Source organism: Myripristis murdjan, chromosome 6 (assembly GCF_902150065.1).
Source record: "Myripristis murdjan chromosome 6, fMyrMur1.1, whole genome shotgun sequence".
Taxonomy (NCBI): domain Eukaryota; kingdom Metazoa; phylum Chordata; class Actinopteri; order Holocentriformes; family Holocentridae; genus Myripristis; species Myripristis murdjan.
The window spans coordinates 26,500,937-27,048,935 of NC_043985.1; the positions used below are offsets into that span (position 1 = coordinate 26,500,937).

The 547,999-nt window shown below is 42.6% G+C and overlaps 26 protein-coding genes and 2 long non-coding RNA genes across 44 annotated transcripts; 14 read left to right on the forward strand and 14 right to left on the reverse strand.

Moving 5' to 3' along the window:
• Positions 1-646: 646 nt before the first annotated feature.
• LOC115360251 (receptor-type tyrosine-protein phosphatase eta-like) lies at positions 647-46,122 on the reverse strand. Of its 5 annotated transcripts, XM_030053011.1 has the most exons (38): positions 45,860-46,122; positions 30,020-30,041; positions 29,598-29,780; positions 28,912-29,172; positions 25,099-25,356; positions 24,528-24,788; positions 24,056-24,316; positions 23,535-23,795; positions 22,669-22,929; positions 22,163-22,423; positions 21,647-21,907; positions 21,076-21,333; positions 20,480-20,740; positions 19,890-20,150; positions 18,833-19,105; positions 17,625-17,876; positions 16,598-16,861; positions 16,217-16,477; positions 15,404-15,658; positions 13,749-14,015; positions 12,536-12,796; positions 11,972-12,235; positions 10,934-11,206; positions 9,791-10,057; positions 8,601-8,888; positions 7,083-7,226; positions 6,527-6,734; positions 6,009-6,127; positions 5,793-5,880; positions 5,610-5,663; positions 5,388-5,475; positions 5,206-5,296; positions 4,678-4,751; positions 4,260-4,394; positions 4,055-4,171; positions 3,055-3,215; positions 2,758-2,893; positions 647-2,364 (listed from the first exon to the last, which is right to left on the reverse strand). In XM_030053011.1, exons 1-38 carry the CDS (start codon positions 45,923-45,925, stop codon positions 2,221-2,223), a joined length of 7,620 nt encoding a protein of 2,539 aa, XP_029908871.1. In that variant the 5' UTR covers positions 45,926-46,122; the 3' UTR covers positions 647-2,220. The 5 variants fall into 5 exon arrangements, with proteins under 5 accessions (XP_029908871.1, XP_029908872.1, XP_029908873.1 ...); XM_030053012.1 differs by lacking the exon at positions 22,669-22,929; XM_030053013.1 differs by lacking the exons at positions 22,163-22,423; positions 22,669-22,929.
• LOC115360254 (uncharacterized) lies at positions 24,250-42,132 on the forward strand. Its single transcript, XR_003928325.1, has 3 exons — positions 24,250-24,322; positions 39,589-39,594; positions 42,121-42,132. It is a non-coding gene; the product is annotated as an uncharacterized LOC115360254 (long non-coding RNA).
• Positions 46,123-63,878: 17,756 nt separating the features above from the next.
• ptpn5 (protein tyrosine phosphatase non-receptor type 5) lies at positions 63,879-81,808 on the forward strand. Its single transcript, XM_030054025.1, has 13 exons — positions 63,879-63,931; positions 69,713-69,995; positions 72,297-72,419; positions 72,598-72,693; positions 73,182-73,438; positions 75,280-75,472; positions 75,988-76,072; positions 76,498-76,577; positions 76,805-76,942; positions 77,584-77,694; positions 79,013-79,173; positions 79,700-79,813; positions 81,715-81,808. The coding sequence occupies exons 2-13, from the start codon at positions 69,720-69,722 to the stop codon at positions 81,806-81,808; spliced, it is 1,728 nt and encodes a 575-aa protein (XP_029909885.1). The 5' UTR covers positions 63,879-63,931; positions 69,713-69,719.
• Positions 81,809-86,321: 4,513 nt separating this feature from the next.
• On the forward strand, positions 86,322-136,469 carry dusp8a (dual specificity phosphatase 8a). 4 transcript variants are annotated; one of them, XM_030052824.1, is made up of 7 exons: positions 86,322-86,681; positions 94,061-94,487; positions 106,652-106,790; positions 130,587-130,753; positions 131,175-131,334; positions 131,723-131,846; positions 132,279-133,575. In XM_030052824.1, exons 2-7 carry the CDS (start codon positions 94,251-94,253, stop codon positions 133,573-133,575), a joined length of 2,124 nt encoding a protein of 707 aa, XP_029908684.1. In that variant the 5' UTR covers positions 86,322-86,681; positions 94,061-94,250. The 4 variants fall into 4 exon arrangements, with proteins under 4 accessions (XP_029908684.1, XP_029908685.1, XP_029908686.1 ...); XM_030052825.1 differs by lacking the exon at positions 86,322-86,681 and adding an exon at positions 86,840-86,973; XM_030052826.1 differs by lacking the exon at positions 86,322-86,681 and having other exon boundaries at positions 94,251-94,487; positions 132,279-136,469.
• Positions 136,470-148,174: 11,705 nt separating this feature from the next.
• On the forward strand, positions 148,175-222,166 carry mob2a (MOB kinase activator 2a). Of its 4 annotated transcripts, none has more exons than XM_030054179.1 (5): positions 148,175-148,811; positions 212,242-212,402; positions 215,080-215,173; positions 219,409-219,533; positions 220,121-222,166. In XM_030054179.1, exons 1-5 carry the CDS (start codon positions 148,795-148,797, stop codon positions 220,432-220,434), a joined length of 711 nt encoding a protein of 236 aa, XP_029910039.1. In that variant the 5' UTR covers positions 148,175-148,794; the 3' UTR covers positions 220,435-222,166. The 4 variants fall into 4 exon arrangements, with proteins under 4 accessions (XP_029910039.1, XP_029910036.1, XP_029910038.1 ...); XM_030054176.1 differs by lacking the exon at positions 148,175-148,811 and adding an exon at positions 177,350-177,601; XM_030054178.1 differs by lacking the exon at positions 148,175-148,811 and adding an exon at positions 181,523-181,739.
• A 185-nt stretch (positions 222,167-222,351) lies between these two features.
• On the reverse strand, positions 222,352-224,098 carry kcnj11 (potassium inwardly rectifying channel subfamily J member 11). Its single transcript, XM_030054094.1, has one exon. The coding sequence runs from the start codon at positions 223,936-223,938 to the stop codon at positions 222,781-222,783; it is 1,158 nt and encodes a 385-aa protein (XP_029909954.1). The 5' UTR covers positions 223,939-224,098; the 3' UTR covers positions 222,352-222,780.
• A 1,218-nt stretch (positions 224,099-225,316) lies between these two features.
• On the reverse strand, positions 225,317-298,779 carry abcc8 (ATP-binding cassette, sub-family C (CFTR/MRP), member 8). Its single transcript, XM_030054093.1, has 39 exons — positions 298,716-298,779; positions 294,754-294,916; positions 291,316-291,457; positions 289,525-289,646; positions 287,540-287,706; positions 280,314-280,556; positions 276,338-276,547; positions 274,510-274,674; positions 273,764-273,919; positions 268,972-269,106; positions 266,776-266,938; positions 265,446-265,486; positions 263,596-263,741; positions 259,459-259,573; positions 259,058-259,228; positions 257,616-257,688; positions 257,381-257,486; positions 252,500-252,532; positions 249,048-249,086; positions 248,540-248,638; positions 245,778-245,862; positions 245,360-245,440; positions 244,864-245,001; positions 244,182-244,307; positions 243,334-243,430; positions 241,236-241,483; positions 237,227-237,393; positions 235,382-235,609; positions 235,129-235,221; positions 234,219-234,321; positions 233,524-233,637; positions 233,200-233,320; positions 232,619-232,749; positions 232,372-232,450; positions 231,910-232,018; positions 230,458-230,561; positions 228,360-228,493; positions 227,051-227,113; positions 225,317-225,519 (listed from the first exon to the last, which is right to left on the reverse strand). The coding sequence occupies exons 1-39, from the start codon at positions 298,734-298,736 to the stop codon at positions 225,382-225,384; spliced, it is 4,869 nt and encodes a 1,622-aa protein (XP_029909953.1). The 5' UTR covers positions 298,737-298,779; the 3' UTR covers positions 225,317-225,381.
• Positions 298,780-300,072: 1,293 nt separating this feature from the next.
• On the reverse strand, positions 300,073-325,245 carry ush1c (Usher syndrome 1C). The gene is made up of 20 exons (XM_030053077.1): positions 325,123-325,245; positions 321,409-321,476; positions 319,199-319,342; positions 318,948-319,086; positions 317,130-317,238; positions 316,554-316,578; positions 316,370-316,427; positions 315,815-316,003; positions 315,657-315,716; positions 315,072-315,128; positions 313,045-313,187; positions 311,887-311,952; positions 311,543-311,691; positions 310,805-310,860; positions 304,130-304,171; positions 303,541-303,594; positions 303,252-303,351; positions 302,316-302,425; positions 301,974-302,029; positions 300,073-300,514 (listed from the first exon to the last, which is right to left on the reverse strand). Exons 1-20 carry the CDS (start codon positions 325,156-325,158, stop codon positions 300,502-300,504), a joined length of 1,674 nt encoding a protein of 557 aa, XP_029908937.1. The 5' UTR covers positions 325,159-325,245; the 3' UTR covers positions 300,073-300,501.
• Positions 325,246-325,534: 289 nt separating this feature from the next.
• On the forward strand, positions 325,535-332,486 carry ccdc77 (coiled-coil domain containing 77). 3 transcript variants are annotated; one of them, XM_030053078.1, is made up of 13 exons: positions 325,831-325,974; positions 327,336-327,382; positions 327,751-327,937; positions 328,444-328,586; positions 328,687-328,783; positions 329,590-329,671; positions 329,788-329,873; positions 330,112-330,260; positions 330,438-330,696; positions 330,851-330,976; positions 331,621-331,773; positions 332,065-332,252; positions 332,353-332,486. In XM_030053078.1, exons 2-12 carry the CDS (start codon positions 327,348-327,350, stop codon positions 332,209-332,211), a joined length of 1,464 nt encoding a protein of 487 aa, XP_029908938.1. In that variant the 5' UTR covers positions 325,831-325,974; positions 327,336-327,347; the 3' UTR covers positions 332,212-332,252; positions 332,353-332,486. The 3 variants fall into 3 exon arrangements, 2 of the variants coding, with proteins under 2 accessions (XP_029908939.1, XP_029908938.1); XR_003928327.1 differs by having other exon boundaries at positions 325,832-325,974; positions 332,065-332,280; positions 332,381-332,486; XM_030053079.1 differs by lacking the exons at positions 325,831-325,974; positions 332,353-332,486 and adding an exon at positions 325,535-325,570 and having other exon boundaries at positions 332,065-332,326.
• A 1,124-nt stretch (positions 332,487-333,610) lies between these two features.
• hdhd5 (haloacid dehalogenase like hydrolase domain containing 5) lies at positions 333,611-340,973 on the forward strand. The gene is made up of 8 exons (XM_030053080.1): positions 333,611-334,035; positions 335,453-335,656; positions 335,756-335,868; positions 336,617-336,710; positions 336,803-336,836; positions 336,925-337,099; positions 338,006-338,194; positions 339,192-340,973. Exons 1-8 carry the CDS (start codon positions 333,925-333,927, stop codon positions 339,613-339,615), a joined length of 1,344 nt encoding a protein of 447 aa, XP_029908940.1. The 5' UTR covers positions 333,611-333,924; the 3' UTR covers positions 339,616-340,973.
• Positions 340,762-345,970, reverse strand: rab19 (RAB19, member RAS oncogene family). Its single transcript, XM_030053084.1, has 5 exons — positions 345,721-345,970; positions 344,243-344,340; positions 343,408-343,596; positions 342,661-342,844; positions 340,762-341,652 (listed from the first exon to the last, which is right to left on the reverse strand). Exons 2-5 carry the CDS (start codon positions 344,291-344,293, stop codon positions 341,378-341,380), a joined length of 699 nt encoding a protein of 232 aa, XP_029908944.1. The 5' UTR covers positions 344,294-344,340; positions 345,721-345,970; the 3' UTR covers positions 340,762-341,377.
• A 126-nt stretch (positions 345,971-346,096) lies between these two features.
• Positions 346,097-349,776, reverse strand: ccdc34 (coiled-coil domain containing 34). 2 transcript variants are annotated; one of them, XM_030053081.1, is made up of 7 exons: positions 349,698-349,776; positions 349,068-349,342; positions 347,810-347,954; positions 347,508-347,615; positions 347,253-347,411; positions 346,981-347,113; positions 346,097-346,510 (listed from the first exon to the last, which is right to left on the reverse strand). In XM_030053081.1, the coding sequence occupies exons 2-7, from the start codon at positions 349,334-349,336 to the stop codon at positions 346,308-346,310; spliced, it is 1,017 nt and encodes a 338-aa protein (XP_029908941.1). In that variant the 5' UTR covers positions 349,337-349,342; positions 349,698-349,776; the 3' UTR covers positions 346,097-346,307. The 2 variants fall into 2 exon arrangements, with proteins under 2 accessions (XP_029908941.1, XP_029908942.1); XM_030053082.1 differs by lacking the exon at positions 349,698-349,776 and adding an exon at positions 349,568-349,671.
• Positions 349,777-351,549: 1,773 nt separating this feature from the next.
• Positions 351,550-359,113, forward strand: slc15a5 (solute carrier family 15 member 5). Its single transcript, XM_030054241.1, has 9 exons — positions 351,550-351,913; positions 352,852-353,074; positions 354,082-354,251; positions 354,930-355,150; positions 355,865-356,051; positions 356,376-356,564; positions 357,720-357,851; positions 358,188-358,296; positions 358,580-359,113. Exons 1-9 carry the CDS (start codon positions 351,550-351,552, stop codon positions 358,716-358,718), a joined length of 1,734 nt encoding a protein of 577 aa, XP_029910101.1. The 3' UTR covers positions 358,719-359,113.
• A 76-nt stretch (positions 359,114-359,189) lies between these two features.
• LOC115361094 (E3 ubiquitin/ISG15 ligase TRIM25-like) lies at positions 359,190-363,498 on the reverse strand. 3 transcript variants are annotated; one of them, XM_030054377.1, is made up of 7 exons: positions 363,387-363,498; positions 362,599-363,141; positions 362,423-362,518; positions 361,791-362,036; positions 361,313-361,466; positions 361,115-361,192; positions 359,190-360,718 (listed from the first exon to the last, which is right to left on the reverse strand). In XM_030054377.1, the coding sequence occupies exons 2-7, from the start codon at positions 363,094-363,096 to the stop codon at positions 360,189-360,191; spliced, it is 1,602 nt and encodes a 533-aa protein (XP_029910237.1). In that variant the 5' UTR covers positions 363,097-363,141; positions 363,387-363,498; the 3' UTR covers positions 359,190-360,188. The 3 variants fall into 3 exon arrangements, with proteins under 3 accessions (XP_029910237.1, XP_029910236.1, XP_029910235.1); XM_030054376.1 differs by lacking the exon at positions 363,387-363,498 and having other exon boundaries at positions 361,346-361,466; positions 362,599-363,312; XM_030054375.1 differs by lacking the exon at positions 363,387-363,498 and having other exon boundaries at positions 362,599-363,306.
• A 749-nt stretch (positions 363,499-364,247) lies between these two features.
• On the reverse strand, positions 364,248-369,181 carry LOC115361096 (E3 ubiquitin/ISG15 ligase TRIM25-like). The gene is made up of 7 exons (XM_030054378.1): positions 369,155-369,181; positions 368,341-368,998; positions 367,274-367,369; positions 366,949-367,182; positions 366,018-366,174; positions 365,828-365,872; positions 364,248-365,013 (listed from the first exon to the last, which is right to left on the reverse strand). The coding sequence occupies exons 2-7, from the start codon at positions 368,935-368,937 to the stop codon at positions 364,460-364,462; spliced, it is 1,683 nt and encodes a 560-aa protein (XP_029910238.1). The 5' UTR covers positions 368,938-368,998; positions 369,155-369,181; the 3' UTR covers positions 364,248-364,459.
• Positions 369,182-369,526: 345 nt separating this feature from the next.
• tmem17 (transmembrane protein 17) lies at positions 369,527-371,325 on the forward strand. Its single transcript, XM_030054379.1, has 5 exons — positions 369,527-369,756; positions 369,953-370,056; positions 370,377-370,490; positions 370,697-370,840; positions 371,000-371,325. Exons 1-5 carry the CDS (start codon positions 369,642-369,644, stop codon positions 371,075-371,077), a joined length of 555 nt encoding a protein of 184 aa, XP_029910239.1. The 5' UTR covers positions 369,527-369,641; the 3' UTR covers positions 371,078-371,325.
• On the reverse strand, positions 371,310-378,620 carry agbl2 (AGBL carboxypeptidase 2). The gene is made up of 18 exons (XM_030054374.1): positions 378,524-378,620; positions 378,146-378,401; positions 377,348-377,746; positions 377,046-377,188; positions 376,093-376,252; positions 375,375-375,501; positions 375,116-375,216; positions 374,830-374,942; positions 374,619-374,697; positions 374,090-374,212; positions 373,923-373,988; positions 373,726-373,821; positions 373,405-373,504; positions 373,071-373,223; positions 372,912-372,945; positions 372,318-372,523; positions 372,101-372,203; positions 371,310-371,944 (listed from the first exon to the last, which is right to left on the reverse strand). Exons 2-18 carry the CDS (start codon positions 378,362-378,364, stop codon positions 371,710-371,712), a joined length of 2,457 nt encoding a protein of 818 aa, XP_029910234.1. The 5' UTR covers positions 378,365-378,401; positions 378,524-378,620; the 3' UTR covers positions 371,310-371,709.
• Positions 378,621-381,828: 3,208 nt separating this feature from the next.
• fnbp4 (formin binding protein 4) lies at positions 381,829-391,943 on the reverse strand. Its single transcript, XM_030053606.1, has 17 exons — positions 391,728-391,943; positions 391,057-391,134; positions 390,808-390,938; positions 389,941-390,124; positions 389,339-389,486; positions 388,836-388,950; positions 388,391-388,735; positions 388,025-388,217; positions 387,322-387,440; positions 387,131-387,235; positions 386,635-386,768; positions 385,453-385,622; positions 385,041-385,336; positions 384,773-384,887; positions 383,636-383,829; positions 383,363-383,517; positions 381,829-382,826 (listed from the first exon to the last, which is right to left on the reverse strand). The coding sequence occupies exons 1-17, from the start codon at positions 391,849-391,851 to the stop codon at positions 382,736-382,738; spliced, it is 2,697 nt and encodes an 898-aa protein (XP_029909466.1). The 5' UTR covers positions 391,852-391,943; the 3' UTR covers positions 381,829-382,735.
• Positions 391,944-393,105: 1,162 nt separating this feature from the next.
• Positions 393,106-396,355, forward strand: LOC115361105 (seipin-like). Its single transcript, XM_030054394.1, has one exon. The coding sequence runs from the start codon at positions 393,529-393,531 to the stop codon at positions 394,684-394,686; it is 1,158 nt and encodes a 385-aa protein (XP_029910254.1). The 5' UTR covers positions 393,106-393,528; the 3' UTR covers positions 394,687-396,355.
• Positions 396,356-399,467: 3,112 nt separating this feature from the next.
• On the reverse strand, positions 399,468-400,307 carry lrrc10 (leucine rich repeat containing 10). The gene has a single exon (XM_030054242.1). The coding sequence runs from the start codon at positions 400,302-400,304 to the stop codon at positions 399,468-399,470; it is 837 nt and encodes a 278-aa protein (XP_029910102.1). The 5' UTR covers positions 400,305-400,307.
• A 3,383-nt stretch (positions 400,308-403,690) lies between these two features.
• Positions 403,691-414,337, forward strand: cnot2 (CCR4-NOT transcription complex, subunit 2). The gene is made up of 15 exons (XM_030054113.1): positions 403,691-403,792; positions 405,302-405,430; positions 405,532-405,604; positions 405,891-406,038; positions 406,239-406,421; positions 407,618-407,697; positions 408,217-408,342; positions 408,567-408,691; positions 408,814-408,931; positions 409,288-409,444; positions 409,595-409,656; positions 410,723-410,772; positions 410,893-410,993; positions 411,314-411,458; positions 412,841-414,337. The coding sequence occupies exons 2-15, from the start codon at positions 405,314-405,316 to the stop codon at positions 412,925-412,927; spliced, it is 1,572 nt and encodes a 523-aa protein (XP_029909973.1). The 5' UTR covers positions 403,691-403,792; positions 405,302-405,313; the 3' UTR covers positions 412,928-414,337.
• Positions 414,338-414,658: 321 nt separating this feature from the next.
• On the reverse strand, positions 414,659-430,349 carry washc4 (WASH complex subunit 4). Of its 2 annotated transcripts, none has more exons than XM_030054070.1 (33): positions 430,197-430,349; positions 428,751-428,890; positions 428,177-428,230; positions 427,978-428,043; positions 427,507-427,552; positions 427,310-427,377; positions 427,111-427,193; positions 426,682-426,724; positions 426,463-426,566; positions 425,626-425,746; positions 425,329-425,452; positions 425,115-425,242; positions 424,852-425,012; positions 424,613-424,739; positions 424,108-424,233; positions 423,786-423,893; positions 423,507-423,653; positions 423,317-423,396; positions 422,663-422,768; positions 422,210-422,326; positions 421,807-421,975; positions 421,260-421,414; positions 421,059-421,133; positions 420,841-420,945; positions 420,607-420,741; positions 419,756-419,864; positions 419,335-419,401; positions 419,005-419,091; positions 418,468-418,615; positions 418,201-418,297; positions 417,848-418,044; positions 416,130-416,226; positions 414,659-415,987 (listed from the first exon to the last, which is right to left on the reverse strand). In XM_030054070.1, exons 1-33 carry the CDS (start codon positions 430,255-430,257, stop codon positions 415,926-415,928), a joined length of 3,513 nt encoding a protein of 1,170 aa, XP_029909930.1. In that variant the 5' UTR covers positions 430,258-430,349; the 3' UTR covers positions 414,659-415,925. The 2 variants fall into 2 exon arrangements, with proteins under 2 accessions (XP_029909930.1, XP_029909929.1); XM_030054069.1 differs by having other exon boundaries at positions 414,659-415,990.
• A 485-nt stretch (positions 430,350-430,834) lies between these two features.
• LOC115360990 (uncharacterized) lies at positions 430,835-433,079 on the forward strand. The gene is made up of 3 exons (XR_003928374.1): positions 430,835-430,870; positions 431,447-431,488; positions 432,947-433,079. It is a non-coding gene; the product is annotated as an uncharacterized LOC115360990 (long non-coding RNA).
• A 4,719-nt stretch (positions 433,080-437,798) lies between these two features.
• On the forward strand, positions 437,799-460,897 carry slc41a2a (solute carrier family 41 member 2a). Its single transcript, XM_030054726.1, has 10 exons — positions 437,799-437,903; positions 438,450-438,557; positions 439,599-439,670; positions 439,793-439,937; positions 442,244-442,390; positions 442,596-442,743; positions 445,938-446,017; positions 449,053-449,184; positions 460,067-460,215; positions 460,474-460,897. Exons 1-10 carry the CDS (start codon positions 437,823-437,825, stop codon positions 460,648-460,650), a joined length of 1,239 nt encoding a protein of 412 aa, XP_029910586.1. The 5' UTR covers positions 437,799-437,822; the 3' UTR covers positions 460,651-460,897.
• Positions 450,473-452,424, reverse strand: LOC115361311 (uncharacterized). The gene is made up of 2 exons (XM_030054725.1): positions 452,288-452,424; positions 450,473-451,875 (listed from the first exon to the last, which is right to left on the reverse strand). Exon 2 carries the CDS (start codon positions 451,869-451,871, stop codon positions 451,152-451,154), a length of 720 nt encoding a protein of 239 aa, XP_029910585.1. The 5' UTR covers positions 451,872-451,875; positions 452,288-452,424; the 3' UTR covers positions 450,473-451,151.
• A 43,056-nt stretch (positions 460,898-503,953) lies between the features above and the next one.
• Positions 503,954-515,413, forward strand: LOC115360090 (uncharacterized). Its single transcript, XM_030052721.1, has 4 exons — positions 503,954-504,048; positions 509,257-513,922; positions 514,315-514,377; positions 514,777-515,413. Exons 2-4 carry the CDS (start codon positions 509,308-509,310, stop codon positions 514,911-514,913), a joined length of 4,815 nt encoding a protein of 1,604 aa, XP_029908581.1. The 5' UTR covers positions 503,954-504,048; positions 509,257-509,307; the 3' UTR covers positions 514,914-515,413.
• A 1,295-nt stretch (positions 515,414-516,708) lies between these two features.
• On the forward strand, positions 516,709-527,281 carry LOC115361242 (antagonist of mitotic exit network 1 homolog (S. cerevisiae)). Its single transcript, XM_030054615.1, has 7 exons — positions 516,709-516,827; positions 518,464-518,596; positions 520,515-520,644; positions 522,498-522,715; positions 524,464-524,520; positions 524,623-524,734; positions 526,189-527,281. The coding sequence occupies exons 1-7, from the start codon at positions 516,802-516,804 to the stop codon at positions 526,254-526,256; spliced, it is 744 nt and encodes a 247-aa protein (XP_029910475.1). The 5' UTR covers positions 516,709-516,801; the 3' UTR covers positions 526,257-527,281.
• Positions 527,282-527,585: 304 nt separating this feature from the next.
• Positions 527,586-530,175, reverse strand: etfbkmt (electron transfer flavoprotein subunit beta lysine methyltransferase). The gene is given in 4 exon segments (XM_030052735.1): positions 527,586-528,307; positions 529,035-529,165; positions 529,699-529,837; positions 529,840-530,175. Coding segments are annotated over 4 exon segments (756 nt in total). The 5' UTR covers positions 529,976-530,175; the 3' UTR covers positions 527,586-527,957.
• Between the last annotated feature and the right edge of the window lie 17,824 nt (positions 530,176-547,999).

A 547,999-nucleotide genomic window follows, 5' to 3' on the forward strand; every position in this document is an offset into this window, starting at 1 on the left:
ACATAATGCACAAACCCCCCGAGTGTAGCCCTGCTGCAAGCTGTAAAATTAGAACTTTTTGAAGTTGCACAGCAGTCTCCTTATAGAAAACCATTTCTCCTGAAGAGAGAATACAGAAATGGCACCCATTACTTATTCATCCTACGAGGGTGCACTTAGCTACCTGCATCCTCAAAGTTGCCCTGAATAATGCAGAGGTGTGCCAGCTCCATCCTCCTCTGCAGCAGGCAGCATGTTCTTGACACTGCATTGTTTTACTACCTTTGATCTCACAGTTTGACTGAAACAATTTGGGAAATATTTACATGATGAATTTATCAGTGGCTGGCAGCAATGAAGCAGTATCCACGGTGCTTTTCAGGCAGACCATGGGATTTGCTTTGATACTAGCTTTTAAGTTGTTACACAACAGAAAAGCCAACATATGTTTTGATTGATGTCAGCTTAGAGTTTTGTAACCAGTATCAAAAATCCTGGGTATGAATGGATAAAACTGACAGGACAGTGAAAAAAAAAGATCTGTAAGTCCATTGGAAATCCATGTGCTGTTATGTAAGAGAGCTGTAGACCACACACACTCACATAAGTACACAGCCAGAGACGAATACAGGCAGGGAAAAAATGTAATAGCATCTTTAATCCCATTTTGTTTGACAGATTGAGGAGTAGATATACAAATACAAATACCACATCTTTGCTCCTTTTTACTTTTCTGCATTGTACCAGCAAGCATCTCATAAAGCAACCTTTCAACCTTCTAAAACTCAGACTATTTACTATCTTTGTTTTTCATAAAAAAAAAAAGAATATAAGTGCTTTGAATCATTTTCAGAATGATTTATCTTACTTCAGTAAAGTACATTATGATACAACAGCGACAGAACATTGACTTTAAAAAAAAATCTACAGGAGAACAACACATGACCTTTAAAAAAAAAAAAAAAAAGTACCCGCCTCATGGAAAAATCTGCCCTCTAGAATCTGAAAATAAATTATGTGCTCCACTGGCGATCCAAACATCACAGGAAATGTCCACAGCAGGAAGTGACATATTGTTTCTTTTAGGAATGTACAGTGCAGGGATGGAAGACAAAGTGATGAGTCTTTCATAGGGGTAAAAAAAAACAACAAAAAAACAGCTGCTTTAGGCACTGGAGTGAGTGTGGGCTTCCTAACGCCGTCATGTCTCTCGATGAAAACGTTCCTTCTCGTGTTCAGATGTTGCCTGAGTTCCTGAGTTTGTGCTTAAGGTGAACATCCAGTGTCATCTTAAAATATCATCAGAGGGAATAGGTTTAAATCAAACGTGAGGAGAGTAGAATCTATTCCTGAACATCTTCACAAAGCAGTTTTCTATAGATATATATATTTAAAAAATAGGTTTAAAAGGAACAGTGTAGAAACAAAAAAAATGCATCCAGTGCATTACACAGAGCAGTGCACACAAATAGGAAAAAAAATGAAAACAAGAAAACCTCTCATTCTCTAAAGGCATTGCACGGTTCAAATTTTTATAACAAGTGCAAAGTTGTCAAAAATGAATATTGGTCCGATCTACTGAAGATTTACATTTACCATATTTAACTTGCTGAAACAGTCATTCCTAAGCTCCTCATAGCACGGCAAGATCATGGCAGTCTGTCCTTCTCAGCTTTGGCCTCAGTGATGAGCAACAGTAACAACAGTGCGCCACCTGTTGGTATTAAAGGGCTACAGCATTTCAAGAGGCACTTCAGTGAATTCTTAATCCAGCAAACTGGTTGTACAAGACAGTGATGATACTCCAGTGATTCAATGAAATACATATAATACAACTTCTGCTTTGACAAAAAAAAAAAAAAAATGTCTCTTATATTCCTATACAGCATCCAACATAACATTACCTGAGCGAGCAGAAACGAAAACAGTTAAGTAATGCAAAAAATATGCAATTATGAGAAACACAGAATTTTAAATGCAATCAAAATGTTTTTGATTTCGTCTCCAATATACAGTATACAGTTTCCTCTATTACCACACGTTCCACATTTCAACAATAAATATCAGAAAATAGAAGGCTTACATCCAGCAGAATCCTAATAAGAATGTAAATGGGGAGAGATAAAAAATAAATACTAAAACTTTCTACTAAAAGACTTCCTTTTTGCTAATGTGTGCTCAGTTTCTTGATGACAGTTAAAAAGAGGAGTGGACGAGGAAGACCTGAGGTGGTGCTTGGCCTTACGCATTGTGGTAACCCTTCCTGGGCTCCACATTTTCGTAAATAGTGAGTGCAGCGGTGTTTTGGTAGATTAAGTCCACATTGGTTCCAGTTCTCGATCTGATGATGTCCATTGCACACTGGTTTAGGAACACATACTGGTCCTGGGGACAAAGGTGGGCGACAACAAATAGATCATTACATTTTTTTGATACTTTATTTTTTCAATGATTATTGACATATCTGCAGTTTAACTGCTTCCACACTTACATTTCATGTCACAAAACATTTTTTTTTAAATAAAGAACACAAAAGAACAATACAAAACAGAAAAACAAAACAAAATTGCTCACACTCCAATACACACACACAAAAAAAGGGGAGGGGCCACAAAAGATTGATGTGGCAAATTAATTGCATGAATAGATCATTTAAAGGCGTGAATTAGAATTTAGCAGCTGTATTGTGCCGCTCCTGTCTCACAAATGTGTATTTCTATCATTTTTTTTTATATATATAATGCGTGCTGTGCTGCTGAATCCAGGCCTGCGGCTTACCTCTGTCTGCACCATGAGGGGCCGGTGCATGCGCAGGTCATGGATGATGCCATACACATCCACAGTGCTTTCCCTCTCAATCTGGAATATCAGCCGGTCGATGGCTATAAAAGTGCCTGTACGTCCCACACCAGCGCTGCGTATGGACAGGAAAGGAGAAAGCAGGAGAAACATGAAGATGGATTGATGAAAGACTGCGTTATTATTAGATTTATCGCTTCCAAAATGATATTAATCACTTGTCACTGAGGGCATGAGTGTGTGAGTGTGTGAGTGTGTGTGTGTGTTTTAGCAGACCTGCAGTGGACCACGGTAGGAGAGTGTCTGGAGTACTGGTCCATGTGCTCCCTGACCAGGTGTCTGAAGTTGATGAGGAGCTCGGTGGTCTCCGGCACGCCGTGGTCTGGCCAGGCCGTGAAGTGGAAGTGACGCACAGCACGAGTCTCCGCTGTTTTCACCTGGAAGACAAACATGTAGACGTCAGGATGTATTTCTTCAGACTGCATTTAAGAGTAACTGTGTGCCAGGACCGGTCGACACAGCATGTTTTCGTTGAGGTTATAGCTGTATTGTAACAACCCAAAAAAAAAAAAAAAAAGATAACCAATGATTCATACCACAACAGCAAAATTTAATTCTTCAAGATACTGTGCATTTCAAACCCTTTCAGAATCCACTGGAGAATGCCAAAATGCACTGCAATCAAGTAAAAAAAAAGAAAGCTGTTTTTCATCGTCTCTGAAAAAAATTTTTTTTTCACCCAACAGCAAAGGTAATGCCTGATTAATATTTTTGTGTGGCGTCACATTATTTCATACATGGTTAGATTATCGCATGGGACTTCCAACATGAGCTGCATGTGATGGCATTTTTAAATCATAAGGCTGCCTCTAACACGTTATTACAATTATGAAGATACAGTCGGAAACTGTTTAATTGATGCTTTCATTTTGTCACGTGCACATTTGATTCCACGTGCTAAAATTACTTTGCTTTACATTACATTATGTCATGTAATCAAAGCAGCAGTTGTGATTTTTATTAGTTGTTATTGGGGAAGGAGGTCTTTGCATGGTGGGTCAGCACAAGTGGAGTAAAATATCAAAATGCATACAAAAACCATGTTTGTTACATGATCAGAATACCCTCACGTGTGTTTACATGACCAGATCAGTTATGAGACGATAACACATGTCAAACAACTGGATTCATGCGGTTGTTGTCTGTGTACAGCTGATTTTGAAGACCGGGCCGTAAGGTAGATTCTCAGGTTCAGACTGAATCTAAGACGACTTACATTTTTGATGTCAAAGTCCCTGATGGTCCAGTCTTCAAGAGGTATTTCAGAGGTGGTTGTCACAGTGATGTTCCCGAAATGCTTGGTGTCAGAAGGCCAGTAACGCTCACATTTTACCTGGAAAGTAAAAAAAGTGTCAGATAAAAGGAAAATCAGCGTGTGTATGCGTGTCTCTTTGTGCACGTGAGAGCATGTTTGCACTTACTCGTCCCTGCTCATTGCAGCGGGTCAGCATGACCAGCGTCTGTACGTTCTTCTCCCAGATCATCCTCCAGAACTCGTTGACCGTCACGGGCAAGGGGCCCTGCGCTGCGATAAATTCCTTCCTCGAGTTGTAGCCCTGGTGGATCAAAACACCATCCCAGAACGCAGAACATCACAGTCCATTCTGTTCATATTTTTCTCAATTCACACATCAACTCGGACGAAGACGCAACAGTTCAAATGCTACGAGGTGACTGATGGTTTCAGCAATGATCTTCTAAAATAAAAGCCTGAAATGAATTAGTGATTGAGTGGCATTAACTGGCCAATGTTAAATTCCAGCAGGATAATGAGACAGTGACACCAGAGAATAAGGCGATGACTGAGGCAGAGAGCTGGTTTACAGTGTCAGTACGCACCGGGATGTAGTTAGCATTGATGTAGTCATCAAATGGACTCCCATGGATAGAGAGTTTCACCCTAGAAGAGTCATCTAGGAGGTGAGAAAAAGAGTGGAAATGAACGCTTGATAGGAAAAAGAAACAGGAGGTCATTTACACTGTGTACACAGTGCTGTTACAGCTGCAGGGATGCTCGTTGTCCTGCATGCAAGCCGAGATCAGTGTTTGCAGGGAAATAAAATTCATGGAATTCCTGTATTGCATTGTACTGTTTGTCAAAAATCCCTGTTGTGTAAATTTATTATGAAAGCACCAATACTCATCCTGACAATACTGTCACAATATCACTATTCAAAGATTTTGTCCATAACACCCAGGCCTACGCGACGTAACTGCTTTCAGAAAGTGTTGTATTTTAACTTTGAGTGCAAAAATGTGATTAGGTAGTAAATATGATGAGCAATGGTACAGTTTAAGTAGTGATCAGCATTATTGCCAGCGGCAGCAGAGATGCAGAGGTGATGCGGTTGCACGGTGGTGACTCACAGGGAAGCACATTGTTGTAGCGGTTCTTGGGCTTGTTTTCCAAAGCAAGGGCACTTAGCTTTGCCTGGGCTGTGCCGACAAGCTTCAGGTCCTTAAAAAAGAAAAAAAAAAAAAAGATTCAGTGTCTTTTCTGTCCATGCAAAATACTGGAAATGGAACTCATGATTTAGCTTGTGCTTTACCTCAAACTCCTCGGCAAAGCCACAGTTGGAGTCTGCTTTCTGCTTCCTGTAGTAGGCCTCGTAGTCCTCCACCCTCACCGCCATGCTTCTGCTCAAATGGAAACCAGATATCACACATGAATTAGTTTTCTTCACTAACCCGCTGCGTACAGTTCAGTTTATTCATGTGATATGACTGCAGAGTTCTTATCATACTGCCAGATGCACGGGTTTTATACTCACACTTTAGACCTCAGTGAATGAATCTGGATTTCAGAAGATTCTTTGTTGGCTAATCTATAAAAAAACAAAAAACAAAACAAAACAAAACAAAAAAAAAACAAAAAAAACAAAGCTGTTACTTAAACCATCTAACTTTGCAGGTTAAATTAGGAATTATCTACGATGTCTGATGTCCAATGTCACCTCCTCCAGTAGATAATAAAGCCGATGGTGATGATGAAGAGGACGCAAAATATTCCCAGGGTTGCTCCGACAGCAATGCCGATGACAGCTAAAAATGAAATCGAATTGAAATTGATTAAAACAGAGAATGAAATAAAGGCGTAATGAGGCGCTTCCTCAAGTTAAAGGGACGTCAGGAAAATTTGGGGGATTTTCTAACAAAACCACACACGGTACCTGGGTTCTGTGGGAGTTTGATGCCGTCACTGAAGACTGTTACTGAGACTAGAGAAGTTTCTGTATTCACAAGGCCGTTTGGATTCAGATTCAGCTGGGTGAAGATCACAAGTGCATACCTGCAATATCAAACCAAACAATATTAGTGGTGTGATTTCATTCTCTTCAGCCCTATATATTATTTTTCCGTCAGCTCTGAAATAAAAAAAATGATTTAATATCTAGCAAATGCTGTAATCGCTTGTCAAAATGTAATAAAAACGCCCCTCTAAATGGCTTAAACATGTTGTTAAAATCATAAAATATCATAATTACACTTAGTAACCCCGTTTAATAAGGAATACTGAAGTAATATCCCTTATGAAGAATAACTACAGATAACCTCCAGTTAATATAATATAATAATAATTACATTTCCAAGCCATACACTACACCTGTATAGGTACATTTGTGTTAACAAGTTGTGATATTATGTTCATCTGTTGCTACATATCCATTCATCCACCATGTGTTCTTACCGATACAGCTCGTTGGCCTTCAGGGCGCCGTTGGTGTAGCCCTTCCACTTGCTTGCGTCACCCACGGTGAGGGTCAGGTAGTCGTCTGTGCTGCGTGACTGCAGGGTGTTTTCTTTGAGGGTTGCCAGGTATGCCGGAGAGTTTTTTGCGCTCCAGTCTTCATACGTTTTGCTTAAGAACTGCTTGAGATCGCCGTCAATGCCTTCAGCTGAAGGGGGGGACATCAGAGAAACAGTGTCTGTGATACTGCAAGTCAATGTCTTTAACAAAGGTCCACATTCTTAAATACAGTGGAACAAATATTTACACTAGGAATGATGAATTCTAACTGCCAGCATGCAGTTTGAATAATCTGCTTTTTACTGGAAAGGGAGTTCACATACAGATTGATGTCCAATACTCAAAAAACTGCAGGCGACAGCTCGATACATCAGTATTGTGATTAATCTGTCTAACCCTGATACAGGCATTTCACTGGTAAATGATTATAGCAAAATTATGCTGTGATTACACCACACATTTGCTGACAAAGTAGGGAAAGAAAAAGAAAACCCACCGTTGTTTGTCACCAGCACCCCAAAATGGGTGACGGGCCCATTGGTGGAGACCAGCAGGGCAGATTTAATCTGAATCTGAAACTGGTTGTGCTGCTCTTCAGTCACCATTACCAGCGACTCATAATTATCTGGGATCAGTGGGTCTTTGGAAAAGGAAAAGGGGAGGAATACATTATAAAGACTTGCACACATATCGCACAACAAGCAAAACATTATTTTAGAATCAGACCCAAGTGTGCTGAATAATTTCTACTAAGTCCCATCATCTTGCTCAGGGATATTCAATTAAAATCAAAATCAAACATCAAAAGTCAAAAATCAATCAAAAATCAAAAGTCCAAGTCCATGTCCAAACTTTTGTTGTGACCTGTAACACACCAATTTTACTGGATGAAAAACAAAGTCATAATTCTGAACAAATAAGAATTTGTCTTTACCACATCTCTGGCATTTTCCTTTTTATTTTTCTACATTTGCTACACTCTCAATGAACACAAGCGCCTCCTGATGTGTAATTTGATTGGCCGAGATGATTGAAAGATGTAAACAAATACATAGTGAGGTTTAGCTGATGACAACATCACACGAAGACCCAAGTCATCCTGCTTAGGCCTGCAAATGTTTTTTTTGTTTGTTTTTTTTGTCACAGATAGCCATCTATTGACCAACAGAGGTAACTGCCACAGGGATAAGTCGATGAAACTGAATGAGCGTCCAAATAAACACTCACTGTCTGGACAACCAACACACACTCAGTGTTCACTTCATCAGGTCCACCTGTACAGTCTAATGCAGTTCAGTGCAACAGCTCTGCCATAAATTCTACCTTTTAACAAAGTTTATAATGTTCAGTTTTTGTTGACATTGCTGAGAATGTCTAAATTTAATTCTATGTTTATTATTGAGATTGTAGTTTGCAGAGGTCTTGTACTGGACACATTGCATTATATTGAGAGGTGTTTCTAATTTTTTGTCCTCCCTATTTATATACATGAGGGGGGACAGAATAGTGGAAACAGCTCTCAATAAAATGCAGTCCAGTACAACAGCAGCACAAACTATGAGCTCAATGGCAAAGATAGAAGTGAATGAACACCTCTATTACTGTGACAAAAAGAACACCTGAGCATTATAGGCATCAGAAAAGGAAACTTTATAGCAGAACGGTTGGATTGGATTGTGCACGTGCACCTAATGACGTGGCCACTGATTGTATAGAAACTCTCCAACAAGTGGCAAGTTTAAAAATATCATCTATGCACCTAAAACACTGTAAAACATGTAAATAACTGCACTGGATCATGTCCATATTTACAATTACATTCTCCTAGAGATGCACCAATGCCACTTTTTTGATGTTGATAGTGAGTAGGAAACTTTTATCTGATACCAAGTACTGATATGATCCATTAATTTCACTTAAACCCTACCAGCATTTGAGAAATAATGGCTTCTCTGTGCCCCGAATTACTCAAGGATTTCTGTTTGCATGATATTTGCTCAGATTAATGTCCTACTTGTGATGCCAGTTGTGCAGTTGAGGAAGACGGGGTAGCTGGGTTTTCCGCAGCTATTTGTCTCCAGAGTCAGCTGGTATCTAGTGTGGTACTTGAGCTGGGAGACGGTGCGGTTGCAGTTGGGGTTACAGCTCGTCTCGATGAGACTCATTCTGCTGTCATCCATCACGTTCGTCACGTTGATGCGGAAGCCGGAGCTCAGGCCTCTGGGTTTGTCCCAGGACAGCAAGAACTTGGCCTCGGTTCCATTTGGAGCCACACACACAAAGTTAGCGGCTGAGCTCGCATCTGCAAGGTTAGAAAAAAATGAGGCTGTCACAGGAAGAACTGAATATTGATGGTACAGATGTAACAGTTAATTTTTATCAAATTTGGGCGATACAAAACTACATGATGTTGGTCAGGCATTGCTATCACAGGGTATTACAGAATGGCAACCTCGCTTTGTATTTTTAAAAGGCATTCAAAGACCTATCTTTTTAATCTGGCTTTTATTTTGGAGTAATGCTATAGCCTTAGTTTTTTCAGTTTAATCACTAGTTTTCATATTTATTTTTATCCTTGTGTTGATTTTCTTTTCTGTTTTCTTCAATTTATTGACTTTTATTTATTTGTTCTTAACATTTTATAACTTTTATTGTTGCAGATCATATTTAGTTTAGCTTAACTTTATCGTTGTCTGTTTGTTTTGCTGCAGTTTGTATGAAAGATGCTACATAAATAAAGCTGAGTTGAGTTGAGTTGAGTATTATAATCCACACTGAATGACTCCATTTATTCCCTTTATAAATCAATTACAGGAATCATTCACAGATAACATTTTGAGGCTCTGACAGCAAAGATTAATAATCTATTTAAAAGAAAAACCTGCCTGTTTTGCCTGTTTTTCACATTTTTCACCAGTATTGGGTGATTATCTCATATCTCCACTTTTGATGATTTTCACCTTTTAACTCCAGTTTATGTATATCATGGTTTTCTGTTAGATGAAAAAAATGTACAACACTTGAGTGAATTAAACCCTTGTAAAACCAACTGGGTAAACTCAATACTACAAGACTGTTAATCTAAAAAGACAGCTGTTTTTCTTCACTCTTCACAAGCTGACATTTTGGACAGAGTCTTGATATCACACACAGTTGAAAGACAAAAAACAGACTAATAACTGCACAAATCAAATTGCTGCGTACTTGTGCAAGCGGAGATGAGCACTGGGGCACCCTGCGTTCGGTCCGCCGTCTCTGTGGTCACACTGAAGTTGTAGGAGCTGCCAGGAACCAGCGCAGAGATTTTCAGCTCCTCTCTGTCGGCTGTGGAGTTGCTCACACGTCCAGCGGCATCGGCCCAGGTCAAAAAGTATCGATAGCTTTCCTTGTACTCATCCGGCTCGTGCCACGTTAGTGTGACGCTCTCCTCCTCTGTCCCGTCAATTTTGAGTGACTGAACACGTTTTGGTCCTGAAACACAGATAAAAATGTTAGTGCAGTTAGTTAAATATGGAAAACTGAGTGTGTGTGTGTGAGTGTGTGTTAAGGCTGGGCGATGATTCAACATTATCATTTATCGCCTTTCAGTAGAATTGCATATTGATGAAAAAAACACTTGGACATTCTCTGAGATTAAAGTGGTAAATGCCCCCCCACCCCACCCCCCCCAAAAAAGATAGAAAATTAGAAAATTCTGAGATTTATGAGAAATTTTGAGAAAAAAAAAAACAGAAAAATAGTTTTAATTGTTTTCCTTTCCTTATTTTTGTTTGTTTAATTGTTTGATTCTTTTTTTTTTTTTTTTTTTTTTTTTTTTTGTAAAACTTTTTTTTGGTCAAGAACCATATCACTTTGCTGAATCCGGTCCTTGGTCCTTGGTTGACAAAAAAATAAAAAATAAAAAAAATAATCACGTACATTTGTGACTATAATCTCAAAAATTTCTAGTTTTATTTCTCATAAATTTATCATCTCATAATTCCAGAATTTTCTATTTTGTTCTCATAAATTTCTGAGTTTTCTCTTGTAAATTTACCACTTTAATCTCAGAGATTATCTGAGTTTTTCTCTTGGAATATTACCCCCCTCTCCTGGCTCCCTATTTTTTCCCTTCCCTACCATGGCCCTAATATTCCGTCATACCATTCAGTTCAATGGAATGAACATTGATTTGATTTAATTTTTAATTTGACATCATTCATTTGGCATACTTTTGCACATGTGAGCCATCTTGTGACATACACTGACAATGAAAGAAATCCCTATGGGTATCGTGATATTGACTTCAACCCTGTCGGAAATCGTGTGTGTGTATGTGTGTGTGTGAGCAGTAGATAAAGCTCTTACTTGTGGTGACCATGTTTTTCCAGACCTTCTCGCTCCGGAGGCCCATCGGCCCCTCTGTTGCCACATAGATGTTGTAGGAGCTTCCGGACAGCAGGGAGGTGAATGTGTGGCTGGTGTTGGTGGTGCTGGTGGTGTGTGGGGCACCCTGGGACAGTGTGCTGCTCGCTATGTACTGGAATGACGCGTTGGCCATCAGTGGGGCTTCTTCCCACTTTATTTCAATGGAGCTGGTGGTCTGGCTCACGACCTCAATTGGCCCTGGTGGGTTGGGAACTGCAGGGAAAAATTCGAGTTACTTGAAGTAAAGATGAGTTACACGATGCCAACATCCTACAACACCTCATAGAAAAAAAAAATCACTCAAACCTTTTACTCAAATACAAGTAGCAATAATGTAATAGAAAATAATTATCAACTGATTTTACCTCATAGTTATTTGTAAATAATCTGTCATATTTAATCTTGTATTTTATCTACTATTTTACTGATTGTACTGTTTGTTTTTTGTTTTTGTTTTTACTTACTTTTATTAACTGTTTGCTTATTGTCTTTTTAATTGTTTGTTAAGTGTTTTGTGACTTATTTTGAAAAGTACTATATGAATAAAGATGTTATTATTCGTAGTAGTAGTATTAGTAGTGTTATTATCATTATCATTATCATTATTATTATTATTAGTAGTACTAGCAGTAGAAGTAGTACTTCTAAAGGTGAAAGTTTAACAAAAGTAATCAAAATTTTAGCAGTAAGATGTACTTAAGTGTAAAAGACCGGGTTCTTTCATACGCTGACATTATCGATGCATTAAACTGTAGGACGTATTTATTTATTTATGTTGTAGCTCTAACTGCTCTATGTTGAATAACCTTGTGCAGAAAAAAGTACAAATCACACTGAAATGGTATACAGTTAGAGTGTAAAGTCTCCCAAACAGTAAAAAAAATACTTCAGCGTCACTGTACTTAGGGACAGTACTTGAGTCAATGACAGTAAATAACTGTAAATAAACTGAAAGCATGACATGTTTACGGCACGTACAAGTTGCATTAGAGGTGAACCCAGACAATGCCGTGAAGGGTCCACTTCTCGTGGTCACCGTGGCGGTGTATTCTCTTCCTGCCAGCAGGTTTTCAAACAGGAAAGATCTCGCATTAGAGTCCAGCCGCTCTGAGCGAGGATCCTCAGCTGTGCTGTTGAGATCCACCACGTACTCTTCCACATTCCCGGCTGGAGCCGTCCACCGCACCAGGATTGAGGCGTTAGAGCCCTCGCTGGAGATTCTGGGATAGACCAGCTCAGGATCTGACAGAGGAAGAGAAAACCAGAGGAACATAATGCTTTATCTACAACATCTTCTCAGACGTTTTATGTTTATCAAAAAATTGCAAATCCTCAGATTTGGATGGCCATGCTGCAATTTCGATAATATTTTTGTTTAGCTCTTATTTGTTGCTTTAGTTATTAGTTTCTTCTTCTGAGGTTGAAAATGAAATCCCTTTTATGTTCTACTGCGCCTCAGTAAAATGTTGCCTTTCTCTGTCGATTTCTTTTATGCCTGATGACTTGAAATAAACAAGTATACGTGGGAGCTGGGGGACTCACAGGTGTACTGAGAGGTGCGGTAAGGCTCCCCCTCGATGCCGTCCTCTGCCTGGACAAAAACGTAGAAGGTGCAGTTGGTTCCTGGAAGGAGCTCCGTCATCACGGCTTGCTCTTCCTCCACAGTTTTATTGTAGGAGGCACAGTCGGCGCTCTTGATGCGATAGCTGTAGCCATTCTTGTAGTCCAGCGGTTTGGTCCAGGTCAGATTGATAGAGGTTGTGTTCAAGGTGTCGGCCTCCAAACTGCTGATGTTGTACGGCCCTACAAACGGACGGGAGAGAAAAAACATCAGCAGATCGATAAAGCAGAATTTTTCCCATAATCAGTATCATCATTGTGATTTACATGATGGTAAAAACCACTCAGGCGCTGCCTCTCTGTTTGAAAGACAGCAGAACAAAAGTGCATGGGAGAGGCAACGTTTCTCTTCTCTTTTCACTGAATTTGCAGGTAATTTAGTTTTACAGAATGACAAAAATGCTAAGAAGTACTGCTTTGCTTTGTTAAAATTTTCATTTCAGCTTTACTGGATTTAAAAGGTGTGTGACAGGCGTCTGAACACACACAAAAAACCTGATTCAGAATCACTGAAGTGACCTTTAAATATATCCTTTTAATAATAATAATAAAAGGATATATTAATATTAATAATATTTTTTTTCTTTCTTTTTTTTTTTTTTTACAATATGAGTTAATTAAACATTTGGTAATTCAAAGAAAGCATTTGTGTTGGTGTTTCTGACACTGTAAATTCTGACAATGCAATTTTTAAATTTATTACAAATTAATATCGCCCCTAAATATTGGTTACTAGTGTCCTCGATTACTAATTATTGGCATCAGTCCTGAAAAATCATGATTGGCCGATGCCTACTGGCTCCACGGCACAAAAGTCTCAGTCTCAGTTAATCAATTAATCTTGTTTTTAATAACTTCAGGACTAAATATGAGACTAAATGACTTGTTAAGATGGATATTTTCCAAAGAATAACACAAAAATAAATCTGTATTGGTACACATACATGATTTCTACTTTCTCTTTGTTTAACTGTAGTGATAAAAAATACAAAATTAAATTGGCCTCATTCAGACTTTGGCATGGTAAGTCACAAATAACACATGTGAGTTACAAGCTGCTGCAGAGCTAACACACTGGGACAGATACTGTTTACTCTTTTTAAGGTTTTTTTTTTTTGACAGGGTGGGTACGTACGTGTAAAGTAGGAAACTGTCACGGGGGCGGCTGCGGTGCCATCTGGTGTTCGTGTGGTGACGGTGAAGGTGTAGTTGCTCCCAGACTGAAGTCCATTGATGGTGGCTTGTGTTGTGTTGTGGAGCTCGACAGGTAAAACGGGGGGCTGGGAGCTGGAGGTCTGGACCAGGTACGTGAAGTCAGGCTTCCTCTCTGGCTGATCCCACAGCAGCATCACTGCATCGGTGGTGATTCCTCCCTGCCTCAGCTGGACGACGGAGAGCGGTCCTGGGGAAGAGAAACGGCTGAGACTCAGCAGAGATACAACACACACACAGGGAGCTCGAAAAACACTGTAGTGAGTGGAGTTTGGGAGTACACTGACAACAATCCTGCCTGTGCTCAGTCCTTTACCACATGCTTTTCCACATGCTAGTCTTGATGGAGACAAGATTAAATAAAATTATGCAGACTATGACAGGTCTGTGCCCATTCTTACTCAAAAATTCAACTACATGAATTCAAAAATACTACTGCTTCATTATGTATATTACACAATCCTTCTTGCAATAATCAGACAAAAAATCAGAAACACTGATGGGAAACAGGGTCAATTGCAGCTGTTCAAATTCTTGAGAAAAAGTTATGTGCAAGTATAAGTGAAATTAGAAGAAACAGAAAGGGCAAATAAGAAATATAAAAATACGTGCATTTGAAATTAGTAAAAATAATATGTATCTGAGCATTATGTAAAAATATGTGCATTAATACTACAATAATATATCAAGAACATATACAGAAATAAGATATATTGTTGATATATTGTTGTAAGATTAATGCACATATTTTTACAGAATGCACATAGTGCATTACACTGCAAAAACTCAAAATCTTACCAAGATTATTTGTCTTATTTCAAGTCAAAAATGTATTATTCCTAGTCAAAATATCTCATTACACTTAAAATAAGACATGATCACCTCACAAGTAACTTGTTTATAGACAATTGTCTCTTGTTTCAAGTGAAAATTTGCTTGAAACAAGTGAAAATTTGCTTGTTTCATTGGCAAAATTTGTTTCTTGTTTCTAGCTAATATTCACTTATTTCAAGTGAATTTTCACTTTTTCCACTGGCAAATTTTGCCAATGAAACAAGCAAATTTTCACTTGTTTCAAGCAAATTTTCACTTGAAACAAGTGAAAATTGTCTATAAACAAGTTACTTCTGAGGTGATCATGTCTTATTTTAAGTGTAATGAGATATTTTGACTAGAAATAAGACATTTTTGACTTGAAATAAGACAAATAATCTTGGTAAGATTTTGCGTTTTTGCAGTGTATACGGAACAAAATCTGTACTGAAAAAAAAAAATTACCCACCCAGTAGCAAAAGTAAATAAATATTAAAACTAGATATGAAATTAATTAACAGTCAAACCAAACAAAAAAATGGAAGCATAAATAAAAATAAATAAATTAACAAATTAATTAAATTTGAAAAATTTCACTAAATAATTAAACATCTGAATAATAGCTAAAGTAAAATAAAAAAAAACTGTATAAAAATAAAAACTAATTAAGATATAAATGTATGTATAAAAATAAAAACTAATTAAAAAATTGAATATTTAAGAATGCATAAATGTAATGTATTAGTGATCGTTAATGGCTCTCACTGGTGTAGTTTTGCGTCGTCACCGCTGTGCTCCTGTAGCTGAGCGCTCCCACCGTGACCACAGAGATGGTGTAAACCGTCCCGGACTGAAGCCGCTCCACCAAGAACCAGTTCTGTCCGATCAGGTCCTCGCCGTCCGGACCGAGCACCGTGAAGTTGTACTGACCCGGCTCCATGTGCTCCGGTGCGGCCCAGCTGATGTTGATGGAGTCGACGGTCTGCGACTCCACGGCGATGGGACCAGGAGGGTTGGGAACTGAGCGGGACAAGGAGTCGTGTTCAGTTTCTGCTCGGCCAAAAACATTTCTGATCATGTGCAGGGTTAAATGTCACAATGTAACAGTGTTTAAAGGCAGAATGAGTATGAGTCTTAAAAAAAAAAAAAAAAAATTATACAGAAATAATCCCTCAATCATTACTTATGAGCCACTAGAAGTGTGTGTTGGTGTGTGTGTGTCTGCAGAGGCTTTGGGCAGCGGGTGTGAAGCTCACAGCCAATCACAGCGTTAACATAATACCAGATCAACAGCACTACATCCAATAGGAAGTTACGAAAATCTGAGGGAGAGGATGAGGATGAAGAGCGACCCTGTGTTGGCCTGTTTTCTGTCAGACAGGTAAGCACCAACAGGCCATTTTCTTTTTTGCCTAGGACGGTGATGTGACATTTTGGCTGGGCGCTTCATTGCGTCACCATCCTAAGATACGAAAATTTGCTGCCGGGGCAACTTTAAATGTTGTGTTTACAAACCACAGCTGTCAAATCCTACTCATTCTGCCTTTAAATCTTAAGTTTTAATTTTACGTGACTCACAAGTTGCATTCTCAGTGAAGGAGCTGTCGGAGAAAGGCCCGCTCTGGGTGACCACCTCCACCCTGTACAGCACCCCCGGATTCAGACCCTCAAACCAGACGCTGAGGGTGTCGTTGCTCAGGTCGGTGGAGTTTTTCACCAACTGGCCGTCTCTGGACAGCAGGACAGAGTAAAAGTCCACCTGGCCGGCCGCAGCGGTCCAGTTCACCGTCATGGTCGTTGTGGTTCCTACAGCAGATATGTCAGACACAGCCCCGGGCTCTGGAAGGAGATTTTACAGCAGAAATCAAATATAAATTCAAAGATATGACTTTCTTGCTCATGTGACAGTGTATTATGAAAGAAAAGAAAATGAAACTTTGGAAGTTTTGGAAGACGCACTCGTGTGGCTTGATGTGCTCTCCTCAGCGGACCTGACCCCTCCGACGACCGTAAACACCTTGAAGGTGTAGATCCTCCCGGGAGTCAAATTAATGAGGGTGGAAGTCTCTGCTGTCGTTGAAATACTGCGAGCCTCTGTTGCGCCCGTGTGCAGCGTCACCAGGTAGGAGTACCCTGGCTTGTAGTCGCTCTGTCTGGCCCACGTCAGGCGGATGGCAGTGGTGTTCAGGTCCTCCACCGTCAGGTTGGTCACTGCTTTGGGCCCTGAAGACAAGACAGGACAAGGTTAATTCAGAAACTAAGAAGAAAAATGCAACACATTTACCCCTTGTACTCCAATTTTCCCTTAATTTCCCCCAAAGTAGCTTCAAAGTTAAGCCAATTTTTCCCTATATAGAGTGAAAAAAAATACATATACATCTCATGTTATTGGTTCATGTTTCATAGACTAAAATGACATCCCTTGTCATTTTTCCACCATATATTTCTCTCAAACCTTATTTGTTTCTTTACATGCCATTTTAGTGAGCACTTTCTTCTACCATGAATTGCTTTCAGACTAATTATTTTTAATAGTTATAGTATTTTATTTTTTATTACTCTTACAGGGTATGCAAAGGTTTTTCTATTGTCTTATATTCTTTGTGCTGTCTTTATTTTACCAATTTGGGATCAATAAAGTATGTTTATGTATCCATATTCTTACATGAGCAGTCACTGAGTAAACCACCGAGATTGTTTCATGTTGCGTTTGTATTTTTGTTACTTGAGTGCCACACATATACTCTGTATTCTGCATCACTGAGTTTCATATTCAAACCCATAGTGCCATGGTTATGTGGCTGCACCATTACATCAAACAGAAAATACCAAGATCATCATTTAAGACACATTTCACTGTAATTCTTGGACTTGGATGTTATACTCCAGCCTACACAGAGATTATTAGCAGTAATGACAGTGTGGATGCTGCACAGCGTCTCAAGACTTCGGCCCAGCGTGGGAGCCTTTCCATCGGAGGGCTTACTTGTGAAGTTGGACGCCTGCTCCTCCGTCGACTCGGCGCCTGGTGCTGCCACAGCAGTGACACTGACGTTGTATCTAGTTCCTGGCTCCAGGCCGGTCACCACATGGCTGGTGGTGTTGACGGTTTCTGCAGCATTGCCAGTTTGAACCCTGTATGTGTAATACACCTGGGCTCCCAGCGGCTCCGACCACTCGACTTTTAGTGAGTCGGTGGATTCAGGGCTGGCTCTGACATTCAGCACGGGGTTGGGCACTAAAAAACAGAAGGAAAAATGAGGAAATATGAATAACCCTCCAGTAATCTTCACATTTACTAATGTTTGTAGCAATTAGGGTCAACTTGACCCCAGCAATTTAAACTTTCAGAAAATGATTATAATAAAAATGTCCAATACTTTGTTTCTTGTTGAATACCTAAATAGCACTTGACCACTCATTCCCTGTTATACTTATATACTTATATGTTTTTTGATGATTATAAATAGCATGTCATAGTTCCTGAGTGTCATCCAAAACAACTAAAGCAAATGTTTTTAAAATGTTGATATTTCTTATATGTTTTATACAGCTATAACAGTCTGGGGATGAAATAGACCCCAAAGAAACACCAATGTGTACAAAATGTGTACAGAACCCAATTAAATTAGGAAAATTAAATATCAGGCAAAAGAAAAACAAAACAAAACAACAACAACAAAAAAAACAACGTTAATCACATATTTAGAGACATTTAACATTCAGTGGAGTCAAACTGACCCCAAAGAAAACAGGAGGGTTAATTTTCTCCTGTTTTTATAGATGTGTATATAGATGTGTATATATGTGTTATATTTGCCATTAAAGACATTAAAGAGAAAGAAACAGACTCTAATTTACTTAATTTTATGTGATGATAGGGGCAGGACTTTGTGTAGTGGTGGATCATTCACAAGTGCAAACCAATAGGATCTCAGTTTGGGAGAGAGGAAAAATTTTATTTGATGGGACAGATGGATGGGAGAGGATATGTGAAGGTTTCATTAGTTGAAATTTGAATTTACACCCACTAGTGCAGGATGGTGATGTCACTATTTAAGATACTCTGTTTTACAGGAGGCAGAAGTCATGTGTGGTCATTTCATGGGTACTTTAACTCCATCCATGTGCTGTTTACAGGATAAACAAAGCGACCGCATGTTACGCCTCACACTGTATGCATGTTTTACTTACATGTGTACTCTGAGGTGCGGGTGAGCGTGCTCCGTAAGTGCTGGGGTCCCACCGTTTCCACCATTATACTGTAGGAAGTCCCAGACTGGAGCAAGGACAGCGTTGTGTGGTTAGTCGCAACATCTGTACTCTGCATGCCCAGCCCGTCACCCTGGTAGGTCACATGGTAGCTGAAGCCCGGGGCTCCCTCCATAGAGACGGGGGGCCCCCACTGCACATGGAGCGAGCTGTTGGTCGGCTGAGTTACACTGATGGCACCAGGAGGAGTGGGAGCTGGGAAATATGAATCATGGATTAAAAAAAAAAAAATACTGAGCTTCAGATACACACACTGACATTAAAGTCTGTATAATGTGTGTGTGCAAGTGTACAGACTCACAACACAGTATGCAGTAGGCCTATACACAAAAACAGCACACACTGGTCTTTTTTTAAGTTTTAATTTTCTTTGAACTGTCTTTTAGTGTCTTTATTGTTTTTTATACTACAAATTGTTTTTTGTTTTTTTTAACCTGATGTGTTTATGACTTGTTTTATTTATTTTATTTATATTTTATTTTTTCTGTCTTTGTGAAGCACTTTGTAACACTGGTTTAGAAAAGTAATAATGAAGATTTCCTTTGATTCACGTTCATATATGATCAGAGATGTTTAATAAATAATGCTTCTGTGAGATAAATTTTTAAGTAATTTGAATATCAAATAATTTCCAAAAATAAAATAAAAAATAAATAAAATATGAGCATTTTCTTAACAGAAAATTTTGCACAGACTTCCAGTAACTTAAATTTAAGATAATTGAAAGTTGGCCATTTTCAAAAATCCTTTTCACAGGCAATTTTAGACAAACTTTAAATTTTTTTTTTTTCTGACTTTCTAACTTCAACATCTGAATGGCCCTCATATGAAACTTCATATAGAAATTTGTTTTTCCAATATGGCATGTCCTATTTGCAAAACATCATGAAGAGCCCTGCACATTCTCTGAGTAACAAAAAAAAAAAAAATAAAAAAAAAAAAATGATGAAGACTGAATGACATGGGATCTTTAACTTACCAGTAGCCAGTGAGGACTGATCAGACGCATTGTTGAACTGTCCCGCCACAGCCGTCACTGTGATGTTGTAGATTCTCCCGGGACTTAAATCACTAAATGTGGCTGACATGTCGTATGTTGTGCTGTTGTTCAGGAACATCAGGTCCTGATTCCAGATGTTCACCACATACTGATCGACCCTCCCGCTTGGCAGAGTCCAGCTGAAGCTCAGGCTGCTGGTATCATTAGCTGTAGACACGATGTTTCCCGGCTTCTCCGGCCCTGTACATTACACAAGTAGCAAATGTTTTGTCTCACTGTGTGAAACACTGACACTCTTTCACATTGTAAAATGACACATACAGTATGAACACAAAGAGCAAACAAATGAGGTAAGTGCATGTATAATTTGGTTGGAAAAAGGATATTTTGCCCAAAACGTGGGAGTATCCCTTTAAACAACCCAAATTGTTCACATTCTACTGCATTTTTACATGTGTTTATATTCTCTCTGCCCTTTTTTTGCCTGTATCCTATTATTTTGTAACCTAATTTCCTCACATAGGCCATAAGTCTCATCTTATCTAGACAAGATCAAAGTATGGACCTACTTGTAAAAGTGTTTTTTTGGATCCTTTCTCCCTCATTTGTAATACTTCCAGCAACAGCGGCGACCGTGATGTTATACTGGTATCCAGCCTGTAACCCAGTGATGGTGATGAAGGTTTCATTGGTGACGTTACTGACAGGCTCTCCTCCTGCGGTCCACTGAACCTTATACGATGTAGAGTTGCCATCCGGTTCAGTCCAGCGCAGAGAAACAGATGAGGTCGTGATGTTGGTGATGGTGAGATCCTTGACCACATCAGGTTCTGTGAGTATAAGATAGATACAAAATGAGAGGGAGAAAACATGAAACTTACAGCTTGTTTTGCACTGTTGTTACTTAAAAAAATTGTGATCCTATGAAAGTGAGCCCTGCACCAATTCCACAGAAGCAGACGAGTCATAAATCATGATTGAACTGAGTAGTTTTCATCACAACTGTCCATCCAAAATATGCAACATTTAGTTTACTTCATGTTGTTTCATCTCTTTTTACAATAAAATGTCTTTGAGTACCAAGGAAAGCACTATATACAAATAACGTGCATTATTGTGATTGCTTATTATTTAGAAAATGAAAAAAAATTAAAGAGTTGCTTACTTGTGATTGCCTGGAAAATGTAAGGGTCTCCCTCCGTCTGGTCATCATGGGCAATGGCAATGATCTGGACTGTGTAGCTGGTGCCCGGGATCAGGCCAGTCAATACAGCAAAGGTTTCAGATGTGGTCTGTTTCATCGTTGCTCCACCATTGTGCCACTCCACCCTGTACTTGAAAACCTCCCCAGCAGGTTTAGTCCAGTCCAGAGAGATGGAGGAGGTGTTCTGGGACACAGCGGGTTCCCCAATTGTACTTGGATCTAATGAGACAGAGGAGAGGAGAGGAGATGAGAGGAGAGGAGAGGAAAGGAGAGGAGAGGAGAGGAGAGGAGAGAGATTATCATCAGGTTCAGTTCATTTCAGACACAGAATACGTGATTTAAGAAGTTTCTGATCATTTCAGGATCTGTGAATCCACTAAAGAAGGACGTTTCAACATCAGAGGAGAGAGCAACAAAACATGAAGGACAAAAGATACCACATACAACATGTATATGCTGCATGAGGGAAAAAACAGCAAAACATTTCCGTGAACAATACAATTACTTGCCTAAACGCTATGCATCATCTTACTTGTGTAGCGTGAAATTTCAGCCTTTTTGCTCTCTGTTTTGTTATCTCCAGCCACTGCAGTGACAGTAAATGTGTACTGGACACCAGCAATCAACCCAGTGACATTTAAATATGTTTCCTTTACATTTTGGCTGTCATTTTGAATTCCATTAGTCCACTCCACTCTATAGAAGGAGCTGTTTCCCTCTGGTTTAGCCCAGTTCAGAGACACTGATGATGTTGTGGTTCCGATCACATCAAGATTCCCGACTACTTCAGGATCTGTGAGTGCAGGATGGACACACCATGAGGGGAAAAACACATTCATTCTTACCAAATCACCGTATGACTGTGACCTTATAAATGTGAAAACATCCACTAAAAAAAACCTTGTCTTGCTCATATACTCATACACTTTAAAGTGTTTTCTACTGATATTTTCACATTCTATCATCCACTAACTCCTCTGTATTTTAAGAAACTGACACTCAATATAAGCGAGTATGACTTGAAAACGACATTTAGATGCTCACTTACTTGTGTACTTAAAAACAGTGACACTCTGTCCTTCAGTATGGCCATCACCTGCCACTGCAGTGACTTTTATCTCATACTGGACTCCAGCAGTCAGCCCAGTGACATTCATATATGTTTCATTGACAGCCTGATTCACACTGACTCTTCCATCAGTCCACTCTACTCTATAGGAGGAGCTGTTTCCCTCTGGTTTAGCCCAGTTCAGAGACACAGATGATGTTGTGGTTCCGGTCACACTGAGATTCCCGACTACTTCAGGATCTGTGAGTGCAGGACGGACACACCATGAGGGGAAAAACACATTCATACTCACCAAATCACTGTATGACTGTGACCTTACAAACCACCAAGTAAAAAAAAAGCTTGGCTTGTTCATACACAAAAAAGACGGGGCCTTTTAAAGTGTTTTCTATAGATATGTCGTCCACTAACTCCTCTGTCTTTTGAGAGCCTGACACTCAATATAGGCAGTATGAACTGAAAACGACATTTAGATGCTCACTTACTTGTGTACTTAAAAACAGTGACACTCTGTCCTTCAGTATGGCCATCACCTGCCACAGCAGTGACTTTTATCTCATACTGGACTCCAGCAGTCAGCCCAGTGACATTTATATATGTTTCATTGACAGCCTGAGTCACACTGACTCCTCCATCAGTCCACTCTACTCTATAGGAGGAGCTGTTTCCCTCTGGTTCAGTCCAGCTCAGAGACACAGATGATGTTGTGGTTCCAGTCACATTCAGATTCCTGACTACTTCAGGATCTGTGAGTGCAGACAGGGGTAATCATACAGCAACATGAGATAATCATAATTGATCTGAACCTACATCATCATCATGAAACTCCCAAGCAGGAGCTTGTATACTGGCTCTGTTCTTGCCAAAGAGAAGCCATTTCAGAGACACTGCTACTACTCTACTATCATATACAGTTCAACACTTCAACCAATTATACTTTTTTGACAGAGTTTTGATCACTCATAAAATTTCACTTGTCAGCCTGTCAGAAGAGAAAACATCTTTTTGTTGCAAAGATAAAATTTCTCGGTTTGACTTTGGCACATCAGTAACAACAATCAGCATCTTGTGGTTAACCTCCAAAATGGAGGAGAGGAGAGAGACTAACATCAGGTTCAGTCCACCTCAGAGACACAGAATACACGGCTTAAGAAGATTTAAAGTTGCTGGTAAATTCAAGATCTGTGAATCCACCAAAGAAGGATGTTTAAACATCAGAGGAGAGAGCAACAAAACATGAAGGACAAAAGATACCACGTGCAACATATCTATATGTTGCATGAGGGAAAAAATTGCAAAACATTTCTGTGAACAACACAATTAAATGCCAAAACGCTATGCACCATCTTACTTGTGTAGTGTGAGATTTCAGCCTTTTTGCTCTCTGTTTGGTTATCTCCAGCCACTGCAGTGACAGTAAATGTGTACTGGACTCCAGCAGTCAGCCCAGTGACATTTAAATGTGTTTCCTTTACATTTTGGCTGTCATTTTGTCTTCCATCAGTCCACTCTACTCTATAGAAGAAGCTGTTTCCTTCTGGTTTAGTCCAGTTCAGAGACACAGATGATGTTGTGGTTCCGGTCACATCAAGATTCCCGACTACTTCAGGATCTGTGAGCGCAGGATGGACACACCATGAGGGGAAAAACACAACATTCATACTTACCAAATCACCATATGACTGTGACCTTATAAATGTGAAACAACCCAGTAAAAAACACCTTATCTTGGTCATACACTCATACACTTTAAAGTGTTTTTTATCTAGATATTTTCACATTCTGTCATCTACTAACTCCTCTGTCTTTTGAGAGCCTGACACTCAATATAGGCAAGTATGAACTGAAAACAGCATTTAGATGCTCACTTACTTGTGTACTTAAAAACAGTGACACTCTGTCCTTCAGTATGGCCATCACCTGCCACAGCAGTGACTTTTATCTCATACTGGACTCCAGCAGTCAGCCCAGTGACATTTATATATGTTTCATTGACAGCCTGAGTCACACTGACTCCTCCATCAGTCCACTCTACTCTATAGAAGGAGCTGTTTCCCACTGGTTCAGTCCAGCTCAGAGACACAGATGATGTTGTGGTTCCAGTCACATTCAGATTCCTGACTACTTCAGGATCTGTGAGTGCAGGACAGAGGTAGGCGCAGGAAAAGTCACACCAAATCTTACTGTATCCATGACACACTACACATTCAAATCAAACTGCACAGCAAAACCTTAACAACAGAAAAAATGTAGAGAAAACCATTTCTATCTTTATAACAACCAAGACTACCTAATGTAGCGACACACAACATCAATTCAGAGTGGGAACTACGGTACATCTTACTTGTGTAGAGAGAAATTGTCTCCACCCTTCCAAGAGTTTCTTCATCCTCAGCCACTGCAGTGACAGTAAATGTGTACTGGACTCCAGCAGTCAGCCCAGTGACATTTATATATGTTTCATTGACAGCCTGATTCCCACTGACTCCTCCATCAGTCCACTCTACTCTATAGGAGGAGCTGTTTCCCACTGGTTTGGTCCAGTTCAGAGACACAGATGATGTTGTGGTTCCAGTCACATTTAGATTCCTGACTACTTCAGGATCTGTGAGTGCAGGATGGACAAACCATGAGGGTTAAAAAAAAAAAAAAAAACCTCAATGAAACGTACTGCTATCAAACATCCGGATGACTGAGAAATGTGACATGTGTAACCACAAAAGAAGCTGAAAGAGAAATAATTTTGCACTCTCCAAAACAGGCTGTATCTTATAATCCCTTGAAATTGAGCCCTGTATAATCTACACAGAAACAGATCCATCACAAACTAACTAGCTTTCATCACAGAGGCGCACAACCGTTTATCCAAAATGAGACAGAATTAGAGGGCATTCAGTTCAGAAACTGTCGCTTACTTGTGATTGCCTGGAAAATGTAAGGGTCTCCCTCCGTCTGGTCATCATGGGCAATGGCAATGACCCGGACTGTGTACCTGGTGCCCGGGATCAGGCCAGTCAATACAGCAGAGGTTTCAGATGTGGTCTTGGTCATTGTTTCTCCACCGTTGTGCCACTCCACCCTGTACTTGAAAACCTCCCCAGCAGGTTTAGTCCAGTTCAGAGAGATGGAGGAGGTGTTGTGGGACACAGTGGGTGCCCCAATTGTGCCTGGCTCTGATTAGGGAGAGGAGAGAAGAGGAAGAGAGCAAAAATCATTTCCATCTGTTCATTCTACCATGTAAAAGTCACTATTGCCACTGGGACCAGTCCATTTCAGAGAAACCAAGGACCAGGTGAGCAAGATGGTCTGAGAGAAAGTGAATTTTCTGATCATTTCAGCATCTGTACCTGCACCACAGAAAGGATGGTTCAACATCAGCAGTACAGAAAAGCAGACATGAAGAACAGAACAGAAGATACTACTTAAAGATAAATGTTGCACAGACACAAAAGACAATTAAACATTTTATCCACAATGTGAGCATATGCCAAAACAGAATGCATCATCTTACTTGTGTAGCGTGAAATTTCAGTCTTTTTGCTTTCTGTTTTGTTATCTCCAGCCACTGCAGTGACAGTAAATGTGTAACGGACTCCAGCAGTCAACGCAGTGACATTTAAATATGTTTCCTTTACATTTTGGCTCCCATTGATTCTTCCATCAGTCCACTCTACTCTATAGAAGGAGCTGTTTCCCTCTGGTTTAGTCCAGTTCAGAGACACTGATGATGTTGTGGTTTCAGTCACATTGAGATTCCTGACTACTCCAGGCTCTGTGAGCGCAGGACAGAGGCAGGAGGAGGAAAAGTGACACCAAATTTTAATGTATCAATGACAAACTACTTAAATCAAACTACACAGCAAAACCGTACAACAGTAAGAAATAGTTTGCTCTACATTGTAACTACATGACAGCCAAGACTACCTAATGTAGTGACACACAACATCAATTCAGAGTGGGAACTACGGTACATCTTACTTGTGTAGAGAGAAATTTTGTCCACCCCTCCAAGAGTTTCTTTATCCTCAGCCACTGCTGTGACAGTAAATGTGTACTGGACTCCAGCCGTCAGCCCAGTGATATTTATATATGTTTCATTGACAGCCTGATTCCTACTGACTTCTCCATCAGTCCACTCTACTCTATAGAAGGAGCTGTTACCCTCTGGTTTAGTCCAGTTCAGAGACACTGATGATGTTGTGGTTCCAGTCACATTGAGATTCCTGACTACTCCAGGCTCTGTGAGTGCAGGGTAAAGTAAAGCGTTAGATGAGCAATAAAAAGGCACTCTGTAGAGCGCAGACCTCCACCAACATCATAGCTCTAACTTAAAGCCATAGAAACAGAACTGGGTAGAATTGGCAAAGGCCTTTGGTTCACAGCAACTCGGAGTATTTCCGGGTGTTTTCCCTTGCCAAGGCAACAGCTGTACGTGTTCACTGTCACCACATCAGCACAAGAGTTTATCTTGGTGAAGACCTGATGCATGGCTAACACAAAACATTTAACAAATGTTTTGTTTTTTCTTAACTGTAACACAGCTGATCAGGATTAGCTGTCATCATAACTTCGGTAAATGTGCAGGTTGTCCTCTTAACATCACCTTGACCCAGCATGGTAGATACAGCCGTCTCTGTGCTGCAGTTTTGTTGAGTAACAGGATCTAACAAGTGCCACTAATTCCAACCTGACAACGCTGGAAGTCCGAGCCACAGCCACAGATCCTGGCTCAGTTCCCCCAAAAATGCCTGCAGGTTGACCCATCAGCAAATGCATAACACCCAATACAACACTGATTCTACTTATCATATTTCTGTTTCTCAGGCCCACTTGTTCTAAGCCACGCCCACTTTAAGATCCTATTTTTAAAGGAAAGCTCCCTTTCAACCAATCAGCAGGGAGAGTTGGTCAGTGCCATCTTCACCCATGACCAAAGCTCCCCAGGGTTTCACGATGTTACAAGGATGTGTTTGCAAAATACCACCTTGTTCGTGTTAAGCTCCGCTCACAGCCACACCTCCTTGGGTCAAATTGGCCCAAAACTAAGTCAGTTCCTCACTGGCTCATAACCAACCTCCCCTCCAAGTTTTCACACAAATCTGTCCAGTACTTTCCAAGTTATCCTGCTGACAGACAAATGGACAGGAGCGACCATGTAACTCCCTGCCAGAGGTTTCACCTTCTTGGCAGAGGAGGAAAAGAAAAAAACTCCATAGCAAAACCTTGTAAACTGGCTCTGTCCAAATCAAGAGAAGCCATCATAGAGACATTATACCCTCTATGTCAAATAACATCAAACAAGAACATAAAGCAGGAACCAGGGAACAAGCAGCAGGAGCACAGCAGACAGAGCAATGAGATGCTCACTTACTTGTGGATTTAAAAACAGTGACACTCTGTCCAGAGGTATGGCCATCACCTGCCACTGCAGTGACAGTAAATGTGTACTGGACTCCAGCAGTCAGCCCAGTGACATTCATATATGTTTCATTGACAGCCTGATTCCTACTGACTCCTCCATCAGTCCACTCTACTCTATAGGAGGAGCTGTTTCCCTCTGGTTCAGTCCAGTTCAGAGACACTGATGATGTTGTGGTTCCAGTCACATTGAGATTCCTGACTACTCCAGGCTCTGTGAGCGCAGGACGGACACAACATGAGGGGAAAAACACAACATTTATTCTTACCAAATGACCTTATGACTGACTAACGTGAAAACACTCAGTAAAAACACTTTGGCTTGTTCATACACTAAATCAAAGAAGCGACTTTTTAAAGTGTTTTTCTATGATTACTTGCCAAAAAGTTTATGCATCATCTTACTTGTGTAGTCTGAAATTTCAGCCTCTTTGCTTTCTGTTTCATTATCTCCAGCCACTGCAGTGACAGTAAATGTGTACTGCACTCCAGCAGTCAACGCAGTGACATTTATATATGTTTCTTTTACATTTTGGCTCCCATTGACTTCTCCATCAGTCCACTCTACTCTATAGAAGGAGCTGTTTCCCTGTGGTTCAGTCCAGTTCAGAGACACTGATGATGTTGTGGTTTCAGTCACATTGAGATTCCTCACTACTTCAGGCTCTGTGAGTGCAGGTTAAAGTGAAGCGTTAGATGAGCAAAGAGAAGGTAGAGCGAGGTTACGGCCCTCTTTGAGCTAAGCCACACCCCATTTCAATGATTCTGTTGTAAGACCAACGTCCCCTCTGGATTTAGCCCACCCTTTATGCAATGTTGTTGTCATAGGACACACCCCTTTCAGCCAATTAGCTTAAAAAGTTGGTCAGTGCCACCTTGACCCATGACCAAGGCCCCGCCCAGTTTTGCAGAAATCCATATCCTGCTGACAGACAGACAAACAGACAGGAACAATGATATACGCCCCTCCTGGAGGTTTCCCTTTCTTGACGGAGGTACAACCAGTAAATACATAAAAAATGAAAATAATAATAAAAAAAAAAAACGTAGCAAAACCTTCTTAACCCGTTCTATCCACACTCAAGAGACGCAACAGTGCAGCCTTGCCATGAATTGCATTTTGAACAATGAACGATGAATTATGATCAGCCACAACTTTCAAAATGTAGAAACAGGCCTTTTTTTAAGTATTTTCATGCTACAGATGTTCTCACAATCAATTATGCACTGACCCGTCTGCTCTTTTTAAGAGTGTGACATTCAGAACAATATAATCTCTCAGTACAAATGATAATTAAATGCTCACTTACTTGTGTATTTAGAAACAGTTTCATTTCTTCCATCAGTTTGGCGATCACCTGCCACTGCAGTGACAGTAAATGTGTACTGGACTCCAGCAGTCAGCCCAGTGACATTTATATATGTTTCATTGACAGCCTGATTCCCACTGACTCCTCCATCAGTCCACTCTACTCTATAGAAGGAGCTGTTTCCCTCTGGTTCAGTCCAGTTCAGAGACACAGATGATGTTGTGGTTCCAGTCACACTGAGATTCCTGACTACTCCAGGCTCTGTGAGTGCAGGACATTTGGATGGGAAAGAAATAGCACATTACGTTTTTAGTTTTCATTGTGTCAGTGTAGCACAGCACATTTCTGCAATAATAAAATACTCTGATTCTTTTGAATTTGAGGATTTTTTGCTATTGATAGAGTCAGGGTGTTTCATTGTAACTGTAAAAAAGCACAATCTAGTGTTTTGAGTCTCTGACTACAAGATGACAAAGATAGTAAGAGATACTATAACTATATATATATATACACACACACACACACACACACACACACACATATATATATATAGATATAGATATAGATATAGATATAGTTATAGTTATAGTTATTCATCCAGATGTAGATGTAAATACATTCATACAGACATTGTTTTGTACTAGCATATGAGTATATGAGTGATTTCACAAAGTAAAGGGACTTACGAGTTGTTATCTCTTTGCAACAGTTTCTACATCTGAGGAAAACTTGATGTACGGTCCCAGGAGTCAGTTCAGTTATCGGTGGTTGTTCATAGGATTGGTTATTGATGGTGAAGTTACAGTTCAGACCTGGAAAGTCGATTGTTGTTGTTGTTGTTGTTACTTTAATGCCGCTACATTGACCAGCTAAGAAGAGGAAAAGGAAGAAAAGGAAGACATGGTTGGTGGCACCAACAGACTAGAAAGTCAAATCTTTTCTAGACATTTTTGGCCAGTGCTCCTGTGTTAAACACAACAGAATCTATGAACATAATTTATTTCAATGTGTGAAATAAAATAATATAATACAATACAGAACACAACTTTAACACCTTAACACCTTTAACACCAAATAAATCATTAAAAATCAGCAACGGTGTACTTACTGTCGCACTCAGCATGTGAGCTCTGCAAGAATGAGAGAAGAGACAGGAGTGGTGAATTAGTTTTCACCAGCAGAGGTCAGCATTGAGTTTAAAACATCTTCAAACCATGAAGCGAGGACCTTACCAGCTGTTCACCATCACAGGGCAATGATTATTTAAGCTGGGTGCCTCATCAAATAACCACTAATACGGTGAGCCTGATGAATTAAAAAAATATAGTTTTCAATAACCAGCATTCACATTCTTAAACGCTGGCCATGTAGTGACCTCAGCTTGCATGTGTGATGTGATGTGGCCTTTCCAGTGGGACTACATACTGAGGCACATAACGTCCTAAAGCAAGATGGCCCACAGGTTTTGCACAGCCTGGCTGCCCTCTTTCAAACCAGCTGTGGACACCTACATCAGCACATTGCTCTCTTACTTCACAACAGCCCAAAAAAGCTCCCCGTAGTGATGCTGGTGGCAAAATGCATCTGAGTTAGTACAGCTGTAAATGTTCTCACCGTTCAATATCGGTCACAGCCACAACACAGACTTACTGCTAAAACTCTGGCTTAGTGGATAAGTATTGAAATTTAGTTTATTTTTGGTTTACACTTCCCTTTCCCTGGAGGTGAAGGTGTGTATAATGAGAAAAAATGTCTCTTCTAGCCATTAGAATGATCCTGTTTCTGAGCCACTTAGTACAAACAAGGAACAAGGAAGTGGACTCTGGTTACAAATGCCCACTTTTCTGTGATCACTGTGTGTCCTCGGGTAATAATAAACATGCAGCATTGTTGTGGAGATTTATTTCTCTTTTTTTCATTTTCCACACAAGGAAGTATCTGTGTGATTATTTGCTCTCACAGAATTCCAATTCATTATTTCTAGTTTCAATTCCCTTACCCTACGCTGGTTATTTGTAGTATTGCAACTATGCACAAATGTCATCCCACCTTAATGATTAGTCAAAACTAAACAGTCCAAAGCCACACACGGTGGGATTTAGCTGACATGCCGCCTTACACTCTGTTTGCCATATAGCTAAATATTAAACTCATGGCATCACTGGTCTAACATTCCCTACCAACATCCCCCCCGGCAAAGCCAAAGCCGTTCATTAACTCCACTTAACATTAACGGAGTAAATACAGCTCATGGCCTGGTTAAAGTAATGCCTGTCACTGCACTACCTCTAATCAGGCCTCACTTTCAATATTAAATACAATGCAGCCTGAGCCTCACAAGTGCAAATGAGCTCCGCCGGACAGGATACGGTGTGAACAGGACACATTACAGCTCATTACATGGGTTAATGGAATATACAGAGCATTTCTCGGAGGATGTACGGAACATAGGCAAATTAATCTTGGCCCGAGTCCAATTAGGCATGGTCACATTGGCAGGACGAAATCATCACCCAATGAAAAATTTCACACAAAGAATAGAAACGGTGTGAACAGAACAGAATAGACCGGTGTGTACACTCTGATGTAATGCTGCCACTCACCCCGACCCACCTCTAGAGAAACCCTGTCTTCTCCTCAACTTTTCCACCCCTATTCATTAACAGCGGCCCTGCCCTTCCTCCCCGTCCTGTGGGACTCTATTCTTTCTGAAGGCCAGCGGTACCACGGGAGGTGCACAATGGGCCCAAGGGTTCAAGGGTCTTTGATGTTCTGGTGGGGCAGCCTTGAACCATTTGAGGGCCTAAAGGTCAGAATGCTGTAATGGCTATAAGCAGAGACGCAACAAAACCTGCATTGTATCATGATGACGTGCATGTAGGTGGATTTTCTGCATTGAGATAGCCATGGCTCAAGAAAATATAGCTAAAAATTGTAATACATAGTTCAAAATAGTTTTTTAGGTTCATTATACATCCAAAACAATAGCTGTTGGACAAAAACTGAACGTAAAAATTGTTCTTCAGAAAGTAAAGAGAAAGTAATTTAGTTGGTATTGCCCTTGAAACTAGAGTTTGCTCTTCCAATCAATAATCTGACCACAGAACAGCAAAGTACCAGGTGGCGTGAACAAAGGATGTCGGTGGATTGTGTGAACCGTAATGTAGAGGAACAAATTGTCTACTTTGAGGAACTACAATATGTCTGCATTCTGCTCTGCGCCCCTCTGTGAGGATGAATGATCTAATCTGTGTAATTTACTGACTCTTGACAGACTGGTTTGTGACAAGCTCAAATACAGTTGCTGCATCTCTATTTTTGTTAGTTCCCAGTCCAAGCTCACACTCATGATGATTCTTAAACAAGGTGGCGCACGCTGATCTAACTGTTGCTGACTTACAAAATAGACATAAGGAGGAGGAGAGGGGAGCTGCACACTCTTAACTTTGATGCCGTTTAACTACTGCTTGTTGACAAACTGCAGAGCAGGGGTCAGCTTCTCTTGCCGATGAAAAGCTCGCCTCTCTCTGGGCATCAGCTGTTTGGTGTCCCGTCACATCCTGCTCGCTGCCCCAGGACAGAATCAGCACATCAGCTAAGGTACCCATAAATCCTAGTGTTTATAATTCCCAATCTGAATCCCATCAGGCTCTGATTATGTAATTATTCTGAGGGGTCGGGCTCCGCGCTGGACAGCAGGGTGGGTCTAATGCATGTAATGAAGTGAAATAGGTACAGACAGAATAAGTAAAAGCTAAAGTCAAGAGGATTTGGGAGCTTCACGGTATATTTTGTGTTCTTTACTATGAATTAAAGACTGATTAACGATATTGTAATTTGAAAAGCATTTGAAACAGCTGTACTTTATTTTGAAACAATTAATAAAATGCAGTAAAAAGCCAAGATGTCCATTTTTACTTTGTATTCATGTAGTAAATATGCAAATATTAATTAGATGGTCATTTTACAAGAAACAAAAAGTCCGATATTTTCTGAGATTAAGTCACAGCAATGTCTCTTCAAAGTCTGGATGCTGATTATAATATTGTGATTCTGGGCTAAAATCCTAAGTACTTCCTTGTTACTAAATCCGACTGCAAAATATAATTTGAAGAGGTCATCAACTGCAGGCATGATACATGTGGCTCCTTGACCAAAAACAAATGTGACAAATTGTGATCTCAGAATTTTTGAGTTTTTTTCATAAGTTTCTCATGAGTTTTTACGTGTAAATGTATGACTTTAATGGCACTTTACCACACGCCCCCTGGCGCCATAATTTTTTCCCCCTAAAATGGCCCTAGTACACTGTTGTACATATATAAACTACACTTTTTTTTTTTTGTTTTGTTTTGGTGAGAAAATACCACCCGCTAAAGTAGGTGATAAGTTTAACAGTGTTACACGCCTCTGTCGACTTCTCCCTGTATTTGGCGTGTGTGTGGGTGTTAATGTCGAGCCCTGGTTCCAGTGTTTTCTGTTTGTAGGTGTAGATGCTGTTAACTTTAGCTGGTGTGGTGTGTTAACTGTTGCTGATGGTAAGTGTACTCTGTGTTGGGTGGAATCGGACCATGTCAAAAATAAATGTCACTTGTGAAGTCTGCATGTGTCCTCATCTAAATATACTGATGTTACGGTAAATTTAAGCACTATTCTCGCATTAGATGAGTAGACCTTTACACAGATGGGCTTAAAATAGTTTCATGTAAAACAGACAGAACGTTGACATATACAGCACTTCCACTGGATCAAATGCAAAACTGCCCTGAGTCCCTATCTGATTCATATAAACACAACTTAATAAAGAGCAACTCCTCCTCGGACAGAATCATAAAGACATTAGTTCTTTTCCCACTCCGTTAAAATATGGGAAAGGGCACATACCGGCATGTGAAAGCTGCATCTTAGTGCTATGACGACCTCACGGTTTGATACAAATACTGATGTTTAATCGACCTCTGGGGATGTGACTAATGCTAAGCCATGTTTCCCTAGTGTTTTTTTTTTTTTTTTTCTTGGCTCACTCACTAAGTATCACTTATTTTCTCCTGACAAAATAAACAAAACAGCGTCTCAGGGCCTCAAGAGCCATTATGGGCCTTGGCTCTGACTTCGGGAGAAGTAACCCAAGCCTGCAGAACCATTTGGGAAATACTGAGAAAGAAGAGTTAAAAGTTTAGTTTTAAATAATGGAGCTCAGTTTTTTTATGAATCCTCTGAGACCAAGCTACGCCTATTTTCATACCCCTCTTCCGCACTTAACATCCTCAGCTTAGTCTCAATCCCAGACTTAGGCAGGACAATCGGTGTGATCATTTGGATCAGTGGGAAGTTGAGATTCTCCCTTCCTGCTATCTGATATTTATTATAAAGAGTTTCTCAAATAGCTGGGATTAATGAGGAAATATTCTACTAAAATCTAAGGAAAACAAAAATATACATATACATATTGGCGGCTGCTTCACAATACAGAGACCTCAGTGTCACTACACTATAGCACTACATACCAGCTGTCCACTGTTAGTGTGTGTGCTCATTAGATTTCGACTTGAGAAGCAATATTTAACCCACATCATGAAACATACTTGGCTGGGACTCAGCCAGTGACCTCGGTGCCCTGTGTACTGTATCTGTGCCCTTTGGCTGGGCCAGTCTGCATCGGGGGGGAGGAAATAGCTGTACTGACCACTATGTAAACATTACATCAACCCTAAAGGCAGCCCGCCTGCTACCCTGTGATTCCCTCTCATTCCTAACAGTCTGCCTTCGCTGCTTGACTCCTGATAACGCCCCAGTTCCTTCCTCTGTAATAACAGTTGGACCCAAAAACAATTAAGAAATCACCTTAAAAACTGTTTGTTCAGGGGATCAGCCTGTTCAACCTTAGCTCCTCGGAATCTGATAACTTGGAACAAAAAAATCCCACAATTCTTTGTTTCTGATCATTAAATTACACCAAGTTGCATAAGGCTGTGCCCGTGCTGACTCGCTGACTGGAGGCAGACGGGGGAATCGCCATCAGGGGTAATTTTTGTAAAAAAAAAAAAAAAAAATCCATGCGACTGGACTCACATCAAAACCCTTTTGTGTTTATATTTGTAGAGGAGGTAGGTCAACGGGCGAGGGCCAATGCATTCCAATCAGGAAGCAATCCCTCTTTCATGATTTTCCGCTCTACCCTATTCTATACTGTTCTCCACCTCTGGCCTCCTCCCAGAGTGCAAACTGAACCAAGATTTGGTGTCTCACTAAAAGTAAAAACAAATTAAAACCTAATAAACTTCATTATGTCAAAGGTCGACATGCTGTTCTTTACGAGTCCCATGGCACGTTTTCTTCTACAAATATTTCTTTGCTTGTTGTTAAGCCTGGCTGTTGAAATGAACAATATATAGCACCATACAGCAGCGTGTTCCTGGAAAATAAACAAATATTAAGAGGGCATGCTGTCATATCCGCTCCTCAGACTGATATGTAATCTGGCTTATAATTATGGTGTAAATGCGCATGTTTGCTGTAAAAGATAAACCACACACAACTATGACTAAGTGTGCCACTCTGTTACTGTGTCTGTGCCTGTGTGTGTGTGTGTGTGTGTGTGTGTGTGTGTGTGTGTGTGTGTGTGTGTGTGTGTGTGTGTGTGCTGGAGACAGAGAGGGAGAGAGCATGAGGATTAGCTGGAATAGTTTGATGACTGAAATGGACGAGCTGGAATGAGAAAGCGATGACAAACGAAACAAGAGAAAGTGCTCTGTTCAGGAGAATGTGCGCTGTCAGGGGTGAAGGCAGTAAAAATGGCAGTTTAGCTGCACTTTGGCTTTCTATACGGTAAAAGGGATTAGGTATGTAACACTAGACTGTCCCAGAAGATGCTGATTCAAAGACGTCCTAATGCACACTGTGGCACTTGAAAATGATGTGACAGCCAATAAAACTGATCACAAAGCTTACGAATCACAACACCGTGGCAAAGAAGCAAGACATCCTCTGCGTTATAAATGTCATCTTCTATACAAGGCAGGCACAAAGCTGCCCTCTCATCAGGAATTTTGCTTTAACTTCATTTCTAACAGAGCAAATATAACTTTGCATTGCTTGCCGTCCAAACATTCAATTCTTAATTGAATTCTGAGCTGGTTATTTGAGCACACCACTAACAGAAAAATCATAAATATTCAAAACCTGGCCCAGGCAGCCAAACTGAATACATAAAAATCCAATTAATATCTTGATATAACGAGAAAGCCGAAAAACGGTGAGAGAAATACTTGTAGTGTGGCTGGTGGCTTCATGGTGGAAGCAGAAAGGCTGCTTAACGAGCACTCTGATGTGAGATGTAATAAAACATAAAGCCTGTTTTAAAAAGTGCTATGTGTAGCATTCAGGGTCTTTCACGGTGTATGGTACTTTTTCCATTACTCCATTGTATCTCATTGCAAACACAATATTTACTACTGTGCTTGTGTCTCTCCCCATTTCTGGTGTTGATTTTTGTGTCTTTGTGCAGCAAAAAATAAATGAAAGAAATAAAATTAAAAATAAAAACAATGTAATAAATAAAAGAGTAAAATAAAAGAAAAATGCTCCCTGTACTTGTATTTTGTACTGTAAAGCAATTTTCTTTGGTGCCGTAAAGCAATACAACACAGCTAAGATGACACAGATCCACTAACAGGAACAGGCGGGACGACTGGTGATAAGTGGGGACACTGAAGTGATGATGATGATTATGATGATGATGAAGAATACTACTACTAATAATAATAATAATAATAATAATAATAATGATTATAATAATAATATAAAGTATAATAACTGCAAGAGTAAAAGGTTAGATAGATAAAAAGTAATAAAAGTCAAAAAGTTCTAGTGAGCAAAGAGCAAAGCGAGAAGAAGAATTAGAAGAAGATAAAGAATAAGCAGAAGAGGAATTAGCATTCGTAGAAGAAGACGAGGAAGCAGAAGAAGAAGTAAATGAACAAGAGGATGGTGACGATAATGATGATGATGATGACGATGACGGTAATGATGATGACGCTGATTCTGGCAGGCCTGATGCGCAGAGGAGCTAAAATATCAGTGGCAGGTTAAAAGCTGTAATTCTCTGTAATTCTCTGTTGCACCTCAGCTTCTCCCCTCAGGCTCTCCTCCCTGGCAGCGAGCTCCCCGGTCCGGCCCGTCCCACAGCTGCCTCGTCTCTCAGGAGTGAACTACTCATTGTTTCTGGCCTAGCACAACATCCTGGCACTTCCTTAGCCCACCCAGAGACCCGCTGATAACCCTCTGAGAAAATATAAAGGGCTTGTCAGTCAACCATTAGGCTGCACTTTACCTTTACAGTTTTCTTGTATGGTGTGTCTAAGGAAAACAAAAAAATATATATATTGTATGAGTGTTTTCAAATTGGTGGCAGCATCTTATTGCAGCACGCAGTCATTACTGAAACACTGTCAATGTGCCTGAAAGTGTGCTGGGTTCATGTTGATCGAATATACAAGACATTAGCTGAAAAAGAGTCATTTCCAACAATAGGAAGTCATTTTTGGCAACAGCAGGTGATGGATTAAAGTTTGTTGGAAAAGACCTTTTTCTTGATCAAGTTCTCACTCTCCATCAGATGACCAGAGGACTGTACGACTGTGTCATGTGACTCTTCTTCTGCACAAAACGGACTGATCGCGTGCCGCCTGCTTCACTCAATCCGAGGAACAAATTGTCATTATGGAGAGCTAACTAATTAACCAACTAACTAATTAAACATTACACTCAAGAACTAAGGAGGGACACATGTCACTTGTCAATATCAAGTAAAATAAATGTAACTGATATAATATTAGGCCTATGTGTGGTAGCCTTTGATTTGTAATCGCTGTGTTATTAGATGCGGTACATCAGATAAACTTAATAAGGACCAAGTATAAAAATATCATTAAGAGTGGGATGGAGCTGCTGTGGCTTATTATTCCTGTACTTTTGTGGATGATATTCAGTGTAAAATTAAAGGGTTAATAGATGGATTCCCCGAAGCAAAAAGGAAAAAAGCCGATTTTAAGCCGAAACTCTGACCATAACCCGGTCCGGAGCACGTTATGATCTCTGCATCTGTTACCACGGCGATGAAGCTGGGTCAAAAGAGAGCCGCCTTCATGGCACGGCAAACCCCGGCTTTAGAGTGACCGCGCCTCTCTGACCCATTAATGTCGCTTCATAGTTCACAAGAGCCTTGACAAACAACTTGAAGTGAAACATTGACAGAGAAGGTGCTGCCCGGCTGAAATGAGGAAGAAAAAACGTCTGAAAATTATTTTGGCTGCCCTATCAAGATATCAGGGCGAACTCTGGCTTATTTTTAACCACAAAGCTTAGAGAGGTCAGAACCTGCATTCAAAGATAATGTAGGCACACAGTTTGATAATCAGTTTCTGTAGAGCAATATAGTAACAATAGTAAAGAATAATCGGTTAAATAGATCGATTAATAAAAGTCAAATTTTCTTCAAAGTGAGAAGAAGCAAAAGAAGAATTAGAGGAAGATTAGAAGAAGATGGTGATGAATATGATAGACATTAACTGAAAACTAGTCATCTCAAACAGCAGGTCATGGATTAAAGATTGTTGGAAAAGCCTGTTTTCTTGATCAAGTTCTCTCTCCATCAAATGACCGGCTCAGCCACATGAGACCTGACAAACAACTTGAAGTGAAACATTCGCAGAGAAGGTGCTGCCCGGCTGAAATGAGGAAGAAAAGGCGTCTGAAAATAATTTTGGCTGCACTATCAAGATATCAGGCGACCTTTGACCTATTTTTAACTGCAAGGCTCAGAGCGGTCAGGAGGACCTGCGTTCAAAGATAATGGTCACATGATGATCAAGGATTAATTTTTCTTCTGTTTTGGGTTTTGAAGCTCTCTTGATCACATCACCATTTAAGGTTAAAGTTTAATATACTTTATATAAGCCACCGGGAAAATCAGGATACTTTATTTATGATCTTTTGATCTACAGTACTGATTCAAGTCCTTTGTGGATCTGGGCTGTAATTTAACACTAAGGTTGCTTTTTTGTATTTTTGTACTTTTTTTTTTTTTTTAATGTAGTTGGTATTGTTTTATATTTCTGTGAGAGTCTTTTAACAGCCTGATTTTAAGTATGAGTATCAGTTAAAAACTGCGTCATTTCACTTATGAAGAAGATCAATGCTCGTTTGATGAGAACTATTTTCATAAAAATTTGCCTTTCTAGATTGGTGCGCTCAGTTTCCTGGTATCACTAGCATGACTGATGGACAGGGTGGTGACACGTTTTCCAGCCTGGAAATATTCAAGTCATGAATAAATGCTGTTCATAAAAACTCCATTTATATGATATGATTCAGTTACCTTGGCTTGGTGTGGATAATGGATTGACAATTAGCCGGTGTTGATTTATTCTTTTTTCCGTTGGCGGTTGATCCCTTCAGATGGTCTGGTTTACCAATTTGTCCATTTGTTTGAATTTTACATGTGCCAGCATGTGAGTGTGACAGTGTTCCCGTGAGAATTTAAAGGGCATGGACAATTTCAAAATGAGCATCATACAGTGGGATACTGTAGTACTGTGAATCTGAATCATGAAAGCAACGTGTAATAAAAAAAAAAATCCCCTGCTTCTACAAACTCCCTGTGTATAATGGCTTCAGGTGCGCGTGTGTTATCCGCAGGTGTCCAGCCTCCCACACCGGAGTCTGCTGCCGCTATCACAGGCTGGATCAGCAGGTATGGAAATCAGTGACGTCGTATTTACCGTCCCCAGTGCTCTGGTGCCATGCTGGCCTGGGCACTGTGGAGATGTGCAGGCTGCAGATACCTATCTGAGAACAGAGCGCTTACCACTGCTGCTTCCTCTTTATGCTCCTGCCCATGCACTCTCATGAATACATATATATATATATATATACAAGCACACACACACCCAAAGACTGCAGTCACAGAGGTCTTTTCACTGATCACAGAGGTGCGATTGATGTGTGAAGTTCATTCGAAAAGAGCAAGGGGTGTGATGGGTGCTTGTTAAGTGGAAAGCAGGCAGAGTGAGAGAGGCAGAAGCTGAGGACGAGCAGGGGGGAAGTACGTTTTGTTTTTATCAGTCAGTGGCTTTTTTGGGCTATCTTCAGCGGTGTAATTACTGCCTTTAAATAATCACAGACGATGACTGTGCCTCCCCCGCCTCACCCCTCCCCACCCCTGCAAAGTCTAGACTATGGAGATTGTTGCCTGTGACACTGAATGCAGAAAAGCCAGATCTCTCCTCTGGCTTTATGAGCCTTTTCACAGTCACCAAATTTTATGAGCTGCATTTAACTCTCTCTACAGGTCAAACAAGCACTCTCACTCAATCTCCAGATGCCTCCACCACACACACACACACACACACACACACACACACAGGGCAATTTTGTTGTTGCTACATTGTTCACTCTAATGGGGAATTTTAGGTAATTTATAAAATTCACCAGTGAGGAGGTAGTAGATCTACCACGCACGATGATGCCACTTTGTCATTTAGTTTTTGGATAAAGAAATGCGTTTTGGCTGAAATGTGTTGTGATGACTGTCGCTCACTTGTGGTATTTTCAAAATGAAAAAGCAGTGGTGGTGGGGTTGTTTGAAGATAAGAGTATGGGGCTACTGAAAATCAGACACTTAGGGAAAGCACTTTAGTCATCGGCACTGATCTAAAACACAGCTGATATATTATTATCCCCACAGATACACATATTTTGATCATTTTGTATGACGGGATGGTAAAAATCCTATTTTGTGCACTTTTCAATAAGCTTGGGAGTGATGGGGTTATGAGGACAAGTGGAAAAATGAGAATAAGATCCCTTGTTTCATCTCCTCGCCACACTACATGTATGGCCTCGCCTGGCCATGTTTCACTCGCTGCCCGCTGATGAAGTGATATTTATCTGCTGACAAAAAGGCCTTTGAGTGTGAGAGGGGAGTCTGTCTCTCATTTACATGGACTCTGGAACTGTGTCTCTTTGTAATCTTGGACATGCTAGGCTTTCGGTCACAGTCTTGGTCGGAGGCAATATGGCCGGTATGTTAATTTGGAAACTGGACAGTCCTGATTCAGCCGGACGGCCCAGGGTTGGGAGTGGGTGGGGTGCGCAGCATTCCACAAAGGAGGACTTGATTTGTGACTTCAGATCAATAACGGGATGCTGGACACAGGGAGGCCTGTGCTTTTTCTAATTTTAATACAGAGAGAGGACCAAATTTTGGGCTGGGAGGTGCGCTGAATGGCATCGAAGACGTCACAAATTAATTAGAAATAGGAGGCGCGAGTAGTTCTCCGAAAATTGCATGAGCAACGACGTCATCTGGGTCGGTGTGTCTCGGTAGCGCGTTGTACACGAGTCCACATTTTTAAAGTTATATGACGTACAGAACAGCATCTGAGCAGGAAGGCCTGCCGTGCTCATCATATAGGAGCCGGGAACAGGTCAGTTCTTGCAGCTTAATGGTAGAAACGCCTCATTTCCCTGTTCCAAGATGGTTCCCACTGATAGCAGTGTCACCGTTCTGTCATCGTTCATATGTTTGCAAGCCCACGACAAGAGAAACGGACAGATGGGGGGCAGAGAGAAGACTCCATACCATGATAAACCTATATGCAAAGCGCTGTCCTTTTCCTGGATCTTTAATGTATGAGTGTTAATGCAAGTTGCAACTTTGCACGCACTCTCTCTGAACTGTGGTTAACATCTAGCAACCCACACTATCATTAATAATGGTCCAATTTTTTTCACACCCCCCACCACCCCTGCCCCCCCCACACACACACACACACCCCATTTCATGTCAAAATGTTTCCAAAGGTTGCGCATGCTGCCTAAGCAAATGGCATGCAAAGTGTCCCCATACAGAAACAATATGTACTCTATGTACAACTATAACATAGCATGCTTTTATATCAAGCAGTGAGATGTTCTTCATTATAGTCTGAAGGTGGGGCTAATAGAGAGGAGGACACCATTAGAGCGGTCACACTAGACAAAAGGATTACTCATTAAGGTCCATTTAGTGCTTTGTATGAACCGAATAAGATAAGCTCATATCAAACTTAATGGTCCATGTGGAAAAAATCAGTATGTGCACTGTGTCAGGTCATGGAAATCTCATGAAAATAATAATATGCAATGATATACACATAAATGAAGAAGTGAACATGTGAATATACAACTTAATCAGCCCAAATTTGGGTGTAAAAGCTGAGATATGTATTTTATCTATTGTTCACCTTTTAGCAGCACAAAATTTCCGCTTTGTAGTCATTACGGTCAGGATTTTACCACACCTTGAGCTTGTCAAATGCCATAACTAAGGGACAGCTAGTGATGCACATAACTGCTCTTTTGCTTCTGGCTTCATTAAAATCTTCTGCGGTCGGCTGCTTTCACAGAGCTCCATGACAGAGGCACCACATGTACAGAAAACAGTAACGTACAAAACAGAAGTACCTTTCCAAATGCCACTCTTTAAAAGAAACGATTTATTTCCCCTTTTCTGAATCAACTTCTGTTTTGCTTTTAAAAAAATTTGCATTTTTTTTCAGTTAGGATGTCACGGTTGAAACGCGGCATCTGATGGATCCTGAAATCAGTCCAATTAAGTCCGCACGCCTTCCCAGAAACCTCTGCTGTTTGTGATGTGTGTCCGCAGCCTCTGGGGGAAATTGTCCTGTTATTATCAGACCGTTATTACGTAAATCGGCCTCATCTCACCTGCTCTGCCCTGTTTCTATTTCCTGCTGGAGAACTCCCACAGGATTTTCAGGGTACTGCCCTGGTACACCTGTCACCTCCCATGTCTGGCCCTACTTTAGAAAGCATCGGCTGACCATGTTTTGAGTCTCCGACCAGGGTCCTGTCGGTGGTACCACACGTCCCGGACACCCCAGAGGTGTGGTGAGGACAGAAGAGAGACACACAAAAATGCAGAAAGAGAGAGAGAGAGAGAGAGAGAGGAGAAAAAGTCGAGACAGAGGAGATCTAAGAGATGTTACTCACTGAGATATAAAGTATTCCAAGAATATGTTGTAATGTTATGTAAACTTAGACACACATGCACACACACGCACACACGCACACACATATATATACACATATATATATATATATATATATATATATATACACACACACACACACACACATAAATAAAGAACAGGGAAGGGCAGATAAGGATGGAGAAATCAATAAGAGAGGAGAGAACACAGAAAAATCACTGAAAACCATGAAATCCTGTGTTCAAGTCTGGCCTAGCACCTTTGTCATCTCTCTCTCTCTCTCTCTCTCTCTCTCTCTCTCTCTCTCTCTCTCTCTCTCTCTCTCTCTCTCTGTCTCTCTCTTATTTCTGCACTGGCAAAAAAAAGGCCAAAAAACAACAATCTCATTAAAAAGCAGCTATTGCAAACAGCTAACATCTTCGTGGCTTTGATCACAAGTCTTTCATTTCAGTAATCAGCACTCGTGTCACAGTCAGCATCAGTGTCATCATCATCACGATTCAAGGCTATGATCCAACGTAACACACACACAAACACTCGCACACACACAATTACATCAGTATCAATACAGCGCTGATCCCAAAAGTTTTGATGTCTCTTGTGGCTAAAATGGATCAAAATGTACCAAATGTCTGTAAAAGCTTTTTTTATTATTATTATTATTTCTCACAGTCTTTTTCTGTTTCAAACTCATCATTCTGTATGAGGTTGAAATATTTCACAAAAATCCTCTTGCTGTACAAACAAAATCATGAGTGTGGTCAACAGTTCTCTCAGGCCTACTGCACTATTGCAGACACAGTGCACAAACTCACTTAAACAGCCAAGTCACATTTGTAAATATCATCTTTTGTACAATTTAAACCATGAGTCTCCATTTAAACAATGAGTCTCTAAAAGCCAAAAAAAAAAAAAAAAAAAAAAAAGACAGACTTCTAATCTCTGGTTTCATCAAAAACAAACGCTGAAGCTGCTCCAGGTTTTTTGTCCTCACTGTCTTGTCTCTCGCTTTGGGAGAAATTTGTTTTTGTCACTATTCCAGGCTCAGCTGTGAGATTTGTGGTGAAATATCATTTGATTTGTGACCTAGGGTCGATTTTTTTTTTTACCTTAATTCCCTGAAAACATTTTTGCATAAAGCACAATACTTTTTTCTGTTGAAACACACATCATATCTGATAACACGTTCCACAGAGTCTGCCAGCCTGTCTGTCTCTCCCACCTGTTCCACCTGTTAGAGGATTAAATCCCATTAACGGCGACAGGATCATTTGCATGTGTACCAGGTCGGGTACTGATCGCTGATCACCGTGTGTACTCTTCATAGAAGTTGGCTAAAGTCATGGGCAATCACATCCTCACCTCCTCAGTGGGACATTCAGGCACACAAACTGTTTTACTCTAACACACTAAACTGAACTAACCTCTTCAAACCTGCCCGTCATCGACCATCACTGAGTTTGTCACTGCTGCCTGGCCAAGTTTTGTTTAAACCTGCAGGACTTAGGGTTATTTTTTATTTTAAATTCTAGTAGAGATCTCTGCTGAGAAATGTACGTGGAGAAGTGTGTAAAACTATGTACAAGATGTCTAGATATTTTCCATTTGATAGAAAGGTACAGCTTCAGTATTAAACAATGGCATCTGGGTATTGAATTTAAACACTCAGAACAAGTGTGATGTATGTATTTTATGCTGTTTTACAACTTGGAAAAATGTTGTTTCAATCCTTCAAAAGATTGGGTATTTTACAACTGTATGTGCATATTGTACATTATTTTTTTCACAATGACGTTTAATTGTATTTTATTTACCCATACTGACGTACATATGTTGGGCCAAAGCAATATCAGGGCATTTTGAGCCGAGCGAGGGCATTAAGACATTGTTTCCCCACTTCACAGTAACTGGCCCCAGCAGGAGCGCCGCTGAGCCGGCTGTTGAGGCAGAGGTGCCCGCCCTGCTGCTGCCGGGACGTCCTATCTCAGCCCTGGTCTGGAGGAGTGACAGGGACACAGAGCTGCACCTAATTCCATTCCTGACCCCTTTGTGTTGGCCACACACATCCTCACATGCCATTCTCAACCTCTCTCACCCCTATTTCTCTCTCTCTCTCTCTTTTTCTCTCTCTCTCCAGAAAGACCAGTGAGACAAGGCTGCAAGATGCCATCGCCTCATAACTTCGTGGGATTTGATCATCCAGCCTTTAAACAGATTAGATAGCATCACATTGGAAACAAAACCAGTTATCTGATCTGAATCATAAATAAACAATTTGCCAATGAAGAAAGTGTAACTAAGGATGTGGTGGCAGCAGTGCACTAAATAATGGGCCCACTTATTCCACATAAAACAATGAAATGCTGAAAAATGTCAGTGGCTTTCCATGTCCATGAAAAAAGAAGTCAAACATTTTGCTCTCGCATCATCAGGGGCTAATATATTCTCTCCGCATATTCCAACAAATAGCTCACCATTGTTAAACTGAAGGTCAGCATATTAATTACTTGATGACATAAATTTGAATCCAATTAAAATTCTCAAAGGACCATTATTCATCCCTACAGTGCGCCGTGACATTCTCCATCTGCCAAAGAAAATCAGTCATCAAAACTCTCTTGGAAATAGGTTTTTACATGATGCTGTTTCTATTCAAATGTTTTCCTATAAACCGTGAAGGTAACAGAGGAAAGCGAGGTCATTAATGCTGAAGCGGGTCGGTTCTCCGCGCAACAGGTGCAGACACACCCGGCCGGTGTGAGAGCTCAGCTTCATATCATCCGGACAGAGCAGCCCTTTTACTTTGTTCATGAAAAAAATATCATCACCTATCATCAAAATTTATTCCTCGCAAAAAAAAACAAGAAACATGGAAATGAATGAGAGTCCCTTACCTTGAGGAAAGCATAAAATAGCAGGAGGGTCCGGAGTGAGACGCTGAGGCGCAGGAGTCGCTTCATGATGCCGTTGGAGGAAATAAAGACTCGAGTGCCCTTTTCTACCCGGCGAGTGCGTTCATTTCCAAACTTTAGCTCTTAACCCGGAGAAAAAAACAAATCCCTTCACTTTAATTTCTCGGTCTGATGCGCTCCGTCAAGTGTTGTGCAAACTGGCGATACATCAGCAGAGTTTAGTGGGAAGGGGGGAAACTTTTTTTGTATTTGTTAGTTTCTGCCTCCTGTTAACGGGGTGGAGCGTCACTCGGGGACGGCTCAGTCCTCCGCATGCCTGTGCAGGAGGGAGACGTCCAAACTCCGCCACTCCTCTCGTCATCTGTCGCGCTCCCCTCCGCGTAAAGCGTCACCAATCAGTTTGTGTCAGTGTGTACAGTTTTGAGACACGGACTGTGAGGAGGGGAGGCAGTCGTAGCCTACAGATATTTTAATGCCCTGTGCCACATTCTTGGCATAACTTCGGGACGCGCAGGGTGAAGGAATGCAACACCAAACTGAGCCCAGGCAAAATGTTTTTAAGGGAACATCACTGAAGTCGCCGGTCACAGACTGATGCAGGTGACTGCAAATTTTTATTTAGTTTTTTATTAATGGTGATGGTGGCAATCATGACCTCTGACCTCCCGCAAAGAGGTCAGAGGTCAGGGAGAGCTGCAAGTGTCCTGTCTCCAGTGCCTTGCTCCAGGACACTTAAGCAGCAGGAGGGATGCTGGGATGCCCCCTACCCCCTCTTAATCAAAGGATCCACACACACACACACAAAAAAAAGATTATTTATTGAGCACAAACAGTTAATTTTAACAGTTTTATCTAGCGGTCAACCAACATGGGAGACACAACGCCAAAATCACGTTGTTGTTGTTGCTGTTTTGGCATCTGATAAAATACAACAATTTAATAATATCAAATGAGACACAGAATTACTGAACTTAAATGCACCTTTATTAAAAAGTACTTGTCTCTGTGTGTGTATGTGCATTTATTTTAAAAATGTATCAGCTAAATAAATGTCCACAGGTAATCAAAAAACTAAACTATGTAAAAATAATAATAATAATAATAATAATAATAAATTAATTTTTTTAAAAAAGAGGGAGTGCTAACATTGTTCCACAGCAGCCACACTGACAAGGCTGCCTGCAGATGTGGCCGATTATCTCAAAAAGCCAGATATCAGTCTGATAAACCGGTTTGTTTTTAGTTTTATCACAAAAGTGCTTTGCAGAACGTAGGAGGAAGTCCATCATGGGCATTAGCCCTCCGTCATGGCACCATGTAGCAGCGGAAGGTAAAAACTTCAGTAAAACTAGTTGTATCACCAAGCCGCCAGTGTGAACGTAGGCCTGTGTGGTCCTTCCCTTCGTACCACTGAAGATGGCGGTACACAAGAGCGGGAAGAGGGAGCAACAGCTGCCCTGCAAAACCCTCACACAAACCAGCATGATCGCATTTCCAACAGGAAAACACATCCGCTAATATTGAGTCAACAATATTGAACAACAATCTGTTTTCTTAGAAATTGTTTCAGTGTGTTTGTGCGCAGTGCAGACCTGTGGGCTGCAGGGAACCTCGCCGCCTTTCCAGAACTGTTTCATTGCTCGCGAACATCAACTTCTGCTGCAGCTGACAGTCTGATATCGAGTGCTGTGGGTTTTTGGCAGGCAGTCGATTCTTGCAAAACCTCCTGAGTAAAACGACAGACAAAATAAGCCGTGATGTTTCATGATGTTCAGTTTTATTCCAACCACACGGGCGGCAGGTCAAACAAGCTGTGCGACTTCCGTGGGTTGTTCTGTAACTTCAGCATAACGGTGTGCATCTTCACTTCCTGAAGACACAAAGTGCTGGGAAGGATGTGTGTGATTTATTCCTGTATTTTGGATTTCTTCACAACCAAACCGTGCACATCATTGATGTCATTTGCACCGTGGAAAGGGCAAATGATGAGTCATTCCACCAAAATTAAACACATTTTTATTGGCTGACACATTGCCGGCATATTTGTGATTGATACAACTCTCTCCAAAAGTTTGGACAGGAGTGGGAGCTTCGAAATGAGACGGAAATGATTTACTTCTGAATTGTCAAGGTTGGGCTTTCTAATAACAGGCTGGACTGTTGCATGTTGAAAGCATGACGGGACGGTTCCAGATGAAAGACTGCTAGTTATTATAAGGGAAATTAAGGGACCCACCGTGTCCAATACTTCCTTTAACAACTATGTAGGGATCATGTCCAGGGATTGTGTTGTAAATGTGGGACAAAGACACCGACTGAGAGCCAGTGGGAGTCAGTAATTTACCTGATATTCCTCACAGACCGGCTGGTAAACTGCTCTCCACATTCTTTCTCATGAATAGGTTCTTCGAATGAGTCAAAGGGCTATTTTAAGCAACACTCAAAGGACTGGGAGACAGTGATGCTGTTTTCCCGTTAGTCAGGAAAAATAAGAAAGGAAACGCGTCAGATCTGAGCTGATTGAACGCGGTCAAACGGACAATAATTTCAAGTTATTTGGATTTCCTACAGCTCACAGCGCGAGGAGTCACAGCGTAGGGGTCATGACCTCAGTGTATGGTCTGTTATTATAGAGTACAGTAATAGCAAGCAATATTTCGGGAGTGTGCAGTGTGAATGAGTGAGGTCAAACAATAAACCATAAAATTATACAGACATCATAACGCACCAAACAATGTTCTATGCATTAAGATGGAGAGATATGAGTCTCCAAGTCAAAGTTGTTTACCCTGCAACACTGACTTGTAAACGGAAGCTCAGTCAAGCAAACACATTACAGCGAAAAGGGGTTATTGCCACTTCTGACTGTCATCACAGAAATGTCGTACTTATTTACTTACACAGAAAGGAATGTTAAAGTGGCACACCGCCATCGTGGTGTTTTTCTCATCTCGTCATGTTTTGTCTGCTTTCATAAGAGCTTGCTGGGTTTACAGTTTTTATTCGTCTGTGTTTAAATATTAAGCCACGCTCCCACAGGCTCCAGTTCAGTTCAAAAGTGCACCTAAAATTCACTGACACTGTTTACAAGGAAGTGACTAACAGGGCAGCATCGAGAAGTGAAGTGAAGTCGGGAAATTTAAGACCAAATCAAAATCACATCAGAAAACATGAGTTTTGGAGGCAGTTAACTAAGCCGGTCTCAATTCCGTATTTCTCCTGAGTCGGTGCATGAAACTAAAGTTGACGTGGATTGACAGAAAGTCGTTCCTAGCCATAAGAGATACTCGGTAATGCTGGCACTATGAAAGCATTGTGTTCAATGGAAAGCCCCCGCCCAAAAAAGATATTAAATATTACTGAGAAAAGTATAAGAATAGCCGTCACAGGAGTGGAGTGGAGCAGCAACAAAATCTGAAATATGGAAAACAGGGTAGATGATGAATCCGCTCCATTCACAGCACTCATTCAGTGAGAAGTGAGAACTAATCTAGCTGTGAGTTAATATGCTGTATTCATGCAGCATTAACGCCTCCTACTTGTTGCAGTATAGTGTACTAAACAAATGTGTGCTGAGTGGGTGATTTCTGGCCTCCTCTGAATGGTGTGCTGGATGTCGAGGCCGGCCCGAGCGATCTGTAATGGCTGTTATGAAAAGCCTTCCTGATGAGGGCTGATGGAGATGGAGAGGATGTGAACTGGTCACTGTGACCCCCTCCGTCCCAAGGAAACGTTACATAACCCTCTGGGAGTTATTGCACCATGTCTGTCTGTCTTTTTCCTGCATGTTCGGTTTGTTTGTTTAGGTATGGTGGTGCAATTATTTCTTATTTTGTTTATTTGTCTATCCTCCTCCCTGTATCGAGAGATCAGGGCGAGTCAGGAGGTTTTCATGTATGACATGGTGCTAACTGTGCTTCAGCAGATGGACGGAAAGAAGGAAATGTATATTATCTGCCTGAATTACTGCACACGTTAGACTGTTGTTCACTGGTGCATAAGCAAAACAAAAAAAGCACACAAAACAATTTTGTTTGGGTTACATTGTCTGAACCTTAAAACTCACACCTGCCGCGTTTTTCCCGGGTTTCTCCCGGCTTTCAAAAGCATCCCAGCACCCTCTCGTGTTGTTGTTTCTGCTCCTACAATTTTCATGGGCCTCAAATGTTATTATTAAATAGCAGTCATACACAGATCCATAAGTTTTGTTATGTTTTGTCTGATGTGACCCAACTTGCCAGATCGTCTATGACGCACAAACCACACACACCTCATACAGATTCAGCTTTCCACCCAACTGTCACTACAGTCTGGCAGCCCACAACCCAATTCAAGGTGTGTGTGTGTGTGTGTGTGTGTGTGTGTGTGTGTGCAGCTGCTCTCTGTCAGCTGTTGTCAAAATGTTGAGGCAGGATGACGTTCCACCTCAAAAAAAATCCAGATTTCGCCGGAGTTTGACCGAGCAGTTTCCATTGTACACCTGCTGGTCACCAGATAGTGGCATCATCATGCCTTTTGCAAAGACTGTAGGGATGACTTTATGATTTTAATGCAGGGCATGGAGGGAGAATGACGTGAGCCAACACCCTGAAAAGACTCCTGTTTTTGAAACCTGAATGTTGGCGTGCACGCGCTGCGCATTTCAGAACTTGTAAGTAATTATGAAACTAATGCGTGGTTTGTGGAGACTTTTCGAGACATAATGATACCTGCCACGTTGTTTTTTTCCAGACCTTTTTCTCCTTCTCTCTCATACAGCGCTTGTTGCCAAACTACACATCAGACTTCAGCTTCTCCCACTGCTTCCTCTGCTGTTTAAAATAAGCGCTCTGCCCCTCCCTTCCCTGAAAATACACAATTATGGAATCCACAAAGCGAGATAAAATCACACTGTGCACGTTAAAAACAGTGTTGAGGCTTGATCTAAATGTCAGCAGTGTGGACTAGCAGACACAGCCCTCACAGTCTTCAGTCTCACATCCTACGTTAAAGGGCTAGTTCACTCATAATAGTGTGTTATTACTGAAAGGGGAGGTGTCCTTGTAGTAGACTAAATAACTAATTATAAATTATATTGCGCAAATACTGACCCAATTCTGCCTTGGACTCAGACAAAGGCAGTTTTACTTGCAAGTCTTCATGGTGGACTTATTTTCCAACAAAAAAAAAACAAAAAAAAAAACACTTGCCATCTTGTTAGCCAATCAAATTTATCCACTGGATCAGAGATGACCAGCATATTTTGGAATACCGTGAAGTCTTTGTCTGGGTGAGTGCTTGATACAAGTATAATCCATTATAGGTGAATGCCTCTTCAACTGTGGTGTTTTGCATCATCAGGCAATTTAGGTACAAAAATCACAAATTTGACAGGGCCTAAGACATCAGTATAAAAAAAAAAAAAAAAAAAAAAAAAAAAAATTACCATATTTTTCCCTTCAGTTCACAGAAAACCAGTATTTGTTTGTCTGACCCTGCAGATTACAACACACAAATCCCATATCCATCAGAAATGATCAGGTCTTTTATGTAGGCTATTTGTGTAATATCAATCCTCACTAGATCAATGCATTTACAAATATGAAATGAAAACTATTTTAAAAAATATACACGAAAGGATGCCTGCAAATAAGCAGGATTGAGGCTATATGAATCATCAGTTTCTTGCACTGGAAAACCTTTTGTGGATGTTTCATCATTCCTCCAATTTTATTTATTTATTTATTTGTTTTATTTCATTTTATTTATTTATTTTTTCTTTTCTGCATGTGTTCATACCGCAGCACCCTTATTACTATGAATTTGGGTTTTGGGGGTTTTGGGTTCTCCCACTAGCGAGGTCTGCAACACAGCTGACTTTCTCAAAATGCACAAGTATTCATGAAAATCTGCATGCATCCACTTGTGACCTTAATAAACTGTAGAGCTGGACAGCCCTTGCAGCGTCTGGACGTTGGATCCTGCTTAAATGATTCCCAGCAAAGTTTCCTCTGTCTTTCCTCGTCTTTTGCAGTTCGAGCTGTTCACACCAACAAGGCGGGGAACATGGTGGCGTGAATGGCAATGGGGCATGTGCTATATATATATATTATAATAAACTTACAAAAAACACTGACACCATTTAAACTTTTTTTAAGGATTATTTTGAGGTATTTCTGTGTTATTAGACAGTCACAGTGGAGAGAGAGGGGATGACATGCAGCAAAAGGCCTGGCTGCTGTGCCTTACTTTTGGTAGTGCACCACCTGGGCGTCCTTGTTTAAACCTATTTACAGTCCCCATGCGATGACATCACATGGCTTCTACTTCCTTCCTGTCTTAAGTCGTGATATCATCCTGCATTAGTGGGTTAAGATTTTAATTTTGACAACTACAACCTTCACAAGTCTTTAAACATCCTCTCTCATCCAGCTTATCCCTTCAAATATAAGTGAGTTTCTCTCCCGAACTGATATCCGGTTGGGTTAGGGTTCAGTCTGCTCCATTGGTTTGTGCTGATCTGTCCCTGCACCATGTCCCGCCCAAACATCCAGTTTCAACAGGGACTACATCAAATCAAGAAAGTAACAGTCCATATCATGGTGTTTAAGGAAATATATAAACTTTTTTATGTTTTTTTTAAGATGATTCTTTAAACATCCTCAGTCCAGTTACAGCTCAGGAAGACTTGGCTTCGCTCTTCGGAGTCAGTGGATCCATGGCAGCATCTGTTTTGTCTCACAGCATTTGTTGCGTTTTAATTTGGCTGTGAACCATGAGATGTTGCTGCAGGGCAAATGTGTGCAGTGCACCAGCCTGTGATCAGGAGGCTCAGTGCCTCACATTCAAAGTTTAACAGCTCATGTCGTCTTCAGGACAGTACGGTACGCTTTGTAACCACAGCAGTGACCTCCTCTTCCTGATGCTGCTCTGTCCTCCTCACCTCTCTCTCTCTCTCTCTCTCTCTCTCTCTCTCTCTCTCTCTCTCTCTCTCTCTCTCTCTGTTAATAACTCAGCACACTACCCCCACCTCAGCCCTGTACAAAGCCCTTACACAACTTTGAATTCAGGGAAAACTGAAAGCTACTGTGCTCAGTTGCCATTTCAGTGACAAAGCACATCATACAATGAAATGAGTCTTTTGAAAATAGCATAAGAAAACTACAATGAACCTCCACTTTGGTGCTTTGCCACAATGACCTTGGGCAAAAGACACAAAGGTAATAAAAAAGGAAGAAAAAAAAGGATACCAGATTGCAAATGTCATAGGTGCTGAGGTACGGTACAGTAATAAAGTTATGAGGTTAGTGTTTACAGTGGATAATGTACGAGTTGCTGACAGGTGCCAGTGTCTTTCTTTGTGTGAGTGTGTGCGTACTTTCTTTCTTACAGTCCATTGTTCCTATGTTCATATGTGTTTATGTTTACAGACATTTGCATGCAGCCGCCCAAACGATGCCAAAATAGATAGAGTATGCACATACTTACAATAGAAAGCTTGCAGTTTAGTTTACCTCATGCGTGCATAATGCAAATTAAACTACTTTTGCATCATTTCCTCTGTTGGTTCTGACAAATGACTGTAAGAGCTGGCTTCAATGTAAAACTCGGACACAGTGTAAACAAGACAAAATGCAAAACAAAAGCATTCATTTGTGCCTTTTCGAGACGGCGTTCCGCTCTCATGTAAATGTTTTATATTGAAGTTCACAGACATCACAACCAGTGTCACTGTGTGGGGAGCAGTTTCACCGGTGAATGGTACTGTGTTACTTTGCATGTTTCTCAGATGACTATTTTCCATTATCAGGAGAGAAAATAGACCTGGTCATAAAGTCATCATTTCCCTTGTGGATAACACAAGCTCAGATGACAATTGCATCAAGGGATTGTAACAGAAATCACTGTCATTTCTGCTTTTTTTTTTTTTTTTTTTTTTTTTTGCTGCTTAATGTCTTCTTCTTGTTTTTTACTTGCCTCTTAATGTTTAAAATTTAAGTTTCCAAAATTTAAATTTAAGTTTTTAAATTGTCTCTTTTTGCCAAATCAGAGTATGTTTTGCAGTCACTTCAAAATCAAATAAATTAGGAACAAGAGAGGGGGAAAGAGAGTGATTTCATTAATTGTCCTATACATGACAACTGATATATTTTATCAGGAATTAGCTGGAAAAAGCTTCAAAGAAATGCACAATCTGACGTGGAACCGACTCAATTCAAGTTCAGTCATCAGTCAACAAGCGTGATCCTTTGAGTGTTTGCTCTCCTTCAAAGAAGAGATGAGGAGAAAAGGCACCAATGCGTTTCAAGTTCCAGGCCAAATAATGAAGACAAAGGAGGAGTTTCCTAATTAAGGTGAAATGGTTATATACACTGGCTGCTGGCCACACGCCGAACCCTGAACTGTCTCATAGGGACACAAAGGCACTCCAGTCGAGGAATGTGTCCAATACGTAGAGGTGAAAGCTGGTATTTTGACTCATAAAGAGACATGAGCAATCAACAGGAAGTTATATCTCTGTCACCGTTGCACCGCGTCTCGCTAACCCAGGAGACATTTTAAGTAACATGCCAGCCAGCTCATTTTTAGGAATGAGCTAACACAGGAGATAATAAAAGGTTGCCGAGTGCAAAAGGAAGGGAGTAGGCTTTCACCTTGTGCATCCCATGCCCCAAGCTGCTGAAAAAGTCTCCCACCTTTACACGGGTCACACACACACACACACACACACACAGGATTTTCTTGACTTTTACTCTCCGTGTAACAAGACAAACATGGGAGACCCGCAGGAGAATACGTTTGAAGTGTTCCAGTCCATGTGGACCAAGCCATTTCCTCGGGTGTCTCGTGTGGTCAGAATGTTAATTCACTGATAGAAATGCCTCTCTGCCTTTGATAATGGCTTAGAAACTCTGATAAAAAAGGAACTTTTTTTTTTCAATCCCCGATTCAGTGTTTGATGTTTGCTCTCACATCCTACTGCCAGTTCTGATAATTTTATTCTTTGGTGCCAAAAGAAACACTTAAGGAAATACCCAATTAATTTTCTGCTACACACAATGTTCTCTCTCTGTTTTTTTTTTTTTTTTTTTTTTTTTTTTATGGACTTGATACTGTGCTGTTGTCACTCAGTTGTGACAGAGGAGCAAATCTATAGGAAAGTTGTTCTGATAACGATAGTATATAAAAAATTTGGTTGAGAACTGTCGAGGATAACCCATAACCCTGCTCCATTATGGACAAAGAAACCAAGAAAAAAAGTTGAGAACTTTATGACTTTATTTTACTTTATACTTTACAGATGTGATGTGATATAGTTTACTAAAGCAGATAAAGTATGTGTCATTAAAAAACACAAAAAAAACCACAAAAAAAAAAACAAAAAAAAAAAACAATTGGGAATTTTATTTTGGAGACACCCCTCTGGACTGATTTTTGAAATATCCCTTCAACACATCTTCACCTCTTCTTTCCATAATTTCTCTACATTTCAAGTCAAGTTGATTCAAAGTGCAAGATCACACCAAAGTGTGTCTGTACGCTTTACAACAACATTAACACAATAAAGCAGTGTTGAGAGGCCCAAAGGGGGGTTATAACATTGAAAAATATTTAAAAAAAAAAAAAAAAAAAAAAAAAAGGCTACAAAGACCACAAAATAACATGGAAAAAACTCGGTAATTAAGCCTGATGATACCACGATGAGAAAAGGCAGGTTTTGACTCATTTTTAAGATTATTTTAAAGAACAGAACCATGGTAGAAAAAAGATAACTAGCAGATTTTTTGTGCATTACAGGCATGGACAGGAAACCAGAGTCTTGATCACATGGTATGTGATGAGGAATTAATTGTTTAATATGTTTAGAGCAATAATAAGGCGCTATATTAATAACAATTTTGCAATAAAATATACGAAAATATATCTATAGACCTTTCACCTTTGACCCATTACATAGACTATATGTATAATGAAGTATATCTGCAAATTATCTATAGAAAAGAAGAAAGAAAAGAGCAGCCAGTGAAGGGACATCAGAGCGGGAGAGGTATGATAAAATTTCATAGTTTGGGTTGTGGTGATTTTGAGGGCCAAGGTGAAACTTTTTCATGAGAAAGCTGTTGTCTTTGGGAGAAGGTAAATCTGCTCCTACTGGCCAGCAGGGGAGGCAGACAGACGGGAGAGAGCTCAGAGGGCCGAGCAGGGCAGAAGGACCTGAGGAGAGGACGAGACATGGGGCTGTGTTCTGGCTGTGTTTTAATCAAGAGGTCGCGACCCGGCTGGACAGGATCCTCGCTGCGCGTTTTTCGAGAAGTGTAGGACAGGGCCTCCACGGAGACGGAGCAGCCGCCTGCAGGATGCCTGTCACGTCCGACACTACAGGGATCAGAGAGAGATGTCAGGCCCTGTTTCTGTTGTGCTCCCCGTTCACAGAACACAAGCGCTGACATTTTCAAAAACTTGGATCCATCCGACAACATATGAACTTTACAGACATGAACACAGTAAATCATGTCATCCTCAGTGCTGTGCATGTTGTAACTGCCCTGTCAGTGACCTCACTCTTCCCTCTCTCTCTCCCTCATCTTTATCTCTCTCTCTCTCTCTCTCTCTGTCTTTGTCACCACTAAACACTCTCCCTCCTCTTGACTCATCATTTTGCAGATCTACAGAAGCCTGGATTGCAGTTCCTATGTCTGACTGTAAACTCCGTCCAAACACGGCACAGCTCTTCTCTTTTAAACCCGTTTCCCTTTAAACTCCTGTTTAGATTTGGGAAAAACAGAAAGCTTCTAATTACGCCTGTAAGAAACAGCCACAGCTACTATCAGGGCAGGAGATTCCCTTGAATTCCTATCTCTGCTCTCCATCTGTATGCCTCTCGCTCTCCCTCCCTCTCTTTTGCTTGTTTATGTTGCGCAAATGGTCATAATTGCAGCCGTGACCCATGAACACGTATGTTTACATCTTCGCTGTCAGAGCTTGTTGTTTGGTTTTGAACGCTGGAGTAAACAGGGAGTATCAATCTCGCATTTGAATCTGTCCTATCCTGAGCCTATCCCTCTGTGTGATCGTACAGTTGTTAAAGAGGCCACTGGCAGTGGTGGCATTAGTAGCAGTAATAGCTAAAAATGAGTGTGTTGTCAATTGTCTCGTTCAAAGGCGAAGATGACATTGAAGTTTACACAGTGATGATGAGGATTGAGGCTGGCTTTATGTGGTGCAACTTGAACGCAACTTCAGCTGTGTACGACTTATGCTGCCTTCAGTTCCACTCTGAACTCTCAATTTCCAGCTTGTACATGTCTGACATTGCATTCATGGTGTCATCTCGGTGGAAAATGGAAGCCAACCAGAGGCTCTGCAATTTCCTCCAGGGGGAGTGCCAAAGGTTTATGCAGAGGTGTTATGCCCAAAGGCAGAAAGAGTAGGATTTTCCTTAAAAAAGCAATGTATAGAGTCATACACAAATAATCTTTCAGTCATGACTTATGAGCCACTAGAAGTGTGTGTTGGTGTGTGTATCTGCAGAGAGCCCGCCCTCTGCCTGGATTTTCTTGTTTTTCTGAGCTCGGGACTCTTCTAGGTGTCGGCCTTTGGGCAGTGGTTGTGCCAGATCAATAGTGTGACATCCAATTGGAAACTAAACTAAAATCGCGGACGCAGACCGATGGTGATGCAATGTTTTACATTTCAGGCGGTCTTTTCACTCCATCGGCATCCTAGGAAAGAAAAATCCCCTGCTAGTGGTTAGCTTAGCCAGGGAGGAAGGGCCAACTGTTGTGAATGTTGTGTTTACAAACCGAGAAATCCTACTTATTGTGCCTGTAAGTAGTAAATAAACACCCCTGGTGCAAAAAAAAAAAAAAAAAAAAAAAAAAAAAAAGGTTAATATTATAAACACTGGTACTAATGGCAATTTGTTTTCCAGCAGTTTTTGTGTGCCCTGACATCACTTTCACTGAAGTCAGAGAAACTACAGCTCTGAAATAACTCCCAAATGTCCAAATCAGAGCTTGTTTATCAAGAGTGACAAGTTTAAATGAATGCAGCGTTAGTTTACAATCATCAAATGAAAAAGAACTGGGTTTGTGACATCATTTGGAATCCTGACATTGCAACATTTAAAGTTCCATTGCCAGGCTGCATGACAGTTGCACTGTGTGGAAGGGAAAAAAAAAAACAGCTCAGCTTCAGTTTTCACAGGTTGTTGTGTGTTGCTATGCGGGCCGGGGGTCTCCAGGGGTCAGGGGGTGGCAGTGCCGCTGTGACAGGACCCCAGGGTGAGGGCGGAGGCGCTCTGCTGACACATTATCTCTACACAGTCCATTAAAAACTTCTTAAAAACATCTGATCCCTCCCAATATTATCTGCTTGTTAGATTAGCCAGTGTTGTCTCTCTCTCTCTCACACACACACTCTCGCATTCACACACACACACACACACACACACACACACACACACACACACACACAAAGTAGGATATATAAATACAATGCATCCCGCACAAACATAACATCATATATATGGGTTTTCAAACGGGTTTTTCATGTTTTGTTCAACTTTGTCATTTGAAGTAATTTTGCTGTATGAAGCCTGATATAAAAGAGATGGTTTTGTCTGTGTGAGTATTCTTTAGATGTCATACTTGAACATAATTGAAAAATTTTAAAGTGGTGAGGTGAAAACATGTTAAAATAATCACTTTTTGTATTGTATAAGTTTCTATATAAATAAATTACAGTGAAATGAAACTGTTCTTCATTTTGCTGAGAATCCCCTGGAAGCTCTTCAGGGACCTCTGGGGGTCCATGGACCCCACATTGGAAACCCCTGCTGTATACACATGCAATAGGCCTAACAGGTTCACTCAGACACAAGCATGGGTTTTACACAGATTCATACAGAAACACACACAGATACACACTTACACTGGTTTCGTTTGAGATCATATAACTGGAAATGATCTGAGACCAAAACGCTGTGGTAAATTAGGACAGACAAGATGTACAGTGTGTACCTCTGTTTTTGCACACACGTTTTATTCTCATTTCACTGTTAATATAATGAATGCATGTTAGATACAATGGATTCCTTCCTCATATAGTAAATACAAGAAAGGGATGATTGTTTTTTCCAGGCCGCTGTGTAATTAGAAATTACAGAATGTCCCTCTCGTGGTAACACAGGCCAAGATATATCACATTTGCTCACCACAGTTGTGTTCATGTGCAGCTCTCAGGCGCCACACAGAGACTTGTCAAAGCTTTTTACATAACTGCACTGGACCTGGCAGGAGGCATTTGTGGCTACTGACTGACCTGTTGGATCAAGTATGTAAAAAACACAAAAAATGTTGCTTTTCTAGACTAAAAGGGGCAATATTCTGACACTGATCTGAATTAATTTGCTCGATGGCAATGAATAGCTTTTTGTATTCAGTTAGGGATGCTTGATTTGTGTGTTGCCTGTGATTAAATTTATCTCAACACAGAAACTGTTCATTTGGTATTCAGCTAAATATTGCTTGCCTGCAGATCCAAGACCATAAAGTATCACAGTATATTTCGGGGAAGCAAAAACACTGCGGCAACCTGCAGTAGCCAGATGAACAATTTACAGCTCCCTGATTCCCTCCAATGCAAATCCGCATAAAGATTAGCGTCAGTGTTTTATGACTCCAGATAGACAGGCTGGTAGCTACCGTCAGTAACATCTTCATCTAGAAGCAACATGAGTCACATTCAAATCTGAGATTGGTATCTGCTGGGAACAGACAGGAAGGCCCATAAAGCCACAGTGATTCTGGTGAGCTGCAGTACCACACATAATAACGCTGAGCTTTATCACAGCCTCAGAGTGAGCACAGGATGAATGTGTGTGACCAAACTGGTTCTTTTAAATTCACTGTGATGATATCACTCGGCTTCACACTCCGCTGAGGTGTATTAATGAGAGAGAAGAAGCTGGCTACCGGCCATTCATAAAGACACCCGCAGTATGCCACTTTGGCCACTAGATGCCTCCCTTTTCAATTAGAGGAATGCTGCTGCTCCGTTGTCTCATTGAGATACACAGAGATTTATTGTTAAAATTATGACTACAGTGATAATGATAGTACTGATACTGTTAGCAGATTTTGAGCTATAATTACACTAAATATCATGTTAGTGCGTATAGTGTATACACTAACATTCTTACTCTGCAAAAATCCTATTTTAACAACTCATTAAGTCATTTAGTGCTAAAATCTTGTTTTCTCTTCAAATTGGGGGGGAAAAAATCTGTGGGATGAGATAATCCCACTTGTTTCCGGTGCAGTTTCACTTGTGTCAGGAATTTTTCAGGGAACAAGTGTAAATATGTTGAAACAAGGCAGACTAAGGCAAATCACTCCCACTGGTATCAAAATTATGTCCCTTGATTGAAGGAAATTCTGGAAACAAGTTGACTAGAGTGGCATTGGAGCTAATTCCACCGAAACGGCCTGTTGTTACTTCCTTGAAGTCATCAGGGAAAAGCTTGACAAAGGAGGCGTAGTAGGAGCTGTCTTCCTGGATTTACGCAAGGCGTTTGACACTGTGAGTCACTCTGTCCTCCTCTCCAAGTTAGCCAACTTCAAACTCTCTGCTAACATCCTCAAATGGCTGCAATCTTATCTGGCTGATCGTTCCCAGTGCGTTAAAATCAAAGACAAACTCTCTACTTTCCAACCCTGTACTATGGGAGTCCCCCAAGGATCGATTCTCGGTCCTCTTTTGTTTTGTATATACATCAATGACCTCCCCACAGTCTGTACTAATGTAAAAACAATAATGTATGCAGATGATACAGTCCTATTTGCCCATGGTAAAAATCACAATGAAGTTGCAGCCAAATTATCTGAGGCTATGGACCGAGTGGCGGAGTGGCTTGACCGAGCGTGTCTTACACTTAACATGGACAAGACAGTGGCTATGTTTTTTAACAAACAAAACAACAAAGGAGAGTATCCAAATATATTTGTGAAAGGTCAGTCAATAAAAAAAACTGATGAATTTAAGTACCTAGGAGTTACTCTGGACTCAAATCTGAGATTTAAAAGTCATATTAAAAAGATGACCTATGTCTTAAAGGTTAACATCATGAATTTCCGTCATATTAGGAGCTCTTTAACAACTGAAGCTGCCAAAATGTACCTGAATTCTATGATCCTTTCTTACATGAGATACTGCATGCCATGCTGGGCGCAGGCCAACCAAACCACCTTGGTCCCGATTAAATCTTTGTATGGACAAGCCCTGAAAATACTGGACAGGAAGCCAAGACAGTACCACCACTGTAACATCCTCTCTAAATATAAACTATTAAGTTTTAACAATCTAATCACTTACTCACACATTCGCCTGGTCCATAAAATAATCCATAATGCTGCCCCCCCTCCGTTGAAAAATTATGTTGTAACCTGCTCTGAGCAGAGAACAAGGACCTTAAGATCGGTAACGAATGGGGACTGCAAAGTTCCACAGAGGAGCTCTGCTTTTAGCCAATCCGCCTTCTCCATCAAGGCTACCAGAGAATGGAACAGGCTCCCTAGTGACATGAAAACTAACACAGATTATAATAACTTCTGTCACACCACAAAAAAATGGCTCCTGAGCAATCAGAGTTGCCAACACTAGGTGCTGCCTGACTTCCTGCCAGTGTTTTTTTTTTTTTTTTTTTTTTTTTTTTTGTTGTTGTTGTTGTTGTTGTTGTTGTTGTTGTGTTTTTTTTTTTTTTTTTTTTTTTTTTTTTTTTTTGTTTTTGTTTTTGTTTTGTTTTGTTTTGTTTTTCTAACTATTATATGTGTTACCTTACAAGCACCATCTTGTATTTGTCTATTACCATTGTTGGTATTTCCTCATTGTAAATCTGTAGTTCTGAATTACCATGGTTGGTATTTAAAATATCTGCAATCACATTTGATGATACCAATAACCTCATGTCTGTAATATTCTGCAATGGCACTTTACATCGTAATGCTAATAGGTTTACAGTATTTTGCATTGGCACTTTAAGTATACAATAATAATTTCTACTACCTAACTGGCATTTTTTACACTGCACTTTACAGTAGGAATGGTTAGGTTGTTTATTTATGTTTGTATGGCCTGCCTGTAGTGTTTATGTTGTGTGTATTGGTATGTGAGGTAGAGGTGCAGGTCTGTTTGTTTTAATGTTTGTTTTACTGTGTTGATAATTTTAATGTTTGTTTTACTGTGTTGATTGTTTTAATGTTATTTGTAAGGACTACAGATGGAAATTAGCTTTCTTGCTAAATCTGGTGCACTCATCTTTTTATTCCTTGAATAGCTAATGAAAGTGCACACTGTCCTTTATAAATTGAATAAAATAAAATAAATAAAATAAATTGGGATAATCTACGGTAAACAGTAAGTGCCTTATAAGGGATGAAAATTACAGGAAATGAAGTTATACCTGCACAGGATGTATCTATTCTTTATCCTCCCTTTGCAAAAACTGAAACTTTGAATCCAAATTACTCACAGAAAAAAAAAAAACACACACACACACACAATGTCAATGGCCATTGCGTAACAAAACGGGAGGGAAAACGGGGAAGTGATGTAACAGTTTGATGTTTCGGTTCGGCTGCCAGAGAGCCAGTCAGCTCAAGGCCACTTGATATCAGCCTTTTCTTTCCTGTATCATTAACCCTGTTCCACGCTCGCTGTTTACGCTGTGTGACAATGACCTTGTGGCTGCAGGGAACAGAGGTGTGTGTGCATGAGCGTGAATGTGTATGGATGAGGTCATTTTAAAACAGGGGTTGAGGAGAAGATAAGGAAGGGCAAGGGTGAAGGAGGGCTGCAGGGAGAAGAGGACAAGGAGAAGGAGGAAGAGAGAGAAGTTCATTTATCTGATTGGATGGAGGGGGGGTGGGAGAGATATATAGGAAAGAGAGGAGAGGACGCCGAAGTGGGTCATAAATAGTGAGCAGAGAGAGAGGGAGAAAGGGAGCATGTGTGTTTATCTTCTTCAATATTTGTACTGATGAGGCCAGTGGCTGTTTTTTTTTTTTTTTTTTTGCTGGTCAGTTCAGGGAGAGCTGAAGAGAGAAAAGCGACCATATGGCAGGACAGGAAGGAGGGAGAGAGAGAGAGAGCGAGAGAGAGAGAGAGAGAAGGAGGGAACACAATAAAGCTGGAGAGACTAAGATATGACAGGAGGTTAGAGAGAGAGAAAGAGAGAGAGAGAGAGAGAGAGAGCAGGAGAGGGGGAGGGGAGGGCGTAGGAAGCGAGGGAGAGAGAGAGGCAGAAAGGAAGAGTGAGAGCAACGGGATGACAGAGTGATGGAGACCGGAAAAGGAGTGTAAGAACCGGGTGATGATGAGGTGTAGAGGCGACCGGGAGGGAGGAAGAGAGATCGAGATGAGTGTGAAGCAGGGCAAGAGAGGTGGGTGGCAGAGCCTACAGCTTGGAAGCAGAGGAGGTGACAGTGGGGGGTGTTCACTGCTCAGTGATGTGTTATGATCCAACCCCCCCTCCTCCTCCCAACCCCCCCAACTCTTGTCTCTGACACACACACATACACATAGACTCCCCCCCCACCCTCTGTGTCTCTCTCTCCCTCTCTCTCTCTCTCTCTCTCTCTTGCTCTCCTGCTCCCTCGCTCTCCCTCATTCCGGCTCTGTTGCCAAGGCTACCGAACAGCCTCTTGCTGCATATACCTAGACGAAGCTGCCGCCTGTGGATCTCTCGCTCGCCCCTCCAGGATACAAACAAAAGAAAACCCATCAGACTTTTATACCTCGCTCCCCTTTTTTCTCACATATTCTCTCATTCCTCACCTCTCTCTCACACAGACACACACACACACACACACTCTCTCTCTCTCTCGCTTCCTCTGTCTCTCCATCTCTCTCTCTCTCTGTCAGTCTGTCTCCTTCTCACATGCACACACACTCTTCCTCCCAGACAGAGGAGCAGTAATAAAGGGATTGGCGAGGTTTTTTGGTGTTTGGCGCCCGGTGTTGGCTCCGAGGGAGCGGAGCAGCAGCAGATGGCGATGTGAGGACGGGCTGAGCCAGGTAAGAGGACTTATCCTGACCAGACTTAAGGCTCTGGATGGGCAGCATGTTCCAGCCCTCCTCTCCTCCCTCCGAGTCTGCCTGTTTCCCTCTGTTGGCTGTGCGACATGAGGTGAATACCAATTCACACAGTTCATGGCTGCTGCGCTTTTCGCTGTGATGTATGAGGGAGCGCTGGGAGGGTTTCTTGTTCAAATGATTAATCAAATCCAATCAAATGACAACAGGTTGGTTCTATTATGCCATCATCGCAGCATGTGCATCACCTCTTTTTTTTTTCTTTCCTCTTTTTCTTTGCAAGGCTGGCTTCCTGTGTCTTGTATCATGTCTATGTGACAATGTGGGAGTTACCGGAGAGAGATGCAACAGTCCACCTCCCTGGGTGATTCATTACTAATCCACCATCTAGCTCTGCGCTGTGTGGTTGCTCTGGCTCACCGTAGCCATGTACGTGATATGAATGGTGTTTTGTCTCGGCAGCATGAATGACTGCCACAGAATGCCACTGCTGTATCGGTGTTTTGATGCAGTGCGATCATGTAACACAACCCTTTGTCACTAGATTTATCTTCTTCAGCAGCCTATAAATCAATTCGCTATGCAGCACATCTCAGTTATTCATATAGCTTACCCTGGATTGTGGAGCCACTCGCTCAGATTTCTCTTTGAAATGCCCCGGAGAGATTGTAGGATTGTATGTAAACAATAGATCGGATTGATCAGCCGACTTTGTGATACAGGAAGCTGCCGGATGTGTAGCTTAAAGGTCACTTTATATATGTGTTAATGACCGGATTTGTGTGTGTGTGTATGGGAGAGAGAGGAAACGGAGAGAGAGAGACAGAGCGAGAGAGAAAGAGAGCGAGAGGGAAAGGCTGATGATGCAGGTCTTGGCCCTCATGACTCTGGCTCATGTTACCATCCCATCATCACTTTCAGCAAGAGCTTCCTCTTACCTCGTCTCCCTGCCACATGAGCACTTTGCCAACTCTTCACACACTTTGTGTCACCTGGCGAACAGAAATGCACGCTGTATCTGTAACACAACTTCAAAATAAAAATTGGAATTGCGTTTTTTTTCCCCACAGCAAAAAATCTCCATCTTAGCAAGTCATTTAGTCATTTTTTTGTCTTTAAATCTTCTTTTTCTAAAAGCAAATAAAAAAAAATATCAGAGTGGGATGAGATAATCCCACTTGTTTCCAATTCAGTTTCACTTGTTTCAGGATTTTTTTATTTTATTTATTTTTTTTTTTATTTTCTGGGAACAAGTTTGTTGAAACAAGGCAGAATAAGGCAGATCAGCCTGATGGTATCAAGAAATTGACATTTGATCGAGAAAATTCTGGAAATAAGTTGATTAGCATTGGAAACACACAGGATTACTTCATCCCACTGTCATTTTTTTTCACTTTTTCATTTTTTTGAGACTGCTAATGAGATTAAATGACTTGCCAAGGTGGATGCCTTTTGCTGTCTAATGTCTGTCATCAGTCTAAGAAGTAAAGCAGCTCTGGACAAACGTCGATGTGCTGCTCCACCTCCATCACTTTCCAGGCTTGGCACAATGCAACATTAAAACACGGGCCAGCTGTCAACAAAAGACAAACAGTTGGAATCATGCACTTCCGTTTGCTCCTGATTGCGAGCTGTACACCCACGTCGACAAATAGTCACTACTGTTGCCCTGTCTCTTGTAGGACAGAGGCTCCCAGCTTGCTCTGAGGCTCCCTGTGGATTCAGTGGGACGTTGGGTGCTTTGCATGGTGGTTGATCAATGGAAACACTACACACACTCTAAATGAAGACTGAGGGGGAGGTGTTTGTTTGAGGCTCCAAAGACAGTAGACCTTCAGTGAGGAATGAAGCTGAATCAGCGGTCGGCTTTCACTTTGACATGAAGCCACTTGGCCTGATTTCCCTTTCCTCGGGGACGACAGTGACTTCAATAGTACTATTTTGGTGTGAGTGACGTTGATTCCCCATTGGAGTGTCATGTCATTTAATGCACATCAAAGTTGCACCACTAACCACTGCAGAAACATCATCCATCCTAACAAGTCAAGTCAGTGTCAAAAATCTTGTTTTTCCTCTAACAAGTGAAGAAATACACCAGTGGGATGAGATAATCCGTCGAGTTTCCGATGCTAGTCAACTTGTTTCCAGAATTTTCCTTAATCTGTGGTCATCTTCTTGATGCTAGTGGGCCGATCTGCTTTATTTGTTTCAGCATATTTATTCTCGTTCCAAGAAACCATGTGTGAAACAAGTGAAACTGCAAGTGGAATTATCTCACTCCACCAGAAGATTTTTTTTTTTTTTTTTTTTTGTACTTTTCACTTTTTCACTTAAGATGAAATTAAATGTCTTAAGATCGCTGTTTTTATTTATTTATTTATTTTTATTTTTTTTGCATTGACTCCATCTGCTACAGCATTCATCTTGTAACTGCATCAAATTAAACACTGATGGAAATTCTTGTCAGTCATTGGGGAATTTCTTGCTGTCCACTCTCTACAGGGGAATGGACTTGGTGTATTTTTCCAAGTGACACCTTTGCTTCAAGCAGTGACATCCAACTGGGCTACTTAGATGTAGATATAGACCCAAAGTCGATAAAAGTCAACTTTCTAACACTTAGTGGGCATCAACTGCACCAGACACAACTCCACAAACTCACTGTGACTGGTGTTTGTGTGACCTGTGGCCGAAAAACAAACCTGTTTACCTCCCAGCGAAGGAGGCGCTGAATTTTTTGGGCAAATGTTGGTGAATGTTGTCTGTTCTCTCCCAGTTCAGATGTGAGTTTGTATTTTTCATTTTTCACGTAGTGTGTTTGTGTGTGTGTGTGTGTGTGCTCTACAGTATGTTCGTTACCACAGTTACCGAAACGCCAACCTCACTGCGTCATTGCTTCAGACAACCTTCACACAAAATAGAGCTGCTTTCCTCCCATTTATCCGTCCGTCCACTCCTCCACCTGTCCGTCTATTGTTTGAGACAGGAAGTACAGTGAACTTTCTCAGTCTCTCCTGTGCAACACAGTGTGTGTGAGTGTGTGTGTGTGTGTGTGTGAATGTTAATGAAAGAGAGTGTGTGTGTATGAGAGAGAGAGAATAAGCAGGTATATGTATGAGTGAGTGAGTGAGTGAGTGAGAGAGAGAGTGTGTGTGTGTGTGTGTGTATACAGTATGTGAGTACATTGTATGTATGCGCGTTGCCATGGCTACTGGCCAGGCTGACTGGCGTCATCACTTCAAAACCACCTTCGCAGCGAGCAAAGAGAGATAGAAAAGGACTCAAAGCAGCTCCCCCCCTGTTCGACACCTGCACTCTCTCTCTCTCACACACACACACACAAGACACACACACACACACACACACACACACACAAACAGACACGGCTCTTGCTACTGGTGTGGTCTCATATTTCGCTGAGCTCGCCCCATTCGTTCAACAGGGTCCAGTGGCACAGGAGGAGAGCAGAGGAAGGGAAGGGAGATGAGAGGCGAGGCGAGGAGAGAGCAGAGGAGACTTGACTTCATGCATACTGATTGGACCGGGGCAATCTGAATGCATTTCTCAGAGTCTGGTTTGTATCCGTCTGGCTCTAATCATCGGAGCCTCAGAGAGACGGAGAGAGGGAGAAGGAAGAGGGAAGAAATATTGACAGTTTACTGTGTCACCTTACATCACCATCCTCCGCACAGCTGGGAGCTGACAAGGGTGCTACTCTGATCCTTCTTTAGATGAAACTGGATTACTAATCCCTCTCACACAGCACGACCCGTTGAATTTGAGTCACGCGGGGCGTCTCACTGTATGTTCAACAGTTTAGGAATGAATGTGAGCTGCTGGTGACAATTAGTGCCAGAAATCTGTCCTTTCACTTTCCTTTATTTTCAGTGTCGAAGATGTAAAATGACACACACACCATTTGGCTGTTGTCCATTCTGTCATTCAGAACTGCCTCTCCCGCACAATGGCTGACAACTGGTGGTTGCCACAGGATACAGGATTTAACTTGATCATGTGATCTGACTCCCTCCCAGTTCCCTGCGACCTATCATAGGTGAGTCATGTGACTGCCTGCAGGATAATGTGTTTTCCCTTTTTGATAAGGCGGCCGCAGCATCGCCGACACGTGCATCGTTTAGTCAGGCCTCGCTGGTGGAAAACTTCGCCGCTCAACTCGCTCATTACAATTTTAGACATAAGCAACACATTCAGAGCAAAGTGATATGTGCGCAAACGGTAGCTACGCCACTGCTGACAAAGGCCCACACATTCACACATCCCTGCAAACCACGTGCTAGTAATCAGCCAAATGTACGCAACACCTTTATTAATGGTTGAAGGACAAAAGAGCAGGGCGGAAAAGGGCTTTGAATACACTGCTGACTGATACAGAGAGGCTGCGTGTGTGTGTGTATGTGTGTGTGTGTGTGTGTGTGTGTGTGTGTGTGCGTGTGCGTGCGTGCATGTGTGTGTGTGTGTGTGTGTACATGTTGTCGGTAGATGATTATGCTCAGGACAGACGAGAGGGATGAGAGCCACTCTGTTGCTAAGGCGACGGACAGGGCTGTAAACACGCTACCCCTGACTCATCCCCCTACAATAGAGCCTCTCTCTCTCTCACTCGCTCTCTCTCTCATACACACACACACACACACACACACACACACACACACATACACTCACAATCACACAATAGAGTCCAATCTCAGAGAGACAAGAGGATCCGGAGATGAGAGCCACTCCAAGCCGCTTAGCTATACATCTGAATAGGCCTGTGGAATAAACCCAGCCCTCTCTGTCATACACACACTCATTTAAAAACATACAAACACACAAATACACACACGCACACACACACACCCATACACGTCCCGATAAACACAGCTAGCACGCGTTCTTGAACTAGAAAGAGAATCAATATCTAGTTTTGCAGAGGCCTCGTCTGTGCACAAGCATCGATAAAACGACAAGACGGAGATCACTTGCAATGAAGAGATTGGTGGATGGTGACACTTGAGTGGAGAAACTTTTATTTTGAAATCAACCCAGAATGATCTTGAAGTGGGCTAATTTTGCATATTAGCTATTTTCCACATACGGTTAGCTCTAAATGACACAGTGAAAAAATCATATTGCAATTAATTTTACAGGTATTGCATTGCGACATGATTCGCTTTTTTAGTACGAGTGATAATTTTTGAAGTATAATTTGACAATGATTGATGATAGTGTGATTTTTGCTGGGGTGTCTACCAAACAAGCATGTGCTCTTAAATCTGGAAAATGTCATTTGTAGGTCAAGGCATTTCTGTAGCACCTTAATACTTTATTTGCATCTTGTCTCATATTTTACCTCTATCAAAACATTGCACCTCCTGCGATTTGGATACAACACTTGGCCATAGTGCGATTTCCATAATATTTCAGTTAATTTCTCTACATGGTGCCCATTTAGCATTAAATATGGGATCATCCTTGTGTCATCATGTAGCTGAAACACTTTTTGAAAGCTTCATTTCACTGATGTTTGGTCTTTCCCTCTGTTTATGGGAGCTGAAGAAACAACACAAGCGCGCCTATTTGCCTTGTTTTCTTTACAAAGTCACCGTCTTTCCTCTTCAGTGTTTTATTGGTGTTTCAGGTCGAGAACACAGCACGTTCACAGTAAATAATAGAATTATCCAGGTGTGAAAGCCTTGCTCACACACACAGACAGACACACATGTCAGGCACCTTTAACCTGGGGATCTTTCATTTAAACAGGGGGATCATGATCCGTCGGCTGAGCAGCTCCACCCGTTCCCACACCGAGGACTCCATCTTCCTCAGGCCGGACGAGGACCCGGTTTGGCTGGATGAGCCCACAAAAACTGAAAAACTAAGAGATGGAGGCCCTAAAACAGATGGGACCCTGGGACACAAAGAGGGACCCAAAGGGGGCCAAGACCCGCAGGGGGAGACAGAGGAGCTGTTTATGCACAAGGTGTACGCGCTGGTGATTGAGATCCACTGCTGGGCGGCGCTCTTCGTCCTCTCCCAGCTCATGGTACGTCAGTGGATATGGGCAGAACCCCCCCCCCAAAAAAATATGCAAAAAGTGGGTTGTGTCTATTTTTTTAAAACTTTTTACTCAGATGGTTAGACCTGCTTAGTGTATAGCCTTTCATGTCCTCAGTAAATGGATGTAATTTGTTTGAGATTATCTCCCCTGTGCAAGCTTTGGTTTTCAACACAGCATGTAATGTGGATTGGACTGAAAAATTCACAATAGAGTAATTGCCACATTAGCAATGCAAATGACACCTAGACACTAGAGCACACAATATTCTCTCTCAACTTGTATTTTTACTCATGGAGATTTTCTTGTCACGCTCCTCATTACAGTGTTGTATTCTCTGAAGTGCTTTGGTTGACAGTGTACTTTTTCCGTCTCTCAGAAAATACTTCTTTTTTTTTTTTTCTCGTTGAAATTGAACATCTCTTTATTATGCGTCCCCTGTCTCTCTCTGTCTCTCTTTCTGTTGACTTCATGTTTGATTCATTCAAGAGAAAAAGAACAGGTGCAGCATTACCATACGTAAAAAGAAAAAAGAAAAAGAAAAAATCGTTGTAAATTCGGCGTGATTATGACACCAAACTGCATTTTGTCAATTTACAATTTTGCGTGACTGCCCACCGTCTTTGCCTCTCCTCCAGCCACACTTGTGCAGCACTAAAACACTGTGTGCATGTGTGTGATGGACATAGAGACAAAAAGTTAGAGCTTTCCACACATCTATCGCGCTTGTCCAGGGTGTGTGACTGGCCTATTTGCCTAATGCATGATATAAAATGCCGTTATTGAACTTCTCACTGTCTATAGCCTACTGTGGCTTTTGATATTGATTAGTTGGACCTACTCGTTGAAGTGAAACTCTGCTAGGGTCATGAAAGGCTTTCCTCCACAGTTGCCGTGGTTTCTATTCTTACAATTTTGTTTCGAAAGCCGAATTTAACAACAGCAGTCTATCATTACCACTTGCTTACTCACTTCACCCTGTACTGGTGCATGCATCAGTGAGTGAGTGATTTGGATTCTGTATGAGGCAAAAAAAAAAATTCATGCTAATGTGCTTTTTAAATAAAATTTTGAGAGAAGAGGCCACTGTGGAGAACTTGAGACTTTCGTATATTAGAGCCACATACTAAAGTATAGCGCCATTTTATATTGTCCCTTACAAGGTGGTAGGGTGGCTAATTGGCAAACCGTTGCAGCTAGCGCCTTGGACCAGAAATAAATTGTGCCAGATCTTGGTGTGTGTGATTCAGAGCTCTGAAGCAAGAGCTCTGACCGTTAGTTTAACAAGCAAATGCACGGTAACCATCTTTTCAAACCCCAAAACCAGGACCCTGTACCGTACGTTTATGTATGCGCACATGTATGCACTTATGCACGCATCATGTCATTTTCATCAGCATCTTTCAACACCATGGACAGCACAAAAAAAAAAGTTTTTTCCCCTAAATCCAGCAAAACGTAGTTAATCTGTAAACTATATTAACACTAGTAAACATAGACACATTCTTTGTCAGCTGTTTTTGCAACTCTTTCAACTTAGGCGTCATTAGATTCAGTAGAAAACGCTGAATTTCATTTCTGATGTATAACGTGTCTACATGGATAACACGAAGCAAGACATTTCTGTGGGGATCTGCTCTCAAAAATCTGAGCTGAACATGATGTTGCCAGCTTCTGAGGGTTGCAGCACCGAAAGTAGGGGTCCAATTGCTTCGACCACGGCACCGATAGATTCAACAAAAAAAGCTGAATATTTTTGTTGATGACATGCATATGTTCGGTTCAAATTGTGGGTGTGAATGGTGAAAAACTGGTTTGATTTGGTAGTGAATGTTGAAAACCGGAACATTTTAGCATTTTACAGGGACAATCCCAGACAAACATTTTTCACTGGTTTACTAAAACAACCATAGCAGAGAGCAAATCCTGTGGGGACTATGCATGTCAAACATGACTGTGTTTTAAATTTAAAGCTGTGGCTCGCAGAAGTGATATCAGATTAAATTTCTTACCATTCACAGAAAACTGCAGGCAACACGAGTGGGCCACTTTGTGTCGCATCTCGAGTCACGATTTACCTGATTTGATTGCATGTGTTGGCAAGGTGCTCATGTGCACTTCCTCCTGGGAAACTGGACCATATGATCAGGCCCACACTACAGGAACAGGGCACCATTTTTTTTACTGAGCTGTTGTGCAAACAATGTGGCTCATTGTCAGGGCATTCATGTTGCTGATGTCACATTAATGTAAAAACTGGTCTCCTCTTCTCTCTCTCTCTCCTCTCAGGGATACTGGGTATTTTTTGTGGTGGAAGGAAATGGGCCTCTCTCTTCTATCTATAAAGCCCTGCAGGTCATCGACTTCTACCTGGGCTTTGTCTTACCCTGCAACCCAATATTTGGAATGGACGTAAGTGTCAGTGCTGGATCTGACCTCCTGTAGACCTTTAACACTGGCCGCACTCTATATATGTGTATCAGTGTATTGTGATGGATGAAAAAAAGTATGCCAGTTATGTTGATCTATACAACTCTCTGTTTTCTCTTTGGTTCACGTCTCTGCTTGACCCTCTGTCTCCCTCTTTCAGTCCATGGTGCTGATGAGAGAGGTGGTGAACACCAAACAGCACAGCTGGATCGTCCACGGCACCGCGGGCATCGGCGTGGCCATCTGTGTGATCATGGTAAACCACCTGACATACAGTACTCCTTCTTTATTTCCTACCCCAAACTCTTTTTTTCAAACACAATGTCAAACATCAGGTTATTCCTGCATTAGCATCAGATTATAACGGGTGTACTTATGTCGTCGTTCCTCCTTTTAAGATTTACCTTACAGGAACAGGAGCTGAATTGACCCATTTCTTGTAATTTGCCATGAAGGGGAGTGATAGTCAGACGCTCGAGAGTGTAAAATGAGTTCAAATTATGACTTTAGTAGCAGAGCGACCTAATGTGAGGGTAACAGTGTGTCAGCATGTTGCAGTAGTCGCTCTATAACCTCTCAAATTTTCAAAAAGTCATGTGTATGTTCTCCATACCTTCCAATTCAAGGTGCTTTAGGAATAAAACTTGATTGATTGATTGGATCAAGTGTTTGTTTGATGCTGACTGATGAAGGGATGGGATTCATCTCTTCATTATTTCCACCGGCTCATTTGTCTCCTCCCAGGTCATACACATGGTTTGTAAGTGGTGTTATGGCAGTGGTGTGCGGCCGGCGGCGACGGTGTCGAGGGACCTCGGGGACAGGCGACAGTCTGTGAGCCGCCAGCCCTCCTTCACCCTGTCGGAGTGGACCGACGCCCAGGAGGACCTGCTGGACCTGGACCCTGTGCCCCAGACGCCGGTGTTTGACATGGGCACCGACACCAGGACAGAGGCCGACGCTGTCACCCTCACTGTCACCCCAGTGGGGCTTCAGGAGAGGTTGGAGAGTGATGCAGAGTGCAGAGGGGAGGGAAGGGAGGAGTATTTTTGGAAGAGAGGGCAACTGAGAATCCAAGGGAATGAGGATGTACCTGTTCGGGTTTATTTTGAGTCTGTATGTGAGCATATAGCCCAGCGTATTCTTGAGATGTCACAATACCAGGATATTGGCATTTGATGAAGAATACCAGTGAAATTCCACAATTCTCTGTATCTGATTTGAAAACTCTGTGTAAAGTCGACCACTTTAGAATAAGTTTTGAGTTCAACTTCGGCATATGGATGTCAAGTAGAAAAAAAAAAACACAAACCACAAACAAAATACTAATGCTTTCTGATTAGAGGGACTGTATGAAATGTTCTGCTGTAACAGTATTTATACTGGTATGATTTTGTGCTCTTAATTCTGATTTACAGTCCTGGATTTTCTTATTTAGTCTTGAGTACTATCATCATCGTGTGCCAAGATTTTAGAGTTCCTAAATGTCAGTAATGTAATAAAACTGAGATAAATTAGGGGGGCTTCTTCTTCCGCAGTAACACCTTCCAGCAGGGCTGCGTGGGCCCACAGATAGATATTGTCGTGATCCTGTTAAGACCAACCAACTGTCCAGCAAAGCAGAAAATGTCCCACTTGTTGGAAGTGAAGTAGCTATGGGTCTTACTAGCACTGCAGCAATATGTTAGCCAATGTTTTCATAAGTAACACTGCTTACTAAAAAAACTTACACTTTGAAGGTTTATAGTAGTGGAGTTGATGTGAGCTGATGCTGTCGCTCGCTGAAGCTCCACGTCAGGCTGAAGAGATTTGCTAGCCTTCATGTCTTCTGGTATAATGATTGGTCAGCGGTTGCTTTGATTGGTAAAAGAGTCCTGGGGGAAATAGTGGATTTATGCAGGAACAGCATAAAAAACTGAGGTGTCGTGTTCTGATTGGATCACTCCACTTTTATGTTTTAAATCAACTTACGCTTAAATCACTTTTATGTTTTTAAATCAACTGGTTTCTGGCAGTTTCATGATGTTTTGGCACCCAATGATGACAATAAGAAATCATTTTAAAGGACCTTACCAGTGATTATGAATGTTTGGCCCACACTTTCGCAGATTATGCAGGGGTACTATAGGTTTCACAACATATTATCAAAATTTTCAAATTTGAATTTTTGGTTGAAACATCCACCTTGTAATGTTCTGCTTCTATGGCAAAAAGTCTTTGCCATTCACCAACCACAGAACTGATAATTCGCTGTGTAAGTAAACATTTCCCTGGGAACTATTTCCTGGCGGAAGAAGACCACCCAATTCAAGCCATCCAAACACAACAGTGCTGCTGCTTTTACAGAGACTAGTATGGACGACTTTATGACGGTGTGATTACTGGTGTGAAGAAAGTGTGTAGTCTCTGAAAGTTATTTTTCATATCATAGTGATGTGAATGGAAACAAATTGCTGGATAAAAGGTAGGAAAAATGATACGGCTGCTTGCTTTGGGAAACGATAAACAGAAACGTCAAGTATGTACATTTTGTAGATATTACGCTTAACATGCTGGTATGGTCCTTTTTTAGTTTCCTATCCATTGTAATGTGGCCTTAATATATTGGTTAAGGCCATATTATAATAACAACAGAATAACACAGTGAGAGATCAAGTTGTGTCAAATTAAAAAACACATTTATATCATTTATATCAAGTTTTGGTATTGACTTGGTACCAAATTATTAATTCTCATATGTTTTTATCCACATTTGTGCATGAATGATGGGTAAATACACGACTTATGCATTCATACATCTGTCTATACATACATTTGTCTGATCCTACTATGTATCACGCAGGAGAGGCTCCAACGTGTCCCTGACCTTGGACATGTGCACCCCGGGCTGTACGGAGCCGTACGGCTATGGAGCCCAGCTCTCCCCCAGAGACCAGTCCGCCCAGGAGTACCTCAAGCAGGGAACACACACACTCACACCCGCCCTGCTACACACACGGGCCATGGATGACCAGAGCCTGCAGGCGGAGTTTTATGTGAGCGGAGCAACAGCAGCCTGTCCACCTACACTCTTGTGCTCACACAGATAGATAACAGATTAACGCATAGATGAACAGACACAAAATGCACCGGAAAAGACATACACGGACACACACACGCCCACACACACACACAAATACCAAGTGGAGCTCTGCGCACACCCGTGAGCTACTCCACTGTCTGTCAGTGGGCGAAGGAAGGATGCATACAGGCATATTTGCATACCAAAATCCGCAGAGGATTCCAGTGTCTGCCAGGCAGAGAGATGTGCATTCAAGATCATACACAAGTCGTCTGCACTCTCTCAATCACATGCAGTCAGTGAAAATTAAAACACAGTATGGTAGGAGAAGAATATGTAATTCCTTGGGAAACATTACAAAGCATAGTCAGTCAAGTTAAGTCCTGCATATTTTCATTTTATTTTTTTGTCGCATTTGTATCAGGCAAGGTTAGGACTTCCTCAGCATTGCTGTATCCAGAGCATCTATTGTTCTCTGTCCATTGGCAGGAAACTCCCATGAACTTTGTGGACCCGAAGGAGTACAACTACCCAGGACTGGTGAGAAAGAACCGCTACAAAACCATCCTACCCAGTGAGTACGGCCGCAACATGAATGACACCGGTCACCGTGAGCAAAACATGAAATGAAATCAGCCTCATATCTCAATGCACATTGTATTTTCACTTAAGCTCTAATTTGAAACTCAGCTAATTCTCACAAAGCTTATATATATATATATATATATATATATATATATATATATATATATATATATAATTTGAGATACTTGTCAAACATTTTGCTCAGATACATTTATTTCAGTGGGTCAGAATATTTATATTCCCAGTATACAAAAAGACATAAAACAACTGTATATAAAGTCATGAATCCGAGTTGCAAGATGTAGCTTAATATATGCACAGAGAAACCTTACCACCTTCCTTTGGTGTTATCTCTGTGAATTACAACCCTTCTGTCTGTCCCTCTCATGCTATTCTCACACTGTCTGCCTCCAGACACACACAGCAGAGTGATCCTCAAGTCACCAGATGAAGACGATTTCCTCAGCACCTACATCAATGCTAATTACCTAAAAGTAAGTCAAACTGTGTGCATTCATGAGCAAAATAAATAAATAAATTAATTAATTAATTAAAGTCACCACCTCTGCTATTATGCTTACCTTGTCATGTCTGGATATGTTTTCTCACATGCTCAGTGTCTACTTCCTCACAGTTACGGAGAAGAAATTGCAATGAAAAAGATGTACGTGACAAGGCAGTGTGTGTGTGTGTGTGTGTGTGTGTGTGTGTGTGTGTGCAGGGTTATGACGGCGTGGAGCGAGCGTACATTGCCACCCAGGGTCCCACCGTCAACACCGTGGGAGATTTCTGGAGGATGGTGTGGCAGGAGAGGAGTCCCATCATCGTCATGATCACCAACCTGGAGGAGAAGAACGAGGTCAGGAGAGGAGAACGGAGATGGATGGATGGATGGATGGATGGATGGATGGATGGATGCTAGGTGGTTGGATGATAGGGGTGTGCCTGTTGGCTCAAATTTGATTCAGTTTGATCCACAATTCACTTGTCAGCGATTTCATTTTAATTTTTAATTTTAATTTTTTTATTAATTTTTTATTTTTTATTTTATTTATTTATTTATTTTTTAAAGGATGGATAGAAGGATGGATTCACATTCTGTCGACTGAGTTTTTACTGCTGCCTTCCGGTCGTCGCTATAATGTGCCCAACAGTTGGACAAATAGATGAAACTGTTATATTTTAGAGAATTATCTATTTATTGGCCTTATTTATTCATGGGATTTTATTTTATTTATTGGATTTTACCACAGATTCTATTGATTTTACTTAGCACTGATTTTACTATGCGATTAATTATTACATGCCCATGTACTTTACTGCTTCCTTGACTCTGATGGTTGTATGGGATGCATGTGGAAAAGCTGCAAATGAATTGCCCTGTTGGGATAAATAAAGTTTTCTGAACTGAACTGAACTGAACTGGATAGCTGATACCAAGCACGTGTGTGTGTGTGTGTGTGTGTGTGTGTGTGTGTGTGTGTCCATTGTGTCTTGTAGAAATGTGCAGAGTACTGGCCCGAGGACACTGTGACCCATGAGGGCATTGAGATCACTGTTGTCACGGTAACCCAGGAGGATGACTACAGTCTGAGGGTGTTCACCCTGAAGGTGAGACACACACAGTCAACACGCTGCACCTCCATGACGTGACGTGACATGAGCCAGTCTGATCAGCACAAAGTTAACGCAGAGCTGAGCGGCTTCTCCCACAAGTTGATACGGTCGACGTTCAAATAAGAAAAAAAAAAAAATCATATTTGTCTGTTTTTATTGACATCAGGGCTGAAGGGCAACGTTGTATATACGCTCTTCCATCTAGGGAGCATCCAAACATCTGCTTAAGATCTATTTTTAGATCGGGTTGAATAATATGCAACCATGATGTAACACAGAGACAAACATTTGGTTATTGTGAGATTCACACTTGCCATCATATTTATTTATTTATTTATTCATTCATTCATTCATTCATTATTGCATTTTTCACAGTGTATAATACAGTGCTTTGGTTGATTTTAACAGTGCTGTTGATGACACGTAATACAGAATACAACAATACACAATTCAACTAAATTGGACAAAAAAAGGAGAAGGCAAGAAAAAAAGTAAAAATCATAATAAAAGAAAAAGTAAGAGGAGGAGAAGAATAATAACATAAAATGTGAATTTAAAAAATAACTAAACTAAAAATTAGCCAGGTAACTGAATCTGCCATCATGTCTGATCGTGATGTTTGTGTTTTTGGATTTTTGAGGATGCATACAGATTCAGCACAGATGTGTGTGTGTGTGCGTGTGTGTGTGTGTGTGTGCATGTGCTTATTTAACGCTCAGACGTTACCATACAGTGATAAGGACTTTCCGTTCCATTCATCTGCTCATAATGGGTGCTTTCTATTTAATTTAGGGTCATGGTGGCGTTGGCACTTAGCAAACCAAACACGATAATTCAGTAAATGCACCCCTCATCTAATTAGTACCGAGGGATTATTATGTAACTGGGCTCTAAGTGAAAAGCTTGTTGTTTATTCAATTTATTTTTCCACATTCAAATTAGCTTTATTGCTATGACAGGACACAGACCTATGTTGCCATGTTGCTTATTCAACATCTCTGGTTTATATTGTCTTTCTGCAGGATTAATATTTATTCAAAAGACTGACAGAAATAAGCTCCGAGGATTCAGACAGCTGATGGGCTTGACTATGTATAGTATAGTCATGGGGAAAAAAATAGACTATATGAGCTTTTCTTCATATCCCTCTCTCTTTCTCGCTGTCTCGCTCTGCATTCATTGTTGTCGTAGCAACTAACACCAAGGAAACAATTTGGATATATATGCAGAGCAAGGGCCCTGATGCAAAATAACTTGCAAAATCTGTCTGTATATCTGTGCTTGTGCGCATGTGTGTGTGTGTGTGTGTCAGTGTGGGGGAGAGGAGCGCAGTCTGCGGCAGTACTGGTACACCTCCTGGCCCGATCAGAAGACGCCAGACAAAGCTCCGCCCCTTCTGGAACTGGTACAGGAAGTGGAAAGGGCCAGGGAGGAAGCCCCGCCCACCAGTGGCCCTATAATTGTCCACTGCAGGTAAATAGCAACAAGGAAGGCCCGACATAATGGCTCACAATGGGATAATATCATTTCTTGTGAAATGCATATGGATCTAAGAGGTGTAAGGAGTTTACTCTAAATATGTGGTGTTGTAAATGCACCCGGAAGAGTTCAAAATATAGATTGCCTTGTTTACTGGAACGGGGAAGCCCTTCAACTGTTGTTTTCACTATAGATCTAATAGAATCAACAAATCCACTTGGCACTGTTTCCTTGAGCGGAGGATTAGTCCACTTCCAATCCCCCTGCTGTGTGATTTCCCCAGAGGAGCTCTGACATTAATAAAATTAGCGGGATCAGTGCTAATCAATACACCAGTCAATGCGTTTCCTCCGTCTCCGCCCTCCTCGTTCCCCCTCGCCCCTCCCATCTTTGTCCCCACATCCTTTTACTAACTCCACTCCACCTACACTCTCTGCCCTACTTTCCAACTTTTGCCTTTCCCTCTCTGCTCTTCATCCTCCTCTTCCTCCACCCTCTTCTTCTTCTTCTTTTTCTGCAGTGCTGGAATTGGTCGAACAGGCTGTTTCATTGCCACCTCCATCCTGTGTAAGCAGCTGAGGACCGAGGGTGTGGTCGACATTCTGAGAACCACCTGCCAGCTCCGTCTGGACAGGTGAGAAAACACGACCGCTCTGCGTTATTCTTAGCCCTCATCCATTGTTTGGCCCTAATTTTAGCCGTCAGTGTGTCAGTGTAATTTTTTTTAAAGAGGCCAGTTCATTTACATGGGCTCAAATGACTGTATTCCAGAGAAAGGTTAGGCCACCGCAGGTTAAAGTGTTGGTCTGCATAAAAAAACAGCTCACAGCTCAAAAATGGCAACTCCATATATGAAGTAAAATTATTAATGAAGACCTTTGACTCAGTTTACCACTTTTCATTATTCAATAAGCTGTCAGTTTGACCGGCCTTCATCAGAGCAACATGACAATACTGGTCCCTGCTTCCTCTGTATAAAGTGTATATAATGTGCACAGTTGGAAATTAGTTGCATGGAAATTGCTGCATAGTTGTTTGCAAAGACTGGGTAAGTCAGTTTTTTTTTTCTTTTTTTTTTTTTTTCCTGTATTTAACCAGGAAAGGCTCACTGAGATTACAAATCTGTTTTACAAGAGCGTCCTGGCCAAGACAGGCAGCAGTGGGTTGCAGGCATATAAGAACATACAGCAAGTTTCATTAAGACTAGAAAATAAATTACAGAATCCTAAAAGGTCAAAAATGTTCATCAGCCATCATCACGACACACAGGTGATTCCAAACAGAGGGGGCAGGTATACTTAAAAACCCTTTTCCTCAGTTCAGTACAGGCTCTGGGGACAGATAGTGGGAATAAGTCCTGGAAGAAAAGCCAAAAACTTCCCGTACTTTTCCCAAGGATGTAAGGATTTAAGATTGGAAGCAAACCAAGAATTGCCTTGTAAATATAAATATGACAGTGCTGAATTAAACCCATAGATTTGGCTAACACTTCAACTCTATACGACATATTAACATTCACCTCCATGTACATCTCAAATGACAGGACATATCCCAGATTTCATGCAAGTTAAAATCAAAGTTTGTAGTACAAGTTTCCTTCCTGGTTTCACTGGATTCAGAAGAGTGCACTACGTGTTTGAAAGTCCAATATTTACTCCCTTTTCCTCACTGACAGAGATACAAAATGCTCGAATTATGCTGTACAAGCTGTTTCAAGAAAATCAATGCTCATTTTATGCTTTTTTTTTTTTTTTTTTTTTGTAGTATTAAATGTCAAAAATGGCCCTGTCAACCAAGGTTTTTATAGTTTTGCAATTTTCATTTTTTTTTTTTTTATTTCATTTTGACAAAGTGGGCTTGCTAGTCTAGTTTTTATTTTTTAAAAATGCATAGTGTTCATTTATTTATTTATTTGTTATTTTCCTTGTTAGTGTTAGTTTTAGTCTCTTTTTGTAATATGGCGTATTTATCAGGGGTGAGATTCAGAAAGTCCAGAAAAATATTGTGCCTTAAAATCTCGACAAAATATCATACCATTTAAAAATATATATATTCACTTAGGACAGCTGAACAACCAAATAAATTGACAAAAATGAAAACTGAAGACATTTTCTCGATAATTTTAGTTTATTTTCGGTAATCGGTAATCGGACGGTTCCTGGTTCGATCCCCAGTTCCTCCAGAGTGCGTGTGTAAGTGTCCTTGAGCGAGACACTGAACCCCTAACCGCTCCTGAGGGACGGCTTGTCATCTACCTGGGTGAATGTGAGGCAGGCATTTGCATAAGAAATATAGAATTTTCAGACCATTCATCATTTGAAATAAGTTTTGTAGATTTGTGGATATGAAAAACAGGTAATATAATTATCCAGTCAATATTATAGTTATAATACATGAACAAGACTGGACTCTATAAGGTACAAATCACAAGGGGCCAAATAAGTACTCAAAGTTAAGAGTACAAAAGCTGCTGTACCTCTAAAAGTACAAGTATGTGCTTTATTTTTTTTGTGTGTATGTGTGTGTGTGTCCCAGGGGCGGGATGATCCAGACGTGTGAGCAGTACCAGTTTGTGCACCACGTCCTCAGCCTGTATGAGAAGCAGCTGTCTCACACTGCTGAGGAGTAGAGCGGGCGCCACAACCAGACCCAGACCGAGACACACCACTGTACACTGTACCGCCGCCGCCCGGTGGTACGCACCACTGTACCTAGCATCATCTCAATCTCACCCTTTAACAAAATTCAACCCACATTATTAATCTCTGCACCCGAGACAGGCTCACTCAGACGGGACTGAATGGTTTGACTTGAAAAATCTGTGCTTACTGTATGTCTTTGAGCAGAACAAATCGAGGGGTGGTGGGATTACAGCGCCCCCTCAAAAAAAATCTTTTCAAAATCCTTATCAGACATTATAGTGCCACTGATCCATCCAGCACTGGAGAGTCAATCAGGCCCAGAAACAATCAACTAGCCCCCCCTCCCTCCCTTCCCCAGCGTTTCAGACATCATTTCATATGCACTGCTATCATTTTTTTATATTTTTTTTTATCACATTGTTCACAATTGGTAAGGCCTCATCGAGCGGTTGGTCTGAAATAGCCCACATGGGAACATATGGTACTTACAGTGATCACAAGGTTACAGTGGAGCTGCGTCATAATCAGATGCCCTGCAAAGAGGAATTGCAAGCTCTTTGTCCCAAAGTTTTTATGAATAGCAAGGGCCCTACAAGTGCCAGCATAATTTAAATCTACAGAATTGATCAAATACCAGCATAATATTTCACACATAGAAAAATATAAATTATACACTGAGCAGCAAAGTCACCTGAAATAGACGTTATCCAGCAACAACTGTTTTTTTTTCTCATTGACACAATCTCCCTTTTAATGTAAAAAAAAAAAAAAAAAGAAAAAGAAAAAAAAAAAGGTAACAGAAGGCCTATTTCAACTTTTGATACATTCAGGAGCCACCTCATCTTCAGGTTGCATGGTGCTAAGTGTTCATTAAAGGCATGTACAATGTTATGGAACATAGGAATGTATAACGATTAGGTTATTAATTAATTAACTAATTAGGACTTCTGTGCAGTCTACAGTATTACAGTTTTACCATGCTGTCTGTGCAGTTCTCATGGCCCATGCTGATGTTTACAGTAAACAACTCCTGCATTAAAGCCCACATAGACTTACACTCAGAGGCGTCACGGAGCCAGCGAGACTGAAGGGGCAGAGTCCAGAAATAGAAACAGACCATCAGAAAAATCAATGCGAGGCTCTGGAGAGGGTGGCTTACATATGATGAATACGCTCTAAAAGGAAAGTGTACTGCTGCTGTGGACCGACTGAAGAATGTGCAGCATGTGGTGTATTATAAAGCCTAGTCCCATAATGAACATCATTTTTTATAAACTTAAGGTTCCTGCTAGATGTCCCATAACCAGCGTGGGTCACGGCCGTCGCCCCGGTCAGGGTCTTCAGCTCCGTGACGCCTCTGCCCTCAACAGTAGCCTGAACACATCCGTGAAGTGAGAAGCCCATGATTGTTGTATAGATAGGCCAAGCCTAATCCGTATGAAGCACAATAGACCAACTAAGGTTGTCTCTCTGATGTTCAGCTGTAAAAGTTCTTTTTTCTGTATTGTGTTTTGACTGTGTTGAGTTTAATGGATTGCATGTGCTGTATGGGACTCCATAGGTCCACAATCAAAGCGACGTGATTGGTTGTCCTGCTTTTCGTTGTGTAAAGGGTTTAGCCTATTATATTGCTTGCTCTCGGCCAATGCTTTTGATACAGTTTGCTTTTGTGAAACCAACCAGAGATATTTTTAGAACATTTTGATACAATCCTTTCGAGTAGATGCCTTGTGTATATTTCCGTTTACACCACGATGGAATGTAGCTCATACTGTGGATCAAACCATTGGTTTATATTGCAAGATTTGACAGAACAAAATGTGACAACTACCTAAGTTACCTTACAGAAAAAAAAATAGATTACGTTCAGTCTTCAGTATTATTACTTTACGCCTTTAGGCTTTGCTTTAATATGCTTTGCTTTCTGTGTATGTTTTTATTGTTTTCTTGGATAATTTTACCTCAGACTGAGTTTTTACACAGTCCCCACTCTATTCCATCTGTGACTCTAGGCCACTCTCAGTTGACAACATGAGAAATAATTGCTATGTGTAAGGCAGCTAAAACAGTGAAGACGGTTTTGTATGTAACAAAAATTATACTCAAACAACTTATATCTTGACTGAATACATCAGGTCAACTGTAATGAACATTATCAGAGGATGGCATTAACCATGTGAGTTTAGACTAATTTATAAACATCAAAATATCTAGCAAAGTAAACTGCCACAATTAACTTTAGAGGTGGAACTGGGGGTGAAAATGAATAATGTAGAATCTGTTGTCAGACTGCTGACACTGTCCTCTGATAATGCCCAGTGTACTTGACTGAAAAGCTTTATTTTGAGTGCTTGTTATCTGTGCTGACCTGGTCCTCTTCTGATGATCAAAACGGGGACGACAAAATAGCCAAACAGTCGACATACAACCAACCAGCAACCAGTATTCCTCTCCTCTGCTACACTATCGCTTTAAGTTGTGAGTTTTTGCATCCAAATAAAAGTAGATTTTCATGAACCTGTGCTGCTGTTTTGTCTCCCTTGCATACACGCTCACACATTTCTGCAACCGTGTGCAACTGAGGCCAGTGGTTTTAGTGCAATGAACCACACACAGCTCTTATTTCCCTACTATACAAACTCTAATGAAAAATATATATCGTTATACACTCTGACAAGTAAAAGGTGTAGGTATTCGATACAAAGAACAACAGATGTGTTTTGGTTTGGTGCTGAGCAGCAGATGTGACATCCTCCAGTTGCGCATCTACCCTGAAAAACTGGTATCCTGCACTACAGAATGCAATTACCTATGCATACCACTAGGTGTCAGTATATACAATATAATAGTTGCCCACATTACCTCGCATCCAGCTGCCAGGCTATGACACATATTTTAATAGAAGGCCTAAAGATGGGAACAAAAGACTCAGTGAAACAAGAGAGAACTGATTACACTGGCTTTGTTTATTATTACAAACCTGTTTATTATGAGTTTTAACATTTTTTAATATTTCAGAATGCAACAGACCTATCATACAAGGTTGATATCTTGGAGTAGTTTTTTGTTAAATGTTTGTTCTGTGTCTAGTCTGTTACTACTTTTGTTGTATTTCTCTGTGTTCTGATTTAAATTGTGAACTATTCCAGGCTTTGTGAGAAATCCCTCAGTCCCTTGCTAAGCTCGCCTTAAATTACCCTTTTTTGAAATCCCTTTGAGTTTTCCTCTTACGCTTTGATGTTAAGCCATCATCAGATGTCCTTAACTAGTAATTCACAGGCTTCAGGAGATTCACGGGCTTGTTTAGACATGCAGTCATTCACAAATGCATTACAGAATATGCTGATTATTTTGTATACCTTAGTATTTTTCATCAGTCTTATAATACTTTTCATTCTTGTCATTCCATCATGCATGTATTTTTCAGTCTTGACAAGTTGGATGTGTTTTATGAATACCATCATGCTGGTATAAGCTTATGCTTTGTTCTGGTGATCTTCCAGGCTACAGACTGCTGTGTTTGGTCTTGAAGGAGCTGGGGGGGAAATTATCACCCAGATTAGCTCTTTATTGCCCTGATGGGATGATAAAGATTGATTGACTAATTTTGCAGTCCTCAAATAACGCTGTACTACAGAACTGGAACTTGCATGTATTGATGTTATGTGTTTATTGTTGTATTTTATTGTATTGCTGTGGTTTTACGGGCTACAGCTGTTCATTATGTGCTTCCATATTGTATTAATTTACAAAACATAGATATAAAATTGCAGATATTTAGAGAAACTTGTTGGTGAAAGGCAATTCCCTTATGAGTATAAAATGACATTTTGACATTTGACATCTTCAACGACATTACAAGCCTGCATTTTATTGGGTATGTTTTTCAAATTTTGAAATGCAATCACATGATTTTTAAATATGTATATGGTTATTAAATATTTATATGGCAATATATTTATATGGTTATATATTATAAAAACAACTATTTTATCACTGCAGTTAATTATTGTAGGGTTTGAGTGTCAGCAAAGTGTGCAAATAAATGATCCGGTTTTTTTTATTATTATTATTATTTGTAGAGTTAACCCGCCTTTATACGCTGACATAAATCTTTGTGAGATGAGAATAATTAATTATACACATCATATTAGCCCTAATTCAAACTCATGTATGTTGTGTAAGAATGGGTTCTTTTAGGGGGTGAAAGCGCAAAATACGTCTTTTTTTTCTGGAAATTCACTTTAGTTCACATTATTTTTTTCAGTCACCACTACAGCTCGATCCTGGTTCATTTGTCACAAGGCGGGACGGCCGGAGCGGCGTGTGACGGTCCGCACTGCGAGTGCGTCCCCTTTAAAGAAAAGCCGGACTGTCCCTTTAATCCGCGGATCAGAACGGCTAACGTCATCCAACTCCTGAGCCGCCGGCCGCGATTGGCTGGAGGTGACGTCAACCCGAACGTTTTCTTTTTTTTCCCTCCTCCTTTCCCTCCTGAACCATGACCTCATCGTTAGTTCATGGAAGTGCTAAAGTGCACCTTCTGTACTCTCCCCCCCCCTTACTAAATCTACGTTTTTGTTTTTTGTGTTGTTTTATTTTTGCTAACACATATCTAGCCTAGCACATGCTAACATTTCCCTGCCGTAGTGTGGCCCGTTCAGCTACAAAAACACGGTTAGTATCACCGCACGTTGATGTGTCGTCCGTCTGTGTTGCTGTCAGCCTCTGTCAGCTGTGCTGTCCCCTTGACCCGACAAGTAAACACTGACCGTCCCCATGAAGAGAGCCGCCGCTGTCCCTTCACACACATGGAGGCCAGCTGAAGAACAACTGTACCAGAGCCGTGCGGAGACAGAGGTGAGTGTGTGTGTATGTGTGTGTGTGTGTGTCTCTCTCTCTGTGTGTGTGTCAGTTCAGAAACAAGCGCTGTTGCCGCTGTCGAGATGCGTTGCTCGCATTCCCCGCGGCTAGCTTCACGTTAGCAGCGTTTGCTATCTGTGCGCTCGCGTCCCTCGCTGCCTGTCAGCGCGCGCTCCCCTCCTCTGCGCCCGCCTTATAATGGGATTTAAACCCGTCCGACCTGGACTTGTCGGTTCTTTTATTTTTGTCAAACATCTCGTCCATTCTTTTAGCACTGTCTTCATTTAAGGTAGGTGAACAATCTCTGTGTGTGTTTTTATTTTCCGCAGGTTTTTTTTTTTTTTTTTTTTTTTTTTTTTGCGTGCGTATTATATATAATCATTGCCTGCCCCGGTCAATGGAGTGGTTCATTTTCTCATGCGGAGATATTCACGCGTCACAACGGCAAGGCAGTAATAAATATACCCATGCAGTGAAAGGTTTCCCATTGAAACAACGCATTGAATATTTACATGACTGTGTGGTTTACATGAAATGCTTAACAAGAGGCGAGAGAGACCATTTTGCTCCATTCTCATTTCTAATCTAGGTCGGTTTATTATAGTGCGTTACGGCGCTTACCCTCCATCTGTAATATCTGCGGGGCATGAGGTATTGTTATTATCGGGCAGGCTATTTCTTTGTGCGTCTCCTCTCATTTGCCTGGTCGAAACATCTTTTCCTGTGCAGTCTTTCCAGGCCACATTTTGTTTTGATCCAGCTTACGTGCTTTTGTTTTTGCACGCAGTGTATTCGTTTCATCTGCATCAATATATGTCGTGACCGTTGTTATGACTGAGCCTGGACTAGGCCCAGTCTGTTGTATCATCACTCAGTTTGCAGCAGCCACACTGGGAGTGCTATTGATTAGACAACATCAGGTTTTTTTTTGTTTTTTTTTTTCCAGCCTCCTGATGTTGTTTACAGTGTCAGTGATGATGCTGAAAATGATGATGCTCAGTATCCAGTGTTTTCCCTGCGTTTATTAAGTTGTTGACGATTCATCACAGTGTCAGCAAGGACAATCATGAATGGCGGATTTTCCAAAATGACACAATGGCATCATTGCCTCTTGAGTGGTGTGTCGGCCTACTGTACACACAGGTTTTCCAAGTACACACCCAACCCTTTCATCGCATATACTAGTATTGTTTGGCACGTCTGACTACTTAAATACATTTTCACTAACCAAATCCATCCATTAACAGGTAATTATCCAAGGCAGATGAAGGTCAAAATGTGGCAAGGGTTAAGATTTTACTATTATGTCATTACAAAGGTTGCAGTTTGTGCTTTAAGGCAAGTTGTGCCAGTGCAGAGGAGGCCTGCTGAATGAAAATGAGGTCTGTCATCACTAGTTACTATGTGGCCTCACTAGTTTTAGATAGTACCCTCACACACATCCATACCCCCTCCTGTTTCTGCATGGGTGTGTGCACACACCCATACATGACATTTCATTTGCATTTCTATGTGTGATTATATCAGTGAGCTTGTTTGTGTGTTTGCATGTGTGTATGTGTGTGTGTGTGTGTGTGTGTGTGTGTGCATAATATACAGTGAAGACAGCATAAGAGATACTGTCATACACTGGGCGATGCTTCTCAGTTATCGCCCAACCTGTTTGTCAGGGGATCAAAAAGTAATTTCCTGCTAAATGTTTCACTGGAAAGGTGCATAGGTTTGCTTAGAAAACCCAGCTATTTTAGTCCTAGGCCTGTGTCTGATCAGAAGTAGATCAGCAATATCCTCATCAAACCGGTAATGTACTTTTCAACAGTGTTTTCAGATTTTTAGCAGACTTTTCCTCCAACCAGTGAAATAGTTTCTCCACTATAATTTGGCAGCTGTATACAAACCTCGTGCAAACCCAAGCATGGTGGGGTTGGTTTTAGGCTTGGGTACCTTGAATTTTAATAGACAACACACCCAGGGATGCATGCACACAATGTACAGTAACACACACACTCTGTTACACACAAACACACACATGCACCCACACATAAACAAGTGGTAGGCTTTAGTTAATGAGAGAGATAGTGGGACAGCAGGAAGGGCTTGAGCTGCTCTGAAGTAAATGTTTGTTGTCTACCAAACGATTCTCATGTCTCTCATTGTGTGAAACTGAGAGCTACAGCCTTATATCAGTCTACTCAAGGCTCTGGCCATGGATGACGTTATGCAGGCGGTTAATGAATAACCTGGATGGTATTACCTCAGCGTTGGTTGTCCTCCAGTTGCTCTCTTTGTGTTTGCTTTCCTCCCTGCTGTGTGATAGGGCATTACTGAGCCGGCCCGTCATGCTTAGCTCATAGTTTTATATGAAGGGCACAGGGATGGGTATCTCTTTGTAGATTATCCATTTTGCCGAGATAAAGTTACTTCCTCAACTTTGTCTTATTGACTTTTTCCACAGAGCAGACTTTGGCCTACCTTTTTTTTTTTTATTATTATCAGTGTTTGTTATCAGCTTTTAAAGAGAGTAACAGTAAATGCTGTTGGGCCTGTAGATGATTTGCTTGAGTGTTTTGTGTTTGGCAAACCGGTGGAGAGTGGATATGTGGCTCTGGGATTTCCTTTTTTCCTTCCTGCTAAGGAAACACTGTCATTTGTCAACACTGTAACATTACGTACAATATATGCAACCCAGCTTGTCACTTAGCTAGTCTGTCATAGTGAGCTGAAGGGAACGCAAGAGGCAAAGCGCCGTGTTAAGCATGCTGAAGTTATCGCACCAGCTGTTTAAAAGTTTACATCACTTGACTTACAGGTAGCTTCTTGTTTTGTGAGATGGCAGGGTAGAAAAAAGGTTGCAGAAATGTCTTCATATAGCCAGTCATCAAGATGGATCTACATAACTACGGTGCCATCTGGGCCACAATTACATTGTTTTGATGGCGTACACTTGTTTCTGCCTGAGCCATGAACCTGACTTTTGGCTAAAAGGGACAAGGAGAGATTTGTCTGTTCACGATCTCTGACTGGACAGATGCAGAAAAACTAAAGTCCAAGTTGCTGCTGGCTATAAGAAGACTAGAGTTGACAGAGAGGAGCATTTCATCTTTGAAATGCCTTCACTCCTCAGCTTGTTCCTCTGTCACGTGAGGCTAACTTATCTAGAGAATCTTGTTGGGGATTTAAGGAGGTAATGGCAGGTAATATCTTAAACTGCCATAAAAGCTACAAAGGCTGTTTTTCCCTGGAGTCTGTTTACTGGTGCAGCTACCACTGCAGCAGTCTGTTTTAGTTCAGTTCCCTCTGGCATCCAGATTCAGCACCATCACCACCAGCATCCCATCACCCTCCTCGTGCCCCCTGAACACCCTGACCGGGCTGTTTCTATGGCAACCACAGAATCTGCTCCAGTCCTGTACACGCTCTCTTCCTCCGTCTCTCTCTTCTGTGGTGAGAGAGCCTCACAGGCAGCTCCTGGCCGCTGCCTGTATTAGTTTGTTTTCTCCTTGCTGCTCCTACCTGGACGCAAGATGGAGGGAGAAGGAGGATGTTGTTGTGGTTCTCACGCTGAGTAAGCACGCTGAGGTTTGTGTTCCCTCTCTGCTAGGGATGTTAAGAAATTGATTGAGTCATATTAATGGTAATTGGTTCGTTGATGTTTGATTTTATTATATAGATTTGGGGTGTTTCCTTACTTTTCATCTATTTTTCAATAATACAGGGTTATATCATACAAGTTGTTTTCATCATTTGTCTATTCATTTGTCTTAAATTTCTATCCATATTTCAAGTGTAAAAAACAATATGTATGGATACTTTGATAGAGAAAAAAGCACATTTGGTCTTTAAGTTTATAAACAAGATTAAATACATTTTTTATTATACTAATTGACCACTGACTAATCTATTACTTAAACTGCTCTTTACATCATCTCTCGTCCTTTTTTTAATCCCTCTCCCCATCTTGCCGCCTCCCTCTGTATCTGTCCTCCTTAACCTTGCTCTCCCCTCTTATCTCCTCTCTGTGCCTCCTTTCTTGTCCAGACAAACACAGTCCACTGCGAGCCAAGTCGCCGTAGGATGATTGTCTAGCAGCGTAGAAAGATGCAGAGCACCAGTCGCTCCCCCGTTCGCCACCACACATGTAAACCTGCACACTCCTCCCTTCCTCGCCCTGCTCGCTGCACAAGAGAGAGAAAGAGAGTGATAGAGAGGGAAGGAGGGATACAGAGAGAAAAAAGAGAGAGGCAGGGTGGGTGGGAGAGCAGACTCAGTCGCCATTAGACTTATGCAGCGTCAGATGTTGTGCTCAGCAGCAAAGAGGGAGAGAGGCTTTCACACCCCTCGATGCTGTGTGCTGCTTGGCTAAAGGGCTCTTCATCATACAAGGTATAGTATAACAGGATGTAAGGGCAACTCCAGGTCGTAGGGACGTAGTATGGGCTGCTGGTGTTAGGCAGGTTTTGGTGTTGCAGTGAGAGTTACTGCTTATTTTCTGCAGAATCCCTCTTGTGTTGCACATCACTGCAAAAAGTAAGGGGCTGTCACTATGTCAGTGTGCCTCTGTGCTATATAGCTGCAGGTAACTGTGCTGTGCTGAAAGTATTACTGTATAAAACTGCAGTCAGTCATCGCTACAATAGATTAGATTAATACGCCTGCACTGTTTTTTTTAATGCCTACTTAGACAAATGAAATCTGCGTGGTGTTTTCACGGTGTACTGTGTGTACGGCTTTAATTGATTGCCTTAGGATCCTGTATTTAATATAACCTAGATTTCTACATCATTTGTATTGACGTTGTTGGGTCTTGTTCCTGTGTACCCAGGCCAATACTTTCTAATACGACGCGAGTTTCTCCGTCATTACTGAGCGGGCAGCTGCCACGGTTCTTCTCCATCTTTCTAGATTTTCCTCCATGTTCCTGTGATGCTGTGCTTGCATCAGACAGGTTGCCAGGCAGCAACAGTATGTGCACATCCATGTTGGGGCTTGGCCAGTGGCCATAAGAGATGCAGACTTCAGTATAGAAAGGGGGGGGATATATGCACTGCGGCGATCTTAAGAGGAATAACTCCTTTCTTGGGTCGATGTGATGAATGACCTGTGTTGTATTTACTGTCGCTTGTGTCATAACACAATTCCCTCTGATTTTATGATGCAGCTTAAAGTTCGTTCTTGTTTGTGTCCTGTGTTTGCTGAGCTTCTCCACCACATGCATGTTTTATGTTTGGTGTAGCCCTCTGCACGTTTGTTTATGATGATGTTGGTGATAAAGTACAGGCATGTGGCAGGAGATTACTGATTTCCTGCTGATCTCTGTCTCTCTCTCTCTCTCCCTCTCTCTCCCTTCCTCTCACTCTCTCTTTCGTTCTGTCACACACTTTCTGTCTACTTCTTCCTCGCGGTTTCTCTGTCTCTTTCTCTCTCTTCTGTTTTCCTCTCTGCTCCATCCTCATGGCAGCCGGTCGCCTCCCTAGCCTTGAGCTGGCTGAGTTGCTAGGCTGAGAGATCCTCACTGAATAACATCCCTCCCCTCCCTCCTCTCCTCCTCTCCTCCTCTCCTTTTGCAGAGGTGGTGTCAGAGCAGAGGTGAAAGGTTAGAGAGCAGCACTGCCTGGCCTTCTTCCTAACACACCACTGACCAGAAGACACTGTTTCTCCATCTCTCTCTCTCTCTCTCTCGCCTCTCTCGCTCTCTCCTCTCTCTCGCTTACACACATACACTCTCTCTCTCTCACTCTCTCCTCTCGCCCACCTTCTCACTAATGCTCCACTGTGCCAAATGTTTTTGCTTTCCTCCTTCACATAGACAGTTTTGTTCGTGTTTTTTTTCTCCCTTTCTCATAGCCTACATAGTCTCATTATCATTGTTGTCTTTCTTTTGTGTTATTTCACCATTTCTTCCTCTCCTTTGCCCTCTCCCCATGGAGTAGGCACACAAAAATGTTGTGCGGTAAAAACATGATTTTTGATTAAGCTGATGCATTTCTGCTGGAGAATGCTCAGAGTGCAAGGCTGGTTGTTGGTTTTGCTTTCTCTTTCTTTCTTTCTCTATCTAATTCTACTTCTCTCTCTGCCATACTTTCCCTATTTTGACCGAGGTTTAAACCTCCACTTAGGCTTCAGGGTAAATGAGAGGAGGCCCGTTAATTTTTCATGACACCATGTGCCTGTAGATGAATTAAACAACCCAGCTGCCCTCACATTCTGACCTCCGCGCTGGTCACAGGACACCTGCTCGTCCAAGGAAGTGGTCCTCATCCCACCAAGGAGTTTTTTTTCTTTTCATCTGTTTGATGGCACGACAGTTTTGCAGTGGGTTGTGTGCACCATGGTGTATACATACACACACATGCATGCTGACACGTTTAAAAAATTGTGTGTGAGTGTGTGTGCACATTTGTCGTGTTCAATGTACAGTTGCTGTGCTGGAGAAGGGAGCAGATCACAGTGATTATAAGTTATAGGTAGCAGGAGGCACTTCATCAAGTTTATGGACAGCTCCCTGTGACAGTGACTCACACACACACTCCTCACTCATGTAAACACACACACACACACACACACACAGGATGCCACACAGGCCGTTTGTCTGTGTCCAGACCTGCTCTCTGAATTCCCCTGGCTTAATTTATCTCACGCCCTTAGTTTCCTGTTTCATGAGCTGCTGCACAAGAGACCCTCCATCAACAACAAGCAGCATGCATGCACATACACATATCCATACATACATACACACACACACGCACACACACACGCACAGGCACAGGTTCTATTGTTCATGCTTCACTAAAGTCTTTGGCTTTGTTTTTGGATGTGTGATATTCCTTCAGATATTGGGACAGATAAAGCCCTGCAGATTATCCAGGAGGCTTTTGTAGTCTTAAAATAACCGTTTCATACCCTTGTTTAGTATCATGGTTATTTTAATACACAAGATGTTCAAAGTCTGCCAAATAAAAGAGGGACTATAAATGCACAAAGACAAAGCACAGACTTGACTTTGGTGTTGAAATTTATGCCTGTTATGCCGTCGTCACTTTGAAGCATTCAGGTTAGATTGTTTTTATCCATCGCATTGGCGTGATTAAACCAGAGCTCCGAGTGAGAGGTGATCATGCCCTTGATGTCTGATCATCAGCTGTCAGGTCATCAGCATCTCAAAACCGACAGCGGCACATTTGAATGTCACTGCTTTCCAATAATAGCAATGAAACAAACCTTTGAGTGCCATGCTTTGTAATAAAAGGCTATATTTGCAGCAGTTGGCTTAAGGAAATCAGAGGAAGTACAGAGTGTGAAAAAGCTTTTCCTGTTCATTTCTAGTTAATCTTTATTCTCTGTTTTTCTCCTTTTTGGTTCCTCTCCTCTCTCTACAGGCACCATGGATCTCCCATCGCCTGCTCCAGTGCTAGCCCTCCTCCACTGACCTCTACTCCTCCTACTCCTCTTCCTCCTTCTCCCTTCCTGTTCCCTCTCTCCGCTCGTCCACCCCTCTTACTCAGCACCCCCTCCCTCACTACCCTTCACCTGTGACCCAGGGTGACCTCAAAGTGACCCCACGGCATCATGGCAGGTGAGAAGGGGCCGAGCAAGCGGAGCGCCATGGACATCAAGCGCCTGGCAAGCCTCATCCAGAGAGGGACAGGACGTCTGCTGGTCATCGACAGCAGGACGTTCTCCGAGTACAACGCCTCCCACGTGCAAGGTGCGGTCAACGTCTGCTGCTCCAAGCTGGTGAAGAGGCGACTGCAGCAGGACAAGGTGTCTGTCACCGAGCTGCTGCAGCCCAACGGCAAAGTCAAGGTACGTTAAAGGCCTTTTTAGATGGAAAGCAAACATCCACCAAGCTGAACTATCCTAGAGCAAGGCACTGGATCCCCACCATCTCCAGGGGTGAATTTCTGCCGCTGACCCTGGCATCTGACCTCTCTGTGAGGGAGGCATACAAAATGAGGGATCAGTTTAGTATTTTTAATATTTTCACATTCCAAACCAGATTCGGTGTTGAACTGAAAGTTAACAAGGTCAAGCTGTATTAAATACTCAGCAGGCTTCCTGTTTCTCTTCAGAACTCTTCAACTCTTTCATTTTCTTATGCACACTGAATGTTTACATAGTTTGCAGCAGCGCTTGAGTAAATTCAATCACCCACAGACCCACAAAACCCATTCAAAAATAGATTATGTGGCTTTAAAAATGCATGAATGTCAAGTGGACTCTTTTGCAAGTTTACTTTTTGGATGTACAAGGCCTTCATCTGACATTCAGACAAGGAAAACCCAGGAGACATTTCTTGAAAATGAGATTGGGGAATGAAGAGTTGTATTTATATTGGGACAAGTCGCCAAATTGTGTTTGTTACTGCATACAGAAGCAGCAGAATCAGCAAGGGGCTGCAAACATGAATAAAGCGGAGATTGCTGTCACAAAATATCCTGTTGAGAAATTCTTTGCATTCTGCCCAAGCAGACACAGACCCAAAGGAAGTGAGCGGGTTAGGTCAGGGGTCAACGTGTAGGATTTGGATAGTATAGCAACACTGTTTATATGTTACATTATGCATATTACATGTTTGTGGGAGGAAATGTGTCTTGTGCATTATTCAGTGATACAATGCTGCTGGATGAGCAGATGGGAGTAGGGAGTTGAGTAGAGACAGTTTGTTTTTTTTTTTTTTTGCACAAATGTGTCAGCAAGCATCCACGCTGCTGAAGTGCTGTTGAGCAAAATATTGAATCCCTACCAGCTCCGGATATAACAGTTCTGACCTCTGACTTCTCTGTGGATTATGGGGTCCAGTAAAGTATCACATCGTCAGTATTAGTATTAATGCATGGTACAGTGTGTGAAGATCAGAGCATTGACAGTAGCCTGAGCTGTGTTCCAGTGCGGCTCCAGTCCGGGCCTCTCTGAGCCAGCCCAGGCCTGCACTAGATCAGTGGGTGCTATATTTGGTGGGCAAGCGGGTGGGCGCACTATAGGTTTATTGCTTATCAGTGGCCCTGAAACCGGATCCTCCCGTTTTCCATGACTTCTGCTCTGGATATAACAGCCTTTTTTCCATGGCCTGTCCACCCGTGGCATGCTAACTCCTGTATTTTTAGTCGCTGTGTGAAACTGAAGGAACTCTGACAGGGGAAACCTTAGCACAGGGGTGAAGTGAGTGAGAGAGAGAGAGTGTGTGTGTGTGTGTGTGTGTGTGTGTGTGTGTGTGTGTGTGTGTGTGTGTGTGTGTGTGTGTGTGTGTGTGCGCATGCATCACCCAACCATTTTACAAGATTGGTCAAACCCTCACAACAAAGCTGTGGAAATGGCAGATGGAAATCGTCTTCCCTGCGTCACTGGAGTCCTGATGGTTGTCTGTGTGTCATTGTTGGATTAATTCTTAATAGAGAGAGGATAATATGAAAATTCATCGTCACAATTATCGTGACCGAAAGTATTGCAGTTTTTGGTATTACTGCGGCATTGTCAAAGTGTGCTGAAAATATTAAAAAATACATAACTAACTAACTCATAATAATGATAAAAATAATAATAATGATAATAGTAATAATACATTGAAATAATTTCCTGTGTTTCATATTGAAAATCATAGCTGAGGTTAGCAGTTAGTACCATATCTTAATGTACAAAATATACAAATGTACAAATTGCAGACATACACATGGGACTCTGGAGTAGAAATACACGTTTACAACTAATTCAGTGGCTGCTAAATTTAAATGAAAGAAATGGGCCTATGTTGGGTTGGTGATTACAAACATAACCAACAAGATGATGTGTCATTATGTAATGGGCGAGCGAAGCCTGCAAACAGACGACATTTACCGACACACGTGAAGTGTGTTTACAAGACTGAGCCGTGTTAACTGGCACGTTAGATGAAGGAGAATAAAAATGAGCTGACCGGTCCATGCTGACTTTGGTTGATGCTGGACAGTACACGCCGCAAAATGGCATGCAAAATATGACTTTTCAAAGATGCGCTAATTAACCGTGTTTGTTCCCACAGTTAAAATTTGAAATGATGTAATTAACCTGATGTTTTATCACGGTGTATAGTAAAACCAGTAGGCCCAGTTATTTCATCCCTCATCCCTAGTGTTAAGCTACAGTGATTTTTCTCTGACACATACCAGTTTGTCGGAAAATTTTTCATGGGTGTGACGCGTAGGGTTTGAATGGCAGTGCATGAAATACTGTTTTGTTTTGGGGTTTTTTTTGTTGTTTTTATTTTTTTACTTCCTCTTTGGCAGAACCTGAGCGGACTGTGTGACCTGTCATGCATGTGTATGTCTCAGGTTCCTTCTCATTGAGCCTGCTTATGGGAGTAATTTATTACCGGCTCTCTTTTCATGTGCTGTAGATATCAATCTCAGAGTTGTAGGTGACAAGCTGCCCGCCTCTTTCCATTCGGCACGAGGACAGAGAACTTTAATTAGGAAAAGCACCCTGCCCACCGAATAGCGAAAAATTATAGATCGTTGCTTTGCTGTTCCTGGTGGATTAGAGTTAACACTTGTAGGTGACTGGCACTTTCCACATGGTCAGATGATAAAATGGAGAACTGTGGATTATTGCTACCTTCTAAAACCTTTATTTTCAGCTAACAGCGTCTGAATAATTGGTACATTGGCTGAAACTTCCCGTGTGCCTGCTGTTTCTCACTGACTCTCTATTATACCAATTACTTCTAATTCAACTTTATTGGAAGGGCTTCTGGCAGTCGAACCCACATGCCTTTCTTCTCACCCAATCCTTTACCACTATTAACTGGACAAGGATCTTGTGTAACACCTCCTACAGTGTATCAGTGCTTTGGCTAATTTCTGCCAGACTGAGTTACACGTACCTGGGACAGGATACAAAAGCCTTTTTCTGAGTCTGAAGGCCAGTCTGGCTGTGGTTCGCCTACATTTACGTGCCACACAGAAGATCCTCCGCCAGAGCCTGACATGTGACTCATCCTTGCCAAAAGGACCAGTTTGCCTTGAATAAGGGTTTTAGTTTAGGGTCATTGATATTCTGTGACCTGCTCTTGGAGTCTGTGGGTTTATACAGAATGAAAGTAAGCTCATGTCTGCGTGTGTTTGGATCTCGCTTGAGTTTGATTTTCATTACTTCCTTGCATACGTCAAGAGTCTTGCAAGATTTAGCTAAGCAGCAAGCGTGGGTCTGGGCTGTCTGGGCTTGGCGTGCTCGGTCTGTCTCTCTGTGGGGCCCAGCGGTTGGCATTTCTCACACTGTGGCACCCCGCAGAGCCGTGGGTCCTCCTGCTCTCTCTCTCCCTTTGATTTTGTCTCTTCTCACACTACCTCATGTTTTATCTCCCTCTGTCTGCCTGCCTGTCTGTCTACCCCCAGCCTCGCACCACCAGCCTGTTCCTTCACCATCCCCATCATTCACTCCTTTTCTTCCACTCTTTCTCTCCCTATATCTTGAGTTGCCCCATGGCTGGCTTGTTGTTATTATCCACTCCCCACCCCACCCCCAGTAAAGAGGATAATGCTTGCGATTAATGCTAGGCTGGATAAAGCTGGAACTAGCCGGGTGAGAGAGGAGGGCTGGGCGGCCCCAGACTCTTTTGTTATTGGCTAAGCATGACATCATCCTCTTTGTGTGGCCACTGGCAGGCCGCGAGCTGGGCACGTGCAGACCGGCTGTGTGGTGTTAAAGCCGGCTCCCAGCTACCCCCTCCACACACATACACACACACACACACACACCCCTCCATCCTCTCTACCCCCCACAGAGCTCTGAGCATCGCCAGGAGCCGCTTCAGCCAGCCAAGACAGCAAAGGACACCATTGTGGCTCTTTGTTTGAGAAGTGAATGTAGGAAGCGGGAGAGCGGCACTGAGGGTATTCATTGGTGAGCTGCTGCCTCCCGCCTCACATCCCATTGAGTACTAATAGCCTGCATCCCCCAAGGCGCTACACTCACCCTCTTTCATGCAAGCCACCATCGCTTCAGTTGATTGAGCTGAATGAACATCCATGGCCGGTACAGCAGCAATCAAAATGGTGTCCTCTCTCTTCTCTCCCTCACATCCCTTCTTTTCATAACCGCTGTTTATTTGACCGTGCGGGCTCTCTGGCAATGTAGGTCAGAGTTGGATACAGTAGGTTAGGTGCCGCCGGACCTCTGCTGGGAGCGGGATGGCACAGGCTTAGCAGGCCGTGGGGCTTCCTAGTGCCTTTTCTGACAGGCTGCAGGGCAGGCGGGTGGTTTCTTGGCTTAAGCCTGGCTAATCCCTGCTGCTATGCTGAGCGTAGGAGGCAGCCAGGCAGGCAGGCCTGACAGATGGACCAGAGGTTATCGCTACCAGCAGCCAGACTGGGGAAGCACCCTTCCTGTATGGAGGCACGGAAGCCTAGCCTCTCTGAATAGGACTGAGACTGCAGTGGGAAGAGAACAGGTGCAGCCTGTTCACAGTGACTGACAGACGGGAAGCAGCAGACAGGCAGGCAGGTAGACAGGAGGGCCTTACTGTCAAGTTCAACCACAATTATTTTCACTATTGATTATTTTTCAACTAATTGCTTAATCATTTCATCAATAAAAATGTCAAAAGTAATGATAAATGCCCATCACAAGTTATCAAAACTCAAGGTAATATTTTAAAATTGCTTACTTAGCCTGACGAGCAACCAAAAAAAAAAAAAAAAGCTGTAACCAGTAAATGTTTGGTATTTTTACTTGATAAATGACCAGAATGATCAATCGATTATCAAAATCATAGTCGACTAATTTTCTGTTCATCAGCCAATTAATTAACTGACTAATCATGTCAGCTTAAGACTGATTCACTATGAGGTGAACAGCATTTATTCAGTTAATTGTTTGTGCCGTCTACATCAAAGCCTTTCCCTTTTAATTACAGCGTCCAAGTATGTTTTTGAGTGTTGTGATAGCAGCATATTAGTCATGATAATGAACACTAGCCTGATGATTGTTTTCCATCATAATGGCTACAATGCAGTGAGGAGAGGCAGCCGATGGGTCTGTGATCTCGTCTGTGATTTTAATTGGTTGATCTGGCTCAGCGCCCTCCTACCTATCTGTGGGGGAGATTGCACGTGACCAAATAATCCATTTATGCACGAGGAAGATCTCCGTCAACTTGACTGATGACACACCATATGCTGCGTTCATCCCCATCGTGATGTGCGTTAGAGCATAATTTTTGTACGTGGTTGTAATGGTACATCATGGGAAATCAGGCCATTTTGAGTAGATTTTGATGGCATTGCGTAAAAGTAAACAAACTGGAAATGGTCTTGCCTGTCAGACATGCATCACGTCCTTGAAAAATACCCCATAGTAAGCCAATTTTGCTAATAGCATTGTTCTGGAGGTTTCCAGTAACAACACTATTTCAAAATTAAGGAAAGCACATGAGTGTTTCGTGTGTCATCTGCCCTGACAGTAGCAGGCCTGTTTGGGAACTTACTCAATGACTCACTCCATGGATTGTGTTCTTGATTACCCAGAAGGCAAACTCAGGGAATTTTAGTGTTTCATTCACATTTTTCCCTTTGCCAAGTTCAAACAAAGACACTGTTGCTGGGGGTGTTTTTTTTTTTGTTTTTTTTTTCCACAGAGCAGGATGTGTCATGTGTTTGCTATGATGAGGTCACAGCATGAATCATTGTTTGTTTTAAGGAGCCTACTGTTTGATATGGACACACACTCGCATACAGTCTCATAGGCCGGCTATATGGTGTGTACACACATGGCACACCAAAGTAAAGATATCTGATGAAAAATGCATGTGACATCACTGATGTACAGTATCAACAGAGGGATAGAAAGAGAAGGAAGGATTTAAAGAATATAAACTGCTTATATGATAAATGGATTCGAAGGAGGAAGAGACGATGTGGAAACTAGGACTCGAGTGTGCACTTCTTTGTGTGTGTGTGTTTGTGTGTGAAATTGCATGCATGTGTGTATGTGCGTAATACTGCAGCTTTACTTGAATGTGTGAATGTGTAATCTATGTGAGGTGTATTTTGTGTGTGCGTGCGTGTGTGTGTGTGTGTGTGTGCTTTCATAAGGAATTATAAGCATCAGGGTCAGAGGTCCTCTGTGACATTTATGGTGTGAGGGTGTGACCAGATCAGGTGACCAAAATTACTCAAATGTCCAGCAATGACCTCACACAGCACATGCACAGAGGCATCAGGGACTTTCACCACCCCGTGCTCACCCCCCGTCAGGGCCACTCTCACATCCTTGTCTAACACACACACACACACACGGTTGTAAAACTATACTTGTGAAGATTTTCTGCAGCTTACATTCGTTCTTTAACCCTTAACCCTAACTTTAATCCTCACCATGACATGCCTGAATTTAACCCACAAATTTAATCTTAATCCTAAAGCTTCCTATTCTTTCTGTTCTTGGGAAGACATTTGGTCCTCATAAAGACAGAAGAGCAAGATCTCTCGCTCTCTCTCACACACACACACACCTACACCATCTTACATACAAGTGGCAGCTGTCAGTGCCAATCAGTGACATCATTGGGCCCTGTGGTGGCGTCTTTATAGCGAGGTGCAATAAATATCACACCCTGTATGGTGGACTGTGAAGTTGACAGATCGACTGCCAAGAGAATCCACAGCCTGTTGCAGCAGGTCCTCTGTCTGTATGTAATGTTCTGTATGTGTGTGTGTGGTTTGTAGCAGCCTGGGAGCGCCGTCTGAAATAAGTCAATATATGAAGCCCGTGTGACCGCGCCGCACCAAACTGTTTTCTGAGAATCAGCGTTGAAAGCATTAGTTGTCTGAAACATTGCTCAAGTCTGCATACTGACAGTCGTACAACCCATTAACATGTCAGTTATGCCTTTTGCACATGCACAGTTTATAACATTAAGGTATGATGATGCATTGTGGAGATACTAAACAGCTAGACAAATAATTTTTATATTTATTTTTATCACTAGGCAGGTGAAAGAACATGCAGCATACACACAATAACATCTACATGATATCACAACACTTAAAAGTCTGTGCAGAGTTTCCAGTTTAAAATAGTGCATATTAGAAACAAGTATGATTTGATCCATAGTTATCTATGAAATGGTCACACTTAACCTTTGCATGGTACATGTCTTAATAAGCCAACCAATGAAATTCTTACCTTTAATCAACACATCTACCAATTGCACCTTTATTAAAAGTGTTGTTCAACTATCTTTAGTCAACAAAATATGAGGAAAATTAAGATAATATAATCAAGTACATTCAGTTAATTATGGCAAGTCAGTGAAATTGCATTGAGTTTATGCAAAATTACGTGCATATTTTGAATGAACCAAAACTGGGGGAATATATATCATGTGCGCTGAAATTAGTCAAAACAAGAGCATGAGGTCAATCTAGTGCACACACAAGTACTATTTCATGCCCTTTATGGTGTTCGTTTTCTCTTCAAAATATGTGTTTTATTCACCTGTGGCTCCGTCCAGCTCTGTCTTTGCAGCCTGAGCTGAACAGCATGTTGGCTGAAGAGAGCGCACACTGCAGGCGTGTCCGTGCTGCTGAGGCCGTGGGACGCAGAGCCCGCACAGCACTTCAGGAATCTGGGGCCATTTTTAGACTGTTTCTGCTGATGTTGTGTCACAGCCTAGTTCACACACAAACACACTTTCTGTCCCGCTCACCACTGACCTTGTCACTGGTCAGTCATGTTGCTGAGGTCAGGGGAAACCATGTTTCACTTTCTTACACAAACTGTTGCGTTACGCCAGGGCGAGGTTTCCACAGTTCCACAGATATCTTTGGTTGCCAAACTACCTGTCATCTATGTTTCATGATGTGTGTGTGTGTGCGTGTGTGTATGACCTGTCCCGACAGAGGACTGTTGACAGTGAGGCCATGACTCGCAGCTTCTTGTCAGACCTTGTTCTCCCACTCCTTTCATATTTTATAACACAGGATCGTGTAGAAAAGTGCAGACTCCTAACACTCTCTTTCCTTTTTTAGGTTTCTCTGTTTCGTTTTCACACTGACTCTCTTTTTTTGTAAATGCTCCTGTGAATATTTATCAACATATACACTCTTCCTTCTTTCTCACACTTAGTTGCCCTCTCTCTCAGGCTTTCTGTTCCCCTTTGCTTTTGCTCTTTCACTCTCTCTCTTATTCTCTTGTTCTCCCTCTCCTTCGGCAGATGTGAGGAGGTAAAGAGCCTCTGTCCCTGTGACTGCTCCTTGTTTACATCCTGCTGTGCTGCCAGCCTTCAGACTCTTCAGAGAAAGCTTGGGTGTAGCAGGCTATTAGCATTCGGTCTGCCGGTGCCACCTTCTGTCCTCTTCAACAGTCCTCTCCCCCCTCCCATCCCCTCTCTACATCTCTGATTCTCCTTCTGCCTTTACTTTCTTCCTTTCCTTTTCCTTCCTTTGTTTTCTCCTCTGTCTCTCTCTCTCTCTCCTCATCCCCTCCCACCCTCTCCCAGTTGCTTTCCCTGTTTACCTGCAGTGTGCATGCGTCAGAGGAAGGCAGAGCCAGTACAGTAGTAGTAGTCATGCTGTAGTGCTGCAGAGGGATGAAGACTCCCCTCCACTGCTGCAGTCTGACAGCCAGCCCCATACTCCCTGAGGTCGTTGACCTCTAACAGTGCAGCAAACACTATGCAGATCACATACTGAACAGAAGGCGCAGCTCTGTCCTGCCATCCAATGCACACACCATGCAGAATGCAAAATATACCTAGTATCCTTACTGGCTTTGACAGTATACAGTCACTGGAAGGTAGCTCTGCTTGATTATGGCAAAAATCATAATTACAATTATTTTACTCAGTACTGAGATCACAATCATTTAACATGATTCCTCATTGATGTTGGAAGCGTCATGTGTATATTGAAGTTTTTAAAAAGAAAAAAACTTGTCTTTTTAACTGTGGATTTACTTGATCTTTAAACATAAACATGCCACAGCCTGGCTCAGAGGGAGTTTTGGCTTTTAGGGAGGAGCGGAAGCACACTACTTCAAAAGAAAGGGTGATCTGGATTTACAACACAAGACAAAATGAGAGCACCATTGTGAATAGGAATGTGGTGCAATAATCCTTTTATTTTGATTAATTTGTTTTCATAATTGCCAAAAGCCAAAATCGTAATTTGTAATTCGTAATTGAATCATAATTGAATTGTAGTTGATAATAAAATTTGATTGATCGCCCAGCCCTACTGGAGGGTGTAACTGGTGTTGTGTTATCACACATATACACTTCACATACCAAGTATAGTGGCTACTCCTTGTAAAATCACCCTTTTTGTTTTGTTTTGTGCAACACTCACTGCTTGTCCAGCCTTTACAACATATAATGGACAGATAACAATCCTCTTGTCACTGTAACAAGTTTGTCTTTATTTCACCCTTGAAGCAAAACTTTTTGCAGTCGGCTTGACTGACAAGACACAGTGTGCTGCACCGTGTGTGTGTGTGAGTGTGTGTGTGCATGCGTCCGTGCGCGTGCATGCATGCATTTGTCTGCACTCTGTATGTATATTTAGAAGCTTGTAATCCTTAGGTGTTGATGTCAGGCTCCCAAATTAGATCTGATCCTATTAGGATTATTTAGCTTCCTTTATCCAAGGTGGTAAGTGAGATTTTTTTTTTAGAAAAAAAATAATAGTAAAAGAGAGTAAAGGAAAGTGCTCAGACTAGAGAGCTGAGCATGAAGTGGATGATAAAGTATTGCGTCAATGATCATGAGGGTAGAGTAGTAGAGTGTTGTATTTCTCACTCTCTCTCTCTCTCTGACACATAAACACACACCCTACATTTTGCAACACTGCATTGCACCTTGGTTGTGTTATATTACTTTTTCTGTCTTACACACATAAGACACACTAACAGACACACACACACTTAGTGCTGCTTCGGCTGATTGTATCACATGATATTTTGTATGTAAAATCAGACTGGACTAGATGTTGTCTCAGCTCATCTCTGTCTCTGACAAACAATAATGTAAAAATTTAGCTGTTAAACTAATCAAGAGGCTCCTGCTGATATTTAGGTGGTAAACAGTAGCTATGTCATAGAAAATATTATGAGAATGACACTTGTGTGCAGTTTGCAAGTTTGAGACTCATAGAGGAGATTCTGGGTTAGTTTAAACTGTATTTTCCCAAAGGAAGTTTTCTTATGGATTTTTTCTATTTTTAAACAATTGATAAATGTCGTTTTATGTTGTTTTAAGTGAGGTTTGATGGTACAGATAACAGTCTCTGCTTTAGTCTGTTCACGTTTGAATGTTAGTATTGGACGCAGAGTCACACCCCCCCACCCCCCAACTTTACTACAGTTACTGCTAACCAGTTTCCAGAGACTGACCTTGTCCTGTGTAAGTCACCTGCATGGCTGCCTGCCTAGCTGCTCTGCTACAGCTGCTATGTAAGCAGAAACAATCCTACACACACACACACACACAAACACACACTGTACGCACTGTACACCCCACCCCACCCCACCCAAGTGTACAGAAAGCAAAGCAGGGGCAGAGGCAAGTGCGGTTTTGCCCAGGAGCGAGATGCTTGTCAAAGGCTCAGTTCAGATGAGAAAAGGGGGGGTGAGTGTGTGTGGTAAAGAAAGAGATGAAATCAAGTCAAAGATACACCCCACACTCCAATCTTCCTCTCGTTGCCCCCGCCTCCCTCCCCTTCTACTTGCCCTTCACCTCCCCATCTCTCCATCTTCCTCTGTTTCTCCTCTATCCCCTGCCTCTGTCTCTGTTTTACTTTTGCTTTCATCCTGCCTCTGCTCCACCCATCCCTCCTCTTTATGGTTCTCTTGCATCTCTCTCTGTCTCGTCTCTCCATGCGCTTTGACCACTTCTCTTTCTCATTATCGCTACTCCTGAACCCCCCCTCCCAACACACACACACACACACACAAACACACAAACACACACACATACCTCCCTCCCTCTCCTCCCTGCTCTCCTCCTTCCTCCTCCCTCTCTCCTCTCCTGTCCAGTGTGGTTCAATGATGCAGTGATTCATAGCTGCAGTAGGCGCTGCCTGATGGTCATGTGACCAAAGCCTGCCTGACAACATGGAGAACAACGCAGCCTGGCTGGCACATGCACACGCACACACTTCCTCATACACACGTACACACACTGTGCTCACTTTGTCACACCGGCGCATGCTCACATCCTCTCCTCTTTCTCACAAACACACTCTGACAAGGCATAAAAAGCATCACACTTGTGCCTTGATGAATGCCCACACCCAGCGTGCTGTAGCTCGCTTTCATGATTTTCCCGTCACAGCGAGCCACTCTCTCGACAGTTTCTGCACAGTAAATAATAAAATGAATTGATGTTCCCACTTTGCAACTTCAGTCCTAATTAATTATTCATAATCACGTTTAGCTTGACTTCCTCTGCAATCGCCTCCACTGTATCACGCCTAGTGTTGTGGTCATTGGCAGTGATGCAGCCATTGTTGATTGTCATAACACCTGGCATCCTATATTTCAGTCAGTCTTCTTTCCTTGTCACTGTTTCCTGGAGTATTCTGGGGGCAGTGCAGTGTCCTTGTAGTTGAAGGAAATGCCTCAGAAGAAAAAGGAGGTGGCAGGTTTGATTCCTGTGACAGCTGGCGTGTGTTTCATTCAAAACATCTTGTAGCAAGGCAATGAACATAGTGTCTAGTCGCCTCACTCCTCAGTGCCCCTTCAGGTACGACCCCCCTGATGAAATATATATGACTTACGTGCCTGCCTGCATCTCAAATGGATGTTCAAAGATGCAGGAAGTTCTCAGCTGTCCGATGCAGTAATGCCGGTTTGTCACTCATGATGCCAGAGCCATAATATTTAACTTTCTTTTCCTTGTTGCCGGGTGGATGTTTGACATTCCTTCTATAGCAAGTAACAAAGAAAACTCACCCAACTCTCTCTTTTCTTTCCCCCTATGTTGACCTGGTTTTGTGCAGGTGGAGCTGGGCAGGAAGCAGGAAGTGGTGGTGTACGACCAGAGCTCCAAAGAGGCAGGGCATCTGTCCAAAGACGGCTTCGTCCACATTCTCATGGGAAAGCTGGAGGGCACCTTCCATAGAGTGTCTTTACTCACTGGTACGCACACGTGTTTGTGTATTAGTGTGTGTGTGTGTTTGGTGAGACTGGGTGACATGGTGGGCATTGTGTTTTTTTTTGTTTTGCTTTAGAATCTGTGTTTAATCAGATATGCCCCAGTGTTTCCCTATGCATTATCTTCCCAGTGTCATGCAGTGTGCAGGTGCATCGCCTCCACTCCTCTCCCAGTTTGAGTGCAGCTGCATGTCATGGCGCCATTTGGTCAGCAGATGTCACCGATGAGAATAACTCACAGCAAGCATTCATCCATCACAATTGCATTATACTACTTGTAACCCCCGTTCCTGAATTGGTAACACTAATCACACTATGAGCTATTTGGCATCAGGTTCACTGGTATATATGTGGAGATGGGAGAGAGAGGAGGAAGTGCAGAAGCACGCTGCTTGGATACAAAGCCTCTCTGATGACTCTTTGATGTTTAAGCCTCACTGCAGTCTTTCTCTTACCCAGCATCGCTGAAATAAAGCTGAAGCTTAAGTTCCAATCCTCCAGCCTTATTTACTCCAGTTATTATCCTGTCATAGTGGCCACTAAGCACACTAAGACTTATAATTGAGCCCCAGTGAGACTGTTAATAGCCTCGTTGAGTTAATAACTTCTCGATAGCGATGACTGCGGCTTTTTAAGGGAGGAAGTAGGCAAAACGCACGCACACACACAATGCATAGACATAACAGAGGCTTAGGAATCCGTCCCAAATGTGTCACCGCAGAAAGGAAAGTGTAATCTGCCTCAGTCAGGATTGGAATTGAGACGGCAGAGACATGCTGCTCGGGTAAATCTCTGCTCTCCTCCCAGTATCCCTTCTTATTCTTCTCCTCCTCTCACTTCTCTCCCTCTTCTAGGAGATTAGCACTTTTCCATGAGTCATTCATAGATGCCGAGGATTGCCTCAAAGCACCCAGGCTCCACAATTAGTCACAGTCACAGATATATATTGAGCGCATGCTTGTGCCGGGCACACCCGCGGTTATACATACACGGGCGCACGCACACACACACACGTATTCGCAGTCATGTCACATCACACACACACTTTCTCTTTCACTCTGAAAGCTAGGATTTTCCATCTCAGCTTTTTTATCAGGTATCATATCCTTCTTAATGAAAGACTGCTTGTCAGCGATTCCCTTCTTCTCCTCTTTATCAGTCTCCTCAGCTCACACTCTCCCTGCATTTTGCTCAGGAAAGAGGAATCACACCTCTTCCATTTCTGTCCCCTCTTTTCTGCTGTTTCCACGACAACAGTGGCAGAGAATATTCTCCACAAGGAGTCAGCCAATGGCATTGGTCGTTGTTTGGGTGGTTGTATTATCAGGGTCAGTGGAGTTAACAGCCAGTGTCTGTGCATACTTGATGTATGTGTGTGGGCAGATAGAGAGCCTTACGTGTACATGCCTGCGTGCTTGCTTGCATGCATGCATTAGTGCCTACAACACATGCATTCATGCAGGATATAAATTATGTGAATGAGTGCTGCAGGATCTGCTTGTATGTGAAGTAAAAACTAGTTAGCCGCTGAATTTTCATGAGTCAGAGACAGACAGTGTGAGAGATTGAATAATTTTTTTTTTTTTTAGGCTTCAGTGGCTCTCCAGTCGGTGTCCAGGGGTCTTTTAAATGGTTTCAGTGGGTCCCCAGCTAAATGATATGCAATTTATTTTGACGTTTCTATTTATAGGTTTAATTTTTTCACTGTGAAGTCCTCCTGTGCAGAGGTAGTTACACAATTCAGAGCCAATTGAACGGCAAAATTTTTTGTCATGTGGGTCTTAGACTGGACTCTATGACATAATGTGCATTAATTCAGGGCTCATAACATAAAAATAGTTAGTATAGAAAATACATAGAGATGAGAGACAGCTATTAAGTGTGTGTGTGGATGTGTCAGACAGAGGGAGTGTGTGAGCAAGCTGCCAGCACCCATATCTTTGTCAAATGGCAATAACAGACAGCTGACCGTAGGGAGAAAGGAAGTGCCAGGAGGACTCAGAGGTCAGGGGTCGTGATGTGTCTTTGAAAAGCACATCACGACCACGACCACCCCCGTCTTTCACTCCAGCATCCCAGGCTAGTCGGTCTGATTAAACATATCAGTAGGAATGAGGTCATCTCTTTGTCTTTTTTCTCTCTTTCTCCCTGTTTGTGTGTGGTTTCACCTTCACTCAGTGTTTAAGGATTAGAGGTTGTTTTAAACTGTTATGAGGAACCTTCCTTATCATTTCTCCTTTTCTCTGTCCTCCCACCCCCACCCCCCTACCCCCTTCTCCCACCTCTCCCCTCTGCCCCTCTCCTGAACTGATGATTTATGATGCCATTAATTCTGGCAATGACTTCATATCAGACTGACGACTTGCATTCAGCCTCATGTATGCAGACCACACACACACATGCACTGCACACACTATTGCCTGCAGCATCGCTCCGGACCAAGTGAGGAGTCGAATGCTGCGGGTGGGAGTGGAATGAGGGAGGCTCAGATAGCGATGAGATGAAACGAGCTGAATCCATAAATGGGATGGACAGGGCGAATAAAAGAATAATTACCAAGCTTGGTCTTGCTGTCTGGGGTAGAGGGGATTTTCTGCCTTAACTGTTATGTATGCACTGAAGGGAAAGATTAGAACACACACACGCACGCGCACACACACACACACACAACACAACACACGCATACTCTTAAAGTTGCATGCAATAGTGGTGTTTTGCATGACCAAATACAGCTAAATACAGCTAATGTCTCATATTTTGAAGTTAAACTGTCATCGCTGAATTCAACTTCTTGGAAAGATGAAAGAGTGGCAGCTTGTCAGGACATGTTGCATAACGTGACTGCAGCTCTTGTGGGACTTAATTGATCCAAAACCAATCACTGAGTCTTCTTAGGTTTCCCTCCATTTGCCACACAATCAATACATCTAACTGAAAAAGCATAGCACTTCCTATACATGGATGATGTCATACAGGGCTGTTATTTTTGTGAATGAAATGACTAATCTGGGTTGCCAAAGTTTGAGTTTGAATATATATTTTCACACAGGATGTGGTGCTGGTGGCTGCTGGAAATGCACGAAAAGTGTGGAACAGTGTGTATATAAGCACTCGCATGCATGTGCATGTGCATGTGTTTGCGTTATTACTTCATCGAGTGTGCGAAAGTGTTTGTGAGAAACATACCCTCTGAGGACAGCCATATTTTTACCACAGCAATGACCTCATCGAGCTGGAGCCGAGGCTGATGCGTCTTGCCTTTTTCAGAGCTCTGCCTTCGTGTTTGTGTGTGTGTGTGTGTGTGTGTGTGTGTGTGTTTGTGTACAGAGAAGAACAAGAGTTGGCCGGAGCCAGCTGTGTCCCCAGTGGGGCTGAAGTTTGTGTGTTTCCCACCAGTTTGCAGTCCAGAGCTCAACCAAGACAACACTGACTGCTAGTGTGTGGCTACGTGGTTTTCTAGCTGATGCAAACGAGCGCGTCATCAGCTGTAACATGTCCTTTGCCAGGGTAAAACAGTTTGATGTTGGCATCTGAACCTGTCTCGTTGTTCTGGTATTAGTATTAGATGCCAGACAGACAAAATAGGGAGAATAATCAGGCAGACAGGGAGAGGAAAGTGTGGCATGCTCAGTGAGATCAAAAGATAAAGAGGTGGATAATGGTTTTGGAAAGGGAAGGGAGGTGGGAATACAAATAATAAAAAAAAAAAACAGTGCACTTTATTTATAGCACACTTTTCATTTAATCTCAAAATACTACGAGAACAAAAGAGGAAAGCATGTACTGCGGTCTGCCATCTGGAGAGAAAAGAACAAATGCAAAAAAAAAAAAAAAAGAAGAAGATGAATATAAAACGAACCGACTTTCAGGAAAATAGATCTTGAAACAGAGACAGTGGTGCATGTTTACCAGGTGTGTGCTTCATGCATCTCATGTTTTTGAGTTCTGAGTGTGTGTGTGTGTGTGTGTGTGTGTGTGTGTGTGTGTCTGTGTGTTTGTGGCTTGCAGATGTGCAATGACTGCTCCTAATCTTTCCTGCCACCATCTGCCAGTGTTTTTCTCAGGATTATCAAAGCGACACACCGCTGGCTCAGAGAGAAAGAGAGAAACAGGACACAAGGTAATGGAGAGAGCGGAGGGATGGAGGCACGTGCTGGATGTGTCTTGTTGACACACACCGGCTAGATAGATAGATGGATAGATAGATATATAGATAGATAGATAGATAGATGTATACACTCACATACAATCACATAGCCTTTTCATGATCATAATAGGACACAGTCAATCTAACAGTCTATTATTGTCTTAGGTTTATTTCATCATAAGGGTAACAGAGCCAACTCCACACCTGTGTTACAAAATGTGATGTTCTTTGGTGCTGCCTGTTCCCTTTTATTGAATCAGACGGGTATTAAGGTAGGTGAGCTAATCCCTAGATCTCCACATAGGTTTTTGCTCTGACCTCCACCTGCAGTGTAACAGCCAAACAGGCGTGATGAGACTGGGTTTGAGCAGGGCAACATGCTAACCCGGAGCCCCGTGCTGTCAAAGTGCCAGAGCAGCTCCAAAACACACAGGAGGAGACGAGGCGATGACACACTGATAGCAGTTATTAGGAGATGAAAGACACCTCGCTGTCATTTTCTCTTTCTTTCTCTCTCTCTCTCACTCACTCACTTAGTCTCTCTCACACACACACACACACACACACAGAGATACACACAGACACATGCACAGAAGCTGCAGTGTACCCCAGGGCTTTGATGAGATCAGGTTAGGGTGTGACTGCACAGACAGAGGTACAAAGGTCAATCCAGTTACGTGTCATTCTTCTGTGCTGTTACACAATGGGGCGGTGGCCCCTCTGCATGTGTGTGTGTGTGCGTGCATGTGTGTGCATGTGCGTGTGCATGTGTGCATCAGAGAGAAGCTGAAGAGGTGAGGTAATCGTGGGAGGCCGAATCTCACAATGCAGTCGTTCACAGAGACATTCCAGTGAGCTACATAAGGAGGGCTGTTTGTGTGTCAGTGTGTTTTTGTCCGTGTGTGTGTGTGTGTGTGTGTGCGCACGCGTGTGTGTACGCTTGCATGAATATGTGCATATGAAGTAGTGCGTGCACGCGCATTAGGCAGTGTTGGCGTGCATGTGAGAAAAAGGGGAAAGACAAAACACAAGGAGGAGAGCTATTGAGGAGATGAGGTAATACACCTCATTTCATCTTGAATACATGTCTGTGTTTGTGTGTGTGTGTGTGTGTGTGTGTGTGTGTGTGTGTAGGGGTCCATTCACCTCCAGTGTGTGCAGTTGTCTGCATTTGTGTTCACTCGTGTGTGTGTGTGTGTGTGTGTGTGTCAAAGTGTGTGTGTGGTCGTCGACGTCAGGCTCTCGCGCTGACCGTGCTCCTTCTCCAGCCTTCCCAGTAGAGAAAGACTTTCTTTATGGTTTCTTCTCCTTCAGGAGCCCAGGAGGAAGTCTCCACATCCTCCTGACCAGCCTGAGGGGAGCAGCTCAACTAGGATCACAGCCATAACACACACACACACACACACACACACACATATATATATGCACACACTCACGCATGCATGCAACATAGTTAAAGTGCAGGTCTGTGCAGTCCACTTGGGACGCTTCAAACAACAGGAGGACGTAAATAACTCTGATTGCTTTCAAAGGCTTAAGCTTCCTCAACAGAAACATCTCCAGCAGGAACTTTCATTTACACCGCAGCCGATAGTGTAACTCACTTGGCCAGACAAAGTTTTCCCCTGATTTTCATTGCTGCCATAAAGCAGCAGAGTTTATCACTGAAAGGCTTACAACTGAAAAGTTTAATGTGTGTTCTTAGTAATTTGATCCGGATAGCCTCATGTAAAGGGATGAGCTCATGCGTTTTGATTGGCCGTTCCTGTGCCTCCAGCCGTCTTTTGATTGGCCGCGGCGCGGGTCATGGAGTCACAGAGGTCGCGCTTGTTTTATGGTTGCGTGCCTGAGGTGCGGGTTCTCCCTCGCTCCATCGTTCATCGTGCTCTTTCCAGCCGTCCTTCTTGCCCCCTCTCTCTCTTTCTCTCTCTCTCTAAGCTTACCCCCTCTAACCTGCCCCGTTTGCACCTCCTCCTCCTCCTCTGTCGCTCTATCTGACCCCTCTCCATTATGCCGTGGGGAGCTCCAGCAGATCAATGATTTCATTGAGAAGGAGCCAGCGGTGCCATTAGGAGGTGAGCTCACCTTCCCCGGGGAGATCTGGCACATTATTCTCAATGACCTCGCCTTCCTCCCGTGCTCCATCCTTCCTTACATCTCTCCTTCTCTCTTTCACCCCAGCTACCTTCCCGTCCACCCCCGTCCTCCTCCTCCTCTTCCACCTCACCTTCCTCTCCCCCCCGGTTTCTCCCTCTTTTCCCCCCCCCATCTACTCCTCCTCCTTTCTTTCTCCTCGCCTCTGTTTCACGGTGCTGAGAACAGAGCTCTATTTTTAGGCCCAGACTCCTGCGGTCGTCACATCTGGCGCCAGTGGCCTCGGTGCTCTCACCCTGGCCCGTACATACACAAACACACACACACACACACACACACCAGCCCCACCCCAGTCAGCACTAAGGGAGCATGAAAGGTCAAAGAAAATGGCCTGCAAGAATATCAATGACATCACCTCTCTCCTCTGAAAGTGTTACAGACTTAGAGAAGCCTCGGTGACACAATGTGCTATTTTCTGCAAGCAGTCACTCTGCAGGTATGTGAGGCGATGACTCTGTTTGCTTGTTTGGTTGTTTGTTTGTTGGGTTTTTGGGTTTTCCTTCGCGCTCACACCTTGATGAGGTATTGGGCAAACACACAAACACATCATCACATGAATAAGCGTGCGTGCACATTTATGCTGGGGCATGTACACACACACACACACATACACACACAAATTCACTTGTTCAGACACACACACATGTTAACAGGGCCCAGCAGAGGTCTGTACCGAGTTTTATGTAACAATGTTCTGTTTTTGCCAGTGCCCCCCCCCCCTTTTTTTTTTTTTTCTGTCTCATTGGCCTCACATGATGAGCTTGATGTCATTTTCCCCTTTTTCCCCACAAAACCGGAGAACAAAAACAGGCCAGTGGGGGTTTGTGTGTGTGTGTGTGTGTGTGTGTGTGTGTGTTTATGTGTGCCGCTGCCAAATGTTTCCACCATGACGTGATCTCACTGCTCTGCTTGCCTCCTCCTCTTCCTCCCCTCTCTTGCTCTTCCCCTTCTCCTCCATCACTTTGAGTCCCACGCTGGTTTCAAGGGGCCACACACACACACACACACACACACACACACACACAGACATACACTATACACTGTGAAATACAACCATAAGTATATACCATGGCATGCAAAGGGGAAAATGTCATTTGCTCACAAATGCACGCATAGGAAAGAAATGTACAGAAGCTACAGATGAAGGCTGCAGCCTGAAGACATCAGTGCACAGACACATGATCTCTTACATGACGTGGGGATGTACTTCAGAGAAAATCGATTTTCATTTCTCCATAAGACCTGCTGCAAAACTCTATCAAAAAGCTTTTGTTCTATATGGCTAAGCATGTTTAAAATAGCCCACCGTGTTTCGGCCAGCATGCCTTCATCTGGAGAATAGAGCCAAAAAAAAAAAAAAAAAAACAGGCAGGGGTATATTTAGACACAACAGACAGGTGATAACAATGACTGTGACTGCCCGAGGTAACACAGCAAACACAGAATGGAAGGTTATGCACAGAGGAAAAGTTAATTATTGGAAACTGATTAAAGTGAACGTGGAGAAATGAGATAAAGGTTAAGCGGTAGGAAGCTGTGAGATGTGTTTTGAAAGCAAAGTCAAGTCACTTTAATGATGTGGCACATTTAAAAAAACAACAGGAGTCGACCCAACGTGCCTCTCAGACATGGCAGATGGGTTTACAATGCAAATGTACAAGATTAAAAGACGAATACATAAAAGCCGAGACTAAAAATAAAAAGCACAAAGTGACTGTTAATACTAAAAAAAAATAAAGTCAAGTTATGTTACGATGGATTCTGTGTGGCAAAGTTTATAGTTAAGGAGAAATGTGCGCTGATATGAAATGAAATCTAAAAACAGTGAAGTGTAGATCTCAGATTGTCTCGTGTACAGACATGCACCGTAATCTCGGCTCGTTCTCCTTTCAAGCTGCACTTTTAATGCTTTATAATAAGTAAGGCCTGTGGAGGAGTGCTGTGAGACGGCACTTGTACCACAGTGCCCTGAATACTTCAACCGTAGTTGCTTGACCTGTTTTATGTATACAATCTGTTCACAGCGCATACCTCCCGGCTCCTGGCGTATTTGAAGTCTATGTGGAGGCATTCGGAACATCCCGGCCCGGCCCTGTAATGCATTCGTGGAGCATGAAACAAAAATAGTTTGTTTAAACTGTTACCTAGGCGGTGTCAACACATCAGGTCAACAGGAGCTGAAGTTGAACAGCGTACGGAGCGGGGGCCAGTTTCCCCCTCGCGACGCCCCCATCAGCACCTCATAACCGCTCGACATCTTCCGTGATTGTGGGCCAAGGCGCTCGCGAGCTCGCTGGTTCGGCTGCTTGCCGCCGCAGCATTTACACTGATGACTCTGACACACATATGGAGTGGAAATTTCCAGAGGCAGAATGAGGCTAAAGGAGTAGCTAACAATTAGGCTAGTTTACCCTCCCCGATCCTGGCCTGCGTCCACTGGATTCCATTCGTGCTCTGCCTGCCCACCGCCGCTCCTGTCATGGCGTCATTCCTTGGAACAATGGTGGATTCCTGTTTACCGCCGTGCCTGCGCCTTTGATGCGCTTTATCTCGGGGCATGCCGCGGCGTCGCTTCCTTGTTTACCTATGTGGTTGCCATGTTATTTTTCAGTCTTTTTAATCAGATTTGGACCGCAGCTCTACCATGTGGATGAGGTTTTATCTCTTGGCAGCACTTTGTGGCGCACTACTGTATGAGAGCGCCTATACTCTAATTATTTTCCCCAAAAAAAGATGTGGTTATTTTCTTTTCCAGGACGGTTGGCAGAGGAACAGAATAGTTGCCCGTATCAGGAGTTGTGTTTTAATTCTCGGCGATTTAGCGCTCTTCCTGGTATGTACACACACTTGTAACACAGCTCTTATTACGGTAAATACTTGCTGACCACACACAAACTTTGGGTCTGACCCTCTTGGGCTGCTGCTGCTGCTGCTTCCTGATAAAGGCGGGAGATTTTCCATCACCGCGGCAACAGGCTAAATTTGGAGTTCCAGTCAAGCCCAAGGCCCCAGATTGAGGAATGCTGCCATTTGTCATCATTCCCTGTCCTCTCGATATCCCTCCTCCCCCTCTTCTGCTTCCACACACACACACACACAGACAGAAGAACACTAACACACACAAGCTTGTACATAGATTATAGCAGCCTTGGACGCCACAAGGAATCCACTTCCCTCCTCTTGTGTAACCATTTCCTGTTTCAGATATGTCAAAGTGACATCAGGGCTCTCCAGGGTGGGAGAGGGAGGCGCGAGGGAACTCTGCATCTTGTTTGCGTGTTTACAGATATGTGTTTTTGTGTGCACATGTGTATATATTTGTGATGCGAGCGTGTGTACGAGCAGTAACACTCACTAATAGTATCATTCTGTTGACTGGAAACTCTGCTGGAAACTCGTAATCGGCGTCGAGGATTACGAAAGCGCTCTTCCAGCGAAGTTGGACGGCCTGCAGGCTCGACCGTGTCAGGGCGCATACAGAGACGGCTTGCCCAGTTCCTCTCAGCATCACGTCATTCTCTTTCTATTGTTCTGCTGGAGCTGACCCCAGTGATGTCACTGCTCCGTTGTGGATATGACACACACACACACATGCACACAGACACATACAGTCTCTAGGGCCCGTCGCGGCAGGAAAGCACACCCTGACCGCGGGTGCTGAGATAGCCGCTGTCACCATGTCCTGTACGCCCAGATACGGTCTCGAGAGTGTAAACTTTAATTTCTGCTGCACGGCTTTGTGTGAGAGTGCGCACAGCTGGGCGAGTAAGAGGTTACTCGGGTGGTGTGCTCATGCTCTATGTAGCCCTGGTAGCACTGTAGTTTGCATAATTTGATAAAATACATGTTTTAGATGTCCAAACTCATCCATTTTGTACATTGTGCAAAAAATACACCCAGTATCCCCTCTGTACAGACTTTATTTTGTAAAGTGAGGACCTTTTAGCACTAACTGCCAAAAAAAAACAAACAAAAAAAAAAACACAATGATTATGTCAGAGTCGGCCACTGATGAGAAACCTGTCGACTCAGCCATCAGATTACTTCCTTATTACTTGCAACTTTTTTGTCCATTGACTCTTAACAGTCACTTAAACTGGCCCTGTGCAATTCTGATTATTGCAGCTTTGACTGCTGGCTTTACTTTAATCCGTTCTTAACTAATTCATATATGACGATATCACTGAAACACAGCTAGGAGTACCATATTTTCATGTTTGGAACAGAATGATTTGGAAAATAACTGTATCTTCGAGTCTCGGTTTGGGTTTTTAAGTTTGCTATCTGAAGGAAAAAAAAAAAGACTGAAGTACATTTTTTACATATTTTATGTCTTGGACTGTGGTGTGCGTCATGCTGAGTGTTCTGATGAGATAACACGAGTGCAAGTGTTTGGGGATGAATAAGGAGAAAGACGCTTAAGACGCCGATCACAGCAGAGCACGGCGACACCCATATCCTGGACGGACTATAGAGAACACCCCGGTGCAATCTGGGCTGTCCAGGCTAATTGGGAAGAAAGGCAGACAAGTGAATGGTAAAGCGAGACGTGGAGGAGTGTGTGTGTATGTGTGTGTCATTTTGTGAGTGTGTGTGTGTGTGCGAACTCAACAGAGAGGGCCAGATGGAGCGGCCTCCAGCTCCGTTGTGAGGACCGTGTGTCTGTCAGCCTGCCCGCTGCGCTGATAGGAGCTAATTAACACCAAACTGATCTGAGACCTGCCTGTCTGCCCGTAGCGCCGATACAAGCTCATTAAAACTGGACTGATCCGCTGTCAGACCCGCTCTGTCAGAGCAACACATGTGAGTGTGTGTGTGTGTATGCATCAGACTCTCTTGCACAAGTTGCTTATAGAAAGAGAAAGAGAAGTCTGTTATTGCCTTCAATGCTGCAAGGAAGCCCAGCGCATCCCACCTCGCAACATTAGCATTTAGAATGAAATAACCATCCGTTATGCTCAAGTGAACCTCTGTAGACAAACTCACCTCTGGGGAAATCAAGACGGAGGCGAGGATCTCTCTCTCTCTCTCTCTTTCACACACACACACACACACTGAGCCTTTTTAACCCCTGCAGACAGATATGCATGGTTCCTGCACATCTTTAGTTATTCCCTCTCTCTCTCTCACTCACTCACACACATTACGTATAAACACTCGCATGCACTGTTCACCCACTGTATATCCAATCTCAGAAAACAGCCCGGAGCCGTCTCACTCGCAGCTAAAATTAACATTCACTCACTATCACTCACACTTAAGCACATACTGAATACACTGAGCTTCATGTGCATGCAAACACACTGTAAGCACATGCCTGCGGTGGCCGGCATTTCATGTTGAGGCTTAACAGCTCCCTCCCCTTATAATAAACCCCCGTCTCCATACACACATGCACATGCACACACGAGTGCATACACACCATTGAACATCTCCTACTGGGATTTTTAAGTAGTTCATCTGGGTTATGAGGGCCCGTCTGGTCTCCAACGCCCCCCTTGGTGTGTTTGATAGCTCCTCTCTCTCAAGTGTGTGTTTGAGTGAGTGTGTGTGTGTGTGTGTGTGTGTGTGTGCCTGTAAACTCATGCCTGCCAGTGAGACAGATTTGCTGGTGCAGTAGCCCAGGGCGCTGAGCTTCTCCAGGGGGCTAAGTTGTTTGGAGGGCAGGGGGTCTGCTGCATGATTGATGCAGGCAAGCCACCCTGCAGGCTGCACAGATAGAGATGAAACTGACAAACACACACACACACACACACACAGGCGTACAAACACACAACAAAGTAGTCCACCGACGCTCTCTTAATCGTATATAGTCTCCCACCCTCGCTTTCCACCTATAAGAAACACTCCCCCCACCCGTGTCTTCCCCTCGTTTCCCTCGTCATCTTCACCTTCTCACCTCGTTTGTTCAGTGCTATCATGCTGTCTTTATCTCTTGCCTCACTCCCTAGGCTCTCCATGCCGCCGTCTGTCCGAAAATGGGTGTAGGGGGAGAAGGTGTGTGTGTCCGTGTGTGTGTGTGTGGGGAGGGGGTTCTGTTAAAGGTAGGTGGGACAGAAAGGGGTCCCCTGGTGCGACTACCAGACCATCTCAACTCGCGTCTCCCTGCAGACCCAATCTCCCCCCCTTTTTTCTAACACCCCCCCCCCCACACACACACTCCTCACACCCCACCCCGCCCCCCTCAAGCCCCTCCCCCACCCTCGATTGCCCCATCCCTCCATCCCTTCCATCCCCTCTCTCTCTCCCCTGGTGACTACCTCACCCTCTAGGCATGGCAGCTGTGTTCTCCTGTAGGCATTACATCACTGCAAGAGCAGCCCTGTTACTGATCCCCTGACAACAGGCACTATCAACACACACACACATACACACATACACACACTTGCATGCGCACACACAAACACAGATGCACACATGCACATATACAGACACACACACCCAAACTCAGGCACACACACACACACACACACACTTGTGTACAGGCACATATGCTTGTGTTTACACATATTGAAGCAAATAACCGTCTACCTTATCCCTAAACGCTTTAGCAATGTCCTCACTGTCTTCGTCTCACCTTGCACCATTCATCCCCCTCACACATGGTTGCAACACACACACAGGTGCACACACAGATTAACACGCTCACACACACACACACACACACACGCATAAGTTATCCAGAGGATGACGTCTCTTTCCCCTGATATCCTGACAGATGATCCTGTGGTGTAGGATGACACTCCTGTCGCTGCCTGTCTCACTGGACAGGGATGGGTGGGGAGGATGGGTGTGGGGGTGTATAAAATATATTAATTGAAAAATATTTTATCTTAATACAGGTCCAGACTTACTCAGCAGCTTCATACTCAGAGAGAAATATCCAAATAAGGGTAGGACTTAACTCTAACGTCCTCCGGTGAAGGATTTATAAATAGTTAATGCATATTTTCTAACACACTATAACACTGTGGCACATAGTAGTAACATATAAGGATGTTGTTAACATCTATAAACATGTTTTAAATTGTGAATTCACAATTTTGGAGAACATACCAAACAGCACTGTCCTAAAATTGTGTCAATTCACTGTTTATAAGTATTAAAGTTATCCTTATATACACTTAACCTGTTATAGATGGTATGTATGAAAGCTTTTGTTAACCCTTTAACATAACACCGTTTATAAATGGCTTATTGGGGTTGCATGGTAAAAGAAACTAGGTTTTAAGGGATTATAATAACCTAGGTTTTCAAACAGTGGCACAAAACTATAAATCAGTTACTTCCCTACCTCTGTTGGATCCCTACATGACAAGAAATCAATGCCAAAATAGTTCTTTAATCCCTTATTTACAGGAGTGAATGACAAGGGAAAGCTTTTTATTTGTTTTGCAGTAGTACAGTAAATAAAGTCTTTCTTACATTAGGCTATTCCACGTCTAACACGCTCAACTCCCGTTGCTTGTACACGAGCGACGCTCGTTCCCCGCTGGTGTTCGCACCATTCACAACACACTGTGTGGCTTCCCGTCCTCAAACCCCGGGCCGTGTTGTCCCGGTCTCCAAGGCCCCTTTGGCCTTTGCACACATTCCTGCTCTCTCTTATACCACTATCTCATGCTCATCTCCGTTTCTCTCCCTGTCTGTTTTGGCTGGTCTCTATGTGCGTGTGTGTGTGTAAACTGTGCGTCGTCCCGGTAACAAGCCCTCTACCATTAAAGCCTGCTCTAAATCTAAGAGATGTCAAAGTGGGGATGGGGCGGGCGGGCGGGCGGGGAGGGGGGGGGGGTATTTGAGAGTGACCATCTTACCTATTTCTGTCACAGCGGGGCACACGTGTCTAGTCAATAAAAAGGGCTTGCTGTCATTTATAGCGTCTTGGCTGTAATCCTCTAATTAACACACCTACTATTCTGAGCCTTGTTACCCTGCTGAGGAGAGGAGGAGGAGGACGAGGAGGAGGAAGGGGTTTAGAGAAAATGGGGGCAGGGTGTTTACATCAGGAGCTCCAAAGAAGTTCACCATTAAAACGTGAGCGGCTACTCTCCTTTGTTGCCCTTGGCTTCTGCCGCCGTGGGTTTGCAGGTGCTGTGATGTGTGTTGTTGTGTGGTTCATGGCTGTGAGCCACACAGGCCCAACAACCAAACAGAGGTGTGAAATCACACCCGGGTGTTGATTGGTGTGTGTTAGAAGTGAAGTGACCCCAGCTGACCACTGCAGAGTGCCACACCTGTTCGTACCAGCTGGACTCGGCTAGGGCGCTCGCATGCTGATGAGGAACAAAGCAGCCGTTCTTGTTTGTTTGTTTGTTTGTTTGTGTCTGTGTGTGTGCCTGTGTACATATATGTGTACCTGGGTGTGCATGTGTGGTGGTGTGTGTGCATGTGTGCCTGCCTGTTCTTTGTCTGTGTGTTTGCTCATGGTTACCAAGCAAACGTCTGCATTTTTACAAAGCTTGTCATCATCGGGTGACCTATTTCCTCACGCTCCCTCCCGATGACCCGCGGTTGAGCGGCGGGTGACGTAAGGCTGTTCTCACCCATGTGTGTGATCATTCAGGGGTCTGCAGTGATGAGGTGAGGTCAGACAGTCACCGTGCAGCTGGCCCCCTAACTAGACATCCTGTTCAAGCTCATTTGTCCTTTCAACCGGGCCGATTTCTCTGATTTCTTCTTTTTGCTAAAGCCTATCTGACCTGGTTTGAATGTATTCAGTGTACCGTGATGTTTGGACCACAGATTGGGCAGACAATCAGGACAGAAGTTTTACTGGCCTGCTAACTCATAACAGTTTTTGTTTTTTTGTTTTTTTTTAAGTCTGTGCAACTTCTCACTTGAAAGAAATCGAATGACACCTAATGGCGATGGTATGAAAACTGTCCGCCAGGAAGAAGTGCTGTGTAAGCAATTAAAAAGTATTTAAAACGTACTTGCTTAGACGTATGGCTTTAGCTAAGACCCAGTCTCCTTCAGTGGCTATGTTAAGTTCTGTGCTGCTTTGTTTCCAGAGCTGGACTTGTGGCCTACATGTTTGTCATTCCATAGTAAAGTACCAGGAGCCTGTGGCCTGTCAGATGGATGATGGCTGCCGACCACTGGCTTGTTTGGTGTTCTCATCACCTCCAGTCTTCCCTTCCTCTCCGCTGTCTTCGCTTTTTTGGTCTGCTCCTCCCTTCTCCTCGCCTTCAGCTTTTCCTTTATCCTGTGCTCTCCTCTCCTCTCCTCTGATTTCATCTGCTCTCCTCTCCTCTCCATTTTCATCCTTCAATACTAGAACACAGTGTCCAAACAGGCGCATTAGACGAGAGCCAGCACAGGAAATGTGATGAAGTCACACACATTCCCTCACCTTCAGAGACAAATCAGCTTTCAACACACTGACATAGTCGTAATCCTCCTGCACTAAAGGTAATGTGCTTAAGCTACATTTAAAGCAAGAAATCTTAATTTGTTTCATGCAAAATAGCTCAAAGGAGAGATTGAAAAGAAATGGCACCGTCATCTTTTCTGTCCAGTATGATTTGAACATGAAAGGCCAATAGGTTATTCTGAAAAGTCAAATTCTTTTAGGCTGTTTTGCTTGAAACAATATTATGTTAACACTCGTATTACAACATACTCAAGACAGTCCTTCATTTTCAGGAGCATGTTATCATGCACGCTGACACAAACCTATTTCTCACATGTATTTCACCTCTACAGTCCACAACACTGTGACCATTTGGCTTTGTAACAGAGCGTATGTGTCTGCTGAACAGCCTGATCGCTGTGTCTCAGCCTCTGTCTTCCCCTGATGGAGGCCTGCTCCGCAGCTAGGCCCCTGAGGTGGCCGCATATTTGTTGGGTGAGTAAGGAATGTGGTTACATGCCTTAGACATTAGCTATGACGGAGCGCTGGCTCCACAAGAGAGGGAGGGTGCAAGGGAGGTAGCGAAGGAGGAGAGGAGGAGGGGGAGGAGGCAGGAGGGAGGGAGGGAGGGAGGGAGGGAGGGCAGGCAGAGTCTGAGCTCATGGCAAGTGAGCTCATTCACCCCCAGAGCTCGAGGAGAGAGTGCAGCTCCGTCATCGTCTTTACAGAGAGAGAGAGAGAGAAAGAAGAGGGAGGGAAGGGGAGGAGTGTAAATCAGCAGCTGAGCGAATGAGAGACAGGGAGAGTGGAGCAGCACAACAATAGTGGGCTGCTCTTCTGGCTGTGGGCTCACACACACACAGAGAGAGAGAGAGCACAGAGACACACAGACACTCTGTAAACCAGCTGCAGGCAGAATACAGCTGCCGTATACATACAGGCACTACAGGCTGCTCATTTTTGTTTTCCCTCTCTGTCTCTCTGTGGCGGCCATTCTTTACAAAACCACAGTGTACTAAATATTCACACAGCGGCATTTTAGGGATTTTTGTGGTCGCTTCTTTCTTTATGGGATTTTAGCCATAGGTGGACCTACTTATGGACTTTTTGACATTTTGGAGTAGCGTGCCTTTTTGTCTTCTGCACTGAGGGTCACTGCCTGGACACTGGAACAGCTGACTTGGGCAGAGTGGACTCGGGCACCACCAGGACTTTTGTCAACTCGGGACTTCTAAAATCAGAGCGTGGCCATACCACAGACAGCCCTCTAAGGAAAACACTTTGAAACAAGTGTTTGTTTGCTGTTACATTTTTGTGCTTTTGTTTCTTGGGGGGTGGTTGATTGCACCAGAGTCCCCTGGTGTGGACTTGAAGGAGCAACCCAACAGTTGCATCTGTGTGAGTGAGGGCGAGTGTGTGCTCTGGGGGATGCCTCTGGATGTGGTGATTGCCCCAGCGGAGGACTGTTTTTGGCCGGACCTGCAGGAGACAGACATGAGGCTGAAGATCAGGGTCCGCCGGATGAAGGAGGGCAGAGAGCTGCGAGGTGTGTATTTGCCTGGGAACAGAGGGAGAAGGAGATGTGGAAGGAATCGGGGTTAACAAGATAATGACAGTATGAGAATATCTGTCTTTGGCAAGGCACGTGCTGAGGATGTAGGCCTTTGTGTATGGAGGCAACAGGGTTATCACACCTAGTTAAAGATGCCAAGAATGTGCATTTTATGGGGATTTTTGGGGCAGGGGGGGCATAAGTGCTTGGAAATGTACATGTTGGGGATCTGGCTCAGGGACACACAGCTGCTCAGAATGGGAACGCAAGTTTAGAAGATGCGTACAAGGAGGGAAACCCCTGGCAAAGGTTGATGTACTGCAGACTGGTACAAAGGCACAGTGGGTTCCCAGGTATTGAAGTATTGCGGTCTGGACACACTACAAATGAAGGCTAGATGCTAAGTGATTTTCTCAGGATGCGTAATGGCACAGCGGTGAAATTTCCTGGTACAACTGAATGAGAGAATGCATGACTGCAGACACTCGGCCAAGCCCGCTAATTGTTTTCCCACTTTTTTGTTTGCAGAGTTAATGAGTTTAGAGAAACAGAATAGGAAAAAGGGGGATTAAGAGGATGACATCATGAAGAAGTGAAGCGATGAAGACGAGAGAATAAGAGAGGAAAAGAAAGAGGGGTGAAGGGGAGGGAAAAGAGAGCTCTGACCCGCGGTATGACATAGTGCTCATGCTCTCTCAGCCTGTGGTCATTGAGATGTAAAACTATCACAAAGGCTCTTTCTCTGTCTCTTTCTTCTCCTCTGCTCTTGGCTCTCTCCCGCTCTCTTTCTTGCTCGCTCTCTCTCTGCAGAACGGTGTCTTGTGGAGATTATGTTATCAATATGTGCGCTGTGTGCAGCGCGCACTGCAGGTGTTTAACATAACACCTTTCACACAGAGAGATGAGGCAATGCAGAGCCATTGGTACATTGTGCGTTTTAAACCCCTGAGCAATCCTTTTTACACATTGAAATGCACATACTACACATAATATATGCAAAACCACTTTATCTTTCCATAATATGAGGATAAAATGCAATTATTATTATTATTATCATTATTATTATTATTATTATCATAGTAGAATCTGTTTGTGCATATGTGTGTGTGTGTGTGTGTGTGTGTGTGTGTCAAAATAGATGAACATGTGTGTGAAGAGTGTGTGTAAATTTAGACTATACGCATATCAGGGCATATGAGAGATTCAAAGCCGCTCTCAACACCTGCCGCTGTTCACACTGGTGTGTGTGTGTGTGTGTGTGTGTCTATGTGTGTGTGTGCATGCATATGCAGTTATATCTCTTCACAGCCAGGCTGTACTGCTGGGACTGTCAAACTCATTAGCTCAGGGAGAAAAACTAGGGGAAAAATCACACATTTGTCATCAGCAGGTGAAAATAGAGGCGCTGTAAGTAAGAGTTGTGCCTGTCACCAGTTATTCTGAGGCGGCGCTGAGACGAGCCCTGTGGGAGAGGAACATTACTGGCTGCTCCACACTTCAACACTTCACACCATGTCATATACTGTATGTGTAACTGTACACAAAATTTATGATTGCAGAATAGATTATGCTGGCTTTAGCAGTGCATACCCTCCCATTTAGGGGAAACACGTCCTGCTGTAGCAGCAGTTGATGCAAATTACATATTCCCACTATCTGACCGCGTACAGGAGAGAGCTCCAGCAAACAGAGCCGCCTAACCGTCAGCCAAGATGATACGTAATCATACAGTCACTGCCAGCCATCATCAACCTGGCGCCCTGTGTGAAAAGCGATGACCTCATCCTACTAGCTCATCTATTGCCTGTCAATCCAGATATTTCTGACAGACGTGGCCTATCTCTCTCTCTCTCACACACACACACACACACACACAAATGCACATACATATACACACAGACTGCTACCCATTTTCCTGCTGCAGCACAGCCTTTGTGGAACAGAGTGGGACATGTGTGCAATGATGTCATGTTGGGGGCAGGGGGTGGGTGTATGTATGTGTGTGTGTGTGTGTGTGTGTGTGTGTGGAGGGTAGGGGGGTACATTGAGATGCTAATGTCCCCTCAGAGCGGAGGGGACAGCTGGAGGGGCACAGAGGATGGCGTCATGTCTCCCCCCATATGAACCATGGAGGAGAGTGAGGGGAGCGGGCGACGGAGGGAGGGAGGGGAAGGCAGTCATTCAGGCACATCAATGCCCCCAGGCTGTGGAGCGGTGCGTGTTGTGTGCGTGTGTGTGTGTGTGTGTGTGAACGCGCAAACGTTTGCTTCATGTGTACCCCCCTCCCCTACCTCCATTAACAGACAAGTTAAAGAGGGCAACTGAAAGCAGACACACAGAGGTTGAAACACGTTCGCACACACACAGGGGAGCAGGGATTCGGAGGGAGAGGGAAGGTGGGGGGAAGTGTGTGTGTGTGTGTGTGTGTGTTGGGGGGGTAGAGCCAGTATTGACGAGGCAGTCAATTGTACCAACAGCAGTGATGTAATACAGCACAGCTCCCATTAGCCATAACAGCCAGGCAGGCTCTGTGTGTCTGCTCAGTCGATATTTCAGGGATTCCACCTCTGTTTGCCGAATTTGAGCTGAATTTGATCTGGTGTGACTTGTGGTTTAAAAAAAAAAAAAAAAAAAAAAAAAATCACCCACATCTCCTTCCTTGATTTTTTTTTTTTTAAAACCTGTGCCTTTAAACTGTAAATTGTATTGATCTGTGGACATTTGCCTTGTTGTAAGAGCTGAGCGATGAGCAGAGTGACCCTCTCAGTACCAGCACTCTGAGAGGGAGGAGGAGGGGGTGGAGGGGTGGTGGGTGTGTGGGGGGGTGGGGGGGTTGCATAAGTGATGAAGTGGGGGAGAAGAAAACGGAAAAAGGAAGTCAGTGCTGGCTAGCGTTGCCAATGGCGACACAGTGCCCTCTTTCCCGGTTGTGTGAGTCTGTGTGTTCTCAAGTGATTTTTCTTCTTTATAATTTTTTTCTTTTCTTTTCTTTTCTTTTTTTTTTAAATGTGTGTTGGGTTAGTCACGTCCTGTCCCGGTACCACTTCCAAAAGCACAAAGATCTCGGATGCAGTGAGATCCAACCGGTGATCCAATGGCCCAAAAATAAACCTTTGCGTAATATTGCTGTGTGGCACAAGATCATCACTTACGCGTGTGACTGAAAATGAAGGCTCTCCTCACTGAGGCCTTTGTCTCCACTCCACAGAGAGAGACTGTGTTTATTTTAAAATTAAATAGCGCCGCTGGATTCGGCCCGGGACCCATGTCATCGATTTTGTCGCTCGGTAAAAATGCTGAATTGAGGGTTAAAAAGAGCGTTTCTGTCTTTCTTTCTGTTTTATTTTATTTTTATCTCCTCCGTGCCCCGGTGTGTCACCCTCCACTTGTGATCATACGGGGCTGAAGATGAACTCAGCTCTCCCAGTTGACTTTCTGATGTCATGTTAAAGGACAGCTGGGCTGGTGTGTGTCACCGGGTATTTTCAGTGATGTAAGTGTGAGTGTACCGCGTGTTTGTGTGTTTAGATCGGAATGGATGGATGTGTCATCATTTTCTTTCGGAGCATGTGAGGCCATGTCTGTTGTCTGGTGTATTTGGTAAAACTCAGTGTGTTCCTGTGCCCTTCACCCTCGTGTGTGCACGCGCGCGTGTGTGTGTGTGTGTTCTATTCCACCTTGACAACACTCATGGGGACATAATGAGCCAACGGCTGGCCACATCACCCCCCTCGCTGTCGTCATGGCAACCTCAACAAGGGGGGAGGGGGTCAGGTGACTAGGTGACAATAACACGCTATCTCCTGTGTGACTGAGATCCATTAACTCTGGCCCCGCTGTAAAAGTTTGGACAGAATGGAGGTGTTTGTAATTGTGTTGACGCAACGTCACTGTAATGTAATAGCCCTCAATGGAGCCAGCAGGCACTCAGTCCTGATCTCTTATCTCTGACTTCAGTCTGCCTATATGCCAGTAACCCCTTACTCACTCTCTCAGTCACCGAGCGGCTGCCTCGTTTTCCTGCCGTTTTGTTTTTCTTTCTTTTTTTTTACTCAAGATGAGGTCAGTTACAGCAATCATGGCTGTATTTTCATTTATTATTTTTTTTAAATTATGACCAAACATGGAAACTAGACGCACAAGATCAAAGAGATAGTCCACAGTGTTTTTATTTATACGTTCATTTCCCTACGTACACACAAACACACTTTCTCTGTACAGATGCAGTGTAACACACACACACACACACACGCACACCCACAAACACACACAGTGTCTCCACAGTGGAACGTCCTGTCTTGTGTCCTTCTAACAACTCTCTAACAATGTCCTTTCATAGAAAGGGAAATGGTTGCTGTGTGACGTGAGGCTTTTCCTGTTGATTTAACCGTCTCCAGGAACATACTACTTCCTCTCGCAAAGATAAATGCCTATGGCAGCAGCTATATGTAGCAGCATTTATTTTCAGTGTGTGTGTCTGTCTCTGTGTCTCTCTGTGTGTGTGTGCATGCGCGCGCCCTCACCAGCAGCTTGGGAACATAGAAGCCAGGAAGAAACCCTTCAAAGAACGACCTGAAAGAGATCCTTCCTTCCTCTACTCCCTCTGCTTTATCAATTACCTCTGTGAGGCCGGGAGAAAGAGAGAGAGGCCATGCTAGCAGCACCACCCACAGTTTAATCAGAACGGGGCAAGGGTTGAAATGTTGTGGTGCCGGTGTGGTCAAAGGCCAAGCTGGCAGCTACAAACGGCTCTTTAATCTCCACCACAGAGACGGAAAGGTTAGATAAAGGAGTCACACGGGCATAACACTCCTCCTTATCCCTTTCCTTCTTCACATGTGGCTCTCCCGCTCTTTTTTTTTTTTCATTCCGACTGTTTTTTCTCTCTTTCCCCCTCTGTATCTATCTATTTATCCATCCCTCCATCCCTTCTCCCCCTTCCACCTCCAGCCCTCCCCTCTGTGTGTCTCTGCCTGCCGGCTTCATGTGGAGGGCTGATGTCATCGCTTCGCCGGTTGCCATTAATAGCTGGAAACAGACAGGCCTTCTTCACTCTGCTCTTAAAGGGACAGTACACCCAGAATAGCACTGGGTCAGGAGGATATACTCACTCCTTCTGTCAGCGATCCCAGCAAAAGCACGGTGATCCGCGCTGGTGTTTGAACGAGCTGGAAATATCACGGCAGCATTTTCTCTGGCTGTTTGCATGGCCTTTTTTCCCCCCCAGTGTATTCTTTATTGTTTTTTCTCTAGATCTTGTATCTGCAGAATACACAATGCGTGCTGCTGACACTGTGCACTCTGTGTGTGTGTGTGTGTGTGTGTGTGTGTTGGCCAGCAGTTGGTGTACAGTATGCGAGCAGTACAGATGGGTGTGTGAATGTGTGTTACAATGGGAGGCAATGTCCTGCCTGCACTGTGCTGTGTGTGCTACTTTACAGCAGTGATGTCATGTCTCGCGCACTCTCACTCTCACCCTGTGTGTGTGTGTGTGTGTGTGTGTGTGTGTGTGTGTGTGTGTGTGTGTGTGTGTGTTTTCGTGTGTTGCTGTGTCCCTGATTGGGTCAGGCTGGGCTGAACCAAGATTAGGTTATAATCCTTCTGCTGGGTCTGAGGGATTCCTTGAAGCACTCCCCTTTCATCCCCTCCTCTCCTCCCTCCTTCCCTCAGTCCTTAGTTAGGTCAGCCCCCCCCAACACACACACACACACACACACACACACATTGCCCCCATTCTGTAGTTATACAACCGCGGTAATGCAGAGTAATGATGAGTGTGGGTGTTTGTATATGTATATGAGGAAAAGGGGGAGAGAGCTGAGGTTTGCTTGTGTGTGTGTGTGTGTGTGTGTGTGTGTGTGTGTGTAAAGGGAGGGTCAGAAACAAAGGAGTATAGAAAGCGAGAGTCGACAGTGAGCATATGTTAACTGCAAGATTATGTGATTATGTCTTCAGATGCTTTGTGTTTTTCTGCAGCACACAATTATGCCTGTATGTGTGTTTGTGTGTGTGTGTACATGCACGCATGGCTGTGTGTGTGTGTGTATGTGTGTGTGTGTGTGTGTGTGTGCGTGTGCGGTTGTCAGGGGGATGTTACTGGGCCTCTGTCCTGGCCCTGCACCTGTGGCCTCTCTCATTCCCTCAGCCTGACGCAATGCACTGCTACAGGACATGAGCTCATGCAGGAAACAGAGCCACACACACACACACACACACACACACATCCACACACACATATGCCAAAAGTGGAGCCGCCTGCCTCTTAAAGGGCCAGAGACACACATTCCTTGCCGCCCAGCAGCTAACACAGCTCACACACAGAAGCATAGAGAGCCCCATTCTGCTGCTGGTTCACTGAGCCGGGCCCAGACATAGTAGCCCAGATTCACCTCTCAGAGTCTCTGGAGTGTCTGTCTGCAGTGGTAATGGCGCTGCAATGTTTTTTTCAGTGCTCTTGATGAGTGCTCACATCAGAGTCGAGCCTTTGTGGAGTTCCCGGTGCAGTGTGTGAGCGCTCCATGCAAAGCCCAGCTAACCACCTCTCTCCCTCTCCCTCTTCCCTCTCGCTCTCTGCAGGAGGTTTCGCCGCCTTCTCCTCCTGTTTCCCCGGCCTGTGTGAAGGAAAGCCTGCGACGGCTCTGCCTATGAGCTTGTCCCAGCCCTGCTTGCCTGTGGCGAACGTAGGGCCAACCCGCATCCTGCCACACCTTTACCTGGGCTCACAGAAGGATGTTCTCAACAAGGTGAGTGTAGTTTCTTAGGAGCCAATTCACGCTTCACTTCAGTGTTTTTACGGCGCAAACACATCACACACGTTCTCCATGGACATCAGTCGTTTCACGGTGCTTGTGGTCAAAGTGGCTTGATGGAACAGAGGCTGAGCGGTTGCCATGGTGATGCAGTGTCCGCCATTTTACAAAAAATCCAGGAGTGCATGACTCTGCACTGAGACCCTTCATGGACCCTCCACACACACAGTCACACATGCAGTTATGTAATATCACTTTTGATGCTGCATGAGCTCGACAGGCCACAAGCATGAATTGGTTTTTAATGCATCTTTTTTATATATTTCACTGTTGAAAATTAGGGATTTATTATTGTTACCCAACATATCCAAACATGTCCTCAATGTCCTCTTTCTCTCTGTCCCCCTCGCTGTAGGATCTGATGGCTCAGAATGGTATCACGTACGTGCTGAATGCCAGCAACACCTGCCCCAAGCCAGACTTTATCAGTGAGAGCCACTTCATGCGTATCCCAGTCAATGATAACTACTGTGAGAAACTGCTCCCCTGGCTGGACAAAACCAATGAATTCATCGGTAAGAGAGGGGAAACAAACATGTAACGAGACAACAAAATGCGCTCGAACTGAATGTGATGAATGGCTTTTATGGTGCACAGTAGGAAAATAAAAATATGAATTTTCTCCAAGGCATGTGTTAAGACCACCATGAAATCCAATATTACGCTATTCAAACAGTGACAATAGGTAAATGTTCACGTGCAGGATCAGTAACAATAGTGACAGGTACAACACATCCGCTTCGATGACCCCCTGCACTCTTCTAGGAAATGGCAGTTTGCTTTCAATGGTCGATTGTCTCTAGAGAGTTGCAGCTAAAGGCCAGCCCTGTCCGGGGTGGTCTGTGTATCTGTGTACTCTGTGTGCGCTTGTGTGTATTCATACTTGTTTGTTTCCCTCCACAGACAAAGCTAAGGTGTCAAACTGCAGAGTCATTGTGCACTGCCTGGCTGGAATCTCGCGTTCGGCAACCATCGCCATTGCATACATCATGAAGACAATGGGCTTGTCATCAGATGACGCCTACAGGTACACTGTCTCCTCCTGTTTACCACCAGCTGAGCTTAGGTGTCAGCCCCAGTAAAAGGGCAACACACTGTTGAGGGAAATGCTAGACGATTGTTTCAAGCCCCCCCTCCCACTCCCCAGTCGTGAGAAATGACATTGTTAGACGGCTGCCAGGGAAGCAGCCTGTACAACAGGCTTTGCTTGGCCTTGTCTGGAGAACACTGGCACAGGATCATGTGTTGTGTAGCAGTGGAACAGTTCACACCCTGGGCCTAGTTCATCTGGGGTAATTCTGGTCTCAGATAGTCTCTCTTTTTCCCAGTATATCTATCTACGGTTCAAACCCAAGGTCTACCTTTACCACAGACAATACACCCACCCTTTTCCAGAGCAGTTTTGATTAAAGCTGCCTCTGTGGAACTAATGTTTTCTCACTCGGTTGCCTTGTTACAGGTTTGTGAAGGACCGGAGACCTTCAATATCCCCCAACTTCAACTTCCTGGGTCAGCTGCTGGAGTTTGAGAAGGGCCTGCGATTACTCCAAGCTCTGACCTCTGGCTCCGATGAGAAGAGTTCAGAGGGGAAAATTCTGCAAAAAAGCTCAGAGCTGAATGGGATCAGCACAGGTTTGGAGGTGAACGGTTACCACGGCAACTCCGAGTCATCTATGACAGAGCCACAGATCCCTCCAGAACCAAAGCTGCCGTCACCCACTTCTCTGCAGCAAGGCTTCAACGGCCTGCACCTCTCTGCAGAGAGGATCATGGACACTAACCGGCTCAAACGCTCCTTCTCCCTGGACATCAAGTCTGTCTACTCCCCCAACAGCCTCCACTGCCCTCGCCTGCCACCCACACACTCAGAGGACGTCCCTAAGCTGTGCAAGCTGGACAGCCCAGGAACAGGCACCTCCAACGGTGTCTGTCCCCAGTTTTCGCCCGTCCTAGACAGCCCCAGCTCCTCTGATTCACCCTTCCCCTCACCGGGCAGTGGGGGCAGCATCGGAGGTTTGGGGTTCGGAGGAAGTGAAGGAGTCATTCGGTCTGGTGGGTCTTCCTCTTCCAGACCCAGAAGGAAAGCCAAGCACAGCCCTGGCTCCGGCTCTGGCTGCAGCGCCAACAGTTCTCCAATCCACTCTCACCCGCACCAACCCCCCCAGACCCTGAGCCTGTCACTGGGCACCAAGAGTCCCGGCCTGGACGAGAACCTGAAAGGCTCCCTACTCCTGTCCCTACCCTCCCTGCCCACTGTTGGGTCTGGGGCCATGTGGACCAAACACAGAGACACTGTCCAGGCCACCACACCCGTCACCCCTGTCACCCCCACTGCAGACGCCCCATGGCACTTCGGGGCAGAGGAGGGCGGTAAGGGAGAAATGGAACTGGGAGGAGAAGTTGGAGGAGACGTAAGGAGGCAGGAGTCTTCAGTGAGGTTCGGGAGCAGTTCGGCATATGTGGCATTCGGGTGCAGCGAGGGTGTGCGGCTACGAGACAAATCCCAGAGGGAGAAGTCCTCGGTGCCACAGACGCAAAGAGACCACCGCGACTCACCGTTGCCGTCCGCGATGACCGTGTCCAACAGTGCAGTTGCAAACAGCAGCGGGCCTGCATCAGAGAAGCAGTTCAAGAGGCGCAGTTGTCAGATGGAGTTCGAGGAGGGAATCTCTGAGACGCGGTCCCGAGAAGAATTGGGGAAGATCGGGAAGCAGTCCAGCTTCTCTGGGAGCATGGAGATTATCGAGGTATCCTGACAGACGGTGGACCAGATCAGAGCTCGCCCTTGGGGGCAAAAATGGACCTGGTTAGAGGGAGTAGGAGAAGAGGACAAATGAGGAGGGGGGACAGAGGAGTATTTTCTTTGCTCCCCGATGGACAGTGTTAAAGACTCCAGCTGAGAGAAGGACAAACAGATTCACAAGCAGAGAGAGATAATGTGAATTGGTTAGCTAGCAAGCTAGCATGTGCATCTGGACTCGTGCTGTGCAGCCCTCTGACAGACAAACCAAGCCTCAGATGTGGTGCTGAGCAGACCGTAACCATACAGAACTATCAGACAAAGCTGAAGAAAAGTCTACAGTGGGGGGAAAAGGGGAGGGAGGGGTGGCTGTAGGTACTGAACCTAACTTCAAACTCTTCATTCGTCTGTGTCTGTCACAGATAAAAGAAATGACCCAGGGCAAGTGTCATGTCGCATCCTGTGACCCACAGAGCGCCCTTCTTTTGACGCGGGCACCGACACAAACTGTGCTCGGCTTTGGTCAAATGCAGCGCGCTTCACCGGGTTTATAGCTTGTGATTTGAATCGAGGCCTGTGTTTCCTCCTAAAAAGCTTCACCCTCAGTGTCAGCAAGCCTCAACCCCCTAGCATGGCTGTGTCTGCCCCCTCCCCCGTGGCTCTGCCTGCAACAGACTCTACATAACAACGTCAACAACAATAACAGACTCCTTAACAGCACTGTGCCCTGTTCACATCACCACAGCACAAAGCAGAGAGATCCCGCCAGCTCCCTCTCCATACCAAGGACTAACGCTACAGACGGTACTGCATCCCAAACAATGAAGGATCCTCTGTGTTTTCAGTGTGTTGATGAAACGACTTCGAGTGACCATGAAGATTCCTAGCGACGGGCAGTGTCCCCCCCCCTTCCCCGCCCCACCCCTTCCTTAAAGCACAGTGTGTGTTTTTTTCTGACATTGGCTTCCTTGTTTCCAGTGTTAACAGTGTGACAAGACTGAGGTTTTGGGGTGGTGGGGAGGGTTTGGTTTCATCGCCTCTCGATGTAGTGGAGCTCTGTACGCGCATGTATTGCTCCACTTTGCCCCTATGTACACCCCCACCCCAGCCTATACCCCCTGCCCCCCTCCCCTTTACGCTCCCAGTCACCACTGAGCATGCACCAGAAAGGCTGACTACAGACAGACAAATACTATATATACAATATGAATATATATAGCAATTTTAATGGACTTCTAATGGACTCTTTTTGTTCAGTTATAGTTTTAATTTATTGTATTGGTTCATTCTGGTAATGAGAAATAATATAATGTTTTGTGGATTTTTTTTTTCTTTTTCTTTTGTTGATTTATTATTATTATTATTATTAATATTATTATTTGCTGTATGGTATTTATGAACACACACTCATACAAATACACACATTCAACAAACTCAAGCAAGCAATATGTGCTGTTCCTTCTTTGGGGAGAGTGATGTATGTGATTTGAAATGCACTTTTTTTTTTCTGTTCCAGTTGCCATCCACTCCTGCAGTTTGTACCAAAACACCCCGGCAACGTGAAACTCCATAAGCTCTAGTGGCTCTAGTTTTTGATTGTACAAATATAGAAGCCTCTGGTTGGTGTTAAAAAAGATGGCACAGACGTCCCACTGTTAAGATCTCTAACAGGATCTCTGTTTGAGCTCCTCGGCGATGTGTGTGTGTATTTGTGGATTCATTACGTTTGAGTACTCGAATAAAGAGAGCGTGTGTGGGAGACGGAGTGGCTTAGCTCTGTCCGATCAGTCTCGTGCAAAGTAAGCCGGGATGTTAGAAGCGCTTACGCCGATTTCGTTGAGGGTTTATGTGACAACTATATGCAAACAGATGCAGGCTACTTCATAGTTTGGAGATTCAAAGACGTCCGACTCACACGAGTGTCCTCGCCGCTGGCTCCTCCGCAGCACACAGCCACACACTGAGGTAGCCGGCACGAATTCATCATCACAGTGCGTCCCCCAAAGCTGAAACAAACACCCGCACACACGTACTATACTGTATGCACTTACACACATATACTCATACATGTAAACCACAGGCCCTACACTTATACAAAGACACACACTCACACACACACCCTTTTGTTTGTTCTCAGGGGATCTTTCAGTGAGCCAAGCCCGGCACAGGGTACACAGCTGCTGGTACATCAGCACAACGCATGTCCCTAAAGCCCCCTCACTTTCCTTCTCTTTTTTTTTTTTTTTTTTTTTTTTTTTTTTGCTCTTCTTTCTTATTTTTCCAAAGCTTTGATACACACAGCGTTACAAAATGGAACGAAAAAATAAAAAATAAAACAAGAGGATCTCCGTATCCTGAGGTGGTAGAAATGAAACTTTGCTCTCCTGGTGCGAGATGGTTATTTATTTATAATGTAATATGTGATTTTTTTTTTTTTTCTTCGACCCTTGATTAGCTTTTCTCTATGGCGAACTCTGCCCTTTGACCTTGACCCTATGTGCTGCTGTAGCTAAGTTCAGATAGGTTTCCTGTGTTCAGTTCTCCCCTCTAACTGGCCCGAGGCTCAAGCAGCCTCTCTTCTCCTTTCCCTCCTTTCTATATTTTTAAGAAAAATGTTGTTATAATTATTTATGACATGTAACAAAATGATGCAGGCTGTCCCAATTGCTAAAATTGTTGGTATTGATTTATTATTATTGTTATTATTATTATCATTATTATTATTATTATATTGTGTAAATAGCAACGCATCTAAGAACATTGATGAATTTAGGTGAGTTTTTAAAAGAAAATCCTGATACCTTAGGCTGCTTGACGCAAAAATACCTCAGGTTCTATTGAAAGGCTTTTCCTTCCCCTGTACATGTTTTGTGAAAATGAGACAAAAATACAGACATGACAAAATCTGAACTCCTCTCTGCTTCTTCTTCTTCTTCTTGTGTGCTCGCATGAAGCTGAATGGGACTGGGAATTACACCTCACACACACATACACACACAGACACACATACGAGGCTTCACCAAAGCTCCCAAGTCCTGCAGTCATGGTATTGATTTTGTGTTTAACAAACTCCACTCTGACCACATAACACAACTTCATTGATTCTTTTCCCATGCAGACAATTTGAACAGCATGAATTATTTAACAGAAAAGCAATATTCAAAGCCATCGCCTAGAGAGACATGACCAGATGATCAGAAGAGCGAAAAAAGAAAGCAATTATAATGTAATTAGACTAAATTCTAACTAACACAGAGCTAAAACACACACACACACACACACACACAAAGACCAGATAATAGTCAACAAAAAGTCAGCATTTCATGACACAATTTATATGTAGGAGACGATTTTGCCTCTTCAATCCTACAGGGAGAAATTCAGAAATGCGAGGTTTTTCCGGGTTTCTGGCAATATTCTGACAGCTTTTGCTAACGACAGAAGAAATTTGCCTTTGGGTGAACCGCAGGGTTGTGACAGGGCTGTGATGCCGCCAGTGATACAGTCCCAAAAGAGACAAAGAGAGAGAGAAAGAGAGAGAGAGAGAGACCCTGAGGCAGAGCTTCACTCGGAGAAAGGCCTGTGAAAGAATATGGATATTTATATTGTTTGTGTGTGACAAGAGGAATGTCTCCCTGTTGTTCCTTCTCCTCCCTGAGATCAGATCATTGTTTGTTTAATCCCTCTACTTCCTCCTCTCTTCACTCCCAGCACTCTCTCTCTCTCAAACACACACACACACACACACTGAGATGATAAGTGTATCAGTCTTTTCTCCCATGTTTCGCCGCTCCACCTCTTCCTTATCGGGCGCAGCAGAGGGAGGGAGGCTGGTGAGGCTGGTGCTGTTTGCCCAATGATGTGATGTGTTTGAACAGCGCTTACCTCCAGGGGATGAGAGAATGAGATGAGGTAGTGGTGGGTGTGGGTGTGTGTGTGTGTGTGTGTGAGAGAGAGAGAGAGACAGACAGACAGAAAGAGAGAAAAAATCCATGAGAAAGACAGGTATTTGCCCCCAGAGAACAAATATTTCCCCAAAAAACAACCTCTTCAAATCCAGTGGCAGAGGGAGGGGGATCTACAGGGGCTTTGATTACAGAGACAGTTTTGGTTTCATGACGTCGCCGTGGAGTTTCACCTGGCACAATTAAACAACATCTTCCTGCAAAGAAAATACAGCATGTCCTGTATTCAGTGCCACCGACAAAGCCACAACAACAGGGAGCAGCGTGCTCCTCTGGGAACCGACTGATGAGGAACATGAGAAGCACCAAACATGATGGAGAATATGGATATCTCTTTAAAACACACACACACACACACACACACACACACACACACACACACATATATATATATATATATATACACATTCACATGCTAAACCAGATGGCCCTTGGCCTTTTTCACTGAGCACAATGCTTTCTTAATGAGCGTTTCACTGAATCCAATAGGAGACGGGCAGAGGTAATGGCATTACCAGCGTCTCCAGCTGAGTCCCCCTGCTTGTAAGTGTGTGTGTGTGTGTGTGTGTGTGTGTGTGTGTGTGTGTGTGTGTGTGTGTGTGTGTGCAGAGCCTGGAGCCCTTTTTTTATGGCCATCACGGGAATTCCCCCTGACAAGACCACCACGGCGATGGAATACATAATAAATTTCACCTTCCCTTTCATTCTTCCTACATATAACACATTACACGCTCTATACTTATTGTGCTGCTGTGTATCTATGGGCTGGATCACACCGGATAATCCCTCTACAATAATGCTCCCGCTGTGCGTGCATGCCTGCGGGTGTGCGGGTGTGAGTGTGTGTGTGTCTGTGTTTATTTGTTTTTCAAGGTGCCCTCAGCTCGCATTATATGGATCTGCATCTCCCACAGCAGGTCAGGTAACCTACCTGCCTGCAGCGCGTCCTCCACTGTGCTGAAGTCTGCACTTCTATGTGGGTTTCATGTTACCGGCGCACTTCTTGGGACGCCCTAAAATAGCCCGCTAAACCGATTTTCATAGCCATCAGTCCGTGTTTTAGCTTTCAGTCCTATCTTGACAGGTCGGGTATTTTAAGAGCCTCTTTAATTTACATCTTCTTTGTTTTACCGAAACAAAATATCCCATCGCCAGCATCCTATTTCTGCAGTCGGAATTGGATTGTTTTCATGCCGCATTCAATTTGGAAGGGAATCAGCACATAACAATGAATCTAAATTGTGCGTGCGTTGGAGATGGATGCACAATGTGCGTGCGTGCGTGCGTGCGTGCGTGTGTGTATCAGTGCAGAGCGTTTGTGCATGAATGCGGTGTGTTTACATGGAAGCATGACGCGCATGTTGGTGTGTGCATGTGCATGGCCGTGCGTGAACTTGTGGTGTGTGCGTGCGCGTGTATGAGTGTGTGTCGTGCTCGCGCTCACAGGGGCTGATAGGTACCAGACGTGTGCATGCTGAGTGTCAGCCTGGCGCCTGCAGCCAGGCCGGGCCTTCTTCTCTTTCTTCTTCTGAGTCTTCCTCTCCTTCTGTGTGGAAACAGTTATGAGCCGTTACGTCAGCACCACCACACACTCTGCGCTTTTCCACTCTCGCATTTGCGCAGTCTTTGGGATTGCACACACACACACACACACACACACACACACACACACACACACACACACACACACATGCAAAGCACATTTGCACGCACACGCACATGATACACATATTCTCACCGAACATACTCTTTTTTCCTTCCCTCCCTCCTCCTCTCCTGCTCTCTCTCTCTCCCTCTAACACACACAAACACACACTCTTAGCAACACTCAAAAACACACACTCATTACACACGATCACTGCTCGAAAGTTACGTCAGCAAAGCATTCCACACTTTTCCAAGCAGCATTTCTTGCCCTCCTTTTTTACCATGGAAAACTCTTGTCCTTATATAACCCTCAATTTGGCAGCCTGCTATCCCTACTCCCATTTCTCTGTCTGTCTGTCTGTCCGTCTATCTGTCTGTCTGTCTGTTTCTCTGTCTCTCTCTCTCACAAAAGCAAAAGCAGAGAGAAAAGGGGGACCCGGTTGCCTCCTGTCCCAGGCCAGCGGCAGGCTTGGTGCAAACATGTGCATCCAATATTCCCTCCCTGCAGTAATATAAGCGTTCATCAATCTGCCTTCATTTCTGCACGGATTTCAACACACCGCAACAAAATGAGCTGAATGAATGAACATAGACATCATTAGTGCATTTGCTGCAGTTGCAAAATAGAGTACAATGTGTGTGTGTGTGTGAGTGTATGTAGTCTGTGCATGTGTGTGGCCTGTGGTGGAGAGCCCCCCGGCTGGCCCTGCTGCCGCTGCTCAGCAGGCCTCAGGTAATCCCACTTACACTAATGCAGTTACAGCGTTGTCATGGCCACCTGCGTGTTGCACATCGCAGCTTTACAGCAAGACGGAGGGGGTGTCTAGACTGGCAAATCACCCTGAAACAAAGAAAGGCTGCAGGGAGCAGACTGTGCTGTCTGGAAGCTTATGCCTTATTTGCCCTGAAAAGTGTTTACACGCAGAAAATGGGTCACGGTCAAATTCAGGGATGTTTTCATAACCGCAACAGGGCAGAGTCAATGTAATTTGGGTCCATCAAGGTGGAGTGAGTGTGTCGAGGTGATGAGAGGGGGGTTGATTCGTGCACCGAGCAGCAAAGGTCCTCAGATGAAAAGCCATTGTGATTATTCAAGCAGGTGTTATGTAACCTACTGCTGCCACCTACTGTTGGCTGGCAGTCAGACCCGGCAGCTCCTCGCTCGTCCCCTGACAGGAAGGTGAGAGGCGATCAATAGTTTTGTTCCATGAGTCGGGCCAGCTGCAGATTGAATGTTCATCAGTCCGTCGGTCCTCAGGTTTCGCTTAGTGTCTCTTTTCAGAGGAATGGACGGACAGGCGGAGAGAGGGAAGTGGACGAGGAGGGATAGAAAGGCCTGCGTGCGTGTGTGTGTGTGTGTGTCCATGCACCGGTGCTTGTATGTGTTTACATGTAAGTGTGTGGCACTCCCTCCCTCTTCTCTGTCAAAACTTGTGTGTGTGTGTGAGTGTATGTTCAGAGTGCTGACTAAAGCAGCTGGTGGTGCTGACATCTGTCTCTGTCTCTAATGGTGGAAAAGACTGCAACAGCACTCTCTCTCTCTCTCTCTCTCTCTCTCTCCCAAGCATCAACCCCATCAGCATTCTCTGCCCAGGTCCCAACCTCATCAATGCACCCTCTCTCTCTCTCTCTCTCTCTCTCTCTCTCTCTCCCTCCCTGTGTTCCTGTTACTGTAGTCAGCACAGAGCACACGGTGGTACATATCCCATATCTCAGCGTCTGCACCTCCAAAACCACATCCCGGACCACCACCGAAGAAGATAGTCTGTAAGGTGGATGTGGCACTGCTGACACAAGGTCAGACATTGCCTCATCTACCCCCAAAAATGATCCAAAATGGGCTAAGAAGTGCGAGAGAAACTTAATCACAGGTCTGCGGTTGACACATCGGCAAAGTTTTCACCCCCAGGTCAGCGTTTCCTCATCAGGGCGGATGCACACAGCAAGATTTCTTGGAGCCTTTTCAGGATTAATGTGCATCTGACTATGGCATCACACTTGTGCATAATACTTTCTATTCAAGCCTCTGTATTCAAAATTGTCCTTTTAGTACAGTTCTCTATTAAAAATATGATGTTTTGTCAGCGGAATTAACTAATTATATTTACTCCAGTTATTGTAATTGAGTGGCTTTTTATGTATTTTTTGAGTATTTTTTAGTGATTTCACTGACTTAAAACATATTACATGAGTGTTGTACTCGGTTATATCATAAATCATCCATTACAGAGCTCAGATTAAACATTAAAAACTGGACCATTGTCTGTGAACAGTCAGTAAGCAGGGAAGAAAAAAGGAATCCGCTTTTACTTTGTTGGCGCTCTTTTTTTTTTTTTTTTTGTAATTTCATTTCATTTAAAATTACATAGTTTGAATTTAGTGCTGCTGTTTTTTTTTTTTTTTTAACTGCGTGACAAATATCACACCTAACAACGTTTTGTTTCCACCAAGGAAATTAGCTACTTTTTGCTGTCACTAAAAGTAGGTTTTTACAGAAGTACCTCTACTTCTGCTTTAGTTAAAAAATCGAAAAGTAAAAATACTCCTACTTGAGTCAGATTTTCTGGCCCTCTTTCCAACCCCGGGTCAGATAAAGGCCTTTACAGATGAAACGTTGCGTCATTACTGTAAAACTCGAACATAAAGACAGTTTTAAAACTAGTTTGTTGCACGTAATTGTTTCCACAGGACACGTTTTGACCGGATTTAGGCCAAAGTAGGTCATTACACGCAGTTTTAGAGGATCAGGGGAGGAAACTTTGTCGCAGTTTTTTGCTCAAAAGCTCTCTCAGGTCAAACTGGGCTTAAGAGCCGCACTGGTCGTTCTTTTTGTGCATAATTGGCTTAACAAAGCTGAGAGTGTGTGTCCAGCCTGTGGCGGAGAGAAGTGGGGACTTGACGGCCACTATAGGACAAAGGCTGAAGCTGTAACACACACACACACACACACACACACACACACACACACACACACACACATATGTATACAGCAGTGTGCCTGCTGCTGACACACTGCGTCTGTGGCTGCTGCTCTGTTATCATTTCTCTACTCTTTGCCCATGACCTCAGAGCCACATGTAAGCTATTTCTGTTGAGTTGCTGCTGGCTGAAAATGACTTCATGTCTGATTTGCTTGAACCAGAGGGGGGAGGGGGAGGGGGAGCGGGGGCTACACACCCGTATCACTGTGTTCATGGAAAATTTGCTGCATGACAACAGCATGCTTTTTAAAAAAGGAATCCGTCCATTCGTTTTGGTCTGCAGCGCCCGAGGCAAGGCCGCGTAGCAAGTGCTGCACCTCCCTTCCTCCTGCCTCCCTTGTGATGAGTCCCAGTTCACTGCCACTGTTATTCCCTGAGCTGCCTCCGGCCTGCCTGCCTATTCTTCTGCTCTCTGGCTTCTCGCCTCGTCTTCTCGTCTTTAATCCATTACATCTTCCCTCAGCTCTCAGCTCTGCTCCTCTCAGCCTCTCCTCTATTCTCTCCTTCAGACCCACGGCTTCCCATCTTACGCTATCGGATTTGCTCTGCTGCTGCATATCCCAATCCATCCTCTCCTATCCTCTCTCTCTCTCTCTCTCTCTCTCTCTCTCTTTCTCTCTCTCTCTTCCTTGGGCTGGTGGTTGAGTGCTGGAGCCAGGCAGGTAGGTCTGCAGACATGAGTAATGTGGCTAAGACTGACTCACACACCAAGACATCAACCCGTCAGTGTGGAGCCAGCAATGACACAAGCACACACACACACACACACACACTTAGAGACACACAGACACTTGAACACACACACACACACAAACACACACGAGTTAGTGAATCAACACAGAGGCAGACAGACTTGGCGGTGCCGACAATCTGAAACCTAGTCATATAAACGGCCATTATCATCACCTTGTATTATATGATCATTATTGACAAAATGAAAATGAATCCATCAGCCGATGATGAGGTCACACTGCTGACAGTAAACATGTTTAGGAAACGCACACGCACAACAGCTGCTCGCATGCCTGGAAACAAGCAGCATTTCTAATATTTAGCTGATGACTGCGTGGCATCGTTTGCACACGGGCGGCTGCATCAGATCAGACATATAAGACGAGAACGTCAACGCGTCAGAGCAGCATCAGGCCTGCGGTCCACGTCATGTCCTGCCTCTCTTCTCCACAGCAGGGCCAGGGCAAACACACACACATCTGTAGCACAGTGTGGATGGCACTGTTTTTTTTTTTTTCTTTTAATAAAACCATCAGTCAATCAATCAATCAGCCATATATGGAGGAAACAAGGTGAGAAAGGAGTGAAAATATTTGTGAGAAGGTATGAATAATTAGCAAATTAAAAAGAAAGATTTAAGATTTAAAAATAGCAACAACAACAATAATAATATAATCATAATATATTATTTCTGGCATTTCTTAAATTATTTCTGGCACGATAATAATCTTGTAACTGGATATTTTTCTAGGTCTTTAGTTTTTTTTTAGGCTTTTACTTTCAAATTAGTAATATTTTCAGGATGTAAAATGAACATCAATGTCATACTTTTTTAATTAATTTATTCATTTAGTCTCAAAATGGAGAAACAGAAATTTTGTAATACTTTAAATCATATATCTCTCTGATGTCGTTAACGTTTTGGGAGGAGATGGAAAAAAAAAAGTCACACAATGTACATCTCATCGAGATGTTGTGTACATTCTTGTGAAACCACCGACCCCACCCCAAACACACACACACACACACACACACACACACACACACACACATGCACACACCTCCTCATTGCATCTATTACACATTTATTATTCATGCGAGAGTAATGCGAGGTGTCTCCATTTTAATGCCTCCTAATGGCTTTTTGAGTTACCGCTGCCAGCTATGAATAAATCATATCAGTCATGCAGCAGCCAATACTTCACCCCGGCAGCGCTGAGCTGATCTATAGGTATGTGGTTGTGCATGTTTTTGTCTGTGTGTGTATGAATGTGTGTGTATGTGTGTGTGTGCTTGCCTGCTGATTGTCACTGAGTGTCTGCTCTGTTTCTGGAGAGACTCTGACAAACAAAAGAGCCTGTTTGTATATTACCCTTACTGAGCAGAGACTGAGGTGTGTGTGTGTGTGTGTGTGTTACAGTGTCGGAGCAGTGGCGCCCCAAGGCCTGCCTGATGTTCTCAGCAGGTTACAGGACGGCCACTCTCTACATTAACTGTGAAGCTCATCTGAGCGGAGACTGGCTCGATTAAATAAAATTAAAAATGGGATTTTCAAACTTTTTCAAATTCCAAACCACCAAGTTGACTTTCGTAAAGCTGTGGATCCCCTTTGAGATGATTTTTAACCCAAGGGACCCTGAAATCAAAAAGATATTTCAGTTTGTGTTGAGTACTAAATTGTTTAATGTCAAACTTTAACGATGACAAATAGATTTAAAGTGGTGGGATTAAAACTTAATGTTAAAATAATCACTCATTTGTTTGTATTCCAACAATATCTACTAAATTCTTGATTCTGTTGAGGACCCCACATTGAAAACCAGTGAGGTACGATACCTACAGACAGGGCTTTCACTTTTGTTGCAGTATGGATGTTTTCAGACCGGACACTTTTGTGAGCATCATTTATAGTGAAATTCAACGGCATTGCTTTTATGATGATATCTCCAGCTCTTCTCTTCAGGTGGTCATCTCTGTGAACAAACAGGACTCATGGAGAACTGAGGCGACGCTCTCCCACACGCTGCTCCGGCTCCGGCTGGGATGGCGTAGGACGGGAACACATCGATCCCTGGATGTCTCAGTATTGACGGGAGGATGGATTTCAGGAAGTGACCTTGGCTCAACCCAGACGAGCACCTGACCAAAGCACGGCTCGTTTTCCCATGGAGCTCATCTCTGGCACCAAGCGCCCCTCTGACAGCAGACAGCAGGTTTACCCTTGTGAAGGGTAAAGGTAATGCTGCGGAGGCTCGTGGTCGTCAGGTTGAAACGCCATCAAGTCCCACCGAGCAGTGCTTAGGGATGGGGGGAAAAAATATACAGCAGAGTATTGCGATATTTTGTGTGGCAATACTGTATCGATACACAAACGCCAAGTATCGATTATTGTATTACTAAGAATCGATGCAACATTTATGACAAGTTTTTTTCTGCAATAAAAATGACTGAAGTGAGATGAACAGAAGGAAAACTAGACTACAATACATCCAATACTCAGCATATTGTACAATATTTAATATCATCGTTTTGTGACTTTAGTATCATGATCACATTGTATCGTGGGGCCTCTGCTGATTCCCACCCCTGCTAATACTGCCTTAACATTTTTTGTTTGTCATAAATGAAAAGTGATGAGGCTTTTGGAAAGTGCATGGAGAGGAGGGCGCACCTGATACACACAAAATAAAACAAAACATGGCTCACAGCGTCCACCTCCAAAACGAGGAGGTGATGGTTTCAGTCCTTGCTGCCGCCGGCGTGTGTCTGTCTAGAGCAGATCCATGAGGCGTGCCGAAGTGCTGATGAGCCGAGCACTGAGGCTGCTGAATCACTGTGGGAGAAGAGCCTCAGGTAAATGCCTAGAAGAGAAAACAGAAAATAAATATTTGTATTTTGTTAGTGTTTTGCAGTTGGTGACCTGCCCTTTGAACAATGACCTTGAACAGAAAAAAGTCGGTAAAGAAATCAGATGGATGGATGGATTGATGGATGGATGGATGGAGGGATTATTTCCCATATTTGTATCTGGCTGGAAGTTACCTGCAGGTACAGTTAATAACATACAATTATAGAGCAGGGATCCCAGTGAGCGTTTGCTCTAGCCGGGTATCAACAAACATCCCACAGCGCTACCCAGTGGCTCTTTGCGGTATTACACTGGAGTCGAGCCTTTCAGAGCCGCCTTGTCAATCATCATTCTAACTCCGCCTCCCCGAGCTCTGATTGGTGGCCGGCAGGGAGCTGGATTGTGGAGCAGCCAATCACGTGGTTCTGCCTCCTGTTAACAGGGCTCCTATTCTCAATGCCCTCTCACTTGCCTGTGTTCAATTGTTATTTATAGAAGCGCGAGGATCCAGAGTGGAGCGAGGAAGAGGAAGGGAGAGAGGGAGAAAAGTGAGGAGGAGGAGGAGAGGCTGAGACAGAAAGAAGAGAAGGAAAAGGGGAATAATAAGATTTGATGGCCTCCATAAGTCTTGCTCTAATGGTCTTTTTGGAGAGAGGAAGGGATAGAGAAAGAGATAGTGTGTGTGTGTGTGTGTGTGTGTGTGTGTGTGTGTGTGTGTGTGTGTGTGTGTGTGTGTGTGTGTGTGTGTGTGTGTGTGTGTGTGTGTGCGAGAGAGAGAGGACCAGTCATTTTTACAGGGCAAAGTACATATTGATCCTCTCATTCCCAAACTGCAGCTGTTTGATTGATGCTTTTCTTATGGAGCACAAGTGAATGAAATGGAAAAGGAAAAACTGAAAGAAGCAAAGCAAAGGGCTGTTAAGGCAATACTGAATGGCCTTATAGGGGTGGAAATAGGGGGTTAGGTCAAGGCAGAGGCACATGATGAATTCCGGGATGAAATATATTCCTGTGCCAAAATATAATTAAAAAATAAATAAATAAAATAGAAATAATAATAATAATAATAATAAAAAAGCTTAAGGGCAGGGGCAGGGTTCTTGTATGTTTTTTTTCTCTTAATGTCTTATAGGAGAAACTATTTCTATAGGGACACACAGGAAAATTTTCTTGCCTTTATGTTAATTTCTTGCTCTGATGTTAACTACTGCTGTTGTGCCATTTGAATTCCCCTTTCAGAGGGCCAATAAAGGTAAATCCAGTCAATCTAGCCATCTACCCTGTCTCTAAATCTGTTTTGTTACTGTTATTTTTAGACACAGACCTGACATCTTGTGTAAAAATTAAACAGTTCTACTGATTATAACGTGGCATACACACAGTTAGACCATCATGTCCATGTTTTTATCACCATTTAGCACCTTGGATTAACAAAACTCATCTTGACTAAGTGGATAATGTTTAGCAAGGACATCAGTTAAATAAAGGTTCAGGTGTATAATATCAATAATCAGTAAATATAGAGACAACCTACACAGTGGGTTGCACACATAAAGCAATGGGTGGTTACAAGATATTATTCTGATCATTCTGGGAAATGTGATTAATTATTAAGTACCTTGACTGTCCTGCAGCTTAGAGGAGACAATGCTCCTTAATGCTCCCCTGCTAAGACTTTTTAAATAGCCGATGGCCTCCAAACACAGTTTTGGCTGGAGGGGATAATTTGGCTTCTCCATTTTAATGATGAGAACTACAGGATCATGTTTAGAGCCCAGCAAAGCCCATGCCAAACCCAGATGACAACAGGACAGATGGATTCCGTCTTAAAGGGAAATGAGACTGAAATTCAAAATCAAAGTCTTCATCCCAGCACCGAGGGATAATTAGTGATCATTCAGAGAAAAATGAAGCGCTTGTCCCGTCCCATGATCGGCAGCTTCATGGTGTATACACAATGACCCATAATGATACATCAGAGAAAGTGGAAAAGATGACAGTAAAGTAAATCGGAGCATTTGTTGTGGAATAAAGGCGCATTTTCTGCAAGAGGACTAGTTGTTCTGTTATAACAAAGGAACTTGTTGGGATGTAAAATGTCAGATTAGCATTTGAGTCCACAAAGTCAGCCAGTCTCTCATCCGCTGGCACCAGAGAGGCTCCTGGCAGTGAGTTACATCATGACAGTGAGTTGATTTGTTGGCTATTTGGATTTGAATGCCCTGTTAAAAAAAAAAAAAAAAAAAGAAAAAGAAAGAAAGAAAAGAAAAGAAAAGAAAAAAGAAAAAGAAAAAATTAATTCTCAAACCGAATGATTCACCTTTTACTAACTTGCTAACTACATATCCCACTGCATCCATGTTTCACACAGCCCTGCGTGGGTTAGGGTTAGGGTTACTGTCTGTCTCATGTGCGCTTTACGCACATGAGACAGACAGTAGTGGGTCGGGTCTGTGTTTACTTCCGGACTCCGTTCCAGACTTCGCTCAGAAAGCAGCGGCTCCGGTGGAGGTTCAGCCTGTGAGCTAACACTGTAGCCATACAAGGATTCATGACAGAGGGTACTGTGGTCTGTCAGGCGGCATCCACTGAGTCAACTCATCCGGCGCTACAGCGGCGCGAAGGGCATCCGGCAAGCCGGCTGAGAGTCACTGCACATCGGACACCGGGACAGCACGCCGACCCGGCCGGGGGACGCGGACACCGAGCCGAGCCGAGCCCACTGCCCTGCTCTCATCCACTCATTCGAGCTCAAAGTCACTCAATGCTGCGCTCTTGCCTCCAGCTAACAAACTGATCCGACTGTGATACTGCTCGTCCATGGTCCAGGCTACCCGAGGATCAAAACAAGGACAATCGCTCTCAAGTTTCAGCGACATTTGATTTGACCGCCGGTTCCAGCAAGCGGGAGAGAGCCGAGCCGGGCAGCGACAGGGATTTGGGGGCCAGGCAGGGACGCGAGGGTGGTGGCTGGATAAATAGGGGTCGCTTCCAGCTCCTGGTGGATTTATCCCCCTGCCAGCTAACGTTAGCCAAGCTAAGTTAGCTACACACACACCATCATGGAATGGTTAATGGGGTGAGTACTGCTAACTTGGCTAGCGAGCTAGCTGGCTTACGACAACTCTCCTATGACAGACAGGTCAACCGCGCAGTCTTTCTCATACTTGTAGCAAAAATACAGCTCTGTCTGTCACACCACTACTACCACTGCTGTCACCAACAGACAAGCACGCTGTGTTTTTCAAAAAACTGTTGAATTTCCACCTTGCCACATTGAATTAAGTGAGGTTAGATGACTAGCCTGCTGCCTAGCTTAGCTTAGCTCTTCTAGGCTAGCTGGGTAGCATAGCTGGCAGCGGTTCTCATTTTGCAACTGTATACCAACCTAATATTATCCAGACGGTATTTTTGGGCATCTCCACGGCCTGTAGCTACCTAGCCAGCGACGACAGTGCCCAGATTAGTTTGTGGGAATGGTCCCTTTAGGAGCCTGTTCGCTTTGCTTGGAGCTTATTTATAGGGACGATTTACGCAGCAAGTTGGCTAACGGCTAGCTACCTGCCAGCCGTGCTAATGCTGCTGTGCCCAGTTTATTTCCCCTGCAAGGTGCGCCTTCGCTGCTCAGCTTCTACATGAACAAAGTCAAGATAACTCGGGTAGTTTATTCATTAAACCCAGAGCACCGGGTTCTGTTAAAAGAGCTCATTGCTGTAGGATGTACAGTAGCTTTCTTTCTTACTCACTTGGCGATATAATTTAAGGCAGGGACCCCAGTCTGGTGAGGGTGACCGGGATAAACAAAAACCTTTCGCCAATGTTGGATAATTGCAAAAGCATTGGTAGGATTTTAGCTGAGAAACACCACGTAATTCCTCTCTGTTTGATGTGTTGAAAAAGCTGTTGTGATGTTGGCATAATGTAGGAGGTGACACCTCCCAGGAGTCCATGATGTTGTTGTTACTTTATTTTTGGTTTGGAAGCTGGTTGTAAGTACTAGTGGAGGAGGTACTTAGTTATCTGTCACATAATGACAGGTCTAACCTTATCTATCACAATGTGACAGGTCTAAGACCATGTGCTTTACATACTTTTATATCGAGCAGAGTGTTATATTCATGCTATTCCAACCCTACCAGATCTGCCCTCATTCAACTTAGATAGTCGTTCATAGTTTTACTTAGACATTTACAATGCAAAGTTGCATGGATTTGATTACTTTATATTTTTCTGTACTTAAAGGAGTGAGTGCATTTCAGGAAATGAACTTGAACTTGCTTCGCATGTTCATGCACAGTGATGCTTAACGCAGTGAAACAGAGCATGCCCAGACATCTTCCTTGAACAGTCCAGGTAATCGACACATCTGTCTTCTGCAGTATCACAAAAGCATTTTTAGTCACAGACAGCAAGGTGTGTCACTGTCAGGCCATTCTCTTTTCTGGCTGGTTATCTGATTGGTTGGCTGGCTGCAGCGCTCTGTTGTGAGCCAAGCAGGGCAGGGCATAGGAAGGGTGGAGGCCTGTTGTCAGGGGTGGTTCTGCACACACTGTGACATTTTGGCATGGAGATAACAGTGCAGCCCCTTGATACCCCGGCCAGAATACCATGCAGCTGCCAGCAGTCTGGACTAATTGTATTTTTAACTATATAAATAATATATATTTCTCTGCCATTTATTGCCATATCTTGGTTATGGCTTCATCTTGCGTTGACAGATCTCACCTTCTACCACTTCCTGAATTTGTGAATTTGATTTATAGGTGTTTTCTGCCCCCTTAGTCACTCTGAGTATATTTTTTTTCTTTCCCCAACAGTTGGTGCTGTCAGACTTGAACTGGTTTGCTCAGTGATATGCAAGGAATTCATGTGTAAGGGCAACATTCAGTTATGTCTTGCTGTCAGAGGAGAAGGGGGAAAAAGGAAAGAAGCACATACAAGCTGCAAGAGACCTTATTGTGTGTAGAATCTGTTTTGTGCAATATTTTCCACATACACTCACAGCAAATTGTCAACTGGCGTCCAGCCATGTGTAGAGAGCCAGCAGAGAAAGAGCAGAGTTAAACACAAGGAACCGTCCACCTGCTAATCGCCAGCCAAGCAGTCTGACTGTATCAATGGGTGTTACTAAATGTCGTCGGTATTAAGACGAGTCTCCCTCTTAGAGAAGCTGTTGAAGGTTATTTTAGTTTGCTATCGTTAAAGCTAGTCATTATGCTATCCCGCGTATGCTCTCGGAGAGAAGTGAGTCATGGTTATTTATGAACTAAAAGTGTTTTATTCATTACAAGTGGAGTAGGGTGCCTATGAAGGCTGTGTCATCACTGTCAGGTGTGCCTGTTCAGCTGACATGCCACCTGACTAACACAGGCACTTGTGCACGGTGAGAGTTTCTGTTTCCCTGCTTGTGTGTTTGTGTATTATGTGTATGCTGTGTGTGTATTGTTTATATGCTGCATGTGTATTTGCTCTGAATGCATGCAAAGCGAGCAGGCATGCGTCCAGCGTGCGTCACTGAAAGAGTGGAGTCCATGAATGAGTTAACCAAGCGTGTAATCACTCTGAATACAGACCCAGGGTGAAGGACGACACAGGCAGGCCTGATGGAGGGTGAGATGGTGGTATGGAGGGAAGGAAGTTGGAGAAAGAAAAGGACTGGAGAAAAACATGATTACAGAGAGAGCAAGGATGATGGAGGCAAGAGAGTGGTGGTGAAAGAAACCGTCTTAGGAGAAATGGGGGAACATGAGGAGAGGAAGGGAGGATTGTGATGAATGAATGAATGCAGCAGTGGAATGGATGGAAGGGAAAAGAGACTGATGAGGGAAGGGCGTGATGATCTAAAGGGATGGAGGTAGAGGAGCTGCCGTGTGTCTGACTGATGGGGGAGAAAAGAAAGGAGGGAGAAGGGGGAAATGCCGTTGATGAAAAAGTTGATTAGAGAGAAAAATGGAAGAGAATGTGGCAGGACAGCGATTGGCTGATGGGGAGGATGAAGCTCCCCAGGGAGTCCAATAGATGGCTAGAGCAAATGACAAAACCCATGATGGCCCACTAATGGTGGATGGATTGAGGGAGGGAGATGTGGAGAGGGTCATATGGGAGCTTATGGTGGGTGACAAATGCAGCAGAGCAGAATTGGTCCTCTGGTTGAGCAGCAGACAAAAGGCCAGAGTTACTTGGCTGGGTGTGGCAGGGAAGCCTCTCCACTGCATTTGTGTGCGCGCGTACCAGCCAGTGAATTACCTGTGTATTAACATAAGCCAATTTGCACTTGCAAGGGCCACTGCGGGCTATCAGTGTGCGATGTTTTTATTTTTTCACGGCAGAGTAGAATGCATCCTTTTCAGAGCGGGATGACCTCATCTGTCCGGATCCAGAGTCAGACAGGACGTTACATCACGGGGGAGAATCGCGCGACGCCTAAATGTGTCTTTTCCTGCTGGGGGAAATGGGCACAGGCTTGACAGATGTTTAATCCTCTTGCTTTTGAGTGATGGATTGGTAATGCTGAAAGGAGAGCGAGAGAATGAAAACTACAACAGCTAAGTGGAGCAAGCTTTAGACTGCCTGACCTCAGTAAGAGTCAGAATTAATGTGTGCTTAGCTTGCACAGCACTACCTGTGACTGAGTGGTGTACAGACAGTAAGTGTGTCATTATTGTAAAACATAGGGCTGGGCAGCACGGACAGAATTGCACACCACACTATCTTTGACCGCATAGCTTAATATCAGTAGTTGTGATGGTATTGTGGGTATGACTATTGATGCTTTCATAAGAAATTTACTCATGAGAGACTTTTACAGTCATTAGTAATGTGGACATGATGACCAAGCAGGTAGAGGCAAATAATAGAACAGCTAGAGCAGGCTAAGTAGTTCAGAAAATTGCCTCCCTTTACTGTAATTCAGACGTTAAAATAAGGAAAGGAAACGCTTGTGCCTTATCATGATATTATGATACCCAAATGCCAGGTGATATTTGTTACCACTATCACAGTATCAATATAATGTCAATGTATTACCTAAACCTCATGCAACATTGGCAGACAACAAATAATAGCGTTAATGTATAATTTATTTGACAGCTTGCTGTGTCCTGTGTAATTATGAGGGAAGCAAATTTTGTGGAGACTTAAGCTCAGTTCAGTTCTTTATTGTAGTCACCAAACACGGCAATTTAATTGCAGCAGAAGAAGCAATGACACAAAACATAGAGATATCACAAGACATCAGAAACCAAAACATCTTTACAAAGAGACAAAGGAGCAAAAAAAAAAAAAAGTGTACCATTTCTTTAATACTCCAGGTCTCCAATATTAATGTTAATTAGTCAAAGAGCAGTTGGAATAAAGACATTTATTCTATAAGGCAGATGCTCATTCAGTTCTCTTCTCAACAGTTTTTGGTGATTGTCTGGATTGCAATCACATAGCACATAGGCAAATTATGAGAAGCATTAATGGGAATGTTCTTGATAATGAACATTTCACCACTCCTGCCTAAGTGCTCTTGAACCAGGCACTGCTACGTGCTCCAGTTTAGCTGCTCAGAGGCCAGCAGTACAAGACTGGTTGTACCGGCCAATCTTCAAGTGTGTGTATACGTTTAGCTGTTCCTTCCCCCTCCTCCGACCTCTCAGGTTGTTAAAGCGAGTAAGGCAGTGTTCTCAGTCAACCTGTCTGCTTGATTTGTTGAAAAAAAGATGAGGGTTAGATAATGTCAGACGACCGGTCCGCTTGAGATGGAAGAGGGGAATTCAGGAGAGCGACTTCTAGGTTAGACTTCCCCTACATTTGGGAAATGTCTGTCTGTTTATTATGCTTGAAGTCACACCACTGTCGCTCACATCCAGAAATGAAGTGTGAATTCGTATGTGCATTTTGGTGTATCACAGTGCTCCGTTTCCGTGTGTGATTGGTCTCCTTTGTGGTTATGTGTGTGTGTTGGGTTTAGGAGGGGGAGGGTGTCTCTTTCTCTGCTTCTTTCTGCATGTATGTTTGTGTTTTTGAGTAATATACCATATCCTGTTGACTCATGCCGTGCATACATAGATGTTCCAAGTGTGGATTTTGCACTCGGTGACCCTGTCCTCATTCAACCTGAGTGCCTTATTTCCATCTCCCCACATGGGCAAACATACATCCGCACAAATCACACACACAGTGTACACACAGTGTCAGCCCAGGTGGCTGTTTCCGCTGCTCGCGCTGTGGATGCTGTGCTGATAATAGGCTGTGACAGATGAGCAGACATCATCTCAGAGTGTTCACCTGCTCAAGAATGGAAACTAGCTCTGTGTTGCCTGGCCTAGTATACGCCACAGTTTGGTTTTACTTTTGTATTTCTAGTTTAACAATCTTTCCTACGCAGCTCCCTCTTTGGTTATTAAGATTGATCTGAGGGCTCGGTAGCTGACAGTGTATCAGAGAGCCTCAGTGGCAGTTTGTGAAAGATCCTTTAAGTTTTCCCACTACTGTTGCACTGAAGTGAGCGTCTCTTGGCTTACCCTCCCCTATCAGAGCCTGTTGGAAACCTACTCTATTAAGAATCAATTTATTGTGTGTTGCGATAAAATTATTTTACAGCTACACTCCCAAGGCGGGCCAGGCCAAGATTTGTAAGAGCATATACAAGCTGGCCAAACTTTGAAAGGAAGGAACATGGTGTAGTTATCCAAATGACCCTGTGTTGTGAATAGCCGTTTGCCAAGTATTACTACACAATCTGCACTCCACAGCACCCAAGATCCTCAGACAAACTGCAAACAAAAATTACTCATATGCCCATTTGTGTCTCCAAGTTCCTTGCAAACGTGACTTCAATTAGCGTACCTTGTTACACAAATTAACATTTTGTTAATGTATCTGGTCATTCAGTCAGGAAGGCACCTGTGTTTCGACACTTTCGGACTTGAGCTGGTTAGTAAAGTAGAATTTAACTGGCAGTAAGAGTGCATTCACGTCTCAATTCAGTCCACAAACTCTATTTTCGTTTTTGCACTGAATCAGGATGTGATCACATGCAGGTAGATCTGCTGAATGGGTAAGCTAAACTTATTAGCATGTTACGAGCCAAAAATAGTTACATGTTTCCCAGAAGCTATACAGAACAATTTCAGTGCTTGTACCATCTATTCCTGTCTCACAGCTGACTGCAATCCAGGCAGCTTCCTCTTTATGTTGAAGTTTGTGTTCTGTGAGTGTTATAGTTATAGCCAGAAACTGCCAGAATAAAAGACCCCCAATGAGATGTGTCTCTGTCGGCTATATTGTGTATTTGTGCTTCAGACTTCAACAGTAGTGAACTCTGACCTTCTCATATGCATGAGGCCAGTGCAAATGATCCTAGTTCCTTATGACATCGATTTAACTCGTTGTTTGCAGGGTTTTTCAGCTGATGTGTGCAGGGAACACGATGAGTTACTGTATAGGTTTAGTGCTAAACTGACCACACCAAATGTCTGCAGAGACCCCTGCCAATCTGTCTTCAGTGGAACTGGGGTTTCACCAAAACAGATCTCCACAGTAGTGGTCTGTGTGCATCAGCCCTGATTTTCCACTTGCTGGCGTTTTTTGGAGTTTGCCGACAAAAGCCCCATATCAGAGGCAAATCGGCATTCACTCGGCACTCATAAATTGGCACTTGAGTGTCATGTGTGAACTGTTCAAAGATGGGAGCCGAGAGGCTTGCCGATGCATCGCCAATGCATCCCAGATATCTAGCAGGCTAAATAACTGGATCTGGCGGCGACCAGCTACAGCCAATGAGCCAATGAGAGCGCAAGACACGGGGCTCCTCTGCTTGCATCCATAGCAGCTCCCTGAACCCATCCATTTCTCCCTCTCATACACACAATAATACAGTTTGTATCAGAATACATTGGCATACACACAAGCTTTTCAGAATTTGTGAACTTGTAACCAAACCGCAGAGTAAGTAGGAAGCTACCTGCGTTTTCATTGCAAACATATTTATTTACCTAGTCCACTTCCAGTCCATTCTCTCACGCACTCACTTCCCATGTCACTCCTTGCATGTGTTTTTGTCACAAAACGTAGTTTGGAGACCAAACAGACTCATCGGGGATTCCTCCTGGTGAAAGATCTTGTGACGCGTGACCCCCTGTTGCTGCCTTGTCATGCAGGATGCAAACCACAACGGCTTTATGATTCCCAATTACAAGATAGTAAGTTGTGTAGTGTGATGAACAGTGCAGCGATCTGGCGGCTTTGACAGTCATTTAATGAGAACTTTAGCATTAGTGTAGGCGGGCCTGGCCTGGGGCTCAGTGTCAGGCTTCAGGTTATTCAGCCATGAAGTGCTGCTGTGCTGAGGGACTCAGTGGCTGGCAAGAGGACAGGTTTGTTTGTTTGTTTACTTCAGAAAAGGGCATCTTAGTCACTTTGAAACATCCAACTTGCTCCCACTCTGGGTCTCTGTTCGTCTCTCTTTCGGGCTTTTGCTCAGTCACCCCCACCCCTCTCCCTCCGGACGCTGATGTGTGGAGACGTTTGCGTGCTTGGCTGCTGTCGGAGCTGGACTGCTCAGCTGCAGAGAGGAAGGCAGGGTTGAACAGGCTGCGGGCAGCCTCAGCCCTCTCAGGGAAATGTTTAACAACAGAAGCCAGCAGGGTGTTAGTAGCGTTCAGAACTGAGCGTGATTGTAGGTAGGAGGAAAGCCTACATGCTGCTGGGTAGTGTTGCATCATTGTACATGCCGCTATCATGCTGTTTTCGTGCACTGCCCTCTTGTTTTTGGATGGGGGGGCAGAGGAAGGAAAACAGTGGAAATGAAGGCCAAGAAGGATAGCAGGGCCGGAGGGGCAGAGTCCAAATAAACATGTCCTCACCTCCCCTCGCCCTGTCACAATTCCCCTTCTCCTACCTGTTTGTGGTGGCCTTAACAACACTGTGTCCATATATGAAGCCATGAGAGTGAGGGACTGAGCATGAACTTCTCACAGCAGGCAGAAGCTTCACTCCAGGGGAATCCTGACAGACTGGCAGAGGTGGCTGCTGCGTACAGGCGAACAGTACAGCACAGCCCTCCAGCATCACAGCAGACTCACTAACGAACTACAGCATGCAACTACACACAGTGACAAATTAAAGTAGAGGAACTGTGGATGTAATGTTTCACATTTCTGTGCATTATTAATGTTTACACATTAAATGTTTTCTGCTGTTCGCTCTAGCATTTATTTTTCCTGTGTGTGCACTTGTGCTTGGTCAATTACATCCCCCTACCGCTACTTTTTTACTGGCACTAGTACTACTACTTCTACTGCTGTTACTAATACTATTATCACTGCTACTACTACTGCTGGTACTACCACAACTGCTACTCCTAGAAATGCTGCTTCTGCTACTTCTACTTTTACCACTACTACTGAGAATACTACTACTGCGACATCAGTATATTCTTTTAAATTGCTTTTGAAAGCTTATTTTTATTGTAAGGCTTTCTTACAATTGTTTTGTTATTTTAATTTTCAGTCTTAACTTCTGTGCTATATTGCACTTTATTATTTTATGACATTGCACTTGAGTCTTGCAGTGCTCTATTTTAAGATTAGATTACACTTTACCTTTGTTTTATTTAAGGTTTTTAATCATGCATTGTTTTTTGTTTTTTTGTTTTTTACATTTTATTTGTCCCCATGCCTTCCTGTTTCTCACTTGTGTTAAGTGCTATACAAATAGAGTTTATTTTTATTATTATTACTGCTACTACTCTTGCTGATACTACTGCACTTACTACAAGTACTACTACTGCTGCTACTGCTACTAATGCAGCTATTATGACTACTACTATTACAGGACTACTAGTACTGCTAGCACTACTCCTAGGACTACTCCTACCTCTACCTTCTTGTAGCTTTCCTGTTTGTTTTTTTAAGCTGCTCTCTATTTCTGTCTTCCGTGTGTGTGTGGTCTTGAAAGTAGTGATTACTCTCCCTCTTCCTCAGTAGCTTAACAAAGCAGAAAGTGTGCAGCGGGGCCATCACTACACCTCAGAAGCTCAGCTGTCATAGTTCAGAGGTGGCGGCGACTTCAGGTTTCATAGAAAGGTGACACCCGGCGCCTGCAGCTGATCTGGTAACAGCCACGACTCACTAATCTCAACGACCTCAGCACAGCAGCGGCAGTAAGAAGTTTCTGGAATCGACGCAGAATTATGTCACATTCTAACGTGTGTAATCTAAGGCTAGATGGCTAACCTGCAGCATCGCTTTGTGGTGTTGCAGAGCTGCGTGGAGCCAGCTGGCGTCTGAAGAGAAGCTCTGGGTGAAAGTGTGAGCTATAAGTGAGCCTCCTTCAGGCTCGCTTGGCTTTGAGACGGTGCACTGTATCACTGAGTGTAGTTTTTAGTACCTCAGCGCCTAACACTGAGGGAGATATAAAGGCTCTATTGAATGCCTCTCGAGGAGGTAAATAGCCTGGGTACAAGAACAGACACACACACACACACACACACTCCTGAGTAAACAGTGCTGTTCACCCTGGGTTGTCTCTTGAGATGCCTCTCTGCTTCCCTGTCTCCCCTTGTTTCTCTGCGAGGCAGGGACAGGGAGAGGCCCAGAAATGAATGTGATACCAGAATGACTCCGCAGTTTGCCTTCCACTGAATATGCATAAGCAGGATGTCGGAGGGTGAAAATGCACGCAGGCCTGTATTTACTGTTTTTTATTGGAGCACCTGAGATGGAGACTTCCTTGCAACTGTATGCGGTGTGTGTTACATTCTTTGCCTGAGTAATTTAGTTAAGGTACAGTGCAACCCAACACTATGATCGATGAAGCAAGACCGTACCTCCGCCACCCGTCTTGACACCTAGAGCTGGCTGTGCTTTTGAGGCCGCTCCGCCCACTCAAACCTGACCTGACCTGTGGGATTTTTTGGCTGCGTTTATAATATAACAACTGTGAAATTTCCCCACACTGTGCTCAGCCACCTAGTGAAACCGTTACATGCACACATGAAGTTCATATGAAGTTCACCTCTTCGAAACATATGATTGGAGGATGTTTTGGTTGTCAGGATCAATAATGTTGCCACTTATTTTTAAAGATGTTCTTCTCTTTTGGGCCACACTTTTATGTTGAGCTTCTGGCTTGGCCTCGGGCTTCTGTATTCTGTGTGTGTGTGTGTGTGTGTGTGTGTGTGTGTGTGTGTTTTGCCTCTGTTTTACTTGGCAGGAGAGTGGAACCATGCTGTGACTGTGTTTACTCTTTCGTAACGCTCTGGACAGCCCTGCCCAGGGCCCAGAACTGGCACTGCTGAGAGAGTGAGAGAGAGAGAGAGAGAGAAGGGAAAGAAAAGACTGACAGAGGGTGGGAACAGTCATATGATTAATCAGCTGGTCCCCCCCTCCCATTCTTGCATGTCATGTTTGTCAAAGGGGGGCATTTTTCTTGAGGTTTTTTTTTTTTTTTTTTTTACTTTTTGGAGCAGAGGGCCGGTGTTGCCACACAGACCCCAGGCTTCACCGGCTCCTGCGTAGCAACACAAGCAGCCACAGGCCTGGGAGCAGCTACTGCGCTGTCAAGGAGTATCATGTTCATAGGCTGCTGCCGGCCAGAGCTGTCTTAAGATCAGCTAAAATAGGTTGAAACCCCCAGAGCGGGGTCCCTTTTGCCACCTTCTCCCACAGGACCCCTCATGAACAGATAGCTGAACATTTTCAGTGCTAGTTGCAGCATTTTATATTCACTTCTCGCTCTAAAATGACACTGTTTAAAATCATTTAATCTTTCTTTGTCGAGTAAAAGCATGTTTCATTTATCAGCTGCATTTTTTTAAAATAAATATTTATCCTTTAGTGTATGTAGGGCTGCAATTAATGATTATTTTCATCGTTGATTATTTTTTAATTCACTCATTTAGTCTATACAGTGTTAAAAGTCACGACACATGTCTAATGCAAGTTACCAGAGCCCAAATAAGGTCTGAAAATTGCTTACTTAGTCTGATCAACAGCCAAAAAACCCAGACGTTTCATTTTCGCATGATTTGAAATGGAGAAGTCAAGCAAATCTTAGCATTAGTGAAGTCCTGACCAGCACTAAATGTGTACACTCCTTTCATTTTTGTTGATACAATAAATCAGTTCAACCTGTAGCCATTTCTATATGTACATAGTGTGTATGTATATGTCCATATGTATACACACACACTCTGTTTCCATCTGGGTTGTCTCTGTCCACATGTTTGTCCCTCTAGGCTTGCTGTAGATGTAAATGCTCATGACTGTGACTGACTCTGACTTTTGAGTTGGGTGGCACTGAGGAGGGGAAGAGGGAATGACGGAAAATAAGAGATAAATGAGTGAATAATTAAATCAGTGAATGAAGACGAAGAGCCAAAGAGATGTGGTAAAGGAAAGGGGAGAGATGAGGACTTGGTGTAGAGCAAATTCAAAACACCAGAGTGTGAGAGGAGAGAGAAAGAAAGAGAGAGACAGGGACAGGGGAGGAGAGGGCAGCTGATAAGCAGCAGAGCAGTAGGAGAATATATAAAGTGCAGCGACAGAGGGGTAAAGAACGAGGCAAGGAGGGAAACGATAGTAGCACAGAGGCGATGGGCGAGATATGGAGATAAATGGGGAGCGGCGGCGAGGGTCAGAGAGCTAGATTAGAAACAGCAGAGGTCTGCAATAGAGGACAGAGAGGGAGATTTAACAGCAGGGGCCCAGCCTGCCTGTGACAGAGAGAGAAATGGAGTTTGGAGCTGCAGCTACAGGACAGAGGGAGAGAGAAAGCTGCCAGAAGGACAGAGAAAGGGGCTAAAATCCAGTCAGAAAAGCAAAAAAAAAAAAAAAAAAAAAACTCCAAATATTTCACCCTTCTCTTTGAATCCAGCATGTGTCATCGTCAGCTTTCCAAGACCAAACCCCAGATTTGAATTTTGGCCCAGTAGAACAGCTGGGAAGATGATAAATTTTCTTGGAGGAGGCGGCAGCTAATTTTGGATGATTTTTGCATATTTTTTCTAATTGAGAAGTAGTCTGTAATTTGGGACAGGAGGGTGGTGGTGGTGGTGGTGATTGGGATGGGGGGTGGGGGTTTCGGGGGGGGGTCGTTCCCCTTTGGGCTAGGCTTTGGTTGAGTGGTGAGAGGCTAAATCTGTGCAGAGCTGCTGGTGGGCTGCTAGCCTCGGTGCAGCTAGCTAGGTTTGTCCTTGGCGGCTGAGGCTAGGCCGCCAGGCTGGTCTGAGCTGTAATTGGATTAGAGAGCGGTGCGTTGCATCAGGCAAGGCGAGCTGGGTGCACACACACACACACACACACACACACACAGACACTTTAAAGGCACACGATGCTGTAGGCAGGCAAGCTCAGCTCAGTGCTCAAGGCAGTCAGAACCAAGCAGGCCTTTCCTCACTTTGCTCTCCTTCCTCCCGTTCTCTCAAACTTTCTGCTTTTCTCTCCTCTGCATCCTTTTTTCTTTTCTTTATCCGCTCTTAATCAACACCCCCACATACCCCCAAGGCTGTGTATGAGCTATATTAATGTGTGGGACTATGCATGATTGTGTATGTGTAAGTGAAGGCGAGCATATTCATGTGTGTGTGTGTGTGTATCAGTGCCATCCTGTCCCATGCATGCCCTCTCTAAATGGGATTACAGGACTTGTGTCCGGCGCCCTGCTGAGAATGAGCGGCAGAACGAGAGTAAGGAGAAGGAAGGAGAAAAGAGTCAAAAATAGAGAATTGTGGTTTAAGCCAACAGAGGACGGAGCAGGGCATGATAAATGTGACGGACGAAGAGAAAGAAAATGAGTTTGGCTCAGAGCGAGCGGTTCTTGACCTTCTCAGCTGTGAACTTCCCGATTAAAAAGCTTCAGACAGGAAGCTGAAAGTGATGTCATGGGCGTGGTGTGCATCCTGGCGGCCTGGGTTGATCCTCTGCACCTTTTTACTGTTCACATACCTACCTCTGAATGCTGTCCTTCACTACACCAGCTGGGATAGAGGTCATTCTGATTTTTACTGATTTCCCTAACTCAATTAGATGTTAACTGGGTACAGTATGCCTCTCATTCTCTCTTTCTTGCTCTATGTCCCATTCACATAATTTATGTGTTGTTAAGGTGTCCCGTTCCCCTGCATGGATTGCAAACTATTCCTGTCCTGAAAACCAAATGATCGTGTTTGTCCACCAGCTGTCAGTGATGTACTTTTTTCTGTTTGTTCATTGTATATATTTACATTTTACAGTGTAGGCTTTCAGCTGATGATTGCTAAATTTCACTGTAATTTAATTCACTAGTATACAAAAAATCTATGAGTGATTATTTTAACATTATGTTTTAATCTCACTACTTTGAATCTGTTTGTAATTCTTCAAGTATAATATCTAAGCAATTGAATACTTAAAAACAAGCCAAATTATCTTCTCATATCATTTTTTTTTTCACCAAAATCACTTGAAACTAGGGTCCACGGTTTAATGAAGGTTAACTTGGAGGTTCAGAGCATGAAAAAGTTTGCAAACCTGCTGTCTAATAAGCTTTAAGTCCCAGATCAGCATTATAAGCAACAGAGAGTAAGGAGGGCAAGGGTCAGAGCCATAGTGCCGCAGAATGACCATGCACAACGCGAGTGCCAGGAACAGAAATAAAGGCTCTTTATCTTTAAGCCTGACCTACTAAGGAAGAAACAGTGTGCTAAAAGTTTTCAGGTGTCAGGTGTTATGGTGCAAGCTCGCAGGGTGTGGCAGCGCAAGGTGTGTTTTGAGGATTGTTGGGCAGGTTCAAACAAGAGCCGAGCATTTTGAGAACAGCTGGCACAGAAGCAAATCACATGAAAACAACATTCGAGACAGAAATAAGAGGAAAGAGGAATTCCCCTTTTTGTAGCCCTGTGTGTGTGTGTGTTTGTGTGTGTATGTGTGTTTTTTTTACACATATGCGTGTATCACCACAGACATGTGAATGCGGTCGCCGGTCGGGGTGAGATGCTAAGGGAGTGGAGTGGCATCAGTAAGATTAGAGAGAGACGGTGATAAAAAGAAGGAGGGCAGGCTTAATAGCTGACAGGCCAGCACCAGCAGCCATATGTTTCATATGTCTCCTCTGACAACCCTGCCGTATGGCTGTGACCGTCCATATGGCCTGTACATCTCCTCAGCTTTCTGCCAGCCTGTCAGCAGAGGGAGGGAGGGATGGATGCATGGATAAATGGATGGATGGATGGATTGATGGATGGATTGGAGGGAGGGAGGGAAGTGGACAGCACGTGTACAGAGACGAAGAGGATGCGAGGGTGTAGCTGTGCTGTGGGATGATCTTAAAAAAGATGTAGAGAAGAAGATGATGCTTAGGGTCATCAGATTGCTGCTCCGAGCCTGGAGTCAGTGTAAAGAGTTGCTGACTAGAGCTGGTAAGAAGCAGGGGGGAAAAGCTTAAGCCTCGACAGCACACACACACAGCATGTGACCCCTATAAGGCCTCTGATATCCCCCTGAGGAAGTGTGTGTGTGTGTGTATAAACACTGATAAGTCTGACTGACGGAGGGCTTACTGAGGGCCACGCTGGGGAACAACTTGTCAACTTGGTGTTGTACTCTTCATACACACACACTCTCTCTCTCTCTCTTAAGGTCTTGCATACTCACACTGTCTGGCATGATGTCATAACATCAGCCTTTTCAGACATGATCTGTTCACCACTCGGCGCTCACAGACCTGGACCTGCTAAGCGTGACCTTTTTTAAAAGCCTTTTTAATCACTGGTTCTTTCTGAGCTGGGTGGCTTTCCGTGATAAAAGCTAACGCCATGCCAGCAGCCTGGTAGCGTCGGGACCAGGGTTAAAAGACGGCTGAAGACTGGCTGCTAGCGTAGGGCATTATGAACTGTGTGGCCATGCAGCTGCTGGAGCTTTTACTGAGTGTGAACCTTGAAGCAAGGTGAAGGCAGACACTTTGATCCTGTCTCTTTTAATATGGAGTTGTCTATACATAACATCCTGACATATGTACTATCATTTGCTTATCATTTTGAAGGACACTGTCAAATTGTATACAACATGGACTCATGTAACTTGTCCTGAAGAAAATCTGTGCCACAGAGGAATAATGTTTTTCACTCACTGAGGCTCATGTGCTGTCCACAGCCCCAAGAAACCAAAAGATTACAACTTTTTGCTTTGCGACAGCCCTTGTAGTTGCCATGGTAACTGCAAACAGTCATTTCAGACACGTAGTCGGGCCATAGAGATGATTTTAAAAAATGGACACACTAGATGTTTACCTGTATCAAGTCTGGGTTGTCAAGCAGTGTCTTGCCAGAGCTTGTCTCGGCTGCAGGGTTGGTGTCGTTGAGCTGTTGCCCTCAACTTGTGCGATCTGCCATAAATATCAAAGTTGTGCAGCAACACAAAATATGAAAGTATGATTGGCTGATAGAGTGTTATATGTTAATGTGCAGCCATCTTTAGCATTTCAGTTTCCTGTTTGCGAACTGATCAAACGCACAGTCTCCTTTCTATAAACGTGTCTGTGGTTAAGCGAAGGAGTTCTTCACCAGAGGTGTCATCATGATAACCAAAAATTCAGTACCGCTTCAGTAACATTGCAGATATTTGAATTCAGTGTTAATTTTCAAGAACATTCAATGCTTTCACCGAATGTGTTTCCAAGCTGGATTTCATTCAGTGTGTGGATTGAGAAAAAAGGAGGATTCGGAATGACAGAACTGCAGGTTGACACTTGACTGCAGCAGTGTGAGTCATGAGGTTGAAAACACTCAGCAAGGTCAAAACCGTCCATCCTGCTTTGAACCGAAACCCAGTCCACCTAAACCTAAACTTGGTGGACATATCACCAATTAATCAGAAATCTTTGTAGTGCTGAAGTTTTGATTGGTATTGGTATTGAAGTCTGGCACTGTGACATTATTCACCTTTGTCTGTGATGCCAAGAAGCTCCTTCACCTCCGTCTGTTACCACTTAATTGTGTTTCAGTTAAATATATAACATATTACAAGTTGTCACTGACATTATAAGTTAGACAGCTGTGGTCACAAATTGCATATAGTCTAGGGGCCAGGAATTACCGTGCAAAAGACAAAACGATGGTTAGCAACTTAAACTTGGCACTCGATAATGTTCTGTGAGCTTTCACCTCTCTAGTGCAGGGACGCAAATGCTATACAGGTAATATTTTTATGGTTGCAGACAAATGGATTTTAAAGGTCACACATTTGCTTTTCAGAAATAACAGGATGTATTATTGTCAAATACAGGAAAAGTTATGACAGCTTCAGTGGAAAGAAACTTGAGTGGTGTTATCTTGCCCCCTTTTTTCCAGTTTTATCTTTTGTCTATCCAGGCTAGCTCTCTGCTGGCTTGTTGAGTCACAACAGAGTTTTTCTCTCCAGCTGATGAGTGCTTGGAACCTGATCGCAAGTGTCCTGGGAGTCATACATCAGGGGCGTGTGCAGAGCCGAGTGGGCTGCCACAGATTAGAGGTGAGAGGAGCGTGGGGCTGATTTATTACCGGCTGTTAGCTGGTTAAATGAGGCTAAGTGAGCTGGCCAGCTCAGGGAGGTGAGATGGAAGAGATTAGCCTATATAAAGAGCAATGGAGGGAGAAGATCTGTGTAGCGCGTGGTGTCTAAAGCCAGGGCCTCCTGACCTCCTGTCTTTGGCATCCTGCTTTAGCACCCTGTTGCTTTTCATCCTCTGCCCTCTCCCGTGCTGCCCTTCTCTTAGTCCTCATATCCTCTCCTTGAATGTCTCATAGCACCTTCATAGAGCAGTCAAGGGTTTGGCTCACTTTTTTAAAACAGGCTCTTTAAGAATAAGCTTAAAGCAACAGGTCAGAGCTTGTGAGTTGCTGTGTTACTGGTTTTGTGCACTGTGTTCTCGCCCTGTGCTTGGCACGTTCACATTCCCATTACTAATATGAACTAGAAATGTACCAATATGTTTTTTTAAATTTTTTTGTTCATTGTATGCACCAATATCCTCCCACTCAATTCCCAGTAGGAATTGCAGTCTTCAAGAAACAGAGCCTGGGCACTGTTGGGTTTGAGCTGTTTGGAAAAGGGTGGCAGCAACAGACGGCTACAATAAATATGTAGCAGGTGATTGGATCAACCATCTGTCTATCAATAGCCTGTCGAGTCGTCCAGTCAGACAAACAAACCGCAGATGAAGTATCAGAGCACCGAAGCTACTCAGACAGCAGAAACTGTTATGGTGAAAGTGAGTAAGCGTATTGTGTGAAGGAGAAGTTTATTTATGTTTTCAGAGCAATATAAAAGAGGTAATCGAAAAGGGATTTTGACCTGTTTAACTTCTCAACACTAATTTTAACAAATAGGTTATAATTCATGAATATTATATTGCATTTTATGCAGTAAGCAGGTTTTTCATGGAGAGAGAATGTTTTTGTACCATTGAAATGTGCAATAACAAGTACATTTTCTAAAAAGGAAACAAAGTTATTGTTCATTTTATGAGACCCGGCCTACCTGTTTTTTTCCGTTTTGCACTGTATATTTACTGTTGTTGTTTTATAAACACAAGTATTTCTCATCCAATTACCTGATTAATTGATCAGTTGATAGCTGCAGCCCTAATCTCCAATGTAAGCAGCACCACATGCAGTGTCCAGTTCTCAGACTTTTTTGAGCTACCTCCTTTTTTATTTTTTATTTATTTTTTAATTTTTTTTCACCCAAACTGATGCCCAATTTTCACATTTTACAGTGGGTGTTTGCTGACTTGGCTTGGGCTCAGAGTCAACAAACCCTCTCTACATGGGAAGATAATGTCAGAACAAAAGCAAAAAAGGGGAAACTTGACATGTGAGGTCTCAATGAGAGAGATACCGGTTATAAATGACTAAATTCCAGTACACAGTTCCTCTGGCCACACCTACATCAGTAGCCAGGATTTGACCCGAGAGACAGATAGAAATAGAAAAAAAATCATGTACAGCTCTGGGTGAAACTATATGCGTACAAACTCTACTGTGCTGGATATCCGCTTTGTCAGCTGCTGCTGTCCTCAAGCCTAGGATGGTGTGCTTTTTTCTATGTTTTTTAGCGTGTGTGTTTGAGAGAGAGAGACAGAGACATTCCCCACATCCGTTTCCTCTCATAGAGGAACAGTAGGTCAGGGGTTTTGGTTCGCTCTAGTGAGCTCATGTGTAGCTCAGAGCCAGAGAGAGGGGAGAATTACAGTGCACGCAGATGGGACATTTCTCCTAATCAGTAGGGATTTAATGCTGCCTCGATTAGGTGGCAGCCACTCATCCTAAATTAGTCACTTTGTGTTTCATTTTTAGAAAAAGTGGTCCTATTACATCGTTCTCTTAGAAACAGGACCCTGCATATGAGTGTTGTTGTAATGCAGGGTCCTTCTTTACTCAGTGCTGCCTGCAGGGGTGCTAAATACTGCCCTCGCTCCAAAATCATGTACAGTGGCCAAATCGACAAAATACATATCTTTACCTGTTTATTTACTTTTTTCCGAGAACATAAACCAAGGATGCTCATATGCACTGATCAAAAACATCACTTAACACTAAGGTGCGCAGGTTTAATCCATTAAAATCAAAGATGACTACTTTGGTGCACATTTTAGTGGCAGCACTGCGCTCAGTGCCACTTATGGCCAATGCACATCTTAGATTGAAGTCATGTTTTTGATATTTTATAATCAGTGCATATCTGAGACTTTGGGACATTTTTTGGGGGGAACAAGTCACCCCACATGCAGAGGTATGTATTTGTTCATTGTGCATGGTATTGTAGCAAGGGTGGTATAAAGTAGCCCTGCAGGCAGCAGTGAGCAAGGCAGGACCCCGTGTACAACATGCATATGCAGAGTCCCGATTTGGGGCTAGTGCTTTATTATTTTTAAAGTCAGGTTTGGTGCAGTCTCATGCCGCTTGTCTGCAGGAAGCTCATGTTTTCCCAAAATATAAGGTCTTTGGTCACATTCTTGTTTTCTCTGCCTCACTCTCTCTATTCACTCCCTGGTCATGCTTGTTGCAGTTATCTGTGCTCTGACTGCCTTTGTGCCACTGTGTGTGTGTGTGTGTGTGTGTGTGTGTGTGCTTGTTTGCATGCTTGGGCTGGGTGTGTGTCTTTGTGTTACACCTGTATGCATGCCTCTGTTGTCATAAGCCCTCGTGCTTGTCTGTGCGAGTGTGTTCTTTGTGTGTTTTTCTCCCTCCCTCCCTCTGCCCCACCCTGTACTGTAATGTGCTCTGCTCTCCTTTTCCTCTTTATTGTTCTGCCTCTCTGCCAGGCCGGGGAGTCTGGAGCAGGAGCTGGCAGGAAGTCTCCATCACTCGCCGGCCGGCTGGCTAGCTTTCTTCATCGAGAGAAGACAAACACAGAGATGCACACAAACACAGGAAGTGCATTGCTCCCCTCACGTAGGCGTCTGTCACCCCGCTCGGTTTATCAGAAACCAGCAGCGCGAGCTCTGTCTCTAACCGCGTCTCTCTCCGTCTCTCTGTCTCTTCCATCTCGCTCCGTTGTGGCGTCTGTTCACTTGTCACTCACACGATATCTGTGAAAGACAGCTTTAACCACTATGCTGATTTCATGTCATAGTTATCCTTGCCAAAATATTTGCGATTCACAATATTATCCCTATAATCAAAATTTAAAAAAAAAAAAAAAAAAAACTCTTAAAATGGCACTAAAACATACTGGAATCACTTCACCTTACATTTTGTTAAGCAACAAATATTTTTATTGGATATATAAATCAGGAAATCAATTTAGAACTGTACACTCGCAAGCTGCCTCTGCTCAGAATGGGCCTCTGGGTTTTTAAAGCAGGGAGTGCTGGAGGTTTGAGACAACGTTATCCTACTTATCCTACTTATTGTAATTTTCTTTTTTTTTCCTTTCAACATTGTAGAATTAATTTACAATATAAGATAAACAATCACCACATTCCATTTAATTTTTCATTTCACTTTTTATATGCTAATTTAGCACAGAAACACTTAAATTAAGATTAAACAGTAATTACCAGTTAGTTAAATAATACAGAAGAGTATATATTGCAAATTTAACTTATTTCTTTTTTTCTTCATTCTATTGCCCTGTCTATGAGTGTATAAATGTGCACTTATGGATACTCACACACACTCTCACACACTCCCACACACACACACACACAGCCAGGGTCATATAGACTAATTAGATATTTATAGTTGTTTGGAAACAGACCTTTGCCATGCGGTCACCCATCATGTTCTCTGGCATATTTTATAGTTGTTAATTAGACAGTGCGGTACAGTGGCTTCCAGGGAAATGGATGTCTCTCGCTATCCTGCTCTAATAACTGCTGGCCTCATACACACAAGTACACACCCACCCGCACACACACACTACTAGGGTTGACTTACACCCCCATTAAAAAGGTTTAGATTATTTCTGTTGCGGCGTGGTGCAGAAATTCCATTTTTATCTATGGCCTTCCACCAGGCTGTAAATTACAGCAGAATCAGAAGCAGATTTTTCTTTTGCGTTTAAAGGGAAATTCTACCACTTACACTGTCACATATCATCGATTTGTGATGTTCAGCATATTTCAGGAGTTGTTTTGTGATACAGTGTTGCTGTTCCCTTTTTTTGTGCCCACTTTTCCCTCAACCTTCTTCATTTGCTTCTACAAAGTTAGTCATTTCCTACTTTTCCCTGAATGCCTTTTGTCAGTCCCCAGAGAACCGATGAACTCGGACATGTAGGTGGACGGAGTGGAAATGACAGCTTAACCAGTTGAGAAAAAGTCAGAGCTACGCCCTTTACTCAAAACAACGTGCTGTAGGAGCAATGATTTATGATCTGTTTGAGGCTACTGTAAGGGAACTGGTAACGCTGATATCTCTGCCTCGTATGAAATGGATTTCTTCAATGATTTGTTAACTTTAACTTTCATGCAAAATGAGTCAGGTCAAGAAAGAGGCCCCTGGCTCTTGCTCTTTGATTCTGAGATACTGAAATTTACTGTTGGATACTTAGCAATCAGAAATGTATAACACCCAGAAATGCAAAGTGCATTGGCATTAGCTGTGTTTTTAACAGTGTTTGTGTTTGATTTTTCCTTTTCATGCTTTTATTGAGGCTGGGTTTGTCCCACACACTATAATAACTCTTATGAATTCTTTATTGTGCGCCTTGTCTGTGCAGCTTGCAGCACTTGACCTTGTCAGCCCAGTAGCCCGATGCCATATTGCCTCCTCTCCTCTGATATTGCAGCAGGACCTTTACTGAAGCCGGTTTATTAGAGCCATCTATCTAGATGGTAGATGTAGCTGCTGAAGGGTGAGCAGCCGTGGTCGAAGGTGGATGGAGGTCAGTGGACAGTAGAGTGATCTCTTCAGCACTGCACACTGCACCTGTAACACACACACACACACACACACACCACTGCACGTAGCTGTTACATAACCACGGGCAGCTGTGGAGTACACGCTTCAGTGGTGTGTGTGTGTGTGTGTGTGTGTGTGTGTGTGTGTGTGTGTGTGTGTGTGTGTGTGTGTGTGTGTGAGGGGGTGGGGTACTGTTACCAGGCAGGCAGACAGCGTGGGGATTATCTACCTGGTCAAGTCCTTTTCTAGAGCTCGGAGCGGCCCGGGGCAGGAGCACAGTCGGGACACACTCTTACCTCCGGTGGCGTCACGCAACCCTGTGTTGGGAAATTTGAATACATTAAAAGGAATTTGTCACACACACGCACACACACAGACACACACACACACACAGGCACATTTTCCTATCGTTTGGATTTAAGTCAGACACAGCCTGCTGCCGTCACGCTATGGCCCCAGTCTTGCCTAACGCAGGTCACGATGGTTCACACTGGCTGTGCTGTACACTCTGTTGAAATGGATCTAAATGATGCCAGTAATGCTTGTGTTTTTGGGGTGGGGGTTTGTAACATTGTTAATGAAATGCAACAGCTTAACTTTTGCCATTTGATATTACAGTATATAGTGTTATTCTTTCATTCAGCTTTCATAAAATACTGAAATAGGCTAATATCTCCTGGGGCAACAGCATGTTGAAATAGTCATGAGTAAAAGCTGCTGTTAGTCTCTGCATCAGTTACTTCATGAAAAGCTGAGGTCATGCAAACCTTTGATGCAGTGTTTCAGTGAAGTTTTTGTTTTTCTATTACTTGTTACATAGTCATCATAAGTCATTATGACTTGACATTTCAAAGACAAGTTTGATTTGAGAATAATAATAATAAGGCTTTGAAGTTTTTGAGAAGGAATGGAATACCCTTGAGAGTGCTAGATTTTCTTTCCATTTAAAACATAACACCCAAATTCATCAGTATTTCTCAACTCTCCTTATGAGGGATGAGCTCTTCACATCCTGATGTGCAGTTTAACACATACTACATTAATATAGCATTAATGCAGCAGCATTTTTGAAGAGAGTGATGTCACCCTGAGTCCTTGACGTGGCAAGGTCATAAGTAAATCATGAGCCCTGTAGATCAGGAAGCTTCTGGGATGTCTAATAATTTTGACCAGTGTAATGTGTTTCCCCTAAAACATGCCACTTAGTGAGTCCATGATTTTCACCAAACAAGACCTTGAAAATCACTATATTTTATGTTTTTATAGCAGACTGAACTTGGATGTAATGTCTCTTGTTGACACTGGGGGGCAGCACTTTTCCAGTTTGCCTTATGATTGTGCATTATGGAAGAACAGGCTGCTGGAAGGAAAAAATGCTTACCTGTCAGCAGTTAGGTAACTTTGTTTGGTGAAACATATTGATTTCAGCAGGTCATATGAGTACACTTTTTGCAGATAAGGGTGGTGTGTACTCAGCTCTGTCTCCATGTGATATGAGGTCCTGGAGGCAGAGGGAGAGATTGAAAAGGAAGGAGAGGCAGGAGAAACTGAAAGGTGTCAGAAAGAGAAATGGTGAAATATAATGAATATTGTGGGGGAGAAAGAGGGGGGAAAGAGAGGGAGATCCACAGAGCGTGAAATCAGATCTTGACGTTGCATAATCGTGGCTTGCAGGCCTTCCCAGGGTGCACCGGGTTCTCTCGGATCTTTCCAGTCCAGCATCACATGACCATATCAAGCAGCCGCAGCATTAAACCAACAACACCCGTCCACCACCAGCCAGCAGCAAGCAGATAGATCAATAGTTCCCCTCTTCTTTCCAATGAGGCTCTCTCACTGTTTTCTGGATTTTTTTTTTTCTTGGAGCTGGAGGGTGGGGGCAAATTTTGTTCATGAGACCCAGGTTCATTCCTGGGTCACTCCAGGATCAGTTCCAGAAGTTGTTGCAGTTTAAGAAGGGCTCTTTGCACATGGTGGCTTCTGGACAGTTGTGTTGTAGTCGTTTTATTTTGGGTGCGCTTACCAGTGAAGCCAAATGATGAATTTTCTATGAATTTTCTATACGTTTTGTTGTAGCTTTGGGAGCAATTGTGATAAATTTTCCAGCTCTTGTAGAATGTTAAAGAAACACATGGTTTAAGTATATCAAAATCTCTGAAAAATGCTATTTGTCAGAAATGAAAGCACACAGTTATGATTATCTGCATTTTTTGCACACAGAGACCTTTATTTCTCAAATGGTGGGGAAAAAGAAGGATTTTATAGCAATCATTTTGCACAGCAGCCTCAAATGTGAATGGTTTAAGTCTGCAGTGTTGACTTAAAGTACCTAATTGGATCAATACACTGTACAGGTTGATAGTTAAAGTTTTGTACTCAGTGTCAGTATCACTGTAGAGGTGGTCTCAATAAAGATTTGGCTTGACTTGACTTGGTGCATCCCTGTTTAGTTCTAATTTTAAGGCTTTCCCCTTACCTTGACCTTGATGTTTTTTCACCGCCCTATTTAAGGAAAATGTGAAACATCACACTTTCAGATGGCATTTAACGGAAATCCCGAAGTGAATTCATTCTTATAACCTCACATTTTCTGTGCTTACGAGAGTCAGCATGTTCCCTCCTCTAGCCATGAGCCCACGACGATGATTTGTTACCACATAAAACTGTAACATCCAATGGAAGCCCCGTGCCTTCCGTTCATTGTTTTCCCTCATCTCCTTTCACTAGCAGCGATACCAGATGTCACTGCAGCATCAGTGGTGCTGCTCTCCTCTCCTCTCATTCCTTCCCTTGGCTTTTTCATATTTTTTCATCTCCTATCCTCCCCTCCTTCCTTTCATTATGGATGCGTGATTCGCATGCCAGCAATACCAGACTGCATACCAGTCAACAGGACATCAGAGACAGCCTGCACTTCTGCACGCAGGTCCCCTGCCCTGCCTGCTGCTTTTCTTTCATCACTCCCCTTCACCTCCAGCTAAGGATGTGCAAAGGTCTGTTTTTTTCCACGGTCCACTGGTTAGTGGGCTGTCCAAATGATTAGACAACTTTTTGGCCTGTATTTAACTCAGGCGGTTCCTATAAATAGATGTGTTGGCTGGTTTAATAATAGAAAAATGAATTTGGTGTTTTTGTATGCTTATCTGTTTCTTAAATTAAAATAAAGGGAAAAGAGAAAGGTTGAAGATGTTTTGGTCTATTTTTATTCCTTCGTGTTCATGTTGAACACTCTAGTTTGCAACTTCTGCATGATTGCATATTTTTGATAAATGATGCAACTTTGACTTGGGTTGCATGCAGTGCGGCAAAATATGTAATTGACTGAATTATGTGGCATGTTGAATGTGCTTTGTCTAATTCAGAGGCAAAAAAATCTCTAATTGTTGGTGGTATTATAAATATATATATCCCCCACCCCCACCCCCCGAAAAAAAAAAATGACAAGAAAAAATCAGTAAGCCTAGTTGAATTATCTGCTGTTGATTGACCATTTGACTATTCTGGCCTCTGTCTGCCTCCTGTATGACTCAGTTTAGCATTGCAGCCCTAGAGAGAACGAGAAAGCAGGAGTATGAATCACCCACTCTACCTATGAGTGCTGCATTATCTTTGCTGAACAGTAGGTGGCACCACAGTTTCATTGTTATGAGCAGTTCATTATTTGATGACCCTCTCCATTATGGCATTTGTCAGCTGAAAGGTATTAGATGCACTTGTTGGAGAGGTGCATATAACAACGATGCTGCCAGCAGCTGACTTGCTGCAGCCACATGGGGTTTACTTTGATTTTTGTCCACTGTGGTCCTGGAAATGCCTGATGAATGAATGCTATATGGGTTAGGTTGCATTTCATTTCCTCCATCAGGTGGGAGTGAAAATGAAACTGAGGAGGTATAGAAAATAATATTGATTGAACCCAGCATTGCCTAGACATAAACATTGCCTTGGGGAACAGGTATTTGAGAAAGTAATCAGCTTCCCTTCCTCTTTATATCATAGCAACGTCCATACGGGTACAAAGGAATTCCCAAGAGTTCCTGTGTGCAGTTTTATTTGAAATGGAGACTCTATCCCACTTTCTGTCAGGGGATGCTGACAGACAGGTCGGCTAACAGATAGACACAAATGGACAGGCGGAGAGAGAGATCGGCTTGGGCAGCTATAAAAGGTGAGTTATGGCGGTGTGCTCTCAGTATAGGCCAGGCTGTATGTTAAAGACACACACACACACACACACAGACTGCCTCCTGGCGTCTGCCTGCCCAGCCATCTATAGGCCCTTTCATAGTGCACCCCTTGGCCTGAACCCAGCTCACACACACTGCTGTTACTGTGTTTAGTCTGTGTGTTTGTTAGTGTGTGTCGAAACATATTTATAGAGTGTGCACTCTGCTCTATGTATGTATGTGTGAAAGTGTGAGGAGGGAGAGTGAAACAGTATGTTCTTGGTGCCTTGGCTGCTAGACTGTATGTGCATTAAATTGCGTAATACCCACATGTCAAGCGTTTCATAAGATTCATCTTTTTTTGGCAGCGCAACAGTCAGCGTTGTCTGTGTGTGTTTTCTGTCAGTATCACCTCTGTGCTGAAGAACATAGCTGGCACACACAGTAACACGGTCTCTCTAGAGCTGCCGTCTCCTCTCACAGACACTCAAGCTGTTTTAGCCACAGTAGAGTGTGTGTGTGTGTGTGTGTGTGTGTGTGTGTGTGTGTGTGTGTTAGTGTATGTGCATGAGTTTTGTGTTTATGTGTGTGTTTGTGTATTGCGGCCCGGCTTTGGCTCTGTGCAGCGTATTCCTGGAAAGCCTGTGTAGGAGTCGAAGGGGGCCCAGGCTATTCCACATTGCACTGTGACCAGTGTTGCCTGTTTTCTGGAAGCCTAACCCACCCACCCCCCCACCTCCACTGAGGCCCCATGACCAGGAGCTGTCACTGGGACCAAGGGGAGGAGAGATGGAGGAGGAAGAAAGACAGGTTTATGGTTTTTTAGGGGATTTCGTGTCTGTGGAAACTTAGCAGAGGAAAAAACAAGCTAGACATCAGCATCTCCTTCAACTTGGCTGTGAATGAGGAAGGGAAGCGGGGGAGCGGGGAGATCATCATGAAGACAAAATACCTTTTAGTGCCGTCGTTAGGGCACATCAGTATGCATAAACACTCACGCCAAGCCCACTATTTTTCTTGCGCAACATGCGTCAGGAGGAAAATGGGGATACAAGGGCTGGGGGGGTTGTGATGCAAACGAGGTATGCATGGAAAGGCAAGAATGGAAGTGGGGATTGTGAAAGTAGGAAGGAAGCATGAATTAGCCTAATGAAGGGACGGTTTAATGAATGAATTGCAAACAGAGCAATAAAATCCAGAGCAGTTAAAGTTGGAGGGGTGAATAAGCACAGGGAGGAGAAATAGATTGGAACTGAATGGATGCTGGAGGAGGGCTGTGTGTGTGTGTGTGTGTGTGTGTGTGTGTGTGTGTGTGTGTGTGTGTGTGTGTGTGTGTGTGTGTGTGTGTGTGTGTGTGTGGTGGGGGGTGGGGGGTGTTGTTGTCAACTGCAGTACAATAATGCATTAGCTAATTGTCCCTGTTCTTTGCAGTGTTTATCTTCATCCTTGTTTTCCTCTTCCATCCTGAGTTGGGATACCTTCTCTCTCGGTTTCTGCCCCGATCCTCCCTGCACAACCCCTTGCACGCCCCAGTTAACCATACGTCCACTTCCTGTATCAGTATTCTTCCTCCCATCGTCCTCCTCGGCCTCCTCCCTCCAGTGGCTGTTGTGTAACTGCAGCATCCGACTGTAGCAGCAGCTTTGCAATTGATTGATCTGCAGTTCTGGTGCCAGGCTGCTCTTATGGTAATAAACGACCCCAGAGCCGCTGAAACCAGTCCTGAGTGCTCCTGCAGAGCTCCACGAGGGGAAGCAAACAGGCTGGCTGAGTGCACCGATAAACATCTCTCTTTAACGCTGGAAAATCTTTCCAGTACCACCTCAACCTTTCCTGCCTCCCATTTTAACACTCCTGCAACTAATTGTCATTTCGCATTGAAATGGATGACTGAAATTCTGCATTGCCTCTAGCCAGCCAGAGTCCATCCAGCTTTTTTTTTTTTTTTTTTTTTTTTCGAATCATTGTGCAACAGGGTCATTATTCTTATAGGCTTGGAAAATGGCAATATAGTGCTATATCTAAAAAGTGGATAAACTATGACCTCCAGGCACTCATCATAAGGCAAACACTCACTAAATATGATCAACCATCAATCGCAGTTTTACAAAAACATCAGTTTTACTCTTATGAAATCATATCCCTGTAAATTATGTTAGATACTTTCTATTGAGACATATACTCTATATATATCTAATAAAAGTTCATGCATGCCATAAACAAATGCATAAATTCTGTTCCACAAATAGCAAAAGTGGATATGGCAGCTTCCTGTTTCATAAAATAGTAACTGACATGCTGATCTGTGTGTGTTTTTCCATTAGAAAGACAGACAGACACACACACACGCACACACACGGAAAGACTGCTTTGGATTTAAACGGCATTAATGGATCCTCATCCCTATTCTTAGCCTCAAATCTGTCTCACCCTTCAGGCGTCGACATGTGCCGGCTTGGGGTGGAGGAGTCTGTGCTATGTTCGGCCTATGGAATAATCTATAAATAAATATATATGTTAAGCTCCTCAGATAGGAAGCGCGCTTGAAACATGAGAGCCTCCACAGAAACATGACTGGGGAGAAGGGAGCAGGCTGGCATCACCAGTAATGAGTCATAAGGCACCGCCGAGTGGTGCGCTTTTGTAGTTGATTTTTGCTTTTTAACATCTCTCCAGTTCTGTTTCCAAGCACCGGCATCGAGCCGCACGAACATGCTGTGACAGCCGGCTTTAGATGTGGCTGTATCGGAAAGAAAGGCTCAAGTTTCATCGGCGTGTGTATTTATTTATATATTTTAGAGTGAAGCGCCGTGTTTTACGTCAGCGTGGCTGCGGACACAAAGCGGCGCCAGCCACAACCAGACTCCGTTCAAACTCCGTGTTGTTGTTTTTTTTTTTTTTAAACTTCCACCCGCAGTACGCGCACGCAGCGATCTCCAAACAACTAAAACGAGCTTTAATTTTTTTGTTTTTCACCGAAACGCATTGCAAGCTACACCCACCCACCCCCAGACTTGTAAACCCTGCCCCACGGAAAACTAAAGAGGGGGGCGGGGGGAGCGGAGAAGAGGAGGGAAGAGGAGGAGGAGGAGGAGGAGGAGGTTTGGGAAGAAGCGATAGATAGAGAGGAAAAGGTGTTTAAAAAAAAAAGAGTCTTAAGGTCTGCAAGGGGCAACTCCGTATTGTTCCACGTTGTTGTCTGTTCCGCTGGTCTGCGGCCGCTCGGCGACACACGGCGGGGGTTTTCGGGGTGCAACGAAAAGCTGAAACGCCGTCAATTCTGGATTTCTTTATCCGCTTCCTGTCGTCCAGGATGAGGTTTAAAAGGAACGGCTCCTATACGTTAAATAGGTAAGGGGGGGCTGCCGTCGGGATGCGCAGCAATAACTTACTAATGTGCTGTGTGTATGGAGAGGAAGAGGAGGAGGAGGAGGAGGGGTGGCGGATGCACGTTTTGTTATGTGCCAAAGGGGAAATCGCTGTAATATTCCCATAATAGTGATTATTAAGTCTGTGGTCTGCAGTAGTTAGTTTACACTGATTTATAATACTTTATGGTCCACTGTAGTATCCTTAGACATTTTCTACAAGTACTTGCTGTAGTGTCTTGGTGTACATTTGTATCCCTTTACATTAACCTGATAGAAATGATCATTACTAAACCCTTTATTGTAAGGAAAGTCAGTCCTTGGCTTCTCTTTGGTATAAAATGTGGCTGCGATCAGCACATTGCTCAAGCATCTGTTTTGGATTTTAAGAAACTTCAGCATTGCAGTTATTCAACGTCGGAAATCTGTGTTGCTTCCCCTTTTTTTTTTCCAGCCGTTGTGTTGCTGCAAGTGAAATATGCCCCCTCTGTTAAGAATTGGTGCTTATGGCTGATCAGCGATTGATGATGATGATGTCATTTCCTTCCCTGGGCACCCTGATTCCTCCATTGTGGCGTCCACGTGTAGTTTGAGCATGTGAGCTGGGATCGGGAGAAACCTGTCTGTCTTGCTTTGAGGGGGTGGTCTCTCTCTTTTGTCTCCTCTGTTCCATTGAGGAAAAGACCACAGCGATCTCTCCGTCTCCTCTTTCTCCTCTTTCTCTCTCTCTCTCTCCTTAGCGAGCACCCCTCCTTCCCTCTACAGAAGAAATACCCCTCCCTGTGGTCCCATCACCTAGCAACTTTGTGTGTGTGTGTGTGTGTGTGTGTGTGTGTGTGTGTGTGTGTGTGTGTGTGTGTGTGTGTGTGTTTGTGTGCAGTGAATTATGTCCGCTGTGTGTGTCTGCCTCTTTTCCCCCTAACCCACTTTCAGTTGACATGATTGCAACAGGCTCTATTCACGTCCAGGCGTTTCTAAACCCGGTCACGAGTTTGGGTCTTTCCCTGCCCAGTGGTTCGGTCTCTCTCCCTTCATTATGTTATCTCTGCGAGTCACAAGTTTAAGAAAAAAATACTTTCTTTGTCTGCTCGCCGCCTTTGACCAGCCAAACCACACAGCGGTTTTTGAACACTTGACTCCAGCTCAGGGTACAACTGTTGTGCCGGATGTCTTGCTTTATTGTTCATCTGGATTTTTTGATAAAGCCTCTGTGTCTCGAGGAAGCACACACACACACACACACACACACACACACACAGGCACCCATACAAACGCACAAGCACACATACATTCTTATTCATTTGTTGAAAGTGACTGTTGATGTAATAGCAGTTTCCCTTCCTTCACTTCTCCTTTGGCACTCCTTTTCCCCCTGGCCTTGTTATCAGGCACAGGCCCTTCCGTTGTACACAGTATACACACATGTACACGCACACAGAACCCACATCCTGAAACACACACTGAAAGACAAAGGGAGCTAATGAGCGCTGAGTTGCACGCACCACCCACTCCATCACACACAGGCGAAAACGCGAGAATGATGTTATCGCCATGCACTTTGTTCCCCTTATGTGTTCACTTAGGAAGTGTGTGTGCAAAGTAGGGAAAGAAAGCAACAAAATTGGAGTGTGTGTGTTTGTGTGTGTTTTGTCTCGTAAGCATGCATTCACATTGGAGCTGAAGGATATGGTTAAAAATAATCATATTGCAATTATTTTGCAATTTAAATCACAATTTAAGTCCGAATGACAATTTTTGCATTATAATTTCCATTTTCACCGAAATGAAATGATGTTGATGGGTTTGCACCAAACAAACATGTTTTCTTAAATATGGAGAACATGATGTTTAGGCCAGAATATCTTGGCAGCACCACAATACTTAATTGTTAATGGTATTTTCTCACATATTTTACCTTTATCCAAAATTTGCAGTTCCTGTAATTTGGAAATAACACTTTGCCATACTGAGATTTCAATTATATTTCCATTAATTGCACAGCCCTTATTCACATCTTCATATGTGCTTGTGTATGTGTGTGTGTGCATGCATTTGTGTGCAGGTAAAAGGGATGAGGTGATTAAACAGTGAAAGAAGAGGCTTGCTAGCTGCAGCCTCTAGTGACAGTCTGCCAGGGAGGAGGAGGAGGAGGAGGAGGAGGAGGAGGGGGTGACGTCACTGGATGTAAAAGTGCTTGGCCAGGCTGCTGCGGCTCTGTTTTCTCATCTTTCACTTCATAAAGAACAGGGGGAGGGAAGGAGGAAGTACAGTATCGTCCTGTTGTGATGTCTGAGGCTGCGTTGAGCCAAAATGGCTGCTGGCTCTGGTTACTGTCAGCTCCGCCTCACTGCTCAGGGCATCTTTGATAAGTTAGCACCAGAATAAGAGCACTATCCTCTGCTGCTGTTGTTGTTACCTAACACCCGACTTCTGAAGGTGACTGTTGTCTAAAACCCCCCCATCTCTCCTCCTCCCTTTCCCCGTCTCTCTTTCTTTGTCTCCCTCTTTCTCGGCAGGCTGCAGTGATTTGTTTTCTGTGTTGGAATTAGCGCGTTGGTTTGACATTGAGTGCCGTTATTTGACAGTGTTGGCTGTCTTCGCCGCGGTCAGTTAAGCCTGTGTTTGGCTTCTGCGGAGTCCCGTCTTCAGCCTTCAATTTCAGCATTGCACGCACACACAAGCATGCACACACACACACACACACACACACACACACACACACACACTCAGCTTGGATTGATGCTTCTCTACCTGGCCACTGCAGTCCTCTGGGAGTGTGTGTGTTTCTGTCTGTGTCGTTGAAGAATAATTTGAGAGCTAAAGAAATAAGGAAGTGGATATTTCAGGACAGGAGAAAGTGATTGCTCTTTCTGAATGATGAGAAGGGCAAGGAGGAGTGAGAGAGACGTGAGTGTGCATGTGTGTGTCTGTGTGTGTGTGTGTGTGTGTGTGTGGTGGAGGGGGGCATATAAAGAGGTCCATAATTCACTGTGTGTCCTTCACCTTGTTTGCCCACTGTGCTCTGCAGTGATTGGCTCGCTTCCTGGGGGCTTGTCACGCCTCTAACTCCACCCACACCTTTGCATCATTTGTGTGAATGAAAGATTGTTGGCTCAGCAGTGTTTTGTATGCATGTGTGCATGAGAGAAAGTGTGTGTGTGTGTGTGTTTGCCTCCATGCTGTGCTGCACATGCATTCACGTGTGTGGCTCCTGCTCGGTATTTACCTTAGGGTTGACAATTAGCTTTTTGCTGTTAAAAGTCAATTAGATGTCACATAGTGAGAAAGGACTGTCACATTGCTGCACTGGTGGCCTTTTGGCTGTGATCTGTATCAAAAGGTGTGTGTGTGTGTGTGTTTGTTTGGTCTGTGTGTGGCTAACTGATGGGTGGAGATAGGATGTTTATTCCTTGTTTGGGATATATGCAGATGGCAGAGATCTCTACCACCCAGGGAATGCTTCCTGCCCCCCCACCACCACCCTCTCTCCCTCTTTCTCTGTCCATCTTGCCCCCCCCCCCACCCCACCAGTCAGTCCACTCCCCTTGCTGCCCAGCAGTCAGCAGTTTGTTTATGGGACTCTTGTTTGCCAAGCTAATCTTCCCGCCTTTCAAGTGGGAGCCAGCGAGCGAGGCAGGCAAAGAGAGAGAGAGAAAGAGAGAGAGAGAGAGAGTGTGAAAGAGAGAGGCAGGCAGTTGCAGTAGTTGGAAGGTAGGGAGAGAGAGAGTGAGAGGGGAACGTGCTCAGAGGACAGACTCTTGTTTTTGTTTTATGAATGATTTTGGGTTTCTTTTTTTTCTTTCTTTCTTTTTTTTTTTTTTTTTTGCGTGTGTGTGCGTGGAAATTATAGAGAATCTGTGCATGTGTGGCCGGTCTCCCTCTCTCTCTCGCTCTTGCATGCCCCACTGTCAAGAAGAAGTCAAGGGCCTCTTTAAGAGCTCCGTATGATTACACAAGGTGCTGTGGTGCTGGAGCCGAGAGCCGCTGCCCCGTTACACCTGTAGCCGAGTTTGCGGGAAGGCAGGAGAAGGGTGCGCTGGGTCGGAGCCTCGTCTGCCCGGGTCTGCCTCCATCACCAGCTGGATGGGGGTTCTGGTTTGCTGCGACTGCTTCTTCTATAGGTAGCTACCTCTCTCTATCGCCTTCTGTTTTCCTCTCTGTCTGTCTCCTCTGTCCTGCTCCTGCTTTCTTGTTGTTGTTGTTATCGATTGTATTCTCATCCCTGCATTAAATTTTGGGTCTGTCCTTATCTCACCCCGCATTGCCCATCACCCCCCCCCGCTTTCGTTCCCTTTCCTCTTGATTTGAGATTTGAATCTATTCCGTCAGTGGTTTCCTTTCCCCTTCTCTCTCTCATTGTGCTGCGGTTTGGAGGAGACATTTGAGGACAGTGCTGCTGTAGCAGAGATTGTGCTGTAGTCAGACACCGTGGGTATCTCGACTTTTTGGAAGAGAGGAAGGGAGGGCCGAGGGACAGAGGTGGCATGTGGCCAGCCAGCCTCCTCTAGCACAGCAGAGCAGAATGGAGGGGAGTTTTTTTCCCCCAAGATGTTGGTTACAGGGTTAGTTAGGGAGTAGGTTAAGGCTGGTTGGAGTTGAATGGCACACAGCCAGAATGAACCAAGGCTGATTCAGAGCAGAAATATATTCCTCCTAAACCTCCCCTCTCCTCTTCCTGTATGCCTCTTGGATGTTTGTTTGGACACAGTGTTCCTTCACAAGGGTGCAGGGCATTTTTTCTTCTTTTTTCTTTTTTTTTTTTTGACCTGTCAGACTTTCAGACTTTGCCCTCTCGCCTGGTTTGAATGACCTGGTTCAGGCAATTTACTTTCTACCCTGTTTCACCACAGATACTGTAGGCCTGGCACAGCCACACAGCCAGTTGGTTTTGATAGCTGATTGACTTACTGGCTTTCATATAGCTGTGCTATTGTGCCTGAGAGAATGGGCGGATGATTTAGGTTAGCCTCACTCTGGCAGTCGGAGCAGAAGGGATCTGGTTCCCCTCTCTTGTGGTCGTGGGGTTAGCCAGCATGGGCCTGCCTTAACTGCAGTATAAAGTCTATATATAACATCCTAGGTCCCTGAGGAGCGTTTTGATGGTGAGGGCCAAATTGTAGCTATAGCGTACACACACACACACACACACATACACCCACACAGCTGCATTGGATTAGTCCATCAACGCTTGCTGTGATTCAGAGCTTTGTTTACACTCCATTGCTGCTCTTAGCATGAACAACAGTCTGCCCTTTGTATGTGTGTGTATGTATGTCAGATGTGTGCGTGAGGCTCCACATGTGTGTGTAAAGGTCTTGGTGACACACATACAGAGGTCTTGAGAGGGACTTCTGTTAGGCTAGGGGTGGGACTCGACCAGAGCGCTGATGCCTTATTGGTTAATTAAGGCAAAATGGCTCGTCATTTCTATTTTTAGCTCTTACTCTCCCTTGGCATCTCCCCCGGCGTCAGCCAATCAAATGGCTTGGCAGTGATGTTATATGGTTTGATTGATGTGTGTTTGTGTGAGGCACACCCATCCGAACAGGTCCTTGTTGACCTCGGCCTGGCCAGCCCTCAGTCCTCTGGGCTCCAGTGTTTCAACAGTAGCATTGTGTGGAGTACCAAGTGCTTGCCAACACTCAGTCAAACCATGTCTGCTCCAATGTTGATCATTCTGCGGAGAATGGAGCAATTGAAAAACCTTTCAGCATATGACGTAAAATAAGTTGAAAAAGACCTTCCTTCCTTGTACCCTGCATTATGCTGCTGTACAGTCAGGAGTAATGACCTCGTGGTTGGCACCCAGGTCAACTTTGGGAACAGCAAGGTACACTTGGCTTGATGTTGTTGAGAGGCAAATAACACATAAGTATGGTTTATTCTTAGGCCAATTTGACATTAATAATCAGAATAATAACCTAGTCAGAATAAAGTGCCTTGTGGGGGCACCTAAGATTGAACAAACCTGTTCTGATTTCACTTTAATTTGGTATGAAAGAGGTAGCACAAACCTTCTGTCAATTCATTCTAGGGAAGGTAATTAGACATTTTTCAGCTTGAACACAATTTTACAGTGAAGAAGCAGCTGGCGAAACATGAATTTTGCAAAAGTCATAGTGGTGGACCGTCTTACCATGCTGTGGAGATTATTCAGTTGTCCATATCAAATTATTTTCTGATTACAGTTTTTGAATATAAACGGTCTTTTGTGTTTAGCATCCCCTGAAACAATCCATGCACGATCTTTAATTGCAAAGAAGTAAATTGGAGAGTTAAAATAATCTGCCTTTGACCTTGCAGAGATTTCTCGGCAGTATGAAAGTTGATAATATCATGTAATGTTATGAGTTGTGACACTGTCAGCGTGATGAAATGTCATGTGCTCTGTCTCTCTCACTGTCTATCTGTCCACAGATTAACCTATCTGATGGGGATTTAGTGTGCATGGTGTGTGCTTTGCTTGTTAAAAAAAAAAGTAAAAAAAAAAAAAAATAAATAAAAAACAGTCATATCCTCCCTGTGGTTTTATGATTTGGTATTTCTAAAATGGAAAGTTGAGGCATCCGTTTCTCATGACTTATCTCTAAACCAAGAAAGGGGAGGTTAGGTATTCTCCTCAATAAGTTTTGTATTAAAAGTTTCACTCAAACACAGTAACCATGTTCTGAGGTACGACCTTTGGATGGACTGTCACTCTTTTGTGTCAACACTGGGAGTTAGCTTAGGATGCCCTTACCTTGATCCGGACATGAACACTGTCACATGTACACACACACACACACACACACACACATTTCTCCTGTAGTTTGAGCCACCACCACTGTAGTTGAAGTCTGGGTGAATTTCTCATTTCTCAAGTTTGTCTCATTTTTTTCTCTCCCACCAAAAGGGTCAAAAGTTGAACTTGTGGTCCTCTTCTCCCCATGATTTTGTCTCCAAAAAACTTCAGCATGAAACAGAAAATCCAATTGTCCACAAAGTCATGTTGTGTAATGGTTCTGCACTAATATGATGTATTGTGGTTGACTTGCTGGTGGAAAGCAAGAACATTCGGACCTGGAGGCTCCATCACATGACCAGAGCTCATGTGTGTGTTTGTTCACAGCGGGGGATAGTTGGTGAGATTTATAATGTGCGTTGTGTAGCAACAGTTTTGAATGTATCATCATGCGGTGCCAAAGTGTGTGTGTGTGTGTGTGTGTGTGTGTATTGTATTAGTAGAGCAGCCATACTGTTTGCCATGTGTTTCTCATTAGGCTATTTTTGGCAGGCCTGGCCAGTTCCAAAGAGCCGAGATGTGCAGCTCAACAAGAACACCATTCTCCGACCGAAAACCACTCCGGTCTTTTCCTCTCACCCCGGCCCGGCACCCTCCCTCCCGGCCTGGCCGCCCGTCACTCGGCCTGGCCTGAACCGGATCAGACAGAAGTGCTTAGCTCTTAGAGGAAAGTTTAGGTGACAAGCTTACTGGAGGACCTGAATGGCCTTATTCCCCATGGCTCCTGCTCTGCACCATTATAACCTCAAAATACCTGGTAGTCAAGAACAAAGCTGCAAGATCAGCTTTTTAACTTTTCAACAAAAAAGCTAATGGGCTGTTGAAAATCTGTTGCTACAGTTTGTTTTGAAGACTTTTCAATATATTCTGAATTTTGACTCTATATAATCTGTTTTGGCGTCTATTAACCTCCAGCCTAACTCCGCTGCTCCACCCAGATAAATGGGGCATGCAGTCCACAGCGGTCCGACCCTGTTTCACCGATAGACACCCCCAGGTGGTCAGCCTGGCTCACTGACCAAACGGCAAGCTGAGTTTAGATAACGACAAGTCAGAAGAAATTCCAGTTTTGGCACCATCTTCCCTCTGCTTTTTTACCTTATACTACAGTGCAGCTACAAGCTGTAATGCCGATTCATCTGACTTCATTGAGAGTGAATGACTGAACTCCTCTGTTGCCTTTAAACTCATATTTGAGAACAGATCAGCCATTTCCACAGAGAAGGTGTCGTAATTCTTCGGTGTGTGTAGTAGCATTTGATCCGGTCAGAATGTGTTACGCTAGACTCAGCTGGTCTGATAATCACTGGTCAGTTCAGGTGAAAGTACAGACTTGACTTGACGGACTGTCCTTCTCTGTTTTCACCTGCCCTCCCGTTACTGCAGAGGCCAGACCCCACACACAGGGACAGTTGCATAACCCATACTTTGTATTTATGTGTGTGTGTGTGTGTGTGTGTGTGTGTGTGTGTGTTCAGGAGCAGCACAGCCCTGCCTGGGTGCTGCTGCTGGCTCAGGAGAAGGAGAAGAGATGGCCTTGCAGTAACCTCACCTCCGCATTTAGTTCTGCAAAGTCAGCAGCGCACACGCACACGTGCACGCGCCCGAGTGTAAATGCACTTGGCCTCTTTGTGGCCTTTTTTTTTTTTTTTGCTGCTGCTATGGAAGCATCTTGATTCAGCATCATCGTCAGCTAATGCCTCAAAGAGTTAAATGACAGCAAAAGGGCAAACGGCATCGTGGAGCGGACGCAGAGCCTGGCCTCTATCAGATTGCAAATTGCTAATGCCTAATCTGATCTTTGAGACAGGAATTATGAGCAGTGCAGCAGGATAAGAGATTAGTGTCTCTGCGTGGGTGGCAGCAGGTGCCCTTTAGGCATGGACTGACAAATTTGTTAAGGCCACCATTCACAGTTGTTTGGTGGCCAAATTGGCAGGTGGATAATGGATTTATTGCCTTAGTTTTGGCCTGATGGGTTGGTTAATTGGCAGTAAAATGCTTATACAGAATTCATTGCCACAAAAAAAAGGGGGAACTAGGCTTGTTCCAGATCTGTGTGAGCTATGGCTAGATTATTGAAATCTCAAATGCATTATCACATCACAGGGTTAGGGTTAGGGTTTAGGGTTAGAGTTTCAATATCTTGATAAATGTCAGATGTGGGCAATTCACTAATAATAACGAATTATTGTGGTGTTGCAGAGATGCCCTTGGCTACAAATCAGATTCTCCAGATGTGAGAAAACATCTTTGTTTGGTGCAGACCCCAGTTAAAAGAAGAATTTTTTTTTGTAATTTTTCAGTGAAAATGAAAAGTTGATGCAAAAATGATAATTCCCCTTAAAATATAAATATATATATACATATTGCGATCACAATATCTGTCCAAAAAAAATTTAGTGTTTTTTTTTTTTTTTTTTTAAAGCATATCATTCAGCCCTAATGTGAGCTGTTAAGGTGTATGAATTAGAACAAGTGGAAAGTGGCATAATGGACCAAAGATAAAATAATTTGCTTTCACAGTGCTGGAAGTCTTGTCTTGTTTTGTTCTTGACACTTAATTAAAGCACTGCGATCGCATATAACACTTGTACTTTTTCTGCACAATACGGTTTCCCACCTGTTCTATGTTATGTACTCTAACCCACCGGGAGGATATGTTTTTTTCCACTGCCTTTTCATGTGAGCTGTAAAGGTGTGAGGGAAAGGATTTTGTCATCCGCTGGGTGTAGCAGTTGTTGCGGCTTTAGCAGTAGCCCACGGCTGCTCTGTGTCGCTACTGGGAACAAGAGGCTCAATTCAGGGGAGACAGGAAGTGCCTGGGCGCCTCACTTCCTGTTTATGGGGTTTGTCTGAGGCGAGAGTGGGAGGGATGGGTGGTCTGGTGAAACCTAAGGGGAGGAGAGGGTCGTGCTAAGTGAGCAAGTCTCCCTCGTTCTCTGTCATTCTCTCTCTCTCTCTGTTTCTTTCTCTCTCTCTCTCTGTAACACACACACACATGCACACACACTTGCCTGCATAGCTGTGTAATTGCCTCTGTGCTGCAGTGCCTTTGGCAGCTGTGCCCCCTCATTTGTTTCAATTATCTACCATCTGACATGGCGCTGTTACCAAGGATAGAGCAGAGAGGGAGACGGGGGAAGAAAATCAACGGAAACGGAAAGTTTTAAGTACGGGAAGGCAACTTTCTGCCGTGCAGGTTGTCATGTCTCACACCTTACAGTACAGTTTGTCACCTGTGTTATATTCAGAACAGTTGTGACTCATACAAATACACACACACACACACTCAAACCAGACCACCTTCCTCGTGAGACTATATTTAATCAGGAGCTCTGGCTGCGTACTTTGCAGAAGAGGGAGCACGGCTACTGCTGAGTGCTGACGCCAGCATGTTCCGAGGAGACGTTCATAACATTTATTACGTCCACGTACAGCACCGCAGGGCCGCGCGTGCCAAACTCCCACTAAAATTTCTCCCACTTAAATACCTTTCTCTGTATCAGCAGACCACTCCTGCTTTTCTGCCTGCTCGTAATGTGTTTTTAATCTAGAGAGCCAAGTTTTCACTTACTGATATTTCTTATGTGAAGGATGAGCTTGTTTGTAGCAGGCAGATGTGTATGCTGCAGCCCCCCCCCCCACACACACACACACACACACACTTCCCCCCTCCCCTCTTGAGAGATGATGTCACTGCATAAGCTCATCTGCCTTCCCAGGTGGGAGCCTGTTACTCCTCCACAAACAGCCAATCAGATGCTTGTTTACACCTGAATCCCTTGGCAAGCAGATGCACACACGCGTACACACACACATACGTACTCAGCCACCAGGTGTTAAGAGCTGCTGATCTCATTTGCTCATAAAAGGATTAGATTATATTAATCACGCCGCGGTTCATCTTTTAGTGTAGATCTTGACACAGCTGTAGGAAGGTGGAGGAGGACATGCAGCAGAACGACGCGGTGCAGTGGAGGTCATGAGAGGACGCGCACCGCTCCTTTCACTGCTCCAAGGGCATCTATTGATTTGACCTCCCCTGTGTCTCCTTTCTCTTTATCTTCTCTTTCTTATTTTCCTGTTCTGACACGAGCAGCAGCTGTCTCCGCCCACCTCCTTCCCTCTCTCATTGATCAACCATCTGGGGGCCGGCTACACTTTTTGTTTGGTATTGTATGTGTTGCTGGTAATGTGTTTTAAAAAAGGGAGAGAAAGTGACAGTGTGCATAATTTTTTTTTTTTTCTGTGACTGTTTGTGCTCTGTTAAGCCCTTGTGGGCCTGTACGCACTGCTGAGTGTATGGATATCTGTGTGTGTGTGTGTGTCTCATCACTCGGCTGGCAGGCAGAGGGCACGCTCTAATGTTTCCTCCATGCCAGTCTCCGATGAAGGGCAGGGCTTCACTGTGGTCTCGCTGTCATCCCAACAATGCCCTCAAGGAGGAAAACATGTGCGGCTTTGTCCAGGAATTTCCATAACACTGCTCCCCTTTCCCTTTGTCTCCGAGCTTCCCCTCCCCTTCCTCTCCTCCGTTGCGGCCGTGGCACAGAGACACGTGACGCCGGCACCACGTCTTATCCAACAACAGCAGCTCTTGTTGTGTCTTCTTCGCCACGCCGCCAAACACGTACGCGCCATGTTTTTCCCTCCCTGATTAGCCCTGAGAGACAACTTGATCTACTGTTGCAGCAAATGGACCGAAAATTAGTTTCGGGGCGGAAGGCACGGCCCTGTCTGAACATGTAGACAGGAACCGATGTGCTTGTTGGCTACTTGCAGGGCTGTGGTGGTGACAGCCGCAGTCTTGCCGTTAAAGGGACAGTTCAACCCAAATACAAAAAACAGGTATTTCCCTGCTTACTCCTTATGCAATTTATCCTTCCATTTAGTTTCTTTGTGATTAGATTTCCAGTTTGCTGTGATCTTTCCTGTCTTCTAGGGCCCCAATACAGTAGAATTGGATGGGTATTTGCTTGTGGAACTCAAACAATCTAAAATTTACCAAAAAAAAAAAAAAAAAAAAACATTTGCAACCGCTCCAAAAACAATAGCCGACATACCCAGCATATATAGTCCATAGCCCTCGAGAGCAAAGAGTTTCTGGGAACTATTTCCTGTGAAAGAACACCTGCAACCTGTATCTATCTGCAAGCGTCTCTCAATACCTGTGAGTTTCTATTCCTCCTCCGGGGCAGAAAGATACAGGTTGCAGGTGTTCTTTGGCAGAAAATAGGTCCTAACTAAACTTGACACCCCCGGGGGCTCTGGATTCTGTGAGGTATCCATGCCATTGTTTTTGGAAAGAGCTGTTGCTGTTTTTTTCAAATGTAAATTTGTGGCTGTTTCAGCTCCACAAACGAATACCCATCCCAGGTCCTATTGTTTTGGGGCACGGGGAGACAGAGTGAAACCTTCGCAATGTCACATAGAAACTATCTGGAAGGATAAACTGCAGAAGGAATAAATGGGAAAATAATTTTGCTGTATTTTGGGTGAAATGTTCCTAAATGTTTTTGTCATGCCACTCATGTTTTTGTGGTCCTCGGTCTGTGGTAAGGGACTTGTTGCGGGCTAGCGGTGACATCCTCGGCTCTTGTTGTTGAGCTGCTGCAGTTTGGTGGCAGCGATGTTGTTGTTGTTAAGGTTGGATGTAGGCGAGAGGCGGTGCCGGTGGTTACATCATGTTCCACGCCTGCCTCTCCCTGCTGACTTCACCTCTTTGGAGAGATTATACTTGCTCTCTGATCATTGGAGGTGTCTTGCCTACCCCCCCAACCACACACACACACACACACACACACACACACACACACTTACTTGTATACAGTGTACACCTCTAAGCCGATTAGAGGTTCAAACACACACACGCCCAAGAGCGCAGGTCAAACTTCAGCGTGCATCCTGACCTTCTGCAGGGAGCGCTGACGTGCTCAAAATTTCCAGCGACTCAGTTCTTGTCGGCGATCTGTTGTGCCACTTCGCTTGCATGCTCTACTTGAGTCCTTCAGCAGTCCTGGGTGTGACCGCTTCCTACACCTTTGTCCACTCCCAATGTTAATCAGACTCACACAATGGAACAGAGCTTCCTCTGCTATCAGATGGTCACCACATCTCGTCTAGTCATCAGCGGTGTAATGTCACTTTCTTTTTCTTCGCTTCCCTAGGATTTGTGGACTCCGTCATACCTTAATGTAGACTCCTATTTCTTCCTTTTTTGCCCTGTTATTCCCTGGTTTTGTCTGTTTTTTTGAACTGCATGTGCCATGAAGACCCAAGCTATTTTTTTTTTGAATTGGGTGCAAGAGAATACACGAAACAGAATTTGATTATAGTTTTTAATCAAGTGCCTTTTCAATTGTGGCACTTAGATGAAATGTGAAAGGACCACTAATGCATTTTTAAAATGAGCCACTCAGGGGTAGTGTGTGGGCAGGCACAGTCTGTGCTCTCTCTCTCACTCTCTCTCCCTCTCTCTCTCTCTCCCTCTCTCTCAAAATGTCCTTGTTCTCTGCGTGACCGTGTGGTTGTTGTGATAAGCAGATGTGAGCTGGTTGTTTAAAGAGAACGGGACTCGGAAAGACGAACTGTTCTGCAGTGACGACTCCACTGACGCTCTCTGAGATAATGGTTACTGTACGAAACATTCTGCTTGAAGGATGCATAACAAGCCCAGTCCCAGCTGTGGAGAATAACTGTGACGCTGTGGTATTACGATGCAGTATGATGGATGGGCTGTTTTCTCAAAAGTCTGTGTAATTGACCTTTACAGAATTCATTAGGTATGGGTGATGGTTCAATGTATTCAAGGTTTTTCCTTCATATTATAAAGGTCAAGTCACCAGTGTGGTGGTGATGGAGGGGGGATTTGCATCAGGACACTGATCAGTCATGGAATTTTAAAAAAGTCTATTCCAGACAGGAAATGTCAGGGAATTTAATAATTTCATGGGACAAGTCATGCAAGATCATGATTTTTGTCAGCCTCAATTTGCTCAACTAGTAACCATATATAACATTTTTATTTCAGTGTGGTCATGGTCATTTCCTTCACAAAAAACCCAAACAAAACAGAATAATAAACTTTAAGAAGCCCTCTCAATCTGAAGTGTTGAAAATTTTGGTCAAGCAAAAAATGTCATGTTACATTTAATGTAGGTCATGGACTGTGATGAGTGTCATGGAAAAATTAGGGAATTTTATATCTGATACAGAGCTGGAGCGCTGTGATATCACATAACTCTGAAATAAACACCTACTAGCTCTCATTCTGTCATCTCTTTATATCTGCATCTGTCACAGTGCACCTTTGCTGCTGGCGTCTTTGCACCTTAATTAGTTGTATATTTCATAGTTTTCGTTTTTTCTGTAAATACATGTGAAGTTTTAAAGATAAATGCACTGTTTGAGGCTGACAACTGCAATTGCGTCAACAATACAGGAAAAGTAACTTTGCAGTGTGTTTCCTATTCCACAGTTGCTGCACTTTGGAGCGTTCAGACCGAGTTAGGAACATGTTTCCCAGGGTGAGAAAGAGCAGCGGGTCAGCAGCCACGGCTACAAAACAAAACCAAACGTCCGTGCTGTTATGCGCTCACATGCCAGACAGCCCAGTTGTGTTGTGTTCAGGGTCGGCTGGGCCAGGAAATCGAGACCTTTCCGCCCGGCCGAGGGGTCCTCCAAACCCCACCTTTCGTCTTTCATCTCTGATATTGTTTTGGTCTCATGAACCAAGAGAATGCAGACTCACAGACTTGAGTTATGTAACATACCTAGAAACAGATGCCTGTATGGGTGTGTTTGTGTGTGTGGAGGTGCGAACTAATATGATTTGACTTGTGCTCTTAAGGCGGTGTGACAGTCTTAGTTTTTATTACTTCTTTTTTTTAAATAATTGACAAGCACGGAATACAATGATAATGTAATAATATTTCCATTATAACAGCAGAGCACAGCAACTAAATAAAAATCATTTTTCAAAATTGTATTTTGGCGATAACCAGAATTTTGGTTAGTTGATACTAACACCAGTGAAATCCCACTGTTCTCAGTACCTGGCTTGATACCACAGCAGATGTTTTTAATTTCAAATTACAGGATATGTATGAAATGTGCTGATGCAACAATAATAATGTACCCAGACTGACTTTTATATGTTTCAGAATCTGAACATAGAGCCTAAGGCTGCATTAGAGAAGCGCTGACTTATAGAGTGAGGGATTGGTTTCATTTTCAAAGTGTTGGTATTGACTTGGTGAATAAGAGCAGATCCTTGTGCGATAACCAAGTTTCATTTTGAGTGTCTTGAGGGAGGCTCAGCCATGCCCGTCTTTCGCTAAGATTTCAAACATTTCTCACATAGTGTCTTCATTCCAGTGGTCGGAGTGTGTTAAAGTCAGTGATATGTTAAATATGGGGTTACAATGCCCTCGAGCAGAAATCCACTGTCTGTTCAGCATCCATCAGTCGCTTTGTCCTTGCTCTTGTCCACTTTGGCCCATCTGGCCAACAACACCAATTAGTTTGAGCTCACTTGTCATGGTCAAGGAACATTCTGTACATTTCTGTGTGTGTGTGTGTGTGTGTGTGTGTGTCTGGTCTGGGAACTGCCACAGGTTACATACATTCACATTCCCGTTCGCAGGACATCTGTGACTAAACGCCCTCACTTAGGAGTTAATGAGCTGGATCAGAGCAGGCATGCACAGCCTCGGAACAGAAAACAAAACACACAAAAAAAGAAATAGTACCCACCCAGAGTCTCCCAGCATGCACCCCACTCCCTCCTCTTTATCTCTGCATCACTTGATTTTAAGACTTAACCCAGCAAGTCCTACACTGCCTCCTTTGTGCCTTTTTGTGATCTCAAGGGTTGTCTGCTATTTCTTAACATTTGTTCGCTGGGATGTCCCTGGATACCTTCAGTTGGGATTTTTGCACATCACCTTCCAGCCTGCAGGTCTGAGGTTGGCTGCTCTGATGTTTTTTTTTTTTTTTTTTCCTCTGCAGCAGCTTCAAATGAGGGTCTTCTCTTCATCACACAGAGCTAGAAATCAGGCACTGGCCAGCGCCGGCCGCTGTGTTTTTGTTGTTTTGTTTTTCTTTTTTTTCTCCCCTCAGGACCATGAAAAGGGAGCTCTGTTCCCCCTGAAGCCCCATAGCCTATCCCACCATAATCCACCCTACACACACACACACACACACATCCTGTGCAAACATGGGCGCTACCCCAGTCTTTTCCCGCCATCCTCTCCCTGTATTCTATGACAGTCTTTCTCCTCCATCCAGTCCTTCTCTCTCTCCTCTCTCCCTCACATACACACACACACACACACACACACACACACACACACAGACTGCCTCTTGTCCTCCTGAGCAAACAGAAGCATGTGATTGGCCGCTGCTCTCCCCATTTTGCTCCCTCAGCCTCACTTTTACGTCATTAACTCCTCTTTTCCTCACCTCTCCTTATTCAGCGATTTGTTTTTGTTTTTTTGAAACTGCAGACTGAAACATTGTGATTTTGAAGCTGAAACAATCCTTGCATTGTATCTCTCTCTCTCTCTCTCTCTCTCTCTCTCTCTCTCTCTCTCTCTCTCTCTCTCTCTCTCTCTCTCTCTCTCTGTTCTTTACACTTTCGCTTCTTCATGCCGCGCTGCCACAACACTGGTGGAAAGTCACTCATTAAGTTTTACAGTCTTCAGAGGACGCTCTGGAGTGAACAGCGTCAGCATGGTAGTGGTTTGGTTTCAAGTGTCAGGAAATCCATGCACGCACTCTCTCTCTCTCACACACACACACGCACACACATAATATAGATCTGAGTGTCCACACCCTTATTAACGTGGAATGGAAAAGTATAATGGAAACTCAGTGTAGCTGTGAGGTTGTGTAAGTTTGAGGCGATGCCTTGCTTTTCCATGGGTGGGTCCTGCACTTCTCCTGGCCGCTCACTTTCTTCTCCCTCCAATGCAAAAACCAACCAAGTCCCAATTCCTCTCCAGAGTCAGATTTTTTGTTTTTTTTATTCATCTTAAGCTTGTGTGTGTTTGACTCTGCTAATGAAGCTGCTGTGTGCATTGATGTTGCATTGTGCCGTGACTTACCTGCAGATGGCAACGTTGCTCTCACATCCAGTCCTCTCCTGAGAAGTGTCTGTGTGTGTGTGTGTGTGTGTGTGTGTGCACAAAACAAGGAATGTTCTCCTCTCACATGTCTGGCAGGATGGCCAAAACACATTATCTCCAGTGTGTCTTTCCCATTGCCACGCACTGTTGTGCTATGCTGGAACTGCAATCTGTATTTAATGCTTTCGTTTGATTCAGAAATGTTCTGAATTTTATCTGCAGTTGGGAATGTGGAGTTGTGTAAGATTAGGATGTGTGTGTGTGTGCGTGTGTGTGTGTGTGTGTGTGTGTGTGTGTGTGTGTGTGTCCTGTCCTCAGTGCCAAGGTTACTAGTCCCCATCATATTCTTCCCAGGAAAAATTACATTCTTTTCCTTGTTGAGGTTTATAGGCAGATTCTGGGAAGACATATAGCCTTGAGGGACCTTTTCTGTTTCCCCCCAGCCAAACACGAGGCATTACGCAGACACACAAACACACACTCATAGGTGTAATGACTCACATATCTTGAGAACGGTTTCATAAGCAGTGGTGGGAATCTCTGAGTAACCGTTGATACAATATTATCACGATATTTATCCTATGATAACGATGGTATTTTAAAACAGGCGATGCTGCGATACACTGTAAGATAATCAGCTATCAATTTCAGATCTGCTTTTTTATATTTCAGTGTATTTACAACTTACTCCTGGTCTGATTTCAGGATTTATTTCAGTTCAGTTCTCAAATACATGATGAGCATGTACATGACAGAACAGTTCCAGTTAAAATACTACAAGGAAGGCAAAAACATGACTAACAGGAAATCAAATTAAGTTGAAAACCCAAATGTCAGTACTTGGCACAAGTGCATCAATACGATATCACAAGAGGAAGCATTGCAGTATTTTAATATCTTGTCCCACCTTTGTTTATAAGCTCCCTTGAATTCCTCTGAATCCTCTGTTCCTGTGAACTTGCAGGTTGCCTTTCCTCTCTGATGAAGTTGAAATGTGTTTGAGTTTGGTTTTCGCCCTCCAGGCTTCCTGTGTGCGCTTTCCCGCGGGTCCTGATGGTTACATACTGATGACGTCTTGGTCTCGTGACGTTGACGGAGTGATGCATAGTTTCTAAACATTAGCTCCATACCTTTGCAATGTGAAAGAAACAGTCAGAGCCACCAAACCTGACCCTGCTGCAGACCTGCAGCTATTAGCAGGAAAGACAAAAGAGCTCATAAGCATTTCCTCTTTTGAACCAGCACGCCGGAGGACAAAGTGACATTCTGGCTCTGCTGTCAACACCTGCGCTCCGTCTGCTGGTTCGTCCACGGCTGTCTCACCTGTCACTCTTTTGCATTGACCTCCAACCTGAACAGAGTTCCCACACATTGGGGGAATTCTTGGCATTCTGTCTATTCAAGACAAAGAAAGTCAATCATTATTTAGCAAACGTAATACAGTGGTCCCTCGCTATAACGCGGTTCACCTTTCGCGGCCTCGCAGTTTCGCAGATTTTTTTAGTGCAATTTTGCATGCTTTTTATTTTATTTATTTATTTATTTTTTTTTAACAGCGCATTGTGTTCTGCGTCCTGATTGGCTAAGGGACTGTAGACCATTGTCAATCAATCTCCTCCGTGCCGTGTCTCCTGTACAGTACAGAATGCGTTCATTCTATAATACTGGACTTGTTTTTCTACGAAGGTTTGAACTTTGAGAGTGTTTAAACAAGAGAGAAAAGTGAGAAAATGTTAGGTAATGCCTGTCTGAGAAAAGTGTATAAAGTGTGTAGTGAGGGGTTTTACAGCCTTAAAACATCTACAATAATTGTAAAAAATAAAGCTGACTACTTCGCGGATTTCACCTATTGCGGGTTATTTTTAGAACGTAACCCCCGCAATAAACGAGGGACCACTGTATTTATTTTCCATTTCATTCACAGAATAATGCAAAATAACTAACATTAATAAGACCGAGGGCTCGGCGGTATAAATGTGGCGGTATCAGACTAGGTATCATTTGAGATTTTGATATTGTAAGATGTTTTCCTAGTTTTTAATGGCTGTATTACAGTAAAGAGATGCAATTTTCTGAACTTATTAGACTGTTTAGTCTGGTCTCTTTTTTTTGCCTGCTTGGTCATCATATCTACACTGCTAATGACCGTTTATGAAAAATCTTGTGTGTAAATATGTCATGAAAGAGCCAATAGTCCTCCATATAATATCAGCATTGAGGGTTCCAGTTAAGATGGTGTTATATTTGTTTTTGCTGACCTCTGAATCTTCAGTGTGTTTTAAAATTTGGGGAATGGAAAAAAAAAACATCATGTTACACATACATGTCGGGAAATGCTACATTCTCACCACGGTAAGATGGTAAGACTTGCAAAATTTGGGAATTTTACAGCTGGCATGGCTGAGCATCATTTCCCAGCTGGTCCTCATCTGAAGTTGTGGGGCTCGCAGGAGCGTTACCATGCATTGGTTTGTGTGTGTTGTCGTGACCATGGGAGTGTGTGTGTGCTCTCCCCTCTGACAGACAGGTGTGTGGTGAATTATGGGATGGATGCTCGGGGATCAGCGGCGGACTCTTCCCTGCTGTGGAATGCTGGGAGGAGGAGTGCAGCGGGCGGCCAGGGCATGCTGTGACAGCCTCCTTCTCTCACTCCTCCTCTCCTCTCATCCCATCCAGTTCTCTGTTGTTGCTTTGATTCCCGTCTGCTCTCTTTCTTTCTTGTTTCTCACCTCCGTGCTCCCCTTCGCCATCCCTCTCTCTGCTGCCTTCTCCTCTAATCTGACCCGCTCCTTCCTCCTCCTCCTCCTCCTCCACCGCCTCCTCATTTCCTTCCTCTTCATTCTTCTTCCATTTCATCTCCTCTACTCTTTATCCCCCATTCTGGCCATTTCCAAGTGATATGATAGTGTTTAATTCCAGTAGTAGTCATGGAGATGGTGATTTATAAACATCTGGACACGAGTCTGGTATTTCTCATCTCCTGTCTAGCTTCTCGCTCTAAGCCCTCTCTTCCTCCATCAGTCATGAACCAGAACATGGCCTCCCATCTTTCAAACGACTCTGTCTCCCTTGCAGACTCCTTCGCAAAATGTGCCCAAGTGCCAGATAGTATGCAGCAAAAACCTTGACATTTTGAGATGCAAGCTGACTCGGCTCAAATTTGGATTATGAATGCAGCAGCAATTAGGCAGCTAAGTAATTTTCCCTTTGTGTCATTACTGCTGTTAAATGGAGCATGAGGCCATACTTTAATGTGTTTGCTCATGAAGTGCACATCTAGATAAGCTAGATTCACATCACTTTGAGAGCCGCGATCCCAAAACCTCTTGCTGTTTGAAAAATTTTCAGCTCGCTTTTCATGGTCTTCTTTCTCCTCGTTTTTCTCTTCTGACTCGCCTTTGTTAAGCCAGGCTGTGTGTGCAGGGAGTGATGGCATGTCTCCACACGCAGCCCTTCCCTTGCTGGAATGCAGAGCATTACAGAGACGGATGGAGAGACAAAGCCAGATAGGGGAAAAAAAGTAGAGCGAGGGTAGAGGGAAATGGAGGTATAGGTTATTCCCCTCCATGGCCTCAAGGGAGAAAAGGACTGATGAGCAAAACCTGGTGTCGTTTTATTAGACCCGATGCATCATTACAATGACAGAACAGCCACTTACTGTTCAGTATAGAAAATATGACAGCAGTTACAGTGGCCTTTAGTGTTTAAAACCACTGTGTATACCCACTAACCCATGCTGCTCTGTAGAGAGAGAGTGTGATTGTCTTTGAGGAAGCAGTGACAAATAAGTTTAGCAAACAAACTTGACCAAATTGCCAGTGAGCGCAGAAGTCGCCTCCCACTCACTTGCCACTTTGCTCTGTTTGACAACACCACTTTCTGTCCAGATTTTGTTTGTACATGCATACAGACACACGTGCCACAGAGACTCTAATCAGGTCACACTCCATTCAAAAAAAATTTCATGCTACACATACAGTGCACAGTTCACTGTTTCCTGTGGATTTGTTTTTGTAGAAATACAGGGTGAGGTTGGTTTGAGTTCTGGCAGCCAAGCTGGCTCCTTGGCCTGTCCGGGATCTGTTTCTGCATGTGTTGCAGTTTAAGAATATTTGGATATTTGTATCACAATAAATGGATACTTCCGATAATAATGGCAGTTGTAATTTTTGGAGAACAGGCTGACAAATTAGCACAGATGATGAGTGATGGTTGTATTTACATCTTTCTAGCTACGGAGTCAGTTTCGCCTTACAAAAGGAAACAGCAGTCTCTTGTGTGACAGGAGGTTCAGGTTGGTAGTGTGGGGCAGGTCGCAGGGTTCAGTGTGCTGAGTGTCTCCTGGCCCTGCTGACCTTTATCTGGGCCTATAGAAATCCCCCAGGCGCTAAGACCGTCAGCCTGCGCTGTTTTCACTGGCTAAGGCCTTACCTAAACACACCACACATCCAGAATGCAACACCAACTGAAGTTCTGCAGACCCTTAGAGAGCAACCTGGAACCGCTCTGATTTTTATTTATTTTAGTTTTTTTCATGCAATTGGGCGCCTGGACTGTCCGTCGCGTTTCTCAGAGGTACGATTGGCTTGGTATTCGTTTTGGCAGGGGCGGGACTAGAGCTGTTGCCAGGTCCCGAGGCGCATCTGCTGTGGTTGTGACTCATCTGTTGCTGGCCAGGAGTCAGTGTTTTCTTTGTCTCAAATAGGTGGAATGTCCACTGACTTTCAGACCTAACCTGTTAGGCCAGCCATCCATCTCTATCAGCGGCGAATAAAGCACCTGGGGCCAATGTGCTGTGTCCAAGACGTGACACTGACTCGGGGAACTTTTAATAGGTTCATTCGTCATGGGTTCATTTGTTCGATTGTCCAGTGTCACATTTCCTATAGCGATGGATGAGCAAAAGTTTCCTTATTTCCATTTGTCATATTTTGCTTTGCCAGTTTGACTTTTTTTTTTCTCACATGGGGTAAGAGGTGGCTTCCTAGCAGGTGCCCTGTGACGTCAGCACTGCAATGATTTGAATTACTTGCATTTTTCCACCGCTCTCTTCATTGTCCTTGCATTATCTCCTGCTCTGATCACAGTTATTGATGGTTGGCTGCACTTATCAGATTAAGGCTTAACACAGGGCCATTCCATCAGTTCCCCTACCAGTCACAAGGCCAGCCTCTGTTGACGTCACAGTATTTCCATACGCATCACTTATTTCACCTCCTCCTCCCTCCGCTGTTTAATGAGTGATGTGTTTTTTATTAAATCTGTGCCTGTGCTGTCTGTATTTCCAGGGTGGATGCCTTTGATGAGGTTAGCATATTTGAAGCAGCTGGCTAATCCTGACACAGAGGGAGACTATTTGTTCTCTAGAACCTCGCGTAATTTTGTTATGTTAATCTTATTTTTAAAATTTGTGGTGAAGTCTTCGGCGTGTCTTTATAACTATAACGGCTTTACATCCAGGCTGCTCAGTCTTTATTTAATTATTGAAAAGTTCCTCCGTTCTCCCTAAAAAGTTTTATGTAAGCTGATCGTCAGCCTGTTCCTTGAAAACTAGTTTTCTGTGACAAGTAGGCTATCGTTTTAACTTGTGTCTACTGTAAAGCACTGATTGATGGATTGATTACAGAAGATTTTCTTTGCTGTATTGGAGTGTGTGCTATTACTGTTCACATGTATGTTTGTGTGTGCACTCATGCGTAAATTCAGTGGCATGCCTGTGGAGGACTGGGTGTGTGTATGTATGTGAGTGATTGCCCTGTGTTTGTCTTTGAGACAGCATCTGGCTGTTGTTCACCGCAGGTGGCATATGAGTGATGCCATGTCTTGTCTGCACGGAGGAGGGGAGGTGAACGTGTGACGTCAACAGGAAGACAAGAAAGAGAAAACCTCTGTCCGCCAGACAGGCAGTGGAATGTGGCCGTTGGTTTTCACCCACGTCAGACGTTGTGTAAGAATTCGCTGAGCAGTCCAAGTTGTACATCTCAATGGCGCTGCTTTCTTTCTCCACCTGCTCAATTAGTGCAGTGTAGCCTATAGCTACAACTATATGTTTTTTTTTTTTTGTTTTTGTTTTTTCGTTTTTTTAACCAAAGAAAACTTCTCCAGAAGTTATTACCCACCTGCTCTTTGACTTTGAAGCCTCATTCATTAAAAGCTCTTTGTGTGTGGACTAGCTCGGTGCTGAATGCCGAGGCCCAGGCTTGGACAAGCCTCAGTGATCTTGAATGGCCCTCTTCTATTTTAGGTGACCGGGCTGATCTAATAGTCAGAAGCAAATTGACGGAAAGTTCTCTGTGCGTGGATTTCCATTACAGCAACTTGCTTTCTGACTGCTTGAGTGGTCACTTCAGCTCGTACAGCCTCGACGCCATTTAGGACCGTTCACCCTTGACCCCAGTCTCACTCCACTCACCCTCTTCCCCCCCTCCTTCTTTCCAGCCACTGTCTCTCACCTTGTTGCTCAGTCACTGATTCACTCGCTCATTCACTCATTTGTGCATACCCATGTGCACACACTCACCCACCCCCCTCCTCTCACCGTCTCTGTACTGTTCTCTGTATTCTTTATGAGCCGGGCGGGCTGATACTATATTTAGCTCCAGGGGAAAAGTCTGTGCTCTGTTCTGGTCTCTCTTCTCTCCCCTATCTGCCCCCCTCACCACAGCAGCCATTCACAGGCCCTCTGGAGCACCCAGCTCCACCTCCCACCCACCTACCACCCAGCCCTCCTCACCCCACTCCCATGTGAATGTACTGGGCCCAGATGGAGAGGCATGTATCCCGAGTGTGGCTGGCAGGCAGGCAGGAAGGGAGTAGGGAGTCACGCAGGATGAGGGTGCTGATTGACTCAGAGAAGACGCTCCTATCAGACACTCTTTCCTTTCAAGACATTCAGAAAGATTCTCTTGAACAAATAGGGGCTCACTGACACAAACAAGCGGCACCTTAGAGGGTCCCACAGTCATATCTGCTCTTGTACACACACATACACACACACACACAGACCTCGCAATCACCCTCACCCACTCTGTTTCATCTCTTCCAATCATTTGCGCCCACACACACACATTTAAAAGTGTGCCGGGCTCCAGAGATCCCTTAGATTAGCGTGTCTTTGTGTGTGTCCATGCTACAGCAGCCGGCTGGTATTTCTCACATCTGCAGCTGCACTGCAACCCCACAGGCCCCGTCTGAGGAGCGAGAGAGAGATAGACATGCTGAAGAAAAGGGGGGACAATGAGAAGAAGGAGAGGCGAGTAAAAACAAATTGAGAATGGGAGGGGAGGTGTGTGAAGAGAGAGAGAGAGAGAGGAAGGCATGGAAGAGAGAATAAGAGAGGAGGTTTGGTGAGAGGCAGTAATTAGAGGGAAGGAGAGTGAGAGAATGATAGCTCCATAATGCTAGTTGTAATCTTCTCATGACTTGCATGAATCTCAGTGTTCGGTGTTCATTTCCTCCCCTCCATTTTGTACTTAAGTGTCGGAGGCTCACAGCGCGCTTTGTGTGCTGAATTCTTTGTTCAAATTCATTCAAGTTTCTGACTGTGTAAATTGTGTGAACACTTGCAAATTTGGCCCTGTAGTAAAATGTTCACAGAAACCCCCGGACATCCACATGAGTCTACCTGCCTATTGTTTTCAGGCTGTCTGGTTCCTTGAACTGTGCTTCGGCTTTCTTAACCGAGTTAAGTTTGAACATGCCTGTCAGCTGCCAGCCTGTCATAGTTGGAGTCCAGGTGAAGTTCACAATCATCAGGAGGAATGTCGCCCTGCCGTCCCAGCATGCATGCTGTGCAAACCTCTTCTTAATTTGGAAGCGCTCCTTACACAACCAGGAGTGAGACATTTTTTATACAACACTACAAAAAGCAAGGATTTAGTCAACTTATTATTTTAGCCTGATGTCACTTATTATACTTGTCCTTGTTATATTACATAAAAGTGAGGTCGTGGAAGGTAGGGAAAACAGCTTTTTGCTTTTATTTACCAACTGGAGGTCAGAGTTTTCATTTCACCTTTTCATTTACCAGCACCCGCTTTAGCCACTTTTTTTGGCAGCACTTAAAGTCAAATCATTGGTCATTTTTTATTACTTTTGCTGCGTCTCTTTGGCACATTGACTAACCACAAAACATTGAGTTTGACGAGTAAAAGTGTGATTGTGAATAATCAAGCATTTACAGTGTATCCATATAAAATGTATGTAGCGAATTCCCTTTATTGTATTGCAGTCATTAGTCACTGGCTGACCACCTGTTGCTACATTGTAACTACTTTCCTCAAGAAACTGCAGGCACCACGTCCACATGTGCGTCACCACCCCCTCCTGACTCTCCCCTCCGCTGATTGGTCGAAAGTCCAGATACAGGAGGGCCCTTACGAAAGTCTTCCCTTCTTTTTTTTCCTCTCCCACTGTGCAGTCAGTTTTAGATAGATCAAATCCTCGAGGTGACTTCGCGCAGGTTTGAGTCTGAATAGAGGAACAAACAAAACAAAACAAAAAAAGAGAGAGGCGTTCTGACTTTTTAATCTTCGTTTTTTTACGCTATGGTCGGAGACTACTGCTCTCTCTCTGGAGATAAAACGGATATGCACTCGCAGAGAAACTCCAAAAACGGACTAAGTTGCAAAATGGTGCTCCAAGCAGTGGGCAAAGTGCTAAGGTAAACTCCGAAACTTGTTTTTTAACTTTGACCGAGTGTTATTTCCAAGCAGCCGCGGGTGTCTGAGCCCGGTCTGTACTGTAAATGTGACAAATGTTGTACGTGTTATTTATGGAGCGAGGCAGCGCGCTGTCCCGCAGCCAGTACTTTCAAACCTGAACTCACATGTTACGCACCACTGCTGTCTGTCTGTGTGCTTTAGAAGCATGTAGTCAAATGTCTGTTTCTTATATAATCCACCGACATTATTCTGCATATTCGGTAATGTGTTAAAACACAGTTACAAACGCGTCAGTAGTTATTCTGCGTCCCGTTGTAAATGCGAGGCTGCGCTCTGCTCTCTTTACGTGGCCCGTGTGCATTTTCTAAAGATCGTTTCCTCACCGTGGTCATTCATGAGAAATCAAAATAATAATAATGATAATGATAAAGGGGGATTGCTGTGTCCTCCTCAGCACCACAGATGAAAAGACATCCATTGGATTTCCTCTGGGGTCACAGTAATTAAGCCCCCCCTTCAAGTAGCACCCCATCACCACTGCTGCTCTCCCCAGCAAGGCTTAACAAGAACAAGGGCAACATGATACCTGCTCCTCATCTGCTGTTATGTATAATTCAGCACGCCCGGTTCCTCCTTAACTCCTAAACAGACACGTTATTTGAAATCACAGGATCACAGGAAGCAGCTGTTTTAACCTTTTTGTCTAGATGTAACAGCAGTCCTCTGTGGCCAAGGGTGGATCTGGCAGGCCTGGTAGTTTTTAATAGTGGATCCCCACCTTCCTGCATCTTAACTTACACTACTGGGTCAAATCAGTGGAATTAGACCAACTAATTACACAATATAGGATCAGAACTCAAAGTGCATTGTACGTGTGTTGAATGCTTGCTTTTAAAAGGAAAAAAAAAAACAAAGTTATGTTTCCAGGCCATCTCCAGACCTCATATGATGCACACGTAAGACCTGAAGAATGCATGACCCAAATAGGGAGTGTTAATAGTGTGTTTGTGTGTCAGAATAAAGTGACACAAGCGGAGCCCCGGTCAGCCCTAATCCCATGAAGAATCTATGCACTTTGAGAAAGAAATGTCCCATCAATGCAGCTTGTTGTGTTGGTTGTGTGGTGAACGAGGCACATGCTAACCCAGTTCTCATCTGCGTGCTTGATGTGTCTCTGGGTTATCTGAAGAAGGACACGCAGACATTATGAGCATGTTTTCCTTCAGGGGCAAACTTGTCTTGTTATTACCACTGTGAAGTTTCTTCTCACCTTTCAAGTCTGTGGACAGGTGTTTTTTTTTTTGTTTGTTTTTTGTTTTCTACCCAACCAGCAGCCCATGGGGCAAATGCCTCAGCTTAGATGTGAATGGTGATAGTGTGAAGAATATCCACCATCTTAGGATCTCTTAACAGTATGCAGGCTAAAAGCATTATTGTACAGTACAGCAGTGTGTCTGTCACAAGATCCTCAACATGTACAGGCAAGTTCTGCTGCACGGCTCTGCTTTACCAGGAATTTAATTGCTTTTCCTTGGATATATACCTCTCACTGGCGGGTGGTTATCAGCTGGTTTGTTGGAAGTTGGAAGAACCTCCTTTTTAATTTATTTACCTCTAATTGCATATGTGTAAAAATAGGGTTTGAAATTCCTAAAAGGGGGGGAACAAAGAAACGAACAACTTAATGAAATTTAACAAGGATGCCTAGTTTTAGTTTTTAAGAGTTGGAGGAGACTCAAGCCTTTTACAGCTCCACTCTTAAACTGTTTGCTCCTCTGGTGAACAGTTGAATGCCCTCGGTTTGGTGGCAGGTTCGAATACGAGCATGGCAAAGATGGTCAAGAAAGCTGTTAGTGGTGAGGTCACCTTGAGAGAGAATACACAGCTTTGTGTAGCCACAAAGTCCATCTTTCTCTTCCTTTTCTTATTGCATTCATTAATCACTGAGATGAAGAACTCCCCTTCAACTCCTGGGTTGTGTCATTGATTTGAGTCATTTCCTGTCATGTCAAATCAATGTTGAAGCTAGCTTTGTTCAGGAGAAGAGTCAAGGGTACACTTGCTGAAGTGCTCAACCAGTAGCTCAGTCTAATCTCATCTCAGCCCCAAACCCCCCCTTCCTGTCACACATGTGCGTTGTGATGTTGATGAGGCTGCATTATAGAGTCAGCAGGGGGTCCTTATGTACTCCACAGGCCTGAGAGCCTCTGAATGGGGTTTAGCACAGGAGGACAAGGGGGAGCGGAGGTAGCCGGAGTGCTACTGGGTTGGGGTCATAGCTGAATCAGAGCTCTGTGTGTGTGTGTGTGTGTTCAGGCCTTCACCCTGCCTACAATCTGTTCATTTACAGTGCTGCTGCTGACTACCCTGGTGGTGTTTCTTTCTGCATTTCTGTGGACCCCAGAATTATCAGAGTTGAGGGGCTTTAGTGCGTGAACGCCCCTTTCAAAAACGCACACCACCAAATTCAGGTACAACTTAGTCAGACAGGAAAGCTTTTCTGTAGACCTCAGCATTGCAAGGCTAAACCCTCTGGTCTGGTCCGTCCTTAACTCGGTCTCTTTTTAGCCCCATAATGGCCGCCGTGGTTTAGCTTGGCTTGGCTCGGGCTCCCTGCTCTCCTCAGTCTGTGGTTTTTCGGGGAAAAGAGCCATTGAGAGTCTATTCAGTTTGAATCCTGAAATAGATCAGGAGGACTGGCTTGGAGCAAACTGATCTTCCTGACTTAGTGCTGCTCTCTTTACAAAATGGCAGAGCCCTTTCTCTTTCTTTCTCTTGGTCTCTGTAGTCTAGTCTTATCAGTATAGATTGGCGTGGTATCCTGTTGCTATTGATCTTTTATTACAGTTCTTTTAACCCGAATGCTGTGAAGTCCGGGGAACAAAAGTCACAAAAGAGGAAGCAGCTTCCTGGCATTCAGTTGAGTCCATCTTAGACCAAACAGCACCTGATGCTTTTTGGAAATCAACACAGTTTTGGCGTTCCTGGGAAGTGTTTCTTCACTTGAAAAGACTTCTGATTATTATCTGCTGTGTTTTCCATCTCTCATATCCTTATCTTATACACAGGGGCTGTTTTCCAATAGTGTTGTATAAGGGCCGGGTGGTGACAAGCGAGGCATATCTTTACTCCAAGGAATGCTCCTTCATGTACCAGAGAGATAAAAAGAAAGAAACCTATGTTCTGGAGACTTTTCAGAAATAGAATACTCTCCCCTCCGCTCAACAGGGAGAAAATGAATGTTTTTTTTCTGGTAGCCCTGGAGTGCAAATGCCTTTGACCGCTCTCTGGGATCATCCCCCTCTCCATAAATCACTTTTTTATCATTATGTAACTTAAAGCAAACGGATGTCACGTCACTATAAGAAGAAACCTCCTTGATCCTGCTGCTGTGTGAGAAGATGGCAGACATCTTCATCGCCTTGTTTCATGCCGCTCGTTTTAGATGCAAGCGCCGTTCACCCTCACAGATTGCATTAACTGCATCCATATGTCAATAGTTAGATTCCTCCGCAATCCAGCAAGCCAATTTAAGCAACTGTTGTGCAATATTGGGCTTGGCAGGAGCCGCAGGCTTAAGGGAAAAAGTCATTACATGGGTTTAGTTAGATAGGGGCTGAGAATGTCGTCACATTAAATGCATTCAAATCACGTAACGCACCAATAAAACCGCACAAAGTGGAGCCTCTGGTTTCTGTGTAAAGTCATGGCATGTGCGTCAGCAGTGATTGAATCAGTGCATGTTTGGTTGTTGAGGTGACTTCGAACTATGGAGTCTGCACCTTCAGCAGACAGCATTGACTGAAGTTTCTCTGCTTTGAATCATTGGTGTGTGTGTGTGTGTGTGTGTGTGTGTGTGTGTGTGTGTGTGTGTGTGTGTATGTGTGTGTGTATGTGTGTGTGTGTTTAATAGTAAATTGTAGCCTTTTAGTTTAAGCACTTAAGCTAATTCTCCAGCATAGCTCTGTAATGTGGTCCCGAGTGATTCCTCTATTAATTGGAGCCAAATTCTGGTAATGAGACAGGCTTGCCGTGTACCTGCCAGAGGGCTTTTTTAAAATTAATTTTTTATTTTTATTTTTTTAAAGAGGAGGTCTATTTTAGAACTATGTGTATTCAGTGTTCAGCAAGCATGCAGTTAGTTAGCTAACACACAACCAGCCCCGGCCAGGGATAAATGCAGCCAGTGTAAGGCCAAGAGATCTGCACTATGCGTGCACACTCAAGACCGAGAACAATGTGTGCACACAGGCAGACACACACACACACACACACACACAGACACACACACACACACACACACGTGCCTGCACAAACACTCTCCCTCAAACCAGACAGGACTCGCTTCTTCTGGGTTTCTGGAAGTCTCTGGTGGGATCAGCCTTGTGACGCAGCTGTTGCGACCAGCTGGTTAGGCCATGAAAAGCGAGAGGGGTTACAGTGAGATGTGTGTGTGTGTTGTAGGTGCATGTGTGTGATAGTAATGTATGTGGGGAGAAAAACGGGCTTGGGTGGGAGTGAAAAGAGCGAAAAGTAGTGAGTGAAGGCGGTTGGTGGTGGAGTTGGAAAAGTGAAAGGAGTTTCAAACATGTCCAGGACCGCACACAAACTTGTATTTTTCTTTTTTTTTTCTACATTTTTTTTTCTTCCATTTGCAAAAAGATGTCCCAACTTTTCTGTCTCATGACTTCATCGGGGGCAAACAGAGAAGATATCTCCAAATAATAAATATAAATATGGCCTTTAGATATAGATAGATAAATGTAGGACATATATGTATGACTTTGAAAGATACTCTAGGCATCAAAGTAGAGAAGTAGTTCTTGTTTTTAAAAGTGAAAGGAATAAAAAAAAAAAAAAAAGCATGGCTAACATAGTCTAACAGCTGTTGGGTCTGTCACTTCTCAGCTCCACAGCACTGACCTCAGTGTCACCTGACTATACAACCCTATTGCCCTATTGTTTTTATTGCAGATAAACACCACCATGTCTCTCTTCCTGCCTCTCAAGGTGTTAGATGCAATGTGTCAGCCCCCAGTTGACATTCCAGTTCCATGTTTTGTCTCAGGATACCTTTTTATGTCGCTGCCCCAAAGTAAACTGGATCTGAAATCGCGAGCTTTGTTCAAGAAAGTTCAAAAGACAAAGCTTTTGGTGCATGTGATTTTTCTCATGGGTCTTTGTAGTTTCCAGAAGCACATGTTGTTCCTTTTGGGTTTGACCGGGTCTCGAGGCTGGGAGTGAGCGTGCATCACGGATGGGTTCCTGCTGGTGCCAGGTAGGCTGCAGCCGTCCCCCAGCCCAGGGATGTTTGCCCAGCCTTGGCCTCAGTTCCCCTTCACTTCTGCCTTCTGGCCTGCCCTGATCTGGCCTGGTCTGGTGCAGGGAGGGAGGCATCTGCTGCCTTTTATGGCAAAGACTTGCCTGGGAGAACTTCACCAAGAACAGACAAAGCTGTGTGTGTGTGTGTGTGTGTGTGTGTGTGTATGTGTGTAGTGAAGACAGACTATGTACGTATGAGGGGCGGGCTGCTGGCATAGAGGAAGTTTTCTTTATTCTAAAATAAACTAATGGCTCCAGAATTTCACCTCCTCGTACCACACTAATGTTCGCAGGAGGAGGAGAAGGAGGGAGGCGCTTGTATGGAAAATGACGAAATTACAGAGGGAGAGAGGCAGGAAATAGCTCACTGAAACAGAATGTTTTTAGAAGGAAAGGGGTGGAACAAAAAAACAAAACAAAAAAAAAAAGACCTGACTTGAAACTTTCACAGGAGCCGAATGATTTTCCAAGAGGCTTAGCAAAACCTTTTGAAAAAAAAAAAAAAAAAAGTTTTGTGTGAGCTTGACGGTATCTGTGGATGAAGCTCTTTTCCTGGGTAAGCTCTTTCACATGACGGAACATGTAGCTCACAGCATGAAACCACACAACCACATGAATCTGTCTCTGCCCCGCTGCTCATGAGCCGGATGGGGAGGGGGGAAGAGAGAAGGGAGTGAGGGAAGCAGACAGAGATAAGGAGGAATGAAAAATATGATAAGTCTAGAGCTGGATAGGCATCTATATTAAAGAAAGGAGCGCTAATTAAAAGTCTGAGTCAGCGTTGGAGGTCAGGGAATGTGGGAGATGAAAAGCAAAGAGGGGTGGGATGGTTGTGAAAGATTGAAAGATGAAGGGGAGAGGGCAGAGAGAGATGAAAAGAGAGGGCAAGAATGGGAGTGTGAGGCCTGAAGCTCCTGACCCCACACAATACACTATTTGGACAGGTGAGCCTGCAGCCACAAGGGCGAGAAAAGGAGGGGAAAAAATGCCTGTTGGTCTAAATAAAAAAAGAGCGGGGAATGAGAGAGGAACGAGTGCAAACTCAGAACAGGAGAAACAGAAAGTAGCCTGTCATTAATAATTAACCTGCAGTGTAATCTGTGGTGTCCTTGGTTTTAAATGAGGCCAAAACACGGCTCAGGTGCTGCCTGATAGGAAGGGCCCGGTACATCGATGAATGATTACCCAGCAAATGAGAACTTGTGCGGCGTGTTGTGCTTGAATGTGAGCGCGGGTCCTTCAGAGGTTCCACATGAGACCTCAGGAGGAAGTTTGCAGCCACGCAGCTCTCTTGACAGATTAATTAGAGGACAGAGGACATGTGGAGGAGGAATCTTAAACATTGTCAAAGTTAAAAAGTCTGCGGGGCCGAGTTCCCCGGGCGCTGTGTGCATGCACATGTTGGCATGCCTTCCCTTGTTTGCCGAGGTGGAAAGCAAGGCGATGCTTCCTGGTGTGGGGAATAAAGTTGCGAAGGGCTTTTGAACATTGTGCTCTGGCCAAGGGGCCTCGTGCTACACAGTCCTGTCATGTTTTGTAAGTGTTTATTAGTTCCCATGGATAGCAGCTGGGCTTGTGTCAGTCTTGCCTCTCTCTTCATTCCTTCCTCCTCCTCTCCGCCTTTCCTCTATCCCATCTCTCTTACTTAATCTCCGTCTGATATGTTTCATGTGGTGTGCCTCTGCACTGCCCTTTTTTCTTCTTCTGGAAACCAACCAGCAGCCTTTGCCTCTTTCCTGGTGTCAATCTCAGTAGAGGCTGACTGAAACTGAGCGGGGGTTTTGGCTGCTGGTGGAAAACCGTGTTTATGATCCCTGTCATTAGCACTGTTAGGACTGGAGCTGCCGTCTTTTGGGAATGGGGATCTGGAAGTGTGACTGGGAAGAAAAGGGAAGCCAAGAACACATGGCTGGATCGTTGTGTTTAGGCAGAGGCTGTGGAGGGAGGAGGAGGGATGAGAAGTGGAGGAGAGCTGGGGGGGAAGGAGGGAGTCAGGGTGGGTCGAGGGAGGATGGCGGAAATGAGGGTCAACAAAAGCACAATAAATTCACGGAGCGAACTGGAACTCCCCTGTCCTCAGGCAAACCCAAACAGTAGCATCACCCAGAGGAGGTGAAATGACCATGTATTGAGAGTTTAAAAAAAAAAAGAGTAAAAGGGTGAAAAGGATTGAGAAGTTACATCCTTGAGCAGAATACTGAACAGGCTGGCTCCTCTGCTGAAGTTTGTCCACAGTTGCCCAGGATGTAGATCTCAGTGTGAAGCTCATTTAGCTCTCAAAAATCATCAACAAAGAGTCTCAGTGAGTGTGGAGGAGATGATCGAAAAGAGTTTATATAGCATTAGCCAATATCTTGTGGTGTGATCGAACAAGGCCCGCTGTCCCAGACGACTCGTCTTCTCTTTATTTGTCTCACTCGCATATCAAGCCTTTCAACCTTTGACCCGAGACCGCGCTGCCTCCGCTGATACAGGCTGACGGCCGGGGGAGGGGGTTATGGCCCGGGAAGTGCAGGAGGAGTGTGATCTGACATCCCTGTGCTAAAACTAGCAGTGGAAGTACAGGGCGATGGGGACGGCTGTCTGCGTGGGATGTCAGAGGTCAGAGCCGGAGGTCAGGTACAGGAACAGGGGTCTCTCTGTTTAAGCGCTGGCCGCTATGAACCCAGTGCCTGCTGCCAGAAAGACTCTGCTGACCCATCGACTGACCTGTGTGTGTGCGTGTGTGTGTGGCAGTGTGGGAAACAAGTTGCTAATGTTTCCTGTAATCTGATTTTTGTAGTTTGTCTCTTTAGAATAGCAAAGTGGGTACGTTTGCCAGTGGTCTCAGAAATAGTCTGATGAGAAAATATGCTGGGCTATACTAGGCTTTTGGGTGGCTTTTGGATCTACTATAACTGGAGATCGGTAATATTTTGAGAGCAGAATCGCTCCTGGATTAGCCTCTGTGATGTGAAAATAATTACGGACTAATGTTGTAAGATTTTTAATCCTGTGTGTAGCCCATTCTTACAAAACACATATCCTATTGAGTACTTTGAGTGTCGCTGGGACAAATCCAAGGGTCGGAGACCAAGAGTCAGGAGAAATGTATTTTAAGATTGCATTGCAATATATAATCTAGGCATCCATGGTGAACCACAAATCTCTAGAAGTGGTTTAAAAGTCAGTTTCAAAATGTAAATGGCAACATGACCAGGGACATCCACTTGCAAAACCAAAACATATGCATTACCCCACTTTCAGAATTAAGAGATTTAATTCCACTGATACTGGTAGATCCCTGGAGCTGGGCTCAGGCTACTGTATCTACATAACACTCAGTTTACATGGGTTCAGTTACTCATTTAATCCATAGCAAATAACTTGTACTAATTACTCCTGTTCATCACATGGTATTGCTATGCAGAGAAGCTGCTTGTTGTCCTGTGCTCGCTGTCAGCTCAGCACTTGTATTGACGCCTACTGGCACTACTTGAATATCTAGTTGGATACTGTGTGTGTTTACAGTGGCGTCATATAGGCCTGTCAGGACAAGTCCCGTGCTCGCTGCAAAGAAGTAAAGTCTGACATTCTGTCCGGTATCAGGCCAAACGAGATTTGCCATCTGCATTGTTCAGAGGAACTTCTGAAATCTCTTTCGCTTTGCCTTTTCCTTGATCTTTTTATTGTCCTTGGCACTCATGTTGCGCCTCTTCAACCTTTCCTCTCCTGTTATGCATTGCAGGAAGTCGAAGACGAAGCCAAATGGAAAGAAGCCTCCAGCAGAAGAGAAGAAGCAGTACCTGGAGCCAGAGTTCACGAAAATCCGTGTGGTGGACTTCGACCTCAAAGAGCTGGTGGTGCTGCCCAGAGAGATAGACCTCAACGAATGGCTAGCCAGCAACAGTGAGTGACTGTCTGTGATTTTGGTGGCAGTAATGACAGGATGCATATTAGGGAGCTGAAAAGGGCTAGATGAATTACAAAAAAAAAGAGGAGGAGATTTTCCTAACTTGGTTGTAGAGAGGAAGAGAAGGAGTGGGCCACATCTGGAGGACGAGGTCTGTAAGAGCCAACAGAAACCATCACTGTAATTACCCCTCCAGCCAGCCTGTAACTAGCACTGGCCAATATGAGCTTACATCATCATCCGGTACTTTTTTTTTTTTTTTTTTTTAACACATTTTGGGCTCACAGGAAGATTGAACATCACGATATATAACCTACAGCTTCACTCTCTATCAGTGTTCAGAACAGAGGAGGGACAGACTTGTATTAATTATATTCAAGTGTTAGAAATATAATTACAGTATAAGCACATATGAATGACCAAGTCTTTTTATTTACCACGCATTATTGCATTAAATTAAATCAGTTATAACATCAGTTGCACAGTGCATGTTGTCTCTGCATCAGTCTGCTGCTCAAGGACCAAGTAGCTCTAAGCCGTTGATTTCTAGAATTAAAACAGCCGCCACATGGTCCGTTTTATTATTTCTGACAAAAAGCACTTGAATTCAGAAGTCGTTTTTTGCGGATTTTATATATACAACTTCCAGACTTGGACAGAGGAGCTTTCAAAGTGCAGATGAAGGCAGCATCAGAAGCCACTGAGAAGCAAATGCTGACGAGAGGTTACAGATACTGCTGTGTTTGACTTAGTCGGAATGGCTCCTGTTGAAACATCTAAAAAGTAAAAGCCCTCAGTAGATTGCTCATGGAGTTTGAGCTCCGTTACGGATTGACCTGCTGTGAAATCTTTTCCTGAAACTCGGTTTAAGAATTCGGGGTCATAATCGTTTTTTACTATTCCTTTCATAACTTTTTTCCTCGAAAGGCTGTCGATGGGCTGCCGTTATTGAGTTGAACTATTCAGTAAAATGACAAATGTATCTGAAAGTATATCACTTCCACTTACCTGTGAGTTGGCTGCCACCCACTGATACTGTTTTTTTTTTTTTTTTGGTGGTTTAACTAGTTTACACCCGATTCTCTCTGCCTTCTCAAAATTTTTTCCTCAAGGATTTTGAGCTGTTTTTCCAAGCCGCTACGCACTTGTCATCTGGAGACTATGTTCCAGTGCCGCTGGTGCTGCAAGTCTGAGAGCCAAGTCCTTAACATGTTCCAGGCCTGGCGCAAACTTCAGCCTGGTCCCAATAATGCCATACGCTGCTTCTTTAAACACAATTATTTACAGTTAACTCCGGTCCCTAATAGGCAACATAGGCTATTAATTTATTTCTTATGGAAGATTACAGCTGTCACTGTGAGCGTCTTCTCTGGAGTTTTGTCAGCTTTTCTGTGGCGTGGCTGTTTGAGGAATTTTGAAATGAAAGGGAATAGATTTATTTTGTCTGTCTCCCTGACTTTGTTTTGGTTACGTATCCAAACCAGCCAGGTGCTCACAGGGGAAAATGAAAAAGGCAGCGTTCCTTTTTTTAGCTGATAAAACACTGTTATATAAAGCAGATGGGACATGTTTTCGCCTGTGAATGCATTTTTGGCGTGAAATTGGAAGTTGCGCAAGCTGGCTCGTATCAACTTGTATCAACCGCTAATTGGGCTTTTTGCCTTTGAATACAAACGCTTGTCAACAGTCTGTTTTTTGTTTGGTTTGTTTTTGTTTGTTTTTTACACTGAATTTTTCTTTTACACTGAGGTAAAGTGACAGAAATCTTTGTCACTCCATTTTTGCAGCTTGCCCAGGAACTTGATGTAAGCTTTGGTATGACTTAAATGAATTTATTCCTCACAGTGGAAAGTGAAAAGACTAACCAAAGGTTTAAGGAAAGTCACGATAACAGGAAACTCTCAAATGCTTGGCGTTAAAAGGAAACAACGTGAATTTTTTTTTTTAACTCTGTAGAAGAGCTTAACCAAATATACCCCTGGATTTTCTGCCCTTTTAGTGCAGCTTAATGCATTGTTTCAGAGCATAAACAAGTCGTGAAAGAGGTTCCCCCACAGCAGAAATACCTGTTTTAGTTGTAGGCGATTGGACCAAATGCACAAATGCAGCCTCCTCCCATTTACCCTTCTTTCTAGAGCAACATTCACTGCTGAAGGACATGATGATTGACTTAGTGAGTGCATGTGACTGTGACTGTCCAATTTATCACAGTGGTGGAGACAAGGCAGCATACAGTAGCTTAGGTGTGTCCTCGCCCTCAGCAGGGGAATGTGGCAAGACACTACTAGCCCACTTCTCTGTTTTGAATGTAGTTCAGGTTTCTACGTTTGCAAACATTCCTAGAAGCTTGCAGTTATTTATTCAGGTGTGCAAAAGAAAGCATCTCCTTGAATATGTATCAATCTCAAATGTTAATGTTCCAGTAACAGCTGTGATTTTAGCTTTGTTTTTGCAGCAACAGTAGAATCAGGATAGATACCGGTGATTAGTAACAGCGTGGTTGTTTGAAAAACTAACTACGTACCTGGTTACTTGACTTAGAAAATCGAGCTCATTGCATTTCTACTTACCACAATAAAAGTAATCTGTAACATGTTCTGGCCTACACTGTTAATAGCGCTGCGGTCTTCACATGACTCACATGCCGCGTTTGCCTCTCTTGTCTCGCCACAGCGACAACGTTCTTCAACCTTATCAACCTACAGTACAGCACCATCTCAGAGTTCTGCACTGGGGACACCTGTCAAGCCATGACGGCCTGCAACACGTAAGTAATCTCCGCCGCTGCTGGTTTATTCATCACTGCCCTACCAAGCCCCATTGGTTTATTTATCAGAAATCTAATGTCCCATTGGTTAATTTATCAAGGGTTGCTTCTTCCTCAGTCATTAAGAGAGGAGTCACAACCTGAGGGACGAACTCGTTTTCCTTTTGCTTCTTATACATGCTCATAATCCATATGGTCGCACATGCCGAATGCACAGGTTCACATGATATGAGGAAGATATAGCAATATTCAGCATTATCACATATTGCATAACAATATGGCAAGTGATTAATAGATATTAGAGTGTTCGGATGTCCCCGATCCACTATATTCATAAAACAGACCTGCTATTCCTACTAAAACAAACACCAATAAATGAAAGAAATAATCCATATTTCCAGTCTGACCAATCAGATGGAGCCCCAGTTGTAAGGCGCTCTGTGATTGGCCACAGTCTATTTGGGATTTCATGTTTCAGAGTGAAAAGCATGGTATTCGTCTTGTTAAAATCAAAATCTTTTGCAATGCATTGATCTCTGATGTTCATTTTGTGATGATATTAAATATATGATAAATGAAGCCCCGTGTGCAGGGTGGTTAGAGTGTCGTTCGTGTGCAGCAGCACACTGCACACTGAGTCTGCTGCAGTCCCCTGCCTGCACTCAGCGCTGCGGTCTGAAAGTGCGGTGAGGTCATCGCATTCACAACACGCACTTCCTCCATGCAGCGCTGCGGTCCAGCTGATCTCAAAAATAAAAAAAAATAATAATAAAAGAGGTGGTATTTTAAACGCTGCCCATTTGTCCCCGTGTGTTCTGGTGCCAAGACCAGCTCATAGCACTCTGAAGTCACCAGACCAGGTTCTCTACTCGCTCTGGGTGTTTATAGAGGAATGCAGCAGCCATTTTCATAGCGAGGCTCCACTTTGCCTCAAACGTGGTAATTGCTGGTGTGTCTCCCCTGGAGTAAAGCAGGCGTACCCCTGCAGGAGTTAAAGGCCGTTAAAGACAGTCATAACACAGAGTCCTGTTCATGCCATGTTAACAGAGGGGAGGTGGCTAACTGTAAGTATTTATCCAACTAGTTTACCCTGTCAGGGCGGGGTGCCTCCTTTATGTGTGAGCCCTTGTCTTCGCACTGAGGCCCTGTTCCCCCTGTGTATACTTAAAGGCTGGAAAAACCAGATTACCCACACTTTTTAAAAACCACAACACACAGCCCAGTGAGCACACACGACACATAAACACTCATGCAAATACAGGCGTGCACACACACACACACACACGTGCGCCCTAGGTTAAAAAATATGACAATGACAAGCAGTGGAAAACAACAGCCTAGCCGTTGAGAAAATAATGACACATTTTTGACAGATCTGCCGTCAGATGAAATGTCACTGTTTAACCTGTGAGTCGTGAGTGTGTTTTTCCACTCCTGTCACCTTAAGCTGCTGCTGCTGCCACTGACACACACCGTGAGAAATGAAGGAGGCAAACAGACAAGTCTTGTGTCTGGCATTTGAAGTGATGTGATGGCGCCGTTTTTACGTGTGACCTTTCTGTTTGGCTGTGGAAACAAACTCTAACCTCAGTCAGTGCAACTAAAAGAATGTTAATGATTAAGTAATATTTTTGAATAATGAATTAATATCATAACCTTTCCAAGCACTTACTTAGGCCTACTCCTCAGCTCTTTTTTTAATGTTGGATTGAGTGTATTCAACCCCTCCTCCCCAGCCCATTGAAATATTGCAGTAATATTAAATATCACAACATAATGATGACAATTTTGTGATTATTACATTTTGGATACTGCTCAAGCAAACTGGGCTCACAGTTTCCAATGGCAGGCCCACCCTGTTTGTAAAGTCTATGGAGAGCGTCCCGTCTTCCACTGAGACTGCGGGACGTCCCGGTACGCCACCCCTTTCCTGACTGTGCAGGAAGCTGGCGCCCGCCTTCGCCCTCAGCCCTGAATCCTGACTGAGGCTCAGTGGCAGCAGCGTCGGTGCCCCTGCCCCAGGCACAGCTCAGCACTATTTTTGGAAGAAAATGTTTCCATGAGCTATGAGGGAAGGGAACCATTTGGTAGTTATTTAGACCCATTTTGTGTGGGTGGAGAGGTTTCTGTGTGTGTGTGTGTCTGTGTGTGTGTGTGTGTGTGTGTGTGTGTGTGTGTGTGTAAGAGAGAGAGAGAGAGAGATGTGTGGTTAATGTGCTTACGCCAGTCTGCCATCTTGTGCAATAGCATAACATATATGGACATAGTTTTCTCCCGTTCTGTTTGTGGGTGGGTAAAAGAGCAGGGAGGTGAGTTTGTAGGTTAGTCAGTGTCTCTCCCATGCGTACACAGACACACACACACACACACACACACACACACACACACAGACTAATCCTGTGTGAGTAAGTGCATTGTAAGAGTGGCAGCCCTGCGCCTGTGGTCAGTAGGTCCCCTCCTGCAGGGTCAGTGATGTGGACACTTTACATTCCTCAGGATTTGTAATGTCTGCCTCGCTGCCTCCCAGACCCACAACGCTAACATCACCGACCCTCTGTCTGCCGCCAGGCTCCGCCCACTGGCCTTGTCCTGCGTCAACGTTTTCTTCTTATTTTGTCTTCTTCATAGATGACCATTTCAGCTCTTGGAAATGAGCTGTCAGCTCATGTGTTTGGGTTACGACCTCGCTGGCACTTTTGTCTCGCCTAATGAAGTTCATTTGAAATTTGGTACTTTTGATTATTAATTTACAGAATTATATATTCCACCCACCCACCTCAGAATGGGTGAATTTCAGACAGATAGATGATTTTTTAACAGCGGCCAACCACCAGTAAGAGCTATGGTACAATGAGCATGAAATATTGGGCGTCATTACTGTCCTGCAGCCATGTGCTGGACAAAATCACTTGTAATTTCACAAAGACATTCTTGTCATGCACTGTAATCCGGTGTTTCCTGTATGCAGGCTTCACCTGGGTAGCCGGTCCACCAACAATCAGACTTTTCTCTCCACTTTTTTTTTAATTATTGTCAGTGTAGGGGAACGATGTTTCAAAAAGGAAAGTGAAACATAAAATGCAATAGGTCAGACACATGCAAGCATGGTGCCTCATGTTTTTCTAATGGCAGTTGACTTGACACTTTTTAATGAGGCATGTCAGAGATGATAATAATACTGATATTTAAGACTCTGGTTTAAAAAAAAAAGTGTTTGAAGTGCAAAGCCTTACATGTCGATCCTAACACACTGCTTTCATTTCAAGGACAATACTTTGATAATCTATCACTGGTTGTGGTAAAAACTTGAAATTTGAAATCAAATCACAATTTAAAGTGCTTGTTCTGCCGCCTTTTGTAAGTTTAGTTGTAGTTTAACATAGTTCACATTTGAAACTCCGCTCTTTTGCGACATTTTTCCATCCACTGTCTCACAGTAATTTATTATTTGTATTCATTCCTCTCCTTAATAATTACATACCAGTCCTCAGCTCTAACCCCCTCTGAGGCACGTGCTGTCAGAGAGCGCGACTGGCTTTCTGTTGCTGACCTGCCGCTTTAACCTTTACTAACTGTGACTCCGAGTCGGCGGGCCAGAGGGTCGGCCTTCGGTTACAGCGCTCAGCTATCTGGGTCAGCACCTCCGGAAATGTTTGAGCAGGAGAGGGACCGGCCGGAGGGCTGAGGGGGATCAGTGTCGCATTACTTCTGTGACCTCGGGGAATTTGGCCCAATCAGGAAATTAAAGGTCCAGCACGGGGGGGTTCACTAAGTCCACTGGAATGAAAATATGCAAAGATGATGTCTGTGTTAGAAGGTGTTGGTGCGCGACACAAGAGGCTCACTGCAGGCTGGTGTGCTAGCGTCACTGCAGCGCCGCCTCATACAGACATCAGTCATTCAGAAAGGAAGTCAGCATCACGGGTTTTGCCCCGAATGAAGAAATAGGTGAGGGTGATGTCTCATAGGGCACCTGTACACTGACGGACGTTTGTTTTAAAAGCTGAACCAAATGAATCACACATTCTGCATTTGAGGAAACGCTCCTGTCGGTGTGTAAGCTGCTCTGCCTCGACCACAAACATGTTTATGAATTAAGTTGTGAAATATCCGGTGCCTTACTCATCCCCCGCCACCCCCCACCCCCATCGATGTCTGTGATGATTTTATGGAATGCGCATACGTGAGAAAATGACATCAGGGTTTGACAAGGTGTCTTTGTTTCTCTTCTCCAGAATATACTACTGGTATGATGAGAGGGGGAAGAAGACGAAGTGCACTGCTCCTCAATACGTCGACTTTGTAATGAGTCTTTGTCAGAAACTGGTCACAGATGAGGAAATCTTCCCTACAAAATACGGTGAGTGTGCCTCTTCACGCAGGCCTGCAGCTCATGGTGTTCACCAAATAAAACGAGCAAGTGCTGCCCCCTACTGCTTCAGCTGCTCAAGGCATGGACAGTGTGTAAATCAGCTGCAGGAAGTCCGAAGTCTTGCAAGGACGTTGAATGTAAAGGCCAGCCAGATGTGTCTGAATTTAAAAATCTATGTCTGCACCCTTTAATGACATGGGGTAGTCTGTTTATCACAGGTAGATATAATTAACTGATCATGAGGCTGTTGTCTTGCTTCACTGTATATGCCTTTCATTTCCTCTGCCTGAGTATTTTCCTTTGTAGAGGCTGAAATATTTAAATGAAATATCCTCTAGAGGGAGTTTAAAACAAGTCACTGTGCAGAGAGCTGCTTTACCTCTCACTTAAAGGCCAATATAAGCCAGTGTCTTCCTGAAATCATGCTTAAAGACTAACATTATTGTAGAAATTATAATGGTGTTTGACTTTTACTCATTAAATTGAATCCTCCCTGATGGCAGTTCTTGTTCTGCCTTAAACAAATGATCTCCCAACCCTCCGTCACCTGTTTTTTTTTCCTTCTCCTCCTCCAGGCAAAGAGTTCCCCAACTCATTTGAGTCCTTGGTAAAGAAGATCTGCCGGTACCTGTTCCACGTGCTGGCTCACCTCTACTGGGCGCACTTTAAAGAGACGGTGGCTCTGGACCTGCAGGGCCACTTGAACACTCTGTATGCACATTTCATCGTTTTCGTAAGGGAATTCAACCTGGTCGACCCCAAGGAGACCTGTATCATGGACGACCTGTCCGAAATCCTCTGCACCCCGGCCCCGCCGCCGGCCCCGACCCCCTCCGCCCCAGCCTCAGCCCCCTCCCCCTCTTCACAAAACCACGTGACGGAGAGATGAGCAGGGGCTGCCGCGACACACCAGCCCCGGGGGTGATAGAAGATAAGATAGAGGAGAGAAGGAAAGGACAGCCTGGCCCCCTTCCTAGGCCTTTGGCGCCAGCAGGACTTAGAGACCTTCCACTACCCTTATATTTCGCTACAACACCAACCAACCAGCCGGAAGGAAGGGGGGGAGGGTTTTCGGGGGGTTGGGGTGGCGGGGAGGGGTTTGTCACGCCAGCAGGAATTGGCGTGAGCGTTCCTCCCAGGGGCAAATCCCTCCCATCTTCTCTGCAATTTAAACTAGGAACGAAAAAGTATGTGTATGTTTTATTTTAAAAATTGTTTTGCTTTATTTCACTTTTTTCTTTTTCTTTTTTTTTTTTTTTTAAGTTTTACTCCTTTTTTTTTGGTTGGGGACAGTGTGTCCGTTTGCCCTTCGCCTCCTTCTATCCTCTACCTAACATACAGTACAGGATGGGGGCCTCTGCTTCGCTTCAACATTACTATTGTACAGTGTTGTTAATGTGTGGAGAAAAGGCGTCTCTATTAACCTACAGGCTCGCCGCTCCCGCTCCCTCCTCACGGGCTGGGAGTCGGACTGCAGGTGGACGGCCGCTACGCTGGCCAGTAGGGAGCCAAGTTACTGCCTGATGGGGGCGATACTAGCCAATCACTGTTTGGGTTGTTTATTCGGGGGATGATTAAAGCGCTTCCTACTCAGGACCTGAGAGAATATGTCACTGCTGCCAGAGAGAAGTTAAACTCTCTTTCTTTTCTTTCATTCTCTGTCTTTCCCTCCCTCCCTCCTTCCCCCTCTCGCTCTGCACCTCCTTCTCCTCGTTCTCCCCTTTCCACCAAACCGCTCTCAGTTCTCCAATATTACAGATGCTGATATGTATAGTCACATAATCACCTGGTGTGTGTAGCCCTTCCTAACAGCCCTGTCCCACAACCGACCTGTAGAGGGCAGCAACTGCCACAGAAACAAGGGAGACGGAGAAGATTAAAAAAAAGATTGTATATTAGATATTTAATCTGATCAGAGAGTCGCTACTAAAGAGACAGACTGGTGCCCATATCTGGTTTTAGGGAGGTTGGCGGACACCTCTTCCCCAGAAATTGGAGCTGTTTGCTGGGGTTCAGCGTAGCAGCACCACCCCCCCTTCCTCCTCCTCCTCCATCCACCTCCACCCTCTCCAGCAGCACAGGAGAAGGACAAAGACATGAGGTAATGTCTGCAGGCCCAGAGAGAGGGAGAGAGAGAGGAGTGAGATGGAGAGGAGGGACGGTGTGGGGCTGCTCTGGTTCTGCTCTGCTGTTTCTGTATTGCTGAAGTCCCAAGAAAAGTCACGAAAACTCCCGGCGCAAACTAAAACTCTGTTATCGCCCTTTAAATTTACTTTTTAAAAAAATTTTATTATCAGAGGAAATACGTTCATAAATAACAATAATAGTATCATTACACATGTATAGAAAATGCACAGTCTGCTTGGACTTCACTGTACAAAGAATCGCAAGCGGGTTCCGTCAGACATAGCCTCTGTATCAAGGAGGATTGGGTTTAAAATTCTCCTTTTTATTTTATTTATTTTAATTTTTTTTTCTTTTTTTGGTTTTGTTTTTGTTTGCAGGGTTCTTCAGTTCTGGCTCTCATTTTTATGTATTTTAATTATTAACTAAGTTAAAAGCAATTTAATATTTTAAGCTCTGCGGATTATAATCTAATAAAAGACAGAAATGCCACCCTGCCTCAGTCTCTTTTTGTATAAATGTTCATAAGATTTTAAGGAAAATGAAACACCTTTATTATGTTTGCTCTTACTGAAATTTCTCGGTCTGTGTTAAAAGCAAATTAACTGGCTCAGGGCAAGAATGATGTCCACTCCATTTTACATGAGTCATTCTGCTTTATTTATTTAAGGCAGCATTAATGATCATGCAATCATATCTAACCTTACAAAGTGCTTTATTTTTATTTTTGCAGAAACTCTCTAACACACCTAAACTCTGGTGTTTCCCCCCCTTTTGCAGTGTCACATTAACACTCAGGTTGTATAACAGTCACATTAAATAAATATCAGCGCATTATGTATTGATTGTGCATTTTCAGACTTGCGTACCCTGAGTAAATAACTTTGATGCGTGCACACATTTTTTGGACTGATGAGTGAAGGACAGACAGGTCTGTCCCCTGAACTCACCACTAACCCTACTGCGGTAGTGCAGTGTTACTGATATCAGAAAATCACAAGACATAACACACCATAAAGAAATACAATTATTGCCATTCATGGATGTCAAAAATAAACCGACCCAATTTGATTATTTCTCATACAAAATGCTGGATCAGACACATCCTGCCCTAGCTGCTGCTGCTCGGCTGCTTGACCACCGTGGAGGTCCGGCGCCGCCTCAGGACGGTCCGCAGGGGGCCGCCCTCGCTCATCTTAAACTGGGCGATGCCGCCCGCCTCGTCCAGTCTCTTGGCGCTGCAGCACGGCGTCGGCACCTTGACGGTGTTGCCGAACTTGGAGTAGTCCACCGCGTACATGCCGTCCTCCTCGGACACGGTGGGCACGAAGCGCTGCCCCCACAGTATCTCCTCCGACACGTAGGACGTCCTGGCCTGCGTGGTGATGCCCGTCGTTTCCACCACGCCCTCCAGCACCACGATCACCTCGATGTCGTCGTGCTGCAGGTCGGAGGCGGACACCTCGTACAGCGGGCTGTCCTTGTCGATCACGTGACAGATGATGAGCGGCGACACCAGGAAGATGCCGTTCGTGCCCACCGGGTTGTCCATGTGGATGTCGATCTGGTCCAGAGGCACCACCTCGCCCTCCTCGGTGGTGCTGCGTCTCACCACCTGCATCCGCACGGTGGCGCTGATGATCATGCTTTTCCGCAGGTCCCCGATGCGGATCATGAAGCACAGCTTGTTGTTGCGGACGGAGATGACGGCGTGCTTGCTGAAAATGAGCGTCTCGGCGCGCCGGTTGGCCTGCGCAGTTTTCATGAAGATGCAGCCGAGCATGATGGCGTTGATCACCAGGCCGACTATGTTCTGCACAATCAGCATCACGATGGCGGAGACGCACTCCTCCGTGATCATGCGGCCTCCGAAACCGATGGTCACTTGGACCTCAATGGAGAAGAGGAAAGCGGAGGCGAAGGAGTGGATGTCCGTTACGCACGGGACGAAGTCGTCTCCTCTCTGGTCCAGGTCCCCGTGCGCAAAGGCGATGAGCCACCAGATCATCCCGAAAAGGAGCCAGCTGCACAGGAACGACATGGTGAAAATGACAAGAGTGTGAAGCCATTTTAAATCCACCAGAGTGGTGAAGACGTCCTGCAGGAACCGGCCCTGTTCGCGGATGTTCGTGTGCGCCACATTGCAGGTGCCGCTCTTGGCGACGAACCGAGCCTTCCTCGGTTTCGCCTTGAATTTGGGCTGCAGGACATCCTCTGCCAAACGTGTTAGCAAGTAATCCTCAGGAATGAGTCCCTTCCTGGACAACATAGTGCTCCCATACTATGCACTCAGGGCCTTTTTGGCTCTGAAGATGCACACTGCTACCTCTCTCTAAAATATGCAGTATTTCCTCTTCCCCGGTGCCGCTTCTTGGCAAACGGCGCTGGGAGGCAGGGGGGTAGAGTTTGTTGTCCGTTTTCTGGAGGTATGTGCGCTCCTCACGTTGCCTCCAGATCAGGCGCTCCACCGCGGTAGAAATCCCATGAGAAGATGCCTAATTCAGCCCGACAGCTGCCGCCGTCAGTCACTTCAACGACCCGGGATAGCTGCGCCATGCCTCCCCGTCCCATTGTGAATCTCCCCCCGCCTGTGTGGCACACTCGCCATGCTCCTGGTTGCGGGGGAAACGAATTCACTGGGTTGTAAAATCACGACGCGGGACTTGTAATGGGCTTCTAACTCGTTTTTTTCAATCACATTAGGATGTTAAGGCAGGCTTCAGTGGCGCAGTGCGTTCTGCTGCTGAGCTTGCCTCTCCACTGTAGCCCGGTAACGTGAGATGGAGCTGAGGAGACGCTGTGCACTGAGGTGAAGAGACCGTCCCACCTTTCACTGTGGTGTTTCTATATAGTGCCCTTCCTGTGATTTTCAATGAGATCCCAGGACTGGGCCTATTACGCATAATGGAGAGAGTCGGAGCAGTTCAATCGAGGGCCACTTTATGCTGGAGGCAGTTTACAACACAAAGCGCGCATAATGGGTTAAATATAGAACACTATATATATAAAAAAAATGACCTTCCACTTATCTGATATATTCCCAGAGTTACACATGAAGTCCAAAATCTGCTGTTCAAAGACAGATCTAGTGTTTATTATTCCATCTGGGTCATGCAGAGTTAAAATCAGTATCTTTAATGTGTAACTCTTGGGGCTTTCCACCTTCCCCATGTCATTCATAAACTGCCCATGTTATAGACGCCCTGTGAACTATAATAACCGTGAATGAGCCGCAACAGTAAAAGCATTAGTTCTGGCATTCCCATAAGTGGCAGTAAATATTCCCCGGCTCGTTCCACTGTGACACCTTCAGTCTCTCAAATGTCTAAGGAGGATCACACCATGTGGCTCTTAAGGCCTGTTACTACTGGACACCAAACATACATTTCCCAGCTCCCACCCAAGCATCCACATGTCATCCGAAACCTGCAATCTACAGATGACTCACTCCACAGGGCATGAGGTCACATACACGAAAAAATCTTTCCTATTTCCATCCCAGAAAGCATCCCAGTCCCGTTCCCATCCCCAAACAACCTCAACAGAGAACAGCCATTTATATTTATATGTTTTATTAACAAAGAGTTAAGATTTTTATGTACAAATATAATACATAATTAAAAAATAAAAGGAAAATATATTCCATGGTACAATTGCACTTTGAATGTCTTCCTTTTCTGCTTCCCCTCTTCCTCTTCCTCCTCCTCCTCTGCTACTTGTCGGCTCGTACAAAGGAGGCGAAGACGCTGTCGTCCCTCTCCAGCAGGGCCTGGGGCCGGTCGTACTCCAGGATGACCCCCCGCTTCATCACAATCACCAGGTCGGCATTCAGGATGGTGTGGACGCGATGCTGCGCGGCAGAGCAGAGAGGAGCAGGCACAACAAAAAGGCGATGCCGCTCAGTTTAAGGGTTCATGTTAAACCCTGTGATCCTGTGAGGCCTCGTCTCTGTCCATGAACAATTATCAAAGACCCTGTACGTTCCCACACATCTCACTCATTTAGACTAAACACTGCCAAAGTACAGCAGAGCCAAATTCAATACTATTTCCCCTTAACAGAATCTCATATACTGTTCATTAGTTTACAGAGTCCAAATGTTCCATATACTACCAACACTACCAACAAAATATACATGAAATGAAGTCTGTTGCCTCTCAGGAGCAGGAGAAGCATCTATCATTCATCTGTTTTATATCACACAGCTCCTTTTCCGTCACTTTCACAAGGAAAAATCAATGCACATATCAGCTAGGCAATTTCTTTGTTACATTCTAATAAAATTGATGATTACATAAAGGTTACATGGTTCCATTAAAACGGGCATTCTGGCCTCAGATCAAAAACAATATTGACCAGCGTTCAGGGAAATCATCTTCTAAACGGTAAACGCCCGAGGTTACAGTAGCCTGTCACGGCCTGATGGCTCTCTGGTTGCCCGTTTTTGTTCAGTGGTGAGGCAAGGGGTGATGTCTATGAGGAGAGACGCTCAGACACTCTGGGTTATCAGCTGATTAATAAGGTAAAAGGTTTTGATGGGAAGTTTTGGGGCTTTATGTCCTGTATGCAACACATGCCAGAGTTGTTAGGTGTTGTACGTGGGATATGGTGTCCATGTATGGGACTTAGAAACTATTTTTTGTGGTACATTTCCTCTGCACATTGCTTTTCTGGATATTGATCTGCTATGTGTTGTACTTCTATACACTGCAGGTCTATTAATAGCCTGTGTTTGATATAGTGCATTCATGTTCTTTGTATTGGCTACCCTTGTGATATTGGCTGTGGTTTGGTCCATGTATCGATTTCCAGGCAGACCATTCCCTGTAACTGAGACACACCCCTCTAATCTACTCATGTGTATTTACCTATTTCCTCCTTATAAATAAACAGAGATGTTGTGTTTTTGTTTGACATGACAATGATGATGATCCCACGATTCAAACATTGGCCGTTTTGGTCATTTTAATCTCACTGAACACTTTTTTTTTTTTTTTTTTTTTTTTTTTTTGCACATTTCATTTGAGTATGGTGATATAAATATATTTCTATTTTTTTTTTTTACTAATGAAGTACCAAAGTCTGGTGTCAGCTGCCATCACATCTCTCTTCTCTCATACCATCTCACTTTTCTCTGTGATGTGTTGACTTTAATATGGATGGATGGCCAACTTTTAAAAAATAAATTTTTTATGTGCCTTACCATAACCGCTCTGCATCCATACTGCGTGTGTCTGCAACTTTGCATAAATTTACAAGAATCTCATCAGCAATGCAGAGTGAAGGTCAGGGCCCGTAGGCAGAGTGGACGAGCTGCATGCACTTTAGGAAAAAAAAAAAAAAAAAAAAAAAAGGCACCGGCACAGGATGGAGATACTTACTGCTATAGTGACGACTGTTCTGTCAGCGAAAGCAGTCATGACCACTTTCTGAAGGATGCTCTCCTGTCGCAGAGAGAGAGGAGGGCGGGTGAGATGAACCCATGCATTCTTTTGTCAACCCAAAAAAATCATTGCAAAGTAGATAACCAAACATTTTAGATCTGGGATACAAAATAAAAAATGGTCTCATTCACATGGATTCACATGGAGAGTGAGATAAAACGTAAAAAACTCCAAGTTACTCCAATTCAAAGTAACATACAATTCATCTTATTGTAGGAGGTGCGGCGTATTTTGTCTCCAGCTCAAAGTATAAATCTTTACATGAGCCTTTCATGGCCGTGCGTAAGGAACTATTCATCTCCTGCCTCAGTTAAGCTTTTTATGTTTTGTTCTGGTTGCAAAGCCTCTCTTTTTACAGCAGACTAGCAGCTCAACTGCCAACATCTTCCTCCCCTAAGATGAGAGGCGCTTTTTTGTTCTGGCCTCTTGAACCTCGGTGGTCAAAACTATCACCTCTTGTTCCTTATCTTGTTCGCTCACCCTCTTGTCTTCCCCATTAAAAGCTTCATCGTTTTCCCTCGAGGGCAGCACGGCAGAGGTTTTGTGCGCTGGGGACTTCTCTCTTTGTGACAGGTCATTCAAGACTATATATACATGTATATGTGTGTGTGTGTGTGTGTGTGTGTGTGTGTGTGTGGCGCTGGCGTGCACTGAAGATAGGAGCTTAAGTAGGAAGAAGCCTTTTGCTCACACTGACTTCCCTCAGGCTTATCTTGCTCTGGCTGTTGCTGAGGACTGGAAATGCCTTATGAACATTTTCTTTACATTTTCCCCTCCTCCCCCCTTCTCTCTCTGTCTCCTCTGTTCTTCCTCCTCCTCCTCCTCCTTCTCCTCCTCCTCCTCCTTCTCCTCCTCCTCTTCTTCAACCTTCTCTTCATGCTCCCAGTCTCAAAAATCATTTCACTCCTTCAATTTAACTAAGTGGTCATCCATCAAGGCTCCATCTGTCTGCATTTAACTGTGGTTGCTGTTTGTTGCCAGAGCCACGGATCAAAATGGCTTTGTGAACCTCACCCCTCTCTCTCTCTCTTCCTCTTCCTCATTTGTTTCATCACTCCCCCTCACTTTATCCCATCATGTTGCTTGCATTTTAATTTATAATGTTTTCCTCTTTTCTGTCTTTATCCTCCTCTACCCTGTTCTACCCATTTCAAAATCACACGGATGACATTCATGCAGATTTACAACACACACACACACACACACACACACACACACACACACACACACACACACACACACACACCGTTGCCATGTCTATAGATGCGGTGGCTTCATCCATGATGAGGATGCTGCTCTTCCTGACAAAGGCTCTTGCCAGACAGAACAGCTGCCTCTGGCCTTGACTGAAGTTTTCTCCCCCCTCTGTCACCATGGCATCTGAAACACACACAGAAAAAAACATGTCCTGATTCACCTTCAGGTACGTTCACACAGACAAGTCTTTGTTTGCTCCAGTCCATGTTGCCAAGTCAAAAACAGATGCAGGAAAAGTCAAACCGCCTCTGACCTACAGAGCAGGACTGCTGTTAATCGCTCATCTTCAAGTCTCTAAAAAACATTCAGATGGCATCTTGCTTCCATAATTTGCAACATGTCTGGCAGAAACAGGACTGCTGTGGGACATGATGTGAGGCCGGGCTGTCCAAACACGTTCCAACATTCATCAGTGCACTGTGCATGATTTAGAACTGCCACAAATTCAGGATTCATTTAAATTAAAAAGAAAAAACATTACCATCAGTGCACAACCATGGAATTTTGGGAAAAGGGAACACGGTATTTTTAGCAGGAATTTTTATGTGCACCTACTGTTGTGGTGGGATTTTGACAGAAAAATACGGGGACACTGAACTGATGCTTTCTTGGTGTTTATTTGCAGCAACATTTCCACAGTTACTGGTCCAAACACATGACTGAATTTTTAGATGTGCAAACAAAATTTTTCTGCTTTATCAAAATATGAGAACATAAAAAAAAATTGGGCACATTTTTTTGTTATTTATTGTTAAATAGATGTCAGTTATATGGAGATTTATGTAACAAGGTGAAAAATACATATTTTATTTCACTGTACTTTTATTTTCACTGTACATTTCATACCAACTCACCATCACAGCACTGTCTACAGAGTCTTTGTGGCAGCTGCTCACTGCATTTAAGATAAGATAAGAGCACTTTATTGTCCATTAAACGAACATAAAATGGAAACTTTCTTTGGTACTTGACATGAAAAACAACAACAAAAAAAAAAAATGTGGGATAGCAACCTTTAAAATTTAAAGGTTTCGGAAGTTTTTCTTTATTAATTACCAACTGCTTTATTCAATATAAAACCCTTTCAGTGCAGATAAATGAGAGGGCAAAGTTAATCAGCCATTATCTAAATGGCTGATGGATCAATACCTGATTAAGTGCTTGGCTCTGGTAAACATAAACTACACTGCTGAGTATCTGCCTCGCTCTCTCTCTCTCTCACACACACATACACACACACATTTGTCACTGTCACACATAAACACCTAAGATAAAGTGAAAGCGTAGGCCTCTGTCTCCGTAGCAACATAAATGGAAATATGATGTGGGATGACTGCCAGTTCTCATCATAATCAAACCGTTAAAGCACTGAAGCACCAAAGTGGCAAATCAGCCCCGTTTTTCCACTCGACTGAGGCTTAATTAAGACCCTGCAGAGATCAGCAGACCATCCAGCCCCGCGTGCAGGCCGAGTCTGAGAAGACAGACAGTCTCACGCTAACATGCGACGTGATCTGGAGAACGCCCGAGTCGGCAGTCAGCAGGTCGCTGAAGGCGCACGTATCGATGGCGTGAAATTCCTCTCGCGGCGAGCTTGGAGGCGAGCGACGAATCAAACGGTAGCAGTACAATACAGCGCAGACGGTGAGGGCTTTAAAAGTTTAATGCTCATGTATCCTGATACTGCAGCTTTGTGTCAAGTTAATGGAGAGCAAGACGGTGATCGGGGGCGGGTCAAGCGCATGCCACCTATCAAGCCTGGGTTCAGCTCCCAGCCAAGCTCCTGCACGCCATCCTGTCTCTCTCTCTCCTGCCTCTCCTGTCTCGCTCTACTGTCATTATCAGATAAAGCAGGAATGATAAAAAAAAGAACGACTGACGATCTGTTGTGCACCACATCAGCGCGGGTTGTTGAGGTGTGCAGATGCATCTCAAAGTTGACTTGAACTGCATTAGTTCTGTGCAGAGTGCGTGTGCACAGGCCCCACCCCACCCGCCTCCTGACTCTCTCACAGACACAAAATCAAACACACACACACACACACACACACACACACACACACACACACACACACATATGTGCTCACCCAGGCCTCCTGGAAGGGATTTAACAACAGGCTTCAGCTGCGCAATCTCCAGAGCTTCCCACAGCATCGCATCTGTAGCCTTCATCTCTGGGTCCAGGTTGAAACTGTACAGGTGCACGCACACACACACGCACAAACACACACACACATCACATTATTACATTTATTCCCTGACCATAACCATAAAGCTATTTAACCATAAAGCAATTTTAAAAAGTTTCTGAGCTTGAACAGGACAAATTTCACCCACTGGCGCCTCAGTGCACCAAGTACAGGATCTGAATACCAAATGCCCGTAGATCGTAGCAGTTTAAAAGTTCACCAGACACACTGATGTGCAGGAATCAAGTGGCAAAATCCTCAAAATATGCAGCCAATTTCCAAAAGTTACAGCAATCACAGAATTCAAGACTCCGACCCCCCACAAATCCTCACGTCCATCAGGCCATTCTGATCGGTCGTGTCTGCAAAACCCGAGGACGACATGAGCTGATGATAACTTTGGTAACTACCTGACTGAGCATTCATTTTGGTAGCCCAGCCTTCATTAAAGAAAAAGACGAATGTTGTTCATGCTATTATTTGTTCTTATTCTTGTTATTAACATGACTGCTATTTAATCACATTATTGAAGTGTTTTGGCTTTTGTCTGATTTTCATTTTCATATTGTGTTAAAAAAGTAGTGTCTGCTAAAATTTACATGTGTACAGTTAAGTTTTCATCCACCAGATACAATTAAAAAGTTAGTCTCAGTTACTGCAAGTTTGGATATAAATCATGAACCTATACTGCTTATAAATGCACCTGAAACACCTCGTACACGCAGAAATAAAAAACAGGACACACACAGCAGGGACTATATTGCCATACTTACACTTATTTAAAAATATCTGACATATATATGATGATGATGTGCTATTCTTATCAAATTCTGTATTTGTCTCACTCAGTGCCTTGTATGACTATCTTTTGACTACCTTTATAAATGTCAAAAACAGCTTCTATAATGTCTGCTTGGGCTATTCTCCATCATGACAAAGCTTTTATGGTCACCGGTATTGTCGTCCAAAAATAAAAGCACTCCAGTAGATTTTTTTTTCACAGTTATCTCCGGCTCTCTGCAGCTCCACCAGCTCTCCTCAGTCTCATGATACGAGCCTTTGAAGTGAGTCATTGTGTGCCAATTGACCCAGTTACTGCAAAAGACTTTCTTCCCCCTCCCTTCTATGGAAGCTGCTTCACATAAGTCGCGCTGCTGGGAGGCACATAGTAGCTGTGAGCTTCTGAGGAGTCAAAATATCGATCAGAGTCTAAAACTGGAGGGAGATAGATTAAAAGAGACTGTGCTGTAAGTGAGGTAACCTATCTTTTTTTTTTTTTTTTTTTTGGTGAGACTTGGTGAACAGTGGATGGTAAAGACAGCAGTCATGGTAGCGTGAAGTGATTCGTACCGGATGGTTCCACTGAACAGGATCGGGTCTTGGAGGATGATGGCGAAGCGAGACCTGAGAGTCTGCAGAGGCAGCTTGGCGATGTCGATGTTGTCGATCACAATCCTCCCTATGGAACAACGACGACAGCAGCGGCATGTCATACACCCATACACCAAAAAACACACTGATGTGGAATGAAAGTTTTATTGAACCTGTGAAATTGACTGTTACTTTCTTTATTTTTAAGTATTTCCTGTTGAAAGAGGATATTTGGGCGGGACATGGTGCAGGGAAGTGTGTAAACCAATAGCACAGACCAAACCTTAACCCTAACCCAGCAGGATGTCAGTTTGGGAGAGAAACACGATTTTATTTGCAGGGATAGGTGGATGAGAGAGGATTTTTTTAAAGGTTTTTGGTAGGTTTTATGGGTTGAAAATAGTAATGCAAAATGCAAAAACAAGTATTTTAACTCTTTACCCTCAAACATGTCCACCATGCGGAAGAAGGCCAAAGAGAAAGAGGATTTGCCGCTGCCTGTCCTGCCACAGATCCCCACCTGGAAACAAGACAGGTGTAATGCTGTGAAAGTATACAGCACCTTCATCATCATCATCATAATCACATCATCACGACTCAACCAGTCTTTAAATATCACAAACTGCGATTAGCGTTTCCCAGGTGTTTTGGTTTTTCCTGTCTTGTCACAATTCTCCGCTTTCGTTACCTTCTGTCCCGGGCTGATGTGGGCGTTGACATTTTTGAGCACAGGCTTCAGCGTGGCGTCGTAACGGACACTCAGGTTCTGGATTTTGATCTCTCCCTGCTGGGGCCAGCCGTCAGGGACCTGAGACGCTGCTGTAGTATACAGAGAGAGGGGGACAAACACTGTTTTGTAATTTGACCTCTTCCGTCTAGAAGTAACATCGAGCAGACAAGAGGGACACCCAGCCTGAGCAGAGACTGTTTCCACCGCTGTGTCGGACAACACTCCCTGGATGATGTTAAAGATATTTCTCATTATCACTGATTTTAGTGGTAGGAAAGCTGGGAGGAAAAAAATCCACTAGACTCTGTAAAACCTCATCTGGCTGACAGGCAATTTAAGGATTAAGAGGCTTTGTCAGGGGGAAATAATGGGATAAACTAACAAAAAAGGGGAATAAACAGGTGTTGCTCGTGGGCACGGTGATGGCCCAGTGCAGTGCACAGTGATGTCTTTAGACAAAATCGTACACAGGATAATGTGTTTTCCCACGGTGCAGCTTTTAGGTTTAAGGTGCAACTCTACTCTGTGTCAGCACTCACTGAGCAGTCCCTCGTAGTTCTCCGGTTCAGTTTTCAGAAGGCCGTTAATCCTCTTGACAGAGCCGAGCTGCACCTCCATATCTGCCAGGTTACGGACCATCCAGTTCATATAGTTGGACACCTGATACAGGGTGGGGTTCGCATGCACACAGGTTGGGTAAATGTCACAGACATGGCACGAATGGCCACGGGCATGTTGAACACTGTTACTGCATTATAATGTGAGAGAGTGAGTGTTACAGATTAGCACGCGAAGAAACACACACACACACACACACACACACACACACACACACACACACACACACACACACACAGCCTCACCATGAGTGCGTAAGTCAGGCCCAGCCCCACCAGACCGGGAGACAGCTGGTTGTAAAGGGAGTTGGTGATGGAGGCTACAGCTGCTACCAGCACCACACAGGCTCCTATGTACTCCTGCAGGGGGAGAGAAAACACAGAAACCACAGAAAACCATGAATAAAACACACTGAATAATGCACAACAGTACATAATACAAAATGAGACGTACTACTGCAAATGTGGCTACTGTCAGGAAAATATTTTAGGATCACACACTCCTCTGTGGGTTGGGAAAATTAAATGACGTTTATCTTCATGAAAGCTATTCAAAACTGATTACAGAAATGCAAAAATGCTTTGTGGTCAAGCTAAAAACAAATCTTTTTCTCTTGGTTCCAGCAAACAATAATGCCACAGAGGATTTATTGAGTAAACGCCTTGTCTCGTTTTTGCTTTCATCCATGAAAATGAACTCAAAACTCTGCTGATGTCATGAAACATGCGAGGCGAGGCACGCATGTCGGAAAGCAGCACGCGGCATCGACATGACATATCAGAGTGCTGCAAAAAACCTCAAAAAACTCAGCTGTCCTTTAGTCTAGCACATTCCGACAGAGGGAGCAATTCCTCAGAAAGTATTACCAGAAACAGGTGAGCAACTAGCCCCTCCAGGCTTCACAGAAACAAACAGAGCCGTGCAGGAGGCAGGTCATTACCATGCGGACCTCGAGCCAGCGGTTGGCTGCCGTGAGGAAGAGAGAGGCGATGTTGTTGGCGTCGGTGTACTCCAGTAGCCTCTGTCTGAACCTGGGCTCGTACCTGACGGAGGAAAGGAAACACCAGGGCTTCTTCATAAAGATAAGCAATACAGTTAGATATTATTGCTATGTTTTTTTTTTTTTTATTTCCAAGTTTATATTATTACTATTGGTATCACTTGCTGGGAGCAGTAATTTCGTAAATTGCATTGTATTACTTTTCTGTTACACCTCAGAAAACACAGCCACTTGTCCTGTGTGCTTCTCTGTTAAAGATCAGTGCAACCAGGCAGCTCTGATGCCTCTTTTAGCTGACAGCCTTATGCTCAATAACAACAAAAACAAGGTAGGATAGGATACAGCCAGCGATTATTTCCATACAAACTGATATTTAAATGGGATTATAGGAAAAATAACTCCCTATTCTTCCATTAGTAGCTATATTCTTTCTATACCATGCATTACTGGGCAAATTCATACTATTAATGTAATTTCTTACTGAGAAACAGAGGTCTTAAACCATTTTTATTTCAAGATATGAGAAATTTACTCAGTGTTTTTGGAGAACAAGGCTTTTTACATAACAGGCAAATTATTGGATTTCTGAGGTCTGAGAGAATTAGCCAACAAACTGTTCACTGAAAAAAAACATAATTTAAATATGATTTAGAGATTTTTATTTTTTTTTGGATCATTTGTGATTTTGAAATTTAAGGGCATTAATTAATTAATTTATTTATTTATTTTACTCTCTTTAACAGCTGTTTTCCAGTACACTGTACGTTATTTAGTTAAGGCACTTCCACTGAGGTCAAAGCCCCAGCGGTGCAAATATTAATGATATTAGAGCAAGTATGGAGGTAATTACCTGAAGGCCCTGATGGTGGTGAGGCCTTCCACTGTCTCGGAGAAATGGGAGAGTAGAGGGAGCTGGGTGCTGTCCTCCAGCTGCTGCAGGTCCCTGACCAGGAAACAGAGGAAGAGGAGGGGAAGATGAGATTAAGAGGGAAGGAAAACAGGAGAGACAAAGCAGACGATCATAACAACAACATGTAACAAGTCCATTTGTCCATCTTCATTCCAGCCTCGTAGAACAGCCTCCATCTTCCTGCCAGACTCACCTGGAGGCGACCCGGAAGTACTTCTGGATGAAGTAGCAGGCGACGGCCAGAGGCAGGAGGGCAATGAGGAAGACGGGTGTGACGTAGGAGATGACGCCCAGGGCGCACACACACAGCAGGGTGGAGCGGGTCAGGCACTCCAGCGTGGTGGGGATGTGCTGGTCGATGGTGTTTGTGTCCGTGGAGAACCTGTTGAGGATGCTGCCCAGCGGTGTCGTCTCAAACAGCCTGGAGGTCCGGGCGGAGGCACGGGGACGACAGGCAGACGAGGCAAAACAAACAAACAAAAAAGCACAAAGGGCTGATCATCTTATTTTGAAGATTTATTTTGCTGCTCACAGTGGAGAGAGAGGGAGAGAGGAAGGACAGGGCAGAGAGCGAGGATTCAAACTAATAACTAATACATGCTTCCATTACATCTTGATTAGATTATTGGAATGCACACATTATCCTGTATCTTCAATTATTCAATACTTCAACTTATTCAAAATACAGGAGCGAGAAGATCAAAAAACACCTGTGCTGATATCATTACATGGGCCACCTGCAGTTTCCAGTGGCATTGAAGTTAAGATTTTACTTTTGAAGCTCTTGCTGCAGTTGCTTCCAGGTACCTCAGTGACCCTCTGGTCCCATAATCCCCTTCCTGCTCTCTTCGCTCCTCAGATGATGGCTGCCTCCCACTTCCTCACATTAATAAATCAACATCCACAGAGCTTCCTCCTTCAGAGCACCTGGTCTCCGGCACCGTCTGTCGTACAGTCTTCCACAACTTGTACATCTTTTTGTCAGAAATGTCACAATATTTTCTCTTTTCTCATCTCTGCCTGACTCTTTGCTGCCCCAGTGACTCATTTCCCACACCAAATCATATTTTCCTCAAAGCAAATCACTGCTTTATTTTGGAATTCACAGATTATACTATTACAATCTACATTTACATTGCAAATTGCTTTTTTGAAGTTTGTGTTAATTGTTAAAGTTACATCTGTCATTTACATAACTCTTGGTGTCTGCATGCTGTCTACTGCAGTTTTAGATGGAAGGCTTTGTTCTTCTTTTTTCTGTAGTGGCAATTCATTTTCAACTTATATTATAAATATCTCCCACAGACTTTGAAAAGTATCCGAGTAAGGCAATCAGTGCCATACTCGGACAATTAAATATGCTCATTTTGTCCAAAAAAAAACAACAACTTGTTTTAGCCTTATGTTGTACTTACATTGTACTTACATGTGACCAAAACTAAAGCGTCTACCATCTCTTTACTATTACTTCCATATTTGAATTATGGTTGGACTGTTAATGGATCCAGCGGCTGAGTTCAAGCTATGTTAAGCAATGAAAAAATTGAATATTTAAAATGAAAAAAAAAAACAAAAAAAAACAAGGACATGATAAAATATGTAAATCTATGACACATGTAAACATGATAAGAGGATTAACTACTAGTAGATGCTTGTAAAAAGGTTAGAGCTCACAATTAGACTGCAAATCTCAAATAAGGCTAATTATATATATAAAAAAAAAGAGTAATTATGCACATCAGCTGCAGTGTGATGTTATAATGCTGCTCCAGGATCAAATCTATGACGGGATATTTGTGTATTTATTCACCAATGTGTACGCATGTTTATGTGTGTGAGTGTCTCTTGGGTTTCCTGTAAAGATAAGCAGATGGCACTCGGGGTAATGGGGCAAATTAAAGTGCTTTGTACCGTACCGTGCCCCCTCTTAAATGATCTATTTTAAACACACACACACATACACACCAACAGTGTATCTCTCTCGCTGCCTTTCACGCCCCAGGGGACACAGTTACAGTGCATACAGTGGGGGCTGTACCTCATGGGGGCCAGGATGATCTTGTGCAGGAGGCTCTGGTGCAGCTCCTTGGCCACGCGGAGGCCGGTCCACTCCACAGCCACAGAGGTGGCCAGACACAGCATGATGCCCAGGCAGCAGAGCACGCTGAACACCGTCAGGTACCACGAGTGACTGAAGCCACAGTCCTGCAGAGCCACGTTCACATGAAACACACAGGCGTCATTTACCACATACCCCGTGAGTGTGAGAGAGTGTGTGAGTGAAGTGCATTTTATAGTCCAACATAGCACTTAATACTCCAGCATTTTGAGCAAAATACCCTTTTCCAACTTCCCCAGACTGAGACAAGATGTTTGACTCCAGTGGTTCGGTTCCTATGGGTAGCATTTCATGTTAGCTTAGCATAAAGACTTGAAGTCGAGGGGAGTCATTAGCCTGGCTCCATCAAAAGTGAAAAAGTAAACCTTACAGCAACTCTGAAGCTGTCTGATTTACACAGTGGATCATGTGCACTTGGAACACACATCTTGGACACTTTTTTTTTTTTTTTTTTAAAAAGAGAGGCGTTTCAGGAGAAGTTAAATGGTGGAACTGTAAGCGCTGAACATGTTTATCCTTTCGTCTATCGCAGTGATCCGTGAATCACTAAAGGTATGGGACGATCCAGCACAAATGAACTTCTCTTAAAACGGCTCCTAAATCCCGATTCTTCATTTGATGTCAAGTCTTCATGCCAAGCTGACATGAAATGCCACTCAAAGGAACTGAACCCCTGGACGTACAGAGGTGAAAATGGTATCCAACATCTTGTCTCAGTCTGGGTTGGAAAAAGACAGAAATGTACAGAAATGTTTTCCTATGATCAACCAATCAGAGTGAGTGACCTCGCACGGACATGACTCCTCATTGAGCTTGTTGAGCTACTCGATGCCTCAAATACACGACACTGAGCGTCCATTTACTGCCGAGATGCTGTTTTCATTAAAGTATCACATGTTCTCGCATAAGATATATTTCTGTCTGTATGTGTGCTTGTATTAGAGCTGTTGTAATATGCTCAGTTTATGATTTCTTTAATACATGATAAGTCGTCATTGTCCACCCATGACTGAGACATGACTGTTTCTAACTGTGATAAAAACCAGGGAACTGCAGAGGAAATTTTGTTCAGAAATGATACAGAAGCCAAACCAAACAATGATGATAACAGTGATAATAATGATGATAATAACAATGGGAAATGTTTGATTCAGGCTTATGTTTCTTCCTTCACATTAATAAATCAGCTAAGCACATGTCTTGCTACACATGAAATTGTGACACTGATTTGAACACATTTCTGCTCAAATGGCATTCTGTATAATAATGTCTGTTATAGATCACTGGATAGAGGACTGGATTCATAATTTGTCTCCACAGTGCTCACTTTATTTGTAACAAGATATATAGTTATACATAGAGATATACAGTGTCCTGCAATATCCTTACATGCACAGCTTGTACTGTAATTAGTAATTAAGTGGAATTAAATGCTGAAACAGGTTAAAATAGCTGGGTTCTTTTGGGAGTTTCTTCTCACTAGAAACATCTATCGACCATTTCCAATTGTGTAATCCTGTTATTGTTCCACTATTTCTACCGGTCTGAAAATATAGGTGCCCTCATAGACTGAAGTATAATATTTGTTCAAATTTGGGTTGCCATGTCAGACCGCAGCTTGGCAGCGTGTGAAGTGGCGGTCATGATGCCACAGGTTGTGGTCTGATAGCACAACGAGGCTTTTGAGTGGCCTCAGAATGGCTTTATGTACGAGCGGGCAGATTAGATAAGGCTGGCAAAGAGACACTAAAGCTCAGACAAACAAGTCGAGCCCGTCACATGAGCCACTGCACACCTAGAGCCACGCACAGCAGGTGTCTGCGCGTGACAAAGAGAATAGGAGCGAATGGGAGACCACCGCTGTGTGTGTGTGTGTGTGTGTGTGTGTGTGTGTGTGTGTGTGTGTGTGCAAAGACGACAGAGCTCATTTCAGCTGCTCTCTGACTCTCGCTGCCTCTCTCTTTAGCCTCCGTATGGCTGCGAAATGTGACCTGGCATCTCAGTTCAAGGGATGCATACACATACACGATAAGCACACCACACACACACACACACACACACACACACACACACACACATGCACACAGACACACACACAAGATTGCAGAAGACTATTAATAATCGAGCTGCTTTACTGGGGCTGGAACACGATAACCTGCCAACAGCTGGTGTGGCCCTAATGTGTGAACGGCACAGCTTAACCTCCCCCGGTATTTATATTTTCTTTTTGAAAGTGTGTGTGTGTTCCTCTGTTCTCACTGAAAGTGTGTGTGAAAGTGTGTGTGTTTATGAGTGAAGGCACTGCCTCAGGCAGAGGCCACGCTGGGGGAGAGGAGCTTCAGACGGGACGGAGGCTAAAGGAAGTTTGGAGTGAAATTTTTATAATAATATACCTGATAATTTCTCTCTCACACATATTTATATCTGATGCACCTGAAATAGCATCAGGGGTTACCTCAGGTAATATTACTCTCTATCCACTTCAGCTAGGGGTGCATCAGTGTTGAGAATTAAATCTATTTTTGTTTGCCTGTGCGAAATACCTTAGAGCTGTTTTTTGCAGCCATAAACACAGAACAGAATCATAAATCTAAACTGCATTCCTCCATCTTTACATTTCCCAGCAGCACTGTGTCTTAGCCATCCTTGAGACCCACGCACTTCGGTCCTCCTCGATGCTTTTATTCAAAACAACCCTGGAGAAATGTCATTTCCATTTTGACACAGATTCTCCATCTCTTCCCTGCTGCAGCTCTGTAAATATGTAGATGAGGCTGAGATGCTTCAGGCTGTACGAGCGAATACTTGATCTGCAGCTGACAGTCACTGGGGTTGTGTTGTGGTCAGCTGAGACACAGAGGAAGAGTTTGCAGAGGAAAAAAAACAAAAACAAAAAGGACATTTGACCATCTCTTTAGCCTGCTTCACAGCGACAAAGATGTCAGTGGTCAAAGTTTCCCTTGGCTGAGTTAAATCTTTCCGTGCTGCTGCTCACACTGCAATGACCGAAACATTATCGAGCATCTTCATGGCTTTTTCTACCCTCTTGGCAGCACTGCCTGTGGAGCAGCAGGGATTTTATGACTCTAAAGATCGCTGGCCAGTAAAATGAGAAAAAAAAGTCCTCTGGCTGGATAACAATGAGTCATCCATTCAGATTTAAGAGTGTGAGTAAGTAAGAAGAGACGGCAGCGCATTCACTCTCCTTGTGGTTTTCTTTCTCCTGTTGCTGAACCAAAAGCTGCTGCTCACTGAGGTCTGAATCCAGAGGATATGATATGATATGATATGATATGATATGACTGTCATGGCTGTTTGATGTTTTTTCTACCTCCATGCAGAGTGTTTTATGCATAACTGTGTGTTGAATGTGTGTGTAAATCTCTTGAACTGAACTGCCTAATGACGCAAAATGAATTATGGTGTAAACTGACAATAAACTTGTGTCATAAATCGTATTATCACAATTACACAAGCCGGTGATGCTTTATAATAATGTTCCTTGATACTTGACTCATACGGTATTCATACATATTTAATAGATTACCATGTTTATGAAATAGTGATAAATATGTTTACACATACATGTACCATACATACATGTAAAATACATACACATACATAAACTATTTACAAAAAACAGCTGATCATTTTTCAGTGGCTCATGAATAATTAATATGTTAATAATTTGCTTATAAATTCAAGAAAAAGGTTGGGTAAAAAATTGGGTGGACAAGATAATTTTGCAATCAGGAAAGGAAAAAAAAATGTCCGCATGCCAAATTTATGCCGTACTATTTTAACGCAACATTTCGACTACATTTTTGACTTTTATCTTTCAATATAAATGAATGCCTTATGAGTCAGTTATTAGGGAACATTAATAAGAGGCGTTACCCATGAGCCTTTGAGTGTGACGCTCTCTCACCTGAACGATGGTGCAGTTCTGCGCCGTGGCGTCCATCTTGGCGGCGATGACACGGGACGTCCAGTGGGCCAGCCAGTAGTCAATGGCAACCATGAGGGAGTGCTTGAAGAGCTGCGACAGGAGGAGCAAGGTGAGCAGGAGGAGCCCGGCCGAGGACAGGTAGGTGCCACAGGAGCGCCAGGGGATGGTGGCACGCTGCCGCATCACCTGGGACAGGTTGTCGTCCTCCTCGCTCTCCACGGACTCCTCTGGAAGAGAGACGAGTTCACGCACGGCGCAGTCTTGGCTTACATTTGGTCAAAAATGAGATTTAATCAGGTTAAATCAATGAAATGGAGCTTTGAAAAAGAGGACGCTTCATGAACCTCCCAGTGCTGCAAAATGTTCCTCCTTCTTATCCGGTACACCCTCTGGTTTTTATTGTATGTTTCTACATGTAACTGGCGTCTTTTGACATTAATAATGATTCACATGTCTGCTGATGATGCCTGCATTTCTTTTTCCATCCGTAAACATTCCTCCTCGTCTCCTTATACCAAGATCTTTCACTGTCTTTCATCACGTCTCCCTCTTTGCCTCTGCTTTTCTACTCTTATGTGACAGATTCTCTCTGATCTTTCTGCCTACGTCTGACTGAAAATTGTGTCATCAGACAGGAGAAAAGAGGAAAGATTGCCAAGCAGTCCACAGGAAAGGGGGAAAAAGAAGGAGTGTGTGCCACGGGTCTGTTTAGTTTATCATTCTGTATATTCCACACATATTCTAAAATACCAGACAGATGCTCATTCCCATGAATGGAGTGTTTTTCAGGGAGAAAAAAGCGGAGCCATGACACATTGACCAGGGGTGGAGAGGCACTACTGTTAATGACTTCCCGCCTCCCACATTTCACATCACGCCATGCAGCAGATTGTTAGAGCACTTGGCAGCATGTGGGTGTCCAGGAGGCCGAGATGAGCCAGAGGCAGAGCGAAGGAGAGGCAGAAAGAGAGGAGAGGGAATGACAAGTCTAAACAACACAGCTCATCAGGCTCATGCTGGCAAAGTCTTAAGCGAGTTTTAAAGGACCGCACCAGTGTTTCTGCTTGATTTGGCCCATTTACTACATGAGAGATATACCCTTCATTACTACCAACCATTTTAGAGTATACTACACTTTTTACTGGACACCGGATTTTCCTCAAATTCCCTATCCTTTAAATGATCTTTTGCTCCATTTAACAGTATGGTATACTTTGTGAAATGGTTGGTAGTAACTGTACAGGCTGGAGTGAATGGACTAAAACATGCAAAAACACCAACATGGTCCTTCAAGGAACAGGAGTGACAAATGGAGAGCTAAATCAATGAGTGGCGTGAGCTGGTCACATGACTCTGACGTGGTGGGAGGAGCCTGCACGGCCGCGGTTTGGTTGCAGTGTCACGATGCCACAGACTCAGCAGTAAACCATCACTTTTTCAAACCATGCTTTCTGTGCCACACCTGCGAGATTGAACATGAAGGCGGCACCTGGGGCTGCAGCCGTCTCACAAGTCCACCCCGGGGTGCCACCAGGACACAGGAGACAACACAGAACACAGATAAAGAGCAGCGCCACGGCAGCTTAGCACCTTCTACCGCAGTCACACGGTCATACAACAGCTGAGAGACACAGAGAAACTGGATCCAATTCAGAGTTTGGTTCACACACAGCAGAGAGGCGGCGCGGGGCTGCTAGAGAGAAGGTCACGTCATATCAAGTCACCGAGAACGTCTCATTTTAAGAGACTGAAAAACACCTGACCCAGAACGAGCAGCAAAGCCTGGAGCATTTACACCCATGTGATGTTTGCATTAAATAGAAAGGGTGGAATAATAAAAAAAAGAGAGTGGGAGAAGAGCAAAAGAGAGGGAATGTTGTTTTCTCTCTCATTGCAAACATTGCAGTGGGTGCAAACATTATGACTAAGCTGATGAGCTTAAGCTTTTTATGTAACAGATGTTGCTGCTTAGCAAACAGACAGAACAGGAATAGAGGGGAAGGTACAGCACGCACACACACACACACACACACACACACCTCCACCATGCCATGTTTGGTGCCCTGTGGCCTCTCACCTTCCTCATCTTCCTCCGTCCGGACTGCCTCTCTGGAGTACATCGCCCTCCGCAGGTTCTTCCTCTCCAGATCGGTCATGCTCTCTGCCACCGTCTCCTGCAGGACAGATGGAGAAAACACAGAATCTATGGATTGGAACAGATTTATGGATAAACATAAACAACATGATCTGATGCATAGCTCTTGATTCACCATATGATGCATATCTCTTGTACTGCATCCAACTTGGCCCAAACAGGCTATTCCACTATTGAGATATTCATTCTGTTTGTTTCTGTTGTTTTTTTATTTGTCTGTACTTTGTACTTTACTCATCATTATTCACCGTAGTGAAATGTCAGGGTATTTTTTTACAGTTATGAATTTCTCTAGTGTCAGATCTGTAGGCTGATGACTTACAGTGGGGAAATTTGCCCAGAAACGCAACACACATCAGGATTTTTTTCACCCGGCAACACGGCAACCAAAGGACAACACACCGAGCGAGCTACACCGTGAATGACGTACGAAAGCAACGTAACAAGACAGTAGTAGGACAGTAGTAGGACAGAGAGATACATGGCTGAACAAGGTAGACAGAAGCCCCAGAGCCCAAAACATGGTCTCCAGGACAGCCCTAGTACCATAAGGGATAACTGTAGTACAGTTTTATTGAATTAAAGCAAGTGCAACCTGTTTATGACCTTAAACACAGAAAGAACTCCAACTTCAGTCCCATGAGGCATTTATTGGTTTGCACCTCCAAAGCTCCCCAAATGAAATTAAGAGGAAAAGATTGTTTAAGACTGTTATCAGTTCATTAAAGATTCATTAGTCTTTTTAATTCCCATTAATACCCATTAGTCACCTTCTCAAACTCCTGGTCCTGCCTGTGCATCAGAGTTTTCCACTGCTCAAAAAGCTCGGGCTCCGAGTTCTGGATGTCCTTCAGGGTCCCTTCAGTCTGGATGGTCCCATCTTTCATTGCAATGATCTGACCACACATACACACACACACACACACACACACACACACACGCACGCACAAAACAAACAGGAATGCAAATTAATCACAGTTGCAGTTGGAAAGAAATCTGTTATTGAAATTTCTTATCTCTTGAGGTACTCCTCCATTCATCTGTCTGCGCACAAATGAGACAAACAAGCGTCTCGGTTTGACAAATGAACACAACATAATGGCATCGTGACTTGAAGCTCTCGTCTGCTCGAGAATTAAAATGTGGTGAGTTCTGTTTAAACCACACAGGATTAAGGCTAAGTCCTCGCTGCAGGTGTCCATGTTCCATCTTTTGCCCGAGCCACTCGCTGCATGTCTCTCTCTACTGTAACTATGCAATGACACGCACGCCAAAAAATCTTTTAAACAAGAATTAATCTGTGTTTATGTCCACAGTGCACACAGCTGACTTATAAAGATGGAAAATTTCTGTTTGTCTGTCCGTCTCTTTCTCTCTCTCTCTCTCACACACACACACACACACACACACACACACACACACACACACACACACACACACACACACCCTTACCCAGTCTGCATGCGGCAGGTACTGTAACTTGTGTGTGACCAACACTACCGTCCTCTTCTCCTCCCTCAGGAGCTTCAGGATGCCGTCCTGCATCAGATGGTCACTCAGATGGATGTCCAAGGCAGAGAACGGGTCATCCTGAAAAAATAAGAGGACACAGATTTAAAAAAAAAAAAAAAAAACTTGCAAAACACATTTTTACTTGACTGATTATAACATCCAGGGATATGGCAGGGATTTTCAAAACATTTTAAAACACAGGGAATAGTCAGTTCAGCCTCTTGCAGCTGCAGATGGGCTCATGAAAGCCTTTTGCTATTTTTGTCACGCAGGACTGCATCAGAAGGAGGTCGAGTCTTGACATTTAGCCTAAAAACTCTGCTCCACTGTGAATAAGGATGGCAAAGTTAATAAAGTTTCAAGCCTTACTGAGCTCTTTCTGCCAACCTGAGTTGTGTTTGTGTGTGTATTTGTGTGTGTTTGTGTGTGGACTCACCAGAAAGACCACATTGGTCTGCTGGTACAGGGCTCTAGCCACAGTGATGCGCTGTTTCTGCCCACCTGAGAGGATAATGCCCTGCAGGGGAACAGGAGAAAGGATGTGAGGAGAGCAGAATAACAAACACACACTACAAAGATGAATGAATTTATGTTGATGCAGGGATGCAGCACCTATTATTATTATGACAAAGGAGGTCACAGCTTATTCCCCCTGCATTACTGATGAATGAGGATATGCAACATGACAGTGCTCCGGCAAAACAAGGTCAACCAGGTTCTCTACACACACAAACATCAAATCCCAGCTGGATGCTCAGGATGACAAGTGATACAGTAATACAGAAATGTGCAGTATCATTTGTAGCTGTAAATGGAGAAAGAAGGATCACACGAGGAACTATTACGATACTGACCCTCTCTCCGATCTCTGTTTGGTCCCCCTGTGGGAGGATGTCGATGTCAGGCTGAAGGGAGCAGGCCTCAATCACTGCTTTGTACCTGACAGACACACAAACACAACACAGGTGAGTTCAACACTCAGCACAAGGAAACTGTGGCTCTGGTGGCAGCAGGGTGTGGTGTTGTTTAACAGTCTGGAAAATGCATTGATTTGATGGACACAAAGCCATATCTAAAAACCCACAGACTGTAAACTAATGTCCAATATCTCGGGTAAGGGTTGCTTATATGAGTGCATGGCATGACCCACAAAAATCTCTCCATAATCACAGAAGCAGAAACATGGAAAATACCGCGTCGCCTGCTGGGAAATGAGACGCGGCAGCCTCTGTGTTTGAAGCCGAGGGATACTGGCCTGAGGGCTGATGAGACAAGGCTTAACACACACAGACAGAGAATAAAGAGATGAGGAGGCAGACAGACACGCAGCATGAGGGCGCAGAGACAGAGTCAAACACAGGACGCGACCACACTGGGAACAAAATCTGGCCGTGGCATTTTGTTTGCCTTGGCTGGCCCAGCCATTCTTCCATCCTACATTTCCTCATCTACGTCACAGGCATGTGCTTTGTGCAGGCCAAAATAGTTTAGTTCCAGCTCCAGCTTTACAAACTAGGCTGCGATTTAGACTGACTAAAATCTTTTCAAAATAAACTGAATGAACACATTAAATTAAAGCATATAGTCTACACAAAAATCAGGCATGAGCTGATATATGAGCCGACTATCAGTATCAGTGACTTTCAGTTTTACAAAGTAATACTGGCATTAATCCAATATTGTTTTTTACTGCTGATGTCTGACTGATTGTGGAACTGACATTTTTGTGACCCTTATTTCTGGCAGTTTATCATTTCATACAACTGACAAATTAGCAAACATTAAAAGATTAATAATAATAATAAACTTTATTTGTATAACACCTTTCATACAAGAACTGCAGCTCAAAGTGCTTCACAATAGAAAGAAGAACATTGGTAAAAGTAAAACTAACTTAGTGTTTTAATTACGTTTTGAGAAATGTTGAGATCAGTTATCCTGTACATGCACTTAGACTGCAATTCTTACCAAAATACATATCGATATCAGTATTGGACGTTACTGCTGGAAAGATATTGATATTGATATCAAATGTAAAAAAACACTTAACATCAGTTAAGAGGTTATCCAAAAAATATGATGAGATGTTATCAGAAGACTGTAAAAAAAAAAAAAAAAAAAAAAAAAAGTCAACTTTTAAACAATGAATGCTCCAAAAAATAAAAATGGTGCATGCAGGCAATACCATTCATTATCAAGTTGGTGTTGGTGAAACAACTCAACTCTACAATGCCAACTTGAAACAAACTCTCTCTTCAGTTCTGTTTCAGTCAGTCATTCAGTCACGTTAAAGGTCAGTGAGCGCTGTGGCCGACACGGCAGCCTCGGGCCGAGCGCCTGGCGCATCAGACCATCTGAATTTTGCCAGAAATGCCAGATGGGGGGAGCTTGGGCGCGAATGGAGGTGAGCACAGAGGCAGGAAGAAAGAGATTAGGCAGGAGGGACAGAGACGAGGCAAAAGAGCGAGGGCAAACATCCCTATTTTATATAACGTCTCCACGGCAACAGAGGACAGCAACCCATTAAACGTCTGGCCTAAAGACAGTCCATTAGGCCCAGAGAAAGAAAGAGAGCCTGGCTACCATCATAAATGTGCACATCGGACCTTTCAGCATGATCATTTGTTGTGAGGATGAAAAATGGTGAGTGTATGAGTGTGTGTGTGTGTGTGTGTGTGTGTGTGTAAGAGAGAGAACCTGTGTGTGCTCAATTGTGCCCAGGCAGGCGAAAAACAGCATATGGTGTTGTGCCAGGGCTGGGTGAAAAGTAGCTGCACAGCGACAAAAGGGGAAAACAGAATCACCGGTCTGAGCTCTCTTTCGCCCGAGTGTCTCGGTGTCGAAACCCTTTTTGGCGAGGAAGACCCCAAGCTGGCTTCCCGTCCTGGGGTCAAAATGTTTAGCAACCTTTATTTAACTGGGCATGTTGACAACACAATTTGATTTTACCGCAGTGGCGTCAGAGGAGGAATAAGGTTTCTGTCTCCGTCTTGGTTGAAGAGCTTGGGCTGACACAATATTGACTCTCTGTTGAGTTTAATAGCGCTGTTGTAGTTAAATAATAGGGAATAATAAATGAAGGGTGCAGTGGTTACCAATGCCTGTGCACTGCCTAAAAGAGTTTCCTTCAAAATAGTGCACATATACAAAAATACAAAGCCTGAGTAAGGTCATATGACACTGTATAAAGTTGGTTTCCGTTCTCTAAAAAGCTGTGAGAAAAAACGCTACAACAAAAAATATAACTGGGTCATTTTGCTTTTCAAAATAGTCTACTGACTCTGATTCATTTATGCATTTAATTTTCCTGTTATTTTCATGTTATGACATCTACATTTTAGTGCACTGTGTTGATTAAGAGCATTGTGCTAATTCACTGTAAATAAACCTGAATAAAATGTTGGATATTTTCTTAGTCTACCCGAGTGTTGAGCGGTAGGTTGCATTTTAATCAGTCTTTTATTTCAATTTATACCAATTTGGCAGTGTTACAGTGTTTGTGATACAAACTGTACTGTGACATGCATCATGGGGTCACCAGGATTTGGTAAAAAAAAAAAAAAAAAAGAAAAAAAAAAGAGAGAGTGCACAACTGAGTGAGGGCAGGTGGTCTCACCTGGGTTTGATCATGGGCATCTCAAAGGTGATGTTCTCCACCAGGGTGGCGTTCAACAACCAGGGTTTCTGGGAGGCGTAGGCCACAGAGTCTCTCTTCCTACCAAGAGGGTCAAACACAGAGTCAAACGAACATGGCAATGTGCTCTCTGTCGTCAGTAACAGAAAAAAGACACAGATATAGTTTATCTCTGTATGCCTGTCTGAGCCATAACTCTCGACGGCCCTCCAAAGTGACACAGAGGATGAGGTGAAGCAGCACAGATGAGTTCATTGTATTCATGAAGCCGATACGCTCCTCTGTGTTGGGGAACAATGGCCATGTCGAGAGAATATCTTGTTCTCTATTATCCTGCTGCTTCCGTGAATTTTTAGATAACCGTGCCCTGCTGATAATGCTGAAGTGTCTCCATGGTGACCATCTGAGGAGAGGCGTTGTAAAGAATGGTGCTTTTTTGGGCAGCTGACTTGTTGCAAATTATGAGGTATGTGTATAGGTGTGAGCTTACCTGGTGTCTCCATCTCCGGCTGCATCCCTGTCTGTTGGACTGTAGAGAAAACACACCAACACCAGGTCATGTGATATACGACACTGTATCCATGACATTAAAGGGCAACTGAATTTTTTTAATTCATGTTTTACACGGCACGCATACTTTACATCATCACCAGTCGTTTTCCAAAGTACACCATTCTCATTTAGATGTCTCATTTAGAGTGCCATCTGTTTGCATTCATTTTGTGATCACAAGAAACTCAGCTAGCAGAAACTTGACATTGTCTCGGGACAGACAATCAATCACAGTAAACATTCTGCCCTAAATTGTTTTTATTGTTGAAAAGTCTGCAGCTCTTCTGGTGCATTCGAGCACTGGTGGAAATCTCCGATATCCTGGATTTCCGTCAGCAAAACAGGATTTGACTGCATGCTGCTTTGCTGGAAAATCGAACCCGGAAAACAAAAAATAGATGAGCTTGGGGCACACCGGAGGACTTTCCCTGAGATTTTCAGCCTTTGCCCTCATTTGCATAATCTGAAGAGTTTCCTGAGAGTCACAGGAACTCCCACGCCATTTAATTTAAATACAAGAAGAAGCAGAAGACACTGTAGTGAGCAGAGTTGTGTAGATTGCCAACTCTTTGCACCTTAGTTGTCAATAAAACTCCCTCTGGGACAGAAGGGAGTGTCCCTCGCGCAAACAAAACAGTGCGCCATGATTCTTTATTTCAAAATCATATTATATTATTTAGATAATGCACTGAATCCGCACGTGCATCCATAAAATGACTCGGAAGAAAATAAATTAGGTGAAGATTATCGTTGTGATGGATTACCTATCTCATGCGAGTTTCACGTCTCTGCAATTTGATTTTCATGCGGTAATTCCATTAACGGTAATAAATGCCTGTGTCTGTGAGGCAGGGGGGGAACACATTCAAGAATCCACACATGTACGGTATGATTGTGAAGTGTAGTACATGTGCTAAAACATAACAAGCAACTGGAGCCTAAAAGCAGCCAAACCCAAGAGGAGACACACTCAAGCATATAGTCCTTCCCTCACCATGGCACCAATGTCATTACTCAGCAGGTCAAAACAAGCTGACCACTGCCCTACATGAACACGTCTATCATTAGCTGTGATCTTATCATTCCTAAAAATAACCGCACCATTTCTTCCTGTAATTTGCCAACGCGGGGGGGACATCAGCATCGACTGGCCGTCCAGACTCTGACGCGTTTGATGCTCAGAAGATCTGATTCCACCGGCCGAGATTAGTACGTCAACACATGGTTCGTGGCTGTCAGATGTTTGTTTCTGTTTGACGGTGTCTTGTTCCTCTGTTCCCTTTTACAGTAAAGGAAGAGAGGCTGTTTGGGGTGAGAAACCAGGACGGGATGTTTTGGCACACAGCCGCACACACACACACACACACACAGGCGCGCCTTAAAGTACATATAAACACACACACACACACATAAACAAAAATGATATTCATGGACTAGAGAGGCAACACAAGTGACTCAAACTGGATAACTAAGACTTTTTCACTTGAATTGCTGGTTTTATTTCCCAAAATGTAAGTATGTATTTGGCATTCACAATTTGTTATTCCTTTAATGGTTTAAATGACGTCTTTGCAGAGGTAGAAGAATGTCAGATCCACAGGCTTGTTTATTAAACGGCCTTATTGAGTATGTTTTATATGTAGCAGGGCTCCTCAAGCATTCAGAAGGCTGCTTGTGTGATATTAAGCTGTTTATTCAATCAGTCCACTCTACTGAGGCTAATACCAATTTGATCCCTTCGGTCATCTTACTGGTCACAAGATGTTTCAGAGTAAACTCCTTTGTCGGGCACAAAGCCATTTTCCACTGCTACGGGATTATTTATCGAGTTGAAATTTTAAGATCCCTTCAGCGTGGGGCAGGGATAGAGGAGGCAAAGCTGTGTTGAGGGCGAGTGAGAAGGCTGTGAGGGGATGTTTGTGAGGTGACACACATTATCTGGCATCCTCCCTTCCCGTCTGCTGCTGATAAAGCGGTGGTGACCGTCCTCTGATCACTGACCAAAGCTCTTCCAGCTGACATCGAGCTCAAAGAAAGAGCGTAAACCTCCCGGAAAGCCAATCCTGATTTAAAGCGCTGATTCTGAACGGCGCCGATCAGGCAGCGGACACCACAGTGAAGTCGGGAAACCATGTGAGCGGTTTGTGAGAGCCGTCACGGGGCTGAGGGTTTGGCTCTATGATAATACATGTAAATACCGACTATGATGCTAAATAATACGGTTAAAAGTAATTCGTTTGAAAGGGGATGACAGCTACACAGATCTGAAGTACCCAGAGTGAGTAAGCTTTCAGTGTAAATGTTATTTGGCGCGGACTCAATTAATTTTTGAGCAGCGCCACTTAACATGAATAAAACATGAGGTCTAAAATGGCTCAGGCGTGAAGACACAAAATTGTTTTTCCAACTGTGATGTCATAATAATTACTCAGCAAAAGAGCTTCATTAAACAAATTCTTAACCTGACATTAAACTGTAAAGCAGTGAGCCGTGGAGAGTCGACAGTGGCATCCTGTTACACACGGAAACTGATTCTATCCATGCCTGTCATCACACAGTCACATGAGGCACACACACACACACACACACACACACACACACACACACACAGTACATATAATTTAAGACAGGCTGGACCTTGTGAAGCCAAATAAAGTTATGCCATTATTCTGATGGTTCTTGTATATTCTGAATTGATGTCTAAATTCTCCTGGCCGCACACACACACACACACACACACACACACAATCTTAAAATATTTCTATTAATATACGCAGAGCAGTGGGTTAATGTTTTATTTGAGTAACTACCCGGTCAGGCAGATACAGGGTCACCAGTCAATGACAGAGCACACACTGTGCACAGCAAAAGTTAGTGTGTGATCTGCTCTTGCACAAAGCAGGGTGACACAGACACCTGTTTGAGTGTGTGTGCGTGTGTGTGGGGCAAACAGAAACGAGGCGTGACTGACAGATGACCCGCTAAGCTACAGAAACTGTCACCAACCGTGTGCTGAAATACCTCCACTATTTACGTACGTCAAACTAATGACAACAATCATTTGTCAACAGAGCTCTGCTTACAATTGAGATGTATTGTGTCCACTGTTTGTGAGCTGTGTGTGTGCGCTGTATTAAATAAAAACCTGGATCAGATGTCTCTGCCTTGTCTAAGCTAGCCTACTTCAGCATATCTGCAGATTTGAATCAATGCTGGAAAAATTTCCAATGTCTGGAACTGGAACTGGCTCGTCTGCAGGTCTAGAAACCCGATCTGAGGTATTTTGTTTTTTTCTGAGTGTGAAATTTTCCTCGAAGGTCCAACTAAAAATAAATGAGGATCTTGGTTTATGTGTTTGACTTTGTCAGCTTTGACCGCTCAGGCTCTTACCTTTCATCTCCCTCAGACTGCAGGTTTGGCGGGCTGCGGGGAAAAATGGAGAAAAAAGCAATTTAGTCAAGGTGCTGCTCAGGACTCAGCAACTGCTGCTTTGTCACAGTGGCATAAAACAAACAAACAAACAAACACACAAACAGGAGGACAAAGGGATTCTTCTAGTCATTTCAATGGAAAAGCCTGAAACATAAAAATGATTCAGCAAAGCTCCACACACAAATAGAAACACAAACACACACACGCCCATTCACACACACAGAGTCCTAAACTTAAAATTCATCAAGTTCTGATTGGCTGTTTGTGGCTTTGTGCACGTCCAGCAGAAACTGCGGTGTATTTTTAGCTGTGACACGTCGTCCCGTCTCCCAGAGGTCCTGAGAAGGTGATTTTAATCAGCCCGACTGAGACCAGAGAGCTACGGCGGACTCACATCAGTTTACACCGGCGGCTTTCACGGGACGCCGCTGGAGGAATGGAACGGAGAGTGACAAGTCCTGACACGCCGCCACACACACACCGAAACAGACCGGTGGAAAACACAAATGTGCCTGCTATTGTATTTAGCAGGTGTTACGCATCGTAAATAAGAATTCAGAGTTGTAAAAGAAAGAAAGAAAGAAAGAAAGGAATTAATTAATTAAGGCTGCATTAAGGGGCAGAGATATAACTATCAGTGTTTTGGACTTTAGTCCCCCAGGTCCTTTTGAATTTTTAATGCAAAATATTACAGAACATTACAGAATATCACAGAATTAATATAGTAGTTTTTGGAAGTACAGCACCAAATGTTTATAGTGTTAATAATAGATAAGGGAAGAAGAGCACTGCATTAATCCTGAAGGCTTTATAGAGCAATTTGTGTTGGAAAACAAACTGTCTGACACCCAGGCTGTAGGAAAATCACCCCATCAGGTCTCATCACGTCACCTAATTACACGTACACTGACAAGTTGAGCTGACTCACGCTCTAATCTCGCTGTCATCATAAAGAACAGGGCAATCAGCGGCGAGAAATGCTTGGAAGTGAAAATACTAATCATCAAAGCCGAGTTAAAAGGACCCGCATCCTGTTAAAAAAGATACCGATGTCATTTCAGTGATCAAGGAACTTCCCACAGTGTCTAACTTTCACGAGAAATTTTTTAACGCCCATCATTAAAGCGTAAAGGGCACCCTGATGGTGAAGGGAAGTAATGATGCGTGTTCCCTGTGATGACCACGCCTGATAATGACACAAGCTTTGGTTTCAGATTCAAATGACCGAAAATTCCTCTATCAGTAAACACAGTGATTTTATTCCATTTATCCTCAATAAACAAAATTTAGTGAATTACTTGGGTGCATTTATTGCTCGACATTTTCCTGACTGTTGATCCCCCAAGGTGGAGACTCTCTTTCCACCCAAACAGTGAGCGTCTGATTGGTGCGAACCACTTGGCTCCGCCGCCCACATTTGAAACTGTGGACTTCACGGCGGACAAGGTATCGAACTTCTGACACTTTGACTGGATGCTCAGGACAAGATCGAGATACAAATAGCTTTCTACTTTGACTGCAGAGAAATCCCTGCTGCCTCTTGCATGCACAACACCCAAATTGAAATGGAAACGTGGAGAGGCCGGCGGGAGCCAGAAGGAACAGGTGGGAGAGGGAGGGCTGCACTTCTGGTTTCTTATGTAAAACAAGGTCGCAGTAAACATGTAGTCCCACACAAATGATGCCGTCCCTCTCTGAGCCAATCAGTAACAGCCAATGTCATCTCATTTTGATTTGTTATTGTAGCTACAACCACCAGGACTTGTGCTTATTTAGAAAATGTCACACCAAAGTTTTATCAAAATCCAACCAGTAGCACCAGACATAAAAATGTGATGGACAGATGATTGAACTTGCGGTGACAGAGCCATAATCCTCTCTGTAACTATAAATATATATATATCACTTCATCACAGGGGACAAACATGCATTTATTATGGATTTACAAAACGACCACGGCGTACTGATATGTTCTTATCATGCTGATGGTTTTCATTGTTTTTTCTGCTTCTAGAGTTTCATCTTTTGTTTGTGTGATGTTAACACTCTTGTCACTCTTAACACTTGAATTATGCTGCAGACTGATTAGTGGATTAATATGCAGTTAATGTCTTTTGAATCATGCAGCTATCCCAATGCACCTCAGAAGTCACTCTCTGTGGGGAAAATGCATAATCCTCCATGTCCACCGGCTGTGATTTAAGAGGCCGTTTAAAACTTAGACATTTTTTGTCTGCACATATTTTCTGAATTCTGCTGCTGCTTTCCAGCCAGTATAATTATTTGGCGAACAAAAGTTGACTCTGCAGCACATATTAAACACGTAGCTGGCTGTTCTGTGAGCAGCTCTTAGTGATAAATTTAGGACTAGAGTCACTCTAGCTCGCTGCTGTGATATAAATTTCTTTGACCGGTCCGTTATCGTTATTAGAAGTATCAAGAGGAGAATCACTACAACTCCAGTCATGTGCAAGAGCCCACTTAGCCATCAATTTACTTTTTAAAATTATATCAAAATATGTTACCAAAATCAGCACATTTTTAGTTTTTCATATACAACCAACGTCCCAACATCGTAAATTATTTTGAATTCATCTTTTCCAATCATTTTTTAGAGCTAGAAGTCTCAAAAATGGCAAAAATCAGAGAGAGCTGACAAGATGACCTCTGAGGTCTATTTATAGAAACGAGAGGCAGAAAACATCGATTGTTACTGATAGGGTTAGGGAATAGTGCCGCACTGACAGGGATTTCTGTTGTTTTGAATACACACACTGTCACATGCTGGCCTACAGGTTAGCAAGAAGAAACACCATTCACTTTAACTCAGCTATAGATAAATGTAGCAGAAAGAAGAGCAGAGACTAAAGATTAAATACATATATCAGAAAACAGGGATCAAACATTTGCCATAACAGCACAACAGGCAGTCATAACTCATTTTTGGTAATCATGAAAAAACAGATATCGTAGGAGACATTCCTAGAAAACAATGACAATAACAATAAGAATGGTGGGCACATATGGACTTGGGCAAACTCCAAATCTCCTCCAGTTGTCTGATTAAATAAATATGAGGACTGAGCCGAAATGACAGCTCCTTAGTCTCTCTCTGGGCTTTTTGATAAGTGAGACGCTTGGCGCCAGGCGGGGTGCAGAATCCAACCCAATATCAGAGAGAGTGCCAGCTGAGCCCTGGCAGCGGGACAGAGGACGTGTGTGTGTGTTTGAGTGTGTGTGTATGTGTGTTTGCAAGCCAGGGACACAGTGACAATTCTGAAAGGAGAGCTCAACTTCGCTGACATATGGAGACGGATAGCATTCCCGTCCCCGCGTCCGCGATGAGACATTCAGATATAGCAAATAGTGGCTAATGACTCCCAGAATGCATTTCCATCTGGCCGGGCGGAAAGCTTCAGTTTCAGCCGCGCTATTTCAAACGCTCTCTGCCTTTTTGCCACCGCTGAGTTGATATTTGCGCACACCGGTGACAGGCTGGCAACATCGGCCGGGCGGATTAAGCCTCAGCGAAACTCAAGAGGTTACAAAGCGCGAGGAAGACGGATGTGTTTGTCCAGGCAGTGAGCTCCAAATGTTTTAGTCTGGCTTTCGGCTCGGACACGTGGGTCGTTTTCAAATTATACCCCGTCCCGCCAATCTGAGGAGGGACTTACCCAGTGCAGCAGCTCAAACAAATTAACATTAAACACAAACAGACACCGACAATAATGAACCACTTACAAATCCCAGGTGTTGGGATGTTTTCTCGTGTGTTTTCTTCATATTGAACCGATTCGAGGCCACTGATTGAGCGGGTGCATGCTCCATTCGCTCCATTCCTCAACACTGAGCTCTCCTCCTGCACGCTCCGTCTCCCGCCCATAAAACCAAACTGCAAAATCAGCTCCATCTAAGGAACCTACAAATCCAGTTACGTTACTTTGCCATGCCACGGTAAGCGGGAATACGGCGAGCTTGTTTTGATGCTGATTACATTACCCAGTCAGGGATAAAGAAGTTATCGCTGCCTCGAACACATAAATAAAGATAACCAGCCTTTCCTGACACACCAATTACCAGCAGCACCAGGCCAGGCAATACCCAGAATGCCACAATGCTTGTAAGGGCAAAAACCCGCCATGATATTGACCCGGCTTTCCATGGGAGGCAATTCATTTCCAATTAACCTTTCACCTCTGAACTGAATTACACTGGAAGAGCAACTATAGAAAATATATTTGATTCTGTGATGGAGGTGGTAAAAATGTCATGTTGCTTCTTAACTGGCCAGAATAAATGGAGGTGGTTGATATACTGGTTTGACTGGTATGTAAGTTTTGTTAGCTGGAGACTGGCGTTTCCTCGCTGAGGGTAACCCCTCATGCACACACACACACACACACACAGTAGCACAACAAAGAATAAGTGACACTGAAGCACAGTTTAAAAAAAGATCAAAACAAAAAAATAAACCAAAGACAGTGGAGCTTTTTTTTTTTTTTTTTTTTTTCTATCACGCTGATCAATTCTGATGAAAATTTCATTTGTTATTTCACTGAAAAGCGGCGTTCCCCACAGTCTGCAGGGAGCGCTGTTTTCCAGTATAATCCAACAGGGCCAAGTGAGACTCACACAGGCAAACTCAAAAAGCACACATATCTATTTTAAAAAGCAATGCTATTTTAATCAGAATCGATTATGACAATGGGCAAACACTAAGAAAATCACTGGAATTTCAGGAGGATCGTCTCTTCCCCCAAAGCTTTTCTTTCTTTCCAGTGAAAATTATACTTTTGACTACACAGACAGATATTTCTAGTCTCCACTCAGCTGACTGACCTGTTCCAGGTGACCGTCCCTGACACTCTCTGCATCTCTCCCAGCGCCGCCAGCAGCAGAGATGACTTCCCACAACCCACCTGGCCCACAATCATGGTCAGCTGACCTGAGAGATTTGTGAGAGAGAGGGGGAACGGCAGAGAGGAAAATGTGAAGGGGGCAGAAAAAGATGATGAAAGTGTGACGGAGAAATAAAGCGAGGACAAACGAAGTGGACATTCACACTGACGCTCACCAAAAGGAATCTTGATGTCCACGTTGGACAGCGTCGGCGGTCCATCGGTCCAGGTGAAATAGCCGCAGGTTATCTGGAGAAATCACGGCACACACACACACAGCCAGAGCAGACATTAAACACACATAACTCACAGTATACATACCCACATCTACACATAATTACAACGGCCATGCAGGGTGGACAGGGCTATGTTTTCACCCCATTCCATCTGTTTATTTGTCTCTTTGTTAGCAGGACATTTCAAAAATCTATGATTGGACGGGCACAGATCGTTGTGGAAAGGTTTGTCTTCGGCTAAGAAAGAGCCGATCAGCTTTTCACGCTGCATGAATTTTAAAAAGGGGTCATGGTGGTGGGCGTTGCTGTTCCCACGGAGACATATAACCTCCAAATGGATTCAAGTAACATGGCAAAACTTTGTGGAAAGCTTAGTCTTGCTGCAAGGAAGAGATGATTAACCTTTCACGCTGATTGGCCAAAAGGGAGTGTAACAGTCGGTGTAGCTTATAACAAAAATGTGCATAACTCAGAAATAATCCAACAGAAATACTCACTAAATCAACCACACACATAACTTTTAATTACAAGCATGAAAAGTAAGAAGGGACAAAAGTTCAATTGCATAGTTTAGCGGCATATCTGGAGAATTGCATGGCGTTGGCTGAGCTGTCTAGTTATTTTATTGTCATTCATGCAACAGTTAAGTTATTAAAGGCCATAATTGTTTGAGTTTGACAAAACATGGCGAGGTGATGCATCTCAAAACTGCAGCTTTTCTTTTTTTTTAAAAAAATGACACTGTAATTACACTGATTATACAGTAATCACACTTCAACATTTTTAAAGGGTCAGTGAGGCATCTCAAAGTGTCACTGAGCAACACTGGAGCTCTCACTGCTCCTGATGAATAAGTGGGCGCTTTGCATTGCAGCCTCCATCATCACTGTATGAATATGTGAGTGAACGGCTGAATATAGGAAACCCTTTGAGTAGACAGTATTCAGTAGACTACAAATGCACTATATAAATGCCCCATTTTAAAGTTTAAAGACTTCATCTTCATCTTGAAGGGATAATGCAGCTTCACTAGCCAAAGAGGCGCCTGCATCATTTGCAGAGGACATTTAGATGTAAAACGGTACACAACATCCCACGTGCGCTGTTCATTTTCTATGCAAGACTGGCACACTGGCTCTACCTATGGGGAACGGAAAGTGAAACCTACTGTGAAATCTCTGCGCTTGTGTATGTGACCTGCAAGCTGGCTGCGAGATTTGAAATCTGTTGAACTTTTGTGAGATTTTATTTTTAGAGCTGCTACAAAGCCAGCGTCTCCGGCTGCTCAATCGCACAGAGTCGCCTCAGGGCCGCTGTGGCTGCTCTTTATTCTTTTGATCCGTGCACATCTACGGTCACATCTCTCTCTTTCTCGTCCTCACCTTGATACAAATGTCATGGTCCAGATCCTGAGGGGGTCCATCTCCCTCGTGCTCCCCCTGAGAGCTGTAGTTGTTCCAGTCGTCCCTCGGGGGGCGCTTCCTGTTTACCACCTTGAGGGGCTGCGGGCGTCGGGAAGAGAGGGAGAGGGGAGGGAAAGGCTTAGAGGACGACTAGAGGAGGGTTGCATAAACCAGAGGCACCAGTTACAGAGCGGTGCGGTGAGGGAGACGAGGGGGTGTGAGCGAGGACGAGGTGGAGGGAGGATGACATCAATGCAGGAGTTATAAGGTGAGATATAAATGACAAACTCTGGTGCTTAAGCTCTACAGATCCTGCTGTCTAAAGCAAACTGACAAAAGAAAGATGTTCCTGTGGTGTGTGTGTGTGTGTGTGTACGTACCACAGCCTGGTACTTGTTTTGGTTGTGATTGCTGGAACCTGAGCGTATGGTGGCTCTGGGCTCCTGCTCATCTCCAATCTCATCGCTGGAGAAAAATTCGCTAAGCTTCTGAACGCTGCAGAGAGTGAAGAGAGAAAAAAGGAGGAGAAAATTATCAACAGACTTTCCAACCAAATAAATATTACACCGGATTTTTGATTGACCTTTTTTCACCCTTCACTTCACCCTTCACCCCGACCAGGAACAAGGGTTAGAGAAGATGTTGAGGAAAGTCTGAACAACAAACCAAATGCTGCATCGATTCACCCAAAGAACAGACACAGCTACAACGATTAGGTGTCGATAATGCACACGGTGGATACAGACATTAAATTAGTTCATTCTCACGTAAAGATAACAGCGCCGGTTAAATCAATAGAACATGAGACACTGAGACTGAGCCTTCATATCTTTCTCTGCCTCCTCTCTTTCACACACAAACACAAACACACACACACACACACACACACACACAAACACACTCACTCTGCACTATATTTCCGAATTAAATCACTTTTCTCCTTCTGTTACACTTTCAAAAAGAGAACAAATGCTTCCCTCTACTGATACTTGCAGTACATCTCCAGTTGCCTCAAAGTACTCCGAAACAAGCTGACCCTTGAACTGAGGACAGGTCGAGGTAGGGCGGAGCGGACCGAGGACCCTGTGTGCTGCAGCCAACAGGCGGCGATCGTTATATCAATACCACAAGCGCTTCAATGGTCCGCAACAGCTCGTAAAACATCAATATCGAAAATAATGTCACAGTGATATACAATGCCAACTAAATGGGTGAAGATGTTTGCTGAGCCAGCCTTGCATTTCGAATAGAGTGCAACAGAGCGCGTGGTTTTTGTCCGCTCTACAGAAACATTTCCTAGTGTGGAAATGTTTACGTAAGATGAGCTGCTAAATCAAAATGATCTAAACTGTTAGTATTATTTTAAAGAAATGTCCGTGTTTGGCAAAGTGTATCAGTGCTTGTGTGGGAATCTCAACAGATCACAGGCAGATTTAAAAGAGGACCGATCTTGGATCACCACCCTTTATGAAGCAAAGTCTAATTCTGTCAAGGACCAACGTCTTGATCTGATCTTGCTCTTCCAAGCAAGAAAAGTCTCTTTTGGTAAATCTTTGGTCGACTTTTCCTGTTAACCCTTAGATGCATGGCTCACCAAACCCTACACTCTTCCATGAGTGGGGTCAAAAATGACCCCAATTGAAATGAATGGGTTTTACGCTGTAAACTTCAGAAATGTCTGTCATTTTGGTTAAAGATGATGATTTTTATTGTATTTTAGTCAACAAAAGAATTATTTCATATTTGACATGTCCATTTATCACTTTAATAAACATTTTATCAAAAAACATATTTTAAATAGGTCAAAAAAAGTAAACATCCAAAAATTATCCCTATTAGAAACAATGTGTTTAATGCAATATTTCTTCATTTTGGTTTTAAAATAATGATTCTTATTATATTTTGGTCAACACAAGAATAATTTCATGTTTTACACGTTCATTAATCACAGGGCTACTCAACCCATGGCCCAGGGGCCACATGCAGCCTGTACATCATTTTTATGCGGCCCCCCACTATCATAAAATAAAAATGTTATGATTCTATCTAATCTTTTTGGGAATAAAGCCTCATTTTGTTGTAACCTGATCATTTCATCATTAATCACTGCATAACAATCTTTTATTCAGTGAGGTTTGGCCTTGGATGGAAATGTAGCTGTTTTCTGTATGTTTCATTCATTTGACAAAATTATAGTTTAAACGTCCAAAACAGGACAGACATGTTTAGTTTGCGGCCCTTGGACACAGCTGAATTTTGCTGAGTGGCCCCTGAGCCATCTTAAGTTGAATAGCCCTGATTTATCACCTTCTTTCATTTGATCAAAATATTGCTATCAATGCAGCTATCAAAACATCAACATTCATTGTTTGTGTGTCCGTCTGTCTGTCTGTCTATGCACGTCCACACATATGTACACACACACGCGTGTCATCTCTCTTCTCACTGTGAGCAGCTGTTACAAACTACTTGTTTGTGGCAGTGAGCGCTGCACACAGGGTCACTGCATTTCCAACACTATAGCTGGCTTTGCGATCTTTGTTTCTTGGACATATCTTACACCTCTTTCTCTTCTGCTGGCCCTGTCTGCTTCTCTCCTGTGGCTGGATTGCAGCTTTTGTCATTCTACACCTTCCCATTGCTTTAGTGATGTAGGTTTGTAGGCGTGGGTTACCATCCAGTCATCATATATATATTCTGAGGTATAAAAATGATGATAATACTTACATGTATGTTGCTGTGTAAAAATAACCTTCAGGGTGGTGAGACTGCTGGCATTAGATGTGTGGATCAACACTAGATGTATACCTGACATTCACAGTTGATAAAAATCAAAGGTTCTTAGGGTTAACCCTTGAAATTCCATAGAAAATGCTTGGGGTCATTTTTGACCCCACGTATGGAAGAGTGGGGTATTGATATAAAAAATGCAATTACTTAAAAAATATAACAATTAGATACAAATCCAAATGGCCTCATGTCAAAGACAACCTATTTGAGGAATACATGGAAGATTAAATGATAAAAATTTAAAATGACTAAGATATTTCAAAAAAACCACCTCCGGGGTCATTTTTGACCCCACGTATGCATCTAAGGGTTAAGGCTGTTAGGAAGCGGAAGGCAATACCTGCAGAGACACTGACACATTTTCAGCTTTTTCAAGAAAAACCTAAAAACGTGGCTAAAAATCACCCAATCACGCCTTGATGAATATTTGATTTATAGTATCTGTTGCCTTCATAACGTATTTTATTGCACAGCTATTATAATTATTATAGTTATTTCCTGTTGTGTTTTGTGTATGTAACTGTTTTTATGTTTTTAATGGGAACTTCAGATGAACAGCAGCTCTTTGCTCTGATGCAAAACTTTTAGAACGGTGCGCTGTCCCCGACAAATACAGAATAAATGAATGAATGAATGAAGAGAAATGTTAGGCACTCCTTTCATCCTATCATTGGCTTAAGTGCCTAAAGTTAGACACTTACGCCAATGATAAAAGAGTTTGCAGGTGAAGAGCTGACACATATTAATAGTGTAGCTCTGGTGTCACATTATCCTCTACCCATTAGACCTCCCGAGGCTGATCATTTCTAAGAGGTACACAGAGAGAGATACACTAAAATGGGATATAAAACGGCAGCTTTTCCCTCCCCGCCTGTACAGGTTATAGCTCTATGCACATAATCAGCCTCAACTTAGACAAATTAGCTCTGCCTCATTGATTTTATGAGACATTATCAAGGGGACTTTCATGCTCCTGTAAGTGGTATGAAGCAATAACTTGATTCAACATCTTTTTGCTAATGACTGGTTTGCTAATGTGCCTTTTCTGAGTTCACTCAGTAACTAACTCCTTTAGACAGCGAGTTTAGTCAACAAGCCTATATGTCGATAATTTGCATCATCATTGCCTTGCACAGGTGAAATAAAAATAGATGTAGAACAGCATCACTTCGATCCATGAGTGGTAACAGCGTGAGCAGCCGCGAGGGCGACAGGATGGAGAGTTAATGGCTTGTGTGGGAGAGAGGCTCTCCTCTGTAACAGGCTCATTATAATGGACGTCTCCACTGCCAGACTAATTGTCAACAAATAAATCACTGCATTAGCGAGAGACATTTCATTATTAGAAGCCGGTGTAGTTAAAGAACAGTGAGGCACTTTGTCACCGAAATCCCAGAATGCGTCTTCTTGACCGATATTACCTGAGGGCCAAGTGCTTCATCCAGTTTAATCAAACCACTCTTCACTTCTCATTTGTTTCTGTTGTTTTAGCTCCACTCCTATTTATTCTCTCCTCATGACAATTTCAAATATTTTCTGACCCACTCAGCATGGGTTAACCAGAATATACTCCCAATTAACTGCTAGTGAAGTGAAGCATTTCAGAGTTTTTGCACAGGTGAATGAAACTGTATTGTACTGAATCCCTAATGGGATTTTATGACGATCCCTGTGAAGGTGATGAATGAAGGTCCTCGCATTTGAATGAGTTCAAACTGGTTTCTCACCTGACCAGAGCCTTGACGGTGGAGCGCACCACACTGGAGAGCAGGAAGAGCGGCGTGACCAGGATGTGAAAGAGGGACAAAGAGGCAAAGGCCACGGCGGGGGACAGGTCGGCGTCCTCGGAGATGTGCACATGGACCACAAAAGTCTACGGGATGAGAGCGAGGAAACAATGACTGAGGGTCAACTCAATAGCCCAGAGTTAGACAGAGGCCCCCGATTTACTATATTTGATTTATGGAGGGTGTGTGGATTGATTCTGTGGGTGAAAGTGGACGTCACGGTACAAACACTTAGTGCCTTAGACCTGATGAATACGTACATTTAAGGTGTGACAGCCAGAGAGCACAACAATGAAGCAGGAATTTCTTCTAATTATTACAATAGCACCTTTCACTTGATTTACTAAAAGAAGAGCAGCTTATGTTTTTAATTTAGGCACAAACATGAATATTATTTTTAAAAATCTACTGGCAGCTTGTTTTAATAAAGTCAATTCACACTGAGTGACATTTTCTCCCCATCAGTCAGAGGTAGGGATTACATCACCTGTTTGTAATCTATTTTATTTCATTTCATGAGGTGACTGAGCGTACATGTCACACTCCTGGCTGCTAACACCTCTGCCAAATCCTGTTAGCCAGGGAGCAGCGACACAACAATGCCAACATTATGACGAAAGAGAAATGTAGTGGTTTTAAGTCGCTGTGCTGCTGCCTCGACTGCACAGGTGGAGCCACTGTACAATCTGTGGAGGGCATCGCCGCTGTTTGCTGCATGCTGCACAATACTCGCCTATGGATCAACGCAAAGAGCGTGATGATGAGGATGATGATGATGCAGAGGAAGCAGTGGAGGAGCACGGCAGACCCTCTATGGCCAGGCGTACCAGGGCTTGAGTGATTTTTTTCTCCTGACTTTTTTAAGGATTATTTAAAATAAAATCTACAACAGGAATTCTGTGTTATTACTGTAGGCTATACTTTTGCACAAAAAGTACAAGATACATTTAATCATTTGGATTGGATTATTCAGAGGCAATAGATCAATTTTGTTTTATACTTGATAACAAACTAGACGTTCATGTTTTACTATCCAGCGCCTCCAAACTTCGGCAGAGCTCATTTAAATGTCGGCTGTTGCTGAACCCCATGCTAAATTGGTAATAGCTGTGCCCTTTATTTTTTTAGAGCATGCAGCTGGTTTGCGCCTGCCTGCCTTAGCAAATCAGGGGGATGAACCTGAAGTTTTGAACTCATAACTTTTGATTTGGCTGACAATCATTCATCCTGCTGAGGGTAACACCAATTTGAGGTGGGAGGGAACGAGCAGCGACATTGTGGGGCGGAGCGGCATGACAGACAAATCAATCAAAGACACATTTGACCGGACGCCTTTTGTCTTTTTGTTCGACCCTCTACTTGGTCTCTGTCTGCCATCTCAAATTTATCACCACTCAGCTGTACAGCAGAGAAGGGCTGCTATAAATACGGACAGGATTTAGTGAGGCGCTGTCAGAAAATCTTTGGATGTGTCCCTGTGAAATGTCACTGGACATCTTACGGCCACGCTGGTGCTTTGGTTTGTCAGCAGACTGAACGGCTGATACTGGTCGGTCTGTCCTTTACACAGGGGAGACGGGGACAGGATGTACACCCACTTAATTGATTAACTCCAGCCAACCAGCCAAAGTGATTTGCAGACCCTTATTTAGGGTGTGCAAGTGTACTGCACCTTTTATTTTAAGATGAGAACATGATAAATGTTAAATATGACGGTGGGTACAGTGAGTGGCACATAGTGAGTGGCAAAACATTTGACAGAGTTAACAGGAGGAATGAGACTGACTCACCGTCAACACAGCCGCGATGGGAATGGCTGCATTCATGAAAACTGAAAAGCAGAGAAGAAACACACAGTACTGTTTGAGACACATGAGCTGCAAGATACTGATGTTTTTTTTTTCCAGTTTGCACAGTGAACATAAACAATATATTGTGCAGAACAGCTGTGGGTTTTTGTGAAGACCCTAATAATAAAATCCTATATGACATTCTCATAAAACAGCACTAGTAAATCAAAATGTGATAAAGTAATAGCTAGAGTAAAAGCAGAATGTTTTGTTTAGAGAAATAGTCTTTCTGTTGTACAACATTTGTTCTGTAAGAGCCAAGCACAGCCGGTGCAGTGAAGGAGCCTCAGCGCTGTGACGTTGTTATGTAACTCTTACTCCCTCTCTCTCTGGACTGCAAATAGATACACACAGCTGTCCCTTTGATCCACGTCTTAAAGCCTTTTTATCCAAAATCACTGGCATGGCTCAAAATGTGGACCAGATCGCATACATAGCACCGTCTGTACTCATCAACATTTACTACTTCAGTGCACTGACACTGACAAACATTTTAGCTGGTGAATATTATTTAGTAAAAAAAAAAAAATCTTTATGGAACGAGTATTCCCTGGGAAAATACTATCCATGAATGTAAATCATTTTGCCTGTAATGTCATGTGATACTGACAACAGAGAGCACGGCTGCAGAGGACTAGATCATCAGGGCTCCGGCAGCCTCTGAGCTTCAGTATGAATTGAATCTATTGCACTGAAATTGTCACGCTCTGCATGTATGTGAGCAGTAGAGTGGATATAAAAGGCTTAGCAGGTAGTAAATTATGGGGTATCACTTTATTTTGATAGTCCACTGCTGATTCTCAACTATGTAGCAGCATGTATCAGCTGACTGTCAGCAAGAATTATTACTAGGCGTGGCTATCATGCCAATGCAGAAAACATCTACAACATTTTTATCCATGTATTTCTATACAAATGTTCATGTATTGAATTAGAAACACAGAATAGAGCTGGATGCACTCATCAAATAAGTTACCACTGCTATAATGTGATACAATAAACTCTACTTTTCTTGTTTTCTGATGGGGCTACTTTCTACATTCAGAAAGCCAATTTATCCTGTTCAAATCCACTGATGGAAACAAAACAAAAAGCATGTTATTTTTTGCAGCATGATAAAAATGCACATAAAAGTTTGCTTCAACAGTTAGACAGAATCACAATTTTAAACCTTAATAAGTGCCATGGGAGTCCTGGGTGTGAATCTGGTCTGTTTCATGACTGCACAGTCTGACTAGATCCTGTAGGCACAGAAAACAAAGCGCCTTACTAGAGATGGAGGTGTAGAGAGCGAAGGCCTGCAGGCTGGTGAGCTCCTTGACCCGCGTCTCTTCCACACTGTCACAGAAAATGTTTTCCCAGGCGTAGAGTTTCAGCAGCTTGATGCCCCGCAGTAACTCGTTTGTTTTCTTTAGACGCTCACTGGAGTATTCCTAAATGAGGAAGACGGGCTTTGTTTACATTAAAGGAACACGTCACCCCAAAACTGGAGATTTTGTACCGCAACAATTGAGTTGTCTTGAATGTCTGACTAAAAAAAAGTTTTACGGTCACGTGTCAGGGAGATGACTTCAAACACTAAATATTTCTGTTAGAATGGGGTTGATCAGCAACTTGAGATGGATCAGCTTCAAACAGTGGTATTGATCAATGGGATTGAACAGCAACTCTGACTACCAGCAGCAAAAAGGATAAAAACATCAGTTTCAAATTCTCAAACCATGTAGTGTATAATTCATGACGTGTAATCCAAATAACTCTCCATTCACCACTTCTGGAAAATAGCTGATCCACAAGCACACCTGCAAGATGCACACCTATCTGCGACCGGCGTGCATCTTCACTAGCTTGTTCATTCACCAGGAATCCCACTCAACACTGATGCTTCAGCCACTTCACTGAATGAAGCGTCCCAATCAGTGGGATGTGTGAATCTTATGAATGAGGAGTCAAAACCTGGATTACGTTGCATGAAGAATCTGTGATGAACAGTTTCTGATCTTTTTTGCTGCTGTTTGTCAACTCCATCCAATTCATTTTTTTTTCATTGGACATCCAAGACAACTCAGAGTGATTGATAGTTTGTGGGTGAAGTATTCCTGTAGTAATAGAATGAGAACGTTTAACGCATCAAGGACAGAAGACATCGATGACTTGGTAACTGCTTACACACACACACACACACACACACACACACACACACACTTAACATTCTCATCTGCAAAGATGTACTGCAAGAGGGCTACCAGAGGGCAACATAAACACAATCATCTGAAACATGATTCTATTATCTGTGTGCAATTGCAGCTACAGATGAATGGGTAGTCTTATTAAACAGTAGCTTTAGGGGCACTGGAAAGAGGAAAATATAAAAGCACTTTGCAAGACTAACATATTGTGTGTGAATAAAGACAAATGGTTCTGTCCCCTCTACCCGTATAAATCAAAGCCATTATTCACAGAGGAGACAATAAACATTATTTCAGTTGTCCAGCCGAGTGCTTGTGTGCACACGAGACATAGAAAGAGCAGGTAGCATCGTGATTCAACACAAACATTACATGCACCTCATTGCCACTAGTGGATGTGATGTGGACAAATCAATATTGACCGAAACCATCTGCCATGAAGTTCTGCTTGGTGTCCTTGACTAATCTCTGCAGAAGATTAGTCAAGGCCCAAACACAGTGCCGGAAATGTGACTTGGGCTCAGTCTGAATGGGTTAACCCAACATTTTATTCCTACATTGTTAACTCTGCAATAGTAATTATCAGCTTTGGCTCCAATTGGCATAGCTGTGTAAGCAGGTCACCTACCGCTTTGCAACCTGCATAGGTGAAATGATAGAGAACGTGCTTAACATTTCATGTAGGCAGTCCTAATCTCTGTGAAGCATTAGCCTAATGCCATGACACCACCACTTCTGATTCCATGGAATCAGAAGTGGTGCAAACACTAGGGATTGCAACATCTAGTCCTTTCATCGAATCAGAGCAGCTACAACAGATTGAGAAGTGCAGAAAACTGCATTTCATTACTGTGATGCAGTGATGGAAACTGTAACATTTGTAACATTTATGCCGTATCATGATATTATCCAAAATCTGAGACAATATCTAGTCTCATCACAATTTCAAATATAATACCAATATATTGCCCAGCCCTAAATTATCAATAAAGCACTACGTTTTGGATGTGACTCTGATGCTCACAGTGAACTTGTAATGAAAAACTACCAGGGCAGAATGAGAAAATGCTGCATTTCAGTAAAGCTGGAAGACTGTGCCAGATGCTAACCTAGAGGTGGAATATGTGGTCTGGGACCTGTTAATGTAAAAGTGTCACCTGCCTTTTTATATTGGGAAAAGGTGTAAACCCTGCTGGCTTGGTGTAAAAACGGTCTCACAGATCAAAACAACTGCACATCAACAGAAGTCTGTCTAAAAAGCCAACAGTGATACTCACCAGTGTGCTCTTTTGTGCTTGGGACAGTTTTGTGGCCACAAAGTACTGAACAGGGGCTAAAACAGCGATGACTGTGGCCCCAATCAAGGCACTGATTCCCAACAGATAGTAGAGCAGGATCACTCCCACGATGATCTGAGAGCAGGGAAGGGCAGTTGAAAGAGAAAGAGAGAGACGAGAGATCAGATACTGACCTTGTGGCAAGAATGCTGAGTAAAAATTCTCCGATAGGCGGTCTTGAGTTACAACCACCGCTTTATGCGCACCTTGTGCATCAGGAGAACATTCGTATGCATGCAGTGGAATTTCAGGGACTTATCATTAAAGCCACGTACAGCCATACACTACAAATGCTCGCTTGTAGACCACCCTCATGTGTAATATATGCTAAACAAAGGAGATTACCGTGTTTCATGTGGAGTGAATTACAATCGACCAGGGAGAGGCATGTACTACCTCGCAACCACCACTGACGTGTGATGTGCATAAAAAATATGATTTCATTTTGACTTGGCATTCAACCACATTCACCCGTGTTTACAAGGAAAGCACTTTGCAAAGCAGCATCCATCTACAGCCTGTTGGACTTTTCAAGACTATTAGTCAGAAATAGATCGTCGTCTGCTTCACTAATGAACTGATACTAAATAAATGAATGTGCTCCTCATGCGCATGATGCATAGTGATATCCATTTAGCCTGGCTGCATTTATTTATTGTCCGTCCCCATCAAGCAGCCAGGCTGTTTAATAGCCTCCAAATAACAGTCCCCTGCAACATGAGTGTGCCCAAGAGATGAATGCATCGTATTTCCACCTGGCCTTGGCTCCTGTCCTGCTACCCGCTTTCTCTGGCATCCGCTGCACCCATGTGTGATTCAAACATCCCCGGGAGGGCGCACACACACACACATACACACACACTCACACACACACACACACACACACACACATACACACAGATGGAGACGGATGTGACATTTTACCCTTACAAGCTTGCTCCTCAGTCTATCACTCTTGTGTGCCAGCGGGGACGCTGTCAGGGAGGGGTGAAAGAGGGAAAAGGGGGTGCAGACATGTCATCAGTGGGACGTGCTGATGTTACACATATGGGACATGTTATATCTGCAGGACAGGTTTATCCTCTCTTCTTAATGAGTCTCTCACCAGCAACATCTCTCTACCTTGGGGAGCATGTAGGGAGCTGGTTAGAAAACATATCAAGGAGTCATTATATAACTGTGACTACATTTTTAGAGTCAAGCTCCAAACTTCCACACAGTCTCTTTCAGCTTCTCACATGAATCGCACTGAACTGAGCAGTGTGCTGTGTAAAAAAAAAACCTCACTGTATAAACCACCAGACACCTCTAATTCATCAGAGCTGCTTCCTTGATGAGTCTGGCCAGTGGTCACCACACCCAGTGTGTGATAAGAGGATTAGTACCAAAATTACCTGCATGTTTCTGGTAGATAGTCCTGCCTGTTGCAGGTGCTAACACTTTAGCATTCAGTATGTTAAGTAATGACTGGGTATAAGGCAAGCGTTATGGTAAAACTGAGAAAATGAGAACTTGTAGCAGCTCTAAGCCTGGAGGGTTGGTTAATTTTAATGAAGAGCATCTAAACCTGTACACCTTGCTTAGCAGACAGACTGGCAAAACAGACAGAATAAGAGAACAAAGCAAGCACTTTAAATCACAAACCAGCTGTCTTCCTTCAACAGCTTTAGTGTAGATTTTTGTGCTGCTCATTCATAATGGACTTCAACAGTGATGAAAATTGGGATAGTGGACTGTTGCTATCTCCAAAGACAAATCCATTGATTAAATAACAGGCTAAACTCCCCAAAAGCCATGTAGCAGTTTAATAATTCAGCCACAGGGATTACTTTCGCCTGCTGCTTCCAAGATAAACTGAAACCACTGCAAAGGTAAAGAGCAACAGAAAACCCACAGACACATTTCAGAGGTGTGGAGGTACTCTCCAGAAACTCATTGACACATGTCATGAGGGCAGGATGCAGCAAAGAAGGGCCAGTATGTGATAGAGCAGAGTTGGACAGGTCGGTGCAGCAAGAGAATACTAATGCAGCTCAGATCCACAGGAATAAAGGCGCCAGCCTGGATTATACCGCTGCGGCTGCTGAAGGATTTAAAACAGCCAGCTCTCATCCTGCTGTGTGCATCCTGAACCAAAGGGGTTAGTGCTACTATTGCAAATATGGGAAGCTTGTTAGACAGAATGGCACCTGTCAGCTATACCAAAAGCAGAAGCACTGTTGGCATGATTATGCCTTTAAACCCAAACACTACAATCTATGGGCCTACATTTAAAATTCAATGAGGCAAAGAGTCCCATTACGACAGCATTGCAAGTAAGCTTAAGTGGATGAGAATAATTTAAGATGAAGGACACTGCTGCTTGAAAAATCTGGACATGCACAGGTCCTATAAATACACTTCAATCAGGTCCACCTGTACAGTCTAACACAGTTCAATGCAACAGCTCTGCCATAAATTCAACATTTTAAGAAAGTTTATAATGTTCAGTTTTTGTTGACATTGTGGAGAATGTGTAAATTTGATTCTGTGTTTATTATTGATGTTGTAGTTTGCCTAGGTCTTGTACTGGACTCCATTATATTTCTAATTTTTTGTCCTCCCAATTCATATACATAAAGGGGGACAGAATATTGGAAACAGCTCTCAATAAAATGCAGTCCAGTCCAGCAGCACTAACTATGAGCTCAATGCCAAACACAGGATTGAATGAACACCTCTATTACTGTGACAAAAAGAAAACCTGAGCATTACAGGCATCAGAAAATGAAAATTTATGGCAGAACATTTCTGCTGGATTGTATTAGTTTGTGCAGGTGGACCTGATAAAGTGGCCACTGAGTGTATATTGCTCATGCGGACACTGTGTTGAGCCTTATCATGCAGGAGAGAAACAAGGCCTTGGCACAGTGTTCACTGATGCAGAGAGGAAAGACAAAACTCTATTCCAAATCCAATATGAGGTGCCAGCAGAGACTATAACAATATGTCAGCATGAATAACACACAACAGAAAACCCAGCCAAACAAAAATGGAAGCAGTATATTAGTACTACAGCATAGCACCAAAGGGCATGGTGTAATTGCTGCACAACTCTCAGCAGGTCTGTCCAACCAAAAGCACACATTTGCAGGAAGAATCAAGTGCTGCATTGGCTGCACTGGACTCTGCAGTGTTCACAAGCTTCTACTTTTTTTTTTTTTTTTTTTTTACTACCAACCATGTGTAAATGATCCAAAACATACCGATTGGCTGTGCTGCCTTTTGCAAGAGCATCTCTATTTCTTTTTCCAGCTCATTGCCTGTGCCCACATCTCTGCGCTAACAGCTTATCATCAGCACTTTCTAAAATGAATCGTTTCAAGGTTAGGCTTGCTGAGCTTGTTAGAAGTTATCTACAGTGCAGCTTCATGACCGATCAAACAGCTTGTCCGTGTGTTGATATTCTCAGTGCATTCATTTTCATTTAACTCTGGTGCACCACCACAGCAAAGGTAGTCTTACTCTTATCTAAAACTGAAATAAGTGTAGTCCAGATGTTTTAGATGTAATTACTATGATTATAAACCTTTTTAGCAGTAGAACTTCAATTTGAAACATGACTTAGACTCAAACAGTAACAAATCAGGAAAAAAATAAGATTATCACCTGTTATCACATGAAATTACAGAGGAAACACTGATCTTATATCTAACTATCAGTATCATATTTCCTCAGCCACCTTCGTTGCTGCCGCTGTTGCTGCTCCTGTTGCCCTGAAGTGTTGTCCTAGCTATTTCTGGTTGCCCTGTAGGTTACAGTTACCTCTTTGATCTTCATGCGCCCTGACTTGCATGTACTGTAAATAAATGAACAAAACAAAGACGCAGCGAATCCACAAAAACTTTCTCAAGTATTTCAGTCAAGTTCATGTTTGTGTATTTGCTATGTCCGAAATGATCGAGGCAGAAACAAAGTCACACAGTGCCAGGTAATAAAGAACTAGCAAAGGAGCAAACAGTGACCCTGGAAAAAGCTTTGGTAGACAAAGAACATAGAAATTTTCAGACGCAAGCACATAATATAAGCATGTTCCCTAAAAAAACTTCATTTGTTGAGCAACTAATTAACCTCCAGGGGTTGCTATATCTGAAATTCCCCTTAATTGCTAGAATGGTCATTTTCACCCCTTATTTCTTGTGAGGATTTAAAACTATAGGAGAAACACCACTGATTACTATGACATTAATTATTCATTCAGGTTATGAGACAGTTTTGCAAAGCATGAAGGTCATTGGTTTGCAATATGCTGCACACATCTCTAGTAAATCCATTCTCACCCCTGCAGGGACTTTAGCACTTGTCAGGCCTCTCTGCTTTTAACCATTTCTCAATCTGAACAGAATCCTTTACTTTCCATAGAAGCATGTATAGAAATATAGAATATAACAAGCTTATCTTATGAGTCTGATTAGAACAGACCAGAGCAAAGCACGCCACAACAACATGATACACAACACAACACCGCAAGAAAGACAAGACACAACGCACAACGCTATGTAGCACAATGTGGCACAGCAGAATGCAACATAATGCAGTTAATTCGATACGATATGCAATACAGTGAAAGCAATGTAAACGACACATACAGTGAAATGCAGTTTAACACAAAGCAGCACTACATAAGCCAAGGCAAAACCCAACAAATAAATATGAGAAGAGGAAAGCATCAAAACCAAACTACGTGTCTCACCTGCACTGGCATGGCCCACAGGTTGGGACAGAGGAAGAAGAACCACATGAGTTGGTTGGTATCTATGGCAACCAGATTGCAGATCTGAGCAACCGTTAGTTCACCCATCGACATGTTGGAGGTGCACAGACGCATGATCTTGTTGTAGATCTTTGTCTGCAGAGATGGCGGACACATTAGGATTCATTCATAAACACAGATCAATATGATGTGTGATACTACAAAATAAAAGCATGGATCAGGGTGGCTGCTGAGAACATCTATTGATTAATCGATTCAAAACGTACTTGTGCACTATGATGTGAACTGTGCAGGCTGAAAGCAACAAAATTCACTTATTAAAGGAAAAGTTCACCCAAAAACTATACTGTATATAAGTATTTAAGTTTTAATTGCATGTCTCATAGAGAACAAAGGTTCCAAGTCTGTAGCCACTCCTGTTACATTGGAGTAGATCGGCGACTTCAAGAAGCGAGAAGGATAAGAAAACACCTGTTTCAAATCATAAAGCTCTTTGTGCAGTTTGTGCAGTATAATCTTGACACTCCAGTTGTATGTGCAATGCGTCGTAAATCTATGTACTCTATTGAGGGCTGAACATTTTCGTTGCACATTCAAAAGAAATCAGGGTGAGTAAATTTTTTTGAGAATATACCATTTTGGGGTGACCTGTTCCTCTAATCAAAGGCAAAAACTTCAAGTAATTTCACGGAGGAATTGCTGATGTTATTCTAAAACATTATTACCTGTATGGCCCCGCGCAGGTTGATGCCCGTCTCAATGGCAACATAATAGGAGGCCTGGAGGAAAGTTCTCTGCAGGAGCAGGGCGAAGAACAGCAGCACCGCCAGCACATACGCATTCTCCAGGAACTCTTTGGAGGAAATGAAATAGATCCCCAGCAATTTCATCTGGAAGCACAGAGGGAGGGGAGGGGGGGCGGGGGGGGGGATACAGATATCGACCAGATCATCATTCTCTCAGGAGCGAGGCAGGCAGGAAATTCGGCGAGGTCACTGAGCCAATGATGTGAATGAATTTCAACTAATTCAGCGTCTGTTCATCACTTCAAATGGCTGGACAAAAGTATCCAGTTAAAATGTACCGTTTCAGTTTCAGAACAGGGCACCCAAACTCAAATTAGATTGGAGGGTTCAGTGACAGGAGGTGGAGAAATGGATATGCTGTCTCCCTGGAAGAGTAATTAATCCCACAGAAAGTAATAAATTCTAATATGATTTCATTAATTATTGATTTGAAATCTGTCCAAACTCCACATGTCGTCCATGAAATTTCTCCGCTGCAGACCGTCTCTCAGACGAAACACTTCCTCTCCTCCTTCACACTTTGTGGATCAAATTCTCTCTATCTCGCCCCGGGCCAGTGTCATTTCATTAAAGTGACATCATGTTTACATCTTTTATTTGTTTCCCAAAAGGTCATCTTTTACTCCTCTCTCCAAACTAACCCACTGTCAAGAGTTTCCCTCGAGTGCCTGAGAAAGATAGAGTCCTCTACCATTTCAAAATTAACATCTGATATTCCTCCCCATCACTCGGTGACTTTCAAACAAATAATTGAGGCGTTATTCTTACAGTTGTCTGCGTTGCTGTCTGATATGGGACTCTGCCCTGTGTGGAATCTGAGAAACTGAGACAGCGCCACTAGCAGCAAGACTCATAAATATTTTATGGCGCTTAAATTAGTTCCCTGTCAGGACGTGTGCCGGGGAGAGAGGGCATTATAAATGTCTCATCAAAATCTGTGACCTCTGGAAGGCAGGAGGGAGGCATGAAACATCTCAGTCGTGTATTTTGTTGAAGCTGTATTCTTCTGTCTCTGTGTTTAATATCTGTCTCAGTCTACATCTCCACTTCTACGTGACATTTTGATAAAATAAATACTATCACCACTTTAACACTTGCTCAAACCTCTAACACCAGCCAATAGCTATTAAACTTTTCTAAGTCTTTATACATGTTTGTAACTGCAGCACTCTGTCCGTCTGCAGTCAAATGCAGGTAAAGACTGGCTGTAGCAGATAACACAGTTTCACTAGCGAGTCAGGCTCTCTGATCTAGTTTCAGTATGAAAACAGATACTTTGTTATATCGAGGCTTTGACTGATACATGCTGTCATGTGGTAGTAACATCACTGGTCCCCTGGTCAGAAGAGTGAAGCACGATAGGTAAATTATGACAAAGATTTGCAGTCTTGGTCACAAGCCAGAATGTGGAGCTTCACTGGAAACCAAAACTGAAACAGCAGTTTTTTTATTGTAAGGAGATGAAAATAGCTCAAGCTGTCAGCGAGGGGAAAAAATGTAATATTTTGGCTCATGACACAGTATGGTTTCACTCACACACACACACACACACACACACACACACACACACACACACACTTTTTTTCTCATTTTCACTCTCTTCCTCTCTGTCTTCTTGTGTAATTCTTATGTAATGTGAGATCATTCAGTGGGGTAATAAAAGGGATACACATACATGTTATCATTACTATACTGCTGTCCTATACTGCCTGCTATGGTGCTTTTGGCATGACCACTGCACTCTCACCGGTGGCTGGATGGTGCGGTTGTCCTTGCTGATGTGGTGGACGATGCCGGAGATGCAGAGAGGACCGGCGAAGCCCAGCAGGTCGGCCAGGAAGCGGAATGTGATGCTGAGGATGAGCGGCTTGCCAAACGCTTTCCGCAGCGCTCGCCAGATCCACTTTGGTCCCTGGGGCGCTGTGCCCTGCGGCCTCTGAGGGGAGGTAAAAGGAAACTGCTGCGGTTCAGAGGCTGAAACACATCGGGGTGTCGAACTGGAGTGAACAGATTTAAGAGACATGAATTGTCATAGCCAAATTTGGATGGTGAATCATGTGATTTGCTAAATACTGCCTATCTGAGTACCACTCGGTGCTAATGGATTTTAAATCAGTTATTATAAAGTACAGATACTAATCACCAACATGCTGGGAATTGATTAGATCTTTTCTATTAGTGCGATGAAGAAAGCTGTTGTCAAGGATAAGGCAGCATTTCCATTTTTATGGACGCACATTGACTCATAATATCAAACACTGTACAGCTAATTCACAGTGGAGACAGGCTGGTAGCATAAACAGTCAAAGTAGGTCACATAATAAAAGCTTGCTGAGCAGAGGAAAGTAACTGCATGGACAAAAACTGGTGCATTTCCATTATTAAATGTCTGTAAAAGGCGCCTCTACACAGCCTGGCTTTCACGAGCATTCAACCACAAGAAATGTGACGTCGATGCAGGTTTCAAAGGGTTAAATCGGGAACCATCCCACAACTGCGACAGACGTTTAGAGAAAGAAGTCTGGAGAGATTCTCAGAGCGCACCACTGCTGCATCATGAGCTTTGGCGCTAATTAAGTTTCACAGCGGAGCTCAGTCAGGCGTGCTGAACTGCTGCTCCGTCACTAATGATGCAGGATGCTTCGCACAATGAAAAGTGATGCTGATCAATTAAGTTAAAAAACAAGGGAAAACAGGTTACAGCTTTTCTGGGCACTGAAGATCACTGAGACTTTCCAGTAAACTCAGAACAACTGGAACAGCCAATGATAATGGTATTTCATTTTTAATGTCAAAAGTCAAGTACATTTCTTAAAAAAAAAAAAAAAAAAAAAAAAAACAGCAGCTTGGATCTGTGAGTGAGTTAGCGATGATCAGAGGAAACATCTGGAACGTCACAGTGCACTCAAAGATCATCCTCTGTGTTTGTGTGTGTGTGTGAGTGTGTGTGTGTGTTTGCTGTCTCTGTGAATATGACTAAGCCACTCTCAGGGCTGTGAGGACAGACGTGACTCTTTCCATGTGAGCTCATATTCAACCTTGCCCTTCATACGAAACATGGATCATCAAACACACACACACACACACACACACACACTCTCTCTCTCACACACATATATACACACACACACACACACACACACAAACACACACACATCCATCCAGCTCTCTACCTTGGGTTCAAAGAAGGACTTTTCACTCCCGCAAACAGAGTGAAACTAACTTCCCATGAAGTGTAGTGCTTTCACCCCCACAGGGGTCGGGATGTCGCCTCGTTCACAGTACAATGGGAATGACCCTGCGCCTCGTAGCTCTCCTCTAAATGCCCCCCCTCCCGCCTGCCCCCCCACCTCTCCGCTGGGATCCCTCCATCTCTCTCATCTACTCTCTCCTGCCGGAAGGAAGCAGGGTTGCGTTCACACCGGACACACACGCAACAGTGACGAATCTCGGTGACCTCCTAAACACTGGAAAACAACGACCCTGTCGTGGCCGTTCACCTCTGACCCCTGACACGTTCTCCGAAAGACAGAGAGGGAGAGACGAAAAGAAACATACAGAAAGAAAGAGAAAGAGGGAAGGAGGAAGAAGGGAGAGACGAGGGAGAGAAATAAAGAAAAATCTCCTGTCTGGTCTGTATCAATAAGACAAACAGACGAGCGCCTCAGGGCAGGAGAGCTGCTCTGTGAGCGGGGTGGAAAAAAACAGCAGGATGAATGGCTGTGCTCTCTACTAACACATTGCATTAGCATAAAGATCAGGGAATAAATTTTGCACATTTCATCTTGCCGATGAGAGCTATACATTTTGAGAGCTGTATTGAAAAAACCCAACAACATATGACTTGTAGTCATTATTCAGTATCCCTGTAGTGTAGAGGATCTGGTCTAATCATATTGAATATATGTTCAATGTTTTTGTAAGAGTAGGTGATGCTTTTTTCAAACAGTAGCTGTCTCATTTTATGCGTATTTCAAGTGCTGAAGTTATAACGGAGGAGCCAAACAATGTGATGTTCAGCATGTATGATTTCCCAAATGAAAGTGCAAAGATACTGGGTGCAATTAAGGGAATAGAAACATTAGAAAGAGAAAGAGAAAGAAAAAAAGAGAGAGAGACAGTATAGACAAAATTTGGGACAAAAATCACGCCCCCTTAGATAAAACCATTAATGTAAGGTTGAAGATTTGATTTAAAGGTAAGTTAACTTTAGGGTTAGGTTAAGGTTAGGGTCAGGGTTAAGTCTTCAGGAAATAAATGTAAGTCAATGTAATGTCCTCTAAAGTGATGGAAACACGACTGTGTGTGTGCGTGTGCGTGTGCGTGTGTGTGTGTGCATGAGTTCAAAGATGATATGATAGTGTCTTCATGTTACTGAATCATCATTTCTGTGAAGAATGAATGAGTCATCATGGGACAGAAAGCAGATCTGTTTTTTTTGTTTTTTTGAGCAGGATTTTAAAAAAAAGTTCCCAGATCGCATCACGTACGTCAGACTGAGTTCGGACGATAATTAAAACATTGCAAACAGAAGAGACAGCCGGTTAAACGGGCAAACAAATTCGAACAAAATGCAAGGAGACCAGAAATAAACTGCACTCTAAACTCTTACATAAACACTGAAAACCTCGTTTGTATCTGTGAGTGCAAGATCCAAGCTGATCCCCTGATGGCAATCACTTCAGAGAAAGAATACAGTCTTTTTTCCCATGTTGTAATCCAACTTGCCCAAATATCTCAAAATAACATGCGGACCAGAAACACGCCAACAGCTCAGTATCACCCCTTTGAAGAATACAGAGCCTCTTACGTTGCTGTTACTTTCTGCCGTCACACCAGTTATTATTTATTTATAATGATGCAAACAGAATGATGTTTCTGACTGGCACATAAATCTCACAAAACAACCTGATTTAACCTGTTCCCTTTTATTCCACGATGAAGGTGTTATGGCTCATTTTTTGCTCCTTTTGCGTAAAAAAATAAATACGTCCGTTCAAACGATGTAACTCACTGCCCACAGACTTCCATGCATCCTTCATGTTGGCGGGGATGTTACGCAATAAATCCACTAGAGGGCAGCTCAGAGTCAAACGTTTCCACAGCGGAGGAGGTCGTAATAATGGACCTGCTACAAAGAGGCAAAAAAGAGGTGGCGCTGTAGACAGCGGTGGTCCACGAGGCCATTAAATACATCACGACATGAGGATGGAGAACTTTTTTCTTTATTATTACCGATGAGAGAAATTTCTTCCTTGTGTCTCACTTGAACTATTGGCTACACAGCCCAGCGATTAATGGTAGAACAGCTCTGTTTCATCCGAATCTATAAGTTTTCTGAAAATGTGCACAAATATGAATGACATGAACATAAAGTACGGACAGAAGGCTCAGCAAGCAAAAATCAGCCTTTAACTGTTTCTTTGCATGTGGCGGCTGGTGTGATGCAGCTCATACTGCTTATGTATAATCATCTTTACTAGCATTGGTTATGCAAATGGATAAAAAGCATTTTTTTTTCTTCGTTTGGTTTCATGTTTTTTTGTAGCTTGTCACATCCTTCCATACTGGCCACATTCACTCAAATACATGTCATGCAAACAGTGATGATAGTTGGCACTGATGATTTTTATTACTTGTCGCTTATAGCTCACTATATGAAAACCTGATGAAGACATTTTGAACAGAAAGAAACACCTTGGACTTTCAGTAAATCTTCTTACCCTCTGGGCCTCGAAGGCCTTGCGCAGTTTCAGGTAGTTGGTCAGGGCTCTCATTGCGATGGGCAGCTTGCCAATAACCTTGAGGTCGATAGGTCGTCTGTGAGCAGAGGTAATGAAGGTGTTCATCCACCAGTAGGTGGCCTTGGAAAGCAGGTTGACAAATGGCTGCAGGAAACGAACCCCCAGGTCCTGCAGATCCTCGGGAGGCTTCACCTCCGTCGGGTTGGCAAAACACATGTAGCGCTGCGAGAGAGAGAGAGAGAGAAAGAGAGAGAGAGAGAGAGAGAGAGAGAGAGAGAAAGAGAAGTAAAAACTATCATTAAGTGAATCCTCTGGCCTCTGTGTTGATTTAAAATGCAGGAAAGACACAAGACACATGCACACAATCTCCATCACGTTAACACACAGAAATACTGAACATACAACCCCTGATTAAACTTCCAGTAACACAAAGACATCAACCCAACTCTGACAAGAGCTACAGAGACATACTCATTTGCTGCACACCAAATATGAAAGCCACAATACACTGCACACTCTGCTGCTGCTGGCAGATAAACTGCCTCTATTGTGTAGAAATTATAGTTTGCCTGACCTCATACTGGCAAACTTTCCCCATTTTATATGTGCTACTGTGGTATTTTTAAAAAAGCAATAATTACTGTTCACATCCGCAACCATTACACATGAAGTTGGAGAAAAGAATGCAATGATACAATACAATATGACACAAAACAACACAATGCCATGTGATGTAAGATGATCTGATAATACTTTATCGTCCAATTGCCCTGAAATCTCTCCTGCAAATTAAGTGTCATGTTTTTACAAATGCAAAAATAATCACAGCAGCCACAACACATCACAACATTAACATATCAAATCAGACATCAGTGCATTAAAATCAGTAATCATCAAATACAGTAAACATGGAGACAGATATACATACAGTAAGCCCTCATAAAAAGGTGAAATACACAGCTTACTCCTCTTGCTGAATACTTAATTTTAAATTTGAATAGAGTCTGGGATAAAGAAACATTTACATCTTTAAAAACAAAGGAGAACAGAGCAGAATGGACTAGAATGGAAACTGGGTTAGCGTCTGGCAGAGGAATTACATTCAGACACTCAACCTGGAAACAGTTGGCTAATTATAAACACAGATGAGAAAGAAAAAAAACAGTTCTCACTGAAACTCCCTAAAATGTACTGCTTCAAAAATATTTACAAGACAAACACACACACACACACACACACACACACAGAGACTCTGACACATGTGTTTGATTATATGATTCATATGAAGAGTATAGAGCCTCAGTAAGCTCTGTCTATATGGACCATGTGCAGGGCATGATGGGAGAGCCACTTTCTCGAGACCCGTGGGAGTCAGACTCAACAACTACAGATGTGAGCTCAGTGTAAAGGCCAACACACTCAATATTGTCAAGAGAGGGAAAAAAAGACAGAAAGGTTTATACTGGTGTACTCATGTTTAAACAAGGAGGCGGATGAGTGCTGCTCCTGAAAATGTCAATCACTGAACAATCTGACGGTAATATTTTGTACAATACAGCAAAGCCACAAATAACTTTTAGATTTGTTTCCAACATTTCACTGTTTGCATTTAAGACACCAAGCTGTACCACAGATCTTTTAATCCAATATGAGCCAGATGACAGCCTGAGATCCATATTCGGCGATCCTAAATGTTGATTAACCAGGCCAGCAATCGTGCCTGTGCCAGACTTTGAAATGATATATTTCAATCACGTTTTTGAACACATTTTCATCGGTTTGATTTGCTTTTATGTTTCAAACCTTGTTTTTATTGCTTTGGTCTCTGATTTTATGTTGTTTTTAGCCTTAGAAGTGACAGCACGGGGCTGTATAGATCACAGCATTGGTCAGGCTGACAGTCGGTCAGTCGGCTGGCTGGTTGATTGGTCAGTCTGCTCAACATTTAGGAGATATGAGTTTCCAAACAGTCAGGGGCAAAAATCCCATTTCATTATTGGGGGGGACAATAAACAGGAAAATTTCAGAGAGTAATTCCTGGAGGGGACATGAAAAAATTGCTGTCTGGAACTACTGCACCTCCCTCTTTCTCTCTTACGCTCCTTTGAAACTTGCTGTACAGTGTTGAGCCCTCAGCATGTTCATATGTTTTAAATAATGGTATAAAAAGCAATAATCCTCAAACCAAATTTCTTTGTCCACTACAGTCCATCAAAGTAGCTTTACAAGAACTAGAAACTCAAAATAAGCTCTAAAACTAGAGGAAATACCTTGATTAATCCAACTACATCAAGCTATTCTTCAAAAAACATATTTATTGTAGTGTCAACAAAAAAGAAAGCAAGATATGGCATCAAATAGTGACATACGGTGTATGTTTGAGCTGTACAGTCCCTTTTAGATTAAATAAGAAAATTAAATGAAACTATGCCACAAAATAATGCAACTTAAAATGCCAAAAAAAAAAAAAAAAAAATCTATCTAGAGACAAATTCAAAATATCAGTAAAATATGAACTATTTCTGACATTAATATCCTGACAGACTTTTTGAAAGAATAAAAACCTCAGTATCTGCTCCTCCTGTGGTCTGTCCTCTCTCTCCCTCACTGTCTCATTAGCTATTAGCTTAAACAGTGAGCGGAAAGAGGCAGGTTTTCGACCAAGCAGGGTAAAATATCGCTTTTCATATTACAGCCTTGTGCTTGGTGAACAAGTGGTGTGATAAATGACTTACTGGCTTTCACTTGAGGAGGTTTTCTTGCTAGTTGTCATTAGGCTACTGCCTCTCAGGCTAACGGATTAACTGAAAGTTACCGAGCTGCCGCTCGAGCCCCGTCCGTTGGAAAAGGATGCGGACTAAACCACTTTGAGGTGGGGGAAGGTGCGGGGAGGTGGGGGGGAGGTGGGGGGGGGGTGTGTGTGGGGGGGGGGGGGGGGGGGGGGGTTCTTAGCCATGGCAACAACTCACAGAATCAACAACAACAAAATTCTTGCTGATTTGAACTTTGGCTGAGACACACTTTTGTGATAAAATTGACAAGCAACATTTGGTCAGAGACAAAGCCAGAGAAGCACAGAAACACACAGCTGCCTATAGTATTTCTATGATATTCTTATAGTCATAAAATAGCATCGCAGCTGCTGAAAATACACAACGCAGGTAACAGGCTTGGTGGAAACACTGTTAAATCAATAGTGTAACCGTGAATCACCAACTTTTCTTTTAGTAGAAGCATGGTAAAGATACAATAGTAGCTAATATAGTAGACAAATAGTGTTTAAACCCTCATACCCATGGTGACAGAAACATATTTTCTGCCATATGAAGTTTGGAGATGAACATTTACTTTGATCTGCTGAGCCTGAATTTAGTTTAAAAATATATATATCCAGAGTTGCCAACTTCATATGCCTACCTTAACAATAGGACTGCATACAGTCCTATGCCTGAATTAATAGCCTACACCTCTTATTTTTCCCGATTTCCCGAGTATTTATATGGGCTAGGCAAACTTCAATCCACATGATAAAAATTAATCTATGGACCACCAAAGTAACGTTTAATTGTTTAATTAAATCAACTTAACCACGGTTGGAGGGGGTGTGCTCCAGTACGGTACGGGCGCTCATGGTACGGGCGCTCATGCACGAGCAAATGCACAGTCATGCACGCAGTGTGCGAACGTGGATACAACGTAAATCATGCCGTCCTCCTGCTTCCGCAAAATAGTTTAATGCGCGCAGCGCGATTAACTGCGAGTCGCGGCATTGCACAATCAATAATCAACTAATAATAATAATCAACCAGATCCAGCACACCTAACCGGATGGAGTGGAAAAATTTACAATAGAAAACAAGTCAGATTTGGCGTGAGATTTCTCTCTCGAGCGTGAGAGCGTGAGATTGAGGCTGAATGCGTGACTGTCACGGCCAATGCGTGAGAGTTGGCAGCCCTGTATATCTATGTAGCTTGTTGGAGAGATCAGCAACCTAATGTGTGTCCGCAACAAAACCAAGCAGAAAAGTGGCGATCAATGGCAGAGTTATGACTAAGAGCCTCTGTCTACTGTATGTCATATCACATGTTCACTGTTAACTTAGGCAAGGCAAGAGCGGTAGGAAGAATTCACTATGGTGTGAACAGCTTCTGATCTCTACAGTCTCTGCAGCCCCATTATTTTTCAAACACTGCCTGATGAATTCCAGGCAACAGAATTTTTCGAATGGTTATTTAACATTTTGGGGATCAATATACCCATCTTAAAGTATTTTTATTATTTGTATAAGAAGACGGGGAGGCTGGAATAAAAGCGAGGGAGAAGACGGATGTATTTTAATGTCAGGTGGCAGCACAACAAAAAAAGGGTGACGTTGGATAAAAATAATAGCACACAACTATTCCGAAATGCAGTGTTGAAAAAGTTTTGCACACGGGTCTTCAAAAATTATATCAAGAAAATATTTCATACATTTCTCGCTATCATCATGCCATCATTCAAATTCAAATGACAGGTAGCCTATAATACATAGCAACAGAGAGGGTCAAAGTTCTATTTCTATTTTTTTTTTTTTTTTTTTTTTTAGTTTTCATCTTGAGGCTCTTAAGAAGATTGTCACATTAAGCAGCACACCAGTCAACGCTCTGCTGCCAGATATGGTGTAAAAACAACAAAACGCTGCTAGGATGATTCAGGAGCTGGAATTCAGGTCAATCCAGTTTTTCGCCCGTGAACAGCTCCCTACAGAGTCCAGTGTCATCGTGACGGAGTGTTATGGCAACTTATGCTTGAGTGCTTCGCTACCCACCGCTCACGAGTGGCTGCTCAAGGGAAACAACTGGATGTCAGATACAGTGCACAATTAAACACCTGAATGCGTTGCAACACGGTTTCTGGGGCATCTGACTCCTTACTATTAGCGGACCGCTGATGGACCAACGGACATCGGGTCATCTGAGGTCACAGGTTCAATCAAGCCACTGAGGAAGAACTGAGCAAATTCTCATGATTCAACAAAGGAGACTGTTCACAGAGGCCGACCTGCCTTCCCTCCAGCTTCCCAGTAACACGGAGAGAGCATCGCTACACCTTGAACTACAGATGCCCAGCGACCTCAGCAAACCAGAAACACTCTGCACAGTCCAGGAACTTGGACTTTATGGGCCCTATCTTGCACCACCCGCTCCCCGTTGCCACTACCCGCTACCCGTGAATTGCGCATTTAGAAACTTCCACTATCCCTAAACGGTATCTTGCGCCCACGCTACCTGCTATACATTATGCCGACTGCGTTATTTGCGCCTGGAGGTGTGTTCGTGGGCGTGTTTTATACAATTGCTATCTTGAGCACACACTTTAGGGAAAGCGGATAGCGGGTCCTCAGGACCACCCACTATCCCATTTGGGCATTTACAAGAGCGCGCCCAGGCGGCTTCAATGCGCGTCCACTTGGACACGTGGACGTGCACATGCAGCTCCACCTCCCGAATAAAAAGCCACCTTGCTTTAGCCTCAGTTGAACCCCTGAGAAAATGGCAGAGATAGTACTAAATCGCAAACTTCCTCTCTCCATCACGGGTTTCGGTTTGCGGATTTGGGATAGCGCAGCCTGCTCTTAAAGGCAATGGCACCTGGCACACTGATTGGTTTAATTGGCGTAACGCCCAAACCACGCCTATGCATAATATAACGGGTAGCGCACGTGTTTTTTGCAGGTGTGCAAGATAGCAACTTTTGCGGGGGAACGCTTTTTACGCAATGCTAAATCCCCAAATAACGGGTTTAGGGACTCTGGTGCAAGATAGGGCCCAATATGTCAAATCTTCATTCACAAACAGAGGACTCGTCAAGGAGGTGGAAAAGCTACTCCAGTTGTGCTTGTGCCCACTCCTTTCTCTACCACGTCTTTCTCCAAACTTTGTCATCTGAAAACTTGGTTTCGTAACATTGTCACTCAGAGATTAACTCAGGTGGAACCTCTACATGTCCACTGAGACATGTTTGGATGACATTAACATTCAGGACCTCACAAGCGAGTATATCAGCATCACTCCAGAGCACCTGTCCACCTTTGGAGTAAGACGCTGTTTTTTTTGCATCTATGACCCTGTGTGTCCTTGTGATTTACTCCTGCTCCTGTACAATATGTTTGTCTGATATTTAATCTTTGATTTGTGACACAATCCTGAGGGACAGCAGAGAGGATTGCAGTGTTGGGCTGTATACTCATTGATTTAACCTGGTTCAGTGGTTTAACCTTGTTTAGCCTGTTCACAAGTTGCTGTGTTTGTCATGTGCATGAAACCGGGTTGTTGTAGTCTGGCACTCTATCTGCAGTCTCTCACTCCTCTCTCATGGGTAAATTCTGTTGTTGCTCTGTTTACAGTGTTTATGAAGTAGTTTAAGTTAAATGAAACCTTTACCTCAGAGTTAGTTCAGAGTAAGTTCAGAGTAAAAGTTATTGAACTGATGCATGTATTGTTAATGCAGTTTTTGATAGCTGTGATAGAGGCCATTTATTTTGATTTGCACATTGCATAAGCCTATATATCATGGGTATGCCAAGCGTTGTGCAATTATGTAATCATTTTGGCTCTCTACCTCGTGTGACGTCGTTTGGCTACAATCATTAGATATGAATTATCCAGTCTGTTTAGGTCAATGAGGTACAAGTACAGTCTATACTCTGTAGTGTGGTATTGTAATATACGCTGCATGTATGCTACTGACCTAAAACAATCGTAAAATTTTGGCATTAAAATTAGCTTCAGGTTTAGGCTTTAAACTCTGATTTAAGTTAGGCAGCTGAAACATTTTGGTTAAAATCAGGTAAAGGCTTTGGTCATTGGTCCGATAATAAAAATTTGCCTGAGAATTAAAAGTTTCTACTAAGAGTAGAAATCCGCTTAGTGCAAGATGGGCCAGACTTCTACCTGTTTCTAGTCATGTTTCTTTTATTTAATCCTTTTGAGCCAGGAAAATGAAAAGATTTCTCTCACTTTTCATGTCCAGTGCTTCATATTTGCAGACATTGTACTAATTTACCAAAATGTCGGGAGTCTAAGCTTACAGGAATAGATGGCTACACACATACTTGAACATATGGGAAAACAATTACACACAGCACAGCTCGCACAAGCTCACACTGACACACACACACACACACACACACACACACACACACACACACACCAGCATTACTCACCCGGCCCAGGATGACATTGATCTCCACAGCTAGTAGTAATCCATACAGCAGGACCAGCAGTCCCGTGATGCAGTATCGTAGCTGCCTGGGGCCGATACCATGCTCCGTGTACTTGGCAAACTTGATGGTCTTCATTATGAAGGCGAGCACCCAGTAGATGAGGAGGGCTGAGGAGATTCACCAAGAGTCAGAGAAACACAACAGCACATCACCAGTCAAGCTGCAGCAGAGCCAAAACGACAAAACAGCCTGGCTTCTCAGCGGATACAATTTTACATTGTGGTTAGAATTTAAATTTCATTAGCCTGCGGCCAGAATTAAATCAGTTTGTTTGGAATTATAATTTGTGGAACATCCAAGTGTAATTTGACACTGCCTGAGTCACATTTCACAAGAGGATATCCATAGCTACAAAGACGGGCAGTCCTCTGAGTAATGCTGCTCATTTTACCCATGACAGCAGTGGTAAAATAAACAATATATATAACTTCGACAGTTGCCGTCAATTCTTGTGATTCATGTTTTCTGTTTAGTCACTGCTGAATTTATTATCTCAGTCCTCTGGCTCCAGTATGAAGTTTCCAGATGTTCATGAAGATGCGCGCTGTATTGCTGATGTCGTCTTCCTGCTCCCTGAGACGTCAGAAATGATACTTCAGCAATGGCCAGCTGCAGTTTTCAAGGTCAATGCCCATCAAAACCCAATAAATCAAGAACAAGTCAGCTCTCTGCACTCCATTAAGACGTGATGTGATAGAGTCACATTGGGCCAATTTCTGTGTGTTTGCAGGCAGAAAAAATCTCGAGGGATTGATTCTGAAAACACTGACAGAAGAGGGGAGTGCTGTGAAGCAAAGTGTACAGTGCCGGTCAGATGGAAAGGATCTGCAAGGCCACTCACTGAAACATTGCATTTATCATTATCATATCACTAAAGGAAAAAAAGCAGAGAGTAATTGGAACTGCGTGGTCAGTGAAAAAGGATTAACTCAGAACTGTAACAAGAGATTAATTTCTGTTCATGTAATGATGATCCACAACTCCTCCCCTCCCCCCTGCTCAGACTCAATGGGCGATGTGGACCTAAGAGCCAAAACTGGCTCATCACTGTGACAGAGGAAGTGAGGAAATGATCAGTTCGGAAAACAGATGAATTAATGACGCATGAGGAGGGCGAGAGAACGGTCTGATCCAAGGAAGAGAAGAAACAGGGGAATCATCCCACGGGGAAACACTGACAAAAACTTACTGACAAAAGTGAACATTGATACTAATGTTCAAGCATGCATGAGTACATGGGTTTGATTGTCAGTGGACTGAAAAAGTACATTTTCCCCACTGTATCATCATCATATTATATTGCTGTCATCATCTTATAGTCTGTCTATTGTTACAAACTGTAATACTGATTGTTTCAGGCTGTAATACATTAAAAAATGACGATGAAACTGAATCACAACCAAGATATCAAATTTTAAATTGGCTCTGGTTCAAAACACACAGACAGAAAATGCTACACAGCATTCTGTTTAATCTCTCACTTGAACTTCTTTTTTTAGAGTTCAATTGCAGAATTAATGGCAACTCAGAGCGGTGCAAATATGCCTGCAATCACTTCACGGTCTTATGTGAGGATCAGGAGCAAATCATCTGTGAACAGAAGCACTGATTCTGCCTTTGTTGTTTATAAATATATTCATCAGTATGGGCCCATTCAGTTTGAAGGTGCAGTCGTTTCGGTCTGACTTTAAGAGGTCAAGGAGGTGGAAAGGATTGGTTTTCTGCGAATCAGTCCGGTTAATCCAGATTTTAAAAACTCCACTGTAATCACGACTTGGCAACGTCCAAGCATGTCAAGTGTTTTAGGTTACAAAAGGCTTTGAAAAATCAACATAGAGAATGAAGGAGATCACGTGAAACCTTGGTGAGTAAGGATAAATGAACAAGAAAACATGAATAATAAATGAAAGTGAGACATATTTTACCTAATAGCAGTTTGGGGAAGTTAGAGGTCTCGATGTTATGATAGTAGATGATGGAGGTGATGCCAGCCATGAAGGCGAGGCCTGCAGGCATGTACAGGTGCAGGTGGAGGGACTGGCTGAACCTGGAAACCAACAGACAGACGAGGAAAAGACTTAGCGAGTACGTACAAAATGACTGATGCTTAATCGTACTGTTGTTGATTTGACAGGCATTCTGTATAATGTGGCCGAAATACACAAAGCTTGAAATGTCAGCTCACTACTCAGTGTTGCATGCATTTCATCATCTTTTGTAGTAATTCATTGACAAAGTATGAGAATCTAGCCCATGTAAGTAACATTAATGTGTGGCATCAACAATTTATAAGCATTATTAGAGTGAACATAAGATGTAGAACTAAGAAATACAGAGTGATTGATTTTATGTTTGTCTCCACATTAAGTGTGTGTGTAATGCAGATGATTAGACAAAATATAATTTTCTTTGTCCAGCACAATTTTTTTTTTTGCTGAATGTTGTCTAGCAAATGTTTTTACTTCCTACGCTGTTTTTTTTTTTGTTGTTGTTTTGTTTTGTTTTGTTTTGTTTTTTCTTTTTTGCCTCATCATCTCATTAACTTGAACTACTTTAGTCTCCTTCCTCTTCTTACACGCCACCTTTTGATTTCTGGTTTTCCGTTGTGTTTTTGTCAGGTATTCGCTCGTGCACTGAAAAGGCTGATAGTAATCCTGAGAGTTTAGCTGGCACAGTGACTCATGAGCTAAACACATCATCAAAAGAAAAAACACACAGAACGCACAGAAAGATAGATAACAAGGGACTGGGGGGAACTGTAAGCAAACAGAGAAATGAAAAGATTCTCTCTAGACCAAATCAGGGTCTGGCTCCCCATGTTTGTTTGTTTGTGTATAAATCCTCTGATTCATGGCAGTGCAGGTTGAAACTGTGTCTGGTTTTGAGGGTGGAGGAAGATCACAGACTGTGAAGCATCAGTGGCTTTTTAAAAAATCATTATATTATTGTCAAATCGATTATAATGTGATTATGATTTAAAAAAAAAAATAAAACTTTACTCGAAACAGTTAGGAGCATCTTTGTCATGCCAGTGGTATTGTTGTAGCTAATGTTAAATTAAGAGCACATTTCCCAAAAGTTTTCCATTTTATTCTCTTTGATTTACGGAAGAGAATAAGCTCCATTCATAATGGAAGAATGGCAGCTGTCTTCCTGTTTTATGCTGTAGAGTAAAAACCCTGTGTGCCATAATGCAATCCAGTGGATTCTTCAGTCAGAAGAGGCTGTCTTTCCTTTCTGCAGTGGTTTTATTCATTTACAGTAAACATACTAATGTCTCGAAATGAATACATCACTGATTTCCTAGTGTTAAAAACTGAATGAGCGCTTGGTGCGCTTCATTTCGCTTTTGCAAGATTCTGATAAAATCGTCACAGTCATAAATTAAAATGTGGTTCATAAAAGACTTTGTATGTTGGCACTGAAAAACCCATAGACCCACTTGAGATTAATTATAATGACAAGAAATGGAGCGAACCCACACTGGAGTATCACTCCCTCCAACTTGCCATTGTAATGAAATACTATTAACCTCAGACAAGTGAACCCATTCATTTTTCATTGAACAGACTACAAGGTTTTTTTAATGAACTGAATTTTTCCTGTAGTCTGCTAGCACCTAAATAGAACCATTTATGTGCAATGGACATCACTCTTTGTTTTGACATTATGATGTGTTTGACCAAAAGAGATCAGAGCTGGTTTATCGGACATACCCATCGGAGACGATGCCCTCTGCAATCTCACAGACGAGGATGAAGAGCAGGACAAAGGTGAGCAGCCAGCGCAGGTTGTGACCAGGAAAGTGAAGCCAGGTGCTGTGGTGGATGTGGACCTTCGAACTCTGGCTGCCCCAGCCTCACCACAGCAAACGAGAAACAAGAATCATCAGTCGTGACAGAAGTGTTTCAGAGGCACGTCGCTCTAAAGATAGCTCTACACTCACAGTCTGAAATAGCATAATAAAACTGGGCCTCAAATTCCTCTTCAAATGGACAGATGATGTCAATATGTATTGGAAAAACAAGATAAGAAGTTTGCTGACTCACTTCTACATGATTAGTTATAAACTTATACTTGAAAGAAAACGTCCCTGAACCCCAGATTGAATCCCTGGTCCCAGCTGCCACTGCAACCTTGAACATTATGAGCTACATTCATGACTACATTCCCACATTGTGGCCGAGTCTGAATGAGTTACAGAAGGTAGATTGAAGCAGATGGGCCTTCTGGGGGGTCTGGCATCCTGCCAGTGTCTCTGACATTTCAGAGTTCAGCAAACTTGCATGATTATCACTCAGAGCACTTTGCCAGCAGCTCAGCTGGCAGGTTGCTCGTCTGAAGCTCAGCATTCAGTCCCCCACTTATGGCCAATGGAGTGATTCTGGCTGACACTTGTTGTCTTTGGTCCTTTGTGTTTGGTCTAGCTGATGGTGGTAAATAATGTGCTCTGCCCTATAGGAAGCAAAAATGATCGATCTGGACTACAACAAACTGCCACGCTATAATCCCATCATCAAAGTGCAATTTACAACATTAGCCTCAGTCACTGCAGCCGTCACACACTTCCCTGCCAGCGAAATTATGGTAATGATGAGTCTGATGTTGGCACCTTGGCTGTTGGAGGAGCTGGAGCACAAAGCTAATCACTGTGAGAACTGCTGGCACAGACTGTCAATCACACACACACACACACACACACACACACACACACACACACACATATGCATGCATGCACACAGAGACCCATGTTCTCTCCTCCTGTATCTGCCTCTCCTTCTGTTTCTCTCTATTTCTCTCTCTCACACACACCATCTGCTGTAAATTGATCAGTGATGTCGAACCCTGTCTCAGTGTCCTGTATTCATTTCATCCATCTATCACGGCTGCTTACTCCCACTCAGGGACAGCTGGAGCCAATGTGCTCTGAGTACACAGCAGTGAAGCATCCTGGACAGGTTGTCACAGCGCTTGCACATCGAGAGACAAACACAGTCACACCTACAGTTTGGGCAATTTCAGCTCACCCACATAAACACAGGAAGAATATGGCTGCTCCATGCAGAAAGGACCTGAGCTGAGATTCAAACCCAGGAGCTTCTCACTGTAGGCAATAAGGTTATGTGCCATCCTACCACCTGATCAGAAATAGACAACTCGTCCAGGATTGTAAATGAACAAGAGCAAACTGTGTTAGTTAAGCTGCTAAATATGTAGCCTTGGTCTAACTTGTTGAAATTCATGAATCGACGCTTTAAACTCCAACACTTGAGATGGCTTTAGGATAGAATCAAGTGCAGCATATATGAACAGGACTATGGCTATAGACATGATTTGTCACACATCTCGAATCTGGAATCACACACCCCTGGAGTCGGTGTCAGACAAAACACAACAGCTCAGGGCGACTGTGTAAAATTACACTCAACTCCCAGTACCTGAAAACAGGGCCGGCATCACTGCCTTTTAGGCTGACTTGCACGGCAGAGCCAGCCTTACACATGCAAATGTCACTGAGCGATCAAGTTGTAGGATTGGCTGGCCGACCAATGACATCACTGGTAAACAGGAAGTGGCCAGGCAGTACTGTTGGCCGCCACCATTGGGTGAGTGCTGAGTGTTGGAGTTTCCCCATTAACTGTTGCTCTTTCAAAATGAATTGGCATACAGCAGCTCATTCCAAATTTATCCCATACACACAGCACACAGGGAGTGAAAGGGAGAGAGAGAGAGAGAGAGAGAGAGAGAGAGAGAGAGAGAGAGAGAGAGAGAGAGAGAGAGAGAGAGAGAGAGAGGATTCAGTGATGAGAAATGCACATTTGGTGCGAACAGCCAAGCTCCTGCACATTTTGTAACACCTCCACAACCATAACTACCATATGGCTGTTCCACATAGATGTCAGAGGGGAATCAGATAAAAGGAAACTAAATATCCTAGGACTCTCATAAGACAAAATTAGGCAGACTAAACACCTAGATGACCAAAACACAGATTGTGAAAATGAAACAGAAAACCTTTGCGGGTTTTCTAAAATCATCCCATCTCAAAAGAAAGACAAGAAAAGTCAAGGTGGCACACATTGTAATGGCATACATAACATCAAAACAGGACAATTGTTCCAAAAACACATAAATGACAAAGAAGGGAAATGAAATTAATTCACTGACAGCGGCTAAGGGTGTTTACATGCCTATGTATGTCTGCGCAAAGTCAGGAAAAGGAAGGCGATTGGAATAGTGTTGTTTAATTGTGTGTGCACTGCTTTGTTTATCAATGCCTGTATGTGCCTTTGCCATGGTTTCATAAAATTCATGATTTCCTCCTCATGAACAACAGGAACACAGAGCCAGCGCTAAACCAATAGTGTGGAATGACCAAGTGCTGTGCCACATTAAAAGGCACTAGCTGTCTTCAAATAGACACACACACACACACACTGACAGATGACGAGGCTGAAACATTTGTGTGACTGTAGCTGTGGAGTTTGGAAACTGTTGGAGCAGATCTGCTGAAAGAGCCAGCAGACAGGAATGGGAGCAAAGGAGCTGTAACCTAAATCCACCATGATGGCATCTGTTTGCCTCTGTTGTTGAAATTCCAAAAAAAAGGTCACATTTGTTTGTCAAAAATAAAAATGCTTCCCACACCATGGCGACTGTGGGGGTTATCTCCTTACGTTCTGTAGCGCTCAACAGGGTCATATTTCTAATGGTTTCATCATACGGGGCAGGCAGACCGTGCAGCACTCAGACAGAGTGAGCGAGATATGAAATCAATGAATGAATCAATGAATCAAGTGAAAGTTCAAAGATTAATAAGAGGAAGTGACGTGTTTTTGCTGGTGGATATAATGCAGAATATGTATGTTTAAAGAACTGCCTTCATGCATATAAATACTTTGAAATTATTATATAGTGCAATGGATCAGGTATGCAAATTAAAACAGTAAACCAGATGGTATTGTGAATATAAAACACAGTGCAGAGCAGATAGAGGACACCTGCCAAGCTCATCCATCTTATCCCAGCTCCTTGCCATACTTTGCTGACACGCCACTCATCATCGTCCCTGCATATGTGTATGTCAGTGTGAGGTCTGAGCAGGGGGGTGGCGTGTGGCGAGGCTTGGGATCTCACCTCACAGCAACACTCACCAATGAAGAGGATAGGGAAGGTGATGAAGAGGAGGAAGACGTGGGGCACCACGTTCAGGGCATCCAGGAAACAGCCGTTGTTCAGAACCCCGCGGTCTACGTTGTACGCCACTGAGTTATTCTCGCTCCCACAGAACGCCAAGGACATGGTGGAACCAGGACTCTGCAGGGAACCGGCAGGAGGAAGATCAGGTACAGGAGGAGGAGGAGGGGAGGATGGCCACAGATAAAGGAGAGACAGACAGGAGAGAGAGAGAGAGAGACAAAAAAAGGCTCTCAGAACATGTCGTCTTCCCGGGCAGTACACTGATGGCGTCTACAGTTATACAGTCCTGGTAATTTTCAAAGTGACCTCCTTCCTGCTTGCTTTCACATCCTGCTTTCCAGGGTCAAATCCATGGGGGAAAGAGGACACAAAGAGAGGGAGGGAGGGGAGGAGAAGGGGACGGAGGTGGTCACAGTCCAGTGGAAGAGCAGCAGCAGCAACTCTCTCTCCTCTCCGACAGTCTAAGCAGCTCCCTCGGCCAGGCTGGTGAGAAACGCCTGCATCGTGTATCCCCGCAGTCAGCTGGCATCCTGTAAAACTGAAGCTTCACTTGCGCGCAGTGCTGCTCTGCTCCAGTGGAATGCACTGAGACATGCTTCCTCACTCACACACACACACACACACACAGAAACGTGCACACAGCACCGGTGCCTCTCAGACACAGACACACACGAACAACTAGAGCAGGAGAAGCATTCTGCAGTGCACTTGCTATTCCTATCTTTGCGAATGAGATTACAGAGGCGACCTTGGAAGATGATAGCAGACTGCAGGAGCTGAATGTGAGAGAGTGTGTGCAGGCAAGCTGGAAGACGGACGAGCGGAGCCACTAAAGGTAGGAGGCGGAGGAGGAGGGAGGGCGAGATATTATTGAATGGCAGAGAGAGAGAGAGAGAGAGAGAGAGAGAGAGAGAGAGAGTGAGAGAGAGAGAGACAGAGGGAGGGGAGTACTGCTGCTGAATAAACAGTGTAAACGTCATACTAAGATACATGTGAAGCATGACCTGACTCTCTAATCTAATTCCCAACATCACATTTTTTAGAAAGTATATAACTGCTGCATATCCCTCATTAACATATTACTTTATTCCCCATTTCCAGTTGCATATAAAAACCCTCCAGGCAAGGAAAACCAAAGTAATGGCTGGGCAACTAGGTTGCATGCATTAAAAAATAATGACTTAAAATATTTATGAAATCCTGGGACAGATGCATTGTTTGCCTGGTTCTGGGGAGAAATCTTTTTGCAGTGAATGACAGCTGGCTTGTTGACAGGGATCAGTGAGACCCTCATGGGAGCAGGTTTGATAATCCATGTGACAAAAGGGACGGGGACATGGCCTTTAAATGGTGGCTAAAATGATTTAAGTATCATGTAATCTATGCCATGCTCAGCCTACACTGACGTTATAGCAACAGCAGCACAGAGATAAGTCTAAATGGACACTTCATATCATTGTTTACATACACATTGGCCTTAATCCCTAATCCAAGACTAATGCATAATGAGAAATTAACATAAAGCACAGAGTAATTTAGCAACATTGAACTGAACATCAAAATTTGATCCTGGGCTTGTTAAAATGAGTTGAGTTCTTCATTCCTGCACCTAAAAAGGGTCACCAGGCTTACAGAATTACAAAAAAATACAAGCACTGTTTTCATTTATGGATGCAGCAGACACAGTCACTCAACCCATTTTCTCCTTCCCATGCCATTTCATGGGTAAAATTGTCTAAATCCATTTGTGTATTTGCTAGCATTGCCTGTTCCACTGCAGGTTTTCCCAGCGTCCCCCCAGCCATGGGCTCCTATTGTTTTCAAAAAACATTAAAAAGAGCTCTCAGGGGCACACCGCTGCAGTGACTCATGGAACACATCAAGCTGCAAAGTACATGTTGTGTTGCAGTTTTGTGCCAATATGACTTGATCATACAGCTACTTATGAAATCAAATGGGGACCATTTTTACTTCCTTCAGTACTGTATGTTTTTACTTACTTTGGGTGGTAGAGAGGAAGAAAAACAACATTTAAGACAGGGAAGTATCTGCAACGGTCTCTTTGCATTAAGTTCTAGACAAATGGAGCAACGTTTGTGAGCCGCAGTACTGCAGTGATTTTGGCCTCATAAAGTCGTCTTGGAATACAGTGTTGTTGAAATAATGGATTACATCTTTGTCCAAGCAGCAGTGTGTCTCTGTGAGCTGTTATTAATGGATTATTGTGAACAACAGGAGCCTGTGACCTTCAGGTTGCCAGGCAAGCCTGCAGTGAATCAGACAGAATTTCCCTCTGACCATGGAAAATACATCAGTGGATTTAGACATTTCACGGCCAGTAAGGATGACAGGAAGACAAAAAATAGCGAGAGTAAATAACCTGCAAGAGGCTGCAACAGAGCAGATACTCAGTTCTAACAGACAGAGAAGAAGGTCAAAGGTTATTAGTAAACGATTAAACATATGGGGAAAGAGACACCAGGCACAGCTGAATGTCAGGACACGCTAGGTGATATTTCACCGCAAAACTCAAGATGAGGAGGGTACAGCAAGTGCAACTCCACTCTCTCACTTCCTGTCCCACATCGTACATAGCTCCCCTACGTGGGAATGCTTCGGAATCCATGCTTCCTGTATAGCAGACAGCTGAGTGAAACACTGGGTTTTAATTCAAATTAAACGCTGGAGATGAATGTGGAAAATTTAACTACAAAAACAATCAGGATCTGTTAACTGAACTGGCACAGATGTTTTGAGGCCAGTTGCGGCCCAGCAGCTAATTTTAAATGCATATCTGATTATCAATAGGGAGTGTGTGCATCACACTTGCCTCAACACACAGGCTGAGGCCACACTTTCATCATGCACACTTATATGCACATTCATATATGCGTTATCATTTTCACAGCTCAGATAACTGTCTGCTTACGCTCCTTTGGTGGCCTAGATCAGAGATTAGCACTGTCCATCACGGGATTGCCTGGGGAGAGTTTGAAACGGCAGAGTGTGCAGATCTGAAAAGGAGGACGAGTGGAAGAGCTGCAGCAACTCAGAGAGAAACCAAGCATGACAGTATTATTATCGTTATTTCTTTTTGAAGTAGCACACTGTAGATAGCTGGTATAAATGGTAGCTCTGACCAGGAGATGCACTGATTCATCTGCAGCCTTGAAAACACCTTTATGATTTTCTAGAATAGCGTACTATTAGGAATGTCCCACCCAGTAAACATTATAGATACTGAATCGTGCGTGTGTGTGTGTGTGTGTGTGTGTGTGTGTGTGTGTGTGAGTATGTGCAATGTTGACGTACAGAGTGATGTTCCCTTCTGTGGGAGGGTCAGGGGTGAAGGATGATTCATGCCTCATTTAGTGAATCTCTCTCTTTAAACCCTCTCTCACTCTCTCACACACAAAACACACTCAGATTTCCACTTCAGCTCTTCTTATGTAAAATGTTCTCCATCTGGCTGGGAGAGGGGAAAAAAACACACCACAGCCAAAATCCCAGGGACCAATTTCATTCTTCACCATAATTCCCTGATAGAAACAAACCCAGAGGGAATCCCAGTGATTTGTGACCCTATTACAGCACGTTCAGGGAATCCTGAACAACACACTTCTCATTGCCAATCTGCAATGAGAAGTGTGTTTGACAAGTGGAGGCCAATTTTTAATTAGGAGTTTGCCCCCCTGGGAATAATTAGAAACCAAACAGAGCAATTTGTCAAAGGGGTGATGCCAACCATGGAAACATATTGCTATTCTGTGCATGCCTATAAATTTTTAAGCTACAGGTAGGCTATAATTGTGTACCATATGTATTATGAGGCTGTTCAATCTGAGGATATCGATCAAACAAAGTGAGGAACCCAAACACACACAAGTGGCACATCCAGGAGTATAGGCCTACTTACCGGTCTGTAACGTGAGATCATTTTGCTTCGACGGCGTTTCACACACTCCCCATAAATAAAAATATAAAAGAAAGAATGGCCACAATCGTCGCAGAAGCCAAAAAAAAAAAAAAAAAAAAAGTGTTTCAGCAGAAGCAGCGCATTACTCACAGACTTCACACGTCTAAGACATAGTGGTTCACTGGGAATAAAAGAGCAACTGAAAATGGGGTGAATAATAATTTAAAAACAAAACAAAACAAAAAAATGACTGAAAGAAAATGTTATCTCATTTGCTCTCAGTGCAGCCGACCGCTTGCTTTCCTGCGTTTGTTTGCGGAGAGTCCATCACTTGGCGCAGAGGACAGCGAGCCGCAGGACGGACGGACGGACAGACGCACGGACGCAGGGAGCTGACCGCGGTGCTGAACCCGGGTACCGAGAGAAAGGAGGAGGAGGAGGAGGAGGAAGAAGAAGGAAGGCAGAGGAGGAGGAGGAGGAAGAGGAAGAGGAGGGAGGCAGATCCTCAACTCAAGGCCGCCTCTGTTTTTTTGGCAGGAGCCGTCGACTAGTTTACAAGTGGAGGGCGACGACGTGACGACCCAAACTCCCAACAAGAAGTAGTCACGTATGCCAGCGTGAGAGTCGATGAATGCACACAGTGGTTATGTAACAGCCCGGCGGGATGCTGCACGGCACGGACACACACAGCACACCAGCATCCTACACACTTCAGCCTGGATTAGATTGATCTAAGCCAATGCGTTTGTGATGAAATTGATTCATATATTCACTCAGAGTTGTATTTGTCGCCGAGTCAGTGACCATAGCTGTAAATTGGTCACTATGACAGGAGAGGCAATACTGCCCCCTGTGGACATGATTAGAAAACTGTATGGCTTGGCCTTGAATTGAAGATGCACATCAGTGCAGAATTGGAGAATGACAGCGGACAGAAATGTTTTTAACCCCCCATTGTGCAGAAATGCAATGAAGGAGATATCCTGCTAAATGTTTTATCTGCGTAACTGCCACCTTTTATGGTGTGGAATACCTTTTATGCAACTTTATTATGCAGATTCATAGGATGAAGCCAGACAAGGCAGGGAGATTGTCTTTGTGCTCACCAAACAAATGACAAAAAAAAAAAAATTACACAAAGATCCTACAGGGAAATGTGTGTGCAACTTTTTTTCCCCTGAAAATATTGATTTGTGGTTACAGTGGTGGTTGCTTCCCTTGTAGCCATTGCCAGCTGGCAGCCGAAGTTTAACCTTATTTTTTATACCAATAAATCGCAGAAACTGGGAACAAAATGTGAGTGAAGAAAACAAAGGGCAGAGAGCAGAAAATCAGTTTACACCACAAAGAGAGTCAATACTGTGAGTGAAGAATCATTTATTGGTCTTTGAAGAAGCATTTTCTTACACGGGTGCTCCACCTGTCACAGCTGGCCTTCGGTTTTACCTCTTTGTTACACTGCGGGGTGAGATCCATGGATTTTTCATTCCCTCACTTTAAAGACTATTATCACCATGCAAATCTAAATGGTATCAGGTCAGAGCTGAGACTGATATTGACAGGAGATTCAATAGTCTAGTGCCCGGAAGCTCTTGGTCAAAGAGCAGAATGCAATACAAGTAAAAACAGGACCATTTTGAATGTGTTTGTTTACATGAAGATTTGATGGTGAGGACAGTGAAGCATTATTTAATTATGATTGAGGCAAACATGGCAAATGATGAAGGAATCATCGGAAATCAAAACTTTCCTCTGGTCCGGTTTATTTGGCAGGCTGCTGAGGTGACTAGAAGAACGTCCTGCACAACAAGAGAGAGAAGGTGAAGGTGTCATTCAGTCAGAACAGTTATTTATTTAATTTATTTATGACAGCAGACCGTCCATACGACCGAGTTATGTATGCATCAACAAAATATTCTTTATGGCATGCTTGCTTCAGTCACAGCACATTCAACACAACACACAGGAGCTTTGTAACATGCGATGTTTGGGTTTGAAGTGGAGCCCAGGATTGACAGACAAGCATTAAAAATGTACTGACAGAATTCAAAGACGAAAACCAAAGCAACTTTGAGGCAACTTTGAATTTCAAGATGGCAACATCAAAAAGAATTACAATCTGGTGACTGGTCTGGTCTGGTCTGGCCTGGCCTGGCCTGCAGTTTGAAATCTCTGTCACTCAGAGCAAATCAAACCCTGGGACCACAAGGGTGGCGAGTGAAGCACAGTAGGAGTCTGTTTGCTACCGTGTCACCCGCTGTCACCCGGTGTCACTTGCTACGACGTCCACATCCGAACATGTAACAGTCCCTTGCAACAACATCAATCAGGACAACTGCTGAAGGCTGGCAGGACTCTAAGCTGCAGTTATGAGCGTCCATGACCTGATGACGCCTGGCAATACCACAGAGGCCATGCATCTACATATTTGTTATAAATGGCTCACTGTGTCAGGATTTGGAAGATGGATGTCAGGGCGGACCGCTGTTCACGCCATTTGCAAAGGTCTTCACTCAAAGGGCAGAGCTGTGTCATGATAAGGAACACACTGCAGCGATGTTAGATAATTGCTGTGACATTTCTCAAAAAAAAAAAAAAAAAAAAAAAGCAGCTCTGCTTATTCACTTTCTACAAGCACTTTGTTATTGAAATGGCTTTGCGCTCCATGCTGGAAAAGATATTATCAATCCAGTTAATGTGCCAATTCACAGGCTCAATTCCAAAAAAAAAAAAAAAGGTGAGGGATTGCAAAATTCTTTGTTTGTTGGTCATTTCTGATTGACAGAGAGACTGTCACATGTGCCCGTGTAATAGCAAATGACAAATGGCACCAAAATAAATAAATTAAATAAAATAAGCCACAGCAAACATTCCCCTTTTAGACGTGCGATGAAGAAGGGAAAACTGTGACGTTACCGGGGAGTGAGAGCGAGGGCTAGAGCTCGAGCAGGTAGCCGTGTCTGTACACTGACGCACTGCCTTCAAACACCTTTCTGTTCACAGTGGGACTGACTGATGCTGAGCTAGGGCTGGACACACACACACACACACACACACATACAAAACACATACAAAATCATACATACTAATTATACTGCAGATGACTCAACCGGCGCCACCGTTTCATTAAACTACCACCTTGCTCTGTATTAATTATGACATACAGTACGGGCTCCAGTATTGTGCGTTTTTCCAAAGTACAAGAGATGTAATACACATGTTTTGACTGAAATACTACAAATAAACACGCGTACTTACACCTCATCTTCATAGTCTTTTGGAGGGGACACTGCTATCACAAGATCGATCCAGTCCTGAGGATAAAATGAACAGTCTTCAACCTCTTTCACAGCAGCTTTATATAATTCAGCTTTTAACTGAGCTAATATTTAATTTAAAGTCAAGCAGCTTGTTTTTGTGATGATGTCAAGACAGCAAGTCAGAGTGCACAAGAGAATACAAATGAAGCATAATCAATCAGTCAAGGGTGATGTGGCTTAGGCATAATGAATACAGCGCCTGTAATTTAGCTGCCACTCTCAGCCTTAATTACACGTTTTAATAACAGATGTATGGCTTTCACTCTGGCCTGAATCATACCCCTCCACTGTTCCAGGCTCGGGCCAGAGAGTTTTGTCCCTCAGACAATGAAGCGTCGATTAGGATCTTCCCATTCACAGCCATGACCTCGTCCCCGGGTACAATGCCACCTGCAACCACACAAATTACGTTTTAATTGCTTTTCACAGCTGAAAGATTTATTTAATGGCACTTGGTGGCACAAAAACACAGCGGGCAGTGGCTGCAGCTGCAGAGAGAAGCATGATGCACGGTGGTGAATCTCCCCATCAACAGAAGACATACACAAATAATAGCTGTAATAACATACGTACACAGACATGCACATACACTGCCACATCCACTAACTTTCTGCTCGCAAAAGCTTTTAGCGACCAAAGACCCTGAGGTAATACTTTGATTAGAGGCATTACTAGTAAAAGCACATACTTAGCATAGAGAAATACAGTGCGCATCAAACAGCAGAGATTTTACATGCAGTCACAAACAACAACAGCTCAATTTTGCACTTGCATCAGCAGAGACATCAAGGCAACCTAAATTTTAATTGAGAGGGGCTTGAAATACAAAACTGACTTAGCACCGGCCCTTTTATGCTCACATAAAAAACTTACGGCTTGATAAACACAAGAAATACCAGGATACAAACAAGAGGGATGCACTCAAAACAGACATAAAACTGATACACTTATGTTCATAAAACCTGGTGGATAAACTACGCTGTAAATATTAGTACTGCATGTAGTTGAATTCCTTTGAAATTTAATAAGACCAAAAAAAAGGCAGACATGAGCAGATGCACCATCATTTGAGCTCGATTATAGTCATAAACAACTATTTCAAGATGTGATGAATGCAAATCCTCATCAGCGGAAACACATTCCGTGTACTGCTTATCTGTTTCCGTATCATGCAATTCAAAGCTGAAAATGATCAATCAATAAATTAACAACCAACCGTGTTTGTCTGCAGCTCCCCCCTCGTACACGGAAGACACCACCAGCTTTCCCAAAGGAGAGTCGACGCCCCCCTCCAGAGCCAGGTCGAGTTTTCCAGCCTCAAGAATGAAAAAAAAAAAAAGTCATTATTAGAGTCCCACATTTCATATTGTGCACTAGAAAAAAACCTCTCTGATCAATCACCGCTGACAGATAAAGAATACCTTTTCTCTGGGGGAAAGTGAGCTCAGTGATATTTCTTTCTTGTGAAAAGACTGAGAGGTATGTGAAGTGAATGCAGTCATTACCTTTTTGATTCTCAATAGCCTCACTTCTCGCCCAGCAATCTGCTCAGTGGAGAACTATTACAACAAAAAAAAAAGAAAAAGAAAGTGAAAAGAGAAGACTGTGAGAAGTGAGACAAAGGATGAAAAATTAGCACCACAGTTGAACATGAGACAATGAATGTTGAGAGCACTTATAGCTACGGTTGTTCATTCTGATGTTAATGCCAGCTTTTTTAATGTTAATACAAATGTGTAACAATAAAAGAGCATGTTTGGAAGCAGCCTGACCATAAACCATCATTTTAGATATTTACCATTATGCCAACTTTTTTAATGTTAATATTATATATATAGTATATCACACCATAATATAACATGTATGGAATGAGGTATGGAAACTTTTCTTTGTTTTATGTTGAGGGAACACAGGGCTGTTTTCAGTTTGAAAAAATTACAGAGGGAACTTTTTTTTTTTTTTCAGGGAAGCCTTGGAACATGGGATTGGAAACTAGGCTAATCTGACAATCTTAACTCCTCATTTCCAATCAGCATCAGCCAAGACCTGGTGAACCTGGTGGTTCAATGCATTTGTTGCCCAGGGATACAATACCATCGAGTGTGGATCAAAGTCGTCCACGTATTTCTGAAATCCCTGAAAGAGAATCGACATACAGACACGTCGATGAGTGGGTCAATACATCATTAAGGAATTAACACACAGGATGTAAAGAAATGTAATGAAGATAGCCAGCACTCAGAAAATGGTGGTGTTACAGTAAATCATGTTGTGTTGGGCCTCTAGATAGAAATTTGGGCTCGGCAGCTGGATTTCCTTTGACAACCGGTTTTACGGTAAAGCTTCACTAACCTCACTGAATAAAAATGGAATCCGTGTGGACATAATCACAATTATAAACTGGGACGGCATGGTGACCTTTAAACAGTCACATCATAATTTAATATTTCTTAATGACAACACTGACTCACAGGAACACAGGCAAGGAAGAGCATCCCTAATTTTCAAACAAGTGCGACAGCTATTTAATCCGAGAGGAAGCAGGGAGAGCGGCCATGAGGCTTTTAAAGAGCGCAGAGCCCATTTTTCCAGCGAGTGCATGACTCACGCTCATTTTTCTCCCAGACTCCCTTCAGAATAAACACGCATTGATCTCCCTAACAGTGCATTTCATTCCTCATTCGCATGCTGACACTTTCCAGTTGAAATGAGCAACCCATTTACGCTCGGAAATGTTTTGTTATTTGTTGTGGCTTGAGACAGAAGTCAGAATGCATTTATTGGACCCAAGTGCTGTGGTGCAATGTGGCATTTCCGAACAGACGCTGATCTTAATGAGACGGATGGAGGCAAGACGTAGAAGTGAAGTACACCTCTGAGAGCAGAGCAGCATAGCAACACAAAGTCTCCAACAAGCCTTGATAAGACAGTTCTTGACAACCTAACACTGCAGATCAAAAGAAAACAAGCAGCACTCTGTAGGTTCACACTGTTGTCGGCTCGAAATCAATAAAACTGCAGTAATTTATACCGGAACTCGAGGCACTGAGGCATCCAAAGAAAGTGGACAGGTTGAAAAATTCAGCCACCATGTGATGTGTGTGCATGTGGAGGGAGGATGTAGAGGGAGAAAGGCAGATGAAAGCACTCGAGAGTAAATTATAGAGAAGCAGAGGTGGTGATAGCTATGGATTACTTGTCTCTTGTTGTTAGATTTAAAAGACGTGTTGTAAGGCACCATCCGCTTCAGCATCTCTGGAGGCTACAACACACCAGATTAACATCCGTCAGTGAACATGTAACAACAATAACAACAACAAACATGACCCCAGGACCATCAGTTATATCACCACATTCTCCTACACACTTAAAAAAATCACAGACTTCAATTTTCAACGTGATGTGGGGGCTTATGTGACCGTGCTACTTTAAGCATGAAGATTACTCCTTCCAAATAAGGCTTAACAGAGATTAAATTCAAGTCACGATTCCACTTAAGAGGTTTTTGTTTTGTTTTGTTTTGGTTTGTTTTGTTTTTTGGGAATTTTTAAATCCGTCTGAAGTTGGAAAACCACAGTTTGAGGCGATGATCCCATTAAATGCTTTGGGCCAAAAATGTGTATGAATTAAACATAGATGTGCAAAAGCATAATACTATCTTTTTTCTTCTGAAATGTGAAATTAAAAAAATCAAATAACAGCACCACAAAAGATAATTTGATTCATTTCAAAGCATTTCTTATAAATGTGGACCGTTGTAAAAGCAATTCCTTTGATTTATTTCTTTTAGCAGATCATTGCAATGCAGTTATTATCAATGAATCTTTACCCCCTAATTAGAATACATATAATAATAAGTGAAGTGTGGTGTCTACAACAACATAAGAATGTGTAATTACATGTGTATTATGACTGATAAACAATACCCTGACATTATTTTTAGGATTTTGGCCCAGGGTTAATACTTTAAAAAATGTATACAGTATATGCCATATTGCCTGACACATGGCACAACCCTCCTAAACCTTTTCCGTCTGCAATGTCTTTTCTTTATCAATTCCACTTATGAGATTCATAAACATCTAGAAGAATCTTTGCGAGTGAAGTCAGCAGCCTGGAGGCTTATGACCAGCAGGTCACCGGCTCAGATGCTAACACTGGCTAGGGAAAAGTGAGCTTGAGGGGGGGAGTGAGGGAGTAGCCGCCTCCTCTCCCTCTCCGACTAATGTCAATTTGCCCTTGAGCAAGGCATTAGAGCTCTGACTGCTCCGGTGGAGTCAATCGGTAACCCAGTAAAGTTTGTGCTGGCAGCTCCAAGGTGTGCGTGTACACTGTGTGTCTGTATTAACGTAGAGGGCAGCTGGAAAACATCAAACCTGCTCAGTCTTCAGTTTTCCCCCTGGATAAATAAAGCCTGAAAACATATAATCTCCCCAATTTAATCAGCGGTTGCATTTGACAGGGAGGAGAAATGGCTCCCCTGTGTGATCTAATAACCACACACACACCGCCTGTCTGTGAAACAGCTGGAGCAGCCAGGGCCATCCATCGCCGCTCTGCAGACTCACTCCTGACTCACTGGGGCTCATTAAAGAGGCAGGGATTCGTTCTTAAACCAGACGATGGCATGCTGTGTGAAATGTCTTCGCACTTACAATGCACTACAAACTTGACGAAAAGTTTGCTGTAGGGAGGAGGTGGACGCAGTGGAGTTTGTTTCTTACCAGGCCTTCAGAGCGGAGGGCAGGTCTGTGCAGCTCTGGCCGGTGGGCTTGGGACTGGGGCAGCATGACGGGCTTCGACATTATGGGGGCCATCTGGCGCCGCTGGTTGGGGGGACTAGGGGCTAGTTGCTGTTGGGGAAAGGTCACATTCCCCCATGCAACAGCAGATGATCGTAGTAAATAACGCACAAGCATCATCACCCCACAACAAAATACCAAGACAGTCAGAGTATGGTGAGAACTGACTGAGCTATTTCTTAAGAACAACTGCACACACGGATTCATACAGGGGTGTTTGCGCAACTTCAAATATTACTCGTACAGTGACTTACCAAGGGACTGCTTGAAACAGATATTCGACTGGCATGGGAAGTATTTCTCATAACCTGACACACCGGGAAATAAAAATGAACCTTTTCAGCGCCCAGGCAGTTACAAAGTACTGCAGCAATATCTTTGCAACACATACACAAAATCACATTTGCTCAGGAATAACAGCACCCGTGAGATTTTGAATGCATCCTGTGCACAGCCAACAGGACTACTACTGAATATTACTTGTGAGGTCCGCACATATAAATAATCAAAAAGGCTTGGCTCTTCTTGCTTTCATCAGCATGCAACATTATTGAATAAAAAAAAGCCACATCCCAGCTCACTGCAAACCACACACCATGCAATATAACAAATCACAGGGCTTCTACCAAACTGCATTAACCACTAACTACATCTCTGCATGCATTTCCAATCTTGTAGGAGAAAATTGTAAATTGATGACCGCACCATTCAGTCACACTAGAGCAGCGTATTGCGCTCCCTCCATGTATTAAACATTACATTTCCTGATACATGGAAAATTACATGCATTCGAATAAATCTACAGCATCGACAATACATAAACTTGTCAAGCGTCTTCCGTGTTTCTGTAAAACTGCTGATGCGACCTTTCTTTGTGGACTAAAAAAAAAAAGCAGATAGTGTAATCCGTAACTAAGGGAAAAGACAAGCAGGCAAAACTCAGTCCAGCCCAAAATCGTAAATCACACACAGGACAGTCTAACCTTGGGACTGGACGGGTAGGACATCTCACTGGTGTTGGAGGAGTAAATCCCCCCCCTTGGGAGATACCCGCCTGCCTCCCACTCACTCTTGTGCTCCGGAGGACTGGGAGGGTGCTGGAGGTGGTGATGAGGTTGGCGGTACCCACGGAGGGTGCCCACCCTCTCCTCAGGGTGCTGCTGAGGCGGGGGCGGAGGGGGAGGAGGCGGCGGGGGAGGAGGAGGAGGCGGTGGAGGATGAGGCCGGGGAGCGGGCTGAGGAGAGGAGGGCGGCCAGGACGAGTGAGAGGGCGGTGGATAGTGGGAGGACGGGGGAGGAGGGGCTTGGGGATGCGGCTGAGGTCGGCGTCCCTTGGAGGTCAAGGTGGACGTGGCGGAGGGAGGCCTCTTAGCCCCCGGTGGAGAAGGAGCACGGCGCTGTGCGGCGGGCCGAGGGGGAGGAGGGGAGTAGTTGGGGATAGTGGGGTTCAACTTGGGTGAGGGTGGAGGGAGCGGCAGCGGGGGAGGAGGCTGGGTGGTGCTGGGCTGGGTGGGGGCGAGTCTCTTCAGAGGGCCCCGGAGACTCTGATCCACCTCATCCAGATTAATGTCGTCCAGGTCGGTGGTGGCCAGATGGAGGCCGCCGGGGAAACGCTTCACCTTGGGCTCAGAGGCAGGGGACCGCGGTGGGGACAGCTTAAAGCCACAGCAACATGAGAAACCAATTTTCAGGTAATTCATTTTAGGTAACTTTTCTATTAAACTATCTGTCAATAAATCAAAAAAATCACTTTTTTATTATCTAGTGATCTGATGTCCTGGAAAACAGCTTATCTTTAGTGGCTACTTCATCACTTAACAGCAGCAACATCACAGCTCCAACTAATAAAACCATCACAGCGTTTTGACTCTTCTCTGCTTGCCCCCCCGACTTTCAAAATGAAATGAGTTTCATTTTTGGATTTTCTGAAAGTTTCATTTACCTTTCCTCAGCCACCATGGCTACGTCCTGATGGCGGATATATAGTCCAACCAAATTTTGTGCAGAAAATCTCTGAACTTTTGCACAGCCCTTTTTTGTGTCATCATCGTGTTTCAAGACACTATCAAAGTGCAAAGTCATTCTTACTTTAAAGGAAATTACTGAGCCTAGAATGCTTTTACATCACATTTCTGCTACCGTTTGGCTGCTTTATGTTTTGCTATTCCGTAGCCACCGAGCCAAAAGTGAAGTTGCATCACAATGAGAGATTCTCAACACAGCTAAAATGGTGTTTAACAGGGAAGAAATAGCTGTCACATTTCAATGTCAAACCCTGAAAATGAAAGAGCAAAGACTTCTTTCTAGCTTCACTGATTTGCAGTGATGTTGAACAAACATACAGGAAGAAATCCTGCACAGAAGACGGAGACTTTGCTTCTTTCTCCAATTAAGCTCCACTGTAGCTGAGTACATATCAAAATTACACCCCAAAACAACAGAATGGCACCAGAAATGCAATTTAAAAAACCTTCAATGACTGTTTTAAAAAGTGGTAATGAGTTTAGGGCTGGAATTTTCCTTTTAAAGGACAACATTAACGCCCTTTTGAAAACTGTTGTAGGCCTGCAGCTGCTCTACATGAAGCCGGTGCTAATTAAATGCAATCAGAGCACTATTCATCCACACACAACTCCCTATTTGTAGTGGCTAAAATTGCAAATGGCAGACTTTCAGGTGGCCAGTGCACAAAACATCACACGGAAACATGACACATGACTGAAAATGGGTTTTAGCAGTGGAGGAGGTTTCTCTCTGTACCTCCGGGGATTCGTTCTCCACACAGGAGATCTGCTCCAACCGAGTCTGACAAAGACGCTCCACCCAGTGCTGCACTTTCGCCGACTCCTCCAGGTCCTCTCTTTCCGTTTCGGAGACCTGACACAGAGGCACAGCCACGCGGGGTCAGAGGTCACGGCGGGTGGCACACACAGGGATTCAGACATTCACACACTGACACTCAAGCTCTCCTAAAAATATAAAGATCAAATGGTTGATCTCGCTTTGACATTTTCTCCAATATGACACCAAACATCGTTACACTTCAGTATTAATTCCTGTAAAACCTGTCTGTCGTACCTCCTGAACCAGCCGACTGATTTTCAGCTGCTTCTCGCGTTCGTACATCTCTTCTTTCTCTTTGGCGAGTTTCAGCTCAAACTCCATCTCCTTCTTGTTTTTCCTCTGCTCCTGGAGTGTGTCTGTGTTGGAGACTTTCCTCTTTTTCTTCTTCTTCTCTCCTTTCTGAGGTACCACCAGTTGCATCATCAAATCATTAGAAAACCCAGGGTACAGACTAATGAAGCACTCCAAGCCACTCAACACGACATGCAGGGACAGTCACACCCTGAAGGCTCGTAAGGCCGCACATTTTCCTAAATAACGCCTGGAAAAAAATGCTCTCCACTGAAATGTGTAACACTGCAACAACGACAAAAGAACCAGCAAAGACACACAGAAAAGTTATTTCAAACTTCTCATTGTAGCTGCAATCACACCACACCCAACCCAGGCAGAGGAAAATACCTTGCGAAGTGTCGGCAGCTTTCCTTCGTACCGATAAAACCAGCCAAATGCTACAGAGGAAGGTGTAAACAGGTCACGTTCACAACTACGTTTTGGCATAGTCCAAGCATTGTGTCCATTTTGGAAACATCAGACTAAAGAGCCACAACACAACACTCCAAGAGGAAATACAAAGGAACAGCTTGAGCCAGCTCTATTCAAGCCAACTTTTAAGTGATGCAAACAAAGCATCCCACCAGTCAATGGCAGTTTCTTTTTTATTTCATCATTTTCATGAGAATAAAGCAACAGAATAAAGGCTAACGGACGGCAGTGATGCAGAAAAACCATCCTGCGGTGCTGAGATTTCGGTTGTCAAAGGAAATCCAGCGTGTTGAGCGCGTGATGTTTTACACGGACGGCATCTGCGTGATAATGAACCACGAGGCCTCGCTGGACTCACTTCTCTCCCCTGCTCTTCCTCCTCATCGTCCTCTGGGAAAAAGCTGGCTCCGCTGGCTTTGAGGAGAGGAGGCGAAGTGACAGCACGGCACACAGGCGTGAAAGAGAAAGAGAGAGAACCCATGCAGAGAAGAGAGGAAGGAAACAAGGTGAAACACAGGCAGAAAGAATAAAGGACACCGCGAGAGTATAAATCAGCTGCCACGCTGTCGGACAGGTCTATCTTTTAGCATTCACTGCACTTAATCTATATTAAACAGACTATGTGCTACACACAGTGTGGAGCTAGGCGATGTATCGATCTAAATCATGAAATGAGACTAGATGTTGTCATGGATTTTGGATATGGCCTAAGTGCTGTCTTTCCTGGTTTTAACAGCTGCAGTCCAGCAAACGGAGGCAACTGTCTGAACTCATTAGACTCTTCCATCTGTTCTATTATTTGACTCCACCTGCTTGATCATGTCCACATCACTAATGAATGTTTATCAAAAATCTCTTGTGTATAAATATCAAGAGATGCCTCTAATATCAATGTCGAGATATTTGGTAAAGGATGTTGTGATATTTGGTTTTCTATCTCTTCTGTCTGTTTATACAAATAGATAGATGGATAGATGGGTTTTGGCACTTAGCATTTACAAGGCAGTGGTATCAGAAGGAGGAGAGGTCACACAGTTGCTCTACGTTAAACAGAGTGGCCAGGCACTTCAGTAAGAAAAATAAACCTTGTCCTTACGAGAGCTTTTGGGCTTGGGGGACGGAGTGGATTTTCTCTCTGGCGGGGCAGGAGACGGGCTCTTTGGGGTTTGAGGGCTCTTAGGCCGGTCTCTGACTCCCCAGTCTTCCTCCCACTCTCTATTGTGCTTCCTCTCCGCGGCCTCAATCCTACAGAGAGAGAGAGAGAAAGAGAGAGAAAGAGAGAGAAAATGTTTGTGTAGCTCAACCAGAGCCGTTTTCTACTCGTCAGGACTATGCAGTATTTGTACGTCTTATATCTTCTGCATACAGTAAGTGCTGGAGATAAATGTGCTTTTAATGTCAACAATGGGGACAAACAATAGGATGAAAAAAAAAACAGACTTCTCCATCTCCTTTCGGTAGCGCTCCTCCTCCTCAGCAGTTTTCTGAGAGATTTCCATCTTTCTCCTGTTAAAAACATGAGCAAACACACAGGCCTCAATACAGAAGCCACAAGTCTGTGCACACTACATAATACACCACATTCCTATAAATATGTATGACACAAATCCAGTACATGCCTGTTCTGTTCTACACATGATATACAGCCACATCATTCATCCCTGGATAGTGCTGGCAGCAAAGAGCTTAGAAAACTATTTCAAATGACAACTAGCGGAGAAAAATGTGCCAAGGTTCATGCGATGTGAACATAAATGTGCCTAAATTGCAATTCTGACTAGAAAGCAACACGTGCTGCAGTCTCAGTGGTGACTGTTAGATGAAAAATAGCTGCTGCTCCTGTTCACTGTCTCTGAGCCATTTATTCATGAGGCGTGAGCTCAGATAATAATTTATGTCAAACATTAGCTTCAGTAATGTCTTGTTATATTACTCCTTTGACCTGATCTTTGCTCGTTCTCTTTGAAGTGGACAGGAGAGTTCAGGGAGTGTGTCCAGCGAGTCAGAGGCGCTCTGGCACTGACTGAGACATAACATGAGAGTTTGAGACAACATCAAAAATAAGAGTTTCAACACCTCGGCTAGCAGGAGTCGAAGTGACAGACTTGATTTTGGTCGTCTCCCAGCTGATAATTTGACTTGGCACTGCACTGTGCACACAGTATGAGAGCAACAACTTCATCTATCCACTGAACTCGCTCAATAGATGTTTTAAAAGAAATGTGGTTATTATCATCCTTGGTGTCTGAAAAGGGACGCGGCTTCAAATCATTGTCATTTCAAGACTATGTGCATTCACCAAGTAATTTTCTACAAGTGGAGAGTCATAAGCACGGGCTGTCACTGTCTAACTTCAGGCCTTTTCTTCGGCCAGACATTTCGATCATGACGTCTCCATTTATTCTGATCCCTATGTGGTGCTACAATGTCTTTTCAATCTGCCCCAGGCTAATTGAAGTGACAATCCAGCCACTGAAACACAAACGTCAAACCGCCGTGGACTGTCTCGTCTTGTACCTGTCCATCACTCTGTTGTTACGCAGCACTGACAGGGTTCATTTTGTGAGGAGGACATACAAGTTTCCTGCGTTCACTCACTGCCTCTCCTTCTCCTGCTGCTCTTTGATGATTTTGTTGGTCTCCAGTGCCACCTTCTTCTGGTGCATCAGCTCCTGTCTGTCCAGCTCCCGGCGAGCCTCCACGGCCAGACGCTCCTCATCTGTCATGAACAGCTCACTGCCCTGAGGGACCACAGCCGGACAGGGGGCTCAGTCTGAGGCACTTTGTATATCATTTGTATGAGCAATCTGTGCAATCAGTAAATAATCTGTAGTATACAGCATCTTTTTACACTCCAGCATCAGCATATTACATGCTAACATGATGCCAACATGATGCATCTTGAGGCAACAGATTAATTTTACTAGAATTTAATTCACTAGAAAGTGATACACAATATATAAAAATATATAAAAATGTGAATGATTGTTTCAAAATGCTTTTCATATGAATGTCAATTAAAGGCAAAATTCAAAATGGGGATCTGCAGCCTAACTGGGGTCCAGAACATGAAAAAAGTGTGAAAATCCCTGGTGTAAGGTATACATAATTAGTTTTGCTTGCACAAATTGGGCATGGATCTCAGAGATTTATGGATACAGCAGAATAAAAAACTTGGTAGCAAGAGGAATAAGTGGTGTTCAGTAAATAAATACATTTTCCTGCAGTATTGCTGTTACTGTCATTTTGTCACTACAAACAGCTGCTGCCTCATTTGAAACGACCTCAGTGTCAACAACCCATAATGGTCCATGTATGTGGCAACAGGCAGACACACACACACACACATAAACACACATACACACACGTACACATGCCCACACACATGCAGCCGAGCATCCTGGGAAACAGTAAATAAGATCAGATTGCTCGTCTGAACAGACGCCGTCACCGAGGCTCCAGGCGAGCAACCTGATGAACGACTTGACTGATGAGGAACTCCATTCCAGCAGACAGCCAGACAGCGGTGCAGTCTGGGTAACATGATGTCTCACAGAGCTGTGGAGGAACGCTACAGCAACGGAATGAGACTGAATGTTTCGCTTTGAAGTCCTTAATGGACGACCTCTGAAGGGTTTTCCTGTCTGGTGAAATAAATATCCCCCCTTAAGCTTCAACGTAAATAAACAAAATTTATTGGCATGCTGCATAAATACCATGTACATATACTTCATCTGCATGTTGGATGTTTACTTTATATTACTTATATTATTAATTATATTACTTTATATGCATGACAAAAGTGACGATATAGTCAAGATATTTTATGCATGTCTCTCTCTTTTGATATGCTAAAATGTCAGCACTACAAATTGAGAAGTTAGTAAAGGAATACTCCAACATTTTGGGCAGTTAGTATTTGCTATATTGTTATTTATCCACATATTGCTCCAGTATAATGTGTGTGTGTGGTGTGTAGACCAGTTATATGAAGTAAGAGAATCTCAGGTCCACATTGTTGCATGTTATTTTGGTTCATATTTAATTCCCAAATTTGTCAACACAAGTTTTGCCACACAGTCCGCTATCACAGCATGACTGATTACAAACATGTTGCCATCCAAGTCAACTTATTCAGTATTGTTAAATCTCCCTCAGCACCCGTGGGTCCATTAACACAAACGCATGCTGTGCAGAAAAGCTTTCCTCCATCCAACAGAGCCTCATTTTAAATCCTAGCCACGATCCCTGAGGTTTCTAAAGATACCAAATCTGCTACACTGATTTACATGGAAATGTGTGTGAAATATCTGAATTTTCCCAATTGATGTAACGGTTCAGATGTACAAAAAATGGCTTCTTCTGTGAGAATATCTCATTCAGTTTAAGATTCATTTAATGCGTTGGAATGAGCGGATACAAAAGACGTATGTGACACTGGCATAAGCTGCTTAAAGGTAAAGGTAAATTTAAGCAGCAGATATGTTGTTCTGTAGATTGTTTCTTCCCTATTCACAACATAAGTGTCAAATCAAGGCAACTGCATAAGAGAGGCCGGTATAGATAACCATATATGTTGAGTAGCACCAGTGCAATATAAACATACAGCCTGAGAGTGTACTTACAGCCCCTGTCAGAACAGTAATGGTGAGACTTCTGCTGCTCTTCAGGACTCTCACAGCCTGTCGACAGAATGTGAAGACAGAAAAATTCATATGGGGCATACTGATAAGATATTAAATTGAAAACAGTAATAGCAGCAGTCTCTTAGGAAGACCCCTGTAGGCATATTGGAGCAACACAGAACGACACTGAATGGTGTATTTCTATTTTGTGATGTTTTATTAAACTCTAAATAGCACTGTAATAAAATAACAAATAATATTTTAATTTGAGCATTGTTTACTCCATCAGCCACTTTGGCGGATGCAGAACTGTGCACGGTTGGGTAATTTTCTTTGCTAAGACCCAGTTTGGCTGGTAAAATGCTAATCTGACTGCTGTCCTGCTGCTCAGTGAGCGCAGCACAGACACTGCCAGGGTTTCAAACCAGCCATTCTGTGCCTGTTCTGTTCTTCCATCCTGAGCACATTTTCAGCATGAGCGGTGCGTGAGATGGTAAAGTCGGTGGGTAAATTTGCGGATCCGCCAGCCATTGTGGCGTGTAGACAAACACATGCAAGTTAATTTCCCAGGGAGGTAAAAGTCACCTCTTTGTGGTCCACATTGGTGAAATCCACCTTGTTCACCTCCACAATCTGGTCTCCCACCTGCACATACGACAGACATTAGATGTGATTCACACTAAGGAGGGTATGACAAGTTCATAGAGCCACTAAATATAAGCCAAGTAATTTTGATTAATCACCTCGAGTCCAACTTCAGCAGAGAGGGAGCCTGGCTTGACGTTGCTGATGTAGATGCCGGGTTTCTGGGTCGGACCGCTGGAGATGCTGATGCCCATTCCCTTGGTGCCGACCAGGCTGAGGAAGACCTTCTTCTCCTTGATCTCCTTCCCTCCGAAGGATGCAAGGCCTGCCACGCTGCTCTTTTTCTCCTGACAGAAAGAAAGAAAGAAAGAAAGAAAGAAAGAAAGAATATTGTAATAATATTGCTTTAAATGTTGCAGATTCAGTCACTTGTTAGTCATTAAGCCTCCTGTTAACTCTTTGAAACCCAGGAACCCGCTTTCATTTCACCACTTAGACAAAATTCTTTCCAAATTTCTTTCCATTTAACAATTTTAATTTTGGTTTTAATTTTGCCATTTGCCATTGCCCTTTTCCATGTTTTTGAAACAAATAGACTGAATTTGCTTGGGTTTCAAAGGGTTAACATGACACTGCTTTTGAAATGACCAAAACAACTTAATACAACAAATGCTTAATGCACTTAAAACATTTTTTAAAAACCCGTCTCTCACCCCTGACTCGGACACAAACTGATCCACAAACTGCCACTTGAGCGGTTCATCTGAAGAGCTGCAGACAAAGAGAACAACACCACCTCAGTGCATCGTCACAACTTCAAGCTTACCGAAGACACACACAGCCAACAGAGCTACACTCCACACAGCCGACAGCAAAGAAACAGGTAAATGATCCTACCTCTTCACTGGAATCATCCCCACGTCTGCAAAGACAAAAAACACAGAGACATGTCGCATGAAATTACATAAACAAAGCCATTCATGTGGAATATTTAGCTTAATGTACATAAATCATGTTACTGTGTTTGAGGTGAGAGCCAGGCCGATATGTTGATGTTGGCCTATCAAAGATACATTAGTATGAGCGTATGTTTTTGTTTTTTGTACAGAAGATAATGCAGAAAAAGATCCTTTGGGTAATTCATCAATGAATTTTTGATTGTTTGTCCCTTTTGCTTACTTCAAGTGTAACTGACAGATTTAAATATATAGTTCTATTTGTGTTTTTGATTTATTGTTATTCATAATTGTTCAGTTCCCGGTGAAGTTTATTTAATATCTGCACTGATGTCATTTTGGACAGTAATTGTCTCCATTTCATATCTTTGTCACAAGTGTTTGATAACCACATTTTATGAATCACTACAAAAAAATGTGTGTTTATGTATACATCGGCTGATGTATCGCTAACAGATTTTTTTTACTCCCAAATATTGCCTGTATTGGCCCATAAATCCAGCTCTTGTTGACGTACGCCTGACTTTGAGGGACACAGTCTTCTTCGTCTTGATGAGACTGATGACTTCCTCGTGGATGCAGGAGGAGATGGAGTATCCATTGATACGCACAATCTCGTCGCCAACCTGTAAATCAACAGAGGGAAATCTGCAAAAGAGGCTACAAACCGTGCATGAAACGCTCAGGATCGACTTATCGAACCAGGCGGCCGCTGCATTGATTGATTGCTGCCCCACTAACTTACATTCCTGTCAGCTGAACACAGCGGCCACGATATGCTCTCCATTTACATTTTGACACTGTAAGTGCTTGGATGACGTTTTTATGCAGAGGGAGTTGACAATGAGTTAAATATCAGAATAAGCTGAAACGCCTACATCTTCAAAACTGCAAGCAGGATTGGGTTGTAATGAAAAAACTGCATTGCCATTATTTGGTTTCAATTCAGAAAGTCTGTATTCTCATTACAGATGACTACTGGGAAATCCTTTACAATGAGATCTAAGCAAAAAACTCAGACATCTGGTCTTTATAAAATAATGTTATTAAAGATATCCCTCAGGCTGAAACTGGACCATCACTGGCAGATGAAACTCTTGAAGAATTTGAAAAAAACATTCAGTAGCTCATTAGTCCATCGAGTGGATGGGGCATTAAACCAGTGACACAGAAGAAAATATTTGTCTTTTCTTTTGCAGCATTGCATCTCGAATATGGCAAAGTAACTTTAAATACAATACTGAGTGAGTAATGGAATATACTTTTAATGTAACCAAGCCAATGAGAAATACATGCATGCAGCCAACAGGAACAGTAGAAGAAAGACACTTTATCAAGTTTCCTAGTTCCAGTTTCTGTTCACCTAAGCTGTCATTATGAAGCCTTTTGTAAGTGTAAAGACGGCGGAGACGACTGAGACAGACTCAGCTCGGTCCGTGTCCAAGCGGCTCTAATGTGGATATTAACTTTGTGTTTCATGGCAGGAGAGCTTCCCTGAGGTCGACGTCCTCGGGCTGAAACTGGACCAGCACTGACAGACGTGAAAGGGCTCTGACAGTTTCAAAAACATGGGCCTTCACCCCATCTAGTGGATTACAGCATCATCACCATCATCTGACCTGCATGGCCACAGAGAGTCAGTAATGTGGTCTGACTGTGGGGAACTTGTGCAATCAGGAAATTACTGTACAAATGAATTAATGTAAAAATAATTTGTAAATAACTTACAATTGATGTAATGGACCGCAAATTATGACAGTTATAACAGGGTTCCCACTCTCCATTAAATGTAAAATTCCTTTTTCAATGGTTTTCAATGACTGAAATAAATTTCCAGGACCTATATAAATGTAAAACAAGATTTTTTTAATTAATTTATTTATTTTTTGCTAATCAAAATTCAGATTGAGATCTTATTGCTGTATCATTCTGTTTCATTCAGTAGGGGGAGAGAACATCATGTGAACACAATGGAAAATAAATGCACTAAGTGAATTTCTAATCTTTTTTTTTCTGTTAAATGAGGCTGACAAAATTCCCTTATTCCTATATCCCAGTATATTTATTAAACCCCTGAATTTCCCTGTTGGAAACTGACTTTTCAAAGTTCCAGAAATTCCATGATCCATGGGAATCCTGTTATCATAAATATCTTGGAGAGAAATACAACCACTACTACTTCAGATAATAATTTTATGTATATCTTCCTTTATAAGGCACTTATCTAAAAGCAGTATTTACAATGTGCTTTATCAAAAGGTGTGGGAAAACAGAAACATAAATGACGTAAAAACCAGGGAACACACCACTAATAACTTCTCTCAGACAGGCGTACCTGGAGCCCGACGTTCCCGGCCTGACCGTCTTTGACAATCTGTGATATAAAGAGTCCGCAGCCGAACTCCAACCCGCCTCGGACACTCAGACCCAACCCGTCGGGGTGTGTTCGGTCCAGGCGCACCTCTTTCAGTTTCCTGTAGGAATACACAGCGTTGGGCCAGCAGGATGTGTGATGTAGTTAGGAATGTGAAATGGAAAAGGAAAAGGACTAAACATATCCAGAATGGTGCAGACGTCCGTACTCACCGGGACCTCTTGGGGGTGAGGAGGTCGTACTCCACCTGGTGTTTGAGCGGGATCAGGGGGCGGATGGCATCGAACAGGGGCAAGCGCTTTGGGTCGTTGATGACCAGCTTCAGGTCCCCAACCAGCACTGGCAGATCCATCGACCTGAGAGGCAGAGAGGGAGCAAATCACAAGCCTCTCAGAAAATTCACGCTAATCTGAACCGAATACAAATGAAACACTGCATAAGAAAATGATCAAGAGCTGGTCCAGCCACAAGCAGGATTAGACAAATGTATTAGTTCACCAAAATATCAGGACAATACTGATGCATTATTAAATACCGAATATCAGTCAATCAGTGTCATCCAGCTCTGGTATGATGTTTCACCATCAAACCATCAGACCAATGCTACATTAAAACTGTGTAATTCCCAGGATGAAACTGAAGTTCCTTTGCACATTTTATTCTTTGTAAATTGGGTTAATGCTTCATTTAATGTATCCCATAGTTTCCCCAACCAGTGAATAGATGCATTGAAAAGTGTTAGTGTCTCTTAATCAAAATGCTGTTCAGATGTTCTTCCACCCAGACAAGGATACAATCATCTGACATGATTATCATCATCATACACTTCATTTTCATGAGAAATCTACATTTTAGTGCATTGTGGTAATTCTGTTTTAAGATATTACGAGGCCAATGTTGAATTGTTTTGAGTGAGATTGTCACCTGATTTATCATATATTTTGAACAATTTAATGTTGCAATGTGTCATTATCCAAATCATATCATGCCCTATAGGTGACTTCAGTCTAACAATTAGGGCTGCACCATATATATCGGCACGTCATTGGCTGATAAAGGCTTTAAAAGGAAATATCAGTATCAGTTCAAAGTGAAAAAATCTGCTGATATGACAGGCTGAAAAGATGACACTTAAAGCATTGTACAGTACTTTATGTCAGCATCTGCCAGTGGGCCTTCACAATAGGAGCAGGCATAATAATGTGGTAATTTCACTACAGGAGAGGCTTGATATTCTCTGTAACTAGCTGGAAAAAAAAAAAAAAAGTATGTGCATTCATCAGTATCACTATTGACAATCGGTCACCAGAGTTCAGATATCAGACAGATACTGTGCATCCCTACTAAAAATATCGGTATCAGCCCTCAAAAAATGATATCGATCAAACTCCAGCCACGAGATCATTAAAGTCGTCACCCTAATCTTCCTTTATTCTAAATATAGGTATGACAAGTGTGTGACTGTTACAACAATGCAGACGGAAAATAGAAACCAATACTCTTTCATTTATAATGCCAAGCAGGCAAAAGGCAAATAGCAGGGCAATTAAAGCAGAACCTGTAGGGCCACTGTATAAAATCTGTCCACCTGGCCTCCTCCGTAAATTATTAACAGGTGCCATTTTCAGTCCTGCTTGGAGGATGAGCATCAAAAGGGCTTTTGTGCATAACTGGCCAGGCTTGTCAGGGCACGGTGGAAACTGATCACAGGCTTAAGCGTCGGGCCTGCAGGACTCCATGGCTCCATACAAAGACTAATGGAAATCTAGACCTGTGGCCCCTGCTCTCCCTCCCCTCGGCCTCTCGGACCGGGCTGTCATCAGAAACCTTTTTAAAGCATTAAAGCTGAGCGTGAGAAGATGCAGAGGGTTTCTGAAATTCACAGTGAAAATGCTGAGCTACTGAGGGATTAATAAAAGCCGAAAACGGGTTCTGGAAGGCAAGAAAGGCCAAGGGACGGTCAGGGAACGCTGGGAAAAGGGAGCATTCAGCATCACCATCAGTGTTGACAAGAAGATGAATATGCAAATGAACCAATGCATTTCAGCACACAGCCTTAGTCACTCTGTTTGACTTAAGTGTTTTTGTTTTACAGATTATGCTTTTATATGAAATGCTGTTGCTGTTCCTGATGAAATGCATTGATTTCACTGTTAAATGCTCAGCTCTGCGAGCGTCAGTGGAATTTCTTCTTTCCCAAAGTCAATAAAAAGCTACCCTGAAATCACAGCGTCTATTAAGCCTCTAGGCAATCTCTTTAGCGAGAATCGATATTCACATAGGGATCCATTAATGCAAAAACAAGGGAGAGACATATCAAGCTCATTCACCATGTCCACACACACACACACACACACACACACACACACACACACTACATCCAGCGCGAACATGACTAGATGGTAGATAGATAGATACTCACTGGTGATACATGCGGAGGACATCGTAGAGGTAATCCTTCTCTGCTTCATTGTCCAGCAGCAGCTCCACCTGCAAGAGAAGACAAAAATCTAGTCCCATCGTTCCTGAGATTCACTGCAGACACAGACACACACACACACATACACACAGCACAACAACATGCTGTGCATCTCTGCTGTGGTACTGTCAGCAGCACAGGGGGTGAGTGTGTGTGTATGTGTGTGTGTGTGTGTGTGTGTGTGCGTGCGTGCGTGTGTGTGTATGGAATCATACAAACCTGATTTCGGCTGAACTGCTGCAGAAAGATTTTTAGGAAACGCTTCGGCCAGTCAATGATGTAACACATTTCAGCTCTTGAAACGCGTCCTGCACCTCACTAAACACACCAGCTCCGTCCAGATTGTCTTTTTTTTTTTTTTACCAAATTGACTGGTTGAATTCTTCCAACAGGCCCTGGAGCAACACTCTCATCACTGTGCTGTTAACACAAGCAGCCACAGGCGGACCGGGCTGTGATGAGGCTCGTCAGCCTAAACTGGGTGATCTGGGCTGCCCTTCCCTGCCAGCGTGCTGGGAGTGAATGGGAGCACGAGTGCAGGAGAGGCTGGAGCAGAGAGGTCAGCAGTGTCGTCTTACATCTCCGAGGGACAAACATTCACACCCATGGCACGATTTAACTGAACAGCCATGTGATATTAGAGGCTTTTTCAATCAGTTTCCCTCCTGAGTGCCTCAGAATGAATGAATGAGTGAATGATATTTTACTGTGTTGTGCTTATATTTGACTGTATGACTTTAAGCACCCAAATCAGGACCAGAGTGCAGTGTGTACATCACCAAACAGCAGAAATAACAGGAAAAAGACACAACTAAAGCATCTTCACCTCAACATTTATCAGACCATTACTAAGAAGGGCAGTGGCTCCCAAACATTTTTCAATAGTGCACCTCCTTTTAAATATTTTTCAGCCAAAACAGTGCAAAAACAAAAAACAATGGTAGAAAAAAAGCCCATATAAAGAGGTCTAACGCAGCTCCATCAGTGTCTCAAACAACAACCTGATACTGAGGAGATTTTGTCAGCTCTGTTTTTGCTGCTTTTTCTCTTCTTTCTCCTTGTTTTCAGCTGTATCGCTGCTACGTTTCAACCACAAGTCCAAAATTTTCTTGATTTTTGTCTTTTGGCCTCCTGGTCATAGTGAACAAACGTCCTCATTCCACGACCACGGCAGCAGATTTAAAGCACAAAGTTAAAATTAAATAAACAAACTTCATCTTGCCTTCTTTGCCAGGCTTTTGACATCAAGTAAGCAGACGACTTTAATACATCAGAGTTAAAGAACCATCGCAGTTTTTGCTCATCTGAACACCAGAATATGTCAGGATTGTGCTGAGCGATTTCATGGTGTAGCAACTCTTGTAGGTCATGATAACGTGTACAGTGCAAAAGAAAATGGGACTCACTTTCACACGCTCAGGAATATTTTGGAATCGGCAGAGGAAGAATACCAGCTCTCGTTTGTGCAGATTTCATTACATTTCTGAGCAGCATGCACACAAAAGGTGTTAATAAATCTTATAAACATGCACGCTAAGAGTCCTAAAATGCATGTAGAGAACAAATTTTCATGATGGAATTAACAATGTGTCTACAGGTATGAGAGAATTCAGTAGAAGGTTTTTTTAAGACACTGAAACTCTTTTTCTGGCACAAATAAGCATTGCAAATTAGTACAAAGACATGCAGTTTATATTTGGTCCAGCACAGAGGTTTTAGGTGGGGACATGGCTGGTTATTTACTAGATTATTATTACGTTTAATTAGAAACAGTTTCCTTTAGCTTAGATGGCATGTTAATATTGTAACAGATTGAAGCTATGTGTCGGCACCCTAAAATGACACAGGACTATCTATTTATTTATCATAAGAGGATATATTCAGAGGATCATGATATTATTGTTGGTTAGTTTTGACGTGTGTTCATTCTTCTGTGTTTGAATAGACCAAATCTAACCACTTTTTTCAACAGGATTTGGGACTGGAAGGTACAAGGATTTTCTTGGATTTCTCTCAAAGGAAAGTATGACCGCTGAGTATAAAGTGGGTTGTGTTGATCTAAAGTAGACATTTCTACAACAGGTAAGTATGTCAGGGCAATATCAGGCAGGCATTTGGTTCAGCTGGAGGCTTTTTTATATATATATTTTAAAACATCCAAAAATGCTGACTCCAATGCAGAAGAATGTGACTCAATTTGACAAAAAGAAACAGAGGAATAAATGATATTACTTAAAATGTTAACGGACTTCACAAACTCACATTTCAGAATATTTAGGAGTTTTGATGCTTCATACTTTAAAAAATGACTTTTTAAGACATTTTAAGGACAAATTGGATTAAGGCACATGCAAATCACTTCCGCCTCCCGGTAGCAACAGTAAATGTAGGACCTCGGTGTGTTGAGAGGGTGCTGCATGGGTGTGTATTGCTTAGTGTTTATGGGTGTCATAAATTTCTCTGGCTCTGATCAATGGGGTGAAGTACAAGCAGACTTTGGCACCATAAACTGACAAGGCAAGTAGTCCTCCGGAAAGTTCATTGGTCAGTCAGGTTCCTGTTTTATACATCGGATTAGAGGCAGAAATTGTTTGGGAGGATCCGTGCATACATACTAAAACCCTATGTGTATCCCTCCTGCATATATAGCCTATGACAGGGGGTGGGAAGTTCAATACTTAAAAAAAAAACATCTTTTAATTTACATGCTGTCATAAGGTAGGCTATGCTATGACAATGACCCCAATAAAAACAAAGGCCTCATGGGCTGTTTTGTCCCCTCTGCCTCTAATTGCTCCAGCAAATTGTCCCATTCATTCCGCTCAGCTGCTCATCTCTGACACTGAATTATCTAATGTTACGCTGGCCTTTGCACACAGCCTGCAGTCTGGAGGAGCCCGGCTGCACAGCACAGCACGCAGATGGCTGTGTCATATCCCTGCATGCTCTGGGGCTGAAAACGCCCTCAACATATCATGTTTCCAGCCTCTGTCATCTTTTACTCACAGTCAACTCAACAAGACAAACACAACATAATCTAATTTGTAGGCTACTCTCCCCATGGATCCCCTTTCCATTCATCCAAATAACATAATAAATGAACTACTAATATTCATCATGTGATAAGATAGCTTTTCAGTTGAAGACAGCTTATAATAAACCACACCTTATTCCTGTTATGGTCTATAAGGAAATAGTGAGACACATAGCATGTGTTTATTATTTTGCTTTGACAACCAACAAATTGAGCCTATGTGAGCTGCTACTGTAACAATAAAGTAGAACTAACAGTTTTAATATTATTAGTATGATACTAATAGTATGATACTATTAGGGGATTTGTTTGTGGTACTCAATAGAATAGTAAGTGGTATTTTTTAACTACTATGATGCTGTAATGCTGTTTTATAAGGCGCATTTTGACCAACAGTGGCTCGATATTTTCAACTTCATCCTTTGACAAAATGATCATTGGTTGAGTTGAGTTTTTTGGTTGAGTTGTTTGTTTGTTTGTTTTTAGGCAGCACAGGCCAAGCTGCTCTCTCTCTCTCTGCCTGCGCAACATCCCAGGACGGGACACCTGACCTGACCTGACAGGTAAAAGGAAACAATTCAATAATTCACTCGACCATCGAGAAGAAGAAGTATATAACTCACCTTGTGCCTAAATTCCCGGGCAACTTTACGCTCCATGGCTGACAAACAGACAATTTGAAATCATCGACGTGAGATCCTGGTCGGTGAAGTTCAGCAGGACCAGTCGGCGGCACCGGTGTCAAGCTAGCCGGAGTCAAAACACATTCTTCCGGTTATTATTTTCAAAATACAACCGTGAGTAAAGAAAATATATAACTACGTTTCTTAAATTTCGTGAATCACCGAAGTAAAATCAATACACTTTCGAAAAGTGAATATGTTTTAAATTAGAACCTAAATCTGATGACTGCACTCATGTTTCCCCAAGCACAACAAGTTCGATGCCTTTATTTTGAAGGCTGAACTTCTCATTTCCTGGTTTTTCCTCATAATTTCTGGACAAACTTGACGAAGCTGGCAGCGGTACAACGGAAAAGCTGGAATTAGATGGAGTGCATCCTGACGCAAGGTTTGCCAACTAAATAAAAAATACACGTTTTAAACGCAATGCCTTGACTGACACTTTATTCGTTTGTCAGGCCACGACTATGTTAAATAAATAATAATGTGCTTTTATCAAGCCTTTGGACGTGATGAAACGCGGCTAACCTGCCTTGCAAAAGCTCCACGTTAGCATATGTAAATGCCAAATAATTTACACTTCAAGTTGTAGGGTTATAACATGTCAAAAGGAGTATCGACCACAATAATAATGTGAGCATCACCACAACAATGTCGCTAGATGGCGATAAGATACAAACCAACTAGTCTCCAACTTTCTTTGCCACGAAGAAAAAACGTCGAACCGTAAACTTCCGGCTTTCAAACGCTCGACAAGGAAGCCGAGCTTGGGGGTGTGTGAAACGGTGAAAAGTAAGAAAATTACGTTTTTAAAATATGTTTTATTTATCACAAACACAGTGTAACATCTTCGCTATCTTATTGTGCCTCTGTGTACTTTATTTAAATGCAACTTAGCCATTTTTTAGAGAGGATTCACCTTCTCTTCTCCTAACTCTGCTAACGTTTCAGTATTGTAAGCTGGGTGATTAGCCACCGAGATAAGCTAACTGTTGGCTGAGTGTGTGTTAGCTGTGAATATGAATGTGTGTCACTCATAAAAAAAGTGATGAATACTCATAATGATAGTTTTAGGTTTTTTGCACGACTGTTGTTTTCAAACGTCCCGCGTCCCCCCGCGACCAATCCATAGCAACGGCGACGGGAAGCCACGAGCAATTTAAAGGGAAAACCTATCTGTGGATATGATATACACTACTCACAAAAAGTTAGGGATATTTGGCTTTTTGGTGAAATGTATGGAAAATGTAAAAAGTTCACGCTACAGTGATATTATATCATGAAAGTAGGGCATTTAAGTAGAAGCATGCACTGGTGATTTCCTCATCTCAAACAATTTCTTGAAACAAAAGCCAACAACAGTGGTGGATATACCACAACAAAAAATGTCAGTGTCAATAACTTGTCATGTGCCCTTGAGCATCAATTACAGCTTGACAACGACGTCTCATGCTGTTCACAAGTCGACTTATTGTCTGCTGAGGCATGGCATCCCACTCTTCTTGAAGGGCGGCCCTCAGGACATTGAGGTTCTGGGGTACAGAGCTCCGAGCCTCTACATGGCGACTCAGCTGATCCCATAGGTTTTTTATGGGATGCAGGTCTGGAGAAAGTGCAGGCCACTCCATCTGAGGTACCCCAGTCTCCAGCAGCCATTCCTTAATGATACGACCTCGATGAGCTGGAGCATCAAACACCTGTTGTGAATTTTGCCGTTAAACTCCTTGTTAGAAAACAGCAACTTGTGCAAAAAGTACTGAAACATTGAACAGTTGGACATGTGCATTCAAAAGTTTACAGAAGGTCACATTAAGTTCACCTGTAAAGGTTATAATGCATTTTAGGTTCATCCTGAAATTTCACCCGAAAGCCGAATATCCCTAACTTTTTGTGAGTAGTGTATATGTGGATATGGATATGAAATCAGAACTGACTCCTGTGTCTGTGAAAATTAGCACAATATTGAAAAAGCCCCTGCCAGGTGTAACCAGGCTGCATTCTCCTGTTTCTCTACAAAATAGTTTGCTCTCATCCCAAAGTTTTCCCACAAAAACAGCTACTATTTTATAATCCCATAATAATCCCATCCCTCCCACGGTGTCATCTTGTATGACATAATGTAAAGACGTAATGTTTTTCATTCTTGTTTTCAGCATCACACGAGGATGGAGTCCCCAGCGAGAGCTGCAGTGCCACACAGGTAAGGCCACTCTATAAACATAATTACACAAACACATTTACGCCGGTTGTCTGTGAGGAGAAGCTCTAATGTGTCATTTTCTCATTCAACTTTTATTTAAATCTTGAGGATCACTGAGGGCAGGCATTCATTTTCAGTGATGTCTAGAGTACAGTTAAAGACAGGATAAATACACACAAAAATAATTGATGAGGAAACAAACTAACAACAACAGAACACAGTTGAAAACAGTGACATTCAAGAGCGGAATAGTTTGTAATCATGGTTTTAAACTACTATGTTTTAATTTAATAATTTGGATGAAAGCGTCCCCCAGATGGCATGTGTTATGCCAGGACAAGTCACTTCTCTCTTTTTTTCTGTTTCAGATCCAACAGTCGTACCCCAGGCCAGGAGCCAGACTCCCCACTTCCCCCCATCCATGAGCGTCTGGCGTACCTGCGTCCTTCCAGGGAGCTTCTGGAGTTTTACAGACAGAAGATCGCCGAGTTTGACGGGGAACATGAGGAGCTGCTGCAGATGTTGGAGAAGTACAGAAAAATCACAGAGGATCAGGTGAGACAGTTAATAGTTTTTGTGTTTTCCTATTTGAGAGAGAAAGAGAGAGAGATTTAGAGAGGGAGAAAACAAGTGACAGGAAGCATGGGTATAAAACCATACTGTCCAAAAACAAACCGTTCAATACACAATACACCATACAAAGTAGAGTGTTAAAAATACATCCACTGCATTAGAGCCATCAAACCACACACTCAGCTGATGAACTAATGAATATACTGAAAGTATTGTTAGTATGTTAATTTTAAATGGTCCAATTCTACTTTGGCCTTTGAAAGTATATTTGTTGATATCATACTGTTATCCCAAATCACTGAATGCATAAAGGTAGTTTTGCAAATAAGACAGAATACAAAGAACATTAGAAATAGTAGTGATTGTTTTTTCTACCTGATGTTCCAAACGAACCGAACTGAAACTGAAATCATGACCCAAAAACGTTACACCCCCTGGTCAGTGTCTTTGCCTAATTGTCTGCTGCTCTGCCTTTCTTATTTTCCCAGCATAAACTTCAGTGGGAGGTACGACAGCGAGAAGAGGAGATCACTGAGCTGCAAAACGCCCTGAGTGACATGCAGGTGTATCTTTTCCAGGAGAGAGAGCAGTCCCTGCGACTGTATGCAGAAAACGACAGACTAAAGATCAGGTGGGTGACTCTGCAAGAACACTGCTACTGTAAGAACGACATTTAGTCAGACCGATAACTGTGTGTGTGTGTGTGTGTGTGTGTGTGTGTGCGTGCGCAGAGAGCTGGAGGACAGGAAGAAGATCCAGCACCTCCTCGCCCTGGTGGGCCCTGATGCTGGAGAGATCACGTACTTCCACAGAGATCCTCCACACAAGGTACACAGGTTCACTTTGTAGCTGTGATTTTTCACATTAGCGGTGTGTATGCAGTGAATGTAAATACAGACTTCTGTTATGACTTCTGTTATTTGTTTGTCATTTCCCACATTTCCAGACATAATTAGTGTTCACCTTGAGAGCATCTCTATCACTGACAGTAGAACATCCAGGAGTTGTAGTAAACATCTGTCTTTGCTTTTGCTTATTTTACACAAAGTGATGTATCCACTTTCATTGCATATAATGACTGAAAATAACCGCACAGCAGGCTTTGACATGCTCAGCGTTCCTCATTTGCTGCTCACTTGATACTTTATGCGCATGGTGCAGCATCATTAACTGTATTTTGCTTTGTTTGCTGAAAGTAGACTTGTTCCTGCTGGTCTGCAACAATAAATCTAATGTCAAAATGCTTTTTTTTCTTTGCAATTTTTTTTTATATTCATACATCCACTAAGTGTGATGGGGCTGAATATTTATTTAAATGGCATTATTCTGTAATTAATTTTAAAATTAAAATTATATTGCTCCTACCACGTTTCAGTAGAAACAGCAGAAATGCCACAAAAAATAATTTTACTGCAGAATTATAAATAATAATATTTATAAAATAATAAAATACAAATATTCATTCATTCATTCATTCATTCATCATTCATTCATTCATGCGTTCACTTTGCCATTTTGGGGCATGTTGATTTAGATAGTTGAGAGAAATGACAGTTCGATACATTTTTAATTTCGACTGTAACATTGCAAAGAAAGGCAGAAAATCAAATATTTACTGTCTGTTTTTATTTCAGGTCACAATCCCACAGAAGAACCTTGAGTTGCAGGAAAATCTCAGTCTCAGGCCAACAAACTTAAGACCTCCAACCAAAAAAGGTTTGGTGAAATATTTTTAGCAGAGGTCTTTGATCTGTAAAAAGTAGAATAATCACTTCAGAAAGAGAAGGTGTTTCCCTGACTGTACCATTTTGATTTCTTGTGTGTCTGACCAGAGAGTAGCAGGAGGTCAAAATTAGCCGAAGGAGTGAATGGAGAGAGTGCGGAACAGTACAAGGACAACCAGACTTTGTTGCTGCAGGTAAAAAATCCACTTCTGTCATCTCTCACATACGCATCGCCACTCAAACAAATCACTCACCATCGACAGCACTTGATTTTTCGGTCATCTTTACTGTTGCCACATGTCATGCATTTGTGTTTGCAGTCATTTGTTTTTCTTTCTCCATGACCCAACTTTGGCATTCGCAACATTCTGGGGACTGAACCTCCCTAGCTTTTATTTTGCAGATGCTGTATTTCATGGCGTATTTTTCCAGGTGGAAGCATTGCAGGGTCAGTTGGAAGAACAAGCCCGTCTGGCTAAAGAGCAGGTGGAGTCTCTGCAGGAGGACCGGAGGATCCAGGCAGAGGAGCGACAGGTGCAGCACCAGAGAGACAAGGAGCGCATCACCGCTCTGACTGACAAGTGGGTCTTTTATTTATAACATCTGACAGATGCTGCTGGAGTAAAACATTTAATGCTACCATTCCACCTGGAGCTGACTTACTTCCCTCTCGCATGTTGATCATTGTTAAATATGTTCTTCAGTTTCACCTCTTCTTATAATTCCCCCTCTCTCTTCCTCTTGCTGTTCCACATCAGACTCCAGCACACCCAGAACCTGCTCTACGAGAGCACCAGGGATTTCCTACAGCTGAAGTTTGAGACGCGGGCGCATGAGAAGAGCTGGATGGTGGAGAAGGACCGGCTGCTGAGGGACCTGGACTCCTGCCACGACCGTCTGAGGAAAACCGGGCGGGGAGGTGATGAGCCGGGGCGAGGGTGGCCACCGAGCAGCACCACACTGCTGCTCACCCGGCCGCAGCCGGAGTCACAGACGGCACACAAGGAGGAGCTCAAAGTAGGCCACATCTTTTCTGTTTGAATGTTTTTATCTATCATAAAACACTGCCTGTATGATCATATCTGTAACAAGACTGTGTGCAGCATTATTTTAAGAAAAAGGCCATGCATTTGATAATTTTTTTTAACCTTATTCTGTTCATTTTTTTCAGGCAGTGCAGGAGGAACTAAAGCAAGCCCACCGCCTGGCAGAGATGTACAGGGAGCAGTGCATCACTCTGGAGACAGAACTGGCCCAAATCAGAGAGGAGGGTGACGTGGGCAGGGAGATATTCAAGGTACAGCAATTGGATTGATGATAATGATAAGCGATATAGCCCTACCTTTAAAACATTTTTTTTTTTTTTTTTTTTTAGAATTTTGCATAGTAAGTGTACATATCATGGTATAGGCTAACACTTTTTGAAAAAAAAAATAATAGTTACTGAATGAAAGACCCTCTGAAAATTCCTGTTTTTGGCTCAAAGTATAAGGAGTCCAGTTAATTGAATATTTGGCAAATAAATGGTCCTCTAGCACACTTGAAGAGTTTAGTCCTTTATATTTAGAATATTGACACAAACTTTATGTTCAGCTACAAACAAAAGATTGTTCAATATTTATATTTTTTAAAAAGACACCTGGCACAAAATAATGGTAGAAGTCTGATACTTTATTTTATATTAAATTTCGTTCTCCAGGTGCCAACAAATCAGTCTGGCAGAAGTTTGTCATCATCTTGACTGTGTTGTGTTTTGTCCTGTTGGGTTTACATGACCACTAAACAATGTTTTTATGTGGCTGGAAAATCCTTATTCAACTCTGTGACTGACAGTATTCTTTATTTAAGTTAATATTTTGTGATGATCCCCAAGTTTCTGGTGCAAAGCAATGCAAAGTGCCTGCAAAGCAAAACAAACGCCAAGTCATTCTTTGTGTGCAGGAGCGTTCAGACAAGATGGCCAAACGCCTGCAGCTGATGACTCAGCGTTATGAAGCGTTGGAGAAGCGGAGGGCGATGGAGGTGGAGGGCTTCAAGACCGACCTCAAACTGCTCCGACAGAAACTCAAAGATGTGGAGAAACAGCTCCTCAAGGTAAAAAGGACTGCGATTCCCTGTTTCAGTCTGCAGTGTGTGGTATTTTGTCATTTCCAAATCATCAAATTATGTATTTTGCTTTGAAGTGCTGTTCAGTTTTGATATTAGTATGAGCAAATAAAATGTTTTTGTTCTTTAGCATCACATAGTTCCCACCTTCTTTACATCATTTCCAAATTAACCTTGGAAAAAGCTGAAATTTGAATTTTGACATCTTGACATGAGAAAGCTTCATTTAAACTGTTTTTTCTCACATGTATATATTCACTGGGACATATTGGGCTGCAGGTTACCCTGAGTGTCGGCCCAAACCAGGATTTAGCAATTCTGCACGAGGTTCGCCAGACCAATTCCAGGACGAAGAAGGTCCAGGGTGAGCTGATGGCCCTGAAGGCTAAAATCTACGGACTGGAAAATGAGCTGCGATTCAGCTGAAAACAAGCCAATCTGTGCATCTGTGTGACGATCAACCAGACGTGTGTGTGTGTGTGTGTGTGTGTGTGTGTGTGTGTGTGTGTGTGTGTGTGTGTGTGTGTGTGTGTGTGTGTGTGTGTGTGTGTGTGTGTGTGTGTGTGTGTGTGTGTGTGTGTGTGTGTGTGTGTGTGTGTGTGTGTGTGTTTTTACTACTGAGTCTTCATCTGCATTTTGCCATGATTTGACTGAATGACATTTCCATGTTGTACTTTTTAGTCAATAAAGACGTGTTTTTATATTTGTTATGGTGATTATAAAGCATCAGGGATTCACTTCAGTCCGGTAACTTCTGAATTCTGAAAAGATAGGAGCAACAATCTGGCGTTTCAAAACAGTAGAAGAATTAACATTTTAACAATTTAAAGACAAAACCCAATTTAAAAGATGGAAATGATGTTCTTATCTTGTTTATCATTTTAGGAAGTACAAGACACCCTGAATATATGACGTTTTGTCCTGAGACAGAATCAGACAGAACAGCTGGCAGAGAACAGAACAGGGTCTCATATACAGGGGTGGACAAAATACTAGAAACACCACATGAATGATGGAACACAGAGGACTCACAGTCACCACTTTTACACAGCATGTTTTCACTGACTTTTCGAAGTAATGAGGCAACTTAGATACCATTTTTAAACTGCTAAGACCCTAACCTTTATATGTCTATTAATACGTTTTGCTAGTATGGATATCATATCTACACCATCAAGAATAACAGCAGCACTAAAATCCTCTTGTGTTCTTAGTTTGTCATTGCAAAAAAGAAAGAAAAAGAAAAAAGATCATCTCAACGGGACCTAAACTCGGTATCATATCCTCCGGCTTTTACTGGGATGCCAGTTTTGTTGAAGAATTCATTGTAAGAGCACTGTTTCCAAACTTTAAATAGTTGTGATATAAACTCAATTCTATTGTCATGCCGATTCTTACACTAAAGTTGCTTTACAGTCTATTATTTGTGAACTCTTTTTTTTTTTTTTTTAATTTAGTTTTTATGTTACTTAATTCAAAATTGCGCTTCAAATACATTCAACCCCCCTCACATGACCGGAAAATTAGTTTGGGTATAATTGTAGAATTTGCAAATTTTTTTTTTTCCTTTCTTGGTGTCCGTGAGGAGATGACGTTGTGTTGTAGCTGCGCCATTTTTTCCCACCCGCATTCTGCGAAGACCCCCGTAGTCTGCCTATGATTGGCTGCCATTAACCATAGCTCCACCCACTCGTATTGATAAACATGTAACGGGGGGGGCAACGAGTCCTAGCCAATCAGAGGCAGAGTAGGGCGGGCCTTCCCGGAATGCGGGTGGAGGGGGAAAAAACAAAGCATCGTGCGTATCCGGAGGTTTTGGGTTTGGGCTTCGCGCATGCCCATTCATTGACAGCTGAGACAGCAATCGGCTTGTGTGTAAAGTGTGCGTGCGTGTGCGTGTTTGCGTGTGTGTGTGTGTAGTGAAGTGAATGGTGGCGGCTACAAGCTAACAGATCGGGTCAGCTGAAGACATGAGGAGATAGCACACAGATCGGCCTGAACTACCATGATCCGGTTCCTCGGCTGCCAAACTTACACAAGGAGACGGTTAAGGTGATTTGAGCTAACAGCCGGCTGAAGCTAGCCTTGTTGTGTCTGCTATTGTCTTGTTTACCCGGCCTGTGTCACATTACCGGAGGAATGCAGAGGATCAGATCTTGGAGAGGCGGCTGGGCGCTGCTGAAGTCGAGCTGCGAGGGAGCCGCCGCACAAAAACGCGTCTCGCCTGCGTCCTCACGGAATTACAGCCACGTAAGTCCTGAGACATGCAGCTGAGATGATGAACAACAAGCTTGGAGTTCATGTCCTTATTTGAGCACTGTCACCTTTGCCTCATTTAACCCAGTTACCTTCAAATCTACTTTTTTTTTTTTTTTTTTTTTTTTTTACCAGTTCCCAGTAATTTAAACCTCCAGAAAATGATTATAATAATAATTGTCACCCAAGTTTATGTGTCAGCTACTTTACGTGCTTTGTTGACGACCTAAATGGCTTTTTAAATAAAATATGACTCAACATTCACCTCTCCTTATACATCAAATTTCCTGTGGGAATCATGTTTTTCCGTCCCAAATGTCTCATTGACTATCACTGGTTCTTTCACTGCTACAGAAGATTATAAATGCCATGCTGTAGTTCCCAAGTGTCATCCAAAACAAAGCATATTTATGCAAAATGCTGATATTTCTTATGTTTTATACAACACAAAAGCCTGGAGTCAAATAGATCCCAGAGAAACACTGATGGGTACCAAATGTGCGCAGGACATTGAAGATTCATTCATTTTATGTTTACCCACTTGTCCCTGTTGAGTTAGGAAAAGACATTATATGAAGCAAAGATAATGATGTTCGTTATGTATTAAGAGATGCTAAACTCTGAATGGGGGTCAAATTGAACCCAAAGATAATAGCAGGGTTAAATCTCTCTTGTGCCCTGTGAGCATCGCCCTGAAACCCCAAGCCTAATCCCAGCCCTCACAGTGAAATAATTACCATGTGGTGTGCTTAACTTTCGTTTTCCTTGCACCACCTTCACAGCTGCATTTATTATTCCTTTGCACTATCAGCTTCCTGCTTACACTGAGCTTTTATCTGTTCCCACACCAATGCTCTGATTTTTTTTAAGCTCTGGGAACAAAGTCTTGGCCAGTCTCCCATGTCTTTCCTATGGCAAATAACGGTCCCAACAAATTAATAACTATTCTGTTATTTTCTGTATACTGCCTCTACCAAGGTTATTATAGCTTTGCACTTTTCATTAGTTTAATTTTCTTTAGTTTTTAAAGCAGTTTTGGTGGTTTACTTTAGATTTTATTAGTTTCAGTGTTAGTTTAAGTCCTGTTTTGTAATATGGGGTATTTGTCTGGTGAGATTCAAAAAGGTGCAAAAAGGACTGTGTTATAAAACTCAACAAAAAAACATACCGTCTTAAAATAATGTATTCACTCAGGACAGATGAAAGACCAAGTGAACTGACAAAGATGAAAACTAAAGACGTTTTCTCTATAATTTTTAGTTTTGTAAACACAATACAGTTTCAGTATGTTATCTTGTTTTTTGGAAATTCTCTTTTTCATTTTTATTTCAGTTTACAAAAATGGTCTCTCACAGCTGGTTTTCTTTAATGGTCATAACCTTTCTGCCCCACACACACTTTGTGCCCTCAGCGCCCCGGCTCCTTTGGGCTCCTCTTTGACATCGATGGCGTGCTGCTGCGGGGCCGGACGCCCATCCCCGCCGCCAAGCAGTGCTTCAGAAACCTGGTGGACCGCAACGGGCGCTACAAGATGCCCGTGGTATTCGTCACCAACGCCGGGAACTGCATGAGGCAGGCGAAAGCCGAGCAGCTGTCACACCTGCTGGAGGTGGAGGTGAGGCGCTCGCCCTCAAAGCACCGACCGCTGTGCCTCCACACATATTTATGTCTGTATCTGTGTTTCTGTGTCTCATCTGTGTTTAATTTTCCTCAGGTGTCTCCAGACCAGGTGATGCTGTCCCACAGTCCTTTGCGAATGTTCACTCAGTTTCACAACATGCGCGTGCTGGTGTCAGGACAGGGCCCTGTGGAGGAGGTGGCTCACAAGTATCCTGTCTGTCTTCAACCTGGTGATCGGGTTGGACGTCTGTGTCCCCGCAAACTCCTCAGGGTGTTTTTCACCCCCTCAGACGTTCATATTCTGTTTTTGTTAATGTTTCATCTCGTTATCAGCGTGTAAACCTTGTTTGCCCGCTCTCAACAAACAGAGATTGTAGACAGGGGAAGGGTTGGTTGAGGGCTTTCTCAGCCGTTGTATATCCAGGCTGTTTTAGCGAATGGGCAATAGGTGCAATGAATTTTCTGACCAATCACAGCGTTTGTGGGCGTATTTTGCCCAGAACTGCTGGATAAGGATTCATGATAATGTTATGGACATCTTACTGTCCAGAACAAGGGATTCCTTCTGTGTGAGGCCCTTTTTAGCTTTTTGTTCTCTTGTAGGGTCTAAGGTTGTTTTCATTTATTGTGTCAAAATCTTCTGGACTAATCATCCTGCACTGGTCTAAGATGGGAAAATTAGATGACACATAGGATAGGATTTAACCGCTTGAACACTGATTTATCAAACATGTCCCCTTAAATTTCCCTTCAAAGTTAGAAATATGATTTTTTTTTCCTATAGCAGCAGCATTTATGCCTCAGAAAACAAATTATGCTGCTCACAAATGTGAAACTCCACACATGGTTTCACGCTGTTTTGGTTGTGTTTATGATTGATGGAAATATTTGTTGCATTGTCTGTCTCCTGTCTTCCCTCTTCACCTGTTTCTGACTTTAACCTGCCAAACTTCAGCCTGGGCTTTCAGGATGTCGTTACCATAGACATGCTGCGAGAGGCGTATCCTCTTCTAGACGTCGTGGATCACAACAGAAGACCCAAAGACGTCGTGAGTATCGGTCCTGATGTTTTTGATGTGATTGTGAATCGATGAAGAGTGCCATGTGAGAATCTCAGAACTGTGTGTTTCGTATCCCGCAGGTTCCACCAACCAAAGGCTTACGTCCAATAGAAGGTTTGTTTTCAGAAGGTTTTTGTTATCATAATGCTCGATTACACATGGCCGTTATGCATCTTATACATTGTCTTTTTTTGTCTCACAGCTGTTATTTTATTTGGTGAGCCGATCAGATGGGAGACCAACCTGCAGCTGATCATCGATGTCCTCCTGACCAATGGGAAGGCTGGAAATGCTTTGACTTCCCTGCACTACCCACACATCCCCGTCCTGGCCTGCAACATGGACCTGCTCTGGATGGCGGAGGCGAAAAGTCCAAGGTACACAGTTTATAACCAAAACTTCAAGCTGCAATCATGTTTTTTGGTGATTATCATTATTATCCTCATTATTATTATATTGGTACACTATTCTTGTGTATGGTGCTTTGTGGGTAAACTAAAATGGGCTTCCAGCTTTTTGCCAGTAGCTGGAAACTGTCTCCATCTCTGCTACTGAGAAAGGTTGAAAGTATCACCTGGCTTGTTGGGTTGCACCTGCCCTCGCTTGACAATAAAGTCCGTCCAAAACAGAGCTCTGACACTACAAAACAGATCAATCAAACACACACACTCCAGCTGCAGTCTCAGATACACGCAGACACAGATAGACTGCCCAAGTGAGATACACAGTGCTTGTTACTGTGAACCTTCAAATTGCATTTGCATTTCCTGGACACAGACAAATTGTGATAACATGTGGAAAAACTAAGGCTTTAAATTCCCCATGAAATGGCCTTACATGACCTCTACTTCCTGTAAAATAGAGTGACTTAAGTAGTGACATCATCCTGCACTAATGGGTGTAAATTAAAATTTCAACCAATAAAACCTTCACATATCTTTAAACATCCCCTCCCATCCATTTAGCCCTTTAAATAAAATTGTGCCTCTCCTCCAAACTGTCGTCCTTTTGGTTTGCACTTGTGAATGATCCGTCCTTGCACCATGTTCTGCCCAAACGTCCTGTTTTAACAGGAACTACATCAAATCAAGGAAGTAAGAGTACACTTTACAGAAGCTTGAAATGTGCCTTGACCTTGTGTTGATCAGTTTTATCTCATGGATTCTTCAGTCATTTCATCAAAAATATTTTTTTATACATGTAACCCAAACATAACATGTAGGACCACTGAAAAGTTGTCTGAACATATGTGTGTTATTCTTCTAAATGTCCCTCTCTCACAGGTTCGGTCATGGTATGTTCCTCGTGTGTTTGGAGAGCTTGTACAAGAAGATCACAGGCTGTGAGCTGAAGTACGAGGCCCTCATCGGGAAGCCCAGCGTGGTGACGTACAACTACGCTGAGGTGCTGATCCGACAGCAGGCTGAGAGACTGGGCTGGACCGAGCCTGTGGACCGGCTCTACGCTATAGGGTGAGCGACCGAGATTAGTCCCTGGCTTACACTTTCAGAAAATAAAGCACATAAACTGTACCTTTAGGGGTACAGCGGCTTGCCGCTGGGGCAGTCCCCTCTAAGGCACAGCTTTTATAGCCTTAACATTGGATACTTATTTCTACCCTTGTGGTTTGTACCTTATAGAGTCCTGTCTTGCTCTTATATTAGAACTACAATATTGACTGGATAATTATATTACCTTTTTTCATATCCACAAGTCATTTCAAAGCTACTCCTCCATAGCCAACAAGTAAAAATGTGCCTTAAATTAATCTTTTACCGTACTTATTCATTCATTCATTCATTCATTTATTCATTGTATTTGGCCTAACAAATGATGTCTCATAATATTGTACCTTAACATTAAGAGGAAACAGTACATACATGTACCCTCTACTGCTTGGGAATATACACTCAGTGGCCACTTAATCGGGCCCACCTGCAAAATCTAATACACTCCAGTCCACCTGTTCTGCCATTAAGTTTCCTTTTCTGCTGCCTATAATGCTCAGGTTTTCTTTTTGTCACAGTAATAGAGGTGTTCATTCACTTCTGTGTTTGGCATTGAGCTCATAGTTAGTGCTGCTGCTAGACTGGACAGAGAGCTGTTTCCACTATTCTGTCCCCCCTCATTATATATAAATAGGGAGGACAAAAAATTAGAAACAGCTCTCAATATAATGTAGTCCAGTACAAGACCTCTGCAAACTGCAATCTCAATAATAAACATAGAATTAAATTTACACATTCTCCACAATGTCAACAAAAACTGAACATTATAAACTTTGTTGAAAAGATTGTACCTTGGGGGACAGAAATGCACTCTTACTGTACCCCTTGTTTCTGACAGTAGATAATTCTTGTATTCAGGCCAGCATCTGAGATGTATTCACTCTCTTATCCAACACTTGTGCCTTACAATAGATGTGATTTAACATTAAACTGGTTCTTATGCCACTCCACCTCTTTATAGTGATAACCCAATGGCTGACATATATGGGGCCAACCTCTACAACCGCTACCTCCAGGCCTCCAGGAGAGCCAGGGCCCAGATCCAGGCTAAGAGTGGTGGAGGAGGTGGGGAGTACCAGGCCGAAACACTCGCGGACCCCCCTAAGATGACTTCAGCAGAGCTGGGCGGAGAGTCGGGTGTGTTTGTGACAGAGGAGCGGCTGCCCGAGAGCTGCAGCTCCATCCTGGTGTGTACGGGCGTGTACAGGAGAGACCAGAAGGAGCTGCCCTCCGACCCCACGCAAACCGTCACCGAGCAGCGCATCTTCCACGGGCACAGGGACTTCCGCTTTGACCCCAGCCTGACCCAGCCGTCCTTCGTGGTGCAGGACGTGAGGGAGGCCGTGGAGATGGTGTTCCAACAGGAAGGCTGGCCGCTGGAGTAAAAAGAAACCTGGGCTGATCTCCACCTGCACATCCGTCCCCTCTCCCCTTTTGTACCACCTGAGAGAACAGCTCTAATGCTGTTTTACTGGTAGTAGCTGAGGCTTATAGTTCTGAGTTATTTTATATATTTTATGTCTTTGATTATCACAGGGGAGACGGAGCTGTTACTGCAGCCAGGCCGTCTAGATGTGCCATGGAATCGGCTGCAAAACAAGCAGTCGAGACGCTGAAAAAATACTGAAAAATGTTGATTATGGTGAAATCAAAAAGACATTTATCATTCATACATGGCTAGCGTGTCATAGACTGCTGCAGTATATGTAGTATTATTCATGACCAACAGACACAGGGCATGACCTGTCTACTGTACCTGCACTGGGTGGGTTCACCAAGTGGGACCCTGTTCTTCCTCACACACACACACACACTCCTGCACACTTCACTATAAGATTTATTTATGCAAGGTTTTGGTGCATCGTTGTGCAGGAGTGTAACCTTCAATTGCATTATCTGCAAATTTCTCCCTGCACCCATCATTCAGGTGTGCACAACAGCCATTAGCTTCAGTGTTTTGTCTGTTCAAAACGAGTTACATGCACTCACACCACACTGCTACCAACACTTTTATCATGTTTATGTATCAGGTCAAGGCAAGAGTTCAAACACAGTTACACTTTAAGCTGAGAAACATTCATTTTGATAGAAAACTTTGCAGACTTGTGCCCTCTAGTCGGTTGGTTCATGATAACGCGACACATTTTCCACCTCAAGTTTCACACGGTTCTCTTTGCACACTAGTCAGGCTAACTAGGTCACGTTGCCAACCCAAAATACCCCCCTCCTTAAATTCTGGCCTCTTAGGATCAGTTCTGCTGTTTGTTTTTAGCAGATATGTTTCTGCTTGAGCTAAAGAGAATGCAGAAGCATGAATACTTAAGAGATTATCTAAGTGGCGAAGCTTCAATGCATTACCTCAGCTGGTTTTGATTTTATTCAAGAGTTTTTAAAGCAACTACCTAGTAAATTTGAAGGAAGAGCTACCAGTAGTGAAATGATGCTCTGTGGTTGCGAGAATGGTGAAAATGGTGCTGCTACACTGTGAAATGGTTATGATTATGATAAGTTAACAAAGGATCTTACATTTCTTTTTTGTTGGCAGATTTGTTGGGAGAAGATGTTTAATTAAAGTTATGGCACCAGATAAAAGTCTATACGGTGCTGGTGTGATATGTTCAAATCCATGGATGTCTGTAACTGACAGCTGTAACAATGTAAAGTTTGCAAATGGCAGGTTTAAAACTGGAATATACTGTTCAAACTGTATGACAGAGCCATTAAAAAGATGGAAGGCAATGTTTTTCAAGTGGACACATAGACTGTATATCATATCACATTAGCACAGAACCCTACAGCAGCAAATACTTATGGCTGAATGGATATTACAAAAGTTTAATAAACAACTGCCATTTGAAACCTGTTGTACACTGATTCTATTAAAGTTAGATGATATAATTAGGAAAATGCACATAACGATAGTCTTGTACATCTGAAAAAAATCTACAAAACTTCCATTCTCACACACTGTGTCACACAAATAGTTTGATTTCCTCTGTAACTTGTTTCATTTACATCACACTCCGTCATCATAGAGAAACTTGTCACCTACACACACTCACACACACGCACACACACACACACATACACGGACTCGGACAGTGAGTTTCCAGGCTGCCAGTACATTTTTGAGCAGCTTCAGTTCCCTCAGCAGCCACACTTTTTCTCGGAGGCGACGTTGCCGTGGATCGGGTGGGAGTTGTTGCCCAGTATGAAGTGAGGCGAGTCCTCGGACACCTCGTCTTGGACCGTCAGGCCGTTCCGGGCCAGCAGCTCCCGGGCCATGAGGGTGAAGGCCGCGTCCACGTTCTGGGCCTCCTTGGCTGAGGTTTCCAGAGCAGCCAGAACGCCCTTGTTTTCTGCCAGCGTGCAGGCGTCCTCGAACAGCACCTGCCTCTGAGCGTGCAGGTCGGACTTGTTACCTGCAGGGAGAAAACAGCACAGGAAGCGTAGAAATTTAGAAATCTGGGATTGTGTCAGTTTGTTAAAGCAGCTGTTTTCAAAGTGAGGTTGTTTTAATTCACCGAGAATTGGTTAAAAAAAACAAAAAAAAAAAACAAGTGATTTACTTTGTTTAAATCTCACAACTTTGAATTCCAATTTATCAAGGTACAGCACTTAATCCACATTATCTTTTTAAATAAGGGCAGAATCACTTCAAATTCTGGTCTGTGGCTTAATCAGAGTCAACGTAGCCGTCCAGAACATGAAGAAGTTTGAAAAACCCTGTACTAGAAGATGATGCACCATAAAGAGTGCTTACTACCTGTCAGTCACCACATCTGACATTATTGAAGACCCATGAAAGGGACTGTTTGTTTCTTGATTTGATGTAGTTCCTGTTGAAACAGGACGTTTGGGCGGGACATGGTGCAGGGACGGATCATTCACAGGTGCAAACCAACAGGACAGGTCTAACCCTAACCCAACAGGATCTCAGTTTGGGAGAGAAACTCAATTATGTTTGATAGTATACGGTGGATGAGAGAGGATGTTTAAAGATTTGTGAAGGTGTTATTAGTTGAAATTTTTTATTCACTCCAGCTAGAGCAGGATGATGTCACCGTTTAAGATACTCTGTTTTTCAGGAAGAAGAAGTCATGTGAGGCCATGTCCTGGGGACGTTAAACATCGGTCATCATAGTAAAATCAAGGCTTCAAGACTTCAGGTTTCCACTTCTCAGGTCTTTATTAGCGCAACATAATTAAAAATGTGCTCTTGGCCATACAGACTAAGAACCTTCATCAGAGCAAGAGGACTTATTTTTCGATAAAGACAATTTGAAAAACACCGAGAATCTCACTTGTTCTCCTGTTTCCCATGAAAGACCACTTGCCATCAAATGTCCTTAAACCAAAGACTATAAAAACAAGATATTGGGAATAAGTGATTGTCTTATTGTCCCTGGTGTGACTGTCATTGCACTGACCTATGAGAATGAGCACTACACTGGCAGCTCCATACTGCTCCACCTCCTGGATCCAGTGCGGCACAGATTCAAATGTGGAGCGCCGTGTTATGTCATAGGCCACCATCGCTCCGTGGGCACTGCGGTAGTAACTCTGGGTTATGGTGCGGAAGCGCTCCTGCCCCGCCGTGTCCCACACCTGCATCTGCAATGACAGGCACAGGAGAAATGAGACGAGAGGACACAGAAAGTCTCACATATTTACAGAGGGTGGGTTTAAACTTGACGGATGAAACGGGTGCTTGATAAATATCGCCAAAATGTACTTGTCAGAGTGGTTAGTCCTCCTTTCTGACCACGGCTCGCCTGAAGAGAAACACATTCCCAACAACAAGACAACCATGCAGCTGATAAATCAACACACACCCAGAAAGCTAACAGAGGCGATATCATCTGAAAGTAGACCAGTCAGCCACACTTTCACAGAGGGAGGAAAAACACTTTGCAACTGAACCTAACAAAAGAGATCATTTGCTTGAAGGCAAAATTAAAAGCAAAAAAAAAAAACACTCTTTATATATCCCTGTTGAGATGAATGTGAGATTAATGTTAATGATTCCCCAGGCTAGTTTATTTATGCAAGTGTTCCCAGTTGGAGAAAAAACAGTGTCACGTAAGTTAAGACAGAACTGATGTGAGCAGCAGTAAAATAAAAACAGCAGTGGAGATTAAAAAAAAAAAAAGAAGAAGAAAGTGTCCGTCACCCACCTTCACCTTCTTGCCATCAATGTCCAGGGTGCGGACGGTGAAATCCACCCCGATGGTGTTCTGCTGCTTCTCCACAAATATGCCAGACTTGAAGCTCTGGACCACGCAGGTCTTCCCCACGTCCGAGTCTCCGACCAGGATGATTTTAAACAAAAAGTCAAAGGAGTCCTCATGCTCCGGCGCTGTGGACTGCATGGTGGAGGGAAGGGAAGGGAGCACACACTGAGACTCTCGCTGAGACTACAAGACACTGGGTCCAGGCCCTTGTGTGCCCCCAAGCAACAGAACTGGTTCTCTCCAGGTTGTGTCAATAACAACTTTGACTATTTACAGAGACAGCAGTCACATCCTTCTCTGCAAAAAAGGGTGAATCTGTTTATAGCAGCAACTGTATAAAAGTTCATGTAGTGAATGTGTGCTGCCCGGTTCACATCGTCCCCTCCCGTTAAAGGTTTCTCTGGTTATTACATGACTCATAGACTCATACAAGTGCATGCAGAATATTTAGTATCCTGAGTGTCAAATCCATTTTTTTTTATTCTTGTCCCGTCATTTGGACCCCATCACAGACGTACAGCCATCACCGAAGATCTCCCTTCGAAATTCACTTAACCCACAGAGGATTCCCTTTTTTTTTTTTTTTTTAATCCAGGATGGAAATCAGCGTTCAAAAGCCCTTCTCTTCACTTGTTGCCATGTTTTACTCCGTTCACGCTTATCAGCCACATTCTTAGGCCGGTCTGTACTTATGCCCTTTACACTGTCACTCTATCTGTCCTCTGCTCTTTTCCCAACTCACTTTCACTTGGGGCGATTAGAGAAACGCCTCCCTTACCTGTCCCGGCAGGTGTGATTTCCAACCGCCGGCCCACCTGCACCACTGCATCCTGGTATGTGGAGTTTCTGCTCAGGCTCTATCAAAAGAGGCAATTCCTGGAAAAAGGAGGGAAGAAAACAAAACACACTAGGAAGAATGTATTGTCTACATACTGCACATTTTCCCTCTTGGTTTCACAAGGAATTTTCACATTTTTATTTAAATTTATTTTGGGGAGACAGGTGTGTATGTGTACAAAGAAATTTTCAACACTATAATGCTCTGAAATGCACCAAGTGAGTTTGAATGTAAAAATTTAATTTTGTCTGAGACCAGAAATAAGTACTTGCCTAAATATTTTTTAAATCGCCCATCTATGTTTAAATGTATAGCTTTACTGAAGACAGATAATTTACAAACAATATGTAAATTGGGTGCTTTTTTGAAGAAGGTTTTGCCACTCTTTAAATGATCGAGTGCAGGCTTGTTTTTTCTTTTTACTTTGACCTGTGATGACTCATTATGACTGTTCATCATTTATTTTGTATTGTTTGTACTCCATACCACAATTGTGGCGAAGAGTTAATAAATATGACTATGACTATGACTATGACCATTTATGCAATTTTAATAATTGCCTTAATTCCTTACCTTAATTCCTGAATTGATACTAGAAAAATGCCTAACACCTAACATTTTCAGTACAAAATTAAGGGATTTTTGAATATATCTCAGTTATCCCTGAAATGCCATATTAAGGGCAACCAAAAGGCCTCGATTGTCCCTTAATTAAAAACAAATACTGAGATACCCCTGAGATATACCTTAATTTTGTCAAGTCACCTGTCTTTAACTACATACAATTTAGGGGTTCAATCTTGAAATTAAGAACTTATTAAGGAGTGTGGTGCATTTTCAGATGAAAAACTGTAATTTTTGCGTTTCAGAGTTGTAAATGTGCGTATGTTTGACAGGACAGGATAGGTATGAATAAGATGGATACTGTTTTTTTTTTTTTTTTTTTTGTATTTATGGTTGCCCTTGCAAAACCTGTTGTATTATCTCAAATCTACACAAACACACACAGAGCCAAAGTACGGAGGCATGACTCTGGCCTTCCTGAAGACCGGTATCCCTCTGCTCTCAAGTCTCGGTGTGCAAACACGCTTGGGTAAACAGCTTAAACCACTCCTTGTACAGTTCAACTGCTCATGACAGAACGTAAACACTTGATTCCTTTGTCTTAGCAGCTGTCCTTTGGACCCCACAGTGATGTTAAAAATGTCCCATGCAATCAGTCTTAGGCCAAAAGCCCCCCACCCCCATCATTAGCCCCCTGGCTGCCTGCTGTCAACTAACACATTCCACGGCAGTCAATAACAGCAGAGAGGGGCTAAGTATAGATCTGTGCAACAGCAGAACACAAAACATGAAGAAACACAGCGGGTGCGGTTAAAGATGGGTTAATGGAATAGTGTAATTTAAATTGTTTTTACCTCAGGCTTCACACATTGAGATGCTAACGTGGAATGATGAGAATACAGCACTGAGTGTCAGAGACCCTCTCTCTCTGTTCCTCTCTCTCTCTCTCTCTCTCTCTCTCCACCCACTCACTCGTTTCTGTCGTCATCTCAGCCCACAGAAGAACAAGGCACAGCTGGACACAGAACAATGTGTGAGTGTGATGGGCACTTCACCAGGCCTGGCCTATCTTTGGCCTTGACCAACCATGACCTCTGTGTGTGTGTGTGTGTGTGTGTGTGTTTGTGTGTAACCAATGTGTTATTGATTTCAATATCGTAAAAAGTGGTTTTGTTGACAACTGATTGATGTTACAAGTTAGAGCAAAGAAATAAAACACAAACGTCAAAATGCTTTGACTACAATCCATTTATCCTCCTGACAGACTCGGGCTGGACAGTTCATCAAAATGTTATCAAATCGCAGTTTGGCTACATGGCACATCCAAATCTCAGGAGCTGTAAGGTGAGAGCAGAAACGCCAGAGTCTTAAGTGAACCGTTCCTGAACTTCAGAAAAATAATTTAAGTAGAGCAGTCGTGTTGAGTCGAGCTCTGTATGTCCTATCTCCTCTGCAGCATCTGTGTGGCGCTCACAGAGTTCCTCAGGCTTAACGCAGTTTTGGGTCTCTGTTGGTATTTCCTATGTTTCTGCTGGTTCCTGTGAGGTGTTTTCTGCGGCTGTGATTCTGGGGTCGGGACGTGGATTGGCTTCCACGGGATCGGGTTGTAGAAGCTGGGCGACGGGTAGTCTCTGTCATACGGGCCTGGAGGAAGAAACACGTTTTTACACAGAAGGAAAGGAGGCTTCCAATTAACACTTATCTGTTCATTTTCATTAATTTACTAATTTATCCTGATTGTTTTTTGTTTTTTGTTTTTAATTAGAATTTTGCATCAGTGGTTTTTAATTGTTGTTTTAGCATAACTTTCAAGAATAAATCAACATATTAGTATTACGCAGTGATTTATCTGTTATGTTGCCTTTGTGGTCCTTGCTTTCTATTAAAAAAAACAATAAACAATCCTTGATCACAAAAAGAACTTCACGTATATGACCAAAACCAATACAGTCAGTGCTTCCATAACTCTTAGCATGATGCTGCGTTAAGTATACATAGATATTATCATTAGTATGGTGTCTATTTCTAAAAAAGACAAAACTGCAGTGCAACTTCTTTACAGCACGGTGAAAACATTTTCACAACCAATTCTCAGATTATTCAAGTGATCTTACTTCTCGGGTAGCAAGGTGTCTTGGAGCTATCCTCTCTTTTTTTGTCGTTGGATTTTGCCAGCCATTCCTTAAATTTCTCCTCGGCCTGTTTTCGACGCTCCTTCCCCTGTTCCTCCCTCCTGACGGTCTCCTCCTGTCACACAGACACAACACCTCAGGGTTTTAGGAGCTCGCACCCGCAGCTCATCACCGTTAGCAACATACCAGCACGGCATTCAAGTTGAAAATCTTCACATAAAAGCTTAGCTATTAACCAAAAAGATCCACATTACTTTGTCCTTCCTCTCTTTGTCCATTTTTTCTTGGTTCTTCTTCCGCAGCCACTCTTTGTATTTCTCCTGTGCTTTATGTTCAGTCTCTCTTTGTTTTACTAGCTGCCTCTGTGTCTCCTCTTTCTCTCTGCTCTCCTTCAGCAGCTTCTCTTGTTTCTCCTGAGGTCAGAAAAGAAAATACGTTTTATAGAAGTTGCTACAATGGATGTGTATCAGAATTACTACCTGAATGAGTTAGAGTAATAAGTTTCCTACATGTTCGCTCTTGATTTTTAGCCATTCTTGGATCCTCTCCTCTATGACTATCTTCCTCTGGTTCTTCTCTCTTTCTTCTTGTTCTTTTTTCTCCTTCAGCAGGCGCTCCTAATTCACAAGATATAGAAGGTTTTAGGGACAAACTCAGACTGGACAGATTCAGAGGGGATGTTTAGGATGGTTTGACAGAGAATTTGATTATACAAATCACACAAATGTTGGCCTAGTAGCAACACCCATGAAGAAAAAGACTGGTTGTTATGGTGATACAGTGACAGAAATGATGGGAGATGTCGGCATACCGCCTCTTCTTTCTTTTCCAATCTGAGACGGTCGTCTTTGGCTTTGTTCACCAGCCACAGTTCCCACGCGCTGAGTGGAGGCGAGGCTGTGGGTTTGCCAGCTGCAGGCACCAGCTGCTCAGTGCGGGCTTTTGGCAGCTCACATCTGAAACACAAGCAAATGCAAAATAAAACTTTACAAAACTTCTTATTGACATGGACAGTTAATTATTAAGCTTTGTGTATTTTCCCCTTTTCCACCAAAAAAGTTCAGGTTCTCCAACTGGTTCGGTTCAAGATTCTTGGAATCAAGGTGCAAACTGAGGAACTGGCTCTGCATTTGGACCAGGTTTTGGGATGGAACCCACTGCATCATGGATGTTGGCCATACACAACAAAATTTAACACACCAGCAGTGCACGGTGTCATGGTGAGCCAGCCTGCCTGCAGCACAGAGCCGGACCCCTCACACCTGTTGGAATAACTGAGCTACATAAACTGAACATGACTGGGTTCAGATTGAGAATAATAAAAACTAAATAAATCATGCTGGCACTAAATGGCTGCACGAAATGGACAAAATTTCATATCTCAATATTTATGCCAAATATCTCAAAAGCAATACAATATACAATATGACTATGGGTTGACACTTATTTGAAATTTTAAGTGTGGCAACAGTGAAAATTAAGCATTCTTCAAAAAAACAGCCTGACAATACTAAATGGATGCATAAAATGCAGTTACTTCACAAAATATTTTATTGATCAGAACAGGCCAATCACTGTTTTAGGCTCCATTCAAATAAATAATAATAAAACAGGAAAATCAAACATTTTGCTGCAACCTCTACTAGGAGACAATCCTCAAACAATATTTTAAGTGTTAGTTGAAATTGAGCATTCTTCAATTAAAAAAAAAAACAGTCTAATAATACCAAATGGACATGGAAAACACAGTTACTTCACAAAGATTTTTTTTTTTTTTAAATCAGAGCAGAACAATCACTGCCTTACACTAACCTTAATCCTAAATTTCAAATCATCCATATCACTGCCTTTTGACACATTAATATCGTGCATGTTCATATCACGATAAGGATATGATAATGATGTATCAGTCAGCCCTAATACACAGGGTGGGGACTACAGGGGAGCCAGGGGGATTCAGCTCCCATAAATAAGACAAGAGCTCCCCTAATGATGATGGTGATGATGATTTGAGAAATTTGGTGTGTGTGGGAGGGAATCGTGGGAGTCTCAGATGGCCAGCACAGTACCTGACAGGTGAGATGCTTTGTCTGGAGGCTGAGGCTGAGGGTGAGGGTGAGGTGTGTGACTGGGGCCGAGACTGAGCTGCACTGTCCGGCTCTTCGTCGCTCTCGAAGCTGTCGTGGTAGATGGGAGAGAGCAGGGAGAACGTGTCGTCGTCGGATGAGACACACTCCTCCTCCTGCAGCCTGCCGGCGGTGTGCAGCTGTGCTCCTCCGCCGTGTTTCACAGGGGTCGAGGCGGAGGCGGGACAGCTCGGCAGCCTCCCTTCAGACATGACCAGCTACAACACACACACACACGGCGTCGAGCCAGGCGGAAAGTTTAGAAAGTGGATAAAAAGCTAAGCAACTTTTAGATAAACCAGGTTACAACTGTCTACCGCCGCTAACCAAGGCAGTGTTTACCGTTTTAAACCCGTGGACACGACGAGCCGCAGCCGCCGTGGTTGTTTTTAAATCAACGCTAGCTAGCTTAGGCTAACATTAGCAGAGGAAACAGCCGTTACCTTAGCGCTTTAGTCGTTAAACAGGGTCGAGTTGGTCGCTGTTAAATGTTTATTATCGACTCCACGGTGTAAACCAGCCATTAGCATCTAGTTAACAGCACAAGTGTTGCTTTAAAAAAGTTTTTCTTACCAGTGTTTATGAGTCTTCCTACTGACCAGCGTGATTGAAAACGACTTCTTCTTTTTACCCATGATACACCACACCCCCCACGCCTTAAAGGGACGCTGTTTTCTGTTGCCATGGTGATCGTTTGTCAGTTTTACCCGCTGATCCATAATAAAAACAATAGAGTTTACAATAGATGAGGGTTTCTATTCAGTTTTTTTTTTAGTGTGTATGCTTTGATAATTCACATTTAAATTTGTCTTTGTTCCAAATCAAGGTGGTTTAATCTTCATCATTCATTAAAATAAATAAATAATAATAACAATAATAATTGATAAACAGCTGGTGGTCACAACCATCAACAACCAAAACAATCATTAAAAACCTTTTAAAATTTGAATATCTTCGCATCATTTTCAATCTAGGCTTCTTATGGTGCCTGTAAAAAAAAAAAAAAAAAAAAAGTGGATCAACTTTAATTTAGGTGCAGCATGTGGTGGTTTATGAGGGGAATGAGTCTGCCAGCCCATGTCTGCTGGAGAGTTTGTTTAAAATAGCAATAATGATAATAATAATACATTTAAAATATCCGTTATCTGTCAATATATCGATCAAATATCCTCAGGTAAAATTTTGAGCTAACATCTGTCTCCGCTGATGCTGTAATATTACAACTGAGGTATATTAATTATTATTTTTTCCAGACCACAAATGTTTTTTATATGCTGGAAGCTGCAACCAGCTACACAGATGTACTGATGGAGACATTTAAAAACATATATATACGTACATCAAGCCTGAGATATTTTTCTTTTGTGAACAGGGCCTGTCAGAAACTCGTGTAATGGTAAATACTTGCCATTTTGAGTGTTGACCTGAACTGTATTTTAGGCCACAGCTGCCGAACAGCTTCAGAATCAGCAACAGAAATACATTATTGATCCCTGGGGGGAAATTGGGTCAGTTGCAGTTCTTCTCAAGAGAATATTATAAGCATAAGTGAAATCAAGAAATAAGAAATAGAAAGAGAAATAGAAATAAGAAATAGAAAATATGCATTATAAATGTGAAACAGCATGTACATTATGTATAAATATGTGCATCAATCCTACCAATAAAAAGGCATTCAGGCAGTGAGTTTCCTGGCTGTGTGACTAAGCAGCAGTGGTTTCCCGTCCCGTCCTGTCCCATCCTGTCCCGTCCGGTTCTGGTCAGCCTCACTCACACTTCACATCTTCACTCTAATGAGCTGCTCCTCTTCAAGCTGAGCCAAAATGAGCTTCCACCCTGGAGGCCTGCTCTCACAGAGAGGCGTAACATTTTGTGAGTGTTTGTAATGACCCCTGGCTGTAATTAAATCAGTTGTTGCATGTTGTATGTTGTATGTGTGTGTGTGTGTGTGTGTTTGTGTGTTTTTAAATGCCATAGACCACTGGTAAAGCAAGCATGTGTATTTTTGAGCCAGATTACATAGTTTAATATATATAATTTGGTCCAATGCAAACCGTTTTAGATGTTTCAGACTAGAGTGGACGGTGACATTTTCCTCACAACTGTGCACAAAACTAGGCACTGCAGCTTGTCTGTACCTTATTTTTTATGTTTCAGCTCCCTATAAAGCATCTAAAATCCAAGCTGGAGGCACCAATGATCAAGCCACCTGATGATCAACACCAGCCGGCAGATGCAGACAGCAGAAAGGTGTGTCAGGGCCTGTGATCACCTGCATGTCTGCAGCTCCGGCTCCAGTGCATTCACACCTCAGTGAGGGATTCCTGCCCCGGGCCTCTGCGTGTTCAGAGGGGCAGGAGCTCCCGTCCAGACCTCTGCCTCCTCCATATTCTGAGCTGCATCCTGCCGACCAAGGCCAGGTGGCATGCTGGAAGGGAACGTCCAGAGACAGCCTGAGGGCAGAGGCCAGCCACGTCGGCTCTCCAAGACCCCTCGTCCAGACCGGCGACCCCTGCAGGACCGGCCACGGAGGTCCCGCAAGAGGCTCCAAATTATTGTCTGCGTCCTCCTCGTGGAGCTGTGCGAGAGGTTCACTTTCTTTGGGATTGTGTGTAACATGATCCTCTTCTGCACTGTGAAGCTGGGCTACGACAACCACCTGGCTGCCACGGTCAACCTGTGCTTTGTTGGGGCCAGCACCCTGACCCCCGTCCTGGTGGGCTGGTTTGCAGAAACCTGCTTAGGAAGGACCAAAGTGCTCTACTTGTGTGCTTTTCTTCATTTCTTTGGTAAGACAAAACAGGATTACATTACAATTTCATACATTTTGCCTCTGTAATATAGTGTTCTGTGTCCAATGTGAAAATGCTAAAGCAGAATATTGGTATTTTGAATAATAATCATATTTTTCTGCACAAGTAATCTTTCAGTAAAGTTTAAAAGTGTGCTATTTGAAATATCTCAGTTTTCAAAATGTTCTCCTCATTACTTTTCCAAGACCTGATTTCTGCCTGTTTTCATATTTTCAAAATCACACTGAAATACTATTCATAATTTATATTTACCCACTTTAACTAATGGCTTGTTAGCCCTCTCCAAGAAATACAAAAACAATTTCAATGATCTGTCTACCAGTGTTAACATATAGTGTTTTGTGTCTAATGTGAAAATGCTAAAATAAGAAAAGGTATTGGTATTTTGAAAAATAATGCCACATCAGAGAGCAGTATTTTTCTGCACAAGTATTCTTATAGTAAAGACTGAAGGTGTGCTACTTCTGGCTGTTTTGAACTGTTTCAAAATCAATTATAAAATAAGTATATCTACCCACTGTAATTAATGGCTTGTTGGCCCTCTCCAAGAAAAAAAAACAAAAAAACAAATCCAGTGATCTTTCTATTAATGAAAGAATTGTTCACTGGTGTTTATTTTAGTACAAGCACTGTGCAGTGGATCAAACCTAGAAGGTAATAAACACTGATACATTTCTGAGGATGGGAAATGAATAAATGAGATGCATAATCAGGAACTGGATTATTCCTTCTGAGTTATGAGGTGTTGGCATCGTAGACCCAATTTGACCTTCAGTGCGGAGGAGCTCAAACCTTGAGGAAGTGTGTGTGTGTGTGTGTGTGTGTAAGTGCTTGCTCATGCCTCTGCATCACACCAGAGTTTGAAATTAGCAGCAACCGGACTCCACAGCCCTGCACCTGTTTTGACCCTCCAGGCACGGCCATGCTGCCCGTGGTGGCTTTCCCTTTCGAAGATTTCTATATCAACACACATCACATGACCCACCAGCTGGAGCCGCGGGAGCAACAGGTCCTGTTCTACACCGGCCTCCTGGCGGCTGCGCTGGGCATCGGCGGCATCCGGGCAATCCTGTGTCCCATGGGCGCCTACAGCCTGCAGGGCTACAACCAGCACCAGCTGCTGTCCTTCTTCAACTGGTGGGTGGCCACGGCGCTGGCATCCACATGCAGGATTGTGTTTTTGATAAATCAGTTAATCATTTAGACTATAAAGTCTCAAAATAATGAATAATGCTCCTCAGAAGGTACAAGAGTGATGCTTTCAAATTGCTTCCTTAATCTGACCAGGAGCCAAAAAAGCCAAGTATTAATTTTATAATGATATGAAAAAAAGATTGAGATCTGAGTGATCTTATTGAAGCTGTATTAGAAAATCTTAGTTTTTTTTTTTTTTACTTGACACATGACTTAAATGATCAACCAATCATTGAAAATGTAACATTCATTTTCCGCTTGGTGAGATGTTTCCAAAAGAATAATATTCCTGTACCATCGTGAGTGAGTTTCCAACATCTACAGGCAGTCAGACATAAAATGATAACAGTTTTACCAATTCCAGTGGCACTGTATTGCCCCAACCCAACAAGGACATCACTAAATGCAATTACAGGCCATTATCTGTCCTTACTGCTGAATGAAAAAAAAAATTGCTTGGATTTTGGCATCTGGCTTAGAGCCCCATTTAAAAATAAAATTAATTCACAGCGATCAGACAGGTTTTATGTAATCAAGGCTAACATTTGATAGTGTTCACTGTCATACAGCTAAAGATAAAACTTGTGTGCTGCGTTGAGACTTATGGGAGTTCTTGCAACTTTTTCAATTAATTCAACTAATTCAATTATTGCACAATAACCCATCTGCAAGGATAAACACTAATGGCATGATATCAACCAAGGTTACCCTTTACATCCCTTCTTATTTGCCTTGTCACTGGAACCCCTTGCTCAGCGTCCATCTATTGCCCCCATCGCTTTTTAATTAATTCCATATCAAACAACATACAAAACTACTTTTCCTCTCTAAACGTCAGCAACAAAGACTTTAAAATATTCCCCTACATGCTATACTGACCTCTGTGCTCAAAGTTCATTTACTAATTGATGAAATTCTAGATGTCTGCTCGATTTTTTTCACCCCTTCAGGTTCTACTGGTTGGTCAATCTGAACTCCGCCGTTGTGTTTCTGGGCATCGCCTACATCCAGCAGTCTGTGGCCAGGAACCTGGGCTTCCTCATCCCCTTCACCTCCGTGCTGCTGGCTCTCATCGCCATACACATGGTGCGCAACAAACTCACCTTCAAACCCAAGAAAGGTAACATAGAAACAGAAAGAGACACCGAGAGCAGGTATACATGCATGTATAACTGTGTGTGTGTGTGTGTGTGCATCAGAGCTATTATAGATTTGTATTTTTTATTATTATTTTTTTATTTTAATTTGTTTTCAATTTATTTTAGTTTTCAGTTTCAGTTTAGCTGTCATCGTTTAAAAATGTTCAGTTTTAGATTAGTTTTTATTATTATTATTATTTATTATAATCATAAATTATAATTATGTGGGGTGTTTGTCGGGGGTTTAAGAAGATTTAAGAAGTCCAGTCCAGTTGCATCAGCACCTCTTTGTGCTTGTTGTGTTGATAAATTTGACAAACTGACAAAGACTAATACTGATGACATTTTCTGAATATTTTGATTTTATTTTAGTTAGTTTTGCAAGTGCACAATATCATTTCCATTAGTTTTAGTTTTTTTTTTTCTAAAGTCTAGTTTTTATTTTTATTTATTTTTTGTTCAGTTTTAGTTAGCTATAATAACCTTGGTGTGCACATAAATAACTTATATACACACAACAAGCACACACACATCATATCTTGCCAACAAAGTTTTCAGTCAAATTGTAAAGTCCATATACTGCAATTTTGTGATTTTAAAAGGTTTCAACATAGACCATGAACTCTAACCTTCACCGTCCCTTCTCTTTTCCGTGGTAGGTGGCTCCTTACTCACCACACTGGGAGTTTTCCTGAACTCCCTCAAAATGTGCTGCCTCCATTACCGCCACTTGAGTGGCGACGTGGCCTCCTGGCTGGACCGGGCCAAGGAGAACAACGGGGGACGTTACAGCGAGACGCACGTGGAGAACGTCAAGGTCCTGGCCCGGCTCTTCCCTCTGTATGGCCTCCAGCTCCTGTACAGGGCCTGCGTCACACAGGCAGGTCCACAGGAGACAAACTTAAATTAAAGCTGAAAGTCTGCACTTCACGGTCCAAATACTTATGGCCCTGACAGTGCTACACTGTGTGTGGGAAAGTTTCTTTTTTTAAAAAACAAATGACTGGACAGAACAATATTTCACTGAGTGGGGAATGAGATATGTCAAACATTTTGATAAATATAAGGAATGAACAGTTTCCTATACATATGGTAAGGAGGTATCTGCTCAGTAGGATCTACTATATATTTATATGAGCTTTATTGTTGTACATTTAGGGCTAAATTTCTGTGTGCATTGTATGTATTTCTACATAATTTTATTACTTCATTCCCTTCTATAAAGTTGATTTCCTGGCTATTATTTTTTTACATATATTCTTTTTTAATATCTGTTATTGGTGTTACCATTAGTTATTTATTTTCCCTTTCTTATTCATATACTGATTTATATTTATGTTGCTGTATTGGACTATTATGTGTTTATAACTCTATAAGATCAAAATACCCTAGCAAAATACCCCCTTTTTTTGTTCAATACTATTTTCACCTCTGTATGTCCAGTGGAGTTTCTTTTAGGTTTTTTTTCTTTTCACTTTGAAGGAGCTAGGCTAATGACTCCCATAAACTTCAAGTCTTTATGCTAAGCTAAGACATAATGCTCCTGTTGGTGCTCTCAGACGGCCTCACCCATAAACTCGGTGCTCTCCCTCAGATTCCCTCTGGCTACTACATCCAGACGATGAACTCCAACCTTCACATGAACGACTTCCTCCTGCCCATCGGCGCCTTGAATGTGATCAGCATCCTCCCTCTGCTGCTCCTGGCCCCGATGATCGAGTGTGTGACGACCTGTTACCTCTCCATGGGGAAAACCCTTCTGGCACCTGCCAAAGTCATCAGTGAGTCTTTTCATACCTGGCAAAGCAATTTTTAAAATATTTTGAGTGGTCACTGTGACTTATTGGTTAAGGTTAGGGTTGGTTATAGCTCGTTATAACATTATGGAAAGACTGTAGAGAATGTAAGTCAGTTAGTTCATAACTTCGCCATCCTAGGGAAAGACCATCGTGCACCACCACTCATGCAATTCTCCATTATGTCTCTCACTCGTTCTTCTACCTTTCTAATCCTCCCCTCCTCCTGGCTGTAACTACTCCCTCACAGCCTCCTTCTACAACCTTCTCTCTCATCATCATCCCTCCTTTTCCATCCCCCTCTTCCAGCGCTGGGACACACATGTGCGGCTCTGTCTGTCTTGGTGGCGGGCCTGTCCGAGTTGCTGAGGAAGTCCTACCCGCTGGTGGAGCAGACCCTGTCCGGGAAGGTCCTGCAGGTGTCGTCCATGCCCTGTTTCCAGCTGGCTCCTCAGTACGTCCTGCTCGGTCTGGCCGAGGCCCTCGTCACCCCAGCGTGTGAGTGAAAGACAGCGCTGACGTGTAGGCTTTGAAGGCAGAATGAGGAGGACTTTCCTTAAAACAACAACAAAAAATATATATATATACACATAGACTCACACAAAAATAGTCCCTCTCAATCTTATGAGCCACTAGAAGTGTGTGCTGGTGTGTGCATCTGCAAAGACCCTGCCCTTTGCCTGGATTTTCTTTTTTTCATTTTGTTTAGCACGGATTTCTTGTGGGTGTCGGCCTTTGGGCAGGGGGTGTGTAGCTTCCAGCCAATCACAGCGCGGCGCTGGTTCGATAGCATGATCAATGGCATCCAATAGGAAGCTTTGAAAATCATGGATGTCAACCATGGAAAAAGGAAACATAGTGACGCGAAACGCCAAGTGGACAAAGCTTGTCCTACAACAAGAGTGAATCTGGGGTTGGGTTTCACCTGCTGGTGAGCACTGAGGGAGATGATGAGGACGAAGGGCGACGTGGAGTTGGACTATTATTTTTTTCCAAGGATGGCAACGGAATATTTTACATTTTTGGTTGTCATTTCATTCCATCAGCATCCTAAGAGATGAAAACTTCCCGGCAGTTATTAGCTTAGCTGGGGAGGAGGGACCAACTTTGAATGTTGTATTTACAAACCACAACGACAAATCCTACTCATTCTGCCTTTAAAGGAATACTTCACCCAAAAACTACACATTTCATATCATTGACTCACTCCGAGTTTGTCTTCAAAGTCTGACAAAAAGCACACCTGGCGTAGAATGGAGGTTCAAAAAACTGCAGGCATTTCTTTTAGCATGGAATTGATCAGGGATTTTGACAAATTGCAGCAAAAAGGACATCAAGACATCCATTTCAAGTTAAACCCGCTGTGCAGCATAATCCAAGTCTCAACTCTCATGGTCACTACAACCCAAACCGTTGTACTTTCCCTGAAACATTGCTCAATAAACTATTTTTAAAATAAGCCCATGCGCACAAGCGACTGTGCACATTCACTGAAATACTCTGAAATAGCTTTTTAGCAGAAGTACTTTGGTTTGGGATGTACTGAACATGTGAATGGAGAGTTAAGGCTGGCATTTCAATCAATCAATCAATCATCAATCAATCAATCAATGTTTCAAAGTTGTAGTTGACTTTGTCCTTGTCCACTGGCAGGCTCGCTCATATCCTTCCACCTGACGCCCAGCCACATCAGAGGGATCTCGCTGCACTTCCTCACTTTGTCCTATGGAGGGGGCTGTTTTCTCGGAGCCTTCATCATTCAGCTGGTGCACTTATTCTCTGGAGGTGATTAGAAAAACACTGAATCCCCTCTTTCATCAATGAAATGTAACTGGACTATAAACAGCATAATGATTTGCAACTGTAAATAAATAGGATTTTATATTAGTAAAGGAATAATTCACTCAAAATACAAAAATGAGCAAGATTTTCCCACTTAGCCCTAGTGCAATCCATCCATCCAGATAGATGAAGACTAGAAACCTGGTCAAATCACACAGAAACTACACAGATGGACAGATTGCATTAGGGTAAGGAGGAAATTTTCATGTTTTGGTGTGTGTGTATTTTGGATGACTAGTATGAGACATGAATATCCTATAACACTATACCTGATTGCAGGTAACTTCTACCCAAACGAACTCCATGAAGGGAATCTGGAGAGGTTTTTCTTCTTTCTTGCCACACTGATGGCTGTGAATACCCTTGTGTGTTGGAGGATATCATACAGGTACAGTATGATCTCCTACAGGAGGAATAAGGTAAACTAGAATTAAAATTAGATCCAGCCATTCTTCGGTTGCACCAGTCAATCATGTGCTTTTAAAGACTGCAGTGCGTGACCCCTGTGTGTACAGTAGGTGTTGTGGTGTCCATGGCACACCATCATCAATGATGTAGAAGATTAAATCTATTCTTGGCCTAGTAGGAACAAAAGCACAGTGAATGAATATTGGGGTCATAAAATAATCACGATCTTAAGTGTCTCTTCCATCCATCTTGACATTGTCCAGGTATTTGGACCTGAGTGTGCAGGGCAGAGGACCCAGCAGCAGCCCTCTGGCGGACAAGCTGCTGCGTTACAAGGCCTGTCTGCGTTTCTATGACACTCTGGATCGCTCGTACACAAACGCCTCTGTGGAATCAATCTAACCCTAACCCTAACCCTTCTTGAAGATCTGTGCACTTTGTGGTGCTGGCGCTACATCTGCTGTGAACATATAAATAACATATCACTTGTATGAATGAATTATCTAAGATGTAAATTTTTGATTTTGTTTGCTTTTACAAATGTTTTAAAACTTAATTTGTACGAATATCAAACTTTTCTTTGTCACCAAAGCCTTCAAAGAGCCATGACTTTTAAATATGATTGTTAATATGACTGTTTTCTTGAATATAAGCCATTGTGTTTATGTATGGTGTGACTAAATTTTTTAGAATTTCTATGTACAGGATGACATGAAATTAAAACAAAAAAAGATGTAAATGTCCATTGCTTATGGTCTTTATTTGAGTATCAATCCTCAAGCACAGTAATAAGTCTGATCGTGTTTACTGATGTCATAGAAAGAGTACCAAAATTCTCATATAAACTTTGGTCATCAAAAAAAAAACCCACAAAAAGAGTCCTGAAAAACTGGAATATAAAAAATTTAACAAAATCAAAAGTTCTTTTTTTTTGTAATAGGCCCTTGTAGTTTTAGGGCTTTATTTTAACAATCTAAGCACGGAGTCTGAAGAGCATGACACAAGTGCATTTAGGATGTCCACTTTTGCTATTTTAAAGGCAGAAAAGTGTCAGCACATAGTTCAAAAAGGCTGTGCTTAATCTCTAAATTAATCATGGCTGTGTTTGGGCATAACATGCAGTAAACTAATCAGAGCACCGTCTCCCATTCCCTTTAAAAACCAGGTGCGCTTACACTTTTGCAGATTGCTATTATAATGGTTTGTTTGCCAGGTAAGGTAACACTTTTCTGCAGAGGACGCCGATCTGCTCGTGCACTTTCACTTGGTGCACGAGCAGATCATGTACGGCAGTAGAAGGATTCCTCCAAAGCTCCCTGAGGTGAAGCAGGCAGTCCTGTGTATGTAACAAGCAAAATGTAGGCACTTACATAGGCGCCACTGCATTCAGATCTGGTTTGTTTGTTAATCGTGCAATCGCTTTCAACTGCCCCAAGATATCAATGCACCAACAATGTGCTGCCCCAACCACACCTCATTTTAACCCCGACACGCCCATGGGCACGCAGAAAGGCACAAGAGCATTTGCCTTCTACACGATTTGGGCGCTGGATGGGAAAATGACACCTGCGCAGGTTGGAAACTAAAAAGACTCTTGCATCACGCTTGGTGCTGCTTTGCACCGAGTGTAAAATAGGGCCCATAGTGTCACTAGCAAAAATGTATTATGAAAGTATTATTTGTACCTCAGCAGTGTGTGACAGGTGAGTCATTGTTTTTAGTCATGAATACATGAGCTCAGTTTTGTAGATTAATATAAATCTTTCTCTCGCATCAAATTTCACTCTCATACTTGTATCTTTCTTTGTATCTCAGAATAATAAAAGAGCAAATAGCCACATAGCCAGAAATGCTGATACTATTTATTGCTGTCTACTGTTTGCATAGTTTCAGTGTTGCACCTACATCAACACAAAACCCGGGGTAGAGAGGCTGAGTGAATGTGGTTTGGATTTGGTGCAGGCAGGTCAGATAGTGAGAGTCAGAAATGCCGTAGAAGTACAGATTTCCTGTTCGGTAGTTGAGGTACACTCCCACTTTACGGGAGTGAGGTGGAGGGATGTTGGCTTTGTAGTTGTTGTTGTGCCAAAATGTAAGGCCAGACGGAGAGCAGACTAAACTCCAAGACATATTATTGTGTCCAAAAGCACAATCATTCCCTGAGCCCTTCCTGCTTATATCTCTGTATGAAACAGCCACTTCAACAACGCCGCTGTCCCACTCCACCTCCCAGTAGTGGTCGTCAGCCAGGCCGTCTTTGCACAGGGCCTGGTGGTAGAAGGTGAACCTGTCAGGGTGGGTGGGGTGAGCCTGGTCACTGTTGCCCCATGATATCACTCTGTTATTGTCAGACAAATGAAGACATGCAGCCACTGTGTTGGGATCCACCTCCAGTTTGTAGTCTGCAGAGCAACACAAAGCATTCAGTTAGCCTGAGGATAAAGGATAAGGGATAAACGTATTCAACCCCAAAAGGGAAAACAGCAGCCGTGGTTTCCACTAACTCAAAGGAAAACCACACGCTTTAAATTTTATGTGAAGATACACATTTTCATTTCATTTTAGTATTGGACATTGTGTGTATGAGATAATTATCCCTTCTGTGTCCTCATTGTGGTGCTACAAAACAGGCTCTAAATGTACTTTATGTTGCTGCACATCAAATGTAGATCACACACTTTAAGGCATAAGGCTATAAGGTGACATAAGTTGGCCGTTATTGCTGATATACATTTGCTGGACATCAACTGATATATATCATACTTACATATCATACTTACTCTTCAAATCATACTTACTTTTATGTATATCCAAAAGATATCGCCTGGATGTTGTTGTTGCTGCTGTGCTCTCTTGCAGGTTGGGAAACCTTAACACTATGGCAACAGGTAAAAAGCATGCCACGCTTATCATTACAGCTGTACAACTACAAGAAATATACAGCACTGCACAGACTTTCTTCTTACTGTACTCTAAATTGCACTGCTCATACATACATAGGTTGTCCGTCTGAACCTTCAGTATTTTATCCTCTTCTTCTTTCCGCATCTTTTCCAGTTTGGACTTCTGTGCAGTGATGAATTTCGTCGCTGTTTCAAGGCTTCTGGGTGAGGCTGAGGATTCGGGGAGCTCATCGAGGGCCTGCAAACGCTGCGCAAGGCAAACAAAACACATAGCAAGAGACAAGTGGGACTTACAGACCCCGTGAAATGCACTCTTACTTTGTTCTTAAGTGTAAACCAATGGGACAGACCAACCCCTAAGAGAAACACAGTTCTATTTGAGGGGATAAGGTGGATGAGAGAGGATGTTATATTGGTTTAAACTTTTAATTTACATCCACTAAGTAGAGGAGTAGAAGTCATGTGAGCTAATTTCATGGGGACACATATTTTTCTATTTGGGGACAAAATTGCGCATGCTCATACTCAGCAGAAAGAGTGGAGCGGAAGAGCGAGGGAAGCATGTTTTCACCTTAAGAAACTGAACGGGATCGTCCAGGAGCGACAGCTGGTTGAGTTCAGCCTGTCTCCTCCTCAGCTCAGACGCTTCACGCTGCAGTTGCCCGAGCAGACCGCTGGCACAGTCCACGGCAGCTTTCTCCGTCTCACCAACTTTGGCCCTCATCTCGGCGCACTTTCTCTCGATGGCCCAGATGTACAACCGGATGTGTTCCATACACACCCGCTCAAAGTGATCCACTGTCTCCCATGCTGCAGCCTTTCAAGAGACACAGAGAGTTTCAGTCACTCCTGTCCGTCGCTTAAAGCAGAAACCTGCTGACGTTCAGACCGCTCACTTTAGTCTGCCTCTAGCTCACATTTTCCCCAATCATTTTTCAAAGCATGAGTACATTTACCAGTTTTCTGATGCTTTTAAAATACAAACCAATACCATTTTTATTTATTTTTTAGGTTCATACCAAAGGTCTAGGTCAGTGGTTTTCAAAGTGGTGTCCTGGGACCTCCAGGGGTCCTTGGGGGTCCTCAGTCGAATGAGAAATAGTGCTATTTCACTATAATTTAAATGCATCTGAATGCAGCCTTTCACACGCATTATACCGTGCAGCTCTAGCGACAGCACTGACGTTTACATTTGTCACTCACCCTTACAGAGTCTGCAGCCTGGTTCAGCTCCTTCACTCTCTGCTCTGAAATGTGCATCCTGTCCACACTTTGCTGCTTGGCTGCTTCCAGCTCTCTCTGTTCAAACATGAATCAAGAACCTCAGTCTCAAAAATGAATGCTTTTACTATCTGAAGTGCAGATCTGAAGTGAGTTACCTTCTTCTCGGTCTTCTCCGCTGCAGCTGAGACAGTGTCGTGGCCCTTGTGCTCCCCCACCGCACACAGCAGGCAGATGCACTGGCGGTCGGTGCGGCAGTAGAGCTCCAGAAGTTTGTCGTGTCGGCAGCAGATGCTCTCCTGCACCGCCTGGGAGGCCTGGACCAGCCTGTGCTTCCTCAGAGGAGGCACCTCAAAGTGCGGGCTCAGGTGGGTTTCGCAGTAGGCGGCCATGCACACCAGGCAGAACATGGCAGCTTTCCTCTTTGTGCCTGTGCAGGCGTCGCAGTCCACCTCTCCAGGCGCGGCCGGTGAGTGCGCCGCCGCACCTCCTGACCGCTCCTCACCGCCCGGCGCCTGGCGTTTCTCCAGCAGGCTGGCCACCAGCGTGTTCCTCTTCAGGGCGGGCCTGGGGCGGAAAGCCTGCCTGCACTGGGGGCAGCTGTACACCCCTTTCTGCCCAGCGTCCTGGTCCCAGAAGCTGTTGATGCAGCTCATGCAGTAGCTGTGTCCGCAGGCGGTCGTCACCGGGTCCTTGAGCTGCTGCAAACAGATGGAGCAGTCGAATAACTCCTGATAATCTGCCATCACTGTTTTCCTTCTTCTGATAGTTTTCCTGAACGGAGCTACTTTCACTCTCTCAGGAAGAGGAGTGGCTGAATTACTCGCGGCTTTTTTCATCCTCTGTCTAAGGGCGGCCAGCGCTTGAATGATTTAAAAATGTAATATTTTGTGTATTTTTCAAAAAACATATTCTTTTTAATGATGTCACTGCGTGGAGATCTAACCTTCTCCCGGTAGACGCTGTGGCAGCCTCGAGAAAAGCAGACACCGTCTTATAAAGCCTTTTTAATCTCTACAGGGACTTGACCAAAGTTTTTTATTTCCCGTAAAAGTCGGCCAAGGGAGCCAGGACACGCAGTTGTTTTGTGGACGCTGCAGTGCATTATGGGGGTTGTAGTATCCGCGTTGTGGGCAAAATGGAACCATCAAAACCAGGGTTGTTGTTTGTTTTTAACATTTTGGGTGGTCATTTTGCCTTGCTGGAGAGTTGTCCTGACCTCCTGAAGCATTTCTAAGTTATATTATTTTAAGAATCAATTTGCATTCATCATTCTTTGCCACATCATAACAGGATGCAGTCAGATTTGAAACTGCATTGTCTGCAGGTTAAGGTTAGGTGTAAGTTAGTTATGGCTGACATTCCCTAATCCCTTCATTTTGCTATGGAAAAAAAAAAAAAAAAAAAAAAAACAAGAAACAAAACAAAAACTTGCAACCAGGCTTGTATTTATAGAAAATAAAATCATCTGGTTAGTCTTTATATATCATTTGCATGCTTTAATACACTAACAGCAAAACTTAGAGTTGTGAGTAAATGGAAATCCTTTCCAAAATGGTATTTAAAGAATACTTTGTGGTCATGATTAGAAATTAAGCTGGTTAAAATGTCCAACTCAAAGTGCAATTCACTGTCGGAGTGTAATGTTATGTGACATTTAATGCTGAATCTCAAAAAGTGTAGCTCTCAAACTGAGTTATATTTCAAGTTCAAATTTATTTTGGGTCCAGAATCACTGCTTACAGTCTCAAAAGGCTTTACAGTCCCAGGACAACACTGCATGGCTTGCCTAATACAACATGAACACAACACAAAGGTGAATCAAAAACTAACAAAGTGGATGTTTTTTTGTTTTTTTTTTTCACTTTAATAAGCACACACACCTAACCTAAACAGACTGCTTGCATAAAACCATATCTCACTAATTCATATCAGTTATTAGCAAATTTTTAAGCCATTTTTAAATGAAATGTTGATATTGTATGTTAAATTTACTAAACTTTAAACAGAAAGTGCACATTAGATTATTGGTGCTGTTGCTACTGAGTGCCCTCCCTCCGGCTGCAATATCTTCACAGAGGCTCCTCTGTTGACCATGAAGCCGGCGTAAACAGGCTGAGAGAATGTGGTGTGCACTTTGTAGAGGAGCGTCATCTTGCCACACTGTGACACGCTGTGGAAAGACAGGACCCCTGCCGAGTGGTTCAGATACACTCCCACTCTGCAGGAGAAAGGGACGCTTATATTCGTCCTGGTGCTGTTGTGCCAGAAAGTGCAGCTGGTCGGTGACAGGGACAGGCACCAGGACCGGTCGCTGTAGCCAAAGCCACACTCATCCGGCCTCGTCCCTTTGTAGGAGACGGCCACCTCGACCCTTTGGCCCTTCCACTCAGCCTCCCAGTAGCAAACTCCAATTAAGGCCTCGGCGCACAGCACCTGGTCCAACTGTGTGAACCGCTCAGGGTGCCGCTGGTACCTCTGGGCCCTTTTGCTCCACGTCACCCTGGTGTTTCCCTCAGACAGCAGGAGGTTTTCAGATGCCGTGTTGGGATCCAAACTGAGCTGACAGGAATCTGGAATTTAGAAACAATTACTGCTTCACTGCATCATCATCATCATCATCATTATTATTATTATTATTATTATCATTATTATTATTATTATCGTTACGTTGCAGTGTGTGTGTGTTCATTTCAGAGACCAAGAGAGAGAGAGGAGCAGTGAGGAGAGATGGAAGGGGTGCACTGAGACTATATTTTCATATTTTTATAAATTTTATGTATAGTTCTTTTTCTTTTCTTTTTTTTTTCAAATCAGTTTAGTGTTAGTTAATTTCCAGGGTGGGTTTGCTGTGGGCTTGCTTTCAGTTTAGTTTTTAATGTTTAAAAATATTTACTTTTTGTTTCATTTTTAGTCAGTGTTAGTTTGAGCTTTATTTTTTTATTATTATTATTATTTTTTTAGTATTATTATAATATAGGGGTGTTTGTCAGGGTCTAGACTTAAGAAGTTCAGTATAGGTGTTACAATCACTTGTTGTTGTGTTGATAATTTTCACCAAACTGACAAAGACTAAAACTTAAGATATTTTCTGCATTTTTGTTAAGATTTATTTTTTTATTTTTTATTTCAGTTCACTAAAATGTTTTTTACACCCAGTTTTAGTTTTTAGTTCAGTTTTAGTTAATAATAGTCTTGACTGAGATGTGCACTCACTTAAGTATTTACCAAATATAAAACCAAAATGTAGTTACACCAAAATATCAACTTAGTATTGACATGAAAGCGTATCAAAGTGAAGTATTTTAGTATTGTATTATGTAGACACAAGTACAGAATTCCATTATAAATTTCAGTTTTAGTGTCCACATCAAAGGAACAACTTACAGATGGAAAACTCCTGTCTTGTCGTGGGATCACACTCAATTTGCACTGGAAAAAGAAAAAAAATTACAGTCATTCTTTTCTACCCTAAGAATATTATAGAAGTTTTGGTTTACACTCAGGTCTTTGCTAAGATCTGATTTCACAGACAGTGCCAACATGAATTAGTCCGACATGACAGCTGGTTTCTTACTTTTCTCGGATATTTCAGCGACAGCCCGGGCCATGCTGTCCAGTCTGTCTCTTGCATCACAAATTGCTTTCCGCACAAACTCAAAGGGCATGTGTACTTGAGCACTGGTATCAGACGCATCATCCGACTCTGGAGGGTCAAAAACAGCCTGGCACGTCTAGAAATATTTAAGAAAAGAGACACAAACACCAAGTAAACCATAGCAGCATGCACAGTTTAATCAAATCTCTTAAGATTACTGGAAAATCGTTAACTTTGTGCCTTTTGCTCATCACCGCCCAGTCAAACTGCCTCTGTCTTCTACTACTGACAAAACTGTGTCTGTAGATCTGCAGTGCCAGTATTTCTATATTAGTTTACTATAATATGTTTATGGCTGTTCCTGTTCTGTTGTTTTCCCACATTCCTGTTCTTTAATGTTTCCATGTGCTAGAAAACTGATTTTGTCTCAAGGGGAACAAAAAAAAAGCATCTCTATCAAATTGATTAAGTAAAGATTCATGCTCTTGTGTAAATAACTGAAAAGATAAAGATTAGTAAGACATCAGCTCTAGTGGATGCAAACTACACCACAAAAAAACTCAATTATTGTGGTCATATGATGAACATGCATATCTATATTGCTCATATCAGGTTAAGATTACTCACATTTTGCTGGCTGGTTTCTATAGGCCGGCAGTAAATATTACAGGATTTAAAAAAAAAAAAAAGGTACATACAATTACATAAAATCAAACTGGTGATACTTATACAATTGTAATAACCCCCCCCCACCCCCCCACCCCCCCTTCCCGTTTTAATAATTTCTTTTGCACTGAGCTGTTTATAGCTGGAAACTCTGTCATTTTCTCTGTCTCTGCTTGTTTTTATGTTTTCCTTCCTTTAACATGTTCCAAAGAAATAAAATAAATGAAATGGGAGTGGTGTCCACCTTCAGGAAGTGGATGTGATCCTCGGACAGTGAGAGCTGCTTCAGTTCGTTCTCTCTCCTTTTCAGCTCCTCTATCTCGGTCTCCAGACGAGCCACCAGCCCCTCGGCATGGCTCATCACGGCTTTCTCCTGGACTTTGACCAGCTCCCTCACGGCGCTGCACCTTTTCTGCGCAGACAGGATCATCTCAGCAAACGTTTTCTCACTTTCATCAATCGCCGCCTCTGCAGAGCCCTGAAAGTTAAGAAGAGGAGAAAAAAATACAGCAGGCTCTCAGCTAAATGTGTGTAAAGTCAGTTAAACAGCTGTGCATGGCAACACTCACCTGCAGTGTCTTCATGGTCTGTCTCAGCTGCCGCAGCTGCTTCTCTTTCTCCTGAATTCTCTGCTGGTAGTTTCGCTTTTTCTTTCCAAACTGTTTCTGAAAGAATAAGAGCAGATTGTGGACTTCATTGTGTCCTTTTATACAGTTTATTGTTGTAGGGCCAAAACACAGAACATCTGTAGCCCGCTCATTTGCACAAGTGGCCACACCACCTGATGTATCCATATTACCAGTGAATGTCCCCATTCCTTTGACTGGTTTGAAATTGTTTTTAGGGTTTTGCTGTTTGTGTCTATTTAAAGGTTTTATTGACTTGTGTTTTCTCATTTGTAAAGCACTTTGAGCTGCATTCTATGGCCTGAAAGGTGCATTATAAATAAAGATTATTCTTATTATTACCCATTCATACCATTGAAATTGAACGGGCTGTACCCATTCATTGAGTACAGCCTATTGGCCTGTGACTGAGACTAACAAGGTGCATATCACTTTTGATTTGGATTTGGATTCCACTTTGATTAATGAAGTAATATATGTCAAATAAGATTTTGAGGTGAACTGAGTTTTTTTAACCCTCCTAAAATCTTTTGGGTCAATTTGACCCCATTCGGTGTTTAATGACTCTAGATATATAATTAACACCTTTTTTGTATTCATATTTGATGCCTTTTCCTAATTTAATGTGCACAAGTCGGTAAACATTAAATTAACATGATGATATGTTTTCAGTGTTCTGAGCACATTTTTTACATGCTGGTGTAGTCTTCAAAAAACTTCCCTCTGCTTTAGGGACCTCACTGCTGCTTTTCAGTGTGACATTTGAAAGGAAAAACATGACTCCAATAAGACCTTTGCTGTATAAGTGGGTGAATGGGGGGTTATGATTAAGGGCTATACATAAACTGGGGTAAAGGTTTGTATTATAATTACTTTCTGGAGGTTTCAATTGGGTCAAATTGACCCCAATTGATTAAAAAAAATAAATATATATATATATATTTTTTTGAAGGTATCAGGAGGGTTCAGTGCTTTCAGTCTCACACCAGCTGCTGACTCTCAGGTGTTACCTGTCTCTCCGTCCTCTCTGCCGCAGCTGACACGGTGTCATGGCCCCTGTGGTCGTCCATGACACACAGCAGGCAGACGCACTGCGCGTCGGTGCGGCAGTACACCTCCAGCAGCTTGTCGTGCTTGGCGCAGATCCTCTCCTGGATGGACGCTGTGATTTCCACCAGCTTGTGTCTCTTGAAGGCCGCAGACTCGTAGTGCGGCTGCAGGTGAGTGGCGCAGTACGAGGCCAGACACACCAGGCACGACTTGACGGCTTTGAGCTTCCTCACCGTGCAGAAGTCACACTCCACCTCCCCGGGCCCGCAGCCTGCACCCCGCTGAGGTCCAGCACCGGGCCCGGTCCTGCTCCCCATCTGGACCTTCCCCACCAGCTCAGCCAGCACCGTGTTTCTGCTGAGTGTGGGTCTTGGGGTGAATGTGTGTCTGCACTGGGGGCAGCTGCACACGCCCTCCTGGTCCTCCTGGTCCCAGTAACCATTGATGCAGTCCATGCAGTAGCTGTGGCCGCATTGCAGAGTCACCGGGCTCCTCAGCAGATCCAAGCAAACCGAGCAAGAAAGCGCGTCCGCGTCTTTGGGAAGAGCCTCGGCCATCTCTCAGCCCAGCACAGCTCACACACTGCTGGACTTTCGATTTCTCAGAAACAAAAAGTACCTGCGTCGAAAGTGAAAGTTCATCAGGTTTCGCTTTGACTCCCCAGTCACATCCACATTAGATAAAATCCCTTTAAATCACAGTAAATCACAGCAAACACAGCAATGATTAAAAAAAAACAAAAAAACAAACAAACAAACTGCAGAGTACACACACCAACAGTGACACATGCGTCCACTGTGAATGCTGTTTCAGAGTTATTAAACTTGGTATGACAGATTTTTTACATGTTCATATGACTTCATGAAAGAGGGGATGAGCGGGATTGTGGACTTGTTTATAATGCTGCATTGTCTGTTTTGTTCTTTTACCCCAGATGCTCATATCAAGGTCACATATTAAAAGTTAAAACAAGACCTCTGTGAACAGTCACTAAAATGTCCTTGTTCATATCGTATGAATCCAGTTTGTAACACGTTGCTTTTCATTCATAACATCCAGTCAGTGGCTATGTCACAGTGCTGCCTACTGAACTAAATAAATGAATAAATGAATGACAGGACAAGACAGCACATGGGTTGACGCTTTTTCGTGCGAGATTTGAGCAGAGCGCGAGATTTCGGTCTCCGGTCGCCAAGGAGACGGCGAGGAGTTTCCTCCTGATGTTTACCTCTGCGGAGCGTTTTGTTGATTTGTTTACACGATGGCCTTGCCGCAGCCGATCAGAAAGCGATTGGACGACTTCTCCCGGAACATCTTTATCGACCAGAGTCGCGCTCAGCAAAAACCCGAGGAGCACGACGCGTTTTTTGGGCACAGTGAGTCGAAATCCGGGCGTGAACTCGCACAAGTTAGCATTAGATAGTGAACGTGGCTAACGCTAGCACCCGTCCGCCTTCATTAACATGTGCTCTTTATTTACAACTAACTATGCAGATGCTAAATAAGCTAAATTTCGGGTGGACGTGCCTCAGTTTTAACTTCAGCATTGTATATGTGTGTTTTTGTTTGCAGAAACGCAGGTCGTGTCCAGCCTCCCGCTCCAGATGTCTCTGTGCTTCAACATGTGGTTCTTCCCCTTGTGGTGGATCAGCGAGGTCGTGATGCTGCACCTCAAGGTAAAGCAGAGAAAGTCAGAAAAGAAATGTGTGAAAGAGACAAAGCAAGAAGGGAAAAGAATCCGGTAACCTTTAACTCTGCCACACACACCGCCAGATTGTGCAAAAGTGTCAGGACCTGCACCTCTGTCTCTGCTGTGTTTGTAATAGCCTGCTGTGATCTGAGGAGGGACACAGTGACCCGTGGAAACATGTTACACACTGTCACTGACTTGTGCCTCCTCAGTAATAGTCATTGTTAGGATGAGCATTGGAAACATTGCACTGATTTAATTGTGTCATATTGATTTAATGGCACTTTGTTATGTCGTTTCTGCCAGTACCCTGCCCTGCCAGACTACTACAAGTTCATCCTTGTCACTGTTCTGATCATGATGACTCTAATTGAGGCCATTAGACTCTACCTTGGTTATGCTGGGAACCTGCAAGAAAAGGTAGCTGATATACACATGAATATACACACACACGCACACACATGCTCCTGATCAGTCTCAGCCTAACATTTAACTGCAGTTATACGTTTGGTGTAGATGTAGTTTATGTACATGTCGCAACAACACACAAAACCTAAAGGTAACAATGTTTTGTGGAGCTGGACTTTGAGTGAGACTAATTCTTAGCTGTGTTATTGTGTTTAAAGGTCCCAGAGTTGGCTGGTTTCTGGCTGCTGAGCATCCTGCTGCAGTTTCCACTGATCCTTTTCCAGCTTTTCAACGAAGCCATCCTCATCCAGCCCTTGGAGAGGGGAGTTCACATTGTTCTTGCCGCGTTCCTGCTCATACAGGTAAGTTTACATTCCTCCATAAAGCCGGGTGTTGGTAGTTTTACCATTTCCACTCTTGACAGTTACACATACATCATCTGGGAGGCCAGAATTTCGAGATTATCTTTCCTGTTTTTCATATTTTTTCCATTTATTAATTTAATCTTTCTCCTCACCCAGGCCCTCTCTGGCTTTGTGGCACTGCGGGAGATGGTCAGACACACAGAGAGCCAGTTCCATCTCCGACAGTTTGACTGATTTTTGCTGCCTCACCTGTTCATCACCCGTCTGCATATTCAGAAACACCAGGACAAATCTCAGACTGAAAAGCGACTTGGTCTCAAAGTATTAATATTGATATTAAGCACAGCAAGTGGGATATTTCTTTTCCACAGAGTTGCTAAAGAACCAAGATAAAGTTTGCACATATTTGTTTCTGTTTTTTATTATTTATCCCATGTTTGTGGTTTTGTATAATCCTGTAAATAAATGGAATGTACATAGTATTCAGCTCATTCATCATTTTTTAAGGCAGTTGATGCAGTTTATCACAATCCACTACTCTCATCATACTTATCAATCTCAGGAATAGTCAAATTCATTATCAAAAAAGTCAGTTTTATCATGGTTTAAATCACAGTTTTATGAAAATTCAATAGGCTCTTGACATTCAATCTTACACAGAGAGTGTACAGATGAATCTCCAGGGGCAGAGAAAGTTGCACTGCAGTCTGTCCAACCATATCTGCTGGTTATCATTGTCTTTAGCGGGTCTAGCAGCGGCACGGTGTGGTATCATTTTCTTTATCCATCCACAGAGTTTCTCAGCACTGGTCAGACGTTCTGAGACAATAAAAAATATAGGCCTATTTGTAGTTCTCAGCTTTACCCTACAGCGGGGCAGACTGTGAGGATCTGGTGACCCTTTGTTCCTGTGGAGCTGTTCTTCCTCGGCTCTGTCTCCCAGCGCAAGAGAGCCAGCTGTCCTTAGGCACAACGAGCCTGTGCATCTGACTGAAACGGTCACAGTGGGAAGGTGACGATTCTGTCTGGATGAGGCCTGAAGGCCTTGACAGAGGAGGTAAAATGGCCACTCCCTTTCTTTCTTCACAGTTTTTGAACAGTCTGCAAAATTGAAAATCCCATCATTAATTCTTGTCAGAATCCAATATTTGTAATCAAAGCTCAGTGAGGCTAATTTTAGTTTGTATTCAGGACCTTTTAGTGGAAATGAGAGATACAACATATCCTCTCATGGAATGCATCTCACATGTTTTGTACCTTTGGTTGTAGACTGCACTCCCAGCTGTCACATCCTCTCCCAGCTCCTCCCTGAGTTTCAGCTCCCTCTGATTCACCATCTTCTTATCTTTGAATCTTTGAACTGCAGTGTCAGGGGTTGCAACATTGTTATTGAAACGATCATTTCTCAAAGACCACAATAACAACATACAGTCTATAACCTTTACATATTTTGGTGTGTATACAGTTGTACAACCTTCAGTGGTATTTTCTTCCTGGTTCTGGCTGTGCCGTTTGCTGTTGATTGTGTCTGTAAATGAATCCTCAAGCACAAAGTGACGTGCTGAGACCCGTAAAGCATTTCTGTCTATGCAGAGCGGCAGGGAGGTGGAGTTGTCAGGGTAGCTTGACATCAGACACTTTGCAGGAGGAACCACCTTTAAGTACATGCCTGAGGGAGACCTGACACATAAGAAATTGTGTTTTTTTTATATTCATTCAGATGGAGTGGCTGCCACAGCTGGAAAACTGATCCCATTTTGGCATTTTTATCATCTGGCTAACACTTTTGTCCCAAAATGTCCGAATAAAAGCGATTTTTAAACTGCTAAGCTGCAACACATACGAACCCGTCTCCCAAGTCCATGACTATCAAAAGGATTTTATTTTTTGGGGTATTTCTGCTTTTTATTAGGCAGTCACAGTGGAGAGAGAAAGGACAGACAGGGCAGAGAGGGGGAATAATATGCAGCAAAGGTTCTGGGCCAGATTAGAACCCAGGCTGCTGCAGCTTAGCATTAACATTTCATGATGCTCTAACCAGTGGACAGGATTTTACGGTGATGTTTACCTGTGAGCCGCCGTAACTGAAGCTGATAGTCTACCTGAAAAAGCAACATGAATTTCACTAGACAGCTACAGTGTCATTGGAGAATTATGAACCTTCTGACCTTGTAAATTAAATATTGAGAAATTTGTAATTTCCCTGCAGAGCTATGTTCAGACTCACCTCTGAGACCTTTATGGTAGACAAAGGATGGTGCGGGCAGCCGGTGCTGGAGCTCAGCAGGCTTGGCGACCTGCAGTTGGCGGGGATGGAGGGCGCACAGGTGCAGTAGTTGAGCTGAACATTTACACCATCCTGTCTCCTCCTGGGGCTTCTCTGTAAGGGCCAAAGCCAAATATACTACAATATATACACTACACCAGACCTGTCCTTCTGCTTCTCTCACTGGACGATCAAATTATCTAAACATATTTTATCGGTGCCTTCCAAACTTCCTCTGTATTTCCAAGGTAAAGGGAGTAATGAGATAGTGGCAGTATGGGGAATGTTACTGTACCTGTATCAGGTGACAAAGTTGTGTATGTGCTGAGCTGTGGAAATGCTTTAGCCCTGCGATACAGATATTCAGCCCTCATAGCTTCCCGGCACTCTTTATCCTAAAACACAGACAACATGAGGCATCACATGTGGACAAATGACAGCACCTTCGATCAAAGGTGATGTTGATGGAGGCTGAGGTACAGAGCTGCCAGTACTGTACGAGCACATGCTGACGGTCATCCATTAATTTGTCAGTATGAGTAAAATCTCAAAAGTCAGAGGGAAAAGAATGCCATGAGTGAATTCAAACACGATGACTAGGTAGCAGACATCTTACCTGGACAGGTTCACTGCCCTGCCACAGGGTCACATGACTGATCCCATCCAGGTCAGATGCTGAGCGAGGGGCTCCAGGTTTATTTATGCTGTTCCGCTTCAAAACAAAGTTAATATTAACAGTGAGAATTAGAACATCTGCTCAGTCCTTTCCTTCTGGCTGTCTTCCCTTCTATCTGGCACTACTAACCACTCTACCTGCTCTCTTTTCTTCTCTCTCACCACCGTCCTCTCCTGCATCCTCACTTTAACCAGGCTGGGCTTCTGTAAAGACCATTCACTGGTTAGTCACACTGATAATTAATAAGAAGTCGATCATTTCAGTGTATGTGCTGGTGAAAAGTGTGGGTCTCATACTGTCTTACTATATTTTTGATGCTACTGTGCAAGACTTTGGGCTCAGTGCTGTTCTTCACTCTGTCCTGCCACAGCCTGTTCCTGTCCTTATGAGTCCTCAGGCGTTTCTTCTTCTTCCTCACTGGGGATTTCTGTGTAGGAGAACAGTAGCAGGTGAGAAACACACCTGGGTCAAGTAATTATTTAAAATACTTTTCAAAGATGATTTTAGTCAGCGTGAAGTTTCAGGTGGGTGGCATTTGCTGTTTAGTACAACTCTGTTTGTGGGTAAGCAAGAAAGGAATTCACAGAGCAGTATTTTGGTAGCAGACAACATTCCCTAGTTGGATTAATTTGACATCCTTACAAGAAGAAAGGCAAAAAGAATGCTGCATAGCAAAACAAAAAGGGGAAGACTGATTCACAACTGAATGAATTAAGACATATAAAAAACATCCAAGGCCTCCTCTCATAGTAATTCAGAGTTCTCTAGCATAACTTGAACTAAATGTAATTTATAATCCTATGTCATATGAAAATAGGCCTCTATCCACATACCTGCTGCTGAATATTGTCTGGTTGGTTCATTAAATGTACTGGCGGTCCATCAGAATCTGTACTATTTGAACCACTGGTGCTGTGACAGCAGAAAAGAAATATTAACATTTGAGGTGGATGAGAGCCCAGATATTGCACATCAGAGCCTTCAGTCTTGATCAACATTGTGTGCATGTTTTTCCTGAAAAAATTATCCTTAATCCTTTATTACCTGGTTTCCAGGTCAGAGACGGAGATGTTGCAGTCAGTGTCCAGCTCTTTGCCCAGCCTCTCCCTGACCTCCTGTCTCAGCCGTGCTTCCAGCTCAGTCAGACAGTAAGCAGTCTGATGAGATTGCACAAAAACACACACAGAGGAAGATATGATTTTTTATTTTCCATGGAATGAGGTGAAACTAAGCAGCAAGGTTATATTGTCAGTGCTCATATTCAGCCCAGATTTCTACATAACTTTAATCAAGCCTGAGAGAAACTCAGCCGGGCTGCTTTATCAGTCACCTTAGTCGGGTCAGGGTCACAGTAGTCCAGCAGGGTGTCACAAAAGTAATAGCCAAGAGACTTCATGTCCCGTGTGGTGAAGTGAGTCCCTCTCCTGTTACCTGGAAGCCGTGCAGATGATTTATCGTCATGAACAGGACAAACACATACATACACACACAGACGCACACACACACACACACACACACACACACACACACACACACACACACACACACACACACACACACACACACAAGCACACAAAGAGTAAACTGACCCAGTGTGGAGCCTCCGAAGGTGCACTCCATAGTGTAGCTGTTTCTGATGCCAAGTCTCCACATGACGATTCGGCCTGTTCCCTCTTTGCTCTTCTGCACCCGGAACTTACAGCTGCGGAAGGAGAACTGAGGAGGAGACACAGAAATCATCATTTTCATTGATATGTGAGTTTATATGACTGAATAACAAGCCATAAAGACTGGCTCTGGTACATAATGCTTAGCATTATTTATGATGATGTGTAGGCCTACTTTGCACACTGAGTGTCCATCTTACTATTGTCCATTCATATGTCCTTTATTATTCTGATATTACAGCTCACTGCACTGGCATAAACAGCCAAGATGAACTAGCAAACCATAATTATCTGAGATGATGAACTCTAAACTCTCAACTCTAACCACAACACCATTAAACTGAGCCAACATAGCATAGTTATCAACAGTTTTTGAACTGCGTATGTTAACATTTGTGTCCATGTACGTAGATTAGGAATGATAAACATCAGAAGATTAATCATAGTAGCGAGTATATTTTGGGAGCTAGATTTCATTAACCTAACTAAAAAATAGTGAGAGAGTGAACAGCGACAATTAATTCTGCATTTTACTCTAATCTTATCAATCTGATCATTTGCTGCTTAAAATATGTTAGGTCTACAGTTACTCATACAGAATACAGGTATGTAAGGCTTCAGTGAAGCTCAGTGACTGCACCTTGTCATTCACGTTCTTGCTCATCATCAGTGGGAAGACTCTCTCGTGAAGCTGCAGGGCAGCGTTACCACGGTGGTTACAGCCATACATGAAGACGTTGTTTTTATGACTGTGGCCGTGAAAATCACAGTAAAGGACGACATCCCTCTCTGCCACCAGTCTGGGGAATATATGGAATAACAGGCAGAGTCGAATATATGGAATAACAAGCAGAGTGAGAGTTTCATCCATAGTTGACTGGCTCAGAGTCTCTCAACAGTCCCACTACTAAGCCATAATGAAGAAAGAGAGAATGTGTGTGTACTATTGGCGAAATCACTTTGAAAATGTAGTTTTACATGATGTTAGAAGTTTAACTACAGAACTACCCTCAAAACAGTTTCATACAGTTTTGTTAACTAAAACTACTTAAAAATGTAGGTCTAACTACCCACAAAAAATCACCTGATTAGGATATTGAGAAGACTCATCTTTCCTTTAATTGAAATAAAGTTGATTGTTCACTGTTTCTTAAGCACAAACAATAGCAGCTGCTTTCCAGAAACTGAACTGTGGAATTAATGTAAATCAAATAACAATCGTTTCAAACAAGTTCAATGTGTAAAGAATATTCACTTTCTTTTGTATGTAATGTCTCTCAGTCCTGTACTTTCACCTCTCTTAGACTTAGAGCCTACTGTCTGAACTTTGTCCCAGTTCAAACAACCCAATATGAATGGGTAGAAGGATGAAAAAATGCAAAAGGATAGGTAGGTCACTCTAGCCTTCATATTCCTGACCCTCAAGGATGAAAAAGTCCCTTCTTATGTTTTACAGCCAAAAAGGTAAAGTAGTTAACTAGATTTCAACATGAGAAAAAAATAATCATTACCATCTAGTTGCTTTTAATTGCACATAAAAAATATATATGGTGTGAAACTATTTTGAAACAATTACTGTGTGTCCTTTCCCACCTTTTCACCATGTTCCTGGTGTGCCACACACAGGGAAAGGAGTCCCTGAGTATTGTCTTGTAGTTCCTGTTGAGGTCCCTGCCAGCCAGAGAGCAGCGGTAGTTTCCAACAACCACACCATCAGGGTTCAGCATCGGCACCACCTGCAGGACCAGAGGAGGAAACAACAGAAAGAAGGAAGAAATGTTGCTGTTATCTCTAACTTGCCACCTACAAAGTTGTATTAAGATGTATTTCCAAACAAACTGTAATGTAATGAGGCAACAAGGAAGGTATGGTACTGTGGGCTTGAGCCGCATCACCTTAAAAACAAAAGTGTCCCTGAGTATCTGGGCATCGTCCGAGTCCCCGAGCAGGAAGTCCAGGAATCCCTCCATCATCCAGGAGCCATTGGTTTCCCCAGGGTGCACTCGGCCCGTTACCACCACCGCCTTCTTGGCCCCGCCCTCCATGCAGCTGCCCACTGGGGACGTTATTGTCAACACGTACACGTTGTTCCCAGCCAGGCTGCGGCACAGCACTCGCAGTTTACAGTAGGACGAAACTGCTGGGTTGGAGGTGACGCGGCTGAGGTAGTGCTGCAGGTGTGAATATGTGTAGGGGTAGCAGTGGGCCAGATAGCAGGTGTCTGAGTCATAAGGGAACTGGCAAGTCCAAGTCAGGGAGTACAGGGCGACGGTGACATTGTTGTCCGGTTTAGCCTGAGTAACGACAGAGACGTGGGTCAGAGGGAGATCTTACCCCTACAGTACTTATCTCAGCCTGCAGCGGATCATGCATTTAGTTGTATGTATCTGTCCGTGTAACACTTCTAGTTTTTAACTATTTTTTTTCTAAAGATATATGTTTTTATTAAATGTATTGACATGCTTTAGCCACAACAGATCTCTCAATATTGCTTTCTTAGTTCTGGGGTTAACTATACATTCAATCACTGAGGTCATTTCATCACTCAGTCATACTCCACAGTTACACATGAGAGTGTACTGTTTCATAGCTCACTGTCACTAAACCTTAAATTCAGCTGAGACAAAACTTTTAACATTCCAGCTCAAGTGTGCATAAGATCACTTGAGGCATGATTTGCAAGAGCCACCCACCTGACTGGAGTTTCGGTAATATTTGATATTGGAACCGATGCGATGCCAGCCAACACCTTTCTCCTCGGCAGCTCTCTCAGAGTAGAGAAGTGGCTTCATACCCAGAGAATACAGGCTGCGGCCCTTCATCAAGTTGGTAATAGTGAAGCGGTAGGCCACTCCAGCCTTCATGTTCCTGACTCTGAAGTAAAACCACTGCGTGTGCTTGTTGGTGTACATGTCAGTACGCAGGGTGAGCTCATAGTCATGGAGGCCACTGGTTGGCAGACAAACAGATAGAGAGAGAGACAAACAGAGACAGTAACTTAGCTTAGACCCAAAGTGAAAAACTTGAAATGCTGAAACAACAAATTGGGAGCTTAAGATCCAAACTCTCACACTTGCACAGCCTTCTGCAGGTTCCCACTCTCGAAGCGTGACTCAAAGTCTAAGGTGGAGTCCCCCGGATGTGTGTGGCGGGGAGTGGTAGTGTTAATGCCCCCCCTGCTTCCTCCAACACGAGAGCAGGTGAAATATGGGCTTTTAGTGGCTTAACAAGTGAGTGAGAACAACAGGACATCCGGTCAGTATTGACTAATAAAGTTATCAAAAACAGCACCGTAAATTAAAATGGATAACTACTTTAACTATTTGCCAGAGGATAGATTACCTAAAGAGATATTTATTTACATCTGGAGTTACACAGATGAACAATTCATTACTTAATCAAGAAACACTTGAGCTATCTAATCACCATGTCAAACATCACCATGGTAATAATATAAAAGAAGGCAATTCATTAGAAAAAAACTATTAACATACTTGTCTTCGCATAACACACCCAGGGTATTGACATGAGCTTTACAGCATTAAAATGTTTGAACAATTTCAACAAAGTCAGCTTTTCCTCAACCTCAACCTAGTATGCAAATTTATGCAGCCACCATGACAACACAATTTCTTTCATGGCATGTATTACAATGGCATGACACATAAAATAAAAAGTAAAGCAATAAATAAATCCAAAATGTATGTCTTTTTGTCCTAAATTTACCGTGATCAGTGCAGTACACCACTTTCCCTTTCTCCTCTCCGACTGGCATGGGTGTCCTCTCATATCCTGTGGGCTGGTAGAAGGGCTCTGGCTCAGGTGGATCCCACTCTGCAACACAGACAACAAACCCAATGGTGAGACGTCATCAAACTGCACAGCAATAAGTAATATCACTGTGATTATGATAATATTTTATTTCTTCACTATTTCCGGACTCACTGGCTTATTAATGAGTCTTTTTGGTGGTTAACACTCCTAAAATATCAATAACTTGCCTGGTTTATTAAAAGTTAAATAAAATAGAATGATTAAACACCTATGTGGTGGATAAAGTTGTTGACGACCTCACACTCTATGGGCCAGCGGGGGCGGGACACAGAGAGGAAGGTAAACAGGTCCAGAGGCTCCCTGAGGCTGAAAACGGGTCGGTCGCCATCGAAGTCAATCAGCAGCTGCCTGGTTCGTGCCACCTGGTTTAGCTGCACAGAGACTGATGGGAAACAGGAATCACATTGCTTCTTTACAAGCTCACAAACAAACCCTTTCCATATAAAAATAGATAAATAAATAGTTTGTTCATGCTCAAAACCCACCACTGGTACACAATGGCTGTAAATTTTTCATCAGGTCAGTTCACTTAGTTCCAGTCTCATAACCTCAGATTGACAACCTTAATGATTTACCAAGGGATTAAGCTGAACCTGATCACTCTAATGAACTCTCTTACAAAGCAGCCCTTGTTTAATGTATTATAATCTGGCACCGGGGACGGTGACTAACACTGTTGTTTACACTCAGTGTTTACCACCATTTTATAATGCATTTTATTATGAGTCAACTGTACCTGCTTGAAAAGCAGAACGCATCCACACACATGTAACAGTCACACAGACACAGACACACACACACACACACACACACACACACACACACACACACAAACACACACATACACACACACACACACACACACACACACACACACACACACACACACACACACACACACACACACCAGCAATTAGGCTGCATAATTATGAATGCTCAAATGTCTTACACTGCATCCTTCCAGCCAAGTCCTGCTCCTCTTCCTCAGAGCTGGAGTCAGTGGTGTCAGGATTGTCCTCTTGGCTCCTCATTTAATGTTTGATCCTAGTTTCTAAAATATACATGAATCCAAACTGTCTTTGCTAGGCTGTTTCATCCTCTTATCCTATGAAATGGGGAGGGGCACAGCACCAACCCCTCACCCTCCAACCAATGTTAACACGGTTCAAACCCTCCCAAATCTTCAAAGATCTCATGTGTGTGTACATAGTGTGAACGGAACTTCTTGGTGACTTACAAACACACCACAGAATAAAGAAGACATGTCAGGCCCAATAACAAACTCACATGTGAACTGCTGGAGGTGGTGCAAGATGAATCTGCCATAGGCATCATCTTCAGTTGTCGTCTTAAAATGAAAAAAAGAAAAAGAAAAAGAAAAAGAAAAAAAATCATAGCATCATTCTTTAAATTCAGTACAGTCTTTGCTGTAGCTGTTGCTATTCAGTATGAAAGCTAAGAGTACCGTGTGTGATGGAAACTGACCTGAGGGTCTGTCTTCAGAGCAGGACACATGGTTTCCTTGGCGGATGTGTGTATAAGTGTGTATTCATTAACACATTAATTAATCACACATGCTTCCCGGTGCTGGACTTTATCCTGTTTATCCTGTAACAGCGGCCAACCACATTTTATCTTATGCTACATATGCTAACTGTGACTTGGCTAACTGCTAGTACTCTACTTTCTAGTTTTATCTTTTTTGATATATTATTTAATGGACTTCTCGGAGACCGTATCTTACCTCGCTCATATTTTCATCTAAAAAATATTTTATGAGTCAAAAAAAAAAAAAGCTCCCCCTCCCTGTCCGTTTAAACAGCGCGACGCCAACTTGCCGGCTAACAAAACAATCTTTCACAAAATAACTAACCTGCGCGAGGCGACGTTGCCACGCAACCGAGCCAGGCTCAACACTGCGGTTGCCATGGAAACTGGGTGGCCGCGCCGACGGGTGTGTTTGTCAGCGTGCCCGCGCCCCACCATGTTTTAAGATTGCAAATAAAGTTTATCCATTATTAGATAACGCAGTTAATCCTACATATAACTGAGGTCAAATGTTTTATGTGCTATTTTAACTAATATTATCATTTATTACATTTATTGTTGCAATATAAACGGTTTTCTAAATATAGCTTCCTCAACAGTTTTACTTAGCTACAATATATAGCTTTCTCAGTGGAATATAATCTTAATCGAATCATGCAAATAACGCTTACTGAGCACAAATTTTTATTTCTTGGTTTTCTTTCTTTCTTTTTTACTTTAAATGTGAGAGTGGTAACGGAGTTCATTCTTTATTAACTGCAAAATGTATGAAGGTATTATTGAATTATTTTCATTGCATTAAAGCGTATGAGTACATAAATGTGCCTACTCCACAATACTATTCCCTTTCTTGATGTGTGATTGTTGGAAAAATAAGAACACTAAAACAAACCCACCACAGAAATTCAGATCTCTATTTGGGTTCATTTCTCTGTTGTAGGTTTACAACATAACATCAGCACTTTATGAATCTGATTCAAAGTAAAAGACGAAACAGATTCAGAAAAAAACAATTTATTACCTTTTTACAAAATGTACAAGCTTAGTGACATTCCCTCCCTTTCCCATAACATGGCTTACCCCATTACCAGTTAATGTACACAGCTGTAAAAATGCTTATGGTGGTCATCTACATGGGATCTAAAAATACCGGAGGTGAAATATTCATGATAACCCCAAGGGCATTTGGCACAGTTATGTGACTGACTCTTCAACATGCAGGGTGCCCATGAGGGATATGGACATGACAGAAACCTACAGAAGGGGCCGGGGGCGTAAGTCAATCTACTCCTCATAAAAAAATAAAAAAAGGCCTGTATCAAAAGTATGTCAAAATATGGCGATTACAGATCAGTTTTGCCTAAAAAAGATGCACATAACCTATCCAGCCTCCATCTTCCACAAGCAAGTAAATAGGTTTAGGTTAATGAGTCGACATGAGAACACAGCAATATTAAAATGGATATGAACCTAGTTTCTCCTACGTCCTTTTATGAGTTTTGAAATTTTGAATGTAAATAGAAAAATTTACACGTACAGATGATCACAAATGTCTCTGAACAAAGTCAAGCATTCACTCAACAGCTGAGGGCTTAATAGAAAAGTCTTTTTTCTCTATAAAGTTACACAGATGAAGTGATGGTGTAGATGGAGGCCTTGTAGGGTTCTGCTGAAGGAACGAATAAACACCAGAGTAAAAACAACAAAAGAACATTCAAACCACGCTAGCCAATGGCCTGCCACTTAACAGCCTCTGAAAGTCTTCATCATAAATGGGAGGGGAAAGGGATAACAAAGGTTCTCCAAGTCTCCGGATCACTGTCCAGCATCTGGGGGCAGGGAGGGGTGAACGTACGTTGTCAGGTCAGGGTGGATCTCAGAAGCATGAAACAAACTAGATGTTACGTGCTATTCATCATCTTCCGCTTCTTCAGTCGTTCCCGCCAGTCTTCAGGGAGAGCCTCAAAGTTGGCATTCTTTACAGCTTTTCCCCTGAAGGAGACGTAAAGTAACCAAGTGAGAAAGTTTTACTGCATTGCAACTATGGACTCTTCCAAGAGTACTGATAAGCATCAATATAGTTTCTGTAATTTGTTCAAGAAATGTTAAAGTCTCTTCTTCGTCATCTGCCACCATTTTTCGTCTGTACAGTGGACTGTAAGTCACGTGATTACGAACGTCACCATTCACTAAACCTGTTTCCATAGCACTTATTCACATTTTCCTTTTAACGATACACCAACTCTTCCACCTCCCTCAAAAGCGTAAAAACTTTTGCGATATTTGGAGATTTTTTCAAATTGTCAGTGTTTCCATTTGGGTTTTTAATGCGCAAATTGAAAATGTGAATAAAAACAGGTGGATGGAAACCCACCTAGCAACAGTATTGACATTCACTATCCAATGGCATTTTTTGCAACCGTTTTCCTTATTTTCCTACACTTAGAGTACACAGTTCACAAGCAAACTAGACCATTATCATGTAAATACCATGTAAACAATCCCTTAATCCATCTGTCAAATCTTACGTGAGGAGCTGCTGCTGCTTCCATTCCTCGATACTCTTCTTGTTGAGCTGCTCTCTGTCCTCGTCACTGGAGCTGCTCTTCTCCTCTTCGTCCAGCTCCTTCTGAATGCTCTGCCACTTCTTCACCAGAGAGGGCATTTTCGTTTTCTTCTTTGACTGCAGTGAGGAGGAGGAAGGTGTCACAATTTAAAAGTTTATCACCACCTCAAAAACAGAAATTCAGTCTTGTGATGCCACATAAATAAACTTCATAATCATTAACTTCAACACTAACCTTGTCCTTTTTCAGTTTCTTGGTCTTGTCTGAGGGCAGAGTTTTGACTCCAGACGGGTCAAAGGGAGGCTGAGATGAAGGCAGAGGCGGCTGGGTGGGGACAGCTGGGAGAGGTGGAGCCGGGGCTTCAGAGGGGAGCAAAGAAGCAGTGACCGCAGTCATGCCCCAGTAGGAATTTGCTGAAATCACGGGAGCTGCAGATAAAGGTGAAAAAGAAAAAAAAAAAAAAAAAAAAAAAAAAAAACTAAAGTTACACGTTGAAATTTGATGCAAGCAAAGTTGAGAGGAACGACTTAATGCTGATTACTTATCTAGATAGGTTCATTCTTTGTAATGTCCTGAGAAAAGCTTGTGATAAAAGACTATGAATGAATGAACTTTAACACTGAAATTTTTAACTCCACCACTTCAGCATTTTGATCTAAAAATAGCAACTTCTTGAGTACAATCCATCAATTTCACCTCACACTTCCAGCTCTTTCTTTAGTACGTATAAAGGTATTTGTGTTAAATTTAATGCTTTGTAAGACCTGTTCAAGATACATTTTTACCAAATTTAAGACTGATTTTTGGGGAAAAAACATCTTTTTCTTATTCAAATGAGCACTCCAGGGAAGTACAATGGCAAATTCGATATATTCAGCCTTTTGCTGAGGGCATTTTTAGGTAGGAAAGATGAAAGTGGGCATCAGTATAAAAGTATTAGGTTCAGCAGTATGTTTAGAGTTTTATAACATGTTGAATCATGATGACATGTTGAATATCATGTAGGGGAGCTTGACTAATTTTGACAAAAATAAATTAAAAGACTGACCAATTTAATTTGCTAAAATAGTTTATGGAAATAAAACGCTCATAAATTTTAATTTAAGTCCAATGTCTGTTAAGGCCAAATATTTATAAATAAAAACCTTTCAAAAAAGGACCCAAGACACTCAAACTTTAGTGATAGATATATAGGCTATACATGCCTGGAGTGGTAACACCCTCCATGGCAACACCTAGTCTTGTTTCAAAGAAAGTATGATCACATCGTTGATCACATCGAGAGCAGGACACTCTGTCCCATCTGTGATGGACATATAACTGCAGATGTTGTGAAACATTTTGAGGATGTTTTTTTTTTTTTTTTTTTACCTGCAGTGGCAGCAGGTTGGGTGTAGAGAATGGGACTGCTGCCGATAGTGATGGCTTTGTTCAGCTGACCAGCTTTACGCTTCTGACCCTTCCCCAAGGGGGCTGTCTCCACAACCTGTGAATGAGAAGGAAGAAAATGAAAGATAAATGTTGCTGCTTTCATTTTTCTATTCATTCATGTAGCACTACTGAACAGACTATTAACAGAAGTGCCTTTAAAAAAAAAAAAAAAAAAAAAAACACAGACAACTTCTGATGACTTCCATACCTTGGTGCTGGCAGTGCCTGCAAGTAAAGGTCTCCCACTGCCATCTTCCTCAGTTCCAGGGGCTGGAGGCTCCCCATCATCATCATCCATCTCCATCTCCACCTCCATGATCTCTCCATCACTATCAGGAGGGGGAGGAGGGGGAGGCGGTGAGGCCGGTGGAGGTGGGGGAGGCGGGGGGCACTCTGAAGGTGGAGGCGGGTTTTCAGGAAGTGGGGGCTGGGATGGGGACCAGACTGATGATGCACTGGGCTGAGGAGGGGCTGGTGGAGCGACAGCGGTATAACCAGATAACCCTGTTTGAATAAAGGCAGCAAATCATGGTTTTACTGAAGAGACCATTTCAATACATTTGTTTAACAGCATAACAGCATGTTATGTACCACACCTGAGAGAGCTTTTGTCGACTGACCTGTGATCCCACCAGTGGATGCAGATGAGGTTTTGGCGTCTACTTGGTTGGATGTCGGTACCTGGGAAGCTTGGCTGCCCTTTATATCCTCTTCCTTTTCCTCTTCGGCTGGGAAATCCCACTGGGAAGCATTGGTCCGGTCATTCACATAGAAATACCGCCTGTGCTCTCTAAAGAGTGGAACAACAGACATAGAAGGCAAGAGTCTCAACGGCTGGCCTTGAAACTGTCTGACAGGCATGATACCCTGGGACAGTAGGGTGAGGAAGTGGACAAATTGGCCACAATGGGGGGCAGTAATGCTGGTCTGGACGGCCACTTTAGCCATCCAGGAGAAGGGCCGAATTGGAGTGTGATTATGGATGTGGATAGGGAACCCACCTTGCTCTCAAAAATCAAACAAAACAAATCATCTTTAGGTCCTGCTCAAAAGTAGCATTCAGCAGCTCATACCATGGTTGTCAGAAATGCTTCGTTTTAGACAACCATTCCCTCCCAGACACAGGAAGATGCCAGAGAGAAAGCAGCACCATCATCAACAACCACAGGCCGGAAAATAACAAGCACACAATCAACTCTTTAAACATCAGAATAGGTCTATAAGTTTTCTCTCAAACAAGAAAATAAAAAAACAGGAAGACATATGAAATAGAGTTGGTCTGACCTGCTGGATCCCCGTCAACGCTCCGTCTTCACCTTTTATTTGATGCGTGTGACACTCGGCGCTTCCAGGGCATCAGTCTGTGTCAGCATTGCATTCTGGGGGCTGTAGTCCTGTAAAGTGCAAAGCTCTCCCGCGCAACCAACTTTCCTACCATAACCCCCCCCCTCCTTTCCACTGACTGGACCCCAGTTCAGTCTAAATGTGCCCTCACAAGCAAGGGCTTAGGAGTCTGTGCTAGTGGGGGGAGGGAGTCCTCTCTGTGGCAGGTATATTTAACAGGAACCAGGCTGGCCCAGAGTGGATGCTCCCTTATCAGTACAGGCAAGGCAGAGTGCCAGGATTGCATCACAGAAACCTGAAGAGTCTGTTTCTGGTCTGTATTCTGATCCACATGGTTATGCTTCTCCCCAAGTCATGTTACAAAGTCTGCAACCCCGGCACTGAGAGGGCTGTAGTCACAAGGTAAGCTTTTGGGGGGGCGAGGGAGTTTAGAGATGTGAAAGGTAAGGAGCGCGTACCTGTCCCAGTGGCAGGACCAGCCTTTAGGGGTGGCGTTAAGTTCGTAATGTTTTATGTGTTCAGCGGCTTCCTGCAGCCTGCGGCGGAGATAGACCCCATTCAGAGCGCCCTCCCTCCAGTCAGCGATGCGCGTCTGGAAGATACAAAAGAGCAAAAGAAGCAACAAGAGAAAGAAGAGAAAGGGGAGGTAGAGGAGACAGAAGCGAGAAAAAAATCCCAGAGAGTAAAAGTAGGATGACAGAAAGCAGACAGATAGGAGGGAGGAAAAAACATAAGAAATGGATGAGTAATACAAAGAATAATTACAGTAAGGCTCGAAAATGACACATTTTGATGGATCATAATGAGGATTTCAAATATTAATACTACCACATGAGTGTGTGCAAAATGGTGTGAAACAAAATTAAGCATTAAATATTTCAGAGGTCGCACTGTGATAGCTACAATGGGAAGCCAGAGGGACTCTGCTGAGAATCTGAACCTGAATATTCTCACCTCCGTTTGTAGCAGAAGCAGCTGAAAGTTAGAGATTGCCTTTTTGTTTATCCCCAGGAACTCCATCTTGCTGGTTAAGGTGTTTGCTAGTTCTCCGATCTGAAACTAAACATTTTTTCAGCATGAAACACTTTTATCAAATCAGTTTATCATAAGGATCAGCATTATTGTTCTTTTTAAGCTGTGGGTACCTTGAGCTCAGGTGTCTCAACCTCCTCCTTAACCGAAGATTTTGCAGCAGTTTTGTCCTCTGTGCTGTCCATCTCCTTGTCATCTGCTTCCACCACGTTTTCTAGGACTTTAGGATGAGCTAGAAGACACAAGAGAAACATTTTAAGTATACATGATTATTATCCATATCTGTTCAGTGTAAAGGACTGGTTATTTCAAGGACAAATAATAATAGCTAAAAACAATTAACTGAAGAATACATAGGAGTCTGGATGGATAGCCTATTTTTCTCTCCAGACGCCCCGACACAAGGGTATCATATCCTACACCATCTCACAGAAACTTAAGATATTAAGTGCCTGGAAGAGAGCCTCTGTCAAGAGCCGGGATCAGTGTTTTCCTTTCATTGTAGAACTTTTTTCAATATACATATATAGGAAAATTAGGGTGTGTACTCTTAAGGCCACGCACAGACCAGACAGTATGGAAGTCATAAGCATCGAGCAAGCTGAGGCTGCTGTATTATATGTTCACATATCAGGTAGCAGCTCGGTAATTCAGTGCATGAATTAAAATACTTTGTTCAACAATTTTCTTAGCTTGAAAACACTGTACTACACTGCACTTTGGTGTTAATATATTCAAGTAGTCAATGTGATCTGACACCACCAACTAACACCCTCCGTATCCCTCCACAAAACACCCAGGAGCCCCTGCACACACCTGCATCTACGTTCTCCTGTGTGTCTGACCCTCTGCTGTTGGAGTCTGGGCTAGCTGCACGCAGGAAGGCCGTCTTCCATCGATTTTTCTTCAAAAGAAGACTACGCGATCCAGAAGCTTCTTGGCTGGTCTCTGAACAAGGACTGGAGCCCCCTGCACTCCCATCACCCTCCTCAAGCGCCCGCAGCTCAGCCTAGGAATCAGAGGCCTGGTTAGAGTTGTATCACACTGACATAACATTTGCTACCAAATATTGAAATGCCAGTGCTATGTTTCCACAGGAAAAGGCTGTAGGAAATGGGATTCATTACGCAGGTCTCCACGTTTCACAGAACAAAGCACCTCCTCTGCAATGCACAAACCCACCTTTTTCCTCTCCAGAGCCAGTTCCAGCTCCATCGTGTCTTCCTCTGCCTCCTCCTCAGCATCAGAGTTCTCCTCTGACTGATTCTTGCTGGAGAGATCTTTCTGGGCAGGAGGGAGTGGGTCTGAGTCATGTACAGGGGTAGAGGGGGACCCTGGAAGGCGCCCGCCCTCCCCATCAGAGTCCAAACTGTTCTCTTTGTCCTCCAAACCACCAAGCAACCCTTTCCTCCACTTCTCCTCTGCCTCTTTCACTTCAGAGGGGATAAGAGGACCAAGCAGAGAGGCAGCCACTCCACGACGCTCCTCCTCATCACTTGTGAGTGCGACAACACTCTCCATTACCTCCTTCAAGACAAACAGTGACAGATTACGACCGAGCAAAATCGTTTGCCACTGCAGAATCAAAATTACTTCAATTTGCAGTGAACCAAAAAAGGAAACTTGCCTTTACTTTTGGCTCCCTCTTTGATGCTGGGACTGCAGCGGATGCAGCATTCTGCTCTGTGAAGTAGCCTGCCTGTGTTATGCCATTGCCATTGCCATTGCCATTAACAGCAGCACTAAAATGGAAAACACACCAAGAGATCAGATGCAGTTAAGTTCATTTACTCTGTGGTTTACCATCTTTACTGGAAAGGCTATAAAGAAAAACAAAACCAGCGCTCTTGGAACTATGTTGGATCTATATATATCTATATCCATCTATCTATCTATCTATCTATCTAAAAGATAATCTAAAAATAAAGTAAGACTACAAGAAGTTTCAGCCTATAGCACATGGAGATTGAGGATGCCCTGTTCTTGTGAATCAGCATCGTTATATGCAACTGATTGATATTGTTTCTTTTAAACAAGGACACAAACTGAGGCATATTTTCCATGAATTAAGTGAATCGTTACACCCCTAGCTGTCTGCATGTCAATTATGTAATGTGAGCGACAGATTACCTGTTGGCGTACTGCTGCAGACCTTGCACCTGATCAGCCAGATAGTGAGGCAGCTCCCAGGACACCTCGTTGGTCAGTGTGTTCCAGTAGTAGTAGCATCCAGAGTTCTCATCCCATACCTCCTGCCAGTCTCCCATCTCCACACCCACTGGAATAATGAATGAATGAAGAATTACATCAATCAGGAGATATGACAAAGCAGAACAAATTTTTTAAAACAGAGAAAAAGCACTTTCTGACAATTGATTAAGAGTGCTTCATAATTCAGGCTATTCTCTGAATAATTTTTGATGAAATTCCAGTAATTTGAAGGGTGTAAACTAGACACTTTGCAAATGGTTGTAACTGGTGAATTTCTCTTTTTTTAAAAACAGCCCCATTGGCATTCACCGAGTTGTATTCTGATCTAGAACTTAAAAACATTAGGTTACTGGTGTTTGTACAAGAAAGGAGACGGGTGTCTCCTTCTATCATGAATACAACTATAACTAATGCCTGGCTGCTTTGCTTTTGTATTGTAATCCAGAAAGCAGTAAGTCTACTGTCAATCGAAAAGTCTTAGACAGACACACTTTATCTGAAATACAGCACACATAGTTTACCTCCAGCCAATGAGTACTGAGTATTGTACTCAAACTCAGCCGCAGCGCCCTGTTGCTCATGTCCCGCACCAGCTGCTGGCTGCTGAGCATGAGCTTCAGGCCGTGGTGGGACGTTAGTGGCCGGTACTGAAGGACAGGATGTGGGATCCTCTGTACTTGGCTGAGTGGTAATTGCATCAATTTCCTGCACCAGGGAAAGAGGAGAAAAATATATTTTTTGCTCAAAGTGATTCTTTTTTTTAAGTCCCAAGAATGATCCAGGCTTTTTTTTTTTTTTTAAGCAATACCCTGCTCATAATAACTTAACTTCTTAATGCAAAACTGGGAGTTTTTTTTTTTTTTTAAACATCAATTTTAAAATCTTAACAATTTTCTTTCCACCTATGATTATCCAAAACTGGGGTACACAAACAGAAAAATTTGATCACAATGTCTACTTTTAGGTCACCACTACATGTTTTACTGCCTTCATTGAATTAGTTATTCCTTGCCATTACACATACACAGATTATGTCTTTCCTTTAAAAGGCAGCCTGTGTAAGATTTTCACTTTAACCTAACCTTCAGTCCTACCACGCACACTCCATGAGTAATTTCTACAGGTCCTGTCATCAATATTCTCCTCCTAACTGAACCATCTGAGAGTTGACTGCATCTGTTTCACATTCGCGGGCGTGGATGGAGGCAGGTTGTGTTTTTGTTTTGATTTCGACTAGTCATTCATCTTTGAGCCTGCAGGGGTGCCATATCACATCAATCTCACATCATCATCATACACCATCAGCCATATTGTTATCAGGTGTAACATCTTTTCAGCATTTAGTTACCAAGGCTGAGGATTAAGGCAGGTTGTCAAATGATACCTACAGCCATAAAGTTGGCCAGGGTGCTGTCAATGTCAGCTGACTGGTTGTGCTGAGACTTGGCACTGGGATGCTGGGAGTCTCCTGCATCCTCTTCGTCACTGTCCTCGTATGCCCCAAGGAGGGACAGTCCCTCTGAAGGTGGAGACAAACAGCCATTGGGTTAATGTGCTCCTCTTGTAAGGTGTGCGATCGAGTCAAATATAATAGTAAAATACAAACACACACACACACACACACACACACTTCATACCTGTGGCCTTAACTGCGGGCGGCTTCATGTTTGTGCTTCTTTCTCTCAAAAACCTGTGGGCATCACCTTCCTGTTCGTCTGTAAATAATATTAGTCAAACCATTAATTGTTGTTGTGAATATATACATGCACTTAGCGATGACTAACAAAATGAAGGACGACCGTATAACGTTACTTACGCCAGGAGAGACATGCGGTCAATTCCCGCATGAATCCAATTGCTTTTCACGCTCTCACTCATCCCTGCTAACACTAAACCTAACACCACTGATTTTTGTTTATAACCTAACCAGCTAAGCCTTTACGTTACCTCTCTTAGTAGCGTGTAAAGTCAGTGGCCTTTCGCTGCTAACGAAACCAAAACGGTGCAGACGCTAGCTAGCCGGCCTAGCGAGCTAACGTTAGCTACCTTTGTGTGTTAGCTAACTGTTGCTAACCAAAATTAAAAGTTAAATGTAGCCTAGCTGAAATCCTTCATACGGTACAGCGTTACACATTTAACTGGCTTTATGTTCGACAGTGTCCCCCCGTCTTCAGCGGCCAGCTAATTCAGTTCAGTGCTTGCTAATTTTAGCCACCAGACGGGCCCGTTATTCTCTTCCCTGACACTTTAGCATTAGCTTAGCGGCTAGCGCAGCGAAGCGAGCCGGTTCGCACATCCACGTCTTTACCTTCGGATCCCGAGGCCGCCTCTTCCCTCTCGCCGGCCGCCCCGCCGCGAAGGCCAGGCGGCGAAAGCTGCAGGATTGTTCTCCGACCCACTGCTCCTCCTGTGAGGCGAGTTTTCTTCCCCATTCCCGGCCGTCGGCCTCCTCCTCTTCTCCGCCTGGCGTTTAGTAGAAAGAAGCGTCGGTGAGTCCTCCTCTTCTTCCTCCTACTCCACTGTTTTTTTCTTCTTCTTCTGTGTTTTCGGCGGATCGCAAACCAACTTAAAGATGCATACCGCCACCTACTGCACCGTACATTATGGCATTCTTGATATTTACATACACTGATTAGTGAAATATCAAAATCTGGGATGTTGTCAATTTAAAAAAAAAAAAAAAAAAAATCCCTTTTTATTAAGATAAATTTTCTCATGTTCATTATACAGTGTTCTCTCTTATACATTTTTTAAAACTATATACTGAAAAAAAACAAACAGATACAGCGCTTTTTAAAGCTGATGTAAAATATCGATTTAAAAGGGAACATACACTTAAATCTACAAAGAGTAAAGCAACTGATTTCAGTTTACTGTATACAGTATTTGTACCATTGCTTATATCCATAAATGTTACCCTATATATACAATTTCACCTTTCTCTGTGTACATACACTCATTTATATATACATGTGTACAAATATATGCCTGCTTATGTCTTTATATGGGTACATCCCCCCTGTCTGATGCATTTACACGTCTATACATATTTAAAAAAAAAAAAAAAAAAAAAAAAAAACTCCACTATTTATCTCATTATCTCATATGTGTCTGACCACATGAGTCGATTGAGAAATCTCTCTCTTTCTCTCTCTCTCTCTCTCTCTCTCTCTCTCTCTCTCTCTCTCTCTCTCTCTCTCTCTCTCTCTATATATATATATATATGAAGAGCTCATTTGCAAAAACAGATATCTCCATTTGAATTTATTAAACCTTTTTAAACTTTTTTGAATTTTATTAAAATTTACTTTATATTTATTTCTATTTTTTATATGTTTATTTTTTATATGTTTATTTAGCCTGGCAGCTAAATCATGCTTTGTGTGTCTGTGTTTGTCTGTGTGTGTGTGTGTGTGTGTGTGTGTGTGTACTCCTAGCAGTATCAGTGAAAAAGGTGTATTCATTTTAAGAATGGCTTTTATCTGTTTTTGCAAAAATGTACTCTTCATACGTAAAACATAACATAAAACAAAAACATTTCAAACCTCTGTAGCTATGAACCAAATTGTAATTTTAATTTTTACTTTTTACTATATGAAAAAGTGAAAACATAGCCATTTTTTAAAATATCTAAAAAATATATAATAGTTATAGTGAAGTAGCTGCTGCCGCTGAGGAGGCGGTGAACATCCGGGTCAGAGGGCGTCGCTCCGTCTGCTGCGGCTCTGTTGCTGGTAGCCGCTGCTAATTTTGAAAGCTAACGTGAAAACGAGATTAACCCTGCAGCCATGGATTAACCGAGGCCGACAGGAGGATAAAAACACATATCCCCAGTCAGCTGAGGAGCCACAGGCGGCCTCTCCTCCAGCTGTGTGCTCGTTTTGTGTCTCTGAGGGGGAAACTCCGCTGCTGCCGGGTGAGTGGCGGCTCCTCTGACCAGACAAGTCATGGAGGAGGAGGACACAGTTTGGACCCTTAGAAAAGGAGACACCCACTGATTTATCCGAGGAGTGGAGGACTCAAATAAGAGAGAGAGAGAGAGGGAGCTGTGAGGAGCTGCTGGAGGAGATTTTCTGGTTTCTGGAGGCTGGAAGAGAGTCAGAGCAGGCATGGGCAGTGTGATGGGACCGGTGCTGCTGTGGCTGCAGGATGTTGCGGCTGTCACCCTCCTCAAAGCCCGGCGGACTTTACTCCAGGCTGCCGTCCTCTTCTGCGTGCTCCTGCTGCTGCTCTGGGTGTCCATCTTCCTGTACGGGAGCTTCTACTACTCCTACATGCCCACCGTCAGCTTCTCCACCCCTGTGCACTACTACTACAAGTCCGACTGCGACTCGGCAGACTCGGTGCTCTGCTCCTTCCCCACCGCCAACATCTCGTTTCTGAAGAATGAGAAAACCCAGGTGATGGCAAACGGGCAGCCCTATCGGATATCTCTGGAGCTGGAGATGCCGGAGTCTCCTGTGAACCAGCAGTTGGGCATGTTCATGGTGAAGATGACTTGCTATACGAAGGGCGGACAGGCTGTTGAGTCCGTGGGACGCTCTGCGATGCTGCACTACCGCTCCAGCCTCCTGCAGACCCTGGGCACCATCTTGTTCTCCCCCCTCCTGCTGAGCGGCATGACCGAGCAGAAGCAGCTCATAGAAGTGGAGCTCTTCTCGGAGTACAGGACCAACGCGTACCAGCCCACCCTGGGCGCCGTGGTCGAGATCCAGTCCAAACGGGTGCAGATCTACTCATCCCAGATCCGCATCCACGCCTACTTCACTGGAATCAGATACGTCCTGTACAACTTCCCCTTCACGTCTGCAGTGATCGGCGTGGCCAGCAACTTCGCCTTCCTCAGCGTTATCGTGCTTTTCAGCTACCTGCAGTTCATCTGGGGCGGCCTCTGGCCTCCGGAGCAAGTGAGGGTCAGGGTCATGATGGGGGACAGCACCCGCTTCCAGCAGAGGAAAGAGGAGGCTCGCAAGCGCATGGAGAACGCCTCATCACAGAGGGAACTTGAACCCGCTGAGATAGGCTCTGTGAAAGAGTCATCTGATCCCCAAGGGAATTCCTCAGTGCCGGATCCACCATCAAATGAGCCTTCAGTGAGCCTCGATGCCCCCGAAGCCACTGATCTAGACTCCAGTGGTCCAGAGCCTCGTGACTCTCCGGGGCCCGAGGAGGAGGATGGTGCAGATGTTCTCCTGGAGACGTGCCAGCCGCCTCAGCCGGGAGAAACCACTCTCAGACAGAGGCCCGGACCCTGGATGAGCTTATGAATGTCGACAGATAGTCTAAATGCCAACAAGTCACTCAGTGTGCACACATGTTGGGTCCAGTTTTTGGCATAAACATACAGTAGATTGCATGTGAAATAATTCCCTGTTTTCTCTTAGGACCATAACATTTTTGCCTCATTGCTATTAGGGCTGCACGATATGGACAAAATTTCATACCTCAATATTTATGCCAGATATCTTGATAGCAATACAATATACACGAAATGACTACAGATTCACTCTTATGTGAAATTTAAAGTGTGGCAACAGAGAAAATTAAGCATTCTTCAAAACAAAAACAGCCTAATAACACCAACTGGATGAAAATGCAGTATTTTATCCATCAGAACAGACCAATCACTGTCTTAGGCTAACCCGAACCCTAAATTTGATATTGTTTCCTTTTCAGATATAAATCTCTGTTCATGTCTCAGTAACAATATGGTAATAACATATCGTTCAGCCCTAATTGCTACCTTAAAATCTTAACCTCAGCTTGATTTATTATTTATTTTTGTGGCTCAGTGTTTTGCTTATCGGGCGGCCTCCTCCTCTCCTCACTTTTGTGCCGTCTCGGAGCAGGCGGTGCTACATTCCAGCTCTCAGTGCTTTTTTATTCCATCTGTGCAGTATTTTAACCGTATCGCCAACAGCAGGCATTTTGGCATTACCATCGGGCACCAGCTCTCTCAGATTGTGCTTGTTATGTCTACCTTGCCCAGCATCAGAGCTCCTCATCCTGTCTTTTCGATCGCAGTGCAACACTCCTCCATGTAGCTGCTCCATAAGGGTGACTGTGAAACCAGATTTTGCATCCTTGTAGCCATTTCACGGCCATTTAGGAGACGTACGCAATCGCGCCTCATGACACTGTTACTCACAGGCTTTCTCAGAGCAATTAGATTTGGGTAATTTATGTGTGAGAGGGCAGCTTTTATTTTAAGTAACTTCCAAGAACAAATGTTTTGTGAGTGCCGCCTAAGGGAGCTGAGCGATTTATTGAACTTTTCGTGCATTTTCATCTTCCTGTTAGAGAAGTTCCACCATGTTATGGATGATTTATCAGCCTTAGCACATTAATTCAAAGATTCAATACTGTTAAAAAGTTGTTCTTCGTTTCCACTGATCTTTAACATCTAAAATATGTTACAGAGATGTAGCTGTTACCCTGCAATTTTATATTGGTGTTGACAAATGTTTTTTCTTTCCCTTTGTTTTTTTTGGTTATAGGAGACTTAAAGTATTTTAGAAAGGTGTGGTAAGTAATATAGGTACATTCGATTTTCTTAAAGGTCATAATTTAACCTTGAGATACATATGTATTTGGAGAAAAAATGAAGTTACTGTTTTGAAAATTACGCTGGTTGGAGCTAATGAAGTAAAAGTAATGCAAAAAATGCTGGAATGTGGCTCGGCGTCTGTGTTTTTAACTCCACTTTAGGAGAACTAAGGTTTACGTAAGTTTATGGTTTGAGTTTCTATGTGCAAGTTGGGTCGGTGTAGGGTTTCATACCAAAGACCTTGTTACAGGCAACATTACAGTGCACTCTTGTCATGTGTCATCTCTCTCTCTGCACCGCAGAAATGACATAAATGCTCCCGAAACAAATACAAAAGTTGACATTATTTATGCCTTGTTACTAATTTAATAAATGCTCTGAAAAACGTCCGCATCTCTCTTCCTTTTTTATTTCTTTTTTATTGTCTTGTGAGAGTTTCTACCTGCCAAATAACAATCAGCTTATGAAAGAAATAACATTTTAGAAGACATTTCTGACATTTCTCATGCGAGCATACAGATTTTAAAGCATGTGCTGAATCAGTTAGTGTTGTGTTTGTTGCACAGTATGAAGTTACTGCAGAAATAATCATATACTGTGTGTTCCAGCAAACTGGTGTGGTGTTTGTTGCTTTTGAGTATGTTAAACGCAAAACAGAGAATGTCAAATACTGTACATGTATAGATATTTTCATTGCTGATTAATTTCGAAAAGGAGCATATTCAGTGTTCTGGTGTGAAAATAAATCTTGTACATGGTGTACCACCTCATTGGACAAAGGTAATGTGCATGCTCTATGGGATTTGGCCATTTACCACATTGAAAAGCTGATTTTACAAAGTACCATTTCAGCCTTTTCACTTGATTTTGGATAATGTGTAGATGAGCAAAATGTGCTGTCTCAGAATATGTCATTTTGTTTTTTTAAGTATTATAAAGACATTTCTAAAGGGTAGCCAGTTGAACAGTAAACTGGGAGGAGGGGCATGGCGGCTTAAAGCTGGAAAATTAAAGCTCTCCATAATTAAGACTAATTGTTCCAGGATTTTCAAAATAGACAAACAGATATGAAACATGAAGAAGGCCTTGTTACGTGTGGTGTTTTCAAAATGTAAAGAGAGCACGATACTCAACTTTAAGAATGATTTATGTTTGTTGTATAATTCACTTTTGTAGTATGACAACTCTCCAACAAAATGTGGGGCATGACTGTGTCTAATGAGTCATATTAGTTTGTGAATGTGTGTGTGTGTGTGACGTGGATGTGGGCTCACTTGAACTGAGAACTGAGATGTTCACATTGTTGCATCTCCAACATCTAATGGGGATCCAAAGAAAAAACAAGAAATAATTCACACCTTTATTCATTAAATCACAAATATAGAAAAAGAAATCTTTTTTAGGCACAATCATTAGCTTGTAGGTAGTCATTCTTCCTAACTAGTCCTACATATTACAGTGTGTATTTATCTGGGCGCACAGATACTCTTGTTGTTGTGACAGTTGCCAGGTCTGTGCAGTTTTTTCAGGGCTGACATTGAATATGGGACGGCACTGCTGGTGCCACCAGGAAGTTCAGATTTGACATTGTTTCACCTAATTCAACATGAATTATCATTTCAAAAAAATTAGAGGCAATTTTTGACATGTTGAGACAATGTAAGCACAGATTAATAGTAGGTGAAAAAGATTTTTAAAAAAAAAACAAAAAAACAAAAAAGAGATTGGTGATAATCTGGTTTAATATGAGTTCAAAATGTGAGTCTGTTGCACATGAAAGGTGAGCACAATGCCAAGATTAGAAATTACAACCGGAAAAATCCAGGTAAAATTCATCAACAACAAATCAAGAAAACCTGCAGTCCTGCTTACTGATCAGTCATGTTAGAGGATTGTGAAATAGTAAGAAAGCTCATTGGAGCATCACTGTCATTTTCAAGAATGATCTTAATCAGAAATTTATGTGTTTTAACATAATTCAAAGTACTGTGAACAGAGTTTTGTACAGTGTAGACGTGTTTTTGTGCCTCCCACAGAGGTGAAGTTTTATTTGTTTACAAAGCTCACAAAACCATTCACGTCTTTAAAATCCAGATATAAATCACAAACCAAAGACAGTCCCTTTTGTTTCATCGCCTCCTGCATCTTGAGAATTGGCCTGTAGTGTTTCAGCTCAATTTTTGTGACATGTTGTGATATTATTGAATGACTGATGACCACTGATGATCTTTGAAAACAAAATGGACGTCAAGCCTGTGGAATAAAGCCTAGAAAAACTCCAGTTTGTGTTTGTGCTGCTAGTAACAGATTTTTACACGTATGTAAAAGGGCTGGTGTGCAGGAGATTTAAAATCAGTGTTTTCACAGGGTTTTTTTTTTCAAAGAGATGCAACATGCCAAATTAATGTAGAGATCTTGTTTACAGTACGATGCATGGCAGAGCGCAGACGTTGGATGCTCCTTTATTTGTGTTATTGAGGTCATGTTTTATAATCTGCCTCAAATCTGAACCTTTTGGCGATGATATTACAGCCCATTAGCGGTCCTTATTTAAAGCCACAACCCCAATCTATCAGATGAATTATGCATTGGTCTGGATAAGGAGTGCACTAATTGACTCCAGCCATCCATCATTTGTATTAAAACCTCACTGTATTTAGCCTCAGCAGGTGCAGATATTATCTCAGAATCTGCTCCACCAAGAACTCTGAATATGAATTATTTTCTCTTACGCTGAGGTCACACTTAACTTTTGAGTTAATGCCCTGTTGTGGAATTAATGCTTATTTAGTTGTGTTTCTGTGACATAAGGTTTGTCTCGGACCATCCTCTCAATAAATCTGCAGAATTTCTTTCCATGTAATTTCCCTGCAAATAAACATCCACTCTAACATCCAATATGATCCAAAACCCTGTGCAAAATTATGCACAGGGTTTTGGATCGGATGTTAATCAAATAAAAATATATGTTTGCCAGTATTGTTGTGATCCCACAGGTGTGCTGTTTTTCCATTAAATATTCCATACATGCAACATAGGTTTAAACATTTCAAAATTAATCTGAACCAGTTCAGAAAATGAGCTGTAGTTAGACTTGGGGAACTGTTTCTAAGATGACCGTGAAAAAGATCAGCAGTTTAACATGTTACTGGCAATAAGATGTTACTGTGCATCTGGAAGGCCACATAGTTTCATAAATAAAATGAGAAAGGAAACAGTCATTTGTGTTTATTTCCACTGTCAACATGTATTTTATTTGTGATAATGCCAATACACGATCTATCTTGCCTTTTTCATGCTGTTCAGCTTTTTGTGACAAACAAACAATTTTAAGTGCTTATTCCTTTTGTATTTTATGTTTCAGTCCTCATCAGTGAGTTTACCTTATATGGACCCAGTGCCATCAGGCTGCTGTGTAACGTCCTCAGACAATGGCTGCTCTGCACTAAGTGTACCACTTGAGTGGCGTCCTGTTTTGGCAGACCTTGTCATGGCTGAAGGTCAGTTTGTTCCTTGACCCTGAATTTTCTCCTCAGGGAGAACATCCTTAACCTCGGCTGCAGCATCGCTCGAGGTTTTTGACCCATCATCATCCGGCTCGTCCTCTGGGCTGTCGGCCCAACGCCCAACCTTTCTGACTCCCTCGCCCACCACCGGGGCGTTGACACAGGGGTTATGGTCATAGATGACTAGTTTCAACCCCTGCATGTGGGACAAACCTGGAAAGTGACGGATCTTGTTCCGGTCCACGTCGATAACAGCGAGAAAATGCATTTCCAGCAGCACTGATGGGAACTCTGCCAGCTGGTTCCCAGCGAGCCAGATACTCCGCAGCTCCTCCAGCCCTCCCAGTTCCTTGGGTAAACTCCGTATCTGGTTATAGCCAAGGTGCAGGGTCTTGAGGTTGGGGAGCTCACAAACCACATTGGGGAACTCAGTGAAGCAGTTTGTCTCCAGCCACAGAGTGTTCAGCTCCTTCAGCTCTCTGAGCTCTCGGGGGAGGCAGTAAAGCCTGTTGTTACCCAGGTACAGGATGGTGAGTTGGGGTAATCTGCAGACCACAGCAGGCAGTTCTTCAAAGCAGTTGAAGTCAAGGGCCAGGAGCTGCAGCTTCTGCAGTCTCTGCAACTCAGCTGGCAAACTGCTGAGGTTGTTGTCACTCAGGTAGAGCTTCACCAGCTCATCAAAGGCGCAGGCGGCGGTGGGCAGTCGACGCAGCTGTCGGCTGCTCAGGTCTAGGGTCCGATCAAGAGGCATTTCCTTCAGGTCTCCCACTAAGAAGCGCTGACATCGCTCTGACGGGATGAGGGCAACGACTCCTCGCATGGCGTTCCCCATCTCGCTCGCTCACTCTCTGATGGTCACCTCCACATCAATTAAATACCACAATGGGGCTGCACTGAGGAAGACTGCTGGTGCCATAAACTAAATTGCATAGCTTCCCATAAACTCTCTTCCACCGCCCATTTGAAGTTGTTGATATTCATACTGTGCAGAAATAACACAAGTAATACAATGTAACAATATAAAACTGAGTAATGCAGCGTGTACGACAATGTAATACAGGATGTACAGTAATTACATGGTTATTACACTGAATTAATTTGATAAAAGCAATACAAACAAGTCTTTTCAAAGCACCTCACTGTAATGACAAGAGAGTTGGTACACAAGCAATGCCAGCGGTCAAGAAGGAAATACAAAGCATGATTAATTAAACTATTTTCATTGTTACAATTGGAAAAGACCTACTTTTCACGGCCTGCCTATGTTGTCCGTGATCTCCAGCTTCATCCAAAGTATTTTTTGTTTGCAATTTGTTTATCTAAGTTAATGAGGAGAGGACATCTTGTATTCCCTCGCTGGATAGTCCCTTGTGCAGTTCTGTCACTGTCTCTCAGCGGCTCTGCCCTGCTTTGCCCCGATTCTCAAGTGACAGCAACCACTGGCTGCTCTCTCCTCCCCATTTGTACCTAATGACTTTCCCCCTTCTTCTCAGACATGACAGAGGTGGGAGAGAGAGAGAGGGAGGGAGAAAGAGAGAGAGCGAGAGAGAGAGAGGGAGGGTGGGAGGGGAAGGGGTGCTGGTTTCACAGTGGATAAGCATAAGAGGTGCTTTGTGATGAAAGTGTAGCGAAGGTCATCTGCATTCAGCACAGACGGCCCAGACGCAGCGCCGAGTCTGTGCCTCCAAGCCAAAAAAAAAGTGGATCTCCACTTCTGAATAATCTTCAGGATGGATCTACGTGTGCAGCAGGGCTCTGTCCACGCTTTGAGCCTGCAGGTGTTTTGCTTTTTAAACCATCAGCTGGCTTGAAACGTTTGCTGCAGGCCGTGGGAAATGAAGTGACACGTTTTTATTCAAGTTTTTGCAACAAACAATTTCAAGTGCTTATTGCTTTGTGTAGGAGTAATAATAAGAACAATAACTGTGACTGAAAATAACAATCATGGTCTTTAATCATATAGCACCTGTAAGTGCAGAGTTTACAAAGTGCTTTAGCAGACAGAGCCAAAGCAAAATAATCAGAAAACAAAAATAACAACAGAGAGCTGTACGGAAAGGCCAAACAAGAGCGATACTAAAGGGAGGTAAAATCCAGATTTAAGGTAGAAACAGGAAAACAAAAGATGTAAAATACCGTAGAGAGGAAAACAGAGAGATGTTGAAAGATAAAGACGGTAAAACAGATGAGAGGTAGGACAAAAAATTCAACATTACTACCACTATCAGTACCTACTAATACGGTAATAATAATTATAATATAAGAGTACATAAATAAATAAACGAATTAATTAATTAATAAATACTACATTTACAAGAATAAAAGCAATAATAAATAAATAAAATAAAAACAATAAAAAAAAATAATAAAATAAAATAAAATAGAATAAAAAGACGACAGCACACACGGCAGGGTAGGTCTGCATTTTCTCTGCACCACTGCCTGTGTGAGCCACTTGCACATGGACCCGGCGCGCATTGTGGGTTTGAACCTGAGACTCACACGGTGCGAGCCGCTCTCGAAGCACAAAGTTCCCTAAAATCCAAACGCTCCCGTCTGAGAGGCATAGTTTTCTGAGGAGAAGGTCACTTTCCACCCGTGTGTCATTTTGTAGTACTCTGTTTGTGAGGTGTGAGAGGTGGCATATCACTGCTGGCAGGCTGAGGTGTGCTATCTCCTGGGCCTTCATCAGGGCTCGGGGTTATTTTCCAACCAGATAAAACTGGGAAGGAATTTCCTTTTCCTTATCAGAGGGGGGCGCTGGCTCCCCCCTCTCCTGTCTCTTCTCACTGACACGCTGTTTTTAGTCCTGCTCTTCATCCCCTGATGGTCTGGGGGCCCCTGACAGGCGATGGTGCAGCTCAGACCGAGCACAGCAAAATAACCTTGTGATTGCTATAATTAAGGCCACTATCGCTTATTTCTTGGAGCATCTGTAGATACAGGAAGCAGGAAGAGTTATAGGCCCATATATCATACAGGCCGGTACACTCAGTGTCACATTAACCCTGATCCCAAGGCGTACAGCATGCTGTGCCTCAGAAACAGGACTCACAAACCAGTTCAAATAAACCTGTCAGAGCTCAGAGCCGCAGCGTGTTGAGCTTAAACACACAGGACACTCTCACTGTGTGATGAGCAACAGGCCTCGTCCTTTTACCTCTCCAGTCACTGTGTGGAATAAATCAGAGTGAACTCACAATCTGATGCAGCAAAGTGGTTTATTGTGTCTCCTCAGTCACCCAGCTGATTCAAAATCTGTCTTTCTCCTGCTTTTATCACCTTTCATCATCATTGCGGAGCCGAGATCAAGATCCCCCCTGCAAAGTTTGTTTTTACAGTCGATATGAAGCTTTTACACCACTGAAACTTCTTAATTAACATTTGATTCATATAACTGTGCCTTGGATCTGTGCCCTGTACTAAAATATATCTCTAATAATGTATTTTTAATTCTATGAATACATCATCAACTACATCATACATATCACAGCTGCTGTCTGAATAACTTCATACTTTGATAAAATAATTTTCCACAATACACACAGATACCACACATGTATTAATACACAAAGAGCTATTTTTATTTTATACTGTCTATAATATTTGTGAATTATTATAGTGATTTTGAGGGTGGAAACTTGAACATGTAGATTATTTTCATAGTACTTTTTTTTTTTTTTTTACAGAATAATTTCTCAGAAAATTTCAGTTAAAGATTTCATAGTAACTGCTATAATTCTCATTTTTCACAGATGAATCTTACATAATTAATTTGATTGTTATTATTTTGGCTAAAAAAAAATAAGCACAAGATGATTTGGCTTAAAAAAAAAATCATTTCCTTTTACATTTTTAAAGACTCCATTTTTAAAACATATCTGACTTCAACTGAAGCTTTTAAACTCAGAAATCACAAAATCTGCAAAATTATTAAATCACTTGGACATTTCAAATGTATTCAGGTAACTTCGTAGACCCTTAAGGTTTTTGTTTGTTTGTTTGTTTGTTTGCTTTGTCCCACATTTTGTTATTTGTTGTTTATTATAATTCATTTTTATATTTATTTTATATTGAAGTATAGTTACAGAATCGCTTCTAATGAAAAATAGATGTATCATGTATAGTTCATGTGCATGACCTGAACTGAAGCAAATGAAGGAAAAAAATTAAATAAATAAATAAACAAGAGAAAAGTGTTGACTTTGTGTACGGAAGTAGTCAGCGGGCTGTGAGGTCAGAGGGTAAAGGTCATTCTCCTCTCGACTGAGAATACACACAGCCATCTTGGATCTACAGCAGAGAAGGGAAATTGATGCGGTGAGGATTTTTTTTTTGTTTGTTTGTTTTTCTTGTGTCAGATTAAAACGGCTCGGTCCAAATTTAATCCCATAGCGTTGAACACTTATCTCCTCGGATGTCGCCGTTTGCTTTGTTTTGGACTCGGACGGGTTCATGGATTTGAATCCCAACCGTCTCTGCGCCCGGATCCGGCTGCTGCTGCCCGCAAACGGAGCGAAAACTGAGGCGAAAAGCGGACAGCTGACTGAGGATAGACACAGGCAAAGAGGGCCCGGGTTGCAGGCTGCTGCTCTTAGCTAGGACCCCGTGGAGTTTAACCTGTGAAAACCAGCTGGTAGGCAGCGGTTGTCGCGGACGTCAGGTAGCCGAGGTTAGCAGCTCCGTGTCGGCTTAGTCCGCTAACGGAGCATCATCCCCGGGCTGCTAACGTTAGCCTAGCCGCTCCGCTGGCTAACCAACCAACTAACTAACCTGTTAGCCCGTTAGCGCTGCCATCCTCACAAACTGTTGCCAGCCTCAGACTAGCACTTATTTTACTTTTGTATTTCTCCATTAGTTTTTTCATTTCTTATGTCATTTTCAGAGTTTGTTTTGAATCCAGCTTTTACTTTCACTTAGTTTCCACAGCGGGTTGCTTGTTTTAGTTGAGTGTTTCTTAGCTGCAGTGTTAGTTTTATTGTAACTGAAGGTACTTATTATATATGGACGGTGTGTGTCAGGGTTTAGATGTAAGAAGTTCAGTGTAGGTGTTAGAAAGCAGACAGTTTGTGCAGGCAGTGGTCCCGGTCCCGGTCCCGGTCCCAGGAAGCATGAGCAGCACCGCCTCCTCACGCCTGCTGTGTGGACACCTCTGACCAAACCGACTCAAGACTTTGTCATTTTTATTTTTATTTTAACCAGCTAAAATGTTTTTTTTTTTTTTTTTTTTTTTCCACACTTAGTTTTACTTTTAGTTAAATATAATAACCTTGCTCCAGACTAGATGCAATGCTGTCATACAAACTGAGCAAGAAACAAGTCAGCTGTCTTGTCAGCAGATGTATTCCTGTACTTTGCTGGTTAACTTTATTTGACATCACATGGCTGGTAAAGTTATAATCTGTGAGCAGGTTAGAACATGTTGTTTTGGCATAGAATAGGTGTTTCCTCTGGTTCATTTATGCAGCAGTGGTGCTTTGGGAGATGTTAGTTTTGTTCATATCTGTCACTGCTTGCATCTGTGTTATGTTTCAGGTTTCAGTGCTAAAAAAACGTTGTAATCCTAATCAGTATTTCTAAAACATCAGGGCTACAGCTTACTTACTGAGGTTATAGAGAATAGCAGCTAAAGTATAGTGTTTATTCATGGTGTGATGGTGCATCACTGCTAAATGAATACAGAGGAAACAGTGATGGAGAATCAGTATGTGCAGTCAAAAACTGTAATGGTTAATCCAGCTCGTCAGTCCCTTTCCTTTCACTAATTACCCCCCATAATTAGTTGGACAACAGCACCTCTTTGACAGCAGCTGTGTTCTCTCTTCCCAGGTGACGAAAGGCATGTTCGGTTCTAGAAAGAAATTTGTGGAGTTTGTCGAGGTAGTCGATAACGACTTTCCTGATGAGAGTATGTACTACAGCCAACCGTCGATGTTCACACATCGGTCGGAAAAGGACGTGAGTTCTGTTCCCTCATCCCTACATCCTTCTTTCGTTCTCCCACTGGTGCACAGAGGAGAACTCGGTTATCTCACTGTGCTCTGTCTGTTTTCCCACAGATGCTGTCGTCTCCTTCACCATCATCGTCAGGTCAGCTGTCGCAGCTTGGTGCAAGTTTGTACGGCCCACAAAGTAAGCCTAAAAAGCTTCAAAGTTTCTTTACACTTATATTATCAATTTTTTTTGTGTAAATGTCTCATGCTCAAGCATTGTGTGTGGAAATGCAGTTTAGTTCAGAGGAGCTGTACATTATGGCTGTACAGTATGCCTGGCTGTCATTTTTGTCATTTTGGCTTGTCACTTTTTTTTTTTTTTTTTTTTTTTTTTTTTGACTGAAAGCAGAAGAGTTGTCTCTGGTTTATCTGACTGTATTTTGGGTGTTTTTGTCTTCCCCTCTTCCCCTGTTCTCTTTCTGTAGGTGCACTCGGCTTCTCAATAAGGGGCATGGGTAACAATACGCCTCAGTTAAATCGCAATTTAACACAAGGCACCCAGCTACCAAGTCATATCACTCCCACAACGGGGGTGCCCACCATGTCCCTTCATACCCCTCCGTCACCAAGCAGGTGTGTATCAGAGTGTGTGGATTTGCATGTTTGTCTGCGAGTGTGCATGTGTAAGTGTTTGGCATCATGTATGGATACAGCTTGCTTGTATGGTATCTCTGTAGTTAACATTTGTAACTAGTACTTGATGGAAATGCCACTTCACTTGACATGAGCCACATCCTACATCCACTAAATTAAACTCGGCCATGTCTTGATAGGGGGACCTTGCCGATGAACTCGAGGAACATGCTGAACCACTCTCAGGTCGGTCAAGGCATCGGAATGAGCGGCAGGACCAACAGCATGGGCAGTTCTGGGCTGGGCAGCCCCAACCGCAGCTCGCCCAGCATTATCTGTATGCCCAAACAGCAGCCAGCGCGCCAGCCCTTCACCATCAACAGGTAGAGCCACCGGGAGTAACTGATACCCACATTCACTCCTGCTGACCCTATGATATGATTTTCTAGTCAGTCGATTGTTTTCTCTGTGGTTTGAGCCACTGACACAAAGTTTGTGCTTGTATTCACAAGCCTTGCAATCATCTTGCAGTGTGCAGACTCTAGTCTTTTTCTTCTCATTGTCAAATCGAAATAATATTATAGATATGTATGTAATGCTACCTCATCTTAAGTGCAGAAAAATGATCAAGATTGTATTTATGGAAAACGGATCAGTGTCATGTTAAATGTAACCATTTAACTGTGTAATGAATTTTTATATATATTTCCAGTGAAACAGTCACACCTTTTCTTAGTGATTTCTGAGTACAGCCACCAGAGAGCAATATGATTTTCTTTCCCTTTTTGCTGAAGGACAGTGTTAGGATTTTTATGCATCTGTCAGTAGCATAACTGCTGTTTACATGTAAGCCTGGCTTTTCTAATGTCACTGTTTTTGTTTCTTGCTCAGGGCACAGAGCAAGAATGAAACTTCACCAAGTTTAGGTTTAGGTTTATTTAGAGCCCAGTAGCATTGTTTACAGCCTCAAAGGGCTTTCCGTGGCCACATGTTTACAACAGACAGCACGACACTTTCTGTCCTCACCATAATAATAATAATTAGAAAAAAAATGCTGAGCAGTTAAAACAGTTATTTCATTACATGCATTGACAAAGCAACTCTCAAGACTGAGGTTGGAATTTAATTAGCGAGTGAATGAAGACAGCTAGTCGTTCAGCTGCTGACCAAGCTGGCTGCTTTGACTGCAGATTTTGATCACAGACTACCCAGTTAGCATAAAAGTTTCACCAGCTCATGCCTAAGATTGTACAAAGTCTGCAAATAGTACAGATACAGTTAAGCTTGGGTGATTTACAGTGAAAGCCATGATTAAACCACAGTTTCCCCTGTTCCCTGGCTGCTTTTTATTATGTTACTCTCTAACAATCATACAATGTTTTCTCAGGTTTCTTACTTGGTCTCTTGTAAATAATCCAAGGCACATATTTTTCTGTATTGTGCTATGTTAGATTAGATAATTCTTCATTGCCCGTGGTACAGAATTTAGTTCTGTGTCAGAACACATAATGCTGACAGACAGGTATAAATGTTGTTGATAACTTCTTTTTATAACCGGTGGTCTCCCCTGTCTCTTCAGCATGTCAGGATTTGGGATGAATCGTAATCAGGCTTTTGGAATGAACAACTCCATATCAAGCAACATCTTCAATGGCACAGGTTAGTATGTTTCACCAAAATCCTAACTCTTGGGTTAACAGCACCGTAATAACAAGGAGGGGTGGGGGTGGGTGACTCATGAAACCCAGGCGGAAACCACGACACAGACTTTCCCGAGTTGTGGTTCTGTCTTCTGTCTTTTATAGCAGCTACAATAAGTGTTTTCCATTACAGGAGCTGAAAGCAAATGAGCATATCTTCTCTTGCTGTTACTGTTGCCAGACCTGTGAAAAATATAATGATTGATAAATTATCTTAAAGGCTAGGGTTAGGGTTATGAACTGAAGTATGGTACAAGAAAAGTTTTTTTTGTTTACCTTTGACTACTGTGAAATTAACGATGAATACCTGCTGTACAACTGCTAAGTTACATGTTTTGTTTTGTCCAGTTACTATGCAAGTTATGGCACTTGCTTTGTCATTTTATCATGTAAATCGTTACTGTTATCACATCAGCTATTGCTACATTATTGTATGAGTGAGCCGTATTTAAAGTCTTTGTCCTTGCTCCTGTCACAGATGGGAGTGAAAACGTAACGGGATTGGATCTGTCAGACTTCCCTGCGTTAGCGGACAGAAGTCGGAGAGAAGGGACTGGAAACCCAACACCACTGCTCAACCCGCTGGCTGGAAGAGCTCCTTATGGTAGGGCCTTAGGTGGGAGAAAATCTCTCACTTTCACAGACTGAATAATAGGCACTAGGCGCTCCTGGAAAAGGTCAATCAACTTTTGTATATGATTCGTAATGCTTCACAAGGCCATGTTTAAATGCACATTTTAGTTTCCATTTGGTTGTGAGTCACTGCTTAAAATGCTCTTTAAAATAACATCTCATCTCTTCACCGTCTTCACCACCTGTCTGTGAAAGTTGGCATGGTGACGAAGCCATCAACTGAACAGACGCAGGACTTCTCCATCCATAATGAGGACTTCCCTGCACTGCCTGGTCCCAACTACAAGGACCCCACGTTGAGCAACGATGACAGCAAAACTGTAAGTGGGAGGCTCCGTGAGCTCTACAGCACAACCTGGGAATGTGCTCTTGTGATGTGTTTATGCATTTTCTTATCTCCTCTGTGTTTAAACCTGTTATCTCTTTCGTTGGCTTCCCTTAGAACTTGAACACCACAGGCAAGAGCACATCCAGTGCGGACGGGCCCAAGTTTCCTGGAGACAAGACGGCCTCAGCACAGAACAACAACCAGAAGAAAGGGATCCAGGTGTTGCCCGATGGTGAGAGCTCTTAGCCAATCGTATTGCTCCAATTCCATTGAAACATCCCTTCTTAGTCGCACAACTTGGGTGAGTCAGGCTCTGTGGACATTTATATACCCTGCATTGTGGTTTAGGTAATTACTGGATAGGCTACAGTGAGGAAACTAAAAGAACATGTTCTACATGGTGTACACCGTCATGTTTCTGAATGTGTTTTTATGACCATCACTTATTGAAAAACAATACTGGGCTTGCACTCCAGCGTGAACTTCAGTAATGGTTTAGAAATATGAAGATAATGTATTGGCAGTAAGTATGTAGATCTGTTTTCTTACTTTTAGCTGGTGAACTCTGGTTTGTCCCTCTCCCTGCAGGTCGGGTGACGAACATTCCCTCGGGAATGGTGACAGACCAATTTGGGATGATTGGACTGCTGACGTTTATCCGGGCGGCAGAGACTGACCCCGGCATGGTCCATCTGGCACTGGGAAGTGACCTCACAACACTGGGACTCAACCTTAACTCCCCTGAGTAAGATCACCACCCTACCCCGGCTGTTGTGTTGTGAAATAAAAAAAATGTCTATATTCTATCATGATCAGTGTAGTTCAATGGAGATACTCACCTTCTTTAAGGCATTTTGGGGTTCTTTGCACTTAATGCAACTTTCTGTCCTGACAGAAACTTGTACCCCAAGTTTGCTTCTCCTTGGGCCTCAGCACCTTGTCGACCTCAAGACATTGGTAAGACATTAACTTGTAAGTGGTGGAGCGTGATACACCATGTTTGAAGACATTTTTGGGGCAATGGTCAGCAGTGTGGAGGGGGTTATAGGGCGTGGTTCAAGTCTCCTCATCTCACTGCACAGTTACAAGGGACAGCTGGACAAATTTGAATGGACTTTTGTCGTGTAAAAAGGTTTGCAGTTGATTCCAAGAAGGGACACCTTCAATAGCCAGTTAGTTCAGTTTGCCAGAAATAGATGCGTGGCAGTTTGATTTAAAACGTGTTGTCCACAGTTGTGTGGCATTCCAGCTTACATTGCCAGCTACTTTAAGATTCTGTTCATCTGCGTTGGTTCGCTAAGCAGTTCAGGCACAAATTGATTGCAAAGCAGTGTGGTGTTGGCAGCAGTATGGTTGGTAATCATATTTGAGCTTTATTCTGACAAGGCCCTCTTTGATTACTGTAAGTGCATGAGGCTTTATTGTGTAACAGCTCCTCATTTTAACAGTCTTTGCTAAGGGCTGGGGTAACTTCATAGGATATAGTATAATATTTTCTGATTACAAAGACGTTTATTTCTCTGTACCACACATAACGTAGACTTACATGTTAAACTTTTGCAGATACTTTGTGTTAACACTAGCATTTTAACTCACCTGTTGCATGCAAAGCCCAAGGCCGATTTCTGCCCAGCTCCTGCCTTGTCCTGTTTTGATTTGCCTGGCACAAGACAGCGCTCACACTGTTGCCATAATTCCACAAACCCGTCCTCCTCTGCTGTCCACCTTGTTTGGGAAACATAAGTCCTGTCCGGTTGGTGATGCTTCCTAGTTTATATCCATGGTCAGCTCACTCTTGTTGGCTACTGGGGGTTAAAAGCTCAGAGTACCTGAGTATCCTTTAGTCTGGGGCCAGCTTAACAGGACTGTAGGTTTTGGGGATGGGTTATCATTTAAGTGTTGTGAATAGTGTTGGTGTGCACACCTGTGCTTTGCCTACATTTGCATAAACTTAGATTCCAAGTGTCACAGTCGATTTCCAATTCCTAACTTCATTCTGTGCCTCCTTCCTCCTGTCTTTCAGACTTCCATGTTCCTTCTGAGTACTTAACCAATATCCACATAAGGGACAAGGTAAGTTTGTCTTCTGAATAACAAATAGTTTTGTACTGTTCCAGGAGTGTACATTGTTATTTTAATCGACAGGTACAAAACGAATCCTCTATTTTCTGTTCTTCTCTGCCCTTCCTCAAGTTGGCTGCAATCAAACTGGCTCGATATGGTGAAGACCTGTTGTTCTACCTGTACTACATGAATGGTGGAGACCTGCTACAGCTTCTGGCAGCAGTAGAGCTGTGAGTAACGCTATGTTTTTTAACCTGCATTACTGTCTAAACTCACTAGGTTAGTGTATGTTTTTCTTATGAAGTTACCACAGCAAAATGTTTTTTTTCCCCTTTACTGTCACCATAGATTAGGATTAGGATAAATACATGGAGAAAAAAAATCAACTTCTCATTGGCAGCTGTTGATCCACATGGCAGGCTGGCAGGAGCTTTTTCCTTTTTTAGAGTGACGTTTGATCTCTTTCAAGTCATGAGGTTTCTTGCAGTGGAAGTTTAATGTCAGTTTCTTTCTCTCGACTCTTTTCCTCTTTCATCTTTTTGCTTCACAGCTTTAACCGGGACTGGCGGTACCACAAGGAGGAGCGGGTTTGGATCACGAGGGCGCCTGGCATGGAGCCCACACTGAAGACCAACACCTACGAGAGGGGAACCTACTACTTCTTTGATTGTCTTAACTGGAGGAAAGTAGCCAAGGTGAGCATTTGGTTTTGTCTGTCTGCTGCCGCTGCTCACACTGTGCATGAGGGGAGAGACGACAGCTATGAATTTTACCCAAAGAAAAAAATTGTCCAGTTAGTTTGTGATTTGTCTCCTCTGTTCCTGTGAATACTCTAGATAGTTGCCTCCCTGCTGCAGGCGTAAACACAGTTAAATTTAACACATATTGCCTTTCCTGCCAAGGCTTTATTGCTGGTTTATTTCTTGAAATAAGCCTTGAGAATTGGCAGTTTTTCTTGTAATTATGTGTTTAACACCTTTTCCTTTCAAAAATAAGGATCTCAATATTGATATTGAGACGGTATTGTAGCGATGACTGTTGGTGTTTTCATAAGATTTTTGATAAACAGTCATCAGTAATGTGGATATGATGCCCAAGCACATAGAGGCTAATAATAAAACAGCTACAACAGTCTAATAAGTTTAGAAAATGTCATCTCTTTTAAAACCTTTAAAACCAGGACAAGACAATGCTCATGTAAGATCACGATATTCTGCGATATCCAAAATCCCAAATAAGATCTAGTCTTATATCACAATACTTGCTAGAGTGCAGATCTCCGCCAGACGTAGGCCTGTCTGACTTTTCTCTGGACTGTAGGTTACCTTGTGTGCTGAGCAAAACTCAGCAGCCAGGTGGGTTGTCAAATGCTTTTCAAATTATAAATTACAACTCCCAAGGCCTCTCGAGTTTAGCTTTTTCTTTCTCTGTATGGGTTTCACTTTATTACACGCAATATATCATCCATTGGTTTCTGACAGAACTTGTGTGTGTTTGTGTGTGTATTTCTGCTTGATTTAATAGTGACAATAGAGACAGGAAAGGCAGGGGAGAGAGAGGGGAACATGCAGCAAAGGGCACAGGCACAGGTTTGAACCTGGGCCATTGCAGTAAGGCCTTGATACGTGGTACATGCTCTACATGCACAAAAAGACAGCGAACGTCTTTTTTTTTTTTTTTTTTTTTTTTTTTAACCAAATGTGGCCACAATAGGATAAAAAGAATATAAGGTTGATAGGCCCCATAGTATTCAAAGAGAGGGAGAGAGCAGTGGTGGTCAAGCGAGCTAGGGAGCAGTGAAGAGATGGAGCAGAGAAACAATAATTTTTCAAGGGTTTTGAATCACCGCAACCACTGGAGGTTTGTCATCATACAGTCACATCTGTGCACAAAAAATATTAGGCTGATGGGCCTAGTAGTTTGTTATGAGTGGCATACAGACAGACGCACACGACCAAATACGTGATCTCCAATAAGCATTTATGTTTAGGTCTCATAAATTATCTCTTTGTGTTTTCCCGCTGTTTGTAGCGTAACAGTTTTCCTGTCTTGTTAAAGTTGTGTTTGCTTCTCTAAGGAATTTCACCTGGAGTATGACAAGCTGGAAGAAAGGCCACACGTGCCGACAACATTCAACTACAACCCAGCCCAGCAGGCCTTCTGAGGCCCCGACCAGTCCACGGCTACAGCTGTTCCTGCACACCACCCTGTCGTCCAGGGAGGGCGCTGTGGTCCAGACATCTTGGTTTTTATTCCTCGATGATTTGGCTGTTTGACTGCGGGGGGGAGTTGCCACCCTACACGGTGGAGCAAAACTGCCCTGCCTTTCCAAATTACATGCTGCCCAAAACACCAACACTTGTTCTGTTTTTATTCCTTATGTTCCTACTTTTTTTTTCTTTTTTTTTTTCTTTTTTTTTGTTTTGTTTTGAGCAGGGTCTGTGTTATGTTTACGTCTCTGAATCTGAAGCCTGTTATGTCCCGGGGAGGAGGACTGACAGTGACAGAACAAGGGTTATGCCTCATATTTCCAGCAAGTGTTGAGAACAGGAGAAAGGCGAGGAAGGCAAAGTTAACAAAGCACCATCCTCAGAAGCTAGTAAAGGGGGGAAAGAAATGCAATGTTTATTGTTGCACTATATTTAGTAATAAAAGAACACAAAATTTGTTTGTGCTTTATGTGAAAACACTCCCTTATATATTTTTTTAAAATACACACAACCTATCCACACGCATCCCTTTTCATCTCAACGTTTTTTCCTCTTCCTTCCACTTTTTGTAATTCCTGTCTTCTGAACCTACAGCACCACCACTTTCTCTCTCATGCTCTTTCTGTTTCTCCTGCTGTCTTTCTTCTGTGGTTTCTGTGAGTCAAACATGGACATACGTCAGAGACTATTTTAGTTTCCACAGTAAGTGGACAAGTCCTCACCGAGGCTAACTGCTAAGCATCATTGCTCCAGAGCAAGCAAAACACTTTCCAGTCTTTGTTACAATTTTGTAATAAATGTGTACATTTTTTTAGTTTCTTGGCATCACATGGATTAGTATATGTATGTATGAATGTGTATATATGATTGCTATATATATACACATACACATATATATGTATATGTATAAATATATATATGTGTGTGTATGTGTATATATATGTATATATATATATATATGACATCTATTTTGGAAGAAATTTTGCCCTGCCTTGTACCTCGTTTTTATGAGGTGAGCATGGATGCAATATGTGGATATCACAGGACATTTCTGGATCTGCTGGACAGGGTGTTACACGGCGCTGCGGTCACATACATCAACATAATACAAAATTAAAATGTCATACAAGGAAAGGCCTGATTCTCAGCAAATAACTATGGAGATCATCCCCAAATGAACAAGTCTCAACAAGTCCAAAGCAAAAGGATGGACACATTTCAATCCAGGCTGTTTTAACAGCAGCATTTCATAGTAAAAGGAAAACTGACTAATTGAGGGAAAAAAAAGAATCCAGACCAATCTTGTATTTTCTGAAGTTAAAAGCTTCTTTTCTTTGTATTAAAGCAGAAAAGGCTTTCCTGAACCACTGTGTCTTGTTTCTCTTGTAACACCACGGTCTTACCAAGTATACATCGATCACACATTACAGAAATATTCATTGTTGTGAAAACATTCTCTGCAAATTTGTGCCACACTATGATGAAATGTTTTAAGATTAGGTGATCAGTTACCACCAGCCATAACTGGCATTAATACAACATTGATATAACCTTTATGTCAGTGTCACGTCCCACTGGAGGAGGAGGGGTCCGGCCGTGCGCCTCGGAGGGTCGAGAGGCTGCAGGTTTTCACTCCAACCAGAAACTCCACCAGGTGACTTCACTGATAATTTTGAGTCAGTCAGTTTTACATTGAAAGTGCTTGTTTTATTAGACTTTTCGTAAGACTTTACAGAGCTTTTTTTTTTTTTTTCAGGCAACAGATAATAAAATGAATAACATTCCTGTTACCACATGTACCACGCTGACATACAAAAAAAGGAAATGTAATGAAAATGTATTATAACATCTCTAAACACCTATGTTACAGAGAAATATGTAATCCTTTGTTAAGTACTGTGCAACACTCAGGATCAAGAAGCTCCTGCTGAGATTGGTTATTTCTCATGAATTCATTAGGCTAATTAAACAAAATGCACAAAGATCAACAGCTCAAAAAGGCACATACACCTTAAGATTAATTCCTAGAAGGTATAAAATGGCAATGGATGAAAAACAAAAACAAAACAAATTTGTTAGCACACCCTGAACTTTTAAGTACGCAAATATGGCACTCAAACATAAACATGATTATGCACTTTGAAAACATTCAACAAGTCATTGAAAGTTTGCTTTACTTTCAACAGCAGAGCTGCCATAAAAGATAATGAACAATCATGTTGTTATGGTGATTACAACACTGGACATTGGCAAACATGTAGCAAGAGCTTTGCAAAAAAAAAAAAAAAAAAAAAAAGTCAACAGCCAGCATTATTATGAGAGTAAAATGTCAAGCACAAATACAAATTGATCAGTGATTTATTCCCCCGATCACTGGAGAACAGACACGTAGCTGAAGGCTCTATTGTAGAAAAATAATCCAGTCTATTAAGACTTAGTGTAAAAATTATTTCAAAAAGCTATATCACGCTCCGTCTACGTGGTCGATTGATTCCTGCTTTACACTCTGTGCCACTTGACTTTAAAACCGAATGCATTGTTAATCTAAATGCTACAAATTCAAACAGCTGATTTTTATTAGAAGACAGCCATGGGATGTTACAGTTTTATTTCTCGAGAAGGGAGCAGAGTGAAGATTAACTCTTTTTTTTTTTTTTTTTAGCAATAGTGCTTTCAGTTCACATTCTCTTTGTTATAAAGATTGCTCTATAACACGACAAACCAAATGGAACAGCCTTCCAAAAAAAATAACATTCCTCTTTGTAATGTGTGGTCATTATCCAGATTTGTCTACAGATCCAGATTGTAAGTCTTGACAGATGTTCCACGGCAGGTAACACGTCTCTTCACTCCTCTGTCTTTCACAGTGGTCTTTCCCGGTGCGATCCCCTGTCTTTGACTCTCAGTGCCGCCACAAACGTGGACACTGACCCCGTGGTCCCACAGTGAGCTTCACTTGGAGGCAGCTTCAGTCGGGGTGGAGCTGTCTGAGGAACCTCCTGCTTTGGTCGCTTCATCTAGAGAAGAAAATTAATATAAAAAGTTACTTGTAAGAAAAAATAATCTACAGAGTCTTAACATCAGGGTGAGCGAGTTCAGAGCTGTGCATAATAAAAGACGCCTGTAATCATCGTGAAAGTTCGGCAGGTGCTGTACCTTTATCTTTCTTCTCCTGAGTCTCCTCGGCCGCTGTCTTGTCTGCTCTGAAGAAGATCCGGGCGCTGCTTAAGGAGAAGTGGAGCAGCTCGAACTCCTGCAGCGCAAAGACAACAACAATTTAGAGTCAAACATGATTTTACAGCCACCACAGTTACTGATGTGTTGACTCAGAGAGGGTTTCCCAGAGCAGGAGATCAGGGCCTGGAGTCAGACCTGTGACCTCCACACCACGACGATACCTGTTGGACGAATAGCGGGGCAGAGCAGTGGAAACATGGCAGATCTTGGCAACAGAAGCAACACGACAGGGTTTTATTCAGTGTAAAAGGGACTCTAAGACTGACCAGTGACACGGGCATGGTGTCTAAATTTGGTGGTAAAGTGCGCTGAACTACAAACGGAAGCTCTCTATTTACTAGATTTGTTTTACAAGCACCTTGGTAAGGGACAGAAGCTGCATTTTCATTAGTCATACACACTAAGTATGCTATTGTTTCTACTGTTTTTCCTGTCTTCCATTGAGCACCTGGTACGCTGTAGTTTTCACTACCAGAGACTTTATTCCTGTCTGCATGAGTGCCCATGTCCGTCTCCTCTTACTCTTGATCCAGTCTTTATTATGACCGTGCTCAAAAGGTGACAAGCTCTGGGTAGAAAAAGACTGAAGGAATGAGACAACGGGTACAAGAGGTGGAAATCAGTTTTCTCCACAAAGTAGCAGCTCAGGCAGTCTCCCAGAGACCTGGAAGGACCTGGGAGGACAGATGACTGGAAAGACACCAACTAGTGAGGGTGTAACAGGCTCTATGAAGCTTTAAATGCTTTTTGTAACCTTGTACAGAGAACTGGTTCATTACTCGAAGCTTCGTTCACTACAAGTACTGGTGACATCTGCTGGTAAAACAGATGTTGTGCAGTCAATTCAAGCCACACACCATGATCAGGTTGTTGAATGGTAGTGCACCATGCATATGCATTTTTTTCAAGGTTACATTTTGTCATTTCTGCTTTATTCGACAGTCACAGTCGAGAGAGACAGGAAGGGCAGACGAGAGAGAGGAGCTGACATACAGCAAATGGCCTGAGGGTGGATTTGAACCCACGACACCATATTCAGAACTCAGCCTTAACACGTGGTGCACACTCTTATCCAGTCAGCAGCCCGTCTCCACTGCATGTTTGAATTTTCTGTTTTGCTTCAATGAAATGCTCTTCAAAATAAAATACTGGTGATTAATTGGTGATGTAGTTTGTCATGTTGTGAAGCATGTTATAAAGGGAGCTGTCAAATTTACACACGGGGCAGAGGGTGAAGTAGGGCTTCATGTGCTTCATGTACAGGGAGGACAGGGAGGACACGATTAATGCATCATTTCAGTCTTGTTAAATACACTTTGTGTCACGCCAAAGTTTAAAGCTCCACCTGTCAAACTGAACCAGGTGATTCTGTCTGAATAAAATAGCAAAATGGTTCAAAAGTTTTTTGCTTTTTTTTAAAAACCAAAATGAGGAAAGCCTCACCACACTGCTTATAAATACATCCCCTATCAAATTCAAAACACACATTGGAGCCTCTGTGAGAAAACCTCAAGGCAGACCCAGGAAATACTGGGGGGACTACATCTCCAAACGTCGCTGAGGAAAAGGACACCTGGGCTGTTAAAATAATGGATGGATACAGACACAAAAAAGTCTCCGTTTGTAGCCCTGCATACCTGGAGGTAGATGTCCAGTCTCTTCTGAGTGAGGTTCATGGTTTGCAGCAGCTTCTCGTCCTGGCTGGTGGACTGGACGTTCTGCTCCTTCACCACGGCGTTCATCTCCTTCATGTACTTTTCTCTGACGGCCTGGAACCAGTGCAGGGAGTCGAACTCCAGATACTGGTCCAGCAGCTTCAGAATGTACGCCACACCTGAGAGACGGGACATCAGGAGGAGATGTAGAGGTGGTGGACGGAGAAGAGACAGGACAGGGAGACAGAGGGTAAGTTCGGGTGTGGTGGACTGAGTGGACGCTGTACAAACTGGACACTATTTAAGTTTTTAATTTGTCTCCGCTTTCCTCTCACCCATAGCAAAGCCGTCGTCTGTGAAAGCTGCTCCGCCTTTGTTCTTCTTGTTGAGTTTTTCCTTACAGCTGATGGAATGTTCCACAAAATTCACCGTCTGAGGGAAGAGGTTTGTAGATTTTAAAGAACGGAAAGAGTTAGACGGTGAAGAAGAGTCGGGGAAAAGGTGAACCACTGCAGATGATGTAGGCAAACACAATCACATGTTAAGGGAAAAGACCACAGAGAGCAGGAGACCGGAGGCAAATGAAAAAGCATGAAACTGACCAGAGGGGGTACGATCATGTAGAAGTTCCTCAAGTGCATATTCTTGGCGCTGCGAAACTCGGGCGCAAACACTCCCACCAGCATCTTGAAGTACTCTGTTCCCTCAGCGGAGTTGCTTGTCAAATCTCCCAAAACCGAATCTAGGACACTTGGAAAGACACAAGGAAACGTTCCAGCTGGACTCAGCAAACTCAGCATAACCTATCAGTTATGGGTCCTACAGCTAGACAAATGTGAAAACCCTGAAATTGCATCATCCAATCAAAATGCTTACACAATAACTACTGCAAATACAGCATAATACTTCATATATCATGAAACAAATATCAAAATAAGAGTCACTCCTAAATAAAAGCACCTACTGAAACTGATGCAGGAAGAAAACCAGCAGCAAACATGGGTCTCTAACTAAAAATACACCCCAAAATCTACAGGAAACACCAAAATAGGACATGAAAGCTGGGGAACATCTGACATCATATTTTGGAAAAGGAAAAATGTCGGGTTTACAGACTTGGTGGGGTAGCACAGTCTTACCTGGCAGCTTTCTGAGTCTCCTCTGACAGCCCCTCCTCCTTCACCAGCTCCTCAAAGTTGACAATATCCTCCAGGTCAGGGACAAACCTGGAGGCGACACATACAGGTGACACTTTCTACAGTTAGGAGGATTTCATTAACCGATACAGATAATCTCAACGGATGGTGAGCAATCCAATCCATGACATTTAACCCTCATCACACTGCTGCCCAAAAATATATATAACTTGAAAATCTAATCCACCACACAGCATACCAGAGCTGACAGTCTGACATGGGGAATATAATCCCTTGTCATGGAAAATGCACGGTGACGGCTGTGTCCTTTACCTGATGGCGCTGCTGCAGCAGTGCAGCCCTCCAGAGCGGATCATCCGGACGTAGCCCATGGCGTTTCCTGCAAGGACAACAGAATAAAGTTGTGTTACTGACAGCCTATAGGAGAATTTAAGATTTCAATACAAGAACAGATTAACAACAACCAAAACCATGAAGGAGACATTCTGACTCTGTGAAATGAATAAAATATGAATGCATGAAGTCATACACTTGGTAACAAATCTACTTTTTCCCTTTTTTTTCCAGTAACACTTACACAATAAGAGCACATTGCTGAGCATGTGGACTCTACTGCTGCGTTATTCCCACATCTGACACCTTTTTTGAAGTGTGGATTGTGTGTTTCATTCTTACATCTTTTTCTAGACTATACTCTTAACAAAAAAAATGTGTATCGATATGTTTTCCCCACCAATCTGGCTGATGAGTTGTCTGAACTGGTCCAGGTAGCTCTGTCCATCAGGGGTGAGGCCAAGCTTCCTGATGCCACGGTTAAACTTCTCCGCTCGCTCAAACGGGTACTACACCAGAGACATGAACAACCACAGCTTAACACCAGGAGGCCGGGAAGCTCAGAGGCTGCGGCTGCCGGCATGATAAAACAACATTTCTGTACCAAACACTCCTGATCTGCTATGTCACACTGAGAGCTGATGCAAAATACAAGATAAACTAATAACAGAAAACTCCAACATGTCCCTAAGCAGCCGCTGCTGAAGAGCTATATTTTTTTGGCAGAGCAATAGTAGTAATTATTATTGTCATAACATTTAGGTTTTTTTTTTTTCATTACATCTCATTTCAGAAAAGCAATAACCTGCTGGCAGTTACACTTCAATCGCTGAGGTTTCACAATCTAACATCTGACATCACTTCAAGACAATATCTGGCGAATTGCTTTCTAAAACGGTGATGTTACATCAGTGTATTTAAAAAAAGCAAATGTTTAATACAACTTTCATTGTGAATATAGATATAAAAATTGCTGTTCTACTACAAAGCAATATAGTCCTGCTGCTGGTGGACTGGTGAGTGGCCAATAATAACAACAATAATAATAATGCTTGGTACATACTTTTTTTCAAACTGTTTTATATTCACAGCTGTGCATTTATAATTTGATGCAGCCAAATAGTACCTAGGACCATAACAATCCATTTTTTAAATTTTGGTATTCATGGACTCTCCGTTTCACCCTGTGTTACTTGCATCACTGATGTGATAAAATGAATGAATGTGGATTGGCAGAGAGCGCTTTCCCACCTTCTGATCGGTCTGGTCTTTTGTCTCTCTGAAGAAACGGATGTCTTTAATGAGCCTGGACTTGATGTGCTCGTCGTACATGAACTGGCTGAAGATGTAGAACTTTTTGCGCAGGAACTGGTAGGTGAAATTCACCTGATGAGGGAGACAGGGTCAAAGAGACATAAAACGGGTGACATAAAGAAGAGTTTTGATATGGGAACTTGCACACGCAGAAAAACACCATCAGCTCACCGTGGTGTTCATAATGCCTGTGCCGTGCGTCCGGATGGAGTTGGCGATGTGACGGATGTTGATGGTGTTCAAGTGCTTGTTGTTGCTTGCTTTCTCTATAAAGATCTGTTGCAAAGCAGAAAAAAACATCAGTGTAACTTGCACAGAGCACGAGCATTAAACAATATTGCTTGGTTCAAGGTAGAGAAGAGGGCGATTGAGGAGACTGGACGTCTTGCCTGGTTGTTGAGGTTGTAGAGGTAGCGTGAGACAAAGACGTGAATGTTCCTCATGATCTCCAAAACATCCAAACCCTGACGAGAACACACAGAGTTTACGGTTAATCTACAATTCATCATTTAAGCTTCTTTATACTCCAGTGTTATTATAAATATGTGAGCTGTAAACACACACACACACACACACACACACACACACACCTGCTCCAGGGTCTGGCTGGGCAGATGTGCCTCTGTCATCATGAGTCCGTAGCGCTGTGTGGCCAAGTTCCTCATCTCACTGTAGGTGGCCCAGTCGTGCAGAGCCACTGTGGTCAGGTTGTAAAAGGTCTTATCCAGGTAGTGAGTCACATAGGCTGCAAAAACACACACACACACACACACACACACACACACACAACAAGAAAGATACAAAAATTATATCTGAAACACACTCTGCACTGTGTATTTTCCAGCAGGTGGCGACATAACACAGCGGTGCAACTCCTGAAAGTGCTAAGGAGAGTGCAGAGTTACTGTAAAATAAAAAATGATGAGATGTTCTCATAATTTCATTGTGGACAATTCAACTATTAGCCTTATTTTTTAATTTCTTATGACTCTGTGACCTGGCTTCTATAACGCAGATCCACTTTCTGTGCGATCTAATGTAAGATTTAGACATCATCATCAATTCACAATACAGCAGTAACAATGTACATGACATGCACATATGGGTTTACTAAGACCAACACAAGCCATTAGGTACCTTTGATGTGTATGAAGCGGTTGAAGAATCGGATGGGTTTGAGGGAGAAGAAATGGGCCAGGTCCTTCATGCCAACCTTGAAGGGGTTCCTGTCGTCCAGCTTCAGGTGTGTGTGAACGGAGAGGCGCAGGTCCTTCTCGATCTCCTTACACAGTTTATCCAGCAGGTGCTGTGAGAGTCAGGTGACAGAAAGCAACAGAAAAAAGAAAATTTAGTCTGCAAATGCATTGGGGAAACAAGGAGGAGAGGTGCCGCATGACTTCTCGTTCATCATGCATGTACACGAAATCTCTAAAACTGATTTATCATATTACATTTTCTGCTTTTTCCTCTTTCTGCTCCATTAGTCTATCCTTTGATTTGACGAGGATTCTCTTCACGGTTAATTTTAGCTGCTCCTCACCTCGTTGAACACATCCATGATCTCTTTGTCGTAGCTCTCCAGCAGCTGGTCACACGACTCCATGTGTTTGGCGTGCAGCATCGTGGGCACGCTGTCTCTCAGTGCACTGAACATGTACTGCTCCAGCCAATCACAGGCACCGTCCAGGGAAGGTACAGCATCAGGCAGAGCCAATCAACGCATGAGGAAAAAAAGAACAGGAGCGAGTGAGGAACAAAGTAAAATAAAGAGACAATAAAGAGACAGACAATTTACAGAAGTTGGAACTGGACACCAAAATAAAATCCCCCCCAAACAAATAGCCAAGAAATGAATTATTTAGAGATAAATGGTGGGATTAACACATATGGATGAAACCCAAAACCTGGAAGGCTGCATATCCTTGAACTTACTGCTCAGGGAAAAAGAGTGTGTGTGTGTGTGTGTGTGTGTGTGTGTAATCATGTCTCTTACATGTAACCTTGCAGCGTCCACGGCGTTGTCATACACATCATCCAAGTAAATAGGGAACACAGCTCTGTGCCAGTACAGGAAACTGCAGTCACACTGAAGCTTGACCCTGAGGATGGAAAAAAGGTGCATACATGTGAATAAATCATCTCCAAGTATCTCAAAACCAATTTTAAACTATTTAAAAGTGTGTATAGACTTGATGCAGTCACCCATCACACTCGTTAATATCTCTTTGGGATTTTATCAGTACAAACGTTTGGATACACTCCCTCTGAATATGAGGTGATTGCATCAAATAAAATAAATGTCTCTACACATTAACAACTATTATTACTAATCTCAACTTGACTAATCTCAACATGTGAAACCTTTGAAATTCAGCTGTTTGTGTGTGTGTATTCACATATGCATATTGCAGGTGGTATGCTTCAAAATGCTCTCTAATTTAACTTCTGTTGTACTTCATTAATCAAAAACTTCTAATTTTCAGACGGCGCTGAAAGTGGGTAGAGTGATAGTTTTCTGTGGAAAATACAGTTTATACTAATAATATTCTAGCCTTTCAAAAAGTTAATACTGAACACTGCACCAGACAGATATTCCTTGTTACAGGCACTGAATACAACCTGCAAAAATAGTTTTAAAGTCCCTCACCTCTCTCTCAGCTCACTAATCAGGTCCAACTTCTTCAGCACAAGCTGTAGTGCCAGCAGCTCCTCGTCTTTGAATGTTTTCTACAAGTTAGAAACAGATCGATTCAAGGTCAAGTGAAAAGGGCACTAGAAAAAGGCAGACGAGACAAATGGAACAATTTCACGTTTTGCTCTGAAGTTTTGTCACATACCATCTGAGTGCCGACACTCAGAGCCAGGCACACGACCAGGCAGCGCTCCTTTGTGCTGGGGCCATTCAGCGCGTTTTCTGCCATCACCAAAGATGACAGCACGTCCAGCCGCTGCTCGCTGTACTTCTTGTCAGAGATCACTCTTTTCTGCAAGATAAAAAAAAAATAAGACAACATTTTACTTATGTATCACAAGCTCTTACTAATGTGTCTGCACACATTGTGATTCATTATTCGTCCTTTCCAGGCTATTTATTTTTTGCGTGCAAGTGTGTTTACCTTGGCTGTGCCGATGGTGTTGAGGGCCTGCGACTGCAGCTGCTGTGTGATGTGAGAAACCGAGTCGGCCACAACCATGGAGCGCCTGTGGAATGTGTGCTCCACAGCCTGAGGGCAGAGAGACAGCACATGACACCTATTGAGCCGGTCTGAGTTTCATATGCAGGATTCACCACGATTCACTGGACTTTGGTTCTTGTAAACAACCTTATTGTCACAATCACAAAGACAGACACTGCTCCACGGATAAGAGGGGTAAAGATGCACGAAAACCAAGCACAGACACACACAGACACACACAGACACACACAGACACACACACCTTGAGCAGCTCCACCAGTCGACAGAGGGCTTTGACAGAGGTCTTAGTCATGGGCCGCTGCATCGACATGTACATGTTCATGGTGGTCTTGATGATGGTGCTGATGCTGTAGGCGTACAGGATGCCCTGTGAGAGACAGAGAACACACACGGTGCTGTGACGTAAAAAATTATAACGCAAATGTTCAGCTCTCCTGTAAGTTAAATAGGGTTCACATAGAGCTGGGCGAGATTATTGCACAAACACTGAGCAGCAGCATGCCTCTCGTGTGGATTGTGTTTATATAAGATTTATCTGAATTTCATTTAAGGCAGTCACTAAAATGCATATCTATGATATTTATGTTGGTTATAATTTTACAGTTTCCATCTCTAATCCCTTGTTCTCCAACGTATCCTGACAATCCAGTTTTTGGACAAGTACGCTGCAATCAAAGACACACTAAAACCGTCCAGTTCCAATGCAGTTTTATACATCAAGTGGCTGTAATTTAAAGGATATTTACCTGAACAAAGACATTACACCTGCTGCTGAGATCTTCTGACAACTTGTCACTTCTCTGCTCTTTGGATAAGATGGCCTCCATCTTCATCATCCACGATGTCACGAACACGTAGTAGGACTGGACATCCCTGAGGACAACAGGATATTACCAGTTAGTAATAAACCGCCTATTTTTGTTTATGCTGTGTGACATAACCGCATTAAACAAAATAATCCTGACATGATTTATGACCGACTGACTTGGTTAGCGTCTGTGCTTTCTGCTGCAGGTAGGTATCTCTCTGTGCTTTGATGCTTTGTAGACTCTTCTTATCCATCAGTTTGGCTGCAGCCGGGACCTTCGCCACGAGGAACGTGTCGGGAAACCAGATGATGTTGGCAGTCAGAGTCACAGCTGGGACCTGCAAGGAAAGAGACACAATCACACAGGAGTGAAGACTTTCCAAAAAAAAGAGGTGAGGTAATATGACATTTTATTTATTTATTTATATATTTTTATTTACCTTTTTACAAACATCTAGTAGCGCTCTGTACAGTTTCTTGTCCACAGTCCTGAAGATGTGGAAGTGAAGCACAAAGAGACCACACACACCAGCATATTTGTCCCTCTGGTCGATCTCTGAAGGTTCACCTGAAACACAAACAGACATGTGGATGTTTAAAAAAAAGAGCAACCAAATTAACCAATTAATCTTTAAAGAAGAGCGAGAAACTGACCAATCTTGGACTCGAGATTAGTGAATATGGTGCGGATGTTGAAGGCGAACTCCTCGGCGAAGGCACTGTTTTTGGCGACAGCTACTCCCTCCCCGGGATCATCAAACCTCTGCTCCACACAAGCCTGTCACACAGTCAGACATCAGAGGACAGAGACAGAAAGCTTTCAGTCACACATCAAGTATTAAAAAGGCCTGTACTGCCCAACGCCTTGTGTATGACCGCAGTACTAAAAACACTGGCATAAATTTCAAACACGACAAGCTGATAATGAAGTGATGGAAGGAAAGACGTTACCTGCAGTATCATGCCGTCCAACAGCTGCCCCTCCAGTTTGAGCAGGAGCTTCTCAAAAGGCTTCAGCTTCTCTTCAGGAATGGCAAACTTCCCGGGGTTATGATGCACAGATTTCAGTAACCTGCAGCATGAAGGTAGTTACAGGAAACTCAGTGATGCCAAAACACTGGAGAGGGACCAAGCCGCTCATGTCTGATATGTCTGTCTAGCAGCATTAAAATCAGTAAGAAGATAAACAACTGCACTCTTGAAGAACTACGAAAAACCTTTTTAGTCGACACTTATTCATTTTATTACAACTTTGATTAGATGGAGATCCAATTGAAGAAGTAGGCATTTTCTCTGGTGGGGGCAATTTAATTTTATTTAAGTTTGTAAACCACGATTTGAGTCAACTATTTGATTTAGTACTTTTGCCCAAATTTTACATTCATTAAATAAGCAAATGTAAAACTATCCTTTTGAAACACAGTGGAAGAAATATAAATAAAGAGATAAACAACAGGATTACTTCAGCATTACAACAGCATTGACAGAAGAGCTCAGTGCATCGTGTTCTGTTTGGTCAACAAAACGTTCGGTCTCTTGTTAGGGATTTTAGGGATTTAGGGATTGATGAGTCAAAGCAAGTCTTATTGATCCAGGTGGAAGATACAGATATAGATAAGCAGATAAACATATAAACCTGGAGCAGAGGTTTATTTTTTTTTAGCCAATTGATGCAGCTGATTCATAAAGGCACTGATTCTGCATCAATGCATCATTGTCACATTCCCTTATCAATATTATTCGGGTTGATGTGCATGACAACACACACGTTTGTGTGTGTGAGTTTACCTTTTGTACATCTTCCAGTGGTCTTTCAGTGTGCCGTGATTTTCCATGATTTCATCCAGAGTGAGCAGCACCACTAGCAGCTCACCAAGGTGCTCGTACACGACCTGCAGACGGAGAGCAAAACAAACACAGTCAGAAGTATTTATAGAACTGACTAAAAAAAATAAAAAAAAAATAAACCCAAAACAAAAAACTCCTCTTCTGATCACGACAATTTACCTGGAAATGGACTCCTGATGACTCTATGATTTTCGTTGCACCCCTAAAATAATGAAAGGAGAACTGTCAGAAGTGTCACTGATGTTTTTTTTTTCTTGTAACCGAGCAGTCAGTCAGTCAAAAAAACAAAACAACAACAAAAAAAAAAAAAACGCTACTGTAGCTACAATAACAAATCTGTTCCTGTCTGCATGTAAGATGCACACAAGCCTCTTCCCGGAATGCGTGTATAAGCCACTCCATTGTGAATGTTAATTTTCATGCACAATTACGGCTTCATGATAATGCCCTAAATCTCATATCCCGATAACGATACATGTCATGATGTAGTGATGAAAGGAGGCTATGGACGATCTGTATACGCTTCCTGCTGCTGGCACATTTTTTTTTTTTTCATCTGTGACACAACAAACTAAATCTAGATCTCACTTGTTGCTGTTGTAGAGGGCAGCCAGCTGGTGGATGATGTTGACCACCACCTCGAAACATCGCGACACAAAACAGGACAGCTCCTATCAAAAAGACAGCACAAAGAGAGACGTCACACAACAATTCCTGCACAAATTAATGAATTAATTAATAAATAATAAAAAAAAAAAACCTAGCACAACCATTATTTATAGCTTACCTGAAGGAAGGAGATAAATCTGCCCATCTGAATCTGGGACTCTCCCTCCACAACACTGGTGTCCGACACTGATAGGTAACACACACACACACACACACACACACACACACACACGTATGTAGAGTTTAATTAGTTCATCAAGAAGCAAAATGTTACACCAAAGGCAAACCCAGGATAAATGATTACAGTGACGTTACCTCCCTCTCCGTAGTACAACAAGCCGTTGTAAAATTTTGTTTCTGCCTAAAAGAGGAGAGATGGATGTAAAACATCAGTTAATGTCCAATACACACTACACCAGACAACGTGCAGTGTTACACACACACACGTGCTGTATGAGAGCCATCTAACCACACACCGAGCTGATGAACTCATGAAGATACTGAAAGTTTCAATAGTCTAAGTCGACTTTTGCTTTTGAAAGAATATTTCTTGATTTCATATTGATATCCCAAATCTATGCATGAGAAAAAAATGACTGAAATTGTGAACCAAAAACCACAATACAAATTGAAATGTGGATTTATTTAACCGTTAATGCCCTAATGAATCTTTCCTCACATGTTTTTACCACAAAAGAAGCAGAACTTGCCTCTACAACGGCGTACTGATTAAGCAAGATCAGGCAGATATGATGTACAACAACGAACAAATAAACTCGTGCTTACCTCATACTTGAGCTTCTTCACCTCACTACAGACGGCAGCAAACACTGTGATGACTTTGTTCAGGACCTGCAGACACCATACAAAAAAAAAATACAACTATCAATATGAGAATCACTTCAATTGCCAGCACATTAACGGCACCTCAGTAATTAAAAAGATGCACAACACTAATGAAGTTCAGGTGGAAGTTTGAACTAACCTTGTTGTCTGTTTTAATTAGTTCCAGCAGGGACGACTGTTCGTACGGGAGGAGCTGAAAGAGAACGAGGCAGGAAGGAAATCACACGAGGCTGAACTCAGAGTTTGAGTACGGAAGCCCTAAGAGGCCATGCATGCATACATTTTGTTTATTTTTTCTCTCTCGTGATAATGACTTCATGTAATGTGTTTTCTCCAGATCTCCAGTTATTTATGTCATTATCTCAAACCAAGAAACAAGAGGCCCACCTATCACCTTTAATTCATTCTCTCGAGAAAATATTCACTCTTTTCTCAAGTTAATTATCATTATCTCAGGAAAATAAAGTTTCATTATCTTGAGATCTTGAGAAAATTATCACATTATCTCGGGAAAATGACATCTGACATTTTGAGCTGGTGACATAAATAATTTGAGATCTCTGAAGAACAAATGGCATTAACGTGTCATCACGGGAAAACAGAGTAAATAAAAAGTATGAGCGCATGGCTTTCAGTGTTTGAGGCAAAGACACAACTGCGATCTTTCCGATGAAGTCAGTGATGTGTTCCTCTTTCCTTTCATGGCAGCTCACCTTCAGAGCAATAGGATCAAGAGTGAAATCCCAGACGTCTCCGATGGAGTCGTCCAGTGCCTCCTCGATGCCCCTAAGCTGAGACGTGTAGCCTTCCAGAAACTTCTCATAGTTCTTCAGCTGAACCTCGGTGTGGATTTCTGCAGGATGGAAAGTGTTTTTTCTTTTTGGTTAACCCTCCTTCTGTAACCTTCATATTTACCAACATTTCTCACCAATGGGGATCAAACTGACTCCAGAAATGTAAACCTCCAGAAAATGATTATAACAAACTGCTACTACAGGTGTGGTTATCTAAGGTAAGATGAGGGCCCAAAAGCAGAGGAAAGGTTTTTTCATGATTATAAAAGGCATGTTATAGTTCCTCAGTGTCATTCAAAACAACTATAACTAATATAAATGTAAAATGTTGATATTTCTCATTTCTTTTATCGAGCTAAAACAGCCTAGAGGTCAAACTGGCAACAAAAGACACCCTGATGAGTGCACGTGTCCACTAAATTGAACATAATCATATTAATTTTATGTTAATCACGTATTTTGAGACTTTAAACATCAAATGGGGTCATAACAGGAGGGTTAGGGGTGAGTTTTGCCACGCTAAAAAGAAGATAATTATAGCTGTAAATCTGTTGGAAAGTGGATCAGAGGTCAAAGGTCAGTGACAGGACAACAGCCCTGGTATAATCTAACATGTGGATTACAACCCTAAGGTAGTTTGCTGGTTTATCTCCTACTTAATGAGCTGCATTTCAGCATTTATAACGTGGCATATGGTAACACTGCTTCTGATACAGCTGATATGCATCACTGATTCAGTTTCTGCATTTTACTCATGCTTATAGTCTTACACTACATTAAGTTACCTCATGATTATGACTAGTAAAGCACATTGAGCTTACATGTAACGAAATGTGACGTACAAATAAAACCTCAATGGCCATAAATGGTGTGTAAACAGTGAAGAAACACTGATAAACACATTATAAACACAAGATAACGTTATTTATTTAAGTGAATTCAGTTGGAGGTGAGCATTTTTGGCATGCATTCACTGTTTAAAACGTGTTTATGACCGGTAACAGCATCTATACATGTATTTACCACTATCTATGTTGTAGTGTGTTATTTTAAAAAAGCCTCTGTCACAGCTGAGGAAGTAACTTTGCTGCTTGGCTAACAAAAACGGGCTTTAACGCTTAACGGTGCATTAAAACGAGCCCGGACCGCTTGCCCTGTCAGCTTGGGTATGTTTTAAATCATGACACGATAGAGATTTAACCAGCATGTGTTTACAGAGAGTAGAAACACTGAGATGTGGATTCCTACTCCAGCAAATAGACGGAGCCCGGAAAAGGCAAAACAAGCGTCCCTGGTCTGACAGGCTAGCACAGGAGGCTAGCTAACTCCGGCTGGGTCTACGTGTCGGTGTGCGGCGAGGCTTACTCTGCGAGCCGTCGTCGAAACGGTCAAATTCCCAGTCAGGTGCAATGGTTTCCACAGCCATACTGGACCGAAAGGTGACCCAAACACTTTGTGCTACGCCTGGGAAAATCTGAAGCTACACGGTCCCATGATTCGTCTCATGACCTCGAAACGGTCGCTAGTGCTCATGGGAAATGTAGTTCGGAGAGGGTGCGATTTATTGATTGATTGATTGATGTGAGTTTATTCAGCATCAGGATAAACCCCTTGAAATGAACATAAAATATAACACAAGTCATACTAAAACATAAAAAAAATACTTGACTGTGATAGAAAAGACATAAACTGCAACAGCAATTCGAATTCAACAAGACACAAAACAACAAAAACATTCATCACAAAAAAGGTGCACCAAAAAAAAAAAAAAAAAAAGCAGGCTCGTGAAAAATCATCATAACAATAGTAATCATAATAACGATCTATTTAAAATAAAAGTGTGTAATCTTTACACACTTTTACATGCTTTACACTGTAAAGAATGTTTACATACAAAAATAACATAGGCCTATTTGTGCGAGAAAAAGATGAATCTCCTGTGCGGCCCTCTCTCCAGTCTATCTTTGGTGCCCTCTAGTGGTCTGCTTCAGTCTCAAGTTTGGCGAAAAAAAGAGATGATGCTCGCGCGTCACTTGCAGGTAAGACAATGTTTTAAGTAACAACTGTTAATTTTGTAACATTACTTTGTAACGTTAGCTCCCACTATACTAGCCATGTTCAGACTTGAAGTGTTATGTTGCTAACTGATGCTGGGCTAGGTAGTTATTTTTAGTTGTGGATGTGGATATGGATTATTGAATGCAATTCATCATGGTCACTCGGCTGTTTTCAGTTAGCAATCGGTGCATAAGACTAGCAATCCTTCCTCAGATTGCTTGCTAGCTATGTTGTTTCTGATCAAGACATTTTCGAGAGGTTCATAGGCCAAGAGCCACATCTGCTGGTGAAACTGTAATTTGAAAAAAATCAACCTAAAAGTTATGTAGATTCCCCCCTTCATATTCATAGTTTTCAAATGATATACAGAATTTTTATATTGTGCCCCATCAATCCTTGTCTATAAAGGTAAAATAATTATTTTTTCATGTACCAGTGTTTTAAACATAGGCCTACATAATCCTATAATTAATTATGAAATATTTTTTGTGGCATGGTTCAAAACTGTATTTCACTGTAGAATCCCTGAGTATTTTGTCTTGTATTTCTGATTACAGGGTCAGTGCTTAGATACGTGCAAGGGGGAACTCAAGGCCAAGGTAACGTGATGTTGCACCCATCATTTCACACTGTATCATGTGACGTCTGTGTTATTGTTGTTGTTTTATTTATCAATACCAAAGTTGAGTAGATCACATGGCTATGTTTTGCAAATGGAAAAGACGTAGAGCCCGCACACTAGTTCTCCGTATTGGACCTTTATTATTAAAACAACATTTCGATCAGCGTGTGATCTTTGTCAAGTTCAAGTCAACAATGTGTTTTGGTGGCCTCCTAAATGGGTTGATTCTCTCCACCAGGTGCAGGCCATTGCCATAATTAGGTTGCCTGCATTGGGTGGTGGGCGGAGCCATTAAACAGCCTACATTGGAAAACACTGAAAACATTTACAGAAGCATATAATACATGACACAGTACATTTAGAGCATGATCATGAATGAATTTTAAAACAAGTAAGCAATACCTTAAGTTACTGGATATCAGATATGATGCACATCACCACAAGTACATGAAATTCATGATTAAAATGTTGAGTATACCTCTGTCCACGAGAATGTGCAGGATATATCACAGAAAATGCCTGATCTCATTCTCTTGGTTAAGGCCTAATGGGTGCAGTGTTTGAAGTGTGTGCATATAGTAGCTTTCTCGTCTCAGTAGGAGGTTGTCTATGTTGCCTCCTCTCCTAGGGACTTTTACATGTTCTATGCCTATGTACCTCATAGCAGCTACACTGTGGTTTGCTTCTGCAAAATGTACTGCTACAGGCCTGGTCTTGTCCTGCGTCCTGATCTTACTTCTGTGTTCTGCAAATCTTGTCTTCAACGGTCTCGTAGTCTTACCTACATAAGCCACACCACCGGGGAGACTTATCTGCTCAGTGATAGACTCGCTGACTGAAAAAGTGTCATCCTTTGTAGATGTCTTTCTGAAACCATTTGCTACTTTCCTCCCATCCTTTGTACGTGACTCTGTAGACATGATCAACATCTTAAAGTCTGAAGTTACAGAAGTTACTGAAGTGGGTGTGTACCAGCTGCAAGGTGTAAACGAAACATCAAAATGGTAGTTGACTGACAGCTGTGATAACCAATAGGAAACTGAAGCTAGAAATATCCTGATAAATACAGAGACAACATTGATGTTAGCTGACCAGATTCAGATACAGATAATGACAGCTCTGCACTAGTGGGTTGGTAGGTGGGTCAGTGTGTTTTTAACATTCAGAATGACTTCAAATTAACATTTAAAATTTTTAAAAAAAAAGTTTTTTGGCGGTGTGCTTTGGGGTACGTTGCCATGTGGCTTTGCCTTTTTTAGTAATGTTCTGGCTATTAACCACAGTGAAGGAAAGCTGCTCTAATCCTAGTTTCAAATGACAGGAATCGGCCCACAGTACCAATACTGATCATTTCAGTCAAACATGAAGTTGTAATGATTGTAATGCTATGTTGTATGTTGTAATGACTATGAATTGAGTGTGTTTGTAATTACAGATGGCGTACATGCCACAAAACAACCACAAGAGCCCGGCAAACGGTGGTTGCTGGCATGATGAACGGCTCAAACCAGCAGATGATTTCCTCCACAATCACCTATGAAGGTGAGACACTGGGGAGGCCACTGTCTCTGGGTGAGATCCCACTGGAAGACTCTGGAAGCACTGTGAGGTGCATGTACACCGTGCAGGCCCACGCAGTGACAACGCAGGGAGCAAGGGAGTGGAGAGATGAAGGAGCTTTTGCTTTGGGAAACATCTGTCCTGCAGCAAGCGCTCCAGATCCCTTCACCCCTGTGGCAAGAGCTCTGCCCCCACCTGAAACTGCCTCCATCCCTGTGGCTGAGGCCCAGGCTCATAGCCCAGCTCCAGAAGACTTCCAGCAGTCTCTCCTTGAAGCCCAAGCAAAGGTCAGCATTCTCAAGAACAAAGGCAAGGAGAACAAGCAGAAGCTGTTGCTCATGAGAGAGAAGCTGCAGCTCCAGGAACGCCAAAGCCATGAGCAGATTGCTACGCCGCAGAACACAATCGAGCAGCAGAAGAAAACCATCTTGGAAAAAAAGAAAACCATCAGGGAGAAAAACAAGATGAACATGGAGCAAAGCAAAACCATTGAGGAGCTCCTCTCCAGTGAGAGGGATGCCATCATCAGCGAGCAAGATACAAACCTCAGGAGGTAAAACTCAATCATCCTGGAGCGAGACAAAATCATCCTGGAGTGAGACAAAATCATCAGGGAGCGAGAGGAAATCATAAGGGAGCGAGATGAAGCCATCAGGCAGCGCGACAACGTGATCGACGAGCTCCGCGGTGTCATCGCCACTCTGGAGAGAAACTCCAAGAAAAACATGGAGATCCAAAAGGGCAAAAAAACAGAAAGAGGGAAGAAGCACAGTCGGAAGACAGAGAGAAAAAAGAGAGCAATAAAAGACGGGAAAAGAAGAGAAGGACAGAAAGGGAAGGAACGAAAGAAAAACAAGGTTAAGAAAGCCCAAAAGAAGAGTGGCAAGGATGTCAAGAAAACAGGAGGCAACTGTCAAACTGGGACACGAGGAGGCAGAAAAGGAGCCAGAAGTGACGCTTGGTTTCTTTGGGAAGATCAAGAAATGGAATTTCGACAGACAGAGAGAGCAGAACATGAATAAGATTAAGAAGACATACAGGAAGGAGAGGGACTTCTGCTCGATCTGTAAAGGGAAGTCAGCCTAGTTACGCTGCAATAGGTCTCATGCAGCACAATATGTCTGCCTCACATACACTGCACCTTCTTTCCAGTCGTTACTGTTCTTTACTCCTGACTAACTTCTCATTTGTTTCTTACAGTAATCAGTTGCCCATTCGTCAGGGAACGCCAGCGGTATGAGAGGCTCATCCTGATGGAACAGGAAGAGGACAGACAGAAGGAGGAGCATCGGTGGATGGAGAAACTGAAGGAGAAGGCACGGAAGAAAGAGGAGAAGAAGAAAAGGGAGGCTGAGCAGGGTCGGTCCAGTTTTTGCTGCCTAGGATGCTAAAATCCTCCGCAGCAACCTCTGACTTTCATCTCGGAAAAAAAAATCCCCCAATGATGGGATCCTTTCACAGAAACATCAATTCTCAGTGGGAGGAATGAAAGAAATGCACACACACACACACACACACATGCACGTACTCACTCACTCACTCACAAAGCACCCACCACCCCCCAACCCTTCTCATTTCCATATATCCCTAATTCCTTTTATTCCTTACACAGTGCATACACACACACACACACACACACACACACACACAAAACCCTCTCATTATTGTGAGAGTGTTGAAAGGATCTCATCATAATTGAGATTTTTTTTTCTAAGATGAATTCACGCTCTTAAAAAGGATGTCATGTCCAACAGACAGTGAGATGACGCCGCCACATCCTTTTTCAGAGTGTGAGGCGGGCGGAACGGCGGCCCAGTGGAAACACTGCAGCCTCACAGCAGGAAGGGCGGGGCTTCAGCCTCTGACCCCGCCCCCTCTGTGGGAGTTGGCGTGGTCTCCCCGTGTCTGCGTGGGTTTTCGCCGGGTCCTCTGGTTTCCTCCCACACTCAAAAACATGCATTTCCATGTGAGACTTGAAGGTGTCTTCTGTCTAATGGCCAGCAGGGGGCGACTCCACTGGCTTTAAAAATAGTCCTGGTTCCTTAGATTCCCACGTTAAAGTGTAAAATAAATGTTTACAATTAAATAACTGCTTTGCTTTCATTTGCTAATTTGCCCCTCTGTGATGATTGACTGGAGGAGGTGGATTTTCTGATAAAATATCCATTTAAGGCTTTATTAAGGCTTAAAGGTATGTATAATTAGGGGTGTGTCACTTTTGAGTGACAGGTGGGTCACGTCCAGACCTGGTCGCAATGTAATGTTCTGTGTTCTTCTACACATCCAAAAGGTCACACACACACACACAGGTTCATATACATAAATTTTTTGGAGTAAAGCAGCTGCCTTCTTGATAAATCAGCTGTGTAAAAAATTATCCTCTATCCTGTCAAGTTTAGTGTTGCTGCTTAAATGTCCCAGTGTACCTGCTGCAGTGGGACATTAACAATCCCTGAAAGCAGCTGCTCTATTCTTTAAACCATTAAAGACAACACTCATCAATACAACACACAATAAAAAAAAAATCACCTGGAAATAGTGAGTGAAATGATGTCAAAGATTGTATTTTTGACAGTAAGTTATACATAATACACATAAATGCTCTTCTTTTTCCAGTTGCTTTTCTGACTGTAGGAATAGAAAAGACGTATTGTGCAGAATGCCTCAGTTGATATACTGATGAATATGGGACAAAAAACTGTGCATAAAGCCCTCATTACAAAGATAAATGTACATTTCAGAGGTCAGTGGTGCAAAAACCCACTGGTCTACAGAGAAGTGGGGGGAAAAAGTGATCCTTCCTTTTGCTCACTGCAAATCACCTACATTTTATACATATATATACATCCCAGTTGTCTCTGCTCTCTCTCTCTCAATAATTTTACTGGCCATATTTTAATTAAGGATAGTCTACACATATTAAAAGTTATGCATTTTCAACAACAATTCTGTCTTCTGTCTCTAAAATTTTCTTGCTTATACCACATGAATCAAATTTCCAGATTAGACACAAGCATTGCATTGCTTTTTTAAAGATGTATTCTGTGTTGGCTTTAAAACTTTAAAAGTGCCATCAGAAAAGATTCCCAGATATTTAAACTCCTCAGTGGGATGATCGTTGATCTGAACAGCTGGGAAATGATAGTAAGCGTTGTGGTCATTCTTGATAACCAGCTCCTTGGTTTTACTTTCATTAATAAAGCGGGTGCTGTCTTCACATCACTTTGCAAGCTCACAGGGAAAAACAGACAGTCAGATGTATTAAATGTGAGGATAATTTTTTTTTTTTTTTTACCATTTTCCCCCTAATGTCTTGAAACACCCGTCACTTTCACTCCTGACCACTAAAACAACTTTGGCCGCTGTGAAAGCCTCACTTACAAAACCAAAAACAGGCTCATCATTTATGACCTGTCAAAGAAGTGTGTGTGTGTGTGTGTGTGTGTGAGTGTGTCTGCCCCGCTGTCTCACTTGAGCAGACTGTGTATCTGTCATTGTATTTGAATGTGCAAGCACGAGGTGTGAGTGAGGGAGGGAGACAGAGACAGATATGTGTGGGAGGTGGAGGGAGAGAGCAGTAAAGTTAGTGCCACCGAGGAGGAGCAGCGACACTTTCTAGGACGAGGAAGCTCGAGAGTTATGGACAGGACGGGACTGGGCCAATAAATTTCCCCCCTGTGGTTTAGGAGTTAAAGGTAAGGCACTTCTACTACTACTACTCTACTCCTCTGTCACTCTGTCCTTATCTCAGTATTTGTTTTATTCAGATTATCTGCAATGCAAATGATGAAAAAAAGTGACAGCATTGGTATGATACTTTGGCCTGTGCAGGTAATTACGGATTAACCTAATGTATCTATACACATAACATCCACAAGTTAAAACAAGTGTTGTTGGCTGTGTTCCTGTCCAAATATGCCCATATGATTTGCAACTGATTTCTGCACAATAGTAACTTTCTTATATCTTGTATGCGTGTGCATTTTGGTGACTCCAGCTATTTGTCATCAGAAATTTAAACTGAAGCACATTGTCTATCGGACAAACTCGCCTCAGAGCTGCTCATGGGAAACACAGGCATGCAGTATGGTAATGCGGGCAATTTGCACCATCAGATGACTGTGACACATGCCGCAGCTGCAGTTTAGCCGTGCCCTTGTTTCATATCTGGTGCCTGCTCATGGAAGTGAAACATGGTGTAACTTTACTCACTTATCACAGCTCATGTATACCTGTTGCAATTTTCTGTCACTGTCCCACTGTTACCGCCGTTGTGATGACAGCGTGATTTTATTGTCCCTGTAGCCGTTATGCATGGCTCGATTTCTGCATCTGGTATACAAGGAGCATTATATTTCATATTTTGTGCCATTCTATTAAGGCTCAAATTAAAAAGCCCCTCTGTTTCGATCTATGTGACCCGTCTAGGTGGGGACACTTTCTCAGGTGCAGCAGCAGCAGGAGTGAAAAGCACCATGGGTACCGCCGGGTCACAGGATAAGCAAACAAACGGCTCTGTGGGGAAAGGGAACCTTTACAGATCCAATGGGTCCACATCACAGCCCAGCCACCCCAATGGGAATACTGCAGCATTAAACGCCAGTCTGTCCTATGAGCTGCGTCCGTATAGGGAGACAGACGCTCTGCTCCCTAATGAACACTACCAGGGGTCAAAGTTCAGCGGAGACACAGAGTCAAAGGCTCCAGGCGGCTGCAGCCCCCGGGACGGGCCCGCCGAGTCTCTCTGCTCAATGGTGTTGCAAATCCTGGTGCCCTTCCTGCTGGCCGGGCTCGGGACGGTCTGTGCCGGGATGTTGCTTGATTTTGTGCAGGTGAGGAGAGAAAAAAAGGGAAAGTACAGAAGAAAGAAGTGGGAGAACGTAGGATAATATTGTGTTAAGATTTTCTCCTGGTGCATTTTTTTTTCATTTCAAGTCATTTCAAGTGTCTGGCAGCCAACATCAAGCAGGTTAGACATCTGAAATAATCAATTTTTGCCCAGAGGTGAAGAGATGGGAACACTGGAGCTATGTGCAAGATTGAAAAAACAGAGGGAGAAAGATGAGGTATAAAAAAAATGGAGAAAAATGAAAATTATGGTAGTAAAGGTTAGAAATAAAAGAGTTGTTATAGGGTGGCATGTTGGAGGAAATAACCTGTGAGTGAGTTCAGTTAAAGAGGAAAAAGGAAAATGTAATGATAGTGAAAGAAAGTGGGTTATGAGAGGAAGATACAAAAAAAAATCTCAGTTTGAATTTCAAAATAAATACATTCAATTTAAGTAAACATCATACTTGCACTTCACCGATAAAAACATATTTTTGTGTGTTTATGGAAGTGATACTCACTATATTTAATTAATGGTGTTGTCATGGCAGCACTGGGACGTCTTCCAGGAAATCACAGAGATCTTTATTCTGGTGCCAGCGGTGTTAGGACTGAAGGGAAACCTGGAAATGACCATGGCCTCTCGACTCTCAACTGCCGTGAGAGCACACACACATGCACACACACACACACACACACACACACACACACTCTGGACTCAGGTTAGTAAAAACCAGAGGAGAAAAAGAGTGTCAGTGAGAGTCTGAGTGATGCAGATAAAGTCATTTAGAGTGGGTTAATAGCTTAATAACAGCGGCCTCTTTCTCAGTATTATATTTCTGTCCGTCTTGCCTCACAGCTTTGTGTCCTCATGTGAAAATCCTACCTGACCTGTGAAGGCCGCAGCAGCAGCTAAACAATAATGTCCTGCTGCGCACATGAATCTTAACACGTGAAACAATTATGATCATCTGAACATGTGTCTGTTGCCGTGAAAACATAATATTATATCTCCAATCATTTATTTCGGACCTTGATTGTACCTCCCCACAAGTTCATTTTTTTTTTTAAATCCATGTGATAAGTTGCTCAAAGAGTTTTTCAGAATCATAATTTTCCCGGTTTCTTTTGCACTTTTACTCTGTTATAAATTCGTTATTAATGCTTCGTTGTTTGAGTCTGTGATCGGTTGTATCCTTTATTTGATCGGTTGTCATGATTTCATGTCATTCTGCTCCAGCAACAGCAGGAAAAGGCTGTGAAGCTCTGTCAGCTGAGTGTGTTGCACCAACTCTGTTGAAACAAACACCCTTAAAATCTGTGTAATATCATTAGAAAAAAATCTTGATCTAATATTTAAATGACCATGACGTTTCATGCAGCTTCGGCTTTCATGCCCTCTCTTTGAGTAACATCAAGACAGAGGCTTTATTGACAATTGAACTGAACTGACTCTTAACTGACCCTATTAAATTGTTTTGATACCAGGAAAAAATTAAAAGTATCAGTAGCGCTACAAAGATGAGCAATGTTTCTCGAAACAACCGAGACAACATGGGAGAGGCTGGACTTGATCTCAATTCAATATTTTATTTTATTGGTGGCTAAGCTGGGTTTTCATCTTCATCTTCATCAGAGCATCACACATACATGATATATTGGTCAAGATTTTTTGACTTGGGAAATGTTGATGTTGTCAGGTGAATGCAGGAAAAATGGAGCCTGCAAGAGAAAAGTGGAGGCTGGTCATTGGGAACCTGGCTTTGAAACAGGTAGATTATCTACACTTTTTGCAAGAAATATGAAGAATATTATGTGAACGGTGAATAAGGCTATCTCTACCATTACATTTTATTTTAACCTATCAAAAATTATTGATGTTTTCTGTTCCCAGCTGCAGGCCACAGTGTTGGGACTGCTGGCTGCCCTGATGGCCACGGCGTTGGGTTGGATGATGGAAGGAGAGATGCTCTTGAATCATGCGACGCTCCTGTGTGCAGCCAGCATTGCCACTGCCTTCATGGCCTCGCTGCTTCAAGGTAAACACACAAACCGGCCTCACTTGTTACATTCATTTGACGCTCCGTGGTGATGATGATGATTGATAATGATTGATACTTTATTGGCAGCCGGGGGTGAAATGATTCATGCATCAACAGCAGCTCCATTTGTAGCAGAAGAAACAAACATGCATGCATTTACATAACGTTACACTGACCGAGGGCAATACTTAGTGCAGATATCAAGGTGCTTCAGTGCACATTTGATCTGGGATGGTGCTTCTTATTTAAATTTAGGTTTGGCTCGTGCACCAGAGGTTGTTTCAGTCAGACCCTAGTAAAACGCGGAGCCCTGTATCTCCAATTTGATGACAGCTGTATGTCTTCGCTGTTTAAAACGTGGTTGGGGTTAGAGACAATGTCAGTATTTTGTTATGGTAGTCTGATTCATAAAGTTTCTCAAGAGGTTCTTCTCTCCCTCCAACCTTCAGCTCAATCAGCTGCTTTGTTGTTGTTGGACTGTGATCTGAGGAACCCTCAGGCTGTGTGAGATTGCAGCTTTAAGTCATAGCCCCTGTTTGCGCTAAGCCATGCCCCCTACAGGCCATGTTGTTGTCATAGGACACGGGTATTTTAGAATATAAGCAGGGAAAGCTGGTCAGCGCCGCGTTGACCCATGACCAACGTCCCCACTGGATTTCAGACTGTTATGTGGACACTTTCCAAAACTATAGCCCTGTTTATGCTAAACCTCTTTTTATTTTTATTTAACCTGTATTCATACAGTTAATCTGATTGAGACATGGGGTCTCATTCTGAAGACAGACCTGTCCAAAAAATGTTTTGCAAACGTGACACACACATGAAAACACTAAGAACAAGAGCAAAATCCCTAAGTAGAAAAGTCTCCAATAGGAATGAATCAAGCTTCAGTTCCTGCTGTGGTGTATTCCAGGTTGAAGGGTCAGAGTAGGAATGCCTTTTTGCTGAGCTCTGTATGGACTGAGGGGACGGTGAGAAGAAATGCTGCAGTCACAGGACACGTCTTTCAGCCAGTTATCACTGAAATGTGTTCAGTGACCCGTGATCCCACTGGGTTATGTTATGTTACGTGGATGCATTTGCAGCCCTTTTGTGCTATGCCCCGCCAACGGCCAGGACCCCGAATAATTGCTAAATTCTGTGTTGACCCATGACCAATTTCCCAATTTTCATGCAAATCCACCCATGTCTTTTTGAGCTTTCACAGAGAGACAGACAGGGGCAATCACATGACCCCCTGCTGGAGGTCTGGCCTCCACAAAACAATTTGTTTACTGCCAGGTCCCACCATTCTTCACCTGTATCTCTGTGTGAAGGCACTTAATCATTCATTATCTATAGACTGTGCCCCCTTTGTGGTAATTGTTTGAGCTGTTTTCTGAGGAACAACTTCCATATCCCTGGAAAGATCATGACAGTATTTCTCCTCTTATTTACTGTGGTCCGCTGTTTTCCATGGTGGAAATTATCCTGAAAAATCCAGTGAAGCCAGAGAGGGGAGTATAAACTGTGTGACTGTGGTTCTGCTCCAAGGCAGCAATTGCGATCATGGACATCTAACTCAATATACTTTTTTTTTCTTTTTTGGACATTTTTGGATCCACAAAATAAGAATTCCCTTTTGAATAGAATCTCAGATCCCTTTTCTGCTTCATACAGCTCAGGCTGTGGGACATTGGCAAGCCATTCTAGTATTTAACAGCTAAGTTTGACTATCCTGAATTAACATTACAGATAAACAACGTCATTTTGACTAGTTCTTCTAAGTAGAACGTAAAAAAGGACAATGTAGATAGTTTGAATTGAGGGGAATTCAAGATATCTTGAAACTGGAATGATGACCAGTCAGAATTCAGTTGTACATCTAAAACTGAGCTGTTAATATGTTAATGTTAATATCTGTAATGAGAAACTCCATACACATGAATGGCAAAAATGACGACATTTGTCTTTAGGGTAATGTTGTATATATTTAAAATGTTCTTTTTCACTCTGATTTATTGAATTACAGAAATCTGCAATGCACATCCAGTCTAGCTATTCAATGTTAAAGCAGCTTGGGATATCTAATTGACTATTCATATCATCAGCCTGTCGGAGCAGTCACTCCTGGTTGTATGTGACATCATCCACGCAAGGATGTATTACTTATAATAGCTTGAGTAGCTTCTTTAACAGGTTCTTTGTTAGTTAAACTCTCAAATTGAGAAATGCACTTCTTTATTGCCTTTAATACATCTGTATATTATATTTTTCTATGACCTTAAGCTGGACTTTCACCCTCTTTCTCTCTCTCTCTTTAGGTGTCATTATGGTTGGGGTGATCATCGGCTCCAAAAAGGTGGGATTCAACCCCGACAATGTGGCCACACCCATGGCCGCCAGCTTTGGGGATCTCATCACGCTTGCCTTCCTGGCCTGCTTCAGCCAGTGGTTCTACACATTCCTAGGTAAAGACAGATGAGACCAATGCAGATGTGATGTAGACTTTTGGCCAGTAGATGGCACTTGTGATCCTTCTGCAGCAAAGAATCAGCATTGTATTACATAAATCACAGCTAACACACTCATGAAAATTAGAGACCTAACACAATGTCAAGTTTCAGAATCAACTGGTTCAAATTCACTTTTTTGCATTTGTTTGTTTCTTAACAGAATTGTATTCCTATGTATTATACCTGGTGGGTTTGGTGTTTGTGTCCCTGATCCCTCTTTGGGTGGTCGTCTCCTCCAAACACCCAGCCAGTTGCATCCTCCTCCGCACAGGATGGGAGCCAATCATCACAGCAATGATCATCAGCAGGTACTCATCATCCTCATCATGAGTGCAAGTATTCCTCTTGGTCTTTGTGTTTCTGTTCTCAAAGTGAAAACTAAGTTGTCCCGAGCATTAAGGTCCAGGTACTGAAGTTTAATGGAAAATATAATTCATCACACTCTCATTGCTTTTGGAAAAAAATAAAATAAAATAAAATAAAATGAAATAAAAAATAAGGTGAAATATTTTCTGTGTTTTCCTGTATAATATTTCTATTAGAACTATCTGAACTACTAAAGTACTATTAAACTTGTCACTGTGTGAACTAGGAGACTTGGACATACAGTACAGGCCAAAAGTTTGGACACATCTTCTCATTCAATGCGTTTTCTTTATTTTCATGACTATTTACATTGTAGATTCTCACTGAAGGAATCAAAACTATGAAAGAACACGTGGAGTTATGTACTTAACAAAAAAAGGTGAAATAACTGAAAACATGTTTTATATTCTAGTTTCTTCAAAATAGCCACCCTTTGCTCTGATTACTGCTTTGCACACTCTTGGCATTCTCTCGATGAGCTTCAAGAGGTAGTCACCTGAAATGGTTTTCACTTCACAGGTGTGCCTTATCAGGGTTAATTAGTGGAATTTCTTGCTTTATCAATGGGGTTGGGACCATCAGTTGTGTTGTGCAGAAGTCAGGTTACTACACACCCGACAGCCCTATTGGACAACTGTTAAAATTCATATTATGACAAGAACCAATCAGCTAACTAAAGAAAAACGAGTGGCCATCATTACTTTAAGAAATGAAGGCCAGTCAGTCCGGAAAATTGCAAAAACTTTAAATGTGCCCCCAAGTGGAGTCGCAAAAACCATCAAGCGCTACAACGAAACTGGCACACATGAGGACCGACCCAGGAAAGGAAGACCAAGAGTCACCTCTGCTTCTGAGGACAAGTTCATCCGAGTCACCAGCCTCAGAAATCGCAAGTTAACAGCAGCTCAGATCAGAGACCAGATAAATGCCACACAGTGTTCTAGCAGCAGACCCATCTCTAGAACAACTGTTAAGAGGAGACTGCACGAATCAGGCCTTCATGGTCAAATAGCTGCTAGGAAACCACTGCTAAGGAGAGGCAACAAGCAGGAGAGATTTGTTTGGGCCAAGAAACACAAGGAATGGACATTAGACCAGTGGAAATCTGTGCTTTGGTCTGATGAGTCCAAATTTGAGATCTTTGGTTCCAACCGCCGTGTCTTTGTGAGACGCAGAAAAGGTGAACGGATGGATTCCACATGCCTGGTTCCCACTGTGAAGCATGGAGGAGGAGGTGTGATGGTGTGGGGGTGTTTTGCTGGTGACACTTTTGGGGATTTATTCAAAATTGAAGGCACACTGAACCAGCATGGCTACCACAGCATCCTGCAGCGATATGCCATCCCATCCGGTTTGCGTTTAGTTGGACCATCATTTATTTTTTCAACAGGACAATGAGCCCAAACACACCTCCAGGCTGTGTAAGGGCTATTTGACCAGGAGAGTGATGGAGTGCTGCGGCAGATGACCTGGCCTCCACAGTCACCGGAGCTGAACCCAATCCAGATGGTTTGGGGTGAGCTGGACCGCAGAGTGAAGGCAAAGGGGCCAACAAGTGCTAAACACCTCTGGGAACTCCTTCAAGACTGTTGGAAAACCATTTCAGGTGACTACCTCTTGAAGCTCATCGAGAGAATGCCAAGAGTGTGCAAAGCAGTAATCAGAGCAAAGGGTGAAACTAGAATATAAAACATGTTTTCAGTTATTTCACCTTTTTTTGTTAAGTACATAACTCCACATGTGTTCATTCATAGTTTTGATTCCTTCAGTTAGAATCTACAATGTAAATAGTCATGAAAATAAAGAAAACGCATTGAATGAGAAGGTGTGTCCAAACTTTTGGCCCGTACTGTACATGCCACACCACAAAAAAAAAAAAGAAAAAAAAAATTCACTATCCCACAATGGTGAACTCTTTCAACAGGTTGGGTAACACTGGAACAAAATACAGCCCTACCAAAAAAAAAAAAAAAAAAAAAAAAAAATCTGAACGATTAAATGGGGAAAAAAACATGTTATCATGTCATCACATCATCATAATTATTATTACAACTAATATTACTGCCACTTATGATCAAAAAGGAGGGATTTGTGGAGGGAAATTATAGCAGGTCAGCCCTTTTGTCTCCCTTCTGTTTACTCCACAGCACCTGACTCCCTTATCTCACTTTCCGGTAGATAGACTAGCCTACCGCAGATGTATCTTCCAAGGTTAGGATAGCTATTTTGGCTATTACAAAGACTCACTGTCTCCGGACTGTCTCCATGATAAGTCCTAATCTATGTTCAGTGTCCTTCAGAAACCTATAAAGTTCTTAGTATGTGGAAGAGCCGCTAGAACTGACCGTGGCGCCGCCCGTCCACGACTGCGATCATTTCAAGCTGAATATTTTCAACATGAGTCATCCTGGCTCCGTCTCTCTCTCTCTGAGTGTTGATAGTGTCTTTTCTTCAATAAGCCTTGTTCCATTCCATAATAGTAATAATAACGTCTTCCTTCCCTTATTTGTTACTGCTTATTTTTTTTCTACAGACCATCCCGGTAAACCCAGTCAGAGTCCAAAACCACCTACATGACCACAAATCCCACAACATACACCCGCTCTGTTATTGCAATTCTCTAAATTTCCTCACTTTTGTTTTCACTTTGACAGAGTAGAGTGCTCACTCTGAAAAACCCAAATGAATGCATTTTCAAATAACGTAATAGCACAATAATAAGTGCAAAGGGTCAAGTTGGAGTATTCAAACAAGGTGCAGCATTCGGCAATATGTCGCAATTTAGATTTAATTTCCAGGAGTGTTATCACAGCGTCGCTTCAGCTCTCAGCCCTCTCTGATGTTTTCTCTTCTCCTTCAGGCCTTTTGTATATTCACTCCCTTAGAGTGGCATCATCTTGCAAAATCCTGTATTTTCTAAGTTTCTTTTTATGCAGCCAAATCATTTGGTGCTAGAAAATACATAAATATATATATGTAAAATAAATAATATATATGTATCTACATCTGTATATTTTTATACATCTATATATATATATATATATATATATATATATAGATAGATAGATAGATAGATAGATAGATAGATAACATATACAGCCTTTAAAAAACAATGTTTTTGATTGTTTTTTTTCAGCATTGGAGGACTAATTCTTGACAAAACTGTGTCAGATCCAAACTTGGCAGGAGTCATAGTCTACGCTCCAGTCATAAATGGTGAGTTGTCATCTATGGAACAAGCCTGTATTTTTTTTTTAACATTTAAAACTACATTAATAGTTTTTCTATTACTCTAATCAAGAAAGTAAGAGTCTATTTCATGAGGTCTTTAATGCACACATCTGAGAACACTGTGGCTTTTAAAATGGGGCAAAATAAACCCCATAAATAATACAAAAAAAAAAAAAAAAATCAGTATTCTGGGTGAAAGCAAGAGTGTTTTGCAGATCTACAGGGAAACAAATCAAAGTAGAAAAGCCAAAATCAGATCTGCATGCCGCTTGTCTCCAAGTTTTGCCATAAGTTGCTGAGCCAAGCATTTGGCCCTTCTTCTCTTAATGACCTTGGATTGTATTTCAGTCAACTCTTCAGTGCCTCTGCCAAGACAACAACACCTTGTAACGTATTTTGTGTTCTGCGTGCCCCACAAAACCCTCATCCTTCTATGATTAAGACATTTGTCTGTCACAAAGTAAGGATGCGGCCTGTGTGGTCAGCACATTTATGGGGAAGTTAAGTGCTGCCCTATCCGTTCTCGATTTAGTCACTGGTGTGGCACTTCCTCCTTGAAACACCTGAGCCGACGAAAAACCCTCAGATTACACAACAGATTGGCTTTAAAATGCATTGAAGGAAAACAGTGATACACACACACACACACACACACACACACACACACACACACACACACACACACACACACACACACACACACACACATCACACCAACAGGAACTTTTCTGACCTCCCATTCTAAATCCATTGGCTTTAATATGGAGTTGCCCCCCTTTGCAGCTAAAACAGCTTCCACTCTTCTGCGAAGGCTTTCTTCAAGATTTTGGAATGTGTCCGTGGGAATTTTTGCCTGTTCATCTAGAAAAGCACTTGTGAGGCCAGACACAGACAATGGGGTTGAGGTCAGGGTTGACAAGTTCTTCCACACCAAACTCAGCTAGCCATGCCTTCATGAACCTGCTTTGTGCACTGGGGCACAGTCATACTGGGACAGAATAGGGCCTTCCCCAAACTGTTCCCACGAAGTTGGAAGCAGAGAATTGTCCAAAATCCTCTTTAGAACAAGCCATTCTTTCACAAATGTTTGTAAAGGCAGACTGCATGGCTAGCTGCTGGATTTTATTCACCTGTGGCAATGGGACTAAATGAAACACTTGAATTCTGTGGTTACGAGGTGAGGTCCAATTCTCATTTTTCTTACACACTTATACTTAAGGTAATTTTTTCTGATTTTTTTTTTGTTCTCATAAATTTGTGACTTTATAATATCAGATTTTTCAAGTTTTTCTCAAATTTTTGAGTTGTTTTTTTTTTTTTTTTTCTAGGAAGCAAATGGACTCATTGATTTGTGCTGGTCATTCAGTTCCATTAAACATAAGGCCCCCAGCTTTGGGTTAAATTTTAACCATCTAATGGGGCAGACAGAGTTTCTATCATACAGTATGTCAATATATAGAGTTTGTACTTCAATTATAATTTTCCATCACAGAGCCTAGGCCCTATTTAGAGATTGTCTGGCATCATCCTTAGATGTAGAAACCATTACTTCACCAGTTGCTTCAGTATTAATCCTGATAGGGTAGTGAAATCTGCTCAAAAGATCACCAACTGCAGCCTTCCTTCTCTGGAGGACGTTTACCTCAGCAGATGCAGAACCAGAGCAGTGAACATCACAGCAGAGCCCACTCACCCAGCCCATGAACTGCTCACCCTCCTCCGCTCAGGCAGAAGGCTGCACAGCCTCAGAGCCCGGACAACAAGGCTGAGGTGCAGCTTCTTCCATGAGGCTGTGAGGATCATGAACTCTGGGCTGTGAACTCACCATCACTACTGCACTTTATCCCACATGTTGCAGTTTACACATGATTTTCTATATGTTTTTATTTATTACATATTTTTAACTTATTGTTTTTAGGTTAGTATTATCTATCTATTATTCGCTGGTCCTGGGAGACACTTTTCGTTCTTCCATGATTTTTTTAACATGTTTGAATGACATTTTAAAAAAATCTGATCTGATATATATCTGATCTGATATCTGATCTGATCTAATATCTGATCTGATATAGGTTGTAATAGTGGTCAGTGAGGCAATGATAAATTTCTTTGAAAACCAAAGTTACCTTTCTAAAAACTCAGTGTACACTCTTGCCATTCTCAATTTCAATTTTCACCTGGAAAAGAACACAGAGAAACTTTTGTCCAGCGCCGTTTCTAGGAACTTTAGGCCCCGTAAAAAGTTAACTTTTGTGGGCCCCCACCCCCCCAACCCCATTGTGACTTTTTATCGCCAAACTTTTTTTTCTTAGATTATGTATTATGTTTTATTTTTCCTGTTCCTCTATGTGTTTGACATTCTCTGAAGCAATACACCTGATTAGTTTTATTTTTCATTTTTTCAATTAAGAGCCACTGGGACAGAGTGACAAGAGTAACTTTTTTTTTAAAGCTTATTTTTAAGGTATTTCTGTTTTATTAGACAGATCCAGTGGAGAGAGACAGAAAAGACAGGGCAGAGAAAGGATTGAACTCAGACTGCTGTGGCTTAGTCTTAGTATCTGTGGTATGCACTCTACACAGCGAGCTACTGGGAAACCACAAAAAAAAAAAAGGAAAAATAGCACTTTTCACAAAATCTAGCACCCAAATACACACAACATTGGTTTAGTATACTCCACAAGGCGGGGCTGTCAGTAAGGCTAAGTCAATCTAAATTCTAATCTAAATTGAATGAATAAAATGACATTTTGCCACTCATTACAGCAAAAAAAAAAGGAAAAATATCACTTTTATTTAGATTTAGATTGTTGTCAACATGTGTGCACACAACCCATCAAGAATTTATGTTGTCAACAGCTCTTTTTGTTTTTGTCATCTCTTGTTTCAAAAGTAGCTGTAGTGGTGAATAGTAGCTCACACTTGTGTATCAGTTGGATATCAGATTGGATGCATGGGAGCTCACTTTGATGTTTTCATTCACACCCCTGGCCTGCTCCATCTCTCTCTCCTTATCTCAGGTATTGGAGGGAATCTGGTCTCCATTCAGTCTAGCCGCATTGCAACTGATTTGCATGTCAACTGCTCAGCAGGGGAAGTTTCTGAGGATCATAACAGCTGCTCCAGTCCTTGTCGTACCTTCTGTGGCTCAGGTAAAGCCTCATGATTTTAACCCTAACTTTACACTCACCAGCACTTCTTTAGAGCTGTCCATCAAAAGCTTCAGATCAGAGCAAGCAGCACCCTCCGGCTCTCAAAAGTGAAGCCAATGCCGAAGTGTCTTAAATTTGCATTCTTTCTAATGTCCAGCAGGGGGCGACTCCACTGCCTTCAAAAAGACGTCTGGCTCCATAGACACCCATGGTTAAATGGCCAACTTTACAGCAGAAATAAACATATTTACAGCCTGGATCAAAAAACAGTTCTGGTCTTTACTGTGATAACTGAATTAGTGGTGAATTTTCATATAAGTCATGCATTTAATTTATATTAAGGCTTAAAGTTATGTATAATTAGGTGGGTCAGGTCCCTTCCAGACCTGTTTGCAATGTGCATCCATGGCACTGTGAAGCTGTGATCCTGTTTTGGGGCATTGTCTGGTTAATAAAATAGCATTGAAAAAAACAAATCTCTTAGTTAGGTTAATATTGTCCATGTGAAGCAGTTGTTTTGAGTGAGTCTTCTGTTTAGTGTGTAATACATTCGAAATGAGGAAATGGCATAGTGAGACTCGTGAAACTTGTATCATAGGTGATAAACTATCTGTGTAAAAAAAATATCATTCATGTGATGCAGCCATTTCGAGTTGATAGTGTGTGATAAATTTATAATGCTACTTTGCACGGTTAAGCCAGGTGCGGTCTGATCTACCCTTTGTTCCTCAGTAGTTCCTGTTCAAATGTGGTCACTTCTGGCTCCAAAAATCCAAGACGGCGATGGCTAAATGCTAAACTCAAGGCTTCAAATTGGGTGTGATGTGGCAGCTGCTGTCCCCAATCAGGCCAGACTGGCTCAGAAAAACTTCTTAAAGTTGGTACCAAAAACACCAGAAAAATGAGTAAGGGAGACTGGGGATGATAGTAACACTTTTTGTTTGAGCAAGTGTAACTCAGTGGTTCTTTGTGCTAGAGATCTCAAATTTTGACACGTGGTTTGCACATTTGTCTGCTATAAATGACATACACTTGGACTTCTACTGCACCATTACAGATTATGTAAATTAATGTCAAATACAAAGAGGTATGGGTGAGTTGTAACTCTACTTGGGGATGGATGTAACAATTAAATTATTATGCTTAAAAAAGATCCACACTAATAAATGTATGGAAGCATGTAAATGAATAATAAAGAAGGAACCATAAACTTGTAAGACTACAAAAATAACAATAATAATAATAAAATAAATAAAAAGTATAAGTTAAGTACAATAAAAATATAAAATAAAGGCCAACCCTTTCTGTTTCTTTATTTGATCTTATTTTGGCATCAAAAACAATGGTGTCATCTTTGATTACCTCAGGCTTATATAAAAAAACAAACAAACTATGGAATCATGTCAAGATTACATCAATTTATGATATTTCTTTACAAGTGCTGATTATTTTCTAATCATTGTGAGAGATATTAATTTTTATTTGCTTATACAGTGTTGGTATTTAGTTCAGAATTACTTCCACATTTCCCCCCTTTGTGACTAGTAGCACACAGCACACAGGAGTATAGTAAACATAAACTAAAACATTACCAGTGTTTTACGGAGTGTCAGGACAAGGCACCCATGAGATATTAGTAGTATATAAAATGTCCTCATAATCATAGAAAAAAAAATATTGGTTGATTATTTTGCTTAAACTATTCTAGTACAAATATCCTTCAGTGCATGTCTTAACTTCTAAATGAACACTACCTATCAGAATATATCAACGTATATCCAATCATTAATGATCCTTACCCATGTAAGGTGTGATTGATTCAGTGTGTGTGGTATATTAGTAAGGTATTAACACAAAGTGGTGCAGGCAAACATTTATATCGTGTGCAGTATAATGTGATACATTAGCTTGTGCATTCATAATGGGTATGGTGTAGGTGCAGCAATTTCAGCATAAAGCATGAAGCATTAATCTGTCTGAGTAGCCTTGTCCACAAAGATAACATCAGGCAAGCTTGAAGTTACTCTCAGCCGTTTGTACCAGCTCAGACGCACTATGAGCTTCTCATGCTCTTTGTTCAGGCGCTCAAACTCTTCTTTCGACTGTTTGTTACGGTGTAATAGAGAGCGATATTGTGTCAGGCGCTCATGTTCTCCTCTCAACAGTTTGTGACGGTGTGATAGGCGCTCATTCTCTTCTCTCAACAGTTTGTGACGGTGTGATAGGCGCTCATTCTCTTCTCTCAACAGTTTGTGACGGTGTGATTGACGCTCACTCTCTTCTCTCAACAGTCTGACACAGTCTGATAGAGAGCGACAGCCATGATTGATCTCACAGTGAAATTGTGCCGGCCGAGCTTCCATCTTCTTCTCCTTTAGCTCACGTAATTGCTCTCCCATGCGCCATGGCAGCTTTCGCACGACGGCCTCAAAGATGTGGTATGACATGGGGTCATACATGGTGGCTCCGCTGGTAGCAGTCACCGATGGTGGAGGGTAATGGCCATGGCTCGGTCCTGGAGTGGCTGGTGAATGTGGCTCTTGTAGGGTGGTGGGTACGGCATGCAGCTGGCTTGGCAGGCCCTGGTGTTGCATCGAGGATACTGGAGGCAGAGCCTGAGGAGCTGGCTCACACGAGGCTTGGGGACCCATCCAGGTTCCCCAAGGGTCCTGATGTCCTTCAGCCATGTCTCTGGAAAGACAAAGCACAGTCTTAGTCAAACAGTTCAGTTCTCCTCTGGACTGAAGGGGCTACCTCCCCCCTGCTTCCAGTGTATATCTACCATAAACCTGCGCATCTGATCTGTCTCAGTAACAGATGAGTCAGTCAGACACCATGTTATATTTATACACAATAAATATTCAGACAGACAAATACATAAACAATCTATCTCGACTCTATTTAGGCTACATTTACTTTCCTAATTTACCTCTTGTTACACTTCACCAAAATGATTTATAATACAAACAACAACCAACCGCTGTCTTTGTATCACTTGAGTTCCCACATCCAAAAACACTTCACCCACTGTTTTCATATCTTTTCTCATGACCACTCTGTCCTGCACTCAGACACACTCAGAATTTAGCAGAAAAGGTCTTACCTTTAAACTTCTTAAAGTTGGTACCAAAAACACCAGAGAAATGAGTACTGGAGACTTCAAAATGATGGTCAAGAGTCAGGTGGAGTCCAGAGCAGGCAGGTTTATTTTCAGTCTAGGTTTTCAATAGAAACAGCAAGTGAGCCAATCCCCGGGGAAGACTGGTTTATGCTGTTCTGAGGGTCCTCCCAACTCCCAGAGGCCAACCCTCCCTCTAGCCTAAGCTGCCAGGTCCCTCTTGTATTCCTGTGTTCTTCTTCTTCTTCTTTGTTTGTTTGTTTCTTTCTTTCTTCCGACGGAGTCCTACTTCCCATGCGCGAAAAAATCACCAAATTTTGCACAAAGGTCCAGTCCCATGCCAGATTACCTCAGCTGCAAACACAAGCCAATAGTCCTGATGGTGGCGCTACAGCAAGCCTCTAAATTTCAAAACTTTGAAAATTCATAACAAATCAACCATATGTGCTACAGCTTTGCAACTTTCACCAAAATGTAGCCCCAACACTGAAGAAACTTTTGTGCACTTAAACCTAGTGCAAAATATGAAATCTATCACTCTATTTTTTTCAAAAACTGTAAAACGTATTAAATCTATCTCCTCCCACAATTTTTGCTCAAATGTCACCAAACCTGCTACAGAGCATCTTCAGACTGTTCTACACAAACGATCCACACAGATTTTTGATTTATCAAAAATTCAGCCTATAGTGCATCAAAATGTCTGACTGTAAACGGTACTGTAAACATACACTTGCAAATTCTTGGTAAATAAATCTTTAATGTTCATGCAAAAAATGGACAACATTTTGGAGTCATGGTAGATGATGTGTGGCAAATTTCAGAACTGTATCTCAAAAACTGAATTTTTGACAGCATTTTGAATTTTGCTCTCAAGTGAACAATTGGAGTCAATGCAAGAATGGCATTTTTAAACATCAGTTTTTCACTTATGGAGCAAATCAATCATTGTTAAAACAAATGATCAGCATCTCCATGCTGTCTAGATGCAATATGTGTATTTTCAGATTTTTTGTCTTAATAACTGAATTTTTTACAGCTGTTTAAAATCTGCCTTTCCATGCATGGATGGCTGCTGTCTTGCATGTCATTAATTGGCTTAGTCCATTTGTGAAGCTATCTGTACTACAGCAAGCATCTAAAGTTCAAAACTTTGAAAATGTATAATAAATCAACCATATGTGCTACTGCTTTGCAACTTTCGTCAAAATGTAGCCCCAATACCAAAGAAACCTTTGTACACTTTACACTTAAACATCAGTTTTTCATTTATGGAGCAAATTCATCATTGTTAAAAACAAATTTACCATCATCTGTCTAGATGCAATATGTGTATTTTCAGATTTTTGTCTTGATGACTGATTTTTTTTTTTTTTTTTTTTCAGTGGTTTGAAATCTGCCATAGGCGGTTGCTATCATGTGACTGGCTTAGCCAATTTGTGAAGCCTCACATGTATTGACACTTGCCAATTAGCTCAGTGAGATAGAGCATTGTCCTTCATGCCAGAAGTTATGAGTCCAAGCCTCAACTGATGCAAAATGTACATTAGAATGCCACCTTTCTTTTCATCTTCTTATTCTCCACTTGTTGCTCAGAACTGCCTAAAATTGCCCGGCCCTGACCATTGCTGCACAGTGTGGAAGTAATCCTGAACCAAAACACCAACACTGTATAAGCTGATAAAATTTAGTATACCTCATAATGTTCAAGAAACCCATCTGCACTGGAAAAAAAATGCAATAGATTTAGGCTTGTGTGTATTTTAACAATATTTTTTAAAAGTCCATTTAGAGCTAGACCTGCTTTTAACTCACTCCCAGCTCTCCCTGTAGCTCTGACTGCAATGCTCCCTTTATCTCGAGAAGTGCCTACTCATTGCTGGCTAGACGCCACTACTTTGAAGACTGAAACTTTGAAGACTGAGTCTTTGAAGGCTGAGTTGATATTGGCCTGATTCCAAAAGATAAAATCGTATGCACTGGTCGAATGGTAAACGTATGCAATGGCCAAATGCTGACATCAATAGTGTTGAGTACAAAAAACCAAGGTGTTCAAACGAACAAATTACTGACACTATTATCTGCAAATGTCAGAATGCCCCATAAGGGAATACAGTAAAAGTGGACCCTCAGGGGCTGGGAGGACCCTCTGGATGATATAAAAGCAGGTCTGTAGGTTAAGAGATTTTTAGTCTTCTCTGGGGAGTGACTCATTGCCTATTTTGATTGGAGATCTCGAATGAAAATAAAAGTTGCCTGCTCTGGACTCTGCCAGAATTGTGATTGTATTTTTTGAAGCTTCCAATACTTATTTTGCTGGTGTTTTTTCGGTACCAAGTTTAAGAAGTTTTCTGCAGTCAATCTGGCCTGATCTGAACCAAAGGTGCCACATCTGCAGCAGCTATAATTTGATCTTATTTTGGCATCAAAACAATGGTGTCATCTTTGATTACCTCAGGCTTATATATATACACAGTACAGGCCAAAAGTTTGGACACACCTTCTCATTCAATGCGTTTTCTTTATTTTCATGACTATTTACATTGTAGATTCTAACTGAAGGAATCAAAACTATGAATGAACACGTGGAGTTATGTACATAACAAAAAAAGGTGAAATAACTGAAAACATGTTTTATATTCTATTTTCTTCAAAATAGCCACCCTTTGCTCTGATTACTGCTTTGCACACTCTTGGCATTCTCTCGATGAGCTTCAAGAGGTAGTCACCTGAAATGGTTTCCAACAGTCTTGAAGGAGTTCCCAGAGGTGTTTAGTACTTGTTGGCCCCTTTGCCTTCACTCTGCGGTCCAGCTCACCCCAAACCATCTCAATTGGGTTCAGGTCCAGTGACTGTGAAGGCCAGGTCATCTGCCGCAGCACTCCATCACTCTCCTTCTTGGTCAAATAGATGGTTTTTGCGATTCCACTTGGGGACACATTTAAAGTTTTTGCAATTTTCCGGACTGACTGACCTTCATTTCTTAAAGTAATGATGGCCACTCGTTTTTCTTTAGTTAGCTGATTGGTTCTTGCCATAATATGAATTTTAACAGTTGTCCAATAGGGCTGTCAGCTGTGTAGTAACCTGACTTCTGCACAACACAACTGATGGTCCCAACCCCATTGATAAAGCAAGAAATTCCACTAATTAACCCTGATAAGGCACACCTGTGCAGTGAAAACCATTTCAGGTGACTAGCTCTTGAAGCTCATCGAGAGAATGCCAAGAGTGTGCAAAGCAGTAATCAGAGCAAAGGGTGGCTATTTTGAAGAAAATAGAATATAAAACATGTTTTCAGTTATTTCACCTTTTTTTGTTAAGTACATAACTCCACATGTGTTCATTCATAGTTTTGATGCCTTCAGTGAGAATCTACAATGTAAATAGTCATGAAAATAAAGAAAACGCATTGAATGAGAAGGTGTGTCCAAACTTTTGGCCTGTACTGTATATATTAAAAAAAAACAAACAAACAAAAAAAAAAACCTTGGAATCATGTCAAGATTACATCAGGCTTATATAAGAAACCTTGGTATCATGTCAAGGCATGATGGGCAATTTTGGGCAAGATAAGACACAATTAAAAATAGACCTGAATTCTGCTAGATTTTTTTAAAAAGTATTTTTAACACACACAAACTTAAACTTATGATATTTCTTTACAAGTGCTGATTATTTTCTAATAATTGTGAGAGATTTTCATTTTTATTTGCTTATACAGTGTTGGTATTTAGTGCAGAATTACTTCCACAGGCTATGGCACGGTGGCTATGTCCACTTCTTTCAATGTGTCAGAAGCAAATCTTGGTAGTAGCAGACTGTGTTTTTTGGGCTTGTTTGTAAAGTGCAGTTGCTTATTTGCGTGTGCTCCCCATATCTCTAACATTAAATAAAGTTTGGCTGAAGTTCATCTAAGTTGTCAAATATCGCTGCCTGCCTGCTGTCAGAGCCATGCGTGCACTGGCCAGAATTAAAATCCTTTGCATAAACTTTAATTATCGTATTATATAGTTTGTCCTGATGCACAGAATTCCCTTTGCTGTAATGCCTGATCCTGTCTGAAACAGACACACAAACACATATATGTTTCCATTGAAGACCTTGACTGAAAATAAACCTGCCTGCTCTGGACTCTGCCTTACTCTTGACCATAATTTTGAAGTCTCCAGTACTCATTTTTCTGGTGTTTTTGGTACCAACTTTAAGAAGTTTAAAGGTAAGACCTTTTCTGCTAAATTCTGAGTGTGTCTGAGTGCAGGCAGTCCATCCAGGTTAAAGGTAATTCTCTCTCTTCCAAAGAACCTAGTAATAAAAATGAAATGCATCAAAAAGTAACAAAATAAGGCAGAGTTCAGAGCACGCATTTGTGTTGCATGTATGTATTTGTTGTGTTTTTAACCATGGTGCGGCAAGTATGAAAGGGCTTATGTTGCCAGTGCTGGTTATATGGCGGATGCCTCAGCTTTGGAAGTGAAATGCTGTGGTTGACACTAGTGGCTAGAAAGCAGAAAAGTGAGGTTATGGCACGTTTAAAAGAAAGCATGTGTAGAGGAAATTCTGACTCTGAAAAATATCAACATTGTAGAGGGTAATAAAGATAAGAGAGCTCGCAACAAAGAACATAAATCAGCATCAGTCTGGAAGCACTAGGGCTCAAACACTATCAGTAAGACTTTGAAGTAATGGCCTAGCCCACAGGTGTCAAACTCGTGCCATGGAGGGCCAAGAGGCTGCAGGTTTTCATTTCAACCAAAAACTCCACCAGGTGATTTCACTGATTAGTCCCGCCTCTCTGTTTGGGGGTAGGGTGATCAGTGAAATCACCTGGTGGAGTTTTTGGTTGGAATGAAAACCTGCAGCCTCTTGGCCCTCCATGGCACGAGTTTGACACCCCTGCATTAGATGGTGCTGTTCTCACTGGGTTGACATAAAGCTGTTTTACAGAGCAGTTGTAGGGAGTATGAGATTTGTTTATTTTTGAATAGAAGTAGTTGTGCCGTCTTGAAAAAGAGGGATGTGAGAAAAAGGCTCTTTTCTGTTATTCCTGCTTAGGGAGAGTAGGTTTAGCAGTAAAAAGTTTTTACAGACCTTGTATTAAGTGGGGGGCTGGCAAAACTTTATCTTATATTGCAGACTCTGTGTGAGACAGAGGGCTGGCAGAATAAAATCCCCACAGACCCTGTGAGTGTGTGTGTGTGTGTGTGTGTGTGTGTGTGTGTGTGTGTGTGTGTGTGTGGGAGTGTGGGAGTGTGTGGGGCCTTGGGAAGGCCAGGGAAATTCCAGTTGTGAGGAAAGCGAGCTACATTCCATCCCGGACAAGAGAAAACTAGTAAGGCCTTTTTAATTCCTGTGTGTTCTTCTTTCTTTCTTCTGAGGGAGTCCTACTTCCCATGCACAAAAAATCACCAAATTTTGCACAAAGGTTGTAGAGAAATTCTGACTCTGAAAAATATCAACATTGTAGAGTGTAATAAAGATAAGGAACCTCGCAATGAAGAACATAAATCAGCATCAGTCTGAAAACACTAGAGCTCAAACACTATCAAAAATCCTCTTAGACTTGGTACCAAAAACACCAATAAAAGAGTCTTGGAGTCTTCAAAAATAAAGACTTGAATCAGGCAAAGTCAAAAGCAGGCAGGTTTATTTGCATTTGAGATCTCAAACCAAACGAACAGGGAGTCGTTTCACAAAGAAAAGACGACTGGAATTCACCGTCTCAGTACAAAATTTTATATCACACAAATTGGCAAGTCACCATTCAAGATCACAAGGATTGCGGCACCTACGTCATGCCAGCTGGGACGATCACAAGAGTGGCGGTGCTTACATCATGCCAGCTGGGAGATTGGGGACTTTCTAAGTGGTCGCAAGTTGTCTTTGATGTGCAGCTGTTTGGCTTTAACGCACGTACTAGGGTGTTTAAAGTTGGCCGAGCCACGTGTCTGGCACTCGCTCCAAGCGTGATGCCGCCCAACGCATGCCAGCCTCGTGCCTCGGCTCCGAATCAAACTGTGGGGTCACTTGAAGTTAACCAAGCAAGTGCAACTAAGGACATGGGTGCACTTAATACAGGATACTACTAGAGGCATAGTGAGCCTTTGTGTTAAAAAGAGCTCCATCTAATAGCCAAACCAATAATTCAAAGTTTTACTCATAGGGTTAGTGCTTTCCGATTGATGTTGATTAATGTTGTTCATTCCAAGCTTTCTTATCTTTATTACTCCCTACAATGTTGACATTCTTTCAAAGTCAGAATTTCCTCCACACATGCTAGCTTACTGGGAAAGGAGCTAAATATCTCTCCAAATTTGAACTGTTTTTACCGTGATGTCCGCGACTTCAATGTGAAATGATTATTTGTAATAATAACTTTCAGTCACCACTTAATGAGGGATGAGATGAGGATGAAGAACCTGCTGCTGCTGAAACTGAGCTAGATTCATGGCTGTCTGCCTTCAATCTTTACAACTGCTGACATTAGCTTTAACTGTTCTTAAACTGTGCGAGCTGTGAACTGTGCTCACCTTTCTTTTGAAATAAATTAGTCAGGAGTTGGAAAGCTTTTTCTTTTCTTTTAAGGCTCCCTGATTTTGCCTTCTTGGGGTCTCTACTCTGCCGTGATCAGCAGCCACTCAGAGCTGGCTCTTTGAAGTGAACGATGGGAGCCGGCTCCTGATTGGGAGCCGTTTTTTCCCCCTTCTCTCCCCTTCTCTCTCTCTCTCACTTTTTTCTCTTCAAGCCGCACGTAATTAATCAATTATGTGTGGTGTCCTCTCTGTGTCCAATAGTATGTGTCTGTGCTGAGCAGAGAGAGGGAAAAGCGGCAGTTACACACACACAAACACACACACACACACGAACAGGAGAGCAAGAGGGAGGGAGACGAGAGAGAAAGAGAGCAAAGGGCCACGAGGAGAGACAACACGAACGCGCTGGAAAGGTGTAGTTAAGAAAATGAAAATGAGTGACAGCAGGAAAAGGAGTAAAATCTGGACCCATTTCAATTTTACTGACAATACAAAGGCAGAGTGTAGAGCCTGCAAAAAAAAAAAAATCTCTTATCGAGCTGGCTCCACAAACAACCTGCACAGGCACATGAGAACTGTCCAGCCGTCAGTGCAATGGGAAGAAAAAACACAAGCAATCGAACCTGATATTAATGAAGGTGTCAGTGTGTCTACTGCAACTGTTGCTGCTGCTGCTGCAGTGTCTACAGCAATTCAGTTCAACTGTAAATAGTTAAAAGTTTGTTTTTGTATTTTATAATTTATTTTTTGTAGCACTATGTAGAGTGAATAAATAAAGGCATATTTATATAATGAACAAATTAAAAAAAACAACGCATTTTTTTTTTACATTAGTAATTCATTTTGCGCATAATTTTACATTATTGTTGGTAATAAATTAATTTAAGCAACAAAAAATCTGAAGAGCTGCTTGGGAGCTGAAAGAGTTGGCTCTTCTTCGTGAGCCGAGCCAAAAGAGCCGGTTCTCTAAAAAGAGCCGGAATTCGCATCAGTAAAATTCGGAGCTGATGTTAAATTGGAGTGACACACTCCCAGCTGAAATAAAACATCTGCCGGTGAGTTTAATAAAAGACAGATGTTTGCCGACACTGGAAAGCAGTAGCCTATATTTAAGTATAACTGTTAGTATTTGGTTGGTTGTTGATATGGACATGCACACACACTTGCCAGTCGACCCCCCTGACCCCCACGCTCACCCCTGACCCCTGTCTTTCTGTCTCTTTCATGGCAGGAGCAAACCACCGATCTGCCCGAGTTCTGCTCCTGCTGGTCATCCCAGGTCAGCTCATTTTCATACACGCCATTCACCTTCTGAAAGGAAGTCACACTCTGCCTTCCCCCGTCTTCATTGTTGCCTTTCTGTCTGCTGCTCTGATTCAAGTAAGTCGGCCTTATTATCAATTTTTCTCCCTAGTCTTCATCTATCATGTCTTCTGTGTCTGTCAGTTCAATTTATTGCCATGACCATAATGCACATACATTATTGTCAATGCACATCGTACAAAAATATGCACATTAGATACAAAAAATAAAACATTATTAACTATGTCAAAAGTAAGTTTAGGTAGCAAGAACAGGAGGTTGAACATGTTCCTCAAAGTGTGGCAGGTAAAGACGAACCTTCTCCTCTACCTGCAGGTGTTCTCGCTGCTCTGTATAGCCGACTGGATGGTGCACTGTCTGTGGAGGAGGGGTAAAGACCCTGACAGCTACTCCATCCCTTATCTCACAGCGCTGGCAGATTTACTAGGGACTGGTCTCCTCTCTCTTGTATTTCTCCTACTCTGGTGCATTGGAGACCGAGGCAGCACTTGAATATTATGGAAAGGTAGAAGGAAAAAAAAAACAAACAAACCAAAAAATACACTGAGTTAATTGTCTAGTCCTTCTCATTATCAATATGGCAAGACCGGGATTCAATAGACAGAGTATAGGAAATTTATTGTGCTCAGAATCAGAATTAAGCCTAAACAGACTTTTTATTGTTAACTGTGATTGTATTGTCACCCCTCGTGTGTGTCTTCATTTGAGTGCATTGTTGTTTTGTAAAATAAAGCTGTCCTCACTGTCTTGTACAATATGCCTCTAAGCATCTGTGTCATTACTTATTTACATATTTATTATCATTTTTGCAGTTTTGCTGATCTGAAAGAGTTTGTTTGACAAGCACGGCCGTGAAAATGTTTGATGAAAATATGCCATGTGCATTAACAATCATTACCAATCCCACATGTTGCTCCGGGTTAGATGGCTGCATAGATCTCCTATCTATTACAACATCCACCTGACCTTGGCTGGTCTTTACACAGAGCATTTACATTGAGTTTGTTACATCTGATATGGAATGAAGTCCATGTGTAATCAGCAGTCACTTCCTCCACTGGATGTGTATGTAAACAAGAGTACCGTGCAGTGGTTGCCTGTGACTGTGTGTGTGTGTGTGTGTGTGTGACCTCGGAGGTTAGGTGTCTTATATTGCAGATGAGTCATGTCAGTCTGTAACCAAAAAATGCCAGGTTGTTTACGCAGTGTTGACACGAAATGACATTGCCCGATGAGTGAACCTCTCTGCTGAGGCTTGGGAAGCGTTATCTGTGAACACCGGGTTAGAAGGTGAAAAATAGGGGGATTCTAGTGGCTGGTTAAATCGGATGGACAGCACTCGCACCGGGGTGTCGGCAAGAACACAGGAATCAAGATGGGTTTTGTAGATATATGCAATGGTTTGATGCTTAGCAATAATAAGTAAAATACATAACAGATAGTAACAGATATAAGTACTCCTTCATCCCTACAGCCATTTCACTTCTGAATGCGGATCTGGGGAGGAGCCGTACTTGACTTATATTCTGTGGCTACTCACTTGGCTCATCTGTTGCTGGCTCTGATTTTGATGACTATGGTTTTTCATATCCTTATTTTTAAATGTCATGACGATGGTGTTGCCGTTGTTATTGACGGTATTGTTGTGATGTTGATGATGATGATGTTCATACTGACATTATGCACTTTTCCTACTCTGTGTAGGCTGTTTTTGACACTAGGCTACTTCCTACGCACTTGGCATATTTTTCTTATTATTGGCTATGTCCCAGTGTCTACTGTTGCTTCGGCACACTCCCCCCTCCCCCCCGAACTTTGTTTGTATGTACCTGTGTGTTTCTGTTTGCTTGCTTGCAAAACCAATTGCCCTACGGGGACACTGACAATAAACTTGAACTTGAACTACATTAATCAGAAGTGATGCATATATTAATCCATAGGAAGGCTATGCTTAAGTAATAAAGTTTGATGTAAGAACATTGTGCAAAACAGGATATTGCAGAGACAGTGGAAAATTACTGAAGGTATGCAACAGACAGAGGTGCGCAAAAATAGTCACTTAAGAGATGTAGCTGATAATAACAGGAAAGTGATGTTATTAGAAGAAGGCCTTGTTTACTTAGTATATGGTAAAAGAGACCCCTGAGGGGCATAGAGACAGGATGTGTTGTGTTGTGGTCTGTGGTTTCAGAAGCGAAGTTTAACACCTGCAGATGGAGGTCACCTGAAGTTCAAGAACGCCGAGGGGGAGAAGGGAGTCAGATCAACAAACCAATCCTGAAGAACACTCTCACATGTTTAGAGAACATTCTGTATAGTATAGTATATCAAACTGGGTCAGTCAGACTTCGTGAACTACATCTACAGCTAAATAAAACTGATATTTTGAGACCGAATATCTTCTCCTATTGCTTCATTAAAGAACACGCAGGACTCAGCTCACACATGGATGAAAGATTACTGGTAGATTGAGCGTGAAGTCCAACAGTTTCAACCATTTAGTTAGGGTAAATCCAAAACATACAGCACAGCAGTACAGTGAAGATGGAAGGTAGGCTAAGTGTGTGTGGTCTGAAATAGAAGGGAAAAAAAATCTACATGCCACAGGTTAATAATAATTATGAATAGGCTTTGCTGAATCTGTGCTACAATTAACAGAAATCGGTGGTTTGCTCCTGCCATGAAGGAGACAGAAAGACAGGAGTCATGGGTGAGCGTGGGGGTCGGGGAGGTCGACTGGCAAGTGTGTGTGCATGTTCATATCAATGAAGCATTTTCAATGAAGCAAGGTCAATGATGTTGGAAAGCTTGTGTGTGAGCCAGTGCAGTGGTTCTCAAACTTTTTTCAGTGAAGTAGATAAGCAGCGATAAGGGACCTCTCCCATTGCTGGATACAAGTGCATGTGTATGCTGCAAGTATAGCAAAAGCATTATAATTTCAAAACTTCAAATAAATGAAAGTAAGATCATTGCTCCATTTGGGAGGACATCTCACTTTTCTGTGGCGTTTTTCTTTGATCCGAACCATTTCAGTGTCAATAGACATTCTCCAGGTCTCCTCCTTCCTCCTCCCTCTTGGAAACCACTTTGTTTGATCTTCTTTCTTCTTAATTAAAAAAAATCTTATTTAATTAAAGTTCACAGAATCACAAGCACAGAATCACAAACTGTTTCTGATTAGTTCATCTAACAATCTTCCTTATCTATGTTGTGCATTGTTACCTTTGCTGTTATTTTATTTCAAAAACAACTTCCACACTTGAACCACAGCCATGTTCAGGGAGTGAGCTGCCCTTGAGAAAAAATGTCCTGTAGGCAATGTTTTTTTTTTTTTTTTTTTCTACTGGGCGAGCTTCCCTCCAGGCACAGATCTCCGTCTTCAGTCACCAGATGTGAAGCGCTGCTGGCCGGAGGAGGAACTTCAATCTGCTCTGAGGCTCCCTAAGCTCAGCTGAAAAAACAACGAAAACAACAATAAAAACTTTTATATTCTATTCAATTCAAAGGGCTTTATTGGCATGGGAACATTGTAAAAGCAAAGTGTGAAATAAAAACAACAAAACAACAACATTAGAAAGGGGACAACCTTACTAGTAATGTAAGAGCCACTAACACAGAATAATATTTGATGGAGTGTTTTTTGAAGTGTGTGGTTTGAGCAACATGTTCTGACTATATTTACATTTATATTTGTATTCAGTTGAATGATGACATGTCGGTGGTTTGTGGTTGCATTGGGATTTTTTGTGTTTTGATGCTGAGTGCAGTGAATCATGTTTTCTTGTTGCTTTGCGACAGTTGGTTTTGCTTTACAGCAGTTTTGCCATGGGTGCGGCGGGTTGCTGAGGTTTAGGCAAGCATGGATTGCAACAAGTTTTTGACCGTCGTCACAGTCTTAAAAAGTTTTTAGTGACAGATGCTGTATGGTTGTATTTATGTTCCTTTTGCCAGTAGAAAATGTTTTTTTTTTGTTTGTAACCGTGGAGAATGTTCACCATGTCGATATTGGATCAGGCTTGTGTGGATTAAAATTCATTTTTTGGAACTTTTTCCCTGGCTCCTGTGGACTTCGTATGGACTTGTGAGTACATTGGGTGTCACAAGAAAACAGATAATAGACTGAACACGAGTCAAAACAGCAACAGCTTGCATATTAAGTGGCCAACAGTAAAGGTTTGGATTTTCGCATCAAACGGCCACTACATTAAGTCAAAAACTTGCAAAAGAATGGATTATTATGGACAATAACATTACGTCAAGGGATCCGACTAATTATTGGAATCGTCGGACAGCGCACTCGGGAGCTGCGGCAAGAAAACTAGCGAGACATTGGATTATTTTACCAAGCAGTAATTAAAAATGACTGTACTTTGCTTTTCTTGATGGTTTACTGGAATCATATACTGTTAGAAATCAAGTAGTTGCGCACCAGACGCGTCTGTGAGTTAATTGGAACCGACTACGTCATGGAAGCGGAAAACTCCGACAGGCACGCAGTTTCGGATGACGGCCACAAGAGGGCAGTCAAACACACAGAAAGCTTTGTGGAAGAGCGGCTGTATCATTATATAAATGGAAGGAGAGGAAAACTGAGACAAATGACCGCAAAAGCTAACGAAATGGAGCAGTTAATGGAAAATGAACTTAACTTAGAGGAAGTTAAATCAAGGATGAAAGTACTCAAAACAACATTTGAGGAGTTCAAAGAAAGCAACATCTCTGTTTTGCTTTATCTCAATGAGGAGGAGAAAAGCACAGACCAAGACTATTGGTTCAAACCTAAGGAAGTTAGATTCCAGGATTTTATTGAAGATGTGGATTTGTGGATTAAAAATGCTGAACTTCAAAAGGAAAAGCCTCAGACATGTCATGATGAGGTAACTCATATGGACAGTGTGTCTATGGTGTCACGATCTAAAGCATCAAAGGCTGGTAGTGGACGATCTGGTGCATCATCCGCTTCTTCTGCACGTTTAAAAGAAGAAGCAACACGAGCAGCTCTTGAAGCTAAGGCAGCTACCCTGAAACAAAAACAAGCTTTAGTATTAAAGGAGGCTCAGCTACAAGCAGAAAAGGAGGAATTGGAAATCCAAACAGCTTTAGCAGAGGCCAATGCTAAAATCAAGGTTTATGAAGGATATGATGCACAGGAAAAAGGTAATGCAATGAATGAATATGCTGATGGGACACATGCACAATACACTCCTGTAAAGAAGGAAAGTCGCCTAGGAGAAGCAGAAACCAGCCATCAACAGAACCTGCAGAGGTATGACAAACTCCCAGACTTTTCACTCCCATCATATGGAGCTAAACCTAAAGTGTTAAAGGTAGAAGAGTCAGGTGTTACTGCCAGTGGGATTTCCCAGTACCAAAGTGACTCCACAAAAGACATGTACAAAGTATTGAAACAGCAAACTGACATGACAGAGATGCTGGTGAAACATCAACTGTTGGCTCGTTTGCCACAACGTGATATCCCTGTCTTCTGTGGTGACCCTCTGGACTTTAGGTCTTTTCTTAAGGCATTTGAGCATACAGTGGACTCTAAAGCAGACAATAGTGCAGATAAGCTGTACTTCTTGGAACAATATACTAGAGGTGAGCCACGTGATCTAGTGAAAAGCTGTCAGCATATGCCCCCTGATCGTGGCTACCTTGCAGCCATGCACCTATTGGAAGACCGTTATGGCAACAAACTGAAAATTGCCACAGCGCTTATGGAAAAGATGTTCAAGTGGCCACAAATAAAATCAGAAGACGCACAGGCACTCAACAGTTTCTCACTCTTCCTTGTGAGTTGCCGCAATGTTTTGGAAGATGTGGACTATATGGATGAATTAGATAACCCAACAAATATGAGAGCTATCATCTCAAAATTGCCCTACAAAATTAGAGAAAGGTGGAGGGCGCTTGCTTTTGAAATTCAGGATAGGGATCGTAGGAGGGTGAGATTCACAGACTTGGTCATCTTTGTGGATAAGCAAGCAAAGATCACTGCTGACCCTCTTTTTGGTGATTTACAAGGCCCCACACCTGAAAAAGAGAAGAAGACATTTCCAATGAACAAAAATGTCAAGAGAGTAAAGGGAAGTAGCTTCGCTACTTATGTAACCACACAAAAAGAGAAAGAAAGTGACAAGTCCAATACAATGACTGAAAGGACACCAAGCAATGTTGCCTTCACCAAACCGTGTCTTTGCTGCAAGAAAAATCACACACTTGTGGAGTGCTATCAGGTAGCAGGAAAAGCTCATAAGGACAAGTTGGATTTCATAAGGAAGGCTGGTCTCTGTTTCGGATGTCTAGTTAAAGGACACTTAAGTAAGGACTGCAAAAGAAAGCTGGCATGCCAAATATGTTCAGAAAAACATCCTACCATGCTACACATTCCCAGAAAAGAGGATGTTTCAGAAAAGGCAAGTGCAGACCACCAAGAGGAGGCCAGTTCAGAGCAAACAGTGGTCTCAAGTGCCCTTGTACACTTAAAACAGGAGAAAACCACCTGTAATGGGGCCGGAGAAAAGTGTGTTCTTGCCATACTTCCTGTGTGTGTCAAATCAAAAAAAGGCAGCAAAATTGTGGAAACATATGCATTTATGGACCCTGGGAGCTCAGCCACATTTTGCACAGACTCTTTAGCACGACAGCTAAATCTTCAGGGAAAAGGAACTGAACTTGTCTTAACTACAATGAGCTCAACTAAACATGTGAAAAGTTGCCTTTTCAGAGACTTAGAGGTTAGTGGACTTGAGGAAAGTAACTTTATTAACTTGCCAAAAATCTACACCCAAAAGACCATCCCAGTGACAAAAGAAAATATACCTACACAAAAGGACATTGATAAATGGTCATATCTACAGGAAGTAAAACTGCCATGCATCGATGCTGAAATAGGGCTCCTTATTGGTAATAATGTGCATCAAGCATTCGAGCCATGGAAAGTTATCCACAGTCAAGATAACGGGCCCTTTGCCATTAAGACAATCCTTGGATGGACCGTTAATGGCCCTGTAAGAGAACAAAGAGATAGTGGATTGGATGGCAGTGAGCAACATCAAGTCACAGTCAACAGGATCTCTGTGGAAACAGTGGAAAATCTGCTCATACAGCAATACAATGTCGATTTTCCTGAGCACAGCTGCAGTGACAAACTGGAAATGTCACAAGAGGACAAGCAGTTCATCAACTCTGTATCCAGTTCAGTGCATCATGTTGATGGACATTACTACATCAACATGCCTACCAAAACATCACCAGTCAGTTTGCCAAACAACAGAAATGCTGCGGTGCAGCGAGCGATGAGCCTGAAAAAGAAACTCATCAAAAACCACGCATTCCACCAGGAGTACAAAGACTATATCAATGACCTGATAAAAATGGGTTATGCAGTGAAGGTGCCAGAAACACAGCTGAACCGGCAGGATGGAAGAGTGTGGTACATTCCACATCACGGGGTGTACCACCCACAAAAAAGGTCACTTCGTGTAGTATTTGACTGTGCTGCCAGCTTTCAGGGAACCTCACTCAACAAGGAGCTGCTTCAGGGTCCAGACATGACTAACTCCCTTATTGGTGTATTGACACGATTTAGACAGGATTATGTTGCAGTCATGGCAGATATTAAGGCCATGTACCACCAAGTAAGAGTTCCAGAAGAGGACACAGATCTGCTGCGTTTCCTGTGGTGGCCAGAGGGAGACCTCACACAGGAAATGGTAGAGTACAAAATGGTCGTTCACCTGTTTGGCGCTACTTCGTCACCTAGCTGCGCCAATTTTGCTTTGCGGAGGACAGCAGAAGAGAACAGAACTGGATCTTCACCTGAAGCTGTGGAAACAGTTCTCAGAAATTTTTATGTCGACGACTGTTTAAAGGCAGTCAGTGATGAGAGTGAAGCTATCTCTCTGGGCAAGGATCTTGTGGCATTGTGCGCCTCAGGTGGTTTCCACCTCACCAAATGGACAAGCAATAGCCGGGCATTCTTAATGACAGTGCCAGAGAGTGAAAGAGCTACGGAAGTTAAGGATTTAGACCTGGCTAAAGATGCTCTTCCAGTGGAAAGAGCACTAGGTGTGCTCTGGTGCATAGATTCAGACAGTTTCAAGTTCAGAGTTAACATCAGCAGAAAGGCAGCCACAAGAAGAGGAGTTTTATCTGTTGTGAGCTCCATATATGATCCATTGGGATTTCTTGCTCCAGTTGTGCTTCCAGCAAAGATCTTTCTGCAACAACTGTGCAAGGAGAAACTAACATGGGATGAGGAGATTCCTGACAGAATGGCACAATACTGGAACACATGGATAAATCAACTGCCACAGCTTTCCAGCTTCCAAGTAAGGAGATGTATAAAGCCTGAAAGATTTGGATCTATCGCATCTGCACAATTGCACCATTTTTCAGATGCCAGCGAGAGCGGCTATGGAACAGTGTCTTTCTTGAAGCTAATCAACAGCCACGGGCATGTGCATTGTGCTTTCATGATGGGAAAGGCACGCGTGGCACCTCTCAAACAGACCACTATCCCACGCATGGAGCTGTCGGCTGCTGTGGTATCCGTGAACATGGACGCTCTTTTAAGAAGGGAGCTCCAGCTGGAGCTAAAAGACTCAGTATTCTGGACAGATAGCACTGCTGTGTTAAAATACATTGGCAACGACACATTACGTCTGAAAACCTTTGTTGCTAACAGGGTTGCCGTCATCAAAGAAGCAACAAAGGCAGATCAATGGTGGTACGTCAGCACAACAGAAAACCCAGCTGATTGCGCCTCTCGTGGACTCACTCCAGAACGGTTCATGACCAATCATAGCTGGATTAAAGGACCATCGATTCTGACAGATCCGGCCTATGAATGTTCAAGAAAGGTGGACAGTGTGAAACTTTCTGAGGATGATGATGAGGTAAGAAAGTCTGCCATTGTTCACAGTACACAAATTATAGAAAATACTGACATAGTAAACAGATTAATGGGCTACTATTCCAGCTGGCATCGTCTCAAAAGAGCTGTAGCATGGATACTTAGGCTAAGAGAAAGTCTGCTATTTTTAAGCAAAAGGCGAAAAGAACTGGAAGCTGCAACCTACCAACAGGTTGATGACTCAATCAAAGCAGTGACCAATATAAACAAAGAAATGCAGCAGTACAAAGCAAGTTTGAACAAGGAGCCTTTGACTGTGCAGAACCTGAATGCAGCAGAAATGGAGATCATCCGCTATTGTCAAAATAACAGGTTTCAAGTTGAGATCTCCTCATTAAAACGAGGGACACAACTAGTCAGAGGGAACAGCCCCATTTGTAAGCTAGACCCAGTGCTGCAAAATGGTATACTAAGAGTGGGGGGTCGTCTCAGTAAATCTGCAATGCCCGAGGAATCTAAGCACCCCATAATCATGCCAAATGATATGCATCCCACAACTCTGCTTCTGAGGGACATACATGAAAAAGTTGGACACTCAGGAAGAAATCACATGCTTTCTCGCCTTCGCCAAAAATTCTGGATTCCCGCAGCTAATTCTGCAGTGAGGAAACTCATATCCAAGTGCATTACATGCAGAAAAATCCAGGCTAAGGCTCATGGACAAAAAATGGCAGATTTGCCTCCAGACAGACTGTTACCAGACAAACCACCTTTTACTGGTGTAGGTGTAGACTATTTTGGGCCAGTAGAGGTCAAAAGAGGTCGCAGCATCATTAAAAGATATGGGGTATTGTTTACCTGTCTGACGACCCGTGCAGTGCACTTAGAGGTGTCCCACACACTCGACACAGATTCATGCTTAAATGCACTTAGACGCTTCATGTGCAGAAGAGGTCAGGTCTCTGTCATCAGATCAGACAATGGCACTAATCTTGTTAGTGCAGACAAGGAGCTACGTGCAGTTATGCAACAGTGGGATGTGGTCAAAATACAGGATACACTTGCACAAAGAGGAGTCCAGTGGATTTTCAACCCACCTGCCGGACCTCATTTTGGCGGAGTGTGGGAACGCCAGGTGAAATCTGTAAAGAAAGTCTTGAAATCTGTCTTGCATGAGCAAACAATAGATGATGAATGTTTACAGACTCTATTTTGTGAAGTGGAGAACATTCTAAATGACAGACCACTAACCACTTCCTCTGAGGACCCAAACGATTTAGAGCCATTGACACCCAACCATTTGCTCTTACTAAGGAAACAGCCCTTGCTTCCCCTTGGACTTTTCAGCAAGGATGACTGTTACTCACGTCGGAGATGGAAGCAAACGCAGTACCTGGCAGACCTATTTTGGAAAAGGTGGGTGCGCGAGTACTTACCTAGTCTGCAGGAACGGCAGAAGTGGAACAAAGTACAGCAGAACTTGATGCCAGGAGACATTGTAATGATCCTGGATGACAGCGCCCCCAGGAGCTCATGGCTTCTGGGAAGGGTCGTGAGTACAAAGTCAGACTCTAAAGGACTTGTTCGTCGAGTTCTAGTCAAAACCAAGTCCAGTACTCTAGAGAGACCTGTTGCTAAACTTTGTCTTATATGTGAAGTGGATGCTTAAGTGTTGTACAAAAGTAGAAAATGCTGCTAAGGTGAATGCAGATTGTCATCTCATTTATGCATATCAAAATTTAAAAAAAAAAGGGAGAATATGACAAATGTATGCTGATTTTGTTGTTAGATTTGTTATAATTTGATGTGGCTCTTAGTAATAGTAATATGTTTGATAATCATAAGTCCTCCTGCCTTATAATTGGGGCCGGAAATGTAAGAGCCACTAACACAGAATAATATTTGATGGAGTGTTTTTTGAAGTGTGTGGTTTGAGCAACATGTTCTGACTATATTTACATTTATATTTGTATTCAGTTGAATGATGACATGTCGGTGGTTTGTGGTTGCATTGGGATTTTTTGTGTTTTGATGCTGAGTGCAGTGAATCATGTTTTCTTGTTGCTTTGCGACAGTTGGTTTTGCTTTACAGCAGTTTTGCCATGGGTGCGGCGGGTTGCTGAGGTTTAGGCAAGCATGGATTGCAACAAGTTTTTGACCGTCGTCACAGTCTTAAAAAGTTTTTAGTGACAGATGCTGTATGGTTGTATTTATTTTCCTTTTGCCAGTAGAAAATGTTTTTTTTTGTTTGTAACCGTGGAGAATGTTCACCATGTCGATATTGGATCAGGCTTGTGTGGATTAAAATTCATTTTTTGGAACTTTTTCCCTGGCTCCTGTGGACTTCGTATGGACTTGTGAGTACATTGGGTGTCACAAGAAAACAGATAATAGACTGAACACGAGTCAAAACAGCAACAGCTTGCATATTAAGTGGCCAACAGTAAAGGTTTGGATTTTCGCATCAAACGGCCACTACAAGTAATATATAGGCACATTTGCGCGTCCTTCAAAGGCAATGACGCATTCTTCTCTTCCTGCCCCGCGGCGTTGTGATGCACCGTGTCATATATGGGGGTCCAATCAATGAATCCCCACCTACAGCGATAATGACGCATTCCTTTCTCATCCTGCCCTGCGGCATTGCGGCATTCGGTGTGATGCCATGCACGGACATAATTTGATTTTCTTCCATATAACTGCCTGAAAATGGCAGATGGTTCTCTGTTACACTCACTTCAAATAAAATTGAAGTGAGTGTAACCCCCCGCCAATGTCTGAAGAGTGTCCTGTTTTGTTGCAGCCTGCATCTGTGTGAGTGTCTGCGCCTGCTGTAACAACTGGCTGTTTATGGCCTCTGATCCTGTAAGCTCCCACTGATGCGCATGCACCAAGTCATTTGACTCACACTGCACTAATTGCAGCGCTTGTTTATTCTGCCTAAGCAGTTTCACACCTGCCTCACTAGCTGTCAAAGTAAGACCCAATAAACACATAGGGCTCTAGTTTTGCAGACCGGGCGAGGCGGGGTTGCAGCGCAGCTGCGCTTCGCCAACTGCGTGTGGCCAGGTGGATTTTGCAAGTTTGGCACGCCGTACGCCGTGGCGCACGTACTCCGCCGTTCCTCCTACCGGCGCATGGGAGGAGAGAAGCCGTGGAGTGGGTTTGACACAGCCGATTCACTTTAAACCAATCAAATGAGCCCCTGTCCTCGCCTTTAAAATGCGCAGCGCGAAGGTGTAATGAACGTTTACACAATTGACATGGAGGTCTACTTCCGCAAGCGGAGCGGAGCCCAGGAGACCGGCGCGGAGCGGAGACCGGCAAGCAGTCACCAAAACCTCACAGGCAGGCTTCTGGAATGTCAGGCACATGAACAATGCAATAAAACCGACAAAAAACACTATTCAATGCTACTATCTCAATCAGCACATACATATATCTCCATATCAACTGTCCCGTCACAGCTGATGTCAGATCAAAGGAGATTGGCACCGTTTGTGCTGATTGTGAGGTTTTGGTGATGTGCGCCGGTCAGCCAAACTTCCACTGCGCCGGCTCCGCTCCGCCTTGCGCTGAAAGTAGACATGGTTTCAGATGGCAAGCTTTGAGCGCACCTCGGCAAAGCCTTTTGGCACGAAACTGTCACTGCGCCAAGCTGAATCTGTTTACACCTCCCCTGCTGCTACTCCCAACTCGGCACACCTCGGTCTGTGAAACTACCAAACTGTGCGCCCCTCGCGTTCCGCTGGTCGAAACTAGCTCTGCGTGGGGTTCGCCTTACTGCGCCACCCTGCGCTGCGCCGGCAAACTAGAGCCCATAAAGTCATGACCTTCTTGTCATGTTAATGTACATCCCATGTGAGTAAACTCTTGTTTGTACGTAGACATCCAGTAACAACACCAATAGTCGTAACTGACCTCGCCGGCACCTCTGCATCCTCATGTTGAACTTTCCGCATGTCTTCAATTTGACATCTGGTGTCTCTGTCCTTAGTTTAACCCCAACTTTTATGATCCTCATAGGTGGTAATAATAATAACAACAACAACAACAACAACAATAATAATAATAATAAATTTAATTTGTAAAGCGCTTTTCATAAAATAATCTCAAAGTGCTACAGAAACCTAAAACAACATAAAAAAAACATAGAGAGCAGTAAAACAGTAAAAATCAACAAGTAAGAGGCAAAAAGGAAATAACAGCTAAAAGGAAGGAAGAGTAAGAGCACAGGATGAAAATTCAAAGGCAACTAAGTACATCTTAAAAACGCCTGCCTGAACAAAAATGTTTTGAGTCCTTTTTTGAAAGTGTCCATAGACTGGGGTTTTCGAAGATGGAAATTTACTGCTGATGCCTACAAATACAATGGCTCATGTTTACTTGTTAAATTGCCTTAAGATTGCTTTGATTACATCCAGACAGTGTCTATGTTCCTGCTTTAGGTTCCTGTTCTCTATGTCTAATGTCTACACTTCTACGGTTGTGTTTGCACTTTCTTATCAGATGAACTTTCGTGAGACCTTTTGAACTCTATATTAAGGAACTAAAACTTTCGCTAGCGTAAGACCTTAGCTGAACTCTTTCTATTAATAATCCTGAACTTTTGAATCAAAGAAGCTTGATCTTTTAACATGTCTATATTACCTAATTCGGAAATGGCACGTCACTCATGACTAGACAGGATGTAAACATTTTTGATTCATTGTCTGATTTTTCTGCATAAATATCTGATTGTAAACACTCTGCGGGACTACCCTGCAGACTGCCTTGCACTCTGCTTGGTTCTTCCCTTCAGCACTGAACAATAAAAATTCCCAAAGACAACTTATTGATTCCAGATCCTTTATTTAACTAACTAAACGAGAAAAATCCACGACAGAGGGAGTTCCAGCAGAAGGTTCGGTCTCCCATAGTGCGGAGTCTCGTGCAGGGAGGATGAAGATGGTATAAAACTTGTGCTGTATTTTCCCACAACAATAGGTCAGATCCCTAAATTTATCAGTCGGATTTGTAGATAACGAGGGCTGTACAGGGAATTACAGACGTAACCCTTTTAATTTTGTGCATTATGACACAGTTTATTTGTAGAGACCGGGGATGATAGTAACACTTTTTGTTTGCACAAGTGTAACTCTGTGGTTCTTTGTGCTAGAGATCTCAAATTTTGACATGTGGTACCCATATTTGTCTGCTATAAATGACATACACTTGGACTTCTACTACACCCTCACAGATTATGTAAATTAATGTCAAATACAAAGAAGTATGTTGTTACAACCTACCTCAGTACCGGGGTGAGTTGTAACAATACTTGGGGATGGATATAACAATTAAATTATTATGCTTAAAAAAGACCTACACTAATAAATGTATGGAAGCACGTTAATGAATAATAAAGAAGGAACCATAAACTTGTAAGACTACAAAAATAATAGTAATAAAATAAATAAATATATATAAAATAAATAAAATAAAGAATAAAGTATAAACGGGTGTGTGTTGTGTTTGTTTTGTAGCCTGAAACAGGTTAATGTGAAAAAGCATTTGAACACTTGGAGATCTGTGGAACAATCAACAAACCACTTCTGAACAGTGTGGTGCAAAGCTGCACTAAGTACTTAGTAAGTACTAAAAGGCATTTGAACAGTTGAACTGTCTATTGAACAATAAACAAAACACTTTTGAACTTAGTAAGTAACTATTAACTAGGCAAACTGCCTAAGGCATAATATGTATGTTTAATTAGATCGGTGAAGAACCGTTACAACCCTCCCCATGCCAGGCAGCCATTAAAAAGCTAACCGTTTTTAGCATTTATCTTCAAAGCTAGCACTAATGCAACACATCAAATTAAACTAGAGAAACTACTACTTGAGCTTATGTAAGTGAAATAATTGTATCTACAACACAATGGACACTATGCAAAAAAGGGACATGAGGCTTCACCAGTGAGCTCAGTTTGTAAGTGGGCATGGACTGTATTGATAATGTGATGTGAATAGTGGGCTGAACTGTTGAACCTGCCCACTGACGGGGAGCCTAATGAACTGATGAACATCAGCTGCGGCTGATTGCACAGCCGGTGGGACTCTGGGACTGAAAAGCGGAGAGCTGGGCATTGTGTGTGTGTGTCTGGGGAGCGTGTTGTGTGCGGTGTGGCTGCGTTCACTCCGGGAGCGGGTGGGTGTCATTCGCAGCTGTTTAGGGCGGCCGGCGACGAAGACAGGTACGGTAGCGGGGTTAGACCGTTCCAGCGTTAGGAGGGGAGGCCTGCTGCTTCCTGTAGTTAGTTAGGGCTGGGGCTATAGGAGCGCAGCCGCCGTCGCTCTCCAGCTTCGCTGCCGCCTCCAGCACGCCGCTGTTGGCGGACCCTGCCGGTTACCAGTTGCGCCGTCTGACGAAGCCGTGGTCCCCCGGGGAGTTGGACGGTGCCACAAGCCTAGACCCCGGGGGGGGGGGTCTCGTTGGCCACGAAGCTGAGTACTCATTTTAACTTGTATTTGTAATGTATGTGTGTTTTTATTAGTGTGGGGATTGGAAAGGAGTTTGGGGGGGGGCTTATTCACATCATTTAGAAGTGCAACTGCCTAGTTTGTAGTGTGACGGGTTTTCATGCATCTCCAGAAGTTTGTAGTGTGATGGATCTTCATGCATCTCCAGAAGTTTGTGGTGTTGTGCTCTGATGTGGTGTTTATTTCATCGATGGTGTGCACATTTTTATTGTGCAGCCAGTTTGGGTGACCCTGAAGAGTGGTAGCTCCCCCGCCTTGCTTTAATTCCAGGTGCCCCGTTCATGAATTACGGAATTTAAATAAAGATTGTCATTTTATTTGTTACTCTGTGTGGCTGTGTGTTTACTCTGAGGTTTCCGACATTTGTCCCACGTGATTCCTGGTTTTGGTCGCCTTTTGACCATCCTTGGCCCAAACACGAATTCATTACACTAACATCACCACAGCTCGTTTCCGATTGGTCAAACTGAGAGTGTTACAACTATCCCTTTGTTACAACCATCCCTGGTCTCCCCTATGTACGCTAACGGGCAGTCATATCCAGCCAAGCTGTTTCAACCGCATTTTCAGAGAGGACAGTACACCAGAGAGTATTACCAGCTGATACAGACCACGGGAGGACAGATCGCTGGCCATATTGCGTCAAAATTTTGGTGCCGGTGTAACCCCACAAACCTCTTACCTTAAAGAATGAACAGGAACAGGGGTCTGGTATCTAAATCTAGATTCAATGAGGAGGTTGGTTATCATTAATATTGCCTGACTGCAAAAAATAGACATGGAACATCCACCCCAGTAATTCACACCACAACAAAGTTCTTTGCTTAAGGTAAGTATTTATGTAGAAAGAGGAAAAAAAGTGCAAAAAAATATATATCTTTTTTTTTTTTCCAGGATACTTGTCAACAGTTCAATAATAATGGAATGAATCCTGTCCAACAAAAGCATCAATATTATTCACTATATACATATTATTCAACCTTGTTCCACATATAAAATGTCCTCTTTTTTCTTTTTTTTTCTTGACCCACAACAGGTAAGTACAACAAAAAAACTCTGAGATCTCAGGAATTTCAAAGTTCAAATTAACAAAAGAAAATGTAAAAGGAAATGAAACTAAATTGATTTGAGTGCACTCAATGTCCTACCACCCTCTTTCACACCAAGTGTCCCACACAGTCCCAGATGTCGGCTGCAGTGTTGGTTGGATGGAGGTAGCGATGTCCCCTTGGATGAAGGTGCGGATGAATGGAGACCGATGAGGGGGGGGCAGACGGGCGACGAGTGCTCCACTGAAGAATGTCCACAGGAAAAAAAAAACAGCCTACACACATGTGCAGGGCAATTATTCAACAAGTCCATCATAAATGTCAAATGAAATTCACTTTCAAACAATTCCTGCCCTAAGGTGTCTTTTTTTTTTCATTTACATTAACCCACATAAACTGTAAATATTTCAACACCTATAACTGTAAATATTAAGGCAAAAAAAAACAAGATAACCATCTTAAGGATTAGGCACACTTCAAATATACATCTTATAAACACAATTCACAACTATGGTAGCGAAGCTACAAAATGGCTTCCACTAACCCTTGCTTTGACCGCGATTTTTCCACCGACCCCACACCGCGTGCTAGCGTGCTAAATTTGCTTCCATGTCCATCGCACACACAAAATTTGCCTCATGTTTGCCGTTGTGATACCTGGTTTCAAAAATCATACAATATGTAATTTTGTTTGGACTTGTCTTTTTTAAGAGGTTGGATAAAGCACTCGTGCTGCTCCTTGCCTTCCAACATCTGGTCGCCACAGTGCTGACACAGTACACCTGAGCATTTATGCGTTACAGCTTGAACTGCTTGAACAGTGCCATGACATCTACCCTACACCTCAAAGCAATATGAAGTTCAAAATATGTATACAACTACAGCCTAGAGGCTTTTAAATACAAAGTTGTCATACAGAAATTTCACAGACACAAGTATGCAAAAAAACGTAGTAAAACTCAAACTCTTTCAGTTCACTGTGTTTTCTAGTAGTTCTTCTAGTTTTCTATTGTTACTTTTAAGTTCACTGTTCCCTTTGTGGTTTGACTGGTTGTAAAGCATATAGCATAAAATTATTACCCAATTCCGTGTTTCACCTTGTTAGTCAACTTCACTCCAACTCATTACCACAATAGACCTCATTTACATGGTCAATAGACCTCATTTACATAAAATTATACCTCGGGGGGTGAAGCGGGGACAACAGAGGATTCACCTCCTCAGGAAACTGAATTCTTTTTCTGTCAGGCCTGTTATACTTTGTAGATTTTATCAAGCATTTATTGAAAGCCTTATTTGTTTTTCCTTCATTTGCTGGTTTCACTGTCTGTCAGTTAAAGACAGAAACAGCCTGACTGGTATAGTTAAACTGTGCTCAAAGATCATCAGAGTGAAGCAAAGAGATTTGGGCTCCTTCTGCAACCAGCAAATCCTCGGAAAAGCAGAGTGCATTTTAGCCTCCCCAAGCCATGTCCTTGCTGGTGAATTCTCCCTGTTGCCTTCAGGGCGCCGTTATGCCCTGCCCATGTGCAGAACAAAACAGTTCTCCAATTCATTTATCCCCTCTGCCCTCAGACTCCTTAATTCAACATAGGGGATTTTTTTTCTTCTTCTTTTTTTAATGATATTCATCGCACTAGTTGTAGATTTAAAATCTCATATTTATCATACTGTCCATTTGAGCTCCTGGTGTGTTGTTGTATTGTTGTACTGGTGTCTTTGTTTTTATATTGTCCTTGTGTGAAAGGCATGTGCCACACAAACTGCTGCTCAAAATGAATTGCCCCTGGTGGGATTAATAAAGTTGTGATTGATTGATTGACTGATTGAAAATGATACCTCATTTAGAGTAAAAAATAAGCAGAAATTCTGAATTATTTTGACTATAGTTAAACTCAGGCATATAAATGGATGGATTATCACAGACTGGTATATGTGAAAATGAAATGAAATCATTTCAAATGTTTGGACCACCACCCAGCACCACCCAGTGATGGGCGGATCAAATTGACCAGGGAATATCACAGGAGGGGAGAAATTGAAAAGAATATCCATAATTCAATGAAAGTAGTGATCATCAATGTTATTTGAAGTGAGTGTAACAGAGAACCATCTGCCATTTTCAGGCAGTTATATGGAGGAAAATCAAATTATGTCCGTGCATGGCATCACACCGAATGCCACAATGCCGTGGGGCAAGATGAGAAAGGAATGTGTCATTATTGCAGTAGGTGGGGATTCATTGATAGGACCCCCATATATGACGGACACGGTGCATCACACCTAACGCGTGGGGCAGGAAGAGAAGAATGCGTCATTGCCTTTGAAGAAGCCACTGCACTGGCTCACACACAAGCTTTCAAACATCATTAACCTTGCTTCATTGATATGACCATGCACACACACTTGCCAGTCGACCCCCCTGACCCCCACGCTCACCCATGACCCCTGTCTTTCTGTCTCTTTCATGGCAGGAGCAACCGATCTGCCCGAGTTCTGCTCCTGCTGGTCATCCCAGGTCAGCTCATTTTCATACACGCCATTCACCTTCTGAAAGGAAGTCACACTCTGCCTTCCCCCGTCTTCATTGTTGCCTTTCTGTCTGCTGCTCTGATTCAAGTAAGTCGGCCTTATTAGCAATTTCTCTCCGTAGTCTACCTCTATCATGCCCTCTGTGTCTGTCAATTCAATTTATTTCCATGACCATAATGCACATACATTATTGTCAATGCACATCATACAATAATATGCACATTTGATACAAAAAATAAAACATTATTAAAGTTCAAAAACAACCACTATGTCAACAGTAAGTTTAGGTAACAAGAACAGGAGGTTGAACATGTTCCTCAAAGTGTGGCAGGTAAAGTCGAACCTTCTCCTCTACCTGCAGGTGTTCTCGCTGCTCTGTAGCCTATAGAGATGCGGAAAACTTCTGGCCAGATCAGGCCAGATTGACTGCAGAAAACTTCTTAGACTTGGTACCAAAAAACACCAATAAAATAAGTCTTGGAGGCTTCAAAAATTCAGACTAAGAACCAGGCAGGTAAGCAGGCAGGTTTATTTGCATTTGAGATCTCAAATGGAAACAAACAGTGAGTCGATCACAGAGAAAGACTGGTGTTCTCAGTTTATGCACCCGCTTAGGCCAAACAAAAAAAAAACTTTGGGTTCCGGTTCCTTGTCATTTAAGGGCATGAATAGGTAGGGAATTTATTTTATTTTATTTTTTTAAATTTTATTTAGCATTTTAAGGATGGGTAGAGGGGATTTATTTTATTTTATTTATTCATGGGAAGGATGAGTAGGTAGGGATTTTATTTTATTTTATTTTTATTTTTTTTTCGGAAGCGATGGATGGGCATTTTAAATATAATTATTTAAATATCTGCATAAGTTACCACCTTTTTAACGGATGGAGCAGCGTTATTACTAGCAGAGGGAGGTGTCTCTGGCTCGCATTGCAGCGCTAGGTACTTGAAGTAGTGCTGGGTATTGATTCAAATTTCAAGAATCGATTCGATTCCGATTCATTCAGAATCGATTATCACAATTCGATCTGATGCGATTCGATCCGATATTGATTTGGTTAGTTTTATTAAAAAGCGCTTTGAGCTGTTACTGAATTACATGCCTGTCTAGTTATGCAACACATTAATACTTGTATTATATTGTGTCATTTGACAACAAATGAATATAGGTATTGATAATTAAAATGGCTGTAAGACTGGCAAAAATGGCTAGGACCACCTTTTGTAGCCCAGAAGAGATATGATGCTCAAACACTTGGTATGTTGTGTTAGTGTATGTTTATGAGTTGTATAACATAATAAATTATCTTGCAGGAGTAGATATTTACCAGTAAGCGTGACTCAAATAATTTAACAATATGTTAAATTATTATTTGTCTTAAAAATGTAAATTACTTATCAAACAGACCTAACTATTCAACTACCAATGAATGAGCATTAGTATGCATGTGATAACACAGATAAGCCAAAGTGATACCTCACTAAGCCAGTGTGCTGCTGTTAGCCAGTGAAAATAGAGAGGAGTGGCAACTCTTCACTTTGTTACACAATCTATGTCAGTGCGCTGCTGTAGCCTGGAAAGTTTCTTTGCCTTTTGGACTCGTATGGTGCCGGTGCAGTTGTTGTAATGTTTTTTTCTTGGTGGTGCAGGTGCAGGTGAAACGACTGGAGGGGTTGTGCCACCCAGATTTGCTTCCCTCCATGTAATTTTCCCTAGACATACGTTCATATCCCACACAAATGGGAATTTAAATGAAGATCGATTCAAAATCGGAGGATCGATCTTTTCAACACAGGTCTATCCTGAAGTCAAATACACCCATCACGCCCACCGCCATAGAGCCAAGCTCCACGGTGGGGGCAGCAGGCAAACATGACGGATCCCCCGTCATGTTTGCCTAAATAAATACAGTTAATAAATACAGTTAATTTGTCTAGTCCTTCTCATTATCAATATGGCAAGACCGGGATTCATTAGACAGAGTATAGGAAATTTATTGTGCTCAATCAGCAGAATAAGAATCAGAATTAAGCCTAAACAGACTTTTTATTGTTACCTGTGACTGTATTGTCACCCCTCGTGTGTGTCTTCGTATGAGTGCTGTAGAGGAAATTCTGACTCTGAAAAATATCAACATTGTAGAGGGTAATAAAGATAAGGAAGCTCGCAACGAAGAACATAAATCAGCATCAGTCTGGAAACGCTAGAGCTCAAACACTATCAGTAAGACTTTGAAATAATGGCCTGGCCATTAGATGGAGCTCTTTCTCACTGGGTTGACATAAAGGCTCACTAAGCCTCTAGTGGTATTCTGTAGTAAGTGCACCTCTTTCGGCCTTGACTGTAAGCCAAGCCATATGGCACATCAAAGGCCTGACCTAGTTTGAAAGTGCCTCGTCAGCTTTTCCCTGTACAAAGGAAAGGCCCGCTAGCCACGGGCCGGAGTCCAAGAGCTACAAACCCAAGGTAACTCGAGCCCACTTAAAAAAGTCCCTGTCTCCCCAGCTGGCATGACGTAAGCACCGCTAGTCTTGTGATCATGAATAGAATCGCTGACATGACATTTTGTGTTATATAAAACAGGTGCTTAGACGGAGAACTCCAGTCGTCTTTCTTTGCGAAACGACTCCCTGTTTGTTTCACTTGAGATGCCTCTGAAAGAGTTTCTGTTTGACAAGTACGGCCGTGAAAATGTTTGATGAAAATATGCCATGTGCATTAACAATCATTACCAATCCCACATGTTGCTCCGGGTTAGATGGCTGCATAGATCTCCTATCTATTACAACATCCACCTGACCTTGGCTGGTCTTTACACAGAGCATTTACATTGAGTTTGTTACATCTGATATGGAATGAAGTCCATTTGTAATCAGCAGTCACTTCCTCCACTGGATGTGAATGTAAACAAGAAGAGCACTGGTTGCCTGTGACTGTGTGTGTGTGTGTGTGTGACCTCGGGGGTTAGGTGTCTTATATTGCAGATGAGTCATGTCAGTCTGTAACCAAAAAATGCCAGGTTGTTTATGCAGTGTTGACACAGAATGACCTTGCGAGATGAGTGAACCTCTCTGCTGAGGCTTGGGAAGCGTTATCTGTGAACACCGGGTTAGAAGGTCTTTGATCCCGACTAGCAATCTTCCTGATGGCTAGCTGGAATCTAAAGTGTCGTTGGGAATGTTTATTTAAAGATATCTCAAGCCGTGACTAGATAGATAGATAGATAGATAGATAGATAGATAGATAGATAGATAGATAGGTATACTTTATTGATCCCAAACTGGGAAATTCACAGTGACTAACAGATGCTGCTCAGGTCTGGAGCTCCAAAAAGGTGAAAAGGGCACTTTTTATTGGTCTCAGGATTTGGCTTGATGGAGGGAGGTTCTGTGTCAGCTTCCTCCAAGATGGGCTGTTCCTACAGCACCACCTTCCTTTCCATATTGGGTTTTGGACCATCACCTTATGGTGATATAATCATATTTTATGTCAGGTCCATAAGGCAAGTTGTGTGTCATGTACAAACCTTCATCACTATCATCAGAACTGCTGTCACATTCATCATGGCCAGACCCGTCGACACATTTGAAATTTCTTTTAGGCATTTTTTTTGTCAGTGTTTTCGTACATTGCCTCACCTACTGTACGTACAAAAAAGGTTGTAGCGTTTGTATGGATACCACTTATTTGTATTCATACACATTTTTGTCATTTTTAAAATGCAAATCTAATTTTTTTGTATTTTTCCTTTTACTTATTTTTTTACTCATCTGTTCTAATCTCCATATAGATTTCTAACAGCAATTCCCCTTTGTAATGTTGTTCTTATGTTGTTTTTATTTCACACTTTGCTTTTACAATGTTCCCATGCCAATAAAGCCCTTTGGATTGAATAGAATATAAAAGTTTTTTTTTGTTTGTTTGTTTTTTCAGCTGAGCTTAGGGAGCCTTAGAGGAGCCCGGCCTCCTTCAGCTCAGGTTTCAGCAGATTGAGATCCCTCCTCCGGCCGGCAGCGCTTCACATCTGGTGACTGACGATGGTGGAGATCTGTGCCTGGAGGGAAGCTCGCCCTGTAAAGAAAAAAAAAAAAAAAAAAACATTGCCTACAGGACATTTTTTCTCAAGGGCAGCTCACTCCCTGAACATGGCTGTGGCTCAAGTGTGGAAGTTGTTTTTGAAATAAAATAACAGCAAAGGTAACAATGCACAACATAGATAATCAGGATTGTTAGATGAACTAATCAGAAACAGTTTGTGATTCTGTGCTTGTGATTCTGTGAACTTTAATTAAATAAGATTTTTTTTTTAATTAGGAAGAAAGAAGGTCAAACACAGTGGTTTCCAAGAGGGAGGAGGGAGGAGGGGACCTGGAGAATGTCTACTGACACTGAAAAGGTTTGGATTAAAGAAAAATACTAGGAGATCCCACAGAAAATTGAGATGTCCTCCCAAATGGAGCAATGATCTTATTTTCATGTATTTGAAGTTTTGAAATTATAATGCTTTTGCTATACTTGCAGCATACACATGCACTTGTATCCAGCAATGGGAGAGGTCCCTTATCGCTGCTTATCTCTGCCCCCCTTCACCCCCCCGCCGCCCGATGCTGGCTGAACTTCAGGGTACTTTGGCTGCAAATATAATTCATGGGGGGTACTTCACTGAAAAAAGTTTGAGAACCACTGCACTGGCTCACACACAAGCTTTCCAACATCATTAACCTTGCTTCATTGAAAATTGAAAATGCTTCATTGATATGGCCATGCACACACACTTGCCAGTCGACCCCCCTGACCCTCACAATCACTGCATAGATCTATCTATAAAAACATCCACCTGACCTTGGCTGGTCTTTACACAGAGCATTTACATTGAGTTTGTTACATTTTATATGGAATGAAGTCCATTTGTAATCAGCAGTCACTTCCTCCACTGGATGTGTATGTAAACAAGAGCACCGTGCAGTGGTTGCCTGTGACTGTGTGTGTGTGTGTGTGTGACCTCGGGGGTGAGGTGTCTTATACTGCAGATGCCAGGTTTTTTACGCAGTGTTGACACAGAATGACGTTGCCCGATGAGTGAACCTCTCTGCTGAGGCTTGGGAAGGGTTATCTGTGCACACCGGGTTAGAAGGTCTTTGATCCAGACTAGCAATCTTCCTGATGGCTAGCTGGAATCCAAAGTGTCGTTGGGAGTGTTTATTTAAAGAGGTCTCAAGCCGTAACTAACAGATGCTGGTCAGGTCTGGAGCTCCAAAAAAGGTGAAAGGGCACTTTTTATTGGTCTCAGGATTTGGCTTGATGGAGGGAGCTTCTGTGTCAGCTTCCTCCAAGATGGGCTGTTCCTACAGCACCACCTTCCTTTCCATATCAGTTTTTGGACCATCATCTTATGGTGATACAGTGCTGTGAAAAAGTATTTGCCCCCTTCCTGATTTCTTATTTTTTTGCATATTTGTCACACTTAAATGTTTCAGATCAAACAAATTTTAATATTAGACAATCAATCAATCAATCATACTTTATTTGTCCCACAAGGGGAAATTCAGTTTAAGTTACATCCCGTCCAAGAAACACAAAAAAGACATGACAAATACAGGGTTACAGGATCGGAAGAACTTAGGGTCAGCCAGCGTGCCCTTACATTAGATGAGAAAGGAGGACATTGGGGAAGGGGGGGGGGGGGTCCTTGTGTATGTGTATGTCTAAGTCCAGGGACCTTCTTCACTACTCAGTCTCAACATTGTCTCTGCCGCCTGATAAGATGACAACCCCGGGGAGACAGCGTCGTGAGTCTTGAACAGAGTAGAAGTTCCCAGGTGGAGGGTGATGGGAAGAGCGGCTGTCTGCATAAACATCCAGGAGATAGTGAAGATAGCGGCCTTCCAAGGTCGCTGGGGTGACAAAGACAAAGATTACCAGAGTAAATACAAAATACAGTTTTTGAATGATGATTTAATTTATTAAGGGAAAAAAGGTATCCAAACCTACCTGGCCCTATGGGAAAAAGTAATTGCCCCCCTAACCCTAATAACTGTTGTGCCACCCTTGGCAGCAACAACTGCAATCAAGTGTTTGCGATAACTGGCAATGAGTTTTTTACATCGCTGTGGAGGAATTTTGGCCCACTACTCTTTACAGAAATGTTAAATGTTAATTTAGCCAAATTGGAGTATGAAAGGCCTGTTTAAGGTCATGCCAAAGTATCTCAATTGGATTTAAGTCTGCACTTTGACTAGGCCACTCCAAAACCTTCATTTTTTTTTTTTAAAGCCATTCATAGGTGGACTTGCTGGTGTGTTTTCGATCATTGTCCTGCTGCATAACACAAGTGCACTTGAGATTGAGGTCATAAACTGATGGCCGGACATTGTCCTTCAGGATTTTCAGGTAGAGAGCAGAATTCATGCCTCCATCAATTATGGCAAGTCATCCAGGCCCTGAAGCAGCAAAGCAGCCCCAGACCATCACACTACCACCACCATGTTTGACTGTTGGTGTGATGTTATTTTCATGAAATGCTGTGTTAGTTTTATGCCAGATGTTACGGGATGCACACCTTCCAAAAAATTCAACCTTTGTCTCATCAGTCCACAGAATATTTTCCCAAAAGTCTTGGGGATCATCAAGATGTTTTTTGGCAAATGTGAGATGAGCCTTTGTGTTCTTCTTGGTCAGCAGTGGTTTTCATCTTGGAACTCTCCCATGGATGCTATTTTTGTCCAGTCTCATTCTTATTGTTGAATCACGGACACTGACCTTCACTGAGGCAAGTGAGGCCTGAAGTTCTCTACATGCTGTTCTGGCTTCTTTTGTGACCTCTTGGATGAGTCGTCGATGCAGTATTTTTGGGAGGCCAGCCACTCCTGGGAAGGTTCACCACTGTTCCAAGTTTTCTCCATTTGTGGATAATTGCTCTCACTGTGGTTCACTGGAGTCAAAACGCCTTAGAGGTGGCTTTGTAACCCTTTCCAAACTGATAGATGTCAATTACTTTGTTTCTCATCTGCTCTTGAATTTCTTTAGATTGTAGCATGATGTGTTGCTTTTTGAGATCTTTTATCCTACTTCACTTTGTCAGACAGGTTCTGTTTAAGTGATTTCTTGATTCAACAGGTCTGGCAGTAATCAGGCCTGGGTGTGGCTTGTGAAATTGAACTCAGCTTTCCAAAAAAAATTGTGGTCAATCACAGTTAAGTCATGATTTAACAAGGGGGGTGTAGGATTACTCGCTTGGTTTGACTATCATAAAACAATGGGGAAATTATAAGAATAAACTATTCAACACTTTGAAAGTGATGATATAGTTTATCACGGCAACTTGGCTGGAGAAAAGATGTAACAAGGACCGATGAAACTGCGTTCCTGGTGATCAAGCAGGAAAACAGTTTAAATCGGAAAGATTACAACCTTAAAAATGATAGTTTAGACCTAGAAATAATCAAATCAAAATTAAAAGGGCAGTCGGACCTTTTCCGAATAGGGATCAAGAATTCCACTCATAAAAACCACAAACAACGGACGTGAATTTAACACACTTTATTAACTACACTATTAATCACACAAACCTAACTATGATAAATGATATACAGTACAGGCCAAAAGTTTGGACACGCCTTTTCATTCAATGCGTTTTCTTTATTTTCATGACTATTTACATTGTAGATTCTAACTGAAGGAATCAAAACTATGAATGAACGCATGTGGAGTTATGTACTTAACAAAAAAAGGTGAAATAACTGAAAACATGTTTTATATTCTATTTTCTTCAAAATAGCCACCCTTTGCTCTGATTACTGCTTTGCACACTCGTGGCATTCTCTCCATGAGCTTCAAGAGGTAGTCACCTGAAATGGTTTTCACTTCACAGCTGTGCCTTATCAGGGTTAATTAGTGGAATTTCTTGCTTTATCAATGGGGTTGGGACCATCAGTTGTGTTGTGCAGAAGTCAGGTTACTACACAGCCGACAGCCCTATTGGACAACTGTTAAAATTCATATTATGGCAAGAACCAATCAGCTAACTAAAGAAAAACGAGTGGCCATCATTACTTTAAGAAATGAAGGTCAGTCAGTCCGGAAAATTGCAAAAACTTTAAATGTGTCCCCAAGTGGAGTTGCAAAAACCATCAAGCGCTACAACGAAACTGGCACACATGAGGACCGACCCAGGAAAGGAAGACCAAGAGTCACCTCTGCTTCTGAGGACAAGTTCATCTGAGTCACCAGCCTCAGAAATCGCAAGTTAACAGCAGCTCAGATCAGAGACCAGATAAATGCCACACAGAGTTCTAGCAGCAGACCCATCTCTAGAACAACTGTTAAGAGGAGACTGCGTGAATCAGGCCTTCATGGTCAAATAGCTGCTAGGAAACCACTGCTAAGGAGAGGCAACAAGCAGAAGAGATTTGTTTGGGCCAAGAAACACAAGGAATGGACATTAGACCAGTGGAAATCTGTGTTTTGGTCTGATGAGTCCAAATTTGAGATCTTTGGTTCCAACCGTCGTGTCTTTGTGCGACGCAGAAAAGGTGAACAGATGGATTCCACATGCCTGGTTCCCACTGTGAAGCATGGAGGAGGAGGTGTGATGGTGTGGGGGTGTTTTGCTGGTGACACTGTTGGGGATTTATTCAAAATTGAAGGCACACTGAACAAGCATGGCTACCACAGCATCCTGCAGCGACATGCCATCCCATCCGGTTTGCGTTTAGTTGGATGATCATTTATTTTTCAACAGGACAATGAGCCCAAACACACCTCCAGGCTGTGTAAGGGCTATTTGACCAAGAAGGAGAGTGATGGAGTGCTGTACCACATGACCTGGCCTCCACAGTCACCGGACCTGAACCCAATTGAGATGGTTTGGGGTGAGCTGGACCACAGAGTGAAGGCAAAGGGGCCAACAAGTGCTAAACACCTCTGGGAACTCCTTCAAGACTGTTGGAAACCATTTCAGGTGACTACCTCTTGAAGCTCATCGAGAGAATGCCAAGAGTGTGCAAAGCAGTAATCAGAGCAAAGGGTGGCGATTTTGAAGAAACTAGAATATAAAACATGTTTTCAGTTATTTCACCTTTTTTTGTTAAGTACATAACTCCACATGTGTTCATTCATAGTTTTGATTCCTTCAGTTAGAATCTACAATGTAAATAGTCCTGAAAATAAAGAAAACGCATTGAATGAGAAGGTGTGTCCAAACTTTTGGCCTGTACTGTATATACATGGGGATATGAACAGACAAATCAACAAACATGAAATGAAACATACAATGAACGGCAAAATTGGAGTGAATGAATAAGAAACAAGTGATGAGTACGGACATGAAACAAAGGATTTCAACGAAAGAAATATAACCCACTCAAGTGTGCCGAAGAGAGAGAGAGAGAGAGAGATTGATTCTGGTATAGGGAAATTTAGAAGGTAGTCAATATTAACTGATTAAAAATCAATTACCGCACCAGAGACTGAAGCAATAGAGAGTATGGTTACTTGCGTACAGCCTGGAGTGAGGATCGGAACGGAGTTTGAAACCTCGCGCCGTTGACGGAGAGGACCAGCTGATTGCAGCAGACGGACGGAGGAGAAGGGAAGTGACGAAGCTGGAGCTAAGGCTTGCGGTGGATTGGTCGCTTGCTGGAACGGAGTCACGCAGGAAAAGCTCTGCGGGGGTCTCGATCTGGTTCTGTAGTTTCGGTGGGATGAGTTCTGTTTCTCTCTTGGACACACACTGATTTTAACTCTTTCAGCCCCTCCCCAGGCGGTGGTCTTTGGCCAATCACGGTTACCGACGGTCATACAAGGGCAAACCCCCTTGTCTCAACTTCCTGGCCAAAAGGGGAGACCGCCTGGAGAAGGGTCGAAAGACCAGAATTAGATGAAATATTCCTCTACTTGATATCATATCATGCAATCTGTCCGAGGAATTCTGAAAATCACCTGAGAATTGGTTTTCTTACACCCTGCGCAGCAAAATGACACCAAACATGACATGACAAATCACAACGGGGTCACATCTACCTTTGCTTGTACACTCAAGTTGATAAAACTTAACTCCTGTAACAAGCTTGACCTTTGTCATTGATATTAAATGCATGTTTGGCAACCCTTATTGCTTACAGTCCATTTTGGTGCATTAAAGTTCACTTTTCTCAGGTGCCACCAACGTCCTATGAGACTCAGGATGTGTTGTTCAGATGTGTTGTATGGTTTCAAGGCCCCCCCCCCCAACTCCAGTCATTAGGGTAAATGAATGATCGTGGTGTGACAACAAAGGGGCTTTGAAAACCACATTCCTGAGACAGACGGTTCGTTATCAGGAGGATGCTGAATCCCCTGTGGGGGTATTCTTTGACGCAGTCACATGTAAACCAATGACTGACTGCGTCATTGATCCACTCCAGAAGTCCTTATAGGGGAGAAGCATGTGGTCCCGTGATTAGTCCTTGAGGAGGTGAGACCACACTGTTTATTCGTACACTATATTACCAAAAGTATTCGCTCACCTGCCTTTACTCATACTATGAACTGAAGTGCCATCCCATTCCTAACCCATAGAGTTCAATATGATGTCGGTCCACCTTTTGCAGCTATTACAGCTTCAACTCTTCTGGGAAGACTGTCCACAAGGTTGAGGAGAGTGTTTATAGGAATTTTTGACCATTCTTCCAAAAGCGCATTGGTGAGGTCACACACTGATGTTGGTCGAGAAGGCCTGGCTCTCAGTCTCCGCTCTAATTCATCCCAAAGGTGTTCTATCGGGTTCAGGTCAGGACTCTGTGCAGGCCAGTCAAGTTCATCCACACCAGACTCTGTCATCCATGTCTTTATGGACCTTGCTTTGTGCACTGGTGCACAGTCATGTTGGAAGAGGAAGGGGCCCGCTCCAAACTGTTCCCACAAGGTTGGGAGCATGGAATTGTCCAAAATGTTTTGGTATCCTGAAGCATTCAAAGTTCCTTTCACTGGAACTAAGGGGCCAAGCCCAGCTCCTGAAAAACAACCCCACACCATAATTCCTCCTCCACCAAATTTCACAGTCGGCACAATGCAGTCTGAAATGTACCGTTCTCCTGGCAACCTCCAAACCCAGACTCATCCATCAGATTGCCAGATGGAAAAGCGTGATTCATCACTCCAGAGAACGCGTCTCCACTGCTCTAGAGGCCAGTGGCGGCGTGCTTTACACCATTGCATCCGACGCTTTGCATTGCACTTGGTGATGTGTGGCTTGGCTGCAGCTGCTCGGCCATGGAAACCCATTCCATGAAGCTCTCTGCGTACTGTACTTGGGCTAATCTGAAGGTCACATGAAGTTTGTAGCTCTGTAGCAATTGACTGTGCAGAAAGTCGGCGACCTCTTTGCACTATGCGCTTCAGCATCCGCTGACCCCTCTCCGTCACTTTACGTGGCCTACCACTTCGTGGCTGAGTTGCTGTTGTTCCCAAACGCTTCCATTTTGTTATAATAGAGCTGACAGTTGACTGTGGAATATTTAGGAGCGAGGAAATTTCACGACTGGATTTGTTGCACAGGTGGCATCCTATGACAGTTCCACGCTGGAATTCACTGAGCTCCTGAGAGCGGCCCATTCTTTCACAAATGTCTTGTTTCACAGTCTGCATGCCTGAGTGCTTGATTTTATACACCTGTGGCCAGGCCAAGTGATTAGGACACCTGATTCTGATCATTTGAATGGGTGAGCGAATACTTTTGGTAATATAGTGTATGTTGCTCCAGTTGGTCAGGTGTGACAGAATTACAGCCTTTGGTGTGGCAAGGGTTGCAGTCCTGGACAGGGTCACCCTCCGGTCACCAGGCAGATAGACCAGGTGTTGGTGTGTTTCATGTTTGCAGTGCTGAATCCTACAGGGGTAATTACTTTTTCACACAGGGCCAGGTAGGTTTTGCTAGCCTTTTTCCCTTAACAGATGAAATCATCATTTAAAAACTATATTTTCTATTTACTCGGGTTATCTTTGTCTAAAATCAAAATTTGTTTGATGATCTGAAACCCTGAAGTCCTTGTGGACTTCAGGAGGACCAGGCCTAACCCGGAGCCCATAAGCATCAACGGTGCCTGTGTGGAAATGGTGCAGACCTACAAATACCTGGGAGTGCAGCTGGATGATAGACTGGACTGGACGGCCAACACTGAGGCTCTGTGCAGGAAAGGACAGAGCCGACTGTACTTCCTCAGGAGGCTGGCGTCCTTCAACATCTGCAAAAAACTGCTGCTGATGTTCTACCAGTCTGTTGTGGCGAGCGCCCTCTTCTATGCGGTTGTGTGCTGGGGAGGCAGCATCAAGAAGAGGGACGCCTCATGACTGGACAAACTGGTGAGGAAAGCGGGCTCTGTTGTGGGCACACAACTGGAGAGCCTGACATCTGTGGCAGAGCAACGGGCGCTGAGCAGGCTCCTGTCAATCATGGACAATCCACTGCATCCACTGCACAGCACCATCACCAGGCAGAGGAGCAGCTTCAGTGACAGGCTGCTGTCACTGTCCTGCTCCACCGACAGACTGAGGAAATCATTCCTCCCCCATGCCATGCGGCTTAACTCCACCCGGAGGAAATAACCAATTATACACATACTGCAATACTGGTAGATAACACGTAAAGACTGGAGGGGAAGGGGTGATTCCATGAGGCTGGATCAAGTCTGACAGTTCCTGAATTCCCAGTACCGGGCGTCAGGTTCTGTCGACGGTCTTGGTCTCATGGTTTCACACTAACTCTGAACTTCGGTCGGAGCGTGTGTTCTTCAGGTTAGGTTATTTTCCACTGCTGTTTAAACTGTTAATACTTCTGTTTAAATTGTTCATATTTCTATCTTTTTATAATCCTTGTTTATAGTGTTTATATTGCTTACTGCTATTTATCATGTGTATACTGTATATTTCTTCTAAATTTGCACATTGACCTACCTCTATGCACATTTTATACATCCATGCACACGTTTTTTTCTGTTTTTTTTTTTTGTTGCACATTGCTTTTTGCACACTGGGTTGTACTTAGGTTATTCTGTTGTACTCAGATCTTATTCTGTTGTACTTAGATCTTATTCTTTATTTTTATTTTTTTATTTACTTAATCTGTAATCTGTGGATACTGCTGAAAAAATGTGAATTTCCTGCGGGATGAATAAAGTATCTATCTATCTATCTATCTATCTATCTATCAATCTAAACATTTAAGTGTGACAAATATGCAAAAAAAAAAAAAAAAAAAAAAAAAGAAATCAGGAAGGGGGCAAATACTTTTTCACAGCACTGTATAATCATATATTATGTCAGGTCCATAAGGCAAGTGTAGAAGTATTTCTGAGCCACAAAAAATGCCAACACTGTAGAAGGTAATAAAGATAAGATACCTCATAATGAAAAACATAAATCAGCACTGGCTGAGAAATGTCAAGGATTAAAAGTTCAAAGATACCTTATAATGAGTTGACATCCATCAGCACTGACCACAATGGATTAAAGTCAAGGATTAAAGTTTGTGTTTTTCTTTAATTCAGTTCAAAGCCTGACCTATTTTGAGTGTGTCCAATTAGCCCTTTCCTTATCTAAAAAGTGCCCGCTAAGCATTGGCCAGAGTCCAAGATTTCCAAGCCTGAGGCAAATTTGGCTCAATTAGCTGTAATCTCACCAGCTGGCCAAATGCTGACACCACTATGCCTGGGATCATATATGATCTCTTTGTGTGAACAAAACTACTGACACCATTGTTTTTGGTCCCCAATTTTTGAATTGAATTTTTTTTAGGCAGTTTTTCGTCAGTGTTTTTGTGCATAGCCTCACCTACTGTAGCTATGTACAAAAAGATTATTTGCAAATTTAATTTTGTATTTTTCCTTTTCCTTTTTTTTTTTTTTTTTACTCATCTGTTCTAATTAAAGTTCTCATCGGGCCTGAAAATTAAGACCCTACCCTAACCGGGCCCTACTGGGCCAACCCGAGGCCCTACCCTAGCCTACTAATTAGCCGAACTTGAGCCCGAAAAAAAAAGAAAGGAGAGGGGAAAAAAGATCGCTAAATTTTAGCCATTATTTAGCAGCGCCGGTGGCTCAAATTCTAGTAGCAGTAAGAGAACGGACATAATAGTTGGTGAAAGGCAGCTTCACATGTTCAGTTGTTCATAAAACATGCTAAGTTAGTAAAATTACTGTAGTACTGCACAAAATGGTTTAATTTAGCACTAAACTGTTATCCCCGTTCTTCTCTCTCTCTTTCTGCTTCATGCCTGCGTCATTTATATTTCGTCCTTCAACGGCGACAGTAAAACCTTTTGCTCAAGTCACTGTCTGATTAATGACTCTGCCGAGTCTGCCAGCACAGCAGGATGCTGCTGTAATTCTGTCTCTCACTTGACATGAAAAATGCATGAAACAAAACGATAAGCAGCTTCCACGCTCTCAAGATGGACAACATTGATTCTGTAGTTTTATGTATTTTATTTGGCCTTCGTGAAGATGCAGAAAATTAAGATAATTGTTACACCTCACAAATTGCAACAGACTATGCCAATTAAAGTAACTGTACACATGACTACATTGTAACGTACCTGATGCACTGATGGTTGCTATGGAAACATCATGCAAAATGCCTATCTAACTCATCTAACTAAACTTGCATTTACAGGCGTTGTTCAGATACAGTTAACAGCTAAACCGAATCTAGGGTGGTAACTATAGGCATGAAAACTTATCAAAACGTCATGATATAAACATTTAGATGGTCTAAAACATGCTTAGTAATTCCAGCAATGATGGCTGATCCAGAAATTCAACTGTACTGAAAGGTACCCTGGGAAGTAGGCTGTAATGTTGGCCGCGAAGCATCGTGGAGGTGTATCCTGCAAATTAGTCAAAAATAGGCTGGATCTGTCGGCTGCATTTGCAGGACCCCGCGTGGTAAAATTGAATTGGGACAGCACTTGTTGCGCCGCCGTGACATAAGCAGCCTACAAATACGACCTAGGTAGCGTACAACCTTTGAATTGGGACAGAGCTGAGGTCTCTCAGCACTTCACATTGTAGAGAAATTCTGACTCTGAAAAATATCAACATTGTAGAGTGTAATAAAGATAAGGAACCTCGCAATGAAGAACATAAATCAGCATCAGTCTGAAAACACTAGAGCTCAAACACTATCAGTAAGACTGTGAAGTAATGGTCTGACCAGTAGAGGGAGCTATTTTGACATAAAGGCTCACTAAGCCTCTAGTGGTATTTTGTAGTAAATGCACCCCTTTTGGCCCTGACTGGATGCCAAAGCCTGCAATTGCACCTGACTGCAGTCCGCAGATCGGGATTGGGCTAAATGTGGGCGGAGCTAAACATTTGACTCCGTGCAGTGACTACAGTTAGCAGGTCGGAGTTGGGCTAAATGTGGGTGGAGCTAAACGTTTGACTCCGCCCCGGCGCCATCAGGTCAGGAAGGGGTTAAGGTTAGGTTAGGGTTAGGTGGAGGGTTAGGGTTAGGGTTAACAACCTCTTCTGGCCGCTTGCTATTGAGCAAGTGGGCGGAGTCAAACGTTAAGCTCCGCCCACGTTGAGCCACTCCTCGATCTGCGGACTGCAGTCAGGGCTTACTCAAAGCCTGACCTAGTTTGAACGTGCCGAGTTGCACGTGCCAAAAGCCTGACCTAGTTTGAATGTGCCGAGTCAGCATTTCCCTACAAAGGAAAGGCCGCGTGCCAAGGGCTGACGGCCAAGAGCAACAAGCCAAGGAAACTTGAGCCTACTTCAAAAGTCCCTAGCTCCACAGCTGGCATGACGTAGGCTACTTCAAAAGTCCCTAGTGCCCCAGCTGGCATGACGTAGGTGCCGCTACTCTTGTGATCTTGAAATAGAATCGCTGACATGACAATTTGTGTGATATAAAAACAGGTGTTTAGACGGTGAATTCCAGTCGTCTTTCTTTGCGAAACGACTCACTGTTTGTTTCATTTGAGATCTCAAATGCAAATAAACCTGCCTGCTTTCGACTCTGCCTGATTCAACTCTTTCTTTTTGAAGACTCCAAGACTCTTTTATTGGTGTTTTTGGTACCAAGTCTAAGAGGATTTTTGCAGCCAATCTGGCCTGATCTGGACAGGAGTTTATCCACATCAACATCTGATGACGTGGAAAAAAAAAAAGTTGTTGTTTTTGAAATAAAATAACAGCAAAAGTAACAATGCACAGCCTAGATAATCAAGATTGTTAGATGAACTATCCAGAAACAGTTTGTAATTCTGTGCTTGTGATTCTGTGAATTTTAATTAAATAAGATTTTTTTTTTTAATTAGGAAGAAAGAAGGTCAAACACAGTTTTTTCCAAGAGGGGAGAGGGAGGAGGGGACCTGGAGAATGTCTATTGACACTGAAAAGGTTCAGATTAAAGAAAAACACCAGGAGATCCCACAGAAAAGTGAGATGGCCTCCCAAATGAAGCAAGCAAAATCCAGACCAGCTAAATGGACTCCAGGCTTGTGACTGTTGTTGCTTGTTGACAGAAAGAAACCCATTTGCACCAACCTCTGCCTGACTGATGAGCATCTTTGTGGAAGACCATTGCACCCATTTTAAGAAGTCTTTTGGTACATGTGGTGGACATTTTTTTCCTTCTCATGTGATTGAAATGATCTTATTTTCATTGATTTGAAGTTTTGAAATTATAAAGCTTTTGCTGTACTTGCAGTATACACGTGCACTTGTATCCAGCAATGGGAGAGGTCCCTTATCACTGCTTATCTCTGCTTGCAGAAGTGCCAACGTATATGCAAACTCTGCATTTCTAAACCAGCTTTAGTGAATGAATTCTGTCCCTACCCAGGTTATCCTTCTTTGAATAAATATATAAAGTTCCTTGTCAGTATTCATCTCTTATCAGATAAAGAAGGTTATTTGCAATGCTTAATGATAATAATATGCTTTTTAAAAACTGAGCATATCTGAGCTTGTTTGGGGAGACACGGTGGTTTCCAAGAAAAATTACCTGCTGACAGGATTGAAAGAAGATGGACCAAAAACTTTGGAAAAATGAGTGCTGGAGTCTTTAAAAATGATGCTCAGGACTCGGGCAAAGTCCAGAGCGGGTGGGCTTTATTTCTGTGACAGATCTTTGACAGATTTTCCCATGAATCAACTGTGAAAGTTTTTTTCTATACCAACACTGTCTGTCTAAGCTAATGATGCGGTAACAGCTGTCCAAATCAGGCCAGATTGACTGCAGGAAACTGATGTGGAAACTTCTGTCCAGATCAGGCCAGACTGACTGCTGAGAGCTTCTTAAACTTGGTTCTCACAAACACCAGTAAAATAAGTATTGGAAGCTTCAAAAATAAGGCTCCAATTCAGACAGAGTCCAGAGCAGGCAAATCTTTATTTTCATATGAGATCTTAAATGAAAACAAGCAATGAGTCATTTTCCGGAGAAGACTGAATTCCCCAACCTATAGACCTGCCATGATATCGTTTCAGAGCCCCATCAGCCCCTGAGGATCTACCTTTTAGTATGGGGAGCTCTGACATTTGAAAATGATGGTGTCAGCAATCTGTTCCTTTTAAGATCACTCTACTGGTATCAGCATTTGGCCGGTGCATAGCTTACCATTTGACCAGTGCACATGATTGTATCTTTCAGACACTCCCCATTCACCCAGCGCATAAGACTAGGTCTTTCTTCAAAGCAGTGGCCAACGCTGAGTAAGCACTTCTCGAGACAACGAAAGTGTAACAGTCTGTGCGACTGATAGGGCTTGGAGTGAACACACATATAAAAGCAGGTCCAGCTCTAGATGGATTTTTAAATATATTGTTAAAATACACACAAGCCTAAATCTATCACACTTGTCCGGTACAGATGAGTTTCTTGAAAATTATAACATATACTAAATTTTATCAGCTTATATAGTGTTAGTGTTTTGGTTCAGGATTACTTCCACAAAACTTCTTAAAGTTGGTACCAAAAACACCAGAAAAAGAAGTTTTGGAAGCTTCAAAATGATGACCAAGAATCAGGCCAGAGCAGGCAGGTTTATATCTTGGCATCAAAAACACTGGTGTCATTAGATCATATCTTGGAGTCACACCAAGATTACCTCAGTCTTAGATAAAAACATGCTAAAGCCTAGCAGGCATTTTTCTGGGGCAAGAAAAGGGCTTGATATGACACACTTAAAAATAGGTCTGGCTTTAGCTGGATTTTTAAAAAGTATTTTTAAAGCACACACAAACTTAAATCTATGACATTTCTTTGCATGTGCTGATTAATGCAGAAGGCATTACACACAGGTCACATTGGTGCTGTGACCCGTCCATGACTACGCTGTACCGGGCTGATGTCTTCATGCCACTGCATCATTTTGGAGCTGCATATCTTTCTCCAACTGTGCATGAGCCGTGTGTCCACCAGAGCTGACCCGTTGAATGTGTATTTTCTTTTGTCAAACCCAGGTGTGGAATGAATCTGCTGTTACCAACACTCCGAGAGCTTCATTTATGCAGAAGGCATTACACACAGGTCACATCTACACCAATGTTCCTGGCAGCTACAGAGCCCTCCCTCATCCTCATTTTAGCCAGTCAGACCACATCTCCTTGCTTCCCCTGCCTACCTACATCCAGCTGACAAAAAAGGTCAAACCAACTGTAAAAACAGTTAAAGTGTGGACAGATGAGGCTGCAGCAGCTCTACAGGACTGTTTTGAATGCACAGACTGGCAGATGTTCAAAGATGCTACTACCCAGGAGAACCACATCGACCTTGTAGACTACACAAATGTGCTGATGATGTGAAGAATGCCATGTTTAATGAATCAGTTAAGAGGGAACCACATTTTAATTTCGTTATACAACCTGTTGTATAATGATGAATAAACTTCCTTGTATTCCTTGTATTCCTTGTTATGAGGTATATTTTTATTAACTTACACAGTGTTGGTATTTTGGTTCAGAATTACTTCCACACTAATACAGTTTTTTTCAATTGCTTTTTGCAGTACGATGAAACTGGGATTCACTTTGTCGTCATCTTCACCTCCAAACCCCAGCAGAAGTTTTCTTTTGCAAATGTGTTCATACCTTTTCATTGGATCAGGGCCACCCCCCCCTAAGCGGAATTTTATTTGGAGATAGTAGCAGTTTCTCATTCCTTCCAACAAATTGCAAATGCTTTTGGACATGCATCAATTGCTTTCATACAACTCTCTGCTGTTTTATAACATTATTATTTGCTTATGTTATGGTTTTGTGTTTTCTGTGTTTTTGTACTTTTGTTAGTCTCTTGTTTTTCTGTTTTCCTGTGGTCTCTTGTCCTGTTTCCCATTAGTATTTTCACCTGTGTTTGGTTAGTCTTGTTTGCCCCTCCCAGTGCCACACCTGTCCTGTGTCTGTTAATTATCCTTGATTGTTCTGATCCCTCCCAGTGTTTAACCTCAGCCTATCCTCTGTGTTTTCCTGTCTTGTGCTCCAGCCCCTTCCCCAGGTGTGTCTTGTTAGCGTTCTAGTTCTTGTGTATTTAAGTCCTGTTTTGAGTTCTGTTCTTTGTCCAGTTATTTTCTTAGCTATCGTTTGTTCCCTGTGTTTCCTGAGAGCGTATTAAATATTTTTGCTGTTTGCTGAACTCCGTGCTTCCTGGCTCCTGCATTTGGGTCCTCCACCACCTCCTGGCGTGACAGCTTATGTCATGTCAGTCAAAATAAACTAAAGTTGTGAATGCTGAATAGTCATTCCCTATAAAACTAATAGTCCTCATTTCATTGCTTGAGTCATTACATACAAAAATGTTGAACTAGTTGTCAAAATCTGTCAAGCAAATTTTATACATTTTTTTTTTTTTTTAATCTTTTTTTTTTTTTTTTTTTTCTCCTGAAAATGTCTCCTAAATTGAACAATTTCTCTCAGGTGAACCTCAGCTTTCTCTGATGAGAAGGGATGTGTGAAGCATTAGTTGCAACCAATGATAAGCCACTTCTCCACAGTCACTCAGAGCCCCCACTTCACAAGCATATATGAACCAAGCAGGACATAGTGTGTACAATTTCTACAATACTGTGGCACAGAAATGAAAGGTCAGCCTTGTGGTACAGGGGTGGATGTGGGAAGGAAGGGGAAGGGGACAAAAAAGGGGAAGAGGAAGAAGGGGCCAAGTACATAGGTGGATTCCTGATGAAATCAGGGCTACAATTGTGGATCATGTTGTCAATCACAGCCTCACAATGGCTAAGGCTGGTCAAAGGGTGCAGCCAAAAGTTGGGAGAACCATTTAAAATTCAATTATTCAAACATTTCATTGGGAGAACAGGTGTGTATAATGGACAGTAATTCAGCACTAAACAATCTGCACTACACTACTGTTATTGTGTCATACATGACGCTTGCAGTGGGACATGAACTTGTCATTTAGACATACAGCTTTACTGCAGCACAGATTTAGTGTATTGTAGTGTACAATAGTGTTACAGTAAAGATTTGCCATATTTACTGTAATTTTACTCTGCACCACATAGGATTGCAAGGCAACCTTGCAGAGGGTGGATTCGCCACTCGAGGAGATACTTTCCTCACTGCATTGCAAGAGATTATATTCTTTGTGATGTAGATGAAAATCTGTGGCCAGACAGACAGGAACATCTGGATGTGCATGACTGATTTACAGTACTGTGTATGTTGTATGTTCAGTTCCAATATGTACTGCAATATTGTTTACAGTTTTGCACAGCTCTACCCAAAGGGAGTTTGTTTGTTGTAAATAAGGGTGTATTTTTTCTTTTGCACAATGCTGTGAACAAATTAGAATTGCAAAGAGCATATGCATTAAAAATGTGAAACATACATATTCAGTGTCTTGTACTCAGTTACCTCACTAAATACAGTAATGTGCAACTTTACTGTAGTTTTCAAATGGCTGTGTAAATAGTATATAGTGCATTTTCAGGAAGTGTCACCAAGATCTGACTTTTTTGCATTGGAAAACACTTACAGAGTAAACTGTCATAATGAAAACATGACAAAGCCGTTTGACTAAACAATGTCAGTGTCAGGACTTTTCATCTTGATGACACTGACACTTTCACTGACATGAATACTTGTTTTTGAGGAACGAACTATCCATTTTGAGTAAGTGACACGCATTTGCAGGTTATCAACTATGTTTTGCAGTTTGTACTAATTGTTTTGAGAAATGCATTAACTGTTGTGCAAATGTAAATAGTGATGTGAGAAATGCACCAAAGCAACTGAAAAAAACTGTAACAAGACATTCAAGAAATGGTAAGAGGGCTGCTGGAAAATGTCATCTCCAGGCCACATTTTAGACAGACTTACAGTAGTCTCTCTTCTATCTCATTATGAGTAGCAGCTAAGGTGTTTATGCGGCGCTGCAAAGTTTTACATTTATTTCAACAACATACCTACCTTCAAGTGAAGCACGAGCTTCCTCGTTTTTAGTTTTTTTTTTTCCTCTTAGTTTCTCCAGATTCAAAATGCCTCTTAGAAGCCATCTCTCTCCTCACCTGCAGCAGTGTCGGTTACTTTCAATCATTGCAACGAGGCGTGCGGTGGGGTGTCAGATTACAGGTCTCTTTTTTCTCTCCTCCTGGCTTGGGCTGACTTGGTGTTCTAGCCTCGTGGCCATCGCGTGTCATGCACACAGGCAAAATGAGGCCCCCGATGGATTGTGAGACCCTACGCAGCTGCATGTTCTGCGTGTAGGGAGGGGCAGCCCTGCATTGGATTCACACGTTTTTCACGATCTTTTGCATAACACTTCTCACATGTGCCATTGATATGGCCTTGACTCCATTGACTTCACTATGGTAGTCAAAAGCAAAATATTTGCCCATAGCTGAAAGAAATGACCTGCCTCACTGTGAAAACACTAGTGTACCTCACTGATTCTTGGGAATTTGGAGAAATCATGTCCCACTAAGAAAAATGCTATTTCTGTTGGAAATTTACAATATTTTAAAGAATAAAAAGAATCAAGGGCATAATCAGGGGGTCCTTTGCACATTTGTAAGATTCTTTTATAGGTTTATTTTTAATTTGTATTAATTTAATGATTATATGTTGGCCCATGGCCTACAACACCAGTTGTCCTCGGATAGGAGATAATCATTTCAACTTGATTAAAACAACAAAAAGTAATAATTTCATTGAATAATATATTTACCACATGAAAGAGTACATCATAATATGTATTAAAAACTACGAACGATGAGTTTTGAACAATATTTACTATTATTTTGTGCTTGCTCAAAATGTGTCCCACATATTTGTCACCACCATCAGATATTTATTTAAAAAATAATAATAAAAAAACTACAAGGTCAATTACATTCCTGAGGAGCCCTTTCCCAACCTTCAGCTCTACTGCATGCTTCAAGACCACTCAGTCTCGTCTAAGTTTGCTATTTTCTCTTAAATCTCTTCATATTTTTGGACACTGCCACTGTCACAACCATAACATGTCAACACCGTCACTTTTGTATAAAAAATATTAGATTAGATTATGGTGTTACAATTGGCCTTATAGTTCAATGTTTCTTGCATTATCCAATGTATTACATAGTTCAGGACAGCTTGACTGCCAAGCAGAGGATAGACACAGCAGGAGCCAGATGTACTTTCTCTATCGTGTTATTTAGGTCTGTTGCATTAGATACACGCCCAGTCAACATTCACACACAGCATAGCACATTCCAGAAACAAGGCATGGACAGTGGTTGGCCTGTCCATGTCCGGGTAACTGGCCAATTATTCTCGGTTGCATCTAAAAGTCCAACCTATGTATGTGGCAGGCCCAGCCCAAGAACATAAATGTGTATCATTTCCTGATATCGGGGCTCATTCTGACTGAGATCCTGCGAGAGCTCTGTCACTTTGAGACCAACGCTGCCTTGCTTTATATGTGACCATAATAAATATTGCATCAGAAAATTGAAGACTGACTCCGGTCTGTTCTTGGGCTTTCAACAAAAGAATCGGGAGCTAACAATAGCATAAATGTATACTTTTTAAGAAGAGGTCTGATGTAGGTAGCAACAGGAGGGAAACAAGATGGCTAATGTGAACAACTCATGCTTATCATGTGAAAGAGAAGGTTTTTGTCACCATGGTCAGACGTCACCACTGTCAGGTTTTCTGTCTGACGGTGATGACTGAAGTCTGAAAAATGCTTATAATAGTGTTCAGGATTGTTATTTTTTGTACCAAATAGTTAAATAAAGTTGTTAAGCAAGAAGCCATTGACTTGAGTGATATAAATTTTGGAATTGTATGTTATAATGAGGCCACTGTCACCACCGTCAGATTAGTGTCACCACCGTCAGAGGCAGTTATTTGTTTTAAATGAATATGCTTACAATATGTTTCTTTGGTGCTGTTGAATTATTAAAGTATTAGTCCCTTTTAATACAAAAATATGATTTTCAAATAAAAAAAAAAAAAAACATTACGGTGATGGTGTTGACAAAAACAAAGTAGCCTAATAACTGGAAAAACGCCTATTTTATGAAAAAAATGCAAAATGAGGAGGTTGCACCGGTACATTGGTGAACAGCCAAGACCTTGGCCTATAATGATATACCTTCAGATTTTGTAATTTAACTCACTTTTTTTTTTCAAAATTAAAACCTGTTTTATCCAAATTCCCAAGAATCAGTGACCTGCATCCAGGGGCGTGGTAGTGGGGGGAAAAGTGGGATTGATTACCCAGGGCCACGATGGGGGAGGGAGCCCTTGAAAGGCCTGAAATAAAAAGGTTGGCTATACAAGGGCCCAATAAGATTTCTTTTCATGGGGCCCAAGATCCCTGGTGGCACCCCTGCCTGCATCACTACTCTTTCCGCAACACTTCTCACATGTGCCATTTATTTGGCCCTGACTCCACTGACTTCACTATGGTAGTCAAAAGCAAAATACTTGCTCACAGCTGAAAGAAATGACCTGCCTCACTGTGAAAACACTAGTGTACCTGCATCACTACCCTTTCTGCAAATCAATCAATCAGTATGCACCTACAAAAAAGGGGCCTATAAATTGTATTCTGTATTTTTTTTCAACTTTGAGTTTTTCTGTGTAATACTGCATGTGAATTACAGTTTTTCAGTTTTTGCCATCAATACAGTAAAATTTCACTACAAAGTCTTTCTGAGTTTGGATGCAATTCTTTACTGTAAGTTCACATTTGAAGTAGCACATCTGTAGCACATCTTGTAGCACATCTGTGTGCTACACTTCTGTGTAGCACACAGGAGAACCTTGTGCAAACTTATAGCTGTATTTTGTATTGTGTTGTAAGGTGTGTTACAGTACAGTAGAGCTGATTGAAAGAATCTACTCATTTGGGGATAAGTTGAGTTGTCTGAGGGAAATATTGGCTTTTGCTACTTGCTTTAGAATATGTAACTATGTAAACTGTCCAAAAAAAAAAAAAAAAAAAAAAAAGACTGCAATACACACAAGAAAAAGCAAGGTTGAACCTGCTCAGAATGAAAAGGGTATGTTGCATTTTGGGGTTGAGTATGAAGTGAGTGAGTGGCTGGATTAACTTGCTTGACTGCAAGATGTATTGGCCGGTGACAAAACACACAGTTAAAAAAGTGGCAATGAATGGGGTAGAAGGCTCCCAGAATTCCTTGCAACTGCCCTGGTTCATGCCTGTTTTTAATTGTGTTCATTGTGTCGAGACTTGCCCCCCAGATTCCATGGGGTGGCGGGGGGGGGTGGGGGCGGTGGTGGGGGAATTCTACCTCCGTGACGTCACGCCGGTGGAAATCCGAGCCGTCAGTTGGTTGGCCGGAAGCAACGGGAGGAAGTGGCCGAGCTGTCCATCCAAAATACACGCACACACTAAGAAAATCACTAGAGGATATCTTTTCTCGAGAAAGCAGGTGACTCCCAGGACATGGATGTGGTTAAAGCCGTCCTCAGGAAAACGTGTAAGTACTTTTTTTTGTCGTTAAAGTCGACATCTTACTGCGTTAACTAACGGACTCTGGTCTGGTCGGAGTTTGCTAACGTGGTGGATTGAAATAACGGAACATGGTGGATTAGCACAGATGTGAATGTGAGGGCGTTACAGTTTCAGCTTTCACTGATGTACGATTAAAAAAAAAGCCAGCCAGAAGAGATTTGGTTTAAGTTGGAGAACTGTTAGCGTCATGGCTGAGGAGGAAAAAAAAGCAGCGTAAACGTAGCGGTTCACGTTCAGCATGACCGTCGCTCTGATCCTGACCTGGACCCGGACTCTTTCCCACAAATTAACTTTATCTGAAATAAGCGTCTCTAAACCTCTGCTTGGTCACCTCGTCGTAAAGACTGCAGCGACTGTATGCAAATGCTTGGATTTCCTTGCACCCAAAGTGACAGGACAGGCGCTGCATCACACTTTGAAACTCGCTGTCTCTCATTGCAAGATTAAAAGAATCCCGAAAAAAAAAAAAAAAAAAAAATCTGGACTAAATAAATAAATAAATAAAAAATGCGACTCCCAAAACTGCAACAATAAAAACTATATAATGTCAAAAACAAATGGATAAAAGTTAAAAAAAAAAAAAAGAAAAAGAAAAAGAAATCAAATGGAATAAGAAGGATAAAAATATCTCTCCATTTTGATTTCAGTCCAGAGATAAGAATAACAAATAGATTCTGGTTTTGTGTTTCACTGTAGAAGGGCAGTATACATTTATTATTGCTTGCATCTTATCTTATGTTATCTTACAATCTGTTAACCCCAGACAAGTATAATATAGTAAGATCTGTTGTGCCCTGAGGATACTTGGACCACAGTCAAATTTAAATTTAGGTGACAGTGGTAGGTGAGGTTGCTTTCAGGAGCAACCCCACTAAGTGAAACAAATCTCTGATAACGGGTCACTGCATCCCGTTATCTGTGCCAAATGCTGTGCAAAAAAACACAAAAGGCTATGCCTTGCTTTCCAACCTCAGGGAGCCAGTCTCCACATCGTATCAGCATGTAGCCTACATGTGGACGCTGCTTCTCCATGGAGACTTGTTGAACTCAAAAGAAATAAGCACAGAAAGACAACCGCGTCTCATTGTTTATTGAATTTCCAAGACATGCATTGTGTCTAAATATGTGCATTTATCCTTCAAAATATTACAACAATAAATACGTAAATAAGAAACTGAGCATTGATATGAATCTCAATTAAAATGAATTGAATGTGTCACGAGTCAAGGCATGTGGGGGGTTACAGGGAGAATTTGTAGCAGCCAGACCCTCCAACAAGTTTCATGGCCCGTCACCAGTTTGGATGTACATGCCAGTCACACATGCAGGTGATAAGGGTTCACCCCTTTGAAGAGAAAGATTGTGTCCCTGGGCTGATAACATAACAATGGGGAGTCCTTCACACCTTCAGCCTGAGCTCTGCAACAGTAGTCACTGCATCCTGTGCTGCAGCTTGTCATTTGAATAGAATAGAATGCCTTTATTGTCACTATACACATGTACAATGAGATTAAGAGATTGCCGTCAGTGTGTGAATGGGTGAACGCTGTGAAGGGAATTTCTCTGTAGCTGTAAGTCACATTAGGCCCCTTTGATAATGAAGTAAATGTTGGTTCAGTTAATAAAAATCAGAATTTTCTCCACCACTAGGCCTATAAGGTTTTTTTTTTTCCACAGTTCCACACATTCCGGATCTCACTCTGTATTGGTCTGGGCAGGCAGGTCGATAATTAAATACCCACGGGGATCTTTGATGGCGTCTTCATAACTTTCTAAGGAAAAGACCTTTTGTGAGGGGAACATCGATTGAGCCAATATCTTGATCTGTGATTTGTCGTGTTTTTTTTTTTTTAAACAACACCAGATAGTTGCTGCTCAGACTAATGGTGCGACTGTGTTTACCCCGCTGAAATACATTCTGAGGTGATGTGTGAATATTTTAACCACTTCAGGATGGTCAGAGGCCTCGAAGATCACATCGTCCAACATAATCAAATGTTTCTGGTTGGGAGGAAACAGGTCAACAAGCAATAATTACAGATGTATTTGCTCCCGATAAGCCCTGTGGGATTTTTTTTTTTTTATCCCGTAGTAGTGGTTTTGGAATAACAACAGGAATTGAATGTGTCACGAGTCAAGGCATGTGGGGGGTTACAGGGAGAATTTGTAGCAGCCAGACCCTCCAACAAGTTTCATGGCCCGTCACCAGTTTGGATGTACATGCCAGTCACACATGCAGGTGATAAGGGTTCACCTCTTTGAAGAGAAAGAGGGTGTCCCTGGGCTGATAACATAACAATGGGGAGTCCTTCACACCTTCAGCCTGAGCTATGCAACAGTAGTCACTGCATCCCGTGCGGCAGCTTGTCATTTGCTGTCAGTGTGTGAATGGGTGAACGCTGTGAAGGGAATTTCTCTGTAGCTGTAGGTCACATTAGGCCCCTTTGATAATGAAGTAAATGTTGGTTCAGTTAATAAAATCAGAATTTTCTCCACCACTAGGCCTATTAGTTTTTTTTTTTTTTTTTTTTTTTTCCACAGTGCCTAACAGAAAAAACTTCAATCTCTTCTGTGTTTTGGTATCATTTATGTGCACGCTGCTGCAGCCTCAGGCCCTCCTCCACACACACACACACGCACGCACACACACAGAAGCAGTGCATTATGCATCAGCCCGTCACTTCAGCAAGCTCTCAGCAGTATCAGCAGTTTTACAATTATTGAAGCACTTTCTGGTTTAAAAAAAAAAAAAAAAAGCTATGTTGTTTTACAAATTGATTAGTATTCATTCCCTATATTTTGAATGTCTTCTCATTGAATTGTAGGAATTGTACTCATCCACCATATGATTAGACTCTGTGCGTTGACAAAATGTGCCACATCAATGTCTTATCCAGTTTTATGTATGTACACGACGGGCCACCAGGGAGGGAATATTCCGGATCTCACTCTGTATTGTTTTTTTTTGTTTGTTTTTTTTATCCCGTAGTAGTAGTTTTGGAATAACAACAGGAACAAAGTTTTGGCTGGTTTGGGAAAGTCTGTCTCAAAATGAGAGAGGGCTCTATTCAGACGTATGCCTCGATATTGGCCTCATGTCCTCAGACAATCTCACGACCCTGAGACCCTTAAAGGTCAACCCACATTTTTTTGAAGAGGACTCTTGAGAGGTGGGAAGGGGTGGAAAGGGCTACGTAAGACACAAACTGCGTGACTAAGTCTCTGGCATGCACGTGTGTGAGAGAGAGAGGGGGGATGGGAAAGCATTAGTATTAATTTATGTATTTCCCTGCCCCTTGCTGTGCAGAACAAAAGAACAATAGATGAATCAAATTTTGACAGAAAGTGGTCCCTCTCTCAGTTGCATCACAAAAAACAATTCCTTGTTTTACTAGATGGAGACTACTGGAGGGGCCAAGAGATAAGAGATGTGGAATGAGCAGACAGTTCTCGATATAAAAAATTCTTAGTGCAGTAAACTCTGACCTTGTCATACCTCACCAGAGCGAGTCCTTGAAGGCTCTCTTACTGTATGAGGCTTGTGTGATTAAAAGTTACAATATTTGGGAAAAGAACTTGTGGGGGCTATTTTAACATAAAAAGAGTACACCTTAACAATGTATAATCTAAATAATCAAGACTGCTATTTAACAGGTATTAACCTGTGTAGGGGCGTTTTCCAGGTCGTTGGCTGTTAGCGCTCTCTCCTGTCGTGACAGTTGTTAGGGTCACCTGACTGGAGGAGTGAATGGTGGTCCTTAGGGTCACAAAGGGTCAGTAGTGACTGTCTCAACTTCTTGGGAGGGGATGACAGTACAGTATTGTAGGTTGTGGTTCACCATCTCTCTTTAACCTATAACGCTGTCCTGTCATCCTGTCCCAGGAAGTTGCACCATTCACTCTTGACCAACATGGTTTATTTTTTCCTCTCAGAGACTATTGTGCTGTTTGTGGGAGTTTTTAGAGAATGGTTCAATGTAAAAACATGCCTCAGATTTTGTAGTAACATTATGTTTGAATCTTGTAAAGGTGGAGTTACAGGGGTGATAGATAGATAAATAGGTATACTTTATTGATCCCAAACTGGGAAATTCAGTGATATCAATATTAACAGATATTGACCATTTAGACCTAAAAAGTTTTTTCTTAAGGCGAAATGGTCACGTCTTCAAGTTTTTGGCCACTGATGTCTAGCACATGTTCTTTTTACCTATTTATCTAATCTATTTTCCTATATTAAAATCTTTATCTTTCACTCTTAAAAATGACCTGGCTTATTTGTTGTTCTGCTGTCAGTCGCTCATTTTTCACAAAAACAGAAACTTCTGACAGCAATAGCAAAAAGAAAAAAGAAAACTAGTCTTTCGAAAACCTCTTTCCTCAGAGTAAAGTGTCATGGAAATTATAATGAACTTCTGATTGACTGCTCTAGAGCTGCAACTAACGATTATTTTCATTATTGATTAATCTGCTGATTATTTGCTAACTTTCCACAAACAGACCTAGGTACTGAACAAGCCTAGTCATAAATTCCAAACAAGCAGCTGACCACTTCTGGATGAGATCATGAGTTAGAGGGTCAGACCCATCGTAAATACCACTAGCCTAACTTTGAGGTCGGACAAAGGCTAACGCAACACATGATTTTTATGGTAATTCCTTCACACTTGTTTACTTGCTTATTTGTGGTGTTGCTCTCTGTGAACACATTTCTAAGATAATTGTGAAAATGAGCAGGGTTCAAGTCAACCCTCAGAATGAAGGAGATGTTAGGAGACTGTGCTGGCCTTCACAAAGGATGTTTATTGATGCCTAGCTGAGGAGAAGAGTAAGAGTAATATGAGTGTGAATGTGAGTGTTAAAGGAGAATCCTTATCTAAGTATGTTAGAGGTCAACAGCTCTGTGTTCATGAAAGGCATCATTCTGCCCAGTCTTGTCTCCCTGTGTCTGGCTTGACTCAGGCTTATGGCCTTGGCAAAATGGAGACAGTACGTCTTATTAAAGCAGGTCAAAAGGACCTAAATGTGACCTACAGCTACATGGAAAATTCCTTCACAATAACAAGACTCCACTCTTTAAGTTTCTTTACTCACAAGTTTCATTCACTGTAGCAGAGTAATTATTATTTTTTGTATTTTTATTTTATTTGTATTTTTTGCTAATTTCTTCCAGGAAGGATCTCTTTTCCACATGACTTAAGGGAGGACAGGAAGTTGAAGAAAAATGCATTCCTCTGCATGGATGAATGGACAGTACTACTCCCAAGTTGGACAACCCTCACAAACCTTGCAAGTTACTAGTCAACAACTCCCTAACAGAGATGGGAATCTGAGTGCTGGGAGTAACTGGGATAACTCATCTCAGTATATGCCCATGAGACCAGATGTCCCACAGACGCAAAATGTTCATATGACCTCTTGCAATGGACAGATGTCACACGGGTCATATCCAGCTGCTCCTCAGCAGGCAGTCTCTTCCCATCAGATGCCCACTAGAGGGAGGTATAATCCCCTTCTAATGGATTTACTATTTAAAAATGTATGCATGCAGTCCTCAACTGCTACTACACAAAGTGGATCTACGTCCATGGCAGGGAGGTTGAACTATGTACCTCGAGTTGCCACTCAGCAATTTTTTCATCAGGACTCTCCTCCTGACTCATCAAACTGGATTCCACCAAATACCAGCACGATGCAAAGAAATGCCACTTATCCTATGCACAGCACACCATCAATTTGGAATCAGCAAGTTCCAATGAATGGGAAGTCAGCAGTTAAACAAGATGCTCGCTTTGAGGCCGGTGGTCTGCAGCATGATGGTGTCCAGAAAAGCTTTTGTCAGAATGCAAACGGGCAATCAGTTCAACCTCTCAGAACTTACACCACAACAGCTCCCTCACCTCAGCATGTACAGATGCCTTGCACTCCAGTTTCAGTGTCTGTCATCACCCACAGCAAACATGATGCTCATAACAAGAATCACAGCAGTGGGTACAGACTAAACAGCAATCAACATGGATTCTCAACGCTTGCTGCCCTGCCAAGCCAGATGTCCAATCTGAAGTCTCAACACCCTGGGAACAACAACCATTGCATACAACCAAATGTGCCAAGTAGATGTTTTTTGAACAAGTCTGACATGTGTCAGAAAACTGAAAACTACAGACGAGAAGCCACCCCCTCTGGTAACTCTGTGTCAAATCCACATTCCTCCCAGAATAAAACCGGCCTTTCTTTTAGTACAAAAACAAATGGATGTCCTATAAATTCTGCTGCAGGTACAGGACAGCCTATGCACAACAGGCAGATGTTTCCAGGAAATACAGGTGATGCATGTAAGCCTTACAATGCAGGCTCAGACTGTGGTCCTTCACCTAATAATAATACTACAGTCCACCCTGGGAAGATTTTGCAGTTCAGCCATAGGCACCAGGTCACAGAGTCTAGTCAAACTGAACAGCCCGTTGCATTACATCCCAGCAAAAGTCATAACTCAAACACCTCCCAATCTGTAATGGGCCCCTTTGGACAAGCTGTACCTGAACCCACACAGCACAATGCAAATGCTCAACCCAAGGACGGCTCTGCACCAAAGGACCTCTACGTCCCAGTAACTGATGATGTAAGTGGGAATGGATTTAAGGCACAGAATGTTGTTTTTGTTGGAGATAAATCGTATAACACAGGCCTAAAGGGAGCTCTGCAAGGATCTTTGCCAAGCAGTCTGTCACAACTGCATCAGTTTTATAAGAGAATTACTTCACAACAGAAAAATAAGACCAAGTCATGTGCAGCCACTAATGGTGGACTACATGAAATGGCAATCTCATCAGTCAAGCCAAATGAGTGCAGCAGTCATACAACTCCTTTTCTTGCAAGCCAGAAAGCTGTTGCTGTTGTTCAACCATTGTCACAGAAACAGAAGCAAGCCTCCTCTAAAACAATCAGTCATCCTCGCAAACCAACCCCAACAGATGAAATAGTTTGTAATGCTGAGAATCCCCTTTCCTCAACAGCATATTCTAAACACAGTACATCTGTATCTGATTCTTTTAAAGATGATTGTAGGGTTCACCCTGAAATTGCTAAGGAAACAAGAGCTGGTGCGTGTTTGAATATGGATTCAGTGCAGCCTGAAGATTTGTCCCAGAATCATTTAAATGCAGATAACGCAGAATCTAAACTACCAAATACAATACAAAGTGAACAGTGTGCCACACTGACTGCTCACCAGTCACAGACCTCTGAAGTGCCTGTTAATCAACTTAGTGAAATGAACAAATGTCAGAGTCCAGAAGATCCAAATGTCAATTTTTTTGACTTGCCCTCAGTTCCCATAGTCTCATGGACAATTGACGGGTTAACCAAGTTGATTGAGGCCAGTAAAGTTGAGATGCCCTCTGACCAGGTTAATCATAGAGAGAAACTAAAAAAAATGTTCATGCAAAACTTGAAAGACGAATATCTGCTCAAAGGCAGGTACACACTTTTTCTGGGCAGTGTGAAAAACTACTTACACAAACATCTGACACCAGAATCCATTGTACTGTCTGAATTGAAATCACTTTGTTCACGCCAACAAAAAAACATCTGTGTCCTTCCACATGACTATGTTCCTCCCACAATGCCATACACGTCATCATGGCTGAATATCAATGATCAGTTAGATGACATTGATAAAGAGTTTGGGTTCCCTCAGTCTTTGACATGTCCTCAACGCCAACTGGAGAGTGACAGCCAGGCAAAACCAATTGGGACAGTGAATGGTATTCCTGCACAAATTGGGAGTGAGGAGAAAAATGAAGCCTTGCTTCAAACAGAGCTTCAGACAGTTGAATCGGATAATGTACAACAACTGCCAGTTGTTGTAGAGACCTTTACACAAGCCCCGTTTTCCAGCACAGAAATTCCAGATTCTAGTGACCCGTTTTACAAATTTGACATTCAGATTTTGCCTCAAGATGAAGCCAGGATTGTCCATGAGCTACTGCAAGGGGAAATCTTAAAAAACAATAAGACCGACAGTCAGCAAAAGAAATCCATGAATGACTCTGCTCAGGATGAATTATCTGAAGTGAAAGATGTCAAATCAAGTGAGGTGACACTAGAGAATAGGGCAGAGCTCTCCTTAGAACAGTGTTGCTGCATCACAAAGTGGATAGAATTGATTTCAGGGTCAAACACAGTGAGTAAATGCCAGTGCAACCAAGACTCAAGTTCTAAAGATGTTACCAAGAAAAGCATTGCTGAAGCTGAAGTGGAAATACAGAAGGAGGACTTTTGTGTAACCCCATCACATAGCAAATTTGACCTAAAGAATGAGGAAAATGATGTAAAAATCTCAGATATTCAGAGCTTGATATTTAGCTGGTCTAAGCAATGTGATGAAATCATCAACCTAACTGAAGAGGATAATATACCTCACTCATATAGCAACATAGAACCAAAGGACATTTCTGTAATAAGTGTAGGCAGTAGTCAGTCAAGTAGTTCAGTCATTAGCTACACACAAAATGAAAATCTCTCTTGCAGTGAAAATGATATCATCCTCTTATTGTCAGATAGTGAAGAGGACAGTGGATGGGCTCAGCTGAACTCTACAGATAGTAGTCAGTCAAGGACTTCAGTCATTAATGAAAAACAAACTGGAAATCTCTCGAGCAGCGAAATTGAAATTGCTATCCAGATGTCAGACCTCAAAGAGGACTGTGGGCAAGCTCAGCTAAAACCTACAGGTAGTACTGAGTCAGGCAGTTCACTCATTAGTGGAGAGGAAATAAAGAATCCCTCCAGCAGTGAAAGTGAAATTATCCAGACATCAGACCTTCAGGATGATTCTGGACAAGATTGGCTCAAATGCACAGACCGAGCAGAGACACCGCTGAATACTGAACACAAACAAAAGCATATTAGTTTTAGGGATGAGTCTTGTGGGTCAAAGCAGCTGTCACCTGATAAAATGGTTGAAGTTAATTCTTCCTTGGAAAAAGAGAATCTCCACAGGCCTACCTTTAAAAAATCAGTCAGTGGCAGTGGTAAACATGAAAGTCATGGAAAAAAGCGCAAGAGACTGAAAGATCCTGATAGAATTGTTCCAGTGCTAAAAAAAAAAAGGAAATATGAAGACCACGAGGATCTTGATAAACAGCCAGCTCTTGAAGGCATCTCCAAACGTAGAAAGTTTTTTGCTGACCACAATAACATGGAACCCACTGCCACAAATGTCAGGGTTGTAAAACTGGCCCTGTTTGGCTCATCATCTCTGCAAAAGCGTTTTTTGGAATGTCGCAAGGACCATACGGCATCTTCAGACAATTTGTCACATCAACCAACAAGGCCTCCTGAAATTCTCACTATCAATGTCATTTCGCCAAAAAGCTCCCCAGATACTGCCCCTGTGCCAAAATATTCAGTCAAGCAAGCAATTCATGAAGAATGGAGGAAGACTTTTCTACCAACAAAAATCAAACACAGACGCAGGTTTCTTGCACAGGAGCATGGCTTTGCTCGTTTATCGAAAGTAGAAAAGGCTGGCAAGACCAACACAGAGGAGCTCTTAGTTTGCTGTGAAAGGTCATCGACAGGAACTTGGACAGTCAAACGGTCTCTGAGTCTTAGTAGGAGCAGATCTACTTCAGATGATCTCAGAGCAGAAAAGTCAAAAGATGTGGTTACAGCCAAACGGCCTGCCAAGCATAGGAGAAGTGCACCTGAAGTGGGGAACGGTGAAGTCGTGCCTCCTCATGAGAAGAATGTCTTGAGATTCAGTGTGCTGCCCAATACCTTCAACCTCCGAGATGGATCTGATTGTAGAGATGAAACCACAGATTCCACAACACGTAAGTCATATAATATCATATAATTGTTTAATATATAACAGTATAATGTCTAACCTATTGGTCAATGACCATGACAAATGGAAATGAGGGAATGTGTTAATTTTAATCATTGGCAGGCCAACAGATCAACTTATTTTCATATCCACCTAAAAATAAAAGACAATCTAATGGGTGGTGTGGGAGACCACATTTATCCAAATCCCAGACTTTGACTTGCAGCAATTTAAGAAGTAGCTCTGTAAGTTTCAGTATATTTCAGGGTCCCAGACAGTGCCCCTCTATCCTGGAGTTGTTTCAGGTACATGGTTCAAGCTGTTTTAAGCAAGGTACCTGTAGTTTTAACATGTTTGCCTCAGGAACTCATGGCCAAATAAATTCATTTTTTTGCCCAGATACGCCTGACTCTGTTGAAGCAATGGACAAAGGTGGAAAACTAACTCTGAAGATACCAAAAGGTAACACACAGAACTCTCTAATAGGCACAGCACTTTTAGAAGCTGCATTAATTCAGATATTAGCATAAACAAATCATGTATGGATCCTCCAGATTAACACTTGAAATGTATGTGTCATACATGCATTTAAAAGGCATAGCATGCACCGCTCTACTGATACTCAGATGTTTTAGGATTGCAAGACAGTAACACCTGATTTTTTTTCCCTTTCATCTATCGAAAACTAGGACAGCTTATTGTTAAAGTGCTCAAAATCATCTGAAAGGTTGTGTTGATTCTGTTGCTTATTTTGTTAGAGTGTGTATGTACATATGTGCATATATTTTTTTTCTATTTCTGTAATCATGGTAGAGGTCATAGTCGTGTTCTTTTCTAATTACTATGAATGAACAACACTAGGTACATGGGCCCCACATCCTGAGAAGAAATATTCTCCTTTGCGTCAGTCGAGGATTAAAATCCCCAAGACCTTCAGCCTTTTCCGGGAGTTTCAGAAGAAATATAAAGAGAAGACACAGCCATCTGCGGAAAAATAAAATAAATAAAATGACTGACAGTGTTTTTTTTTTTTTTTTTTTTTTTTGTGAATCAAATTGAAGTTGGAAGCTCTTCTTATTTCCCATGGAAATGGTAATATTATTAGACTGTTGCTTAATTTGTTGCCAACACTATTTTGTCCTCATCATATCACTTAAGATATACCTGCTTTATGTCTATGTACTGTGTATGACTCTGAGTATATCTAATGTGGTAGTTTATTTACATTTGCTTTGATGCATCTATTAATGAGGCCATTTTGGGCCTGTCATTTTGGTACAGGGTGGGTAATGTTAATATTTTTTCTTTGTTCAAATAACCAGAAGGGAACGCAGATGAGAATGAAACTGACAACAGTGTGTGCATTATACATGTTGGTTGCAAGTACTGGGAAAATCATACTATCTTTTTTTTATATATTTTTCTATGTTTTGAATAAAAATTGTTTACATACAACAAGAAAGGTGCATTAAATGCTCTTCGCTTTTTTATATTCACAAGACTCCTGCTTAAAATGTGTGTGAAGTTTGACATTTGTAGTAAACCTGTCAAAAGGCTTTACCTGTCCAAAGATGAGGATATTGCCGTGAGCTTTTTTACTGTTTCAACTCTAAAATGATATGCCGTCCTCAATGAAGGGTCAATGAAGTGTACACCAACCAAGGCTGGATTATAGTAACAGAGGTGAAACCCTCTAGACTAAATATACTTCATAATACAGAGTGGAAATTTCATTTGCACAGACAGATGAGCCCAATTAATATCACAGCACCTATCAAAACTAAAATAGATTAAAATAAAATGAATCAATGAACATACTACTTAGACATACGTGATCCAGAAGAAGATATATTAGAATATTATGTCTTGTTCTTGTAGCGTGTGATGCTCTGTCTCTCCATGGGTCAACAATATATGCTCCCATTAGGATTAAATAAATAAATACATACATTATAAAAGTTTATTTTTAGGTTGTAGCCGGTGGGTTTCTTCAAGAGAAAGAACTATAATTTGAGGGTGTAGAATAATTTAGCCCAGTGTGAGTGGGTGAGCGCAATATGGAAAATGTCTGGGCGTGGGAAAGGGGTTTCTGCTGAGATAGGAGCAAATGGCAAGAATATTTAAGATTGATGCAACACTGAGAAATGTGGCCAAGATCTTATTAGTCACAGTGAAAAGAGGAAGAGGTTAGAAAGCAGCTGTGTAAAACTGCCCTACTTCGGTACACCGCCTGTCCAGATTAACCTACCTCCTATTTCATTATCATATATTATGCATATAAAACCTAACTACAGCTGTCAGCCTTTCTGTTGTGTGTGTGTTTGTTTTTTTTTTAATCCCGTATTTCCCTCTGAAATCAGTCATCAATTTAGATAACAAAACTTGATTGTTGCCTTGTGTTTCATTCTATTTTTTATTTTTATTTTGCAGAAAAAACATGACAATCGAGATGAGAGAACAGTGAATAAACTACACCGGTTGACATGAATTTTATTTCACGATTTACTTCACGAATGTAGACAATGTAAATACACAAGTATTTTAAACTAGTTTTATTCAATGCCAGTATCATTTTTTTACTCGTTTTTGTTTGTCGCAATGTTGAAAATACCTTAAATAACCTATAAAACACAGATGCAACAGGCTTATTGAAAGCAAGGCACTGGTGATGAGGATTAAAACTGAGTGTAAATTCAGATGATTAATTTAAAAAGAAGTTCTCAATTTTGGCATGAAGTAATTCAATAATTCCAATAGTTGGCGCAATAACAGCCGCCGTGAAATAAACGAAGAAGAAAACGAGACGCAGAAGAAGAAGGAGCAGAAGAATATGATGTAGGGCGAGATAACAACAACAACAACAACATAAAGCGACGTGCCACCAAAATGCCTGTGGATTCGCTTTTTGACATGTAAGTAACTCCACCTGGATGGGTTTATCTAAGTTAACAAGTCATGACACTCTGTTTTTTTTTACAGTAAAAGCGGCTCGACGTAGCAGAGCGGCTTATTAATGTGTCTAACGATGGAAAACCGTTGACATTAGCTGACCGTTAGTAAGCTAATTTTTAACGGTAACGTACAGACAGACGAAATGTCCCGTTTTATGATGGTCTACTGTAAATTCAACAGGTGCTGCATACATGAAGGAAACCCACAGGCTCTCATAACCTTCAAATTTACTAACATTTTTTATATCAGTTTGACCACAGCAATTAAAATCTCCAGAGGATTTATGTGGTAGTATCTAACTAGCCCTCGAAATAAAATACAGCCCACTTATACATCAAATTTCCGTGGGAATCATGTTTCTCCCTCCCAAACATCACATTAACTATCACTGGTTCTCTCTCTGGTACAGTGGTTTTGGTAGGTGAGGCCCTAAAGCAGACGTTTTTTGTTTGTTTGTTTAAGATGATAAATAGCATGTTATAGCTCCTCAGTGTCATCCAAATACAGCTGAAACGCGTGTGTTAAATGTTGATGTTTCTCAGGCTGTATGTTTTAGACAGCACAAACAGTCCGCGGGTCAAATAGACCTCAAAGAAACACTGATGGGTACCAGATGTGTTCAACATGTTCAAACATGCCATGTTTATTTTATGTTTATCCATTTGTCCCCATTAGATTAGAAAAAGTCATTACATATGAGGCAAAAAAGATGACAATTACGTGTTTCCAGAGGTTAATCGCGGTCAAATTAAAGCACACGTGAAGGCAAACAACCATCTGCCTTAAAACATTTAACACACACGCCTACAAGTTGATTATCTTCCTTATGCCAAGGTGATTTGTGAACAATATAAAAGAAAGGGGGAACCATATGAAAACTTCCATTGGTGTGTTTTCCCTCCCTGTCATTATGTAGAGGTTGACTAATACGGATTTTTAAATGCTGATATATTAGTGATAGTTTGGTGCAGGAAAATGATAGCCGATGTAAATACAACATCTATCTATCTATCTATCTATCTATCTATCTATCTATCTATCTATCTATCTATCTATCTATCTGTGTGTGTGTGTGTGTACACACACACACACATATATATATATATATATATATATATATAAATGTGTGTGTGTGTGTGTGTGTGTGTGTGTGTAAATAACAGTTCATAACAGAACAGAACAGTTCATGAGAGCAGTGAACAAACTGCACTGGGAAAAATAGTTTTACAGGATTTTTATGTCATCATTTACCTTATGAGTGGCATTTGTGAATTATACAAAAGTCTGGCACAAAAGTCAGACAAACTTAAGTGAGCTCATTGATCAGTATCCCAGAGCCCTGTAAGTGCAGTTTATACTGAAAGAAATAGGTTCTGTAAAATACTGGTTCATTGACAAAATAAGTGGAATAATAGCATTAATGTTATTTTGGCCATGTTACACAGCCCTGCCCACAGTCATGTCCTTAGAGGTTGATCTTTTCCAGATTAAAATTTATGCAAAACTAAAGTGTATGCTGCTGATAAACATGAGTGACCTGCACATGCTGTACAAACTGCTCAGTGCCCTCTCCGCTTGCTGCTCCTTGTCTTGCAGCTGTGTGGAATATGTGGCAGACACTGCAGACAGCTTCCTCAGTGGCATTAGGAACTTACCTGTGGAAATAAAGGACGAGCTGGTGCCAAAACTGTCCACAAGAATGAAATTCACCAATGAGAACATCAGTCAGGTATGCCCTGCAGGCGCAGACTGAAGTGAGAAGAGTCAGAAATGACTCTTAACCCTTGATTTTCCTCCCCGGCCTCATCAACATTTGTCCTCCACCAGGAAGCAACTTGGAAGGAAGGGGGAAAAGGGAATGAGAGGGTAGAAGAGATCCTCATCGTTAGAGATGAAATATCAGTTAATTGCCTCAAGCCAAAATATGTCCTTTAAAATAAGATTTTAATGCGTCTTGTGCAAGTTGGCAAATTTCAAGTAAGATAATTTAATTAAAGCAGCAGCTGATGATAATTCTCATTTTTGATCTATCCATCAATTTACCTACCTACCTACGTACCTACCTATCTCTCTTTCTCTCTCCTTTAGTCTGACCAAGCAGCCAAAAAACATTTTGGAAAGATAAGAAATGGGGCTAGGTGATATGGACAAACACAAATATCGTGATGTTTTTGACCAGATACCTTGATATCAGTATTGTAGGAATGACTGTTGGTGCTTTCATAAGACATTTACACACAATTTTACACACAGATTTTGCTGAATAATCAGCAGTAATGTGAATATGATGACCAAGCAGTTAGAGACAATGATAAAACAGCTAGAGCAGGCTGTAATGACACCTTTAAAACCAGGAAAAGACGTCACTTATGCCATATCACAATATTACAGTATCTTAAATCCCAGACAATATCTAATTTCATATCACAATATTGATAAGATAATCAGTATATATCGTTCCGCCCTAATAAGAAATGGAGAAAAGGAAGCAGATCTTAGGTAAACGGTAAACCCTCTGAGAAACTCAAAATTGAACCACTTTTATGTCAAGCATAATTTTCCTTGATGATTCAGATCATTAGTGTTTATTAAGTTACTGATTTGTCTTCTGTGATGCTTTGCCTTATCTTGATCACAGATGGGAGTTGAACTTTCCATGCAGTCTGCTCAACACAGTCCCAATCAGTCCTTTACTTCCATGTTAATCTTATTCAGGGTTTGTTCAGATCTCTTTCCACCATACTTGTGGAACCATCTGGTCCTTTTAAACCGAGCCAGGTGGTCGACTTTGCCAGTGAAGAGCAGAACAACTGGAGCTGAATAGCTCTATCTAACAAGCTTAGCTGCCATTAGTTATATGGAGGGAAATATGATGTTTACTGCACCAGGTCCATAATCCAGCCATCACTTGGGTTATCTAGTCAAGGAGGCTCTTACTGAGCTTTTCATGTCTGAGTGTAAAGCTCATTAAGACCATGAGGCCATGGTCTCCTTGATATGACTTCACCGGGTAGATGATTGGGGAAAAAAAAAAAAGATTAAATTGATGATACTGTGTTTTTTACCGGGCAAACATTTTTTTTCTTAGGACTAGGCCTATGTCTGGAAATTACGATTTGCACACCATGGCCACACCACAATACTTTATTCTTAACAATGTTTTGTCACATATTTTATCTTTATCACATTGCCCCTCAGTGTCACCTCACCCATACCAACATAAATGATTAGCTTTATGTTGCTTATGTTTATAAGCTTTGTTAGCTTTACAGCAGCTTTAAAGCTGTTAAATTCCACTGTTCAGTGGGTTGAACAGTATGTACCAAGTGAGTATATTGTTTTCAAAATGAAGATGCATTATGGCACAGAAGTGGGAAAGGCAGTTTTAACCAGTTTGAGAGACTGATAAAGACAAAAAAAACTTTTTTAGACTTTAGAGAACTTTCTTAAAGAACCAAGAACCAAGCTCTCATTGTAAACCATGAGCTGTCAAGCATTTCGAGAACATGTCTCAATTTCACATGGTGTGAAGTCTGAAGGGCTCAAGGAAGTATCTCAAGGCTATCTGCGTCATTATGTTTCCTCTTGTGTTACTAACGAAAGGTAATGGTAAAAAGGCATTTCTTGTTCTTTAATCTTGTTCTCAGCTATTGCATCCAGGAATAAAGAGCCTAAATCTAGGATACTGCCAAATTTCAGACTTGGCTCTCCAGCAGATCTGCTGTCCACATCTCAAGACCATAAACCTGACTAACTGTCGAAGAATCACCTCAGCAGGTAATCTGCTAAATTTAAAGGGGAACACCATAGTATTTAGAATTTATTTATCTGACACAGTCTAGCCTAATCCATGAATCCATAATGGAAGAGTGTTTTGTAAAGAGTGCTGGTAAATCAGAAACCAAAGAACAACGACTGGATGATGTGATTATCAGGAGGTAAATCTTATGCTGCCTCATAGAGAATAGCAATAATACCGCTAATGCTAACGATGCTAATAAATCCAGAAAGGTGGTAGGGCAGTTTTCTTGGGGTACAGACAATTTTTTGATTTTGATAGTTTTGTAAAACTGATCAAACAAGATATATCATGGTAGAAAAACTCAAACATTCTGTGTTATCTTATTGCAGAACGGGCTGTGCATCTGTCTCAGATTGTACGTTTTAATGACATGACAGAAACAAGTTTTATATTCTTTGTTTGTGATTTTGGGGCTTAGTTTTTCAAGACCTCATAAGCCGGCTTTCCACTCTCACGCCAAATGTGCTACAGGGTGCCATAGCCAGTTGTGTTTTCATTGTCACTTCCGGTCTTTGATCATGCCTCCATGGGGCTGTCCATAAGCTATGCGTACGCATAGCTTATGGAGGGTTTGCGTAACAAATGCGTCCCTTGCGGGCCCTCTGCGACTGCCGCGTCTTGCCACGTACCTCCCAAAAATTGTAACTACGCGTTGGAACTACACAGACCCCCCACACAGAGTAAGAGCTATGATTTGTCCGCCGAACTACATAATTTCCGGCATTTCGCCCTTGCAGCTTCACTGCCTGCTGTAGTACCACATTCCAGTAGTTTTCACCTCACTACTTTGCACCATTTGTTTGTATTGACTTGCACATTCCAATAGTTTTCACCTCACTACTTTGCACCTTTTGTTTGTATTGATTCAATTCTTTTGCTCCATTTGTCCTTAACGTGCACATTTCAATTCTTTTACACGTTGTTTTGCACTTTGTTTGAGAGATAAAACAAGTAAGTTTTCTAAAAAAATGACTCTTTATTTACAATGCCATATATAAGGTTTTTGAAAAGGCTTGTCAGTGTAGGTAACAATATGATAATAATATATTGGCGGGGAATTGCTTAGCATACTAGATCGACAGGACGCAGAAGCATGAGAGGCACACACCATCTGCGTAGCAACTGCGTGCACGCGGCGTCCAGTGTCCGCAGAACCATAAATCGGCCTTTACCTGGCTTTGGGCAGGGAGACGGTTCAGCTGACAAGACAGATGTCGGCACAGCAGCTTGCTTTTGTAGCAGAAAAATATCAGAGAAAAGAAAAATGGAGAACAACTGGCAGTGCTGGTCAAACATCATAAGGGCTCTGCTCACTATCTGGGCAGAGGTCAATGTCCAGCATCAAATGAATGGTGTGTGCAGCAATGAGGATGTTATGTAATATATAGTGAGAGAGCTGGCAGTGGTGGGGATCCAGCACACAACCAGGCAGGTCTGTGAAAAACTGAAAAATTGAAGTCTCAGTACAAAGCAGGTAAAGCACATAGCACACAAAGTGGCATGTAGAGGTAATTCTGAGCCCAAAAAATATCAACACTGTAGAGGGTAATAAAGATAAGAGAGCTCATAATGAAGAACATAAATCAGTTTACTGAGATTTACCCACCTTTCACATTTTAGCAAATCATTTAGATTTTAGTTGTTAGGGTTGAATATCTTTTGAGCAAAAAGGGCTTCTCCATGCCTCCATGTTTGTTTCTTGTCCAGCCAGGTTGCATTGTTTGACAGGATTTGAATTTGATATTTTCAAAGGCATTGCTCTAACTGGTTAATAGCCACCGTGTCATGGCAGTCAGCAGTCATTTCTCTCTCCATCCCTCCTCGGTAGGTGTGATTGCTCTAGTCTCTTCCTGTCCAAACCTAAAGGAGGTTGATCTGAAAAACTGTGATGGAGTGACAGACGAGGCGGTGAGCGCTCTGGCCCACACGTGCAGAGACCTGGAAGTCCTCAGTCTCGAAGGCTGCTCCATGGTCGGAGATGCCGCCCTGCTGGCGCTGGCGGAGAACTGCAGGCTTCTCCATGCTCTCTGCCTTTCTGGAACACAAGTACTCTCACCCCACAGCTAAAAAGGACATAGCTTGTTTTCTGAGTGCCTTTTACTTTTCTCACAGTCATTTATTTGTACTGAGCCACACTATTGTCTGCTAACTTTTGCTTGTCACACACAAATTGGCATGCATTTGCTTTGTCTTAAAAATTTCTTGTCCAAAGATGGGAGCTAGGGATGGGACAAAATTGCCATGCTGACCCTGGATTGATTCTTTGTACATATTTTTATTTTGTGGAAAAGACATTGCTGCTTAGAATGCGACAGATGACAGGGTGACTGAAAGAAGAATAGTAATGATAATAAATTTACTAGTGCAGTGTTATAGGAAGCAAACATAACAGGGACTGACAAAGACAAAACTAGTGATTCAATGCTGCATGCTTTAAATAAAAAGTTTCAAAGAGCTGTGGCTTTGATAATTTAGAGGATAGAGACTAGTTAGACTAGAGCTGTGTTGAAAAGATCGATCCTCCGATTTTGAATCGATCTTCATCTAAATTCCCATGGATCGATCTGTGCGCCGAAAGATCGATCTTTTAATATATATATAAATGCTGTTTTTGTGTGGAATATGAACGTATGTCTAGGGAAAATTACATGGAGGGAAGCAAATCTGGGTGGCACAACCGCTCCAGTGGTTTCACCTGCACCACCAAGAAAAAACATTACAACACCTGCACCGGCACCGCACGAGTCCAAAACGCAGAGAAACTCTCCGGGCTACCGCAGCGCACCGACATAGATTGCGTACAAAGTGAAGAGTTCCCACTCTGTGCTATTTTTACTGGCTAACAGCAGCACACTGGCTTAGCTTGTCTATTCAGAGAAGAGGTATCACTTCGGCTTATTTTTCAAACCATGTTATCACATGCATACTACAGCTCATTCATTGGTAGCTGAATTGTTAGCTCTGTTTGATAAGTAATTTACATTTTTAAAACAAATAATAATTTAACATATTGTTAAATTATTTGACTCACGCTTACTGGTAACCATCTACTCCTGCAAGATAATTTATTATGTTCTACAACTCATAAACATACACTAACACAACATACCAAGTCTGGGCAACAAAAGGTGGTCCTAGCCTTTTTTACCAGTCTTACAGCCATTTTAATTATCAATACCTATATTAATCTGTTGTCAAATGACACAATATAATAATAGTATTAATGTCTTGCATAACTAGACAGGCATGTAACTCAGTAACAGCTCAAAATGCTTTTTAATAAAACTAACCAAATCAATATCGGATCGAATCGGATCGGCAATATCAGATCGAATCGAATCGAATCGAATCGAATCGGATCGGATCGAATCGTGATAATCGATTCTGAATCTTGTGAATCGGAATCGAATCGATTCTTGAAATCTGAAACGATACCCAGCACTAAGTTAGACATGAACAGTGCTGTATGCAAACTGTGCCGCAGAAAAGTCATGTGTTATGGTAATATGACCAACGTGTAAGCTCCTATTGCCCATATCAGGTTCAGAGAAAAACAAAACACTACACAGTTTTTGTTTTGATGCTTGGTGCTGCAATAAATGTTAAAAGCTCAAAGTAAATTTTACTGACATGCTCATGATATCTTAAGAAGTATGATTCAGTGATTTTTCATAATCCAGTGTTTCAAAGAAAGAAAAAAAAGAAAGCAACATTTTCATGGGTGTGATGTATGACGTGTATCACAGAAACACCCAGCCACATACTGATCACTAGGCTGTTTTTATGATTTGCAGGTTACAGATGTTGGCATCACTGGATTTGTTACAGGGCTTTGCTCCAAAAATTTGAATGTAAGTAAACAATTAATAGAGATTTCAAACATTTAGTGAACATCTTAGTGAGAGAATGAGACTGTTCTAAATGTTTAACAAATGTAATTGGATGTTTTGCAGGAGCTGGGCTTGTCAAGGTGTCCCAACTTGACTGATGAGTCTTTTGAGGCTGTTATCACAAATTGCCCCAAGCTCAGTACGTTTCTCTTCTACGACTGTCCTCACATGACAGGTAAGCTTCATGTCGTCCTCAACGGTCCACAGAATTAGCAGCCTTATTGCAGCAGTGACCAGGGCAGTGCCGTCGTATAGGGGGGAAAGGTTATGACAATTCTAAGGGCCCATGGCCCACTAGGGCCCACACACAGTTAAAAAAGTAACAATGAATGGGGTAGAGGGGCCCACACCGATATTCTCTCAGGGGGCCCAGAATTCCTAGCAACTGCCCTGGACCAGGGAAATCATGCAAAACTTTTGGCCAGAAAAGTCAGAGCCTCTGAAATTTATGAGATTACTTTGTTGAGCAACCAGACACCCTGATAATGTAGATGTAGCCTTGGCGATTTTTTTCAAACTAGAATATTCCCATGTGGAAATTTTGAGAGTGCCTCGGATTTGAGTGTACTTGCCACCCTTGCGACCGGCTGGTCATGTGGTAAACCACCAGGCCTATGCTGTTTGTAGGTTGTGTACTCTTATCGCTTTGCTCTTATACTAATTCTCAGTGTATCTTAAGTTACAAAGAACATTAAATCCCACCGTGGTGCTGAAAGTCAGGCCAGACAATGCTGACCAAATACCTCTATCAATTTTGCAGCGATATTGTAGGGATGACTACTTTCACAGAATATTTACTCAGTGTGAATTTCGATAAGGAGTCATCAGTAATGCATGACAGTGTAGCAGTGCCATTATAGAGATTAAAAAAAATTACAGTGCGGGGGGGGGGGGGGGGGGGGGGGGGGGGGGGGGGGGGGTAATATTCAGATAAAAAAAAACTCAGAATTTCAGACATTAAAGTCATTAATTTATTCTAAAAAAAAAAAAAACAAAACTCAGATTCTAAGATTATAAAGTATACAAGTATGTATACGAGAGAGAAACTTCACACACTGCAGACCGCTCGCCATGTATCAGGCCTGCAGCTGATGACCTCCTCAAGTTATACTCTGCAATGGGATTCAGTAACAGTAGTAGTAAGGAAATCCTGGTGAATTTAGCCCAGAATCACAATATTGTTTTCTTCTGAATAGACCCAAGTCATGGCAATGTGTCCTCAAAGTAGGGATGGTGGAGATAATATTGTGATTTGAGGCTGAAATGACTAGGATTTCCTTGTTACTAAATCCGATATTATAAGAAAAACTGTTTCTTCCATTATTTTTCTCGTAAATCTGTGACTTTATAATCTCACATTTTTTTCTCATAAATTTCTGAGTTTTTCTCGTAAATTTACCACTTTAATCTCAGAGAAGAGTCTGAGTCCTGTCCCCCCTGGCTCTGTGATTTTTTTTGTTCTCCCTACAGTGAAACTAATCTGCTGTTGTAATGTGATGACCAGCCAGGTAGGGTCAAATAATAGAAAAGCTAGAGCTCAAAACTTGTTTGTGTCCTGTTGTGATCACTGATAATAATTAAATTTGACCTGACTCTGCCGTCAGTAGCTCCCTTCTGCTCCTTTCACAGGCCAGGCGTGGGTATCCCGGTCCAACTGCAATTTAAAATTCATGGCGTGGTCAGTCGATTTCAAATGAGGAGCTACAAGATGCACACTGCTGGAAGTAACACAGGCTGCTGGGACGACCTCTGCTACATGAAAGGTGACAGAAAACCGTCTGTGCTGGAGAACAGGCATGTGTTTTACTGTGTGAAGAGTTTTCCCACAGCAACACATCTGAAAGCATCATGGTTGTTCTCTGAGGTGTACGTTGTTTGCATTCTGATGTTTGGTCCTCACGTCAGTTCAATAGGACAAGATATAACTGTGTTTTAATGGTAGCACTTTATTTTACATCCTGCAGATTACAGCATAACTGTTTTGTAACAGGGTAACAGTCAAATCCTGGGGAATTAAAAGAATAACAGTTTTGTAATAATGATGGACTTATGTTGTAATTAAGGGGTAACTCTTATATTTATGGGGTACAAACAAAGTAATTACAAGGTAACAAACCAAATCCTTGGGAATTACAATTTTGTAATGTTGAGTGGCTTATTAAAAAGTAATGATATGACTGTTTTCACACTGACCACATACCAAAAAACAAACACAGTGTAGTCACTGTGGGGCTTGTTCCCTAACTTCAAGGCTGGAAATAAAGTGATGCTTGTCACCCCGTAGTTACGGAGGCGTTACTCTGTAATTACACCATAATTACTTAGTAAAAGCCCTTATTATTACAAAATATTACAGGTCATTATATCGTGTGTGTGAGGGCGGTTGTTGGTTGTTGTTGTCCTCTCTGTCCTTCCCCCAGCGAACAGAGTGGTGCTCCAGCCATGTTGTAAACTAATTAACCATTTACTGCATGAAGTTAAGCTTTTACTACTTAAATATCCTTCACAGCTGTGATAACGTTCAAGGAAAAGGTTGCACAAAGACGAAACACAAGTTAAGAGAGTGGTGTGAAAGTGGAAATAAGTTTTATTAAAAATCAGCACTCAATTTCTCTCTGACAGTTGTGTAATGTTTACAAAAATAACATTGTTTCAGACTTTTTTTGCACTGTACACTGTTTAAGTGAAGCTGTTTTTGTGATAAATAAAATTCTGTAATAGCCTTGTGAATCCTTTTATGAATTTACAAAGAAACAACTGCATTTGTGATAGGTCAGAAAAAAGAATATATATCTGTATATCTATCTATATATCTATAGATATAGATATATAGATCTCTCTCTCTCTCTACATATATATAGTTATCTAGATAGATATCTATATATAAAAATAAAAAAATATGTAGATATATATCTATATCTATAGATATATATCTATATATAGACATATCTATATCTATCTATATCTATCTATATATAGATATAGATATATCAATCTATATATATCTATAGATATAGATATAAATATTTTAATATTTCCTAACTTTCTTACCTCAGTGCAGTGTGTTTTCTACATTCTCTGTTTGTTATGGCTCTTATTTATTGTACTTCAGCCCTGCAGACTAAATATAATAAATGTTCATTGTTGCTTACTGCATATTCACGTTTTGTTTTGACATAGGCCTACTTGCAAAGGCAAAATCTCATCCATCTCATAAAGGAGACATATAGGAGAAAATAACAGGAGACAGAGTTGGGGTTAACCCACCGAAAACTGAGTCGAGTGAACCAGAGGGGAAACCATCAGAGAAGCAGCCCTCTCACAGTCTCATGCCGCGGTTTAAATCTGACACATGTCCCCGTCGGCATGACGGATGACATTAAATTGCAGACCAGCTGTCAGAGGTCGGGGTGGTAGCGCCACACGGAGCTGCAGGTCAGGCCATAGTTCTGCTCCCTCACCGACTCGGGCAGCTCAAACCGGGCCAGCCGCTGCAGGCGCCCTCGGATGCGGTGCCCCTCAAACTGGGCTCTGCCTGGGTCTCCGATCAGCACCTGGCTGCCGTGGGCTTTGACGCAGCGCCCCAGCCAGCCGTGGAGACTGTCAGCCAGCGCCTCGTCGTAGAACATGTCTCCCAGGAGGATGAGGTCAAAACCCGGAGGCTCTGAACCGATCATGTTGTCCGTCACACAAACCAGAGGCTCCAGGCCGTTCAGCTCGCAGTTCATGTGGGTGGCAACCGCAGCGACTGGGGCCACGACAGGCAGATTCAGCATGTTTCATTTTACTACACCGGTTTACCAAATAAATGAAATTAAAAATGTTTTGGAACTGAAAAGACAGCAAAATAAGTCAATAAGTCAATTATTTTATCTGTCAATAGGCTGAAATTAATCTATCCTGACTGAGAAGACGTTTTAGTCATTATTCATGAAACAAAATACCAAAAAAAATCCTGGTTACAGCCTCATAAATGCTAGGACTTGCTCACTTTTCTCCTCATCCTCATAAGGAAGAAAAGAAAACAAACAAACAAACAAAAGAGATTATTAACTTTGATGCGACCCAACAGTCATATTCAGTGACAGCAGGGGGCAGCTCTGGATTTGATTGGCCGGGATAATCAGAACCTATTCTTCTCCTAATCTGGATCAAACATCATAGACTGTCAGACTGGATCATGATGACCCAGTTTTACAGGATCAGGACTCCCAGATCGATCTGGATTTGGAGTACGATTAACACCCTCTATATGGCCGTCTGCTGGACAAATACTGACTTGGTAATGAAAGAGAAATCCTTGATAAAACAATCTTTAGGAGACAAGTTTTTATGGTCCATGTATTCAGACAGCTTGCAGTGACTAATAAGTAAAGCAGCTTTTTTTGTTAAAATGGTGAAGATCTCGAGTGTTTTACGCACACACCTGAGCCTACGTACGTGCGTGTGTGCGTGCGTGTGTCTGTGTGTCTCACCGGCGTCAACATCATTTGCCACCACACGAGCGGCTCCACTCAGTTTGGCAGCGATGGCCGCGGCCCCGCAGCCGCTGCCCACATCCAGAACCGACCTCCCGCGAGACACGGCCGGCCGGTCCAGCAAGTACCTGATGTCAGAAAAATGTGCTGCTTATCTTAAACGAAGTAAGAAGGAACAGAGTGTCAGTGCACGATGTTCGCACATGGCGTTCTCATGTGTCTTGTTGTTCGTGTTCGCTCTCACCACAGAACGCAACTGTAGCGTCTTGCACTGCACCCAATTTATCTTACTGCCCTCCCAGGTGAGTCTCCATAGCAACAATGACGTGTATGACTGGACAACAATCCCTCACCGACTCGCACATACATAAAGACTCACATGCTCAACTTTTTCTTCAGATAACTCTGTACTGTTGTACTGACCTGTCTCCTTGCTGCAAGAAACATAAACACAACTGCTTTGACTTCGGTGACCCCGTGTTCATTTTAGAACTTTCCCAACACCTGACCACAGACAGGCAGACAGGCAGGCAGGCAGGCAGGCAGGCAGACAGACAGACAGACAGACAGACAGGTGAGGAGAGGCACATAGACAGGCAGAAGATGAGGAGAACCAGGCAGCAGACAGGCACACACACAGACAGACAGACTGACAGCCCACCTGCTCAGCGCCTGGCCCCCGGGCCAGTAAATGGCCCAGTAAGGCTCAGTGAAGGGCCACAGCTCCGGCCGCGCGTGCCAGAATGTACACTCCGGAGTGAATAATCTGAGTTTAATCTCCGGCGTGAGGCTCTGCTCCCGACAATCTGTGTGTTCTGCTCAATGAAGCTTCGGAGCTCCCGGCCGGAGCTGCAGCTCCGCCCGCCGCCGCGGCTCCTGCTGAGGCTTTCCAGACGCAGCGCAGCGGAGCGCCGACAGACAGCTCCCAGCAGCCCCATCACGGCCAGCAGAGCCACAGTGCTGGGATTATCACAGTTATCACATCAAATCTCTCCCCGCATTATCAAACAGGGCATGCCTGTGTCTACTCGGATGCAAAACAGCGCCGGACACAATGTCCAGCGCTCTCCTGAAAATGCAGCACGCATCTTTTGTTCCGCGAGAAACAGTTCCTACTACCTTTTTTTCTTCTTCTTTGACTTTAATGGGGGTTAAATATCAACGTTTATTTTGTCACAAGAATCATGAACACTGGCTGCTGCGACACCTGGCCAGGTGAGGTCTGCTCTCATTTCTTACCTGATGTAATGTTAGCTGCTTTCAAAATAACAGTTTCACTCCCTTTCTCTTCTTTGGGGCCTAGGTCAAGTCTCCAGGAGTTATCTCGGCCGTGCGGAGTGACAAAACAAAACGACACAAACAAACAAACATACTAACAAACAAAAATAAAACAAAAAATCTGTTTATTTACTTATTTGTAACAAATTTTTAATTTTAAATTCAGCATTTTTTTTTTTAAATAATTTTTTAGGTTAAGTCCTTAGGCGTTATCATTACCAGTGTGGAGTGACCAAAAAAAATAATAAAAATAAAAATAAAATGCAATGAAATAAAAATAAAAATGAATGAATAAAAAATAAAATATAATAAAATGCTAATACTACTAATAAAAATACAAATAAATAAATCAACTACTATTACCACTAATAATAACAATAAAAATAATGATCATGATAATAAAACCAAAATAATTAATTACTTTTGAGAAAATGTCTTTAACCTCTAGTGGAGCAGGCTGTTTGACAATAAATTTATTGTTATTATTTATTAACATGATTCAAAGGGGGCTGTGCTCTACATGTCAGAATGAGCCCATGTGGCATGTGAACCAGTGGTTCATATGCTGTTGTTGTTGATGGAGGAGGAGGAGGAGGATCAGGGTTCTTCCTCTCGTCTGTCCTCAGCAGACTGTGAGATGGTGAATGTGCTGAGAGGCCCAGAGCTGACCTCAGATCTGGGCTCCAGATCAGCTCCAGAGGTGCACTCGTCTGGTTTCTCCCGGCGGCCGCCACCTTCAGCAGCCCTTATTTGTCTCCTTGTGGTTTTTACCTCATACAGCCCAGTCCTCTATAACTAGTACAATATTGACTGGACAATTGTTTTACCTATTTTTCTGTCATATCCACAAATCTACAAAACTTATTTCATTCACTCAACCACTGCCTACAAGTTACAATCCACCTTAAATTAATGTTTAAGGTGGTTGTTAATGTTAATTTACCGCATTTATTAATTAATTCATTGTATTTGGTCTAACAAATGCTGTCTCCTGATATTATACCTGAACATCTGGAGGAAACAGAGCATATATGTACCTTTTACTGCTTGGGATGATGCATGTATGTACCTATTTGGCACTGAAAAAGGTTACACATTTACCTTGAGCTCCAGTATTTAGCCCTAGGTGGACAGAAATGGACTCCGACTTTATACCCCTGTTTCGACATTCTGTCTCAGGCAGCCTTTTGGGATCCCTCAAGCCTGAGATTTTTACATTTCAAAGATTATTTTAAGTCCCGGGCTGCCGAAAAGGGTGACGTGACTATGCCCAGAGATTAGAGCCCAGAGAAATCACATTACCTTCATCTTTTCACACAGTCTGCTTCGCAACAGACTCACCAGATCAGATTTTTTGGGGGCTGAAAAGAAAGAAAGCAACTTTAAGAGCTGGTTTCAAATTGTGATTGAAATTTGTCCTCAGTAAAAAAAAAAAAAAAAAAAAAAAAAAAAAAAAAAAAAAAAAAGAGAGAGAGAGAGAGAGAGAGAGAGAGAAAATGACTAATTGATGAATCACAAAAGAAGTCATAATTAGTTGCAGCACTATTCATTGATACCCTTTCTGACACCTGGGGCTGGTTTTTCAAAACTTATGGTCTGGATAAGCAGATCCCTCTTTTCATAAACAAGATCAACATGATCTCACTGATTTTTACCCATTAAAATAAATAAATAAATAAAAATGAAACATTGTAAGATTACATGACGCTGTTCCAGAGAGCACAGGATGGACACTTCCAGATCAGAAGCGCTTTAAAAACCTCCCTACACTGCCATCTGCTGGACAAATAAAATCTAATTTGGCAACGAGAGACAGAAGTTGCTTTTATTCTCCATCCAAAACTTGTGAAGTATAATTAACATTTGATTGATTGATACCAGATGATTTTTTTTTTAGACGTTCATCTGGGAAACACGGGCTCACTAAAGCATCGGTAATAACCAGGTGAATACATAAACACAATAAATCACCTTGATCTTTCCTGTTACAGCTCTGTGCTCCACGACACAGGAGAGACGAGTTGAGACGGGGTGGATCATTTGTTCATGTGGAAAGAAAATAAAAGGGGCTCTTTCTTTCCCAGCAGCAGTTTCTGTTGTAACACGCCGTGCCAAGGTAAAAGCCCTTTCCCACGTGTGGGTTGTCACAGTTTTGTGGTCGACACTCTGACTAATCTCCCCCTCACCACAGACACTTGGCACCCGGTCAGAGGGAAACCGTGCCCCGTCGATTAATTGTGATATACGAGAGGAAACACACAGGTTTGTTACATCCTCGCCAGACAGACATGATTATCTGCTGAGATGAAAGCATGACAAATCATAACCCGCATGCCTCTCGGTGTCAAAAGGTTTCCATAAGTCTGCGCTCAAAGACAAATTGGTCAAATTATAGCAAACCTCAATCTGTCATTCATTTTTTTAAAAACTACTTTGTGATCATGCCCAGCTGCTTTCCCCACAGTGAGGTGCACTTCTGCTGAGATCAGGTCTTTTTTTCTTTTGTTTTATTCGTGCATGTACTTATTTATGTGTACCAAAGTTTTCATTTTGAATGATAAACATCTTGCTGTTCAGCCTCCCTGCATTACCTTTTGCCTTCCTCCACCCTTCTCCTCTGCTCTTTATCTTGGCAAACTTCATGACCACACTCCCACAAAAGGCATCCGATCAGGAAATAAAGGTGCCACTCCTGAGTGATGAACTGCCTTGTTAAAAGCAGCTTTCTCCAAACAGGATTAACAAACCTCTCATCGATATCAGTCAGCTGAGACAGAGCAGACTCCGCACATGAGGGGTCTAAAGGTCAGTTTCCCAGGCATCTGTGAGATGAATGCTTTTATGACAGCAGCCCCACACCTCCTCTCTCTTAATCTCTCTCTCTCTCCCTCTTTCACCAGGAGAGCAAACTGAATAAAGGGCCTCTGTTACTGAACTTAAAAAGTAAAAAAAAAAAAAAAAAATGTGTTGCTGTGTGGTCCTGTAATACACTGAGGATTATTCTCCCCATAATGGTGGAAAGGGGCATTAACACCATAAAGACAAAACATCCTCTAAACACATCTTATCGTGTCTTTTATCTGGCTTATCTTTGTCTGACAAATTTCCACATGAAAGCTGCAATTCCACAAGTATCCCAAATTCCTGAGGGGCACTGAACGCACCGCGTCTGTGTCTAGCAGTGGGTTTAACAGGAGAAACCAAACAGAGATCGGCCAGAGGAGGCACTCGAGGCTCAGGGGAGTCCAGAGAGAGATGGAGCCGGACGAGGATTTCTACAAAATCACAAATTATGAGAAGCTGAAGTGATTTTCTTTTGTTAAGAAAGAGCATAAAGAGCGTCCTTGTATCATATTCCTGTGTGCTCTGAATTACTGTGCAGTGTTTTTAATCGGACAAATTCTGAATAATGACAGCATCTTTGCACGATGAAACTGGTGTATAGTTTTATTTATTTATTTATTTTGATCAAGCTAAAAAGTTTTGCAACTACTGCAAACTGAAGAATGTGTTTCTCATATGTTATTGTATTAATACACATATTTTTACCAAATGCACTTTTTTAAAACCAATTTCTAATGTACATATTTGTTGTATTTTTAAATTTCCCTTTCTATTCTTTATAATTTCACTTGTGCTTTTATATATATATATATATATATATATATATATATATATGTGTGTATATACTACTAGACTTTGAGCAGCTGCAGCTGACCCGAATTCCCCTCTGTGGAGTTTTTCTGATTCTGATCCTGATTTCAAACTTTAGATTTAACAGTGCTGGGCCTGGGTTGTCATGAACACGCCAGCAACAGATCCTTTTTGTGTGTGTTACACTGTGGTAGGCCATGAGTTCATTCTACTTCTATTCTATTCTAATTCTATTCCAATTGGTGTCTTTCCATGGAGTCTGTCTAATCTAATCGTTACCTGGTGAAGACCAGTCGGCTGCTTTTTGTCAGTGGGATTCATTAAAAAGGTGTGTGAGAGCCCGGCTGGGCTTGGCCGGGGTCAGAGGTGAATCCAGAGTGTGAGGCAGCGAGAGGGGGAGTGTGATGCTGCAGGTTTGTGATGCTCTGGTGGGCAGAAAGCCAGAGTTTGTTGTTTGTGCGCCTAATCCTCCACAGCCACGCCGAGCAGGGCCATTTGGTAGAAACAAAAGACAGACGAGTCAGACGATACAATAATAAATACAGGACCGCAGCTGCAGAATTAAAAGTAATCTGTCTGAATTTGCCACTAAAAAACAGATTAAGACAGTGACGCCTAAAGTGAAAATGATTTGTTTTTCTTAAATAGATCCTGCTCTGCTTAGTGAACTGCGCTCCACAGGACAGACATGTGGCCAGAAACGTGCAACTCCTCTCAGGTTCAGACAGAAAAACGACCCAGTACGTATGATCTCGGGGAGAAAATATATATATAAATATAAATCTGCCAAAGTGTTGCTTGCCTTTCCAGGCAGGACAAGAAACAAGAACCTGTAAAGACGTGACGTGTTTCTGCTTCTGACGAGTTGAAAAAAAGAGACCTTGAGGGATAGAGATTAAGAGACAGGACTTTTTGTGGTTTGCTTTTTTTTTTTGTTGCATTTTTACTTTTTAAAATTTTAGTATTTATCTTCATAGTTTCAGCTGCCATTAGAGGTTAGACTCACCATAATGGATGCACAAGGACACCAATCTGCATTCTCAGGAAAATGTTTGGCCTGCGGAGACAAAATGATCCTTAAAACAAATCCTGGACGTTCTTTACCGTGCGTCAGAGCCATCCTGTCGTGATTTCAGACGGTTTCTCATGAGCTCCACTTGGTTCAGGATGTTTAGCCTAGTTTTGCAGGGTGTTTGTCCTACAGTTATCGTTTAAAAAAGGGGGAGCAGGACCATCTACCTTCAACAACCGCATCTTAAATGTGTGATACGCCTATATTTTGTGATGTTGGTCCGCACTGACAACAAAAGAGAGATGTTCTCGCCTGGTTTTTGATTCGCGGCTGCACATGTTCGGCCTCATGGACAAATATGCACAGCAGGGCGCTGGCGGGAACACGTGCCAGCAAATCGGGAGAGCATGATTTATTTAGAGCACTGACTCTTTGATTAATACAGATCAAAACAATGAGAAGTACTGAATTGATTTGTCTCTTTTTTTTTTTTACATTATTTCTACATTTGATTGAGAGAACAGTAAAAATAATTAAAAGATTTGCCTGAACTGTAGCCCTTCCAGAGGCGTCGCCGTAGGATCGATCACATTAACAGAGTAATACAGTTCACTGTCAAAGAAAACTGGCAAGAAAAAAAAAAAACTCAATTATGTCTCATAGCTATTCTAGTATTACTAACAAGTAATTTCACCACAGTGTTATTTTCTCCATAAGCCTTATGCAAATAGCCCAATTAAAAGACTTCTGAGGAATAAAGCCGCGTGCAAGAATGAGCTCAGTAAAATCCTCTGAAGACGAAGCACTTCTGTTTCCATATGAGACGACGAGGAAGAGGAGGGATCATGAGCGCACGGTGCTATCTCTCACTCACGAGTTTTGTTGGAAAACGATTCAAAGCAACAAGAAACAACTTCCTCTGCGTGTTGATTCTGCTTGTCAGGGTTTTTTTTTTTTTCCTTCTTCGCCTTGAAATGACTTTTTGTTTCCAGAGTGAACTTTGGTGATTTGCTTGAAGTCGTAGGATGCATTTTGGTCGGTTAGACAGAGATGAGAGCGAGCAAAGGTGATGACGTGGGAGCGGCTTCGTGAAAGATAGATGATGTCCGTCTGTGTGGAGACAGACGTGAGGAGGGGCGGCTGTCTCTGCTGCACGGCCTTAAAAAATGATGAATGTGTGAGCTGACTGACACATGACCTACACACACACATCCTGCGCTCTGCATCGTCTTGATTCAAGTGAGGGAAAACAAGTTGCCCTCATTTCGTCCTGTGGCTTTTGAGAGGCTTGTTGTTGTTGAAATAAACACCGGGGCCACTTATGGGAAGATTCAAAAGAAGCCGTGTCAAGGGTCAAGAGTTTCCCTGAATTACCTGATTGCGTCTTTGTAAAGTGGGGAGTCATGGAAACTGCACATTTAATATCTATAATTATTTGTGTGGATGTGTGTTAATGTTGCGCAATGCATGTGCAGGGCATGGCGGCCTTTGTATTTGCGTGGGTGTGTGGTTGCATATGCATGACAGATTTGTTTGGATGTAAAAAAAAAAAAAAAAAAGAAGAAGAAAAACTGTGTCTGTGCTCTTGTGCATACTCTCACTGACTCGGTGCAAACTGACAGGAGGACGTCTGCAAAGTATCATAACACACCGTAATAAAGTCTCATTAAATCAAGTCTCACAAGTGTTGATTGACAGCAGACCTTGTAAGCTGCTTACACACCAGAAGCCACTCGTGTGCAGATAGAAAACAGTTCTCCTCATCCATGTCCTTGTCTGTGCTGAACTGAGAAGCCCAGCTGAAAAATAAGCATTGCCATGAAACCCCATAATCTGTTTTGCTTGGTGTTTCTGGCACCGCTTGTCCAAAGCAGCAAAGAAACTGTTTAAAATACATGTTTCATGTTTTGGCCGATTATCATCGATGAATGTTTAAATGTTCAACGCAGGTGAAATTCCTAATGGCTGCATTCAGGGCGTTTGGCTGAGTTGAAAACATTTACAGATGGTGACTAGACATGGATTTCGGTTGTCAGATGGTAGCGGCGTCCCAGTGGAGCCGTGTGTGGTGTACACTTTGTAATGCCAGACAGGGTGACACACAGCTTGCAGGGATATGGAGAGAAATGGAACTTAACGACACAGTCAGGATGGAGAGAGACAGGCACAGGGAGGGAGGCTGGGCTGAGATAAATAGACAGGCAGCCGGAGAGGCAGGAAGGGCGCAGCAATATTCTCTCTTTAGCTCTTTTCTTTAGTGATATGAAAACCCCACCTCTCTATTAGAAAGTTTTCGGCACAATGCGCTTAAGCTTAAGCTGCCACTCTCCTGAGAGTTGCAAACTCATATAAATGTCACCGCAAAACAGAACGAAATAGGCCGTTTCCCCTGAAATGACTCCTGTTTCAAAGGCAGCTGGGAGACGCCGAGCAGGAGGAGGCAGCCGGGCTCCCAAGTGGATAACACTTACACAGAGTATGAGGCTGGAAGATGGAGTGTGCAAGCAGGCAGCAAGGCTCGCCTCTCTAAATATTCCCTGTGTCAGTTCCTCCCCCCACCTTCCCCACACCGTCAACCACTTTGGATCAGCAGCAGGCGACCATGTTTAACCTCCCAGGGGAGCTGTTAGAGAGCGGGTCACTGCTCGGTGCACCGCTTGATCTGGAGGGATTGTTTATATTGAAAGAGAAAAGAGACGGAGCACGGCGGAGAGGATTCCCGGGTAGTTCAAGGTTAAAGCAGAAGTCTCAGCAGTGCAGCCCGTGTGCAGACAAAGTGCAGGAGGTGCGACTACTAAGACCGCAGGTTGTCGTGCTGCGTCTGGCAACAGCAGCCGAGGCAGCGAGGGCTACAGAAAGCCGGAGATATTGACACAATAATTAGGGAACTCATGAGGGAATTGCCTTCAAGCCATTTTGCTTTGTGGTTTTAATAAGCTTTTCTACTGTCAGAGGAAGCTGACACTTTGCCAATGAATCCCTTAAATACGTCATTAATCTGAATCGCACGCTTGGACCTTTATTTAGATTTTCAGACACAAATTGAAAATAAGGTTTCGCTCCCTGAGGGATGATACAGGGTGATTATGGCGATGTAATTGTGACAGATGCGGTTTTGGGTGGGCACATCAGAGGCTGGCTGTAATTTTTCAACAGGCATTATTATTATTATTATTATTATTTTATCGCTGCGTTCTGTGGCACAAGATTTTGAAACTCATATGTTGTTGAGTTGCAGGCAGGGGATGATGTTTGCTTTACTCCGCTATGAACTTTCTCTTATTACTTCTGGCACCGTGTGACTCAGGGATCGTGTTAAAGATCATCCTTTACCCAGGGGTTTTAAACTCTAAGTGGGAGTTTGTTCTACCGGCAGCTCTGTCTTGTTTGAAGCCAGTCAAGAACAACTCTAACACACAGGACAAACCTCAGTTGCCACGATGAAATAACTATTTATAGCATCATCAGTGTTAACGATGGGGCTTTCCTCATGGTAAGGTGAGCAGGACCGAGAGAACGAGGTGGAAACCAAATCGCAGGAGTGGACATGTAGGAGTGGATCACAGTAACCAGCAGTACGACACACACATTCACACTGTAGCACAGAGAATGAAGGTAGAATTTTAATTTACTACATCATTAGTCCTATTTTTGAAATATTAATCTTAAACATTTTGTCTTTTGCTGGTTGTGTTTAAAAAAAAGATGAAAAACTAGGGCCTAAACCTGTGAGTGAAGAAGAAGACAATAACAACCCCTCTCCAAAAAAGACTATAAAGCTAAAAAAATTAAAAAAAATTAATTGTGTCTGTATTAATAGTTACACCATCTAACTTCTCCTAAAACAACTCTCGTTTAAAAAAAAAAAAAAAAAATCCAATAAATGTATTTCAAATACATGTGATCCACAGTGCAAATAAGACAACTTCGGAGTTGTTGTAAGGTTTGTTTTTTCACTTTGACCGAGCCAGGCTAACGACTCCCATAGACTTCAAGTCTTTATGCTAAGCTAAGACAAAATGCTACCCATAGGAACCGAAGCACTAGACGCACAGAGGTGAAAATGGTATTGAACATCTTTTCTCAGTCGGCGTGAGTCGGAAAAAGGATATTTTGCCCACACCGCTGGAGTATTCCTTTTTATGGTTTTACCCGATAGCACTTTGTACTTATGCGTCTATAGAGAGAGTGTTAAGTGTGTATAATGGTGTACGATGATATTTTCAGTGACAAGAGGATAATAAATCTACCACAGCATGGGAGACAAGGGGCACCAGGCAGTCTAGAGGGAGTTTTTTTTTGTAATGGCAAAAGTGTGGTGATACCATTAAAATTGGACCATGATAAATGACACCTCTAGGGGGCGCCTAACAAAGATAAATAATGACATCACTGCATTGTGGCCAAAAGATAATGGTGGAAGAAAACACACAAAATATATTAATAAGAGGAAACCCTGAGCAATGACCATAGTAGGAGAAGTTTAGGAGAACAGCTGAATTAGAGGAGGAGTCGGCTACAGACTCTTTAACTAACTTACACACAGTCACATACAGCAACCCCGGACTTGATACACACATTCCCAGAGTCCTCCTCAGATCAAACCACGAGCACCTTCACTACCAAATGGAGAAAATAACTCTTGCTCTCAAATGGACTTAAAGTAACTGTTGTCCTCAAATGGACTCTATTTCACATGGATGATAACAACCCAGTACATTACTGAGCTGAGTGTGGACGTGTTTTAAAACCATACCATGATTTAATATGCTCTGTTGATACTGAGTGTATTCCAGGTTAGAAAAATGCTCTATTTTAATATTCAGTAAACACCAGATGGATCATATAGGGGATTTCAGTAGCCATCTGTTTTGGTTATTACATTTTGATTATTAAATTGCATAATAGGTGTGTATCTGAACAATATCAGTAAGTATCATTCTGCTTGCCAGGATGAGAGGGACTTTAACGTGGTGCACGAGTGAAATTTCGGCCAACTCATCTGAAGTCATTAAAGCTCCGTAACCTTTGATATGCGCCACATCTTGCATCAGGGGAGGCTGCCACTGTGGTATTGATTGGCCAGGAATTTGAGACAGGGGAGCGGCCCCGAGGTTTTCAGGTAATTTACATGTAATTGACTGGTGAGGCAGTCCCACCCAGGGGGGGTCCCGGAAACGGGTTAACAGCGCCGCGTACCTGAGAGTCAAAGAGCCCGTTTTCCATCAGAGAGAGAGACTCTGACGGCAGACATCTCTGACCTGGTTTCCCTCTCCGGGGTCCCGCTGCTGCCCTCTTCTGCCAGCCAGCTTTCATCACCGCTCCGCAACCCCTGCATCAAGTTCTGCCCAGGCATAAGTAAGTTTTATTCCAGCACTGGTGCTTTACATATAAGATCCTCCTTAACACAGTGCTGCTGTCTCAGGTACATGGTGCTTGATTTATGCCTGTTTCAAAATATTCTCAAACAAATCACTCGTTCATGACCGTTTTCATCTGTGTGCTTTTTAATGCATTTTCCTTTGATTGCATTGTGTCACTCGCACACCAGTTTGTTAACCCCTGTATATCACTTTAATGCATGTCACTTAGTGTGGTAGTTTGTAATCAGTGGCTGTAGTTTTGTAATGAAGTGTGTGTAATCAGTGGAGTATTTTGTAAGTGGATAAATCAATCTTTGAGCAGGAAAGATCTGCATGCCTTTCAGTTTATTAAAGTGTGTAATGAGTGGGCTTATATCATTGTACCACAGATAACACTCACAATCTGAACTGCTTTCTTATATGCACAGCAAGAAATATAAAGAAATTATGAAGAATCACCTGGATGAGTAATTAGTCTAAGTGGTTAATAGCCAATAATAACCCCCTCCTTGGTCGTAAAGAGACAAATCTGAGTTCAAGCAAATATGCAAAATAATAATCTATAATAATTTTGGTTATTTGAACAACTGGCAGACAACTGGCAAGTTATCACTGATCTCAGTGCAACTTTGTGATCAATAAATATTGATTAAAAAAAAAAAAAAAACAGTCAATCATGAATAGGGGAGATGCTTCAGTGATATCACCTTTTAACAGGAAATTGATCAGTCTGGTGAGCCACCACACATGTAATCGGTTTTTGAGTCAATAGATATAGGTGATTAAAAAAAAAAGGTTTTCTCTGACATGCATCATATGAAAAGGATAACTAGGCAGGGCAGCTGGGTTACGGTTAGGCAAGTAACACCTTTTGATTTAGGCAACCGAAACCAGTTAAAGTTAAGGTTCGATTTTGGTCAGGACTAAAAAAAAACAAACCTTTACCACCTTACGACAAGGACATTTACATCAATGAATATAATTTATATATAATTTTTCAATAGAAAAATTATGCCATTTTGGTGTAAATTGACAAATTCTATATATTGCTATATGTTAAAGGCTAGGTGAGCTCTGAAGACTGTTTTTATGTCTGTTTAAGTCTTTTAAACATACCTGAGTGCCGCACATTTTACTTATTTTACTTTCTTTCTTTTCCAGTATTATCCCAATTACAAACATGACGAAGGCCCTGTTTCCCCTTTGTCCCACATCATCTTCACTGCCGGCAAAACCTCCATCCTCAGTAGAAATGTCCTCAGAGTGAGCTGGGATTTCAGCCTGGGTTACTGCAGTTGAACGCTGAAGTAAACGCCTATCCACCACCACCAGCGACACACTAAAAACGTGGATTTCATTGCTTCGCTTTTCCCATTTCGAAGTGGAATTGCAACCTGCTGCAACGCATACAAATCCTCTGCAACAACTGCCAGCCGAGTAAGAAAATATGTTTCTTTTGCCGTGACATTCGGGGCCAAATGCCGTTCAAACGCTCACAAAATCTTATCAGCAGCCATGAATTTGATCACAAACTGTAAATAAGAAGTGTTCACCACCAATTTGTTTTTTATTGATGGTTTGATACAAGAAGAGCCTCTGGTTTAATGTTTCAGGCAAGCAGAAAACTGCAAAATTGCTATTTTCATCTGTCTGTTTCCCTCAAATACTTTCACGTGTTGTGGAGTTCAGGCTTAAAACCCTTCAGCTGATACGATATTACTTGGAGCATCTTACATCTTGTTATTCTCCCTATTGCTCATGCTGGCCCTGTTTGCTGTATACCAACCAACCTCATTCCACAAGACGAGAACAAACTCACACACGCGCGCGCATGCACACAATGCACGTTCACACACACAAACACAAGGCATAAGTTAAGCAAAACAAATTCTCTGCCTACACAATGAGTGCAAATGTCATCATTTATGCACTGTCTGTGCCCTCTGTGTTTCTGGGGGCACACTGTGTTTGCTTCTCACTTGCTGAAAGGCCAAACAGCCTCGGTCACGTGATTAATATTTTTAGTTAGGTCGGGTTAAAGGGGAAAAGGGGCCTGTTTGCATGAATTTTACTGCAATATATGCGGGATATTGCATGTTTTTGAAATTTGCTGTGAAACCAGAGAGGCAAAAGTCATACTCAGGAGACCAGGAGGGCGGGACCTCATCAGTTAAACTTTTTGACAGAGATGGTGCGCTAACTCTCTCACTGCAGTATTAGTTTCCCTGCGTCTGTGCAATCCTCAATCAAAGGATGATCAAAGCACGAAGGAGCCGGGGATATTTCATGCCTCTGTGTGGAAACTTTGTGGTAGTTGTCAGACATGAGGTCACCAACAAGAGACAACGCGGCTGGTAAAATATCGCTGAGTTACCCCCTGTTACCCTTAACCACGTATACAGTGTTTATGCATTCAGTTTGTGTCTGTGCGCTGCAACGAGGAAGGGCTGTTCCTCGCCCAAGGTTCAGAGATAGACAGAGATCGATGGTGACACACTTGTTCTTTTGTTCTCTTTCTCTCTCTTGCCTGAATGCATTCATGAAATAAATTAAACATCAGACTTGACTCTTCTGTTGAAGTTGTTTTATTCACAATGGCATACAGTACAGTAAGAGGACAACATCAAACTTTTAGCAGTGATGGTGGCTTCATTTCACTCTGGGGTTAGACTCATATGTTGGGCTGATTTTGGACTTTAATAAAAACGGGAAACTGACCTGCCAGTGTCATGCGTGTTTGCAATGATGGAGGTTCTTCCCTGTCCACAGCTCCCTGTGTCTCTCTGAATGTTTTATTTATTCATTTAAATAAGCTGCTCAGTAAAGTTTTTGAGAGTTTGCCCTAACATCAAAGAGTTCAAGGGGTCGCACTGCTTTTAGGCGCTACTAACCTGCCTAAAATGATTTTATTATCCAGGATTTCAATTCAGAGGATGGACCTGCAGGTGGTCAAAGCCAACAAACACCAGGCATCACCACCTGAAGCTGTCAGTTTCCAAAGGGAAGGAGAAAAGGCTCCTAGGGCAAGAACATCTGTGGTGAACCTGCCCTCCATTTTGTATTGAGCTTCTGACTGGGAGATGCAGGTGGAGGAAGAGACTTGTCTTTCCTGAAGAGGTGGCAGGAACCTCATACTGACCAGACATGGTTCTTCTACCCAGAAAAAAACATCTTAGTAGCCGAGCTCACAGTGTCCTGGGAGGGTAGGATTGACGTCTGTCGAGAAGCATGAGTCTACAGCATCAGAGGCTGCAGGTTCAGGACCGCACTTCTAAGACTGTGGGCGATGTGACCGAGATTTTGATCGAGACCATGTCCTTTTTCGTTTTTATGTCTAAACCTAACCTTTCCCTATTCTTAACCAAGTGGGTTTGTTGCCTAAACCTAACCGAGTGGTTACCAGTGTCCTAGGGCAGAAACTACCTCCGGTACTGCACACACATTTAATTACATCTCTCACCAGCAGAAGAAAGACAAGTACTGGGATTTGATCAGTGAGGCTTTATCAAAGGATGGCATGCAACCTCATTCCCCATTGAAGACGTCTGGTTCCAGAGCAACATCAGCGTGCTATTTCATACAGAGGATGGTGTTGGAATCAAAACAGCTGAAGAAAGCCACTGGGGAGATGGCCATAGCAGCTGAGACCAGCTCAAGATGGTTGTGGATGGCAAGAGCCCGCAGTGGGAACCCTTCTGCAGGTGAGGCATAATCTGGAGCTCGCTGCGCCACTCAGGTGAGGCGCACAGGCTGAGGGACAAAACGCCCGGGACCCTGAGACACCTGCTGAAGATGGTTACCGCCCTGCCACCAAGGGACACCATCAGGAGGAGGAACTTGCAAACGCCGTGCCGTAAGTAGCTCCTGCAGTTTCTGCTTGTAACAAAGCATCTCTGATGTTTAAATCTCAAGTGTCCAAAGGTTTCAGATGTTTTCCATGGTGTCAAGAATAAAACTCTGGGTGGGATGCTAAAGCCTTGGATTTTTTTTTTTTTTTTTTTTTTTTTTTTTAAATTTCATGAAAATGGTCAAATATAAAGATAATGGATTACATTTTGGCACCATCCCTCAATAACAACAACAACAATCTGCCTCCAGGCCTGCAGAAATGAATAGATGATATGTGATATGTCTCTTTTATGAAAAGTCATCTGCAGCTCTTATGACGAGGCCTCAGCACTCCTCAGGTGTAAATGGCGTCCAGGGGCTCTTAACTGATAAGATTGCTTAGATCCCATTAGGATGCTGACAAAACCTTGGAAACCATGGATGTGAGGAGTTCTCAGAGAGGCAGCACAATGTGCTACCATAGCAACAGATCAGTACACTGATGGAAAACAAGTTATGTCCTGAGTTTCTTTTTTATTTACTCCATGAGTGTGTGGGGGGGAAAGAAGGCTTCTCAGACAGAAAGCTCGGCCGTGACATGCACACGGATGCTCACGGGTGTTTAAAGAGCTGTGTCATTGCCTCCCTTTTGACTATAAGACTTATTCAGTGTAACATGCCTGATAACCGAGTGTGAGAGAGAGAGAACATCAGCGTCCTACCGTCTGCTACATCAGGCTTCGCCATGCCCGCCCCGGGACACGCTGTCTGCCCCTGCTCCGCAGTTTTATTGTCCAAATTACAGCTGTCTTGTCTTGAGTTGACTGGATTAAAGGCGGGCTGGTGCAAACATGATATTTCTCTCTGGGCCAGCAGGTGGCCAGGTCGGCCGGGTGGCCTTAATTGAGGAAGAGCAGCGGGGTTCCCCTTCCAGCAAAGTCACGGCCTTCTAGCTTCCTGCGATGTGGTTGGTTGCACACCAGCGCGCTGGTCATTACATCGAACAAGCCCCGAGCAGGAACAGAAGGTTCTCTGCCTGCTTGGCCAGCGCTGAACAAATATCACTAGAAGAAATAAACAGAACGAGGGAAGGGCGGGAGGCAGCACCAGGCTGGAGAGGAACAGTTACAGTGGTACATTGTACTTGAGAGAAAATTAATAAATTGAAGGATAAAACTGAGGAATTAGAATCAGTCCAACATGTCTAGTCAGACAACTTAGAGGGTGATGAGGGAGGGCACTTGTTTTATTAATAAAAACTAAACTAGACAAACTATGGACTAATTTATGTAGCATTATTTGCATAGATATCATTACATCTATACCTGGTCAAATATTACTCTACTACAAGTGAAATTTTTCCAGTCATATTTTTACTGGAGATACAGTACTGGGGGATTTGATTTTAAAAAATACTTAAGTATTCAAATGTACATTTTCTTTTGACCATGAATGCATCGCTGTGTTGTTTTCACTAATGCATTTACAGAACCTCATAACTCTCTGAAACCACCAAATGAACGCACTGACTTGCAAAGGCAAAGCCTGAAGCAGGTTCAGCATAGAAATGCAATCGACGCAGCACAAAGGACAGCAATTAGCACTTTCATTTTTTATACATCATTAGTGCATGCATGGGTGTGTGTGTGTGTGCGTGTGTATGTGCATGTGCAGGCGTTAATCATTTCATGGAAGTGCTGGTTAGTCGGACACATGGAACAACAACATAGAACAAATGGCTTTTATTTTGAAAGCGGATGTCTTGCTTGCACTTGTTTGACTGCTGGATGATGTATTTCCGCTTTTACGTCAAACTCAGTTGAGAGCGGGCACTGTGATCGGTGTTTTCTCCTGTGAGGAACACAACATGCAGCAAAGTTGGTGTCTTTTTTGTTTTTAAGTAATACAAGAAATAATGTCTGCTGTTCTTATTTGAAGGCATGAATGCTCCCTGTTTGTAAAAAGTGGGGCTCTCGGCCAATGAGATTGCCTCGATAGCCATGTTTAAAAAGCTCTGCATGTGGCCCCCTGCAGCCTTGTTGATGTGTGTACCAGCACACATCTAGAAAACTTACCTGTATGTATGTCTTCCTCCTATACTATTAAGTTTCTCTCATTGTTATATTGCATACACATATGTGTTTATTTTCCAAATTGGAACCTCACTTTTTATAACGTACGAAGCCGGTACGGTGTTTATGTCTCAGGCGTTTCTGCCGCAAGATGCTGCTGCAAATTGAGCGTTTTAAAATGTACGTCAGATAAATGCAAAGAGAAAATGAACTGGTTTGGTGTTCTCTCTCTCTCTCTCTCTCTCTCTGTGTGTGTGTGTGTGTGTGTGTGTGTGTGGTTTGCATTATGCGCTGTATGAGTGCCTGCGTGTGACAATTTTTTTCCACTCACTTAGTCCTTTCAATGAACCGTCCATCTCAGGCAGAGTTATCATAATCATATTATCTCTGCACTGGTTTATTTCCCCATAATTTATGCCTTTTTAGAAGTGAGCTAGATCTATTCATGAGCGGCATAATATTGTATATGAGATTTCACACCATCACTGTGTAACTTTAAGGCCCATTCACACCAGTCAAAACAGGCTTCCATTTCAGTCAATTTCTGGTGGGTTTTTGTGTTTATCAAAATAATGGAAACTCTTTGCTGCGCTGCATGGCTGACAGACTCAGTATTCATCTTTCAGGGCCACTGAACAAGAGATATTTTATGGCTCTATCCATCTCTCTGAAACCCTTTAACCACAAAGTTCCTTTCATGAAAAGAGATGTATCGCTATGGAAATGGTCAAAGCCCGGCCGGCCGTCCTGTGTGCTGCGGCTGTTTATCTCATGTCTATGAATCCCTTATTTCCTCACTGAAGAAAGCACAGAGTGACTTTCACACGAAACATTTTTCTAAAGATAAAGCAAACAGACTTCATGAGTTTGATGTCAAAACTGAAATCCTTTTGGTATCCATGCTTGTGTTTTTACTGTAATTTTGCAAAGGAGTCCAAATGGGAAGCGAACGACTAGGATCTAAATGGATTTGGCTTCAGGAATATTTCTTTGAATTGCTTATTTGATTCCAAAGAGTTGCATTTTTGAGGCGCTTTTCTCCATAGTCTCATAAACCGCACTAGATTTAAATGCTGTTGTTTGAAATCGGGCTTAAATGAGAAAGATTTGCACCTATTGATCTCCGTCCGCTGTTTATGATGGTTGCATCGTCCGGCTCTTTGCATCCCCAGAGCGAATAACATATTAGGTCTTTTTCTGGAAGTGGGGTCAGTCAATAATGATGGGCCACAATGTGTTGTCTCTTAATCAATCTCCTTTTTTTTTTTTTTTTTTGAGCATTTTCCTTAGATATTCTGGGGGATTGACTTGATAAAAAGGTGTTGCAGGAGTAGATTGTGCTGTTGAATATTGCTGTCATGTTGTCAGGTGGTGACTGATGGTGTTTATTGTTCACCACTTTGACTTTCCCATCTGAATATGTAGACGAGCGTGATAACAATCGAGTGCCAGAGGGCAGTGCAAAATGAAATTGATCTGTTTCTTCAACATCTCATTGCTGATTCATTTCGGTTGCCCTGTATATTCAACACTCAGACGACTCAGCTCACGCCAAACGAGGGACCTCATTTTTTTCCTTCGTTGGCTCAGATAAACATAAACCCGGACGCACACATTTCAAAACTGTATTTCAGTGCACAAACACTGAGGATGTGGAAACAAAGAGTTAACATCCAGTAAGGGGCTTAACTTGCCAGCAGGCACAGGGCTCAATCATTTTAATCACATTTTCACAAAAGCATGTGCAGGAGCCAA

Bases quoted from the DNA above. Each gene is read 5' to 3' on its own strand.
- LOC115360090 (XM_030052721.1), top strand. From the start codon at position 509,308: ATGCATTCCTCTGCATGGATGAATGGACAGTACTACTCCCAAGTTGGA. The intron at 513,923-514,314 runs GTAAGTCATATA...TTTTTTGCCCAG, and splicing joins AACCACAGATTCCACAACAC to ATACGCCTGACTCTGTTGAA. The intron at 514,378-514,776 runs GTAACACACAGA...GAACAACACTAG, and splicing joins AACTCTGAAGATACCAAAAG to GTACATGGGCCCCACATCCT.
- ptpn5 (XM_030054025.1), top strand. From the start codon at position 69,720: ATGATCCGTCGGCTGAGCAGCTCCACCCGTTCCCACACCGAGGACTCC. The intron at 76,073-76,497 runs GTGAGTACGGCC...GTCTGCCTCCAG, and splicing joins CTACAAAACCATCCTACCCA to ACACACACAGCAGAGTGATC. The intron at 76,578-76,804 runs GTAAGTCAAACT...GTGTGTGTGCAG, and splicing joins TCAATGCTAATTACCTAAAA to GGTTATGACGGCGTGGAGCG.
- ush1c (XM_030053077.1), bottom strand. From the start codon at position 325,158: ATGGAGCGTAAAGTTGCCCGGGAATTTAGGCACAAG. The intron at 316,004-316,369 runs GTGAGAGACGGG...TCTTTCTGTCAG, and splicing joins AGTTTGTGTCCGAGTCAGGG to GAGAAAAAGAGCAGCGTGGC. The intron at 315,129-315,656 runs GTGACTTTTACC...TTCTGTCGACAG, and splicing joins CCAATGTGGACCACAAAGAG to GCTGTGAGAGTCCTGAAGAG.
- dusp8a (XM_030052824.1), top strand. From the start codon at position 94,251: ATGGCAGGTGAGAAGGGGCCGAGCAAGCGGAGCGCCATGGACATCAAG. The intron at 94,488-106,651 runs GTACGTTAAAGG...GGTTTTGTGCAG, and splicing joins AGCCCAACGGCAAAGTCAAG to GTGGAGCTGGGCAGGAAGCA. The intron at 131,847-132,278 runs GTACACTGTCTC...GCCTTGTTACAG, and splicing joins TCATCAGATGACGCCTACAG to GTTTGTGAAGGACCGGAGAC.
- LOC115361242 (XM_030054615.1), top strand. From the start codon at position 516,802: ATGCCTGTGGATTCGCTTTTTGACAT. The intron at 522,716-524,463 runs GTACTCTCACCC...TATGATTTGCAG, and splicing joins TCTGCCTTTCTGGAACACAA to GTTACAGATGTTGGCATCAC. The intron at 524,521-524,622 runs GTAAGTAAACAA...GATGTTTTGCAG, and splicing joins TTTGCTCCAAAAATTTGAAT to GAGCTGGGCTTGTCAAGGTG.
- ccdc34 (XM_030053081.1), bottom strand. From the start codon at position 349,336: ATGTCTGAAGGGAGGCTGCCGAGCTGTCCCGCCTCCGCCTCGACCCCT. The intron at 347,412-347,507 runs GTAGGAAACTTA...TTCTGACCTCAG, and splicing joins TAAAAATCAAGAGCGAACAT to GAGAAACAAGAGAAGCTGCT. The intron at 347,114-347,252 runs GTAATGTGGATC...TCTGTGTGACAG, and splicing joins ACAAAGAGAGGAAGGACAAA to GAGGAGACCGTCAGGAGGGA.
- abcc8 (XM_030054093.1), bottom strand. From the start codon at position 298,736: ATGATCTCACGTTACAGACCG. The intron at 232,451-232,618 runs GTAACGAAAGCG...TCTTGTTTCCAG, and splicing joins ACATCAGCCCGGGACAGAAG to GTGGGGATCTGTGGCAGGAC. The intron at 225,520-227,050 runs GTAAGTATCTCC...TCTGCCGCGCAG, and splicing joins GAACAGTCGTCACTATAGCA to CATCGCGTCCACACCATCCT.
- rab19 (XM_030053084.1), bottom strand. From the start codon at position 344,293: ATGCAGTGGTGCAGGTGGGCCGGCGGTTGGAAATCACACCTGCCGGGA. The intron at 343,597-344,242 runs GTAAGGGAGGCG...TCCACCATGCAG, and splicing joins AATCACACCTGCCGGGACAG to TCCACAGCGCCGGAGCATGA. The intron at 342,845-343,407 runs GTGGGTGACGGA...CTGTCATTGCAG, and splicing joins TTGATGGCAAGAAGGTGAAG to ATGCAGGTGTGGGACACGGC.
- LOC115361096 (XM_030054378.1), bottom strand. From the start codon at position 368,937: ATGGCCGAGGCTCTTCCCAAAGACGCGGACGCGCTTTCTTGCTCGGTT. The intron at 366,175-366,948 runs GTGGACACCACT...AAATATTTCTAG, and splicing joins ATCACATCCACTTCCTGAAG to ACGTGCCAGGCTGTTTTTGA. The intron at 365,873-366,017 runs GTAAGAAACCAG...TTCTTTTTCCAG, and splicing joins CGCTGAAATATCCGAGAAAA to TGCAAATTGAGTGTGATCCC.
- kcnj11 (XM_030054094.1), bottom strand. From the start codon at position 223,938: ATGTTGTCCAGGAAGGGACTCATTCCTGAGGATTACTTGCTAACACGT.
- mob2a (XM_030054175.1), top strand. From the start codon at position 203,076: ATGGTCGGAGACTACTGCTCTCTCTCTGGAGATAAAACGGATATGCAC. The intron at 203,192-212,241 runs GTAAACTCCGAA...TATGCATTGCAG, and splicing joins GCAGTGGGCAAAGTGCTAAG to GAAGTCGAAGACGAAGCCAA. The intron at 215,174-219,408 runs GTAAGTAATCTC...TCTCTTCTCCAG, and splicing joins GCCATGACGGCCTGCAACAC to AATATACTACTGGTATGATG.
- ccdc77 (XM_030053079.1), top strand. From the start codon at position 327,348: ATGGAGTCCCCAGCGAGAGCTGCAGTGCCACACAG. The intron at 327,938-328,443 runs GTGAGACAGTTA...TTATTTTCCCAG, and splicing joins GAAAAATCACAGAGGATCAG to CATAAACTTCAGTGGGAGGT. The intron at 328,784-329,589 runs GTACACAGGTTC...TTTTTATTTCAG, and splicing joins ACAGAGATCCTCCACACAAG to GTCACAATCCCACAGAAGAA.
- LOC115361105 (XM_030054394.1), top strand. From the start codon at position 393,529: ATGGGCAGTGTGATGGGACCGGTGCTGCTGTGGCTGCAGGATGTTGCG.
- slc15a5 (XM_030054241.1), top strand. From the start codon at position 351,550: ATGCTGGAAGGGAACGTCCAGAGACAGCCTGAGGGCAGAGGCCAGCCA. The intron at 356,052-356,375 runs GTGAGTCTTTTC...CCCCTCTTCCAG, and splicing joins GGCACCTGCCAAAGTCATCA to CGCTGGGACACACATGTGCG. The intron at 356,565-357,719 runs GTGAGTGAAAGA...GTCCACTGGCAG, and splicing joins GGCCCTCGTCACCCCAGCGT to GCTCGCTCATATCCTTCCAC.
- fnbp4 (XM_030053606.1), bottom strand. From the start codon at position 391,851: ATGGGGAAGAAAACTCGCCTCACAGGAGGAGCAGTGGGTCGGAGAACA. The intron at 387,236-387,321 runs GTACCCACAGCT...AAAAATGTTTAG, and splicing joins TTGAGACACCTGAGCTCAAG to TTTCAGATCGGAGAACTAGC. The intron at 382,827-383,362 runs GTAAGATTTGAC...CGTCTCCTTCAG, and splicing joins AAGCAGCAGCAGCTCCTCAC to GGGAAAAGCTGTAAAGAATG.
- LOC115360251 (XM_030053011.1), bottom strand. From the start codon at position 45,925: ATGAAGCGACTCCTGCGCCTCAGCGTCTCACTCCGGACCCTCCTGCTA. The intron at 29,173-29,597 runs GTAAGTCCCTTT...CTGCACTCACAG, and splicing joins TTGCAAAGAGATAACAACTC to AGCCTGGAGTAGTCAGGAAT. The intron at 7,227-8,600 runs GTAGGACATTAA...CCTTTTCCAAAG, and splicing joins CTGCACAACTGGCATCACAA to ACCCACTGATCCCAGATAAT.
- agbl2 (XM_030054374.1), bottom strand. From the start codon at position 378,364: ATGTACACCAACAAGCACACGCAGTGGTTTTACTTCAGAGTCAGGAAC. The intron at 377,747-378,145 runs GTGGGTGGCTCT...GTCGTTACTCAG, and splicing joins ATTACCGAAACTCCAGTCAG to GCTAAACCGGACAACAATGT. The intron at 374,943-375,115 runs GTGACTGATAAA...CAATCTCATCAG, and splicing joins GTGACCCTGACCCGACTAAG to ACTGCTTACTGTCTGACTGA.
- LOC115361311 (XM_030054725.1), bottom strand. From the start codon at position 451,871: ATGGCTGAAGGACATCAGGACCCTTGGGGAACCTGGATGGGTCCCCAA.
- LOC115361094 (XM_030054375.1), bottom strand. From the start codon at position 363,279: ATGAAAAAAGCCGCGAGTAATTCAGCCACTCCTCTTCCTGAGAGAGTG. The intron at 362,519-362,598 runs GTAACTCACTTC...ATGTTTGAACAG, and splicing joins CGGAGAAGACCGAGAAGAAG to AGAGAGCTGGAAGCAGCCAA. The intron at 361,193-361,312 runs GTATGTATGAGC...CTGTTGCCATAG, and splicing joins GGTTCAGACGGACAACCTAT to TGTTAAGGTTTCCCAACCTG.
- slc41a2a (XM_030054726.1), top strand. From the start codon at position 437,823: ATGGTGTTGCAAATCCTGGTGCCCTTCCTGCTGGCCGGGCTCGGGACG. The intron at 437,904-438,449 runs GTGAGGAGAGAA...TTGTCATGGCAG, and splicing joins TGTTGCTTGATTTTGTGCAG to CACTGGGACGTCTTCCAGGA. The intron at 439,938-442,243 runs GTAAACACACAA...CTCTCTCTTTAG, and splicing joins CATGGCCTCGCTGCTTCAAG to GTGTCATTATGGTTGGGGTG.
- cnot2 (XM_030054113.1), top strand. From the start codon at position 405,314: ATGTTCGGTTCTAGAAAGAAATTTGTGGAGTTTGTCGAGGTAGTCGAT. The intron at 410,773-410,892 runs GTAAGTTTGTCT...CCCTTCCTCAAG, and splicing joins ATATCCACATAAGGGACAAG to TTGGCTGCAATCAAACTGGC. The intron at 410,994-411,313 runs GTGAGTAACGCT...TTTGCTTCACAG, and splicing joins CTTCTGGCAGCAGTAGAGCT to CTTTAACCGGGACTGGCGGT.
- hdhd5 (XM_030053080.1), top strand. From the start codon at position 333,925: ATGCAGAGGATCAGATCTTGGAGAGGCGGCTGGGCGCTGCTGAAGTCG. The intron at 336,837-336,924 runs GTTTGTTTTCAG...TTTGTCTCACAG, and splicing joins AGGCTTACGTCCAATAGAAG to CTGTTATTTTATTTGGTGAG. The intron at 338,195-339,191 runs GTGAGCGACCGA...ACCTCTTTATAG, and splicing joins GACCGGCTCTACGCTATAGG to TGATAACCCAATGGCTGACA.
- washc4 (XM_030054069.1), bottom strand. From the start codon at position 430,257: ATGGCTGTGGAAACCATTGCACCTGACTGGGAATTTGACCGTTTCGAC. The intron at 421,134-421,259 runs GTGTGTGTGTGT...TGTTCTCGTCAG, and splicing joins CCAGCCAGACCCTGGAGCAG to GGTTTGGATGTTTTGGAGAT. The intron at 418,298-418,467 runs GTCAGTTTCATG...CTCTTCCCTCAG, and splicing joins ACATGATCGTACCCCCTCTG to ACGGTGAATTTTGTGGAACA.
- tmem17 (XM_030054379.1), top strand. From the start codon at position 369,642: ATGGCCTTGCCGCAGCCGATCAGAAAGCGATTGGACGACTTCTCCCGG. The intron at 369,757-369,952 runs GTGAGTCGAAAT...TTTTGTTTGCAG, and splicing joins CGACGCGTTTTTTGGGCACA to AAACGCAGGTCGTGTCCAGC. The intron at 370,057-370,376 runs GTAAAGCAGAGA...CGTTTCTGCCAG, and splicing joins TCGTGATGCTGCACCTCAAG to TACCCTGCCCTGCCAGACTA.
- lrrc10 (XM_030054242.1), bottom strand. From the start codon at position 400,304: ATGGGGAACGCCATGCGAGGAGTCGTTGCCCTCATCCCGTCAGAGCGA.